A 576716-nucleotide genomic window follows, 5' to 3' on the forward strand; every position below is an offset into this window, starting at 1 on the left:
TATCTTATTCGATATTATAATAAATCATTAATAGAGGAAACGAAATTTTCTTTAAAAAAATAATATTTTTAATTGTAGTGATCTAAAGAATATATTTATTTATGTAATTAATATTCATATTTATAAAGTAGTAATTTAAACATAACTTTTATATATATTATTTTAACCAAAGAAAATATAATTCTATTTAAAAAGTATTGATAAACTTCCTGACAATAGTGTTGGATTATATTACAGTTTGAAATTTATTAAATAGATTACGTCACGTAATATTTACATTGTTGTAGTTTAAGCACCATAGACTCATTAAATTTAAGCTCAGATTTCATTAAACTTAGATGAAAAATATAATTATGCATTTAAAAAAAAAGCGACATTTTCTGTAAAAATTGTGTTCGGTTATGTTTTACAAAAAAAATTAGCAGTGATATTTATTTTTTTAATTTTTGTAACGCATTTATTTTTGAGTAAAATGCTTTTTATTTAGCAAAATCTTTTTAATATATCTTTACTAAAATAAACAGTAAATATCAGTTAAGATTAGATGTATAAAAATGAAGCACGAGATTGTCGAAAATAATGCTCAAGTACAATAGCTATTACTTGAAACAATAAACCTATAGAATTATCACTTCATATAAAAAATGGTAATAATAGAAACAAAGTTGCAATTTCATTGTATATATAAAAACATAATATGCCTATTAACAAAAAAAATATTATAGAAAAAAGCAGATGTAAATTATTATATTTAAATAAACAGTAAAAACGACTACTTTTCTAATTATTCTGATTCTTTTAATGCCAGAAATACGATATAAAGTTACCACAAGATATTAATCATAATTAAAGACAAGAAAGCAAGAAAGATTTTTTCTGTAATTTTTAAAACCTATGACATTTTATATAAAAAAATATCAATAAAAATTACAAAAAGCATCGCAATAAATAGACATGTACTGGTTTATACAAAACCTTGCTTTTTATATAGATAACTAGTTTTAATGTATTCCAATAAGCTATTATTACTTCAAAAATGTATAAAATAATATTTAATGGATTTTATGTTTGATGACTAAAAACGATAACAGTCGTAGTTTTTATCAGATTTTCAGAATTTTAAAATTATTATATTATGAATAATATAATAATTTAATACAATAAGTCCACGAAATGACCGTTTCATGGTCATCTTTTACTTCTTCCTTTTTTTATCATTTCTTCATTAGCGTATCATATGATTTACATAAATACATGAATTCTTATACACCTACTTATAAAATGTTCAATATATTTTTTATACTCATATTCACAATACACCTATTCCAAAGTTGATTATGTTTTTATCGAGTTTCTCGTGTATAAAAAATATGTGAATATCATCATCCGATATCGAAAAGTAGGGAAACGCGAAGGTTTTCAATGTAAAACTTCGGGTCAAGTGTACGTGTTTTTGTTTTTGAAAGTATAAACTCGTTTAAAAGTGGATCTGGGCTCCTCATACCACAGTTGTATCTATACTGTTGAAAGAACAAAATTTCTTAGTGGTGAAATTCGCATCTAAATATTTATAACACATCGAATACAAATATAGTAGTTCGGAAATTTGGACCATTCGCACTCTTTCTCGGTAACGTGATCGAGTTAACCTTTTCAAGAATCGGTTAATAAGTATTGGGTTTCTGAGTAATAAGAACAAAAACTATGGCCCTCATAAATGTTAAACTTTATCCTGTATAGTCACTCGAAGCTATAGCCATACGTTTCGTATAAAATAAACATTTAGGCTATTAACATAATTGCTTATAAAAAACAATTGAGAATAATCGAAGTAAAAAATGATTTGGTGACTCGAGACAAAGATTTATTGTCAACAATGTAAAAAATAAATTTTACTTCCTGTTATAAAAAATTGTATATTTAACATTTTTTCTTCATATATTATATAAAATAATATAAAAACATAATTTGAATTTTTATTTACACAATTTTACGTATTTATTTTAACCCTTTGGACGCGTTAATCAAAAATAACATTAAATTGTTTTTTGTTTTTTTTTTTTTTTTTTTTGAAAAATGCAAATTTTATATTGATACTGTGTTTAAATGTTATGATTTTTTTATTTTTATTAATTAAAAATCATATTTTATGTTTATTCACAAAGAAAGTTTTTTCTTAAAAAGCATTTTTTTTACTGATTTTTGCGTAAAGAGATAAAAATCGATTTCCGCGTCCAAAGGGTTAAATAATAAGATATATTAGTGTATTGTACGCAAAAAATACATAAAATAGACTAGTTATTGATATATATTGTATAAAAAAAATCGTTATGGGGGGGCCTATTTATATTTTCATATACATTTTTGTTATGGCCAAAATTTGGCGGCACTCGGTAACACTGGCGTGACGGACTCTCTTGACTTATCGCGCACTTGCGCTCCGTATATTATATTCTATTATGTAAAAATCTTCAAATAATTCAATAAAACATTACTGCAGCGGCTCAATCTATGTCTAATTGCCACCCGTCATCATCCAGTCGCCAAATCGTCATCGATGAATAAGAGTGATGCCTCATAACACAATAAAACTAAAGTTTTTAGTTCATAATCTCCAAAATTTTAGAATTTTTCTGCAACGTATTTATTATTTTAGTTTATAATGATAAATATTAAAGAGAAAATTATACAAAACAAATAAAAAGTTGCCATTTTGAGAACCCATACATTGAAGACAAAGTAATCTATGACTTCCAGATTTTTGGTTGTATTGTGCCTCAATTCATAGAAGTCATTCAACCATTGAGTTTACTATTTATTTTTCAGGACAACATAGCATATTGTCTTAAATTAATAAATCTTCAGCGGTTCAGAAACATTATCGTCTGTTTCCACCCGAAATCGTCACATTTGCTAAACAAAGCAAGAGTTAAAAAAAGGCCTACTCTATCTCAAAAATAGTGCTTACGACACTTCCTTTCGAAATACACTTCCATCAGGATCTTTGATCTGAAACTTTATACAATGCAAAAATTACTTCTCTTTCGACTTATAATAACTAATGTTACCAACTACAAATAGATTGTACTTTACGATTTAATTAAAATGTGTACAGGTGTTTTTTTTTTAAATAAAACTTGATTTGTTTATTTTTTTAAAGTAAATAATTATTAAAAATATATTTTGTTTGTTGTTATAACAACTAAATATTATGTTTATTGTTTCCTTTTTATTACCTCGCATCATTGAGAGTCCACAACAAATGTTTTTAAAACACATAGGTATAACATAATTTATTTATAAATGCAAATCAATATTTTTAAGAAAAAAAATTGCATATGTTAGGCCAGATTGTCTGGCACTAAAAGGGTTGTGCAGTATTTACGTATTTTATATCTTATAATATTTACATTAACATTTATAACCCATATTTAATTAATTACTTTTAACATGAGTGGAAAAAAATAATCGAAAATAAATATTATTGCGATATTCCTAAGTAAAATGTGCAATAATATAAATAAATAACATCACAATCATATAAATATGTAAATAAAATAAAATTATTAAATAAAATATATCGCATTTTGAACAGATTTACAATTTTCTACACTTTTTTCTCATATGCTTCTTTCAGATAATCGTAACTGACAAAAATAATGAGTTATATATTTTATTGGAATAAATTGGCGAGTGGTGCTATGCCCCTTATATAACAATTTAGGAGGCATTTAGAAGCAGTCGATCAAAGACGATGTTGTCGTAGACATGTATGTATTGTTCCTAAAAAGATTTGCCTTCAGTATTTTCGAAAATATTTTTTTTTTATAATTAATGAAAGTGTTTTAATTAAGATAATGTATACATATATCAAAACAATAGTTGCCGGGGTATTCCTAATCGATTAACATGATGAGTCATACGTATTATTTTTTCGGTGAATTAATTAAAATAATAATAATAATGGCAATACCAGTAATTACCGGTACTGAAAATTCGGGTATTTTTTCAATCCCTATTGACAACATCCAGTCTGATTCAATACTGATTCTATAATAATTTTCATGTTTCATTTAATTAAAAATCACGAGCGTCTCGAACCTGACACATTTAAAATTATATAGTTTAGTTTTTTAGGTATTATAAATTTTATTTTTATATATTTCAAATGGCTGCCGCGCCTATTACTATGCCGTTCAAATATTTTACAGAAATTGATTTATTTTAAATAAAAACATACTTCACAGGAGACGAGCGTTCAATAATATTATATTAGTCCGCCCTTAAAATGCAAATAGACTGAAGGACTTTCATTAAGCATTATTATTTATTTTATCACCGATCACCAGAGCCAGCAACTCGCAATTTAACAACCGATCGGCTTCCAAAACATCGTGGTTCGTTAAATTTATTCAGCATAAACCCAAAAACGATCCGAATTTATAACCCATTTTGGCAGCGCTCCCCGAAATGCGAATTTTCGAACCAATATGCAAAGGATATGTCGAACACAAAAAAACGGTATTTTCGCACGACCGGTTAGGCGGTATCTCTACGCCTCTTTTCCTTCTCCTCGTTTCGCTATATAAAGCGACGATGATTGATGAAACTCGAATAGATCACTCGCCGAATACGCACCGACCGGCCGCGCATCGAAATGAAACTTAATCGCTTCCTTGTCGTGTCGATCTCATTAGCTGTTTTGGGCCTTATAAGTGTGGCCCAGTGTGCAGAGTGGAGATGGGCCGGAAAAAACGCGGTAGTGACCGGTGCGAGTTCGGGAATCGGAGCCGTCATAGCTATGGCTTTGGCTGAAAACGGGATGAATGTGGTTGGATTGGCCAGGAGGGAAGGAAAAGTCAAAGTAAGGATAGACTTAACTTTTGATACAAATATTTGTATTAATTTATATGTTATTAAAATATTAACATCACATCTTAATCTTCAGTGTCCTTCTTCAATGTCAGTTTGAATAAAAAAAAATACACCTCAAGATACATCCATAAAATATTTTTAAGTATTAATATTATTTACTTTTCTACAAATAACAATTTTTAAAAATCTCATTTAATACTGAGATTTTTATTTTCTTAAAGTATGTATTTTTCTATTCAGCTTTCTTGAATATTAAATTAGTTGGAAAAGTTACAGTAGGGATGGACTATATTCTTCAAATTTGAGTATTTTCCCATTGCTTTCTCAATATAATTATTCACATTATTAAGATACAAATATGGTAATTTTGAGTTATACTATATTTTCGTTTTATACGTCTTGAAATTGTAGAGATATATCAAACAAATTATTTCAGTTCCATTTTTTATTTTTGTAGAATCAATCTCAAGTATTTACAAAAAAATGTTAATGTCTCAGATTGACTAGGACTAAGAGGAAACGGATGTATTATCAATAAGGATATTATAAACTATATTAAATAGTCTTTTCTACAATAGTTAACTAAGGATATGATTCAACGTGAAAACAAGTTAAATAGTATTTTATTGCTTCATGGAGTGTGACTCAAATGAAAAAAAATTGTGGTTTCTCATTGTCTTCTATAATACGCATTCGTATTTCCGGGTGGTTAACCTAGTAATATATAAATATAATAAACAAACTAATTTTACCCCGTAAATACGTCCATCTTAAATCAAAACTTGTTTCAATATTCACTTTTTTACAGTTTCTAAATTCCTAAATTTATAGTGTTGTTTACTAAAATCTAGTTTATATTTAAAAAAGTTTTTATGATTTAACCTAAATTATAAAAAAATATTATAACGAAAAACATTTATATTTTTCATAATTATTAAAAAAAAGTATAGGTTAATTTTATTTTTAATTGAAATAATGAGTTTTAAAACATATTTTATCTATATTAGATTGCATATTTTAAAATATCTAATTTAAAATTATTGTACTACTTATATCAATAAATACTTATCGTGTAATAAAACACTTTTTAAGAGTGTGTATTATGCCATTTTTGCCACAAAGATTCATATGTAAAATATCAATTATATTCTAAGTTTCGTATTGTTTGATTTTGACAATTTAATTTTTTTAACATATTAATTTGTTTATTATAAAACAGATTTGTTTTTATTTTTAGATTATATGTATATAATTAAAGATTTTTAAAGTAAAAAAGTATATTTTTTATTTTATTAATGTAAAGTAAATATATTGCTGTTATTAATTACCACTAAAATTTATTGCTTATAGTGAATAATATTACATATGAGTACATATAAATTATTTTTTTAATCATATCGACATGAAACTTTTTAATAAAAATTACCTTGTAAAAATCGCGGCTAATTTCGTTAGCCAGTATCATCCGCATTATTGTTTTAAAATGGCGGTTTTGCAGTAATGAATTAAAAAACATTTAAAAACAGATTTTTTTTTACATTTATCTGCCTTTTTGAGGACATGATTAGTTTTAATTTTTTTATTTTAAAAATAGATTGTAAATATCTCGATTAAATTCGTTAGCCATTTTGTTTTAAAATTACGTTTATTCAAACAATATCATATAAAAATAAAAATAAATTTAATTTAAATTTTTTTTTGTTATTTATATTGATGTAAAACGAAATTTTAAAATATAATAATCATGTTAATATTCTGAACTAGAAATAATTTAACTAAAAACTAAATAAAATTATAGCATATAAATTGATATGCTTAAGTAATAATAATTAAATAAAATAATAATAATACTAACGTACGAAACACGACGACCTACACTTACAATAAACTTTTATTATCATGTGTAAATTTATAAATTAAATAAATTAAATAATTTCCTGCCTTTATTTAACTTAGAAGCACAGTTAATAAAAATAAGTTTTAAAATAAATAAAAAAAAATTGTTATTTATATCGATGTATAATATAACGAAATTTGAGGGCATTATAACTGCCGTAGTTTTCACCATTTTTTTTTTTTAAATTGCTCTTGTAAATATCTCAGCTAAGGTTGCTACTCAACCTAATCTATTATATTGTTTAAAAATCGCAGATATTAAAAAAAATATTGAAGTAAAATAAAAATTAAAATATATATATATATATATATATATATATATTGTCTAGTCATTAACATTAACTGTAACATATATAAAAATTTTCGTTAAAAAGTCATAGAGAAAAAAGTAAAGGTCAAAAATATTATATAAGAGATATTAAAATAATTTTAAGATTAAATAAAAAAAATTAAACACGGACCTAATACTTACTTATTTTTTTCTTTTTTAATACAAATACAAGGTAGACTGATTTGTGTATAAAATTATGTACTAATTATGATATTAAAAAACTATAGTATATACATATGTACATATGTTAATATTTTATTATCATACACCTAGTATTCGGAAAACGTGTATTTCTTAAAAATATATTATCATATTTACATAAATAAAATAATTAATTAAACAATTTATAAAAATGTGTATTATTGAAAGCTATATAGATACAGTTTCAATGAGACTAGTTAACCTTGAAAATGATATTCTTTTTTATACGAAATATTTTATTATTGACGTAAAGACGTTTCATTTTCACTTTGCAAATATAATTTTATTAACTTACTGTTTATTCTTTCATGTATTTTTTATCTTTGTTATGAATAATTAATGAATTATATGTTAACAAATATATGTTAAGACGCAAATGCAATATAAATTTATATGAATTCCTTTACCATAATTAGTGAAATAGAATAAACGTGTTCCTAATTTTATGAAGAACAATAAAGCTTTGTTTTAAAATAGTACAGGAAATATGAAATCCATTGAATAGATTAATTACCATCAGTCATTTGAAGATCTGCATCAATACATACATATCTCAAGGTTACTCGTTATAGGATTTTGCACACTTTCACTGTAAATAACCTTCTACAAACATCAGATCAGATATTTTATAAAAATATTATAAATCAATTCGTTTTAACTTCAGGAACTGGCTTCCAGGGTCAATGGCACGATATATCCATACAGATGTGATCTTTCCAAAGAAGACGATATAATCAGAGCCTTCCAGTGGGTGGAAAAAGTTTTAGGAGGTGTGGACGTGCTCATCAATAATGCTGGAGTATATTATCAAGGAGGCTTTATAAGTAAGTATTATATGTATTATACTAAAATTAGTTAAAATAAATTAGATGTCTGCAAACTTGTATTATATTATAGTATTATAAATGTGTTAACCCTTAGCTGTTAAAATTATTTCGGTATACATAAATAGAATTTTAATGAGGATACTGGACTGAAACCAGAACTAAACCAATTACGAATGTACTCTTTCTTAATGGGCTCATTGAAAGTCGCATAGTTGTGGCGAAAACGAGATACACTCCGATTTAAAGGTCCTGTTGCTTGTTGTACTGAATTCCTTAAAACCTCTCGAAGAACGCGACACGCTTTCGTAACAACACAATAATTGTAATAGGATAAATGGAAAACGAAGGGATCCTTTCTTTTTCTTGCTTTAGGCATTAGGTCATGTTCTACCTTGAATCTTCTTACCTTTACGAACATCGTGTAACAAATTATTATAGCTGTATTGCTAAACGCTTTTAAACAATATCACGATTTTCTACAATTGCCATTTTAGATCATTATTGTTAAGCTTAACATCTATACAGTTTATTTTTAGTTAGTTTTTTTAATATACGGAAAAAAAACACACTATTATTTCTGTTGGTATCATAACATGGAACAGGAAAATTGCTGTCAAACAAATATGCAAAGTGACTATATATTCAATAGCATTTAAACAGTTTTGCATTTATTTACACTTTTTTGTGATTTATATATCTAACACTATAGATATTTTGTTAAGGTTAAATAATAAAATAACATTTGTGTCCAAAATTCATTATAAAATATGGCTATTAAAGCTATACAGTGATTAAAATATTATAATAGTATTATTAATGTTCTAAACTATATATAATTTAACTAAAAACTATTTAAAATGATAATATATAAGTTGATAAGCTTAAACAACAATAATTAAAAATAATAATAATACTAATGTACGAAACACGACGACTTACATTAATAATAATCATGATTATTATCTGATGTAAATTTCTGATTAAATAAAAATAAAAAAAATTCATGCCTAAATGTCAGTTAATAAAAATAATTTAGTAAAATAATAAGTTGTAGGTTACATTAAAAAAGGCAAGCTCACGAGCGCAAAGCGCGAAATTATGAGAGCAAAATCGCCTCTTCTTTATTACACCCAAAAATGTAATTTTGTCCATTATAATTTTTAAATGAATAATGTGATATTTATTTGTAATGTTGATAGTTTATTTAAAATACATATATTATATTTTTTAATAATTAATTATTAAATTTATTACTTATAAATATAGTATATTTTCCCTCATCATCGTTGTGTTGAAATAAGTGCAAAAGACTCGCTAAAAGGGTAATAAAATCAATTGATTTGCTCGTCATGAATTTTCCAAGAAAATAGTTTTTTTTCATTAGAGTGAACAAATCCAAATCCCTGGATTACACATTCCATAAAATGACGACGTTGTCAATTTTACCGATTTTGAATCTACATTACGACCGACAAAGAATCTGTTTTAGACCATAACAAATAGTCTGGTTCCGCCCCAAATCATATATATCAGTCAGAGGATCGAAGACTTGAACTGGGCGTTGGATTTTCCCAATTATCAATGATACAAAAGTCAGAACACTACCGCACTGAATCACTTACTTCCGCCATTTATCCAAAACTACCACTTCGCTTCCAACTTGGAATAAATATAGCCAAACTGGCACCAAACAGAGTTACGGTGAATCACTTTCATTCGGTCGTCTGATTTGGAACAGCTGAAATTGTGACGTGATTCCCAAGTGTTCAACTTTATCTTCAACGAGGCACTAATCATTTTAAACTACTGTATGGCCAAATTTTAAACTCTTTGCGTTTATAAAACAATTTATATAAAAAAAATCTTAGTTTTTCAGGTGTAGCTAATTGTAAAGAAAAAATAGGAACCAAATGTAAGGTATCTAATCTTTGCACTATATCGGACACAATAGTACAGTATTTAAAACGCCTGTTACGTTTTCATCTAGCTCTGACTTTTAACAGTTTTTATGATATACAAAAAATACGCAGTAAAGTTGTAATAACACCACTGATACAATTTCTCGAAACTTGATACATTAAAGAAAAAAATAATCAGTACTACTATAACTATAATTGTAAAATATTATACTATATATCATTGATGGTAAACCAAAAAGTAGTAATAAGCTGGTATATACATATTTCACTGTATTATTTATGTAAAATAGTAAAAAAAAAACTATTTCTAGTGTCAATATCTCTGTATTAGTAATACGTGATAACTAAGACATGTAAACCATTCTATTGATAATAATTGAATCAAAGAACCACTCCCTTGAGAAACACTAAAAGTTTGTCACAATCACAATATTGACAAACCTATTTAGTAGCCCAAAACCATATATATGTATAGATAGTGTCATCATAAAAAACACACAAAATCTTGTCACTTTCACATATGCATCATAAACTTTTACCATGCATAGCTAATATATTATAATTAGCGATGGGCTCGTTTTGAAATGGCAGGTCAGACATGGCACACTTTCAGTTTCACAATAAATTAATTTCTACTTCCAGACGGAACGACCAAAGAGTGGCGGAACAGCTTGGATGTGAACGTGCTCGCCATGGCATTGGCATCCAGGGAGGCTCTCAAGACCATGAGGAAACGCGGAGACAGTGGTCACATTGTAAACATAAACAGGTATGATTGGCCTTCAACTCTCGATTTATATGTTGAATTAACATTTCACTCACTATCGTTATGCAATCCACAGCGTCAGCGGACACACGGTGCACCAGCATTATCTGACGGCCATGTATTCGCCGAGCAAATTCGCAGTATCGGGCTTCACTGATAGTTTGAGAGTCGAGTTGAATCAATTTGGTAGCGATATAAAGATAACGGTGAGTTGACTTGATATTTTTTATTATATAAACCGTCAATTGATAAAAATTCAAAACACCGCTCTAATGTATACAAACATGTAGTTTGAAATGGACCACAGCAACATGAAGACACAGCAGTAACTTAAAATAACTGCTGCATTTGCAACGTTTTAGTAATGAAAGATATGCAACCCATTGATATTCGTCGTTGATGCTTGTATGTTACTCCAGCAAGAGTGCGAATGAACTAGAACTTGTCAGCAAATAAGATGCTCTGTGAATCTGTCTTGTACTTGTTTATTATTACACCTACACAAAAATTACATCTGGAGAGAGCCCTTTTTATGGGCCATTTTTTTTTATTATTTTACTACGCAGACGGTATTCTTAGAGGTGATCAGCCATAATGACTTAGTGATCATAAATAATTATCCGTTGCAATAAATGAGTCATTTCTATGCATCAATGTGGATTTTGGCGTGAAATGGTATTATATGGATCGACCACGTTGTTGTTTCTATTCCTACAAAATATCTATTCAAAAACGCCACTCCGGCATTTATGCATTTAAAAATTACCATGCTACTTCTGCTCGTTTCTATGCTGCATGCTCATTCCCATGAGATTCTCAAGCAGCGCATCCTCCATGGCTCAATTCTTATTAAGTCAACGTAGACAAAAACTCAATTTTTAAAGTTATTAACAAATTTAATTTTTAGAGCATCAGTCCAGGACCGGTGAAATCTTATCCAAACGCTTACCATTACGACGTGTCTCCAAATATTTTACCCGAGGACGTCGCCGAAGCGGTCATATACGCTCTAGCGACACGGAGAGGAGTTCAGGTAAAACCAACATAAAAACCAAACAAAAATCAAACCAATTCACATAAAAAAACAATTACAGGTGCACGAACTCATCATTCAAGGAGCGAGATCTACTCCGTGCCGTTCCAGTTGAATCTCGTCAAACCAAAAAAATGCGCCTCCGACTCAGAGGCGTATGAAGAATAGTTCCTATTTACGTGTATAAGTTAAATTTACAATAAAAAACAGTTAGTGAGCTGTGAATTTCTTTAATGTTATCTGATTACATATGTATAAAATAAAAAAAACGGAATGATTTTACGATCCAAAATTGAGCAAAAAATTTATGCAGAAAAAGAACAGATTTAGATTGAAAAAAAATATGAGAAATTGACTTTTTTATGTAAAAAAATATATAAGTAACACAAGCGAATATATATGTAAATATTAAAAAATATACAAGATATAAAAATGAACACAATTAATCGTTATTTTATATATAGTTAATCCATGCAGTTAAAATAAAAAGTAGTTAGTCGAGTTATATAACGCAATTTGATTCGGTAATCCAGTTTCATGATATGTGAGAAACAATGTCGATCTTTACCTAACATCTGGGAAAATCTAAATGGAATGTCTACGTCGGAAATCACCGAAGATTCTAAACATGTCTTTTATTTTAATATACATTGTGTTAAATACGTATAACGTCAAACGATCGACATGGCTTCTCTTCTTTGTAACAAAAATACAGCACTACATCTAATAATCTCAATTCACAATTACTACAAATTTATATAATAGCTGCGAATATTTTTTTTGTAAAGCGATAAGCACCATGTATAAGGATCAAAATAGATGCCGTACAATCACAACTGTATTCTATAAAAAGCAATAGGTTATAGCAAAAGTTCTGTATATTAAAAAAAGTGTAGAGTAAAGAAAAGCAGAGACTAGATCGACATCTGAATTGTGATATAGTATAATATTAAAAATAAATTAAATTGATTAAGAAAATTATACAGAACTTAAGCTATAAACCCGACTAAAGTAGATATTTAGATCAACGCGTATAAAATCGGTTTTAAGTGAAATTCCGATATAATATCCATACTAATCCGACAATGACACTATGTTACTGTTATCTAAAAAGATTAAATTTACAATTGGTTCATATTGCTTTCAATGGCAGTGACATTTGAAGGCTCTTCTTTAAAATGTATTAAAATCATAAACTTACACGCTATTCTGATCAATAACAAATTATATGCTTCGGCAAGATAATGTGTGAATCGAACTGTGCGTTTTAGACTAGTAACTTAAACAAAACATTGGTAACGAGTCTCGGTTATTGTAAGTTCTTAACCTATTCATTTAAAATAATACATCATAATGATCATTAATAAAAGCAAACCGTCGATACCCTGTAAAAAATTTCGAAATAGAGAGAAATGCGTTAGTAACAGTCAAAAACACCCTAAGTCTCTAATGTTAACTAAGCAATTTAAAACCACTATATATGTATATAATAATAATAAAAAAAATATTAAAACAATCGAAATGAAAATAAATGCAGTTGCACGTTAAATCAGAACATCACAACTTCACATCGCATATCGTTTTACGTACACATCTATAGCGATTTACTAATACCGACGATGTTGACAATATCGAAAATATACAATTTTGTTTATATTTCGAGTATGAAAAAATAATTTCGCTTACGATTTACTATCAACGACCAAAAGCTAAACGACTTTTACATACATATTTTATAATAATATAAATATGAAAGCACCAAGTTTTATACAATACTCAATCGCGAATACCACTCTTAAAACGTACTACAAAAATCTCTGACGTTTTCCTTCGTCCATGTGAAAATGACACGTAAAACATAACATACATAAACACAATTATTATTGCTGTAAATACGCAAAGGTTCTCAAACTTGTCCTGTCGATTTGAAAACCAAAGCAAAACGAATGATATGCACGTTGATTGTTAATAAAAATAATAGTTAAAATTTCGTGTTAAAAACATTATTGCTTTATATTAAAATGTGTGTATATAATAAAATTTATTCAATAAATAAGTATATCACTGTTAACGTTAAATAAAATTCAATATAAATTTCTGTATAACTATCTATAAATTAATATATTTAATTATATAAAATCGAATTAATACGTTTTAGATTTATTTTAGAAAACAGAACTCAGCGTTATATTATGTACTTTGTTTGAAAACCTCTGAAATTAATATTTAATAAATCTTCAATCGCTTATTGAACAATTTTATTTTTATAAATTAATCATATCTTTGCCTCCTTCAATATTTGGATAACAATGGCGGATCTCCAACTCCATGAGCCATTTCGTAAATGGCTGATGCTACCTCGGTTGCCAGATGTTCAGTATCCTAAAAATATAATTTTAATTTCAAAAAAAATACATTATATACATATGTTACAGTGAAGTTATATTTTCACTGGCGTTTTAGTGAAAACGTATCCGAAAAAAATTTCATCAATAGAAATGTATTCATACTAGCGAAAATATAATTGAACTGATAATACATTTAATGGAAATAGTTGGAGGCACAAAACATTGCTCATAACTCTCGATACATTTACAATATGTAGCTTGTGATGATAAAGTAGCTTGATAATTGTGTGGCACTTCAAATAACCAATACAAATTTATTGGACTGAATTTCTGATTATGATTCGTAACTTGAACATATTTTCTCAAACAAAAGCGTTGGAAAGTAGATTTCGTACAACGTTAATCAAAAAATAAAATGCTACCATGAAACCAAACTATCGATTTTACTAAGTGCTGATCACAATTGATCATACTGAAAGGAGCAATCGACAATCAATAAAAAGAGTATTGTGTTCCAAGATTAATAGCAAAAGCAAAAATTGTTACAACTTGACTGTAATATTTTAATGCATCCACCATATTGACCGGAACTCCTGCCAGAACCACAAATTCAAGAGAGGAATTTTTCAGCTATCAGAAAGATTAAAGAATGACATCTATCAAAATGGCATATTTCTGAATTTTAAAAATACACACAAAGATATTTTAAGAAAAAATCAGAAACAATTTACAATCTAACAAATGAGCTTTACCAAACAAAAAGATTAGTGAAATCATCATATTCAGAACACCCAAGAATGGCCATGCACTCTCGAAAATTATTAGCGTTAATTACCGTAACTTGAAATATACTAATACAATTTATTTAGACACATATGCATTGTTTTATGTATTATTTATCATCATTGGGATGTGACCACAATGGTTTCACTCTTAAAAAGCCACCCGGGAGACTTTCGCTTTATTCGAGGAGTTTAACTCATAACCTTCCACGATTATTTTGAGAGATATGTGCATTTAAATAAACACTTTGTTCCATAATGCAGTTATTCATAAGGTGTTGCACCTAATCTGTCCAACAGTAATTCACAAGCAATTCGTTTTATGGAACAATTATTTTATATGTTGCTCATTTAAATTGTTTTAGATTTCACTAGTGAAAATATAACTTCACTGAAAAAAATACACATTTACTGTAACATTTCTTCATCACATGTAAATAAATAATGATATGGTATATATTGTTACATATGGAAAATTTGAAATCATATAATTTTACTAACATCTGCCAGATAAAATATTTTTTCACTAGTAAAAATATATATCTACTGGTGAAAATGTATTCCAATATGATTTCACCGAAACGGTTCATTTAAAAAAAGATTTTCAGTATAGATTCGACTGTTTTATTTAGATTTTCTTTGAGGGATAACCCGAGAATTTCTGGTTTAGAATCAAAGACGTCATTTTAGCTTTTTCCTGATGGAGTGCACAAGCTTGCCAGTCAATGGTCGTTTTTTTTAATATTTCGATTTAATTAAAATTCATATTTAATTAAATGACGTGCATTTTTCTGGCCAAATTCAAGGGGGGGTGAACTAATTTTAATTAAATTAGTTTTTATATTATTTTTAAGTGTCAAATAAATATTTTCAAAACACAAACCTCTTTACTAGCTGTTTCTGCATATACTCTCACAACATCTTCAGTGCCTGATGCCCGGACGAAAGACCTGCCTTTTGGATACTTTGCGCAAAGAGCATCGATCCTGTTTTGAAGTCCTTCAGGCGTTACGCAAATCCTTTCGGCGTGCTTGGTAGTAATTAAATTTCTATCCTAAAATCGTAACAAAAAAACTATGATTAATACATATCAAGATTTACTAATAAATCTAATTTAAAAATAAATAAAGCAAACCTTGACTGAAACCTTCAACTGCTTACATGGAAGATCCTCGTAAGCCTGAAACCACTGATGCACATCCCAGCCGTTATGATGCAGCACCGTCTCTACCAAAAACATGTCCGAAATGGCATCACCTACAGTCTCATTAGTGAGATCAATCAACGCCAACATGCGTGTAGCCGCATCACGTTGATCTGGATTCAGTCTAGTGTTAAAAATTAATTTAAGACACATTCGCTTTGAAAACTAATCATATATTCAATAAATTCACCCTTGATCTGCAGAAGCTGCTTTGATAGAAGCTTTGGCTCTTTTGCTATAAGTAACAGTGCCATGACCATTTGCCTCAAAATATATTCCAATATCGTACTTCATCGCTTCATGATGTAAATGCTTCACACCAGTGCTGACACAAGCCACCGGAACACACTTCATGTAATAATACAAATGTATACATATTAGATTTTGAAATCCAAATGCATTGAATAATCTTCTATTTCTGCTTTACTCACCAGTTTATCAGTTATATACTCAGTAGATGCACCGTTAGCATAAGCTGTTTGAACTATTCCCATTTTGAGATCGGATAATTGACACTTCTTGATCAACGACATCAAATAGCCACCCAATAGAGTGGCTATCCTGTCTCCATCCAAAAGATGGAACGTTTCACTGAAAACATAGCGACAATCAGCATTGAAAGATTAATGCAAAATATATTTATAAATAAAATACCTATTATCTAAATAATAATAGATCAATCTATCGGCGTCGCCGTCGAAAGATGCGACTCTTTGATTCAATTCCTTTGGTACACCGACGGGAGCAGTTTGCTGCACTTTTACGAAATCGGCACCGCACTGTAATCAAACGTACGATTATCATCCAAATAATGTAGTCTGTATTTAGTACAACGTACGTTGAGATTTAATTTTCCACCATTGCCTCCGGCGTTGAATATTGTTACGTCAAGAAAGCCGTCAAGTTTTTTCTTTATGACGTTCATCTTCTTGCCGCCTACTCCGTTGGCGCCGTCCAAATACAAAGACGGATTGTACGAAGAATTGATCGGATTGGGACCCCTTAGCTTCTTGAAGGCGTTCACCAACTTGTTGTAATATCCTATGAATTGTTATATAAAATAAATTGCCTGTTTAATACCACAACAAAAGGGAATTTTTGATATTTTTAACCTTTATATAACAGTGGCATTTTGTCTACGAAGAAAGAAAGGTCAATATGTGACATATTATACTATTTAAAAAATGGTATGCCATTTTAATAACGGAGAGTGCAAAACACATTTGTGGTTTTATCAAAAAATCAATAAAAAAATAATTTCCAGCAACTGCACTAAACCTATTGAGTATTATAGATTTTTATTCGCTATATCCCACTTACGTTCATATTAAGAGGTCTTATAACAATATTACGACTCACAATAAGTGAGAATCAAATGAAGCACATATAAACCGAATTTTAACCAATAGGAGAGCGCAAAAAACAATTACTCCTTCTCAGAAGTTAAAAATTCACGTTAAAAGCAATAAAAATCCACGTCTAAAGCAACAAAATCGTACTTCGCAGTGGGAACGCTCGGTAACGAGCGTTCCCACTGCGAAGGCGCCGACACGATTTTATTGCTTTTGACGTGAATTTTTGACTTCTGAGAAGTGAAATTGTTTTTGCGCCCTCCAATTGACCAAAATTCGGTTTGAATACACTTTGACCAATACTCTCGTGTCAGAAGTCGTATTAATATCAGTAAGGATAGCTATCATATTTTTAAAACAAACTTCTGCTAATTTTCGCCTAAGATATAAGTTTGCTTAGGTTGTATTTTGTACATGACCTAATGAAAGTTCTAAAACTATAATTAGTTTTGTAATTTTCATTAGGTTAGGTTTGGGTTTGAACAGAAAATGTAAGTTTCACAACCGTAAAATAACTTCATAGACATTTTAGAGCAGCATATAATTTCACTAGTGCTTTTCAGTTAAATTATATTTTCGCTAGTAGAAATATATATATATATATCTTCTAGTGAAAATATATTTGGACTTCATTAATGAAAATATAACTTTACAGAAAAATACACATTCACTGTAACATTGCATGTAAATAAATAATTATATGTATGTAAATTCAGTTACGTATGGAAAAGTTGAATTAATATAATTTTACTAGCACCCGCCTGATAAATTATATTTTCACTGGTAAAAATATGTATATACCGGTGAAAATGTATCTCGATATGATTGTACTAAAATGACATTTAGAATCAAGGACATCATTTCTGCTTTTTCTAAGATGGGAGGGGGGAGATGGCCAGTCAGTGGGCGTTTTTTAATATTTCGATATTATTAGAATTCAAAGTATTTAATTAAACGACATGAAGTTTTCTGGCCAAATTCACCAAGGAGGGGGGGGGGGCAAATGTCGTCACAGATGTCGCTGGAAATCTGGTCTTTTTATTTTTAAGTGTCAATGAACAATAATATTTTTCAGTGTGATTATAACATGCACTTAAATGTGAAAATGTACTCCGATATAATTTCACTGAAATAACATATTTCAAAAAATATTATCGGGATAGATTCAACTGTTTTTATAGATTTTTTTAAGGATAATTTTACCGGAGAATTTCTGGTTTAGAATCAGGAACGTAATTTCAGTTTTTCCAGGAGGGAGAGGAACAGAAGTTAGCCAGTCAGTGGTCGTTTTTTTAATATTTCGATTTCATTAATATTAATATAATAGTATTTCATTAAATGATATACATTTTTCTAGCTGAATTAAAGGGAGGAGCAACTGGCTGCCAAGATTATGCCAATTAGCGCCATTTGAGCACCTAGAAACTAACATCTGCCACCTAATTGATATTATTTTTCAAAATTAATGAAAAACATCAAATGTTTGATTAATAAAAAAATTCTAAGATATCTTTAAATTAGTGTTTTTTTATAAAAAAAAAGTTTGGAAACTGAAGTTGGATCACCATTTACATATGATATACTTCGGCAAGAACAATGTATCACTACTCCTAATTAAAATAAAACATTCAACCTAATTAATTCTCACTACGTTATAGACCTATTATAGGGCACAAAATATTCGTCAAAATCAACTTCACGATTCGAAATTTAATATTGAATTGAATTAAAAACAGTAATTTAATTTATTTTAAAAAAATATATACGTAAATGTAAAAACAAAACTTTTTAGATTGAGAACCATGAGTAACAATTCACACGTCTAGGTTTTGAGCGGCTGGCACAAACTGGTCAAAAAATAGTTTCCAAAATCCATCGATGGATTAACAGATTTTATGACGAATTTTAGTAATTTGACACATCTAGGTAAAATGGTTAAGAATTACTAAATCTTTTAACTGTAATATATTGATAGAAGTATCTCTGAGTAACTAATGAAATAAAATACTGGAAATTTTATCATCAAGTCATTTAAAATGGCTTCAGAAAATAGAAAATATATTGGACACGACATAGATGCCTTTTAACTGCAATGATAAATCCATTTTGGGCATGACATACATGCCTTTCGACTTCTAAATATTAGTTTAGTAACACTGATTCAATTCCGTTCCCCGCACCAATTTTTTGTATATGTTGTCATAAATAATTTGTGTGTAAAAAGTTGTTACATTATAATATTTATTCCTAAATCATACAAAATACAAACCTTCATCAGTAGGGATGCCATACTGGTTATTAGTATTTTTGCATCTGACGTAATAATGAAGCATCGGCGTTGTTACGATGCCAAACTCGGTAGGTGTTCCTTGCATAGCCATGACTCCGTTGCATGCTGCTTTTGCTAGACCAGGACTAGTGTACCTAAAATAATAATAAAATCACTTTAAAACTCTCTCTAATTTAATTATCGTCGATTGAACGCACCAGCATGATAGTTCAACTGTTAGTGTACCTACCCATCAATTAATGGGTCATAAGTTCAATTACACTTGGTACACGCATTATTTTTTATCTTAACCGCATCCCAGGCGATTTTTTTCTTTATAATCAAAATACTTTTTTAATTTTACGAATATGCATTAACTAAATATTTATTGTTTTTATTACAAAAAAATAATGAGAGCCAATCATAGATTAAAATATAACTGATAAAATACCTCGTATCAATTCCGATGTACACAGATGCCTTCAATCTCATATCGATGTTGTGCAATTTGACTATTTCGTCCACGACCGATGGCAATTCGGTGTCCCTAAATTATACAAAAATAATTAAACAATCTATCAAATATATTTATACCATTTATACAATTACACTCACTCAACATTGGCCAATTTAGTGGCCAAAGGTTCCCATTTAATGTCGAGCATTTCACCGAAGGGATCGATCAGCTTTACACCGTTGTCTGGCTCCAAATTATGGGAGGCGGTTATCATCAATCCGATGACAGCTCCTAAAATTAAACCATAGTTACAATAATGTTGTATTTTGAGGATTATGAGGATCAGATTGTTAACGTACCATCTTGAGTTCTCGATCTTAAAACAGCTAGAAGACCCATGCGATACGCTATGTGATCTAAGTACATAGCCCTGTAAATGGAAACAAATTTTAAAACTCGTTTTTATGACTACGTAACGTGAATAAGTAGTAAAAGTAATATTATATAATGAAAAATTTCCATTTGTCGAAAAAAATCACCAATTATTTTTTCAAAGCAAATCGAGATTCACTATAACACTTTTCAATCCAGTGAATTAGAACTGATTACTTAACCTATTGCGCTCGGAAGCCGCGGCAGCATTTCATATTCAATACTTTAGTGGCATTTCTAAGTTATTTATTTTTTAAATCATTTAATTTTCTTTGTATTTTATATTGTAATAATTACTGTGGTAATGGATGTGTTTATCTTTCAATGAATGGTGTTTATTTTATCAATGCCGAATTTTTTCCAGTAATAAATATGACTTATTACTGTGTTCATTCATTTTTGGTTCACTTATTTTTATTTGGAACACATGTGTGTTTCGAGTGTTTTGCTTTCAATAAAAATTACGCTCTGCACTGTTAGAGCTGTCTCAAACTGTGTAATAAGCATAGGAATTTATGTAACAGGGTGTCTCAATATTTTTACTCTCAGGGATCTTTTTCGTGTCAGTTTAAAATTTAGCATCAATATTTTTTTTTTAAAAATAACATAAAAAATACGAAATTTATGTATTTTTTAACACATTGTTGTCGGGACACGGATTTTTCCGTTTTTGCGGTACTGCTGCTGGATTGCGGGACCCGTAAAAATCCGTTTTTGGTAGTCTGTTGCTAGAAGTCGGCTCACGTGTTTATCCGTGTAATTTTAACTGCATTTATTTTTGTTGTCAGCAGCTAGATGTCACTGCTTTGATATTTAATAAAGACATTATTTTATTCGTCGTCGGATTTATTACAGTTCCACCAAGTATTGTACTAATTTTGATATCGAATTTTTATACCGTACAAAAAATTAAATAACGAACTATAAAAAGTTCCTGTTATCCCAAATATCTTCCATTATGTTCAATTCTATTCAAGATGCTTCGAGGAATTACTTTCTACCTGATGTAAAAGAAGGGATGGTCGGGAGTGAGAAAACAAAACAAATTCCAATGAAACTTGACCTAGGGTAGATAACAAGCAACGGTCATTGCGACATCTGTGACTTGTTATAAAAAAAAATACATCATTACAGTTACGCGTAAATGTTCCGTCGTTCGGTTGTCTCTAAAAAATAGTTTTACACCCCGAAATGTTTTCCCCCGATGAAAATAAATATGACGATGAATTTTCTGATTATTGATGATTGGACCAAAAGTGTGGCTATGTACCTTTTGACATACCTCTACAAAGCGGTACGTGTTTTTAGAGATATCATACCTTGAAAAACTATTCATAAAAACAAATTGTGACATATTTTAGTTTTATTTAGTGTTTAATTCGATTTTTTATTACATACATTTTTATAGTACTTTTATGTGCAAAATAAACGCAAGTTTCCAGTGAATATAAAAGTGTCAACCTCCATGTTTCTTCTTTATTTGATAGTACTGTTTATGGTAAGTCTGGGTTTAAAATTTCATAATTTTATATTGCATAGTATAAAAGTTATGGCGAGTTTCCGAAAAAAAACGCGGAAATTCTTCGTTTCCGATTAATTCCGCGGCTGCTAAAAAATGGCCCGCGCCAGGCTTAAGACAATGCCCGAAATCACCCGACAACAATGTGTTAAAAATGATCAAATTGCGTAAAATTGTTTCCGACTGGTTTACAGACTATGCAAAGGGTTAATTATTTACTGAAATAATAAACAGTTGTATAGAATTTTCAAATATTTAAAAAATTTTATCTTATGTTTCAATCAAATACTTTTTATTGTCAGTTAAATAATAGTTGATGAAACAAGACCAATCGCGAGAATCAAGATAGCGGCTATGAAATATATATATATAAGATAATAGTGATAAAAGAGCTTAGCTTTTATATCAGAACATACGTATTTGTTTCATAGAGAACATGTTCTAGTTTATAATGAAGACTATCTTATGGAAGCGATTAATTACTAGCGTATTTTTCAATATATTTAGTTATTTGGACATGATGATATTATGAGAAAAATAGCACATCCGCTGAATAGCTGAGCCAAAAATACCGAAAGATTGTCATGAGCCAATTAATATATTTGTTGTTTTACTAACAATACTAATTTTTTATAGAGCATCTGTATGTTTTTTTACAATTTTGAATGTTGCATTTTAATAATTGTTGTGACCAACGTTAATAATAATGATTGAATAATTGGCAAAAATTTTCGTTAATAAATCAGTTGTAAATTATTATAAGAGTATGATCTGTTACAGTACAGTTAATTCAATTAGAATGATTCACATGGGAGATTTTCTAGAGTAGTATCACACTATGGATAATATTTTAAAATTCTAAATAATGCTTGTAGACATTACTTATATTTTTTACAAAGCTTTGAGCACTACTAGTGATGTAAGCTTGTAAAGTGATTTATATTTGATAAGACAAAGAATGATTTTTGGTATTTTATTAATATATATTTATTCAACCCTTTTACTATGAAGAAGAGCATTAACACTTAAAAGATAATCTTAGATTAAATCCCAGGTAATAAACATTTGTTATTGAATTAAATGAAAGAATAATATTTCACCCGTAATAATTTTTGAGAGGCCCTTATTTAATCTGAACAAAAAAAATGACGAATATTGGTAAAATTATAAATTGTTTTACCCTTTTAGATGCGAGATGCGGATTTATCCCACAATATAAAAATCATTATACATGTATATAGAAAAAAAATATTTCTAAAACTATATTTATATTTTTTTTATTTTTATTTTTCAAGATAAAACCAGGAAAATTGTTGTATTATTTTTCTGAATTTTTTCTGGATTTTTTTTTATAATTTCTATATTCCTTATTAATTAAGTTGTATTAAATGATTGTCAAAAACATTTATATATATTTTTCCTTTTCCCTCATTATATCACTTTTTACTTTTTAAATTAAATTGTGAAGGTGAATAAAGATGCAGCAGAGGATGATTATAAACATATAAAAAATCACAACTATATCTTAAGCTTTTTTTTAGTTAATAATTGATACATTTCCTGACTTTTTATGAAATTTAATTCCGCACATAAAGAGTTAATACACATCATATTTTGAAGAATAAAAAGATGACGTTTTCCTAGATTTCTTTAATCTTACGGATAAATTTGATGATGAATAATTATAGGGACATATATTGATTGTTATAGTTATTAAAAAAACATGCTACTGATTATAAATAAATAAATTGTACATAACATATACGATAAGGCGTAGCATAAACGCACAAGGTCGTGCATGAAAAGTCGATTGTTATAGGAAAAAAGAATTGAAAGTGATTGCCTGAAATCGCCTTTCACTCTTGTTGGTTCGCGGTACGCCGGTCATACCGGTTTCGAATGTCAACCAGAAAACGATCACAAAGAAGGAACACAGCACACGGAATAGAGTATCCATTTAGAAAGGGGGAAGTCGGATGAGTAATGAGGGCAATGACTTATGGGATAGGTTACGATTCTCACTTGGTGCGAAATCCGGCCGTGCCGTACGGCACATCGGGCAGGTTTGGAAGTCGCGGATGCATCTCTCTAGCGAAGGCGTACACCGTTCTGTACGCGCCTCCCATGCTGCCGACACCTTATATTGTCCGCGCGCCGCCGATAGGAAACCTACGTCATCGTGGACGAGGTGTTGCCGAGGCGAAAAAATATTACGATCGATATTTTTCAAATCGTTTATTCACAAAATTTATTCTTTATCATAACTGCTTAAAAACACCGTTTCATTTCAAATCGACGAATTTTAAGCTGAATTTAGTAGTGTTCGATATTACCCCAATCTGCATAAATATTTATTGTTTTCATTTCTTTCAGCAGAAGCAGATACAGCAATTTTGCTAGTACCTAAATAAATTATCACAAAACGCACTTATAATTTATCACAATTTTCAGAAAAAAATAATGAATACCTTCCTAAGCGCTAGCGCTACATATTTTACCCTCACGAACAATTTTTAATATGAAACTAGCAGCTCAAATACCTACGTATCTACAAAAAATAACGAAATTCAAACCTAAATAGAATTTTACCTTTTTACACAATTTCTGGATATGGACGTTATTTTTGGGGAAGACGACTAACGCAGGCCCATTCACATACAATTCCATAATGTTGCGACAGTTTATTATGTTTATTATGTGTATAATATATTGTGGCAAGAACTTGTGGGCACAAATGTACGAGCAATAAAATAAATATAAGACTGATTTTAGTCTCATATTTACCCTATTTTAATGTATTGGGCTAACATCTGTTATGTTGTAACGAAATATTTTCGATAAATAAGTATCGTGTTTTTTTCTAAATTAAATGACTGTTTTAACGGCATTTGGCAAACGAAAAAAAAACTAAGACTTAATTTTTTATAAAATTTTAAATATAAACATTCATGTGAAGTATTAAATACAACGAAACGTAAAACATAAAAATATATGTTTGTACATGGTCGCATTATCTCTTCCTTCGTTCTGTTCAAATGTCAAACAGTTTATTTCATCGGGCAACACTCAAGATGCCGGTGTCGAAGATGTTGGGCCGCGACTTGTACTGCACCGTTTTATGTCAAACGTTTTCGCCTTGCGGTCGATATCTCGCAGCCGGAAACTGTTACGGTCAAATTGCGATTTACAAGTTAGTTTATCAATACTATACGCCAGTCTTGAGTTATGTATTGCTAACAGCATGGGTTTGTTATTATAAACACTTACAGCTTGGACAATGTACTCAATCCTCCAGATGACTCCACCGTCTCGAAAAATAAGAAAAACGCGGACTTCATCCTGGACGTTGGCAAAAACATCCAAATTTGCAGCATAATCAGCACCAAGAACTTCTTGATAGCCGGTACGTGCGGAGAAATCCTCGGTTGGGATTGGAAACAGATCAAAAAGTCAAAAGTGGGTCAACCACAGTGGAAGATACCTATACCGGACAACAGACAGAACATCGATAGACCAGATGTCAACTCTTTGTGGTCGAAAGAAGACGACAACTTACTATTTGCCGGATGCGGAGACAACAACATATACGTATTCAACATAACGACTGGAAAACTAGTTAAGACGTATGACGGACACACCGATTACATACATTCGATACATGGATTGTAAGTTATTATTTGTTTATACCTATGTTAATATTTAAAATAATTAACTATATTTTTAATTTTATTCCAATATTAAATATATTATATTTTCTAGAAACTCAACTCTGGTATCTGCTAGCGAAGACGGTAGCGTTAAAGTATGGGACGTTCGAACGTCAAAGTCTTGCAACAACTTCACGCCTCATACAGATCCGAAATTAGCAAGACCAGATCTCGGAAAATGGGTTGGCGCTGCCAGCGTCTCTGAAGATTGGATCGTTTGCGGAGGTGGTCCAAAATTAGCTTTGTATCAATTGAGATCGTTGCAAATCGCTTCGCCGTTCGAGCTGCCCGATCATGGGATACACGTCAGTTACTTCCACGAAGACAGAATCATCGCCGGCGGAACTGCTCCGCATTTGTACACTTTGAATTTTAAGGGCGAGTTGATCGCAGAAATACCAGTTTCAGCGACCACTGTTTATAGCGCCATACAGCAATCTACTCCGCACTGTGTGTTTGCAATCGCTGGATCTAGTCCCGAGATCGATTTTTGTACAAACTTTAATTATAAAGACTTTACGTTACATTTTAGATCTAGTTAAATGTAGTATTGTGTACTGAATTTAATATTAAATAATATTTTATAAGAAATATACTCCATGCTTTTAATTAAATCAAACTATAGTAAAATAATTATGCCGATTTTAATTATAATTCATAGAATATAAAAGAAATCCAAAGAGATGCGAGGCAAGCTGGTGTCGTGTTCCTCAATAGGATGAAGTAGCATAAACTCCTGGCTGATCCTGACTTTGTGAGAACTATGAATTTGTTTTTCTGATGAAATATTCTAGCAAAGTTTTATCTGAATTGAACAATTATCCTGCAAAAAAAACCGTTGATTTAGTGAAGGCTGAAAATTGCATTGAAATCAATATAAAGTGCTTCAAAAGAATAAAAATAATGTACGATGAGATTAAAATAATGCTATTAATTTGTTGAAAAGATATAAAACTGATATTTATTAGAAAACCAAAAGAAAAATATTAATCAACAAAAAATAACAATTTTGCGACGTAATTACATATATGATTAAGGCCCGCCCCTTCCGCTCCACCATACCTACGCCATTGAAATGTTTTTTGTGATGAACTTCCACAAGATGAAATAAAGTTACACTTTGATATAAAAAGTATTTTTTAATTCTTATTCAAGGAAAAGATTAATTAAAATTTATTTGATTTCTAAAATTTGCCTTTTTGTTATAAAATGTGAAAATGTCTTCCCGCTGAAAATGCCCTGTATTCGTATTTTCTAAGTCTGGCCACCTTGTTTCAACGGTAGGGATGAATCTTGTCGTACCTTATATTAAATCATCATAACTGTTCTGTCAGAAACTGCCCGGTTAAGAGGTGTATTAAAGCAATGTTATACCTAAAGCATCCATAGCAGAAGTAATTAAGTTTTGAAGGATATGAAATAACTGAAAACTAGTAATTGTTTAATGATAAACTTTACATTTTAATTATATCATATATTGTCTCAAATTGTCCAGATTCCAAATTTGATTAATAGATTATTAAATTAGAAACAATTCATAGATGAAATTTTATTTTTATAAAATATATATATATAATTACAATTCAACCGTTATTTAGACAAAAAATACAAAAAACTTTTGACTAGAGTAAAGCTATTATTTACATACACTGGTCCCATTTATTTATAAATATCCATGTCCGGCAATGGACGCCGGGATGAAACCTTCACTCCCGTTCTTATTTCTCACATAAAACCACTCGCTGTCTACGTCCGCCTCCACATTATCACCCTGAAGCAACACGACGACGTCTCCCTTCTTCACTGTTAGCGTGTTCACAGATTGTGCACCTTCAAAATCAGATTCTATTACCATCAACGTCTGCCTCGTCACAAAAGCCATGTTATTCGATTCTTTATACAATTGCTTTTTCTTCGCGCATTTGTTATAGTTAATATCATTCTTAGATGTTAGACTGTGTTTAGAAGTGTTGTCGCAGCTTTGCTTCGATTTAAGGCTATTGGCTGTCGCTTTGAGGTATAGTTTATCAAAAGTCTTTTCACTATACGTCGACATAGTGTCTGAAAACATATGATTCGAACGTCCTCTTCCACATTCTGACTTGGATCCTTCGTGAAGCTGTTCCTTTTCAGTGTCAGTCATATTACCACAAGGAGGTGGATATAAATCTAAAGTGCTCTCCCAGCATGGTGTACGTTTATATGATTGATACCTAGAACAAACAAATTATAAAATTAGATACAGCATTGTACCATCGAACAACTATATAGAATTATTCAGATTCTGTACAAATTTTAAAATAACCTTCCATATAAGTAGTATATGCTATTTGAAATCACTTATATATCATAATAGGTGTTTTTTATCAACTACTAAAAATTACAAACATCACTTCATCCAATAAATCTGGAGTAGTGTTAAATATACACTGCCGATATGCCTACTAAAAGTAACACCACGACAGCCACATTGGTGGTATGCTATAGTTGTAATTATATATTTAAGATTGGAAAATATGAAGAGTCAAAGCCAATAAGACCGCTAAGACAAATCCGTTAGGAAAAAATAAAACATTGCATATAGCTCCGTAAAATCGGTCCAGGATCTCAACTGTCCTTAATAAATTAATTGTTACTGTAGAAAACTGTTTCAAAACCAATATTTTGCTACAATGCTCAGATTTATTCAGAGTACGGCCAAAAGCTGAGGCATAATAGCAGCATTGGAGTCGTCATAGCGACTGGTCATAATGCTACGATTCTGTTTGATTGTATTAATTGTGAACCATCATGCGGTCATTGTGTAAATCAACGCGTGTGAAGGTATACGTTGACTCAAATAGTCCTTCAAAACCTCATTAAGACCTTTACAATAGAGTCAGTTTTCCACGAGGACAGAAGTTACAACAGATTTCAATCAAAAGCATTGAGATGCATAATATGGTTCATGATAAACAAGGTGCTTTATCAAGATATTTGTTTCAGGTAAGTGAAAAATATATAAAAACGTCAACAAAATATATCTCGACAGATTGAGGTTACATATAAATGAACCACCAAGAGGTAAAGGCCGCAAGTATTTAGTAGATTTCTGTACATAAGTGTATAAAAAAATTATCATTTTAATTTTTATATTTTTTTAATATCTATTATAGAACATTTTTGATCTTTTTACTTTTTTCTGAAATTTTTAGATTTCTTTACGTGGAAACTTTTTTAAAAAAACCAACACTTTTTCATTTTTGCTAATAATTTTTTTTAGGTATTTGCTAGTTAGCACGGTGCCACGTTCAAAAACCACCAGTTGTTACTCCCCACTGTGTTTCTCGTGACTTTAGAACTATATGCTTTAGAGCAAATAGTAGGGGCGTAAATCAAAAGTTGGCATCTCTTTCTCAATTATGAATAATGATAAAATGAATAGTTCTTGAACTGACTGTGTTAACACAAATATAGTATAGGATCTCAGGGCTACAAATTTATTTTAGTGATGTTTATTAAAAGAGCAAATATTTGTCAGTAAGACTCAGTCTCTTGTAAAGATAAAATAAGTATTCAGCATGCAACTTTTAAAAGTTTATTGAAATAGCTTGCATTTATAAAATATGAATATGTAAAAAAATCATGTAATATAAAATTTATGAAGCATGTAAATGATAGCTGTTATTAAAAGAAAAACGAGAATGTCGGTCTTTATTTAAAGGATAAACTTTATTTTATTTATACAGAGACGAAATACATTATAATTTTACCTCTGAATAGTTGGTAATATTCCAAGCGGTAAGCACGAAGAATATAATATGTATCCTTCTTCTCCATGTGGGGTTTGGACATACAACCATTGTTGATTCTTAAAAATTGCATTTACAACCATCCCCAAAGATAGAAATCCTTCTCGTTGATAGTTTCCTCGTTGCGTTTGATAAAGAATACTCGGATGCGTCACTACAACGGGAATATTTCCCGGATTGTCTATAGAAGCCTACGGACATTTAAAAACTTTAGCACTTAATTGGAAACAAATATATAAACTATAACATCACTACCCACTTTTGTCAAGAACGTGTCTATATTTTTGATTTCATATCCAAAATTCTCTTGATCTGAATGTTTCGTACGTCTTCTCCTGTGTCTATACTTCCTCTCGAAAGTGTTGTGCTCATAATTGCTCTTGCTCTCGAGCCAGGAGTCGCAGTAGCTGCTGTTCGAGTCGCTTTTTCCGTTTTTGGTAACTTCTGAGTTTATATGGCATTTGAACTGCTTTGCGTTCCTTCCGACTATTCTGTCGTTTCCGCCGCTGTCGTAGTAGTCATTGTTCAGCTTTAAATTGTTCCTCTGTATGATGTGCTCTTCAGCGAGGATCTCGCTCTTCCTGGCGAATATCTTTTCAGCGCAAGACGTGTGGTGTAGATCAGCGCTTTCTCGCAGAACCCACGTGAGGGATACTTTGGACGGTCGATGTCCCATTTTGGCATCGAGTGTCAGCACTTTGGTTTCGATTTCTTCATTCGAATCGTTGAGTTCTTCATCGTGAACGTTGCACTGTGCCAGCAAATCAAAGTCGATCTGAAATGATATATATTATACATGAGAATCGTCTCTATGAAGTTACAGATCAATAATCAGAGCCTATATAATATCATATATAAGAAAATATTTACCATTTATAAAAAAAACAACAGCAAGAAACAGCCTTAATTTTAGTTTATTCACGATTTTATTGCTTTTGACGTAGATTTTTGACTTCTGAGAAGTGATAATTGTTTTTACGCTCCTCTATTGACCAAAACTTGGTTTGAGTATACTTTGACCAATACTTTCATATTATAAATCCTTTAAAATATCAGTAAGGATAGCTATCATAATATCCAACTAACTTCTTCTTCCGCTTATTTTCCTCTGATAGTTGTATTTTGGACTTGACCCAGTGAAAGTTTTAAAACTATTGTACAATTAGTTATAGATTTTTCATTAGGTTAAATGCAAAAAATGCATTTCATTCTAACTATAATTAGTTTTAGAACTCCGACTTGAACCAAGCGGAGCTATGTCGAATCGACCGAGACGAACCTTAAAATCTCCAAAAGCAACCGCTTTCTATTTCAACCGTTTGATAGCGCTTAGACAAATAGTTCTAAATTTCAAGAGTTCAGCCCGATTTGCAATACGAGTTCAAAACTAACAACGAGAACTGACACGTATCTGTACATAAATTTTAACTGTTAATAAAAAAAACTTTGTAATTAAAAAATAGGTTTACGATAATCACATATAATTCTTCGGATAATATAGTACATATTTTGGAAAGAAAACATAAATTAGCTTTTGTATTATTGACACGATGCAAGTTTTCAAAAAATGATCACAAAATGAATGACCATATATTATTAGGATGGAAACTGCAAATACTAATCGCAGTGGCGTAGCTAGGGTATGTTCCGCCCAGGGCGATCCTTAAAATTGCCGCCCCCCCTCCATACATTTTTTGCAGGGTCATAAAATCAGCATTTTTTTAAATAATAAATTGGTTATTCGTGGATTTATATATATGTTTTAGTGCATTCAGGGCTAAGAACCACACTAGACGATCCCATCGCGAATATGCCGCCCCCAAGCAAGTGCCACCCGGGGCGGCCCGCCTCCTCCCCCCCCCCATAGCTACACCACTGACTAATTGCGAAAAACCCGAGGCCCTTGTAATCTGTTTTTAGCCAACTCAAGGAAAAATATCCTAACCTATATATTAGTTATCGTCCTTTAATATCTTAGCAAAGTCGTCAAACGACTGATTCTAAAAAAGTTTTAACCACAAATCGAAAATTTAATTACGAAATTTCAATTTTTAAATTGTTAAAGACGCTAAATAATTCACCAATTAATAAGAATTATAGAATATATTTCACAAAAATTGAACATTAATAGAGGCACGGAAATGTTTTCATTAGATATAGAAAAGGCATTTGACACCGACTAATTTGTTTCCCAATTTTAAAAAATTAAACATTTTATATAAAAAAAAAATTATAACAAAAATACAATTTATAATAATATAAACTTAGTGCTTTTCATTGAATTTTGAATGGAACATATATAATATAGGATAAAGATAACATAACCAACAATTTACCATAAAAACAATATTATTAAAAAAAGTAATTTAATTGCCGATATCGCGTGAAACGTTTATGTTACCCAACAAATTAAACAATCTATCTATATCGATTTCTAAACATAACTACAATTAGCATTCTAACCTTTTAAAAAACTCTACAGCAATTAAATAAAAGCTGCATTTTCAATTCCTAACAATGATATTAATACATTGCTTTAAAAGAGGTTTTAAGATTTTTTTAACGTCATTTAAATTATTGTTTTAGACCTCTCTATAAGCTGCAGTTAAATTAGTTGCTATTATATTATATGAAAGGTATTTCCACAAATATATATAGTGATATAGAATTTTTAATATTTATAAAAACATATCCTACTTTAATTGTTTGAAGACGTTAATTTAACAAAATTATTTTATTCTACGAAAACTCTCAATTACTTATATAAAATACCCATAATAAATTAATTATTAATAGGGCTTAGATATTTTTTGATCGTACTATTTAAACAATTATTAAATTATTTATAATATTATTTTACCTGTGAATCGACATTTTGAGGTTCTTCGTAAGCACGGAGAATATCTCCATATCTTCCATATTCTTCAATAACTTCTCCATATGAGGGTGGAGGGTCGTCTACCACTTCTACAAACGCACAAAAATAAATTTAATTTAACAATATTTATCATTGTTTATTTTTAATAACTCTATTTCACTAACAAATCGAACATTGTTTTATTATAGAAGCAAAAAATGCTTTCTCTACTTTCTTTTATATTTTGCACACACAGCTTAATTTTATTGTTATAATTTCTTTTGTAACATTATTATTATGTCTTTAATCGGGCATAATAAGAAGAAGACAAAACGAAATAGTAGACCGATCTCTCCGAAGGTCGGCACTACACTGGAGTGAACTATGGATCATCCATAACGATATATTGTTGTTATGTGAGTTATAACGATATTTATTATTTATATATTATAGTCATGACTAAGACAATCTAAATCATTGATGGAAAAGTATACCTTATCATTAACATAAAAAATAATTTATAATAATATCTTACAATAAATACTATACACGTTATGTATTTTGCTAAATGTGTTTCAGCGGCGCTCAAACTTATACTGAAAAACATGATATTTTAATAAAATAAATAATGTTTATTAGCATTTTCGTAATCTTTTGGCATTTCAAAAAAAATTGTCCGCAAAATTCATGTCAACAAAAAAAATGTACGAATTAAAAAAAAAAAATTTTCGTTACTACCGGTATTTCATTTTGTTATACCGGTAGTGATACACGGTATGCTTATATCTTAGATATTTATTATTGTATCCTTTCTAAGAAATATTTAATTGCACTGGTATTATATACTATAGAAGCACAAATGTGTCATATAATGCGATTTTAATTTGAAGTCACTACGTAATGGCATGTTTTATAATGAGTCAGATTTTATATATAATTTGTTTAATCTAAAATAAATTAATAACACTGCTAATGGCTTTAGTAATAAATCACATTTAACTTACACTAATGCAGTTTATGATTTTGCCAGATTAAAAACATTTTTTTTGTACGAGAAAAAACTTTTTAATAATGACATGAATTATATCAATGTACTTTTGTCACTTCAAGATAAATAAAATAAGCCCTCATGCAAATTACCGACATTTTAAGCACCGCTGGTTTAGGCCAAGGTTCCCACGAGCAGCACACCCCACCACACTCTCGACAATCAGTACTGTGCGTTTTTTGTTCTCGGACCGTTTATGCCCACGATCGATCCATCGCCTCACAGAATTCACTAATTTCGATCACACGATCCTAAATTTGTGCCTCGCGCCGTCCCTGTATTTTCACATAACGTACGTCCGATATGATATTTTCCGTGAGCGTCGAAAAAAGAATGCGGTCGTGTTGCAGTCACGGCCGCCAATTAGGGGGGCGGCGCCGGCTCGTCTCGACCTTTGCCCCCTAATATCAGATACGGCTCTGGCCGCGGACGGGGCCTCTGCCCTCGGCCTCTTGCCATTTTAATTAGCGAGCGTCACCATCTGGCGGCGTGTTTGTGCCTCACCCTGACAAACTACCCTTTCGCGTTGGCTAATTAGGGATGAAATTATAGTAAAGCGCAAGAATAGATGCGCTACTAAAATAGCATCTAGCGGTGACGGCGCGTCCACAAGCTGTGGAAGCGCCGCTTCCTTTCATTTATAACGCGAAAGATTGATAGGCATAATGTTTTGATTTCTATACTGTTTTTTGAGAATTATTGTGAAAGTCATTCAGATGCATTCAACGTTGAGTTGATGATCGAACACATCTTTTAGTTATATAATCATTAGGCTCGTTTTAGGTGGATGTACTATGTGGTTATAAAAGTTCTATACTTGTACAAGTCGTTTCGAATACAGCAAACTTTTTAGTTAGAGCAAGATTGAATAACGACGTTTAATTATCGTATCTAGCCTATAAAACAGTGAAAGCGCCTCTTGTTTAGCATATATATGTTACAGTGAATGTGCATTTTTTAGTAAAGTTATATTTCACTAGTACAAATATAATTACATTTACTAGGCCAGTCAGAATGTAACAAAACAATTGGTTTATTATTATTATATTTTCACATGTGAAGTCCATACATATATTTTCACTAGTAGATATATATGTATACTAGCGAAAATATAATTTAACTGATAGGAGCTAGTGAAATTATATGCTATCCTAAAATGTCCATAAAACTCAATTTGACAATTGCGAAACGTACATTTGGTGTTCAAATCCAAACCAAACCTAAATAAAGTTCTAAACTAGATTTAGAAATTTTATTAGCTCAAGTGCAAAGTACAAACTAAGGCAATTCATCTCTCAGGAGAAGTGGAAGAAAACGTAAGTTGGATAAAACACTGTTTTAAAAATATGAAAGCTATTTTCACCGATATTACTAGTATTGGACAAAGTATATTCAAACCGAATTTTGGTCAAAAAAAAAACCACTATCACTTCTCAGAAGTCAAAAATTCACGTCAAAAGCAATGAAATCGTTGTTAAATTGTGGTTAGGTTTGGATTTTAACAGCAAAAAGACGTTTCGCAGCTGTCAAATTTAGTTTTAACGTAAGTTTAGGGCAACAACAAAATTATTTTACTCTGCGAAAACTCTCAATAACTTATATAAAATCCCCCTAATAAATTGATTGATTATATAGCTTAGATATTGCATAGTAAATAATTTATTTTTAAATTATATATTATTTTTTCCATGAGTAATAAATGTAGAAAACTTTCGGTTAATTTATACTCTTCGTTAATTTTACAGTTTGCTTATTATGAATAAAATAGTTAAAGGCATGTAATAAAAGATTGGATCTATCGATTATTATGATAGATTAAATTAACCACATAGTTTTTCAAGCATTGCCGATTTTTTTATGATGTAAGTTTGAGGAGCTTAAAACTATTTTCACTAATTAAACTGTTGTTTAAAATACGTGATTTAATGCAACCAATTAAACATTGTAAAATAAAAAAATCCATTATCGTCATAAAATTGTAATTTTGCCGAAAGAACGCTATGGCGCTTTCGTGTGTAATATTTTTTTTATTGTTGTCTTGTTTTAATGTATATTTTTTACCGGTGTTCATACAGCACAAGTTATAACGATCGTATTCATACAGTATATCATTTTTTGTTTGACGAGTAAGATCATAAAATTAAGCCGCAGGCTTAATTTCGTCTCTTCTACGCTTTGTGTTTAGTTAGCACAGAGGATGTGAAAAAAGCATAATGTTCAATGATTTTATAGATAATAATTAAAAGGATAATATCATTGTGTGTGCTAAGTTGTAAAGTTGGCTAAGAAATAACAGGTCATTATAATGATTAAACTTTGCGTGTCAGATTATATGATATAACTTGTACTATCAAAAGAGGTGAACTTATGCTAATTGGTGTTTTGTTTTCAATATTTAACTGCCACTAATGAGCTATGGTTTCATTTATTAATTTAGGTATATCTGCTCAAGATATTTAATTGTTTTTTTTACCTTTGTAACTAGCTTAGAACTAAAATAATATATTGTGACCCTAAGGTAGAAAACGGTTAAAATATTTTCAAGTTTACCTAATTTTTATGGTGATGCTACTAAATATTTTTTTCGTGTACTTTTAATTTATATTTTCATAAATATTATATATCAACATATCTATGGCTTTTACAATTTTTCACACAAGCTCTTATCTTATATTTTATGTATTGAAATTTTGATTCTTGAAATACTACTGTAATCAGTATTTCTATGTGGAAACTTTGTATAATATTAATTTTAAAGTTGCTTGCCAGCTCATAAAGTTCACTTCTACATAACTACAATATATAGGCTTCGGTATATTTTTTTATATTATATCTGTTGTACCTATCAAATTACTTTAATTTTTGAAAGTTGTAAATAACAGAGTTTTTCCTTAACAAAACATTAATGAAATGGGCTTTTCAGAACACCAAAAAATTGCACAATAGCTACACAAACTTTCGAAACACAACATAAAAACTCTTATTACAAATATTTTTCTTCATTGTCTAATTGTCTCGCTTTAGATAAGAATTGTTATACGTATCCTTTATGATTATGTGTATGTATATCAAAAATTATAATAGGTCCAGGCACAACTGTTTGGGGCACCTCAAACATATTTTTAACCATGATATTTAACTGGAAAGTTCTGTAAGTAGATATTTTCGAGTAATAATGTAATATGAATAACTTGCTTCATATTTTAATATACTGGAAAGTATTAAAATTATGCGGCAAAAAATAATGGATATTTTTACTTTCACGCCGAGAAACATTTTTTTCAGATATGACTCTAAAATTTACTTTTCGGTGCAATTAACGTTTATAAAACGGGTATTGCTTATTGGCCTGACAACCTTAAAGTAATGAATATATATAAAACGAACAAGTTCTAAATATATACCTTAAGCTTAAATTTAAAGAGCACATTTCTGAAATTCGCTTTAAATGGCTTGCCACCATCGCGACCTATAGACCGATATTTTATAGAAGTAGCGTATTAGCAACTTAAAATAAAATTGAAATATATAAAATATTAATCAGCCTTTTTTAAAATGTTGCTTTAGTGTGAAGTAACATAATGAATGATATTTTTAAAAACTTATTATATCATAAAATTAAATTTTAAAGAACATTGTAATTACATATTAAAAAAAAGTAGTAGAAAAATAGGTTTATTATCTAGATTAAGAAATATATTAAGTATAAATACAAAAAAAAAATTTACAATAGTATAATATTGCCCCATTTTAATTATTGTGCAACACTATTAAATATGTTAAATAAATTAGACAAACAAATGTTGCAAAAATTACAAAATAGGGCAATGAGAGTAATCTTAAATAAAAATAGATTAACTAATTGTAAAAGTATGATTGATAGATTAGAATGGTTGAATGTTCAAGAAATATTGAGTATGAATGTTTTAGTATTTATATATAAGTTAGAAAATAATATGTTACCAGAATATTTTAATAAGTATTTAATAAGAAATAAAGATGTACATAAATATAATACTAGAAATAGAGAAAATTTAAAGATAATTAAGTATAAGAAAACGAGTACGGCTAGGGGAATTATGTACGGAGGTTTTGATTTATATAATAGTCTTCCAAGAGAAATCCGAAACAGCAAAAATATAACGGGTTTCATAAATGGAATAAAAAAACACCTTCGTACATATAGAAATAAATTATAATATTAAGTCTTTATTACTGTATATTTTTATTTTTTCTTTCTGTTATGTATTTTTTATATATTTTTATATATGTTTACTAAATTTGTTAGATGTAAAGATTAGCTATTAAGCTAAATAAATTAATAAAATAAAATAAATAATAATAATAAAACTTTATAGAAAAATAGTTAGCAAACGAAATATTATTTGCGATAGAGCCAATATTTGTAGTTCCGCCACTGATTATTCCAGCATAATCTGCTATTCTTCTTTCGACACTATAATTTGAAGAACAACCCATTGAAATGAAGAAAATGTCTGTGCCTTTTTTATTGAAATATCATTAAATTTATACATACATATGCGCAGGGTTATAATGACCGCATCGACCTACAGTTATTTATGAAGAGCCGCGTTCACGGAATCTTCACCATTTTCTCACGACCGGTCCAAAAGTGGGTGTAACTAAAGGCATTATCGTGAGATGGAAAGGATGCAGAAGCAGGGCCGTTTCGGACAGACCCTTTGGCCCTCGTCACGATCGTGATCGGTACGCCCCGAAACCGAAGCGCCCAAAAAGCTCTCACCACACAGCTTTTACCTGGTTTGTCAAGAATCTCTTTCAGCGTGCTTCTTACGTGAAGATTTGTGAGCCATCACTGGACAGTAAAGCAACAAAAATAATCAGTTTAAATGATATTATATCAATAAAACATTAGGCACACTGACATCAATAGCAGTATTGACATAAAAAAATACCAGTAAAAATGATTTCGTACTACTATTGTATTTTTTAAATGTCTTTGATTATGTACCACGAAAAAATAATGCATCCATTTGCAATTTTTAAATAATTTTTGAGTTGCAGAAAATCTCTTGAGGTAACTGTTATCTGAAGCTCGAATGTACCCAAGTAAATATAAGGCATTGCTACTCAAATGTTGTTCATGGACCACTGCCAGTAAGTGTTCCACTTATTACCGAGTAAAATATAAACAAATAATAAGTATATGTGGAATAATATATCAATATAAACCCTATTCATCTCCCCACACTTCCCAGTTTTGCTTTGTAAAAACTCCTTTTATCTCATTAAAAATATTTTGAAAGCATTTTTTTTTCAACTCCAAATAAAGACATAGTTTCAAGTACTACATAAAATAAACTTTTATTATAAATATTTTCATATTTCTAAACTTTTTTTGTGCATGAATAAAAAACTCAGTTAAATGTCAATATTAAGAATATCACAAAAATGGTACTACTTATTACTAAACAATATTGAAACGCTTACTTGATTTGCTTGACTTGAAGAAATTAGCTATCTTTTTCAGCATGGCGCTCAGATGAAGATCCGTGGATCACTGGTGAACAGTATAGCACCATTCTAGCGTAGGAACTATGCTCCGATGAGTTCCTCTTCGCTCAGATGCATCAGATAGGCACTGGAGTGTGTCAGACATAAGGAGAAATGTAGCGATCTTGGATATATGTAAAATTTGCGACTAAAGGCCAATAAACTTACTAGATTCGTTTCGAATAAATAAACAGAAGGAAACTGCGTAGGCAATCGGCGAAGAAAATATTTATGGTTAAACACTATAATTAATTAGGATTCCAAAAAAGTAACGGTCGTGATTTTACAAAATAATAATATAGGCTTGTTCGTGTGTCAAAAATTACGATCTCAACGCAAAAAATGTATGTGTGTATATATAATACACAGAAATATTACAAGAAGGTCACGCATGCTCTCTATGAGGTCACGAAGCTGTCCAGAAAGCGCCGACTTCCAAGAAAGGCACGCCCAATATGTAAAAGTTTTTTTATCGTAATTTTAAGGAAAAAAATTAATATTATTATTATTTTCTCTATATATATTAAAGAAAGTTAAGTTTATATTATATCTGTATGTCTGGAATTATTCCAAGAACGAATAATTTTATCGCGACACTATATACAGATGATCCAATTTGAGCTTCCTATGAAGGCAGCACTGTAAATCAGACAGTTGTCAATAATCACGCGTGTTCAATATGCCAAATGTTAGTTTGAAACAATACATTTACGAAATGAACCATTAACCACTGCTCACCGCATTAAAATCGTTCAATTGTTATATATAAATAATAATTCTATACTAACTGTGTAATGAAATTACAAGAAGATTATGGTAATTTGCATCGTTCTACTGAGCTAACATTCGCAAGGTAGTGAAAAAAAATTAAGATAGGGTAAAGCCTGTGCAAAATCGTGCCCCCCTGTTCAGCCAAGAATATTGCTGCTGTAAGTGAAAGTGTGGCTGAAGACCCGGAATTGTCGATTCATCGGCGTTCAAAGCTTTTGGGCTTTTCTTATGATTCCCTTTGACACATTTTGCATCTAGCGTTCATATTATGACTTTTTTTATGAATATTACAATATTATGAACACGCCATAAATAATTCTCAAATTGTATGTAGGACGTGAAGGTATTCAAAGCGACGAACGAAGCGGGAATAACGATAGAGCGGCGGCGGAGAGCATATTGCGAGCCTAACCAAACAAGTTGGCCCTAAAACTCCTTGATGATGATGGTGATAATGAACTGCAGACATGCGAATGACAGACCGATTAGTTGTACCAACCTTCAGCGTTACAGCAATAACACTATTGTCAACTGAAAAAATGATTCTGAACATCTGTCAAAATATTTTGTCTCATTTAATATAAATATTGACCAGTACAATTTAAAACAAATTCCAATTGCAATTAATATAAATTGAAAATAACCAAAAAAATTACAATACTAGTATTATATTACCCTACTTCAATTATTGTGCAATAATTTTATATATGCTTAATAAATTAAATAAAACGATATTACAAAATAGGGCAATGAGAGTAGTTTTAAATAAAAATAGATTTACTAGTTGTAGAAGTATGATTGATATATTGAAATGGTTGGATTTTCAAGGAATATTAAAGATGATTTTTTTAGTATTTAGAAGCTAAAAATATCATTATCAGCTTGAATAATTCTAAAGTTTTAAAGACCACTGGTTTGTGTTGAGACGCTTAGCGAGAAATATTACGATTTTTATTTTACAACACAAAGGGCGACGACAAGTAGATAAAACAAATATAGTTAATATTATTATTATAAATCAATATTCCCATTTAGGGGACTTACTTAAACTTGAAGAAGAAAATTGTAATAAAAATAAACATAAACGATGATATCAAACCTAATATTGATTTTTTTATTAGCGGATATTTTCTAAAATTAAACAGATGAACTTTTATGATATAAATTTAGATATTTATAAGCTTTGATGTTTTATAAACACATTTTTCTAAAATACTTCCCTCCCTTCGAATGAATCATGTAGATCGGTCATATTGATTAAACATTCTAAACACACTACACATTATGTGTACGAAAGGTATTTTTCAAGATACAGGCAACGTTTATAGTATCTTCTAATGTGATTTACTAATCTAATAAATCGAATCTAGAGGTAATATATACAATATTTATGATATAAACTTCATAATATTATATGTGTAAAAATATATTATGTTTCTTTTCTTTATTATTGATTAACTAAATAATTGAATGGATATACAAATGAGTTTCACTATTTTAAAGTAGTATTATTTTTATTTTTAAAAACAAGCTATTTAAAATGCACGATAATAATATAATTGGATTGTATAAAATCAGATTTTATAAATATTGTAGACTTCATTCATATTATGTATAGTTTATAATGTTTTATGTCACTCTTAGTCCAGTTCGTCTTTTTATTGTAGTAAAAGTCGGCACCTAATACATAAAAAAACCTGGGTTCCAATTCCATAAGGACCACAGTGTTTTTCAATATATATATATATATATTATATGGGAGATCAGAATTAATCAATATACTATAATACAATTCTGATCGATCATCACAGGTTAGGTTATCCTAGAATATCCTTATCTCGGAGATCAATACAGTAATGAATAATTAAAATAAATTCGTATTTGTGCATAGTGACTTATTAATTGTAAGCTCTAATGATAAATATATGTCATTAATTTACAGATTGATTTCAGTCTGATGTCCCATTACTTACTTAGTAGTTGTTGATTGTATTCACTTGTAACTATGGATTCCAACTATTCGAACATCGAATAATCAAACTACTACTATTCAAATATATTCGAATATTAAATAGTTTCTGAAACAAGAAAACAATATTTAAAATTAGAATCAGTCGGCCAAAAAAAATTGAGCTAAAATAAAGGTCACCTCAAACATTCTTCGTTTGCCCCATGACTGCTAAATAAACAGAAAAGTCTGACGTGACCTTTTTTTAATCTAAAAATATTTCATTAAAATTTATTACGAATTTCATCACCGAATTTTTTTTTGAAGGGGAGAAATTGCTACAGAAGCTCAAAAAAATAAATGGTCTTTTTGTAAATTTTTATTCAAGGAGAATAAAAACTTTGAGGAGAATGTATGGTAATCTTATCTAGTATATGGATCAGCTATTAATATTAAAATGTGTGATACTTACAATATTATCAGTTAGGTTATCTCAATTGCTAAGTAATCCATATATTTATTAATAAGTAGTATTCCACTATTAAATACTTGAATCCATTCATTTAATACATACTATCCAAAAAATATTACTATTATATTAAAAATTATTTATTCATTTATTTTTTTCTATATTATTGTTATTAATTTCTAACACTTACTATAAAATACCTGCATAGAAATGATTGCATTACCTATAAATGAAAGCTATAATGAAGATGGTAATTTAATTAATGCTACTCCAGCTCATTAAATATATGAAATATAACTCTTAATTAGATTTATATACTATTTATTGTTAATAAAAACTATTATATGGATAATGAATTTTATTTCAGGTATAGATGAGCCAATACCGCAATCATCTGAAACATCTACAACTGATCAAGATCAAAATAGACCAAAAAAGTTGGTAAAAATTAGTTTGGATGACTTAATATTACCCATGGAAGTCCCAGCAGAATCTGAAAATATAATCAGTGATGAAAATCTATCAAAGTCTATTGAAAAAACATATCCTAAAGAAATCGTTATAATATTGACTGAAACAATCACTTACTTGCTGTTTGAGCTGCCTTGTAAAACAGTCGATAAAAAATCTGAATATGGCACTGCGGTTGAAGAAGATAATATAAAGTATGACTTTCTATCGATCGGCAAAGGCAGAAATCGCAAGACTCTCAATAACGAAACTCAAACTGTTGAGCGCATTGTGAGAATGAAATTTACAAGCATTCCCAATATCGAACTGAAGAATAGTTACGCATTCGCTTCGAAATGGGATATGTTCGATTCGTTCGCGGCGCAAAAACAAAATGGAGATAAAGTACACAAATTAAAAACGTCTCGCTCTTTAGAATCTGATGACATAGATAAAGACGCATTTGTGTGTTTAGATAATTCGATATCGTTGTTTAATTCTACTATCATAATGGAGCGGGTTTTATCTAATAATATATTTAAAACGCAACACGAGTTTTTTAAAGGACTTTTGATGGAACAGTGCAAAGATAAGAAGCTATTACACCTATGGTCGTTTATCTGTGAAGACGTTCACAATTTGGCCGTGACTGAAATATGCTGGAATAATAAAAATAATGATATTTTGGCTATCGGTTATGGTAAATACTTTTTTACTGACGATAAGAACGGATTTGTTGCCGTTTGGAGTATTAAAAACCCGATGCATCCAGAGCGGATCTATAAATTCTTGACTCCGGTCACCAGTATGGGATTTTCTAAGAAATATTCCAATCTATTAGCGATTGGTTTTTATAATGGCGATATAAAAGTTTTAGACATTACACACAGAGAGAAGAAGATCATTGCTCATAACGATAGAAGTGTTTCTCCGTCGTACGGTCCCATCTGGAGGATCATGTGGCATTACTTCGCCGAAGACGAACAATTGATATCTATAGAAGATAACGGAGAAATAAATAAGTTCACCTTTACAAAGACAAAGATATTGATCAAAACGCAGTTGATGAAAATCATGGAAGTGAACGGCGATCCACCAGAGCAGGAAATCAAAGAAAAAGATATCGACAGCATTTCCATAACCAGAAACTCGTCGTGCGTCGTATTCTGTTGTCACTTATCTTTAAAAGACATTTATTTCATCGGTACTACCAGCGGATACGTTTATAAATGTTCCATGAATAATTTGCATCAATACATCGACGTTTTTGAAGCACATGACGGTCCAATAAGTAATATTCAATTTTCTAATTTCAACGATAAAATATTCTTAACATGCGGCGCCGATTGGTGTGTTAAAATATGGATTGAAGGCATATACGAGCCTTTAATAGTTCTAAAGACCGGAGGAACTGTAGAATTCGCAGCGTTCTGTCCGACACATTCGACGATCATAGCAGCGATCAGTAATAAAAATATTTATCTATGGGACTTAAACAATTCTTATAACATGTTACTGATGAAGATGAAGATAGATGAAAAATTATCGCAGTTAACTAAAATGAAATTTACGATGGACGGAAAGAACCTCATCACGGGCGATCTGAAAGGCGGAATACACGTTTACAATCTATCATGCATGGTTAGATTCGAAGGTAACGAAAACAATCTTATCGATACCATTAAACAGGTGCTACTGATCAAACCAGACTTGTTGAAAAAATTCACAAAGCAAACACATATTTTGTAATTAGTAACTATTTATTTGGTGCCGATTACAAAAATAAACGTACAATGATTAAAGTGCATGCGAGTTGTTTGTAATCATAAATGTGTAGTAAATTGAGTATTGAATATATTAAGTAATATTATATATATTAATTAATATTAGATTTTTGGTATTTCATTAAGCATTGAGAGATTTTCTGCTGTACTCTTGCTTCAATTCCTTCAGATTTCTTTCTAATATAGCAACCTGTAAAAGAAATATATAAATATGTATTAATTTAGTTTGATAAATAATCATATTACAACACAAAAATACCTCTTCAAATCTCATTTCTTCACGTGCTTGTTTAATATATTCTCTAATTCTATTCATTTGCTCCACCAGTGGATCTTCTTCATCTTTTTCTAAGAACGATTCCTTTTGCACTACCTACAAGTTAAAATTAGGAATAGTAATAATCTTACAAAATGTAATAATATTTTGCTGTGTAAAAGGCAAAGAATATATAGAACATTTTTTATCTATGTTCTCAAATTTTCTAAATTATTTTAATGTTAAATAAAACTCATTCTTTATTGATTTAAGTACTGTGGTAAATATTTAATTAGTATATATATTTTTTGTGGCTATATGATTCAATGTCACATTTGAATATACATTAATATGTATATGTTTACTTTTAATAACAATTATTGTTTGTTAACACATTGTAATTTAATTCATTTAAGCATTCATTTTGACCGTTAACGGATTATTTTATTCAATGATTTTCTCATTACAAAAAAAGTTAAACTTCATCTATACTCTTAACGAATTTTTCAAGTGATTTTCCTTACTTAGTAATCGTACAATGTTTTACTTACATTAGTAAACTATTGCACAAAAATATTTTTTTGTTATATAATGTAATGCATGTAAAGATTATAAAATAGCCCTTAATGCTTAAAATAAAATGTAATATAAATAAATTGTATGGTTTTAAAATTGTCTTAATGTAATTTTTTCGGGCCTCGCAAAAATTTACACTGGCCTTGATTATACTAAATAATTTTCCAAAATGTCTGTTGATAAATATTATAAAATTGTTTTTGTTTGTCACTTTGGACCTTTAATACTTAAAGATATATTACCGTCCAGCCTTCTTGAGACGTTCCTCGACTTGTCGACGATTCATCGCCATATTGTTTCTTAACTAGACTATTCTCCAATCTCCTTCTTTCCAATTCGATTCTCCTTTCAGCATTTGCTCTATTGATTTGACGTATCTCTAAAATTTCAGCTTCACTAGGAACAGGCGGCAAATTGATAATTTCCTCTTTTACAAAATACGCAGCAGCTTGTCTGATCGCTTTTTGCAACTGAGTGGTTTGACTACCGGGAGGAGCGATTTGCAAAGATATTATCTGCTTACTCAAGCTATCGATGCCTTCGGCGTACTTAGCAATCTTTGTCTTTAAAATACTCATGTCGGATAAGTGATATGTCATTTCGCCTTCTTTCAGACTGGTACACATCTAAAAGCAAGCTTTAACAATACAAGTAATACAACAAAGTTAAGCAATAACTAATTTTAATTACCTTCGAATACATTGCAATAGCTGGTAACGTCTGCTCCATCAAGCTACGCATTTGCTCATACCCCGTCACTAGAATTGTTTTTGAATTCCTACTATCTTGCAGCTGCTTACGTAGCTCAATCAAATTATAGCAATGCTCGCACAATCGAAGCCCGTTCTTTGATAAATCGGTATTGCTTTGAAGCTTATTGATGTTCAACGACGGATCTATCATACATCCTATATAACATAAATTTATAATTAGAACTTATTATTATCAAAAATCACTTTTACAACACTTACTCGCAATGTTTAAATCAAAGAATTGGGAGCAATTGTTGCACAATATAGCACCGCATAAGCGACAGTGATGTTGGCGACGGGCTATGTTAAACTGCTTTGTACATCCAGGACACAGCGTAACCGAAGATCCGTCTAACCACGGTACTATCTAAAAAATAATTAACTTGTCAATACAACTCTATGACAAATGTAATACATGATTCGTACTTCTTGTTCGTATGCTTTGCGAAGCGATTGATCAGTCGGCATATTTGCCACAAGTTTATCTAGTCTAATTAATAGTTTATTGGTTTCGGCAGCGTATTTCTCCTGCTTCGCTGATCGTACGGCTTTATAGTAATCAGAATGGTTTCTGATACAACCTATCGTTTGTATCTCATGATAGTCTATGTTTTCTTCGGGCACAAACTTGAGCGTCCTGTCAAACGTTTCTTTCCAGTCTTTCTCGTCGAGATTCAGAATTTTTTTCTTGGCTTTTCCAAAAATATCTTTCAATGATCTCAATACGTCCTGATCGTTGTGAATCGATTCGAAATGAACTGTCAGTTGCTCTTGCGACTTCAGATCAGTCTTGCAAATTGGGCAGAGGAACCCTTCAATTATATCTCCCTGATTTGACGACATTTTTTATTAGATCGATTATGACCACTTAGCGTGACAGCTTCCACCCTACATACGTCAAACTTTGACAACTAAGTATATTTTGGCCGTAATACCACGATTTTTGCTCTTGAAAAACTAAATTTTCATAAAAATAAAAATATATTAAATTAGGTTGTATAATAAATTTGCGTCGTTTATTTTGCTTATGTTACATTAAACACATTTTTTCTGTTATAAGTAGTATAGTGGAACCTGGCTCAACGAGCACTTCCCATAACAAGAAATTCGCATAACGAGCAAAACAAACTGTAAAAAATGACTCGCTTAAAGAGCGTCGTTCGCATAACGAATGACGGGGAGAATACCGAGAAGTTCCGGATTGTGCCAAAACTATGCTTACCATATTTATGATACATAAGCAGCTACCAAAAAACGTCATTTCAGTCATTTTTAGATTATGGGATATTGATATGTGCTATGTTGAAATACAGAATGCTAGTGATTGCTAAAAAAATGCCGTCAAACTTTTTTTGTTCATATTGCGACGCTGAAATGTGCTAGGTTAAATAACGGGATTCTGGGAAAACTAAAAAAGGTCAATGAAATAAATGGGGACAATCTTGTTTTAACGCCCCCAAATGACCCCGCCTACCCTCCCTATTCAAATGACGTTCTTAGTAAGAAAGCCGTACCCTAAAATAATAGAGGTTACAATTTGACAAAAAAAGTATATTTAATTTACAAATTTAATCGTGGTTGTGATGCTCTAGAAGTCGCTCATAACATCAATACTGTGATAATAATAAATCAGGGCGTTCAAGGAATTTAATAGAATAGCGTTTAAAAGCTTTTATCTGAGTGGAGAACCGCTAAACATTGCAGAAATTAGCGAACAAGCTCATATATTCACCGCAAACAAAGTTCAATCATCTGAATTCAGTGGGAAAGGTCCAAAAGTTAAAAACGTCTTGCTCAATAATTATCTTAGTAATTATTAATAAATTTCTTATGACGAAGTTTGTAATTTGTGAATAAATTTCGATTAGACTGTGTTATCTAATATATATTTATTAATCAGTGAAAGAATTGTGGGGGCCGATTTATATATGTATTTATTTTATTATGACCAAAACTTGCCTGGTTACACTGACGTGACAGCGGCACATTCTCTTGGTGGACTTTGACGAATAGACATCGGCGGTGCTGCCTCGTTCACCATCCATTCATTACTATATCAATAACATGTAAACTAAAATATATTTCAATAAAATATTACTGCAGCGACTCAATCTGTATCTAATTTCCACCCGCCAATATCCATCCGACAAATAATTAATGTGTAAATCTTTACCACACGATTATATTCGTAAAAAAAATCGTTTTTGAACGTGTGAACCTTTTGTGGATGAACATTTTGTCGCGTGAACGTTCTGTTGTATGAAAATTTTGTCCGTGGACATAATGAACTAGTGTTTTGACGTGTAACCGTTATTTATATGATCATGGGGCCGGGCGAACGAGGCGCCGGTAAGCACGACACGTACTTTTTTGCGTCGCCAATCAAGTAAATCCTCCGTTGCCGCTTCGCCTCGGTGCTTCCAGCGTAGCTACAGGGTTCTCAACTGTATCAGTTACACACGCTATCAATTTTTGTGAACAAACGGCGACATGATAACCCTACAACACCACAACGATCATTCGTACCTCAAACGTATGGTCAATTCTCCAGATATTGCTCCTGTGGATATTTAATCTTTTTCGCTCGCTTTCAGCAAAAGTAAGTTTATTTCTGCTTACCTGCGACGTTTACTGGGGCTTACAATAAATAATGTCAAACGGACGATGACTCTGGTGCACGAGGCGCTATTGGTTCGACTCTGCCATTGGCCTTAACAATTGTATTGGTCATATTCCAAATGAATTAGAAAATGGCAAATAAGCTACGTTTTAAACTAAGGTGACCAAATTTTGAAAATATCAAAGGGCGGCATATTCGCCCATCGCGAACTGTTCATTAGTAACAGGTTCAGCAAAATACTCAAGAAGTTAAATACCGTAATATTAAAGAACAAGTTTGTTTTCTTTTACAAAACGTATTTATTTTAAAATATCATTTTCATGTTGTTTTTTTATGATTACAAAAATGTTCTTAAATCTGCAGTAATTCTTTCCAATATTGTATTAAAATTTGATATTTTTTCATTGTATGAAGTAATATTTTCTTTTGCTATAACTCTAATCACAGCTTGGAATAATAAACGAGCAGAAGATAATACATCCACAACCTGTCCTTTTGCTATACTACTATCTTCTGCTATTTTTAAGCAATAATCCCCTACTCTATCCATCGCAGTGAACATTTCAGTAATGTTTTCACCTTCTGTCCATTTTGAGTTCTAAAACGAAATAAGATTTGTTATAAAAAATAAAATTAAAAGCAACTACAGCTGGTTTAAAACACACCTGAATTGTCATATTACAAGATTTAGTCAATCTCTGTGCTTTTAACAAATCATCGGGACTTACATCTGCGTATAACTCCCAAATTTTTGCATCGTTATTATGAGTTGAAGTAATACGTCCAAATAATTCGAGCAGTTTTGATTGCAGTCTAAAATTTATATTTATATAATATACAAAAATAAATCAAAACAAAATATATTACCTCTTTGCTCCATTTCCATCGGCGTCAGATATATTCCGAACCACAGCTTTAACCAATAAAGTCAATATTTCAAGATCTACATATTTCTTCTGCAAATCTAATAATCGGTGATATGATCTTATTACGTCGTCAAAATGACCTGTGTCTAAACTCACCAAGGCCATATTCTCCCAAACCTGTATTTAAAATAATAGTATTAATCTATCGATTTAATGTTTCACTGAATACAGTGTAATATATTCACCTGCCAGTTATCATAATTAAACTTTAAAGATTCACTCAAAGCTTTATAAGCTCTCTGCTTATTACCTTGCTTTACATACACTTTAGCTAGATTATTCCAAGCTTCAAACAAATGTGGCTCTAAATATGTGTATCTTCTATAAGCAGTGGCAGATAATTCCCAATTTTCCACCGTTAGAGCAGCAAAACTAGAATTGTAATGATAATGAATATATGAATATAATATAAGATTATATATATAGTTATATAAACATCTTGCAAGGAATAAATTGCTTACCCTAACCGCAACCAAACAGAGTCTTGCAATGAATTTATTTCACATGATTTTACATAGTGTGGAATGCATTCTTCGTACTTTTTATGTGAAAAGAGATAATTTCCCCAATGTCTCTGAGCTCGGCCGCTCTTTTCTTTGGAAAATTCCCAAGCTTTTTTGTACATTGAAACATCGTCTGAAATTAAAACGGGTTTCATAGACTGATGGGGTTTGTTCCTTAAATGATTTATACAAACCTGTCGCATCACCGAGCAGACAATAAAGCTTCACAGTAGGCTTTTTACTTAATTCTTGTATTATAATTTCAGCAGCCTAAAAGATAGTTTCATTAAAAAAATAATTACTAACACTGGACACAAATAAATGTAAATCACTAACTTTGTGTCGCAGTTCCAATATTGTGTAACAAGCTATAACGTCTTCCCACAGTTGCAGTTTTAAATATATATCCAAAGCTGCTTTGATTAAACCGATACTAATCAAAAGATCGGCTAGTTGCGCGCTACTATGTATTTTAAGCGGCAAACCACTACCCCACACATAAGACAATCTATTGATCACACTCGGGTGTTGAGAATCAAAGCTTTTGACAACCTCTTCACACTGCATCATCGATCTTTCAACTGTTCTTTTGTTCTTCGATTCCAATCGACACTTTAAGAGCAAGGCGTTTACTCTCACAGCCCATGGTCCGTGTTTTTGATCCAATAACAAATTTATATACGGCAAAAGTTCTTCATTCAAAATTTCGTCCTTCGGTTGAGAAATATGTAAGTATTGACTGAAATATTGATGTTTATTGATATAAATCTCAATGAAATCATATTATAAAATACATACATGGTGTTTAAACATATGAGTTGTTCTATACTAGTCAATTCGGTGCTGTTATCATCTATGTCTAAGTATTTAATGTTTTCTAATCGTACATCGTCACAAAGTTTCATCGGAATAGGTAGATTAGATTTAGAATGAGTCTCCAATGCCGGTATTTTTAAAGAATCCTTCATTTTGGTGATGTTTAAAATCAATTGTGCCACTGCTTTTTGTTGATATTTAGTTCTCATTCCTAGAGCGCCTGAAATAATTTTTTAAAACTTTATTTTATTAGAATATAATTTGCATATCTAATAAATATTTTTTAGAAATATGAGATTTGATCTAAATTGATCTGATCTAATATGAAAAACACCGGTTTAAAATATTCTTGTATAGCCATATTTATTGTAAATCTTCGATTGCAGTATGACAGTCGTTAGCCTAATGTATTACAACAGGGTAACCACAACCAACAACCACTAAATAACTAGTTAGACAACAGACTGAAGTCAAAGTCTGTAAATTGCTAACATCTATAATATGTTATTAATTTAAAACTCTTATTACAGTTTACAATAAAAATATGTAACTATGAACGACTAGCTCGATTTTATTTTAATTATTTATCACAATAATCAACCATGAGATTAGGAAAATCAAGGAAACCCTAATCTGTGGTAATCATCTTATTCCGATCTCCTAGACGCAAAATAAATTAAAAAAAACACTAATTGTTTTATACCTTTAAGATCCAAAACAAATCCGGAATATTCTTGTATTTTATCTAGACAATCTTTAGATTCTTGAATTTTTCCATAGTAAACATAAACTTGATTTATGTCAATGTTCATGAATATTTTCATTCTCATGTCACATTCTTCTTCTTCAAAAACCTTCAGCTTAGATATCAGATCCTCTAATTTGCTCAGCAAAGATGGACTGAGTTCGTCCAATATTTTTTGATGTGCAAAGTAACATCTTAATTTCCACCAAGTTACAATCTGGAACGATTAATATAAATTAAACATTGCACAATCATAAAAAAGATATATCTATTTACCATATTGTCATTCGGTAATGTATTGAATGTTTCTAAAGCGATCCATAATAATTCGGGGCATTCTATGGTACTGTAAATTTCTTCTCCGTCTGATACCAATAGAGTAAAGACATCATTGTTTCCAAAATACTCGTTGTTAAAGTTCAACTTATCGCACGGTCCTGTACAATTGATCTCACAAAAGGCGCTCAAACATGCAATTCCAATTGCCACAGTCTCTTCGTGGTTTTTATCTTTTAAGCAATTATTAAGTTGCGAGATGCATAATGTCGGCGAGGTTATAACGTTCTTCAAAACTTCGTCCAATATACAAGTCCAATTTCCTTCCCAAAGTTGCTTTAACTTGTGCGGAAAAGCTTAAAAGTAATTTATATATTTAAAACCAAAATTTTCATACAACTGAATTTAATATAAAAATTAGTCAATACCCTCCACATCGATATTGTCTTCGTATAAACATATAAAAGCTTTATTGTCCTCAGAATTCATTATTGTAACATGCCAAAACACTTTTAGGTTATAATAGTGCTGCCAGATAAAAAAATGTCCAAATGACATGAGCGTCGATATATAGCCGTTAATAAAATATGGACTCACCACTACATTTCAGAAAAAAAGGAACAGTCGAAACAGTGGGCTTCTGAAAACAATCCGGCTCCAAGGAAGGCGAAAGCAGTGAAATTGCTGGCAAGGTGATGGACATGTTTTTTTGGGATGCACGCGGAATCATCCACATTGACTGCCTTGAAAAAGGGGAACGATAAATAAAGAATATTATACGCTTTGATACGACCGGTTAAGTGAAAAAAATCAAGAAAATACATTCCATCAGGACAATACACGGATACACACTTGTGCAGTTTCGAATTTCCTGTTTCCAAACATAAAAATTGCTCGCCGGAAAAAGATTCACATTAACGAGAAGATTATCACCGATATATAAATAATTTGAATTGATGAACGCATGTGTTCTTCGAAAACTCGCCATCATTTGAAACAATATTTGCTACTAAAATCCCACAAATAAGAATATAAACTATTTGTTCTCTCTAGAAGTTCTGGTTATTGTCATAAATTTGAAATTTACACTGGAACAGAGAATAATTCAACTGCGCGTTTTCCCGATGATTTAAATGTTGGAGCGAGTAGTAACGTCGTTGTTAGATTATTTAGAAAAATTACTAGAAATTGCAATTTCAAACTTTTTTTTTATTTTTAATATATACATAATGACAATAATAAGCTATTTGACTAAACAATTAATACATTATTTTCGAACTGTGATGACTAATTGAATTCCATCTTGCAAAGTTCCAAGTAAAATTTAAGCTGAAAAAAGGAAAAGGGGGTTAATAGTCAGCTGCCCGTAGTTTATCCATGAAATTTACTGACTGCGCTCTGATATTTTGGTCATTTAGTGCAGTCTGCACTAAATGAGGGAGGCCTGTTTATCCATTTATTAATTTATTTATTATGGCCAAAACTTGATGGTACTCTGGTAACACTGACGTGACGAAAGGCAGCACCTTATTTTGATGGACCTCGACGGGAAACCAACGGCCGGTGGTGCTTCATCCACTCGCATATATTAGCATATAACATTATTTGTAAACTATTAAAAACTTTTAATGAAAATATTACTGCTGCGACTCAATCTGTGTGTAATTGCTACCCATCGCCATTGGTGAAATAATACGGGCTTTGAAGAAGTTGACTGTTTCTATTTAAAACGCTTGTATCATGTGCTTTGTACTAGAAATAAAACCCATAAATAATCGACTTTCGTCGATAATATTGCGCAATCTCAACCTTTGATCTCACACATGAAATTAATAAATGTTATGGGGTCGACTGGTAGTCGTTCTCCCGCCGAGCCAAATATCTAATCCTGCCGACTGTGTTGCTATACCATGGGATCTTATTTAATTGTTGTTTTAAAAAAAAAATATATATATATTTATATTAAAATTTTATTAAACATAATTATTTCGATATATAAAATGTATAAATATAGAAACAAATAACAAAAAACTTTTTAACTTTACCTGTCTCGTTTGCTTATGTATTATTAATCAACCATAAAAATGCATTTATATGGTTTGGACAGCATTATTTCAAAAGCTCACTATGTTTTGAATGATTTTGTTCCTTACTCATATTTAAATAAGAATCACTATGAATTTTGATATGAACTGTTAGGTAATATTTTCTTCTGAACCTTTTGCTGCAATAGTCACATTCAAAGATATAAGATCCACTATGCGTTTTCATATGTCGGGTAAGATTAGACTTCATTTTAAACAATTTTTTACAAATCCTACATCCAAAATTATACGAATTTCCATGAATTTGCATATGCACTGAAAGGTAATCTTTACGTTTGAATGTCTTTCCGCAATAGTTACATTCTAAGTTATAAAAGTCTCGATGAATTTTCGAATGTCTCGAAAGAATTTCTTTGGTCTTAAACGCTTTTCCACATTTGCTACATTCAAAATCACAAATATAACTATGTATCTTCATGTGGCGCGAAAGTTCACCTTTAGTCTTAAATATTTTTCCACATTCAAAACAATCAAATTGAAAATGATCACTATGTTTATAGTACACGTGTCTTGTAAGGTAATACTTACTTTTGAACATTTTTTCACATTTGCTACATTCAAAATCAAAATTATTACTATGCGTATTCATGTGCTGTTTAAGATTAGACTTGAGTCTGAACAATTTTCCGCATTTACAACATTCAAAATCATAAATATTACTATGAATTTTCATATGCTGTGAAAGACTGTGCTTGTTCCTGAATGCTTTTCCACAGCTGTTACATTTCAAATCAATAATATCGCTATGAATTTTCATGTGACGTGTGAGACTATATTTAGTCTTTGATGCTTTTCCACATTTGCTACATACAAAATTATAAGAATCACTATGAACATTCATATGTTGTAAAAGGTACCATTTTGATTTGTATGCCTTATTGCATTTGTCACATTCAAAATCACAAGAATCACTATGAACAATCATATGCCTTTTGAGTATTACTTTCGATTTGAACGATTTTCCACATTTGCTACATTCGAAACTTTCAAATGCTATCTCACACTTATCATATTTATAGTTCCACAAATCTGAATGTAATTCTAGGTGCTCTATAAGAGCCACCTTTTCAATAAATGGATTATAGCAATGAGCACATGTTAACTTAATACCTTCTGAATGGACTTCATATTTTTCTGTCTTCCATTTCTAAAAAATATGATAAATTTGAACGTTACTTGTTAGACAAGTTTAGATATCACATTCGATCCCATTATTACGTGTGATTTCAAATAGTCAATCGAATATAAAATGTCCGACTTATTATCATTTTTATCAAGTACATCTTTAACATCGTGCATTTCTGAAATTAATAATTTACAGATAGCATAAAGTAATACTATACTGTGTATCATATATAATATATCCAACCTGCTTCAAACATGTCATCTACATCTACTATATGTTCATCAGCACTATCATGTTCATCCTAAAAAGTGAATGATAGCTTAAATATATGCTATTTTGAAGCAGTATTATCGCTTACCTTAATAACAACAGAATGCAATGTTTCATAGTCATTATTACCTGGTTCTACAAAAACAAAATTTAGTCATTATTACAGTTATAATTAAATAGAGTAGCAAACTAACTAAATTAAAAATATTTAATTAAAGAATTAAATATAAATATGTTATATATAACGGCAAATAATCATCATAGATTGGTTGTTTTTTGTTTAAGACTTTGAAAATAAATTGTTTAAGAATAATAATACTATCTGCTAACTTCTGTGCTATATTATAAAACCAAAATTCAAAAAAAAGTAACTTCCTCAAAAAAGATCTTTAATTGGCGCACCAGTAAAGGTTGTAATTTTTGTCCGAGAAGGATAAATTTCTACGGGGGCTAAAAAGGTTATCATGGAAATTTTTGTTGGAGGTCAAATTATTACAGGAGCTAAAAAATGTCATCTTGGAAATTTTTGTTCAAAGGCTGTCTTGGAATTGTTTGTTTGAGGAGGAAAAATTCTTGAGAGCTGAAAAAGTCATTTCAAAATTTTTGTTCAAAGCCCACCTCCAAAATTATTTTGAGGAGAAATTACTGAGCTTAAAAAAAAGGTCCCTTTGGAATTTTCCTTTCATTAAAAACAAAAAAGAACAGAAGGTCAAAAGGAGGGCAAAATTTTTAAGAAGGACAATCCTCCGAGGACGTCTGGTCACATAACGTTTCCATATATTTGATCAGTGTCTGTTGAATTTTCAACGAGTATGAAGCTAGTTTAGTATAATTTCCTATATTATAAGTAAAGCTATTAGATATTGTCATGATACCAGTTTTTAAACAATGCTGAAATGACATTGCTATGCTATGACAGAAAAATCTCCTCAATGTCAATAAACGTCAAAAACTCAGAGCTTTTTTTTGGTCGAAACAATATATGTTTTGTGCAAGAAAAACGTCATATTTTACATAATTAAAAAATAATTTTAGATTACTTTATATTATATATAAATTACGCTTTTATTGATACTTGTAAATTATATCAGCGCTACGTTCAGAAACTAGATTGTTATAAACATCTGACTAACAACGTTTTGCTACATTAATACGTTTTAAAATTTAAATCTTATTTTTTTTATCTCCTTGTGCGAGCTTATTCAACAAATACCAATTAACTGTGATTTTTAACCGATGTTTGTGAAATAAACTCGCATACCGCGATAACAAACTAAATTTTAAATTTCAAAACGTATTTGCTTAAATTTCAAAACGTAAATGTTCATAACTATTGGTTTCTTAGCGTAACACCAATATATTTAACAAGTACCCTTTTATATTAGCAAGCATAAATAATTAATTACTTTTTTAATAAATATGCGGGGGCCTATTTAAATATGTATTTATTTTATTATCGCAAAAACTTGGCAGCACTCTGGAAGCAGCACGTGACGGCGGTGGAGGACAGCAGGTTCTTTTGGTGGACAACAACAGCCAGTGCTGCCTCGTTCACCGTTCACTTTCATATTCTAACATGTGAACTATTATATACTTTAGATAAGACTGCAGCGGCTCAATCTATGACTAATTTCCACCTATCTGCCAAAAAAATATATTTTTAAGCATATTCGAACATATATTAACATTTATTTAACATCATGGTATTTAACGGATGAGTGGTCGCCATGTTGGCAATTTTTATGTGGTTGCCAATTTTTTTTTAAATTATCATTAATCGTGAAATATAATTTATTTTGAAGTATAGTAATATTTTATTACTGTATTTTATGTATATCAGCACATGTAATAGGTTGATAATATTTGGGAGATGGGGGGCAATTTAATTTTATCTGAAGCGCTAAATAAGCTGGTGCCGACCTTTGTGTGCTAGTGCTAAGTATAAAAACACTTAATATATTTTTTTATTAAGTTAAAAGCAACTGAAACAAAATATACTAAAGAAGTATAAATTATTAGAAAAAAAATCATTGGATGTTATTATGCTATCAGTCACGAGGCGAATATAAAGAGCCCATCTCCTAAACCAAAATGCAGATGAAAACAAATGACGTTTTTAGTCATTGCTAACGAACGGCCACAGAAGCGAACTGGACCTACACCTATACTCTTTAGGCGGCTTTCATAAATGATGTCACAGGTTTTTCGTGGTGCTTTAACTCCCCCCTATATCTCAATGTGTCACACCATTCCATACCCCTCTCCCCTCCTTATTACGTCACGTTACATAAGCAAAATTATTTTGATTTACAAGGGCAGCAATATCATATATAGTATAAGATATGAATTTGTGTGGAAGCGATGTTGCTGAATAATTTCCTAGTTCTGTATAATATTAATATAAGATGTACTCAATATTCATAAGCATATATTGTTAATAAATCACTCGCTGACATATTGAAGCTTAGTGAATTATATATCACATTTCTGTCTTAGGAAAACTGTTTTATAAAAAAAAATAGTAAAAATGTATTAGGCTTCCTTATGAACAAATTCAAATTCGTGATGTCACATTTTTAAAAGACCACTTTACCCCCTCTATCATAATTCTGCTGACCCCCTTCCCCCCTTAACCTGTGACGTAATTAATGAAAGCTACATTAGCAAATAAAACAAAGAAGTCGTTCAATCAATGTATCAATTGCTTATCGTTAAAATAAGATAAAGGTATCTAATCAATCATTCACACGTTATATATTTATTTTAGAGACGTATCACAAGCGAGCGTGTAATTCAATAGCGAGTCGTTAATATCATTGATAAGCCCGTTTTTGGAACAAAATGTTAAATGTTTATGGACAAGAAACTAAAAAATATCGCGTGGAATGAAATTTGTTTAATATTTGATCCAGATTTGTAAAAATTGTAATAAAAACAACGTTTTCAATATTATAATATTTATAAATATGTAAATTCATTATATAATATTTATAATTAAAAATATTATTATTATATTTATAAATAATGAATACATTAATTACATTTACAAATATTTGCATTTAGTTTATACATAAACTTTGATATATAATTTAATTGCTAGTTTTTAATAAATTGGATAAAAAATAATAATATGATTTTGCATATTAGTAACATATTTTCGCTGCTAGATTGTCCTGATTTATTGATGAATCCATTAATTATTGTTGGGTTAAGAAAACCTGGTTTAACATCATCCTTCTCTTTTTATTTTAAAATAATAAAGGACGGTACAAGTTTTACCAATTTGAAAGTATAATTTTAGATACTCCTTAAATCACTTGGCAAGTTTTGTAGAAAAAGCTTTTGAAAAAAACTCGAAAATTAGGCTATTAAGGTGATTTTGAATATAGCAAGAGGACACTAAAAATAAAAAGGCCATCTCTGAAATGTATGTTCGGGGAAGATATATTTCTATGGAACGTTTGTACAAATCCATCTCGAAAATTTTTATTCAAAAAAATTGAGGAGGAAATAAAAAGCGGATCCTTATTAAAAGTCAACGTAGCTACAAACTCAATTTTCGGTGTCGGAACCCACAGGCATAATAACGTTTTGGTATGTGTAAATTAAAATTTTTAAATTTACACATACCAAAACGTTATTAGTTTTTTAGAAAAGTTTTATTTGCAAGAGTTTACTTGAATGGCATTATAATATAACCTAATAAGAACCACGCCATTTTGTTCATTATATTAGGTTATATAGAAATTAATGTCGTTTTTTGTATCATTCCATTTAGATCAGTGGTTCCCAAACTCTTTTGGCCCACGGACCCTGGGTGAAAAACAATAAATGCATAATAGAAAAATTACAAATTTAGCTTTGATGGCTTGAATGGTAAATGGTGACGTAAAAATAAAATATAAATAAAACATTTTGTTGAAGAAGTATTTATTAAAATTATAACTTTTGTTTTAAAATACAAAAAAAAAAACTAAATGAATTGGATGAACCTGATGGGATGTTATGAGTGTATTTATGTCCGGCTCAATGTTTATGAGTAGCAACCGCAAATCCCCACGAGTACTAATTTCTAGTCGGTTTCTTTTTTTGTGATGAGGCTCATAACGACACAGAATCCACGTTCTAGCAAATAGGAAGACGGAAAAGCAATCAACAGCTACTGTACAATAACCCATAATGCTAGATATAAAATTGGGATGTTTTTGTAACCATAACGTTGTCGTATCCTTGTTTAAGCTTTGGTTTCAGCTCCTAATTTGTGGATAATTCAATAAGTTGCCCCTGTATTAGTATGTATTCATCTGTATTTGTGCTCTGAGTTTGGCTACTTGCAAAAGGGTTCAAAACCCAGTCGGGAATATCCAAGTGAAGAATGTCTTCAAATCTTTGGTTAAGGTTCAAATGAAGCGACGTTAAGTGTTGACAATAAGCAAACAAATCTTCAAAATAGAGATTTTGAAATTTTGAAAGATTTGGAAACAGAATATTCTCCTCTTCCCTAGTTTTGTTTGTACAGCAAAAGTTTTGCAACAAACGCAGATATTACACTTTTAGTTTTGATTAAATTTAATGTGTCACCTTGTAGTTTCAAATTAGTCTCGTTATATCTGGCAAATAAATTAGTCATATAAGCGATGTCATTTTTTGAGATATTTAAATTGTGACGCAAATCATTGTCTTTACTCTCCAGGAATTCCAACACTGAATCAAAAAGCGAATAGAAGCGATCCAAACATGCACTTTTAGATAACCAACGTACTTCTGTGTTAAGTAGTAAACGATTATAGTCATAAGTCATCATCATTTTTCAAACAAAGTTGAGCAAATAATCTCATTTAAGGCATTCCTTTTGATTTTATCAACTGCTCTAATGACATAAGGTAGTAATTCGTGCAAACATTCACTACGGTTTTTTGCGACCAAGTGATGTCGATGAATGACACAATGTACCAATAATACATTAGGTATAGCTTGTTTTAAGTATGCCAGTAAGCCTCGGTGTCGTCCTACCATTGCCGGAGCACCGTCAGTAGCAACGGAGATGATATTAGTCAAGGGTATAGCTTTTACGTCGAAAAATCCTTTTAATTCAGTAAATAACGTTTCACCTTTCAGTCAGTTGCCATTTTTTTAATATTTCCGCTCAATACCGAGTGTTCCCACTGCAACGGCGCCAACACGATTTCATTGCTTTTGATGTAAATTTTTTACTTCTGAGAAGTGATAATTGTTTTTGCGCCCTCCTATTGACCAAAATTTAGTTTGAATATACTTGAACCAACACTCCCAGAAGTCAGTAGTAATATCAGTAAGGATAGCTAGCATATTCTTAAGTTGAAGTGCAGACAAACTATGGAGCAATATGCGACGTCTGTCTGTACTTCTTCAGCTTATATTACCCTGAGAAATGAGTTGGCTTAGTTTATATTTTGGACTTCTAAAAGTTCTAAAACAAAAGGTTAGGTTTTAGTTTGTACAGCAAATGGACGTTTCCTGAGTGTCAAATTGAGTTTCATAGACATTTTAGATGAACATATAATTTCAATGGCGCCTATTAGTTCAATTATATTTTCTATAGTAGAAATACAATTTGGACTTCACTAGAAAAAAATAGAACTTCACTGAAAAATACACATTCACTGTAAACATTTATACATTGCATGTAAACAATGTTAAGCATATAAATGCATATATTACTACGTATGGAAAAGTTGAAATCGTATAATTTTACCAGATAAATTATATTTTCACTGATAAAAATATATACTTATATGTATTCCGATATTATTTCACTGAAATGACATGTTTTAAAAAATATTTCCTTTGGGGGATAACTCGAGTATTTATGGTTTAGAATCAGGGACGTCATTTTAGATTTTTACACGGGGGGATGAGGGAAAAAGTTGGCCAGTCAGAGGTCTTTTTTAATATTTCGATTTCAATAAAATTCATATTCGTATTTCATTAAATGTCATGTACTTTTTTGGCCCTCAAATGACATTCTTGTACTGGTACATATAAAACCTCAGATTTAATCGATGCTGAAGCATAAGGGGGATTGCATTAAAAAAACAATTACCGATCCACAAGGATCTTAAGACACTGCCCACTGCCCAAATCCAGAAAACCACCATGACGACAGCGAGTGACTACTTTGGCATCCATTGCTCAAACCACTGCCGTTACAGGTACATGGCCCATACGAGTCCAGCTTTTGACGGCCAAATGAGCGGGATCCACCCCCCGTAGTACTACGTTATTTATCGGAGTCTCAGTAGTATTTCTCCCGAGCGCGCTGGGAAACATTCCCCTGACTATCTGCATTGCACTTGCATTACATTTGCATTGCATTTCGGTGCTCTTCATCCTTGTTACATCACTTTTTGTGTTGCCTCAGTTTCAGCTTTAGCCCTCGGTTCCCTAGGGGGCGAGCCAGTTGGCCAGCTTGCGTTGAAATGCAATGCTTTACTCGTCATTGGTAGTCCAAAGGATGCTACTTCGGTTGGGTGTTCACAGAGTTTACTTCCTCTCAAGAGCTTGGGGTTTCAAGCTCGAAAGAGGTCCCTCACTCTCCCACACTGTTAACGGCGAACTCCAGCGTGTGGTCGACTGCCGCCGTACCACGAAGGACAGAGAGAATGAAAGATACCACAATTTAAGCCGTCTGAAAAGAAAGGTGGATAAAAAGTGACGTCGGCACTTAGAAACTAGTGAACTCCTTTAAGAAGCCATCCAGCTTCTCACTTTCACGAAAGTCCTGTGTTACATACAACAGAATTAAAACGAAACACGGCAAAATGGCGAAGGCAGTGTATAGATGGAAAATCACTGATAGCTGTGAATATACAGAATAAATATATCATATAATACAGACCTGTATTCAAATATAATTTTTATTCTTAGATACTAGATACCCTATTTGTCACACAAAATTTAAAAAATCACTATAAATACCCCTATAAAAAGTTTTTCAAATTTATAGTGTATTTACAACCTTGATTTTTGAATGAATATTCATGTGCTTTAAAAGATAATATCTTGTTTTAAATGCTCTCTCATATGAAAGCTATGAAAATCTATATTAAATGCTTTAATATGTGCCGTTTTATATATTTTTTATTTTTAAATACTTCACCGCAGTTGTCACATTCAAAATGATTAGAGTAAATATGTTTTTGCATATGTATTGTAAAATATCTGTTAGTTTTGAATGTTTTAGGACATTCGCTACATTCAAATTCATGTGAATTTGTATGAATCGCCATATGACGTGAAATGTCACCTTTTGTTCTGAACGTTCTTTCACAATTATTACAATAAAAATAAAAAGCATTATAATGGATACGCAAATGCCGTCTTAGATAATCTTTGGTTTTGAATGATTTTTTGCATACGCCACAATCAAAATTATAAGATTCATCATGAACAATCATATGCTGTTTGAGTTTTAAGTTTGTTCTAAATGCTTTTTTACAGATGCTACATTCAAATTCGCGTGAATTGAAATGAAGCCCCATATGACGAGTAAGTAGACTTTTGGTTATGAATGCTTTTCCACATTCAACACATTCAAAATCTAAACTCTTACTATGAGTAACCAAATGCCGTGTGAGATAATTTTTAGTTTTAAATTCTTTTTTGCATATACCACATTCAAAATTATAAGAATCTTTATGAACAATCATATGTTGTTTGAGATAAACGTTTGATTTGAATGCTTTTCCACATTCGCTACATACAAATTCGCATGATTTTGCATGGACCATCATATGACGTGTAAGAACACCCTTAGTTGTAAATGCTTTTCCACACTGATTACAATCAAAATAACGAGCATCATTATGGATACGCGTATGTTGTGTAAGGTAATTTTTGGTTTTAAATGATTTTTTACATATGCTACAATCAAAATTAGCAGAATTATTGTGAATAATTATGTGTCTTTTCAAGTAAATTTTAGTTTTAAATGATTTTTCGCATACGCTACATTTAAATCCATCAGCATAATCTTGAATATCGCCCGATGGTCTCCCACGTTTTTTTTTTCTTCGTGCCTAAAATATATTTTATTTTATTTAATCAACAAGAAATTATAAATAAATATATATATTAAACTTAATCGATTGAATAATTACTTTATTAATAACATTTGACAGTTGACTTGAAAATGTGGCAGTAGTATTCATGGTAATAAGTATATCTTTCACATCATGAGTATCTGAAAATGTAGATTAAACAGAAATTAATAAACAACAACATTTAATGCAACCAACAAGTACCAACTTGCGCTATCGCGTAGGATAAAGGCAAAACAGATTTCAAACATAACAGATATATAATTTACCGGTCAACGAAATTAATTATAAAAGGTGAGAATTGAAAAATCTAGTAGCAGATAAATGATTGTCAATAAAATATAAATATCAATAAACGGCAACATTATAATTAAATTATTTAAGTAATAAATTAGATAATAAAACAGCCACTGTTAAGTACATGTGAATATATCTCAAACCTGTTTCAAACATATCCTCTATTTTGTCTGCATCAAAATCTTCAGTGCTATCATATTCTATTTTCACATCTTCTTTCTTAAAAACAAGCAATATATGAATCTTTGGAATTTACAAATTCTATTAATGTTTCTTTTACTAACCTTAATTATACATTTTGTTTCAACTGGATCCAATATTTCGGCAACGTCTTCAAAATTTGGTTCTACAAAGAATAATTGGGTACAAACGTTTGAAAAATAGTGATATAAACAATAATATTACTTATCAAACATAATACCGGTTTTAAAATAATGTGGAAATGCCATTGTAATCCATAGACGTCAGACATATAAAACGTCAAAACAAATAGTAGATTTTTTTGGTCCAAACATTATATATTTCACGTAGCTCAAAAGTTTTAAGCGTAATTTAAAAAATACTTTAATAAAATCTTATATATAAATATTTTAAATTTATAAAAAAAACTTAATTTTTCTTGCTCTAATGTAATACCGAACATAAAGTTCAGTATTTTATAATTCGTTTCTATAACTTTCACGCACCCATGCTATACTGATTTGTCATAGAATTTTGCAAGAGAGACATGGGTGAGTACATCTCTTTTTCTCTCGCACGGATTCGCTTGCAGGTGTGTGAGCGAGATGCACAAGTACGTGTGACAAAGCGAGAAAACTATGGCAAGATGCCTCACTCTCTGACTCTCTATGACCCACGCATCAGACGGCGTTTCAATTGTGCGTCAGTATTTGTTTGCCTGTCATCGGAAGATTTACGTTGAAGCAAAATATTTCTGCACTTCTCAATTAATTTTCAACTTAATACGGATATTTTATATTTTTACTTCGTTAAGTAATTTTAATATAAACTAACTTTACTTTAAATAATATTTATAGCGATAGCCGAAAGATATAATGATTCTGATGAATCATATCTTGAATTTTAAGGTGTATAATTTCTCTCGGATAACGAAGATGAAATTGAAATGTTCGAATCGGAATCAAACGAAAATTATTGCAATTGCGAAGTAAATACTTTTTATATTTACATTTGAAATTATTATTTAAAAGCAGTAATAACAAATTTTCATTATTTATAGCTCATGTCAAATATGTCAGATTAATCGGAGTGTAATGAAAACACACAACATCCGTGTAATGTAAGTACTCAACGTATACACAGAAAAGCATCAAAATACAACAAAACTTTCCAAATCTTTTGGATCAATAAGTAGAAAATCATAATCTTTGATCGACCTCTTCTGGATGCCTCCTATTTTTTTACACCAGAGGTCAGAGCACCACTCACCAATTTATTACTATGAATTTTTTGGTCAGTTATATTTTCCGAAAAAACTTTGTGAGAAAGGAGTGCATAAAAAATTGTAAATTGTTTGTTCAAAACGCAACATATTTTTTTCTAAAAATAGATTCATGTGATTTAGAACTTATTTTAGGATATCCCAATAATTTTTATTTTCAAAAGTATACTTTTATATTTCTACTCAAATTAAAAGTAACATAAATTAAATTTTGTTAGTAAATGTTTATGTAAATATTATAGAACTTATAAATACGTAAATACTGCATAATACATTTTTACATTAATATTCTACGCCGATAACATTCCTTAGGTCGATCTTTTACTTAGTAGTTCTAAATCAGGAGATACCGTTTTTAGCAAATAAAATGTACAGATTTAAAAAATTTTTTTGTTTCCATGCAATACTGGTAGTACCGAAGATCGACTTTTGCCCCAATAGAGGTATTACCAGTATTGCAATCTCTATTCCTAATAACACAATATATGGACAGAGTTAAGATGTGGAATGGATTTAAAATTAAAATCTTTTTAAAAAGTATATGTTTTGCTTTTATTAATATTATCATTACCTATTATATTTATGTATTTTAAATAAAATATATACTATTACAAAAGTTTCATTTAGCTTAGCTTGCGCAATTTTTTTGCGTGAATTCTCATATGCTTTAAAAAGTAACGTTTACTTTTAAATGTTTTTCCACAAATGCTACATTGAAAGTCATAAGAGTCGCTTAAAGTGCATATATGCTTTAAAATGTCATTTTCAGTCTTATAAGAGTATAATTTACCACATTTCTCACATTCAAAAGTAAAAGTCTCAGAATCAACGCCCTCGTGCTTTTCAAGAGCTATTTTTATTTTTTGTGTTTTTACACTCTTATTTTTTAAATGTATATTCATGTGCTTTGAAAGATACGATCTAGTTTTGAATGCTCTCCCACATTCGCTACATTGAAAGCCATAGGAATCTAAATGCTTTAACATATGTCGTGAAATATGTTTTTTATATTTAAACGCTATACCGCATTTGTCGCATTCAAAATTAAACGAGTCACTATGAATATGCATGTGTTTTGTTAGAGATCTATTAGTTTTGAATGCTTTTCCACATCTACTACACGCAAAATCGAATGAATCTGTGTGTAGTTTTATGTGTCGTACAAGATATTTTTTATCTTTAAATACTCGACTACATTTGTCGCATTTAAAACATGAGTCACCGTGCAAAATCATATGTTGTGATAGTGCACTCTTTTTTTTAAATGTTTTCGTACATATGTTGCATTCAAAAAGATATGGATCGCTATGAATAAGCATATGTTCCATAAGAGATGTATTAGTTTTAAATGTTTCTTCGCATACGCTACATTCAAAACTACAAGAATCAATGTGAATAGTCACATGTCTTGTTAGGCATCCTTTGCTTTTGAATGCTTTTCCGCATACACTACATTCAAAGTCACGAATATTGTTATGAACGTCCATATGACGAGAAAGAACATTTTTATAATTAAATTCTTTTCCACAAACGTTACAATCGTATTTAGTTTTACATAATTCATTTTGCCCCGAGATATGAGTTGAGATGGATTCTTTTACATCTTCTTCATATTTACACTTAATCATATCTGAATGTACGTTTAGATGTTGAATTAGAGGCTCCTTACTATCCTCATCATCTAAAGGTTTTTCTCTTTCTCCTATCTAAAAAAAATATTACATGTATTTTTACCTGGGAAATAATAGCAAATTATTAATAATTACTTGTGCTTTTATATGAATATTTGAAGGCCGTTTAGAGCTGTCCATGACAATAGTATTTGCAATAAATACATCTTTAACATCGTGGGTCTCTGTGTAGGTAAATGAAACAATAAGTAAAATATAATAGTATACTCATACATATAACGTCTAACCTGTTTCAATCATGTCATCATCATCGCGTGCTTCATCGCCGCTATTGTTATATTCTATTTTTATATCTTCTTTCTTTACAAAAATAATAACATTTCAATCTTAAATATTTAATTCAATTACGTTTAGCAAGTTTACCTTAATATAACACTGTTTAATGTCGACGGTATTAAACGTTCCATCGTTGCTTTCAATGCTTGGTTCTACAAAGTTAATATTTGTTACAATTAGAAAGGGAAGTATGAGTATATGACCAACTTATGCACTTCAATAATATTTTTATAATATCATAACATAAAACATGATTTAAATTAGAGACGTATAAGTGTTTTATTTTACCAATTTTTAAATTAACTAGAAATGACATCGTATCGCTTCAACTTAGACAAAATAGTTGCGAATGACATAAACATACTGTCAAAGAAGTGATATTTTTGGCCGTAACGTTATATATTTTGAACATGAAGATAATAATTGTAAATATGGAATACAGCTATTATTTATTTATTTTTACATACCAGTAAATGCGTTTTATTATATTCATTTTAACTTACTGTTATTGAAAAAAGTAATGTTGGAAACTTTTACAATTCTGTTCATAAAAATTATAAATCAATATATGAGATGTTTAAAATATTCGAAAGATTGTTTTAGTTTAAAATAATATATTCATTAAGAGATTCGGAAAATAAATGAATATAATAAATATTCTCGCGTTACAGTTACGCTATACCGGATGGATACCGAAAATTAAGCAAATTTATACGAATAAAATATACAATCTCAATATGCTACTACAACCACTCAATAGCTTGACCTTGACGATGCTGACAGTAGCGGTAATGGTGATCAGTGATGATAGCTCAATGGGTCGGAAAGTATCAAATAGATATTTTATTGATTCGCATCAACCAGATTTTTGACATATACGTATGTATATATCCTTTTATTGCAATTTTTAAATTATTTAACAGAGTATGGGTATTTTAATATCAGCTACGTTTATGTAGGCTAACAGTGCGTCCCGTTTTTACCGTAATTGTCCCGGCTTCATACCATCGCATTGATACTGGTTTTACAAATCGGTCCCGGTATCATCTGGTTTATCCCGATTTCATACTATCTGTCCCAGTTTCTCAAAATCTCAAAGTTGATCTTTTCTTTAACTCCTGCATTCTTATCTAACACATCCCAGTTTCTCAAAATCTCAAAGTTGATCTTTTCTTTAACATCCTGCATTCTTATCTAACACATCTCAGCATCCCAAATTTTTTAAAATTACCTTTTTTCAGCTGTCCTTGCTTAGAGTTTCATAAATATAATAAGCCTACCTTTAGGTAATTTATTGGGGGCTTCATTCATCACCGATTGTTTTTAGGATCCATTAGAATCAAAGATTGCCATTGTCTTATAGAATCTCAGGTATCCTAGATAGAATTTAAGCGCAAAATTACATTATTTTAATGACCAAGGCTAATCGAGAATATTCAGCGCCTCGGATTCTAAAAAAAGTAATCTCGGAAGATTTTGTACATTTAAAAATGGCGTGATGTAAAAAAATGTCATCTCAGATATTTTTATACGAAAAAAAATTTTGAGACGTCATTTTTTTAGCTCTCGCAGCACCCCTAAATAAATAAAAAATGCCAGATGACCATTTTGCTTTCTAGTTTTCCGGCGCTGCTTATGCTTATACAAACTTCCAACACCATGTTAAATATAATCAAATGGCGCCCCCATTCAGAGTAATTGCTGCCCCGAGCGTTTACCCTTCGGGCTGGCCCTGAAAATAATAACGTAAAACAATAGCAAAATGTTGTGATAGATCAGGGGTCGGCAAAGTGCGGCTCCGGAGCCGCATGCGGCTCTTTGGCTCCTTGAGTGCGGCTCTGGCACAAATATCTACTGGCCCGGGCGCTAATTCTGGTCGAGTGTCCTTATGTCCTGATCTTCTGCTTCATAACGAGGTTCGATGGTTATCAAGAGGAAACGTTTTAAAACGTTTCGCGTCCCTATTGCCAGAAATTGAAGCATTTCTCCTTGAGAAGGGTGTTCACTATCCAGAACTTACAGACAATCAGGATCCAAAACTTTCATTTCATGGTAGACGTTACGTCTCATCTAAAGCTGCATACCGTAAACTACACGGGAAAGGAAACACAATTTTTTCGATGTTAGAAGAAGACATTTCATTCGAAAACAAATTATCCCTTTTTACTCAAGATTTTGAAAGGGAAACATTGTTTCACTTTCTGAGCCTGCTGAAGCATCGCCAAGAAAATAATTCCTCTATTGACAAACACCATTTCAAAACAACTATTTTAAATATGAGGGAAGCATTTCTCAGCAGATTTCAGGAGTTTAAAAACAGCAAAGCGACCTTAGCATTCGTCAAAAATCCTCTTAATGCTACAATAACTGAATTGAAATTTTCTCCTTTTGGCATTGACATTGGTAACATTGAAATATAATTGCAGGATTTAAAAAACAAGGAAATATGGAGCTCTAAATTTCAACGTCTTTGTATTGATTTGGAAATATTGGAGAAGAACGAATGTGATCTTAGTTCACAACACAAGTGGTCTGCTTTGAAAGACCTGGAGAATGAAGACATGATCATTTTCAACGTCTGGAATAGTATTCCTGACTCTTACGATCAGCTGAAAAAACTTGCGTTTGCTGTTCTTTTCCTTTTTGGTTCTACATATTTATGCGAACAATCCTTTTCAAGCATGAACTTCATCAAGAGTAAACTGAGAAGTCTTCTTATTGACGAGAACCTGGAATCATGCCTAAAATTAAAAACAACAACATATAAACCTGACTTACTGAAACTTTCCAAGGAGATCCAAGGACATTGTTAGCATTAAATGTTTGTTAGTCATTGTCATGATTTAAATTTATGGATACCTTACTTTCATATTATTGTTTATCAACTAAAATTATAATAAAGGTTTACTAAATTAAAAAACAGATTTGGCTCTCATAACTTTTTTAAATCATTGTAATGTACATATTTGGCTCTTCGGCCAATAAGTTTGGCGACCACTGTGATAGATAATAGTAAAAAAATCTTACACTCCTTTGATGTATGCAAAATGTAAAGCATAGATTCTCAAACATAATTGACTCTTTGTCCACTTTTCAACAACATAATGTTTCATCGCCCACTTTTCAACGACTTTTTTCATCGCCTACCTTTGAAAAACTTTATTTCTATCTAATTTAATAATAAATTGTAAGCGTAGCAATGTCTATATATATATATTATTTTAATTTCATAAAAATATTCATGTAACTTGTGCAATTTCAGATTTTCAAATAACAAGTTCGCAAATAAAACAACTTAAGATTAAAATTATTTATTAAAATAGAACAAAAATTGCACACTTTTACATAATATTCTCACTAATATTATCGACTAACATCGAATAAAAAGAATATATTTTTTGCTATTTATATAGTGTTACTTATTCAATTAAAAATGCTATTTATATGAAATATTTGATATTTCGAATAAATATTTACTATGTATATTAAATATTTTCTACTCATAAAAATAAGAACTGCTATTAATAAAAATAGTATTTGCAATTTCAAAAGAAAGTCAAAATTAGTTACTAATCTATAGAAACCTGGAAAAAACGATTACAGTAGCCACTTTTAAAATATCTTAAAACGCATTATTTTTTATGCGAAAGATATTTACTTCATAATGAATACAAGATGCCTAAAACATTGCAAAAAAGTGTTTAGACGTCTTTGTCGCCCTCCATGAGTCCTCCATCGTCTACCAAATTCCTCTGAAGCCAGCATTACTCTCAAAAATTCGTTCATTGTCCACCAGTGGGCGATATTCCCCACTTTGAGAACTTATAATGTAGAGTAATACTACAGAATGGGGCATATAGATCTCCCATATTTCAAAGGCGATGTGGAAGAAGTTGGTTTACCTTTGCCTTTTTCTTTATGCTCGGTTAAAATGCATCTGTGCTAAAACGTAGATGATGTGGATACGGAACATGTACGTTTTTAACGTTTGATCTATTTAGTAAGATCTTAGGTGATTGGTAGTCACCAGATTTAATGTCTTTAAATAATGTCCTCATTGAATCGAAGATTTAAAAGAAAAATTAGACAGGAAATCAATGCCATTCCGCCTAAGATGACCTAGATAATGACAGAGAAACTCTGGTGTTATTTGTCATATTATTTTTTTAAAAACATTGCAACAATAATGTTTTTTAAGTATTTTTTATAAATATAATATTTTATTCATGTTTTTTATACAAATGTTTTATTTATGTATGATAAACATTATAATAAAAATGGTCAAATATTTTAATGCTAAGGCCAAATTCTGTCATGAACGTGTTTATGGAAGTGTCAAACGCCGAATTTTTTTGCTGTGATCAAATTTACATTTGATTTGTAGTTTTAAGCGAGTTAGTGTTTTTAATGCTAATGGAGATTAATTAAAGCACATCGGTGAGTATTTTTTACTAATAAATCAGATTATAAAATCGAACGTATTGACTTAAATGTCGCATATGGAAGAGGGTAAGTAATAAACCTATATAGTTTTTTAATGCCTTAATTTAAAACAAATTATATCCGATACGACTATGGCAGTATTGTTTGCATAATATTTATCGTATATTGATTTGCATTGCACATTAAAATCAATAATTAACTCGACATATGTATTACGATTGTGTTATCACTAGAAAATAAATGGATTTTACAACAAATATGTTAAAATGCAAACAGAACACAACCTTTTTAGCAATATTTATGTCAAATTTTACAATTTAAATTTTTTGCTTATCAATGATATCAAACGTAGACATTTGCAATTAAAAGTGTTTTTCGATTCCATGAATTGAATTGTTTTACCTTTATAAATCGGCTTCATATATGATGATTGTTTTCAGGTGATTGGCAACAAAGCTCGCCAGGAGCTTGGCGGCACAGGCCGCAGGCGCCTGGCTGGCGTCTGATTCTGCAAATCTCCGTCTCGTCATGGAAGACGACATTTTTTATTAGATGTAACTGTTTTACGCAGTTCCGTCTAACATGTCGGAGAATAATGAGGAAGCCCCTACCGAAAATCAGCCAGTCAAGGATGAAGAGGATCCGCCGGCGATACCGGCGATCCTCAAATGCCAACATCAAGAAGACGGTCAATTCAAACTGGAGTGGTACGGCAGCAAAGCTTGTCCCATGACTGATGGGGACTTTATAGCTTTCTGCGAAGACGGTAAGTCTATTTATTTTTAACAGGCAGTGCACAAAATATCTCAAAGCAGTATTGGTTTGTCAAAATGTATTATCTTATTGTCCCTTCTAAGTATGTTTTATTTATTATAATTCTTGACTTGCTCTGAATGGATTTTTAAATTTAATTTATTTCTAAAATGATTCATGTTCTTAGCGACCATGTAAATTTTGTGCACTGACTTAAATTAAAAGGGACATTTTATAAAATATATTTGGAAATTTAAAACGAGAATTCTGAACTTATGTGATCGTTCGATTGTCAAGAATATTTTACTTTTAATATCATTGAGTAAATACCGCTAATTCATGTGTGGGATATTCGAACTTAGCGTTAAACCGGTGCCTGCAGATATGAAGGATTTCGCTTGGCGTTAAACCTGTGTGTCGCATATGTCCATATTTTTCATAGGACCCATTAGGTTTTTTTGTGTTTAATTCAATTAATTTTTAGTAATAGTTTATTATTCTAATGCATATTATATTTTATTTCTCAGAATTAAAAACAAACCTGTAAAGATTTATTTATATTTCAGACATTACGTGGTTATACCTTATTTTTTTAAACTCTTAATTTATTAAAAACATTCTGTGTTGTAGTTTCTGGGTTAAAGGTGTTTATTGCAAGCCAATTTATGAATAGCTAATTTCAAAAATGATGGCTCAATTTTTTCTTTTCAATTTTTAATTAATATTTATTTATTTTATAAAAATGCTTTAGAATTCGATTAATCGATCATAAAATAAAATAATAAGAATGTATTTTACACAGCTTTTGAATATACATATATAGATATCTTTTAGCAAAAAAGTACATAACTTTATTATGTAACCGTAAAATAACTTAACTTTTATTATTTATGTTTCATATAATAATAATTTTAATCGAACATTGTTCTGTAATTCTATAAAAAATCAAGGCTTATTAACATTAAAATAAGTTTCATTTTAAATATTCCCAAAAAAATGTAGCGTTGTGAAATCAGAATTTTCTGAAAGTTATTTTTTTGTTAACTACACAGTCGTATCAGAAAGCTTCATTTAAAAAAGGCGCAGTATGAATTAACTATTAAAATATATCAATCTTACAAGCACAATATGGCTTCCAAAAAACCGTAAAAAAACGGTTTTCGATTTTGTTACAAATCAAAAACCGGTTAACCGGTTTTAAGTTTTTATATTGAAAAAAAAAATATTTGTTTATAATGATGCCAAAAAAATATCTAATTTCATTTCTTATTAATATATTGTATATTATAATATTCATGGTAAAATAATTTATATTTTCTTTGCTAATAAATATAGTTTTCTGGTTAAGAAATAGGTAATGAAATGCACAAAAAAGTTACAATAATTATATTTTTATTTTTGTTTGCAAATTTTAAAACAAATTTATTGACAAGAAAAGATGAAATATATTAAAAATATTATAATACAAAAATACAGTAATATAAAAAAATACCAGGAACAATTAAACGACATTAAAATTATAGATTATGAAAATTTGTATTGCAGTTTATTTATTTAAAAAAATATTTTTTGTGCTGCTCCAAATCCAAAGTATATACTTGTGCCGCTCCAAAATCCAAGGCCTTATTGTCGAATGCGCTTTTATTTTGTTTTGAAATGCGAGACAATGAGACGCTTCTTCTTAACCAAAAAAATGCTTTTAACCCTTCGATAAACATTTGTAAATAAAATGTTTATTGGCCGTATCTACTATGACCGAAATTCACAGAATTCGTTCATTGAACGAAATGTTGCGAAGGTCCATCTTTTATTATTGTTTAATCTCAAAAAACAGGCGTGCGTCGCAAATTTTTTTTTAAAGTTCGTCCTACGTTTTTGTATTTGTTGTTTTAATTCGCAAAGATTTTATTTTAATCAATTCAATAATCGTGGCTAGTTTATTTGTAGTTATTCAATTTATATGCAAATCAAATTTGTGTATTTCAAATTTGTTTCAAACATTATATACATTCGATTAAAACATATTTGATTTTACTGAAATAAGTTTTCGTCTGCAGTACATTTTTTTTAATCTAGCAACATTGAATAGCTATCTTAGAGATAAAAATTGCCATTACAGTGGCGTTTATTAGGGAGCGGAGATTAACTATGCGGCCTAATTGGTCGAAATAAACATTTTCTCTATTTGTCAAAATCGCTCACAAGAAATATTCCCGAGAGCTTGGAAACGCTTACATCAGCTCTTCTAGTACTCGTCCACTACGTCCATTTTTGTATTCAAAACCACCGCCCGATTCATATCTATAGATTGGTATATGTAAAAACCAAACTAATAATAGCTCCGTAAAAGATTAAAACTGTATAAAATTGAATAATTAATTGTGAATTAAAATTATATTAAAAATTATTTATTACAATTAAAACCAAAACATAAGCATTGATTATTTGTCGGAATATTGTTACACACGCGCTGTTAACACATTGATTTCGCGCCTATTGAGTTATAACGATAGATTTACAATAATAAGAATACTTTTATAGCGTCTGTCTGGAATATAAGTAGTCGAGTGTAAAAGTCTCAATGATGCAGTTTCATGTCTTACTTTTTAATTAACCGTTTAAATAACAATAATTGATTTAACGAGGCATATGTGCCAGAGGGTAATCCATCAGATGAAAGAGGAAAGGGTTCGAATTGAACGATTTAATGTGGATTCGTGACGAAGGAGGCAAGGTTAATTGGCGGGTCAAGCAGTTCAAATCTTTTTCTCCCATAAAAGTGCCGTGGTCCGACGTCTTCGTTAACGTTCTTAAAACAGCCGCTTTTTAGATGTTGGTGAAGAATGCACTCAGTTTGACGCGTAATCAGAATAATAACCCCCAATGTTAGTAGACCTATTGTGCTGCTGACCACAACGGTTCCTTGTATATTGTTTGCCTAAAGCAGATTTAAAGACAAACGTATTTCCAGATTCACATTGATTTGTTTTTTTTCGTTCGTCTAGCTTTCGCTATGACAAGACAGTCGCTCAATAAGACTGAATTAATGCTTCCCTCATAATCGCAATGTCAAGAGAGAAACATCTATAAAAATAGTTAAACAGAAAACGTCGCATAATATCATAACTGGGTGATAGAAAAGACGAGTAAAAACTAGTTATTTATAAACATAAAAATAATACATAAGTACCTATTTCGTTGATTAGGTAGAATATTGCGTCAGACCCTGTCGAGAAATTATTGCGATCTTTCAGCATGACGTCTTTAGCGATGCTGGTTTCAATCATTATGATTGTATTGTGTATACTGTTATGATCTTGTGATTCAATAATAGTAATAAAAATATGAACGGAAATATCCACATCCTGGCAAATTTGTTGCGCTTTAAGCATTTCTATATTATAAAAGCGTATATGATATTAGCATTATTACCGATCACTTGATACTTGATACATTATGTTTTCGTCATAAGGGTTCTTAATTCTAAATAATACAACTATGATCATTCATTATTTTAATACTGATCGTCCTATATTTTTATTCTGACCATATGCTATTCTTATTCTAACCATTTGATATTTATTCTGACCCTGAATAATATAATTATGACCATTCGTTATTTCAATTCTGATCGTCCTATATTTTTATTCTGACTATAAGATATTTTTATTCTAACCATTTAATATTTATCCTGACCCTGAATACTATAATTATGACCAGGCTGTTAATAAAATTCTGACCGAGATTTGCTTTTTATTCAGACCCAAAGTTAATTTAAATTCCGACTTTTTAATTCATTGCCCTTTACAATGCTTATTCCGCGTCCTAGCCTCTCAGACGCCAACGGTATAAAAACGAGCATGAAAATTCTGCACGGGTTAGCTCAAGCATATTAGCCATAGCAAGAGTATGTCAAATATATAAATCAAAACACAAGGACGGAATAGTGCAGTCCGTAATGTATCAGACTAGTAACTCTGAGGTAGCGGGTTCGAACCTTTATACAATTGCGCTATTATTAAATTCACTCTGTGGTTAATAATTATTTGTAGGTATTTATAATATTATGCATGATTGCCTTACCCGATTGTTACATATTTACCTCGTTGTAACATATTAGGCTTACGCCTGTCAGGTTACAATGTAAGATTTAAAAAATAAATAAATATGACTTGTATATATTACAGTGAAAGTGAAAATATATGTTCACTGACATTTCAGTGAAATCATATCGGAAAATATTTTCATCGCTAAGTTTATATTTTTACTATTAAAAATATAATTTATTTGAAATTATTTCAGTTAAATTTTATTTTTGCTAGTAGAAATTTGTATATATTATCTACCGGTGAAAATGCAATTGGATATGATTTCACTAAAAAATATGTTTATACTAGTGAAAACATAACTTGTAAAATAAACAATGGATGAAAAAATCGCAAAAATAAACCTCGTTGTTTTAAAATAAATAGCAGTTTAAAAAATATGTTTGATATTAATTGACTGAAGTATATGTACTTTCTTCGCTGAACAATTTAAAATTTCTGCTTAGCTCGTGTTGAAGACCTCTGAATTTAGAGCACTTCCGCTCAAGAAAAAAATATTACGACGAACTTGCTTATGGAAATCCAGACAGCCGTGCATATATTGAGCGTCTGGTGATTTTAAAACAAATTTTGGGCACCACTCGAAAGAGTAAACAGTTTATTGGCCAATCATCTATATTTAGCTTAGGTGTAGCAAAATACGCAATTAATCGATGCTTGTTCGTCCGATTCGTATAACCGGGTGAGTCACACGCGAGCGGATATCCGCATTTCCAGAGCCGTTTCCCGGCGGGGGTCTGTCGCCGGATGGGCGTCTTATTTTCGCCTCTGACCTCCGACAGAGATCCGCCCGCGTTTCCGGTTCCTGTAGTATGTATTTTTTCTCGCTTATGGATTACTCGGTCCGGTGGACGCATCCAGATGAAAGCGGAGCTGGAGATCAGGGTCATGAACCCTGAATTCCGGCTTGTAAATCCGAACCAATTACTGCACTCGACTCTAAATTGAAGCACCAAGAACCCACACAATTCCGGAATTGTAATTGTCGCTGCCGGGAGAGTTTATCTCTGTCATCTTTTGGAATTGCTGGGGGTCGTGGGAGGTGGATGATGAGTGTATATTGGAAGAAGTGGGACTATCTACGTATTACGATTATATATAAAAATATGTGTCACTGTTCAATCTGACACCTGTATACTTTGCGTATATAAGAAGTTTGAATCTGATATGTTAAATCTGCAAGGTTTTCTACACTTTGGTTTCTCGTCTGTCAGCTGAATCGAATTGTTGAGTCTTGAGAGTCCGTGAGCGAATGGTGGTCGATTAGTGTCGAGTGTTCGTTCGAGAGTAATTCTGTCGTGGTATTCGTGCTGATGAAGCTTAGACGAATAGGAGAAAAGGCAAATCGAGAGCCAATCACGGTAGTGTTTTTTAAGGTGGCCGTCCGATGTTTACAAATAATCCATGTGAGACCATTAGTGTTTTTTCTAGACGTCTCGAAGATTATAAATAATAAAGGGCTAAAAGAGTTTTTGTGGTAATTATTGTATATAAGTGATAGCCATTGTGCAATTCATGTGTATTCTAAAATGCCGATTTCTTATGTATTAAGTCAAACCATTACCGTTTTGTATATTTCTAATGGTTATTGCTGAAACTGCCACATCACTTACCGTTTAATAGCGGAAATCGGAATGTTACTAATCATTTATAATTAATAACATTTCATTATGTGTTTTTATGTTATCAAATAATCATATTGAATTACTCATTAAAACGAGAATGATTAACTACACTGCTGAACGAAAAAAAATATAATGAAAAATCAACCGTTGATTTCCCACGAAGTTCAGCTTGAAAACGGAAATGGTTTTTCGGCCACTTTTACTACACCTAAACTGAATAATACAAAAATTGCCTATTGTATTCCTTTTTCATTTAAAATGGCAAATATTTAATATCGACGTGTGAGTAATTTTAATACTTAACTTTTCTTTAAAACGATTGATAAACCTTATAAATAACAATTAAAGTTATTGAATCACTGGTTATTAAATTTTGCCTACTGACTGATTTATGTTGTATAAGATTTAATTTGAAGATTCTGGATAATGAAAACTGAATGGAAGAAATTTTTAACCATATAATTAATTACAAAAATAAACATATATTTTTTAAGCCTCCTCAGACCCAATGCAAATTGCAAGGTACAATAACTTTATTGCTTGCTTTTGAAGCCATTTTCGATTTTTTCACCTTTTGTACATCACAGTGTCACCATAATATTTCAAAACAAAAAAATCATGCCCCTTTAATGTAATAAATAAAAAAATTAGCAAATTTTTTTACGAAAAATAAATAAATATTTTTTAATCTAATATATAATTTATCTGAAGTTATGTTTTCTCTAGTAGAAATATTTGTATGTGTATATCTTCTAGTGAAAATGTATTCGGATATGATTTCACTGTAACAGTGAAATTATATTTATATTAGCGAAAATATAACTTCGCTAAAAAAAAAAATCACTGTATATATTTTAAGTACATATAAGATTTAAAAATTGAACAGTGGAGCATCTTTAAATAATTTTCACACGTTAATTTGTTTATTATAAAATCATAGTCTTGTTCACTCCTGAAATTATTTGCGAATTTTATGTTTTAATTTATCGTTTTTATATTATCAATTTATTTTGTATGAAAGAAATGCCGTGAAATTGCGATTCATGTGGTATTAGCGGTCAAGGAGCGAATATAGTTTAATTTAGTTTGCAATGACTTAATCTGTATAACATCAGTTAACGAATTAAGTGTTAAAGCTGTCCAAAATACGGCAATCGTTTTCCCGTCGTGTCGCGGAAACTAATGCCTGCACTACACTTTCTGGAAGTTGGCCAAGGACGGAGAATATAGTGCGTTACTTCGGTCGAGCTCGGTTTTGCCCGCTCTAAAGTCTCTCGGAAGTTGTCCGAGGCTACCGAGAACGGGAGGTAAAGTGGGGGTAATTCAGTCGACATGGCCAGTTCGAGCGCTTCCGAACATTGTCGGCAAACTGCTCTTTCGAGCGCGAGCGGTGAGATACTTCCCCTTTCGCTCTCTCGCGTGTTAAGTGACGACAGTGAGACAGATAATGATATGGTTTTTCGCAAACTGAGATAGAACGAGTAACTCGGTTCAATTTCAGTATGCGCGTAGGCGTCCTATGGTTAACACGCATGTTGAGCTTTGCATCGTGGTCACGTGGTCAAGTTATAATACCACATGCTTATCGGAGACTTCAACAGACTTACTGACATATTTGAATATCTTAGGGCACCAAAAGGGATTAATTGTATTTTTGATAGTATATTCTTGTAACAGATATCGTTCTTATATATTTTTTTCATATAGAATTAAATAATTAAAAAATAATTAGTGGCACTTGATTTTGTTAAAAAAAATCGTTTCGAATATCCTTATGTATTTTCTTAGATCGGTTTATATAAATGTCACACTATAACGAATTCTTATTTAGAATCGATGGCGACAAATTCTAGGATAGTCACAGATGTGATGTTCGTATTCTGAAGTATCGTTTTTATGCCTTATGGCATTTTGCAAAAGCCGACAAAGATTTTGCGTAAATTGAATATTTACGACCGAAAAGTTTTTACTGATATTGTATTGGTGAGTGCCCACGCAAACTTTTATAATTATCAGTAGCGTAATTTTAATAATATGACAATTTAAAAATTGCGATTATTTGGCACATTTTTCGATCGCGCGCAAATATGCCAGCTGTACGTGACAGCAGCTGCCGTGCGGACGTCATTCACGGCCGCCGTCCAGACGGCATATGAAATTTGGGGCAGTGTGGTTGCTTACTCGAAGTCGTAGGTCTCGGTCGACTTCAGTTGTAACTTCGGTTCGGACAACTGCCAGGGAGTGTAGTACAAGCATAAGGATTTCTTGTGTTGTCAGTGTAACGCTTAGCTTGAGGGTAGCCAACTAAAATCAGCCCTCACAGTACATAGTTATTTAATATATATAATAGTTATTTGAATAAAGCGAATTATAACTACACAGTGAAATTAAGTGTCGCATCGCTAGTCACTTAAATTCGTTGAACCGTGACGATTAAATAATTTAGTTAGACAAATCCAGCAGGAAAATATGTAATTATAATTAAATATTAAATTCAGTTAAACACAAGTCCGTAAGCTCTAGACTGGTAATCCAGAGGCCACGGGCTCAAGCCATGGCAGCAGACTCGAATTTTTATTTATAAAAATGTGTTATTCAAAATGTGCAAAGTGACATTTATTGATTATAAATTATAATACACATAATAATTTATAATTAATTATAGATGAATATGTCACGGACTGAAAGTCTGATAGTTAATACTTACTTAAATATTTATTATGTCTGATTGACTTACCCAGATGGTACAGATTTATCCCGTTGTTAGGCATTGAGTAAATATTTTTTGGTTAAAAAATATGAATTTAATTATAAAAACACATGTTTTTAATTCTGTGTCAAAGAGCCAGATAAAAATAATCATTGATTCCGTTGTGATATTGTTCGGCAGCAGCATAGGTAGGAATCATGCTCATATGCAAAGGTCTCACGAATAATAATACTTAAATATTATTGATAGAATATTAATAAATATGTTTTATTTAACATATTTTTATAGTAATTTACTATTTAGATATAACAAGAATATTTGTGGTTAGCAATATATTTATACTTTTTGGATTTTTTGCAGAAAACATTTTTTTAGCTATCATTTATTCTACTTTTATCATATTTTTTTATTTTATATTTCTATTATTATATATAAACGGTTGTGAATAACTGTCCATACTGTTTATCAAAATACAACCGGATCTGAGTAAGAGCTACACAATAAAACGCGCGCCTTATTATATTCAGATTAATGAATGTCTTTATGCCATTCTGTGGCTAATTTAGAAACACTGATGTAATTTTAAAATATAAAATAATGTATATCGTACCATAAAACAGTGCCTTCCTATTCCAGCGAATGTTAAAATAACGCGACACGCAAATCACCGGAAATGAACCGTATATCTGGTGGTACGATTACGACGCCTGCTAAAAACGTTAACCTTTTTGAAATTCTCACAACTCGACCATATTTTCTAGTAATTGCCGTAGGTCATGTATCTGCATAATTAAAACAGTCATCTAGACATCTAGTCGTGAAGAGACCGAAGGCCAACCGATCTTCTGGTGGTCGAGGTCGACGGGTCAAACGATTGCATTTTCAAAATGCATTAACCGGTCCCACTGGTGATAATCTCCATAAATCCGGCCGGAGGTTAACGGGTTAAATTCAGGAAGCACTCGAGAGCTATGATTGTTTTTTTCTTTCTTTTGAGTTTCGTTCGTAGAACTCCCGTTTTGCATAGTGACACATATCCATTTTGGATCTTGATCTTGACATAGCTTCGCGATATCATCATCGACTAGACTCTTGCTCTATGGTTTAACAGTTATTTTATGCGGTTCACGGTTTATTTGCGTGCTTGGCTGGTTGAGAAACTTTGATCTGAGCGATCGCAACAATTGTGGAGAGCGATGGAGCAATTAGCACTCCCAGAGCATCCATTGTTTTCTGGAAAGAATGGCAAGCTCTTCTTGATAACGGTCGTTACTTGGTTCATAAATCTTATGATTTCCAAGTTTCTTTAAAAAAAATCGGTTCATGAATTGTGCAGTGGTATAAAAACCGCAATTTTATATAGGAAATTGCTTTGAAACTCCCCGAGGTTTTTTATGATTAACTTAGGTTTAGATAACGTGCTATCTAATAAATGTATAGGTTAACCACTTCCAGTGTAGGATACATAGTATTTAAATTTGTTGTTACTTTTGCATGATTTAACATTCTCTGCGATACATTTAAAAATACATGTATATTCCGTTAAAACTAAATTAAATTCTCCCATTTTAACTATTGAATATCTGAGAAGTATCTAACATATATTTATGTATAATACTTACATATACCTAACCATAAGTTTAATATATTTATATTTATTACATCGAATCACAAAGTATACCAAAACCCACCGTAATCACTACCTCATCTATTGAAACAACAAGAATTTGGGGTTCAAATGTACCCCGCTTAGGGATGGGTAAGTAAGAAAACGTAATAAAGTTTATAGCTGAATTTGATTTTAAAAACCAATGCTTGTGTCTGAATTTTTCCTCAGCAGTAGAAAAATAGGAACATACTGTAATATTTGTCCTACTAATAACTAACTGAAATGCTTTATTTATTATTATTAAAAAGTATCAATATAAATAAATAGAAATCCATAAACAAATTTTCAGCATTTCAGCAAATATAATAAAAATGCAGAATGAAATAAATTCGCACCTAATGAGTGTGTAAATACCGGACTTAATGGTTTTTAAATTTTATTTTTCTTTATTTCATTGTTGATAGTAAACATTTAATCTATTTTATAGCTGTTCTCAAAGTAGTGAATTATAAATATGATAAAATGCATTTTTACATATTTTCTTTCTGCATATTTTATTGATATTTTGAAGTATCGCTAATATACATGACCTTAGGCATTCTTCGTACGTCACTCTGAATACCTTCGCATCCTATAATTAAATATATTCGTTGAGAGTTATTCATGGGGTGTTCACTGTTCTGATCAACGCACGCCCGCTGCAGCTCGCTTGTACCTAACCTGTCTGACAGTTTATGTGCATGCGAAATGTTTTATAAGATATTTCTAAAATAAATAATTTGTCATAATTAATGCTATAATATTTTTTTAATTCACATGATCATCCTTTATTTTATTTCTGATTGTCCTATATTTTTATTCTTACCCTGAATAATATAATATGTGTATTTTGTAGTTTATTGGGCACATCGAATTGTGAAGTTTCTTGATTAGAATTAACAAATGGTCACTTTGTTATCGAATCATAAACTTAAAATATAATTCTCTGAAATAACTCATGAGGGATTTTATATTTTTGTTCAAGCTGAATAACCAGCTCTTTCAACAATGGCACTGAAAATTTTGTTACATATTTCAACAGCATATTTGTGTAAGCTCTGTTTCTCAACATTAACCAATATATAAACTATAAATCCAATAAGCTTAGATATCACATTAAAAGTGATTTAAGAGGTAAAGAAGTTGTACTTCTATTTAAAAGCTATTTTAATTACAGTTTTTACAATTACATGTAATCTACATAGTATGTAATCTACAATTTTTATTAAAATGTGTGCTACTGGTGCTTAGAATACATTTAAGTTAAAATTTTAATGGTTTAAAAATGATGTAGTAATTGCTGTGGCGCTGCATAGTAAAATCTTCAAGTTCTTTCAAAGATCGAGTTTGACTCTTGGCGACTCAATGTGACTGGTTGACTAGATCTATGATGTTCGAAGTGAAAGCGGCTACTTTTTTCCAGACTGCGAATATATCGCCAGTATCGATTTTGAGTAAGTTCCGCTGGATGCGAGTTCAGGGTCAAACTCTCGTGTATTCCCAGTAGAAATTCCAATAAATATGAGATTTTTCTCTCTTCGACTCCTTTCCAAATTTCTTTTTAATTTAAAATTTAAAAATAATTATTTTAATAAATCATTAATTATTTCCATAATCGTCAAACTTTTTTTAGTTTTATAAAATATGCATGTCGTGCGAATTTACTTTATTTATTATTACATACTTTTTGACCAGGGACGTCATTTTTCAAGTCACCAGAGTTAAGCATCAGCTGCGATTGATTCGAAGTTATTGTATACACAGTAGCTAATAATATATGATATATATTTTGTGCGGATTAGTATATAAATTAAATAACTAGAAATAAATTACCTGCGATTTAAATATTGGACTGATTCAAATAAATTATTGAACAACAAGTACAAGAACGTAACACGAACTTCACAAAAATTTGCGACGCACACCTGATTTTGAAATAAGCGTTGAACGATATTAAAGAGTGGGTCTTTCTAACGTTTTGTTTCGTTTGCCGAACTAATTTTGTGAATTTCGGTCATTGTAGACACAGCCAATAAACATTCTATTCACAAATGTTTTTCGAAGGCATAAAAGTACTTTTTTGTTGAGAAGAAGTGTCTTACTGTCTTGCTTGTCGAAACAAAATGAAGGCGCATAATGAACCATCGATTTTAGAGCAGATATATTGAGAGGAAAAAACAACTAAATTGTTAAAAGCTTTTTACAAATTTCATTCCAGATAGTATGAATGAATATTTTATAGTTGAAAATCTGGCAAATAACTCGAATATTTGATTGCGAACCCTACTTTAGGCCCAATAACTTGTTGTTTTTTTTAAGAACATTTAAATGTGCATTTATATAAATACTTAGCTCCATAAAACAAATTATTTGTGCATTACAATAATAAAAATTGAGCAACATTTTATTTGTAGTGTGCACTAAAATAATATTTTTGTGCATTAAAATATTTAAAAATGAGCATTAAAAAAATTTAGTATTTTTTTTAATTATGGACTTTTATTAGGTTGGGTTTGGGTTTGAACAACAAATGTACATTTTACAACTTTTACAGTATTTCACTAAATAATGCTCATTTTTTAATATTTTAATGCACAAATCATTCGTTTTAGTGCACACTACAAATAAAATTGTGTTCAATCTTAATTTTTTTATTGAACATATTTATTTATTGCTCCTTTTTTATTATTGTAATACGCAATTTGTTTTATGGAACAAAATATTTATTTAAATGCACATTAATTTAAGAACCACTACTAATCAGAGTTGGTACTTTTTTACCAAATCCGACTTCATTGACCCAAAATTGATTGGCAGATAATCATGCACCATTCAAACGATGGTCCTTCCATCCTAGCATCCGCCGTGCCAGCAGTACAATAACGGCACTTTCCTTTCCTCTTTGGCATGTCGCTGCGGTTTCAATGCCGCGGCTTCCTCTTCGTCTCATAACGTATTCCCCCGCCGTTCGCCTTTCGCCGCGCGAAAAATATTACAATCAATCGGCATCATAGTAGTCTCGCGGCCGGCCCCCACTCCTCGTGCCATTTCCATTCATGAATGGACCCCCACTCTCGCGCCGCGGTCGCCATTCAGTCACTTCTGTAGTCGCGGCTGTTGCGCAACTCGTGAAATTTTGTGTTACTAGTGACACCGCCGGTACTTCTTGCCACTTGTTCGCTACTTACTCGACTACTCGACTGAAGATCGCCTGGTACTTCCTCCCGGGAATATTAATCTCATGGTAATTGTTTTCGACCGTTCGGCTAATTTATTCCCGAGAAGGAAAACTGTGTCGTAGCTTTTCCGGCGCTCGTCACTAGCAGTGGGTATTGAATATCTAATGATCGAACGCGATATTCGATAGTATGGGGCTTTTGAATTTATTTTGCGGTCAGACGAATTACTAGCGTTTTTTTAAAACATGTTAGCCCTTTTTAGTATGACGTAGTTGAATATTTGGACGTGGCTTTTTTTATTTTTTACGCGTTGTGAGTGTTTTATATAAATGTTTTTGGCCGGTGTAGTGTAATACAGAGATCGCCAAGCTTTTCCATTCAACAACAAGATTTTTGCCAAAAATATAATATAACAAGAAGTTTATGTATAAAAACAGCTGTTTTTTTATGTCGTCGAATATATTTAAATCGAATCCCACTTAAACTCTTGTCTTTTTTAATTGATATTGCAGCTGGGATATAGTAATTAGGACTTATTGTTTAATTGTAATTCCGATCGATCAGCAGTCGATTCGTAGTATTTCATTAATTGACAATTAGACAACTGGTCACAGGAAAACTGCTCACGTGGACTATTGCTGACACTAACATTGATCACAGGACAGAAAGTGAAAAAAATGAACTGATTGATATAACATTTTACAAGAAGTTTTTTACGTAAAGGCAGCTTAATTATGTTTGAACTCGATCTTTATTATCTATGATTTTGTTATTTATTTTACTGGCATTACTGGGAAGTTATTTGCATACTTGCAGTTCCACTACATATGTCATTTTTTTATCGTTTTTCTGGCATGATCGTTTGACGTCTCGAGAAGTTCTGTGTAAAATATAAAAAAAAGACTCGAGGGTCTCTTTGATCAGTGAACGTCACAACTTCCAATTTTTTACACATACATTAGCACGTGCTAGAGCTAGGTCACAAGAATAAAGTTGTATTCGTCGCACGAAAATACGATAATGTGTTGTTTTTGTTCAACTGCAGCGTATCGGCATACTTTGGAGAGTTTATCAGAGATTGATAACAATTTTACACGTATGGTATATTATTTAGAAAATGCAATTAAAAGCATTTCAAAAATTATAAAAATATTTTTGCTATATAGTGATACAGATTACATACATATAATATATATAAATTTACATACATATGTACATAGAAAAAATATTTACAGAAAATTTACATAGAAAATACATATACAAATTTTAAAATACAATTAATTATATTTAAAAAATAAAAATTCAAAATAAAATCACGGTTAAGTTGGAAGTAAAAATATTATTTTTTACGAGTCAAGGACAGGGATGTCAATTCCAATTTTTCTAGGAGAAGCAAAAGTTGGTCTGTTTTTTAATAATTCTATTTCATTAAATGACATGCATTTTTTTGACGAAATTCAAAGAAATCCCGCCAAAAGCAATAAAACCGTGCTGTCGCATTGGAAACATTCAAATCACAACTGTTTATAACAAAATTACAACTTGCAATATAATAATCGAATAAAGTATATCTAAACCGAATTTTGCCCAATAGGAGAACGCAAAAAACAATCATCCCTTCTCAGAAGTAAAAAATCCACGTCAAAAGCAATAAAATCGTGCCGTCGCCGTCGCAGTGGGAACGCTCGTTACCGAGCGTTCCCACTGCAACGGCCCCGACACGATTTTATTGCTTTTAGCGTGAATTTTTGACTTCTGAGAAGTGATAATTGTTTTTGCGCCCTCCTATTGACCAAAATTCAGTTTGAATATACTTCAACCAATGCTCTCATATCATAAATCCTTAGTAAAACGGTATGGATAGTCATCATATTTTAAAAATATTGTCTAATATCCAACTAACTTATTCTTCTGCATATTTTCCCCTGAGAAATGAGTTACCTTAGTTATTATTTAAAATTTTCATTAGGTTAGATTTGAGTTTGAACAGCAAATGGACGTTTCGCAACTGTCAAATTTAAATGTGACGCCATGTAACAAGTACCAAAATATTTTTAAAAGTATTCTTACAAGAACTAATTTACAAAACATTTAATTTATTTTTTTACGTTTTTTTATTCTAATAAAAAATAAAGGATATTGACATTCATGAGATATCAAGACAGCTTAGAGCTTAGATCAGCGGCAAATTTAATAAAAGTATTTCTCAGGGAAGACCAAAAAAGAGAGATGTCGAAAAAGCATTTTTAATTTCCAAAAACACAGTTGTGTATTATTTCTTTAGTCTTGGTGTATTTTAACAACGCAGATAGTGAGCTTTTCTCTTTTGCAAAATGTATCTTCTTAACTCTGTGTTTTATAATGATTATAACCGACAATTAAAATAATGATAAAAAAAATTGTAATTGCCGAAATTCCAGAAATTACTCATATTGTTTTAAGTGAAGGGGCTGTTTAAGTGTTACTAATACCCGTAAGTCCTGGGTTCAAATCTCATATGAACTTTAAGAGTTTTTTAATTTCTATCGGGTCTTAGAATTAATGACTGATTGTTATATATTTATAATTCCGATCAATATTCACAGTTTAGGTTTTTCTATATTTTTCCAACCTTACGGATGAATATTTTAATTAAATTAAATCGACTTATGTTGTACATATTAGGTATAAAAAATATTTAATAATAAGCTACTTCAGCTCATAAAGAATATCATATAAGTTTCAACAAAAAAATAAACGAAAATTGTCTTATGTTTCATCGTTTCAACAAAATCAGTTATTCCTGTTTATTTCTGGTCTACTTTGCCCTTTAACATTAATTTAGATCAAGTTTACCAACCATTACATTAAAAAATATTATAATACAATTCTTAAAAAAATCCTATCAAATTTCTCTCGATTTATACGTTAGGATATGTTTAATATGCCTTAATACATTTCATTTTATAGTATCGTAGACCTCTCCTGGGTCTTCATTACTGATTAGCATTTCCTCAAAGTTCTTATTTACTGTTAACCCGCAGCCAATAAAATATATATGTAAATATATCAGTTACGCTTATTTTAGTTGCATTTCTTAATATGCTATGTAATATTTCTTACGACTTTTAAACTATTATAAAATAATATTTATGATATTCACTAATGGATATCAAGGTAAGCATTCGCTTTAGTGTACATTGGATTGATCCCAAGTGCGAAAATTGATAACAGACTTTTGGAACGATGCCACATTCACTACAGTTAGCTAGTTTATTTATTCTATTTTTAGAAGAGAGGTTATTAATTTTTCTTTAATGTTTTTCAGACAACAACAACCCTGATGAAAGTCTATCTCGAATCACCGTAGACAGTAATGAGCTTAGCAGTGTTAATATTGAAGATCTACCGAGCGCTTCTAGCGAATCTAATGTAAGAATGTGGCTTTTTGATCAGCTTAACATTGATCATCGAGGTATGGTTGAATTTATATTATTCGGCGTATTTTATTAAATCTAATATTAACGTTTATATTTTATTTTTTTCAGAATGTGATAAACTTTTATGCTTTCGGTATTATAGCGGTCAGCCAGTGTCGTGCCTTGCACAATCCCGCAAGTTCAAGCTTCTAGATCTGAAGTCAAATTTATTTAAGAGCCATGTAGATGATTCTTCTCCTCTGCTGAAAAATTCTAGTGATAGTTTAAATGATAAATGTGATAATGCTGTGGATAACGAATGTTTCGACGGCGACAGTGTCGACTGTCTCGGCGATAGCTTAAGCAAGTGTTCAATTAAGAGCGATGTAGTCCATGCAGTCAAAGATAACCGCAAAAGCTTAGATGAAAGTTTGCTCAGCATAAACGCTTCAGTCGACGAGTCAAAATCTGTGATAAACCATAACAAAGTATGTTCAATAGATATAAATCCTAATGTTAATAGCAGCGAGATGCCTAGCTCGTCCGGAGTCAAAAAGAAATGCCCTCCTCTGGTCAACGCCAACGGAGAGATTTTGAACGGCGCTAAGAAGAAGATCAAAACCAACGGCGGTGCGATATCGCCGGGGTCTGAATATTATAAAATTTGGTCTCCGAAGCATCCGTGTAAAGTCATGAAATTTGTCTACGACAATGACAACATCGTGAATCTCACTAAAGTCGAAGACGCTGCCCCTCCACTGCCTCCCAGACTGATCCACAGGCCTTTGGAGCGTTCCCATGCTATTTCATCTCCGCAAGTCTTCAGACATCAAAAACCAAAGAAAATGTCCAAACCGGAAGATTCTTTCAAGTTCGAGCTGATCGATACCGATGAACCTACTCTGTTGGACTCTGATCCAAATCACGATGTTGCAGTTCAAGAATCACAACAAACGGAAACTCCGGTATCGTCAGAGATAGACGGGGGCTTAAGTGAAGCGACAAACCTCCGCCGTCCACTTGTCAATAAACATTTAAAAGAAGCACTCGGTGAATTAAATTCGCCTTTAAAAACTAGAAAGTTTAAAAATCATACTGCAGAAAATACTAATCTAGTCCCGTCTAAACTATGCGATACTCCAAAAATTAACAATCTAAAAAAATCCGACAAGCAGAAAATCACACCGAACCATCTCAAATCGCAAGAAAGGGCCGAGACTAATTTCTTGGAAAATATCAGCACTCAATCTGAGTTTGAAGACGAAAATAAGAATCAAGTTGAAGTCAAGCAAATATCGACGACGGTCAAAAGTCATAAACCGTTATCCAGACAAACGTCCAATACGTGTAAAACTTCAAATTCAACTTCTAACATAGCAGATATTATACCGTCGACTTCTGAATCTAGCGACTTTACCGCTTCGCTCCAGCAGCCAAGTTGCTCCAAACAAGTTCCTACTAATTGCGATTGTATCTTAGATGATAACGATGCTGGTAGCGCTGCTCCTTTGCCGCTAATATCTCTAGCGAAAGTAATTTCTAACACAAACGTCGAAGGAACGCCAAAGCATAGTATCTTAAGTAGAAGTAATTTGAACGATAATGGAAATAAACCTCATTTCGAGGGTAGTCCTATGATGAAACCGCATCCTAGAGCTTTGGCTCGCGTCGCCGGACATAACATACCGCAATGTCCTCCGACGCCGACTCATCACGCTCGGCGCAACCGTTCTAACGCATCCTCAGAAGTCATGAGACCACCATGCTTAAAAGCAAACCAACCAGAACTCATGGCCTCTCCGGAAATCAAGCACGCCGATATAAGACCCTTAGATACTACCTTCAACGAGCTACGTCCAGTTACCGATTTACGAATACCCGAATGCATGACAGAATTGAGAACGTCCGAAATAAGATCTCCTAATCTAGACTTTGTGTCTTTAGGAGATTACGTGCTAGATAGGAGAGCTCCGGATGTCCGATCCAACGAACTTTCCGGAACTAGTGTCGATATTCGTGTTAGAGAATCCAGATCGAACGGCTTGACAAGAAATGATTCGGCCGAATCGCCCATTCCGTTACCGTTACGACACATAGCTAGTACAAGGTTGCCATCCATTCCAGAACGTATTAATCGCTTGCTGCCCATGCCGAGTGACTTAGGAAGTGGTGCCCATTGTGTCAACATTTCCGATTGCGAAGAACCTCTTCCTCCATGTATGTCTACTAATGGTATGTTGTTGATATGATTTACATACATATTCATATTTATTGTATTTTACAGCTTGGGAAGCTCGATTGGATAGTCACGGCAGATTGTTTTACATTGATCATGTTAACCGTATGACTACTTGGAGCAGACCTTCACCGAGTGTAAGCGTCCTTCGTCCACGTCAATCAAACAGCGATCTTCAAAGGAGACAATTGGATAGAAGGTTTTTAACAACATTAATGAAAATCTTTATTATATTTTTTCAAGGCTTCAAACCGTTATATTTTTCCTTTCGGTTTTCGTTCCGGTTCAATTAAAAATGATATCAGTTCGGTTCCGGTTTTCGTTCAGGAAAAATAACGAGTTTTAGATTCAGCCCCGAATGATTAATTATTAATATTTTTAAATGTTTTTATTTGTTTTAAAAAATATTTTATTTCTTATTTGTAATAAGCATAGTAAATAAGAATATGCTCGCGATTAGGATTTTGTACCACCTGGTGTACATTGTGGCTCAAAACAATTTCGCTTAGAATATTTAATTATTTTTGTTATTTAAAAAGGAAATACATGTTTATTTAACATACATTTATGATATTACAAAGAGTCCTTTATTAATTAGTATACAATATAATTTATTTTCTTGGATTGTGGTTTTCCTTTTCCGAGTTTAGACATTATTCTAAAAATATTAAATGAACCATAATTAATTAACCTAATCGAAACAACAATACAATAAATTTAAATTTCATAGTAATTGTTACCTTTCTTTTTAAAATAAATTCTAGAAAAAAAGATCAATAACGTTCCGTATCACATTTCACTTTAATAATGAATAACTGCAATGACGAAACAATGAATGTCCTTAAAAGAGAAAACGAGACAATGAAGATTCAAAGTCAATAGGGATACGTGCCTATATCGCTTCACCCTCTCATACAATACATTCATAAAAAGAAATCCTTATTGCGAGCGTACCCTACATTAATTGATACTATAATATGGTATCCGGAAAGTTCACGATTTTATTGCTTTTGAAGTGAATTTTTTACTTGTGAGAAATGATAATTGTTTTTGCGCCCTCCTATTGGGCAAAATTCAGTTTATATGTTCCTCGTTAAAAGTCGTAGTGTGAATGCCAGATTACCGAGCGTTACCACTGCGACAACGCCGACACGGTTTTATTGCTTTTGACGTGAATTTTTGCCTTCTAAGAAGTGATAATTGTTTTTGCGCTCTCCTATTGACCAAAATTCGGTTTAAAAATACTTTGATCAGCCCTCTTATATTAGAAGTCCATAGTAATATCAGTAAAAATAGCTATCATATTTTTAATACGTAGTGTAATATCGAAATACAGACAAACTGTAGAGCAATATGTGAGATGCGATGTCTTTTTATTCTTCTGCTTATTTTCCTCTGAGAGATGAGTTATCTTAGTTTGTATTTTTGCCTTGACCTAATTAAAGTTCTAAAACTATAATATAATTAGTTGGACAATAAATTGGACATTTTAATAAAACCAGTATATCGGCTCATGGTATTTTTTTTCGATTCTATGAAAGCCGATATATCAGCTCTAGGGTAAAAAATTGTAAACAAATACTGTAGAAGATTATTATCAAAAACTCTATTTCATTATTAACGCAATACTGTTGAGAAGCCATTAGTTGGACTAATGCTGATAATGTAAAGCTTTTTGGTCTTACATCTAAATTTATTTTAAAGTGTATTGCATTTAATACGTTTACTTTTTTTAGCAACTTCACCATCATGTTTATATTTGCTAAGAAAGCCGCTAAATGATCAAACATGTTTTGATTGTCGATAAATACTTTTATTTTATCAAAGCAAAAATGTTCAATAACTTTGAATCTTACTAAAAAATTTATTAACTAAAACAGATGATTTATTCTTTGGAATATAACAATTTTCATTATCTGTATATAATATGGTTACACTTATATAAACTAATTGAAGAGATGTGTTTGAAGATGCTATTAAATTCAATTAATTAATTTTGTATATACATACATACACTATAATTAATTACAAATTCAGTAATTTTTAGTGTTGTGTGTTAATAATAAAGAAGTTTTAATTAATTGCGTTTTAACTTTAGTTGTATTTAGTTATAAGGAAAAATATTTTTTTAAATTGTTATATTAACATAACATATCTAAAAATGGACAATTTTATCATAGTTAAATTATTATCTTATCTTCTTATATATAATTGTTCTAAGCCGCTTCCGGATGGGCATAACTTAAAATTAAATATTCTCCGTTCAATTATCTACTCTGAAAATCGTATCGATTTCTATGAACGGTGTATAATAATACACGTAAACAAAGGAAATATTTATGTAATTATAATAATAAATAATAATTTAAATAAAAATTGAATTTTTGAGCCGCCGGTAATGCGTTCTGTTGTTTCGACCAATGAAAAATAAGCATTCAAATATAAAACAAGATGGCCGACAGTACGGTGACGACAGTTTTAAATAATTATTATTTAATAATAAAATTTTGTTACGCGACAGTAATTTTCATTAATTCGTCATTTGACTGAATATAAATAATCGGATTGCAAATTAACTATTTAATACAATCTAATGCAAGTAAATAAAACGTTAATCACTAATCATTCTACTTGATTGATTTTACAGATACCAAAGCATAAGGCGTACAATAACATCGAGGCAATTCGAAAATCTTGATGAACCGACGACATCTAGTGAGAGTTCTGCTCCTTTGAACGCACCACCGCCGCCACCAGCAGAATCTTCAAATCCATCTAACGCTACATCTAGCACATCTCACCAAGAGCCCCGTTTACCTCATCCAGCAGTTGCTCTATTGAGCAGACCCGATTTTTATTCAATTTTACACATGGATCAGGTTAGTTTCACATCGATTTGCAATAAATATTTCCTTAAAACTAATAATACTGAAAAATATATTAGGAAGCGCTCATGCTTTACAACCGCAACAGTACATTGAAACACATGATTTCGAAAATACGAAGAGATTCATCTTCGTTTGATCGATACCAGCACAACAGAGACTTAGTATTGCTTGTGAATATATTTGCCGATCCCACCAAAGAATTGCCCGAGAATTGGGAGACGAAATTCGATAGAAATGGAAAGGTAATTCAACACCGAGCTAATCAATTTGTATAGAAGATTGATTTGAACATTTACTTTTTAGCGATTTTTTATTGATCATAATCAAAAGCAAACAACGTTCATGGATCCTCGTTTACCGCAAGCTCCAATTGGAGCGCCGATCGCATCGCCCTTTGCTTCACCAGTTCCATCGATCCGACGGCGAAATCAACATTCCCAAAACTCTGATCAGGTAAACTTTTTGATACCAATTAAACTTTTTTGCCACCATATTGAAGCATATTTTTAATTCATACTATCGTACCTGTTGAAAAATTAACGAGGAGTACATAAATTAGTATAAATTCAGATATAGATTACCCTTGGAAAATATAAATAAAACTAATAATATAACATTAAATTAATTTAATATTTTTACTGAAACGTAGACATCTAAGAATATGAATAAATATTCAAAATGTTAGTAAATAAATTAAATCAAGCTTAAAACCATTAATTTAATATTTATTTTTCCACTTGTTGCTTACTTCATGTACTACACACTGAAGAAATGAGTTTATTGAAACTTTTAATTTACGCACACATTCTATCTCTTATTATAATTTTAAATTAAATGTCAACATTTTATTATTATTCAATATTATTGTAAATAAGATATAATATTAAGTAAATAAAATAATTTAATTAAAAAGTAAATAAAGGAGGATAATTGACTAAACTTGCCATTGAATTTTACTAATATTTAAGCAATATAAAAATATTGTTACATATACATAAATATTAAAAATATACTATTTGTCAATTCGAACTGCTGTTGTGTGGAATATGCAGTGTTCACACATCATGTTACAGCTAATATATGCTTTCTTACATCTGAGCTTAAGAAAAAAATATAAATGCCATTATTTTTAATGCTGTAAATTATTTATATGTTGCTTTTGGGAAATAATGCAACTTTTATGGATGCATCTCTACAAGTATGTAAATATATTTTATCAACTCTGGATTATTTTTCGTGATGTTAATTAAGAGATAGCTTAATAATTATAATAATATAATTAAAAATATATAATTATTAACTTTTATATTTAAAAAATCTACATTGAGTTTTACAGGTATCATTCTAGCAGAAACAAAAACAATTTGCTTGCAAAGATCTACTACGTCATAAGCTTATCATCATATTTTTTATTCAGGCACCCATTCCTCCGCCAAGACCTCCATGCTCATCAGTGGCAGGTGCCTCTGCTTCTATTGCAATGCCTGAAATTCCAGTTGCTTATAATGATAAAGTATTCATATTGATTCAATAATATCTCAATTATTCATGTCTGTTTAATTATTTATTTATATATATTTATTTTAAGGTGGTTGCATTTTTACGACAGCCGAACATCATGGATATTCTTAGAGAAAGACACCCGCCGATTGGCGGTAACACAGTGCTGCGAGATAAAGTGGCCGCTGTTAGAGCGGAAGGCTCTACGGCCTTGGAACGTTTTCAGCATGATGTCCAGCTGACAATTCTTCTCAGGTAAATACCTTTAAATTTTAACTAATTTTCATAAAGTTTGATAATGTTAATAATAATTTAAAACTATCTTAGATACATATTCCAATATATCTTATGTCTATTGTTCTATCGAGCATTTCTATAAATTTCTGTTCTATTTATGCCCAAGAACAAATCTCGATAAAACCAAGTCTACAAAATTATTGCGACGTCCACGTACAATCTTAAAATTTCAAAATATGAAAAAATATATATGGATCCAAATACAAACTAACCATATATAAATAGATATTGTAAAACCTTAATTAGAGTATTATAATTAAGTAGCACTTTTTTTTTTATTTTACTACTGCTCACTAGGACATTTGCATTTAGAAATGAATGCTTCTCTTATGGTTAATTTTATGTTACAATGCAACATTTTGTGCCAGTAGACAAAAATAATTCAATATAAAACAACTTCTATAATCAATTGTAGTATACTATATTATATATATAAAAAAATACTATGATATTATCACCGACCTCTTCTAATTATTTGTCTGATACTTGCTAATGTTTGTTAAAATAAATAAAATGCGATTTGTGTCACAATCAAGTTTGTCACTTATAAACAGCACATATTTCCAATAAAAATATTTTTTCACTGCCACACGTATGTTTTCAGCAAAACTATTGACAAAGTGTGGTAGTACATACAGGTTGAGATTAGCGGATGAGCATTTAATATCTAAACGATATTGCTGAAATTTCTGGCAAAATATTCAAAGTTACGAGCAAAAAAAATAATCTTTTTACACATTTATCTGATTTAGAATTTTGATATAAAATAAAATGTAAATTTTAATTTGTATAAATTTATTTAGAAAAACTTAAAACTACTATTTTTCAATAAAGATAATATACATTTTTTGTTCGCTTCAATTTTTGCGGGGTTTTTTATCTGTAGACGGCAGTCTCTTCAAATGAATTTGGCGGTCCATCTTCGTGTTTGAGTTTCACACCACTAATCTACACAAAGATATTTTTTTAGTTTTTAAAATGCATATATGCAGTATTCTATAAAACAAGTACCTATTTAATATGGTGTTTTTTTTTCGTTTTTAAGCTTGAAAAGTTATTTTTAATCTCTGATACGTCTAGTTTTTATGGTGTATCATTTCCTATTGATAAAATTGCAAAAGAATTTAAGCGTTCATTCAATAAAGATGCTCAAAGATAGCTCTTGACGATGGTCTTGATGAAATATTTAATAAATCCTAAATGCTATCTACAGATTAGACATGACATTTTGTAATTCGTTCATATTAATAAAAAAATTAAAACCTCAATTGGGATGCTTTTATCTTCATAAATCAATGTAATTTTTAATTTCATAGTACAAATCATTGCTGTTTATATCAGTAGTATCTTTATCTGTAAAATTATTAATTGAAAATTTTATAATTTTTTAAATTAAATAAAAAGCTCCAATATTTTAGAAGATGACCCATTTGCTGAAAACGTTCTTTAAAAAGGGTGACATTTATATATTTTATTTTTCTGAAAATTTTTACAATTTTGGATGTTTCTGTTTAATACAGTTTAAAATTCTACAAGTGTAAACATTTGTCAAGATTAGTGCATAAAAAGATTTTCTAATTTCCTATCGAAGTTTAGAAAATTTAGCATCTGCAATAAAACGGCTGGAAAGTTAGCCTAAAAAAATCACTTTTATTTTTTCTTTGTATTTCTATGCTACCTAGAGCAATCAGATATTCGAATTCTGCAAGCATGTGCATCGGTTAACATAGTTTCATTAAAAGATTTTTAATGTTCCTATTGACTATAAAAAAATTCGGTGTATACGCAAAAAAAAACAAGTATAAAATATGTTGAAGAAAAACGAAAATTTCACAAGTTCACGTAATGTTGGCTTTTTAATAGACTGGTGTTTGAGGTACAGAAAGACTAATATAATTTATTGTTATATATTATTTTTGTATTTTTCTTTTGTATTACATTCATCTACGTGTCCTTTTTCTACAAATATTGCTTCAACACCTAATATTTTTGCTAATTTCGTTTCCTCGTCTTTAGCTTTATTAAAATCCATTGACATGATATTCAGTTAAAAATTCTGTACACGATTTCAACATCGATACTGCGTAAAATCGAAATTCCGGCGCAGCAGCCTAGCAGAATCGCCACAAGGTTCCTCAATAATCACAATTCAGTATCGAATTCCAATCGAAGACGAAAAAATGTCAACCGATTCGAGCAAACTCGCGCCAATGACTGACGAATTTCTGTTGGTTCATGTGCATCCATTCAATGCGTTTTTTTCCAACTATGCTTCCTAGAAATCCATCCCGTTATTGCATTTTGTTATCGGGCCAGGTAAGCAAAACGATCAATTGCGCGCTTTTAAGGGATGGTTTCTCAACCGAACGATTCCAATAAATTCCATTTCATTGTTCTTTTCATAGGAAAAGAAAATATATATATAAATATATATAATAGAAAAGAAAAGTTCAACGTAGTAATGAAAGTATGTATAGACAAACTTTCATTACTACGTTGAACAGAGGCAGGTATCATTCTCTTACTCGGTATCAAAAACAAAGTAACGATGCTTTACGGTGAAAATGTATCTTGTTTGTTTTCTCGGACCGGCTCTGCTCGATTCCAAGTCAAAAGCGAAGTGGTAGTTTTGTGTCAAGTTCTGGATGAAATACATACAATATATTTATGATAGAAAAGTGAATCAGTACTACCGTACTCGTGCCTTATGATCCTTCAAAATTGGGAGCTGTCTAATGTTACTTTCAGTCCTCGATCGTTTGGCCAATCTCAATTGTTTGGGTCGAAAACATACTATTATTTTAGACTGTATCTGCGTTACGGTAGTTTTAAAATCCGGGTATAATCTGGAGTTGCTTGTTACATATCCTCCGATATATACACCTTTGTATTTGGCACCGACCTTTTTGGCCTTGTTTTAAATTTTTGATCTTTTATAAATGTTTTCCTTTTAAAAATAGATCCTTCAACATCGTAGAGTAATTCTATATCAAAAATATAACAATATTGATATACATTGTGCCATTTCTGTGTTTCTTCTTAAAAATTTCGTACTATGTTTGGCATTCCCACGTCTCACATTCTCTCCTCTCGAATATCAATATGTTTATTCATTAACACTTTTTTTCGCCTACTCGTTTAAAAATTACACAATCGCCTCTATGCCATGATGTGTTTTGTTGATATTTTTTTTTTCTCCTTTAATGTTGACTAAACTGTGAATCACACTTACTTGACCATGACAAAGTCAAATTGCGTTCGGGCCAACTGGGGCGTAACGCCGCCCGTCGCTTCTTTCCATCGACACTTTTATTTCGCTTTCCACCACCACCACCGCTTTCAGTGTTACAAGGCCTGCTTAATTACAATATTATTCTTATCCGCGTTTGCAATTGAAATGGCGACACGAAAAACGCGCGCTCGTCGATACGCACGCGCACCCGCATTAATAGCCAGCTTTTAGAACCTTTTCATATCGATATAATAATAATTCGGTCACTATTAAAATTGTTGGGCGTTGGGCAATCGAACTGTCGCATTCGTATATGTAGGAAAAAAAATAATGCTATTATGTTGGTAATGGGAGCGTGTCGGGCGCTCAAGGATCAGGGCTGCTATATTCATTAGGTGAAATAGGTACAGTCCAATAAAAAAAACTATTAGATATATGAATATGCCTTCCGTGTGACACTTTATAAACAAAACCATGGCCGAAAATATTTCCTGGGCTAAAAATGCCTTTGGTTTCTAAGCTTGTATGTGCTACTACAATATTTTGTATAAGTGCGTAAGACGTTCGACTAATAATTTAGAGGCCACGGGCTCTACTCCCCACAGCAGACTCATTTTTTTCGTATAAAAATATGATTGTAAATTATAATACATCACCGATTCCCAGACTTCTAATTATGTATGCCGTCGCCGTCGCAGTGAGAACGCTCATTACCAAGCGTTCCCACTGCAACGTCGCCAACACGATTTTATTGTTTTTGACGTGAATTTTTGACTTCTGAGAAGTGATAATTGTTTTTGCGCCCACTTCTTGGCGATAATTCTGTTTGAATTCACTTTAACCAATACTCATATCCGAAGTCCGTAGTAATATTAATAAGGATATCTATTCTATTAATAAAACAAAGTGTAATATCCATGTGCAGACAAACTTTGGAGAAATATGTGAGATTCAACGTCTGTCTGTACTTTTTCCGCTTATTTACCGTGAGAGATGAATTGGATTTTTTAGACTTGACTTAGTTTTATAGCTTTCATTAGGTTAGGTTTTGGTTTGAACAGCAAATGGACGTTTCGCATCTGTCAAATTTAAGCGTGGCGCCGCGATAACTAACAAGTATCATTATTTTATTGGGTGGTCAATGAGTAAAGCAAACAAACCAAAATATTTTGATACACCAACCGTCCATATTTAATATATTGTTACATATTATTTTTTAATTTCTATCAGGAACGTCATTTCAGCAATTTTTAGGGTGGGAGCAAAAGTTGACCTGTCAGTGGATCTTTTTTTAATATTTCGATTACATGCATTTTTCTCGCTAAATTCAAGGTGGGAAATGCCTCCACTTGCCCTTCTCGCCCCAAATGAGGTCTCTGGCTTTCACGGTGACCTTCGACATAATTGAATTTAAAAAGTTTTTAACTTATCCTAAATATGTATTTAATGCTATCGATAAAAAAACAGTATGTATTATAAAAATAAGTTCGATGCTAGCAGTGCTTCTCAAACGGTCTTCTGATTACAAAATGTTGTTTCTAAATAATATGCATATTACCCAATTCTACACAAGTATATAATAAAAATCTGTATGATTTCACTTCCTATGTAGGAGACATCAACGGTTAAAATCATTAGACGGATATATTCGTCCTACGCCTTACTCGGGCTTTTTTGTCGGAAATATATATATTTCCGTCACGCATATAGTCTAACAAAATATGTATTTGCGTTAACATAGTCAGTTCGAGAGCTATCCATTTTATCATTATTCATAATTGAGAAAGAGATGGCAAGTTTTGGTTTACGCCCTACTATTAACTCTAAAGCACACGATACGGATATACGTTCGATATACTTATCATTACTCCTGCTTATATTTTGAACAAATTTATAAAAATTAAAATTATTACTATATTTTTTTTATTTATCAATCAATCGGACTAATGATAAGTATATCGAACGTATATCTATATCGTGTGCTTTAGAGCTAATAGTAGGGGCGTAAACCTAAACTTGCCATCTTTCTCAATTGTGATGAAATGGATAGCTCTCGAACTGACTGTGTTAACGCAAATTGAGTATAGAAGAGACGTTAGACTTCATTCCTTATTTCTGAACGGTATATAAGCTTAAATACAGCCGTATTGAATCACTTTCAACAGAAATACTTCTGCTTCTTTAAGACAATACACTTTAGACTTGATATAACGAAAGTTCAACAGAACAAACACCGAGATTAAACAAATATTAGAATACCCATTAAGTGGTTATATGTAAACTTATATTATTGTTTTATTATTTTTACATAAGTGTATACAAAGATTTTTTTATTATTTTACTTGCGGCTAACTTCATGCGTTACACACGGATAACCGTGCTTATTTAAAAATTCTGGTAATATTGAGTTACAAAACATTTTACATTTACTTTGAACGCCAAAACTAAGATGATAATAAAAATATATTTAACCCTCTATCTTAAAAATATATGATTTTAATTGAGTGTTTTACTCTTTGTTATATGAAATAATTTTATTCAGAATCTAAACGATCTAATTATTGATCGTTGAGAATGATTCACGAAATGAAAAGTATTCCGCTCACGTTTTCCCTTCGCGCACTTCAAGCTTTAAATTAGTCATCAGTGTACTTTTTTCCTAGCTTCAAACCCCATATTCGAGAGGTACCGACAATTCCATTCATCCTCGAGGTGGTCGTGTTCCCTTTGATCGTTGCTTTAATTCAGGGCACCAAATTAGCAGACGTATACCTCCCGCCGCCGTCGCCATTTTTTCGTGCTCGGAGAATTTAGAACTGGCGAATTATACCGTAACTTTTTCCTAATCGCCGGACGCGGATTCTTTCAAAATTGACTTCGGTATTCCACTTCGTAAGAAATGGCCTTTTAAAGAGTAAGAGAGAGAGAGGTTTGAGAAGCGCTGAACGCGTCAAACGGAAGCTATGCCCAATCGATGAATGAAATGGGCCGAAACAATGGATGCTCGCGTGTTGCATACGAATTCGTTATAAGTATGTTTTGCTTTTTGCGTACAAAATTATATTACATTGCATCCTTGGGTCCGAGAGTTTGGATCGGTGCAAAAAAGGATTAATTTGCGCTCATCAGCGAATTTGATTCGCAGTCGATGCTTTGTCCGAAGAGCCGACCAAAAAAATGTATTCAATTAGCTTTACTTTTGGAGCGTTGGTAATTTTGAAACATACGTAATTGCAGATCTTTTTTATGAATTATGGATAACAATAAAATTTTGATTTCCTTGATTTCGAATGTCTTCAGTGACATGTGTGTATCAAAATTATTATAAAACATGCTATTATTAATGCAACAAAGGCAAAAAACTATCAAAATGCCAAAAATAATATGAGCATTTCAAAGCTAATGTATTGTAGTTCCATTATCCTCCTTGACATTGATATTATAAGTATCTTACGTTGGTACAAGAATATGCTTTTGCAATTAAAATAATTTGTTTGGTAATATTGTTAATGGAAAATGCTGAATGAAGAAAAACATGTTATTTAAACTATCTAAAAAATAGATATTTTAATACATGATGTAATTAGTAAAAAAATTGTATATTTTTCTTTTGTGTTTGTACACAAATGATTGTATAAATAATGTTTGTTGCTATGGATCTGAAGTATTCGAAAAAAAATTGTTGTGGAAGGTTTTGATGAGCGTTAGAGATCTTCTAATTCAAACTCTCGATAAGTGTTCTCAGTTTCCAGTGATGTAACGCCAGATAATCCCTTATTTATAAATTATTTATGTCGCAATTACACCACATGTTCTTTGTTATAGCTACAATATATGTTATAGCTACAATTTATAAAAAAAAAAAATAGAATGCGTCATCGTATATAAATGTGTTCAAATTTAAAATTTTGTAGTTCTTTAGTGGGCTCTGCTCTAAATTTACAATAAACGAAATACATCAAAACACAATTTTCTCCAATAGGAGAAAATTCGTAAAAAACTCATTTCTCAGAAGTAAAAAATCCACGTCGAAAGCAATAGAACTCGCAACGATGAGTTATGTGTAAATGTGAGTGTCAAAGTAGATTGCGATTAAAATGGTCATTTCAATACATATCTAATTTATTTTAATAAATATTAGTTGTCCTTGAGCGAATAGCGCGACACAGCTAATAGTCGTTAATTATTCCTTTGCTGTTTTTTATTAATAGTCTCTAACTGAGTAAATCAGTATGTCTATAGCATATAGAAATATATCAAAGAAAAAATTATTGCCTGCAATTCACCGTCAGCAATTAATCGCTAGCAGTTCACCTCCGCGTCAATTGCTCCCATGAACAATTTATAGCCTACAAATGATCGATAGCATATTTTATCACCATGCAATAATTGAAAATAAGGTTTTTCTATAGGTGTTTTTAGAATTAAGTGCAGCTAAAAACGGAAGTTATATGCTAGGTTTACATTTCCTAGAAATAGATAAACGATATTTTAAGAATTTATTGTCTGTTTTTACCACAGATCGGATATTTAGGGCTCGAGTTTAAGATTCACAATGAACATGTAATACTTAATGTTTAAATAATGGATTTTTTATAATAGCTTAGGGCAGAAACTTTAATAATAAAAATAACTTTTTATGATTTGATCAAATATATCTCATTGCTTCCTTTCAAAAATCCTTTCCCTATAAATATTTCTGTTGTATATGGATATCTACACAAGTATGTTTTATGTGTGTTCTAAATCAGATAGATATTAGTAATATTAATGTGAGGGCCATAAATGAATTGTTACAAAAACAGAATTAAAATTTAAGAATACAAACGCATTTTGTTTCTGTCAATCTGTTCATCTGAAGCTAGGGTTAACTGACTTTTCTAAAACATTCTGGTTCTCCAAGCAATGGTTCAATGGTTCTAGCCATTATTGCATATTAATTTATATAATTGTTTTTAAAAATAGTTACATATATTTATGTATTTTGGTATATTGATTTGTACGTATATTTAAATAAATAAAAAATAAACAATATTATTATTAATAACCTAAATGTCAAAAATATAATATTTTTAGCGTCACTATATCGGAATTTGTATTCGTATCAACGTATATTTTTGATCCAACAAAAAAAAATAGGGGCGCAATCTCGTACTTAGCCCCGGGCGCCAAAAACCTTTGAGCTGACCCCGCTCCCAAAACGTTCATGTGCAATTGGACACGGTTCTAGTATTATAATCTCGGTCGGGACCCGAGCCATCCTAATTGCGGCCCTGCCTCGAATTAAATCGGCGCTATTCCGTGACGTCATACTCGTCTTTGGGCGGTTTCAATTAAGGTTTCTTTGTAATTGAACGAGCGAAAAAAACATTCTCGACGAATCACCCACACTTTCGGAGGTAGTTTCACTTTCGTTCGGTGGGAATTGATCGGTGATCCGATCTCGGTTATGTGACCAGATTAGCGAGATAACGAGAAGCCGGGATACCAGATTCGCAGTTTCTTTGGAGACAATCGTGGGAACAGAGAATCTGAAGTGGATCGTGTGATATTGTCAAAATTGCGCATTGAAATCGGTGACTGGATAGCTAAATATATGCGTTGGCGTGTGAAGGCGTTAATTTGGGGCATATGTGTTTGTTTTGATGCGCTTCTGATTTTACTTTCCTTTTCTAGAGGTATAAGGATATATACCATCCAGAGTCCATTTTTAAAGTGATATTATTATACATCATTCAGTGGAAAACTTTTGACCAATATTTATATTTTGCTTATTTATTCTTAAATTTGGTATTCAGTATCTATAATAAAAAAATAAGCGCTTATATCTTGATATAGTTTTAAGAAGTTGAAGACGCGACGTTCTCCTGTGCCTGATTTGATTCCCATTTTAATTTTAAAATATTTCTTAATGCACATTTTTTATCTGATTCATATGACGTCATCATGCCATATTATAAAAAATGTGACTAATTTTGCATCAATATCCATTGAACAGTTGTAATGTCGTATTCAATCAATTTTATCCCGTCCATTAAACCGTCTCTCGCAAAATAATGACTATATCCAGGTCAGTCGAGAGAGGGGGGAAGGCACAAAATCCGGGGGCCCGAACTCTGGAAAAAATCATGACAAGAATATATTAAAAAAACTACAGTTGTGTGAGATGTACCTATATACTGATACATATTATACAATAAATAAAAGGAGCGGAACATTGCCTTCAAAAGTACTACTTTCACAATAAACATTATTATTAAAATGGACAGATTATATTTTTTTGGCTCCGTTTGTCTTAAAATTTGTTTGCAAATTATTGTTGACTTTTTTGAACGTTTAAAAATATTAGACCTGAGAGGAAATATCCAACGAATGTAAATTAGTAACAGTAAATTCAGGTATTCAATCTAAAAATTCAGATCTAATACCTAAGAAAGAAGCAAAGAAATAACAAAAAATTAACAACAATAAATTTAATATTTTTATAGATTATATTATCGTTAATTTGACAACTAGATTTAATGCAGCAAAATAAAAAAACAATACATTCAGTTTCATGTGTTTAATTCTAAAAGAAAATCTTGAAAAAGCAGTCTCAAATCTATCTCGAAAATATTTTTTAAAATATGTCATTTCAGTAAAATCATATCGGAATACATTTTCACTAGTAGATATATATTTTTACCTGTGAAAATATAAATTATCTGGCAGATGCTAGTAAAATTATATGATTTCAACTTTTCTATATGTAGTAATATATATATTTACATACTTATCATTATTTATTTACATCTGATGTACAAATGCTACAGCGAATGTATATTTTTTGGTAAAGTAATGCTTTCACTAGTTAAGTCCAAATACATTTTCACCAGTAGATATATATTTCTACTAGCGAAAATATCATTTATCTGATGGGCCCTAATATGCTGCTCTAAAATGTTCTTTAAACTCAATTTGACAGTTGCGAAACGTCCATTTGCTGTTCAAACCCAAACCTAACCTAATTTGTTATTAGAAATTAAAGAAATGATAGATGTTTTGATAACACAACTTAGATATGAGACAACTAAAATATGAGCGCAATTGATCTATAGTAAAAATCGGAGACTAATAATTAACTGACCAAAATATCTGAGTTCGAATCATGTATAGATTATTATTCCATGTTTGGAAGATCAGACTTGGTGATAAGTAATTATAATTCTAATCGATCATCACAGACAAAGTTTTCCTATATTTTCCTAATTTCATGCTCACGGATGAATATCGTAAACTAGGTCGTGTAAGCTGTAATAATAGTTTATAGTTAATAAAATAATTGGCACTTATGTACAGACTTTGATTTTGGTCTGGTCTCACAACTTGGCTCAATATGTTTACCCCGTTGTAACGCATTGGACTTACGTCTGTCATGTTACAACAGAGTTTTTACATTAAAAATAATTTATGTATATTACTATTAAATAAAGTAATTTTAATAAACATAAAATAATTTATTTAATATTTCGACTTCATAGTTGAAATGAGGTAATGAAATACTTTTAACGACACATATTGCATTTTTTGAACTCATTATTTTTATTGTGAATTATTTAAATACTTATTTGTATGGTTACATGTTTTATTGTTAACCTAAATTTTCTGCACAAGACAATGTCTATCGTGTGCCTATGCTATAAAATTTCACTCACAGCATTGTAATTGTTGCACTGTGACCTCTTTTTTTATATTTCAGTGATTTTTTAATAAAGTTTATAACGTATTTCACATACATTTTCGCATTGCAGCACTTTTTGTGCAACGCGATTCGGATCTTCATTGATACAATAAAACAAATACCGACACAACTGCGCCATTGTAAATCAAGAGTTTCTCATTTTTTGCGATGTTTTAAAAAAATGCTAATTTGTCAAAAATGCCATAAATCGCGTGTTATGGTTAGGTTTTTTTTTTTGCGCAATCGCAGATATCTGCGACCTTGCGTGTCCACGTTCACATCTCCAAAATCTACTACCCACCGAATGTTGTTTTCGGCCTATGTGCCCGTATTGCCAATTAGAACGAACGTGTGGCAAATAATGAACAATGGGCGACGAGATTTCAAATGAGTCGCCCGTATTTCGCTGCTCAAATCAATCGCAGTGACCTTTGAATTCGAAAATATAGAACAAATAGGATCTGTGTATACGTTTAAAGTGTAATTGTCGTTGAGTTTTGAAAAGCGGGTCAAATGTGACATTCAAATCGGTGCAATTTGGTAATACCACTTTGAAATAGACACCAAGAATCAGTGATGAGTAAATCCTTAGGTACTGCTACTAATTTACATTTGTTCAATATTTTCTGTCATGTCTAATATTTATTAAACGTTCTTAAAAAGCAATAAATTCAACAATTCCGCGTCAAAAAACTACAATCTGTCCCTTTGAATGATAATGTTTATTATGAAAGTGCATACTACATAGAAAGTTGATGTTTTTGAAGGCAGTGTACCGCTCCTTGTATAATATGTATAAAAAGGGATAAAGGAACTTATACCTGAAATACATCAGTCTATATATACATCTCAAACAACTGTAGCTTAGTCCAGATTCATTATTTGAGGTCGGTTTTTACTTTTCTTATAAATATATTCTTGCTATGATTTTTTCTAGAGTTGTGCCCCTCAAGGAGAATGAGCCCTGAGAATTTGCCCCCTCTCCCCTTACCCTCTGGATGACAGTAACAAAATGAGGCTCAAAGGGTCTTTTTTTTAAATCCGCGACGTTGTATTGTGGTCATTTAGGGTAATTCCCTTGAAATTTTCGATATGGATACATCATATTTTGTGCACGTGAACCAAGACTCAACATTAAGTTATCGAGATACCAATTTAATTAATACTAACAAATACCGAAATGTAGCTAGCTGAGATCTAAGAGGGGAATCCCATTACATATTTTGTTAAATATGTAAGTGTTGTAGTCATTTAGAGTGGTTCCCGTGAATCGGTTTCATCGTTTATTTTTATATCTACTAATTTTGTATAGGAAGTTTTATTTTAATTATAATATTTTTTACTGCTGTTTTTATATTTATTTTTGTAACCTAATGCCTTTTTGCTGAGAGTGTTGGGATACAAATAATTGCATTTTTGCTGTACTGTCTACTCAATGAAGCACTTTTTGTGACTTTAAAGTGCCTTAAAAAGTCGCGATCGCATCCTTTATTCTTGCTTGTCAACGCTTGAGAATGTTCCTCTCGCACGTGCCATCAAGCTTCTGAACAAGTTTGCTAAGCACAAGTATATTTTTGGCGATAACTATAAAGAGCTAGGCAAACAATGTGAAATAGTGCTCATCAAAAACACTTATATTTATTGAAATAGTATAACTTAAGGCATAAATAGGTGCTCCTCCGCATATTAGCAAATTTCGAAATGTCGCGCAAAAATATCAGCCGCGGTGAAAGCTTCCAAGAAAGCATGCATATTTTAAACTTCTGGCACAGACTCACCTTTTTTTATGCAGTGGTATAAAAAATATGCAGCGATTGTAAAACATCTGAAAATATTCGTACAAATTTATTTTTTAACAAAAAATGCTCAATAAAAATTCTCGATAAATCAGCAAATTTCTCTATTTGTGCATTTATATAGAGAAAACGTATTTTTACTATTGCACTAAAAATAAGGATTAGCTCACCTTGAAATATCATCAAAAATATTTCGTTTGTTTTTTATTTTCCTAAAACATCATACAACACATTGTCTATAAACCATATTTTTCTTATAAGTAGGTAAATTCTTAATCATATTAAGTTTCGCGCAGCTGTTTATTTTTCTGATAATATAAATGTTTTTTATAATATCAATAACTTTGAATTCTATAAAAATAAACATTTTGTTAATAAAAAAATATATGTATTATATAGTGCGTAATACTGTATGTCTAATATTGTAAATTTGTTTATATTATTGCTGAACAGAGAACTGGATGATCGTTATAGAGATTAAAGTTTAATAGGCTGTTGATTTGTTAAAATGGACGCCAATAATCGAAAGACCAGAAGGGATCGATCTACTTCGTCGATCTACTGCGTCGAGGTCCGAATTATAAAGAAAATTGTCAATATTGCCTTACATTTTTCATATTTTGAACAGGATTAAAACCGTAACTCTGTGAAAAATCCCCATACATTTTTGCAATCTGCCGATTCCGACGCGGAGCGGCTTTTTCTCATCTGACTTAGATTACCAAAGCCAAGATAAGATCGATAAGAGTAGTTTAGAAAATGTTTTTTTGCAATTCAAATTCTTTCAAAAGCTTCCAAGAAAACATGCATATTTTCATACATTTGCACGGACCCATCCTTTCTTATGCATCGGTTGTAAAGCATTTGAAAATATGCATACAAGTTTAATTTAAAAAAGGGTTCTACGAAAATGTCATTATTTCGAGAAGAAACATTAGTTACAATATATATGTTTAAACTAATAGCAACAATGGAGCTTTTAGGAAATGAACTGTCAAGCAATGGAATATAACCGATGATAATATATTTATATCATATCATTAATATGTCAGTTTCCTAACAGTAGAAACAGACTGTCGTGTCAGTTTTGAGTGACTCATCCAATATTTACATGTTCATTAATCTGATGAGTTCCAATATCCAATGATTGCGTTATCTTGTTACACGTTAAACACACGCATACCAGAGGGATTCCCCCGCACTTTAGCCAAGTGTATCGGATTTGCAATGGACACCCACGCGAAGGCCGAAAATAATCGAGATATTATTGTTGACCGTTTTATTTTCGGAGACCTTTGAGGAGTTATTGATATTGATACTTTAGCGGATTCGCAGCGGGAGCTAGCGGACCACACCGCAAGTTTCCACTTCTAATTGCAGACAGTTATTCTAAGATATTCGCACATGTGACAAGAGTCGCCATGTGTACTTACAATGGCAAATTACGACTCGTGTGACAAATTATAAATGCAGAAAAGAGGCACTAACGTGTGGTTAAAACTCAATGCCAAAATACCTCCCAGTACCTGTGTCAGTTCTAACGATATTGAAGATTTTGCAGAGAAAAATATGTTTTTTTAAGTGTTTAGCAACACACGTTCTTGTGTGTTGCGCAATGCGATTGGTACGCTTTCAAGGGGAAGTCCTATTAAGAGAACATGTTTTATTGCCGTTCAAACTCAAATCGCTCATCCGGATAATCGATATTGTCCAATTAACTGTGTTTTTTACCGGTGTAGAACCAATGTATGAATACGTTTAAATAAAAACAGCAACATCTATAGCATCTAGTCTGTAGAGTGTAGACTATATTTTTTGATAGTGTCTAATATATGTATATATAGATAAAAAAAATGCTAATGGTCTTAACGCTTGATGAAAAAGCTAACCAATTTTAGTGTCGCATATTATAGCAGTGTTCTCCAATTTATTTTGATCGCATTCCCCTTAGGAAGAATAAGATATAGTAAATAAAGTATCACTTTACATGTCGAAGACTTTTGTTAATGTTGAATACATATTATATACAATATTCTCTATGAGCTGAAGTAGCTCATTATTACAGAATTTTCATACAAAATACTTTATCCCCAAAAGTTTTTTTTTCAATTCATAAAAATATATACTTTTGATATATCTATTGTACAAATATTTTTAAGTAAAACTCAAGAGATGTCGTTACATAAAGGTTTTAATATTCCGTTCAATCAATTTTCAACCTTAAAGTACATGAAACAAATGTGATATATGGTTCAAAAGTTTATGACGGCTAGGTTCGTCATCCGCGCCTGAGGCTTGATCGCTATGACGACTGGAGCCGTCAAACGCGGTGTAAGGGTTATTACAGTAATTTTATTTATATTTATAATATTGTCAGTGCTTGACTCATTGCTCTTATACTATTTTACTATAGTTTATAATTAATAAATATTGAACTTGAATAATTCAATAGAAGCACGATAATCGGTGACCAATACCCGAAAGACTTAAGATGAACCTTTGTGCTTTTCAATTTTTATCGTGTCTGGGTGATCGGAATTAATAATTAATATATAATTATAATTCCAACCGATCATTACAGATTAGGTTTTGCTAATTTTTCCTAATCTCACAGTTGAATATCGTGATGATTAATTCAAATCGAGCTAAGTCATGCATAATTGCTATCATCCACTTACCAATAATTTATAATAGTACTTGAGTATTGTTCTAAAAACGCAAAAAATACAGTGGGACCAAAAAAACGCCATATAAACGAAACCATCTTGGGAAATATGTAAATTCGGTAGTATACTAAACGACTTTTATTTCCTATAATGATTGAAAGTAACATTTAATTATTTAATACTTTAGTTTATGACAAAGGAAACCTTTTGATATTTACATGTAGCTGCGTAGCATATAATTTTTCTGATTTCTTCTTCATTTTTATGTTAATAAATTAATAGTTAATACCATTTCAAATAAAAATGTGATGCATCAAATTTTAAACACTGATTTTATAGAATTTTTATTTTCAGTGGGGCAAACAAACTATTTCTAATACACGTGTTGCAAACGTGTCTGATATTTCCAAAATATCTCGGTTGCATGGTGATATATTTTTAGAAAATTTGGTATTTTCAACATTGCCGTCTGAGCGCATCGGCTTCAGCTGCTTCTATTTTGATAACGCTTAAAAATATTTAGTTTCATTTTAAATTGTATCCAACTTGCGTACATGGAGAGCGTATCTATTCAGCTGTGAATCACGATAGGCATAAACACGCATTGGTAGTCAGATCGGCTGCCTAAGATCCTAGAATTATCTGCTATGCCGCGGAGGTAGCCTAATCGAGGATGGACAACAGTTACATTCAATGGCCGGATGTCTGTCCTATCCGCGGATGACATGTCATGGCTCATGGCTCATACTGGTCATGTGGCGCATGAATTTTGCTCCTATGGTGCATTCGGCGCCTTTGTAGCCGGTCACTAACCCTATAAAAACAGAACTGACTGATGGCGTTGGTTAATCGTCGGTCACAACACAACTAAATGATCACATAATCACTAGCTCGTGTGCGTAATGACACTACTCGCGAAGATCGACAAACTGTGAAATGTGCGTGTCTGTAAATATAAAAAAATGCCATATGTTTTGTCTATAAATTATGAAACGCTATCGACCGATCGCAGTATGGGGTTTGTGGTTAAAAAATTATAAATCGGAGGCTAGGAAAAGGAGCCTTATAAATAATTATAGTGTATCGTCTCATTTGTGAGTCAAAAAGTTTTTATAGAGTTCGTGTTATTTTTAGATAGTTTAATGTTTTATCTATCCAAAAATAATTTATTTTAATTTAATAGTATTCGAGTTTCAGTGTTTAATTTAAACAACTGCTAAGCACAATAATTATATTTAATCAAAATGTTGAAGTTCGGTTTTTGTAACTTTATTGAGAATAGTCCTCCAAAAAGTTAAAATGACGTCCCTGATTTTTAACCAGAAATTCTCAAATTTATCCCGAAAATATTTTTATTTTCATTTCTAGCTCCACCTCTAGAATCTTCCTTTTTGTGAAAGTGTTTATTTTCAAAGTTGTCAAGTAAAATGGGGCGATCGTCCGATAATTACAAAGGATAGTTCCAACAATTCTTTTTCTATTTCATTAGTGTTTTTAAATGAATTTTGAAGCTTATGAATATTAATTTTTATAGTAATTGTTGCATTTCGAAAGTATGCGTAGTTATTGTGCAATTCTTGTTGTTCTGCCGATTTTTAATTTTTATTTTTGTAAGCCAAACCATTTTTTTCAGACACATTTTATACATATATTTTAAAATACAATTTGCTTTTTTTAAGGAGAGGGGGGGAGAGAGAGAAATCGCTTATTCGTGAAAAGTGCAAGTCCGTTGTTTCATTCATGAATTAGGCAAATTATGTGCCGAATGCGTGAATTAGACAGGAATTGTTTTGCTTATTTCCTCCATTAATAGTTGCACTCGGGTGGTGTTTTTCGTAACTAAACCGAATGCCATTTCATTACATAAAATTAAATTAATCAACAGTGATGTTCATCTTCATTTTGAAAGCCAAAAAAGTCTAAATTTAAATTTAAAAACGTATAAATTTTATTAACAAGTATTTTGGACTGGTTATGTGCAAGCGTTGGTTCATGATTCGTTGCAAAGAGTTATTCATGGGGTATTCACTGTTCTGACCAACGCTCGCTCGCACCTTACCTGTCCAATATTTGTAATGAAATTCTTATATAAATAATAAATCTTCTATTTCATTAAATTATTATATAATATCTTTCAATCTCTGCAGCTGTACAACTGCCTCAATGGCTGTTATTATTTTTTTATCTTTTTTAAATCGTTTTGAAATTTTTATTTTAAGTCTGTCATAATTAATTTGTTCTGGTATTATTTTTTGAGCATAAGTCTTTTCAGCAGGTAGATATAATTATTACAATTAAACTTCTACTGATTTAACTTTGAAAAGCTCAATATTAAAAAATAAATATTCTTGATGTTTTTTACTGCTTTTTTAATAACATTATGTATGTATGAAATTGTTTTCATTATTCAACTATTTTTCGATTCCTAATAACTTATATACATACATAGTACATATATATGTTTAAAATTTTGTTATATATTTTTTTATCTATATTGATCCGATGTACCACGTGTGTTTTGACTGATTTGTTACTTTTGAGGATTCATTTTGCCATTAAATTGTAATGCCTGTACTACGCTTCCTGGAAGTTGGCCAAGATTGGCCATGGACAAAGAATATAGTCGGTTACTTCGGTCGAGTTCGGTTCTGCCTGCTCTAAAATCTCTCGGAAGTTGTTCGAGGTTACCGAGAACGGGAGGTTAAGTGGGGGTAATTCAGTCGACTTGGCCAGCTTCGAGCGCTTCCGAACATTGTCGGCATATTTTCCGAGTCAAAGGGACTGATGTCGGAGCTGCTCTTTTGAGCGCGGGCGGTGAGATACTTCCTTTTTCGCTCTCTCGCGTGTTTATTGACGAGAGTGAGAGAGATAATGATATGGTGGTTCGCAAACTGAGATAGAACGAGTAACTCGCTTCAATTTTAGTATGCGCGTAGGCGTCCTATGGTCAACACGCATGTCGAGCGCTACATCGTGGTCACGTGGTCAAGTTACAATACCACATGCTTATCGGGGACTTCAACAGACTCTTACTGACATCTTTGAATATTTTAGGGCACCAAAAGGGATTAATTATATTTTTGATAGTATATTCTTCTATTAGATATCGTTATTATATTTTTTTTCGTATAAAATTAAATAATTAAAAAATAATTCGTTGTACTTGATTTTGTTAAAAAAATCTTTTCTTTCCAAAATCCTCATGTATTTTCCTAGATCGTTTTATATAAATGTCACATTATAACGAATTATTATTTAGAATCGATGGCGACAAATTCTAGGATAGTCACAGATGTGAGGTTCGTATTCTGAAGTATCATTTTTATGCCTTATGGCATTTTGCAAAAGCCGACAAAGATTTTGCGTAAATTGAATATTTGCGACCGAAAATTTTTCACTGATATTGTATTGGTGAGTGCCCACACAAACTTTTATAATTATCAGTAGCGTAATTTTAATAATATGACAATTTAAAAATTGCGATTATTTGGCACTTTTTTCGATCGCGCGCAAATATGCCGGCTGTACGTGCCGGCAGCCGCAGTCCGAACGTCATGCACGCCTCGAAGCGCGCAAATGAAATCTGCGACAGTGTGGGCGCTTACTCGATGTCGTAGATCTCGGCCGACTTCAGTTGTAGCTTCGGTTCAGAGAGTGTAGTGGAAGCATAACAAATTTCTAAGGGCGATTTAAAAATATTTTAACCAAACGTTTATAAAGTAAGTAGCAGCTCAAAAAAATTTGAAAGCACTGATACAATGTCTATCCATCTCTGGTATTTTATCAAATTAAATGTATATTCTTCGAGAACGTATTATCCGATTTTATGCGGTTTTTAATTCATCCTATAAGCAACATGACTATGATGACTAATGTGTAATTAAGAAAATTAAAAATATTACGCTATAAATGTGATCGTGACTCATTCATTTTGATCTCAATTCGCTAAAATATGATATTCGCCAAAAAAAATGGCACTCCATAATCCATACATCCCGCTTTGAGTGCTTTTGTATCGTATACGTTTTATATAGAATTCCGAAAACACACATCCTCTCCGGTGTTCATTTCCCATGGTTTTTATACCAAATGCACGCCATTATGGTTGCGGGGGCGTGTTTCCGTACATTATCCGTGAATGGGGTCCCGGATGGCCCCGTGAATAGGACATAACGGTACACTCATCGTTTATATATCGCCAGGTGCATTATAATATACAATATACATTTAGTAGCTACACAAACACCCACCTTGTTTCTATTGGAAACACATTGGATCGAGTATTAAAAGAGCAAGCAACCAGTCACGCATGTGCATATGTTCCATGTCATGTCGTTCGTGATGTTTGAGGAGCAGGTGTCTGGTGACAATGAAAGTTTGCGGTTTCGAAAGGGTGTGGGAATCTGGATGGGACATCTATCATCTTGGATGGATTCATAGCTTGAGATTTATCACGCATTGTCGATTTGTAAAACTGTATTTAAAGTAAAAAAGTAATCCGCAACTACAATCTCTCTTGAGTTTTCTTAACGCTAGATTTGAATGGTTCGCCCTTAATACAGATATTTATCTTCCTCTCGTTTCTGTATTTCGCCAATGACTCAAATATAATGCACTACATTTGTTTATTTATATGTTTCCAAATTTATCTACATGTATAATATTAAAATATAATTTTAATTGTAAAACTAAATAATTAAAATATGTCCATATACTCATTTACAACATATAAAGTAGAATAATGACAACAGTTAAATAACTATTAATTTCTAGTGGAATATGATTCGATATATAGAATAATTAAATTTAATAGTTCATGTCAATCAATTTTCTTATTAAAAAAATTATATTATTATAAATTTTGCCGCTGAAAAATGTTAAATATTTTTAATGAAGAAAGTAAGCAATCATAGTTTAGAAAGCGAGTATTTAATGCGAACGTTTAATTTATATTGCACTATTGAAATGACCATATTTAAGTCGATATTTTTAATTAGAATATAATATATTTTAAAATGGTTCATTTATAACTTATGTACATAATCAAAAGTAATTGTTTTCTTTACTCTAAAAGAATCTTTTAATTTGACTTTTAGCGATTTTGAGATTAAGTTAATTATTAGAGCAAAACAGTTTATTTAGATTTTGTTGAAGACATACAGTCATTTATACATCCAAAGTCTTAAAAAATATCATAGACAGTCGCACTTTGCCATAAACATATACATAATAATTCATAATTAATTATATAGTTGTCACTGATTACCCCACTGAGAAATCTGTTCGTTAATATTTACTTATAGGTATTCATTACGTTTGATTAACTTATCCAGTTGGTACAGATTTACCCCGTTGTAATGCATTGGAATTAGGGTTCTCAATCAATTATTCGAATTAATCACCCGATTTTTACTAAATTTTCCGTGTATCTTCTGGTATTCGGTATTAATACATGAGAAGTCATCTATTAATACCGAATGTTAAACTTTCCAGAATTACTAGAATATCATAAATAAAATACAATTGCTGTTGTTACAACAGCCACAGTTAGGGATTGCAATACCGGTAGTACCGGTATTGGGACAAAAATTGATCTTCGGTACTACCAGTATTACAAAATGAAATAGCGGTAGTAACGAAAATATTATTTTTTTTTTTTACATCCGTACTAAAAAATATTTGTTGCAAAATTATATCGTCTTGAAAGCAAAAGCCTAGAATAAAATTAAGTATTTTCGGGTTGGAATATCAAAGTAGAATAATAATATTTCTTTTAGTCCAATGGGGCCGAAATATCGGCGCACCCTACTTATGCTAAAAATTTCACCAGTAATTTTTTTAAATTAACGTGTCAACGTAAAAGGAGTACATTTGCAATGCAAACAGTACCCTAGCAGTTCCCAGTAATTATGTTATGTAACAGAATGACCGCACCCTTTTTATGATAGGGATGGCTGGCGAAGTGAAAACAAATGCAGATATTGCATACACGAAATTATTTCCACTATTTGTACATTTTTGTCTCCATTCAGACATATTTTTATCCAAATATTCCACGGAATATGCTTCACTAAACATTAGTGTTAAATATTATCAATAAGTAAGTCTCAATAATTATTTGAAAAAATTGCGCTTTAATTAAAATATGTACTAAATATGCTATGCTTTTTCTAATCAATAAATATGGTGAATTGTGCCGGCGGTTCTAGAATTCTTTTTTCGGTCAATTAATTAAAATAATAACAATAATGTTGATACCGCTAATACCAGTATTGACTGTTTTTCTCTCGGTAATACCGGTATTATTGCAATCCCTAGTCACAGCATTGTTGTTAGAAGGTTTGTCAAATAACAGATGATTATTAATAAGTTCGTCATCATAACTTTCGTCACTGTTATATTCAGGAAATACAATCCACTATAATATTTGACTTTCTTTAAGATATTCATATTGCCATTCTTCCTCTATAATTAGCATAAAATATTTCACGATAAGCAAATCACCAATAAAAATCAAAAATTGTTTTAAGAAACTAACAGAATATCTTTCAAAACATTTACAAAGAACAAATCAATTGAAATCTTAACACAAATATTGAACACAATAAAGTTTACAAAGTACAATATTCGAAAATCTTCAGCTTATTCTAAGTTTTTCGACTTTGCACTGACAAATTTTTTTTGTTCTGAACCCTAAACATTTTAAAACTTGTCTGTCTTCCAAATTATATTTTAATCTTTTCATAATAATTTCCCTCTTTCGTGAATGTTTTCGACAAGCAGAAGTCGTTTCTAAAATATGTGTTCCCAAAACAATTTACAACATCTCTATTTGATGCACGCTGCCACCTCAGTAGACCTCGTTACAAGAATATCGATAATGTAGCCGCTATCCGAAGTCATAAAACAAATCCCGGAGCGATTTTTGGACTTATCAATTTTGTACCCTTTTGTTACGCGCGCCACTCCACCTACGATAATCATACATCTACGAGAAATTCTCGATAATCACGTTATTTTCGTGGGCAATGTAATATATCGATAGTTTTGTGTGCTTATTATATCCACTGTGGTGCAGGCGCGCCCAACCGTCGACCTCTTCCGAGAAGTGTTTACATTTGATGCTTACGACCCATTTGGCTCAGTTCAATTCTGCACTAAACGATCTCGGTTTACAAACGCTTCCTTCATGCTTGTTTGCTTTGGAACAGTCCCGATTGTACTGGATCTGGATCGTATTCAGGCCAAACTGGAATAGAAATCGAAGCACATTAAAGCGCATGCGGATATCGGGACACGTTTAATTATGAATAAATTCTTAGAACTATCTTGAATCCTTTAATAAATCTCTCACTCTGCTTAATCCATTAAAATAGATTTTATGTTCATTTATAGTTGGTATGTATAATTGTTCTTCTCTTTTGGTATAACTACCCTCAGTTGCATTACAACACTTTGTTATATGGGATGGATTTTCATCAGTAATTAATTAAGTGATTTACTCGTTACCGAGTGTTCCAACTGCGACGGCGCCGACACGATTTTATTGCTTTTGACGTGAATTTTTGCCTTCTGAGAAGTGATAATTGTTTTTGCGCTCTCCAATTGATCAAAATTTGGTTTGAAAATATTATTTTTAAATATAAATTTTATTTTTCGGCATTATAATTTGTCTTAAAATTACAGTTTATAATTCCGTAGTCAATTGGTTTTTACATAAATAATTAACGAATCACTGTCTGAACTGATAATAGAAAATTTTCTTAAGCATATTTTCTTAAACATATTGTAACATTCCATTTCCTACTAGTAATGGAGAATTTATATTATTTATCTTTTTTCGATTTTACATAGCCTCCAATATTTATGCATCCTAGTCAATTTTCTCTTTGTAACTCGAGATCTATAAATCCAGGAACCAGTTGGTGGCATCTGATGTGTACGCTACCGGTCCAGCACCCGTATAGATCACGACGGTTCGATGCTCTCGTGATTAATGTAACAACCGAAACGGACCCTAATTACGAGACCTCGGAATCATATCGGCCAGGAGCTTTACTCGAAATTGTTAATTGCCCACCACTGCTGGTACGGTTGCTCACCCGCCTGGTAACCAGCGCGGTAAGCCATAATCAGCTTCCATCCAAGACTTCCAGTTTTGCCTCCCGGTTTGGTCACTAAATCAAGGGGGTAATATGTGACCCCGCCGGGGGGTATTTTATATGTAAGACCTTATAATCCTTGTAGGTATAGACATTATATCGTAGGTAAGCATACCTTTAATAATTGAAAAATATATATTGAGAGCTTAAAAGTTCAAACATTAAGCTCTGAATCGATACATCGATAGTATATTTAAATGTTCATATAATATTTAAGTTATTGCTAAAGTTTAAATAATATCACACCATGCTTTATCGATGATCTTGAAGTGGAAGAGAGTTTTCCTAAAAGTCTCTGATAGATTTGCTTTTAGGGCAATTCGAAACATTGCTGAAATAATGTTTGGTGTTCTTTTTGAAGTTCGAAATGATCAGCTGGTCCATAAGCTAGAATAATAGTAGTGTTGCGAGGAAGAAGCATTTTCATAATGAACTCAAATTCCTCCAGTAAGTCGTCAGGATCATTATCCATAACCAACAGGACTTTTAACGGCAAATTATTTTCCAAAAGGTATGTCTTGAAGTGATGCAATACGTACTGCTCGTATCGCAAGACATCGCTCGTTTATCAAGTCAAGTTTGATATTAAATTTTCGTATTGTGAAACACTCGTTAACCAAGTTATTCGCAATCCGAGGTTCCACTGTGTATATATTTAATGACTTCTTTAAGTCAGAGTATTTGTTAGGCTATTTTTGTTTATTATACTCGATGATATAATTTTTTTTTTAATAAACATGTAATCTCATTTATAAATATTGTATGACATAATACATTATTCATATTTTTATGAGATGACCAACGAGTTATATCAGTAGTGTATTTCATGCTTATCAATATAATAAGACTTTGCACGAATAGATTTACATACATACATATATATTTATTTTTTTAAAGAATTTTATACATCTTATTTCTGGACAGAGCATTGTTCATCAACTATCGATGTTGTTTCAAAAAGTGGTCAAATATTATCTTGCTGTCTTGAGACAGCAATTATAGCACAATTGTATTGTTATTGTGATAAAATTCATTAAAAATCTGGTTCTAATAAAAGAATGATCTTCAATCAATGTGGATAAAACAGTGTTTGATCGTTCGCATTCGACAAATCAAAAAAAGTATAAAATTATTCGGTCGACCGCACCTCAATTTTCTGTATCATTACGATTGTTATATGTGCGTTTCTTCGCTTTTTTTATTCTCGAATCACATTTCGGAGGTTTGCTGCAATTTCGCGAATTTTTGTGCGAACCGACGAAAAAAAAGGACGCTAATTATTTTATAAAAGCCCTGGAGTGTGTAATTTTTAACGTGGCTAAGAACTCTTCGAGCTTTTAAAATATAATTTAATATGAGAATATATTTTTTTGCTTTCGCGGAATTTGCTAATTTTAATTCTCGCTTCTATAACACTACCGCCCCGAGTGGTTTTTGGTCGTTCGCGAAGGTCAAGATTTCGCATGTGAACCGTAATTAAAATTTGCAACCGGTGATTTACTCTGGAAAAAATGATAATAATTTTGGAGCACGACCCCTAACCGTATTTACAAGTTTGTCTTGTTTGATTTGGGCTTAAAAAAACACCATCCAACGCTTTAATATCTGCTGAATTATTTTTTTTAATAAAATTTATGTATTTCATTGATTATATTTTAAAATATTACATTGCTATATATCTGCCGTAAAGATTTAGTATTAAAAAATACATTTTAATTGCATTGTTATAATTGATCACAATAAAATATGATACATACTACACATTTAATTAATTTAAAGAATATTTATTTGATATTAACCCTTTGAGCTGTATCGCCGTACATGTACGGCGATCGATCTTTCACTGTTTTGTGGTACCCCATATAGTTACATATTTACATACATAATTAAAGAATTAAAAAACAGTGTATTAAAAAAAATTGATTTAAAATAAATGATTTTTATAGAGAATAATACCAGTAAATTAAAGAGTACGAAATAAATGAACAAAACAAAAAATATTTTATATTAATTTTATAAAAAATATTGAGAGCATCTGAAATGATAAATATAAAAAAAAATCCACAAAAACCGAATATTAAAAAATATGTATCTATAATCGAAATTTAATAATAGAAAAGCGTTAAAATACTTTTTTCAAACATAATATTGCAAAAAAGGAGTAAAATAAATCAAATCAATGAAACGTTTAATATCATTGATTTTTTTATATAATTTACTATAAATGCAATATAAAATGCAGAAATAATTATGGAAAGATACGTATGCTCAAAGGGTTAAAATCACTAAAAAAATATTTTAGTTTAGATTGTAATGAATAGTAGTGTTTGTTGATTCTAAATTAAGAAGAAAAAAGCAGTTTTATACACTAGATTTATTTTAAATAATAAATTTTATATTTAAAACTCAAGCTTAAGTCTTTCAAATCATTATCATTCGCTTTAAAATAATTACATAAATTGCATATGTCCAAATTCATTTTGACACGAAAGTAAGTTTTATGCTTCCTCCACACTCTCTGGAAGTAGGCCATGGTTGGGCAAGGACGGAAAATATAATGTGTTAATTCGGGGCTACTTCGGTCGAGCTCGGGTCTGCCCGCTCTAATGTCTCGGCGACCTCGACCATATTCGGTAGACCTTTGGTTCGGTAACTTCCAGAGAGTGTAGAGGAAGCATTAGAGAAGAGGTTAAAAAATATTCATAGTCTCTGGAGAAACGTAGATTATTTATTTTTAATTTACCTTTACTATACTTTATATAGGTTCTTATAAAAATTTTCATTTCAAATCATAATATTCAATCTAAAAATATAAATCATAATAATTTTAATATAATTACATTGATTCTATAAATATATGTATCATATATTATAATATGTGTCATAATCTTAAAGGAAAATTCAATATTTTGTCAAACCAAAACCGAATGAGTTTTGTGGAAATTTTCAAAAACAAATTTATCTTCTTATGTGTGATATCAAAAAAATGACATTTTATAATCGTTCTTAATAATAAAAATCCATCCCGAAAAAACCGCAAGAAATAAGTAGATAATTCTGTATATAAAAATTTGCAAAGGTATTTCAGTTTTTAAATATCGAAATCTTTTCGTTTATTACAAAATTAAGAATACTAGAAAATATACACCTTAAAATTAAATACATTAAATGGTTAGGAATTACTAAATCTTTTTACCGTAATATATTGGTAGAAGTATCTCTGAGTAATTAATGAAATATAGTATCAGAAATTTTATCATCAAATCATTTTAAAATGGCTTCAGAAAATATATTGGGCATGACATACCTTGCCTTTGGACTTTTAAAGGTTAAGTTTGTTTTATGTTATTTTATTTTAATTTACATTATTGAACATTTTTGATCTTTCTATTAACTTATTTTTATTATTCTTGATTCTTAATCAAGATGGTGGATCAGACTAGCATATTCAAGTCTTTGTTGTGGTTAATTTCATAGTTATATTTTAATTTTTATTTAACTGAATTTTTCCGATTTTTCTCTATTTTTTTTAAATGTGTTTATTTTGGACCAGACTGATTTAAAAAGCTGACAAAAAAAATTGTAATATATTTTTTTAGAAAATCTTTAACAAAATCCGAATTTTTGTTACTAGGATGTCTTCATAATTTTAGAAAATAACTTTTTTAATTGATTTTTTATATGCTACTAAATTTATTAAAAACATTTTAATTTAGTATTTTTTTAACGAAACTATATTTTAAAAGTCGCGACAGATAAAAAATATTATTTTCAAATCTTAGAGAAAAAAGTAAAGAAGGAAAAACTGTAAAAAAGCAAAATAAAATTTTGCAGAGGCAATAGTTAATTTTTCTTTCTAAATTTACATTTAAAAAATATATTAGTGAATAAAAAAAATTTTACTTTTTAAAAAAATTAAATTATTACGAAAAAAAGATATAAATGTGTATCTATAATATACATACATATATACACGTATTAATCTAATTTTATTAACAATATTTTGTGAAATCAAAAGTGTTGGTAAACGATAAGAATGACAAATCTATGACATCTACTATTTTTATACGGAACAACTAATGTCAATGAAAGTTGATTTCTGTTGTAAAAATAAATCAAATTGTTCGATAGTCAGTGTCGAAAAATATAGGTCTTCTGTAAAATAAAGTATTTGTATCTGACTCCATTATTTTATTATATAGTATACAAATATAAATAATACGGTATTACATGTTTTTTATACGATTATTTTTTCTTTGCCAGTAGAAAAGGATCGACTCGGTTCGAATCTGTGTAACTGGGCTCTTGGGGCAGCAGGTAAAGGCTTTCCACCGCTCCTTCGGTTCCTCGTCTATATATCACCGGAACTTTTTTCTTTGTTAACTGTCACGTCCCTTGTAATAGCGTTCAAAGAGGAAAAAAACCGTCAAAGGCTCGTTTTATTACCGCGGCTACGTAAATCCTGTGCACCGCTGCTTTCTTCTATTGTTCTACCGACTTCTTTTCTTTCACTCGAAAATATTACCCGGCTATATATCTACACAGCTATCTAGGAATTTGTACATTCTGAACCGGTCGTATACAACCCACAAATAATTATTATTATGGATATCTTATCCACAAGATCAAAGTTAGCAAACATTTACATTCCTGACAATGCTACTTTCGATTACTAACCATGGCAGCATTACTATGTTTATGTATATGTTTATCAATCAAATTAATTATAAAAAATATTATGGTCTATATTTATATATATACATATTGTATTGTTTTATTGTCTGTTTCAATTCGGCATCCCTTGTAACTTTGTATGTTATCTCCAATGACGAAATACTAAAGAAATGCCAGGGACGGGTGAAGTTATCCTTGAGCGATTGTTCTCCCGAGTTTTACTTTCAAAAATCCTTTTTGATGTACCGTTAATTGTTTTCTCTTTCAAACTTCCTATTGCCTTCGAGATTTATGGCCTCAGTGCTGTAAAGAAGCCGAAGATGGAGATTATTCATCAAAACGTTTTGTTGACGCACCAATTACTTCCTTCTCGCGCTTTATTTTAGATAAATATATACAATGCATATTGTTGGAGAAATATCAGAGTTAAGAAATTAATAATTTGTATTTTATATTTAAGCTTATTCATTATTTTGCTAGAGTAATCAGTAAGATGTATTATTTATAGACTTTTTGAATCGCATCATTTCTCGTCCTTAGATTTTTTTTAATAATATTACTTTTTTTGAGGATCAATTTTGTGTTATTGTACTTTTTTACCGTGAAATTATTATATTCAAATAATTGTTACTTATTATAAATATTTAAATGTGCCACATTACAGTTAGATATCTTTTTCTTAATAAGATAATGGAATTATTGCTGAAATGCTTTAGTAAATTTGGGTTACCCTTATTTGTATAATTCCTTCGACGTTTATTTTGTCTGAATAATCCTATCCTAATCCAAAGGCACGATAAGCTAATTGAGGTACAGTTATGTTTTCTCACGTTCCTTATAGTCTAAGTTTTAGACACAAAAACATAAATTTAACGGGTTTTTATACCTTTATATTAAAAATATAAAACCCTTTTAGTGTTAAATAAAATTTCGTGAAAAACGTAATGAATTAATCATATACTTTGCTCCCGACCGTCTTTCACTATGACATGGGTAAAAAAATTATGATTTTTTTATGTATTGTATCGCGATGCATTTGGGTAACATGCTAGGTCACGATGCTCTTAATTTAATTTGCAGATTGCAGATTGCATTTTTTGGTAAAATATTTTATTCCCGTGAAGGTTTTCTTTTTAAATATTCTGGGTATTTTATTTAGAATATACTATATATATATATATATATATATATATATATATATATATATATATATATATATATATATATATATATATATATATATATATATATATATATATATATATATATATATATATATATATATATATATATATATATATATATATATATATATATATATATATATATATATATATATATATATATATATATATATATATATATATATATATATATATATATATATATATATATATATATATATATATATATATATATATACATATATATATATATATATTTTATAATATATATATATAAATATATATATATATATATATATATATTATATATATATATATATATATATATATATATATATATATATATATATATATATATAACGTCCCAGCAAGTGCATAATGGCGCGCCTCGAACTCAACACGTGCGCGCGACCTTTGTTTTTAGTTATATTCATAAAAAGCAATATCGAGGACATTTAAAAATTAAAAACTTATAAATAAAACACTTTTATAAGATCTTAACAAAATTATTTTCACGTAATTTCACATTTATTTTTAATAAATTCTTGTATTCGTCCTGGCATCGATAAATACAGATTTTCAATAATTTTAAGATCAAACTTCTCTTTTCACACTTCCATGATATGTTTTTTCAGTTCGGCTATATTTTTTCTTAAATGTTGTTATATGATTGCCTAAAATTTTTCAATTGGGTTCAGGTCGGGGATATTTCCTGACCATTTTATTGATGTGATTTCCATTAACTCTTTGAATTGTTTAATTTATAGATCAAGAATTAATTTAATGAAAGTTTGAATTGAAAAACTATAATTTAACTCACAGAAAGAACTCGATGGCATAGCGCAGAATCGTCTTGCAAAATGGTTTCAGCAGTATGTTCAAGGGTTGGAATAAAGTAATTTTATACAACCAATTTATATATATTTGCATTCATTGTACCCTGGACGAAATTTACAGAGCCCAACCCATAAGCTATCATGCGTCCCTAGGTCATCACATAGGGTTAATGCTTGATGAATCGATTAATGCATAAGGGATGAAATCTGAAATCAAATCTGCTCCAAACAGATTAAATTTGGATTCGTCGGAGAAAGCCGCTCTTCTCCAATCTTCGACGGTCCAATGGCGATGAGCTTTTGCCCATTCAAGCCAATTCTTTTTCATTTTCTCAGTGCTGGGTATCGCGCTTTAAATCCATCTTCAACCAAACGTCTATTCACTGTCCGTTTCGAAATATTCGAGTTTGAAGTAGATTACAATTCTGTTTGTATTTCAGCAGCAGTTTTGCATCGATATTTTTTTATGATATCATTTATTCTGCGGCTTTCTCGAGCAGACGTCATACACTTCCGAACACTCCCTTACACCCTCTCTAAAATTCCTGTTTCGCGATATTTTTAATAAATATCCAAATAGCAGAACCACTAAACCCCACTCTTCGCGCTATCTCTAGAATTGAAACATTTTATTCGAAATATGCTATTATTTTAGATTTTACCGTGATAGACATTTGTTTTGATCTCTCAATAATTTTGGGTTTATCTTTACATAACCAAAGCTAAAGTGCAGGGGGGGGGTTTAACAAGTTACAATATCTTGTAAATTATTACTACAGATGCACTTGGTCATAAAAAAATAAGGAAAAAATACATTTTAATAATTGAAATCTTGAAATATTGCCTAAGAAACTTTCAATTGGTCACAGCTGTATATTAAAATCTGATTTTTCCCCTTCACTGACAAATTCACTGAAAACTTTTGAAAATGTCTTTGGAGTGCAAAGGGTTATTGCGACGCAATCATTTTGCTGCGTTATAAACCTTTGTTTATTTTAATTTAATCAGTGTAAACAAAAGATTGATTTTTGTATCATCCGTGTGAACGATGCGATAAACCGATGATGTAATTTTTATGTAAAAACAATAGAAGCACAGTTGCTCGTGTAATCCATAAAAATTCGTTACAAAGAAAATGTTATCAATTTTTTCATCCCAAAATGGCGAAGGTTGTAAAATCTGGTGATCACAGCATGATGAACGACTATGACACATAGCCGGCGAGAACGTGACGAACATGGCGCGGCTACGCCCCGGCACGCTTACGCCCATTATAAATTATTATTACATCGGTGGAAGTAGAAGAAGTAGAAGGGTTATTCCCCTAAAGCCAAACAAAACACAGGTATATAACACAAAGCCACCTGCTGGGCCGATCGTAAATTCTAGACTCGCGAAAAACTGTATCACGCGCTTTGAGAACGCCTGATGAGACCGTTTTCTTGATACATCGCAATTGACAGATGCTCTGTATTTGGTGATTTTGTATTTGTCAAAGTATTCAAATACTCGAACGTAATTGCGTCACAAAGAGGCGGAAAAAGAATTGCTTGTCTCCATATTCATACGTCTATTCCATTATTACCCATTGGTGTAAATATGACATCATTGGAGGCTTTTAAAAGTAGTGCCATTTTTGTCTGTGTATTTTTATCGTCATATTTGCATAATTGCCTAATTAGAAGTTTTTATTTTGACGCCATCAAATTTCTGAAAAATATAGTACAAAACAGGTATTTCTCTATTGTAACTTTAATGGTTGACTAGTTTATATATAAAGTACTGAAAATAATCCAAATAAGTATAGTGCTTAATAGATAAATATCAAATATGTAATAATTATTATTTCCGACTGCGGTTAATGTGTAATAGGAAAAAGTATACACTGAACCATAAAAAATGTATATAGATTTCACAATGATATCAAATAGCTTATCTAATATTTACATGTTTTGTGATCGAGCTAACCCTTTTATGAAAGTTTTTAAATTATTAAATAAGTATTTAATAATAAACAAAGATGTACATATATTTAATATTACAAATAGATAGTTAGGTATGAGAAAAAGAGTACGCCCAGGGGAATGATAATATTTCTAAGACAATCCGCAAAAATATCATATAAATATCATATAAATGGAATTAAGAAACACTGTTTTAATTAAATTTGCTTAGTATATAAATAAACTATATTAGTGAAATAAATAATTAAATATAAAATACTTTCAAAGTAAAAGTGAAACAATCACATTTTCGTTATTAGTGATTTCAATATTTTAATTTCACATTTTTTATCATTTAATCTATATAATACTCTTGAAATTAAATCAATATGTGCTAAGTATCAATCATAGATAATCGACTTACTTAAGTGACAGAAAAAGTGCAAGTGTCATTGACATGATTCAAAACTTTAACAGCTCCATAACGACATTGTCATTTTATAATTTCCACCATACGCAGAATTAAATATTCCTATGTATTTTCTCGGCCAATGTCAGTAAGCCAACGACTTGTTCTTGAATCGTCAGTAACTATTCAAATCGCTGTATGTACTATATCAGGAATCAAATCCTTTGACCCTGACCATACAGGATTTTCCGCTTTATCACATTTCCGTTCCCTTGCTTTTTTTAATAGGAATTTTTATGCGTTTTCAATTTCCACTATACGCAGAATTGAAAATTCCTAAACGATTTTCTCGGTCAATGTCAGCAAGCGAATGATTCGTATACCTATGTATGACAAAGTTGACTCACATATTACACAGCGCGTTCCTAGGCTGTAATTTAATATGATTATGTCTACGACACATCAACGCCACTGTAGAATTATAATAAAACAATGCCGTAAAGGGTTAATCGTGCGGTCGCCGAGAGGTAAGGTCTACGTTTGAAAAAAACGTTCTAAAGGCGAACAGGTGATGACACCGTGTAAATCGTTAAATGCTTATTTTATTACGACAAATTGAAAAAAATACAATATGAAAGGGTTATATAGAACTTTTTTTAAATAATCCCATGTTTTCCCCTCTGAATAATTTATAAACACAATTATTCGTATGGGACATTGAGCGTCCGATTTGACCCTAAAACACATTTAGCTCTAAAGTAGGGCGATTGGCAACCCTAGTTGTACTACGAAATTAGCATGATAAATTATATTAGATAGGTAAGTTATTTAATAGATAAGAAAATGCTAGTATTTTTTTTCCCACTGGGGTAAATAAATGTAATTATACATGTTTGTAATCTATTTTATATAGAAACAATAACACGCAGTGAATAAATTGATAAAATAATAATAGAAAGGAGATATACGACATTGAATTTAATTTCTATTAGTTCATTTCTCGTAGTTAAATATTGCGATTATGTAAAACCAATGCTCTTTATGAACAGAGACGCATAATTGGCGATGTAGTTATTTTATAACGATTTATACAATATTTCTATCAAGGTACTAAAATAATTGAACTAGATAGACACAGAACAACTCGTTGTATATATCAGATTTTCAGCTACATTAGTTTTATTTATAAGGTATCGATTATTGATCAAATATATTTATGTTACGTACTATTTTAGCATACATAAATATAGTATTTTTCATTTCAAATGTACTATTGCCATAACTTGCTAATTTTCCAATAAGTCAATCAAATTAAACACGATTAGATTATTTTATTTTATTTATGTATTGCCCTTCAACCTTCCCTACACTGTGATGTACATCGAGTGTACATAGCATCTTATTATGTGAATCTCTTTAAATATGTCGAATATAATGTCCATATTTTGCGTATTAAATTAGATTAAAATAATACATAATTATTTATTGGAAGTGAGAAAAATAAAGCTGCTAGTCGTTTTTTTTTTGCATCGCAATACGATATTTACTATTTTTTGCTCGTTTTTACGACTTTGCATATTATTATAATGATCATTTAATAATAATATTCGTATTTTTTAAATTTCAAACCATTTATTTTTAATATGTACACCGAGTGTACATCACCGGAATTCTCGATTTTTTCGCACTGTGAAAAAAAAGTATCACCAGTTTTTATATATAGTTTATTGCTGTTGAATATAGACTTTTAAACAATTTTTATACAAAAAAAACGCATTTATTTTATATTTAGAATCTAAGAGCTTTTAATTAGTGTACTGATTTTTTTACACTGATTTAAATCCACTAAAATTAAAAAAAGTGGTATGCCTTTGTAGGGTGTATAGAGCTTATTAATATTATATTTTTGCCGCAAAGATACGATAACTCGATTTACACGTAAAAATATGCGCTGAAATAAACTTTTTTTTGAAGGGTCTCATTTTTAAGTGATTATTTTTCTTGTCTTTGACATAATACTCAAAAATATTGGTATTGTCATTCTTGTATAAAATATGTATTGAACACATATTCAACCTATTTTTTGGATCTATGTTAATATTATGAGCTTTAATTTGCTATAATCGCTACAAAAAATCAATATTTTATTAGGAATTTTATTATTATATTATTATAGTAAAGTGTCAGTTGGCTATTATTTTAATGGGAATAAATTTGATTTGCATTTTATACCAAAAAATTTAATAACTAATAAATATATATTTTCGGTTTTTTATATTTTATATTTTAATAAAATCGTTGTTAACACAAAAACGTACAGTTATAGAAAAAAATTAAGGGCGAATAATCAGAATCGTTAATTATGTTTTTTTAAAAGGTAATAAATAACTTATTTTAGTTAACATTTAATATATTTTGATTATTGCAAATATATATAGTTGATTTGTGTAATAGTTTTACACTTTTTATTTAGATTTTGCCGAATTTTGCCAACATATTTATTTTTTTCCTAATGATTATTTATTGCAGTGTTGCAAAAAAATTGAATCGATTTCAAAATGACAATAAAATAGAACGCGTATATTGGTTGAAATGCGCCGTATAAAATGTATTATAAGACTTTTAAAATTTTGTGAAGTTGGACTTTTCCTTTTAATGAAAAAATTAAACTAGTTGCAAAAGAATATTATTATTATATATTTTAAATTATCATTTTATTATTTTAAATTATCTTATTATATTATTATATTATTAAGAAATACTTAAAAAAATATCAAAGATATTTTTGTAAATAAATAATATTTTGGGATTTTTTTTACTAAAAAATAAATGAAAATTTTAAATTAAATTAGTTAACAGTTATATACTATTATTATACAAAAAAATCAACACAAAATCAAAATATCTACGCAAAAGTCCAACAAAAATATAATTACAAATGATTTTTGCGTGTTTAAAAAAAATATAAGCAACGATTTCTAAGTATTTTTTTAGCACAAAACTAATAAAACATAACTTCAATTTAAATGGTCAGTATTTATTTTAATTAATAATCAGTATTTTATTAACAAAATTGTCAGTTATATTTTAGTGAATCGTAGTAGATTTTTCTCAGTATAAATATTATTTGCACATTGACCTGTTTAATGTCAGCTACGAGGAGCTGGTCCGGTTGTATCGTTTAATTTTGATAATTTATGATTTTTTTGTTTGCTTCTTTATATGTATTATTTAATACAATTATTGTTTTTTCCCATCGTGATGCATTGGGGTAACCTGTTAGGTTACGGTGGTCTTAAATTAATTTAAATAAATAAATTTGTGATTTCTTGTGAACGGACTATTGCTCAATAGTCCATATGAGCAATGGTCGTGTGAGCAGTTGCCTTGTGAGTAATGTGCACTGAACCGTGGTTTTTGTTGCAATTAACACTTTACAGGCCCATGACGCGCTTCACTTGAAAAACTATCGTTAAGAGCTAATGACGCACATATGCGTCTTTTAATATTGACATACATTTAAGTAACTTGTTTTAATCAATCATTAGCAAGTGACACTTTTTCTGTGTGTATGCATGCACTCAAATGCCTAAAAACACATATAGTATTCTTTGTCAGTAAATAATTGCTAATAAAATTAATGGCGATGATAAGTAGAAATATTTAAATGATTTTTTATGTTGGCTTCTTTATGGCTATTATTTTAAATATATATTTTTTATACAATACAATTATTGTTTTCGACTACCGTGACGCATTGGGGTAACCTGTTAGGTTACGATTGTCTTAATTTAATTTAAATAAATAAATAAATTAGACTATATACGAATTATTATATTTTTTTTTTTTTTAATTTAATTGAAAGGTAAAAAATATTTAAATAAAAACAAAGCACAGCCACAAATATTTTTGTCTTCTTCTAAGATTTCAGTTTATTATTTATTTTTTAAATCATCCGTTGCAATACTACATTAATTAGCATAATAAACCAAGAACTATAAATCAGTGACATCTATTTTATTAATTATAAACTTATAATACAGCTTATATTGATTATTATCAATAGATGCCATGATGCAATACAAAGCTCTATTTTATATGAATTATTAATCACAATTTTCATCTGAATAATCGATTGGAATTATAAATATTTAATAATCAGTCAATTTAATAATGAGTCCATATGGGATTTGAACCCTAGTTTTTCATCGATTTATACTAATACTCTGTTGACAACCAAAGGAGCCTTAAACCATGATATATAATCATTTCATTTATACCGAATGACTATTCATTATATATAATGACAATTTTAATACCAAACGTTTAATATAAATTCTGATTAAATAAACATAAGACATAAAACAGCTGATTGAATCTAGCTTTATATATATTTATTTTATCAACCTGTATAAACAAAAATAACAGACATTACATAAATTATTCATAACTTGGGTTTGATAAAATTGAACTTTTGCACATACCTGATGCAAACGTAGATACGTTTTTTTATCCATTTTTTACCTAGCACCTATACCCTTCTTTATTCTACAATAAAATAGATCCTGATAATAATGGTAGCGTTGGTAGAGGGAACGGAATCGTTAGATTTTCTCCAAGCAACCACGCCTATCAAATATAATGTGAGATAAATGGATGTTTCAAATTAAAAATATGTACTCACGTGTTGCTCGAAGGACGACCGAAAACTTCGGCTCGTCCTCCAGCTAGGCGAGTACTACCGTCCTCCACCTGCTTCCGCCATATTATTTTGCTTTAAATTGTTATTAATTTTTGAAAGCTGCATAAAAAAACTTAGATCACGATCTTTTATATCACACAGTGATATCATTCGTGACCTAAACACGCGGTGACGCAGCGCTCCTAGATTAGTCGATATTTTTGCTTGAATATGTAAAAAATTTGCTTGTTTGCGCTTTTAAACAGCTGTAAGTACATAATGATATGTGTGAAACGACAATATTGGCTTTGGTGTAAATCGATAATGAAGCTATTAAAAATGCGTTTGTTTGACGGATTCTGAATATATTTTTTTCTGGTATCCTGTTGAAAAAAATTGACCGTTCGTCAATTAACATAATATATTTCGGTTTTTATATACAGTGGATTACTTCTTTCGGAAATGTGATTTACATACGCTTTCCGCTCTGTTTTGTCGCAAGAGAGTGCAAAATAATAATAAAAAAAAACAGTATTTATGCTAAATTTTGTAACGTTACATTATAAATATATAAATGATACTTTTATATAGTGGTCATTTATTTTATAGTAAAATGTAAACACTATAATTATTCTGTGCTTTATTTTAAAATACTTTTTTTATATATAGAATCAATATTTTTGACTGTATGATTTACTTATTCAGTAATTCATAGTAGTTTATATCTAAAATAAACCAATGACATTTTAACGATTGTTTAAATACAGTCATTGACTTTCCTCTATAATTTATATGCCAATGGTTTGTTAAATATTTTAGTACATATTCAGTATCATTTTTGCCTTTTATGATGATAGTGTTAGTTACATAAAAATATTTCTGTTATATTAAAGTGCGATTGCAATCAATAAACAGAGATTTTTTTACTGAAAGTATTATGTTTATTTATCCATTTTCCACATATATGTATAGTTTCCATGGGTTAGTTTAGATTTAGAAGTTTAACTCAAGCGCTAATTTGTGAGATGCAATCATAGTTGAGTAACTTATTGACTTGAATATTTTAATAGGATATAGTTATAGTAGTTTGCTATTTATCTTATAGATAGTACGACGTACATATTATACAATGTAAACTATAAAAAACAATTAATAACAAAAAAAAAGTGAATCGTTTGGCCGCGTATCGCATAATTTTTAGTTATTTTTACATTCAAGGACTTGTGAAACGCATATTTAAAAAAAAAATACATTTTAGCATGTGCATATTTTATTTTTTATTACAAATCTGACCATCATTACTTGACAGATTTCCCCAATGCGTCATGATGAGATGATTAAAAAAATATATATTTAAAAATAAATAGTTATGGTGCACACCCAAAACTGGTGAGCATCATCCCATATAATAGTTTCCAGCTTCCCATTGCTATCGCCGATAGGCAAGAAAAAGGGACGCGATCGCGACTCTCTACGGCGGTCTAAAACTCGCAGTTGAAAGTCGCCAAGCATTAATGGATTGTCAGCACCGTCCTCTGCAATAAATGTATTTGGCTCGATTTATTGAGCTCAAATTTTTCTTATTTAAATTTCCATCACTATTTATTTAATCTATAATTATTTATGAAAACATAATCATCAATGACACAATGAAAATTATTTAATATATTCTTACTGATATTATACAATAGAACCCTTTATATTTAAATATTTTACTTAAAAGTTAATAATTACTTTAGAAGGCACAATCGTCACATTTCTACGACCTTTAAATAAATTAGGTAGTTTTAATTTTGTATTAAAATTTCAATAAAAGTTACAATTTTTTTCTCAAAATAAAGTAAATATATTTTTCACTTAAATTTTTACTCATAAAAAATATTAAATTTTGACACATCTCTGAAACGTTGAAGTTTTTATTGTGCTTTTTATAAATATTTTTTTATATAATCCTGGCCTCAACGGCAAAATAAAATATCTTTAAAACTCGCTGTAGAAAGTCGCCGAGCATTGACGGATTGCCGACACCGCCAGTCAAAAAGTCACTAATATACAAATACATATCCGAACTTTCTATTGTAGAATTATCTTAGAAATTTTATTTGAATTCTCTTCAACGAAAAGGAGTACGTCGCTTCACTTGTATTCTAGATAATAAAGTAATATTTATAATTAATTTTTCATACCGTTTTTATGCTGTAAAATGTATTCGATATTCGAATAGTTGAAATCGCTTCTCTAATGCCGTAATATACATCCAAATATTTGTAATATTTAAAATAATTGCCTTGATAGATTAGGCTGCGAAACGTCATTCCCCCCCCCACCCCATTGAATTTGGCTAGACAAATGCATTTCATTTAATAAAATATTATAAATCTTAATGAAATAAAAATATTTTAAAAAATGACTGCTGACTGGCGAAATTTTGCCCCCCCCCCCCTGGAAATAGCTGAAATGACGTCCCTGATTCTAAACCAGAAATTCTCCGTATATCCCTCAAAAAATCAGGCAGATGCTAGTAAAATTACATGATTTCAACTTTAAATACATTTACATACTTATCATTATTTATTTACAATGTGAATTTATATTTCACTAGTGAAGACCAAATATATTTTAACCAGTGAAAATATAATATAACTAAAATATCTATGAAACTCATTTGCTGTTCAAACCCAAACCTAACCTGATGAAAGTTCTAAAAATATGATTAGTTAACTTCTAAAATATAAACTAAGATTTCAGGGGGAAATAAGCGGAAGAATTAAATTGCATATTACACTGTTTTCAAAATATGATTACATACTTTTGATATGAGAGCATTAGTTAAAGTATATTCAAACCGAATTTTAGTCAATAGGAGGGCGCAAAAACAATTGTCACTTCTCAGAAGTCGAAAATTCGCGTCAAAAGCAATAAAATCGTGTCGGTGCCGTCGCAGTGGGAACGCTTGGTATCGAGCGTTTCCACTGCGACGGCACGATTTTATTGCTTTAGACGCTTAAATGAATAATTGTTTTTTGCGCTCCTATTGGTCAAAAATTGGTTAATATGTTCCTCATTAAATTTGTAATATTATTTTAAAAGTCGTAGCGTGAACGCCTGATTACCGAGCGTTCCCACAGCGACGGTAATAGCACGATTTTATTGCTTATGACGTGGATTTTTGCCTTTTCAAAATTGTTTTTATTGATTAAAACTCGGTTTAAATATGCTTCGTTCGATTCTCATTTATTATATTAAGTCGTAATATTGTTATGAAAAGTCTAATATGAACGTTAGATAACCGAACGTTTCATTGCGACGGCACCATTTTATTGCTTTTGACGTGGAGTTTTTACAGGAATTTTTCCAAAAAACGCATGTCATTTAATGCAATACTATCAATCTTAACCCCTTGAGTGGTATCGTCGTACATGTACGGCGGTCGATCTTTCACTGTTTTGAAGTACCATATAGTTATATATTTACATATGTAACTGAATAAATATAAAATAAAAAACATACTTATATAATATTTTTTTAAATTTAATTTGATGTAAATTATTTTTACAAAAAAATAAAAAACGAACCTCTGCTTCTGTACTGTCTTTTACATATTGAATTTTAGTATTTCCAACATTTTAGTTGCTTAAAATAATTTAAGCCGTGCAGCGAAAAAACTACTGTGTTTCAAATGTGATTTTTTATGCACATATAGTCATTCCAATTTCGGCCCCAGACATACTTGTATGACACAGCTAATTATCTAATAAAAAAATGGCATACTTCTGCGCCAGATAGTGCGAATGGTCAATTTTTGCTGAGGCAACTATATATAGAGATCTAAATGTCACATCCGCGGGGGTTTCCTCGACGCCCCCACACTTTGAGCGCCGCTGCCTTCCACCCGGGAAACAACGCAGAGAACGTAACGTCAAAACCGTCAGTTGTGAACCGGCGGGCTTCGGGTTCGGACCTTTCACGATTCACGCACCTCCTGCGCTCCTCAATCCAACGCGCGAGTTGTCAGTTACCAGACAGTTAAAAAACACCCCGTAAAAATGAGAGCATCTTTTTCTACAAACTTGTGCGTTATGTCGACTCTCTGATTGACTTTTCGAGTGGCAGTGCGGTTTGATATAGTAACACACCGGTCGCCGGCCCAAGAGGGCCGGTTAGTCAAAATCTACTAGATGGAAGGTCTGGTCTTAGGGAGCAATAATGGGATTGATTACCAAGACTTTGGGAGTCTTGTTCACTCTGTAAGTATTTCATATTTATAAGTGCTACTATATCTTATCTAGTTCGACGTTTTGGGATCAACGACTTAGTTTTAGAAAGTTTGTTTGAGATTTGTGTGTTTTTTTAAATGTTTATTGATAAGCATTATCTTCGATGACCCCAAGAATTTTTAACTCTAATTGCTGATAATTTATATATGTAATGTTGAATCGGCGCGTCAAGTTAGTGAGCAAACAGATGATTATTTATACGCGGGATACTTTTAAATGCGCCACCTGCTGTGTAAAGTTCGCGTGTGCACATTCCAGTCGATGACAAATGAGTAAACGTCAAATATAATTTTTTTAGTATTTGTTTTAGAAACTATGGCAATTCATGATGTCACTCATATTATGTAGTGCACAATTAGATTGCTGTGTCTTCAGTAGATAATGTCAATTGTAATGTAAATAATCTTTCTTTGTATATATATATTGCTAGATATATGAGTAAACCTTTTATTGTTATGTTAGAAATACAACTAACTTAATCTTTAAATTGTGATGAATGAATCATCTTTGTCAAAAACAAGAGTATTTAAAATAAAATATATTAGTTCTTGGGCGTCAAAGATCCAAAGTTGTTTAGATTTAACCGTAAGAAAATAATTTAATTTTATATTGTTAATAGATCTATATATTACATTTTCACTAGTATACATATAATTTAACTCAAATATAAATAGCAAAGTAGATTATTTTTTCGGATAATTAATTACGTACATATAAAAATGCAACTAACCGCGAAGTGAAATTTGTGTATATGTTACAGTGAATGTGTATTAATTACCACGTGAAGTTATATTTTCACTAGACAGTAAAACCTTGACAGTTTTTCGAGATACGAGCAAAAAATATATTGCGTAATTAAAAATACTTCATCGTTAATTTATGTAGTAGTAATTGCCATTTTATTTGCCATTAATCCGTTTTAATTTTTTCTCATTAAAATTTCTCAATAAAATTATTTCAATGGAGAAAATTGATTTGACATACGTGTAATTTGAACTACGAGCTCCGTCATTCGTAAATCAATGCATCACGGTATAAACTCAATTTAGTTACAATTTATCAGTTAAACTGTATTTGTTCACAAACGGATGATCCGGTGCTATTTAACTGTGAATTATTTTAAGAGATATGTGCATTTAAATAAATAATTTGTTCCATAAAATGATTTATTTTCTGTATGTATATAAAGTGAATCTTCAGAAATGATTCGTTGCAGAGATTTATTTATGGGGTGCTCACTGAACTGACATATTATATAATTAATATGTTTAAGGAACAATTGTTTTATATATTGCTCATTTAAATTGTCCTATTTCAATTCTATTTGTAACACTTAAACTTTGATTCGCTAATCTTGTTTGCAACACTGGGGCAAAAATCGACCTTTGATATTTGTCATCACATTATCAGAGATTATAGACCTTCGACAAAAATAGTTTTAGAACTTTCAATATGTTAAGTTGGGTTTTGGTTTGAACAGTAAATGAACATTTCGCAACTGTCACATAATTTCACTGATATGCCCTGTGTATTTACACGTACCGGTACATCCCTCACGGCATACAACCAATTACAGGACAGTAATTAAAAAGCACGTAATATTCACGCCTTGAAAAAAATTAAAGTAGGTTTTTTATCTGACATATTTAACATTACTTCCAATCTTACAATAATTTAAAATAAAGTTAATTATACACCTATCGCCTTAGATACGCTTTCAGTAAAACTGCGATTATGGTCATTTATTGCCTGAAATAATTCAGTTTCAATATGACTAAGACTTAATGTATATATAAATACGTTAGTAATCGGTCTATTATATAGTAACATTTGTTTTAATTATTTATACATATAAAATGCCTAATTTTTAAAATGCTTCCACAATCGCTGTATTTGACTGTAATGCTTCCACTTCACTCTCCGAAAGTAGGCGACAGTTGGCCAAGGACGGGAAATATAATGTGAAAATTCGGGCTTACTTCGGTCGAGCTCGGTTGTCCCCGCGCTAAAATCTCTCGCAAGTTCTCCGAGGTCAACGCGAACGGGAGGTAAAATGGGGGTAATTTGGGTCGAGGCGGCCGACTTCGTCGCCTCCGAAAATTCCCTCGCTTTCCGAAAGTCATACCCGAAAACGCTTCGAGCGCGAGCGGCGAGATACTTTCCCTTTCGCTCTCTCGCGTGACGAGAGAGAGAGATAGAGATGGTTTATCGCAAACTGAGATAGAACGATTCAATTTTAATATAGGCGTCTTCACGATCGCGCCACTGTTTGGTATTTTTGCCCGATCTGGACGGCCAAAATTATTTCTCCACTTTAGTTGATTCCATAAGTGCTCTTAGTCAAATATATAATATTATAAGTGCTAAAAAATACAATTATTTAAAGTATTTCTTTAATTGTAGGCCCGAGGAATAGGAATTCCGTGTTGAACGGTCGTGCGAATTTCGCCGCGTAGCGTAAAAAAAAAATTGTATATCTCACAAATTTGCTGTTTTTTATTAAGAAAAAGTATTTGACTAGCATTTTACCATACTCGGTATCGTTTTTTTAAATATGTATATATTTAGTCATTCCAAACAAATTTTTATTTTATTTCATTAGTACGCGATCCACAATTTGACGTTTACTGATTTTACCACGGTAACCATATTATTAAAAAATTACAATCATTACAAAACTGTATTTTAAATTTGACGTTAACATTTCTTTAATTGTAGGCCCGAGGAAGAGGAATTCCGTGTTTAACGGCCGTGCGTAGCGTAATAAAAAAATTTAGCCGCGTAGCGTAAAAAAAAAAAATTGTATATGTCGCAAATTTGCTGTTTTATATTAAGAAAAAGTATTTGACTAGCATTTTATCATACCCGGTATCGTTTTTTTTTAAATATGTGTATATTTGGTGATTCTGAACAAATTTTTAGGTCGTAACTTTCGCGACTAAGCCCCGTCCCATTTTTAAGAATAATACATTTTTAAGGTATGCAATGTGTTAAAAACCGCAAAAATCCGCAGTCAATTTTGCATGTATCATAAAGAGAAAGACCTAAGCTATATATTGTATATAAAATCTCAATTCAGCAAATTGACTTTCCATACTTTTCCTTAAAAAATAATAGAAATTATTCATTAGTTGCACACTTGAACGTTTCCTGTTTATTATTTATTAGTGACAGTGAAGCCTCGATTCAACATAAAATGTCTTATTTACTAACATTGATCTATTCCGGTGCATTGCAATCATCCACCATCTCCTTTTTCTCCATTTGGCTTTAATTTTTTTTGTGTTTAAAACACGCACGTAGTTATAATACGCGAGGTTGAGAAGCGTGCACGCGTATGAAATTCCCGGCTGTGCGAACGTTATTCGAAAAACTGCGACCTTGACCGACTTCGGTCGAACTTCCACTAGGACAACTTTCGGAGAGTGAAGTGCGGGTATAACACTGTACAAGGCACAATGCCTCCGGGCTACTTTTAAATGCACCACCTGCTGTGTGAAATCCACGTATCGGATCATTATCTGCATTCCGATCAGATTTACCTATTCCTGGACCGATTTGTATATCGTGTCTATTCTAAAAACGCCAAGTGTAGCCAACTGTTATGATTTATAAATAAACACAATAGTAGAGGTCAGAAATCGAGTTTGTAGTGTCGACTCAAGATAAGAGCGACCTTGTCGTTCAACTCTTTATTATTGTTATGATAATCGATTCACTAGAGCGAATCGATGAACCCAGGTGCCTTCCGAACGATCCTTGACCATCGCAATAGATCTTTTGCGATTGAACAGTTACTCTGTGGCAATGTCGATCTGGTCGAATGCGGAATGAGGCTTTCGTACAAGAGTGGGCAGTACTGGGCATGACCTAATGGCTGTCGCTGTTCTATTCTCGGTGTCTGACACTGCATTATTATAATGTTATGATTATGGAGACCCCAAACCGCCGGCTAATGTTTGCTTTCTAGAAGGCAGGACTCCAATGGCGCAGGTGTATGTGAAAATGATGCGCTCATGACGCAGCCTTCAAAGGTTAAATTGAATCATCATTGAGTCACTCTTATCGAAGACTTACTCGATAGGAGCTTATCAATGTAACGCTGTATTTATATTATTGTTTGCCAATAAGAATCAATGACTAAATTTAATTGCTACTACTATACGTGCTATCCAGTTTCTAGTTTTATTAGTCTAGCGAATTATTATTTATTATTACTATTATTTAATGATTATTACACTTTGAATCATGGTTTAGTCATCGTGGCTATTTTTTAATTGAATGCATATTCCATAATTAGTATTGAAGACTTTATATAGTGGTAACTTGGTTAATTACTACTTGATTTCATCAAAAATATTATTAATCATTTAATAAAATAATCTGATTTTATAAAATACAACAATAATTATTTTCTTGCAGTTCGTTAGATTAATATGTTTTTTTTATTTGACACTAATAAGACTCGGTTACTTTTATGTATTATCCATTGGTTTTTGTTGATTTGTCTTGAATATTATGAAGTTATAAAAAACATCGTCAGTTACATTTGATGCTGATTAAATAAAAAAAAATCGTGTATTCATAATCAAAAATACATTATTAAATATTAGCTCTAAATTAAAACCTAATAATATATTTATAAATCGCAGTAATCAATTAAATTTGATATTTTAGACACCGCAATTGTCAATAACTAATCAAAAAATATTTCTATAATTTTTAGAAGATGGAAAAAATATTATTGAAAACTATTTTTTTCATGGTCTTACAGTGCAACTAAGTAAAATTTAAAACGGGTAGTACGCTTCATTTATTTTAAGACATAATGACTTTGTTTATTCATATTTTTAATGAATAGAGTTTCTTTTGTTATCGGAAGGATATTATCATATAACATTCCGTAATGTATGGTCCTACAGGACACTGCTAATATCGATCTTCGGTAGAGATAATAGTTATTTTATGTTGTAATTTTTATTCAACACTTTCTTTATTTGTTAATTATTAGGTGTAATACATTTTTTATAATATTAGGTACCTGACCTACTTTATTACTTTTTATTACAACAATTTCAGTTTCTTAAAAATATTATCTTAGTCTAGATTATTTTGCTAATTATTTATAGAAGAAAAGTTGATAATAACCTCTTAGATTCCATGTCGTATTAATAAACTTGAAAGCTATAATTACCAACAACTTAATTAAAATGCTACATAACCGCTAAAAAACCTGGAAGATCGAATTCTTCAGTTACTTCTTGAAACCTTCACAACCATAGGATTCATTAACAACATAAAATTGCTAGCTTTAACCCTTTGAGTAGTGAGTTAATTTAAACACAATTTTCTTGTAATTTATTTATTATTATTTATATTGTATTTATAGTAAATAATTATAGAATAAAAACAGTGTTTATTTATTTATTTTACTACTTTTTTGTATTTATGTGTTTTAATAATTAAATTTAAAACTTTTCTTGTATTCAATTTTGTCAATTTATTATATATTTTTCGGCTTTTGTGGATTTATTTTATATCAAATCAGAGCCTTTTAATATTTTTTTTTATAAAATTAATAAACACATTTTTTGTTATGTTGATTTACGTAGTCTTTAATTTATTTGTAATTATTTTCTGTAAATATCATTTACATTAAATCAAATTAAAAACAAATATATATATATATATAAATATAACATTTTTTATTTATTATTTCTTCAGTTATATATGCAAATATATAACTATATGGGGTACCTCAAAACAGTGAAAGATCGACTGCCGTACATGTACGGCGATACCGCTCAAAGACTCGCAAATTCATAAAAATAAATGCATACCAGGCGTTTCAATCATTGCTCAGTTGCAGCTTAAGACCCTGATGAAAATATAGTTACCATAACTTTCCCGTATTTTCGCGAATATTTCACTTTTTCTTTCGATATAAATGTTTTTATTTAGTTGTCTTTTGAAAAAAATATAGTGACATATCAATGCTTTTCAGTACCGTGTAAAACTACGACAATCGATAGAATATCATTAGTTAAGGTTGTTGTTTTGTACTGTTTTTGAAAAACCGCTTTCTGCCACATAAATTATTAAAAAAATATTGCGCCATCAATACGCATTACTATATTCATTCGAAAATGCACGATTAAATATCTACTATAAATTAAAACTTATTAACAAATTTTAAAGTCAAAACTAATCCATCAAAAGATATGCTTTAAAAACGCCTATTATTTGCAAGATATATTAAACACCATAATTATCAATAAGCAATCGCTAAGACGATGTTTTCGTATTGTTAGAATAGTATGAAATATAAAATATTGAATGCTACCCAATTTACTCAGTTGAACTCTAAGACCATGAAAAAATATTATTACCCTATTTTTTCCGTTTTCTCGCGGATGTTTCACTTTCTTCTTTGATATAAATGGCGCATCTGTACCAAATTTTAATTATTTGTATTCTGAAGAAAATATTGTCTTCTGTCTAGATGAAAGATTTTATGGCCCATGTAAAACTAAGACTAGTTTTTATTCCCTAATTAATCTTATAGTTTTGCTTATCTCGAATCAATCATGCTGAATTATTAGATAAATATTGCGCCATCAATTCGCATCACTTTATCAATTCAAAAATATATGATTAAATACCTGTTGTGAATTAAAACCTATTAATAAATTTAAAAGACAAAACATTCAACTAAATTTCTAAATGCTTAAAAAATATATACTTTCAAAACGCCTGTAATATATTTTAAACACCACAATTGCCAATAACCATTTTTTTTCATTGTTGAAAATAAAGAAAGTATGCAATGATAAAATTGTGTATTATATTGAAAGCAAACCGTTTTAAATTATACTCAGTTGCACTTAAACACCCTGATAAAAATATAGTTACTATAATTTTTTTCCCTCTGTATAAATATTCTCTAAAGAAAATATAATCTCCTGTCAGAAATAAATTTGATATTTATCGATGTTTTTATTTATTATACGGTTATAATTTTGTACTATTTTTGAAGAGCCGTCTTCCGATCTATGGCTCTCTATTTATCCATTAAAAAATACATGTTTTTTTTTAGTATCTAATTAAAAGCAATTTTAAATTGCTTTTAAGGATTAAATTTAAATCAATACTCTTAAAATAATTCACATTGGGATCAAATCTATAAAATATTATTTTATATTACATTTAAAATATAGTGTCGCGTTTAAATGTAGCCCAAAATTCTAACATTCATATCAGAGATTGTTTAAATATTAGTAGACATTATTACATCATCAAATTAAACGTAACTTTTTCATTGACCACAAAATGATTTGTTTGCTCAGTTGATATAACACACGTGTTTTTCACAAACCGTACTTTTTTAAAACCTTTCACGTGTGAATTTGCTTATTATCGTTGTAAAAAAGAAATCAAACTCCGTGAGAACGGAACCATAACACTAATGAATGTAATTGTTTATGATTTTTTGGCACGACCAAAAAAACGAGATCAAATGAAAGTCATACGATTGGCTGAGGAGACTTTCGTTTCTTTTTTTTGTTATTATTTTGATACGGTTAATGCTTGCCGTTAAAATATGTATATTAAAGTAAATTCTCAAATATATTAACATAATCATCTTAAAAATATAATTTAAATATAGGCATCATATCCTTGATGTATAAAATACCCTATTCTAGTCCTCTACATAGTATTATTAATCATATTTAATTAGTGATATTAAAAGTGATGAAGCATTTTTATAAATATATATATATCCTGTAATAAATATTTTATTATTTACTCTTTAACCTGATCTTACGTATGTATAGTAGATCATAAAATGAACATTGTAATGAAGAAATAGTATTATTAGTTAATTTAAATTAATTAATATAATTATTAAAAGAAGCTCTTTTATAATTAGTATATATCAAAAATAATGTATCTAGATTTTTATTTACTAGTTATTTTTTTTAAATACGGAAGATATTGCGGAAATAATTTGACCACCCCAAATAAGATATTAAAAAAATTTAAAATTATATACATAATATGATGCTCTTAAGGTGAAGGAGAATAATGCTTATTATATTCATATTACGAATTATATAAAAAATAAATAAGTTTCCTATTGCGTAGCTAAAAAGCGTGCGAACTAAGAGCACGCATGTCAATAATTGCCTTCTAATAATTATTCCCATCGCATTGTGATGCGTCTTAGAAGGACGTCTATGTTGCTTATAATAATTGCGACTAATCGAACGGTTAAATATTTGCGCCATAAAAAAATTAACACATCCACACCGACAATGGCGAAGTTATGTCGCGTAATTTTAGCCGGTTACTCTGTTAGTCAAGCGCGGCGAATTTTCTCTCAGTAAATATTAAAAAGTTAATTAAATTTTCAACGCCGAAACTGTGCTTATTGTCTGTGACTGACTGGACAATGATGGAACGAACGAGTCAGATTTCACACATAAGATTTTTTATATTTGTATATATGGAAAATTTAATTTTTTGCGTGATCGAGCTTTCTTGTAAAAATTCACACGAACATTCTCTTCATTACATTTGGCTATTAAACTTGTGATAATTTTAGTTTCTCTTATGTTTATTATCAATTATTGCAAGTACGAATTGTCTAATTTTTAATGACTAGATAAGTATAAAATAAAATCTGCTAAAAGAGTAAAAAACTAATGGAACGCATTTTATACAACAGCGTGCGAAAAAATTCGTATTCGTATTCAACTAAAAATATTAATTAATTTTAATAAAAGTATGTTTTTTCAAACTCTTTAAATGATATAATAGTAAAAAGACATTATATAAAAAAATATGACTCACATTTTCTTTTATATTCTAAAATGTTTTATTCAAGTATAAATTATATTTATTTTTAATCTTAGCTTTACTGTATTGATCAACTTCATAAAAAAAATCATTACTTAATATTTTTGTCCGAACACATGATGCAGAAACATCCATAAAATTAAAGTCAAAATTTGAACCCACGTGATTTTTCATTGAAGTGATAAAAAAATCCAGGATCGATAAAATGAACACCTTCCATTCCGGAATATAAGAAGCGCCCCCATATCACTTGGCTCTCTAATACTACATATATTTTACTCTCATCAGAGATCGTAATTCTTTCTCAATCCAAAACAGTATAGCTTTTATGTCAATATATCCATTTCATGCGCGTTATAACCATTTATTCGGTGGATAGGTGTTAGCAGGCAGGTATAACACTACATAGAACTCATTTTCTAAGTCAAGTATAAGAATTTTCCATACTTTAATATTTATCAAATGCTTCAGAAATCACCTAAGCACATTCGTAGTAGTTATTTCTACTCTCAAACCAATTTATTGCACCCATTTTGTCATTTAAAAAAGCTCTTATAATTGACAAATGTAATCAAATTAAATGATCTTGAATTATAATTTTGATAAATATTTTTACAATTAATTATGGATATTTCTTAAATAATTTGTGATTTCAATAGGTGATTCGTTTTTTTGCACGCTACTGTAGTTTTTCTTTGATAAAATATTAAATTAAATGTGTTTATTATATAATATGATACATAATACAATATATAATTACATGTTTATACAGTTTTTTTTACATATAATTATTGTTTTTGTTCTATCATAGTTATGTACATATATAATCTATGACTATAATAATTTGCTAACATGAATAGATTTTTTATTTTAGTTATTACTATATTTTATAACATTTTTTTGCGACATCTGATTTATATATAAAGTTAAATACTTATTACATTCGCACGATATTTTTACAAGCTCCAGTTACATTATTTGCGTCCCTCGAAAACGCGTGAATGGATCGTAATGCGCTAAGCAACTTCATTATTTTCAGCTTTTACCGTCGTCACTTAATGTCGTACAATGGCACAGTAGTAATACACTGGATGCAGATCATTTAACTTCTCGGATGGTCCGCCTCTTAAAATATGCTTTATTAATTCATGTTACAAATTGTATTTGTTGAGATCAGTGAGACATGTCTCAACTCTCTCTACGTATATAAAATTTAAATGACTGTATGTGACATAAAAACAGTTTCTAAATCTTAATCTGGCTAAGGCTATTCCCATTTTATGCCTGCACTACACTCTGGAAGTTGGCCAAGGAGTTCGGTTCTGCCCGCTAAAAAATCTCTCGGAAGTTGTCCGAGGCTACCGAGAACGGGAGGTAAAGTGGAGGTAATTGGGGGGAACACTGTCAGCAAAAGGACCGAAGTCGGAGCTGCTCTTTCGAACGCGAGCGGTGAGATACTTCCCCTTTCGCCCTCTCGCGTGTTAAGTGACGAGAGTGAGAGAGATAATGATATGGTTTTTCGCAAACTGAGATGGAACGAGTAACTCGGTTCAATTTCATTCAACAGACTCTTACTGACATCTTTGAATATTTTAGGGCACCAAAAGGGATTAATTATATTTTTGATAGTATATTCTTCTAGCAGATATCGTTATTATATTTTTTTTCATATAAAATTAAATAATTAAAAAATAATTAGTGGTACTTGATTTTGTTAAAAAAAATCGTTTCGAATATCCTTATGTATTTTCCTAGATCGGTTTATATAAATGTCACACCATAACGAATTCTTATTTAGAATCAATGGCGACAAATTTTAGGATAGTCACAGATGTGGTGTTCGTATTCTGAAGTATCATTTTTATGCCTTATGGCATTTTGCAAAAGCGGACAAAGATTTTGCGTAAATTGAATATTTACGACTGAAAAGTTTTCTCTGATGTTGTATTGGTGAGTGCCCACGCAAACTTTTATAATTATCAGTAGCGTAATTTTAATAATATGACAATTTAAAAATTGCGATTATTTGGCACATTTTTTGCTCGCGCGCAAATATGCCAACTGTACATGACAGCAGCCGCCGTGCGGACGTCAATCACGCCCGCCATCCGGACGGCATATGAAATTTATGGCAGTGTGGCCGCTACTCATTGTTTTTGCTTAAATTTTTCTTTAAAGTTTCCGTTTGTTTTTTCAATTCAGATTTTTGATTTATGATCAAATATACCGCAGAGATCCAAAATGGATCCTCTGCGCTTTCTTCCCTTTATTAACAAAATTGAGACGGTCTGAAAGTGTTTCAGAGTATTCGCATATATACGAATTCGCTGTCTTTATAAAAAGACTTAAAAAATATCTTATTTTAGGTATAGGTACAATAATAGCAATCTTCAATCGTAGGCGCGCTTTATTTACTAAATAATATAATTTAGTTCCTAATATTTACATGTTTATTTTATTATATATACAGTCAATTAACCAGTACTGGTTCCTTTTATCAATTTACAAATTATGTTGTAAATTTATTCTAAAGATATTGATTTAAATTCTCCAAATTTTACATTAAATGTTTCATAATTGTTATTGTACTAATTTATTGAATTCATAATCTCTTCTTTACTCTCAATGTAGTATACATTCGCAACGAGGTCTATTCAAGGAAGCACTTTTTAAGTTGCTGATGAGTTGTGTCGATAATCTGTGCGATGATTTTCAGCTTAGTGCCATAGAGAGTCGCGATTGGATCCCATATTCTTACGCGTCACGGCCAGGACGTCAGCACTCGAAAACGCTTTCCTTACGTGAGCCATCTGCGATGGCTTCGAAGAGCTGAAATTTTGTGTATTAAAATATTGTATAATGATTATCGTGACGCATTAGGAAAACCTGTCAAATTATTATGGTCTTATTTCTAATAAATATATAAATAAATCCAACGCTAATATAAAACAGAAAACGTCTCGCCCTAAGCATTCCTAAAACTATGATTCTTAAAAAAATAACCGTAATCCAATCAGAACTCATAACAAAAATGAGTATTTTTTAAGAATGGTTGAATCGCAGTTATTCAAATTTTAAACGCCGAAAATATGCGCGACTGAATGGACAAAGCGAGTTTTGCACGCGTACGTGCCCCATTACAAAACGCGACTAATCGCCGCAACAGCACAATGGCTAATGAGATCACTCTTGTTTTTTTTTTCGCGCACGCAGTTCCGGCACCAGTGCCCGATGATTTATGATCTCTTGACGTATCGCACAGTGTGACCCAAAAATATGCGGCACTATAAATAATCTGTTTCATATACACTGGACAGCCAAACCAATTTGTCTTACAAAACGGCCTCGTTCGTTTTACGCCTCGTTTTAATAGTTGGCTCTGGTTTGTCACATGCTGCCGATCCGCAAACGAATCTTATTAAATTATTGCCTATGTTAAAATATAATTCTTAAATAGGCTTGGGCATATGAACTATTTGCACGTTATTATATGGCGAGCAACTATTGATATAGAGGTCAACAACTAATTTAATCAAATTTTAATCTTTACCATGATTTATTAAACCGTGCAGCGAGAATTTTTTGTATGGTTTAATTAAAGTTCTGCGCTATAAATAAAGTTTCGATGACTTCACTCTCTCTCTCTCTCTCAATTGCAAATGTCTAACTTCAATGGTTTGCTGTCTCGTACGGATTGGACACAATTGTATCAAACAATTGATGTTAGTTCTGCTCTTGATGTTTTTTATAAATTAATTTATGGTATTTTTGATGAGTGTTTTTCCAGAAGATATCCAACGACTAATAGAATTTATCCAATATGGTTCTCGAATGAGGTAATTACAAATCTTAGAAAGAAACATGTCATACATAAAATCTGGTAACGAACACGAAATTCTCTCATCTATGAAGAATTTCGTACTCTGCGATCGCGTGCAAAATTGAAGATTTCCGATTGCCATCGGAACTATATTGGAGACTGTGAAAAGTCGATAATTTTAGATCCGAAAAAATTTTGGAAATTCGTTAACTCAAAACGCGATGGCCAATCCTTACTGTCATCGATGAGTTGGAACAACATCAATTTTGAAGGTTCTGAAGAGATTGCAGATGGATTTGCTAGGTATTTTCAAACCGTATACCATAATGATGGGTCACATTTAGAGTTTAATTCTAATTACGATGAGACTCATCGTTCATGGTCATCTATGTTATCAATCAAAACCTTTAGTTTGGTTAATATGGAATATGGATTTAGCAGACTAAAGTCCGTTTTTACCTCGGGACCAGATTTTATTCCAGACTACATTCTGAAAGGATGCTAGTCTGGTATTTTACAGCCTCTAAAATTTATATTTAATTTAATTTTGAGATCCTCTTGTTTTCCAGAATTGTGGAAATGTTCAAAAGTCACTCCGATTCATAAAAAGGGTCCCAAATCTCAGATTGACAATTACAGGCCAATAGCTTTGATCTCATCACCTGCAAAATTATTTGAAATTGTTTTGCATAAATACATTTTTAATCATTGCATGTGTATGCTTCTCGACCAACAACATGGTTTCCGTAAATCTCGATCCACTGTCACTAATCTAATGGTTTTGTCTTAACTATGTTTCAAAATCATTGGACTCTGGTGTACAAGTGGACGTCATATACACAGATTTTGAAAAAGCATTTGATAAAGTTAACCATGCTTTACTTGTAAAAAAGTTATCTAATTTCGGGTTTTCTGAAGATCTCATAAATCTATTCTCAAATTACTTGACCAATAGATATCAATTCGTCAAGTATAATAACTCTTTTTCAGAACGATATAAGACCCCTACTGGAGTACCTCAAGGATCCAATTTGGGTCCATTGTTGTTTTTATTGTTCATTAATGACATAGAAACAGCAATAGAGCATTCAGATTTTTTATTATATGCAGATGACTTGAAAATTTACAAGAAAATGCATTCGATTTCTGATTTCCTCGACCTACAGGAGAATCTCAACTCTATATGGAAATGGGCTTGCTATAACCAATTGCCTTTCAGTGTAAATAAATGTCACACAATTTCATTTTCAAGGTCGTTAACGCCGGCAAAATATTCATACCATCTAGGCGGATATTTTCTGGAAAGGTTTTCTTCAACCAAGGATTTAGGAGTGACTTTCGAAGAACGTTGCAAATTTAGCCAGCACATTGCAGTGACTCATAGCAAATCCTTAAAAATGCTCGGTTTTATCTTGAGAAATGCGCGTTACTTCAGGAATACTTTAGTATTGCGCACTCTTTATGATACTCTAGTCCGCAGCATACTAGAAACTAGCTCCATCATTTGGATCCCAGGCGTAATGAATCAATGTAATGAATTGAAGCTGGAAAAAGTACAACGTAAATTTCTTCGATATTTATACTTGAAGGAATACGGGTATTATCCGTTCTTGTTTCCCAGTGCTTTTATTTTGGGAGCCCTGGGATACGTTTCTTTGTCGACTCGCAGAAGTGTTTATGTAATTAAACACTTCTGGAAATTGCTCAAGGGCATCGTAGACAATCCTTCAGTGCTCGAGCAGCTTCAAATGTGGGCTCCTGAAGGTGGTTATAGTTCTCGGTCGCGTCCACTATTCTTGCCTGTAAAGTCTAGAATTGGAGCACTTGCCAACTCTTCTCTGGCCAAGGCTATTCATCTGCTCAATTCTGTCCATAGAAATATTGACATTTTCTCTTGCACATATGGAGTTTTGGTTCAGTTCGTATGGGACAATGCACACATGTTGAGGTGATTTGTGTCTGTTGTTTTGTCTTGTTTATATTTGTATATATTATGATGTATTTGTACTTTTGACTATCGTGACGCATTGGGTTTGCCTGTCAGGTCACGATGGTTATAATTTTAATAAATAAATAATATATGTATTTAACATGTGACGCATTTCTTTTATGATGAACTTTAATGGATTACACGAGCCAACAGTACCTTATTGTTCTCGGTATCAAGTATCAAAATTACATTATTGATTCATCGCATCGTTCAAACCGGTCATACAAAAATTTATCCCTTGGTTACACTGATTACTTTTCTATAAACAAATGTTCATATAACTCGATTTTATACATATAAGTAATATATACATTTACATTCTTAATATTATTTATTTACATGTGTATTTTTGTATTTGTATATGTTACAGTGATTTTACAAAATATGTGTGACAAAATAATTGGACCACTCCAACATTATTTAGCTCTTTTGCAAGCAAATAATGTAGGAAATTATTGTTGTGCGTTAAAATATTTTAACCTTGTTAGTATGAGATGATTTTTAACTAAAAAATATTAATGTATGTATGTATGTACATCCAAAAAGTTGATGATACGATACAGTTACATATTAAACAAAGCAGACATTATTTAATTTGAAACTATCACTTGCATTCTAATTGTTAGTAAATTGTAATTTGTGAATTAATTCAATTGTATTTAATAATAATATTTTTTTAAACTGTGTAAAACAGTGATTTTTATAAAATGGTACAAAAAAATACTTCTGCTGAAGTGAAAATCGCTATCTGTACTATACTTTGTACAGAAACTCACATTTATCGAGAAATAGCCCAAAAAATCAGTGATGAAATAAAATAAACCCTATAAGTGTAGACGAAAACGCAAAACGACGAATAGAATAAAATAAATTCAAACCGAATTTTGGTCAATAGGAGGGCGCAAAAACAATTATCACTTCTCAGAAGTCAAAAATTCACGTCAAAAGCAATAAAATCGTGTCGACGCCGTCGCAGTGGGAACGCTCGGTAACGAGCGTTCCCACTGCGACGGCGCCGACACGATTTTATTGCTTTTGACGTGGATTTTTGACTTCTGAGAAGAGATAATTGTTTTTTGCGCTCTTCTATTGGGCAAAATTCGGTTTATATGTTCCTCATTAAATTTGTAATAATATTATAAAAGTCGACGTGTGAATGCGATGGAATGATTTTATTGCTTTTGACGTGAATTTTTCACTTCTGAGAAGGGATAATTTTTTAAGAGCGTTGCGATTAGGTTTTTTAATGGAATATTTGAATTATTCGTCCGATTTTCAACAAGATAAATATTCATTTATACTATCTTGAATGAGATATGTAAAAAATCACAAAAGAAACACAGGTAATTGTTTTTTCCCTTAATGTACCTGAGTGATCAGTTGGCTCAAAAATTCATGGTCCTTTATGCGCCTTTATTTTGTTTCGAAATGTGAGATAAAAAGATGCTTCTTCTCAACAAAAAATTGCTTTTACTGCCTTGAAAAATATTTGTAAATAGAATGTTTATCGGTTGTTTCTACTGTGACCGAAATTAGTAGAATTCGTACGTTGAACAAAAAAATTTTGTAAAGGCGCATTCTTTATTATTGTTTAACGCTGATCTCGAAAACAGGTGTGCGTCGAATTTATCAAACTATTCTTGATGAATTCTAATGTTGAGTTCGAGGTCACGATCGCGTCCTTTATTTGCCTGTTAAATAAAGAACGCCTGCACTAGCCGACTCGCCATCTAGCTCCTTAATACAATGACATTGAACATTTATCAATTTAATATCAGCTATGAAGAGCTGCTCTGGTTTGCATAATTTCAATTGAATTTTTTTTGTGAATTATTTTGTATCTTATGAATATGAATGTATGTACATTAATACTCTACATTTATTTTTCAATAGAAACGATATTAAGTCATTCAAAAAAACATTTACGTCAATAGAATTTATTATAAGATAGATAACACTATTCACTCATTATCTATTGTTTCTTTAGAGTAAATCAACCATCAATACCGCAAGCAATTAACTAATTTACATGAGACCCTTTCAAGTAACATAGATTATATTGTACATATGTACATAGATACATTATCTACAAAGTCACATCATATCGATCGACCATTTTACTATATGCACACACACACCTCGTTGCCTTTGTTTCCTGTCAACCTCGAAAACATAATATCTATCTAATCAAACACAAACACCTTTTTGTGCGCTACACTTTGCCGCCTCTTCGCGGGAGACTCTAACGCGTTAAAATCGCAACCCGGATTGGATAACTATTTGGTGTTTTACATTTTTAGAAAAAATATAAAAAAATTACCATATCCTTGAGCAGTAAGAGGTGTTTCTTTATAATATTGACCCAGACTGGCGTCCGGATTAGCGTTAATAGCGTTTCAGCATTGTCGCAAACACAGAAGACTGTCAAAACAAGTCGCCGACAATGCACAATAGAGACAGTGTGGTGTGATATAAGAGATGGTTTTTGCGCATTTGTAATTGGCCTTTGGGAACAATGTGCCATTCTGAACCAAAATTCGCATAAGGGCTATTGTGTGGGAATAGAGTGAACATTAGCTTCTGGGCGCGTGTCGATTTTTTTCCCATATGTGTTAATTATTTATATAAAAATACTTTATAGCTTATTGTAAAATACGAAAAATTAAAACATGCATGTAAAAATATATAATACAAATTTCTGATTCTAGGAATAATATTATTTTAATATATCTAGTACAATAAAAAAATAATCACAATTTATAGTATCAAATCTATATCTCATTAGTATTTTCTAATCGCTGTAGAAATATAAAAAAAAAATCTAATCGGTAACCTTTTGAGGGGCATCGCCGTACATGTACGGTGGTCGATCTTTCAATGTTTTGAGGCACCCCAGATAGTTTTATATTTACATATAAAACTGAAAAAATAATAAATAAAAAACATTATGTTTATATAATATTTTTATAAATAATACCAATAAATTAAAGTGCGAAATAAATTAACATAACAAAAAATATGTTATATAAACTTTATAAAAAATATATATAATAAACTTATAATAAACTTTATAAAAAAATTTATATAACAAAAAATATGTTATATAAATTTTATAAAAAATATTGAGAGTCTCTGAATTAATAAAAAAAATCCAAAAAATCAGTAAAATATATTAAAAACATGTAAAATAAATTAATGAAATATAATAATACAACAGTATTAAAACATACTATACAAAATGTAATAAAATAAACCAAATCAATAAATCACTGATTTTTGTTCTATAATTTATATAAAATAATAATAAATAAATAACTACCCCACTACTAAAAGGGTTAAAACTTAGTTTCACAATTGATAAATCTATTTTTCTTTAATACTATTATATATCGTTGCACATTAATTAATATGAGGCAATATAATACTACATAAAATGTAAATTGCTTTTAATTTACTCTCATTTTTTAAATCTTTGCGATTTTCACAAAAAATCATTTTAAAGCTGGTGCCTACACACCGAAGATTTCTGCTATATTATAGCATTTTCTTTTGCGAAATGTTTAAAAGGTCAGCTTCTGATGACAGCCAAATCAAAGTTAAAAACATCGCTTTAATATTTAATAGGCAATCGAAAAATATTGGCCGTTGCCTTTCTTACTTGGACGTAACAATCGTACTTTCAACTTGGTCTTAACAACTTAATACTACGTATTTATTTTAATTTTATTACAGTTTACAAAAAATATAAATTAAAGATATATAACAAAAACATTTGAAATGTGCTATTATCCCCTCGTTAAATCGACAAATCAGCACAATTGAATATCCCTGATATATATTTTAAATAATTACTAAGCTGACTGTGTATTATTAATAATACATATACTATTTAGTTCTAATACATTTATCAAAATTGATTTAAAAGCTGATTTACATAATAATTATTTTGATTTTATCCCGCGCGAGCTAGTGACCTTGCTCTCTACTGATTTGCCATAGCATTATGTGACGATGGTTTTTTCTTACATTCTAAGGTTTACGCATATTTTACTTTCTAATATTTTTATCGCTGTTTCGCACTACATTTTTTAAATTGTCTTCTTAGTCAACTGAGTCGAATAATACGACGAATGTGATACAAAGCAAATTAGCAACAATCGTGTTATTGTTTAGCTCTGTTTCAGATACAAATCTTAATGATTGAAAAATTGACAAATAAAACAATGTTTTGGGTGCTAAACAGCGATATCTCGTTTGTGATATCCTCAAATTAATTCTAACAATGATCTTTCTGAACTGTGACAAATTAATTTAGGTTTTGTTTACTACGTTAGTATGTCAATGGCATGTAACATTTTATTTTTATATTTAATTTGCTCGTTTCGTATCTGTAACAGAATAGGAATTTTAAAAACATCGTTGCAGCCAAGAGTATATTAACCATTTCATGCCTAAATTATTTTTCATATGTTGTTATTATTATTTTCTACTCTCTTTTTTAATGTAATAAAAAATATTCAACAAAAAAAATGATTTTTTTAGAACATTTAGTCGAAAAAACATGTTTTTATAATATAATAATAATTCATAAAATCGAGACCCGTCCTTAAGCAATTAATTGCGAGGCCATGAGTATTTTTTTTAAGACGTGCGTCTTGAAGCTTTGGTGGATGTATGATGACGGGTGGCAATTAAACACAAATTGAGCCGCTACAGTATTATTTGTTAATGTTAGTTTACATGTTGTATTTATGCTGATGCGAATAATCGACGCACGAAGCGTTGCCTGTCGTAGTCTTCCCATCCAAGTCCGCCAAAGAATGTGTGACACTACGCCGCCGTCACGTCAGCGTTAGCGACTTGCGTAAAAGTTATTATGTTGTGGTAATAAATGGCTTTTAATTGTATTATTCTTGGGTGTTCCAAAATTACGAATTCACTAATGTTTTGTTATTGTATGGTTTAAATTCGAACAGTTTTGATTGAGGCTACCGCCATTTATGTCAATGCTCTTGATTTATGATATGTTGCTTAATAAAAAAAATATAGCATTGTGCCTTTAATACGCATGTATGTTAAATTTGGAAAAAAAATTATTAATACATATATAGCACCGAAACGGTGCTATATATGTATTAATAAATTTATTACTTATTTGCATTATAATTGAGTTTCACTATTAAAGTTATCTACTGATAATATGGCATTTATAAGCAAATTAACCATGTCCTAAGTTAAATTTAAACGAACCGTATCGCCTTATATAAATTAACCGACCTTCACAAATAGTTTCATTGTTCGATATCTAGATTATACAGTTCATAACGCGATAAACATTATCGAAAGCAATAAACGAGAAGTGCTAAAGTGAAACCAAATTAGCTCAGCGCGCGCTACTTATCGCGCGTTATGTTATTTATAAATAACAAAATAATTGTCACGCATATTATAAGCATAAAATACATCGTTCGGATGATTTAATTCAATTATTATTGTCGTTGCGAAACCGGCTGACTTTACAACCCAGCAGTCAATAATTCAATAAATGCGCGGAGAGCCCTGCGGCCTTGCACGAATGGTAATAGCGCCCCATTCATGCGTGTTGGGTATTTGCATACGCATTCGCTTCCGTCGATTTTGGTCATAACGTCACAACTTTATAAATATTGATTGGGCTTAAAAATAGTGTGATGGTAAATAATTATATAATATCAATAATAGCATAATATATTTATTTAAAAAAATGTTGTATTTGTAAAATGATAACGCGTGTTTAATCAGTTGGGCGATTTTATTTTGGTTAATGACATTACATGATTCAGAGTGTCATAATTAAATGGTTAGTTCTTGATTACCATACCGCAACATTATCCACCCACAATGTCCGCTTTTGCGGTTTATTGTTTTTTTCTTATCATTAACATTTTTATTGTTTTTATAACAATAATGATATTAACCATTATTTATTTTTGCTCAAAATAACTAATTATACAGTATTTATTGACACAAGTGCTTGAGTCTGAACATATTTTTTTTAAATAGAATTGAAATTTTATTTAAAGATAGAAATAGTATAAAATTATGTTGTATTTTATGAAATCATAGTGCTTTATTACATAAAGACTTATCCCATATAGAAAACTTATTAGCTGATTTTTTTATAATTGATTTAAATATATTCTGTATTTGTACTTTCACTTTTATATGGAAACCAAATATGTAATTTGCAGCTAAAATATTTATTTTAACAAAAAATATTTTTATTTATCTACCATTGCAAATATCTCAAAACTAGTGAATCCAATCCTGAACCATAAGTGATCAATAATTTATATATATTTAAAATGTATATAGGAATACTAAAAACGAATATTTTTAACATGATAATAATAAAAATGAACAAAGGGATAATGATTTATAATACCATAATTCTATCTTTGAAAATCGAAAATTCCGCACATGTGCGGGACCCGTCATCAAAGTTAAGAGTTATTAGATTATTGGCAGACAATTACGACAGACACATAATGCGCTCAGCTAATTCGTTTAACAGCGACTCAGATCGTAATAAAAGCTTTACTTAGGGACGATAGAAAAACTCAATGAATTTTGTTGGGAACTCCTTTCTCACCCTCCGTGTTCTTTAGACATTGATCCAAACGACTATCATCTATTTAGATCCCTGCAACAGTTTTTAAGTGGAAAAAATATTTTGCAAAAACAGATATTGCTTTCAAAAATATATTATTTTTCGAATCAAATATAAAAATATTGATAAGCATGTGGAGAATAAGTTTTAATTTTTAACTCATTTAACTCGCACCTTAAAAAACGCAAAGAATTATGGAACAACTTGATACTTGGCGTACAGTATCCATTTTTTGTCACTAATTATTGAACATATGATGCAAGAAAGGCACTCACTATACATTTGTATTCTTACCCTATGTTTCCAAACCTTACAGATTTTTGAATGCATCTTTGGAAACTAGACAATGAAAATCTAGTGTCGTTAGCTATTTTTTATAATTTACATGTCTGTATTGGTCTTAATTTCAGCGCCTATTCAATCTTCATTGACTCGTAAAATAACATACAATTTCGCAAAAAATTGCTTTGGAAATATTTTCCTACATATTCCGAAAGAACTAGAAAAAAACATTTTTTACAAATCCTGATTTTTCTAATGCATTTACGTTTTTCCTATAAACGCACTTGTAAGTAGAGAAAAATGGATATTTTGGTATAATTATATATACATACGTATTCTTATGTTCATGACGTTCATCTTCTTCAACTCCTTTCAACCGAATTGCTCCAGTTGTCACCTTTTGTCAACCTGCACGTGTCGTCGACCCGATGTCATCGTTCGTTAATCAATCGAAGCATTCCATAGCGCTTCCAGATCCTCTCTAAAAAGGAGGCAACCCAAGATCGCCGGGTCGTTACGATAAACCTTTAGCTCGGGGCGGCCATTAGGCGGAAAGGAAGGGCCCTATTTTTTATTCCTTCGCCCGGTATAGTAATTATACCGGGGCCGGGCTCGAAATAAACCAGAATCGGATTTCACCACATCGCACCGATCTAACTCTTTCTCTCCGCTTGTTTCCAGCCTGTTCGAGCAGGAGATCATGAGCTATGTCCCCGCCGTGGGCTCCGGCGCTGGGTCCGCGGCGGCGAGCACGGGGGCGCCGGCTGCGACGGGGGGCCGAGGCTCCCCTCCGGGCGCCTCGCCGGCGGCGTCGCCGGGTCCGCAGCGCCACGGGGCGCGCGCTCCCGCCCCCTACCGCCGAGACTTCGAGGCCAAGCTGAGGAACTTCTACAGGAAGCTGGACAGCAAAGGATACGGGCAAGGTCCCAGCAAGCTGAGGTGAGTTTCAATCTTGATTTGTCGAAGAATCATACATTATATCACACGAGCATTATAAAGAAACTGATCAATAATAAGCAAGCAATTGGTAACGCTCCAGCTATTAGCACAAATCCTTATATGCTGGACCAATCAAGTCAAGGAGGTGCACCATCTTGTCCAAAAATGGATAGCACTTTAAACGTTATACAACACAAAAAATAAGAAAATCAAACGAGTGCCATGTAAACAAGGGACGTCACTTCAGCCTTTTAGGGGGGGGGGGGCAAAGGTTGGCCATTCAGTGGTCGTTTTTTTAAGATTCACACAATATGGGAATCGAATAAAGCATATCTAAACCGAATTTTGCCCGATAGGAGGGTGCAAAAAACAATTATCTTTTCTCAAGAAAGTCACCAGCAGATCTAATGCATCTTAACAATTATTTTAAATCGTCGGCATACAGAAGAAAACTGTAAGTTGTCGTATGTATGGCAATAATAAATAACGCGATGAACAGAGGGACTAGGAAGAACGCAGGGACGGCATTTCAGCTTTTTCCTAGAAGAGGGGGGGAAATTGCCAGTCAATATTGTTTTTTATTTTAATATTTTCATTTAATTATTACTCCCCTCCCCCCCCCCCAAATAACGTCCCTAATTGCACCTCGCTGCTAATTCCACTACTATTCTTTGTTCTGTGGTTACCATACAGTTGTTTTTACCGCTGTTTATTTATTTTTTAGGTCCTAAGTGCATAAATGAACAATAACTTATTTAAATTACTATAACTCTTAAAATGCTTTTGATCGATTTTAATTTATCATCACGATATTCATCCGTGAGATTAGGAAAATCTAGGTAAACTTATCTCTGATGATTGATAGGAATTATAATTATATAATAATCCACCAGACACGATAGAAATATAAAAAAATAGTTTTATATGGGATTTGAACCTTGATTTTTCAGGTATTAGCAAAAACAATTATCACTTCTCAGATGTTAAACATTCGCGTCAAAAGCAATAAAATCGTGCCGTCGCAATGAAAACGATCAGTTATATAGCGTTCATATTAAGATTTTTTGTATCAATATAACGACAATATATGAGAATGGAATAAAGTATATCTAAACTGAATTTTGAATAAGAGAGCGCATAAAACAATTATTTCTTCTCAGAAGTCAAAAATCCACGTCAAAAGCAATATAATAATTCCGTCGCTTTGTAAAACTAAAAATCTCACCCCCCCCCCCCCCCTCCCATATATAAAAAATGTTGTACGTCCAAAAAATTTACAACTTTTTCTTTGAAGAACCATTAATATTGCTGACTTTTTTTCAAAAAGTACAATTCTTGTGTACAATTTTTTTTTAATAAAACATGAAATTAAAATAAATATGTTTATTTAAAAATAAATTTATATCATTTATTATATAAATAAACATAAATTTATTTTTATATAAATATATATAAAAATAAATATATTATAGAATTTTTGGTATATTCATCTTTAAAATGACACTTCCTCTTCAGCAACTTTTATTACAGGTATAAAAATGGAATTGCCTAAAATAGTAATAATAAAAGTAAACAAATAAAATTAAAATATAATATAGATAGGATAATTGGTTTTTGCTCCCTATTGGTTAAGTTTCGGGTTAGATGTGCATTATTCGTGTTCTATATTGTAAGTTGTGTAAATGTTTCTACTGCGATGGCACGATTTTATTGCTTTTGACGTAATTTTAAATATAGACCCCTTGAATTTCGCCAGAAAAATGTGTCATTTTTAAGAGTAAGATTTTTAATTATTTAAAAGTAAGATTTTTATTAGCTTATAAATACAATAAAAAATCCTGACATTTAACTATACACCAACAAAAAAGCATGTTTTCGAGTGCAAAGCGCGATAACATGATCGTATCCATAGGCAGGCTTAGTGATACATAAGTTTATTGTTAAAAAATAATTCTAAAGATACAGTTAAATTACGACGAAGCATACAACAAAGGAAACACGTTTAGTTCCTTATTTGACTATGTTAATAGCTTTTGCCTTATATTTATTATTGAGGTATGAATTATATTTAAAACTCTGTAGTTTTTGGCTTTTGTATTACCTGCTCTTATAAGTAGCATCACAATAAAGAAACAAAGAGAAAACAAAAGATTTTTCTACGATATATTTGATCCATTATGCACTCAATAATTCTAGGTATATCTAAGGTTTTTAAATTATTAATATCGCTTCTTGTTAAAGATGCATAGTGCTAGTTTTTCATGGTAATTTTATCACTTCTCAGATTAAACATAAGGAGAGATCATCTGCTAGAAGACGCTTTCCGCCGCATCATGTCGTGCGGTAAGAAAGAGCTGCAGAAGGGAAAGCTGGGCGTCGCCTGGGACAGCGAAGAAGGCCTCGATTACGGCGGGCCGTCCAGAGAGTTCTTCTTCCTGCTGTCCAGAGAGCTGTTCAATCCCTATTACGGATTGTTCGAATACTCGGCCAATGACACTTACACGGTTCAAATATCGCCCATGTCGGCTTTTGTCGACAACTATCCGGACTGGTGAGCTTTGTGAAATATTTTTAGCACATGTAATTCGAGCGTCTGATGGATAAATATCGTCATTCTCAGGTTTCGCTTCAGCGGCCGCGTCCTAGGTCTCGCCTTAGTGCATCAATACCTCTTGGACGCGTTCTTCACCCGGCCGTTCTACAAAGCTCTGCTGAGATTACCAGTCTCGCTGTCCGATCTGGAGTCGCTCGACGAGGAGTTTCACAGATCTCTGCACTGGATCAAAGACAACGATCTGACATCGGCGTCGGCCGGCCTCGAGCTGACTTTCTCGGTGACCGAGGAGCTCTTCGGTCAAGTCGTCGAGAGAGAGTTGAAACCAGGCGGGAGAAACGTCGCAGTGACGGAGAAGAATAAAAAAGTGAGTTTGTCTGCTCTAGAATTTTATTTTATATAAACTGCACCTATACATTTGAAACATGACTCAATTTGCGCTTTCAGGAATACTTAGAATGCATGGTGAGATGGCGGCTGGAGCGCGGGGTCGCCGAACAGACCGAGTGGCTGGTCAGAGGCTTCTACGAGGTCGTCGAGCCACGGCTCGTCGCTGTATTTGACGCCCGCGAACTAGAGCTCGTCATAGCCGGGACGGCTGAGATCGACATAGCCGACTGGCGCAACAACACAGAGTACAGGAGCGGCTACCACGACCAGCACCCGGTCGTCCACTGGTTCTGGCAGACAATCGGAAGGTACGTTCGATCGCGACGCGTCTCTCCGAACTCGTATTTAATAATATGCGTTTCAGATTCAGCAACGAACAGAGACTGAGACTGATCCAATTCGTGACGGGAACGTCCAGCATTCCGTACGAGGGATTCGCGGCGCTGAGGGGCTCGGTCGGCCCCCGCAAGTTCTGCGTCGAGAAGTGGGGCAAGCCCAACAGCCTGCCGAGAGCTCACACCTGCTTCAACCGACTGGACTTACCGCCTTATCCGACACCGGAGATACTTCACGAGAAGCTGCTGCTGGCCGTCGAGGAGACCAACACGTTCGGCATAGAGTGAGGGGACCGCCGCCGACGCGGCACACGTCTAGTCATATATTCCGCAGACGTTCGCGTGCAACGAACGCGCTCGTTTTAATTAAGCGTTATTATTATATTATATTGCTCTTATTTATTAAATCTATCTACTAAAAAACGTCTCTTCGTTTCATTTCTCGCACGCTCTGCGATGTTTTAAAATTAGTTTATACAATTAAAATTATTGTCTTACTGTTTTATAGAAAACAGTCAACGAGAAAGTTGAAAGCGAACTTACATTAACTATTTACTTATTTATATATCGCCTTTGCATTATTTGTTTTGTTAAAAATCATATGAATGATAATGAATACGACATTCAATATGCACTTGACCTTATACCTAGATAAAGCATGTTGTTTTTATATAGATAGTTAATTAAATTTCACTTTCTGACATCTTCATTATTTTTTAATAAGCAAAAAACTTGCCAAAATCTCCGACTTTTTCTGAATTATAATAGTTATAGGAAGCGGAAAACAGGACTAAAAAACATACTATATGTAATTACAGTATTTTTTCGACAACTTTCCAAAATCTTGGACTTTTTCTGAATTATAATAGCTATAGGAAGTGGAAACACATAGACTAAAAAATATATGTATATATATCCTTATTTGAAAAACCAAAATATATCTAAAATACAACACAAACATATCAATTAAATTTATATGCAATGTGTATTTATTCATATGTGTTTGTATAAAAAAAGTTAGGTCAAACTCTACATAATTCCGAAAACAAAAACATTTTTTCAAGAATCACATGTATTTGAATAAACTGGTCTAAAAATCGCTGGGAAGTGACTCAAGTATATCACAAATTTCAATTTTCAGTTCACAAGTATACTCAGGTCATAGAGAGTTTCTTCCATATCTTAAATCAGTCAATACTAAAACGTGCGAGTTAACTCGTCCATGGGGAAATTGGATCACATATTTTGGCGAGTATACCCATTTATGGAAATGAAGCGGCTGAACAATATTTTTTATGAATTCTTATGCAAAATGTTAATATTTTGCAGTATATTGTTTCGAATTGAAACTTAGTTTCCTAAACAAATCAATCTAAATTGATTTATAGAACTATCTTTTATGAATAATGACATTTTGGTTTAGTGAAATAAAATGCAAGATCCTTCAAACACTACCTTTCAGAATGACAAAAAAATCGAAAGTGGAACTTTTGTCATATTAGGTACATTTAATATAATTTATATTAAATGTTTCAAATCAAATTAAGATCCTAGAAATTAGTTCCAACAAATATTCTCATTCCACTTAAATAATATTTATGGTTTATATCCATTTATGAATTTTGTTCACTATATTAAAACCATTTTCTATGACTTACCTTTGAGCAAACTTTTTCATTAGCATATTACCAACGGGGTCTGCTACTTATCGTTCATAATCAAGTAATTTTTGTAACACTTTTTATATAGTTGCAATTTAACAGGAAATTATTTTAAGATATACGTGCATTTAAATTAATACTTTATTCCATAAAACGAATTGTCTGTGCATTAATGTAAAGTAAATCTTCAGAAAAGAATTCGTTGCAGCTAATTATTCATGGGATGTTCACTGTTCTGACCAATCTGTCCAACTTTTATGGAATAATTATTTTATATACATATTGCTCATTTAAATTTTTCTTTTTATATTATTAATACGAAAAGACAAAAAATTAACCTGACTAAAGCCAATAATTTTACTTCCTGTCGGTAGTGTGTTAATTTGTAAACTAAATGAAAACATAATTAGCACTATTATTTTAATTCCTAATTCGCCTTTGCCATATAAGTATTAAAAAAATACAAAGGTAGATTGATTGCGCAGCAGACATGTATTATTTCGAGGTTATGTTAACTTAGATTAATGTCTCCACAAAGTTGATTCGTGATATTTGTAAAAATTCGAAAAATAGGAAAGGGCAATGCAAGGGCTTTACGCCGAAGCGAATTCGTGAAGATATAGAAACATTTAATAGACACGTGTTTTTAGCATTTTGCGATTAATTTTGGAGAATATGTGAATAGATATAGTTAAATAATAATAAGACAATAATTTTGTCTATATTTATTCTTTACGGCCACTGGTCGCACTTATATTTTTTTTCTACAATAAATAATCGCCTAGTGGAGTGGTCAAGAAGGACGATATTAAGAAGCATCTGAAATCATCAGAAAGCAATTTCCAAGGCTTCTAAAAGTACCAGCCTGCAATTGCAATCACAGGCATTATAAAAGCTAAGACTGAACTCATTAAAGAAACTGAAAATGTGACTCAAAGCAAACATTCCACTAGAAAAATTGGACAAGCCAGCAATGCATCGGTACCTTACTAAATATATTGAAGGATCCAGTGATTTACCATGTGCCGATCATTTATGAAAAGTATATATACCAACTTAAGCTGAATTTAAAAATGGAGTTAAAGAAAGGATAAAAAAACAAGCCAATTGTGATATCAGTCGATGAAACCACTGACAAAATAGGATGCTGTCTTTGCAATGTTATTCATTTACCATCAAATGAATAGAATATTGTTTTAGCATCTTGCAATTTTTGTACTCTGCAAATGCCACTAGATTTTGCTGAACAATAAGTACACTTTAAAAGATTATGATATTTCATATAACAGTCGGGTTTATTTCCGAATCAGCTCCTTGCAATAGTTTTAACATTTTGATAAGTGAAGATGTTACATTTTCACTGCTAGGTACATAAAACTACTTTACTATTACTTTACTGCCTTCCAAAAATACTACAATGGCAAGATGCTTACAGTGGAAGTATGGATTGCAATAATACCGGTATTGACATTTTTATTTTAATTAATTGGACAATCTTCCATACATTCAGGTACTTTTAAAAATACTTCATATGCTGATCCTATGTATTATCTACGAGTATCAATAAATCAAGACGATTGTACAAAAACCTTTTTCTCATTTACTTTCATTCATTCATTATTATCGAAAAAAAAGCAGACAGTAAAACTTTCTTCTTTTAGAACAATAAATAAGGACCAGAGCACCACTAGCTAATTTATTCCTATCTAACTTATAATTTTTTGCCACTCACGATTACCCAAAAGAACATTATGAGAAAGGAGTATGTACAATATTGTAACCTTGTTTGTTCAAAATGCAACATAATTTTTTGTTAAATATTTAATATTTATTTTAGAATATCTCAATAATATTTATATTCGAAAGATTTGTCTCTCATATATTTGTTTATTACTAGTTACGTTGAACGTCAATTAAATTTTAAAAATATGTAAATACTGCATATTATTTTACGCCGATAACACTACCTATGTTAATCCCTTACAATAAACATCATTTTATTCCCCGCTTCTGCTTTCAAGCAATATGGGCATCGATCAACGTTTTCATAGTTCCAAGCCTTGGACATATCGTTTTCAATGGACTAGAAAAAAAATAGATTTTCTTTCCAGTACCATAGGTATTACAAATATCGAAGGTCAATATTTGCCCCTAAGTGGAATACAGATCAGCGAATCAAAGTTATGAATAAATTTAAATGTGCAATATGTAAAATAATTGTCCCATAAAATGAATTGTTTGCGCATAACACCCTTTGGAGTTGTTTGTCGTATTATAAATAAAATAAATAAGAAAGCCAACGTATTTTAAATGTTACATAAATTATTTATAATCTAATAAGGTTAATATTAGTACGATTCTTGAATTATCATTTAAATTCAATTCACTAAAAAAATTAATAAAAAATAAATATAATATTTTTCAAATTAAAAATGAATTCTGCTGAAATATAATTTATTTCATATTTAATGATCATTAAATTAAATACATTCGTTCAACACTGGACTACTAAGGGTTAACCCTTTATACTTGACTTTTTGAAAAGTTTAAAAAAGAAAAACTTATCCATTTTCAGTGAATTCGTAAATAATTATATTTGTGAAAAAAACAGGTTTATAAATAAAATTATGATAACTCTTTAAAATGTTTAATGTATATATTGAATATATATTTTTTAATTTATTCATAATTTTTTAAAAAAAAGCTAGATATTTTTTCACAAGCTATGCAATAATACGCTGCTTATCTTCCTTCGCGACTGTTGGTCCTAAAATTCTGAATATATATTTTAAGCAAAATAAAACATTTTACCGAAAAATGAATTCTGGAATGAAAGACCTGTAACCGAAAGGGCTTCCATATTCGAAACATATAATTCCCACATCTATTCTAAAGCTTTATCTAAAAATATATATATATATTAGTTTTATGTTTACTATAAGCCGAGCAATCCTAGGAAATCACTTTTTATTAATCGCAGATGTTGTAGAATGAGAAATTAGTATCTTTACAATAAAAAAAAGATACAAATTATTTAAAAAGCAGCCTGGAAAAATATGTCAAGTCCAAGCACAAACAATTCGTTTTATGGAACAAAATATTAATTTAAATGCGCATATATCTATTAAAATAATTCCCTGTCAAAAACATTTTGATTAACGAGTTGATATCACATTGAATCGGCATCGATGTCCAACTGTAAAAAAACTATATTTAAAATGATGATGATTAATGTAGAAATTGCGCAAAAAAGAATTATATACCTGTTATTATAATTTGAGTCAGTCGAATAGAGAATATATCTGAAAGTAGTTCGGAAAGGATGTCGAGACAGTCGTCGAATGAAAAATCAAAATGTCCGTCGCATACTTTTATCGAGTAATTTTATTTAAAAACTATCATCAATATATATACAGACTTTTAACGTAAGGTTCGCCCGGGGGTCGGGCCCGACGGCGAGCCCGGCGCCGCGGTCCGTTCGAACGCGCAAAGTGAAAACTGACGTCGGGCGAAGCGACGAAACCCCAACGAGTCGACTCGGCGTCTCAACCCAGCGACGGGAAGTCTCTGTTGTCGTCCACCTTGGGCGCGTTCTGACGCGTCGCGGGTCTGCCTTCGCCGCCGGGCCTCTCCGGGGCGCCCGGTCGCTCTTCGCGCCTCTGCCGGGGTCCTCCGCGTCCCCTGCCGCCTCCGCGCCCGCGTCCTCCCGGACCGCCGCCGCGACGGGGTTCGTAGAAGGCGAACTCGATGCCCACCACGCGCTTTTGCCTACCCACGCGCTGCGGATACTCGGTCGAGTCGTACTCGTCGTCGCTGTCCTCGCCGGCGGCCTTCTCCTTGGTCAGCTCGATCATGTCCTTCCACTGCGAGAGGTCCTCGCCCTCGCCGGCCTTGCGCAGGTTGTACTGCGGCTTCTGGCGGCTGCCCCGCAGCGCCTTCCACTCGTCCAGCGTCAGCTCTTTAGGCTCCTCCTCGGCGGGCTCCTTCGGTTCCTCGGCGCCGTCTTTGTTCTCCGCTTTGGGCTCGCCCTCGACCTCTTTGTTCTCTTTCGGCACTGCGCCCTCCTCGCCGCCTCCGTCGCTCTTGGGCGCTTCCGGCTTAGGCTGCTCCGGCTCGGTCAGCTCGCCTTCGGATTGCGTCTTGTCGAAGTCGTCGACGTCGTCGCGGTGCGAGCCCCAGTTGTGGGAGCCTCCGCCCTCGCGCTTGTCCACGGGCTTGACTCCGGTGCGGTCGGAGCCCGAGCGACGGTCGAACTCGCGTTTGCCGCGGCCGTCGTATGTGCGCGCGCCCCTCGCGCTAGGACCGCCTCCGCCGCGGCCCCCTCCTCCACCTCCCCCTCGCCTTTCGGTCGGCGCTCCCGGAGCGGCCCCGTCCGCGTACCCTCGCGCGTTGAAGTCGCGCCTGGGCGGTCTCGACTCGCCGTCGGCGGCCGCGTGGTTGGGCGGTCGGCGCTGTTGGGCGCCGCCACCGCCGCCACCGCCGCCGCCGCCGGCCGGAGCGCGCTTCTGTTCGCCGACGCTGTTCACCGGCGGCTGACGCTCCTGAGACGGTCTGTCGCTCTTAGTCTCGGGCTTGACCGACTGCGCCTGCGCCTGCGTCTCCTTGATGCCCTTGCGCGGGGCCGTCGCTCCTTGGACGTGCTGCTGCTGCGCGACCTTGGCGTCGCCCTGCTGCTGCTGCGACGGCACCTGCTGTTGCTGCTGCTGCGGCGGCTGCTTCTTCGCCTCGGGCTTAGCGGCCTTGTTCTCTTTCTCGGCCTCGCGGTGCTTGCGGCGGCGCTCGCGGTCCTGCTCGCGCGCCTTTAGCGCGTCCAGCGGGTCCGTCTCGTCGTCCAGGAAGAGCGCGTACCTGTTGAGCACGCCGACGCCGTAAGAGTTCTCCATGGCGAGCCGGGGGGCCGATGCCGGCGGATCTAGTCGGCGGCGAGTCGCGCGGGCGCTCCTGACATTTCCTATCGACCGGCGAGACGGCGCGCGCTGTCGCCTTTCCGCCTTTCCGCCCGGCGATCAAGTGCGAGAGCGGGATTCGCGAACGCGCCGAGCGCACCTATACAAACGCGCCCCCGCTTCGCGACCGCTATTTATTTATTTAATAACGAATACGAACCGCCGAGTCTTATTACACATATTTTATTACAGATCAAACCATCGCTACTCTATCCGTCTCGAACAAAATTTTCAATTTTTTTTTTATTTATAATATGTTCTCCTCACAGAACAGATAATACAATATATAGAAGCGTCGTTCACGGTGAAAAACAAACTACGTCCAAGTCGTAACTCTATCCACTGACGTCAGACAGCTTGTCGTGCCGCGTGCGACGGATCTTCACATTAATATTTGCGAAATTCGGTTGTATATTAACTATTATCGGGAGCTGTTCAGTTATAGGCTGTAAAAGTCTAGTAGAAAACTATCAAAGAATAAAAATTGCATAGCTTTTCACGTGTAAGCAAAAATTCAAACGTTTTACCCAATCCAAGCAAACGGTTTTTTAAGCATCACTCGATACGTCTCACTTTTGTGTTTGACAGGGCCGAACTGAACCAATTTTTAAAATATACGAATTTATTTTTATTATTTATATATAAATATGCGTTTATTCGATAAAATCTGCAATTTTAAAGAAATAAAAGTTTAAAATCAAGTATAAAAATTAATTATATTAAAAATATCATCAGTGAAATATTTATTAAAATTTACTGATACTCAAGGTCGTCATGGTTCTTTATATGTAAAAAAAATAGATGAAAGCCACTCTAGACAGATTTTAAATTAATGAAAGGCTGGTTTTAAGTGTCTGTGTTTCAAGCATGACATGTGCTGTAAGCAAATTCAACAATAAATAAGTTTATCTTACTATTTAAAAGTGAATGAATACAACTGAAATTATTTCACTGGATGAAGAAACTAAAGGACGCGATGGTCAATAACTTGACACACGCATTTCCAAACAGTGGGTTAGAGATCCTTTACCATATTGCCTGCATAGATTACTGAAGATTGTTCGAAAATTAAATCAATCAAGTGTAGCATTCATACTCTTCAATTAGCATTCTAGGGTGAATTGAAGAATGAAAATGCAACTATAATACTAGGTAAGAACTGACAGGTTTTTGTCAAATTACGAACACCAACTATTCGTGATATTTTGCTAATGCTATATGGTCGAACTAAATCCTTAGATTCAGTAAATCTACGGGGTTCAACATTTGTCATGGTTGATCGTCTTCTTTTATTTCAAGATCATTGTTAACAGGTAGCTGCGGCTAGAACAAAAGAACCGTAACTAAGCCAAGCCGAATGAAATAAAGTAAAAAAATTATGAGATATATCTTAGAAAATCCGAATATTACAAGCGTTACCCTTCAAACGTATAATGTTACTTCAGTGGTTTTAATGAAAGAATGGTTGAAACTTGAAAAATAATTAGAAGAATTCGAAGGATAAAATGTTTTGGGAATATCGTCGTCCATTTGAAAGCGAAAAGAAAAGCTTTTAAAATATACACATTTTCTTGCCGGAGTATATGCAGTTCCAACATACATGATTTTATTATGCTCGCAGCAGAAATTGAAAGCAAGAGAAAGCCTTGCGGACATTAAAATAACAGATGTTTTTTGATTAGACAAAAGAACCTTCATCTTCTCAACTGTCACAATTAAGAAATATCGATACACGCTCCAATTCATCGGAAGTCCAATTCATAAACAGAAATTATGTCAACAACCTTCTGCAATATAAAATTTAAATCAAGTATATGTCGAATTTAAACAACAAGTCCAGGAAGATTGGATCGGAAAAAATTGTCTGCTTGGCTGAACGCACAAAACCGAGAAAAGAAAATGACGAAAAGCTGAAAAATATAAAATTTTAGTTAATTTTAAACCAAATATTGTTACAAAAATTACTAAGCAGAATAATGAAATCTCGTATCGAAATGTCTTTAAAAACTGACGTAGAAAACAGTTTCGTAAAGATGACCGGCATTTATAACTCTGGAGACATAGTAGATTGACCCGAAAATTTACAGAACTTTAATACATATACTGTATATGCAGAGTAATAAGAAGGCATTGCCAAAAAGACATTTGCTAAGGGCATTCGGAACTTTTAGTATAACTTCTTTAAAAAATAAGACATAACGGAGCGCCATATTTGATATTTGCCAAGAGCGCCAAAATAATTGCTACAAATCTGTGTATACGTTATCGGTTAGTAAATCGATTAAATTCGACTGTAGATAATCAGAAAAGCTTTTAATGTAAAAAATGAATCTTTATTAAAAGTTCGAAAAGCGTTTCGAATAATTTAATTTTCATTTTTAAGCATCTCAAATATTGTAAACATCGACTTGCAAGATTTGTATAATTACTTTATATGTACAGTAAAATATCATTATCTAAGCACGAGAGCGCAGATACTCCGAACTTATTGCTTTTGTTTCGTTATAAAATGTCAATATACTGATTTAAAATATAAACTTCTAGTAGGTATGTCTATCTAACTTATTATAATAAATTGTGATTTTTAAAATTTTAGCAATTTTCGAATATCAGTATTTTTTTTCCTTAGCTCCATATATCACCAATGTAATTTAACAATCATTATTGAATAATGTATTACGGCAATGACTTATGTGACTAATGTAGTTTGTTGTGTTTATTCATAATTTTTCTCCTCAGGTTGATTAATCCTAATAAGTAAAATCTATCGCTTTGATTGTTTGATTAAATCTCGTTTCAACCGCTTCTCGATATTTTGTTTATCGATATTGCCGCACCCGTATGTTGCTTTTTAACTTGTAGACCGCAATAAGCTCACCGGTGTACGCACTGCTTTCCTCGTGAAATTTAGTTATTAATCACTTTTCATAATATTTTTATATTTTTATTTTAGATATTTATTATCACACAATTAATAACAAAAATTTCCATAAAATCAATAAATCTGACAACGTATTAAGTTAAGTTATTGCAGTTTTATTTTAATTAAGAAATTTTCTGCGCATAGCGGTTGATAAGATATAATAACATACTTACAACTGTTTACGTACAAATTAGTGACATTTGAAATGCCTATTTTGCAGCTTAAAGTTTTATGTGATATATGTATATCAAAAATACCACCTGAAGAAAATGTTTTGAATTTACTGGTTCTGGTATATATTCACCTTTTTTGTCATAAATTAAAAATAATTACTAAAGAATATATGTAATACAACAAAAAATCATAGCCCAATTCAAGTTTTTCTTTTTTAAATCTGAGCGGTGGAATACAAGTATTTTTTTGCGAAATTCATCTAATATAACGCTATATGATGAACTATAAAAAAACATTATGGAGTTATTTTAAAGTATTTTAATATTAAACACGTTCTTTATGAACATTTTTCTAAAAATTGCATTTTTACTTGAAAAATAATTATAAATATTTTACTTGAAAAAATCTTTATAACGCATTGAATACGTGTAATATTCTATCACTAATAACTGTATTTTTTTTAAGTTTTGAGGTATACTTGGGCAGGCTTGTATATTTTCATAAATATGTTTCATGAAACCATCTTTGTGCTTAAAGAGAAAAGTGTCACTAAGCCGTGCAAATTGATCATTTTGGTTACTTTAGTCATTAACTATACAGATTACTTAATTTTACAACTTTTTTTTAAAAATCAATAAAATAACGCGGCTTGCTTTAAACGTGTATTATGAAACTGAAATTTTATTCAAGGTATGCTGGTTTATAGGATTTAACAATACATTATTTAAATGTGAACGTCAGCACTTGAACAACTACAAGTAGATGAAATAAATAAATCCATTTAAAGATTTAGACATTACTACATGGATATTAAAAATGATAAATATTAAATGTAAGTATCTTAATTGTTTTAATTTCAATATTAAAATACGCGATAATTTCAGTGATTTTTTTAAATTTAAAAAGGTTGGCAAACTCTGTCTTTATATTTTTACAAGTATAATAATTGTTTTATTAAAATAAATAAGAAATATACCGCTGGACACACCAATGAATACTAATAAAATAGTACATTGCGAAAAAAGTCAACAATTCAAAATAAATTTGATAATTTCTAAGGACAGTCAGTATATTTTTACATCTTTTGAAATTTCTTTGTCTGTAAGTGCGTAATTTGATGCCGTTCGCAAACCCACGCTTGTGAAATATTTCGAGCGCGTCCGTATATTAACGCGCTGGCAACACGCGCACACATGTGCTTCGTCCTTGGCAGCCGTGAATTTTGGCGGTTAAGTTATTCACGCTCGCTTTCGATTGCAACGCCGTTATGGAAATGTAAGGTCGAACTATCGACAAATTCGACCTCATAAAAATATTGCTCTCATTTACGTTTCTTACTATGAATATAAATTTAACCTAAAAATAATGACATATTGACATAAAAAAAACGAAAGTTATACAATTTCACCCACGTGCTTTTGCTATGTATAGTTTTAGTTCCACTAGATAGTATATATAAATATTTATTTAATTTTATTCTAAAATTTAATTTTGAACAAATTTCTAGGATTAATTTATTATTTTTTATTAACTTTCGTTTTTTTTAAATTTATATACATACAAAATTTGATATGTTTCGATTTGTAAATATGTACATATTAGTCGCAGCCAATGCTTTTCTTACATTGAAAGTATATAATTATGTCCATACACTTGAATTATCAATGAAATACGAAACTTGAATGAAATTGTTAAAATTATATATTTGATATTAGTACTCGGAGTCACGCTTACCTCATAAAGAGTGTCGTTCATACCATACTTGCACATCCTAGCTTGATTTTAATTATTCACGAAATAAGTAAAAATATAAATAAAAAATCTAATCCGAGAAGATAATTATCATTCATTCTGATCTTCCATATAATTATATGCTATGTTATCGTGTTGACTGAAATTTTTCGAGTATTATAATGTAAATTTAATTGATGACTAAAATATATTTAAAAAAAAATTAAAGCTTAAATACAATCGTAAACATTTGCTCATTAATCATATTTTTGTGAATTCTCCAAAAGGCATTCGTGAAATTGCTCAATAGTAAATATTTTACAATTCTAATAATTCTTAAAACGATAAAAAATCAAAAAAAAAATATATTTTGAGATTACTTGAAATTTTTTATTCATTTTTCTGAATCTTTATAGAATTCTATATTTTGTTTGATTGTTTTTAAGCTGCAAAATAAAAAATTGCATTGTCAATATAGACACTTTTCTGCTAAAAATACAGCAATTAATAATTTTTAATTATAAATTATTATTGTGCAACAATTTTGAATGATGTACAGCTAGTATAATTATTGTTATATACCCTTGAAGTCCTTGTGTCGCATCTGCGTCTGAAAAATCCAATCATCTCCGAAGATTGGGTTGGACTCTAGATTAGCTGGACCCGACGTGAAGTGGGAAGTAGCTGCTTTCTCCATCTCCCCTGTCTGTCGGAGTTTAGAAGAAGTCTCTTGTGATCCAAATTAGGGATATAACGTGGAAGTTCTTAACCACTTCCCGGTCACAATACTTTTTTAAAAATGCTTCAAAAACTCTTTGCACAAGCCCCCTCTTTCCTATGAAGCCGCTGTAAAAAATTTAAAAGTATTTGTAAAAATTTAATTTTAAACAATAAAAATGCTATGATAAATTTATCAATAAATTTGCAGATTTTTGAGATGAGAATTCACAAAATACAAATTTCCGAATGAACTCAGGCATGACCAGGAAGGGTTTAATGAAGTGCTAACAAGTGAGTTCTGATTGAAAGTGAGGGCAGTAGAGAATTTATATGCTTGATGTATCTGGGAGAGGTTAATTGCTCGCTCCTTTTCGCTGCAACAGCCATTTTTAAATATTTGGGGGTGCAATTGAATTTTTTTATGTCCGTTTTATTATTAGAACGTTTGCATTGTGTGACCGTTTACCGAGGTTTAACGGGTTGGCGATTTGACAACCTGGTACTTGTCATTTCGCATTTCAACATGCTGTATTTATCGATATAATACAATAGCACTTGCATTTGTAAAGGTTCCAAGCGGTCGTTGTGATGCATTTACCTCCAACCGACATGTACAGGATGTGTACTACCGCTTGCTGGTATAACAGGCCTAAACGCATCATGGCTAAAAATTTTTGGTGTATGGCGATTCAATTTCAAACAGTAAAAATGCATGATAATTATTAATACAGTGATTTTAATAATATAATTATTCAAGGTCAAAGTTATGCTAACTGAGGTAAAGGTACATTCACACAATAGTCATATTAATTTTTTTTTTTAATTATTTGAACAAATTTATTTTTCACATAAATTACAATTAACTATCTGGAAACGAAAATATGCATTGCTCGACAGTATGCATTATAAAAAGATAAATATGTATACAAAAATTAATTAATTTTGGTTTGATTGCCATGATGGGCTAATAGCTGCAATTGGAACTGACTATCGAACTGAAAGACTTGGGTTTGAATCCCATATGGACCTTAGTGTTTTTAAATTTTATCGCGTCTGGGAGATTTGAATTAGTGATTATTATATAATTATAATTACAATCGATCATCACAGATTAGGCTTACCTAGATTTTCTTAATCCAACGGATGAATATTGTGATGATTAATTAAAAAATCGAGCTAGGTCCTACATATTAGGTATTGAAAGTTTTCTAATAATGAGCTATTTCAGCTTATATATCTTATGTTTTCAACAAAAGAAATATTAATAATACGTCTTTTATGTTCTTTACAAATTGTTCATCGAAAAACAGAAATTTAAAGATTTAAAAAATATGTACTATATGTAAAAGTATGAACTATGTTTTACTATGGTAAAGAAGTTGTCAAATCATTTTTTTAAATGGCATTAGTTCAACGGTAAAAGTTTTTATTTAAAATTTTGTTAGCCTGGCAACCATTTCCTAACATAAATTAATAAAAAAAGCATATTTCAATTCAGTTAACTCAAAAAGTGCTTTTACCTTTAAAATCTAAAATATAAAAATACAATTAAAATGTTTTATAACTTGATTTTCAGAATCAACGCTAATTCTGCATCGCTCTGCAATTATGAGGTTATGTTGGTTCTGCAAGAGATCAAAGACTCCAAAGAAAACAAAAAATTTAAAATGGAAGGCTCCTTAGCCACCGTAACCTACGAAGTAATTTTAATTTCTTTGCTGACGTCAATTTTTTTTAATTAAACTTAAATTTTAAAGTTATTTTTATAGACTCTGCGTTATCTTCAAGAGACTGAAAGCAAAAATCAGAGCAAAGAGCGAATAGAAAAATTTATGGATGGCATCAAATCATACAAACTGACAAAATCGGAGAAACTCATATTAGTTAATAATCTTCCCCGATCTCCACTCGATATACAATTGGTGTGTTCCTTAAAATTACCGATCAAAAAATATAGTTAATGCTAATGAATATATTGTTTCAGATGATACAAGAAAGTGAAGAGAGACTCAGCGAGAAAGAAGTCGAAGGAATAATTAATTTAGTGAACGAAATGTTTCCATTAGAGGTTTTCGAGTAAATATCAAAATGCTGCCTACTATCTTAAAATATAAAAGTGGATTGAATGATAAAGTTGTTCAATATCCAACTCGTGGCGATGGAATTGCGATGAATTTTTCCACGCACTGAAAAAGTCTTACGTGAAGAGAAATATAGTCTGCTAAATATCATAGAAAGGCAACTTCAAGGAACTATGTTCTTAATTTGACTTGAGTTATGCACAATGCAGGGTACGCTGATGGTTGGTCCTGACTTGTTTTGATAGAAAAATACAAGCTTATTGATGGATATAATTGGGCCAAACATATGTACCAAAAATTACATTTACCTAAATGAGCACTAAATCAATTTGTATACTAATAGTGATAATTTTGCCTGATTTTACGGTAAATCAAAGTGGTTATCAATTGCTAACACTAACCTCTTAACTCAAAAGCAACGTCAAGGACCGAATCAAGTTAGAAGAACAATGAGTACGAGATCCCCTGCAATGACTGCGATAAACATACATTGGGAAAACAAACAGATGCACCTCCACACAAGTAAACGAACACATTGGTTCGGTCTAAAACAAAAACAAACTCTTCCCTGGCTCACTACACACTCATGGAGGGACACAAAATCGCCTTCAATAACACAAAGTTAAATAATGAAAGGCACCGTGTCATCCGAGAAGTCATCCAAATTGAGACGATCCAACAACCTAAACCCAAGACGACGCCCAACGACTTACACCAGCCTGGAAACCCCTATTAGGGAACAGAAAAGTGACGAAGCAAGTTACCGGTGTCCCCCCTAAGGAAGTGAACGATGTATACAAGACAAGCACAAGACACATGCGACACGGAAAGATCAGCCAGAAGACCAGCTCAAAAAACAAATTCACGCGTAACAAGGAGCATGGCTTCATTGGCGTGCCATGTCCAAGACCAAGCAACCCCCTCCGAAAATAATCTCGACGCGCCACGTTCAAACACAAAGGCCAAAAGTCTGAAGAACAGCACGACCATCTCAATGCGCCACGTTCGGAAAAATATAACCACGAACAAGACCGCCACCGATGTGCTACGTTCAGACAAAAGGAATAGAAAACAAAAATCGACGCAGCAAATTTGTTCGACGATGGCTGGTGTGATCCAGCCGAAATATCACGACAAAAAACTATACGGGAACAATCCGAAAATACCTATATATATATATATATATCAGTGGCGTGCCATCCATAGATACGGTAGATTCAAAACGCCACCAGCATGAACGGTTGATTGCGAGTGACTCAGCCGATCATGTGATCGTGTTTATATTCGCTCGTGTTTATAGTAGATCAACCGTGCATGCTGGTGGCGTTTTGAATCGACCGCATATATGGACGGCACACCATTGATATACATATGTATCAGTGGCATGCGGTCCATACATGCGTTAGATACAGCGCATGCCTTGGGATTGTAATAAGATTCTAAAAATTAAATATTTTTATCACTTATTCATTTTTTTAATTTACGTAATTATGAAACGCGAGAAAATCGAGAGAACAGGGCGCATGCGTAGTCGATACGCATGCGCCCTGTTCGTAGCGAGTAGAATTTGTCGCACATACGCACTAGAACTTTAGCCGTTACACGTGATTATATTTACAATCTCTAGTATAGTCTTCTATGAAACTGTTCTGCCAGAGTAGAATTACTATTGAATTTTTTACATAATTTTTATGTTCATTTTCTCGGTTTGCAATGCGTCTATTAGGTCGGTTTCACACGTGCCGGATGGATTCGCCCGGGACCGGGCCGGCGCCGTGTAGTGGGGGTGGTGTTGTATGGGCTAGTACTGACCATTTCAGACGTGCCGGACGAATCCATCCGACGCCGGCCCGACGCTGCCCATACAACACCACCCCCACTACACGACGACGGCCTGGTGTCGGGCAAATCCATCCGTCATGTGTGAAACCGGCCTTAGATTGTCCAATGTAATTTTTTTCGCAATCTGCACACGGGATTTTATATACACCTTGAGATTCATTTTTTAAATGATCTTTGGAAGCATTGAACCAATTTTGTTTTCGGATTGGAAAATAATTCTGTTATCATGCTTCATTAGGGTTCTTCCGACCTTAACAAAACGATAGTTAACAAAACATTATCTCAACTCCACATATTTTATTTATAAAGGGGATTTCTACAAACAAGTCGAAGGAGCACCTATGGGTTCACCACTTTCGCCAGTAAGTGCATGTTATTTAATGAAATATTAGAGATCTTAATAAAATCTAAATATTAAATAAACTTTTGCCCCTCCCCTGGAAAAGTTAAAATGACGTCCCTGGGTATAAGTCCGTAATTATTACTTGTAATACCACGGTATTTTTGGGTAAATCGAGCTAATTCTCCAATGAATATTGTGGGAGGTTATCTATTTAGTTATTTGTTTATTCATTATGGTTAATACTTGACATCACTCTGGTGAAACTGGCGTGATGGCGGCGGAGGGCAACACGTTCTTTGGTGGACCTCGACGGAAAGACAACGGCCGATAGTACCTCATCCACCGTTCACTTGCATTTCAATAACAAACACGTAAACTATTATAACCTCTTTAATAAAAATACTTCTGCAACGATTCAATCTGTGTATAATTGCCACCTGTCGCCATCCATCCGCCAAAATATATATGTATAATAATAAAAACAAATTTGAAATAAATAATATATTTTACTAATAAAAAATGTAGATTAAACCTACAAATTGGGTTATATCACCATAGCCACTCAAAAGTTTGTGTATAATATTTCTCCAATCCTACAAAGAATTTACATTAAATTTTAATATTATTGCGCACTTTACTATGTACTTGCTGGCAATTTTTGGAATGTAGAATAATGCAAAGGAAAGTGACAAATTTTGGCTTCCTGCCGATAAAGGGTAAATAAAAAAGGACGGTATTTATCTATTTTTAAATTTATTAACCCTATTTTTATAGAGTTCGTCAAAATTTAGTTAATAGAATGTAGATACTTCCTTAGTGTTAATAATAACCAAATAGTAAATATGTTCAAGAACAGTACTTTTCTAGAACAGATTTCACTGTGAATTTGGAGAAAAAATATTCTTAACACAGTGCATATTTTTACAGGTGATATATTTACGATTTTTTTATTTTCATAAAATAAGGTACAAGCATTAATTATGGAGGCTTTAATTGCGAAAAATAAACAACGCAGTTCTATTTATGGTTGTATAAAAACACCGACGTGATTCACTTGGGAGCACATGGTATCAATATACAATATGGCCGACACAGTTCCGCATAATCTGAGTCGCTGCAGAACCATTTGCCGCCAGAGATTTCATGGATTCGGACTTGATCTGGTGGAACACCGAAACGATGGATCTGCACCCCCTCTAACAGTTATCCCAATTGACAGCCACCGGCGCTGACCACGTGACCCAGGAAGTTTCCAGCGCCGCTACGGGCCTTCAGTGAGAAGCCGCCAATGTGCCGCTGCAAATTAAGCCAAGCCGGATCACGTGTGACCCGACGCGCATCCATAGGGCTGTACCCACGCGACTCAGAGCCGCTAACGCATGTCCGGGGCCTTGCGCTCGCGCACCATGAAGCTACACCGACGCACCTCTGGGCCCCCAATGCGCTCCCGAACATGCGCGTTCTGATCGCACCCCTTAGAGCTCTACGCGCCACCCGTATCTACACTGGTTCCACGATGCTAGAAGCGAAGTACGCCACGCACCGCTGGAGGCTGTACCCTTGCGCCTCGTGGAGCCCTATATGTGTCTCCAGAGGCCTAAAAGTGAGCCTGCGCCCCCACCGACAAACACCGCCGCGCTCGCCATTTGTCATCGGATAGTTGAGCCCGCGCGCACCAAGCTGTCATCGGATAGTTGGGACTCGCGCCACCACAACGCCGCGCGCGCCACCTGTCGTCGCTTTTCACCATACCATACGTCGCGACTTTGTTACCTTTGTGCTTCCAGCGTTTAATTTTTTTTCTAAACCAGCTCCACCAATCTCACCGTGTATATAGCAGCAACGCCAAAGTACCCCTTCTCTCTTCCTTGTTAAATTCCACAGTTATAAATTGGTAGGGGAGAGTACTGTGAGGGCCTATTTATATATATTTATTTAGGTTTTATTATGGCGTAAACTTGGCGGGCTCGTAGGGCTGGTGCGTGTCTTGTGCACCGTTTATCGGTCATAATATATTTTAACGTGTAACTTAAATTATATTCAATAAAAATACTACCGCAGCGGCTCAATCTATGTATATTCGGTCGCCAATACCAATCATGTTAATCATCTCGGTTATATTCGCAATGATTTTGTGTTTTTTTTTTATTTTAAATGAGTTAGTATGCAGTCCGTGTACAATAATTAAACTAGAAAATATGCAATTGGTCAATAGTTTGGCTTACCATCCCTTGATTGTTGAACCTTGTTTGTTGGCAGATTTAGATGCTATGCTTAATTAAAACCATTTATTTTTTCCGAAGTAAAACATAATTTTTGTAAAAATTAAATATGTAAGCAAATTAATCTAATATTATTTTTGTTAAAAAGAAGATATAAATTTGAATTAATTGGTTAAGGGTGCTCTAGCATCTAGTCTGCTTCTTTTCATATAATGTATTGTTCCGTTTTGTTTAGAGAAAGTTCGATTAGATATAAATAGTATTTTAAAAATAATCGTTCGATATAACCCCACCGCAGAAAAAACATTTTTGTTGATGTTAGAGTCGATGGCCGCCGCTAGATCGGTTTCGACGGAATCGAATCGTTCGCGCACGCCGATCGGTGGGGCGTGCACGCCGATCGTAGAGTGGTCGCAGCTCTCGCGCTGTACGGTTGTGCGCGGTAATCCGTCGTTCTCGTCGGCCGTTGTGTTGTGAGTTTGTTGTGCATCTTCAGACATGACGTCGGCTTCGGCCGGGCTGTTGCGATTGCGGCCCGACCTCCTCGACTCGCTGCTCCGCCCCGGGCCCATCTCCGACGTCTACTTCGTCGAGCAGACCCCTTTCGCCAGGTGAAAACGCAAGCATAAAACTTTTAAAGTATCCGATTTAAAAAACCTTAACCCCTCGAACCGTCCGTTACAAATACAAATGTTTGTTGTGCTTTGCGACCGTTACGTGGGAATACGACGACGAGAACAAAATAAAATCCGGTCATAATAGCCGATTTGTTGTGCATTATTGCGCAAATTTATTTATTTTTTAAACTTGAACGTCGTTTAAAATGAGTTTATAGCCAACTATCAATTCCCTATTAACTCATCGTTTTTGACGTTCAACGTTTTTCATATCATCTGTTTATATTTTGGTTTTCATCTACGTAATAATGTAATACGTGCAGTGCAACTTTTGAAATTTCTTGAAAGTAGTAATTTAACACATGAAAACAATATACGTATAACTTTAACAATTTTATCTATCGAATATTACAAGCAGAAAGACCTGGAGTCGAGTGTTATATACTAGTTACTTAGTAGCTGTTGATTGTCTGTTGAATGCACTCGGTGCCTTTGTATTCTCAGATGTTTTTAGACGAAGTACACTTTTATGTATACGTCATTGAAAATCTTAATTATTTACTTGCACATTTTCTACATAAAATTGAGTAAATGATTTGCATTTCAAATTACTACCAAGTTAATTGAAGGACATTTGTATATTATAGTCAGGTTGATAAATAAATAATTATATTATTAAACAAATACGCGCATATATTTCCATTAAGTAACAGAATGTTTATTGTTCAAATTAGTGGAAGGTTTTTTCTATTTTATCTTTTTTTTCAAAAAAAAGACGTATTAACGAATTCCATCGCTCATTACTATAAATATGACTTGAAACGAATAAAATTGTATAATCAATATAACATGTTCAAGTGTATTTGTGCAAAAATATTTTCACAAATTGAAAACAAATTTTATCTCAAAAACAGCGTTTTTATAATCAAAAAGCTTTTCTCAAAATCGGATTGCACATTTTTGTCAATAAAATAATTTAATTTGTGCATTATCTTAAATTATATACATATTTTATTAAAGCATTTTTCGGGTCAGAATTTATATTAAATGGTAAGAATTTTTTTTTCATTCAGTATTTATTCAGCCAACTTATTTAGTTGAGTTCGCAATATTGTCAGATGTCAATCCAAGCGTGCTCTCAGCCGCTCTGTCGTTATTCCCGCTTCGTTCTAACTTTCTTAAATACCTTCTCACCTACATACAATTAAATAGATTCGTTGAGAGTTATTCACGGGGTGTTGACTGTTCTGACCAATGTTCACTCACTCGGACCTAACCTGTGCAACAACTTAGATGCAAGCGAGATATTTTATAAAATATTTCTAAAATAAACAATTTATTGTATATTTATATTTATAAATGTTATAATATTTTTTAATTCCCATGATCGTCTTATATTTTTATTCTGACCGTTTTAAGTTTATTCTGTTCACGAACAAAATAAAAATGACCGTTAATAAAATTCTGATCGAGATATGATTTTATTCTGACCCAAATTTGATTTAAATTCTGTCAGAATTTTTAATAACATCAATTTTTACTTTTTATACTTTTACACGGAGCCAACAATTATATTTAAATAAGTTCAAAATGTACTAAGCATTACCTTATATAATTAACCCTTTTAGCCGTGAATTTCGAAAATGCGTACATTACCTAGTCAATGTATGCACTGTTAAATCACTAGTTACAGTATACTCAAAATAATATATGAAATGTGTAACTAGTTATTGTACGCTTTCTATGTGTTTGTCATAGTATTCAAAATTTAATAATTGATTTATTAAATAGGGTAAATCTTGTTGCCAATTCATACAATCCTCCTTTTAAGTAGATTCGTTGCGGAGAGTTATTCGAATTCGTTGACGATATAACTCTGACCCTCAAAAATGGTTTTAAAAAATACCATATTGTGTAATAATTATAAAAAAATACATTGCGGTCTATTCACGCAATTTCGCGTGATAGCGAAACTTTATTTTTTGCCTAAATTATTTACCTCAAGCTTGCAAAAATATCGTTCGAACGTAAGAAAAATTATATATTTAAATATTTATAATTATTTTTGTAAGATGAAAAAAATGTAAAAAACATAAAAATATATTCATTCAAAGTTTTGTACAATTGCTGACCGTAATGTGTTAACGCAATCAACACAGATTTTTTGTTATAATTTACTATACAATGTAAAAATATTATGATGTTTTGTATAGCTGTTATTTTGAAACAAGATTATATTAGCTTTACCAAAAATAACTTTATTGGAAAAAAAATATGATGCAATTCTACATACATATATGTAAATCGATTTGTTTTATGTTTGTAGCAGAATTCTTGTTGCACCTTGTTATTCAATAATCAAGAGGTCGCTCAGAAAACATTATTTTTAATAAAAATGATTTTAAAGAAAATATATTTAGACGTTTACTTTGTTGTAGTTTTGTGTACCAGAATTCCATGTCGAGTTCCGCCTAAAAATAAACCATCCAGTACTTTTTTTGAGATCTCAACTCAATCCATGCATTTCTGAGAAATCTCATAAATTTTTTTTTTGCAGTTTACTTTCCAAAAATCTTCGTGGGCTAGTTATATGTCCCAGGCGTTGCTTAAACTAGAAAATGTCACAAAAGTCGGTATTTTGGTAGGCAGTGTTGTTTTTTAGATTTCGCGTCACGTTCGCCATGTCTCCGCAAAGGTTAAAAGCGCCGTTTTTTCTCTTCTCTTTCACAGTCGATAATGGCTGTTATGTAAAATTGCGTTAGTCGATAATTGCACAGAGAACCAGAACGTTGGCATGCGGTCTTATATCGCGGTGGCATATACCCGTTCGAGTGAAATGAAACCTGAACTCGGAAGCTGCCGTTTTTCTTCTAACCATACCAGACCGGCGACTGGCTGAACTTCTGCACACAGACATCTCATATCGCCACTATTTAACCAACGCATTCCTTGCCACTTTATTATGTTTACGTACTCTTATCTGAAACGCAGATAACGCGCAGATATCGCACTCGTGGGTCTTTTTAACTGAAAGACGACTATCCAAACGCCCATGTACTACAGTATATGTAATGTTTACGGCGCTTCCGATGACGTATTCGACATTGCCAAGGAAAGTGTCTTCTTCCCACGGTCGTCGTCCTTTCGTCGCCGCGTGGGTCTATGGTGTTTTTTGACAGTTTCGCGTGTCGTCGGTGACCTCGTCTGGGACGCTTCGAGCTGACCTCATGGGAGCATCCAACCGCACAAGGAGCACGTGCTTTTCGCCATCTTGCACGAGTCACGTGTAATTGATTCGTGTAAATATTCGTGACGAAGTTTGGAGCAATTTCCTCCAGTCCTTACTCGATGACATGAGTTGCTTAAATTATGTTAATGGTAACTTTCAAAGTCCTACTTGTTCGTTTCTAGACATGCTAGAAGTCCATAAACTTCGATCTAGAGTCGCTTTCAATCCGTAAGTAGATTGTTTTACACGATGGCACCGTTTGATCGATGAGAGACATTGAGGATTTGAGCTTAAACACATGACACGCGCTCTGTAAATGGTCTTCGGTTCTGTCCGGAGCGATTTTCTCAGGTCGCGTCGTTTCTTTTCCTTTGGTCGACGTGTCTCCTGTATTGTTTTCCAGCGGATGGGCGGGTGGGCGTCGATATAATTAATTACATAATCGTTACGAGAACGCCTTGGTTGTGGCCACCGTGTCGGCGAAGGTCGCGGCTGCGTGGTCGCCGAAGGTTTCAGGAAGTCTCCTTTGTCTCCCTGGTCGTAATCTAGGAATACTCCTCTTTGGAAAACCCTCAACTATCACATGTTTCTCCATCATAATTTGCATTGTTCATGCTTTGATAACCACACGTATTTTGGTAGTTGTTTAAATAGATTCGTATCTATCTACATGCCTTTTTCAAACATTCCTCAGTCAGAAAACCAGCTTTTTAATATATGTACGTTCTTATTCCCACGATCTATCCTGATCAAAACGTTGATCTTCAACAAGCTGTGTTATCAATCGAATGAATTCTTAGACTACCATGCCATAAGGTCGGAATAGCGTAATATGTAAGGTCTTGACTGGAAACTAGGGCTCTCAATTGAATATTCGTTAATACTATTTTGAAAAAATATTAGAATGTAACAATTTGCCGCTCCGAAATCCATGATCCTTTTTGCGTCTTTTGTTTGAGACAATGAGACGCTTCTTCTCAAACAAAAAAATATTTTTACGCCTTCGAAAAACATTTGTAAATATAATGTTTATCGACGGTGTCTACTATGACCGAAATTCGCAGAATTCGTTCGTTGAGCAAAACAAAATGTTACAAAGACCCACCATTTATTATCGTTTAACGCTTATCTCAAAAACAGGTCTGCGTTTCAAGACGCAAAGATTTTATTTCAATTAGTTTAATAATTCGACATCGAGTAATTTATCTCTAATTATTTGTTTATATGCAAATCTGCACAAAACAAACGCCGATAGGGATCCGATCTTTGTGTACATAAAATTCCTTCCAAACATTTTATTAGCTATATACATATGTACAATAAATTTGATGAAATTGTTTATTTAAAATGTTCCATCAATTTTGCTGAATTAATTCAATCGCAGCTGATGTAGTATAATAATATAATAAAATGCAATAATTGACCCCAGGGAGGGATGCATGCAACTTTCGTATATTCAAGAAATATTGAAGATTAATGTATTAGTATTTATATATAAGTTAGAAAATAATATGTTACCAGAGCACAGGCGGCCCTCGACTTTCGCACATAATTGGTTCCTGAAAATGTGTGCGAATATTGAATGTACGAAAGTTGAGGAAAGTAAAAATAATTGAAATTGTGTTTTTTAAAATATTTATTTATCAAGTAAATATAAGATGTTTAAGAGGCGTTTAAGAGACACGTTTAAGTGGGGTTTGCGGGTGTTTCCTTTGAAAAGTTATCAAGGATTAAATGTTTTCCACTATTCTTTTTCTTTTCTTCATATAGTATTTTATAACATGCTATGTTTTTATTGATCGCCCCACGCACTTGAGATATGCGTTCTCCGTTTACATTACAATCTTCCATAATATTTAAAAACTTGTCAAGGTGCGTGAAGGCTTCATTAATATTTTTCATTGTTAAAGATTTTTCCAAAATAAACCTGTCTCATCTACATTAAATATTTGGCTAGAGGAATATTCTCCATCTTCAATAATTTTGGATAATTAGGAAATAAATTCTTTTGCAGCATCTTTATCCGCATCAGCCGATTCTCCAGTAAATTTCATATTATGAAAAGAATACCTCATTTTAAAATTGTAAAACCAACCGTTACTTGCTTGAAAAATTGTGTTAAAATATTTTTTTAATCTATCATTCCAATCTTTGTGCAAACTAAGCTTTTGCTTGAATAATTGAAATACTCAGAGGGACATCTTTTTGATGTTGGTCATCGATCTACGATGACAAAGATTTTCCATTTCATCCATGTTTTTTTTTTGCTGTGTTTTTTTGGAAACATATCATTAAAGATTGTGGAATTATTTATCATTTTCCACAATTTTGAACGTATTCTTTATTTATATTTTTATTTTGCAAAATTGAACATATCGTAGACCTGTTTGTAACATACGAAGGTCCGATTGAAGCAAAAGATTCACCTATCAAAACGTTTTTTAAAAAAAAAATTAAAAAAATTGTTTTTTTAAATGTGCGAATTGTGCGAAAGTCGAGGGCCGCCTGTAATTTAAATTTTAAGGATAGTTAGGTATAAGAAAACAAGTACGGCCAGGGGAATATTATACGTAGGTGTGATTTTGTATAATAATATTCCCAGGACAATCCGCAAAAATAAAAATGATATAAATGGCTATTTAAATTTTATTGACAACTGCTAAAATGGAATCACTTCCTAAAGTTCATTATGGTATTCCATTCGTCTGATGACGTGCTCATTGTTTACCCTTGAAATTGAAATTGTTTAGGGGGTGTTCTTTAACTAGAAAACTAGTACATACATTTGCATGTCGCTTTAAGTAAGTGCGTGCCTCAATGAGAGCATTTGTCGCGTCGTTATAAAGTCGTTATATAAAAAGGACGCTGTGCAATTTCCCTAAATGGGTTAATAATCTCATATTTGATATGTTAATGCCGAGAGTCGTTACTAGATTGCATGGACATAATTGGTTTGATGTGTGACGCTAAACCGATTGGCTTGATTAAATCGTTGCACTGTTTATTACTCAACTAGCGCAGAAAAAAAAGTTCATCGTTTAAGTTGGCATTTCACCATTCGAGACGACCTACTATCGGAACGGAGATCGGTTCGAACGTCTTGAACTTTTCATCCAGTGTTCGGGTGTTGATATTTTACTTGAATTGTGCATCCTTAGCTCTTTTCCGGTCCGGATAATAGCGAACAGAGCGTCGCCACGAAAGCCGACGACATCCGCCCCGTGCGCTATTTCCATCGGCGTGAAAAGCACACACTCGATACTCGAAGACAGTTAGTTTCGAATCGTAAAAACGAAAGAAGACAGCCGCCGTCGTTCCGGCGGGCAATTGACAGAACAAAGGGGGAATAATATGCTCTCGGCGCGTTTCTTAATTAACATCGTACGCGGCTATCTAACGCAGCCTCGATCTTATCGCGAATTCTCTCGATTAGCGCCATTGTCTCCGCGGCCAGGACCCGAGAATTTTTCCTTCCATTATTCGGATTCTTCGCTCGGTCGAATGTTTGCGCAAGCCGTATGCAAATCGAGCGTCGCTTGGGCAAATATTGAACAAAGCTGCACGGTCGTTGTTGCCGCGGCTTTGTTTGGCAAAAACACAGACTAAAAAACAGTGTTTTGGTCCGAGACATGTCACCGTGCCAGTAAGTGTGTTAAACGCGCGGACGCGAAACCTGTTTGCGCTATTATTATTGTGTGTGTGTATCTATCTATCTATCGACGCAAACATCGGCCGGTCAGATGTTTGATCTTCATTATTGACTGGAATCAAACACGAACGTTAGGTCATCATTGCCGATCGTATTGATTTTGCGCCTTGATAGTTTTTCGGTAGAGTTGAAAGATTGTCGGCACTTTGGCTCGATTGAGATATGATTGCGTCACATCCAATAACGTACTTCATTTTTTGCGATCATTATAACAACTTAATGTAAACCCCTTAAACTCCCATGTAAATAGTTTAGCGATATTTTGTTATTTTTTCGTTTTGACGATTAAAGAACAGACAAATTTTTTTTTTACGACCAAAAACATCTGGAATTTGTAAAAAAATATTGACTAGAGAAGCCATGGAAATCTTTCGAAATCATTTTATCTACTACTAAATTGTCTATTGATGTTACTCACAATGTGCTCAACACTTCCAGCAACAGTTCTTACCGAAAGTCTGAGAGATTGAAGTATGGCTACAACAATAATTCACCATCGGTAAAATGGCTTAGTTTAATTTATTTTTGCGAAAAAAATCCGTTTTTTAAAAAAACTTTTCTGCAAGTTATAAAATCGTGTCGAGTGCTTAGTCTGATAATGTCATCGCACAATTAACCTAATGCATTGTTATCTAATTTGATTTGTCGTGCTTTAAAAGCACGACATTCGAAGTCCACTCTTTTCTAGCTTTGACGATGACAAGACAAATATAAACATGGGTAATGAGAACTGCGTATCGCAAAGAGATTCTGTCGAATTATAATTGCGTAATGTCACAGCGGAATGCGAAGCAATATGAGCACATTTCATAAACCCTCAATTCTATGGTTGGCCATTCAATTATAGCACATATAGTTCCTTCGAAGAAATTAAGTGCGATAAGCGACAGTACAGATAATTATTATGCTTCAATTTTAGTTGATGTTGATAGAAATGAAACAAATAGCTAAAATCATTTAAATAAAGGTACTGGTCGGTTTTATACCGGCCACTGCCGCGCTTACGCATGTATAACGAATACATTTGGCGCATGCATAAAAGTCATTTTAACACTAGACTCACCGACGGATCATATATGTTTCGCAGTTATAACAATAAAATATGATTAGTTTTAATTAAAAGGCATTAAAAACCAAAAAATCACAAATGTTTTGACTTGTACATATGTTATAATGATTTTCAATCTGTGGATCGCATAAGATCAAAATTAAAAGCATAAAATTTGTTTTATTTCTAGTTTAAAAAAATATTTACGAAGAAACTGAATATTTTGAAACTCGATATAAACAAAATAAAAATCTGGTTTTGAGGATTAGTTGACAAATTGCATTGATTTTGTTTAATACTAGTTTATTATCACGGCGATACGGTCAAATTTAACAGTTGCGAAACGTATATTTGCTGTTCAAACCCAAACCTAACCTAAACTAATATAATAATAGTATTTTTTTATAATAGGTTTGGGTTTGAACAGTTTCGCAACTGTCAAATTTGAGCGTGGCGCCGTGATAATAAACAAGTATGTACTAAAATTTTTTGGGGTCAAATTTATTCTAAAAAAATATGTATTTATTTATTTATATACAATTATTAATTATAGTTTTTGAGGAGATTCGTTGCAGAGAGTTATTAATTCACTGTTCTGACAAACGCTCACTCAATCCCGCTGATTCGCATCTAACCTGTTCACACTTTGAAACGTATTTATGTAACAAAACAACAAGCGGCAGCGAGTGAGCGTTGGTCAGAACAGTGAACACCCCATGAACACAACAAAATATACAATCATAATAACAGGCAAGTAAAGTAGACCCCCTTATTTGGGTTTCTGTAATTAGGGGACTAGAAAATTTTTACGCAATACTAATTAGGCGCGTGTGGTGAGATATCCAACCTTCGGCTCGCTCGGACACCCAAATAGCACGTCTCCAATTTACCGTGTTCTTGGGGAGTCGACTGTACCGAAAAATTATCTTATAATATCCATTTTTCTTGAGAACCCAACGCGCAATGCATAATTTTTCGTTGAATCAAAATCAATGTATTTCGGTCAAATAATCACAAGCATTTTTTAAATTTTATTTTATTTATGTTGAGATTCAAAATATTCAGTTCTTTATAAATATTTTTTAAACTAGAAATAAAACAAATTTTATGGTTTTATTTTTTTCTGCTACCCACAGATTGAAAATCACTGATAATATAATTTTTACATAATACAAGTCAAAACTTTCGATAATTTTTTGATTTTTTATTTATTTATTTTAATTATAAAGTTATCATGTTTAAGCGGCGAAAAGACACGTTACTCGAGTGTTAACATTACTTTTGCTCGTGCACCCAATTGCTTCAGTGTATGCTTGGAAACGTGACGATGGCCGGTATAAAATCGACCAGTATCTAATTTTATAATATTCACATTTTGTATTACCTAAAAAATAATTATTCACAAATTCACTGTAAATGGATTTTAACTTTTGTAAGTAAGCCTTTGGAGTGTAAAGGGTTAATATTTCATCAGTATGCTTCATAGAAATACACTGTGTCGGCAGCGAATATTATATTATATTGCTGATTTGAATATGAAAAAGTAATCCATTCTTGTTGGCAAGTCGATTAAAATGAAGAATTGTTTAGATCTGATGATGTGAGAATTTTAAACCTATACCGCTCCGTGTGATTATAGCGCACCTCACGTGTTGCGCAATGTCAATCGCTATTCATACGCCATATAATTAAAATGTTATTTACCTATATTAATTTCCCATAACCGACTCTTGAAACGTTGAAGTGTTATTCGAAATTATAAATAAACCTCTCGGAGTGAGTGGTATTCCGTGTTCTTTGGTGGTACGGAAATCCTGTGTGTATCGCCGCTGTATAAACATCCACGAATACGGCGAATGTCGTTTATTGAAAGTTCAATGCCTTGATAATAAATTGTATATTGGTCAATAATTTTACGAAATTGAAAATCAGCACGAACCTCCTTTAAAAAAATTTGAGGCTACGCGTCCGATATATGGGCGTTTACGCGTGGGTTGTTATAATCCAATATAGTTTTTCACATTTGCCAGCAAAATTGTTTATGCACTTAAAACGTAAACGTACCCACATAAAGCGACGGAAGTTCGTCGACTTCCTAGCCTCAAGCCGATTATGGTTTAATGCCTTTATAAAGCGTCGCTAACGCTCTTCGGAATTTATGCGTTTGTTTTTATAATTATGACGAAAAAATGCAATCATCGCATATTTCATGTGATTTTTGGACGTCCTTCTAAAGCAGTTTCCTGATACGTGTTAATTAGTAGATGTGTTTTTGACTCTTAATTGGCTCTAAAAGCGAGGACGAGTGTGTTGTGATTTTTATTGTTTTCTAGTATTGTTTTCCGGCATTCTCATTGGACACAACGTATCTGACTGATATAAGCAGCTGCTACGCACAATTTAATTCCCATAAACGTCGCGATGTCACAGCAGTCAATTGAGACTGATGATGATCTGCTTAGTCGCATTCCCGTCCTGATTCAAGGATGCCGCTGTAGGAGCGTCTTCCGGCATTTTAGGTCCACGATTTAGCAACTCATCGACCGTTGGAAAGTGGTCATCGCTGACAATTGGGAAATCCGCGTTTCGTCATTCGTCGAGTTGGGTCAATACCTTACATCTTGCGGAGGTAGTCTATATTGTGTATTGCATCTCTCCTAAGATTTGCACATATCATCGAGATGCTCTGCGCGGGGGAGTTAATCCCTCCCGCTTTGGAAGCGGACGATCGTTGACCATATCCGAGATGAACTCTCATAACCGTGCGCTTTTACCGTTAAGCCCGCCATATCGAACGAAAAATTCCAGTTACCTAACGTTTGATTAATACGCTTTCGTAATTCGTTCGACTAATAAAAAAGCCATTCTTGTAATTGCGCTCGTCTTCTCGCGCCGAAGCAGATTGATTTTTTTGTCGTCGATCTTTGGAAATATTCGACAGACGTAATGGACCTCTCCTGCTTACGCGTCATCGCAGTCGATCACATCATCGATTGAGGTTTTCTAAAGAACAGGAAAAACGTTTTAGTATTTAGCGCAAATTACTCTTCGATTGATGTTTTAATAGAAATGAGTGGTTCTCTATAATTATGCAGATGCGGAGCGTTAAATTGTACATAGAATTCTAGTTCATCATTACGGTGGTAAGTGCTGAATAATTTTCCATCGCCAGTATAATAATTGGCCTGAAAATATTCACATTCAACAAGATAAGATTACGAGATTTTTTAATTTACAAAGAATTGTATTTGTAACTTTAGAAAGCAAATAATTCGTCACAAAAAGGGTTTTCCTCTTTTAAAATAAAAATTATCGTGTTATCAGAATTAACGTGAAATATATGACTCCAATCATATTTAACTTGTCACACATCTAAATTTACACGAAGGTCTCAAACATATTTTTTTATTATCCAAACTTCTTGGTATTCTTGTATCAATCAAATAATTGGAGACGATTTATTCCAGTATCATTTTTGAAAGTTAATATTACTAATGTTCAATTAAAAATGAACACATAATTTATGCTGAAGCGTGTCAATTTCTGCATAATGTTTAAAATGCTTATTTGCAGTGTTTGCTCAAACATCTCGGTTAATAAGGCACGTGTCTTTATTTTGTAATTCCAGAAATGATGGAAATATCGATTCGCATAAGTATGTAAAAAATCATCACTATTTTTGCGATGACTGGGTGTTCTTATTGCCGCCTTTGATGAATACCGGCCGACCTGAGCGCTCGGGAAAGTAACTAATATATATCCAATAACATCTTTAGTACTACGGGAGATAGGGCCGTTACAAGCTGGGTGCCCTCCCGAAGGGTTGGACTCGTAGGGCCTTGTTACCGGTAACGTCAGTGGTGCACGCAATGTATAACATATAGTTAAATTTCTGCAGAGACTATTCATTTTTTGACGTTGTTGCATAGTTCTCGGTCACGTCCTCTGTTCTTGCCTATAAAGGCTAGGATTGGAGCACTTACCAACTCTTCACTGGCAATGGCCGTTCAACTACTATATGGTGCATCAATTTGTTGATAATTTCATGTGCAAATACCAGGTCTCTGGAGTCGAAGTCGAAGTGACAATTTAAATGAGAAAAAAATAAAATAAAATGACCCTCCAAAAATATATAATCTGACCTGAAACGAATAATATGTGCATTAAAATAAATAAACTATGCATTAGCCTTGTTGTGGTTTTCGCAACACATACATATATTAAATTGTAATAATACATATATATATATAAGATATTAAAAAATGAGCATTAAAAAAACTATTTTCAACAAAAAAATATTAAATTGCACAATATTTGATTTGTAGTGTGAACTAATTTTTTCTATTAAACTAAGATTTAATATGATTTTCAGATTCGTTTCAGAACTTTTGTTAGGTTAGGTTTGGATTTTGTACACCAATTTGGCGTTACGCAACTGTTACAGTGAAGTTATATTTTTAATAGTATGAATATAATTTAATGCTCATTTTGTAATATCTTAATGCGCAATTCATTCGTTTTAGTGCACAACAAATAAAATGTTGCTCAATCTAATATTTTTTATTGAACATAAATATATTTATTTAATGTTCATTTTTATTATTGTAACACACAGACAATCCGTTTTATGAAACAAAGTATTTACTTAAACGCACATATCACTTAAAGTAATTTCTTATTAAATCGTACTCTTTGTTTACATGTCAGGTTACGATGGTCGTAATTTTAATAAATAAATATACGTGTTTGTTATCGCTGTAGTACTGCGTCTTCATAGCCTACAAGTCATATTGAAGATCTTGTTGAACTCTTGGGATTCAGATTCTTATTAAACCGTTTTATGCTGCGCGCCACATACGGGGCTCAGTCGCTACGCGAACGTAATGCCAAGAGCCACATACGGGGCTTTTACATAATCTGTTACGCTGCGAAATTAGCTGTATTTTCAACGTCGCCCAATTTTTAATAACAAATTTAAATTGGCGTGGAACTTGACTAAAACTATTTCTGTTTCTCAAAGGCTAAAACGTAGTTAGGTAGGGTTGTTCCTCCGGTTCGCGCCTTTTTATTAATACTTCTCGACCATATTTCACGCGTTAGATGCTTGTGTGACATGCAAAAAATGGTGAAAAGATTATTTATTATTGTCTTATATTTTATAAAAAAAAAATATAAATTTTACTCCGTATAAAAATGTTAGTTTGCTAATAAAGCGAAAATTAATTAAATATTGTATTGTTATGACAACCCTTCGATTTTTTAAAAGCTGTGACCCCAATGTCAGTAATAGCTGGCATTGGGGTCGTGTACTACGAAATATATTGTGGCACGAAAATATTTGTTGAAAAATGTGAATAAATATAACACTGCTAATTTCGATTGAGAATGACATTTCATTGGTGGTATGAAACTCATCCAATCATTTAAGCTTTTGTTTTTAAATATTAGTAAATTTTGTCAGGAGCTCCATTGTTTAAGAAGCCTTGAGCTTTTTGAAAGATGGTATCTGGAGCAAGAATCGTGCTTTGGCCAACGCGCAGAGATGCCATATGGTCTCGTTGAAAGTGTGCCCGAAGACACCTGCCCTCCTCTCCGCTCGCACCATAGAGATCAATAAGGGACCGAATGGAAGCTGGGTCACAATAGGGTCTGAAAGTGGTCTCTCAGCTGCCGCTTTCTTTGTCGCCCGCCCCGTCGCTGACCGAGATGCCCCCAGCGAGAGATCTGCAATGACCGCGATCCGATTGTAGGTCGGCCCCTCTGTGTTCTCACAAGAACACCACCGCGACCTGGATCGCTCTTTTGTGATTTATTATTTACTAAAATCGCGCAGCCGGCCGGCTGTCTTCCTTTCTCTATCTCTCCTACGACAAAGTGGATTAAACCACGACGCCGCTGCTCTCAAAGTCTCCGAAGATCCTATCTAATCTAAAAAACGAAAGATCTCTCCCGCAGCTTCGTTTATGTAACAGCCGCTGTTACGTCGCAAATTTAAATAATTAACGCTCTTACGCGCCACTAATGCATGTAATTTAATAAAAAAAATTACCACCACAAAAGTATCGAAAATTAGAGGTGAACGTCCACTTTCGTTATGGTGTATTGCCCGGCGATCCGTTATGCGCAAATCAATTTGAAATTTCCATGATTAGATTGCTTTATCATCCGATACGTGGAGATGAGTTCGCGGATAACGAATGCGTTTTAGCATCGGTAATGGGCCACCGGCATCGGCGTGATAAATGAAGGTTTTTTATGCATCTTTACGATTTATACCTGACTCGCAGGAGGCGGTATAGATCTCAATCAAGGTCTGCGAAAATATCGCCGATCCGATCTGTACGACTCCACATATAAATCAGTCGAAAGCTAAGCTTTAAGACTACGAAAAAATGGGTGTCCAAATTGATGTATTTATTATGTCTGCGTTGCTGCTGATTTGTGTGATATTATTTCTGGATTTATTCTGAGAGCTTTTCAGTTCTTGACAATCTATTACAATTTTTTGACGCACCTATATACATATGTATGTTATCATGGTTGCAATATTTGCGATAAATTAATTCTATACCCAACTTTTTATTGGTGATTTGATAACTTATCGCTTTCGAGCTCATGCTTCGCGGCCTTGCGATAAATTGCGGTGTTGGCAGTCGAAGTGTTTTATTAGTATTTATAAGAATAAATATATGTATAAGCGATAAGAGTGGTAGATCTTTTTATACAGAGCGTTGATTGTTATAGCAAATCATTTGCACTTTCAAAATCGTGACGTCGAAAACAATAATAATAAGAGTCCGGTAGCCAATCGATCACGTTTCGAAATGTTTTTTATGGATATAAAATATTACTACACATAATCTGTATAAGACTCGGTTCACGCGAATGAGATTTCTTGATACGGTTATCGGTTCAGTGTCACAACAACTGATGAGAAAACCGTAGTTGATGATTGAAACGTTAAATAAAACATATGTATATATTCATATTGTTTAAAGTTCAGTTAATATTTATGGCAAGAACTCTATTATAATAACGGAACATATTTCCATACTAATTACTAACACTTAACCAACGGGTCAGATAGTTTATGCCAGTTACGTTCGCTAATGGTAATCCACGGGACGGGTAGAATCTACCTTTTTTACCTTATGACTTAACTCGCTTTGCAACACCCTTTTTATTTGAATACGCAATAATCCTTTTCCCTTTTATTTGGGAGTTTCACCAATTTTCAAACACAAATTTGTGAAAATATTAAAAATATCTAAATGCAGACTAGAATGTGTAAATTGGTGAAAGATATACATCTCTGCGATACCTGTTATTGTTTTACATACCATTGCAAAAATATTGCCCAGCGACTACTTGCTTTCTCACACAAATATACTACGAAACGTCATAAAATACATTGCAAACTTTTTTTTGTCTTTATTAAGATCACATAGACCAAAAATAATTACGGATTATTAACCTATTACTTCCCGAAGCTTTTTGGATTACTGTATCTAAATATCGATTTAATGTTGTTAATATAACATAATAAAAAAGAATATGTTACGAAAAAATATTTTTGCCTTTGAAGCAAATATTCTACAGTCCTATAAAAATGTATCAGATTCTTCAATTTTCGTAAAAGCGGCAAAAACTTAATTATCAGATTTTGGCAATCAGGATTTGAATTTGGCCTGAAAAATGCATGTTATTTTATGAAATCAAAATATTAAAAAAACGACTAGGTACTAATTGGCCAAGTTATGATAACTAAAATAACGTCCCTGATTCTAAACTAGAATTTCTCGGGTCATTTAGAAAAAACACTCGATCTAATTCAAATATATAACTTCAGTAAAATCGAATCGGAATACATTTTCACCGGTAGATATATATTTTTACCAGAGCAAATATAATTTATCTGGCAGATGCTAATAAAATTGCATAAATTCAACTTTTCCATACATTTACATACTTATAATTATGTATTTACACACGATATACAATTGTGACAGTGAATGAGTATTTTTCAGTGAAATTATATTTTCACTAGAAAAGTCCAAATATATTTTCACCGGTAGATACGTATACTATATATTTCTACTACTGAAAATATAATTTAACTGATACGCGATAGTGAAATTATTTGCTGTTCTAAAGTGTACGAAACTCAATTTGACAGTTGCGAAACTTCTGTTTTCTACTCAAACCCAAACCTAACCTAATGAAAAAGTGTAAAATGTAAACTGAGCCAACTTAATCATCTCTCAGGGGAAAATAAACGAAAGAAGAATTATAGTTTGTCTGCATTTGGATATTGTACTATGTTTTAAAATATGATAATTATCCATACCATATACGTATTACTATGGACTTCTGATATGAGAGGGCAGATCAAAATTTATTCAAACCAAATTTTGATCAACAGGAAGGCGCAAAAACGATTATCACTTCTCAGAAGTCAAAAATTCACGTCAAAAGCAATGAAGTTGTGTCGGCGCCGTCGCAGTGGGAACACTCACTGCGACGGCGCCAACACGATTTTATTGCTTTTGACTTGGATTTTTGACTTCTGAGAAGGGATAATTGTTTTTTACACTTTCATATTGTTCAAAATTCAGTTTTGTGTGCTATTCTCACTTATTGTGAGTCGTAATATTGTTATTAAAAATCTTTACTGCGACGGCACGATTTTATTGCTTTTGATGTGGATTCCAAAAAGGGAATGAATTTGGCTAGAAAAATGTATGTCATTTAATGAAATACTATGACTTAATAAAATTGAAATATTAGAAAAACGCTCCCCTGGAAAAAGCTGAAATGAAGTCCATGGAGGATTAGGAAGATAAGTGAAATCTAAATATTAGAATAGTAAAATTGTAAAATAAGTGCTGTTGAAAGTGAAACTATCTGGAATGTTAATTCACTCTAGTACAATAGACCAGTGGTTTAAATAGGTAATTAATACCCGGTTCAAATTTCACAGTAATGAGCACTGGTGTTTTTTATTGTTGTTTTTATTGTGTCTTGAGATATTATTATTATTATATAATTATAATTTAGGCTGATCATCATAGATTAGGTTTTCCTAGATTTTCCTTATCTCACGAATACATGTCGGGAGCTATGTAGTGGCATATGTTTATAATTAATCAAATAGATTTCAATATATTGTCTTACTATTTACTTTATTAGTTGTTGGTTGTGTTTACCCAGTTGTAACGCATTTGGCTGACGTATGTCACGTTGCAGTAGAAGATTTACAATATATTTTTTTTATTATTAAATAGATATGTATATATTTATTTTTTATTACAAATTTAATCATCATGACTTGACAGGTTTCTCCAATGCGTCATGATGATAAATATATAAATAATAATTATACCATTAAGTATTTTTTTTAAAAAGGCCTAGAAATAAAATAGATAAACACTACCTCATATATTTTTTCCAGCTCCTCATAGCTGTCACCGAAAACATATTTGTGTTTTTATGTATTTGTTTGAAGCAACATAGTTTATCTGAATTTAAACATTCTAAATAGATTATTTTAAAGCAATTTTCCATTGTTTAGTTTAAATTAAATTATGACATTTTTTGCATCGAGTCTGCAATTGTCATATATTATGCAACAAATTGACATGGTGTGTTTATGATAGCCGCTGTAAATAAGCGGCATTCCACTTGTGCTAATCGTATCTGCTCAGCTTGCAGCTCACGTCTGGATATAAGAATTTACGTTTTGTTCTACCAAAACGTGATTCACGCGCCCAGATGCATAAATTAAGCGAATTCTATAAGTTCAGCTGCTGCGACGTCACAAAGGAGCAAAAAAAAAATACGCCTTCAGCCTGACGCAATCAATCTACGATACCATAATGATATTCCGTGACCGGAACCCATTGTTTTAGCCATTGTGGCGGTTAATTGTTTTTCGTTTTGTATCCCGTCTCGTCGCTCTGACCGCTCGGCCGGTTAATTAAAAATCATAACTCGGTCGATGAAAAAGGAACTCGTTAAAAGTTATGTCGCCGCTCAAGGTACACCTTTCACGAGGTGCCCACTAACTGCTAAGCAGCGATTATTATCGAGCTCGTGTGCACTATTATGATTGAAAACTGGGCGCTTGTCTCGAGTCGGTCGTGCTCGGAGCGACCTTCGTCTTTCGATTCGTTTCTTTCAAAGATAACGTTAATTGTCGGAAAGAATTTATTAAACGTGGCTTAGCCTCCTCAAAGATACAAAAATATTACTAATAATCGATACAGATTTAGTACAGTAGCATATCTGGAGAGTCGCCTTCCAGCAGTTATTGCGTTCGAGTGACCTAATTTGCAGTATGTAATTCAAACTGACTATGGGTTCATACAAACGCTAATGATTTTACACATTTTTCTTGCTTAACTTATGCCAAAATTCTGAATAACGAGGCATTGTTGTATTTTTTAGAATTTAACCATTGCCGAATTTGTGTTTTTCAAATAAACCTCGTTTCAAGAGTCGATACCAAATATTTTTTGCTTCAATCCACCTTCACTACTCTGCCTAAAAGCCAAATTCAAATGAACAGTAAGCTTGATGAGCCACATATTTATTCACAATATTTTTCAAAAATAGCTCTATTTGATATAAACATTCTTGTACAAAGATCTGTGTGTTAATGCGCTTTGTAGATAATGAAAAAGCTTTTTATTACAACATCCGACACTTTTAGAAATACTAACGGATAAATTAATTGATTATAATAACATCCGCATTATTAAAAACCTGTACTAGAATCAAACAGCGGTGTACGACAAGGGATCTCATCCACATTGCTGTTTAACATGTACTACGAATCAATATTTCAAAGAAGCTTTAGACGAGAGCGATCTTATGATATTTGTGGATGGTAAACCAATAAATTGTGGGGGTTACTACGACAATAATAATGATGTAAATGAATGGACCACACAAAAGCCCTCGTTAAGTTAAAAAAAACACCCTCCGATGCATAGAAAGAATATTTCTTGTTGACAATTCGACCTTCAAGTGTGTCCATCAAGCAAATGTCACTTTCTAGAGGCGTGGATATATTGATTGGTCGAATAAACGAGTGCAGAAATTGACTGAAATTGAGTTTATATTAGCAATGATACTCAAGGCCTGTCTCCAATGGACGAAGGGGTAGACTGTGGACCACTGTGGAAACGCATCACATAGAGAGAGGAACATCGCCAGATTATGAGTCTTCATCATCCCTCCGCCAGCTTCTCCACTACTGCTCGGAGAAAAACGATACTCGCTCACCAAAATTTGTCGCAATATATGTAATATTATACAATTAATTATTACCAGTTTCCAACGGCGTCTTTCTGGCTGCGAAGTCACACCCCTTAAGGTTAGAAACCTTAAAAATTACACTAGTTTTATGGATGATACAGTAAAACTAAATTGACAATTGCAATAAAAATATCGCTTTCTACACGAAACGTAACCATCAACAATAAACCAGTACACCTATTTGGGTACATGGGTGAATGACAAAAAAACTCATCTCAAGAAGTAAAAGCTCAAATAGAAATGGCAAGACGTACATTTCGTACTAAGCGACAGTTGACCATATAATGAAAGGACAAAAACACTCATCATTCAGGGGAAAATAGGCTGAAAAAAGTATAAGTAGACGTCGCATTTTATGGCTACGCAATTTAAGAAAATGATTGGGTGTAACTCTGCTGAAATATTTAATTACAAATATTAAATTTTAATTTTTACATTCACTAAAAGTTAATATATTGTATCGTTTTTATATGAATATTTTTTGCGTTAAGTTTTCGTTATTTTTTAAGGGGAAAAAAAAAAAAAAAGAAATAATGAGGTTCCACTGTAATATAAAAAATATATATTTTAGTTCGAACAAATTTAAATACAAAATATTTACAATACATAAAAACTAATAATTGTTCAGTTTTATATCGTTTAAAAGACCTACCCTTCAAAGTGGCACAACAGCAACTTTCACTTTTTTTTGTGCAGCGCACACTCGGCAAAAATATACATATTATATCGAACCCGTATTTTTGCGTGTCCGGCTAACAATGTTTTATTTATCGAATTCGACCGAAAACGACGGTGATTACGTCGTCGCCGCAATAAAAAAGAAAAACGAGAGCGCGTGCCATTTTCGCTTTCCGTTTTCGACCGCAGAATCCGTTCAATATTGCGATTGCCGATTCCTCGTAACGATCTTATTGCGCTGCTTGGCAATTGACCTTTTTGTTTCTATTGTTGGCGAACGAACGTACCAACAGACAGACACGCGTTGCGACAAACGATTGGCGATTGCCTTTTGCTCTCGTTGCTAAACGCCGTCAGTTTCCTCCGAGAGCGTTCGAGAGTGGCGCAAGGAGGCTGGCTGTGCGAAGCGTATGAAACGGCTTTTCGGCGTCAAAAGTCGTTAATTGATTTTCAGAACAATGAATGACGCGACTGCCGTTGATTTGAATTTATGCATCCTTCACAGGCGGTTGAACCCGTTTCGTTCCACTCTGCTCTATTTGACGCGTTGCGTTATCTGTCTATTGTTGTAAAAACTAATTGCACCGTTCAATCGTCGTTGATTGATTCCGTTTCGTTCAACATTCAATTGATCAATTATTTAACAACTGACTGCCGTTTATATCGTTTGTTTTTCATTAACGACGTAATAGCGCGTAACGCTTCCTGGTCGCTGAGGCTCGATCGCGTGGGATCCTGCGAAAGTTTCCGCTATTTTAAGGCTCCGCGTTTAATTATCTGAATATGGATACTGGTCAATTACGCTGTATAACAAGATTTTTATAGCTCACAGGTATCAATTCATACATTTTCTAATATATTTGTATTGCGTGGTGATGTTGGGGTCACCAATTTGCGGGCTAGCATCTGAATTTGAGAAGAGTTTTTAACCTTTGGCACTCCAGAGGCATGTATGTCATGCACAAAATGATTTTACCATTATAGTCCAAATGCATCTATGTTGATAACCACTGGTGTTGTGTGAATTACAATAATGAACAATTATCTAATTACTATTTACAAGGATAGAGCGAAACATTCTTTCTTTTATCATTGCATTCTTGGATGTTTTTTTTTCAGGTAGTGGTCCCAACATTTGGAACGGGTACAGGATATACCCTAAATAAATTATATATAAATAATAGATAAAAACTTAATTTTTGTGACTAAATAAATTGAACCGCAGTGGATTCAATATGTCTTAATTTCTTGATATACAAACACATTGCAAGCCCTTTGTTTAGATTGTTATAGCCGATAGGTTATGAAACGTCTGTATTCCGATTTCAAATCACATCCAGATGTGTGTGTATTGATTGCCTCCATGAGAAAATCATTGCGGGATGTTGCAGCACGCGCGGGATGTTGCGGCCGTATCCAATCACATCGATTACTGTGTTTTGGCAACACACACTTTTTCGCACGATCTTTTCTTATTTTGCGCAATCGCTCGAGATCGAAATTTTGATTCTGACCAATCTAGTCTCCTTGCACAATCGACAGGTTGTATAACAAACGGATGGGAGAGGCCGACCTGTCAGTCGCAGCAGTAGTCGTATCAAAATTGGGTCGTCGGACAGAAACAATGACCGACTTCCTAGCCGGGCGACCTGGGTCGCTCGGTCTCGTTATCTCTTTAGTTGTGCAACTACCACTATAATACATACATACTAGATTTCGCGCCGTTGCGTCACTTTCGTCGTCCACCGCTAACAACCACAACACGCTGTGCTGCATTTTTATCGGTGTGTCTGATTAGCATTGTGCTCCGATGACGCGACGTGTATTTTTGGAATCGCATTGTTTATCTAAATTTTTTTGCGCAGTTTCGACCTCTCAATCGTTTTGCTATAAAGATACGAATTTCGCGTCACTCGTTACTTTCGAGACAGCCCGTTTTGAATATAATAGATCTCCCCATTAGACGACTACCTCTCGACGTTTTCGCAACTGTACGAAAATGCCAGTTTGTTCCACTGTTAACGCACGGGCCTCGGCGTTCCACTTATCTTATCACGTTTCGTTCCGTTCCGTTCGCTTTCGTGACAGCCGCGCTTTTATTTCTGGCTAATGATGTTAAACGCTGTTGTGTTATGCAACGCCATTTGTGTGTGTGTGTGTTGTCTTTCGCAATTGTCGCGTTTTCGGATTTGTCCCCAGGTATCATAGTAATATTAACATTTGCGGAGCAGGTTCGTGAAAATCAGACACGCCGCAGTTGTGTCATTCGTTAGTTGCACTTTATTGAAATTTAGATATATTAATAAGTCGCAAAATAAATAATACTCGATTTGCAATTGGTATCCCTCTTCTGATGACGTCACACGCGAGTTGTCCGGCCCTAACAATTATATATCACATTGAGCGCCTGCTCTTATTTACAGTCATTTACTAACAGTATGCCTCAGTCGAGTAGCTAGGATTTGTGCCGCCCAGAGCGATCCTTAACTTTGCTCCCTCCCCCCCCATCATACAACTATCTAATACAAAATCTGTAAAACAGTTTTCAAGTTTTTTAATGGTGATTAATACTTGTTGGTATTCATTATATCTGATTGACCCGTTGTAACGCATTGGGCTTACGCCTGTCAGGTTACAACAGAAGATTTAATAATAAAAAAATACAAAACCCCTGATTATCTGCTCTTACATGAAAAGTAGAATCTATGTTGTTTCACACTCGATCCTGCGTAAAATTCCAGCTGGAGTTCCTCAAGGAAGTTTGCTCGGGCCGTTCCTCTTTATCTTGTATATTCCCTTTGGCGCATTTTGCATTTGCACCTACACCTATATATTCAGATAACACAATAATTGAAGCCTAGAGACAGTGAATAATTTAAGCAGATTGGGTGTTAGAGTAGCAGATAGTTGATGCTGATTTTTCAAAGAAAATCTCCTCTGATTAGGCACATTTCCACCTTTCTGTGTATAGTGAGGAAAATCCTCATATGATTCACGAGAGACCATTACATGACTTGTGTTTGGTACACATTGTAGTCGGGCAGCGTCATGGGGTCTAAATTTTTTGCCAGTTATCCGGTGCAACGTTGAATGTTACGTGAAAAGTTCCCAGGTAGCATTATTTCACGTTTTTGTGACGTCAACTGGCCGCTAATATCATGCGATTTAGCTCCGTTGGAATCGTGACCACACCAACAAGTCCGAAACGTCGGAGCACCTAAAAACCAACATACACCAATTTATAACCGAGATACCGGCTTGCAATGTACGACAAGGTCGCTTGCTGAAAATGGTCCAGAGGCGGGCCATTTAATTGATATTATTTTTCATAATCAGCGAAATACCGCAAATGTTCGATTAACAAAAATTTGAATATATTCTTAAATATATGTTTTTTTATAAAAAAATGCTCGAAAACTGTAGCACACATTACACACACGACCCTTCTATCGCGAAAATTCCGCCCCCATGCAAGTGCCGCCCGGGACCCTGGTCCGCCTTTACCCCCAGCTACGCCACTGGTATGCCGTATAAGAAAATACCCGAGAAATGAGACATATTATAAACACTCAATTATGTAATTACATCAGCAACAATTTTAAATTTCCCTTTTTTATTATTTTGCGACATTAACGCTCAATTACTGTAAATACTGAAGGTAGTTAACGTTCTGCCGTCGAACAAGATAAGAATGTTTAATATTTAAACTTCTGCATGTCATATGGGTTATCTGTTTAGCAGTAATGTTAGTGTATTTATGTCTAGTATTATGGAAAACACATGACATAATCGTATGTTATTTTCACCACTTTCATAAAATCGTGCTACCGACGATATTCATGAATGGTAATCTATTCAAGTGTGAAAAGTGCCGGGGCCTGAATTTCATGTTCCAGCTTAATTGTAGTGCATCACGCGTTCCAATATATAGACTTTCCCTTAATAATTGACGCCCCGTGGGTGAACTCAAATTTGGGACACGTTTAACGCAAAGCTGTTCGTTTATTTAATTTAGCTTGCATAGCTCGCGTGCCTATTGCGGTGCATAATAATTAGCGCCGCATCGAAAATAGCCAGCGACGGCCAAAAGTGGCCACGGGAAAAAATGTTATGCAAGGGAGAGAGACTCGTCTCGCGAGATCCGACGAAGAATGCTCAATCTGCCCTCTATTCTCGCGGCCCGAGTTATTCGTGTTAGCGGCATGCGAAGTGGGCCATCGGCATCATCATCTCGAAGTCGACATCTTCGATAGCCCCGGGCCGGTTGACACTAATTCCTCCATCTTCTCTCTCCTTTACGATTTATTTGCATACGAAGCGCGCCGGCGAGACGAGACGTCTGCGCGTCCCTCTCCAAATGCAGCGTGACGTAGCGCGCTGCATCTTGGCACCGAAAGGTGCAATGGTACCGCTGGAATGCTGGATGAATGCTAAATATCATTTGATGTTTTGCTTGTAACTGTCTAAATTAGCGAATGTGCGATTGGTGTTGCTTAACGTTGCGTTGAATGCGTTCCAATTACCGCTAACCCGAGTCACTCTCGCAAGTTCAGACTTTTCTACAATAAAACATCGTGATACGCTCGCTAATTATTTTATTCAGTGCAAATTTGCCTGTAGTGGACGTCTTAAGTAAAATTCCAAATCAATCACACGTTTTAGAAACAGTTTCAGTGACGGAAAAAAATAGGCTCACACTAAAAGGTGCATGGTATGTTGATCAAATCAGAGCGAAGCGGAAAATTCAATACAATTGTCCCAAGTTTATTTTTATTTTATATTAAGACATGATTGTATTGTTTATTTCAATTGAAAACTATATTAGCTTTCGAATGAGAGCGTCTTAGACTCATTATGTAACATTTTCTATTGTTTATTCTTAGAGCAGGTTATTCTAAGCATTATCGATTTTTATATAAAAGCATTATCGTTTCGGTGGAAACGGGGCGCTATTACTGTTTATTGGACCCTTTCCTAAAATAGTTTTACCTGATCTTTAAATACATTTTATTGAAACTAATAAAATTACTACATAACGCAGTTCTAAAATATATTTATTTGACGTCGATTAACTATTTCCATAGTTCCTGGGAGTTAATTTATATCCGCTCTATTCATTGGTATTTATCTTTCCAGTCTTTGAAACTGGATATTATTAATTAAAACATTAAAAAGATAAAAAAGGCATAAATTATTATAAATAACCTCCTCGGACAAAATTTCCAAAATTGATTTTAAACTTAAATTTCCGTGAGATATTTTTTTGAACTCCCGTAACAACCTGCCCTCAAACAAAAAATTGCGCTTTTGAATAAAAAATTCAAAGGACTTTTTTTAGGTCCCGCAGCAACAATGATCTATTTATTTTTTATGTTCTTTGATATTTTCAAAGGAGGACACAATCTGGTCGCCTTAATAAAACGCCATTAGAGACGAAAAATGTTAGTTCAGTGATTTTCATGTGATTATTTAGCGTCAATAAAATGTAAGGTGAAATAATGCATTATCTTACAAATAAATAAACTTACAGTGTATAACTAGGGTGTAACATACTACAATGGCACCCCGACAAAGCCGCGCAGGACAATCCCGCGCCGATTAAGCCGCGCCGTCATAGCCGCGCAAAGTCAAAAAAAAAAAATTTTATAACATGGTTTTTATTTATTAATAATTACAAATATATATAGGAAAAGGTAGGCGTCTCGCTACCGCTCGCGCCGACTTTCACTGTAGAACCAAACAACCTAACCTTTTTTTAATGATATTGTATTGATTTATTTTCATTTCGGTATATTTTGTAACTCTCCAGCATCATCCAATCTATGACTAACTGTTCAAAAAGCGAATCACAAAATCATTTTCTTTCATTTTATTCAATTTTATAATTTTGATTAGCGCCGCAATGTCGTAACATCATTTCGTTCGACAAAATACTACAATATTTAAAATGAATTTCATCGAACCCATCCTAATACAAAGTTCAAATACTATAGTAGTTCGTTTAGGTTAGGTTCGAATGGACGTTTCGCAACTGTCAAACGGAGTTTCATTATTTTCGCTAGTAGAAATATATTATATATATATATATATACAAATGAATTTGGATATGATTTCACTGAATCGCCAGTGATAATTTAACATCCTGGCAATACACATTCACCGTAACATATACAACATAAGCACATAAATTGCCATAACAAATGAATTGGTCTAAGAATACTAATGAAACTAAAGGTAATAACACTGAAAATGCCAATAATTCATATGGCTTCCGGGGAAGGAATGACCATGATCATTGATGTAAACGCTCGTAAACTCGATCATTATATAATATTTTTATGATTAATTTCATCAGTTTAACGACTGATAAATATAGTACATAGCACAACATATTAGCGAATAACGAGCGAGCGTGAGTTACAATGCGAAAATTTATCTAACATTTTCTTTCGCTACAGCGATGTGGCGTTTTGCTCTCGGCGATCCGAAAACCGGAAAAGCGTGATTTAGAGATGCCCGACCGCTTAATTTATTTTGGATATCGAGTGTGAAGAATTACATATTATTATGCCGCATACAGTTTAGGTAGGGACATATGTGTTCGGATGCAGTGATGCAAGACGCCTCTAATTGGAACCCAAATCGCATTGATAAATAAACAATCGCCAGATCGTGTTTGGCGCACATCTTCGATTTCAAAATCGTGCCGACACGTTTCAAAACAAGATCTGTTCCGAATCCGATGCTCTCTTCCACACAACCGGTATGCTGTGGCATCATAACCGAAACGCGATGATGTCAAGCGATTATGGAGGAAGCGAAATCGTGTCAATGTAGATGTAGAAGAACAGCTTTCTGCGCGTATGCCAAAAAACGACCTATCTGACCAAAGAGGGCTGAACTTTCTCGGAAGGCCCGCCGAGTATATATGTTTGTATCATACATTCTTCCAAAGGTTCAGCGAGCCCTACGGCTGGGACGTGACTGTTGCCGTTTCGCAACTATTCCTTTTCTGCATGTATGGAGTTTGTAACGAAGGATACGTAGAACAAAACGTACTCCGCCCATTACTAGGGTCTGTAATTTGAACTTTGCGATTCCTTTGTGCCAGAAGAACGCTGGCTTTCTTTTCCCACGCTGACCTCCTCACGCTCTTGACAGCAGCAGGGTTTTGCGCGAATATTTTCGCGTGATTTGCGAAAGTGTCTGAGGAAATGGTTGAATGGCGTGCTTTTATTGTTGATGATGATGTTCGTTTTTCCTCTCTTTGTCGGATTCGTTTTTGTTTGATTGTTTACGGTGCGTGAGGAACGCAAGAACGACTCAATTAGAGGGACGCTATGTGGCGTTTATGGTCCTATAAAAGTTTGTTTGATACGTGCCTAAAAATTGTCTTTCAACGTCAGAGTATAATCCATTAGAGCCTAAAAATATGCGGTTAAATTCTTTACTGATTTAGGCATGTAAATAGATCATTTTATCAACTTATTTCGTATGTGACTATATATAAAAAAAATGCCAGGCACTGATTTCATTCTAGCTGGTATGCTTAAAAAATGCAGAAAGTTTATTATTTTCCCCGATGTATGTAAAATAACGAAAGTGGCTCCTATACATTAAAATAGGAAACAAATATATGATGGATGGATAGGAGTCTGCTCTTTTTCTAATTTTGTGACAAAAAATCTCTCAAGTAGATGCCATGCATACGGATTTTGAAAAGGCTTTTGATCAAGTTTGTCATAATTTAATTTTTTTTAAATTTACATGTTTGAGTTTTCTTATAAAATGATTTAAATTGTGTCATGCATTAACCATTGCTCAAAAAATGGATGGGTTTGGATTTTCCTATAAAACGATTCATTTTTTTTTAATCATATTTTTCAAATCGAAAGTATGTTCAATATGACAACGTAAGTCGTCTGAATAAATTGCCACTTCGGGAATTTTTAAAGGTTCTAATTTATGCCCTTTAATGGTTCTTAATAATAATAATTCATTAAATATATCAATGATTGTAAAAAATGCGTGGTTATCCGCCAATGGATAATCATTTTGTATTAAAAAAATTAATTTCATAATATATTCCAGAGCAAAAACACCACTTAAATTTTATTATAAAATACAGAAGTGGTAACCTTTTACGCCTTCGAAAAACGTTTGAATAGAATGTTTTTAGGCGTGTCTACTATGACCGAAATTGGCAAAATTCGTTTGTTGAACGAAACAAAATGTTGCGTCGCAAATTTTTGTGAAGTCTTGTTACGTTTATATATTTTCTATCTCAAAAAAAATACAAATATATTCGAATATTCATTTTTTATTCAATATTCAAATAGTTAAATACTACGAATAATTGAGAACTCTAAATATGACGTTTCTTCTTTACAAAAAAATACTTTTATGAATAGACAGTTTATTGGCGGTATATACTATGACCGAAATTCGCAGAATTCGTTCGTTGAACGAAACAAAATATTGTAAAAACTCACCATTTATTATCGTTTAAAGCTTATCTCAAAAACATGTGTGCGTCGCAATTTTTTGTGAAGTTCGTGCTACGATTTTGTATTTGTTGTCACAAGACGCATATATTTTATTTCAATCAGTTCAATAAATTTGACCGCTGTTAATTTATTTCTAGTTATTTAATTTATATGCAAATCCGCACAAAACAAACGTCCACACGAATTCGATCTTTATGTATTATATATCAAATTCGTTGCAAACATTATTAGCTATTGTTTATCTTTACAATAAATTCGATAACTATATATTTAAAATGTTTCATCAATTCAGGTGATTTGAATCTGTTTAAAAAAATTCTTTTTGACGCCCTATGCATATTAAATAAAATTTAAAATGTTAAACGATTATGAAAGTAATTAATAAATAATTATAATCAAAGAATCAAATAATATTTTACAGGCAATTATTATTTTTTTTTGTACTAATTAGTTAAATAAATTAGTATCGTTAAAAATCTAGAAAAAAATACGAATATATTCGAACATTCATCCAATTTTTATTCAATATTTCAATTTATAATAATTGAGCCTGCTCCTGACCACTGGAGCCAAATCGCTCGCTCACAACGTCGCAAGGCGAAAGAGTTTTAGACATATTACACCAATACTTTTAAATTCCATATTTATATCGATACTTCTGCATTCATAGCTTAACTTTTATTTTTTATTAACGATAATCTTAACCTTCTCAGATCCAGTGAACATTTCAATGTACAATAATTGCTTGTTTTTGAAGCCATTTTTGATGTATTTTTACAGTGACCATTGTACATCACAGTGTATACCATAACACAAAAAATATTTTTATTGCACTAAATAAAAAAAAATAACAATAAAAATATTTTTATGCCCCTTTAAAAGAATTTATACCAATAATATTTTTTTATGAAAAATAAAAATTGATGTCTGAGGAGGTTAAGCAGCTATTAATGACAGTAGATATACATATGTATTAGCTACTATTTTTTGCTTTATTAATGAAAGGTGAATTTGTGAACTTTGTAAGATAGTACTTTGCTCCGCAATCTAATCGCTTCCCAATTCGCCTAATCGCTTCTCGCGCGTTGACCGTTTTTAGCCGTTACAGGGCGAGGCACGCATATGCCACTAATGATTCGCAGCTATCCGTTTTTCGCGACTGGTCGTCGACCGTTGCTCTGTCGCAGAACCGAACGGCCTTCCTCGGCCGAGAGACGGCCGCAAAAACAATTCGACGGGGATGAGTCACACTCGGAATTCTGCGGCCGTTGGATATTTATTTATACATACGTACACCTAAAAGCTGGAAATCGCCAACGCCGACGACAAGGCCCACCTCCCCACACTTTTAATGCCACCTCGCTGCTTTATATGGACACGATCTGTGGACTAAACTAGCGGATAGAGTAGCTAGAATCTCGAGGGATATCCTCCGTCAGTCGACAACAATCGATCGTTGATTGCTTCTGCTTCTGCCGCGTCGGCTTTGAACTTGATTTAACTGATCAGCCTTCCGCGGGCCGCATTTGGTCAGAGCGCGGCCAATAAATCTTGGCTCCTCTCGACGGAGGGCGTTCGCTAATTGTCGCGATTATCTCGACCTTTTTCAAAACGGCGAAGGCGAAACGCCGATGTGCCGCGTGACGACAAATGTCGCTCGCTTTGGTAAAAAAATACTTTTTATAAATATTGATCAAACTAAGGGCACTTAGAAAGTGGAAGGTCGTTGTTTTGCGATAAGCTATACCTGTCCGAGCAGCGTTAAAAAGTTTTGTATGCCCATAAAATATGTATGATAGTTTCAATGTTGGTCATAAATAACCATACACATTCCAGCTGCTTCGATTCGGCAGGACGAGAAGCGTTAAAATCTCGAAATACTATTCTTTTTTCCCACGCTTCCTTGCGATCGAGCAGTAAATCAAATCGATACGATCGTTACGGCGTTGTAAATGCTTATTTTATATCCTCAAACAAGCTTAAAATGTGACATAACGCCATCTTTATGATACGATGTGTCTTTAGAATAGGATTGTTGACCTCACCTTAGCAAAGTACTTTCCATTTAATGTGATATCCCGCCCGTACCACCGTTATTTTGTCACCTTCTGTCTTTCACCAAAACGGTGACAAAATCTCTTGATGTGGATATTCAAGTAGATGTCGTATAGCACTGACGACAAAGTTATCTAAGCAATTTACACCCGATATTGATGAAATAATTTTTAGCAAAATATATATTTTCTACACATTTATCTGATTTAAAATTTTGCTGTAAAATAAAATGTATTTTTTTAATGTAAGTTTTTTGTTTGTTACTCTCAGACTCCTTTCAAATAAATTTGAATTTACGTCAAAAGCAATAAAATCGTGCCGTCGCAGTGGGAACGCTCAGTTATGTAGCTCAGTTATGTATAATAAGCACAACTAAACCGATTTTTGCCCAATAGGAGAACGCAAAAAACAATTGTCCCTTCTCAGAAGTCAAAAATCCACACCAAAAACAATAAAATCGTGTCGGCGCCATCGCAGTGGGAACGCAAGATTTTATTGCTTTTGACGTGAATTTTTGACTTGTGAGAAGTGATAATTGTTTTTGTGCTCTCCTATTGACCAAAATTCGGTTTAAATACACTTTACCAATTGACTCATATCTGAACTTCTTCCGTTTATTTCCCTTGAGAGTTGATTTGGCTTAGTTTGAATTTTTGCCTAGTTTAGAACTTTCATTAGGTTAAGTTAGGTTAGTTTGAACAAGTTCAATGCAAAAAGTATTTTTTCTGGTATAGTATAATTCAAGTAAAATGTAAATTGAAGCATGTCAAATTTTGCATCGTTTTTTTTTATTATTTTAATACTTCATATAAAATATTTTCTACAGCTCATTTTTAAGAATTTTCAATACTAGATATGTACGACTAAGCTCGGTTTTAATCAATCATCCCGATATTTTTCCGTGAGATTAGGATAATCCAGGTAAACCTAATCTGTGATGATCGATCGGAATTATAATTATAGAATAATCACTAAGTTAAACCCAGGTCTTTCAGGTCAATAGTAATATAACCATCATAACGTTCATATATATTATTTTATTAAATCTTGAACTCAATATTATTGCAAAATAATATCATAAGTATCAGTAAAGTAATAAAAACGACTATAAAAAAATCTATTTTCACTAGTAAAAATTTAATTTTACTGACTCATCCAGATAAAACGTATCAAAAAAATAATTTACAATTTCAAATTGTATTTGTTTACTAAAGAATGATTCAGAACTGTAATCATGGAATTGTAAAATAAATTAAGCCAAACCTAAACCTTATTAAAACTAAATAAAAGTTCTAAGACTATGGTAAGTTTTAAAACTTTTATTAAGTCATGTTGGGTTTCGTTAATTCGTATAGGTTGGGTTTGGGTTTGACAGCATACGTTTCGCAACTGTCAAATTATGCTTCATATACATTTTAGAGCAGCGTATAATTTCACTAGCGCCTATCAGTTAAATTGTATTTTTGCTATATCTACTGATGAAAATGTATTTGGACTTCATATAACTTCACCGAAAAATCCACATTCACTGTAACATTCATACATCGAGAATTTCTGGTTTAGAATCAGAGACGACATATCAGCTTTTTTTGGAGGGTGAGGCAAAAATTTGCCAGTTAGTTGTCGTTTTTTTAGTATTTCGTTTTCATTAAAATGCATAGTATTTCATTAAATGACTTGCATTTTTCTGCCCAAATTCAAGAAGTAGGGCAAATGTCCTAGCCAGCTAGACATTGATCATATTTTTTTATGTGAGTATCTATATTATGGTTGATGATCATATTATAGTATGATCTTGAAAATATATTTATATTGTGTATGTTCCGTTTGAACTTTTTGTGTTTTTATATTATTACAAAAAAATATATACGTGCTTAGAAATTGTCAAGCTGAGCACTAGTGCCTCTGCTATAAAGTTGCTACGCCTCATGCTTTTAATAACTTGTTAAACAATAAAATATAATGAGCTTATTGGATCATCATCGATAAAATGTTTGCTTACCACAGATTACCTAATGACTTGATCTTTTAATTGATGAGTCAGTATGTACTTTTATAAAAGGCCATCTGTGTGCGCGACGCATTGCTATGATTTGCTGTATTTAATCCGGTCGAGATAAGCTAAAGTTAAATTTATTGCTAGTGGAGCGGTGGAAAATTTCGCATTATATTTTACACGCACAAACAGTATGCAAATCCGTTTTTTCCCTGCGTTGCAAGATTTATAATGTCTACAAACTGGTTCGTGTCTTGCCCGACCGTCTCAGTCTCCACGGAAGCTGAGTGGAAAGTTCACTTGAACTTTTATTTTTTATATTTGCCAATCTTTAATTCGTTTCACATCAACGACCGTGACCTGATTAAATATATAGTGTTTGTATGGGGATTCATTGTAGATTTTGCACTTTTATCGTACTTTTAACGCCGTTTTCAATAAGCCACTCAAACAATGACTCACCTGCCGGCTCATGCATAATGTATGCGGGGACGAGTTGAGATACGAGGCTATACCACCGCAAATCCGGCAAAGGACGGTTTGGTTGAACGGACACTTTGGAGTGTATCGGCCTTGAACTTTGTCCCGAACTGGTTTACGAAATGCTCGCATAGGTACCATTTTATTTACATGCGTATATCGCTTATAGACGCGGAAGACCGATTGGCACGTTACAGTGGAAGATGCGTAAAAAATATCTATAGATGGTCGTAGTCGTAGAATGTTGTTGTTGCTGTTGGAATTGTCTATAACTAGAAGAAAAACGGAGCTTTTAGCGTCGGGGCATAAATGGAAGATTCGCACCGGTGACGCAATTGGATTTAATAAAAAATGTTTTGATTTGATTAAATTGGAATATCAACAGCTATTCAATAGATTAAATGTATAAATATACGCTGATTTGTATGATCATATTTATTTTGAGATGCCGCATTTATAAATGGCTTCTCTTATCGCGAAGTAATCAATAATTTCATTTAACTATGTTTGAATCAAAGTTAAATTAATTCTGCATACCGATAATTATCCATCCTAATGATTTAACTGAATTTTGACCAATAGGACTCACTCGTTACCGAGCTTTCCCACTGCGGCGGAGCCGACATGATTTTATTGCTTTTGACGTGAATTTTTGCCTTCTGAGAAGTGATAATTGTTTTAAAACCAAACTTCGGTTTGAATATACTTTGATCAGCTCTCTTATATTAGAAGTCATAAGCTATCATATTTTTAAAATATAGTGTAATATCGAAATGCAGACAAACTATAGAGCAATATGTGAGATGCTATGTCTGTCTGTACTTATTCTTCCGCTTTTTTCCCCTGAGAGATGAGTTGGCTTACTTTGTATTTTGGACTTGACATAACAAAAGTTCTAAAACTATAATTAGATTGAGAACTTTCATTAGGTTAGCTTTGAGTTTAAAGAGCAAATGGACGTTTCGCAACTGTCAAATTGAGTTTCATATATATTTTAGAGCACTATATCAGTTAAATTATAGTTTTGCTAGTATATCTACTGCTAAAAATGTAAATTAATTTATTAGTAAAAATATAACTTTACCAAAAATAACATTCATTGTAAGATTTACATCCTGCAGACGACAGAAAAAACTCCATTGTTAAATTAAAACGCAACCTTCGAAATTTGTTCATCTAGCAAATTTCACTCTTTCAAGGCGTTGATATATTTTATTGATTGAATATACAAGCGCAAAATCGACTGATCTTTGCATGGTTGTGATTCGCCGGAGACGTGCCGAATCAACGGTACAAAAGGTCTGACTCTAAAAACAACCCGGGTGGCAGAAACGCGGGGACGAGACGAATCAGGGAAATGATCGTGCGAATCGAGACGAGTAACGCGAGACCTCAGAGGACCATACCGAGAGCATGATTCCTCCACAAGCGATCGGAACATATGTAGTACTATTGGTATTACTAATATTTCAAAGTCATATCCCTTCGACCTAAAAAACCCGAAAAATAATATATACATTTCTGTGCGTTGACAATAAAACGTATACAGGCGGCCCTCGACTTTCGCACAAAATTGGTTCCTGAAAATGTGTGCGAATGTTGAATGTTCGAAAGTAGAGGGAAGTAAAAAAAATTTTAAATTGTGTGTATTTTAAAATATTTATTTATCAAGTAAATATAATATGCTTAAGAGACATGTTTAATTTGGGTTTGCGGGTGTTTCCTTTGAAAAGTTATCAAAAGTTAACTGTTTTCCACTATTGTTTTCTTTTCTTCATATAGTATTTTATAACATGCTATGTCTTTATTGATCGCCCTACGAACTTGAGATATGCGTTCTCGATTGGGATCACAATCTTCCATAATATTTAAAAATTTGTCAAGATGCGTGAAGGTTTCATTCATATTTTTCATTGTTAAAGAGTTTTCCAAAATAAACCTGTTTCATCTACATTAAATATTTGGCTAGAGGAATATTCTCCATCTTCAATAATTTTGGATAATTAGAAAATAAATTCTTTTGCAGCATCTTTATCCGCATCAGCCGATTCTCCAGTAAATTTCATATTATGAAAAGAATACCTCATTTTAAAATTGTAAAACCAACCGTTATTTGCTTGAAAAATCGTGTTAAAATCTTTTTTTGAATCTATCCTTCCAACCTTTGTGCAAACTAAGAGCTTTTGCTTGAATAATTGAAATACTCAGAGGGACATCTTTTTGATGTTTGTCATCGATCCATGATGACAAAGATTTTTCCATTTCATCCATGTTTTTTTGGAAACGTATCTTTAAAGATTGTGGAAATATTTCTTTAATTTCCACAATTTTGAACGTATTCCATAATTAAATTTTTATTTTGCAAAATTGAACATATCGTAGACATGTTTGTATCATACGAACGTCCGATTGAAGCAAAAGATTCACCGCTATCAGAACGTCTAATAATTTCCATCTTTGTCTCGTATCAACACTGAAGTTTTTCCGTTTCTTACTCATGTTTAAAAAAAAATTAAAAAAAAAATTAAATTAAAAAAAATGTTTTTTTTTTTAAATATGCGAAATAGCGAATTGTGCGAAAGTCGAGGGCCGTCTGTACCAGGTTTCCCAAAATAAAAGCACTGCGAAACAGGAATAAATAGTCTAGAATCCATATAATAGAGCCAGCTTCTAGTATGCTGTGGAGTAGGGCATCATAAAGAGTGCGCATTTTTTCGATTTACTGCGAGTCTCTTAAACGACACACCAAGGCCTGTCGATAATATGAAATGGTATGAGTGGTATGACATTCAATGACAATGAAAGGCAATCGGATTTCGACTGCACTCGCTTGAAAAATTAGAAGTCGTCTGCATATAATAATAAATTTGAGTGATTCACTGCCGTCTCAGTGTCATTAATGAACAATAGCAATGGATCTTTGCGGTACTTCAATAGAGGTAATTTATCGTTCTGAAAATGAGTTTTCATATTTGACGAACTGATCTATCGGTCAAGTAGCTTTTTTAAACCATCAGAAAATCCTAAATTAAATAATTTTTAATATAAAGTAAATCGTGATTGATACTATCAAACGCTTTTTCAATATCTGTGCATAACGTCCACTTGTAGAACAGAGTATAACAGTTTCGAAACAAATTTAATACATTAAATAATTTAAAGCCATTAGTGACAGTGGCCGATACATTGAACTCGGTAGTTAAAAAATCAATAATTCAAATGCTTACATTCATTTCTTTTTTTAAATATTAAAAATATTTTTTGTCCGGAAAAATCTAAGCACACCAATTATGTAATATAATTTTCAATAATTTTGCATGTTCTAATAGCAACGCTACTATATATATTTATGTAGAAGAAAGTACGTTAAATATAATAAATTAATTCGCGCGTTCAAGTCTATTATAATGAGAGATATGAACGCGCGTGATATTTTCATCGCAGACGTTTTTAAATTTGGAATTTACCATTTAAAAAAAACTCGCGTGCTCAATGATATATAAATGCCTCGCATTCCAACGAGACAAGTACTGCGAATTCTCGCGCCTCCGGAAGATTTTCTAGACTTGAACTTGACTTTCCAAAGCGATGTTTTTTATTCATTACTATTTCATTAATAATTCTCTTCAACAATCGCCACGGGTCGTTAATTTAGGGTCTCTTAAATTCGGAAGGTTCCACGTCCGACGTTTGGATATTTTTGAAAACATGTAATTACGATCCGAAGGGCTCTTGCTTGTAGATGATTGATTTATCTCCGAAACACTTTGATGCGCTCAGGTTATGGGGAACACTTTCTAGACGTAAATTCGGTGATCGATAGCCTCGTAAAATTCACTGATTTAATCATACTTTCTATTGTTTGTGTTTCATTTTTTTGTTCTTTCACTCATGTTCTTTTTTATTCAACGATCGGATGATTAGTTTTTACATAAGAGATGCGACTTTCTATGATTACTTTATAATTGGTCGTTAGATACTGACGTGCGAGTTCGCAGAGTTCACGTGTTATGACGGTTTTTTATTTACATCACAGATTCGATTAGATTTGTAACATATTTCTTTTTAAAAGCTCGCACGCCCTAAAGGGTCCGTTTTTTTTGTGCTGAGCTGGCTCTCAACATTGTGTCAATTAATTCGATTTAGACACGACCGTGAGACTCAGACCAGCGTCTACGGCCATTGTTTGCCTTCGTCTTCTGTTCACTACCTGGATTTGTCGAAATCGATTTTCAGGTAGAAATCAACCTCACCAATACATCGGCGCGTCGATATGACGAAACGCATTAAGTTTACCGGTTTCGTGTGAAACTGGTTCCTAGACGCATTTCCTGGAGTTCTCTGGTGCATACAGTGTAAAACACTCGCTCCATTGTTTAAATGCGTTGCTCAACTTTGTCGAAAATTAGGTGAATGTCGATTGCCTATTTGGTTATGCGCTGGCATAAAAATCTAAATCCATCTCATCATTTGGGGCAAACCTCTGCATTCGCCTCGGGGTTCGGTTGACATTGTGCGAATTTGCGAAATTGAAGACATCAATCACATCGCGGTGTAGGTGTGTCGGGGCACTATGCCGAAACGCATATGCATGGGAAAGAAAAGACGTGATTTTAATTTGCTAGTGGGTGTAGTGTAGTGACTGTGACTCACGGATCGGATCGCGTTCTTTATTTAATCCGATCACGCTGTCAGGCGTTTAATGCATAATGCTCTTGTCATACAGTTTTGCAACGGGGCACGCGGCCGTCGTGTGACTTGACCCTTGCCGAAATAAAACAAAAACTCATACGAAATCTCTCCACGTCCTCGCTATATTTCTCGTCGTGTTTGATGCATTATTAAGTAGCACGCATGCTATCGTTTTAAATTAAGTTTTTTCTAGAAGCGTTGGTATATATATATATACAGAGTCCACTCAACAAAGTACTTTTTAAAGTACTAAGGGATGGTGTCAATGTTCGGTGACTTTTAGCTGCAAGCTTTAGAAAGTCGCGATCGCGTCCTTTATTCTTAACCATCGCAGCCAAGACGTCAACGCTGAACCGTTTTTGTGCCACGGTATGTTTCGTAGTACACGACCCTAAAGATCTCATAAATCTATTCTCAAATTACTTGACCAATAGATATCAATTCGTCAAGTATAATAACTCTTTTTCAGAACGATATAAGACCCCTACTGGAGTACCTCAAGGATCCAATTTGGGTCCATTGTTGTTTTTATTGTTCATTAATGACATAGAAACAGCAATAGAGCATTCAGATTTTTTATTATATGCAGATGACTTGAAAATTTACAAGAAAATGCATTCGATTTCTGATTCCCTCGACCTACAGGAGAATCTCAACTCTATATGGAAATGGGCTTGCTATAACCAATTGCCTTTCAGTGCAAAGAAATGTCACACAATTTCATTTTCAAGGTCGTTAACGCCGGCAAAATATTCATACCATCTAGGCGGATATTTTCTGGAAAGGTTTTTTTCAACTAAGGATTTAGGAGTGACTTTCGAAGAACGTTGGAAATTTATCCAGCACATTGCAGAGACTCATAGCAAATCCTTAAAAATGCTCGGTTTTATCTTGAGAAATGCGCGCTACTTCAGGAATACTTTAGTATTGCGCACTCTTTATGATACTCTAGTCCGCAGCATACTAGAAACTAACTCCGTCATTTGGATCCCAGGAGTAATGAATCAATGTAATGAATTGAAGCTGGAAAAAGTACAACGTAAATTTCTTCGATATTTATACTTGAAGGAATACGGGTATTATCCGTTCTTGTTTCCCAGTGCTTTTATTTTAGGAGCCCTGGGATACGTTTCTTTGTCGACTCGCAGAAGTGTTTATGTAATTAAACACTTCTGGAAATTGCTCAAGGGCATCGTAGACAATCCTTCAGTGCTCGAGCAGCTTCAAATGTGGGCTCCTGAAGGTGGTTATAGTTCTCGGTCGCGTCCACTATTCTTGCCTGTAAAGTCTAGAACTGGAGCACTTGCCAACTCTTCTCTGGCTAAGGCTATTCATCTGCTCAATTCTGTCCATAGAAATATTGACATTTTCTCTTGCACATATGGAGTTTTGGTTTAGTTCGTATGGGATAATGCACACCTGCTGAGGTGATTTGTGTCTGTTATTTTATCTTGTTTTTTATGTTTTTACTTATATGCTTTGAGTGTGTGTGTAATTATACGTATATGAAATTGTATGTATGCATACTATATATTTATATGTATTATGATATATTTATACTTTTAACTATCGTGACGCATTAGGTTTACCTGTCAGGTCACGATGGTTATAATTTTAATAAATAAATAAATAAATGTCAGCTATTTTTATAATTAACGACTTGTCAATGATTCTTATAATTCAAAAGGAGCCTTCGAGTTAAAAATCGAAGTGTTGGGGTTGTCACAACAAAGCTGAATTATTTTTTGCTTTTATTACCAAACAAAGAAAAAATACATATTTATATAAAATATAAACTAGCAATGTATCAATAATAATAAAAAATCAGCATTTTTTATGTCGCCCCATCATCTAACGCGTGAAATTTACTCAAACAATGAGGGACACCCCTAATTGACTACGTTTTAGCCTTTGAGAAACAAAAATAGTTTTAGTCAAGCTCTACACTAATTATCACTTGTTAATAAATATTACGTTTCATATATTACAAACTTGTGACAACCCTGGTAACGTTAAAAATATTCTTTCATTATTTTTAAGATTTTTTAAAGGTTTCTCCATTCATGACTATATAACTAAATAATATTGTAATATTATTTTGTTACGTATTCTGTAAATGCCCCGTACGTGGTTCTTGATATTACGGTCGCGTGGCGACTGAGCCCCGTATGTGGCGCGTGGCAATAGAACGGTTAAGAATGCTCTTGCACGAGCCAAACAGCTTCTTAGCGAGCGATATTTTCAGTGATAGCTATTGTGCTCGTCAATTTTAGGTGTGCACCATAATCATTTTATGTGAATCTTAAATAATAATATACTTGTTAAAGAGTTTGTTTGAATTGATGTATTGTAAATGCATGTACATATTATGACTCATTGGGGAAACCTGTCGAGTTATGATATGAGCAATAAAAAATATTAAGAAACACTTCACGCTTATAAAAGTTGATTTAAAACAGTCGGAAAATAGAAAACAGTTCTAAAAAAATTGTGCTTAATGCGACTTTAATTTATTAAGTAGATATGATTGATTCAAATATCAACTATTTTTTACACGTGAAACGACAGTGTGTTCTGTTATCTTTCATTGAATTTGAATCAGCTATTGATACATAGATATAAGCGAATTTGATACCAGTAACTGATATCAAACGTTCTCTTTTAATAGATGATTTCTATTTCTATCAATGATTAAGTATTGATTATGGTCGTGGAAAGTTAATTTTTTTATATATATATTTTTGCAATATTATGGTGTAATAACCCAGAGTTCAACGATCGTTTTTCGTTATGGTATAACTGCCATTATGATGGTTGCACAAAAATGCAACAATTTAACCGCGACACGACGCTGCGGAAAATCATCTCGATCATCGCGTCTCGCTCGTAAAGTCGGTTATGTAAACTAAAATGCCCCGACCCGTGAAAAGATATTTACGGAGGAGGTTAAGAAACTCGACATTCCTCGCGTGTTTATTTTTTATTGAGATTATTTGCTTTCACTGGATATGTCATTATATCGTCGTAAACGGTGTTGACTTTGCGTCGTACCTACCGAGCGCGCTTTCGCCCTTCGCCGAGAACAACCTCTTAACCACCTCGTCATGCGGTGTGTTACATAAAAAATACACATTCGAAATCATCATTTCAATCGTTACTGACCTTTGTTTTTTTCTGATTTGTTGCAGGTAAATTCAACAACATGCATGGCCCGAGTACCTTGGCTCCTCTTATCTTCGTGCGGTGTTGCTGTTGCAATAATTAATGGCATCACCAGAGATTATAAATTAATCTGTCTCTGATAAAGTTCCGAGAACATCGCTAAATTTGTGCGTGTGTTGTGTTATCCCAGTGGTCGGCAAACTTATTAGCCAAAGAGCCAAATATGTACATTACAACGATTAAAAAAAATTGAGAGCCAAATCTATTTATTAATTTAGCAAACCTTTATTATAATTTTCCAAATCAACACAAAGACGTTTAAATTTAGAGCTCCATATTTCCTTAATTTTTAAATCGAATGCGCGAATGCGCGTGGATATTTGTGCCAGAGCCGCACTTAAGGGGCCAAAGAGCCGCATGCGGCTCCGGAGCCGCACTTTGCCGACCTCTGTGTTATCCGATCGATGCTATCGGTTTTTTGTATGTACGTATGTACATGCGTAAGTTAATAAAAAAAAAAGTTACGCGTAATTGCGCATATCGAAAAGCGAACAAAATGACGGAAGAATTCCGAGCAACGTTCCGTGAGTGAGTATGTTACGTTGATTTTAATTTGTATATAGTTCAGTAGTTACATTAGAAATCGTTTTAATGAAATGGATACTACTGTCTGTTTTGTTTGTTTTTTTATCACTCCTATCGGAAATATGTAGCTCAAGCTTTTAGAAGTACCTACTTAAAAATCACTAGCTATCAAACTAACCTTACTTATAAATTTTAGAGTACAGTGGATAACCCCAGTTTTTGAGCATAATTCGTTCCGGATACGTGCTCGTATTTAAAACACTCGTATATCAAAGAAAATTTCCCTATCATACAATGGAAACTTAGGCTGATAAAATATATTGATATAAAATACGCGTATATTTTTTATCATTAAAATTTATTATAAAATAAGTGATTTTATTAATCATTCTTATCTGAATTACTGATAGCTCAATGAAATATTTTACTAAAAACCTCTCCAATGACACTTTTGAAAATTTGGCAAAAATGTCAATGAATAGATTTATAGCTCGCACTACCTTACTCGGGTAGTGCTTTTACAGAAATTTTGAACTGTTTCCCGTACTCCTCCTTAGACGAGTTGCTCGCGATGCAGATCCATTAGTTCTTCAGTTGTCAGCTCATGGCCATGTTCCTGCAAAACTCTTGAATAATCAACACAATTAGACAACAGTTTTCTTCAAGTAGAATTTATGGTTCTCTTGGTAACCCTACCCCGTGTTTTTGTTTTATCGATGATCTTGAGGCAGCTTATGATGTGTAAATAACTTTTCTAAAGGCTCTGAGGGTAAGAATTGTTCTTTCGGTCACTTCGAAGCATCACTGAAAAGCTTTTTCATGTTCGAAATAACCTGGTGATCCATGGTCTGGTGCAGGGGTGGGGAACCTGCGGCCTTAACATCGCATGTGGCCTTTTGGCTCCTTTGGTGCGGCCTTTTGACTTGACGCCAGAATTTTTATAAATATATTTACATATATTTCAATATATTTTCTTTGATCAAAGAATTATACGCAAGCTTTTGGAAAAAGAGCGTTATCAACCCATGCTATTTTCCCAAAATTTCTTGAATGCGGCCTTCCAACGGGTAAAGGTTCCCTACCCCTGGTCTGGTGTAATAGAATGGTGTTGGGAGAAAAATATTTAATCTTTATGAACTTGAATTTCTCCAGTAAGTCGTTCTCAACGTCTGGAAGATTTAGCAAAAGTATTATCTATGACCAACAAGATGTAGTGTCTAATTATTTTCCAAAAGATATGTCTTCACTGCAAGAATAATCATCGGTTTAGTTAGGAAGAAGGGGACACAATACGTACTGCTCGTATATCAAAAAAATGCTTGTATGGCGAAACACTCGTAAGCCTAATTACTTGCAGGCTAAATGATATTTTCTTCGTCTCCCAATGTTTTTCAATATATAAAACATACATGTATATATTTTTTATGTAAACTTCTTGCTCGTTGAAAGGAATTCCTTTAGGATTTTTCACAAACCTCGTGTAGTAGGTACTCCTTACGATTTTTAAAAAAGTTTAGAATTTACATGTTAAATTATTGTTTTGCCTTAACATTTAATTATTCTTAAATAAAGTGGGATTATAAATTGGAACAATTATTTATGTTATTTGTATTTAAAAAATACTACAAGCCGGTTCTATCACTGCCACAGCCGTGTTTGCACAACGTATACGAGCATATGTATAATTAAACAAGTTGACGCATGCGCAATAGTCGTCTTAACACTCTACCAACCAACGGCTCATTTATTCGTCGCATGATGTTTGAAAAACATATTATTTTTGAATTAAAAGGAATAATTACCAAAATCAACTAGAAATAATTGCAAAGAAATTAAAAATTCATGCAATTTTAATAAAAAAACTGCTTCCTGTTTTTCTTATTTGTTCTTTTAAAATTGAATTATAAATATTGTATTTATTATATTTTTTAAATATATACGTATTACATGTATAATTTTAATGTATTAAATTGTACTTACTCATGCTGTTTTCGTAAATAAAACAATTTAAAAGTTATCATACTTCACGGGGCGAAAAAAGACGCAACACAAGTGTTAACAGGACTTATACGCGTGCGCTCAATTGCTTTAACGTTAACGTGGCGGTGGCGGTGATATAACCGACTTGTCCAAAAAAAGTTACAATTATGCCGTGTAGTGAAATTATTTTAGATACTACATATTTGTTTAAATCTCAGCTCAGGCGATCGATCAATTCGAACATGATGTATCGTTTCTTAGCCAACAGCACTATCTAGAACCGTTGTTTTCAAACAATGGCAATGACATTCAACTTGCGACCGCTTCCGGCGTGTCCGAATCGTCGACGCGTTGGCGTCGAGTGCAATGTTGACTTTTGCGGGATATTGTCCCATCATAATAATAATCGTCACTGTTGTGTTCTTGGCCTGGCCTGGTAACTGGAACGCGCGCGCAATCTCACCGCGTGGGCGAACGCATGCCCAAAATGCATGCCTCGCTCTCTTGGTGCGCGAGCTGCCCATGATGGCTGGAATTCACCGAGACGGTGGAAATTTCAAAATTTCTGGGCTCGGCCTCTTGTCTGCGTGGGTTGCGGTGGGCCAAAACGCGTCGATAATTGTCCGAGACGTTAGCTCTTTATTTGTCCGTTGGCATTGAAACACTTTGGTGTGTGTACATAAAAAAAAACACGTTGGAAAATCTCGAAAGATTAACGTTTCCTACTCCAAAGTATAGTAGATACAATTTAACATAATGCAGCGAAATCATGCCTTTATATAATATATCAAGAACGGAGGATGCAAAATCCATTTATCTCATAATGTCAATTTTGCTTCGCTTTAAAGACTTTTATTCCTATCGCTTTGTACATTTCATTATTTAATTGCTCTTTACTTTTTGTTTCTGACTCAGCTGATCTTGATAAGCTGGTGTCGAATAACTACAATATGCGTCATAAACTTAAGCATGACAGTTTTTCTTTTCTGCAAAGGCGAAACTTGCCAATTTAGTTAGGTTCGCCAATGTTAACATGACAAGTTTCAATTTTACAAATTATTATATTCAAGAACATTTGGTTCTTTATTATGTCATGTCACACGCTGTGCGGGTCATTAATTTCGCCAAAATTGGCGCGCCTTAAACGTTTTCTGTTTTCCTCGTTCAAAACGAAAGATCGGATCACAGCGTTGCTCAATCGCTCCGTCGATTCTTTTATCAACGGGTTTTCGCAATCGCCTATCTAGTCTTCTGGAATTCGAGAAAGCTGCGGCCTTGGACCTCTCTCGGAGGGAAACGCGTGCATTTTTTCGTTTTACGACCGGGAAACGACCGCCGTTTTATGTGCGATCGACGAACGTCTACTTTTTCCCTTTTAAGGCGGTCGTATCTTAAAATAACTAAAAAGAGCCAAGAGAGGAAATAGTATAGAATGAGTCTTCCTACACGTGCTCGCTCCACAATGAGTTAGTGGTGTTATGAAACGATCGATGTTGGCTGGTCATCAATCGATTTTATAATTTCGATGTTTACATGGGCGTGACTCTATGGACCACTTTAACGACGAGGCATAAATCTCCGAGCGCTCCAAATGAATTCGAGACGCGATTAATTGGTAATTAAGAGGCGTTTTCTTGGGGGGTTTCTCACGATTGTGTAACTAGCGGCGAACCATGTGATGTAGAATCGATTTCTGAAGAGTATCGGCCGAACGACGCCATTCAATTTCAGAGCAGATGTCTGGTTTAAAATTAGTCTCGATTTACCGACCCCAATGCGCGAATTTAGGGGATAGTGCGCTGAGCGTACCCACGGCCCCCCATTGGTAAGTAAAATTAGATGTAATCTAATAATGCAACAGCTGACAGATGCATTTTGTATTGCTCTTAGAGAGCGATGCTCATGTTTTCTTTTAATAAACAAGGCAAAATAATTGCTCATACGCGTCCATAAAAACTTTGAGCTTTCTAAAATACATGAGATTTACGATCAATTACGTACCTTCAATTTACTCTTAACCGCCTCAATTTATGGTTTTAATTCGAGAATGATGGCGATTTTCTCCTTGTGATTCTTAAATATATGTGTTTTATGATGTATACTTTAATGGTTTACGTCAGTGAAGGGTGTAATAGAAAGATGCATTCACTCACTTTCTTGTTTTTGATAGGTTGAACATCTGGTGTCTTATCAATTTATGGTTTTGTTTATGCTTTTAAAGATTTCACTATTGATGACGCGATGAATGTTTGATGAGTGTTTTCGATGAGTGTTTTGCCTGCACTACACTCTCTGGAAGTTGGCCAAGGTTGGCCAAGGACGGAGAATATAGTGGGTTACTTCGGTCGAGTTCGGTTCTGCCCGCTCTAAAATCTCTCGGAAGTTGTCCGAGGTTTCCGAGAACAGGAGGTAAAGTAGGGGTAATTCAGTCGACTTGGCCAGCTTCGAGCGCTTCCGAACATTGTCGGCAAAAAGACCAAAGTCGGAGCTGCTCTTTCGAGCGCGAGCGGTGAGATACTTCCCCTTTCGCTCTCTCGCGTGTTAAGTGACGAAAGTGATAGAGATAATGATATGGTGTTTCGCAAACTGAGGTAGAACGAGTAACTCGGTTCAATTTCAGTATGCGCGGAGGCGTCCTATGGTCAACACGCATGTCGAGCGCTGCATCGTGGTCACATGGTAAACTTATAAAACCACATGCTTATCGGGGACTTCAACGGACTCTTACTGACATCTTTGAATATTTTAGGGCACCAAAAGGGATTAATTATATTTTTGATAGTATATTCTTCTAACAGACATCGTTAATATATTTTTTTTTCCTATAAAATTAAATAATTAAAAAATAATTAGTGGTACTTGATTTTGTTTAAAAAAATCGTTTCGAATAACCTTATGTATTTTCCTAGGTCGGTTTATATAAATGTCACACCATAACGAATTCTTACTTAGAATCGATGGCGACAAATTCTAGGATACTCACAGATGCGGTGTTCGTATTCTGAAGTATTATTTTATGCCTTATGGCATTTTGCAAAAGCCGACAAAGATTTTGCGTAAATTGAATATTTACGACCGAAAAGTTTTCACTGATATTGTATTGGTGAGTGCCCACACAAACATCTATAATTATTAGTAGCGTAATTTTAATAATTAGACAATTAAAAAATTGCGATTATTTGGCACATTTTTCGATCGCGCGCAAATATGCCGGCTGTACGTGACAGAAGCCGCCGTCCGGACGCCATTCACGACCGCCGTCCGGACGGCATATGAAATTTACGACAGTGTGGTCGGTTACTCAAAGTCGTAGGTCTCGGCCTAATTCAGTTGTAACTTCGGTTTGGACAACTTCCAGAGCATTACACTCAACTGAAGTACCACAAGGATCTAATCTGGGTCCTTTGCTCTTTCTTATATTCATCAACGATACAACGATTTATATTTATGTGTTCTTTTAAACAGAAGTTGGAACCCGTTTCGAAGTATAACAATACATCTAATTTGTTAATATACTGTTTTAAAATATGATAGAATACATATTCATTTATACTTATATAGGAGAGTATTTTAGTATTTAATAATAAATAAAGATGTATATAGATTTAATACTAGAAATAGAGGCAGTTTTAGGATAGTTAGGTATAATAAAATTAATGATACGGAATTTTTATAAAAATATTCCTATGACAATCCGCAAAAATGGAACAGTAGTGGGTTTCCTAAATGGAATAAAGAAACATTGAGAAATAAATTATTATATGTTTAGTTAAAATTTGTTTATTGTAAAAATTAGCTATATTAGCTAAATAAAATAATTAATAAATGTTACCATTATGTCGTGCTAACATTTTGTCGGGGAGCGTTATGTCGCGTTAACGTTTAGTCGTTAACATTATGTCGCTTAAAGTTTTCCCTGTTCGCGTTTTGTCGTAATACCATATCACATACGTATGTTTTCTAGTTTATATCTATACTTTGTTTGTGGTATTGATTTTGATGGTCTGACTCAACAGTCTGTAGGTGCTATTTTGACCACATCCTTGAATTGTAATGTTTGTAAATTTAATCATTCCTTTTTGTTGGTTTGTTTTGAAAGAGTTATGTTATTTTTATTTTTGACTATTTCCTAACGGCAGAGTTGCCGATTGCTTTCGAAGCGCGCAAAGCACACAAGCTCCGGTAACAAAGGAGGGGACTTATATTTATTTGCACTAGGCGATAGTTGATTCTTCGGCTCGATTCGTCGTCTATACTGCGGCTAAACTTGAAACACGACAATCTAGTTACCATCGGATTATGGAAGCGTCGAAGCCGAGGCGCCGTTACGTGTAAATTACGCATTCAGCGACTTGCGTTCGTTTTCGATTGCGCAAAACTGCATCCGCACCTCGGTGAATGAATGTGGGACAAGAGACATTGTCGCGCGTTCGCGAATCCCGACGTTTTTTGCCTCGTTTTATTACTGAAATTATACACAACATTGCCAAACTCGCCTACCCACGTGCCCCCAGATTTGGTACTCAGACGGGCCGAATTTGCCGGCCAGCCTCGTTTCGCGCCATCTCATTGGGCAACAAACAAACAAACCGCGGCTAGAGCAGAAACCGCGTGGGACGTTTGTTGTACGTGTGGTTATGGTTCGATTCTTCTTTGTGCGCCTGCTAGATCTAATGTTACCGAGCGTAGGTAAATGTTTACGGACGCGCAAAACGGTTCTCTCGCTGTCTGTACTCTACCAGTACCTATGTCTTTCGCAATGTTTACGTTCGCGATCTGGCTGGACGGCTTGCGACCTTCAACCGATCAATTGTCTCATCCATTGTCGCCGGTTGAATTAAAATGTTGCTGGCTCTGATAGAAATGCTGTTTGCTGGGTGTCATTCTAGTAATTGTAATAAGTAATAGAATCATTTAGAAGGTCATATTGCACAGTACATGTTTGATTTAATGCGATTTAAATATAAAATTTCCTTAAATATGCAGTTATGTTGTCAATGCTCGGCGACTGAGGGCCGCGATCGCATCCCTTATTCTTGACTGTAACGGTCAGGACGTCAGCGTTTAAGAACCCTTCTCAACGAGAGCAAGGATTTTTTCGGCAATAGCTATGAGGAGTTCTTATCTATTCTATGTACGTATGTATAAGAGCTAGGGTTTGAAAATTAAATAAAAAATGCATGATATATTTGAATATATTCGTAAAAATTTTCTCGGTTTTACCGATAATTAAAAACACTCATTGGTTAATAATAATTATTTTAATTAATCATTAATTGCTTTCATAATCGTTAAGCTTTTTAAATTTTATAAAATATGCATAACATCATGCTGTGCGAATTACTAATCAGTGAGATTGTAGAAAAGAAGATGATTAATTTGTTATCTGGAACGTCATTTCGGCTTTTTCAAATCACAGAATCAATACGATCAGCTGCAATTTAGTGAATTCAGAAAAACTAATGGAACATTTTAAATACATAATTTATTGTATATACAATAACAAATTTGATATACATTAAGATCGGATCTATATTCGCCTTTGTTTTGTGCGGATTTGCATATAATAACTAAAAATAAATTAACTGCGATCGAATTATTGAACTGATACAAATTTGCGGCGCACATCTGTTTTTTAAATAGGCGTTAAACGATAATAAAAGGTGGGCCTTTCCAATATTTTGTTCCAATCAACGAACGAATTCTGTTAATTTCGGTCATAGTAGACACGGCCGATAAACATTAAATTCACAAATATTTTCCGAACGCGTAAAAATATTTTTTGTTTAAAAGAAGCGTCTCATTATCTCGCATTTCGCGCATTAAATACCATGTATTTTGGAGCGGCACTAGTCACTCGAGTATATTGAGAGAGAAAACGACTAACTGTGTTGCTCAAATATACAAATTGTTTTATTATAATATTTTTTTAATTTTATTCGAAATAGTATAAACTATTATTTGAATATTCATATAGTTTAAGATTAGACGAATAATTCGATAGAGAACCCTAATATAAGTTTGAGTAGATGTATCGTATATGTATTTATAATAAATGTTAGATAATATTTTAAATGACCATCATGACGCGTTATGGTGATATTATAGAATAATATTGCCCATTAAAATTCCATAAAATATGTCCATAAAAATTGAAATGAATTTATGGTAAATTCATACTGCGTAAGTTTATTTTAAAGTTACGCAATACGTTTTTTTTTGTCAAAAGGTTAAATTTTGTAAATACAATTCCAGTCAAGTTACTCGTATGTCATGGTTTTACTGTACATACTTCAAAATTATAATTTAAAGCCCAAAAAGCAGCTTAATGTATAATTATATATAATAGTATAATTTATTAAAAATTATATAAGTATTGAAAAGCAGTTTATTTTGATAACATTTAAAAAAACAAGACCTTGTGGGGAACAACTATGAGTAAATGTGTAATTTTACATATAAATCGAGTTATCTGTGACAAAAATATTTTTGTAGTGTTATCAGTCATATGACAATCAAAATCAATTTGTATATATTTTTTTATCTGAGAATGCAGCTGCAAAACATCTTATTCTTACACATTAATAGTTAACTAGTGTTAAGTAAACTCTTCGAAGGCGTTCTTCTGGAGGCGTCGTCCTTCTCGCGTCGCAAAAAGAATCTAGATTATATTGCGCCACAGCCTTCAATCCTATCGTTTAATCTTGAAGGATCTCTTCTGATTCAGTGCGCCCATTATTCAGATCTACTCAGTTGTCTTTCCGAGCGTTTCGTATTATAATATAATTTATTAATATACTCGCAACGAACAAGGAAATAATACGCATTAATCTTAATCTGCGACAATAAAAGGGTTAAACGTTGAATTTGTAATGGAGTCACATTATCGAGGACTCGTGCGTTGCGCAAACAATAATATATGCGCACTCGTAGTCCTTCGTTTATGGATATGCGCAAGACAAAGAAAATATCAAACGCGTCCAGTTTAAAAGCCAACCACATAAGGCGCATAGTTTTATTGCGACTTGTCATTGCGCTCCATATCGGCAATAAATTCCGTTTTTTTAACCCTTGGATCAAAACAAAGACGCGCGTGTAAAAACCGTGTTTTCGGCTTCATTAGTGTGCTCAATTATAATTACTTATCGATTATGGTACAGCGACACGCAAGTGGCACGTACGCTCATGGACCCATGATAAACTCTCTGTTGCGGATGTAGAATAAACATAGCCTCTTCATTGCGATTGTAGAAGGACTCTGGAGGATTAACGACCGACTGTCGCTTTATCGAAAATGCCACCACATTTAGTTGCCGCCCTTGGTAGATAATAAAATCGCAAATCAATTGCTTAATCACGCGTAGTACATTATTGCTGGAATTAAATACATAATTTGGATTATAAATTTCTCATAAAAGTAAAGGATACAAGTTTGTTATATATAACTTTTAAATGGTTTTAACCTTTGTCATGCCCAATATATGTATTTTTTTAAGCTAAAATTTCCAGTATTTTCTTTTTTTAACTCAGATATACTTCTATCATAATATTACGGTAAAAAGATTTTATAATTCCTAAATTGTTAAATTACTAAAATTCGTCGTAAAAGCTGTCAATCCATTGATGGATTTTGGAAACAATTTTTTGATCAGTCTGTACCAACCGCTGAAAACCTAGACGTGTAAATTGTTATCAGTGGTTCTCAATCTAAAAAAATTGTTTTTAATCTAAAATATTTTCTTCAAATAAATGAAATAATTGTTTTTAAATTCAACTCAATATTTAGACCATATATTTTGAGAGCATTAAATTCCGAAATGTGAAGTTGATGTTGGTGAATCAATTATCATATATTTATTATTTTGTGCCCTATTATAGATCTATAATGTCGCGAGGATTAATCATGCTGAATCTTTTATTTTAATCACGAGTAGTCCTTCAGTTGTACGATGCATGTTTGCGATACATTGTTAATGCTGAATGATATCATAAAGGCTGATACAAATTTAGTTTCGTATTTTTTTTTAAACACAAATTTAAAGATCTTCGATTTTTTTATTATTATTCAAAATTTGGTGTTTTTAATTAATTATAAAAAATAATATCAATTAAATGGCTGCTTCTAGACCTTTTGCGGCAGCCGATTCTTTCGATTTAATTTTCGGGTGGTATTTGCGATGTTGGTTTTTAGGTGCTCTAACAGCGCATGATATTGGCGGTCATTTGCCCCCACTTGAATTTGGGCAAAAAATGAATGTCATTTAATAAAATACTTCAATGAAATCGCAATTTTTAAGAAAATCACTACTGACTGGCCAAATTTTGCCCCCTCCCCCCCCTGAAAAAGCTGAAATGACGTCCAGAATTCCAAACCAGAAATTCTTGGATTACCACTCAAAAAATCTATCCCTAAAATATTTTTTTAAATATGTAATTTTTGTGAAATTATATCGGAATACATTTTCCCCGGTAGATATACATATATTTTTACTAGTGAAAATATAATTTATCCAGCAGAAATTAGTAAAATTATATGATTTTAACTTTTCCATACATAGTAATATATACATTTACGTATTTATTTATGCGATGTATAAATATTTCAGTGAATGTATTTTTCAGTAAAGTTGTTTTTCACTAGTAAAGTTTCTACTAGCAAAAAATATAATTTAACTGATAGGCGCTAGTAAAGTTATATGCTGCTATAAAAATGTCTATGAAACGCAATTTGACAGTTTCGAAACGTCCATTTTCTGTTCAAACCCAAACCAAACCTAACAAAAGTTCTAAAATTATTTATAGTTTTAGAACTTTAATCAGATTTAGTCCAAAATATTTCTCTCAGGGGAAATAAGCGGAAGAAGAAGTACAGATAGAAGTCACATCTCGCGTATTTCTCCATAGTTTGTTTGCATTTCGATATTACACTATATTTTAAAAATACGATAGCTGTCCTTACCGATATTACTATGGACTTCTAATATAAGAGGGCTGATCAAAGTATATTCAAACCGAATTTTGGTCAATATGAAGGCGCAAAAACAGTCGCAGTGGAAACGCTTGGTAACGAGCGTTCAAACTGCGACGGCACGATTTTATTGTTTTTGACGTGGATTTTTGACTTCTAAGAAGTGATAGTTGTTTTTTGCGTTCTCTTATTGGTCAAAATTCGGTTTATATATGCTTCATTCGATTCTCACTTATTGTAAGTCGTTGTTATAAAAAAAACCATAACCGAGCGTTACAGCTGCGACGTTAACGTCACGATTTTATTGATTTCAACTTGGATTCTAAACAGGGACGCCCCCTTGAATTTGGCTAGAAAAATGCAGGTCATTTATTGAAATACTATGAATATTAATGAAATCGAAATATTAAAAAAACGATCACTGACTAACTAACTTTTTCCGTCCGTATCCCATGGAAAAAGTTAAAGCGACGTCTCTGCATTTGACACTTTGAACACGCGTGATTATTGACAGCTGTCTGATTTACAGTGCTGCCAACATAGGAGACTCGAATTGGATTACTCTATAATTACCAATTTACTTTTTAATTGTATTTAACTAGTACAATTAGTTCTAACACAAGCAATAAAAATATATAAATGAACGAACATATAGTAAATTCTTATATTATGTAAAAAAACTAGTGAAAGAAAAACAAAGCTGTTTAAAATGTGATTCAAATGTAGTGTTCCCACTAGTATTCCCGTATAGTAAATTATTATATTATGTAAAAAAAACTAGTGAAAGAAAAAAAAATTAAATGTAATTCAAATGTAGTGTTTCCAACATCTGGAACAGGTACAGGGTATACCCTAAATAAATGTTATATAAATATTAGTTAAGAAGCTTAATTTTTGTGATTATATTAATTGGACGGCAGTGGATTCAATAAGAAAAAAAATATGTTTCGGTAACGGTTAAAATATTTTTGAGATCTATATATCTTGTCCCCGATTCTTGCCGTCGCGGCCAGGACGTCATCGCTTGAAAACGCTCTTCTCGCACGAGCCATCCAGCTCCTCAACGAGTTTGCCAAATACAACGTTTTCGGCGATAGCTATTAGGAGCCTGACATATTTATGTAGGATGGTGCTTATCTATTTTAGGTGTGCACTGTTCTCTCAAAAGAATCGATTACTCTGTACCTATTTCACGCCTTTTCCATATCTTCAACTCGGTTGATTGTTTCGTATGTGTTTTTAATTAACGCCATTTGTCGCTGATGACGTCGTTGTGTAAGTACGCACTTTTGAGGTCAACCTCCAGTGCTTGTCTGTTTTTTTACTCATCTCTCGCTAAATTTCCAATGATTTATTGCCGCGAATTAACGCTCGAGGGCGTCGAATTTGCCAAATTCAATGCACACATATAACCGTTGGCGCAAGTTATCGCCAATAAACGATCTGATATAAAATATCTAATCAACGTCAATAAACGCCTCGCCGTTTGACGCGAGTCGGTTTACGACACGTGTGTCTAGGATTTCATCCATTATACGGTTGCGTGTTGTTGTATCTCACTCGAGGTGGAGTCATAACTGGGTTAAAAATACCGGAACTTTTTGCGCAGGGTCTGGGCGTCCGCAAACCGAAAGCGGATATGCAGATCTCTCCACAGTGAAATTCTAACTGGATCGTGTCTTGCTCCGAGAAACTCGTCTCTCCCTCTCTCTCTTTTTGCAGACGCATTGTCCGCACAGTATCAGATTTCAGACGTATTCGCACGGAACATCGTGCGTAGGTACTTACTTCTCTATAGTTCTCCATATCCACGCATACCAAAAGTGTTTCAAGTGAATAGGCTTTTAATGTCTTCTCATGCGTCGATGGCAAAGCTGTTGATAAATTAATGATTTATTGATGTGTTATATATGTGCTTGTTAAAATGCAGTGGTCGATAAACTTTTTACTTGAATAATAAAATTTAACAATATTAATAATAATTTATAACACATAATTCCATCTATATATAGCCTAATCAATTGCATAAAAATATACCCAATTTCAAACAACTTTTTATGTCTTGGTATTTAATAGGACAAGATCTACCATGTTGAAATTCGAGTATCTACTTCTATGGCGCACGAGTAGCGCTTGCGTCCCAGGCGTTCAGGGGTACACGCATCCGCATGCGTCCTGTTCCTTAGCACTGAACCCACCCGCTATCTTTTCTCTAATGACTATTGTCTTCGTCTTGGGCGGTCACATAAAACTGATTCAACATACATATTGCTTTTATAGACGGGGATGATTTTTCCGTTCGTTTAATAGCCGACTATCAGTGTCTTTGGAAGATCATTAATTTCGCATACTTGCATGCATCCTAAGTACTGTCGGTTGCAGCAGCATTGTATAGGCGGCCGACCCGGTCCAGCGACGGCGATGGTGGGCTGGCGCCAGAATAATGATGAATATTCGAATGCGTCTTTCCGCGAGGCTCTCCGAGGCCACCGAGGACCGAGGAGTACAATAGTAGTAGTTGTAAGTACCGCGGGCGTGTGCGTCATCTTATGCTTTTTCGCACTGTGCCAACCTCTCGAAGGCTATAAGTAAGAATGAACGGGAGTTGCGCGTGAGTCACCGCAAAGTCGAACGAAGGGCCGACCGGCGACTATGGCTCCCTCGGTAGCCCAAAGTGGATGGAAAGTCGTGACGAATCTCCAAAATGACAGACGGCCGGGCATTATAATAGCTTAATTAGCCCTCGAGATTTACCGAATTCACTTTCGCTCGTGTGTTTTTTGTTTACGTAGAAAGCAAAATCTGTAATGGTCAATTATTGTGTTCATCTAACTTTATAGCATAGTGAAGATGCTTATTTTTTATGGATACTTATATATTTTCATTTTGAAGAAGATAAACTCGCGCGCGGTGTATGTGCCGAATTGCGCCAACCCGAATGACGCTCGCGTGTTTCGACTTTTCTGCATTACATACAATTCCTTACTTTTTATTTGAGTTATTATGTTTTCTTAACTTTTAATAATATACATAATTAGTTTTGCTTTTAATTTACTTAATATAATTTGTTGTTATTTTGTATTTGGTCAAGTTTTTTATTATTATTTTTTTATATTTCTGTGTTTTATTTTGATTTGACAATAATAACACATAAAAATAACTGATGTTTTTAGCTCTCGAACTGACTGTGTTAACGCAAATAGAGTATGGTCCCTTAACCTTTACCGGACAAATTTTTTTTTATTTAATCCACTACAGTCCAATTTATTTAATCACAAAAATTTGGCTCTAATTTATTTTATCACAAAAATCTATCATACAACTGAAGAACTAATCTTGATTAAAATGAAACATTCAGTATAATTAATCCTTGCACATAGGGCACAAAATAATAAATATATGACAATCGATTCACGAACATCAACTTAACATTTCGGAATTTAATGTTCTCAAAATATATTGAGTTGAATTTAAAATAGTAATTTAATTTATTTAAATAACATATGTACGTAAATTTAAAGACAAAACTTTTAAGATTGGAAACCATTGATAACAATTTACATGTCTAGGTTTTGAGAGTTTGGCACAGTCTGGTCAAAAAATTGTTTCTAAAATCCATCGATGGATTGACAGATTTTACGATTAATTTTAGTAATTTAAGGATTCCAGGAAAATGTTTTTTTACCGTAATTTATTTATAGAAGTATCTCTGAGTAACTAATGAAATAAAATACTGGAAATTTTATCATTATATCATTTAAAATGGCTTCAAAAAATAGAGAATAGATTGGGCATGATATAGACATATATTTTTTTCTATTCGATTTACTTTCTTGTCACTCCGCAATAACATAATCTTAAATCAATATATCAAGCGAAGACTTTCAACCCTCTTAATAATACAAGGTATTGGTATTGATTTTAACGGCAGTGTGTGAATAGCTAAATGAACTGACGTTTCCTATTTTACGTTTCCCTTCACATATGTATTATTAGGTGTCATATTATGTCGCCTCGCAGGTGAGTGAACTTTCGCGCGGCCCTCCCAAAGGGCCACGGAGCTCAAATCGGCGCGAACCGCCCAGCATCCGGTCATTGAGGAGAGATTCATTCATTCGTTGCGCACGTTATATTTTTTAGCGCCGCTTCTAAAATTAAATCGCGCGCTCGTTGCCCCCGCCGCGGTTTCAAGATCAACGAACGCTGAATATAGCCACCGACTGCAGCAGCGGCGGCGACGACTGCACTTGAAACATCAACCCGGATTACTCTCGATGATTTGTGGGTTGAATCATTCGAGAATTCCCTCGCCGTGTTCTCGGCGAGCTCGAGGTATCCGAAGCGCGCGCTGTCGATTATCCTTTTGAGTTTTCGCAGGGTCCGAAACATGCGCGGAATGAAAAATCGCGATATGCTAAGGGGAAAAAACCGGGCTCGATAAATCAGCGCCGCAGCTGCGCAAATTTATAAACGCCGTCTGCGAATTCCATCAGTTATCGTCTCGGAGCAGGAAGTGGATTCGCGAGGAGACGAGGTGAGGAGAAGGCGATTTGTCTTGCGGTGATGATGCATACGCACGCATTGCAGCGTCCCTGATAAGGGCGACTCGAGACGCTCAATTGGTGATAATGTTAACGTCCAGACTAGGCGACATCCTCATCGCCGCGCTTCCCGTTGTCACGCTTCTCTCTTTAAAAATCTCTCGGATTTTTTCCGTAGGCGAAACAAGCATAGTTATGCGTATCCGAGTGGACGTCCATTAACACTTCCGAGGTTGTATCAAAACCCTTGTACTTTAAAAAGCTTACATATGACAAAAATTCAAATATGTATAATTTTTTTTGCAAAAATAGTGTGGGTCGATCTTTCGGACCGCTGCCATTAAATGGGTTAAATACAAAATTCTCGAAGAGTATTTCAATTCAGCGCAAAACTAATAAAAAAACGTTTTATTATTTTTATAGTAGAAATATTTCACTACAAATTTAAACGCGAATACTTGAAAAATGGGGAATTATATTTTAAGTCTAATCGTAACGCATGAACGTGTTAAATAGCAAAAAGTTTTGGAATATAGGATCAGTCTCATAAAATTTTATTTGAAAATGTTCAATTTTAATACTAAAAAGAAACATAAAAATTCTCATTAAACAATATGAAACGATAGTATTTTCCCTTTTGTATTATATGATACGCTATGAATATACAGTGTATGTGTACATTTTTTATGACTACTATTTTTTTTATATATGGTTGACCGATTTTCTTTCAAAATCGATATTCAAGAATTTTTACTACATTTCGGCTGCTTTGTAAATAATAAAAAACTCAGAACAAACAAGCAATTCGTTCAGTAATTTCGGCTGTCCATTGCACTGTTAACACCTTGCCAAAACGCTTGTCGCATTCAACGAGACTAAGTTGCTTTACCTTCGCGGTTCGCCGACCGCTTTATTTATTTTCCAAACAAATCACCACTCTCGCTCTTGGTCGGTCAAAGTTGTTCTTAATCGCGCCAGTATTGTTCTCGCCGTTTTCGTACTCTAATTGCACTTTCTCCCATATAATACTATGTATATTTATAAGGGGTTTTGGCAGGCATGCAAGACAAAAAAGCACAATAGCCGTCCGCGCGTAATAGGCCTCAATTAGACGGAGAAACGGCGTCGAATTTTCACACCTTTTCCGCCGAAAGCCGGAAGGGGTCTTCCTCTGCGACTTTTTGCCCGTTTAGAGAAGACCGGTCTAGAGAAGAAGAATCCGCGTACCCCGCGGCGCACAACGGAATCCGTGAGAGTTTGATCTGGATTGGAATCGCACAAGCGCATATTTACATTTTTCGAACTTAGGGCGCCCGCACACAGAGTTTCGTGTTGTTGTATCACACTTGTGGTAAAGAACGGTGCTTTTTGTCGCGATCCGAGTCGGCTGATAACGCCCAGGAGAAGACGAGATAGATAACGCGGGTTTCATAACGTCGTCCGATGAATCTCTGTGTGAATGAGTCTCATTAACATATTATTTCGTGCGTGCATACCGATACGTTGTTGTGAGGCCATTTTTCGGTCCGAGATATGTGCGTTGACCGTTATGCGCCTCTTTTTTTAACCTTTTAACGAAGACAAATAGTGTCGTCCGGCTGGCCCTGCGTGTGTCGTGTGGGCATTAATTTATTCGCTGGATGCGTTTTGATGATTTGTGTATGTGTGCGTTGGGTCGCTAACAATCGCTGATCTATCTATAAATGCGTTTTTGACATTTGTTTGCTTGAGCCTACACTGTTTTTTTCTTCTATACAATTTATGCACTCTGGTCTAAGATGAGAATATGGTTATAAATTAGATGAAGTTGTATGTGATTGCTTCATAGAGAAAAATACATAGAAATACAGTAAAAATATATATCTAAAAGCACGTTTTTATGTAACAATAATTTTTTCACTACGCGGCATAATTATCTGCGATGATTTCAAAGTTAAAAGCAATTGCTAGGTTTGAGAATATACACTTTGATATACATTTTAAACATACGAATTTGCCTAAATATGATACGTTTGCTCTTGTGTTTTTGCGGCGTTTTTTGTAATACAGCCTGCTCAATCTTCCTGTGTAAAAAAGGCCGTTTCTAGAATTATACATACATATATCATCACATTTTATTTTCTTCTTAATTTCACAACAAAGTGAAATTAAAAATATATATGCATATCTTTTTATTTCACAAGGAATTCCAAGTTATTAATTTATACATGCATTGTTTATACAGTTTATTTCTTCATACTTTTCCAAAATTGTGATATTTTTGTGACAATGGTGGTTTTATGATTTTTTTCCTTAGCGGAGCTTGCAGAGAATGCTCAGCACTATCCATTTCGATAATAAAACAAATTTTGAAAAAAGTATGCATTGCCACTTTTTCATATAAGGTGTTTTTCGTGTAATTGTGTTCTATATAGTTTTGAAAAATCTACTTATCTTTAACAACAAAAGCCGACAAAATTGTAGTCGCATAGAAAATATTGAAAGAAAATTTTTCTAATTAGCAATATATATGAAAAAATTGTTCTATTAAACGAATTATTTGTGCATTACTGTTGTACAGAATATATGCAAATAGTAGCGAGTGAGCATTGGTCAGAACAGTGAACACCCCATGCATAACTATGCAACGAATCTTTTCCCGAAGATTTACCTTACATAAATGCACAAACAATTCGTTTTATGGGAAAAAGTATTCATTTAAATGCACATATCTCTTAAAATAATTCCCCATTAAATCGGACCCAGTAAAAAATAAAACACTGTAACTGCCGAATTCCAGAAATTACTCATATTTCCGAGTTACATTTTATCCCAATGGTTGATAATAATTTTATTTTAATGTTTTACTGGAGGTATCGAATGTCAATCGGTGGAAAAAATGATGTGCATTCAATATTAATAATATAGCGTCACATATGCGCAATCACGCGCAAACTTTGAAATAATGAGCATTATTAATGGCTTCATAAAGAATAGCACGAAAGTTAATTTTATGGCAGAGGTTTATTTATGTGAGCGCACTCGAGAGTCAAACGGCACGTGCACGTGTGACGGTACAGATTCGCGGTCAAGTTTTCGCGTTAACTTTTCGGTAAAATCGACCGCAAGATCTGCGAGTGTGTAGAAAAAAGTCACCGCAACGATTTACTTTTATTAATTCAAAACGTGTTAACGCCGTTGAGCCGTTATCGTTTACGGTTGAGAAGAAAAAATGCTTTTATGACCATAACTGGTCTTAACTACCAATTCGTGGCTGTTCTATGCTAATCGTTCCGTTCACATTGAAAAAGACAATGAGACTTTATATTATTCTGCACTCTTAACAAGTTTTTCAGAATAGCAGTTCATATGCTATATCATTTATGTTTTGATGCAATATTTAGTTTCTGTTATTTTATGTATTTTATTGAACCTGCGAAAATCAGGTTAAATGGGTTAAAATTGAAACGTGTAAAACTTTTACTAAATTATACATTCTCTATATCGTTTTTGGAAGGATTGTCCGTTCATAGATTATATTGTGTGGTACAGAGATCTCTCTTCCGTTGTGTGATGTGTGTGTTTTAATTTTCCTAACAGGGTTGATTATTTTGTAATGTGGAGATTTCTCTTTTGTCGTTCAAGTGGTCATTGGTGATCTCTCAATTTCTGAATAATGGCTCAGATGTTTGAAACCTCCTCCCTGTGGTTTATTATGAGCAAACTGGGCGTTCCTAAATGTTAGTTTCACTCGTGTTTGTTTGTCAATGTAAGTTTACTTCCTTGTATGGTTGAACTTTAATTGGTAAAATTAAGCACGAATGACATGGCGCTAGTATGCTAATTTTTTCCCGCTAATGATACATACTTATGACAACTAGCTCTTATTAATAAGAACATCGTTGAGCTTATGTGTGTAACTAGCTTAAATTAAATTGATTCATTGTGTTTGTAATATGCAATATCTTAAGTCTCCGACACAATCACTGCGACAATGTACGACCTTTATATTGCAATATCATGCATCAAATTGTCGTTAATTGTCTTACAGATATTGTATCGCACACACGCATCGATCATACATATTGCAACGGGCGCGTAATCGACGAGACACGCGCTCGCAAGATTTATTAATTAAATTAAAAACATTTATTACGACATTATCGTACGTATTGTCGTTCACAATGTACATAAAATAACTCGTTCGTATAGCATAAGCTCCAGCGCGACAATAACGCCGGAGGTTGTATGCATAATGAGTGTCGTAATGCGATTTTCGTGTCGGCCGTTCTCGTGACACGAAATCTAAAGAAATGGACAAAGTGCACCACCATCGGCTAGAACAATACGTTGAAAAAAATTGAAACATGACATGACACGGTCGTGATTGGACAGGGGACACGATTCGACGGACAATGGATCCGAGGGTCAATGGCAAATTAATTTGGACGACGGAGTTTTTGAGCAGCTTAGCGCGCTGCTTTTGAATCACTGCTGTTGATGCAGCAGCGGAAGCTATAAAGATTTGTTGTAGTGTGGTGCAGTGGGTGGCACAAGGGGGCGGCCGCTTATGGTCATAGAGCGGCGATTCTGGGATCGCATCCGGATTCACTTTTAAGTGATGCTGGAAAACTGTTCTGTGTCCTCTAAACAAAGCTTTTCAGTTTCTATATGTAACATCATTATTTCCAAATAATGATTGAATATTTTTCTTAGTTACTTAATACCACTACATGATAATTTGTTCTGAAAAATAATGAGTAGTAAGTTGTTTCATATGCTCAAAATGCTGCTTAATACATAGCTCTCCCATTAGATACAGTAATTCTCACCTGCGTTTTATATTTAATATCAAGAAATAATGTTGAATATTGTCAGATACAAATTGTATCTGACAAAAATAATATCTTAATAATTTTTATATTCGAAAGATATCTCTCTCATATGTACATATATTTATACGTATGTTAAAAATAACATAAATTAAATTTCAGCTATACATAAATGCTTAGGTAAATATTATAGAATATACAAATACTTAAATACTGCATAATAAATTTATACATACGTTCTAAGCCATGGATATATCGTTTTCTGCAAATAAAATGTACGGATTTGAGAGAGAAAAAAATCGGTACTACCCGTATTTTTTGTACCGAAAGTCAATTTTTGCCCCAATATCGGTACAGGCGGCCCTCGACTTTCGCACATAATTGGTTCCTGAAAATGAGTGCGAATGTTGAATGTTCGAAAGTAGAGGGAAGTAAAAAAAAATTTAAATTGTGTGTATTTTAAAATATTTATTTATCAAGTAAATATTTTAAAATATATGTTTAAGTTGGGTTTGTGGGTGTTTCCTTTGAAAAGTTATCATATATTCTTTTACTTTTTTTCATATAGTATTTTATAACATGCTATGTCTTTATTGATCGCCCTACGCACTTGAGATATGCGTTCGCCATTGGGAATACAATCTTCCATAATATTTAAAAATTTGTCAAGATGCGTGAAGGCTTCATTCATATTTTTCATTGTTAAAGAGTTTTCCAAAATAAACCTGTCTCATCTACATTAAATATTTGGCTAGAGGAATATTCTCCATCTTCAATAATTTTGGATAATTAGAAAATAAATTCTTTTGCAGCATCTTTATCCGCATCAGCCGATTCTCCTATAAATTTAATATTTTGAAAAGAATACCTCATTTGAAAATTGTAAAACCAAATGTTACTTGCTTGAAAAATCGTGTTAAAATCTTTTTTTGAATCTATCCTTCCAACCTTTGTGCAAACTAAGAGCTTTTACTTGAATAATTGAAATACTCAGAGGGACATCTTTTTGATGTTGTCATCGATCCATGATGACAAAGATTTTTCCATTTCATCCATGTTTTTTTTTGCCGTGTTTTTTTTGGATTTTTTTTTAAAATAATTGAATTTAAAAAAAATGTTTTTTTTTTAAATGTGCGAAATAGCGAATTGTGCGAAAGTCGAACTTCTTACTTGTAGCCTATGAATGTGAAGCGTGGTCTGGAATTTTCGAATCGTCACTTGTCTGAAACGCACCACGTGACTTGTAACGTGCAACCGCAGTAAGTCATCCATTTACGGTATTTCACATGCGGCGAATGCACTTCTGCGACTTCACAACAAAGTGGATGCACGCTATCGTCGAATAACTGAATGCAAATCTTAATTTACGATCGTCTTTGCGAAAAATTAAAATACGGCAAGCGTACATCCACCTCGACCCTTTGTTAACTTCTTCGGCTTTTCCGTCCCTTTTTCTGGATATGTCCAATAATTGATTGCTCTCGTCAAGTGAGGTTTTTGTGGTTTCGAAAGCGACGTTTTAACTTCATTATAAGCGTTGATTGATCGTTCGAAACGCGCGTGGGTGTCTCACGTTCGTTTATTATTATTATAAAGCATTATAATGCTCTTGTTATACACACTCTTTGGACGGTACAATTTGTCAATTTGAAAGACAATTAGAGACGATTGTCGTCCTTAAGCGGATGAGTTAATAACACCTGCCTCTCTTTCTCTCCTCAAATTGCGATGAGTCAAAACTTGGGCTCATTGCGTAAGTATAACGTAATAGATGATACGTGCGATAGGGTTTTTGCGTTTTCACCATTGTATATAGCTCTTTTTTGCCGCTATCTCGGAATTCCGAGTGTCTCGATAATGGACTCTTATCGCATTCTGTGTTACGCAAACACGCCGAGAGGAGAGGTATGCGGGTTAGTCGCGCGCACCTTTGTTCTATTTGATCTGGGAAAACGGATCTGGGGTCAACAATTAATTCCACCTTGTGGCACTTTTCTTTTTCCCGTGTTTCGCAACTGTAGCATAATGTATTTTAGAAACTATTCACTTAAATAAATAAAAAAATGCTATTTGTGGAAAATCATGTATGAAATTCACTGTATTAAATATGCAGTTTCATTGTGTATTAATAATTAGTCACAAAAATGTAAAACATTGTCAATGTTTGGCGACTTTCAGCTGTAGAGTCGCGATCGCGTCCCTTATTGTTACCCGTCGCGGTCAGGACGTCAGTGCTTGAGCACGAGCTGGAAAAAATATGTGGAATGGTTCTTATATATTTTAGATACGCACCATAATTATTTTAATGGTGTAAATCTTGTTTGTATAATGGCTATCATGACACATTGGGAAAAATTTTCAAGTCACTCAAGACACTCCAAAGAAAGAACAAAATTATTACATAACTTGATCTATCAGTTTTTAGATTTAAATGTAAAATACAGATCTGGCATAAAATAAATTTACGCACTTATTTTCCTGATACTGAAATTAATGACTATATTGATTTTGAAAGTAAGTTTGTGAAATTAAACTATGAAACCTTTTATGCTTATTGTCATCAAAAATGAATGTCTTGTAAATTTTACTGCCGATGTCGCTTCAATATAGAGCTTATCGAACTGCATGATTTTGTGGGTTTGAAGTAGGGTTCTCAATTGAATATTTAAATTATTCGCCAGATACTCGAATAATTGATCGAATATTCTTGAATAAAATTTGAAAAAAAATCTTATAATGATACAATTTGTATACTTAAGCAAACGCAAGTAGTCGTTTTTCTTTCAATATACCTACCTGAGTGACTAGTGCCGCTCTCAAATCCATGGTCATTTATGTGCCTTTATTTTGTTTCGAAATGCGAGATGATGAGACGCTTCTTCTCAACCGAAAAACTGCTTTTACACCTTAAAAAAAATAATTGTGAATATAGTGTTTATCGGCCGTATCTAATATGACCGAAATTCGAAGAATTCGTTCGCTGAACAAAACAAAATGTTTGAAATGGTGCGTCGCGATCATACTACGTTTTTGTATTTATTGTTTCAAAACGCAAAGATTTAATTAAATTAATAGAATTGATTCAATCGCAGCTGATCTTAATTCTGGTGACTATTTTGATTTAAAAAATAGTAATGCAATAATTTTAACTGCTAACTCAGTATGTTCAAAAATAATAATACCAGACTAAATTCGTATTGATTTAAAAAAAAAAACAGCCAATCAAAATTAACCCAAAAAAAGATGAGTAATTTCTGGATTTTCGGTATTAAAAAGGTGTTTTTTTTAATATATTTTTTGTAGGATATTATTTGCTATGGCGATTGCTATTACAAATTAAGGTAACTAGACATCTTCCTTTTGTTCTTCTTGACCTTTTTAAACAAAATTTTCCGAAATGACCATTTTCTTAACTCCCGTAGCAACTTTGTCCTGGAATAAAAAATTTTGAGATGGTCGTTTTATTTTCTTTCTCCTCTGTTATTTTAAAATCTGTTCACCTTATATAAATAAAATAAAGACAAGAAGATTGATTTCGCAAAACAAAAATTAGCGCAATCTGCATTGTTATAATACATTAAAACTTTAGAAATAATCGGGGCTGTGGTTCGTTTATCAATTTTGTCAATCATATTTTAACAATTTCAATGAGATTATTTTTTACCAACATATAATAAAAATGATGTCATAAATTTTCAAATTATAAATAAATCATTAAGCAAAAAAGACCACGTCTACCCAATTCACGTTTATTGACTTATTCTAAGTATGTAAAAAAAAGTAAGTACAAAAAATAAATTAAATAAAAAAACATACATAATATATGATTATTTATATTAAATAAATCTAAATTTAATCTTTTTGATCCGTGATCTTAGATCTTACAAAAAAATTGTTTCAGCGCTTATGGAAACTCTTAATTTAATTTTATGATTTTAAGCGCAGAAAATAAACACTTGAATGCACTCAAGAAAATTATAAAAAGGAGTCGGAGTCAGTCGATTTTTTACGAGTTCTAAAATACCACGACTCCGCGACTTCAACTCCACAACTGTTTTTAAAGTTGATTTCGTTTTATATTATGGCATTTAAATTTACTGTAATGCTTATCATCATCATCGCAATCAATCATTCTATAATTGATTATGTTCCCACCGCAGTATTAGAAGATCGACAATCTTCTTCGGCGTTACTTGTAGTATAAATTCAAGACGCGTTTAACATGCCGACCTATTTAAGTCAAGTTCATGGTTAACGCCCATGGTGACATCTTACATCACAGCTCATTGACGTCAATTTCCAAACGAAATATTCTCTTTGTTATAATAAGTAAAATCTATACGAGTTAAAATGTATTTGTGTATACTTTCATTATTATTAAGTGTACAAATATTGCGTCTGCTTAATGATCCATTTATGGTTCCGTATTTTTCATTAGTAAAAGTGAGCTGCTGGCGTTTTCAATTAGAGAACCAGTCAGACGGTGTGCTATGAAAGAAGCATAACTGAAAAACTGTTCTTATTCTAAAAAAATATATTAGAGATACCTATTAAATATCCAACGCGTCAGAAGTATTGCGGTTAAATAATAATGATTGGCGTCTGCCATTCGCATTAACCTTCTATGCATTAAAGATTTTTTTACACGTTCACACTATTAAATATGCACATACAAATGTTCCGTTACGATACGGAAATACGTCGATTATCGCACGGAGATCGACCGAATAATCAAAAATGTCTATAATTAAAATATGCGTGTATAACGGATTTTTCTCTCGCTCATCCACCGTTAGTCACCTTAAATGTCATCCGGCGCCTTTACAAAAACCCTTTGCTTGAGATGCTGCGTTTATATCGCACATACTGCAAGCATGAATCATCGTCATCATCATAGGCTTATCGTTGATCCCTAGCGATGTTAATTGTCGGTAGCCCCCCCTTTGTGTCGGCTTTTATCTCTCCATATAGGTCCAGCCGCTCTTTTGTGTTGGCAGCTCTAATTGAGAAAACGCAATTGTGTTGCTATTTTTTATGTTATTATTATCTACTGTGTCGCATTTTATTTTTATACGTTGCATTGTCTCATAAATAGCTCTGAATGAATCACTGAAGTGCAGCGTTGAATCGATATTTTGATCCGAGGGTGGAGTTGAATATGAGTCAGCGGAGGTATGCTGTAAGCTGATGCAGGCTGAAAAGTCAGATATAGTATAATCCTTCCTACAGTGAAGTGCGATGAATCACGTCAAAAAATACCGCTTGCTCTTGAAAGATTCGCTTCTAATCTGAAACGTAAATAGATTATCACTGAATCAGTTTTATTGTATTGTTATATTTGTCTTATGGATTATATCAAGATTATACAAATTACATATCCGTAATAATCTCAAATTTATACGATTACTGTTTTCTCCAATGTAACGCTCACTTCAAAACAAAAAGTGATTATTATATTGTCTATTGTCAGAGTGTCACGGTATGATTTTCGCACGAAATCCTCGCTTTCTATTTAAAGGTGACACGGGATTATGCCACTAATCTTCTACCGAATAGTCAACGGTAAATTTGGAGGTTTTTTCGACGGTTCTCTTCGAGGACCGGAAACGAGCCGTCTCCCGTTGAGCATGTCACATCCGCCTCTCCTAAAAACGGAAGTATGAAAGACGATTGATTCCACACGCGTGTCGTACACTCGCATGAACTCTTCCGTTAAGCGGTCGAACGGCTTCCATTGGCCCTATATCTACCAATTGAATCATAACAGATTTACTACAATTATGAGGGGAAGCGTTTAGGATTCTCATCAGTGGCGTAGCTAGGATATGTGGTGCCCGGTGCAATCCTTGAAATCCCCCCCCCCTATACATTTTTTGCATGGTCATAAAATCAGCATTTCTTAAAATAATTAATTGGTTATTATTAAGCTCTTGCTATTCGTGGATATATATTATATTTTAGTGCATTTAGGATTAAGTGCAAATATGCCGCCCCCAAGCAAGTGCCGCCCGGGGCGGCCCGGACGCCCCACCATAGCTACGTCACTGATTCTCATGCTCATAACGGTGACTGGCGATCGTGGTTAAAACATAATAGATACAGATGTGACGCTGGAGAGGAATTTAGGTAAGCAAATGGCGCATCGATGAAGCTTGCTTGCGCACTGCTGATTAAGTTTTTTTTACAAAAAGTGCATAATTGCACTTCGGCGGCGACCTTCTGTGCGCGTTTTCGTTTTTATCCGGTTTCCCGTTTTTGAGTCGAGATGTGCAATTAGTCGATCGGTTCCGCATCTCGACTGCATTCCATCCGAAGTGCATCTAAAAAAGCAGGATGAAAAAATATTTTTGGATCATGCGGAAAAACGAACGGTACGTTTCTGCTGCTATTGCTGCACTTTCGCGGCCGTTCGAGAGTAAAAGCTTCATTTATTAATGCAATATGTAGCTTCAACTCGAAGCGAATCGACTGTGAGGTTTTCTCCGTTTCACTGTATGTCTATATAGGAAATCGCTTTGGTCCCTGCTTTGTCTTTTGCGCGTATATGGGACCGCTTTATCATTTTATACAATGCGCATTGATTGTGCGTAAGGTTTTATCGTTAGTTTCTTTGTTCTGGTTGAGAGCTAGTCGATGTTTAGTCTAAAATATACTGCAAAACGTAGAAAAAGAAAATATAATAAATAGTTGGTAGATACTATTCATTTAAGAGGACAGTTTAAAAAAATAATTGTTGCATAAAATGAAGTATTGCGAGCGAGCGGCAGCGAGTGAGCATTGCTCGGAACATTGCTCTCCTCATGGATTACTCTCTGCAATGAATCTTTTTCTGAAGAAAAAAGAATAAATGCATAAACAATTCGTTTTATGGAACAAATTGTTTATTTAAATGCACATTATAATTCTCTGTTAAATCACACCCTTAATTCAATTTGATCGTACAGTAAACAAATACAGATATTCTAATGAAATTATAGAACAATTTTGATTGAATTTAAAAAGATTGACCCTTACTAAAATCGAGATATTATAGAAATAATATGCCTGAACTACACTCTCTGGAAGTTGGCCAAGATTGGCCAAGGACGGAGAATATGGTGGGTTACTTCGGTCGAGTTCGGTTCTGCCCGCTCTAAAATCTCTCGGAAGTTGTCCGAGGTTACCGAGAACGGGAGGTAATTGGGGGGGGGGAACACTGTCGGCAAAAGGACCGAAGCCGGAGCTGCTCTTTCGAGCGCGAGCAGTGAGATACTTCCCCTTTCGCTCTCTCGCGTGTTAAGTGATGACAGTGAGAGATATAACGATATGGTGTTTCGCAAACTGAGATAGAACGAGTAACTCGGTTTAATTTCAGTATGAGCGTAGGCGTCCTATGGTCAACACGCATTTCGAGCGCTGCATCGTGGTCACGTGGTCAAATTATAATACCACATGCTTATCGGGGACTTCAACAGACTCTTACTGACATCTTTGAATATTTTAGGGCATCAAAAGGAATTAATTATATTTTTGATAGTATATTCTTCTAAAAGAAATCGTTATTTTTTTTCATATAAAATTAAATAATTAAAAAATAATTAGTGGTATTTGATTTTGTTAAAAAAAATCGTTTCGAATATCCTTATGTATTTTCCTAGATTGGTTTATATAAATCTCACACCATAACGAATTCTTATTTAGAATCGATGGCGACAAATTCTAGGATAGTCACAGATGTGGTGTTCGTATTCTGAAGTATCATTTTTATGCCTTATGGCATTTTGCAAAAGCCGACAAAGATTTTGCGTAAATTGAATATTTACGACCGAAAAGTTTTCACTGATATTGTATTGGTGAGTGCCCACACAAACTTTTATAATTATCAGTAGCGTAATTTTAATAATATGACAATTTAAAAATTGCGATTAGTTGGCACATTTTTCGATTGCGCGCAAATATGCCAACTGTACGTGACAGAAGCCGCCGTCCGGACGGCATATGAAATTTGCGGCAATGTGGTCGCTTACTCGATGTCGTAGGTCTCGGCCGACTTCAGTTGTAACTTTGGTTCGGACAACTTCCAGAGAGTGTAGTGCAGGCAATACACTTATTTTATATGTGTGGTAAACTGTTGTATAATACATTTAATAAAATTAACAAGAAAATAATATGTCTGAGTCACACAAATATCTTTCAATAAAAAACATGACCTATAATATTGTCCAATGATTTCCCAATATGGCACAAGTTTATTTGATAATCTTATATGTTGATGAATATATTACTTTGAATACCAAGTATGTACTTACTTACGTAAATCATTGTTCATTCGTGGAAGTCATGTTTTGCATTAAAAATATACTAAACGTAATTCATAATTACGTGATTTGCAAATGACCATTATAATCGCACGTCCGATCGAAACAGTTTTATTCAAAAACACACCATTGTAACGATTTCAAGGAAGTGCACGTTTTATGGACAATATTTTCCTCGAGTCCTTTTAATTGTTTTACAAACGTCTTCCATTTTTACAGCCTTGCCACTCTGTCGCATTCTTCGTCGTAAAATGCCTTTTAAAATGTTACCTTTGCTCGCGCTCTGTGTATCGCGTTACAGACTCTTCTTACAAAATTATGATGAAACGACGCGACCACCAACATTGAAAATGTCAAACCTTTGTTTTATTTTGCAACATGACTATATACAATAATTCATTATAAACAATCGATCTTCATTGAGGTGTGCTCCACTTTAATAACCGTGAAATCAATATTATTATAGATGCATAGTTTCGCGTTTCAACCGCAATCGGTTTGCTTCTCAGCTATCAAAGATCGTTTTCAATCTTAACTCTTGCACTGTTTTGCTTCATACAGGAAGTAAACAAGGATCACTTCTCGCCGGAAGGGTCTGAGGTGCTTCCTTCCAAAATAACTCAATGCGCTGGGTACAGTTTTGGAAAGGCTCTTTCCGTTTCGCTGGAGGAAGTCTGTTACTTTTTTCCTATTCTGTTATTTTTGTAGTACACATTAACGAAGCCGCGAGGAGTGAGTCATGCGTGTAATTATTTCCTAGACCGTTTTGGACACAGAGCCTGAGAGAGAGAGAGAGATACGAGTGGCCCGCGGGCCATAAGAATGCGGATGAAGGAAGCGTACTTGTGTGTGTTTGTGTATGTGCGATTGTGTTCGAGCATACTTGTTTGAGTACCTTCTCGCGATCTTATAATGTTAACAGGTTAGGGACATGAGAATCTTTAATCACCAGAATACAATTTTAGGAGCAGGAAGTAGCGGATAGGTTACGCTTTGAACGTGACAATCTTTTTCGGATTAATGCAACTTGTGCTATCCTTAATAGGATGCATTTTACGACCTCTTTCTCTTTGCAGATATTGCTGCTAAACTGAGCATTCGTGATAAACGACCCACATTTGCCGATTTTGCCCGTTTCAGTATTGCACGCTTCTCTTGCGTAATAAATCTGCCAAGACACGCGCTACCTTGCACGATTCCATTTTTTCTCATTGCTATATAGTTAATGACGAGGCTAGGCTTTGTTGTCCAATTCCTGGCGCTGCTCTTGATTTTGGCAATTGAGTCTTGTATAAGCGTAAATCAGAATTGGGCATCTTGGCGCACATTAACCCGTTCGTTGCCGAAATCCGATATATCAACTTTTGCTACTATAATCAAATACATTTGTAATAGACTAGGGTATTTTATTCTTAGCTCCCAAAAGGCTTCATGCCTGAATGTAAATTATTATTATGTAAATTTAAATAATAAAAATTCAACAAAAAAATTTAAATATTTTTTTTAAAACATTTACTCGAAAAAACACGTTTTTTATAATTTAAAAATAATAAAATCGAACAATAGATACAATTCCATATTTGAAAATCGAAAATCCCACACATTAAGGACCGAATAGCGTAGTCCGAAACGTCTCAGACTAATAACTCTGAGGTTGAGGGTTCGAGTCCCGGCAGCAGCACTCGAATTTTTATTTAAAAAAATGCGCTATTATTAAAAAAAAACCAGTCACAGCTGCAGTGGTATCTATTGGTTATAAATTATATTACACATAATAATTTTTAATTATTAATATAGATGTCACCGATTCCCAGACTTTCAGTCTGGTGGTTAATACTTGTAAGTATTCATGATATCTAATTGACAATTGGTACAGATTTACTCTGTTGTAATACGAATCAGGCGTGTGTGGTGAGATATCCTCTCCCTTTGGCTCGCTCACACATAAAGTAGCGGGGACCCAAATGGCACGACCCCAATTTACCGTGTTATTGGGGGGTCTACTGTATTTCTACTAGCAAAAATATAATTTATATGTGCTATTAACATTATGATTTGCACTAAAATGTATATTAAATTTAATTCGACAGTTGCAAAACGCTCTTTTGATATTCAAACCCAAACTTAATCTAATGAAAGTTCAAAAACTACAGTTAGTTTTAGAAGTTTTATAAGTTCAAGTTGTGTTTGAATAATTCATTCAGGTTAGATTTGGGTTTTAAGAGGAAATGGATGTTTCGCAGTGAATCTATATTTTTTTAGTAAAGTTATATTTTCACTAGTTTAAATTACATTTGACTGAAACTATTTTTACGATGCAATGATTTAAAATTATCAGATGAAGACCACTGTCGCTTTTTTAGCATAAAATTAAACACATTTTAGATAATATTTTCACTAATAAAAATATATATATCTACCGGCGAAAATGTAATCTAATACGATTTCACTGAAATACCAGTGAATATATATTTTCACTAGTAATAAAAATATGAAATTAAGTACCATTTTCGATTTGTTATCAAGGTGCTAATTGACTGTCTCCATCGCCTTCCTCTTTTACGACGGCAATAAACTTGCCACTCTCCAGTCTTGAACTCTGACTTTGTCTCCTAATAAGGGTCGACCACCCTTGCTAGCCAAAGACGTTCGCCGCACTTATGCATCTAATAATAATATTCCCCGTCGTACATAAATTCGCTTTGTTAAGGTCTACCTGTGTTTTGTTTACACTACTGTACAACCAACCTTCGCCTGCTCAGATATATACGTAATAACATAGATTTCTGATCTAACGATTGTTTCGACGACTCTCACGGCCGACTGGCGCTGAAAAGGAGAATTAAAGCTGAACGGGTCTCAACTCAAGGATAACTATCAAATCCGTTGCGGTTTTTTTATTTTTAACTGAGATACTATCGAGAGTATTTGCCAACACTGCAATTATATAATCCATATCGAGTACCAGGAAGTTCATATCGAATTGACTCTGGGTAGTAAAATATTCAAGCGAACATGCGCATCCTTTGAACAGTCTATTTGGAGCATCAGAATAATGGTAACGGTTTCACAGCCATTTTGGAATAGAACAAAAGTCGCACTCTCTTCTCAAAAAAAACGTGCTTTGTAATTCGATTTTTTCATCGAACGCATTCGACTTTGACATTGTTACTATTTAAAAAGCGTGTGTGAAATAGCGGTTCTTTTTGGTTACGTTGTAAATTTCTTGGAACTGTCTCCATCGGAGGGCTTGGTCGATTACATTTTATGAAGTGGTTAATAGAGTTAGACGAATGCCAATTAATTGGAAGTGAAAGATGTAAGAAAATCTTAATTAAAATATGACAATACGTACTATGAAGTCCCGTATGTTCTCTTCTTAAAGTCTAATTAATGTCGTCCGACAATTAACAGTCATGCTCCAATCATGTTTTTATCGACATGAACTTGAAACTAAAATAAAAGCATTTAAGACAATAAACCAGTAATCAAAAAAGTATGTCTGGTGATGTAACACAGGGATTAAATTATTTTATTTATTATGATAATGACTTGCATATGCTTATGATACAATTTAAATTTATTAATGGAATGGATGAGGTATAACAAATATACATAAATATATCCGTAAGAGACTGGTAACCCGGAGGTCACAGGTTCGAGCCACGGCAGCGGACTCAAAATTTTATTTATAAAAATGCCATTAAAAAAAAACATAGCCATTAAAGGATTATTGCAATGAAATTAAAAATAATTAATAAATTTCAATAAGCAAATATAAAATTTATAAATTGTATGGAGTGAATCTATGTATGTGTTAATTCAAGAATTGTGCCAACTAACTTATTACTGTTATTTTTTATTAATTAAGATTCTTCTGACACATTTTAAACGCATCAGCAGAAACAGAACTTGCAAGTTTGCAAACTGTGTGACCATATTTGCCTACGTGTTTATATATTTACTGCTTAAACTCGAGACCACCACTAAACCAGCAAATAATATTGACGCCTCAGTTTTTCCAAGAATATTTGCTATGAAATAGCAATATCATCGTTGTTTATATAATAAAACATTATTCGCTAAATTTACCTCTTCGATATCGACGAATGCTATGGTCATTCTTAAAATTATTTTGGTATACAATTTATAAAAAAATTATCCTCTATCTATAAAGCTTATATCTAGTGTAACGTATCGTTCGCGATATGGCTCACCTATCTGCTCTCTCTTATCAAACAAATCAGATCAACGTGCAAAAAATCGCACTTCTCGGAATCCAAGAATTCACGTCAAAAGCGATAAAATCGTAGTAAGAATTTTATTTTGCGTTCTAGTCGATCGTTTTACCGGCTCTCTTTGATGTCCTCTGCCAGCCGTGCACGTGTGTGTCATGTCATAGTTTGCGATTTATTACACGCGTACCATTTGCATGCACAATCGCACTCGCCGCGCTCATCACTCAGGACGATAATGGCAATTAAACGGGGCCTTCTCCTCGCCTCGATCGTTCCGCCCACAGCGGCGTCCTGACTATTACCACTACTATCGGCTCGGCCGCCTTCTAATTAAGCTGCTCGTTCTTTTTGTTTGCCGTTTGATCTGCCGAGCAAAAGGAGGCAAGGACGTAGCGTGTCCTTTGAAAAATTCGCGTGACCTGGTATCTACTACGCGGTGTCTTTTCAAGCTCGCATTTAAATAAAAAAGGTTTAGGTTGTGTGAATGCTACTACGGCCATTGTTAGTTACCATTCATTATAACATAATACATACAAGTGCATGACATGCATTGCAAAACTGATAACATTACATAACATGTAAAAGGGAATTTTTCAATTATAAAGAATGACGTGATTGTAAGCTCAAAATCTGCGCAAAATAGCTTAGATACTGAAGTATTCATGCGTGTTCTTTTAAACCGGTTATAAATAGAGTTTATACATATTCGTAAAGAGATAAAATTCCATAGCTGCACAATATTGACTCGAAAATATGATTAATTTCTGAAATTTCGGCAGTTAAAATTTATTTTTTATTATTTTATTTGTCTGGATACATAATATTTCCGTACTTTTGAAATTGTAATAAGGTTAATTTACTAATACTGTATTACTGGTATATCCACTTAGTCTGTAAAATAGGTTGAAATTTCAAAATACCAAAATACAATAATGGGATGGTTCAATGTAATTAATTCAACTACTTTTAACAGTGTATTGATATATTAATGGGGACAATTTAAATTAACAATATATATAAACGAATTGTTTGTGCATTACTGTTGGGCGGATTAGATGCGAATGAGCATTGGTCAGAACAGTGAACACTCCATGAATAACTTTTTTTTAAATGCACAAAAAAATCGTTTTCTGTATCAAAAGTATTTATTTAAATGCACATATCTCTTTAAATAATTCCCTGTTAAATCGCAATATTAATTAATCTAATATTTAAAATACCTGCAAGAAGGATCAGTCGGTGAGAAATACCTGAAAGATCAGAGTTCGAATCTCATACGAACCTTTGTGTTTTTTTAATTTCTATTGTGTCTGAAAGATCACAATTATTATTTATTATATAATTATAATTTCGATCGATTATTACAGATTATATTTTCTTTAATTTTCCTAATCTTGGGTTAATAAAACGTAAATAAAATTAAATCAGGTTAGGAGACTAATTTGAATTTTCAAATATTTCAAACAAATTAATTATAGAAAATCTTTGTTATTGCCGTAATTTTATAAATTACTCATATTTTAGAGTTTGTGTAGATGTGGACTGTGTCGTAAGTATGTATGAATCTATATATTTTGATTCTTTATAAGTGTAAGAATATATTCGAACATTTAGAAACTAATTGAAAGCTGTAATTATAGGTTATAGTTAATAAAACTTCTACAGACTGATTTCAGTCTAGTGTATACGAATTTTAATGGGCAATGGTGGCCGGGGAATTTAGCGGGCGATTGAGGAGCCATGAAGGGCGACGGAAAAGTGGGCAAAAAGTTTTTTGTTCAAAAAATATTTTTGAGGTATTATATATTTATAAGTAAAGTAAATATATTTTGCATAAAATATAATGTGTTTTTAGGATCTTTTGAAAGTGGCCGAAAGTAGCAAATATTTAATACAAGTAGTAAATATTTCATATAAATAGCAAATATTAATTATAAATAGCATTTTTAATTTTATAGGTAGCACTGTATAAATAGCAAAAAAAATTTTTTTGTTTACTTTGATATTAGTCAATAATGTTTGTAAACAATTTGTGTAAAAGTGTGCATTTTTTGTTTTATTTGATTAAATCATTTTATAATTTTAATTTTGAGTTGCTTTATTTTCAAACTTGCTATTTGAAATTCTAAAATTGCACAATCTATAATACATAAATTTTTTGGCGAAATTAAAAAATATTGAAATATTAAAAAGGCGTTACATGGGATAGAAATATAGTTTTCCAAAATGTGGCGACTAAAAATTTTGTCGTTGAAAAATAGGCGATAAATCGATTACATTTTTAGAATCTATGATCTAGCCACTTAGTTTATACACTGTAACGCAAGTTTTACAATTAATAAATAAATATCTATATCTATACTTAAAAGGCAAACTGTCTAATTGCTTTTGTAAAGATATGTCGCTTCCGTGTACGAAGTTGCAACGTACGAGCGTGTTCCGAGCCAAAAAGTCTCACACATTCAGATATAAATATGTTTCTTTCGTATTCTTCTCAATAATAATAAATATTTAATCGTACAGATATTTCAAATTATAAATATGTTAAGCCCAAATGCGTTAAAAAATCATAAAAAATATTAAATAGTCTAAAAATTTCGAGACAAAAAACAAATTGTCATCAAATCGCTTCGAATGGCTTTGTATTTGTTGGCTTTGGAAGCAAAAAAAACGTTTCATATTATAACCAGATGCGGTTATTCTACTATGTGTTATTGAATGAAGATGTATATTTTTTTGGTAGATATACAAGTATATATAATAAACAATCCGTCGTATGTTTAAGCGTTTAAACAATCTTACATTCAGGTACTTCTAAAAATACTTTATACGCATATCATTTATTATGTTATTTACGAGTACCAATAAATATCAATTTATTTATTTCTTCACATTGTTGAAAAGAAAATATTCTTAAAAATGCAGGCGGCAAATATTTTTTCTTTTATAACAATAAGTCTTTCATCGACCGCTTCTGGATGCCTCCTAAGATTTTATACCAAGGGCCAGAGCACAACCAGCTAATTTATTCCATTAAAATATATTCCTGAAGGAACCATATGAGGAATGAGTACGTAGAAAATTGTAAAAATATGTAAAAAGAAAGACTAAACTTGTGCACAAATATAAAGTAGTTTTACTGAAAATGTAACTTATACACTTAAGCGTTATTTAAGCGCACGTTTGTTTTTTAACATAGATTATAATTTCGCAATATTAGAATTATTGATCATGCTTATTAAAAATGAAAAATACCTATTTGAAATATAAGGAGGTCAAAGCTAGACATATCTGGAACCTAAAACAAGACTAGTTGATTTGAAATAATTATTATCTCATCTATGTGTGAACGAAAGTTAATCATTATTAGCTGATCAATGCCAATCACGTACACGACCGACCTTCTCCGAGGGTATAATTTTTCTTACTTATTGCATAACAATAATAGCAAAGTAGGAAGGATGTCGCGGCTTTCCGGCCCATCATAATGCGCGCGCATAAATCACGACACAATCAATAGCACCAGCGATAGATAATTGAGCGTAATTGTTAATCGGCCTCAAGCGCGTTGGATAATAATTTGCAACATGTCGGAGGCCAGATTTCATCCAATTTAAGGCATAGCTACTTTTTAACTCATCTCAGAGCCACCCAAAGGTCTCTGGCGTGCCATTGAAACGCTCCTAATGAATATGCACGCTGGATGCTAATTAACTAGATGCACGGTTATTATTATTGTCATTATCAATCAATAATAATAAAGTGGCGTGTATAATTAAATTACGATAATTGAGCGATAATGGACTTGTGAATAATAATAATAACAACGTTTTTTTGCTCTCTCGGAATTCGCCTATAGTAGTGTCACGGTCGACCTTGGCTGCAACCAGCTCCGTGATCCGGCCCCCCGATTATTATCTCTCGAATTCAGAATGTGACCACCGTACTATACAATATATCGGGTCACGATTATCGCATTTTTACACATGCTCACGTAATCCGTTTCGAAACTGAATTGTGCAATATATGTTTTTTTTTAAAAAAAAACACATTGATTAATATATTTTTTTTTGCTTTCAGGTGATGCTTCTGTTCCTTCTTACGTCCGCTTCTAACATAACGAATGAGGTCAGGTTCGCCTCAGAATGTGTGCCACTCGTCGGTTGAGGGAAATTGTGGAAAAAACGATTGCAACTGCGCAAGGTCGCCGGAAAAGCATTGTTGTCGATCGGAGTGTGATTCATATTTTTTTACGCAATACAATGATAAAAGCAGCGGTTATGTGTATCCGTTAGCGCTATCGGTATTTTGATCTCGTATTGCCGGTGGATTATCTGCGAAAGGTCATCAACGTCGGCTTTGTGAAATTGTTGGATTAAAAAATTGACTAGTCTTTAATTTTAATAGGTACTTCTGAAAAATAATGGAATGTAAAATGTGATTAGGTATTGAATAACCCAGATGTCTGAAATTGCTGAGTATCGATGTAATCACAGTTTAATAAGTGATGATGCATTGAAAAGTAACACATGTCCCACTTTTGAGTGTGTGTCATCACTCATTAATACTTTTTGATAGTTTATACTTATGTTTATATAATCTTTAGGTAATGCGTAGTTAATTTTAATATTAATCAAGTATTGCACAATGTAACTTTTCCATCTTGAGGTTATTAATTAAAATCATAGGAAAGTCGTCCTCTATAAAAAACTAATATCTAATATTTTATCACATCTTATAATTAACCTTTGGCTCGTATTTTTTGGATTAGAATTTAATACGGTTGTGGTCAGAATTTATATTAAAATTTTGACGGATGGTCAGAATAATTTTTTCAGTCAGTATTCATATTAAATAATCTGTATTTTAACAACAATATTAGTTTTATATTGATATATAGCCAGCTTAATAATTAATGGTCTTTAGGGCCAACTTCTTTCGTTAGGCTCACAACATTGTCAGTTGTTAACGCAACAAGCCGCTCTGTCGTTATTCCCGCTTCGTTCGTCGTTTAAATATCTTTACATCCTACGTACAATTAAATAGATTCGTTGCAGATTCGTTAAGAGTTATTCATGCATAGTTGCAAACGAGATATTTTATAAGATATTTCTAAATAAATGTTATAATATTATTTTTTATTCACATGATCGTCCTATATTTTTATTCTGACCGTATGCGATTTTTATTCTAATCATTTGATATTTATTCTGATCCAAAGTGGATTTTAATTCTGAAAATTTAATTTGTTGCCTTAATCTTTTGCACTCTAGAGACTATTTCAATGAAAATATCAATAGTTATATTTCATGGTAGAAAAAATGTATTGATATATGTATATATAAAAGGGGGATTAAATTATATAACCGTTTTCATGTTTACAATTTATTAGCTACAATTTGATAAAAATAGGGATATATTGTATAATAAAACGTTGGTAGTTATAAATAATTTAAGAGGAAGGAAAAAACTAAAAAACCTTTTACAATTTAAGCGGAAAAAATAAAAATATAGAGAGAAAAAATAAATTAGATAATAATTTGAATATATTCCACTGAAGGTCTGGAACTAGTTTATAGCCTCTAAAGCACTTGTATTTAAATTTAAGGTTGTTTGTCACTGAAATACCAAATTAGCAGGTTAGTGTTGTTTCGCAAATTATTTTTATAATATTTCCTGGTATGTATATGACCATGTTCTTTAATTGTTGGTATTTAAAGACCAATACGCATTTTATTAAGATTAGTATAAAAGGTGTATTATATATTATTTTTTTAGCTTTATTTTGAATGACTTGTAATTTAGAAAAAATAGTATCACTGGTGTTACTCCACACCGGGTAGGAATATGTTGAAATGAGTCCAAATAATTGTTTATAGATTATTTTTTTTTATATCGCGCTTTATTTATATTAAATATTTGTTTAAGGGCCGCAATGACGGCAAGCCCTTTAGAGCGAAGTTGCCCTCATTGGCGTCACGTCTGTATTATCAGAGTTGCGCCTAGTTTTGTGACCAAATAAATCGCCCCTCTTACTTTTGGTTCTCGTTATGCCTGCACTACACTCTCTGTAATTTGGCCAAGGACGGAGAATATAGTGGGTTACTTCGGTTGAGTTCGGTCTAAAATCTCTCGGAAGTTGTCCGAGGTTACCGAGAACGGGAGGTAAAGTCGACTTTGCCAGCTTCGAGCGCTTCCGAACATTGCCGGCAAACGGACCGAAGTCGGAGCTGCTCTTTCGAGCGCGAGCGGTGAGATATTTCCCCTTTCGCTCTCTCGCGTGTTAAATGACGAGAGAGAGAGATAATGATATGGTTTTTCGCAAACTGAGATAGAACAAGTAACTCGGTTCAATATCAGTATGCGCCTAGGCGTCCTATGGTCAACACGCATGACGAGCGCTGCATCGTGGTCACGTGGTCAAGTTATAATACCACATGCTTATCGGGAACTAAAACAGACTCTTACTGACATCTTTGAATATTTTAGGGCACCAAAAGGGGTTAATTATATTTTTGATAGTATATTCTATTATTATTTTTTTTTTCATATAAAATTAAATAATTTTTATAAATAATTAGTGGTACTTGATTTTGCTAAAAAAGAACGTTTCGAATATCCTTATGTATTTTCCTAGATCGGCTTATATAAATGTCACACCATAACGAATTCTTATTTAGAATCGATGGCGACAAATTCTAGGATACTCACAGGTGCGGTGTTCGTATTCTGAAGTATCATTTTTATGCCTTATGGCATTTTGCAAAAGCCGACAAAGATTTTGCGTAAATTGAATACTTACGACCGAAAAGTTTTCATTTATATTGTATTGGTGAGTGCCCACACAAACTTTTATAATTATCAGTAGCGTAATTTTAATAAAATGACAATTTAAAAATTGCGATTATTTGGCACATTTTTTGATCGCGCGCAAATATGTCAGCTATACGTGACAGAAGCCGCCGTCCGGATGGCATATGAAATTTGCGGCAGTGTGGTCGCTTACGTAACTTCGGTTCGGACAACTTCCAGAGAGTGTTGTAGTATAAGCATTACAAATAACCTTAATAAATAAAAATAAAATTATTCTTTATATGATATACTATTTTATCCACAGTCTCTTCCAATACACAACGGTGTAACGCTTATAATTATTATGATATTAATAAGATTGAAACAAAGCTCTATTAAACTCCCCAATTATATAAAATGCGTTATGCATTATGCATCAAAAGGGTTGAGTCAGCCAATTACAGTAAAAAATTCAACGAATCTCACATGTGGGGCGCTGGAAAAACTGCTTTTATTAATGCACCAGACCTGAACTGAACAGACACGAAGCGTGGCGTGTCTAGGGCGAACTCAAGGTCAGGTCAAGTTCTGTCTTAAATTTGTCATATCAAACGATTCCGATTACACCGTTGCTATTCTGGCGTGGTTACCTAGTTTAATATTCCGGGAAACTCGATCGCGCGACATTCCTGACTTGGCGCCCCCGAGTCACCATGAATCACTGGCTGCGTTTTCGTCTGCGTAATCGCATTAGCGAATTATTTGCGGCGGCTCTTGTGCGCACTGCGTTTAGTTATATTGTCTTGTAAAACACGACAATGTGTCATGTCTCTCTCCGGGGCTGGCGCCACGTTGCAAAACAAAAAGGCTGACAGACTGACGTCTCCGTTGCGTACGGCAATTTGCATCGTGAGAAAAATCGCTTAAGAGCTAATTGGCGTCGGTGGTGGAATTCTCTCTTTATCTTTCATCTCTCAATACGAGCGTTATGGATTTTGAAAGCTGGGTAAAAACTAACCAATTACCCGTAAGCCTGGCGACGATAAAAGTCAAGTAGTTTTAATTGATTGTAAATTTTGTTGATTATGGGATACTGGATCGCGCTTTCGCCTCTGTTTTAACACATCAACTGACAAGAGCGTAAATTAACAATAATTAAATCAATTTCTTTAGCTTTGTTCCTGGTTTTATGGCATATTTTAACACATTGGTGGCCAGTGCGTCGATCGCGATCGACTAATCGACCGCAAAGCTATTTGCGGTCGCCCGCATTTTAGTATGATATGCATATATCTCGTGCTAAAATTAAAATAGTTTAAATCTGAAATAAACAATGAAAATACTTTTGGTTGAACTGTCACATTAACAATAATAGGATTTATTTATCATACTTGTATCAACATTGTATATATCGATTCATTAATAATTTCAGTAGCAAGTCGCCCGCAGGAAGCAAAAAGACACAATCAATAACTACTTTGCAAATAGTGAAATAGTAGATTGAATAAAAATCATTGACATCTATTTTATTTAATATATTACTATGCACGACCTAGCTCGATTTTATTGTAATTACTCATCAGTGAGATGAGGAAAATCTCATCTATGATGATCGATCGGAATTTTAATTGTATTGTAATCAATAATTCTAATCTCCTAGACACGAATTGAAAAACACTTAAGTTATTATTAGTCACAGACTTATACAACTGATCTATGTTGCTTGTTAAATATAAAAAATCAAGATCTTTAAGAGATTAATTTTATCGACTTTTTTATAAAACGAGATACTAAATATTATTTCAATCTGAATATTTTTTTTATTTATTTGCGTTTATTATTATTAAGACAAAAAAACAGGAAAGTAGTCAAAATATTTATTTATTTACTGTAAATATTTCGTTGCAACATAACAGGCGTTAGCCCAATACGTTACAACTGAGTAAACACAAGCAACAACTACTTTATAAGTAGTGAAATACCAGACAGTAAATTAATGGCATCTAATTTATCAATTATGACCGAGAATATACAGCTTACCATTAATATATGTCACTATGCACTACCTAACTGATTTTTTTAAATAATTTATTGAGAGATTAGGAAAATCTAGGAAAACCTAATACAGTGAAATCTCTTTGTAATGAATACCGAAATAACGAATCTTTTATTTGTTCCCGAAAAACTTTTATACAAAATATGTTCATTGTAACGAAGACTGATCTCAGTATAACGAAATGTTTTTTTTATAAAAAAAAATATTGTGTTCATTACAGTATCCTTAAAAAAGGACAAAAAACGATCTGTCAATCTTTTATGAGGTTATTTTGATGCTGTAGTCATATGGTATTTAAAAATAAAATAAAAGTATATCATCTTCCTTGCATTCAATATAACGAATTTTTTTCTTCGGTCCCATGAGCTTCGCTCTACTTCGCTATACTTATATTAAAATAAAAAATTTACTGAGATATTAATAAGAAAGGTTTCGTAAATCTGCGAATAAGCTGCTTGTTTGTTTGCCTATAAATTTACTGATGCGTTCTTTAGCTTATAAAGTAGTATAATTATTAAAATCATTCTGTATTTCTTATCATGAGAAGCGCATTGTACAGATTTTTGGCTGTGCCATCCCTTAGGAATTTGAACCCTCGACCTTTAGATTGATGGTTAGCGTTTATTTATAACGCAGATCCAACGCGCTTATAGTACGTCCACCTGAATTAGAATCAGTGAATCTGTGATTCACACATCGCAACTCACTTAACGAGTTTTCCAGCGTGTGTGACACATGACACACGAACGAGTAGTAGATTCGTAAATAGCCATTGTTTTCGACTGTTGAGAAGTCGTCAACTTCAAAAGCGATATTTTTGGCAAGATCGCATGCTTGCCTGCTGCTGCATACATTACGAGCTTAATTGCTTTGAATTAAACGCAACGTTTGTAACGAATTTCGTTGCGGTTTAAATAATGTCTGCAATTTCGCACGCCCACTAACCATAACTTAATGGTATAATGTGCCATAATATGTGTGTATGTATTATAATTTTATCTGCGAGATTAATCAAAGTTAAAAATAATGAACGATAGCGTTTGAAAAGGCTTTGTTTGCAATCGCGTGGCCGTCCCTAATAACCTCCAATTATAAATATAAAGCATTGTGTGTTAAACTATGTAATGTAAACATTTTCAAGCTGAGAATTTGATAATTGTCGAGTTTGAAGATAGAGTCGTAAAAACCGGAAAAACTCGATCTTGAAACGAGTAATTAAATGAGTGATTATAAAAATGTACTATAAATATCCGGTCGTCTTTGTCTTATTGATGTATTAATGAAGATGCTTCCATACTTCTAAATATTGTTAATGTATGCATCAATAATATTATAAAAAAAGGTAAATGATTTTATTTAAAGTTAAATAACCAATACTTTTATAGAATATTTTATTTATAAATTTTCATTTTATATAAAAAAAACTTTACTTTTTAATTAGCTCCTTAATGAGAATTCCCATGTATTGCCTCAATTATTATCGGCAACAAATTAAATGGTCATAATTATATTATTCAGGGTCAGAATAAATACTAAATGGTTGGAATAAAAATAGTATACAATCAGAATAAAATATAGGACGATCATGTTTCCAAATAACCATGGAAAAGTAACTTTAAATATAATTCTCACATTTTTAAAAAAAAAATTATTGTATTGTTTCTTATTAATATTTTTTACTAAAGAAGCGCATTCGAGACTTTTTTAACTAGACTATTTAAAAGATTTTCTTTTAAAAAACAGATAAAATTGTTATGAATGTTTATTAACATCTTAAACAATTCAAACAATTGATTTTTTTCACTTTGTGTTCTGTTAATATTAAAATTAAAAAACTTTCTTTAAACCCTGTGAGTGATGTGTGAACAATATTCGTATGAGCAATCGCCTTGTGACCAATTTTCGTGTGAGAAGTTGCCACGTGACCGATGTCCCATAATGCGTGGGACAGTTCCGTGTCCCACAGGTAAAAATTAACAGATTTTACCTGTGATGAATGCTGTTATGAAGCGTATCGTTGTTCGAGGAAAATAAATGAGGACAAATTCATACAGGAGATAAAAAAGGGTAATTTCTGAAATTTTTGTTAGAGGAGGTAAAAGGACAAAAGTAGAACAATCTTACTCAAAGAAGGCCAATCTTCCTCATAGGGGGACGTCTGGTCACTTTAGTTGCACGATCAAAATCTTAGACAAATCGGGGTATGCATATATTGTTCACTTAATGTCCAAACGTTCATAGTGTGCGCGCAGAAGCTTTCGCCGCGATCAGTTGACAATCAATTCCCAGCCCCCGTGTAAAATTTGTATAAAATGTATACTTAATACATCATTTTAAGAAATTATAGATGTATTTATCACTAACAAAATTAATAAATAGAAGTAGGCCAAGATTTACTTGTTGAAGAATATATCTATCTAAAAAAATTAATGGCAAATATAACGAACATTGAAAGGCAATAACCGTGTGATAAAATTTGTTGTTTTTTTTTAATATTCACAATTTTAAAAATGTATACATTTTCACTGTTCTACGTGCAAACGATTGCTTGACGTAAAGATAGAAACAGGTGGATTATTGAGCTAACGATTAAACAGAATTTTGGAATGAATTGTTTGGAACAAATGTTAGATGCTAAATAATTTTAGGATAAATAGTATACATAAAAATTAAACTTAATTATTTTTGTTGCTTTCTTTATTAGATACATATAAAATCATTAATTGTGAAAAAAAAATCGCCGTATTTTTTTTTTAATTTTTGATGTGGCAACCCTACTTGTGACCAATTGCCATGTGACCAATAATAATGCGTCACCTTAAATTCTGACCTGAAAAATACAACCCATTATTATTGTTATTAATATTATTATTCTGTCGGTCTCTCACTATCGTGAGGTACCGTAGCTAGTATATTGGCTCAATTATTATTAAGCTCAATTCATTGGCGGGAGTGATAAATATAAATTGTTGACATTTCCAAGAGTCACTTGTGTTAAAACGTTAATTATTCACAAATTTAACAACCTTCTTTCCTTATTTTTAAATATTGGTCTAATGTCTAATCCATTGCTTTAACATTGATATGCATATACATTTTAAATATTTCTTGCTATACCTCAAGCTTTATATATTTTATGAGTTAAATAATAAAACCGTTTATATGTGTACTCACTTTACATATCTTCGCGGTTGATGTTTTGGCCACCCCTGTAATACACAGTACGTACATGTATAGTTTTATGTACATTTTCCAAGAGTTATTTAGCGTGAGCTCCATTGTGTGCACCGCAACCAATTAGAGTTAACGCAAAATACCTTACTGTACATTCTCGGACAATGCGCGTTAGTTAGTACATACAATTTCTACCGCAGATTTGTTGCTGTTGTTGCGCGATTTCGCTCGGGATTCAACCCTTGATTGTTTCTCATAGAGTTACACCGCAAATTACAGTCGATTTGACTATTCTCACGTTTTTCTCAGACGGCCTTTCCAATTACTCAAAATGATATATTGGAAAGGTCGCCGAATTTTTCTGTTAAAGTCGGCATTGTCTTTGGGGCGCCTTTGACATGTTTTTTTTTACAGCGTAACGAAAAATTTCGCAACAATGCGTCGTAAAGTAGCGTACTCGCCGAGGTCGAACCGTTAGTCCGAATATCGGCGAATCATCACACCGGTGCTGTTGCTGTTGGTCGTCCCGGGACAAAAGGAAGAGTCGGGCCAGGGAATGCAGCTTCATAAATAGCCCCGTCCCGGGTGTATATTTAAATGTCAGGACGCACTTATCGGGCGCGCTAGCATACTTCACCCGCCGATCTATTTCTCCCCTCTCGGCTCTCGATTAAACCCACCCGATTTAGACGTCAGTATTTCGGGACACCGTCGTGACTCAGGACTCGCGACTGCTGCCGATGCGGCTACCAGGAATCACCACCTCTTGACACCTAGCGCGAATCCCCGAGGGACGCCTTTAAAGGTGCTACCCGCCGGATGTGTCACGGGACGAAAGTGTTCTTGGGGAGATGCGCGCAACTCTCGCTTTATGCAACGATCGAGGATTGATGCCAACATCGATGTCAACAGAGTGACGCGTGTGACATGCAACTAGACATCAGTACCGCGGTAGCGAATTGCGTCAACTTGTAACATGAACTTTGAAGACGAAACGCAAAGAATAATGCTTTAACACATTACGGCCCGTTCACGCGTTTTCGCGTGATAATAATTTTACATGCTTTTTCATCAACTTGATGAAGTTGATCTTGAGAAAGTCTTATTCTTCATATAGTTCCTTCGACGCTTAAGTGACTGCAAGCTTTTATAACGCTTTCGCGTTTTGATTTGGAGGCAAAAAGAATTCTTACCAAGAAAATTTTTCACAAACCTGATCCAGACATTAATATTGTAACAAAGAACTTGTCTTTCTAATATTTATAGATCAAGACTTTACATTATCTATATATAACCATGACTTGTTCTATTCTCCACATTTTCGTCAGCTTTGGAGCTAGCTTTAATTCTTAACAGCTCACATCTATCAGAGTTCGTAATAAATAAGCTTAGATGTATAATTAAATAATTTAAAACTAATCAATATAGCAGATATATTTCTGTCGATTTTCACCTTTGTCCAAATAGTCATTAACATTTATCAGACAAAAAACTTTTTTCTTATTGAATCCACTGAGGTCCAATTTATTTAATCACAAAAATTATGCTTATTACCTATTATTTATATATCATTCAATTAGGGTGTTACAGATGTTGGGACCACTACCTGAAAAAAATAAGAATTTATTATATTAAAAAAAGTACTATAATATTATTTATATGTAACAACTTCTCTCTTGCATATTTATTTATTGCTTGTGTTAGACCTAATTGTACTAGTTAAATATAATTTTTGAAAAAGTAAATCGACCATTATACAGAGTAATCCAATTCGACATTCCTATGCTGCCACCACTGTAAATCAGACAGCTGTCAATAATCACGCGTGTTTAAAGTGTCAAATGAGTTATTATATTATTCGGCTTTTGTCGATTTTATTTACTATTTCTCGAGTTATACGTATATGTAAATATATAACTATCTGGGTTACCTCAGAACAGCGAAAGATCGACCACCGTACATGTACGGCGGTACTACTCGAAGGGTTAAGATTCATAATGTTTCAATAAATAACATGCATTTTTTGGCATTCAAGGGAGAACAAATGCCCTTATCTGTCCAAGATAGAATCCACGTCAAAAGCAATAAAATCGTGCCGTCGCAGTGGAAACGCTCGGTTGTGTAGCGTACATATTACGACTTTTTATAACCATAATAAACACATCTAAACCGATTTTTGCCCAATAAGAAATTCTTAAAAGTCAAAAGCAATAAAATCGTGTCGGCGCCATCGCAGTGGGTTATTTAAAATGGCTTCAAAAATATAGAAAATATATTGAGCATGATATAGATGCCTTTGGACTGTAATGGGCATTATATAGTATGTATATGCTTTTTGGACTTTAAAGGTTAAAAGCGAACCAATTTATTATATTTGGTAGTAGGTCTAAGTCGATGGATTTTTGTCACTACCATAATAATATCTCAAAAGTGGTGGAATCCCTATTATGAGTTTTCAGAATGTGGCCGTTATTAACGTACATAACCAAACGTTTCGAGTGCATATTTATGTAAATTTTAAGATGTAATCTCGATATCCATACAGGTGATGTTCGTTCTGGTGCCGCGCTCGTCCTGGGAACTGGCTTCAAAAACCTTGTAGGCGGGGACGCATGAGCATGTGGCGTCTCAAGAAAGACTTCCGTTGTTTCGTTGTCCCCTATGTAGTTGTCATGTATTAATAATTAGATTATGATATGTCAATAATGTTTGTCTTACCATTTTAGAGTTTAAAAGTTTCAGTTAATCCTTGAGGATACCATTGGAATGTATTCCCCTTATTTATTATAAAAATACAACATAGGAATGCATCTTACGATTTCAATTTGTATCGATTAACATTCCCGGGTTTGGGGGCGAGTTATTTAGAGACCGCTTAGGGAGTTTTATTTTAGTTGTGGCGCTTAGGTATTCGTAAAATTCTCCAAGCAGTTTCTAAGGGTCAGGTTCGGATAATTAACTACGATGAGATGCATGCACTTCGTGCAGTCTTTTCAGACTGAGAATCATTGCGCCATTAGTCATTGGTCATTGGCAATGGTGATTAAGTCGAATCAGATGCACGATTGGTTTGAAATTAAATGCTGCTCTCCTATCGTAGCCAAATGCCTTTGTGTTGTCCTCAATTGTCGTGCTAATTTATAAATGAAAGTACATATTTACAATGATCCAAATTAATTTGTCCATTAATAATTTCATCATATTTTTATAAGGTAAATATATCATTATGGAGAAATATCAATTTATTTGCCGTTATACATTTTTTGTACAGATGTCATGTTTCACGAATCTGTAGAAGAATTAGGTAATATTTCTAATGAAATACGTTTTAGAATGATTCAACATGTATATTAACTGTGCTGTAAGGAGGAAACTGCTCATTTTAGCCATGTTTTATTGCCCATTGTGTACTTCGATACGTTGATTGATCAGCAGATACGTCATCAATATATCGATATATGTTCATTCATATAATCAAATTAATGTTGTTGATGTAACCAACAAATTAAGTGTATCTACTTCATTATCAAAATAAGTTTCTTTTACATTTTCGGGTTTAGTGGCTGAGTGATGTGGCTTTTGCAGTTTATTGTACAAGTATATAATTCCAAAAAGTGTATTAAAGTCTGCCGAGTGCTTGCCTTGTTTCTTCATATTTTTGTAATGCTCCTTCGCGAACGCTTTGTTGAATAAGAGATAAATAAAAATGAGAACCAATCTCATATTTTACCTTCAAAGTATTACGATTGGCCACCGTCCGATAATTACAAAAATATTTATTCGATGCGTGGTTATTATTTTTTTTTTCTGGACGAGTTTCTCAGAATTAGAGATGCTTTTGTTGTAATTTATGGCTTTAGAAAATCTGCGTGGCTATTGTGCAATTTTGTGTGCCGGTCTTCACTATTCGTTTTTGAATAGTGAAGCATTGAAATGCATCGAATGTCTTAATTGCTGTACAGATGGTTATTACTTCCTAGAATAATTAATACTTTAGCTACCATTTGGAAACCATGAGAGCGAGCAAAGAGTACTACATACCTAGGAAAAACATTTCGACCTACAATCTTTATATCTTCTAGTATCTTGAAAATCCGCTGCACGCTACAGATCTCGCCCCGTCTAATTTTCCCATTCTTGGACTGCTCTGTGATGCGATAGGAAGAAATAGGTGCAGCAGGCAGTGTTTTTTCTAGCGGAATCCATGCACTTTTTAGGCGCTGGTAACTTGTACCTAACTTTATGGCATTCCATGTGGAGACTACATATAAAAAGGTTTTCATTTCATGTACTTAAATTCAAACTAGAATACGTACAAAGGGACATCTGATTTTACACAATCAACTCAATCATTAAACCTGGAAGCTGAGAAGATTCGCTAAAGCTTCAGACTCTCCTGGTAACCTTCATCTTTGTACCGTACAATTTTTTGGTCTATAATTATGAAGCTCTAAAAAAAATAAAGGTTTTGAGATCCTGAAAAATTTATGTTCACTTAGGAATGTTGTGAGAGGTCATCTCGAAAATTTTGTGAAACCGGGACGTATGTAAGCCTACCTATAATGAAACTATCAAACGCAGACATGTTGAAAAAGGCAACGCCGGCCATGAACTCGGATCGAAGTGCCTAAATTGGCGAATCAAAAGACACGTATCGAGCATTGAAAAGAAATTGAGCAAGTGTGAGTGTAGTGTGAGTGAGCGCAATAAGTGTAACGGGTGGCTGGTGACGTATGGTGCGGGAGGCTGCGGGGGCAACGGCCGCTACGGCCCAAGGTCGGTTGCGCAACCCGTCAATCGTTCCCGTCAATCGGTCGTCGGCCGCGCGCGACCTTGCGAGGCCGTCCTTCACCGGCGCAGGGCCGGTTTAAAGCGGGCAAACAAGGGGCGCCCCGTTTCAAGGGGCAAATTTAACTTTTTTTTTTATCGTTGCCATTGAAAATTTAATACGCATTGTATGCTGCGAGGGTGGCGCGTTTTAAAGTAGCCTGTCGTGTATAGAATGTGTCAATGGGTAGCGGTGAATGCGTGTAAAAAAAAGCAGCATAGCCACTTATTCAATAACAAGTACTATTATTATTATTATTTTAAAAGTATTTCTAAACAAATAATATTGGGAATCACTGTAAATAATTCTATTGGAATAATACGTTTATAGAAAGTCGTAAACATTTTATAAATTATTATCAGGATCGATTTGCAATGCGGCACTTTTCGGAATTGTCGATTTGGCAAGTGCAACCGTATGCAGAGCTATAAAATTGTTTAATGCTCTCTCCATGAATATTTTAAATTGATTATTGTTATCTGGTAGCTGAACTAAATAAATTGTGAGTACAGTAGAACCTTGGTTTACGAGCACAATTCGTTCCGGAAATATGCTCGTATTTTTCGGGTCAGAATTTTAATATATTATATGTTCTGTATTTTAACCTCAAGATCAGTTTTATGCTGACAGATGGTCAGCATAATTAATACATTGTCATTATCAAAGTGTTTTTGTAGCAACTTGTTTGGTTGGGTTCGCTACATTGTCAGATGACAACAAAAGTCCGCCGCCGCTCTGTCATTATTCCAGCTTCGTTCGTCGCTCTGAATACCTTCAGATCGTACATACAATTGAGTGTTTCATGGGGTGCTCACTTAATGATCAGCACTCGCTGTGAAACAGCTTAGGTGCGAACGAGATATTTAATAAGACATATCTGAAATAAATAATTTATTGCCCATTTATATTTATAAATGTTATAATATATTTTTTAATTCACATTATCGTCCTATATTTTAATTCTAATCCTCTTATATTTTTATTCTGACCATATGTTTTTTTATTCTAATCATTTGATTTTTATTCTGACCCTGAATAATATAATTATGACCATTCATTATTTTAATTCTGTTCGTCCTATGTTTTTTATTCTGATCGCGTGCTATTTTTAATATAACCATTTAATATTTATTCTGACCCTGAATAATATAAATATGATCTGGCGGTTAATAAAATTCTGACCGAGATTTGTTTTTATTCTGACCCAAAATTGATATAAATTTTGACTATTTAATTTGCTGCCGTTAAATAATTAAACATTATCAGTATCACTGACCAGTGTTGACAGTGAACAAACAGTTATAACTTTTAGCATACAATTTTTATTTTTTTCGTTGTAACCTGACAGGCGTAAGCCCAATGCGTTACAACATGATAAAACTGTATCAACTGAGTCAGTCAATCAGATATAACCTACAAGTAAGTATTAACCACCAAAGTCTGGGAATCGGTCACATCTATATTCTTAATAGTTATGAATTATTATATGTAATGCAATTTATAACCAATAGATGTCACTGCAGTCGGGGTCGATTTTTTTTTAATAAGTGCGCATTTTTTATTAAAAATAAAAATTCGATGAGACGTTACGGACTACACTATTCCGTCGTTAATTCAAAGTTATGGAATTAAATGTATCTCAGTTATGGAATTAAATTTTTCGACACTGATTATCTTATAACAATTGATTTATTACTCAATTTTCGATAATTTGCCTAATTCACGAATGAAGCAATGGGTTTGCACTTTTCATGAATTAGGCAATTTTTTGCCTATTTCATGCAATAAGCGATTTCACCGATTCAGTGTAACATATATACAAAATATATTTGCATATTTGATTTTATGTTATAACATAACAGGATTGCGACTTTAAAATTGTTTTAAAAAATACCCATTATAGGATTTCTTAAACTTATTAAAATTATTTAATCTTATGGTGTTTGTTAATGAGCACTTTTGGTATTATTTTAAAGTCGTACTGATTGTATTACTTTGATTAAAACATTATTAAAAAAAAAATTAAGAATTAGATTGAAATCACAGTCAAGTCAAATCATGTTACTATTTTCGATTTTTTTATAAATTATTCATAACGATATTCATTCGTGAGATTAGGAAAAATAAAGAAAACCTAATTGATATACAATAATTACTAGTTCTGATCTTTCAGACACTATATAAATTGAAAAACACTAAGATCGATATGAAATTCAAACCTAGGTCTTTCAGGTAACAGTCACCGAATTAAATAAGTCGTTTCCTTTTTATTTTATTTTAACTTTATGTTATGGTTTGCTGTCTTGAAAACAGAAAACACCACTTTACCATTTTCCAATAATGACACAACTAATTCCATTGTTTTGACTGTTGTATCATTTTTTAACAAGTTGGACGACACTTAGAAACCGCATAAAAACCCTTAGCTCAAAATGTTTTGAACCCGTTTCTCGAACCTTAATTTGTCGATTGCCATGACTATTCAATTATATAATATGTTCTATTACACTCTAATTTTTTTATGGATTAACGTTAAACTTTTCAGACATTTATAACAGTTCACATAAACTCAAAAAAATTGCGCTTAGTGGTGCCCTCTGTGTGTCATGCTGCGAATTATTCAATCACCCTTCTTACAATACACATGATATATGCATGTAATTATCCACGTAATGCTGAAAAAAATGAAAATAAATTCATTATTCATAATATACATATCAATGAAATTAGCTAAAGAATCTAAAAAAATACGATTTATAGAACCTTAGAATCAACAATTTAATTGCTTCTGAGTCAATCTTTGAACGTATCATAAAGTTGTATTGCAAGCTATGCAATCATTGCTTACACTGTCAAACGTGTCGAAAGTTTCATTGAATTTTTTATTTAATTTAGAAAATTTATAATTTAACTGTTCCAAGCTTTTTATGTAATTTAGAATAATTCTAGTTGTTCTAAGAAGTGGATATTGACATTGTGGAATTGCTTCACCAATGCCCAAATAAACTTAAGTCAATACGGCTACCAAAATGGAAGTTTGAAGAGTTTCTCGACACCTGCTTGTCGAGGGTCACAGTCACGACCTCGTGAATCACACGCTTCTGCTTGTTGTTCCAAGCTCCCAAAATGCGCAGGAAGCGGCGCCGAAAGGGAGGGACGTCTGTTCGCTTGCCACACGGCGGGGCAGGTGCGTCTCTAATTAAAGTCTCGGTCGCGTTTTCGCAAGAGCCCATAAACATATAGGTCGCGTTAATTCCGCAAGTATTCAGTCCGGAGATCTTTTATTTGGCATGGGGTGATGGGTGTAGCGCCAGGCGTCACTGCTTGCGCAACCGCTTTCGTTCGCCGAGGAATGCATCTCGTCTTGAAGCGTCGTGCAGAAAAACCGATACGCAACAAGATGCATTATGTAAAACGAGAGACCGGATCGATCGCGAATTTCGGTTCGGGGAAACTGAGAAGGTCTGTACCGTTAAATCGTAATTGGACGGTGTTACGTAACGAAAAGTGAACGACCAACATTCCGTTTGTCACAATGTAAAATTAGTCATAAATAAATTCTCCGTTTCTTTTGCGAATTTCTCAAACGTAAGAGCAGCTCATTTTCCAATCATATAACCTAACTTGAAGAGAGTGATACGTTTATATATTCATTTTTTCTTCAATTGTATTTACAACAGTTTTGCTAAGCCGATCAGTTTGTGTATATATGTACTTTAATAAAACTCATGTTTAGTTTTTATTTTTTAGTTTTTATATTAATAATTATTTTAAAATCGTCGTAAAATTTGCACATTTATGATTGTATATACAATGTACGTGTTTGTTTTCGTCGTATTATTGCATAACATAGCATCCAAGTCGTCTCCAAGATAGGGTTGAACTCTTATGCATGCACTACACTCTCTGGAAGTTGTCCAAACAAGTTACAACTGAAGTCGGCCGATGTCGCCGACTTCTGAGTAGCGGCCACACTGCCACAAATTTCATATGCCGTCCGGACGGCGGTCGCGAACGACGTCCGCACGGCGGCTGCTGTCACGTATAGCTGACATATTTGTGCGCGATCGAAAAATGTGCCAAATAATCGCAATTTTTAAATTGTCATATTATTAAAATTACGCTACTGATAATTATAAAAGTTTGTGTGGGCACTCACCAATACAATATCAGTGAAAACTTTTCGGTCGTAAATATTCAATTTACGCAAAATCTTTGTCGGCTTTTGCAAAATGCCATAAGGCATAAAAATTATATTACAGAATACGAACACCACATCTGTGACTATCCTAGAATTAAGTACCACTAATTATTTTTTAATTATTTAATTTTATATGAAAAAAAATATAATAACGATATCTGTTAGAAAAATATGCTATCAAAAATATAATTAACCCCTTTTGGTGCCCTAAAATATTCAAAGATGTCAGTAAGAGCCTGTCGAAGTCCCCGATAAGCATGTGGTATTATAACTTGACCACGTGACCACGATGCAGCGCTCGACATGCGTGTTGACTATAGGACGCCTACGCGCATACTGAAATTGAACCAAGTTACTCGTTCTATCTCAGTTTGCGAAACACCATATCATTATATCTCTCATTCTCGTCACTTAACACGCGAGAGAGCGAAAGGGGAAGTATCTCACCGCTCGCGCTCGAAAGAGCAGCTCCGACTTCGGTTTGTTTGCCGACAATGTTCGGAAGCGCTCGAAGCTGGTCAAGTCGACTGAATTACCTCCACTTTACCTCCCGTTCTCGGTAACCTCGGACAACTTCCGAGAGATTTTAGAGCGGGCAGAACCGAACTCGACCGAAGTAACCCACTATATTCTCCGACCTTGGCCAACTTCCAGAGAGTAGTGCAGGCATAAGGAATCCGAAAAAAAGTGATAAAAAATATTTTATACACATTTCCATATTCATTTAAAAAACTTTATAATAGCCTACAGACACCAACAATCAATTGGGTACTTGGGGTAAACACGGCGCCACGCTCAAAAACCATCAGTTGTTTGTTACTCCCCACTGCGTTTCCCGCTGTGCGCATGCGCCTGTTTATGAATTTATTATACGGAATGGAAATGTATATGAACATATTTTATAGTTGTAAAATTTGCCAGTTGCGAAACGTCTCTTTGCTGTTCAAATCCAAACCTAATCTTAACGAATATAATGCTTAATTTGTTTAGGTTAAGTTTGGCTTTCAACAGCACGGGAAACGAAACGAAGTGGTGAGTAACAACTGGTGGTTTTCGAGCGTGGCGCTGTGCTAAATAACAACTACCGAAAATTGTAATTTTCATACCAGAAAATACTATAAAAATTAAACTCACTTATCTCATGTTTAAGAAATTACGATAGAAACAACAAAATAAGAACAAATATGTAAATAGCACATAATCAAATGGTTTTCCTGTTATTTTTTATTGTACTCAAATTGTAAAAAGTTTTAATTTTTTCCTAATCATAAACGTTTTATTTTATATATTTTTTATACTATAGTTTATAACAAAATTGTAAACATGAAAACGGTTATAAACCAGTAACATATAGTGTGTATAACTATCGTATTAAAATAAAAGTTTTATGAAAAATAAAAAAAATCCATTGCATTATGCATCGACCCTTCGGCTTTGTTCGTGTAGTCTTGGTCATTTTTGATTTGCCTGCTCAGATACATATTCGTTTGTATAAAAAAAATCGTTCTTAAAAAAATCCAAAGCACTAATTTGTCGCGACGATCACGAGTGGTCCCGGCACAGTATTTATTTTATTATTTTTATTAATTTTATATATTTATATTAAAAACTAATACACATTATATCGCTTAAAATACAGTATAAACCCCTCTCCCCCGTCTTCCCCTTCACATTAAAAATATTATAAATTATGTGCATATACATATATATTTTATCACCTGAAATTATGCGCTAATGATTTTTTTTATTTATAGAGCAAAAATTTTTTTTTTGTAACAGTCTTTGTTCTTTTTCAATGCAACTATTTTTATCCAATCATTAAAAATATTTTTGAGCACTTTCGGTTTCAATATAGGGATGCAGTTGAATTCCGCGTTTAATTTTACATATAAATCCAGTTTTCTTATATTTAAGGCAAAAATCATGTTTTATAGTATGATTTATCTATCGCCTAGTATAATCCGGTTTATTTGATTTATGTAAATAGGAGTTATTTTATTCTTCGGTAATACATTTTGTGACAGATTGCACAGTAAACTTCTCCAGTCACCAATTAATAAAGTAGCATGAGTTGTATTTTCCTTATTTTTTCATACCAATTGAGAGAATTTGCATTTTGTTCTTTTTCCTTTTTCTTTTGCTCATGATATCCAATTTCGCTCGGATCCAAACACAATAATAAACATACAGGTATAAATGCATGCGGCCGAGCGAAGGTCGCTCTCGCTCGGCCGACCGGTTGCGGTCTTCTTCTGCCTTGACGACCTTCCGGGTTTTTCGCGGGCGGGTTCTCCGCCGCCGCCCGCCCGATTAGATAACGAGCGTTGCACAAACAAAAACAAAACGGCAGATTCCGCAGCATTACTGTGAAACTTTCTAAACATGCATCCGTCCGATTTGATCGATGACTCCTTCGAGAAGGAGATGGCGGAGGAGGAGGAGGCGTCTTATGCGCTCGTTGCGTCATACGTCTGATCTAGGAGAGCACGGTGCAGTGCCGGCGTGTGAATTCCGATCGGTTTTGCTATAGCTCGCTCGCCTGCATCCTGGTGTGCAGTCGGAAAATGCGCCGAAGGTCTGGTAGGGTCGGTGTCCGGCTCGGGGTCAGCGCTCGCGCCGCACGACTGACCTCCGACGGAGAAAGTAAAAGACCCAAGACGGCGATGCATCCCTTTCACTCGGCGCTCCCTTCGTCCTTTGTCCTTTGTCTCCTGCTAGAACTGGACAAAACGCTGTTCACATTACGTTTATAACAAGAACGTCATTCGGCGGGGGTGAGGCAGTTTGCTTCATATCTCCCCCCTTTGAATTTGGGCAGACTCGAATCTATCTTTAAAATATTTTTTAAAATACGTTTTTTCAGCAAAATCAAATTGAAATACATTTTCACCGGTAGATTTATATTTTTACCAATGAAAATATCATTTATCTAGCAAGTGCTAGTAAAATTTTATAATTTTATCTTTTTAACAAGTGAATGTGTATTTTTCAGTAAAGTTATATTGTCACTAGTGAAGTCCAAAAACATTTTCATTAGTAGATATATATATTTATACTAAAAAATAATTCAACTAATAGGCGCCAGTAAAATTATATGCTGCTCTAAAATGTCTATGAAGCTCAATTTGAAACGTCCTTTTACTGTTTAAACCCAAACCTGACATAATGAAAGTTCTAAAACTAGTTATGGTTTTAGAACTTTCATTAGTCCAAAACACAACTTAGCCAACTCATATATCAACAGAAGAAGTACAGACGTCGCATCTCACATATTTCTCGATAGTTTGACTGCACTTGAATATTACACTATGTTTTAAAAATATGATAGCTATCCTTACCGATATTACTGCGGACTTCTGATACAAGAGTATTGATTAAAATGTATTCAAACCGAATTTTGATCAATAGGAGAGCGCAAAAAACAATTATCACTTCTCAGAAGTCAAAAATTCACGTCAAAAGCAATAAAATCGTGTCGGCGCCGCCGCAGTGGGAACGCTCGGTAACGAGCGTTCCCACTGCGACGGCGACGGCACGATTTTATTGCTTTTGACGTGGATTTTTGACTTCTGGAAGAGATAATTGCTTTTTGCGCTCTTCTATTGGTCAAAATTCGGTTTAGATGTGCTCCATTCGACTGTTTTTTTTAAACTTCTTATGTTTCTATTAATAAAGTTATTATATTAAACAGATCGTTCAACTAAGAGTGTCTTAATTTGTCGTTGCGAACTACAATCGCGCATTATGCGCCGAAAGGTTGCAAAAGATACTAGCTGGTCTTTCGGTTTTATCAGAGTGAAACTTTTTGAGCCCTTAACGACAGCTGCAAAGTCCTCGATGTATCCAGATTTTGCTCTGGAAGAGCATGGACAGGTGTGTGCAAATTTGGGGAAACACGCGGCAGATGTTATATGCTCTAATGACCGACTGAAGCTGTACATATTTTTTTGTCCTAAACCGAAAACGAATGAAACGGAAATTTTACAACAAATATATATGTATATATTAGTATATTGCAGTGTAGTGTATTACAAATTGACGATCGCAAATATATATATAGTTTTCATTAGACTCAATGATTGTAATTGTGGTTTTAATTTATATGGCATGTTATTTATAACTAGTCCAACTGAAAAGGTATTGTATACGGTAGTAAATGTATAAAAAAATAATTTACATGCTTAGTCTGTGCGGTCGTTTTCTTGTCGAATATGACTTTAACTTTTAGCGAGTTCAGTTTGCCGCCGCTGCTTTATATTTGCTCTAAAATGTGTAATTTTTTGGTAAAGCTTATTATGTGTATGCTTTATAGTAAACTATTGTACAGGGATATTTTTATAATATATTTCTAAAATAAATAATTTATTTCTCATTTATATTTTTTAATTCGCATGGTTGTTCTATATTATTATTTTGACGGAGATTTGATTTTAATTTGTTGATTTAATCGGGTGTTGCATTTTCCCTTAACTTCTATAAAATTACATAACTATTTGAGTTAAGTTTAATTTTTGCACTGTACGTCTATATTTATAATCCTAATGTTTACTTTATAATTACGATTATAATGTCTTGTTTTCTACTTAGATAATTTTCCACGAAATTATTTAATTGTGTGCTTTCAATATATGCTATCAAAACAAGATGAAGTATGTTTTAGAAAAAAAAAGCAAACAAACTATTCGTCGACGTTACAAATTAAAAACTGTTTACTTAAATGCATCGTTCAGTTTTTAGAGCAACTATTTAACCTCGCGATAGCCTTATCTATTTAAAAAAAAAACACCTGTGTTTTTTCAGCAAACAGATTTCAAATAAAAATGTGTAGATTTTTTATATCTAGGACAGCGCTTTATTTATATCCAAAAATGTATTCTTATAAAGCGCGTGAGAACTTCTCCTCGTTCCACATTGCCATGTTTTATCAAATGCGGCCACGTACTCGATCGAATCCGCAATTGTGACATAATGGCTGGTATGCTGTGTTTTTTTTCTGCGCTCGCCGAATGCCAATCTCGTTAATCATCGTCATCGATCGTCGTCTGCGTCCTCAGAGCAGATGCGATATTCAAACGTGTCTGGAGTGTCATAATCATGAGGCGACTTCATATTTCGCGTGGTGGATTCTTCGCAAGGTAGCTACCGGAGCACCTGCTGCAACTCCGGACGCATGCCGGTGGTGTTCTGCTCGCCGCCTGCATTCCAGACGGGGAAAAAGTCGGAAATGCCCGCATGAATAATTGGACGGCCGAGACGGGTCTGGAAATATACGCGGCGCATTCCAGACTCTGTCGGAAGGGGCAGGGACCTTATTTTGATTGAACGTGATCATAAAAATCTATAGATTCTCAGCGACGGAGACACCGGATGCGGATAATTTGACTGTCGAATTTTTCGCAATTTTCTTACGTAACTCGAATAATGCATCCGAAAAATGCACCTACCAGCAGCCGGTCATGGCGCAACCGAGAACTGCATAAATCTGATTGTCGGAGGCGCCGGCGCGGAGGAGAAAGGTGCGACCGCGGCTGGCATTCTTCCGCCGCCTGCATAACTCACCTTGCGTGGGCGATCGCGCCAGCCTCCTTCGCCAATTTCGGCCAGAGACTTTTTCAGCAGTCCCAAATATCGATATAAACGACCTTCTTCGGAATCGCCCTGATCTAGTCTGAGCACCGTGACTGTCTTAAACTAAAGCAACACAGAAAAGTGAAACTTAGACGTGAATAGTCATAGCAGATCGTCCAGTGATTGTCTGAATTCAGACTAGGAGTAGAGCGCTGAATGAAGTGATGTCAAAAGCGCTGAATTTACAAAAATTAAACCTTAGAGGTGATCAGCCATAATGATTTAGTGGCCATAAATAATCATGTCTGTCCGTGTGAATGAGATATTTCACAATGACTATGCATTTTCTATCCTCTGTTATTAGGATTTAAAAGTCCTGAATGATTTCCTATCTCTTGGTAAATATCAACACATATATTTTTGCCTAAAAAGTTTTACTTGGATGCACCTGGCAGTATTGAGATTATTATCGAGATTGCTATTCTATCGTACAGGGACCTTGTTTCAGCAATAAAATCGTGACGGCGCCGACACGATTTTATTGCTTTTGACGTGAATTTTTGACTTCTAAGAAGTGATAATTGTTTTTGCGCCCTCCTATTGACCAAAATTTGGCTTAAATATACTTTTACCAATAGTCTTATATTAGAAGTCCATAGTAATATCGTTAAGGATAGCTATAATATTGTAAAATCGAAGTGCAGACAAACTATGGAGCAATATGCAAGATGCGACCTAATAAAAGTTCTGAAACTATAATTAATTTTAAAACTTTCATTAGGTTAGGTTTGGGTTTTAACGTCAAATGGACGTTTTGCAACTGTCAAATTGTGTAGCAGCATATAATTGCACTAGCGCCTATCAATTAATTTATTATTTCGCTAGTAGTAATTTATATTTACTGGGGAAAATGGATTAGGATTTCACTAATGAAAATATAACTTCACCGAAAAAATACACATTCACTGTAACATTTATACATCGCATGTAAGTAAATAATGACAACCCATATGTAAATGTATATATTACTACATATGGAAAAGTTGCACCTGCCAGATAAATTATGTTTTCACTGGTAAAAATTATATCTACCAGTGAAAATATATTCCGATATGCTTTCTCTGAAATGACATTTTAAAAAATATTATTAGTGTAGATTTATTTAGACTACTACATATGGAAAAGTTGCACTTGCCAGATAAATTATATTTTCCCTGGTAAAAATATATATCTACCAGTGAAAATGTATTTCTGAAATGACATATTTTAAAAAATATTTTAATTTACATTAAAATTCATAGTATTTCATTAAATGACATGCATTTTTGGGGCAAATGCCAGCAATAATAAATTTTGTCCCATATTCGATGTGGGTTTCTGAATCGCAAAGTTTACTAGTTTTCAAATGTTTTACGTTTTAGGAACTTATAACTACAATAACGAAAAATACTATAATGTTTATTCTTATTCTTTTACAGGGGAAAGTTCGCGTCCGTCAGGAAGATCCGTCATCTGGCCACTGGAGTCGAATACGCTGCCAAATTTATAAGGAAGCGAAGACGCGCAGTGGACACAACCAACGAGATCTACCACGAGGTGGCAGTGCTGGCTCTCTGCGGAGATTCCTCCCGTCTGGTCAAGCTTCACGAAGTATACGACACTCGCACTGATGTCGTGCTCGTTCTGGAATTGTAAGTATAATTTCAATCGCCACTATGCACATAATCGAGATATATCTAACGTCGGCGTTTTTTTTATGCAATTCCAGAGCCGCAGGCGGTGAATTACAGCGAGTGTTCGACAACGAGGATCTTCTACCAGAGAGGGATGCCCGACGGTATATGCGTCAAATATTGGAGGGGCTGTCACATCTGCATTCGCATAACGTAGCACACTTAGATCTCAAGCCGCAGAACTTGTTGCTCACAGCTGACTTTCCCGAGGGGGAAGTAAAACTGTGCGACTTCGGAATATCTAGAATAATCGAGTCCGGTGTTGAAGTGAGGGAGATCCTTGGAACGCCAGATTACGTCGGTGAGCCATTCAATATGAATTTTTTTATTTGTGTAATTCCTCATGTGTAAGAAATTTATTTTGTGGTTACAATTTAATACATTAAAATTATGTATAATATATAATACGTATGCATTAAGAAAAATATAATAAGTACACTTACAATATTTATTATTAAATTTAAAAAGAACAAATAAGAAAAATTATGTCCTTAAAAAAATCATTTATTCTATTGGCTAGAATATATTAAAAAATTTGATAGAACTTGTAAAACAGATATATATGGCGATAATTGTTAGTGATCCTCTTATTATTATTTATTATTTGATTATTTGCATGAAATGTTTCGATTATGAGATGATATACTCAAGTTTTTTATTTTATTTTTCCAGCTCCTGAAATATTGTCATATGAACCAATATCTTTAGCAACGGACATCTGGTCCGTCGGTGTTTTATCGTATGTCCTCTTAAGCGGCGGATTTAGTCCTTTCGCCGGAAATACAAAGCAGGAAACATTCCTAAATATATCGCAATGCGCTTTAACTTTTCCCGAAGAAGATTTCGTTGACGTGTCGGAGATCGCCATAGACTTTATCAAAGCTACTCTCGTAGTCGAACCAAAGTAAGTTCAAAATATTTTATATATAAATATTGTTAATGTTAAAAAAAATTCTTTGATTGCAATTCAATTGCGTAAATACAAATGAAAATATATTAAATATAGCTTTATTTTTTCATTACAGAAAACGTTTATCTGTCCAGCAATGCCTGGAGCATCCCTGGCTAAGTAACAGTTCAAATATACCTCTATTGCCGCTTTCGATAGAGGCCATATTGACTCCGCCGCCTGAAAACTACGACCTGAAGCTGCGCATGGTGATGCCGGACTCGAATAAATCATTCGAAACCGAAGATCAAGAGGAGTGCCTGCCGGAGCAGTCAATAACACTACCGCTGCTGAAACACCCGCACAAGGAAACCTTTCCCGATGCGCCGTCGACGCCCAAAATGAGCAGAAAGTCTGATCCGGACTCGCCCACGTCCATTCTGAACCACTGCAAGCTGTACCAAGTGGACCCCCCGTCAAAATTGAATACTAATACTCGTAGTAAAAGTGATTGTGGTGTTTTTTCAAGTGTGCTAGAAATATGTAAGACTTTCGAGACTCCGCACGCCAACATCAACGGGAAAAGTCATGCCAAAGAAAACATCTCGCTGGTTTCGAACGGCGCCAGTGCAAACGATCAACACGATATTATGAAGTCGGATCCCGCGTACGCGGAGTGCATACAGTGCGAGGTGCAGTGCTGCAATCTAGTGTCTTCTCACAAGCACACGCCGAGATCTATCAACCACGTGGACAGGGCGATTCTTTGTTAACGTTTCGAGTATTACAACACCTCACTCCCGATTCGAGTAGTTTGCAAGCATTGATCGGCGTCGCTTTTGATTTTTATTTGCGTTTATCGTAACATAATGGGGGTCAATCGAAAAGTTGTGGCAGTTACTAAAAATCTAAGTAATTAATAGTCGATGTATAAAATTCCAGCAAGTTTTCTTGAATGAATTTATGATCACGGCACATTTCTTTCTAGCAGAAATTGTCGTCGCTTATTGATTTACCCTCATTATCACATGTGCCATCAAAATAATGCAATATATTAGCATAAATTATAGTATCACGCTTCAGTGGCCGATGCAAACCAAATTCTTATGCGGGAATTGTATTATATGTACCGCATGATTCTATCACGCCGTACGCCCAATGGGACCATGAAATGGTGCTCATCCTCGATGTACAAATACCAGTGATCATTTTAAAATATCATTGTTCATTTATTAGGAAAAATAACTTAGTTAATATTGTTGTATTTATATAAAAAAGGAAAAAATCATGATTAGAGATACCGTCGTCGCCTTACCAACGTGTCTTTGTTACTATTGATACTATTATAATATATAAAAAGATAGCCTATACAGAGTATAGGTGCACACTATTAATATTTCTGAACTGATATATCACAAGATTATTGTTTATGTGATATGTAGACACTTGTTTGGATCCATTCCCTAGATGAATAACTTGTAAATATATAAATGTAATACGATGTATGGGTGTGACTGTTCAGGGTTTTTATGACACTACAAGCTGCCTTATTTTTAAGTATTTTACACGAACACAACGCATGCGAAATGTTATATATTTACAATGTGGAGAAATTATATGTGCTGGAAACTTCATATAAAAAAACAGCTCGTGTTCGCCTGTTTGCCTAATAAATTAATATATCTTTAAATAATGTCTAATTAGAAAATATTATTGTGTATTATGTAATCGTTTTTATAACCTCACCTATGTAAAAAAAAATGCTTTACGATCAAGAACCAAAAAACAGTCAATGAAATTTTATTATAAATTTAATTTCTTTTATATATCTTTCTCTGTCTAAAATTTCTAACTTTGAACATTTCCATGGACGATGTATGTATATTGTAAATATATATTATGTATAATTCAGACATCTCCGTAACGGAACGTTTGCTCTTACATTCTCACATTATTTCTCAGCGAGCGATTTAAAGACGGTCCGTTATGCTTGTTGGACAACGACGTAGATTTAAATTCATGTGTGTCTCCAGGCAAATGTTGAAGAAGACGTTTTTATTAGCAAATTTGTTTATTTTTTGCATTGTAAATTTTTTAGACGTAGTTTGTATTATATAAGAAATTGTCTAATTTATTCGACTTTTTTTCGATTAATGTTTATTGAAGTAACCTTTGTTAATACTATTTAACTCTCACTGATCGTCACCTTATATGGAAAAAACTTTTTAATTGGTAAAATAATATTACTAAATTAATGTTAGTATTGGGCCCAATTAAAAAATCATGATAAATAATAAAGACATTATGCGATAGTTTATTTTACGTAATAAAAATTTTAGAATTTTTTAATTTCTCTTAATTTTTAAACTTTTAAGGCATTCACAGTTGTTTTGTAACACACTTGTATAAAATAAATTATTGTGATACATTTTTTCTATTGTTTTATTTACACATGTGAACGATACACAAAAGGTAAGTATATTTTATTAAAAATGTATTCAACCATGAAATGATTTATATTTAATATAATAGTTATCCATAACACTAGTTAATTCCAGTTCAGAGAGCATTAAACATTTAAATAAAATAATATCAAAAAAGTAAAGAAAAAAATATATAAATTAGGATTAGTTTTGTAATTATTATATTTTATAATAGTCTCATTCTGCTTTTAAGTAATTATTTACACACAATATATATTTACAATGAGTGTTTTTGTGATTTTTACCATCAATGTTATAAATTTATTGATTGAAAAGTTGATGTCAGTTGCAGCATGTTCATTTTATTCCAATAATAAAATAATAGTCGAAAAATAAGCTACTATATAGTATAAAATTCTTAAATTTACGTGAATTGGTAGTCATATTACGTTGCTGAAGAATTTGGATCTATAAAAACAAAGGTATTAAACTAAGGTGACCAGACGTCCTTTTTGCGGAATACACTTTTTGATGGGAATTATTCTCAAAAATGCTGTCCTTTTCTGTTCTTCTTGAAAACATGTCCTTTAAAAAATTCCGAGATTGATTTTGAACAAAACTTTCCATCATGACCTTTTTTTAGGTCCCATAGCAATTTGTTTTTATTTGTCCTTCTCAAACAAAAATTTCCGAGATGGCTTTTTTATTTTTAGTGTTCTCCCTTGATATTTAAAAAATCTGATTACCTTAATTTATAAACAAAACTATCTAGTAGAATACGTTTAAAATTATCTGCAGATCAAAACTAACAGACAACATCAACATAATTTTCAAAGTTATCCTGAGTAAAGTCTCGATTACTTACCGACGATATTTTTGTTATCACGGTCGTGATTTTTATAAGGTATTGTGGGGTATGTTTATATTTATATATAGATTTTCCATGGCCAAAACTTGGCGGCACTCTGGTAGCACTGGCATGACAGATTCTCTCGACTGACAACCCTCGGCGCATTCGCGCGCGTCGCAGGCTCGTGCCCGTAATTGTATATTAACCATGTAAACAAGCAATAATTCAATAAAACACTACTGCAGCGGCTCAATCTGTGTCTGATTGCCACCCGTCACCATCCTATCGCCAAAGTATTGATTTATTCTTCCATCCATGTATTGATTTGAACTTCCAATTTACTTTACATTAAGTTGAACGAATTTTCTGACATTCTCAAGTATTCATAAAAGTTTGCTCCATCGTCCATCAATTTCTTATACAGAGGAGTGGCAAATTATTCTTTCGTTGCCCTGGGTTTTCATGCCTGATAAACTCACATCCGTTTTTTCACTCACTCTTCCTCTTCTTCATCCAAAACCAGGGCAATTATCATAAATTCATCTTCCGTAAACATTGCAATCTTGAGCACTCAAAACTGCCATTTGCACTGGCATGCACTGGCAAAACTGTCCATTGTGAATAGAAGTGCACTGTTACGTCACTAATGTGCGTAAATTGATCTTTAGGTGCCCAACGCATAATGGCGATTTTTTTGATGACTTTTATAGGTGTCATCCGTGATCAAAAGGTACATTTTATATATTAATTAATTATAATTTTTTTGCGCAGTACCGAGAAAAGTTATAAATATTCGCTATTGCAATATGACTTTCACAAAACGTATAATGGCTAAATGCCCCTTTGGTCCTCCTTTTTTTGATTGTTGCATTTATGAATTACTCTTCATATTGTTTTAATTAATTTTAATTTTAGCAAAAATATTCGATGTTTTAATTGATAAAAATGAATTGTAAAAAAGTTGGAATTCATTGATAAACGATAAAAAAGTTAATTGACATTTTCGCTTATGGCCACTTTTTGGCGTGCTTAGATCCCAACAGTAAACAGTGTTGGTGTGTTCGTGATCGCGCGCCGCTCAGATATGTTTTCGGACTGTCAATTGAATAATTAATTTTTAATAACCACTATACACCTCCGTCCGAATCGTATCTCAGAAATGAAACTGCTAAAGCCTAACTGGGTCTCCCACGATGGTAAGTTTCGACATTTAGTATTTAGATCGATTTATGCAAATTCCAGCGAATTATTTGCGAATAATGCCGACAGAGATAATCTCCATCGAAACACTTTAAAAACCTTTTACGATGTTCATTCATGAATTTGGGAATGAGCGTATATTTACATTGTGCAATGAATTAAAGATGTACTGATTTAATTTAAAAAAACTTGCAGAAAAACCAATATTTTCCATCGACATTCATCCGGCCGGTAAAAGATTTGCTACTGGAGGTCAAGGAGGAGATTCTGGAAGAGTTGTGGTCTGGAATCTCAATGCAGTACTCCAAGAATCGGTAGAATTGGATTCGACACAACCCAAAATGCTATGTCAGATGGATAATCATTTAGGTTTGTAATCTTTTTTTCATCAACTTTAATAATGATGATAAGACTGGAATTATACATGTACTTAAAATGACATACATATACTAGAAATAAAGTAAACAATCAAAATAAACACAAACAAGTTTCTCTATTTATTTGTTTAAATCTTCAGCTTGTGTAAATTGCGTTCGATGGAGTTGCGGCGGTCAATATCTAGCGTCAGGCGGCGACGATAAGCTAGTGATGATATGGAAATTGGCCGGCGGAGGAGGATCGGCGGTTTTCGGCAGCGGGAAGTTAAACGCTGAGACGTGGCGATGCGTCGCAACTCTACGTGGACACGCTGGTAATATAACTTAACATAAAACCGATTAATATGCAGATTATAAAATCTTAAATATGATTTAAGGCGATATATTGGATTTATCTTGGTCTCCGTTGGATAAATGGCTAGCGAGTTGCAGCGTCGACAATTCTATAATCATTTGGAACGCTGAAAACTTTCCAGAGATGATATGCGTGCTAAACGGTCATTCGGGGCTCGTTAAAGGAGTGGCTTGGGATCCGGTTAGTTTTATTATAATCCCAAAATAATGAAAAGACTAAAATAATGATTTTTTATGTATTATTAGATTGGAAAATATTTAGCATCGCAATCCGATGATAAGTCATTGCGGATTTGGAAGACCGTCGATTGGACGCAGGAGGCTGTTGTCACCGAACCATTTGAGGAATGTGGAGGTAGGATTTGTATTTTCATTATAAACTACTCAAGTTAGAATCTTAGGTGAAACCTGGATTTTTGCCATACTAGAAACTTATTGTACATTTTAATTATTACTAATTTATTGACAGCAAAGGCTTTCTTTCTTCTACAAGAAAACATTACTGCCATTTATCGAACCATTTCCAAGTCGATCTACTGCTCGATGGGGATTTTTATAAGAACATAAAATGGCCGTGTCGTCCGCGAATAAAGCGGTGATATCATTTATATGAAGTTTAGTTGGGATATCACTCGTAAATATTTTGAATAGCAAGGGTCCTAAAATTGAACCTTGGGGGACTCAAGCAGATAAGGTTCTAGAAGTTGACAAATAATTTTCAATTTTTATTCGAAAAATTCTACCGCATAAAACAAGTTTTTTAATTTAACTAAAGCTAATAGAAAATTTAATTTAATTAGTTTGTATATAATACCTGCGTGAAAAACTCATTCGAAAGCTCTATCAATATCAAAAGACACTGCTGCTGTAGTAATTTTTTTGTCAAAGCAAAGTTGGGCAAGATATTATTATTATTAATATGTTCTAGAAATAAATTTTGAATTATCTTTTTGTAGATTTTGCTCATTACGGGCATGTATTTATTTGTTACAGTGAATGTGTATAAGTGAATCCCAATATTTTTCACTAGTAGATATATATTTTTACTAGTGAAAATATAAATTAACTAGTGAAATTATGTTTCTGTAAACTCTTCGAAACATCCATTTGGTATTCAAACCCAAACATAACTTCAACAAATTAACTGAAACTATCTATAGTCTTAGAACTTTTATTAAGTTAACTTGTTTTGATTAGGATTGAGTTTGGTTTAATTTATTTTAAATATTATAGTTTGTCGATTGTTGTAACATCAAAATTCTGTAGATGTCCGATCATTTGGAGATACACGTACCGGATTATCCATTTGTAAACTTAACTGTTGCTGAGCAGTGAAATTGTAAATCTATTGTTTGATCCATTTTAACCGCTTCCCGGTGACAGTACTTTTTTAAATATGACTCAAAAATTTATTGTGCGGACACACCCCTTCCTATGCAGCGGTATAAAAATTTTTTTTAACGAAAAAGGCTGATAATTTTCTCAAAAAATATTGCTGATTTTTGAGATATGAATTCACGAAATATAATTTCTGAATTGGCATGACCAGAAAGGGATTAACTGGCTGACTTATTGAAATTATATTTATATTAGTGAAAATATATATTCACTGTAACATATGTATATAATCTATAGTTTTATGTTCACGGATGTTATTTCAGCATTTTCAGGGGGGGGGGGGCAAAATTTATTAAGACTTTATAATAATATTACGACTTACAATAAGTGAGAATAAAATGAAGCACATCTAAACCAAGCGCAAAAAACAATTATCCCTTCTCAGAAGACAAAAATCTATGTCAAAAGCAATAAAATCGTGCTGTCGCTATTGCAGTGGAAACACTCGCTACCGAGCGTTTCCACTTGCTTTCGACGTGAATTTTTGACTTCTGAGAAGTGATAATTGTTTTTGCGCTCTCCTATTGCTCAAAATTCGGTATGAATATACTTTGACCAACACTCTTATATCAGAAGTTCGTAGTAGTATCGTTAAGGATAGCTATCATATTTTTAAATTTGCCTTACGGTAACCCTTTTTGTGGTCGATCGTTCACTGTTTTGAGTTACTACAGATATTTATATATTTACATATATAATTAAAGAAAGAATAAGTAATAAAAATTATATTTAAATAATATTTTTTTAAATTTGATTAAATGTAAATGATTTCTATAGAAAATAATAGCAATAAATTAAAGAGTACGAAATTAATTAACATAACAAAAAATATTAAAATATATTTATAAAAAAAATTCCACAAAAGTCGAATAAAATATAAAAAATATGTAAACTAAATTGACAAAATTTAATAATGTAAAAAAAAGTAGTAAAATAAATCTAAGCAATAAAGCGTGAATCACTGATTTTATTTAAATTTCTGAAAGGTTATAAGTAGAGAAAGATTTAATTTAATTTTTACATTTTTAGGTACAACACATGTGCTAAGATTGTCATGGTCGCCTGATGGACAGTATGTCGTTAGCGCTCATGCCATGAATGGCGGAGGTCCAACTGCTCAAATAATAGAACGAGACGGTTGGCGGTGCGATAAAGATTTCGTCGGACACCGTAAAGCTGTAACATGTGGCGTAAGTCGACCACAGTGAGCAAACAATGTCGATTTATAATTTAGTATCTAAACATCTGTATTTCTGCCGAATTTCAGCGGTTCAATTCCAACATACTTTGCCGATGTTTGGAAAATGGAGGACGTGGCTCTCAGTACTATTGTTGTGTGGCTATTGGATCGAGAGATAGATCGCTCAGCATTTGGTGTACGGCTTTGAAACGTCCTGTCGTCGTAATACACGAATTGTTCACCGATAGCGTTCTAGATTTATCGTGGAGTACAGACGGTGCGTTTATATTACAAATTCACTTTGATTAAAAAGGTTTGATTTTAATAAATTATTACAATGCAGGTTTGAATCTACTAGCATGCAGTTGGGATGGCACAGTCGCTTCTATCCAATTTTCGAAAGAAGAGATTGGAATTCCTCTATCTACTCAAGAAAAGGTTTGCGTGTATTTTAATTTTATTCAGAGATTGAACATTATTTTTTTATATTTTTTATTAAATTACAGAACACTCTTTATGAAAGAATGTACGGTAAATCCTTAGCTTGTGGCACAGATCATGATCTATCCTCGGCTAACTTACTAATAGAAAGTCCGGAGATATTGCGCGTGCGCGAAGAGCTTGAAAGTAAAGAAGTTAAGACGAACAACAGCTGTCAGGCCTCAGATACAAAGCCAAAGTATTTTATTACAGGCACTTTAGATAGTTTAAAAGAATATCATTTATTTAGCTGATTGCTTTTTTTAGGATCACGACATGCAATAGTAATTCGGTCGAAGATAGACCGACAATCAATCTCAATCAAACGACGGCCAGTAACTCATCCATGATCTCACCGGTTCGTCCGACCAACCGCCAAATAGAAACTAGGACTTCGGACGGAAAGAGAAGAATAACTCCGATGTTTATTCCGCTTCATCATCCTACAGATCCAAAGTATGAAGAAGAGCATTATTATGACTTAAGATAGTTTTAATGAACCTGTTTTAATGATAATTTCAGTGAAAGCTTCAACAATGCTTCGAATACGGACGGATGTTTCAGCACATCATCTCAAGCAAAGAGCAAAATAATAGTTGAAAAACGCGATGATATAGTAATAGTGCCAAATGTTAGTAATCACGCTAGCGTTTTGCCTCCAGCGCCTCAGGGTCCGAATACATTCACCGGCGTTACCAAGCAACCGAATGAGAAGTATGTTTTATTTTTTTCCAATATTTATAAATATGGAAGCATAAAGTATTCAATATCATTATACACACGTATGCTTCAAATCAATCGAAGGATATTTGATTGAGTTGAAGCATGTACTGAGATCATTTGCAACCGGTTTCCTATGTAAAATTTGGTTAACGGAAAAATTGAGATTTCCGGTACACCGTGTGTGATAATTATGTTTCCTTCAGGGTCCTAGAGTGCAACTTAAATTTTGAAACGAATTTTTTTAACACAATCCTAAAGAGTAATTATATAAAATTTGAAGTTTTATTTTTTGTTGACAATTTAAATGTACTTAATAAAATAGTTTCATAGTGAATTAAAATTAATGAAACTTTTTAGTGAGCTTGATAGTCGGCTGAAGAGAAGAGGAGACGCTCTTCCCGGTCCTAAAGTTAACGATGTATCCAAAAAACAAAAATTATCAACGACAAAGCAAAAAGTTGACAACGCCGTAAAACACTCATCGTCGCACGATGTCGGAGGAAGATTAGCGATTCCGACTTTGGGAACTGCTGGTCCGATTGTCCGACATGCTGGCAAATTCAGAGTGCAAGTAAATATCCCTTCTTTTATTTTCACTTGTGTTTTTATTAATTGACTCCATCTTTAAAGATTTTAAACAACGCTTGCAACACACCGCACGGCAAACTAACGAGGATCCAACTACTCCCTGGAAATTCAGCTTCCAACGAACCAATATGGGAAAGCTTCTTAGGTTCCCCGTGCAACAGTATAGTGTGCGACTCAAATTGGATATGCGTCGGATGCGAAGATGCTACTCTTCATACACTGAATACTGCCACTGGTAGAAAAGAAATCGGAGTTTTAGCTCTGGGTGCTCCGGCGGCGAGACTTTCTCTCGTAACGATTCCGGCTGCCACTGGACAACCACATCTGTGCGCTATTACTACTGCTGCGTCAGTGACGGTTTGGAATTTAGCCGAGAGCTCTTGCACGTTATCTCCGGTTTCGATTCGATATTTGATGATCGAAGGCGTCAATGTGTCGGGGTGCAATCTGATGGACGACGGATGTCCGATGATCTCATTAACAAATGGCAAAGGCTATATCTATAGCAAAGCAATGAAAACATGGTCAGTATCAATAAGCACATTTTGCAAAAATGTCTGTTTGTCGAATGTTATTTTTTATATTATTGTTTTCGTGCTATTCTAGGATATTAGGTTGTGATGGAAACGATCCACTGTGGCGATGTGCTCGAGGAGGTTTAGGTCGATCATTAACCGCCATGCCACCTACAGCCCCCGCTCCGCTTAACATGTTACAACAAAGTACATTACGAGGATCTGCTTCAGTCCAACAAAGTCATTTTCAGCAAGGGTACATAATTATTTATTTATATAATTTATAATATATGGGTTTTATTGATGTTTTATATTGAATTGTAGAAATCATGCAGGAGCAATCCAAAGCTATTTAGAAGGTCAAATAGCCAATAGCAAATTAATAAGCTCTTCTACTGAATACAAGCATTGGTTGTTAGCATTAGTGTCTCATTTGATTCAACAAGGTTACTATTTTCTATATTATATTTTCTTTGCATGCTTCTTTGTATTAAATAAATTTATTTGTAGGTCCTGAATCTAGGTTGAGAGAAATTTTAAACGATTTCATGGGACCATCTCATTGTACTTCAGTATCTGAATCTTGGGATTCAACTATTTTGGTATGTCCTTTTAAAATATACGTTACATTATTATTTATAAAATATATGATTGTCTTAATGTACATTTTAGGGTTTCAAGAAGCACTCTTTGCTCGATGAAATTTTAACATTAGTAGGAAAACAATTAAGATTGCAACGGCTGTATATCGAATATTCGGAACAAGTCAGCGATATAAAAAGTATGCTGTCTTCCGAAATGCAATAATTATGACTGAAAATTATAGTCGCATGATAGTAGCTATATAATAAACTCGTGTTTTTTTTATAAATTGTTTTTTATGAAATTATTGCGATGAATAAACATATACAAATTAAATAGAAATTTTGAACTATTTATTTATTACTATTAAGCGGTAGAATGCGATAATATTTTTATGTTTAAAAATATGGTATGCATATAAAAAACTTAACAGCAAAATACACAGTAAAAATAACCTTGCGTTCCTTAACTGCGAGTACTTGGATCAGATCAAATCAATACTATCCAACAAATGGTTAAAAAAATCGGATAGCTGTGCTTATTGGAGAGTAGTCTAATACTCCTGTTCTTTCATATGGTACTTCAATCAATACTAGGGAGGGGAAGCGCTGGTAATTAAGTGGCACACAAAAAGTACTGGATTTCGATTTGTAATAAATAAATCTCGGCATCTTAAAGATATTTTGCTACGTGTTTATTATCACAGCGTCACAATCAAATTTGCCAGTTGTGTAACGTCCTTTTGCTGTTCAAATCCAAACAACCTAAACGAATTTAATAATGGGGTTAGTGTTAATTTGTTCAGGTTAGGTTTAGGTTTGAACAGCAAATGAACGTTTCGCAACGATATTGGTATTTTTTAAGAATGGGTGCTATTTAACAGAAAGTGACCAGATTTTGAAAGTATCAAAGGACACTAACAATAAAAAGGTCATGGAAATTTTTGTTTAAAATCCATCTCGGAAATCTTTGTCCGAGAAGGATAAAGAAGGACAGATTGCCGCGAGAGCTAAAAAAAGGTAATTTCGAAAATTTTATTCAAAGGCCATATCTGAAAATTTTTTGAAGAGTTACGATAGCTCAAAACATTTTTTTTTCAATTTTTTTTATAGGTGGGCACACACGTAACTGCAAACTTGACAAACATTCATGATCAATCCTTTTGTACAGTCTGTTTGTACATTTTGTAAGTGTCTGTAGGCGAAATACTTGTGCAAAATTATCCTACAGACGCTCAAGCACGCTTGTAGCAAGAGTACAAGATTTTTGAGGAGGACGTCTGGTCACCTAATTCAACAGGGAATTATTTTGAGAGATATGTGCATTAAAATAAATTCTTTGTTCCATAAAACAAATTATTTGTGCATTTATGTAAGGTAAAGCTTCGGAAAACAGATATATATCTTCGAAAGAGGATTCGTTGCAGAGAATCATTATTCATAAGCTGTTCACCGCTCTGACCAATGCTTGTTCGCACCTCACCTGTCTAACAGTAATACACAAATAATTCGTTTTATGGAACATTTTTTTAATATATATTGTTTATTTAAATTGTCCTCGTTAAGAATATCGGCGCCACACTAAAAAATCAATGGTTATTAATCTTCCGCTGTTCTAACGGCCACGAAAGAGGCCGACAACGTTTGGTTACATATATACGTTTTACAATTTAAAACTTAGTTTTTATTGCCGTGCGCGTGTTTATTCTTAAAGTATTGCTTAACAATCGCAATTAATCGTTTATTAGAGTCATCGCGTGTTATTCAGTGTTATTTGGTATGTTAGCAACCATAATAATATTGCAAGGATTTGTTTCCAGGATAAATTCAAACAAATAATCTTAAAGCCTGTTTTGGTATATGTATATAGGACAATGGCATGTTATTTACGTCTGTTTTCGACCATTGTGATGGTGGTATTTTAATAAATAAATAAATCTTGAGCTGGATTCATAATAAAATGAGTTATGCTACTTCAAAAAGAACTAAGTTACTGTGGGGGCTATATACATATGTATATATATTTATTTAAAACGATAATTTATTGATAATTTTCTCCCTTACAGCTAAGAAGTATTAAATATTTATTTTAAATTTAAATATCTTTCACAATGCAATTGTATTTTTACAATACATTTCCAGCATTTGTAAAAGCTGGTCAGATTATTTTGCTCTAAGTCATTTTTGATTTAAATATATTTCCACACTGGCAACATCAGTGACAGCTACTTGTGTTTGTATTTCCGTACACTTTTAGTTGACTTGGCGGCGATCCTTGAATACGCTTTGTGCGTCCGTTAGCCGACTTCCAGTCGTCTGAGAGCGGCTAAGGTTAGTTTTAAATATTTATCTGTTAATTTCGAGTCGTCTTTCATTCAGAAATTCAAGTTAAAAAAGTAAAAAAAATTAACTTTCACACACTTGTGCATCAAGACAAAGACTTGTCAAACATTAGTTTCTGAGTAACGGTAAAGTCGCGATTACGTCAATTATTTTGTTTAAACTAGCTATGTCATGGTTATAAAACGTGTGCATATATTTACACGCTCCATTGAACAAGACACTCATCTCCAAGGTAACCCAAAACAAAACTGGCAAAACGCCATTTAGTTCGTATCCGTATTTATTAGGGAACTATTCAATGCAGTCTATATCTGAAGCGTTACAATGTATAAAAATATTTTTTATTGCACTATTTTTATAACCATGCCTCAGTTGTTATCAAGTATGACTCACTATCTTTACTGACTCAATAAACTTGTACTAGAAAGAGTGGTCCTAAACAATTAATAAAAAATCATGTTAGTAGTGAAGTGATTCTTTCGATTAACGAGCTCAATTTGACATAACAGTAACTATTTAATTGAATCTATTCAAGTTTCGGTGGACTGTTGGCCAATCAATCGCTTGTAAGTGTTTGATTACATTTTTTTATTATTATTAAAGTAGCGTATTAAATTCATGAACACAATAATGCAGTACTTGTAGTATTATAAAAAATAATGTATGATTATCTAACCTTAATTTTTTTTTCAGCAAAATTTAATTAACTCTATTATTGTGCAATTCTAATGCTAGGTATTAGGGTTTGCAATACTGGTAATACCGGTATTGGGGCAAACATCGATTTTCGATACTACCGGTATTACAAAATAAAATACTGGTACTACCGGAAATAAATATATTTTTTTTTTCAAATTTGTACATTTTATTTGTTGTAAACGATATCTCTAAGGTTTAGAACTATGAAAACGACGATGCCCATATTTTTTGAAAGCAGAAGCAGAGAATAAAATTATGCTTATTGTAGGAAATTAACCTAAGTAGTGTTATCGGCGTAAGATATTTTGAATATTATGCAGTTTTTCGTATTTTTAAAATTTAATTAATGTTTAACAGGAGTAAAAATAAATAAATATATGAGAGATAAATCTTTCCAAAATAAATATTGAGATAATCTAAAATAAATATTAAATGTACAATAATTGAAATAAAAATATATAAATAAATCGCATCTTAATCACATAAATATATCTATCACCAATCGTATAAATCTGTTGAAAAAAAGATCCCGGTGACTTAAAGTCAACGGCTGGGCTGGCCTAAAATCTGACGATTGAAGTGGAACGGCTGGTTAAGCTGCAATTAACCCTTACGAGTCGGAATTTTACTAATAAGAATTTAGTAGCCAGCTCGGAATTAATTTGATATTGACCAAAATTAAAAATGTCTTATTTTAATTAACTATATAATGTCAATTGGCTTTGTAGAGTTAATGTGAACTTGTGGCCGGGGATGCTTGTCTCCAAATATTTAAAAAACAATATTTTTGTTGCGTTTATTTGTAGTTGTTGCAATTTGTAGTTATTTTTTCAGTAGTTTTGAATACATCGAATTATTTAGTACGATTAAAATTATCACAAGATCTAAAGAAATGTTTTAAGCTTTCTAATACTAACATTCTTGAAAAGATTTCAGCATGAGACAAATTTTATTGAATACTGTCTTTGTCTTCTACATAAACAAAATTATTTTAGCTTCCATAAAACCATAAGAATATGTATTTTTCTTGCTTTGTTATCATCTTTTTTATTATTTATTTTTCTACTCAAACTTGTTTCTAACGTGCTATGATTCTGTCAATTTAAGCAATTTTCATGGAACTAAATTCATACTATCCAAGAACATTTAAATATCCCTAGCGTAAATTCATACCATTTTTTAAACGAATCATTTCAAAAATTGTATTTAAACTAAATATGCGAAACTATTTCATTGAATTGAATGAGCACAATCATTCCATGTCCGCCGGTACTAGTATCTAACATTGATAAAATAGTATATTATAAAAAAATGTAAACACAATATCCTATGTAGATTACATGATTCGAAATTTTTTTTTATTATCGTTACAGAATTGAGTCGATCGTGGAATGAACAGTCAGCTAATTCCCGCTCGTTTTTTAACATTGATCGCTCACTTGTGCATTTTGATCACGCTACTATGGGAGAGCGAGCAGAGTGCAAGGCATTGTTTGCCAACGGAATTCCACCAGGAACATTTAGCATCATATCAGAAGAAGTACGTATAATTAACTCGATAAAATATTTTCTGTAATTGCTTGTGTCTAACGGTGTTTGCTTATATGCTTATGGAATTGAACTGAAAATCTTCTGTGTTGTTTTTATTGTTTATATAATTTAAGTTTACTTGTACATGTTGTTTAACTTTCGGAAAGACTTAACGAAGAATTCACTTCAATTTCAGGTTGATTGGAGGCTACAGCGCTTCGATTACACTAATCCTCATTGAGCTTATAACATTTCTAACTGGCATAACTATGTTTTCGCCGACTACAGCTCTCATTTGTATCCTTTTTACTAAAGCTACTAATTATGAATATTTATATTTACATATATAAAATGTTGTGCTTAATAAAATATGTATTTTGAGAATGTTTATGGCATATAATTATTTGTATTTATTTAAAAGTTAATTATAATTACTAACCAACATTATCACAATTTTAAAAGATTAATTGTGTTTACGTAGTCAAAATTACTTTTGATGATTTTGGCAAAATTAAATTTAGCAATATATTTGGTTATTGAATTTTTGTAGCAACTAAATGTAATCAAAGTATACTATAATCAGTTTTGAGTTCATAAAAATATCTTATAGTTTACATAACAAAATATGCATAAATATATTTATTAACGTGACATAAATTCCATAATGTACAATAAAAATATTATCGTTAATTTATTTAAATAACACACATTTTATTTATGTTATTATATGCTTAAAGACGATTTCCTTGACCCGCTAAATAGCAACTGGATCTCACGGAATGGCTTCTGTCATTCTCACTTATTTCATATTGGACTCTTGGAACTGCGGCTGGTTTTGGTTTATTTTCTCGTTTTGTTCCGTCCTGCCTTTTTTAATCGACGTTATAACTGTGATATTCGTATACATTAGAAGTAAATAAACATAGATAAAATACATGAATTTTATTTTTTAATATATACATATATAAAAATATTTATCTACTATCGATCATTAATGTCGTTGCCCTATTTTGTAGCTGATAAATCAATAGAATGTGACGAGCTTGCCATATTAACCCTAATCTTATCTCAAATTGTCGGTTAATGCGACGAAGTGACCTTAGCTCCTTTTACTATTTGATAACTATTGTAAAACTATTGTGAATTGGTTGAGTTGTGTGGCTTGCTACTGCGACATATTAATTCTTGTTAATATAATTATCTTTTGGTTAAATTATTGTTATTTTTAGCTATGTGGTTTAAAAAACAAAAGTTATTATCATAATTAGAAGCTTTGTAAGTACAGCCTAGCCATTTTACACTGTTTTAAAAATAAACTAATTATTTATTTACACACTTAATAAAATTTAAACGAATAAAAATATTCACATTTGATTATTATTAAATTTAATTTAAATCGAAAATCATTTCAAAATATGTCAATTTAGGGTTAATTTTATTAATTTATTAAGCTAATATAGATAATTATTTATACACTAAACAAATATAATCATAATATAAATATAAACAATATATTTTTTTCTTTCTTAAAACGTGAAGGTGTTTCTTTATTCCATTGAGGAAACCTGCCACATTTTATTTTTGTAGGTTATCCTAGGAATATTATACAATATTCCCCTGGCCATATATGTTTACTTATACCCATCTATCCTTAAATTATCTCTATTTCTAGTATTAAATATATGTATAGTCCATCCAAGATGTTAGTGCTCGTCATCGTTGTGTTAGAAATAAGGGTGCGTGTACGCATGCATGCATACATATACAGTTTACTGCGAATTTGTTTACACCGATAGGAGAACATTACTAATACTAAATCAGGGCTATTTTAAGGGTAGGGTGACTATATGTCGGAAATTGAATTAAAAATTATAATGTGTTATATTTTTATTATAAATTATTGTCATGTTGTGGTATTTTGTAATCAATAAAACAATTCCTGTAATATTCTATTGGTATTTAAAAAAATATTATATAGAACAGATATTCAACCTGGAGAGTGATACCAAAACTGCTCTCATGTTTTTGAGTTAATTATGTATATACATAAACAATAAAAGTAAGAAAGTGATATTTTACACTTTCCTCGACAAATTAAATTAAAAAAGTAAAACTTAATTGCACTTGAAATTTCATATTATATTTTCTCACCAATGCTGTGACGATGAGCGTTCATATCTTGGACGGACTGTACATCTATTTTTTTTATCTTAGTACTCCAGTAACATATTATTTTCTAACTTATATATAAATACTAAAACATTCATCTTCAATATTTCTTGAATATCCAACCATTCCAATCTTTCAATCATACTTTTACAACTAGTAAAACTATTTTATTTTAAACTACTCTCATTGCCTTATTTTATATTTTTTGCAACATCATCTTAATTAATTTATTAAGCATATATAATATTATTGCACAATAATTGTAGTGGTGCAATATAATACTATCGTAGATTTTTTTTGTATTATATTTATATTTACCACATTTCTTATCCTAAATTAATATACCTCTTTTTGTACCATATTTTTTATTATATAATTACAATGTTCTTAAAATTAATTTTTTTATCTACAATTACTCCTAAATATTTTATACTTTCAACTATTTCTATAATAGAGTTATCTATAACTATTTTTATGTATCATATAATATTCTATACCGTGTATGGTTAATAAGTATTATTAAGTATTACTTTTAGATATTAAAAAATCAGTAGAATTGGTAATGATGTAATTTCTATGGAATGAAGGTCTAGGTACAAATAGGCGGAGTGGAAGTTGTGCAACACATTCCTTTGAATTTGACAACGAGCATTTGGTTTTGTTTTCGTTCTTTTTGCATGTGCTTTTAAGACATGTAATAAAAACAATTAAGGTGTCATTTATGATCTCCATTTGTATGTACAGTAGACCCCCCAATAACACGTTAATTTGGGCGCGTATAGTTAAGGGACTAGAAAATACTCATACAATTTTTTACAATACGTACGTACGAATCAGACGCGTGTGGTGAGATATCCAAACAGATATCTATGCGTGTGGTAACGGGCATCCAAACAGGCCGTCCCCAATTTACCGTGTTATTGGGGGGTCTACTGTATATTAAAGATCTATATTTAAGGGAAAAAATAAAGTCGTAATATTTTTTTTATACAGATAAACATTCATTCCATATATGGTAGCACAATAAGCTTTAGTTTTTGCGGGTAGATACTACAGAACATGTTGTTAAACATCAGAGGTCAAAAAACGTATATTTTTACCTGTCCCGTGGATTCTCATCAGCCAACGTAATGGTAGAAACTACCTGACCCGTCGGTTAAGTGATAATATTATCTGGGTTTCCAAAGATTATATTCTTATATCTTATATTCTCTCAAGAGTTACCATAAGGTTTTGAAAATCTGGTATGATATAAAAAAACTGCAAAATCATCTAAAGATATTTTTCAAGTAATACCAATAAAAATCTTTAAGGACATGTTTTTCCAGAATATTTTTAACTGACATTACTTTTGTGTTTATTTTTCAATGGGTACGATAGTACTATAAAATATATTTATATTAGTAGATCCCAAAATGTATGTAGTATTTTGTATGACTTCTTCAAAAAAAATATAACTTAAAAATAAACTTCATTCTTGAAACATTTCAGTTTTGTTCTTAGGTGTATAAAAATGATCTAGGTTCTAATGATGGAATCTTTGAACCTGATTAGAAAAATTGATTTGAAACAGCGAGATGTTTCATTATTATCAATGTATAATATTTATAGAATGAGGAACTCAAGAAAATGGAAGAAGAGCCAAGTGAATCTTCCACTAATAACAGGTGGACCTATATTTTGATAATCGCTGGTATATCGACGACGTTCGGATCATCACTCCCAGTTGGCTATAACATTGGAGTGATAAACACTCCAGCTGAGGTATTTCTTGTATTAATAAATTTAGATATATTTTAATTGTGTTCTAAAATATATATTATTTATAGATTATCAAACAATTTTGCAATGAAAGCTTCCAAACACGCTACGATACTGAATTGAACCCCTTTGGATTAAATCTCTTCTGGTCTTTTGTCGTGTCTATCTTCGTCGTCGGTGGAGTAACAGGATCATGTCTTGGAGCATTAGTAGCAGATAATGTTGGAAGGTAATATACTATTGTGTGGTGAGATATCCTCCCTTTGGCTCTCTCACACATAAAGTAACGGACACCTAAATAGCACATCCCCAATTTACCACGTTATTGGGGGGTCTACTGTAATAACATATCAATATTAATGATTAGATTAATACTTTTTTAATTGAATTATGTATTATTCTTAGGAAAGGCGGTATTATAATAACAAACTTGCTTTCTTTAATTGGCGCAATATGTTTCATCGGCTCATTTCCTAGTAATTCTGTTGAGCTTTTATTCATTGGACGTATTCTAGTGGGACTTTCCGGAGGTGAACAAATTCATATTATATATCAAAATATTACTCTGACGAGTCTTAATGAATCTCATTATTATGCTTTTAGGTTTGACTACGAGCATTGTGCCTATGTATCTGATGGAAATCTCACCGATCAATCTGAGAGGTTCTATGGGAGTGATGTGTCCGTTGGGAGTTACGTTCGGCGTTTTAGTTGGACAGATCATGGGACTCGATATGATTTTAGGTTAGATAGATATTTTTTATATGAAATAGTGCATCTGATATGATTTACAGTTCAATATTATATTTTCAGGAACATCCGAACGATGGCATTATCTACTAGCATTTTTTGGAATACTGGTTATTATTTTCACACCGTTTTTGTTCATACTGCCTGAAAGTCCTAAATATTTATTAGCAGTCAGATCAGACTATGACGGTGCTATTAAAGGTATTTCTTTTAAATTTTCTACTCGACTTTTTTCAGAGATGGTTTTTCCTTTAATGTATATTGTTTTTTTAAAGCTTTATGCCGTATTCGAAATAAGCCAATGAGCTCTCTAAGCCATGACATATCAGACTTGCAAGCCGAAGGGAACGACGTCGACAGTGACACCGATACCCTGTGGAGTTTGAAACGAGTGATAGGCAGTTCGAATCTCCGTATTGCTCTCGCTTTGGTTTGCTTAATGCAAGCCGGCCAACAGACGTCCGGAATCAATGCCGTGTTTTACTATTCGAACTCTATATTCCTCAAAGCCAATCTGACACCGTGGGAGGCTCAACTGGGAACTTTGGGAGCTGGCATCATTAACTGCACTATGGCGGTGTTAGCCATTCCTCTGATGGCATACTGCAGTAGGAGAATGCTCGCTATAACATCCATGGGGTTATCGACTGTCTGTCTTGTGATGTTGTGCATTACTATTAAAGTGATTGTAAGTCTAATTGTAATTATTCTGGCATACAGCGTAAGAAGGTCTGGATGTTGTCACTGAATATATCAAATTGTTTTTGTTTATAAAACGAACCATAGGGCTCTTATAATGCGTTCTCAATCAACTATTCCTATGATTTTCAAATATATGTATATTCAAGTAATTGATTAAATATTAATTTATACTATCTCAAATGAAATTTGAAAAAAAACTTAAAATGAAACAATTTGTACACTTGAGCAACACGGGTAGTCGTTTTTTATACCCGAGTGATTAGTGCCGCTCCAAAATCCATGGTCCTTTATTTTGCTTTGAAATGTGAGATAATGAGACGCTTCTTCTCAACAAAAAATGCTTTTATGCCTTCGAAACTATTTGTAAATAGAACGTTTATTGGTAGTCTCTACTATGACTGAAATTCATAGAATTCGTTCGTTGAAAGAAAGTTAATACATTATACCGACTTTTATCCAAATTAATAGATTCATAATAAAGATTATCTTCTTACGCTGTAAATTCTTTACATCGTTTGATATATTGTATATAATGATGATGCTAATTTGTATTGTTGGTTATTTAGGATATGGTTGAATGGATGCCGAAACTATGCATAGCAGCTGTTTTGTTGTACGTGTTATTCTATGGCCTCGGTTTGGGACCCATTCCTTACATTATCGGTTCAGGTAAGTCTAAAGTATTAGGTATAGAAGTAAATTTTCTTCGACAACTTCACTTAAGCTATCAAAACGATCTATTTAGTTCTTAAAAACTGCGTAGTGTTCCATTATGATATCTGAAAGGAGACATTGAGGAATTCGTACCCGCTCCATATCAATTAATATGATTGTGTCATAATTTACATATTTTCTTAACTTATTTCCACAACGTTTGTATTAAAGAAGTTATTATAATGGTCTATTTTAGAGCTTTTCGAAGTCGGACCAAGACCAGCAGCTATGTCGTTAGGTTCACTTTGTAACTGGGGAGGAAATTTGTTAGTGAGTCTCACATTTCCACTATTGCAAGAGAGCATTGGAGCTTATTCGTTCTTATTGTTTGCTACGTCGACTGCGTTATTGTGCACTTTTGTGTAGTGAGTATATTTTAGAGAATTATTATTTACCATGATTTAGTCATTAATATTTAAATAAATACTTTTAGCTTTAATTTACCTGAAACTAGAGGCAAGACTGCTAGTGAAGTCGCTTTAATGTGTCAAAATAGAAGGATACGTAATTAAAAGACGAGTTACTTAATTTTTTAATATTGTAACGTTTTATACTATAGAAAATAAACTTTTTTTACAAAATAAAAAACACATTCTCTAATATCACAAATACTTATTTCACTAAATAATCCCTGACATCCTTCAATATATCCCAAAATACTAGTACAAGAACAGTGTGAGGACCTAGCCGTAAGTAAGACGGTCCGAATCCTTTATAAAATCCGAGAATTCCTTCCTTCTTTGATATCTTTTTAAAGCAATCAAACAATCCATTGTATAACAATCCGCTACCTTTTGCATCAACACCTATAGACAATTTTAACGGTGTAATTATTAGAAAATATATCTCAAATAGTTATTATATACCTTGGTTGTATAATCTTGTCGCAACGACATCGAACGGAGTCATACACAAAGTCATCACAATTCCACCTATATTTGCCGCAACAAACGATCTCAAAAGTGGAGAGTCATTCAATATATCATGCTTAATCAGGTACTCTTTGGAATAACTGAAAGTTGCTAGTTGAGACGCTGATCCGACAGCTCCTCTAGGTACGGATGCTACTACGCCTCTATATAAACCTAGAATGATTAATAAAAAAAATATTAATAATACTATTATGTTTTATTTTATTAAAAGTAATACCTTTAACTCCATCGCTTTTGTATATCTCCACCAAAGCTTTATTCATCGTTGTGTGTTTATGCTGATAACCGACGGCTATTTGCGAAGCAGCTTGCGCTTGCATCTGAGTCTTGATCAAATAAAAAGGACTACCGGAAGTAGCTCCCAACACTCCGCCGAGACCTCCAAAGAACAGACATGGAAGTAACAGCGTCTCATTCTTTGAATTTCTGACCAAACCAAAATTATCAGCTATCTGATATGTTCCTAATCTGAATACAAAACATTTTTATATTTTTGTTATTAAATAATTATTATTATAAATTGAAGAATATTTACCGAAATCCATTCAGGAATAGCTGAAACCAAAGGGCCGGTACCAATCCTTTTTGCAAAGCCTTGATTCCGTCGTTTCGAGCGATGGCCCAAAGACCATGTGGAACGTTACGATAGTGTACTGCATATTTTCCGCGAGCTTCTAGTTCACCTTGGAGCTGCATCCTGGTTTTGACGACTTCTAAGGGATTTGTGAATATGCAAGCGCACATGGCGGCTCCTCCTCCGATCAAAAAATCCATCTTTGTGACTAAAATTGTATTAAATTGGGGTTTGTGATAATAAAAACATGTTTTGAGTCCAATGAAATGATCAATTCGATGCTATAAAATAATATATATGAATACTCGAGTAAGACTAAGAGTGTTTTGAGTATAAAATTAATACCTATTATAAGAAAATATTTATGATAGAAATAAAAAAAAATTACAGACGTCATGTGTGTTCCAATGATTTAATTTATTCGTTTAGTATAATTGTATAATCAATAAATTATTGTACTTTAATAATATAAAAAATAGTGACTAAATATTTTCTAGAAACAAAATTGAATAAATATCTATGATTAAAATAGCTTAGATAAATATATTATATACGTTTTTTTAATGTGCGTAATACAAAGAATTTAGGAACAAATTTAACAGTTTGTAATTTTTAATAGTAAAAGTTGCTTATGGGCTCGCTGTCGCTGGCACCAAATTTAGGCTTACCAGCGGTTGTTTTCTAGCTCTAAAAATAATTGTAGTTTTAGAATTTTTATTAGGTCAAGTACCAAATACAAACTAAGCCAACTCATCTCTCAATAGAAGTACAGGCGGCCCTCGACTTTCGAACGTTCGACTTTCGTACAATTCGCTATTTCGCACATTTAAGAAAAAAACAATTTTTTTAAATTTAATTTTTTTTTTAAAAAACGTTCTGATAGCGGTGAATCTTTTGCTTCAATCAGACGTTCGTACGATACAAACAGGTCTACGATATATTCAATTTTGCAAAATAAAAATATAATTAAAGAATACGTTCTAAATTGTGGAAAATAAAGAAATATTTCCACAATCTTTAATAATATGTATAATAAAAAACGTGACCAACGATGACCAACATCAAAAAGATGTCCCTCTGAGTATTTCAATTATTCAAGCAAAAGCTATTAGTTTACACAAAGATTGGAAGGATAGATTAAAAAAATATTTTAACACGGATTTTCAAGCAAGTAACGGTTGGTTTTACAATTTTAAAATGAGGTATTCTTTTCATAATATTAAATTTACTGGAGAATCGGCTGATAAGGATAAAGATGCAGCAAAAGAATTTATTTCCTAATTATCGAAAATTATTAAAGATGGAGAATATTCCTCTAGTCAAATATTTAATGTAGATGAGACAGGTTTATTTTGGAAAACTCTTTAACAATGGAAAATATGAATGAAGCCTTCACGCACCTTGACAAATTTTTAAATATTATGGAAGATTGTGATCCCAATGGAGAACGCATATTTCAAGTGCGTGGGGCGATCAATGAAAACATAGCATGTTATAAAATACTATATGAAGAAAAGAAAAAGAATAGTGGAAAACAGTTAGCTCTTGATAACTTTTCAAAGGAAACACCCGCAAACTCCACTTAAACGCCTCTTAATAAACATCTTATATTTACTTGATAAATAAATATTTTAAAATACACACAGTTTCAATTTTTTTTACTTCCCTCGACTTTCGTACATTCAACATTCGCACACATTTTCAGGAACCAATTATGTGCGAAAGTCGAGGGCCGCCTGTACAGACTTCGCATCTCGCATATTACTCCATAGTTTGTCTACCTTGATATTACACCATATTTAAAAAATATAATAGCTATCCTTACCAATATAACTATGGACTTCTGATGCGAGAGTATTGGTCAAAATTAATTTAAAACCAAATTTTGATCAATAGGATTAAACGATCAGCAAATTTATTTGTTTGGGGGAAAAAATATAAAAATATAAAACAAATATGTTTTTTATTTGAATAATACAAATCATTGTTGACATGGTTTGATGTTATACTAGTTCGTTTAGTAAAATATTTTTAAAACATAAGTTATGATTGAAATAACGAAATTGTAATTGATGAAATAATTTATTTGCATAGTAAAATTGCTTAAAGAAATAAAAATACAAATATTTACTTAATATTTGATAAATACAGTGAATCGGTAACTATAAAATTATTAGATCTAAGAATACAATTTAATAAATAATAATGATTGAATTATTCTATTTTATTGCATTATTTGATAAACAATTTTTGACTATAGAATTATTACACGTAGGAACAAAATTTTTAATGAAAAAAATGTATGATTAATGAAATAAATTATTTGATTAAATAAGTAATCATTAAGTACTTTTTTTTGTACTTGAATATTTAATTATATAAATAACATTAATTTAACATAAATATTTGGTTACGCTGATTATTTAGTAATAAATAATATTGCACTATTTCAATAATAAATAATTAACAATTAAATCAGAAGTTATCAACAATTTGCATATTTGGCATTTGATGGCACTGAATAGAATAAATATTATTTTTAACAATTCACATACATATTTCTAAGCACATACTTATCTATATATTTTTAATACTATAAATGATTCATTCAGATTGAATTATATATATCTCAATTTTTAGACACTGCATGCATATAAAATCTAGTATAAGTTATAAAAATGTGGACGGAATCAACATTTGCTAAAATTTTGTAAAATCAGTCAAGTAACCATGAGGTACTTAAATAGATTACATTTCAATGCTCATTCCAATGCCTAAGAATATAGAATGATACAGATTCTTTTGAATTAATTAGTATTGCATCAACGTATGCTATCTAGAAGGTTTAATACTACATATAAATAAAATTACAAAATAAGTGCTCAGATATCACAAAAGCATTCTACTAAGTATACATTATTTCGTAACACTACATTTTGTACGCATAATACTCTTCACTCCGTTCGTTGTATATAATATCGCTAATAAAATTGCATCTAGACAGTCACATTATATAAAAGTATTAAAATTTTAAGTACTACAAAACGTCTACTATTTATTCGTTAGTCTTGTCTGCAGATCTTTGAGCATGTCCCAAAAAACAAGCAAAAGCATAGAGTGGGGGCCCTGTCGCAAGTAAGATGGACCGAAGCCTTTATAGAACGCTAGCAATCCTTCGGCTCTATATATTTTCCAAGCGCAATCAGTTAAACCGTTGTAATAGAGACCTCGTCCGTTTTGATCGACACCTATAATGAAGATTTATTAATTATACAATAAGATTTATGTTATTATAAAGTAAGATAAGATCGAATTGAACCTTGGTTATATAATCTAGTGACGATCAAATCCATGGGAGTCATAATTACGGCTTTCACAAAGCCACCGAGCATACTAGCGACAAATACTAAAGTGTAAGGGTGGTCGACAAGCATTTCCTTCTCTCTGAGTATTTCTTTAGCTCTATAATATAAGTTATGTAATGAAAAAATGTTATTTATATTGTTTATTAATTAGACACAGGAGCATGCTAATGTCAATTTCTAATTTCAGTGGATAAGATTTAACATATTTTTGCTACCTGCTGAACGTGACAATCTGCGACGAGGACCCAATCGAGTTCCTCAACATTGTACTAGCCGATCCTCTCCACAACCCTTTGATTCCGTTCTTCTTATAAATATTTAACAAAGCCTTGAAAGCGCTATCGTGACCGTGCTGATATCCCACGGCTATGCTGACGTGCGAATACGACATCAATTGGGTTTTGATCAATAAAAACGGACTACCGACTAAAGCTCCAGCTGCCCCAGCAACCGCTCCGAAGAATATACTTCTTGGAACGTTACTGCTTCCGTTTTTATTCCTTATCAATCCGTAATTATCCGCAGTTTGATATATACCTAATCTGAACAATTATATAAATACTTAATACTATGAAATCTTGATTTTATCGAATGCGAAGACGTACCTAGTTCCGTTTACGACTAACTGAAACCATAAGGCAGGTACGAGGCCTTTCTGCAGCGCCAAGAGTCCGTCAGTCTTAATTATTGTATACGATGCATGAATCACGTTTCTGTAATGGATTGCGTGTTGTCCGCGAGCTTTCAATTCGCCTTGCAATTGCATACGAGTTTTAACGACGTCAAACGGATTACTAAAGAAGCCGGCGCCTATTCCGGATAAACCACCTATTAAGTAATCCATTTTCTGAAGGAAGAAATAAAACATACATATTTTATGGGGAACGGTTTGTACTTTGGTGCATAATAGATCTTTGTTAATCACAATTAATTAAAGGCTTTGGATGACACAAAATACATTTTTTTATTTATATTTAAATATACGACATTTAATAAGAATAAAGTGGAGAATAAATATTAAAATGATTACACACAGCTGTTTACTTTTTGTTTGGTTGGTGGTTAGTAAACAATATTTAGCAGATACACTAATTAAAGTCGAGATTGCATGTTGTATGGAGTCTACCTTTTTGGAATCTAAAAGTGTCCCAAAATTAACGCAATATTTGAATTTGCTGTCATTTGTGCATAAAAAATAGAATGAATTATTAATACGAAAATAGCGGTATTTCTATTAGGTCAATACTGGTATTTCGGTTTATAAAAATTGGCTGGGATAACAGTATCAAGAGATCTAAATACAACATTCTCACATACATTTTAGTCACACACATCTTGATAACTTCTGATTTTTACCCATTATTTACATAACATGCACAAACTTGTATTAATATATGTTGCAAAGTTAATGTTTCATTATTAAAACTCAATCAACTGTTTAGTTGCCGAGCTTTTTAGGATTACTATATAAATACTGATATATTACATAATAAAAAATGTTATTTTCCACTGAAGCAAATACTCTACTATTCCTATAAAAAATGTATCTGATTCTATGATCTTGTCAGATCCGTCAGTCTTCCATAAAATAGCATAAACGGATTTGGTCCTGCTATTATTGTACAAAATGCTGATCATAGATTATCAATATACACATATATGTATATTTAAGAATACTCCAATATACAGTCGACTCCCGAATAACACGCTCCCTGTGAGCACTATTCCCGAGAACTCCTGCGATTTATCCCCAACAACACGCTTCCACTCCCTGAAAGCACGAACTATATTTTACAAATTTATTTTTTTCCTCTAAAAATTTTTTAAACCTTATTTTTCTTGACTTTGCACATATCCGAAAAAACGTATGTATCTCATTTTGTATTTTCTAATTCCTGAGACAAGACGGTGCCATATGCCATACAGCCCGTGAAACAATTCAATTACTGCATCAGACATTTCCTGGTCGCATTAATTTTGGGACACCGTTTATAAAACATAAACAGAATATATATTTTTTTCTTAACGCACAAAGGTGTTTCTTTATTCAATTGGGGAAATCCACTAGATTTTTATTTATTTTATTTTTGCGCATTAACACCTCGGTACAATATTTCCCTGGCCGTACTCTAGTATTAAATCAATGTAGATCTTTATTTCTTATTATTTTCTAACTTTTACATATTATATATATAAATTCTAAAACAACAATATCCAAACAATCCTATTTTTCAATCATATTTCTACAACTAGTAAATGTATTTTTATTTAAAACTACTCTCATTGCCCTATTTTGTCATTTTTGCAACACCTTCTAATCTAATTTATTAAGCATATATAATATTGTTGCAAAATACTTAAGAGTGGGGCGATATAATACTATCATAGAATATTTTTTTTGTATATTTACTTAACATATTTCTCATCCTAGATAATATACCTATTTTTTTATTATGTAGTCGTTAGGAGCAATGTCTGAAGAATACGGCGGGTGAGAAAGGAGTTCCTAAGAAAACTCATTGATTAGTCTATTTGGATACATGAGGGCGAGCGCTGTCTTGGTGTAAAATTACCCTTCTTTAATTTGTAAGGGAAGGTCTATTTAATGGTCTGAATCGTTTTTTATGAATAGAAAGTAAAAAATATTCATATAAATAATATCACTGTTTAAGTTTCTCCAATTTTATTGTGTAGTACATAAAATAAGATTAAAAATATTATTCTAAGTATTTTTAACTAAAAAAAAATTAAATTTTTTAAATTTTATTATTGTAAGCTAATATAGTAAACCCCCAATAACACGATAAATTGGGAACGTGCTATTTGGGTACAAAGAAATTAAATATCTTGAAACTCAATATAAATAAAATTAAGAAAAAAGGTGGTTTCGAGCAACAGTTGACGAAATGCTTTGATTTTGTTTCCACGAAAAATGCAGCGTATCCGCATTGAATATAAACTAAAGTAAAATTCAATTTTTGTATGATATAAATGTAGCAATCCCATTTTTTTAATGTTTTAATGCATTTCTCTTAACAAGCAATAAAAAAAAAGGTTCCAAATAAAATATGGTTAGAACACTAAGGGGCACCACCGAACTACAGTAGAACCCCCAATAACACGGTAAATTGGGGGCGTGCTATTTGGGTGCCCGTTACTTTTTGTGTGAGCGAGCCAAAGGGAAGATTTTTCACCACACGCGCCTGATTCGCATATACGTATTGCAAAAAATTGTATTAGTTTTTTCTAGTCCCCCAACTATACGCACCGAAATGTCCACAATTTACCATGTTATTGGGGGGGGGGGGGTTTACTGTATGTTATTAAATAAACGACTACAATTGAACAGATTTGTTTTTTATTTATTTATTTTTAAGCGAATAATAATTGAAATAAAATGCGTAACTATCTGATAAATTGAGAACAACTTTGTTCTGCTTGAATTGCGACTAACAGAGTTAAGATCGAAATAGCGATATTTTTGTTAAAAGCCATAAAATATAATACTCTTTAGCAAATAATTTTAGTCAAAAACATGGTAATAACTTCTGATTGTTTAACCATTAATTACATAACGTGCACACACTAGTATTAATATATTATGTTAATATTTATCATTTAACCACACATTACGAACGATCTAATCTCGTACTCAATTTATATACTATTTATATACAAGAATGGAAATAAAACACGTGTCACGTATGAGCATGAGGATGTGAATGTTTTGAAAAAATAATAGATTGTTGACGTAAATGGATCAAGGCTAAATGTCATCGATCAGCTGATCGATATAAACCGATCGATCTAACCTTAAAATTGCGTCTGGGCGGGGAGAGAGCGGGGGGCCGAGGGCGTAGTCCCTCGTTTCCGTCACAACAGGGACGGCCGATCGGCCCCCGATCGTCGATCACTACTACCGTCTACTCCGCGACATTGCCCTTCAAATCTCACGTCAGTGGGACGCAATGTTGCCATGCGAAAAATAATATAAGTAAATAATCAATTATGCATTTATTTTATATTGCACAATATAGTATTTGTAAATTTCTATGATAAAATTTAGTAAAAAAAATTGTATTTGCGACTTGCAGAAAGTGTATTTATTAAGCTAGCGCGCGTAATAATCAGAAATTTTAACGGATTAGGGCCATTTTAATAAATAGCTAAAATGGACCGAGACAAGTGTAGAAAGTGTGTCTAGAATATACGCAAATTACAAGTGAACTACTGACTGCATTGCTAAATTTCCAGCCGCTTAAAAAAAAAGCATTCATATAGGAAAAATAACAGACAACAGTATAATTCGGCTCTCTATATCGTTGCATTAGTCCGAGGTTTAAAAGTAAAAAACGAACATTTTTTCTATCTTAAAAAAGTATATGTACACTAAATTTCGGAGTAAGTTTCCGGCTTGGGATAGATGAGAGTTCATTCGAATTCGCATTCAAAGAAGCAGCCACCTTTCACCTCACGTTAAATCTAGTCCAACTACCAAGTCTGATTCGCCGATCTTTATACACTATTATAGAAATTCTTAATGTTTTTGAAAAAAAAATTATAATATCAAAAACTTTTTATTTTATAATATATAGAAATAATGCTTGACTGTAAGTTTTTCAAATTTCATACCAGCTAAATTTAAACAATTGTTTAATTTGCAGAATAAAATACATTTGATTGAAACTCACAGAATAAGAATAACATCTATATACGTTAGCAGATTGAAAATAATATAAAAGTTTAGATAAGCAAAACTGCGTAAGAAGGATCTAATACGAACCGTCAATGTAACAATGTTTTGCTAAATAATTAGTTTTTGCGCAGAAATTTAGTTTTTACCTATTTTTAGTTAAAGTTGTCATAAAATTTGCCATAGTAATTTAGTTTAACTTAATTAGTATGGCAAATTTGTTTTTAAATATGTACATATGCTTGTTTTTAAGGGAAGAGCCAATCATGTTCTTCTTTCATGCTTGTTATCAATACACATTTTATTATTAGTGAAACTTGAAAACTGATAAACCTAAAAATTAAATATTAATACAATGAAATTAATACTGAAACAGTACAGAAAACGCCTAGACATTTTTGTTTTTCTTTAACCATTGTTTTCCTGTGATGTACACCGAGTGGACATGCCGTGTTAACAATGTGTGTTTTTTACTGTAAATATGACAATTAAAACGTAAATAAAGTCATTTTTATACGTTTTAAAATGTACAACAACGAAGATTTTTTTTGTTAAAGGGAATTAATTATTTCTCAAAAAGAAAATATATGTATAGTATACATAAAAATCTAAAACCGCGCAGCTTTAAAAATAACAGTTTTTATCAATATTTTATTGTAATTATGCGCTTTGCGAGCACATCACAAATTATATCAAATTTAAATTTATGCATGAACGCTGAAAAGGTGGCAAAGCAAGTTGCTAACTAAGAAAGAACTAGTTATAAGTATATTTAGGTCAACTGATATTTAGGTCATGGGCGCTTCGGCTATCCTCGACTATTTTCCTGTTCGATATTATTATATAAAAGCAGAGTACGCACTCGTTAAAAAACTTAATTTCGTTGACTAGTCTCTACATAAAAATTAAAACTAAAATTTAGATTATTTAGGATTTTGTATTTCTACTATTTTTTCATATGTATAAACATCATAATTTTCTTAATGATTTAATTTAAATTATATTATAAAGGAAAAATAGAAACTCTTATCCAAAGGATTACCACAAAATGAAATTAACCGGATATATGATCATCTCTTTTTAAATTGCCACCGAACTTATTAAAAACAGCTGCTAATTTAGATATGAAAGCGTTAATTAAGTAAAGAACAAGTTTTATTAACTTACCCCTTCCCCTAAATGACGTTCCTGGCTTCATTTTTATTTTTAGACAAAAAGACAAATTTAAATGTTATTAATAGGAAAGAATCCTTTGTTCCAAAAGCATTTATTAGATAACTTTTATAGTAAACGGTTAGTCAACATACCGATAATATCGATCTTCACCTTAGACGCAGCTAGCTCGTAGAGATAACAAATTATTTTACGAGTCTATAAAGCTCATCAATAAACCTAGAAGCTGGAGTTACCGAGATTTTATTATAATACCTCAAACTTTAATCAAGTTGTTTTTATTCAATCACGTATTTAGGAGTTTTTTTTTAACAAAACGAATATAAATTATTTGACGAAGATGTGTTTTTCTTACTGTGTAATTCATATGTGTATGACCCGATTCTAGAATGTTTTTATCTTCTTATGGTAATACATATTTCAGTTAACTCGAAGTGACATAATGGAAAAGCACATGATTCTGACTACTGCAAGAACTAGAACATGAGTTCATCTCAGATGTTTCTGGAAATAAGAGCTATCTTGCCACTGGTTGTATGAATTTAAGCCCACTGCACGAGTGATATATGTACATATAGGACGTTCGTTTTTTTATAATTTCTCAAACAAATTCATCATATAATATTTAAAGCGTAATATTCAACGTTGAAAATCACTGGCGTCGCGCGTGATTACCATTTTCTGATCTATATTTACCAATGCTAACACTTATAGAACTGTGACTAGAGCAGGAAGCAGCCATGGAGTATTTAAAACACGCAACACTAATTCACAACAAATAAAATATTTCCTTTTTCACAATCCATTCACATTTAATATAAAATATCACATGTACATTTCACAGACGAATTCGATGTTTTATCACTGTTTAAAATAAAAATACACGTCGTCACCTAGGCATCTCTTTAGCGGCAACTAACACATTTTTATCATTAAAAATTCTTTTCAAATGTTCCCAAAATGTCAAACACAGCACTGTATGAGGCGCTACTCTCAAATAAAACGGACCCACTCCTTTATATACTCCAAAGAATCCCTCCACTTTGATTATTTTGTAACCGCAATCTATCACTCCTTTGTAATATCGACCTTTACCGTTTGAGTCGACTTCTGCAATATAAATTAATATTATGACAAAAACAAAGTTGTATTGTAACTAATATTTACCTTGATTATAAAGACGAGTCGAGATAACGTCAAATGGGCACATGAAAACAGCTAAAGCCACTCCACTCATGTTGCTAGCTACGAATGCTGAAGATAACGGATAGCTTGTCAATATGTTATGCTTCTTTAGAATATCTTTACATCTAGTAAACATTGTAAGTTGTACTGCACTTCCTACTCCAGCCCTTGGAATAGCACTTTCCACCCCTCTCCACAGGCCTCTGAATCCATCTTTCATGAAAATTGTTTTCACCGCTTCTCTACTACTAGAATAGTTATATTGATAACCAACTGCTATTGTAGCATTTGAGCTGGATTGGAGCTGAGTCTTGATCAAATAAAATGGACTAGCTATAAAAGCGCCGAGCATTCCGGCTGCAGATCCATAGAATAAACTTTTTAACGTATTTGTGCTACCATCTTGATCTTTTGTTAGAGAACCAGAACAAGCGATTTCATATAGCCCCAATCTAAAATAAAACATATGTTGTAAGCAAATAAAGGCCAAATAAATGTTGATTTATTTAAAAATACCTCGTGCTATTGCAAACCAGTTGAAATCCAAGGGCAGGCGCCAGTCCTTTTTGAAGAGCTAGAACTCCATCCGTCTTAGCTATTGTGTACAAAGCATGCGGTACATTTTTATAATGAATGGAGTATTTTCCTCTGGCTTGGAGTTCTCCTTGTAGCTGCATCCTAGTTTTTACAACATCTAAAGGATTGCTGAAAAATCCAGCGCCCATTGCTGCAGCTCCTCCCAGGGCAAAATCCATTTTATAGTATAATTTGCATATAACTACATGATCTTATATAAAATGAACCAGCCACGCCGGAATGGCATGCCACACTAAATGGCAAAGTATTAACGATAGCGGCTTGTTTGTAGCCAATCGCGTGATGACGCTATATTGCCAAAATTAGTCAGAGGTTTTTAAAGTTTTCAATAGTTTATTTTAATTATTTGTAATTATATGCATGATTTATATTATCAATTATAAACATTTAAATTTTTATTTTGTAAAGAAAGTATAGCACAATTTTTGCAATATTTAACTTAATGATAGTTTCAATTGATTGCGACGTGAGAATACTTTTTCATTATTTTTAAATTATGTTATAAATAATATAATCATGCCAAGCTATACATATTTTTGGCTATTTTTATTTATTTGTAATAATAATGATGCCACATGTATTTATGTTACAAGGTCTTGCGCTATATAGTTTCGGCACTGTGATCTACCAAAGTTTATATGCTAATAGTTTAAAATACAGGACAAAATAAGGCTTGCAAAAAACATAAATGCAGTATTCTGCATATTTAATTATATTGCTGTCCTGACCTTCTGGTCAGTGGGTTTATTTTGCTAAGACAAAGATTGTTGTTATTTAATTTGTTGCACAACAATTGGGACGTGTATTTCGTGTAGTAGGCTGCAGGGCTCTTCATAATTAGTTCGCCCGGGATTCCAGACGTCAAGTTGGACCAGTGGATGCGAAGAGAGAAGCGGCGGCTTCTGCGATCTTTGCTGGTCTGAAGTCGGCCTCCTCTCATTTGAAGTCCAAATTATAGAAGGGTGTTTAACGCGGAAAAATCGGGATTATAATGAAGGATGATGTCAGAACGAACATATATTTCTAGAAATGTAAAACCTACTTCTGGATTTAAATTGGCTAAAGTGGATAAAGTGGCTGATAAAAATTATAATTTATAAAATCTTAATTTAAAAAAAAATAAAAAAATACATGGAAAATTATTTTATTAATTTTGCTTCTTTAACCGAACGCAGTGCAGAATTAAAAAAAAACAATTTCAAATATCTCTAGCTCCAAATTACAAGTTAAGAAAAGAACTTCATACTGCAAATGAACAATCTCAGAAAATAAATCAAGAATCAAATAATAGAACAGATGGTGATGAAGATATTATATTAGCCACAAAAAAATGTGATGTTGGAACTTGATTTTGAATGAGAGATTGTACTTCATACTTGTTGTTTTTTCCTGAATTATTTGATCATCTAAATGTTATTACAAATTTTGCTTTTGTACAATTTATAAATCTTTGTTTAACTTAACACTAAAATTAATATAATTTATTGATTAATATACTTTTTATTTCTCGAACTAAAAGGCAATAAAAGTACAGTCCTTCCGAAAATATTTCAGTTAAAAATACAACTGTAAAACAAATACATATGTACATAAATATGAAAAAGTTGTTGAGTTTTGCTCTCCTGCCAGTAGCGTGCGGCCACACGTGCGGAAAGGGAAAAGATCGCACTGTACGCGCTCCGTGGGTATGCATTGCAAAAAAATCTGATCCCCGAGTACACGCTATTATCTACCGTGTTGTATAAATAATAGTTAGATATTTGATTACTATTTCGCTTTAATTACTCACAAAAATGTACCTATCTTGTGATAATTTACCTTGGTTCTCCGATCACAGAGTTAATGGGTAAATTTAAAAATATTTGTTTTATCGAAATTTGATATTTTTTATTTATTAAATATATCCATCTCCTCTTTTAGTATTACAGCTTTTTAAATAAAATGAAATATATGAAATTTAATTTTGAAGTATGCAAAATCTTAATTCCATATTAATTATTTGTATATGGTAACATTATAGATAGAAAATGGCGCACTTTGTGTTGATTCAAATACATTTGACATTTGACATGTAAATAAAGTAAAGTATTATTTTTTAACAAAGAATTTAATATTAATTCGTTAAATAATATATTTTAATTAATCAATTGTACATATTTTTATTGACAAGATTGAAATTATCTGGCGGCCTACACGCGATTTTGACATTTGCAGGTTATGTACATCATGTATATTATGTACATTATATGCAGTTCACGATTTATATAGACCCTTTTATTTTGAAAATGTCGGTCTTATCGTCTATTAACCATCATCTAATAACTGAAAATATAGTGAGAGTGTTAAAAAACAATAACATTTTTGACGTCATGGATTTTTTACAAGAAGACTTGGAACGTTTAGTCACTCTCACAAAATTATCGTACCTAGACATTGTGGATCTACGTAGATTTGTTATTGATAATTATAAAGCATCGGTTTACAATGGAAATGAATTTTTAAATAAAAATAAACATTTTAGTAAATGTTTAAAAACTGGTATTGAAAGGTTAGTTTATTTATATAAGGTGACCAAACACCCTCCTCAAAAATGTAGCCCTTTGACGTTCTTGAACAAAAATTTCTAAAATTACATTTAATAAAAATTTCTAAAAAAAACATTATTTTTGAGTTTCTGTAGCAATATTTTAACTCAAAAAAATTTCCGAGATGTCCTTTTTATTTTTAGTGATAATTTTCAAAATCTGGTCACCTAAATTTATATTTATTTTTTAATTTAATATTATGTTTTAAAAAAAAATGTTTGCAGATTAGATGATGTATTAGAGGGAGGTCTACCTATTGGTAAAATTACGGAAATATGTGGATTACCGGGTTCGAGAAAGACTCAGTTAGCATTTACAATTTCTTCCAAAGTAGCTAGCATTTTAAAATATAATGTGATCTACGTAGATGCAAAAGGTGATTTTTCGGGAACACGAATACACGAAATACTGAGAGAAAATGGATTTAAAGATGAAGTAAGAATTATTTATTATGCATGCTCGTAAAATTGTTTGTGTTAATATATTTATTTTATTTTTTAAGGAATTGGTACTCATAATGCAAAGGATCAAAGTAATTAAAATATATAATATGAACGACTTGATTTGTCTATTTCATGAGTTGCGTCGAAACGAAAAATTGTGCAAATTTGTTTCTGTGATTATAATTGATTCACTTCCAAGCTTGATGTTGCAGCATCAAGGAGAGAGCAGTAGTGAAAGTAAATTAAATATATTTATTGTTCAAATTAACATTTTTTTTTATATATTATGTATCTTTATCATTTCAGGTTTGGGATTATTGAATCATTTTGTAAATGTGGCAAGATTTATCAGTGATAAGTTTCAAATGTCGATTTTAGTCATAAATTTATATACACGTTGGAACGAAATCTCTACTGATGAAATCGAATGTAAGTTAAAATACATATTATAGTTGTACTAAATTTTGATTGTAGTTATTTTATATTAAATAATTCAATAAGATAGATTAAATAAGATTGATTTTTTATCATCATTCCACTTTTTCCGAGAAGTTAAAAATAAATTATGCACGTGTTAGTATAAATTGAATTGCTAGGCACCAAGTCCGGGGGAGTATTTATTAACATTTTTAACTATACGTTTAATTCTTGCAATCAATTATCTTCTGGAAGTGAATCAATATTGTCATTTTCTGACAATCTCAAGTTTGTGCTTTGACTGATGTTGAAGGTATTAATAAATAGCATGCAGGGACGTCATTTCAGCTTTTTCCAGGAGGAGGCAAAAGTTGGCCAGACAATTAATGAAATTAATTTTTAAAATTATTTAATTTAATCCATATTTTTTGCATTTGCAAATATATGTGTTCTATGTTTACATATTTCTCACTCAAAATATTTATTTTTTATAATATTTACATTGTCGGGACCACTCATGATCGTTGCGGAAAAATTTGTTGCAAGGACTTGATGAAAACTTATAAAATCAATATTGCTTTATTTGGATCTAAGAAATGAAAAGTTTTTTCATAGAAATGCCGACGTATCTCAACAAACATCCATTAAATGGTTTGAAAGCACTTGCAAAATGGACCTGAAAAGAGTCAAATGGTCGATGTCAAAGGAATCCGTTGTATAACCCCACCATAGATACAGAATCCTCAGACCTATATTCCATAGAATTACAACATTGCCGTTCTTACTCACTTTTAAACTGCCAATATGTTTAATAAGATTTTTATCAAAAAATAACAATTCAGGAGTATATAAGCTCAGACACAGCCGTACTGAATTCACTTCCATCAGGAATATATTTTCTTCTGCCAGAACATGATATAGAATTACAACGTTGCTTATAACTTGAAATAAACAAGAGTTTAGCCAAACTCGCACTAACCGAGGAGGTATCCGCTTTCATCTTCGACCAGGTGCAGCTAAATTGTCTTTGAATTCACTAAAATTTAACCCGATGTTCCAAAAATACTACATAAGAATATATTTACAGTGAGAATATTTTTTATTGCGCATATTGAGTTAATTGAAAAATTATTAATAACAAATTGTTAAAATTGTCACACGAATTATATTTTTCAATGATATATAAATGATATAACTAATTAAGTTTAAAAAATAATCCAAAAATAATACATTTGATATGAAAAATTCACATTTTTATATGAAAACTAATTATTTTCATTAACGAGGATTATCTGACTATAATATAACGTAGTAACTGTGAATTCTTATCTTTAATTTTAAAAATACGTCATTATCGATTGTTATACTTGATCATATGTTCAATATCTATATTACTACTACACTGATTATGAAATTATATAATTAATATTTATTTTTAGGTGAAAATAATACTCAATCTTGGATTGAGAAGAAACTGCCGATGTTAGGAAAATTTTGGCAACACATTCCATCACTGTACATTAATTTGGAGATCAATCCTGATGGATCTTTAGAAGCTGCTATAAGAAAATCATATCACTGTCAAACCAAAAATGTATCATTAATTTTGGGTCCGAATGGTTTCGTTTAAATTATAATAAAGCATTTATATCATTCTTCTGTTTATATTATTATATAACAATGGCGTTGATTTATATCAATTTTATATTATTCATCGTCAATTTATCTCACTGTATTGATATAAAAGAATTTTGCTTTGATAAGTACCTATCATTTACTACGACATTGAACGTGAAGTTTCAATACATTGACGTTAAACTGAGCGACTCAATCAGTTTAAATTGCCAACTATGCGGAAGGACGTTCGACTATCAATCCAAGAATTGGTTTGTTAAAAAGTTCAACAACAACTTACAAACATTTACGAAACAGATTTACGTTAATAACAATACTAACAACAAAATGTACATTAACGATAAAGATAATTTGATTATCGAAGATATTAATATTAACAATAGAGGTTTATACAGTTGTTTAAACGAAGGAACCAACAATACTAAGATAGGACATATATTTTTCATTGATGTAGTGGAGAGTTCTAAAAGCATTACATATTATAATTATACCTACAACTATGATTCAATATCAAACGCCAATAAAAATCTTGAATCAATTTACAGCAATTGGAGAGTCTTTCTAATTTGGAATCATTGGACCTCTTGCAATAAATTAGAAGATCGTTACATCAGGAAGAAGATCGGCTTATGTAGAATTCATTCAAAGAATAAAAAACAATCTGATCCGTTAAATATAGAAGACCATGTATCAATAGCAGATTTATTCGTATCGTGTCGTTCAAAACTAATCAAAGAACTAATGCCTGAGATTAAAAAAATAATTAAAAATGTACCAGACATTGAAATTAGAAGATATTGTAAAAATCCATCATCGAATCACACAACTGAAAATATAACAAATATAATTTTAAAAGTGAATATTTATTCAAATAAAATTATTTCCTGCCTGAATCATACTAAAGAACGCAATGTTATTTGGTACAAAAATACTACAAAGCTATCTATAAAAAATGATACAAATTTAAATTATTCTCAAATTCACATGTATGTCGATACATATCACAATTTGCACTTGAACCGATTAACTAAACGCGAAGAAGGCTTATATTATTGCGCCGTTGATAATATCTTTATATTGAACATCAATGTGAGCGTAGTTGATAATCTAAAATTAGACAATCAAGTGTTTTGTAGATATTCTTTATATTTACTACTCGCTTTTATAATTAATGTAATAGTTTATTTCTTTGTTTTGTATTATAATGCTGTTTCAATGTATGCTTTTTAATAAATATTTGTATTTTCTTATCAAGTGCAATATTAACAGTCAATTAAGTACACATACGTAAAGAAATATTAAAAGTTTATGAGAAAATTAAAAATATGGATTTATTAGATTCTGTAAAAATTCCTTCATAAATTTACACGCACGTGCAACTGTCATAGCTAGCTGTCAAAAAATATTTTGGCCGTAAAACGTTATAAGAACGGGCAGCATTTTACATTTTTTGCATTATGTTTAAACAACAAAAATATTTAAGGCTTGTAAAACTATATTTTTTTTGTGAAATTTATTTATAATTCAGTAGTTGTTTTTAAAGGAACAACCCTCAATTTTTTTACAATTGTCATAAGCACGTGCTAATACATATCAATAAATACACTTAATTTTGATAATATTTTATTACACGGATCAATTTAATACATTGGTACATATTTTGCGATAAAATCATTTTGATTGATTGACAATGTTCATGTAATTTTTGATAAAAACTTTTGTTAACAGCTGAAGTTATTGTTGTATGACTGCATTAACTCTTAGACTGCCGACCGGTAAATTCTTAATTACTCGCTGTACGCCATGCGTTTTTAGCGATATCATTTTTTGGCTACTTACTCTGTTTAACACATCATTAAATACTCAATTTTTATATTTTAAAATTATATATGTATGTTTAACATGATTTAAACATTCTAATTATATCAATAAACAAACATATTTCATCGTGTTGTTGGTAATATGAAGTAAACAAAACTTATTATGCACTTAAATCAATTGGCACACCTACACACACACATGCACGCGCACGACACTATACAAGCGAATGACAAGCAGGGTCATGCTTCACACTGAGACAATTTTAATACATAAATCTGCAACGCATTTTTTCGTCGTCTGACCTACATCCTGTTATAAAAATTTACAAATCGACAACATTTCTTAGATGCATTCAAAATCATATATATCGTACACAAAAATAACCCTAGTAACCAAACCGCTTGTTTTTGATCAATGGTGTTTACAAATTATAGCACGCTCTTATGTGGAAGAAGAATTTGCAATTGTTTGTTGTTGAAGGTTGTCATATTTCTTTATATATAAAAATAATAAATAATAAAACTTGATAGCAAGATACGATGTTACAATTAACTATATATAATTATATGTATAATTTAAAATATATACATATTCCTCTTCTTCTTTCACGGCGCTACAACCGGTGATTGGTTTTGGCATTTCCACCTAATTTTTTGTAGGGCTTCTAGATATATCTTGAGCTTTAGTATTTCTTCCGCTATTGTTTGCATTTTTACTGGTTGGAATTTTGCACATTCCAGGTTCCAAAATTGAAGTTCAGTCGTTTATTTAGATTTCGATCGTCTAGGTCATTATGAATCGTGGCGGATTTATTATTTCTTTGCGATTTATCCACGTTGGTTGGTTTGCTCCACGATAGAAACCCTCCTCCTTTATCCGGGCTTGGGACCGGCAGGAGTGCAACATATCTACACTCCAGGCGCATTGGGGTCACGGTGGTATTAATTTAATCTAAATAAATAAATATATTACAAATAAATTATAAAATAATAGAATAAGTAAAATAAAATGATTCTACGACAAGGAATCGTTTTTGTTATTATTATTATTATTTAATATTTACTAAAAGTTATTATTGATATTTTATTAATTATATCTTAATAATATTTATTAATAAGTATTTATTAGTAATTATTATTATTATTATTATTATTTAATTATTACAAACAATAAAAACCATTCACAAAAACAGTTGACAATATTAAAACAGTCGAAATAACGTATACATATATTTACAAGTATTTACAAATCACAATTATCATTGAAATATTGATGACATAGTTTAATTTCGATTCATTAATTAAAATATAAAAAAACGAATCTCCGCGACGCGTTTGTGCTAACCCTAAAAGTGGCTTACGATCGAATATATGATCAATAATTTATATAGATGTATATTAAGGTATAAGAAAACGAAAATTCTAAGCTATTTCTAAAATTCATTATTTAAAGACAGCATAGCTTTCAGGTATGAGCGTAATATATAGTGGCGTAACTATTATGCCGTAGGGGCTGCCCATGTATTCACAAAGGTTTGTTATTATTTTAAATCATTTTAATTATACGCCTCCTATAAAAAATTGTAATTGAACGATAGGAGAACGTTTATTATGTACATAAACCGCAAAAGTTTGTGATAATATAAATCGTGAAGACTTTTGTCCCCGAAGATCTTCCTACGTCGTCTTCGCCTAGTAGTACTCGTAATATTGGATGAAGAAGTACGTGTAACTTTTGTTCCGGTAATAAAATTACGCGTGTATCGTGTTTTGTGGGTCAAATGGAAAAAGTAATAAAATGCCCGGAGTGCTGGGCATTTAGAATTTTTTAAATTGATTGTTTTTGTATGTTATATGTTTAAAGATGTATGTTTTATTTTATGTAATTTAGGTTTAATTTTTATAGATAAGTTTTTTATCATTTATTTTTAATATTATTATTTGTAAAGAAAAAATGTAAGAAAATGTATTGTGTTTTATTGCGAACGTTTGAGAAGCCGCGCGTGCTTGATGTCATCGGGTCTAAGTAAATAATGCGTTTTTGTGTGTGAATAAACAATGACAAAAATGCATAGCATGGACTCATTTTACGCTCGATTAAAAATATTTCGGTCTCTCGACAGTTTACACAAACCTGATGAAATTATATTTATTATGGAAAAAATTACGATGAAATTGAAAAATGTATAAGGCAGATTCAATTTCCTTTCACCGCGGCTGATATTTTTACGCGATTTTTAAATTTGCTAATATGTGGGGAAGCGTCAATTCAAACCATAAATTATTTAAATACTATTACAATAAATTAGTGTTTTTCAACCTTATATTATATAATTATAAAAAAAAACATATTACAAGACGCAAAGGTTCATGACACATTTATGTGCCCAATCCATGGTGGCGATTACCTTGATGATTTTTATAGGTATCATCTGCGGTTAAAGGGTTTTAATAATAATAAAAAAGTGTACAGCATCGTAATTGATCGAACGTGCGAGTGTGCCTTAAATAATATTTGGTTTGTTTTCATGGAGCTGGCAACTCCGTCGACATTGAGCTCGCTTGCGCACGGCGACCGTTCAGTCTCGCCGTAGCGCGGCGCACGTGCGGACGTCTGCTCAAGGGCGGCGGCGGCGGCGACAGAGCGCGCAGCGTGCACCGGCGTGGTATCTCTGCGACCCACCATCATGTCGACCGCCAACGCCGTGGAAACGCTGCACAGGGTGCACCGGCTCGTGCTCACCGGGGGTCAGACCATCTCCAGAGCCCTCGCCTTCCCATTCACCGTTCCTTCCTTCTTTCGACTGTTTTTACTATCGTCTAGTTCTCTCTATCACTTACAATCATCACTCACGTGTCGTCGGTGCTTTCAGGTCCGTGCGGAGGCAAGACCACCGGCCAGTCCAGAATATCCACCTTCTTCGAGAACCTGGGATGGAAGGTATGCATCTATGTCGATATCTATTTATATTTATATTTATATTTCGACTCTACAGTGGGATTTTAAAAATATTTCCTTCACTTTCATTCATACTCGATGAAATCTGTCCGCTTTTTCACTGCCAAGTGTCAAAATGAGATTTTTATACATTTTTTTTCAAAATTATAAAACTCTTCAAAAACACAATATGTACTATGATTTTAGTATACAAAAAACACTATTTTTTATCGACTTGGTTGTCTACTGAATGTAACAATATATTTTGTCAGTATATGTTATTTTGAGTTCTGTTTTTAAAATAATTTTAATTATACGCATTACAATTAGTTTTGTTAAATATTATGTACAAGCTTAATAAAAATAAAGTATTGTCGTTATAAGTCGTAATTGAAGCCTTTAAAATTTTGTGTCAAAAAGCTACTAATCATTTATTTCAAAGTTACCGTCTATTCATAGTTATTATCAACTCTCAATATTATTATTTTAATAAGTTCATCACTGAAATTTTTATGTAAAGTAACATTTTTAAATAATTTTAATAAGACATTTATTTACAAGATAAAATTTATGAAAATCTGATTAAAATAAAGTGCAAGTTACTGTTTATAACCATTTGATACAATAGTTTTCAAGTAAAAAATAAAAGTAATAGTAATAACGAAAATCTTTTACAAAAGAAATGTCATTGATGTTTTTCAATAGTTAGTATTTCTATCTAAATCAACCTAACATTGTAATTGTATGCATTTGAATAATAATGGCTTGTACTTTTTGGTCAGTAACTTTTGCATATTATTATTTAATGGGTATTTTAAAGATACAAATGCAAAAAAACAATAGGAGACTACCATTTTTGATGTAAATTTCTTTGTTGCCATATTTTTGAATGGCTCAGAATTTTATTACGGTTGTGGTCAGAGTTTATATTAAATAATATAAATGGCTAGAGTAAATATTAGACGGTCAGAATAATTTTTTCCAGTCAATATTTATTAGAGTTCATTTGTCAGTATTTATAAAGAATAGCCAGTTTTTATTTATATTATATTATAAGCTCTGTATTTTAAACTCAATTATGACCATTGATTATTTTTATTCTGACCCAAAGTTGATTTAAATTCTGACTTTTAAATTTATACTGACAGCTTAAGTTAAAAACATTAAAAAATCGCTTTGATGATTTTGTTTTTTATTTTGAATAATACAAAAGAACAAATAAATCGAATGCTCTATATATTTTAATTTATGTTATCAATTTATTTTTTAATGTTCACCTTTTAAATTTATTCTGCAAACGATATGTATAATGATGATTCGATTTATTCTTGAAATCAGTCACCTACAAAATACCAGCACCATAGACCGTGGTATAAGTCGGTGACATATATCTAAAACAGCTAGGTTCAAATCTCATATAGATCCTAACGTTTTACAATTTCTATTGTATCCAAGAAATCGGATTTATAATTTCGATCGATTATCATAAATTAGGTTTTCCTAAATTTCTCAAATCTCACGGACAAATAATTAAAATAAAATCAGTAAATATACAATTAATTAAAAAAGGACAATTTAAATGTGCATTATATGCAATAATTGTAATTTTATGAAACAGTATTTTTTTAAATGCACATATCTTGAAATAATTTCAGCTTGATATTTACTTAGTAGCTATTGATCGTGTTTACTTTGTTGTAATGTATTGGAATAACGCCTATCATGTTGCAACCTAAGAGTGATACATGAGTAAAAACGGACCATTTTTTTCCTGCCAGAGAGCACTTTCAAAAATATTTAGCCAAAAATGGTCCGTTCCATTCTTTACATTCGCAGCATTTCATGAAGATATTAATTATGATTTTTATATGAAGTAGGAGTGTACTATTTTAATTATGAAACGCATAATAGATCATATTTTATAAAAGTAGTAATATACGATAATTCATCAAAAAAATATTTCTAAAAGTTTGAAGAGCATATAATAAAAATAAAATATTTTACTGAAGCTTACCTTGTTTCGCTATTATTTATCATATATTAAATTACCACTAAAATATCAAGGTGTACTAGTTTTTATTTTAAATGATACATAAGCTATTATATCCAATTGAATGCTGTTAGTTTACTATTGTTATTTGCATATGTGTAGCAGGAACATGTTAATTTTGAACTTGGCATGTCGTTTATTTCCTTCGTAGATAACCATGGTTAACGCTACAGTTAACAGTATACATTTTAGTCAACTGTTTTAAAAGGCATACATTACAGGCTAAGAAAGATTTTTAACAGTCAAATGGGGCACTTTGCAAGAGCTTCTGATTCTCAAACTAAAATATACCTAGCTTATTTCCTAAACATGTTTATTAAACTGCAAATAACCGCATTGTCATAATTTGTTAATGACAAAGTCAGCGTTTCCTTAAACATACAATAAAATATCATTTAACTTCACTCAGTGCTACATGGCGGTGACATCGGTAAGTAAATTGAGGGAAAGCGTTTGGACTATTAATCGACAGATTTCATTGATTAAATATGAATGTATTTTTAAACTCCCACTACAGTCATAGTATTTATATTATCGTACGTATTGTAAAACCGCCGGATCTGTTTGTTTCCGATTAAAAAAAATTAAGGGTGGCCCGCGTGCCGCCCCGATAACGAAAGTGGCTCCACACTGAGTTTATTTGCAGGTATTCCGCGTGCCGGAAACAGCCACCATCCTGCTCAGGTACGAAATCTGAAACATACATACTACATAAATGCATTACTGTGTACGACCCATCCGTCATGCTCACAAATCTGTTTAAAACAACAACATCCATTCCATCATTGGGTTATTAACGTCATTTAGCGCATAGCGTCGAGGAGTCGTCTCCGTCAGAGAGACGGCACCTCGACGATCTGCCACGGGTGACGATCACGTTTCCAATCGATTTTCATTTTACAGCGGCGGTATCAAGTTTTCAGACCTCAGCGCCGAACAGGGTGAGTCGATTCATTTTATTATTTTGTTATGTATCCAAATTGTAGAGAATGATCTAATTAAGGCAGTTCTTAGTTAAAGCAGTTAATCGTATTGTGAGTCATATATGTTTCATTAGTTATCTATTTACTTGATATGAACGTTTAAAATGATAACGTCTAGCAATAGTATGTTTGTTTGTTTATAATATAGATATAAAATACATTTATATATATTGAAAAACCAATTTTAGATATGATCAATGATTTTAGTAAATATTTCGATTTATTCGTATTATTTATAATTATAATAACACTGTGTTTTGGCATTTTAACTTCATACAAAAAATACACCTTAAATTGTATAGTAACTAATATATGTATTAACTAAAATAATGCAAAAAATCGATTCTTTGTGTTTCGTAGTTAAAGTCTTCTGAAATTAACCGCTAATAATTAGCTCTGATATGGTCTCGATCAATGGCTCCAAAACTTTTTTAACACTATTTTTTTATTGATACTGGATCCTTAATTTGACTTGACCATTGCAAATACAATAAAAAAAAATTGATTTAAAAAAAAAAGTTTTTGTCCCAATTATCGCAAATAAACTGCGATATTCAATGTGTTAATATAATATTGGTAATATTTTATTGCTATAAATTAATATTACCATTGAACCACCACTTTTATTTATTTTATAAAGATATTTAAAAGTAACGTTCCCACTGCGACGGCGCCGACAGGATTTTATTGCTTTTGACGTGATTTTTTTACTTCTGAGAAGTGATAATTGTTTTTGCGCCCCTTTATTGACCAAAATTCGGTTTGAATACACTTTAATTAATGCTCCTATATCAGTAGTCCGTAAGGATAACTATTATATTTTTAAAACATAGTGTAAAATCGAAATGTCGACAAACTATGGAGCAAAATGCGACTTCTTTCCGTACATCTACTTCCGCTAATTTTACCCTGAGAAATGAATTGGTTTAATTTGTATTTTGGACTTTAGGTTTGGTTAATTCGTGTAGGTTAGGTTTTGGTTTGAACAGCAAATGCACGTTTTGCAACTGTCGAATCGAGTTTCATATATTTACATTTTATAGCAGTACGTACAATTAACTCACTACTCAAAGGGTTAAGGAATAACACAAAAAAATAAAAAAATATTACGCAAGATGCATAGTACTGTATGTATTATCTATTAGTAAATTTAAATTCAATTTGATTTACTTAATATATAAGTATATACGTAGTGGTGTTAAATTAGTGGCTTATAAATTACTTCAAGTCTAAATTTTCATTAACACCTATCTGTTATATTTCTATCTTATGATTAATTCAGCTGCGCACTGTGAAATTGAAGGTAAATAAATTTAAATAAAAAAAATATCGTTCAAATTTAAGCCAAGTAGCGCGATATTTTTACAAAAAAATGCGAGGCTCCTTAAGTTTAACTGCGCTTTTAAAAAATATGTTTGAACGAGATGACACCACTACGTATACACGTTATCCTAAAACTTAATGCTCGTTTTTTTTTAAACAAAAAAGTAATCAAAAACATCAGGTTTTATTATTTTATATTACATTTTTTTACATAATTTAAAAAGAAAAATAATTAAAAATAAAAATGCAAAAAAACTAATCTAATGCAAAAGAGGTGCCGGAACTCACTTCTTGTCAAGCGTTTTACTAGATTTATTTATTTCAAAATTTATTGATGTGGGAGTATTGATCAAAGTGTATTCAAACCGAATTTTGATCAATAGGAGGGCGCAAAAACAATTATCACTTCTCAGAAGTCAAAAATTCACGTCAAAAGCAATAAAATCGTGTCGGCGCCGTCGCAGTGGGAACGCTCGTTACGAGCGTTCCCACTGCGACGGCGACGGTACGATTTTATTGCTTTTGACGTGGATTTTTGACTTCTGAGAAGGGATAATTGTTTTTTGCGCTCTCCTATTGGTCAAAATTAGGTTTAGATGTTCTTCATTTGATTCTCACTTATTGAAAATCGATATATAGTAGAAAAAAATCTTATCTCTACATATTTTGTATCCATACTTTTCATTGCTTCTTATCATACCAATGTTTCCATATTTTCTGTCGTCGTTTCTGTTATTGGTTTGGCCTTTTTTATTGGGACCGACGATTTTCTTTCATTTTTAAACTTGGGGTTAAATTTTTACACTTTAAAATAAGGAAAATTAAAATAATGACGTCATATTTACGTTAAAATAAAGAAATAAAATGCTACGCAGATTGACAATCGATTTTTAAACATCAGTAGTACTAGTAAAAAAGGTGCCGGAACGCCGTTCCACCGCGTTACATGACAAAAAATCCCTGATCGTATGTAATATAGACAAGTAGAAACGCGCGAGCGTCACTCGGGTTAATGCGAATCGGCACTAACGCCAAAGGTGGTTGAACGCATATATTTCTTAAACTCTTAATGCTAGTCAATAAAGTTCATTTTAAAGTGTCTTTCATACTGTAAAAAAAAATACTTTAATCAGATTATTTATGTGACAATTTTAAAATAAAGGGTTAATTTCTGGCAATTGAAGAATCTATAGATTCTATACCATTTATTTATTAACGAGAAGCTCATACATATATAATATAAATATTTTTTTATTTTTCCTGTTCATATATGGTTCATAATATTTTTGATATTTTTGGTTCACATTTGAAACTTTATTTTACTGTTATTTTATCTGCACTTGTATATTAAAAATAATATAGTAGAACTGCCTTTTTTGAGTCACTATATTTAGTATCGTTCCGTTTATAGTTTTTACATACTAACTTGCATGCTTCAGATAAACGAGCATTCTTTGTTAATTGTACATGTTTTCACATATTTTGCGATCTTATCGTAGACTAAAAGCATTTTCTTCAAATAGATAATGCACCCGAAATCACTGGTCAAACTCGAAGGAATGCCCGTTAATCGCAAACGGATAGATAAATGGTACTGCTCGTGAAATTGCGACAAAATACTCTACGGAGATTCTCAAAATGTGCGTCAACTATTCGTGTAATTTTGTAATATTTTTCTCGGAGCTATTCGCGTGAATATATTTTCGCCCACAGCTGAAACTGTGGCTGGTGTATCTTTTCAATGGTGCTCGATGTTAATTTTAGAATTTTTGCTCTTAACCCGTTCATTGCTAGCTGTATTTTTTTAAATTAAAAATAATCATATTTTTACTGTATCAAATGTATAACATAACTTCAATTTGTTACATAACATCAGGGTCATTTTTATTGTTACGTTATAACTATTTTGTATAACACAAGGTGACAAAGGCTATGTACCTATTAAATTTTCCCTTGAAGCATGGTCATGGAAAGTATGCCTTCAAATCTGATATACAACTGTAAACTTTATACTCACCTTCAGGATAATAAGCTTAAAGTGCTCATACCAATCGGACAGTAATTCCCTGAAAGGTTTCGAATGTCACGTTTCAAGGTCCCACGGCTGATCGATTTGTCCCGTGTGACCACGTAATAATGACCACTCGGGCAGAAGAATTCCGCCCCTAATTGCTTCAGAGGTCGCTTCACTTCCAATTCGTGTAGAGTGCTAGGTCAAAGGATGGTGGCATCGTGGAGCTTTAAAATCGATATACTACATCAACAAGTGGCAGGCGCTTCTTCCTGGTCACGAGTTAGTTGAAAACTTTTGCGAAACTATCCGAGCTATTCTTGGCACGCCAATCTTCACTTATTATTATCAATTCTGAGCATCTTCTTGACAAGCGTGTCAGTTAATATTAACCATTTTTAAATTATAAAAGCAAATCTATAGGTTAAAGACCTTTCATATGCTAATGTAACCAAAGTCGGGTTTTGCATTTCGATATTGCGCCGTAGAATCTCGATAAGAAATAATCTTGTTGTACCAACGTCTATAAAAAGACTCAGATATTTCCGGATTGTTATAATGAATGCGTATATTAACGTTTTTTTCTTAAATTCCTTGGGCGGCTTTGGTCGCAGATATAAGTATTCGTTAATAGTTGAATCATTCGTATTTTTATTGTGTATGTGGAATATCAAAATCTGGGGCAGGAGTCGAGGGATGGTGGCGGTAATGGGTCAAGGGTGCACTTCGCTCACCCCTTACGACCAAAATATCGATACGTTTTGCATTTCACCTGATCAATGTCGCTTAAGGTTTTTACAGTCTCGCGGTCGTACATATAAAAAGACATTTGAAAGTAGATTTTCAACTATCAGATTGAAGCTGAACTTTATGAGAATACATAATCACGCTATGATATTTACTTTCTTTCCTGTCGATTTCTTTGTGATTAAGGGTCATTTATTTTTCTGCAATTCTACTAGTATTGAAAAATTTCTGTCTTATGTATTCGGAGAATTATTTTCCGCATCAAGCGATTTTCCACAGTGTGTCTTAGATGTATAAAGTTACGTTTACCATATAAGGATTTTCTTTTAATTTATATTGTTTTTCCCATTGATATTTAATTTATTTCTTGACCCTTTTACCATTAAAAGTTTAAAATTAAATGTCATTTAATTTAGTAAAACATGAAAACTTTCGGGAAACGCATTTTAAGCTTAAACTGTCTTATGGCGCATATTATCCGGGGGCACCGACCCTAGGCGATGCGTCATCTAGGCGCTATTGTTGACGGGGTGCGTTCTAGTATCGTCCTCCTGAGGATATGCTGACTGTACTGGATGCCTTAAACGAGGCCATGTGCTCAGTGACGAAAGTTCGGCGTTGAGGTCTGCTTAATGGCGGTCACCAGGTTAATGGTTTAAAGCAGTGTGAGCCTCACATATTTATTTAAGCAAAAAATAACTTTATAATAGAGTAATGTTTTAATGTGAAACTTGTTTTTCAATTTTCTCACTTAAATTTTTAATATTTATGGGCTATTTTTTAATTTTCAATCATTGCTATAGATATATTTTTATATTTAGGTTACAAAAATATTTTATTTTGTAAACAGGAATTATAATAATGTATGCAAATAAAGTTTATTTTGAATCAATTGTCACATAAAAATCTTGAGTATTGGAGGAAGAACCATATTTGAAATATTAACCTTAATAATACTTTTTTTCTTGTGTGACAAAAATATTCTATATAAAATAACTCTTTTTACATAAAATATGATTAATTATTTATGAAAAATTAAAAACAATTTTGATAAAAAAAATAATTTACTGAATAAACGATTACAGCAGCCGCTTAAAAATATCCTAAAACGCATTATGTTTTATGCAAAAACTATTAACTTTTTTATAAATATAAAACGCCTAAAACATTAATTTTTGAACAAAAACTTTTTGCCCACTTTTCCGTCGCCTCCCATCGCCCAATGAATTCCCTCGGACGAATCTCCATTGCGCTGTATAATAAACACTGACTTCAGGTCAAGAAAAAATAACTGCGCTGTCCTCTTTAATCCAGTCGACGACCACCGATCAACTGTTTGGCGTGGCTCAAAACTATTGCCATCCCTGGCACTCTTTAAAACGCGTGCTTAATCAAAATTTCTATATTTTTATTATCGTCTCATCACGTTTTCTATCTTTCAAGGGATTTTGCGTTGCGTCGTTATCACATTTAGGGACATTTTGACGATCCTTATTTTATTTAAGGTTTATATTCAAATGTAATTGTTGAATATAATTTGTTTCATTAAGAACGTTTGCTTAGAAGCAATAGCGTTGTGGTTAATAGAGACATTCAAAATTTGGTACAACTATTTATAAAAGCAGCAATAACTTGCTTTCAAATAAATGCCTGCTATCAATACTAATAATGAAAGAATCGAGCTGAAGAATATGAGGCAATACCATTGTTTTTTTTTTTAAATAACTATACTGTTTTTTTATAGATAGTAAAAAAGGTTCAAAGTTATTTTCAATTACTAATTATTTTTGTGCACGTGTCGTATCAAAGATCGGTTTGAACTCTTGGGACAGCTGCTTTCCTCGGTTTTTTAAGGATCGGATAAAATTTCAATATTTTTCATTATATTTCACGAAAAATTGTGCAGTGAAGGCAGTTCAAATTTTCCGCTGAATGTTTCACTGAGCTACGCTCAATTTTCATATGTATGTAAATCAAAATTGCAAAATTTTTATGTATAAAACAAACTTTTTTATTACACTAATAAAATATATCTGATTTATTATTGTGACATACACACTGTTATATACAGTGATGCGAAAGTCAAGAATGTGCTCAACATAATTATAATTTAATTTATTATTTTCCAAAATAAGGGAATTTTGTTATTACTTTGCATAATTGAGATTGATTCATAATAAGCTTTATCACTCATTATGTTATGAGGAATTCGTTTTTTTTCTTTGGGCGATTGATTTCAGTTTATAAGGATTGTTTTACAATGATCAGTAGCTTTTTAGATCGTTTTCTCATTCTAGTGTGCTGTTAGTAAATATATGTTTTGTCACATAACCTTTTGATTGCCGAAATACTCTATATCGGCTTTTGTTATTTTGAAACATAAATGCCGAATCTTACGTAATCGTTGGAGATAGAATCTGATACATTTTTAATAGACTGCAGGGTATTTCCATTGACATTTTTATTATGTAATACATCGAAAAGACTCGGCAACCAAAGGGTTCATAAAATAGTAATTAACAAAAAATAGTGAATTATAATGTAAAATGTAGAATAAATTTCTACGGTATCTTAAACACGTGACTCCATAGTACAAAGCTAATTGTCAACAGCAACGTTTTACATATAATTCGAGTTAAATTAAATTTGTGACAAATAAAAAGTTGAAAATTGGTGTATGATAAAGGTCCTTTATTACTTTTTAAATACTTTGCTAGTCTAGATTATATTTAATTCAGAGAATTATTCTGCTTCACATACATATGTACGTAAGTATAAGTTCTCCGGTTCTCTTTTATACATAGTTCATGTTTAGAATTTAATATGCGAACCTTGCTTGACTATCGACTACCATTAGTTTCGTCTTTGATCTATTGTTTATTAATACAATGTGACGATTTATTTCTAGGACGTCATTTTAGTGGTCGATTTTAAAAATTTTCCATTTCATTAAGATTTATAGTATTTCATTAAATGATATGCATTTTTCTGACAAATTCAAGGGGTCCATGTTCAGAATCCACGTCAAAAGCAATAAAATTACAAGTAAAAAACAATTATCCCTTCTCAGAAGTTAAAAATTCACGTCAAAAGCAATAAGCGTCGCAGTGGAAATGCTCGGTTATCTAGCGCTTAAATTACAACTTTTTATAATATTATTAAAAATTAAATGTAGCACATCTAAACCGAATTTTGACTAATAGGAGAGCGCAAAAAACAATTATCACGTCTCAGAAGTCAAAAATCTACGTCAAAAGCGATAAAATCGTGCTGTCGCCGTTGCAGTGGGAACGCTCGGTACGGTTTTATCGCTTTTGCCGTGAATTTTTCATATCATAGGTCTTAAAAAATATCGGTAAGGATAACTGTCATATTTTTAAAACAAAGTGTAATATCAAATTTACTTCTTCAGCTTATTTCCTCCTGAGAGATTAATTGCCCTAGTCTGTATTATGGACTTGACACAATGAAAGTTCTAAGACTATAATTTGTTTTAGGTTAGGTTTGGGCTTAAACAGAAAATGAACGTATCGCAACTGTCAAATTTTCATAATTCATATTTTAAAACATAGTGTAATACTTAGGTGTAGACTAACTATGGAGCAATATGTGAAATGTGACGTGTATCTGTACTTTTTCTTCCGCTTATTTTCCCTAAAAAGTTTAGTTAGCTTAGTTTGTATTATGGATTTGATCTAAAAACAAGTTGAGAATTTTTTGTTAAGTTATGTTAGGTTTGAGTATTTTTTAAAAGTATTTTTTCTGGTATTTAAATTGCAAAAAAATAATTTGCTGCGATTTTTTATAGTGATAAATTATTCTACTTCTGTATTACTTATTTTTAGAACGTGAATATTTTTTTAATCGTCCTTATTATTTTTATATGACTCAATGTAAAACGTTGCTATATGAATTATTTGAAATATGCATTACTTATAAATTGGACCATAAAGATTATATAACTCTACATGTAAAATTTTGTATCGATTTCAATTTAACAAATTTATAGCCATCATAACTTCCATGCAAATGATTTAATTAAATCCTTTGAGCGCAACATTATTCCCAATGTAACAATTTCAAAATAATGTCGTTAGTATCAGTAAAGTAATAAAAACGGCTATAAAAAATCTATACTTTTTAAACAAAATAAAATATTTTCACTAGTAGTATACATTTTATTTCTCTAACTCAAGTTAACCGTTTGAATGCTGTAAGGGCGCCGGTGTCCGCTTATGAACGACGACATGAATACCGCTAGGACGCGGGTGTCTGTTTCTAGTTTTATATATTTTTTTCTATATTTAATGTGTATTTACTTGTATAAACTGGATTTAATTTTGTTCCTATAATAAATAGTGGTTCACACAAAAAAAATATATTTATAAAATCATCATTGCCAAAAAATGCTTTGCATTCTTAGCATACACCGCCTAATTTTACTTGGCACTAAAAGGGTTAAAACGTATCAAAAAATGAATTTACAATTTCACTAGTCATTATAAATAGAATTGTATTTGTTTACAAAAGGATGATTCGGCACTCGTTGTTTCAAAGATCAAAGATTCACAGATTCCCGTCACATTGTCTGACAAAATACTATAATATTTCAACCCAAAACTGGTTAGTCTTAAAACTTTTATTAGGTTACGTTGGGTTTGGTTATTTAGTGTAGGTTAGGTTTGACTGTCAAATTTACTCATAGATGTTTTAGAGTAGTATATAATTTCACTGGTGCCTATTAGTTAAATTATATTTTCGCTAGTAGAAATATATATCTACTCGTGAAAATATATTTGGACTTCTGTAGTGAAAATATATCTTCCCTGAAAAATACATTCACTGTAACATTTATACATCGCATGTAAATAAATAATGATAAGTATGTAAATGTATATATTACTACTACTTATGGAAAAGTTGAAATCATATAATTTTACTAGCACCTGCCAGATAAATTATATTTTCACTGTTAAAAATATATATATCTATCGGTGAAAATGTATTCAGAAATAATTTCATTAAATGACATGCATTTTCCTGGCCAAATTCAAGGGTTCTCCCACCCCCCCAAATGACGTCTCTGATTTCTTTACGACCATCCTTGATACCGCCATTTAGATATTTTGATTTTTCAAGTTCAAAGCTCAGAGTGAAAAAAATGAGTTATTCAATGCTTCATTGATACAATCTCTTGTCGGTTTTTTTAAACCAACGCTTGATTTCTCTTCGTTTAACCTCAATCAACTTGTCGGACATTATTGGCGCCTTCAATGAATCTCGATTGATAAGTTGGCTGTTTGTGTAATTTATTAGTTTAAGCGTGTAAGGCCGTCCATGAAGCAGAAATGTGCCTCCTGTTTACCTATGAATTTCTAAACGCATTTTAGTACCTGGGCGATAAGCCACAAGGTAACTGCGACAATAGGACCAGAAAGCAACTGTGCATACTTTAAACAGTGTTCTATGGCATTCCTAAAGCACCATCAATCAGTATATGAATAGTCAATGCTGCTCTGAAATTTTAAATGTACACCGACGTCAGAATCGATAGGTCAATCGGTGACCGTTCTTGGCGCAATGTGACCTTTCATTTTCTCGGCACGTGAGGGGGTTTGGTGGCGGATCGATTGTGTCATCGAATTACACCATGCTGAGATTGCATCAAGGCGAAGGTCGAGGCTCGGAGAGCGTGTCAGGGTTAGGGCCACAAACAACCCCCTCCGTGCTACGGCTTTTCATCTGTTGCCAGGTTGGGTGAACTCTAGGTGCTGTGCTTGCTTATCGCAGTTGTGTCATCTGATTAGCGACACGGGGTCAGCTGCGTTTTGTTTTGATAGATAATGTGATGTAATGAGTCGGTTTCTACCGGTTGCATCTGGTCTTGTTAGTGCTGATATTGATAAGATGTGCTTTCGATCGTATAGCATCATATGTATGTATCATATAATATATACATTCTGCATGAGAAGAGGATCAAGTCAATGACGAAAAAAGCTATAGATCTGATCACTGGCTTAAGATTTGATTTGAGGGTGGCTCAAATGGAAATGGTTTTATGATGTTATTTTTCTAAAATACATTTTTTATGACAACATAAATATTTTCATAGCGTGGAAACTATTGAGAAGTGACTTGAAAAAGGTAGTTTATTTGATGATAAAAATAAATTCATAAATTAACTGAAATGTTTTAAATACCAAATGAAAAAAAATATTGAAAAATTAAGACCCGAGCATTATTTATCATATGGATGTTTAGAAGAATATTTTTTAATAATTGCTCAGGATGATCCAATTCGAGTTTTCTATATTGGCAGCACTGTAAATCAGACAGCTGTCAATAATCACGCGTGTTTAAAGTATCACTTCGGAAACAAATGTTGATATGGCATTCGAACTAAGATATTTTGGGTATTGGTATACACTATCTATACCACTCGTCTATCATGCTGCTATTGCTTTGCACAAATCTTTGTGAATCCGATATTCTTACCAATATTACTATGGATTTATGATATGAGAGCATTGGTCAAAGTATATTCAAACCGAATTTTGATCAATAGGAGGGCGCAAAAACAATTATCACTTCTCAGAAGTCAAAAATTCACGTCAGAAGCAATAAAATCGTGTCGGCGCCATCGCAGTGGGAACGCTCGGTAACGAGCGTTCCCACTGCGGCGCCGACACGATTTTATTGCTTTTGACGTGAATTTTTGACTTCTGAGAAGGGATAATTGTTTTTTGCGCTTTCCTATTGGACAAAATTGGGTTTATATGTTCCTCATTCATTTGTAATATTATTATACAAGTTCTAGTGTGAGCGCCAGATTACCGAGAGTTCCCACTGCGACGGCGCCGGCACGATTGTATTGCTTTTGACGTGGATTTTTGACTTCTGAGAAGTGATAATTGTTTTTTTCGCTCTCCTATTGGTCAAAATTTAGTTTAGATTTGCTTCATTCGTTTCTCACTTATTGTAAGTCGTTATATTGTTGATATACTACCAGTATTACAAAATGAAATACCAAAATCCACTTTTGTTTCAAATCCGTACATTTTCTTTGTTGAATACGATATCTCCATGGTGTAAAACTACGATAACGACGATGCCCATATTGTTTGAAAGCAGAAGCAGAGAATATAATAATACTCATATGGGATTAACCTAAATAGGATTTCCAAGTAGTGCAATTTATTCTATAATGTGTTTTTCTATTAATCACAGTGTTTATAACATGTTTTCCTATCAGTTTTCTTACACAGTTTTCCCTAGTCGATGATTGTTCGTTTTTGTTTCGAGATTATCTTATCGATAAGATTTAGTTGGAATTGCAAAAAAAAAAAACAATTCATAATTAAATTAAAAAATCTACAAAACATAATCACCTGTGTTGTATCATAGTGACATTGAAAGGGATAATCATACAATTAGAATATTTTATATATTGAAACAATAATTGTCGGGATATTCGAATCTGGGGTTTGCTAATCAATAAACATGATAAAAGATGCGAGCGGTACTTGGATTATTTATTAGGTCTATTTTTATTATTAATTAATTAAAATAATAATGTCGATACAAATTATTGCAATCCTAATAACTATTCGAGTACGCTACAAACTAGCGTATCGTACAGAACCGAAATCGCTAATAAATTATAAAGGTGACACGCGCTCCGCATAACAAAACTGAGCATCCTTAACGCATTTTTTCAAATTTTGCGATATGTCCTCATCATTGCTCGAACGTCATTAACAGAAGTATTTCTGCTAATAATTTTTTTCTTAAATTATCGATTTTTTCTTTTATATTAGTAGCTACTTTTTTTTGTACATCTTATCTATTTATTTAATATTTATTATATTATTTTATTTAGCTAATATAAACATAAATAGAATTTATTAAACTTGTTTAATGTATAAACATTAGTTAAATGAAATATTAAATTACTTAATATTATAATTTATTTCTTAATGCACAAAGGTGTTTCTTTATTCTATTTAGAAGTTCTATCTCTATATAACATTAACAAATTTTATTGGTGGGTCGTGTAGCGGGAAGTTCTTAATTTTGTTTCATGCTTTGATTTTAGTATATTGTATTTTTTTTAATGAAAAAGTAATGTTGTCTACCACATTAATACTTTAAATATATTTATTGTCAATAAATATTTTTTTAATTATGCTGTCGTTCTCACAATTTCATATAAATGTCGTTTATGTTTTAAATGCTTTTCAAAAGTCATTGTGTAAAACCTAGTGTATGACATGTAATTAAATATATTGCTGTAACACAGGTATTGCTAAGTCATTTGGATATGTTTTAATCTATAGAACAGTGTGTACTTTATATTCTGTTTGTTTTTTACCATTATCGGTTTTCTGTGAGTAATTCTTTGAAATTGCGTGTCGATTCCAGCTATTAAATTATAGTAGACGTAATACATGAGATATGAGGAAACTACAGCTCACGACAGTTTGTCATTCGACGGCAATTACGCTTTATAACATTATGCCGAGACAAGGTAAATGGTTTCGTGCAAATGCTGTTTGTTTGATTTTTTCGGGGAGAAGTTGAATACGTTGTGAAAAAAATCAGTTGCGTGAAATTATGGAGATTGGCGTTGGTTTTTCGCGTGACCAAGCGTCGTTTCAGTGGAAAATTCTCAATTGACTGTTGTTATTGCAGCTTTTTGAGATAAGAATCGAACGACTGAATATCTATAGTATGCTTTGAAAATATGCAAACGCATAGATACGTGTCACATTGCTGGGGGTTAAAGGTGAAGTAGATAGTTTGCTATCTGCGATTATTTTACTAGCTAGATACGTAGTGGATTCGGTTGCTTTTGGAAAGCTTAGACAGAAAAGGAACGGGAAAAAGCAAGGCAACCGTCTGCTGGAAGGTCGCCAAATTTATTGTATTTTATTTTTCGACTTCCCGTCTGTGACCTAACCACTGCTGGATGAAGGTTTATTGTGCTTTACAAAGCACTTAAGATAAGTTGCTTACGTTATGATAATTTTCTAATAGTTCGAGAAAAACTTTCTGTGATAAAATCATTAGCAACCGCAATTTAATCCTAGACAACGTTCACTCAGTTATTCCAAATTTGCTGTCATTTTGCCAGTCGCTTCCTTCATTAACACATTTAAAAAAGAGTAAATTTATTTCGAACTATAAATTTAGTTGATCTTGATAGGACAGCTCTTCTCCTGTTTGAGATGATTTTGAAGAACGTCTGTGACAGAGTCAGATCTATTTTAATAGATTTGGTTTTTAAACATTATTTTTGACAGTTCCGTTTTGATTGATTTTTTATTTTACATTGCGATATTTCATCGATAGTTTAATCAATTATTTATTCTTAAATGTTGTTCCATCGCGGTCTTTTCATGTGACACTTTTATGATCTCTTGAATGCATGTAATTGTCTTTTGTAGTTATAAAACCAGAGTTGAATGAATCATTTTGTGGCATGTGTATGTTTACTAGTTAATCGTTTATGTTCTTAGCAATAATTAAATATTGATTTGTCCTCATATATATTTATGTAGATGACAATTTAAATGAGCAATATATGTATAAAGTAATGTTCCATAAAACAATTTGTTTGTGCATTACTAATGGACAGATTAGGTGCGAGAAAGCATTGGTCAGAATGACTCGTCTTCTGGAAAAAAAATCAGATGATGCACAAATAATTTATTTTATGGAACAAAGTATTTATTTAAGTGCACATATATTTTAAATAATACCTTGTTAAATCGCACCCATATAAAAACTTGACTTTTTCGATAATTTATAAGAAAGATATAAAGCGATGGATTCCTGGTAAAATTAATAAGGTTTCACGAGTAGCAATAGCAACGTTGTCGTGCAGTAAAACATCCTGATGTATTTTTTTTTTTTTACATATGTGTTTTAAGTACCTCATTATGATTTTTATAACTATTTGAATTAATCATAATGATCTGTGAGATTAGAAAAATTTAGTTATACCTAATCTGTGATGATCGATCAGAATTATGATTATATAATAATCACTAATTATGATCTCTTTGACAAGATCAAAAGAAGAGTAGTTAAAATTAAAATGATTTTATGTTATTTTTTAAGAATAATCTTTGAAGCACACATTCAAATTTCCTTTAAAAAAATACATGTATGATTTGGATTGATATGAATTAATAATCGCGATATTCATCCGTGAGATTAGAAAACATAGGAAAACCTAATATGAATTATAATTAAATAATAATATATATTACATATAGGATTAGAACCTAGGTCTTTCGCGTATCACTCATTACTCCACTGGTTTATAGCTCTGGTTAAAAAAGCCTAATAAAGCACACCCTTTTTATCAAAAGATAATCATAATATCATGTTTGTGCGAACCTTGCGTGTTTATTTTTATAGAATTCAAAGGTATTGATTTTATACAAACATTGATATTATCAATAATTAAGATTTTATCGCTCACTCATAAGAAACATATGCTTTGTATACAATGTGCTGTATAATGTTTTAGGAAAATAAAAAACAATTTTATTTTTATTGTTAAAGTGAGATTAAATCTCTATTTTGAGTGCAATAGTAAAGATTGTCTATAAATTTGCCAGATCGAGAATTCACACTTTTTGCTTAAAAATTAAATTGTACAAATATTTTTAAATGTTTTACAACCACTGATTTTTTTATACCACGCAATAGAAAGGATGGGTCTGTGCCAGATGTTTAAAAATATGCACGCTTTCTTGGAAGCTTTCAATAAAGATCAGAAGTATTTAAATGTCAACAAATTGTTTACGATTTACGATTTCAATTACGCTAATCGGCATTATCTTTGCTTTGGTAATCTAAAAACTACATTAAAAATCAGATAAAATGAAACCAATCCGCGTGGGAATCGGCAGATTGCAAAAATGTATGGGGGCTTTACACAGAATTACGCCAATAATTTTTTAAATTATCTAAAGAGCTTTTTCATATTTATATTGTTCGAAATATAAATAATGTAAAGTAGCAACAGCTGATTTCTGTATGATTCGGTTATAATCTCGGCACTCTGTAATCAATCGAAGTAGATAGATCCATTCTGGTCCTTCATTATAACAAATCATCATCATATTGAATTTTATTTTCTTCAATCATCCTCCAGTTCTTTGTTAATCAATAATATAAAGATATCTACAATCACATACTATATTCATGTTATTTTACATATCAAAACTTCTCAAGAAAATCATATTTTTTATGTATTGATAAATTAATATTGAGAAACTAGAATGCCTAGTTGTCTCTAATTGTATTATTTTAAGATCGCGTTGAATTCTCGGATTTCAGATTTTGTATCTGAACCAGGACTGAAGAGCGGCGTAAGTTGATTTGCTACATGTCTGAAGTGAAGTATTAGAAGTCATGAAAGGTGGGAGTCTATTTTGTAAGTGCGCTATATTCCCGCTTATAAACTCTTGGAGATAGGAGAGGCTCTTTCCTATTATCGATATTCGGGCTAATACGATAATTTGGGGGCAGAAACAGAATTTCACTTCTATTATAAATATGTATTTTTCGTTACGCATTATAAAGCCTGTCGTATACTTGAAATACTATCTTTCGAATCCCATTTGCACCCTAGTGATTTTAAATTTCTATCGTGTCTGCAATTTTGGAATTGGTATTTATATAATTATAATTTCAATCGCTTTTTGTAATCTCACATATTGATTGTAAGATGTAATAATAGTTTAAAATTAATAAAATGTCACTAATTTATAGACTGATGTCTCACTGTTTACTCAGGAAGTGTTGACGCGTTAAGTTAACGCTTATGTAGCAAAGATTATCATCAAATAAAAAATATATGTATATGATTATTGATTCTTTCAAAACATAAAATCATGGTTGAATGAAAGATTTAAAATAAATAAATATTTTTTTTTATTTATAATACGTTCTTTGCTTAGGTCCATTTGCAAGTGGCTCTAATCAGTACATTTCTCCAATCGTCACGTGCGCTTCTATAATATCGGCGTGACGAATAAACTTGTCCTGCAAGTCGCAAATATATTACTTGCAAGAAAAGTGTTTTTCTTATAAGTATATTATTCACAAACCATATACATATTATCTATTAGAAAGTGTAGTCACAATTTTTATGTCATTGATTTTTTTTGTACAGCTTTAATTTTTTTCAATTTCAAGATTTATTTAAGAGGTGTTTTTAGTGATTCGACACTGATTAAACTTGTTTTTTTTTTTTTGTAAAATATAATTTTCTCTCTCGAATCTTGATTAAATAAAATATGCTATAACTCATTTGGACATATACTATCTAGCTTTAAAAATGTATTGAAATATTCAATATACGTAAATATAATTAAATATATAATGGAAATATCATTATCATTCAATTTCAAGGAAATCGCTGCTTTTTTTATGTAGGAATGTGTTAGGTTAAACAAAAAGAGCTTCCAATTAAAAACACAAAATAATAAAATATACTAAATGGCAAAAAATGTAGCACACGCGAGTACAAGTATATGTCAAATTAAATTCGTGTTTATGTTTAACATAAAATTATCCATTATACATTATCTATAATAAATATTTTCTGATAACTACTTATCAGCGTTTTTATTAATATTTTTTGTTGACAAATTAATACTTCTATTTTAGTTAATCATTTGCGGTACACGCATAAATACCGCTTTTTTTTTATTATGCAAGCATTTCTTTTATTTATCTAAATTCTAAAACAATGAAGCGCCGTTATGTCTACATACCTCTGATCTGTTTATGTTAGCAAATTTTGACAAATGGAAATTCCGCTTATCAGCTCCTATTGTCTTTGAAATTCTAAAGCTACGTAGATGACTATGAATTTCATAAACTTAACGCGGAAAATTATGCAAAAAATACGCATTCTTCTCAAGAAAAACATCAAAGGTTTTTTTTTATTAGACAATTGTTTTCATCGAGTGATTACTGTTATCGTTTGTTTATTTACTTTGTGGGGATTTTCTTTTTCCCCGTTATCTATTTTTGATGTCTTGTCGGATTTATTACGCCGCGTGGTTGTTATAGCACACATGTGTTCTGAAGCTTATGATAATAGCCGCGTGACGTACTACCGCTATGGCGTACTGTTTATATCCGTTTATCACAGTACCGTGATTTTTTCTAGCAAGTACGGCTTCCCTCAGAAGTCCTATGAAGTCATGTGCAGCGTTTCCATGATTGATTTTATTACAGTTGCCTGTTAATAATAGGCATTGATAACACTGATGTCTGCTAATAATAGTTCAGTATCTTTCCTTTTAAATCCGAATAATATGTGATTTATTATATTATTCAAATTAGAGGTTGTTATACGACCGAAGCCAAATTAAATTTACTTGGAATTTGGATGCGAAAAATGTTGCCATTTTACATACGTTTCTCTGAATGAAAATTCCGACGTTAAATTGGAATGTTTTACTTTTAATAGAACAAAAACATTTTAGAAACATATTTTATTTAATAATTTAATCTAAATATAACTTTGTAGATATCTGGCAAACGTCCCATGTGAATTTAAATATATTTATCAAGCGTCTAATGCAATTTTAAGAACAATATATTTTTTGTAAAAAAATCTAATTAAATTTATATTAGCGTGTTTTATTTTCAGTCTTACTTCCAAAGCTATTCAAATGTCTCAAATAAATTTCAGATTATTGTTTGTATTGGCGTATATCGATTTACCTTGTTACCTTGGTCCTAGAACATGTTAAATAAAAAGTATTCACGGTTTTTCGGTATCAGAAATGCGCAGTTGTATATTTTTATCGTTGAAAGAAAAACAGTTTTATCGCAGATTATGAAATTTATTTTTACAGTGTATTCATATTTTTTGATAAGGTGTTTTTTTTTTCTGGTAAAAGGGTGTTATTTTTTATCATCAATCACAAATGTGTATACTGTATAACACTTCGATTCTTGGTTGGTTTTAAGTCATGTCGTACCCAAAATATTTTCTGACGCTATTTTAAATGAATTAATGATAATTATCCAGTATTTTATTTTTTTAGTTACTCAGAAATATCAATATATTACAGTAAAAAGATTTAAGCATTTTAAATGGAATTGTCAAATTAAAAAAATTTGTCGTAAAAATCTGTTAATCCATAGCTGGATTTAGGCAACAATTTTTTGACCAGTCTGCGCCACCGCTCAAAACATAGACGCGTGATTTGTTATCCATGGTTTTGTTTTTTGTCATTTCAGTGAAATTATATCGGTAAATATATATTTTTAACAGTGAAAATATAAATTATCTGACATGTGCTAGTAAAATTAAATGATTTCAAGTTTTTCATTAGTAGTAATATATATTACATTTACATGCGATGTATTATATAAATGTCACAGTGAATGTGTATTTTTCAGTGAAGTTATACTTTCACTAGTGAAGTCCAAATACATTTTCATCCGTAGATATATATATTTCTAATAGCGAAAATATAATTTAACTGATGGGCGATAATGAAATTATATACTGATCTGAAATGTTTATTCCTTCGGAATATGGGATGTTCGTCAATGTGTATTCAAACCGAATTTTGATCAATATGAGGGCGCAAAAACAATTATCACTTCATAATTATTGCTCAGGATGATCCAATTCGAGTTTTCTATATTGGCAGCACTATAAATCAGACAGCTGTCAATAATCACGCGTGTTTAAAGTATCACTTCGGAAACAAATGTTGATATGGCATTCGAACTAAGATATTTTGGGTATTGGTATACACTATCTATACCACTGGTCTATCATGCTGGTATTGCTTTGCACAAATCTTTGCGAATCCGATATTCTTACCAATCTTACTAAGGACTTATGATAGGAGAGCATTGGTCAAAGCATATTCAAACCGAATTTTGTCCAATAGGACAGCGCAAAAACAATTATCACTTCTTAGAAGTCAAAAATTCACGTCAAAAGCAATAAAATCTCGTTACCGAGCGTTCCCACTGCTACGGCGCCGGCACGATTTTATTGCTTTTGACGTGGATTTTTTACTTCTGAGAAGGGACAATTGTTTTTTGCGCTCTCCTATTGGACAAAATTCGGTTTATATGTTTCTCATTCATTTGTAATATTATTATAAAAGTTCTAGTGTGAACGCCAGATTACCGAGCGTTCCCACTGTGACGGCGCCGGCACAATTATATTGCTTTTGACGTGAATTTTTGACTTCTGAGAAGTGATAATTGTTTTTTGCGCTCTCCTATTGGTCAAAATTCGGTTTAGGTGTTCTTCATTTGATTCTCACTTATTGTAAATCGTGATATTATCGTGAGACGGCACGATTTTATTGCTTTTGACGTTGATTTTTGGCTATGGATAAATATAAACAAACACCAAGGAATTGTAATACATACATAAATAATATTTACAAGAATAGAGCGAAACATTTTTTCTTTTGTCGTTGCATTCTTGGGTGTATTTATTCAGGTTGTGGTCCCAACATCTGGAACGGGTTCAGGGGTTACCCTAAATTAATGATATAAAATAATATGCAGGAAGCTTAATTTTTGTGGTTAAATAAATTGGACCGCAGTGGATTCAATAAGAAAATTTTGTCCGGTAAAAGTTAAATATACAATCATAATGAACATCGCAAGAAAACGTATGTGCATATAATACACATGTAAAATTGTTAATTATCTCATTAAAAATAAAATCAAGAAACTTGATTATTCCCTTCTAAAGAGCCGACGATGGTCTTGTATCATGTTGTGTACAGGGAGCGATAAAAAGAGAAAAGCGAGGTGTAGTGTTGCTTCACACTCAAGTGCGTCAAAACAAGTTCAAGGGCCTTTACCTCATAGGCTTTTTCTTGAGTCGTGTCTCTTATTTGGTCTGTATTTTGCAGTTCTTTACATTTCTTATCCTTTCTAGTTATTTTAGATTTTTTTCATACATTTCCTGGATTGATTTCGTTGTAACAAAATTAAAGTCTGCCGATGACAGGAGAGTTCTTCAACATATCTTTCTATATTGCTACTTTTCCTCCACATTTATATGTATGAAAAGCTGAAGAAATTTTCTCCTTGATATCAATTAATTCGCGCCGGTTTTAAACAACCGCCGTTTTCTCAAACGACAGCCCAGGTAGGAAGTCGAGTGTAACATTGTACATAAACAATTACTTATTTATATTTCAAGTTTACATCCACCAAAGTATTGTGTTATAGTATTGATAACACATATGTTTGTACGTCATACATAATTGCAATAAATCCAAACCCAGCAGGTGTCCTGTGGCGCAACTTGCTGAAGGAGAGTGATTACGTACACAAAGAGTGTTGAAGACTGATTCTCCTAGATAATGTCGAAAATTCAGTTATTTTCCGGAGCTTTCACAGCACGTTACGCGTTTTAATATCATTATTATACACATACGCTTGGTTCATGTGCGTATACAGAGTATAATATATTATTAGAGGTCTGTTTTCGTCTTTGCCGTTTATTTGGCGTCGTTCATTGTTGGCAGTCTCCTAGTCTCTCGCTAACGAGCCGTTTATCGTAATTTTGACGTACATGTACATACACACGCATTCATTATATTGCGTGAATACGCCAATTTAGCAACTTTCTTTGGGTTATTTCTGGCGGTTCGTTATCATCTCGGTTCCGACTTGCGCGATAGTAAAGTTACGCGGAAAATTGGAGTACTGTGCTAAATGCTCGAAGCATAATTAATATCTGGGTTGTGTCTTATCTTTTATTGGTACCGGTAGTAGGGTTTCCCCGACGGTACTTTTATTAATTTGACTTGTCGTCGTTTGGATGTCATCCTGTGGTCTCGGTGGCGTGACGGAGTAGCGTTCTTGGCAATAATGGAATTACCGAATGTATGAATTAGCGACAGACCTGGGGGTAGAAAGTAGGATTTTTTTGTATATCGCTATTATTAATTCGCTCGTGTCGTGCAGCGTATCGAATGCCATTATTCTCCAATTGGAAGCGTCGTTCGTCACGCGAATGCCTCCGTTTTCTTACCATCGATTGGGAAACTTTAGATTAGACTCTTGTCGAGCATGAAGGACCGTCTTGTCGTCCAGGATGCTCGCTGAGGGTCGACATGCTGTGTTGAATCGATTCAATGCCACGTTAAAAGTTTGATTCATGTCTAAGGAGTTATTGGGACGTTTATATATACATTACTAAAACAGAATTTTAAGTTTTATTTCAAAGATTTTATGTTTTGCTAATTTATTATTATCTACTTGTACCGAGTGTGCCGCATATCGTCGTCACCCGACGACGAAAAATATTAGTATATAAGCTACGGTAAAAATATTTTCACCTACTGTCATTTGACATGCGTAAAACGTCCATTTGCGTGCTTTAAATAAAAAATCGTTTGTGTGGAATAAAATATTAAAAAAGTATTCAATCTGAGTTATTGAAGTCCACTGTCATCATCCCTCCGCCAGCTTCTCCACCACTTCTCGGAGAAAACATCTCGTCATTTATCGTCTGTTGCAACATATGTTTCTAATTAGATTCCACCGTGCTACGAAGTCATCATCCCCCTTAAACGACGATATAATATATGAGATAAAAAGGTTTTTGTACACAGTCTAATTATTGATTTTTATTAGTATTCATAAACAACACAAAGTATTTTTAGAAGTACCTGAATGTAAGGAAGATTGTTTATAGCATCTTATTTGAAACACGAAATATGCATAAACAGAATGATAATTAGTCTAAAATGTCACCTGCTTGCTTATTATATTTCTCAAAAAAATTATATGAGGACGACAATAGTTATTAAATATTTAATCAATATCTTCAAATAAATTGATCCGAGTTTTGATTCCTTGGATTTTTTCCCAAGCATGTATCAAAATTCTACAATAGTTTACAACATTAAATTCAACTTTGAACGAATGGACATTATATTTTCGTTTTTTTTATTACAAATTAATAATAATAAAATGTTAATACTAGTAATACCGGTATTGACCGTTTTTCTCTCAGTAATACCGGTATTTAAAATCCTGGTGTTATTACCGTTGTAAATTTGATTTTGAAAAGTAGTCGTAAAGCGACACATGTTAATGGCAAAATGTTTAATCTAAACGAATTAAGCAAATCTAATTTGACATAATAAATTTCTGAAACTAACTAGTTCTTAAACTTAAGTCAAGTTGGTTTGGATTAGGTTTGGGTTTAAACAGCAAATGGACGTTTCGCAACTGTCTAATTGAGTTCCATAGACAGTGAGGCAACATGTTCTGAACGTACGTGTACCAATACATTTTCACTGATATTGATCAGTGAAATTAATTAAATCAATTGCTTGATACTTTTTCATTGGCCTAGTTAATGAAATTATATTTCTACTAGTGAAAATATAATTTCACTGAAAAATAAATCTTCACTGTAATATATATGTAGTAAGCTAGTAATTATATTGTAGGAGGATATATTGCTACAGGAGCTAAAAAAGTCATTTCAAAAAATTTTTGATTTTATATTTCCGGAGAAAAAAATTGCTACGGAAGTTAGAAATTTTTGGTTGTTAAAAGAGGACAACATTTTTGAGGACGTCTGGTCACTTGAGCTTACTATATACTTACAATTTCGAACGATCATCACATATTAGGTTTACCTAGATTTTCCTAATCTCACGGATGGATATCGTTTGGTCCTTTTGTTCACACGTATTTGACATTTGTTTTTTTATTGGCTGCTCCTATGTCCATAACTTCTCAAATTAATCCATAAATTAATAATGTTTTAAATAAAATAAATAAATATTTAATATATTATATACATATCTCTATATAATAATAATAAAACAATTCTTATAAATAATAAACTCTTTTAATCTAATAAGATTAATATTAATTCATTTCTTAAATTAAATTCCATGCAATAATAAAAATAAAATTCAAATAAAAAAATATATTTTTTTTTTTTTTAAATTAATATATACTATTTATATTATAAATTTATAATTTCATTTCTAAAATTGTTTCTGCCAAAATAGAATATCATATTATATAGAAAAATATTTGACTCTATAATCATTAAATTATTTAATTAAATATATTCATTCAAAATTGCTTGGACTTGGGGCAACACTTTGGACTATTAAGGGTTAAAAAAATACATTTACTAGTACTTTGTAGTATTGAAATATCTACGTTCTTCATTTTGGAGACTTATTAATATTTGTCTTTTAATTAGTGGCGCCCTTTTCTCACATTTTCAATTTATTTTTTGAAAGTAAATATTGAATACCATTCGTTAAATTTCTGCTTAGTTGCACCCGAAGACCCCGAAACAAATATAACCCTATACTTCACCTTCCTCTGCCTAAACTATATTTTTCATACATCATTAATCGAGAGCCTATTCTATAAAAATAACACCGTTCATGAAGGGGTTTTTTTTTAAAATACTTTTGCCTGTTCATTTTTAATTTTTAACCGTTTTTCTCTGAAGAACTGTCTTCCAATCTATGCACTTATTTAATATAACAAGAATGGCTTCCTGATTAATCACATGAGATAATTATAAATTAAATACAAATAAAGGATGAGCTAGAATATATATGTATAAATTCAAACATACTTGATAAGTAAATATAGTCATACAATTATTATGTAATTAATTAAAATTTAATTAATATTGTGTATTACATTTTTTTTAGATAGGATGACATAAATTTTGTACAGTATGACATCATTTACATTAAATCACAATATAGATAGCATTGCATTATTCACTATAGATTAAAAAATATATAAATAAAAAACGAATTTTAGAGTAAACATATTATTACTACTCGAAATTATCTGACTATACAAAAAGCGGTGATTTCGCATTTTTCGTTTATGAATTTTGCGTTTTGCATTAAATAAAACGTTGCGTTTTAGCATATATTAGCATACATTCACATTTATTGACAATATATACATAATTTGGGAAAGAAAATAATAATGTAGAAAATAGTGAAACAAATATACAATTTATCGCAAATAAATGTATATATATAATACACATTTATAAGTTAACCTAGATTTAATAAAAGTGAGATCAAACTTAATTGACCACCATTAACTAATTAAGACTTTTATAAACCTTTATTACTAATTAAACATAGAACAGGTTTATACCGAGCCGTATGTTAATATTGTCAGGCTTCTAAAATATGTATTAAATGTATATAAATATTAAGTATATAAATAATTAATATAAAAACGTGATGTTTTCGTAACTTTGTTTGCGTCTCGTAGCTGGACCAGTGTTGACGTGAAAAGGGAAGCAGCTGCTTCCTTGGTCTTCGGTCGGGAATAACTAGTGAAAGTTCTTGATAAAGGTTCCCGTAGGAAGTGAATAATATCCTCTATGTATGCGCTTATATACGCTAATTGATATGTAGAAGGTTCTTAGACTCGGCCTACATTCTTCTTATAATAATATTTTTTGCGTAACCGTTGAAGTTTGAACAAACAGTTATTTTGAAATAATGCACTTGTAATTCCGCATTCCACCGTCTGTCTGGATGTATCAATACAATAACGTTGTTTATGGTTCATTTGCGGATACTAATCGGTCAGTCTTAAAGACTAATAGAATTTTGGTTTATTGCGCTTTTAACGCGTATTTACGACAATTTTTTTTATTCTAATTGGTTCACTTTAACACACGAAATGTACGAATAAATATTTAAAATAATATTGTAGCACACATAAGAGAGGTGTGCACCATTCCACATAAATTGTTCAGCTCCTTGTAGGTGTAGAAGCTGGATGGTTTGTGTTAAAGAAAAACATTATGGTAGACACTTCCTTCAGCATCTTCAAAACGTTCTTCATTAAATTGTTTAATACACGTCGAGAATCCAATGAATTGTATGTATCTCATCTAGGGTTCTCAATTATTTGTAGATTTTAACTATTCGAATATTGAATACAAATTTTATCGGTTTTAATCAGTGTAAATTTTTTTTTTAAATACATATTCGCGTATTATTTTCAAATACGTTTCTTATTTAAATATTATTATCGGGACTCAGTTGGTGCTAATATTTAGCACCAATGTTTAGTGAAGCATTTTCCACGGACTATTTGGGTAAACATCAACAATCTGAATGGAGATATAAATGTACTAATTGTAGAAAGAATTTCATTAATGCAATCTGTTTTTGTTTTCATTTTGCCAGCCATCCCTATCATAAATCAAGGGTGTGGTCTTTTCTCTGTGACAAAACAGTTTTATTGTGAACTGTTAGGTACCGTTAGCTTTGCTTGAGGTGAAGCAGATATAATGCAAATGTACTACCGGTATTGCAATCCATATAATTACGCAAAAAGGATTAGGACAGGTATAATTCATTCATCCCAGCACCAAAACATATCATTTTCTTCTAAAGTGTTTATATTATTGTAGCATGGTACAGAATTATAGACCATGTTTTAACTCTAACCATTATTAATATTTTCTTCGAGTGACATTTTACAGTTCCAATTCCAACTATCTGTACTCTTTATTTGACGATGTGGTAATCCTCATAATCTTGGGTAAATATTTTGTCAACCGGCCCTTTGGTCCATTAGTCGTAATTTAATAAATCACCCAACAATAACAACAAAGCCGAGAAGCCAAAGATCTAAATAAAACCGTGCGAAATTGACTGATGAGTTTCTCAAATCTTTTGGCTCCGGTCCAGTAAGAAATGGATTAAAAATCAGACCGCTTGGTCACATTAGGCGTAGCCCTTTAAACGTTCTATTTATTTTGAACGAAGAATAGGGCGAGGTCGCAGCTCGCGCACCTTTGTAACACATCACTCACCAGTCGTTGTTATAACATGCGTGTTGTTGTTGCTGTTTTAACATTAACGTTATCTAGATTATTTCGAGATTCGCATCCCTCGAGCGGTCGAAATATTAGTTGGCACGCCACTGTGGTGTTACAGGGCTTGCAGACTTGGCTGTCGATGCGGAGTCCCACCTGTGCTCGAGATGTGCTCGCTCCGCCGTCTGCCTCAGACCTCTCAGCAACGACGGTGAGTCCTCCCCTCGAGGTCTCCGCTCCTGATCCTTGTCGATGAGCAGGAATGTCTATAACACCACCTTATTTTACACTAAAAAACACTTGCTTTAGTACTTAGATCCGTGGATCTCAATTAGCGCTGCCTTGAATTTGCCCAGATGTCATTTAATGAAACTGATTAACATACTTCTCCCCCACTCTAGAAAAAGCAGAAATGACGTCCCTGATTTTAAACCACAAATTCTCGGATTATCCCTTAAAAACGATCTCGAATCTATGCCAAAAATATTTTTTTAAATATGTCATTTCAGTGAAATCATATCGAAATACATTTTCACTGGTAGATATGTATTTTTACCAGTGAAAACAGTGCTATTAAAATAATATGATTTACATTTTTCCATATGTAGTAATATATATATTTTAATACTTATCGTTATTTATTCACATGCGATGTAGAAATGTTACAGTGAAGTTATATTTTTACTAGTAAATTCCAAATACATTTTCAACAGTACATCTTTGGCCATAATAATGGGGCACCACTTAAAATGGCGTGTAAGTCTTTACAAGTGCATAGTCTAACCGAAATATTTTAGCAGGTAGTTTTAACCGTAATTCTGAAATTTACCGTTTTTAATTGCTCACATGAGTTTTAAAAAATATTGCAGGTCTAGTTGTTCAGTTGCATAATTTTGGCTTTTATTTGTCGTTATATTTTTTATTATTTAATAATTTATTTTTAATATGATATAAACATTTAAAAAATGCCTAAAACTAAAAGAGCGAATATTATTTTATTGCATTCGCATGTTGCATATTATTGATTGAATATATCAGAAATTAGTTAACCCATTAATTGTTCACGACACGCTATCCAAAAGGCTTTGAAACGGTTCAACGGATGTGGTTCTTACAAATCAAAGCCAAAAATTGGAAGAAAACGAAGGACAATTGCCCAGGAAAATCGAATATTGGTTCGCGTGTCCCTTGAAATCTTCAAAAAACGTCTTCAAAGCTATCCGCTGAAGTCTCTGTAAACGGAAGGCCATCCATTTTTTTGCGGACGTTGAGAATAAGGCTCAATGATGTGGAACTCAAAGGTTGTAAAGTCTGACACAAAACGTGGCTTTCAGAAATAAATAAAACTTGAAGGTTAGAGTGGACCTGAAAACACCACAGCTTAGGCGAAATTAATTTGGTCCTATGAATCCAACTTTAAGATAATTTTAAACTACAGCTGGTTAATATAAAAAATGTATTAAAAACTTAATTTATTCAAAAAAATTCTAAATCGATATTTTTAATATATAATAAATAATCATACTTCTTAAACATTTTTTCGGGAACCCTGGTGTTGTACACGTGCGTCGAAGAGTCGGAAAATAATATCTAGCTAATTGCGTATTACCCAAAGTCAAATAGTGTGGCGGAAGCGTTATGGGTGGGAATCTTGTATATTTGTGAGGGTAGTATGAATAGCGACATTTATATGTTAATGTTGGAATCCACTTTAATGGATTCCTGCTGGAAAATATTTTTACGCTACTACCCAATTCCAGCAAGAAAACGCCCTGTGCCCATACTAGAGAATTTATGGGCAAAGTTAAAAGGAAATGTCCAACACAATTGCAAATCCAAAATTGATTTGCGATAAAAATTGCAGATAGAATGGAGAAAATTGTCTCCGTCCACCTGCAAGTTATTTGTTGACAGCATGCCAAAAAGGGTTGCAGCTGTAATTAAAGCTAAGGGCGGGCCTACTAAATATTAAAAATAAGCAACTAAACAACCTTAATCGTTTTTTTAAGTTATAACACATTTATTAGAGTGCCCCATTATTATGGCCAAGCCTAGCGAAAATATAATTTAACTGCGCTGGTTAAATTATATGCTGCTCTATAATGTCCATGAAACTCAATTTGACAGTTGCGAAACATCCATTTGCCGTTCAAACCCAAACCTAACTTAAAACAAATTATAGTTTTAAAACTTTCATTGTGTCAAGTCTAAAATACAAACTAAGGCAATTAATCTCTTAGGGGGAAACAAGCGGAAGAAGTACGCTGGATATTACACTTTGTTTTAAAAATATGATAGCTATTCTTGCCGATATTACTATGGACTTATGATATGAGAGCATTGGTCAAAGCTTATTCAAACCGAATTTTGATCAATAGGAGGGCGCAAAAACAATTATCACTTCTCAGAAGTCAAAAATGCACGTCAAAAGCAATAAAATCGTGTCGGCGCCGCCGCAGTGGGAACGCTCGGTAACGAGCGTTCCCACTGCGACGGCGACGGCACGATTTTATTGCTTTTGACGTGGATTTTTGACTTCTGAGAAGTGATAATTGTTTTTTGCGTTCTTCTATTGGTCAAAATTTGATTTAATTATGCTTCATTTAATTCTCGCTTATTATAGGTCGTAATATTGTTATAAAAAGTCTTGATAAAAACACTAGATAACCGAGTGTCACTGCGACGACATGATTTTATTGCTTTTGACGTGGATTATTTACAAGGCCTCCTTTGAATTTGTCCATAAAAATGTATGTCCTTTAATGAAATACTATGAATCTTAATTAATGAAATAGGAATGTCAAAAAACGGTCATTGGCAGCTTACTTTTGCCCCTCCCGGAAAAAGCTGAAATAATGTTCATGCTTAGATAGTATAAATATAGACGAAAAATGTCGACGCAAAACATTTGCTTGTTTGATAAATATGGCTGTGACGTCGCGTGCTCAGTATTTACTTTACTGTTTAGCGTCAGTTTGGCTAAAAAGAGAGGTATAGTACGCCAATAATTGCGCTCTCGGTCGTCTCGCTGCTTTTTTTTTTACTCTAAACAACTTTGCATGATGTCATTTAAATCAGATAAGAAACACGAAAATATCGTCGATTGTTTTGTTTATATTGCCAGAATGTATTTCAGTTATTTAAATATATGCTAAAACATAAAACCGCGTAGCGAAATTTTATTTTTTTAATTAAATGTAGTATTGTTTTGCTATTATGTTATAATTACATGTGTTAAGGTAAACAATTAGTTATTGATAAAAACCGATATTATAAAATAGATTGAAATAAATTTAATATACGTTACTCTGTTGTGACGTGCGTGTTATTTATAATAATGATAGTACAATATATATAACTTCAGTTTACATATAATCATATGTAAGTTCTTAAAACTTCTATTGTGTATAAAATTTTAATTTTAATTAAGTAATACATATGCAAGGCTTTATGCCAATGCATTCAATACAGAAAAAAACAATACATAAAAACATATATTAGACCACAACTGCGAGTACCTGGATGATAACACGGTTAAAAAGTCGGATAGCTGTGCTACATGAAAGAACAGGAGTTGTCCTGTTCTTGCATGTAGTACTTCAAACAATACGCAAGAAAGCAAGCGCGTTTAATTAGGTGGCATCCAGAATCAATGGATTGTGAATATTTCATATCAGCAACTTAACCCCTTTAATGCCAGATGATTTTGCATTGTAAACTGAAAATTTGAATCCTTACCACAATTTTTATTCTTCAAGAAAGTAACTTCCTAAATATAAAATGCTGGGGGACGCTTAGTGCTCGCCCACTTATTGACACCACATCCAGGGGTATAATTGGATTAACCTGTTTTTATACTGGACTTTCATGATCGATGCGCTAAAGCTTAAACAAGCTGGAACCTCTCATCTAACATTTCGGACCTAGCGTACCACTAAATTCAAAAATTGAATCCCACATATATACATACATATTACTGGTTAACCATAAGAATATAAAATAAAATGTTGGTTGTATAATAATTAATAAAATTCTGACCGAGATTTGATATTTATTCTGATCCAAAGTTGATTCAACTATTTATTTAAATTATAATTTAAAGAAATAATAATAGGTAACAAATTAAATGGTCATACTTTAAATCAGCTTTGGGTCAGAATAAAGATCAATCGGTCAGAATTTTATTAAGTACCTGGTTATAATTATATTACTTAGGATCAGAATAAATATCAAATGGGTTTAATAAAAAATATTATATATATAAATAGGCAATAAATTATTTATTTTAAAAATATCTTATAAAAAATATCGCTCGCACAGGTTCGGTGCGAGCGAGCGTTTGTCAGAACAGTGAACACCCAATGAATAAATCACAATACGAACAAATCTATTTAATTATATGTAGGACGCTAAGGTATTTAGAGCGATAAACGAAGCGTTTGTTGTATTGACATCAAATAATGTTGTGAGCCCCACCAAACATGTTAGCGCTAAAACACCTTGATAATGACCATGAATTATTATGCTAATCACCTGACAACATAAAACTGACATTGATGTTAAAATACAGATAATATAAATACTGACTGAAAAAAAAATATTCTGAATATCTGTCAAAATAATTCTTACCATTTAATATATATTAAGCACATCTAATATTTATTCTGTCGCTTAATTCTGACCATAATTGTATTAAAATTCTGATCCGAAAAATATGAGCCATAATAATATAACACGCAAGCTCGTCGACGCGACTCGAGTGAATCATATCCCATCATACCTTTGTCGAAAATAGTAAAAGTTAGTTGGAAATAATATTTATATTCCTTCTTTTCTATTAAAAATGTGTCGGTTGCATTATTTGGTAATCAGAACAGAGACGCTTGCCCGAGGGTACCGTGCACTAGGTGATTATACAAGGTACACAATGTCCTCGAGCTCTTCGATTGATCCGCATATAGCAAGACAAATTTATTGCATGTGTTTTCTTGAAATATGACACTCAAATCGGCTATTATTTTTTATTCTAAATGGTAGTTTATTAGTGGATGACACGTTTTTACAAATATTTATAATAAATAACTTTGTTAATATCATTAATAAAATAAAAAAAACCATTGATCAGAACCTAGAGGAATTAACGATGTAGCAATATTGAACATATTGATTCAAAGGCCGGTTTCACACGTGCCGGGTGGATTTGTCCGGCACCGGGCCGGCGCCGTGTAGTGGGGATGGTGTTGTATGGGCTAGTACTATCATTTCAGACGTGCCGGACAAATCTACCCGGCGCCGGCTCGGCGCTGACTGCCGGGTTGTCGCCGGCCGCGCTCACTAAACTGTCCGGCGCCGGGTACCGAGTTGAGTGTGATGGGGGTAAAACTCAAACATGAACCGGGCCGTTGACAGTGATTGTGGTATCTTGTAATAAAATATTATATATATTCCTCGTGTTTAGGCAATAGCGGAAGAAATAGACTTCGAAATTTTAATTATATTAATGTAATCTCTTTTAATTATTTTAGTAGAATACATACAAAAATAAAAAAATAACGCGAAATGTGTGGAAGGACTTATGTGAAGCCGTTAATCCTAAATTACTGGCACCAGTTGACGGGTTATAGGTCGGGTTGGGAAGAAACCGGCCAGAAACCGGCCAGAGACCGGCCACGTGTGAAAGCTTTGTAAACGGTGCCGGCCCGGTGCCGGGTGAATCCATCCGGCACGTGTGAAACCGGCCTAAAAGTATGATTGGAAAAATTTAATTATTATTTGAATCTTCTGCACTATAAGATATGATCATTGAACATTTTTTGATGCTGATTCAGCCACTGATAAAACTGCAGTTGTGTAATTCCAGTTTCGCTCTAGTGCAATTTATATATGTCTAGCATTGAAAGGTTTGACTCTCGATGATTTGAAGAATGAATGCGAAATACTTAGCATATATTCATTCACTTTTAAGCGTGGTATTTTCGTCTGGGTATTTTCTTGCGAATGTTTGTTTTTATTATGATTTGCTCAGCATGTCTGCGTCACGGCGGTTTCTTCTTTTTGCAATGTTTATGTTTTGGTCTGGCCAGTGCTGACCCTGAACTTGGAGTCGTACCGGATTTGCATATTACAAGCGAGAGGTTTCGCCGCCAAGCCTCCAAAAAATTCGTCGAACACTTTCAAAGGCCAAATTTGGAATTTTGGCAATTTTTCGCCCCAGCCTTGAAGAGCGAAGAAAACAGGAAGTGGTCATTTTTTTGCCTGACTTTGCATTAATTAGCGCAAGAAGTGCTTCTACATGTGACTTGCGCGCGTCATCGACTCAGCTGATCTATTATTATCGGTTTCACGTGACGCCCATGATTTTTTTTCGCTTTCCCATCGCCTTTTTGGTCTATCTCCCGTTGAAATTTGAATGTCGGCCAAGAGAAGATCTAAGTACAGTCTTTTTATTATCACTGTTTGGGGGGCGTTGACATGATTTCGATTCGATAATGAGAACGAACCGACACGATCCAATTTGTTATGACGCGATTATGATGCACAAAAGCAGGTATATAAAGATGTGTTCGCGAATGAAATTTTCCACTCGCGTCGATGCGAAAAAATCGGTTGGATTTCGACTTTTAATTTAGACAGATAGAGTAATCGATAGAAAAAATAATTGACAGTTAATAGCTGTCATATTTTTTCTATCGAGTTTGATATATAGCTGTACCCTCTGTCCAATTATGTTGAGCTGATGTGAGGCTTTGTCATAAGTAGTTCGGTAATCCAATCGATCTCGTTCACGTAAATGGTTTCAGCGTGAATTTCCTTGTTGCGTAAATGCAATTCAATTGAATGTCGAATGATGCAACTAATCAATGGTACATATAAGGCATCAGCAGACACAACTAAAATTTGAACGCAGCCCGCAGAATTTTCTGGGGCATAATGAGATTTGTTGGACATTGAATACCGCATGCACAAATTTGTGCATTTTGTTATTTCAACATAATCACAAAAAACGCATGTTAAACTAAGTTATTTATTTAGCCTTGTAGCTAAAGATCATATTAACTAAAATAGTTCAAAAATATAGATATCATACTCTTCGTCTCATTTATTTCTCTAGTTAAACACATTTCGAGTCACTTTTTTATTACTTACGCACATTCATCAATCCCTAACTTATGTTCAGTTTTACTGCTAATATTTTACCTTAAAATCGTCTCGACCTGTTTAACCATTTTCGTGCCATGGTATTTTTCGTACTAAACGAACCCAATGCCAGCTATTTTTATAATTAAAAAATATGTTTCAAGTGTTAACGACTTGACAAGGTAGTACGAATTAGGCATGCAATGCAAATGCACAGTAGTAGCTTAAAATGGCCGCTGCAGTTTTTAGGCAGTGAAGGGTTCATTATGTCTGTTACTTACATGTGTACAAATGGACTAGCATTTGATAAAATTGTTTCAGATGCTTCTTAATCAAGTCAGACACACTGGTATGAATGATGGGTAATTTTGTCAATCATCATCTTATACCCACACCATGAATGCCATATAAACATGGTAGAAAAATTATTATGCCTTTTTTTTTATTTAATAATTAATAAGATTTTCACAACAACAAAAAATAGCTATTATTTGATTAAAAAAATGCTACACACATTTTTATGAATAGGAATTGTTTTAAAAAGATCATATTTTCTGTAGTTCATAACATGTTTCCTGTATCGTAATTTATTTGGATGCGATTTAACAGGGAATTATTTAAAGAGATATGTGCATTTAAATAAATACTTTGTTCCATAAAACGAATTATTTGTGCATTTATGTAAGGTAAATCTTAATGCACAAACAAATCGCTTTATGGAACAATTATTTTATATATTGCTCATTTAAATTTTCCTTTAGTTTGTATCTAAAATGCTCGTTTTCTTAACATATAGTCGTTACTATTTATGATTTAAATTCATATTTTATAATTAACTTTAATTAATTTTCTTTACAGCTTTCAAATTTCAAGAGAACCTGCTTAAGACCATGATCCAGATTGAAAACACTTTCTTCGAATTGGCCTCTTCTTGTCAGCGAGACTGTCTCATCATTTGCGACAGGGGTGCCATGGATGCCAGCGCTTGTAAGTTAAAAATTGTATGAATTTTATATTTATGATTGAAGCTGTTTATTTAAAACTATTTTAAATCTACAGTCATATCCAAAGAGAAATGGGAAGTGTTAATATCGAATAACAAATGGAACAATGTGGAATTAAGGGACAACAGGTACAGCCATATCGTCCACATGGTTTCCGCTGCTAACGGAGCAGAGCATTTCTATTCGACTGATGTATGTATTCCATACTATATATAGAATGAATCACCAACATTCAATTGTTTAATTATTGTTCTAGGATCACGCTTGCAGATCCGAGGGTCTGGAACTTGCCAAAGAGCTCGATTATAACGCGGCTGCTGCTTGGGTCGGCCATCCCTATTTTGACGTCATCGATAACTCGACCGATTTCGAGTCAAAGATCAAGCGGATGATTGCTTGCGTATGCCAAAAGATCGGACTGGACACTGGCGACCGGTTGTTGTGCAATTCGAGAAAGCTGAAGTTCTTGGTGAGGGGTCCGCTGCCGCCCGTGGAAGAATTCCCTCCGTTCCAAGACTTCGACGTCGTCCACAATTACCTGCAGTCGAACGGCAGAAAGATACAGGCCCGGCTGAGAAAACGGGGCCAGAAGGGCCACTGGTCTTACATCCACACCATCAGGAGGCCGCAAGTGTACGGTCAGACGGTCGAAGTCAAGACACAGCTTACGCACAGGGACTACTTGAACATGCTGTCCCAAAAGGACGACACTCATTTTACGATATTCAAGAAGAGAAGGTGCTTCATCATAAACAATCAATATTATCAGTTGGATATATACAAAGAGCCCGGGCATCCAAGGTAGTGCATCTCCGTTTTATTTTATCGGTATTAAATTTAAAAAATATGACTTAAAATTTTGCGTTTAGGTGTCAAGGTTTGATGCTGCTCGAGACGTATAGCGCTCACGAGAAAAAGCAACTCTTGGAGCTGTTGCCGACGTTTTTGAAGATCGAGAAAGAAGTCACAGGAACGCCCGATTATTCAATGTTCAACTTGTCGCTGAAGGAAGACTGGAACAATTCGAAACTGTTCTGTCGCGATCTCTCCGTTAACGGTTAGTATGAGTCGGTTTACGTTGACAATGAAGTCTTATTAACAATGTCGTTATTAACAAAGTGAGCCAGGTGTTGATTTGTCAAGTGAGCCAGGAGGGTCTTTAGTGAGTATTGTGAGTTATTAAAGGATAAACCCTTTGTTTATTCAGATCCTCTTTGTAATATGGAGACTCACATACCAGTCATAGTAGGAATCATACATTTCATTATAGGATGGTAGTTAATGATGTTTTATTATCAATAAATGTCCCTTGAACTGTACTATAAAATGGTATAAACTTCACCTGTAGATCGCTGTATAACAAGATTTTTGCCACAAAGATAACTCGATTTGAGTTAAAAAATCGTTTTTAATTACATTTGTGGCTTAAAAAGGTACAGTGTAATTTAACCTAAGGTGTCCTTTTAGATAAAACTATATGCTGATTCAGTGTAGAATTTGATTGAACTCTTAATTTGGAGTGAAAATAAATTGAATGTTACGTTTCAGGTAAAGATGAGACACTTTTGAACAACCTGAAGAAGATCCAACTCAATGGAACGCCAGAGAACAATCAAACGTATATGACAAACGGTGATTCTTCGCATCAAGATTCCGAAGGCAACAAGTGCAACGGGAAAGCGTGCCAGGGCATGTCTAACGGTGTCAGCAAGATGAACGGAACAGTTTAATTTGTCCTATATTTCTTAGTCCATTTTTTGACTTATGATTTAATGTAAATTTTTATACATATCAATTATTTGTGGCAATTTCAATATTTACAGATGAATTTTTATTTGTTTCAATTGATTTGTCAATCAAGAGTGTTTTAAATGTATGATATATTATAATTGTGTGCGCGCGAGCGAGAGTGCCACATTCTTCGATATGATTTTTACATCAATTAATTATTTTATCAGCGTATTTTTAGTTTCGATCTGATTCACGAATCTTTGCAATGTTTTGTAGATTCAAAATTTAGGCATTGTACGTGCGTCAAAATAATCTTTCCAATTGCAAGTAAATGTGTCTATAATGAAAATATATTTGATGTTTAAATATTGGTAGAGTTACCTAATTATTGCGTAATAAAAATTATATTTTCTTAAGGTGTGTTAAGAGACGTTTTTCGTGTTAAAATTTTTGTCAATCTGCGAGCTATTGTAACAGAGACAACTTGGAGAATTGTGGAGCTGTGAAAATTCAATGTTTTTTTTATTATATGCCATTGGTTCTCTATCTTTTATTCTCAAAGGCGTATAACAATCAAATCATTTTAATATATAATTTCAAGTGGAGATGAAAATATAACATATTATAGTTAGACGGTTGCAATGAAAATTCAATTCTTAAACGGGCCAAGCGCATGACTCTGTACCATCTCCAAGGTGTCTCTAGTTGAAAATGTATACAGAAAGTAACTGGGTGTTTTTTTTTATTAAAAAATCTATTTATATTATTATTAAATAAAGAATTAAAACCAAAAAAATATTGAATATGAAAAACATATTTTTTTACAAAATATACAATCGAAAGTGCATGTCTGCTATGAAATTATTACATACGTTGAGATGAAATCAATGATTCGTATCCTCGTATCGAGGCGGGGAAGTAAATCGAGATTCATTCGTACAAACTCATAAAAGAGAATCGTTTTTATTGTTTACAATTTAATTTATTTATGATTTATGATGAGACATGTGACTTGCTTCATAATTATCGATGAATGTATTTATTTATTTAAAAACGTAGATTCTTAACTTTTTTGCTCTCGTAATAGTCGCAGCAATAATGTTTTACCAATTGTATTGATAATGTAATTTATTGATGTTTAGGATTACGAAGAACACTTCAACTGATAGATGCTTTTATCGGTGTTATATGATTTTTTTCTTAATACATATATCAAAAGTGTAACATTTGTTAACCTCATTAGTGAATTCAGATGTTCTGCTTTCTATAGGCTGTGATGCGAGTACTTTATATAAATGTATGTGTAGAGTTTTAATTAAAAAAAGTCAGTCTCTTGTAAATAAAATATATATATGTATATATATATATATATTTTAAAATGAACTTAATCCGTCTTATGATGAAAAATTTAATCAGTCCACGGACTTATATCGTAGAGTGATACTTTCGACTTTTTAAATGTTATTTGTTGATTTATTTGGGTACTTATATTGTGTCATAATGCGTTCGCCGAAGTCGGCGCAAAGCAGACGTTTTTGTATATCATTTTAAAGTATCGAATCGATCCTAGTTCTTAGGACGTTCGGTTTAATCAATTATTGTATACGTTTTAATTGAACTTAAACGAATGATTTTCTTTCGATTATATTTTATCAGATGAATCTCATTTCTAAAAAATAAAATTATGCTTGGAATACTTGTTTTTTTTTTACCTATCTATTTATTTGACGAGAGATAAATGAAAAAGACAGTTGATCAACAAAACTCTTTAGTCTCGATTCGATTGAAACAAAGTGTAATACATATATTAAACGCATTTAATCTAGGAAGAGCGGCGATATTTGACCTAATTTGGTTTTAATTTATTGTGCTTATAGAATTTCATCACTTTTTTGCTCGGAACGACGTTATCGCCTAATCCGGGCCTTTTCTTTTTATTATTTCGCTTTCCGTCTTGTGGATCCATTCCGTTGTAGCTCTCGGATATGTTTTGATTCGAGCCGGAAGACGCTTTCGTATTGTTTTTGTCAGACTAAAAAATAAATCAGTTACGTAACTCACGTTTAAAAGATATATATTATAATTATGATACCTCATCATCGGCGTCTTTGTTTTTGTATAAATCAGTGTCGTGAGCGAAAGTACACGTATGTCCGAAACGACACCTGCCTTTACGATAGTTCCAGCATATCTTTTTCCCGTTGATTGTTTGTACTTTGTCTTTGGGTTGAACCTGAGCAAATAAATATTTAGAAAATGTACAATCAATTAGATATATACCATAAGGTGAACAGATTTTGAAAATATCAAACGACATTAAAATGTTAAAAGGTCATCTTAGTTTTATTTTTCGAGGAGAATAAAGAAGCACAAATTGCTGTGGGAGCTAAAATGTCATTTCGAAAATTTTTGTTTAAAGGTTAACTGAAATTTTTTAAGAAAAAATTACTACGGGAGCTCATCAAATTTGTCTTTTTGGTAATTTTGTTCAAGGAGGACGTCTGGTATGCAGTACCATTTTAACATGCTTTTCTAGTATCGCCTTTTTAGCATTTTCCGCTTCGACGAATGGATTGTTGAAAACGGAATTCTTCGACGACGTTGAATTATCAAAGTTCGGCTTGGGGAGCTTCGACACCGAGTCTTCTTCGGCGTAGACGATCGGTTCGTTAGAAGCCGGGTATTCCGGCTCTGGCGCCGCTTCCTCGTCGTCGGAGCGCTCGGACTCTGAATCGGAAGACGAGTCTTCATAGTCCGGAACCAGCGAGTTCATAATGGAAGCGGAAATACAATTTCTAAGTATACGAATTCATCTCGATAGAGATGTTTACGATCGCCGGAATAAATTTGACGTTTCCTCGAAAATGGCGCGGCGTCCTAAGCCATCGTTGTAATGACCATGGCCCAACGTAGTTTCCTTTTTATTTTTAGATCAATATCTTTCTAATATTATATTGCATTATAATTATTTTATTATTAATAATTATCGTTTATTATTAAACATATAAAAAACACATAAAACATTTTTAATAAAATATTATAATAATAATGTTATGTTTCAACATTAAATACAAAATATTATCTATTTCTAATTTTATTAAATACTCGACTAATAATATTTCATTTTTTAATAAAAAAAAGAAAAGTTTTATTTGTGTTTTTAAAGTTCAGCATGTTTTTTTTCAATTTTGTATAGCTTTTACAGGTCCAATCTGTTTCAATTTGGTATAGCTTTTACAAGGCCAGTATGTGAATGTTCAATGCCCTGTGCTCTAAAATAACAAAGATCATTTGGGAAAATTTTCCTTAGAAAACTAAAAAAAAGGTCGTTACGGAAAATTTTGTTTTAAAACCATCTCAGGTTTATTATGCGCGAAAATTAGCGTAAATCTGATAACACTGACGTGAAGGTGACACATTATGTTGGTGGACTTACAACGGCCGGTGCTGCCTCGTACACCGTGCATATTTCAAATGTAAGCAGGTAACTATATCTCTTAATAAATACTACTGCAGCGGCTTGATTTACGTCTAATTGCCACTCGTTACAATTCGTTACTAAAGTTCAAATTACATATTTGAAATTTTTTCAAGGAATCGAAGAGATATCAGTATAGTGTTAAATATAATCAAATGACGCCCTCATTCAGAATATATATACATATAGTCCATATTTCGGGCTGTGTGCAAGAAAGCTTTATGCAAGATATATTCGTCAGTTTTTAATTGAATTTTTACTTTTAAGTCGTTCATCGGAACCACTTAGTTGAGAGTGAAATTAAATTTGTCGTAAGTACTTGTTAAAAGCGTAATAAACACTATTTTTGCGTTAAAGTATTTGTGACAAAACAACATACAAAAAAAATATATAAATATTAATATACAAAAATACAAATGTATCCAAAATATTCAAAAATATTTATTTATTCAAAATTAATTGTGATTAATGATGTTAAGACAAAGTTTAATATATTTTGGACAAATCAAGTTTCTGACTGATACAGTTTTCTTTAAAATTTTAATCTTGAAAAATTCGTCAAAAAACGTTGCATTATCAAATCTTAATGCTGCTAGTTGTTCAATATTTTCTGTTTCCAAATGTCAGTGATTTTTTATAAGGTGGCTTTCATAAGAGAGTAGTTGCGCGCAATGTAAATGCAACCTTAAATTCAATTAAGCTTTGAAATGTTTATATCTAAAAATGTGTCAATCTGTTTTTTACGTATTTTCCATTTCCGAATTTTCCCATCGCCGTTTATTCCCACCCAAAATTCCGTTTTTTTCTGGAAATGAGCAGGGTTTATTCCGCCGGTACATCTCTACTAATGTGTGCTCAGAACCGTTTGCATATGCTCAGAGCCGGCCTTGTAAAGTTTACAATAAGCCAGATTTTCGTATAAGTTTTTATTCGAGTTTATTTGTAATAATTCGGATGAGAATTGCGATATTGAGAGAATGCATGTAAATTGCGCGAAATAGTGCAGCGCATGGCCGCTAATCAGCGCGTGTTGTGGTGCGGGCCAACTAGCGGCTGAAAGAGCTATCAGGTTGGCGCGCCTGCAGAGGCGGCCAGCGGCAGAGACAGCGGCGGCGTCTCTCGCGTCTCGCGTCGTTCTTCGAAAAGTCGGACGCCGAGTCGCTCGCGACAGAGCCCGCGCCTTCCAGGTGCTCCCAGGCGCGCGACCGCCGCCAGCTCAGCCGGGATGGCGTCGGACGCCGAACTAGACGGCTCCGTGGCAGGTGAGCGACCGCCGCCCCCTCGCCCCTTCACCCCCGCGCGCCCCCTCGCTCCGACGTAACCTCAAACGTCCGCGTCCAAGTCGGGGGGCGGCTTGCAGCTCGCGGCGGAAGGCGACGCGAAACGCTCAGGCGGCAAAAGCGCCGCCACCCCCTCCGCCCCCTCCCCCGCTGCCCCCCGATTGAACGGTGACCCCTGTTAGGCCTGCGCCCCGTCGTCTTTCACTCTACCTTCGCTGGTTCGCCGGCGTTTCGAAAACGCCGGGACGCGCTAATTAGCATACAGCCTCCGGAGCGCGTCATGGCGACCTCGCTCCGCGGCGACGCGCTTTTCGCGGAACGTCAACCGGCCGATGCGCCCCCCGCCGTTTGCCGCCCACCGCCCGCGTGCACCCTTAACCGTCGAAGATTATCGGCAGACGTCGGAAAAGTGCATATTGCACATTCGATCGCGATTTTCGCGTCTTTGTTTCGCGACACCCCCCACCCCCGGCCGCTTTTAATTTTCGTTATGTCGAGCGTGCGGGACTTTCTTTACTTTTCTAGATCGACCGATAATTACCTAGTACGACTCGAACGCGCCAACTATTTCAAAATATAACATTTTTACTGTTTATTTTCACCCATCTTAACTTGGTATGATCGGATTTTTAAAAAACACATCGTCAAGGTCAACTTGATAGTGCATCTAGTCTAGTGTAACTAGTAAATTTAATTATCGATTCGCACTTTTAATTAGCTATTATGGTTGTGATATAAAATTTCAAAACCATTTTTTTTAAATTATTCAAATCAATAATTAATGCAATTTAGTTGCAACATTACAACCATAAAACAGATTATTTAATATCAACACCTATCAAAATAACATAAGCCATCATAAATCAATGAAAAAATTTAATTATTTGTTATAAGCCCAAGTGCTATATAATGTATTTACCCATTCGATCAGTGTTATTATAGTAAATAGAAGAAAAATTACAATCCTAAATAACTGATAAAATTATTCAGTGACATCCTGATACAGAGTACTAGATTATCATTAAGTACTTTTTAAAGCAAACAAATTAAATAATTAGAATAATAATCGAATCTGTCGGAATTTTATCTACTTTTCCTGGATTTTCCATATCGCTATTCTTAAATAAGATCGTGATGAATGTTTAAAAAGGTATAATAATAGTTACAAATGTGGCAAAATCGAAAAATAGCTGGAAAATTAAAATTATCACAGACCTGTGAATGAAATAATAGTCAGTCCTTATAGGATAATCATAATAGTTGAGAAAAGCAAAGCCAATTTTGATTGTTATATCTTTGAAAGAGAAACCTTTAATTACGTTGATCTGAATGTGTGCTAAAAATAAATGTTAGCCTATTTCACTGTCAACATTCGTCACTGATGCTGACAATTATTTAACTGCAGTTTGTCACAGTATATATGTCATCAGCTCTAAATCCAGGTTCTCTCCGTCTCATACAGGTATATATTCTTCAGGCGAAATTTCTGCAGTGTTAATATTGTATAGCAACTGTGATGATTTCATAAACTCAAATCGATTTCCTGAATGGTCCGAGAGGTGGCAGATGTTGATCACTGATAAGTTTTAGATTTTGTCTTAAAATATTTGATTTTATGTGACATAATGGGAAGTATTTGCCATCCATATAAAGCAGGGCTATGGAGTTATTTAAAATTTTATTGACTCCGATTTAAACAATTTTAATAAGATTATTTTTTGTTACCATTTAATTAATAGCAATAAAAATAATGTCAACGATTTTCAAATTATTAAAAAATATACATAATATACCTTAGGTAGAATAAATAATAATAAAATTTAATAGTTACTCGCAAGGGAAAAAGCTTATTTCATTGCTTTTATTTTGCCAATTTGACTAAATCTAATTTTAAATATTTAATAATACTACATCTAAATTTAATATTTTTGTCTGTGATTTAAACTGAATTAGATCTTAAAAAAAAATATTTCTTTTAATAAGTCAGCATTTATGGGAGCTCTTAAATCAGATTTGATTATTTTAAACAGTTCTCGATCGCAGTACTTGCTTAAAAATGACTCAAAAATATCTGGCACAGACCCACCCTTTCCTATGCAGTGGTATAAAAAAAATGCAGCCGTTGTAATACAATTAAAAACATTCGTACAAATTAAATTTTAACTTTAATTTTTTCGAGAAATTTGCTGATTTTTGAGATGAGAATTCACAAAATATAAAACTTGGGCATGACCGGGAAGGGGCGAAGCGCGAAAAATAAACAGTCTTCAGCGCATAAATGTGTTAAAGAAAATTATAAAAAGAGTCAATAGTTGATTTTTTACAACTTCGATTCCACAACTCTGATAGTCTTATTTTTTCTGAACTTTTATTTCGAAAATCGTAATCAACAGAATAATTAGGGAAATACGAGCATTATCAATTCAATGTACATATACCTTTTCACGATTTGGTAATAACGAAAATTGAAGGCTCTATGTGCCACACAACCAGTAACAGTGAAGTCAGCAATGACTTTAGAAATATTAATGATATATGTAACTTGCTGAGGTGGCAATGTTTTACAATATTTTTACTCTCTTGTAGCCGAAGAGGAAGTCGAAGATGATGGCCCTTTGGAGAATTCGGGCGAATCGGACGATGGACAGCCAAAGGTAGATATTTACCACAAACGGTCGAGTTTGTATACTTTTTTTTTTGCAAATTCAATTTGTTAAATGATTAATAAGGAGGATGATGATTATTCTCTCGAGGATGTTCGAAAAAAGAAGAAAGGCAAGAAACGGAGAGCGCGAAGCGATGATAAAAAGGGCCGTAAAAAGAAGAAAAAACGCAAGAATGAAAGTGAAGAGGTAAATATTTTTTTATGATTTTCTAATATTATATATTTCGAATCGATGGATGAGTGAAACTTATAAAAAAAATTCTAGGAGAGCGAGTTTGGTGCGGAAGAGGGCGCCGAAGCTGGCGACAGCGATTATGCGCTGAGCGCGGTCTCCAACAGCAAGAAAGGACGCGCTGCCAAACAGAAGACTAGCGCTCGATCTGTACCTTCCACTCCTTCGGCTACTTCTTCCGATCCGGGTTCGGGTATTGATACGCTTAATATTATTGACGCTCTTAATTGAACCACAGTTTTAAAGGCTTCTATTTATACAGGTATGCCTACTATCGAAGAAGTGTGCTCTTCGTTCGGCTTGACGGATGTCGACGTTCAGTATTCGGAAACTGACTTAGAAAACTTGACTACTTACAAATTGTTCCAACAACACGTGCGACCGTTGTTGGTCAAAGAAAATCCAAAGGTAGCATTAATTCTATTGCTGTGCTGTGGCTGTGCGAAAATTATTAATGATCTATTTATAATAGGTTCCGATGTCAAAATTGATGATGTTGGTTGCCGCAAAGTGGCGCATGTTCAGCGAATCTAATCCTCATCTCGGAGGCGGTAATATGGCAGGCGGTGGTTCAGAAGAAAACACGAATAACTCCGTTATGTCAGAGTATACGCCGAAACCGTCTAGAGCTAGTCGCGCTGCTGCTAACCAATCTAAGGTAGTTTAAAAAACTTTATTTTATTTACGAAAACTTTTTTAAAATTTTTTCGATTGAATACATATTTAATAATTCATGATTATTATGTAGATTTTAAAATACAATTTTAAATTAAATATCCTGTGTTGAATGATAAAAACAGAAATAAGTTGTAGTGTTGTAATAATATGATTAAACTTTTTTATTTAGAATGATGATAATTTGGATGAAATCGAAGATGAAGACGACGACGGAAGCGATAGTATCAAAGGTCGCGGAAGACGTACTAAAACACAGACAGCAACCTCAACTAGAGGAAGAAAACCGTCGCGAAAACCAAAAGTTCCTCCATTGAAGATTAAATTTGGAAAGCGAAAGAGAGCCAGTAGCGTGAGTTTTATTCTTTGAATTGTATATATATAAAAATTATATGAGTAACTTTTATTTTAATATAAAAAGGAGGAAGATCCGGAAGCGAGCGGTGGTAATTCGGACTCTGATGCTGAATTCGAGCAGATGCTGGCGGAAGCGGAGGATTCTGAAGTCAAAGCTGCGCCTGCCCCTAGCCGAAGCGCTAATAATGAAACTGTGGAGGAAACGGTCGCTGCGCCGCCCACGGAAGGCCCGGACGGCGAACCGCTTCCTCGTCGCAAAGCGAAAACTAAGATCGGAAACAAGAGCAAGAAGAAGAAAAAGTTAAAAATGACCAACAAATTTCCCGAAGGTCCTGATGGCGAACAAGAGCATCAAGATTATTGCGAGGTTAGAATCTTATCTGTGTCACTTTATATTTTATTGCACCTGGAAATTTATATTTTAATGTGTACATTTTAGGTATGTCAACAAGGGGGTGAAATCATCTTGTGCGACACTTGTCCGAGAGCTTATCACTTGGTGTGTTTGGAACCTGAACTCGAAGATACGCCTGAAGGACGTTGGTCTTGTCCTCACTGCGAAGCCGAAGGCAATAATGATCAGGACGACGACGACGAACATCAAGAGTTTTGCAGGTAATATTTGAGTTATTTTAAAATTTTAATCTTAACGTATTTAATTTATATTGAATTGTATCTATAGAGTTTGCAAAGACGGCGGAGAGTTGCTTTGCTGCGATTCTTGTCCATCTGCTTATCACACTCATTGCCTCAATCCTCCTTTGGATGAAATTCCAGATGGAGATTGGAAATGTCCTCGTTGTGGTGTGAGTATATAAAAATACGGTTAATATATAGTATAAAATTGTTTTAATATAAATCATGATTTTTATTCAGTGTCCACCGCTCAGTGGAAAAGTGGCAAAGATTTTGACCTGGAGGTGGACGGAAACTCCTTTGAACGGAAACTCTGCCAACGCTAATAAGAAGGGAGGGCCACAAAGGAGACGAGAATTTTTTGTCAAATGGGTCGATCAGTCGTATTGGCATTGCGATTGGATATCAGAATTACAGTTAGACGTGTTCCATCCTTTGATGTTCAGAATATACAGTCGAAAATACGACATGGAAGATCCGCCAAAATTGGAAGAGCCTTTGGACGAATCCGACGGCAGGTATAAGAGATTGAACAAACATAGAGATAAACGAATAGAGGCAGATAAACAGGAGAAAATACTGGAAGAGAAATTCTATAGGTACGGTATTAAACCTGAATGGTTGCAAATTCACCGTGTCATAAATCACAGGACGCTCAGAGACGGTACTACAATATATCTTGTAAAGTGGCGCGACTTGCCTTACGATTTGGCCACGTGGGAGGGCGAAGGCGCCGACATTCCCTTGTTGAAAACTACGATCGAATATTATATGGACTTGAGGACGGCTTGTTCGGCTGACGGTCCTCGTAAAGGCAAAAAGGGAAAACCGGGTCGAAAGAGCAAAGGAAAAGAACTGGTGGAGGACGAAGACAGAGTGTCGCAGACTCGTCGCTATACGGCTCCTCCGGAAAGACCGACCACAGACCTAAAAAAAAAATACGATCAACAGCCGTCCTTTTTGAACGAGACCGGTATGCAGTTGCATCCTTATCAATTGGAAGGTATCAACTGGCTTCGTTACTCGTGGGGTCAGGGCATCGATACTATTCTCGCCGACGAGATGGGCTTGGGAAAGACCATCCAGACTGTCACATTCCTTTATTCGTTATATAAGGAAGGTCATTGCAAAGGACCTTTCCTCGTCTCCGTACCTTTATCCACAATTATTAATTGGGAACGAGAGTTCGAACTGTGGGCGCCCGATTTCTATTGCATCACTTACGTAGGAGACAAAGATTCTCGTGCGGTGATTCGCGAGAACGAACTTTCCTTCGAAGAAGGAGCTAACCGCGGCGGCCGTCCGTCAAAAATCAAAGCTAGTTCCATCAAATTCAACGTGTTGCTCACTTCGTACGAATTGATCTCCATCGATTCTGCGTGTTTAGGCTCCATCGAATGGGCAGTCCTCGTCGTGGACGAAGCTCATCGTCTGAAAAGCAACCAGTCTAAATTCTTCCGTTTGCTCGCCGGTTATAACATAAATTATAAGTTACTGTTGACCGGTACTCCTTTGCAAAATAACTTGGAGGAACTCTTCCATTTGCTCAACTTCTTGAGCAAAGATAAATTCAACGATCTGTCCGCTTTCCAAAACGAATTCGCCGACGTTTCTAAGGAAGAACAAGTTAAACGTCTTCACGAAATGTTAGGACCCCACATGCTTCGAAGATTGAAGGCCGACGTGCTTAAAAATATGCCTTCGAAATCTGAGTTCATCGTCAGAGTCGAATTGTCACCGATGCAGAAGAAATATTATAAATATATTCTCACTCGTAACTTCGAAGCGCTCAATCCTAAGAGCGGCGGTCAGCAAGTCTCACTTTTGAACGTAATGATGGATCTGAAAAAATGTTGCAATCATCCATATTTATTCCCCGCCGCCTCGGAAGAAGCGCCTATTACTATGCACGGAAATTACGAAACTCAAGCTTTGATCAAAGCTTCCGGTAAGCTGGTGTTGCTTTGTAGAATGTTGAGGCAACTTAAAGAACAAGGCCACAGAGTGCTCATATTCTCTCAGATGACGAAAATGCTCGATATTTTGGAGGATTATCTAGAAGGCGAAGGATATAAGTATGAGCGAATCGACGGTGGAATCACTGGGTCGCTTCGTCAAGAAGCTATCGATCGATTCAACGCACCCGGAGCGCCTCAGTTTGTATTCTTGCTGTCTACGAGAGCGGGAGGTCTCGGCATCAACTTGGCTACTGCTGATACTGTAATCATTTACGATTCGGATTGGAATCCTCATAATGATATTCAAGCTTTTTCAAGAGCTCATAGGATAGGCCAAGCCAACAAAGTGATGATATATCGCTTCGTCACGCGTAACAGCGTGGAGGAGAGAGTCACGCAGGTGGCTAAGAGGAAAATGATGTTGACTCATCTGGTTGTGCGTCCAGGAATGGGCGGTAAAGGTACAAATTTCACAAAACAGGAATTGGACGATATTTTACGGTTCGGTACTGAGGAACTTTTCAAAGAAGACGAAGGAAAGGAAGAAGAAGCTATTCATTACGACGATAAGGCTGTGAGCGAACTGTTGGATAGGTCTAATTTGGGTATAGAGCAGAAAGAATCGTGGGCGAACGAATATCTCAGCTCTTTCAAAGTGGCTTCTTACGCTACTAAAGAAGGGGACGGCGAAGAGGAAGTTGATACGGAAATTATCAAACAAGAAGCCGAGAATACGGATCCCGCTTATTGGATTAAACTGCTGCGACACCATTACGAGCAACAACAGGAGGATATTTCGAGAACGCTGGGTAAAGGAAAGAGAGTCCGGAAACAGGTCAATTATAATGACGGTGGAGTCGTACAGACGGAATCCCGCGAAGATTCCACTTGGCAAGAGAATGCATCCGATTACAATTCCGACTTCTCTCAAGGCACTGATGATGATAAAGAAGATGATGATTTTGATGAGAAGAATGATAACGGCGATTTGAGCAGACGAAGCAAGCGTCGCTTGGAGCGAAAGGAAGAGAGGGATCGACCCCTTCCGCCTTTGTTGGCGCGCGTCGGTGGCAATATAGAAGTTCTCGGTTTCAACGCTCGCCAGAGGAAATCGTTCCTCAATGCCATTATGCGATACGGTATGCCGCCGCAGGATGCGTTTAATTCTCAATGGTTAGTGAGAGATCTTCGCGGAAAGACAGAGAGAAACTTTAAGGCGTACGTGTCTTTGTTCATGAGGCATTTGTGCGAACCCGGCGCGGATAATTCTGAAACATTCGCTGATGGAGTTCCGCGTGAAGGTCTATCTAGACAGCATGTATTGACTCGAATAGGAGTGATGTCTCTCATAAGAAAGAAAGTACAAGAGTTTGAACACATTAACGGATATTATAGTATGCCAGAATTAATTAGGAAACCTTGCGAACCGATAAAGCCCGCTGGAAGCGCTGCTAATTCCACCACGGGCGGAGCTTCCGGCGGCGGCGAAAGCGCCGCACCTAGCCCTGCGCCTTCGTCTGCCACTCCGACTACGAGTGCGGCGCCTTCTCCGGCTCCCACCCCTACGCCCGCTCCCACCTTGGTACCTAGCCAACCGCCTACTTCAAGCGTAATCGATAAAGATGAATTAAAATCAGACGTTAAAGACGAAGAAAAAGCAGCTAGCAAAGATAACGCAGATGATAAGACGTCTGAAACACAGGATACCAAAGAAAAATCTGCTGTGGAATCAGATGACAAAGTTACAGCTGACGCCGCAGACGATACAAAAGAAGAAAGTACTCAAGACTCTAAAGATAAGATCGATGATAGTGTAGAAAAGGATAGGCGAATGTCGGTCGATGAAGAAGTCAGCGAAAAGGATGTTAAAAAATCTGACGCTGACATGGAGACGGATGCATCGGAAAAAACAGATAAAGACGAAAAATCCGACATTAAAGATAAGACTGCCGTACCAAAGGAAGAAGTTAAGGAAGAGAAGGAGGATAAGGCAGAGCAGGATAAAACTGAAAAAGCTAAGGACGAAAAGAAGGACATCAGCGACGATGATGATGTTGTGTTGGTTAAGGATGACGAAACTGACGTCAAGAAAGAAAAGGCGGAAGAAGACGAAGCCTTGAAGCTTGAAATTAAGAAACGTAAGTTCATGTTCAACATAGCCGATGGAGGCTTCACAGAATTGCACACGTTGTGGTTGAACGAAGAGAGAGCCGCTGCTCCCGGTAGAGAGTATGAAATTTGGCATCGTCGTCACGACTATTGGTTGCTCGCTGGTATCGTCACGCACGGGTATGGTAGATGGCAAGATATTCAGAATGATATTCGATTCGCTATCATTAACGAACCCTTCAAAATGGATGTCGGAAAGGGAAATTTCCTAGAAATCAAAAACAAGTTCCTGGCTAGGCGTTTTAAGGTATGCTTTATTAATATTTTATATACATATTATTTTATTGATACATTTTTTTTTTTATTAGCTTTTGGAGCAGGCTTTGGTGATAGAAGAACAACTCAGGCGAGCTGCGTACCTGAACCTGACTCAGGATCCTAATCATCCTGCAATGTCATTAAATGCTCGCTTCGCCGAAGTTGAGTGCTTGGCTGAATCGCATCAGCATCTGAGCAAAGAATCTCTCGCTGGAAATAAACCAGCTAATGCAGTTCTCCACAAAGTATGTATTGTCAATCATTCTCATTTTTTTGTGTTGCGTGTTATATATATTAATGTTTCATTGTAGGTGCTCAACCAACTCGAAGAGTTATTATCCGATATGAAGTCGGACGTATCTCGTCTCCCGGCAACCTTAGCGCGCATACCGCCCGTGGCGCAGCGGCTTCAGATGTCGGAGCGTTCCATTCTCAGCCGTCTTGCCGCTACCGCCGGTAATCCCGCGTCCGCCGGTCAGTACGGAATATGAGGTGTTTGATCAATTTGTTCTGATTTTTATGTATTTTTTCTTGTCTCGGAATATAGCTCAACAGATGTCTCAGTTCCCGGGCGGTTTCCAGGGCGGGGTACTGCCTGGCTTCTCGCCCGCAGCGGCCCCCGCCGCCACCTTCACTAATTTCCGACCACAGTATTCAGTTCCAGGTCAACCTGCGTCGTCGAGCAATCAGAGCGTACGTTCGTTTTGTTAATTCTTGTGCATTTTCGTTGTGATTTTTTTAATTTTATGATTTGTTATATATTTATTTGTGGTTGTTGTTATTTTTGTTTTTAGTAAGAAGGTGATAACACGTGTTGTGTGAGTGCGAGACGTAGTAGCGCTGACGGCAAGAACTTAGTATAATTTTTAATAAGATGGTTAGGTAAAAAGTATAATTTGGATTATTTCCAGCTCGTGAGGGGTTTTCATTTTAAAGTGATAGTAGTAAAACTGTGACTTAGTGTGAATTTTCGATGTATTTCCCCACTTCTTAAATGTAAGACGATAGCTTCTTTCCATTTTACATATATATTTTGTAATGTTAATTTATTGTGTTAACGAATATATTGTATAATTTTGTCCCTTATGATGAAGTAATTATATGTAAGATGACACTCATGTTATTCCACCTAAAAACATGCAATACATTTACATTAATTTATTCATCGCAAATTTGTTTTTATTCACTGCCCTTCTCTGATATTTTACCTCTCCCGTTAGCTCGAAGTAAGTATGTATTTAAGTCTTGTATCAATAAAACTCTCAGTAACTTTATATCTACAAGTATGCATGCATCTGTGTTATGAATGGAGGTATGCAAATATTTCTTCCCCTTTCCTACGGGATGCAGTAGGGGAGGCGAATCATATTGATTTTATTGGCTGAGATGGGGGGTGAGTCTGTATTGATTACTATGATGTACACATACATACATACTATTGAAACATGCACTCAAATTTTTATATTGAAAATTTTATATTCTTATAAATAAATTATATACAAAAATAATTATTACAATAAATTAATGAAATAATCAATCACACACTTATAATTTAATCAAAAACACAAATCCTTCACTACCAAGTATAAGCTTTTTTCTCGTGGCAAAATCTCAAACTATCCAAGGTCTCCATGACCGAGGGATCGGACGAACAGAACATTTGCAATAGTTCCGAATTCAGTCCGCAGTCTGATAAGTTCTCTTGGTTGAATACGGTGGGTATATTGTTGGGCGGATTCTCTTTGGACTTTTCGTCTGCAATTTGAGTTATGCAATGTAAAACTATTTTTGATGCATCTTCGGAGTAAAGAAATAAATTTACCTTCAATGTTTAATTGCGCCGCTTTCGAGAACGGAATAGTCTGTTGCATGTTGGCGAAGGTTGCGCTGAATGAGTTGGAATTGCTTTGAAGCAGCGAGCAGAGCGAGTGTATGGTTGTCGGCAGTACGGGGCCCCGCAGTTCGATTGAGTAATATTTTCCGTCCTCCGAATGAACGACACTCTCACGGACCTATGAACAGATATTTCATAAAGATAAAATAACACAGCATATAATAGTTTCTCATTGGATATCGTCTATCCTATTTGTGTAAATTTGATTATTATTAAATACTTAGAATCTTCAAAATTTTGACATGGTCACTCATCTATAAATTTGTGATCAGTGGCGGTTTATTCCTATTTTAAATATTTTTATGTAACATAGTAAATTTTAGTTTACTAAGGATATTTTATCCAATCTTTAAGGTTTGGCTGCAACCCCTCTATTACGAATTCTTGTGGCGGTGACAAAATAATTGTTACAAAGTATAAAAGGAGTTTGAATTCAATGTTATTTTTCATGTCAGATATGCATATACAGTTAGAATTATACATCATTAGCAACTTGACCCCTTTGGTTACCGAATTATCAACTTTGGCGAAAATTGCTGGGTTCATTGAAGAAAGAATCAGATACATTATTAATAAGCTCTGGGGCATTTCTTCAGAAAAAAAAACATTTTAAACCACTTCCCGTTTGCTGTACTTTTTTTAAAAATAACTCGAAAATGTCTGACACGGATCCACCCTTTCCTATGCAGCCATTGTAAAACAATTAAAAAAAATTCAAATTTTAACAAAAAAATGCTGTTTTAATTTTTGAGATAATAATTCATATAATACAAATTTTTGAGTTAACTCGGGTATAACCGGTAATACACCAATATTTAGATAACAGTCCCAAAAGGCTCAACCACCAAAGGGTTAAAAAATATTGTTTCATTGGTTTAATTTGACTATTACTCTCAAACTAATTTATTGATTTACTGATGCTCATAGAATATCACTAACAATTCTGTAGTTTTTCTGCCATAAAGAAGAGATTATTTAATTCTTATGTTAAATTACAGATGCATTAGTTTTTCCCTAAAGATAAAGCGTCATCAGCTTTAAACAAATATCTGAAGATCATTTTCAATTGTACATATTAATTATTGTTAAATATATAATATAATTATTAATTTTGAACAAGGACGTGATTTCAGATTTTTTAAAAAGTTCAGTCAGTGGTTGTTTTTTTTTAATTTTTTATTTCATTAATATGCATAGTATTTCATTAAATGACATGCATTTTTGCCGTCGCAATGGAAACGCTCGGTTATGTAGCATTCATGTTTAAACTTTTTATAACAATATTATGATTTAAAATAAGTAAGAATCGAATTAAGCACATCTAAACTGAATTTTGACCAATAGGAGGGCAAAAAACAATTATCCCTTCTCAGAAGTCAAAAATTCTCAGCAAAAACAATAAAATAATTGCTTTTGACGCGAGTTTTTGACTTCTGAGAAGTGATAATTATTTTTGCGCCCTCCTATTGACCAAAATTCGGTTTGAATTCACTCCAATACTCTCATATCGGAATTCCGTAAGTAATATCAGTAATAATAGCTATTATATTCTTAAAACAGTGTAAAATCAAAGTGCAGACAAACTATGCAGCGAAATGCGACGCCTGTCTACTTTCCTTCTGCATACTTACTTTCCCCTGAGAGATGAGTTGGCTTAGTTTGTATTTTAGACTTTACCAAATGAAAGTTCTAAAACTATAATTAGTTGGGTTTGAACAGCAAATGGACGTTTCACAACTGTCAAATTACGTTTCAGACATTTTAAAGCAGTATATAATTTAACTAACGTCTGTTAAATTATATTTTCGTTAGTAGAAATATATATCTACTGGTGAAAATGTAATTTCACCGAAAAATACACATTCACTGTAACATTCAAATAAATAAATATAAGTTGCTTCCCCCTTAAATGACGTCCTGATTTTATACTAGAAAAAATAAAATTTTTGTTATATTGCTACAAATATTTGTGTAATTATTAATTTTCTTATCTAAAGAATACTCTGATTTAAAAATTTTTTGGACTTCATACATTTTATATTTAAAATAAAATTATATGGAGCAAAAATCTCGTGAATTTGCAAAAATATTGTAAATTAAAATCGCTTTTCTCGATGTTATTATTTTTTTATCTGAAAATATAATTATTTGTATTAATTTTAATACATGTAATCTATGCTTCAAGTTTGTGTAGAGGAAAAAGCTTTACAAGGTTAACCCCTTCCTGGTCATGGCCAAGTTAACTCGGAAATTTTAATTTTGTGAATTCTCATCTCATAAATCAGCAAATTTCTCAAGAAAAATATCATGGCTTTCTTTTGTTAAAAATTAAATTTTTACGAATATTCTTAAATGTTTTACAACCGCTGCATTTTTTTATATCACTGCATAGGAAAGGGTGGGTATGTACCGGATGTCTGAGTAATTTTAAAAAAAGTACTTAACTGGGAAGTGGTTAAATAAGTAAATTTATAATCTACTGTAAAAATAGATGCTTTTGAAAATATTCAGAAAACTAACCCATAAGTTTTAACAACCTTTTATGTGGTGGTATGAAAAACATACTCCTAACCAAGTAGGTCACCCTACCCTTCCTCCACCTCCATACCTTATTTATATAAAAAAAAAAAATTACCTTGAGAGCTTGCAACGTGCCGCCCTGAAAAGCAGTTGGAGATAATAACGTAGGCGGAATTCCTCCGAAGGTCCCCGTCAACGGGGTGCAAGACTTGCAGTTCAGCAAAAAGTTGAACAACGCTTGAGCGTCGACTCCTTGAATGCACACCAACGATTCTGTTGAATTATCTACGGAACTCTCAGTCGTCTGCTTCAACCGCATATGAGCATTGTTAATCTTTTTGATCTCGTCAGCGGCTACGCCTAAGCTCTGGAGCCACTCCTCAGACTCCATATCGTCTTCGTCCGCCGAATCGTCTTCGTTATTATCGCAATTGTCTGCATCTGGTGAATCCTTAGTGCTGGCGGTGTTATCGTCCATAGTGTCGTAGCAGCTATCTGCTGAAGTGTTATTCTTTGGTGTTTTTTCGTTGTCGGTAGATTTTCTTTTATTGTTTCTTTTTAATGGCATTGTGAATTCGATTTCTGTAATTATATAAATTCAATAATTGGCAATACATATATAAAATTGTAAATAAATATTGACCTTCTTGTTTTAGCGTTTGTCGAAGGCCTCGAGTTGTCGGAGTGAGAAACGCGCAAGTTTCGACGACGCCCCCGATGCCTGCAGCTCTAAATAGACACGTGAACGTATTCGCACACACGTAGAAATAAGGACATTGCCTCGTACGCACCAACTGTTTGAAATATATAATCGCATATGAAATGTCGTATTTTAAATCATACAATTAGTCGGTCATAAATATAATATTATTAAATATAAAAATAAATACTTTTCCACTAACTATTTCTTTTGGTATAGTGAAAATTTCGATGTATTTGTTAAAAATTAAACGACATTTCATAAAATAGGCTCACAATTAAATCACACCTGAAAAAGCGACCTGAAGCTCTCGGTCCACTCTTTATGAAGTGCGTCTTTCATTTCTTCGTTTGTTGCAATTATATTATTTTTCGACACTCGGCCCGTAGTCCTCGGGAAGAGACTCATCCATGGCAGCACGGGATGTTGCCAATATAAACAGTTTTGATGGAATCTGGCGTGATGGGATGTATCCAACGTGCTGGAGTTTGATGTATCCAGGCAGCGTACGAAACTTTAACATTTAAAAATTACATAATATTAAAACTAAAACTAATAAAGGAGGCTTTAAATTTAAACATTATATAAAATCTACGGATTATCAAGGTAATACCAAAGATATAATGTGTGAATGTTTCAACTGTCGACATTATTTTTCAATGTAATGATTCATATTATTAAAGAATAAAATACAATAATCTGTTTATTTATGTAATCAAAGATGTTGTTACCATTTTTCAGATAGCCGAATCAAACGCCTGAGATATTCGATGGAACCCTTTATACTTAAACTTAGCAATAAAAATCATCTGTCTACCTTGTTTCACTATCGGCAAATTTTAGATCAAATTACGTAAATTATTCGGGATCTTTATCACAAGTTTAATTAATTAATCTTTCATTATGTTTTTATTATTTATATCTTAACCTTTTGAGCGGTATCACCGTATATGCACAGTGGTCGATCTTTTACTGTTTTGAGGTGCCCCAGATAGTTATATATTTACATATAACTGAAGAAATAATTACATAAGAAATATTATATTTATGTAATAATTTTTTTAAATTTGATTTAATGTACATGATTTTTATAGAAAATAAATTAGAGTACGATATAAATGAACATGACAAAAAATATTTTATATTAACACTACCGATGGATCAAGTAATATCTACCAGCTTTGTCCGCTGCTGGTAATCCATGGGACAGGTAGTGACTACCTTTTAGAACTTCTGATGTTTATCGACGAGTTTGGTAGTATCTACCAGAAAAAACTAAAGCATTTTATGCTGACATCTATGAATCAATGTTAATACTAAGAAAAAAATATTTTAACGCATAATTATTTATTTTTATGCCGACTTCTATGTGAGGAACCATCAAAGAGTTCTTTTTTTATATATGAGATGATAGTATAATTTAATCGTAAATTATTTTTTTTACATCATAAATTATTCTCAAAGCTTTACATAGCTATAAACAAAAAAATTAACCCTTAGAAGACTGAAATATAATTTTATATATGATAATTATCAGAGTGTTTTAACTAAATTTCATTCGGAACCATTTTTTATTGCTTGTTCAGAAAAATGTATAAAAACATTAAAAAATCATAAAAACATGTGACAAGCTACATTAATATCATACTAAAGTTGAATTTTACTTTAGTTTATATTCAATGTGGATACACTACATTTTCGTGGAATAAGAATCAAAAAAGCTCAAAACCAGCATTTACAAGATATTTAGTTTCCTTGTAAGTATTTTTTTAAATTAAAAAAAAAATGTTCATGATTTTAATTTTGATCTTATACGACCTAAGATTGAAAACCACTGATAAAATAATTTTAGCATATGTACCAATACAATTCAGAAAATTTGATAAATTTTTGTTTTTAAATGTAAAAGTTATCATTTTTTTGTTATATCTCTGTTGCGCAGTTCTTGCGAAAAATCCCATTTTAGCAAATCACGCGGTGGAAAAACGACCCGTTAGTAAATTTTATAAAATATATTGAGAGCCACTGAATTGATATAAAAAAAAAATATACAACCATAAAAGCCTAGTTATAAAGTAGTAAAATAAATCAAAGCAATAAAACCTTGGGAATCACTGAATTATATATAATTTTACTTTAAGTGCAATATTAAATAAATAATTATAGGAAAATACATAAAATTAATTCACTCCCTGGTGTATACTAAAAAATTAACTCACTACTCAAAGGGTTAAGTGCACATGAACGGTTCTTCTTAATCCGCATCCTTCTTTATATATACATGCACACTCATTCGACTGCATTATTCAGAATCATACTATTGGTGACCTATTTTTGTTTTGTTTAGTAATTATTAAATTTGAGTGACCATCGTTTGACTAAAAGGAAACCATTTTATTAATAGCTATAATTCCTTTATGTTTTGATAGTAAATAAAATTTAGTTTTTGATCCCGATTATTCTTATAACACATAAATATGCTGAGAATGGCATAAAATAATTTGGTTATTGTGTTTACAAATGATGAGTCGTCAGTGAACCTACATTAAAGGCCTATCCAAACAGAGAACGAAGCGAAGGCGTGGCGAGGCGTTTTTATTTTGTAATACACCGAGTCCTTCGAGTCTCATTCATAAGATTCAATTATGCAGCCTATGATACTCTCCATAGTCTTCCCGGGTTTTATTTATGTCGTGTACCCAAATTCTTTGCCCTTTTTCTTATTTTTTAATAATAAAAGTCAAAAATAAAATATCGTCATGCCTTCGCTTCGCCGCAAAAACGCCGTGAAAATGCCTCGGAATACTTCACGTTCGCTTTCTGTGTGACGAAACTCGAAGGACTCGATATATTACAAAATAAAAACGCCTCGGAACGCTTCGCATTTGCTTTCTGTGTGACGAGACTCGAAGGACTCAGTGTATTACAAAATAAAAACGCCTCGCCACGCCTTCGCTTCGCTCTCTGTTTGGAAAGGCCTTTAGACCTTTGAACTGTTTAATACAGGTAAATTAAGTAATAAATAGGTAAATATTATTTTTAGTAGATTCATAAGCTCATTTTATTACAGACGAATGATAGTATTTCATGTATTAAAAGCAATATTGTATAATAATTTATATTATGATGGTTTATATAAGGATATATTTTAAATGTGTACCTAAAGATCGAATTAGAAGTTCAAAGATGTAAATCGACCTACACAATTATGGCAAATAAACGGAAATTTATAGTAGTATGCAAACCCAGATCAATAAACAGAAAATAATTGTCTATAGTGAAATGATAATTATTACTAAAAAATTGTACTGTTTTGAAGTAATACTTATTTACGAGACCTATTCCAATTATAAACTACAGTAGACCCTCCCAATAACACATTAAATTAGGGACATGCTATTCGAATGCCCGTTACTTTGTGTGAGCGAGCCAAAGGGAGGATATCTCACCACACGCACTTGATTCGTACGTACGTACGAGTACTTTCTAGTCTCCCAGCTATACGCACCTAAATAGCACATCTCAAATCTACCGTGTTATTAGGGGGGTCTACTGTATATAAAAAAATCTATAGTCATTGCTAGTTTCAATAAAATAAATCAGGATTGTATTTTTTTTTTATAAAGTAAGACAAAAGAAACAGTATTCTCAAACACACATTTTTAGAAAGAACAAAATAGTTTAAAATAGTGATAAAATGCATTTGTTAAATGCTGCCTACTGGCTGATTTTTAAACGGAGTAGTGTTATGTAATGTACACATTCTTATAAAAAGTATAGACAAATGACATAGTAATCATTAAACCATGAAAGTGATTTCTTCAATTGAAACATACCCGGTGATTCCTGATGCTTCTTCGCTGGCTTTTAATTTTTGATTCCAAGCAAAAGGCTTCGGAGACATCAGTCTGATCTTGGTCTTCAAAGTCCAATCGACCGGTAAGTATTTTTTATCATTGCATTCGACGATTTGATGCTAAAATAGCAATTCAAACATAATCTGACACGATTCTATGATGAAGAAATACCATCAAATAAATACCTGTTGTTCGGTCTGTTGTTTATTGATGTTATTCAATATGTTTGTAAAAGACATAGGAGCATTTGTCTCACTAGAGCCCTCGGCGCCTGTATTTTTATTAGATAAACCTAAAAGAGTGAATAAAGTGCTATCTGCAGATTCGTCCAATACGGTGCAATCTTTGTCATCTTTGCAAAATATCTTGTCATCTTTCTCAGCATAGTTTCTATAATAAAATTAGGCCATTACTCAAACGTATTTTATAACATATTCATTCCAAACGCTTACTTTGAAAATGGATTTTTTCTCTTCTCTGTTCCCAGTATTCTACTAAAGTTAAATTTAGTTTCTTTATTAAAAACTTTGTTTAAATTGGGACAACTGTGCGAAGGTTGCTTCATGCGTTCCTATTCATTAAATACATCGCAATTACAAACGAATTAATAGAATAACGTTCAATTAATAGTTAACCTGCAAAGCTCTCTTCTTCCTCTTCAATCTATGAAGAGCCATAACTTCGTCTGGCTTTTTCCATTTAGGTGAATTAGTAGCGTCACTTTTATTTATAGTGGTCATTTTAGCTATAAATTCACGTGTCACAATTTTAGCGGTTATCGCGGGAAAGCATCAGTCAGCTGAAGTTTCGAACCACTAGAGCTGCTTTTTTTTAAACTTTACTGAGGTCTTAACAACAGTTGTATTGACCTTCAGTAAAAAAAAGTAGTCAGCTTTATTTGCTATGTAATTTTGTTAGAGTTTTCAACCTGACGGTCTTCTGAGTTTTACAAAGCAAATAAAAAAATTAAAAATAGTGCTTGATATTAAGATTTGCACAATTTCGTAAAGAAATATAGCTTTGCTTCAATTTGACCGAAAAAAACTTAATTTCGTTCTGTTTTGTGGGAAAATTGCTGAGGGGAATACAGTAAACCTAGACGACACTCTGATAACACTGACGTGACAATGATAGAGGGTAACACATTCTTCGGTGGACCTTGACGGGAGTTTGACGAGCGGCGGTGCCTCGTCTGCCGATAACTCAGTATCATTTTAACATGTAACATAATTGTAAATCATATAACAATCCGTGTCTGATTGCCACCTATCACCATCCATTCGCCACACGATGTTTAGAAACTATAATAATTTGTACTAAGACGGCCTTCATAAACAATGTCACAGGTTTTTCGTATTTTTTTACTCCCCCCCTCCACCTCTCCTATGTTACAAGACGTCATTGAACCTACACTCCCATTTGTTTCACACTGTCACAATTTTACTGACCTAAGCCTGTTACCTAATTTATGGAAATTCATATAAAAATGCCGAATTAGTTTATTGTAATGATACACAAATTGGATATTATACCGATGTTAAAGTAATCAATATATACTTAAAAGCTATGACCAGCAAAGAAGACGCGTGGTGGAATTGTATATTCAATTTAATTGCCGTCAAAGATTACCATAAACTGACGTACGTAAATGAGCAATCGCAGAATCGGTGGTTGCTGATCGTCTCTTCTTTGCGATGGCTTTGTTTAGGTAGGCGAGAAAGTTGCAGCATAATCCGAGGAGTCGTAGAGGTAAGTCGGCGGTTTCGTGACGTTCTTTCGCAAGCTGAAGCCGAACTGTTCGCGTCGACATCAGGGAGAAACGGTGTCATTTGAGGGCTGGGGCAGAAAAAGCATTGATCCCCGAGCCAGATTGGTCCGTTGGCGTCACGTGTCATTAATACGCATTACGCACTAATACATATAATGAAATTAAAAAAAAAAAACAGTTTTTATGAAGCAAGATTTACATATAATTTTTCATTATTAGTTAATTATATTATGATGAAACATATTAATATTGATCAAAAAATATTTTATTTTTTCACGTATTGTATATAATACTAATATTTTTATTATTATAAGCATGACATAATACAATATAATCGAATTTTATTTTACTTTTTAAAATAGATTCATGGCCAGTGTTTGCGGCTTTATGCTCGAAGTGTTTAAAACAAGCTAGCTGTCAGTTGTGACGTGTGTGTTCGAAAACGTCAAGATGAGTTCTAAGACTAGTGCTTTGTCTTTGGAGTTTATTAGACAAAATTTAGTTCAACATGATCTTCAAATGAAAGCTTTAATTCAGGTAAATAAAATAAATTGTAAATGTAACCTCAAATTTATTAAGTATCACAACTAAGTAAATTACTTTCGATGTTAGGATATTCTTGCATGTAGACAGTCTTTAGAGGATCTGAATAGCTTAAACACGCAGGGAAGAGCCAAGTTATCAGATATACGAAAAGATATCGACGCTTTACATCAATATGCAAGAGACAACTCCGACTCAAAGTTAATGTCTGAAGTAGAATCACACAGATTGCAATTCACAAGGTATGCTTTAATTGTTAATAAATGTATTTATACTACATTCATTTATATATAAATTATTGCAGTTCATTACATACTTTTAAGAATGCAAATATCTCGAGCGTGTTTATAATACAGAAGAATTTAAAGGATGACTTATTAGGCGGCAGCTTAACTGACAATGAAATACGACAACGGAAGAAAACTGATAAATCTAGCTTAGTCAAAATGTCATCAGGTTAGTCCAATTATTATTGTATTTTATAGCAAAATATATGTGTAATTTTATATAATATTTATTTTTAGGCATAACCGATCAACTGTTATCGATCAGTAGACAACTATCAGATACCACTCAAAGAAGCGCTGAAACTTTAGACAGTCTCGTTAATTCCAGTTCCAATGTTAACGTAAATAGTTTTTAATTTTAAATGGAAGTTTAATTTAGTATTTATGATAATATTAAATATTTTTTACAGAGTACTAAAGAAGAATTGCAAAGTACGGCCGGAACTATTTCACAATCTGGAAAATTGTTGAAGAAATATGGAAGGCGAGAGTTTACCGATAAGATTGTAATATTCTTTGCATTCCTGTTTTTTGTTGCTTGTGTTTTTTATATTTTAAATAAAAGGTTGTTATAATTTATAAGGGAATATGATTTTTTGAAAGCAAATAAATTTATAGAAAATAAACCAATAATGCCGACATTGAGTATTGTTAGTTAAAATTTTTACTTTTTATTTATAATTATGGTTATAATGTATTATTATAAAATATTTATGTTAAATTATTACAATGCACATAATTATTTATTATAATATAATCTTTAATATAACAAGTATTTTTCATTTTATAATTCTGATTAAACTGTGGTATATAATATATTATAAATTTTTATAAATCATAACGTATTAATCTTAGTTTTGCAACACTTATTGATCTTACAGATTGTACTTTTAATTTAACACTGGTTCTAAAAAAGTATTGTTTTATTTATCGTTAATATTTTCAACAAAATGTAAGAATAAGAAAAAAATAATTAAAATACTATTAGTATTTAATTTTTGAACTGAACAAAACTATCTTAAAAATGTTATAAATACTTTTAAACAACTATCTCTGATTTCAGCTGTATAATTATTTTTCAATATCGTCTAGTTTTTTAGATATTAAACTCAAATATTCAAGTTTTAATTGCAATTTTATGATTGATTATAATATACCAGGTGTGCTTAACTTTTAAAGTGTATGCGCAATACTTTTCTATTTATATTATATTGGAATCTTGTAAGAACTTTACATTATTTATTACAAAATAATAAAAATTCATTACTATTTTTATAATTGAATAATCTCCTAAAAATGTCTGAGTACATTGAAGAAAATACAATAAAAATATGATATATTTAATATTATTTTTCATATTAGAATTAAAAAAAATGTTATTTGACATTGAGTTGCATCGACTATTATTAAAAAAATATTAATAATATTACAGCTATTAAGGTAATTTTCAATTAATCTTTTTTCATATTTTGATTTACTTAGTAACGTTCATATAAGAAATCATAATTCACACAAAAATATATTTAAAAAACTTGAGATTTACATATCGATATTTTTTTTTAAATTCACACCTATTTATGTACTTTCATGAATTGTAATTTTATTATCTGTAATTCTAAATCGTTCAATCTCTTTTGGAATAGATCCAATATGTATTATTATGTGTAATGCATAATTTGATATCCGTAATAGCTTCTGAGCGGGAACTGTGTAAAGGAGTGGTGCGCGGGAGTTCGTTCCTTGGAAATTTAGTCGCAATGGATCGTTTCATGGGGGAACAAATATCTGCATAAGACAGTTTTACAAAACAATGATTCTTATTCTTATATACTAAAATTAAGATAAGTTGATTGCAGTGTCAGAAAAACATATATTTGATCGCAATCGCTCTGTATAATACAATACTTATATCGTATAAGAACTATAGACCAGCGGTATAAGTCAGTGACTAATACCCGAAAGACCTGGGTTCAAATTCCATACAAACTTTTGTGTTTCCTATTTCGGTTTTATTGATTATTATATAATTATAATGCCGATCGACTTCACGGATTAGGTTTTCCTAGATTTTCTCTATCTCACAGAGGAATATCATGAATAATTAAAATATAATTGAGCTAGATCCTGCATCTATTAATTGCGGCTGTAATAATAGTTTATATTAAGTAGTTATTACCAAATAGTTTTATTGAATATGTTCATTCTGCTGTAACGCATTAGGGTAGCGCTCATCATGCTGTAGCGAAAGGTTAGCAATAAATAAGAGTGCTGATTTTGTAAAGGCATGTTAATTGCATTACTAACGCACAGTCAATAGATTTACAAATATAATATCTTATTTTTGAAAAGTATATATGTTTTTGTAGTTCAAATATGATTTAAAAATTTAAGGATATATTGTTTGATGGTTCATTTTTATTGTTTTAATCGGTCCCGGTCTTCTACTGTCATGTCGTAAAAAAGTAATCGTAAGCTCGATAATCCAACAAGAGTAACTAGTCCTGGGTTCTTGACCGCCCGTAACCTATAAATGTTTGATACCGAAAAAAACTACTAGCAAGTAACATTCGACGGAGTAGAACGTGACGAGTGAAAAATTCGCCAGGAAAAGAAGAAATTGCATTAAAAAATCGCACTAAAGATATAAATTCTGTAACCTAAACAGAATTGTTTATATTTATTTGTGGCAGAAGCTCCAATATAAAATAAAACGAAACAATTAGAATTTGTAATTTTAACTATTTCTAAAGTATTCTAATAAATTGTACACAATTATAAATAAGTGGAAATTGTATTTATTAGTTTTAAAACCATTTAATTACATTTTTTAATAGAAATAAATGATCATTTATTTTATAATATTAAACATTAAACGCCCCTGTGGACAATATAATTGACATATTAATTAATCGTATTGTGCAATGTTAAAACTGTATTATTTTGTTAATATGTTGAAAAATCTAACTTTCATTCAGGATAAGGTCGGAATAGCGCAGTCCAGACCGATAACTCAGAGGTTACTGGTTCAGATCCCCGCAGAAGACTTGAATTTCATTTATAAAAACAAGTTCAACTGCAAAATTAATCAATAAATATTGATTGTAAATTATAATACATTTATATGCTTATAATAAATTTTACAGTTGTCACCGACTTCCAGACTTTTAATCTGGTGGTTAAAACTTACTTGTAGGTATTCTTTATATCTGACTTACTTACCCCGTTGTAACGCATTGGGTTTATGCGTGTAAGTTCACAATGGAAAATTAAAAAATAACTGTTATTTCGATGAATTTATTTTGTTCAAACCAAAACCTTACTTAAACGAATATAATGGTTAATATGCTTAGGTTAGGTTTTGCTTTCAACAAAATAAATTCAGAAACGCGCGGATTATGAGTTGATAGGTTTCCCAAATGCGTCATGATGATCATCATATAAACAATTATTATACAGGAGTATAGCTACTTTAGTATCATTTGCGTGCGCCACTGCCGTTACCACGACTTGGGCCCTACGAGTCCAACCTCATGGGCGGGCACCCAGCTTTTGACAGCCGGATGAGTGAGAAAAAAATAATCAACAAGTGATTCACCGATGCAAATGTGACGTTTACATTTAGATCTAGATTCATATGGAATTTAAACCGTTACCTATTTCTACAACGGTAATATTGTTTCTTATATCATTTTGATGATAACCTCAAAGTCAATTTATGCTTGATTAATATCATTTTCCTGAATATATTACACGATTTTATGTAGTTCCTGAAATAAATATCACATTTATTTATGTATGAAGAACACCATTTTAATAAAATGTCAGTAAAACGTAACGTAAAATGAATTAATTATGCTTAGATTTTTAGTGTTAAGAATTTTATTGATTACTATAAGAACTAAGCGATCATTGTGCGAATCTTAAGTTTTGTAATTTACAGGTAAAATATAATAACACTCCAGATTTTGTTACAGAATTGTATTTAGATAAACAGCCGAATATTTTTTATAATGTAGATTTTTCCCAATATGGGTCACGTCTCGTTTTAATCATCTCATGCAAATGATCCTTCAGTATACGTATTAAATTTATGTTGCCAAAGATGAAAAACGTTCGAAGAAAAAAATTATCGCGCTGATATATCGGAGGAGATTTTTCACCGAAACGAGTCGGGAGAGTGTTCCGGGTTTGAAAGATTCTTGAGGTCGGGCACAGGGCCGGATTCGGGCGCTGGGAAAACAACACCCACCGGAAGACTTCTTCATAATGTTGAAACATTTTTATTTACAGAAGAAATTTCATTGTGAGTTTTATTTTTAGGGGTTAACGCACCCGCAGTCTCGCGCTGTCGGCGCGCGCCAGTCAATGTTGAGAATCTTTAACCAAGAAGTGTGATTTTTATTTTTGTAATTTAAGATAATATTCCTATTGTTGGACTGTCATTGTATTTTTAACGAGCAAGCGAAATTTTCATTTTTAATTAATAAACAAAATGATTCGATTGTAAAAATGGAAGTGGTTTGTATTTTAATAAATTATCTAATTATTTTTATTATTTTTTTATTAATAAAAATATAATGTATATATGTATATGTAAGTAATCATCAAGTATAGATATCATTTATTCAATTATATTTGAAACAAAAAAATATTTTTCTTAAATTGAAAATTCAAGAAAGGTGTAATTTTCGCCGCCAGCATGTACATAATGGCGAGTCTCCAACTCAACACGTGCGCGCGACCTTTTTTTATTCTATTAATAGAAATCAATATGAAAGGACATTAAAAAATTAGAAGCTTGTAAATAAAACACTTTTATGTAAGTGATCATCAATAAGTCATAGATATAATTTATAATATAATATTCAAAGCAAAAAAATTCTTCTTAAATTGAACAAATAAAGCTTATATTGCAATTAAAAATCGTCTAGTTGATATTATAGGCTACTTTTAAATGTGGATTTTAAAAAATATCATTATTGTACATTTTTTTTATTACAATATATAAAAAGAGAAATTAAGAACAGCAATAATCAGTTTTTTTAGGAATATTTCTTGCCTTAGCGTTAAATATTTCAATAAAAATAATAATAAATGGTCAGTTATTTTATCATTAAACGTCAGTAAATCTACGAAATGCAGATATTAACTACACTATCTAAACTTATTTATTTCTTCATTAAATAAATATTTACAAAAAAACATTTTGTGCTTGATTTATACAGATCATCGTTCTATTTTCAAAGTACCAAGCTTTGCTCCTAATTACTGACAATTTATTTATTGACTATTCGACTTACTAACTTTTTAATCAAATGACTTACTAAAAATCACACAAAATAACTTTCTAGTTATGAGGCCTAAGAGATAGATAGAGAAATATAGATGCTACAATCTACAGGGAAGTGATTTAAGATTTGTTTCAGTGGTCGTTTTTTTAACGTTTTTCACGGCAAAAGCAACAAAATCGTTCCGTTCATATTAAGACTTTCATAATAATAAGTAAGAATCAAATGAAGCATATTTAAACCGAATTTTGTCCAATAGAAAAGCGCAAAAAACAATTATTCCTTCTCAGAAGTCAAAAATCTACGTCAAAAGCATTAAAACCGTTTCGGCACCGTCGCAGTCAAAACGCTCGGTTATTTAACGCTTATATAATAATATTACAAATTAAATATAGCATATCAAAACCAAATTTTGACCAATAGGAGAGCGCAAAAAACAATTATCCCTTCTCAGAAGTTAAAAATCCACGTCAAAAACAATAAAATCGTGTCGTCGCCGTCGCAGTGGGAACGCTCGTTACCGAGCGTTCCCACTGCGACAGCGCCGACACGATTTTATTGCTTTTGACGTGAATTTTTGACTTCTGAGAAGTGATAATTGTTTTTACGCCCTCCTATTGACCAAAATTCGGTTTGAATACACTTTAACCAATGCCCTCATATCTAAAGTTTGTATTAATATTGATAAGGATAGACATAGTGTAATATCCAAGTGCAGACAAACTTTGGAGCAATATGCGTGATGCAAAGTCTGTATGTACTTCTTCTTCCACTTATTTTCCCTTGAGAAATGAGTTGGCTAATGAAAGTTCTAAAACTATATTTTTTCTGTTAATTCGTGTAGGTTAGGTTTGGGGTTTAACAGCAAATTTACGTTACAAATCTACTGGTAAAAATGTATTTGGACTTCACTAGTGAAAATTTGAAAAACTTTTATACATCGCATGTAATTAAATAATGATTAGTATGTAAATGTATATATTACTATTTATGGAAATGTTGAAACCGTATAATTTTACTAGCACCTGCCAGATAAATTATATTTTCACTGGTAGAAAAATATATCTATCGCTGAATGGAAAATATCATTGAAATGGAAAATATTTTCGTGATAGATTTGAGACTGTTTTATTATATTTTCTTTGAGGGATAACTCAAGAATTTATGGTTTATAATCAGAGACGTAATTTCAGATTTTACCAGGGGGTGGTGGGTGGTGGCAAAAGTTGCAAAGTCAGGGGTAATTTTTTTAATATTTCAATTTTATTATAATTTATGGTATTTCATTATGTAACATGCATTTTTCTGGACAAATTCAAGAGAGACAAGTCCCTGACTATCTAGTGGTGGATTTTATTTAACATTACTGGCATTTTATTCAATGTCCACGTTTGTAAAGTGACTGTAGCTGCATGCAACATATTATTATCATCTGTGGTGTACTTTTACGAGTTCATTTTATTAACCGACACTCGGATGAGCTCACAAGTTTCGGTCCCATTTTCAATACTCCCTCGCAGCTTCCGGCGACTGAGACTTTTGCTATAAAAATTCACACGAGAGTCTTATTCTTTTTACTCTCGCTTCAAATTCTTAAGGATATCCCGCTTGAGGTGGAAGCTCTTTACCTATTATGAACTCATTAATCATATTTAAGCCAGTTTAATACTATTGAAAAATCTCGGATATACAAATTTTGTGACATTGACATCATCGAAATTTCATCTAGATTGACATCTGAAATGTTTTTACCCAAATGCCTTGTGAAAAATAAGAATTGCATTTTTTTATGCGTTTCCATATTGCGTATACTAAAAGAAAGTCAACGATATTTTTAATGATACGATATTTACATAAATGTCATACTAAATCATGCAGAGGCATAATAATTAAGATCGAGTACCTATGATAACTTCTGTTTCTAGTTTAAATACCGGAATTAATGTTGCTTAGTTATTATATAGGCAGTATAAATCAACAATGTTTATTTATAATATACGTATAAGTAATTTGTGTACGAGTTAAATTATTAAATCTTAAATGTAGTTATTTATTATATAATTAAAGTAAAACTTTTTCGGGGGTGAAACCGCATTGACCGGTTTCGTATATTGATTCAGTGTAATTAAAAGCGTATTAAAACCAGAAACTGGTTCGACTAAAATTAGCCTGCAATTTAACGTCGTGGGCTACTTTTAAATGCGCCATATTATTTATTGTGTAAAATAACTTTCATATTTTTTTTGTTTTTATTGCTGTAAATTAAATATATCTATATGAAAAAATATATTTTTAATATATAAGATTATGAAAAAGCAGTATCAATTATATAATAAAAATATTACTTTTTGCCCTTACTATGTTCAGAAATCATAATAAGTAGGCAGCATTTAAACTTTTTAACTATTGCATTATTTTACTGATACTCACACATCAAAAATGGTGCAAATCGGTTTAGATGTGCTTTATTCAATTCTCACTTTTAATATTGTTATAAAAAGTCTTTTGAAATAAACGCTTGATAATCCAGGATTTTATTGGTTTTGACCTGGACTGGAAATTCACTATATGGCAACACTGAGCAGCAAAGAAAACACGACTAATTATCAGATAAATATGAGCAAATATTTTTAATAATTTTTAACGCCTAAATAAAACATTTCGCATTAAATATGATTTCAGAAAATAAATCGCAACGGTGGATAAATTATATATTTATTTGTAGCATAGAAAGGGTTAAATCGTACCTATTATTACTTATTCAAGAAATTATATTACGATATAAAAAATATATAAAGTGCCATTTTTGTCATGAGGCCCGGAATCATTGTTTTCCTAGGGTCCAAGTTCGCTCTCAACGTAAAGTATTTCGATTTCATTGAAATTTATGATCAACTATCAATAATATTTCTAAAAGCGTCCCTAAAGTTCTATCGACACAATATCTAATAACACTAAAAAATTGAAAGGATTCCAAAACGATATTGTGATAAATCTGTCTATTGTCACGTACGGTCTGTACCTAGCACTAATCAATTTTAAAATCTACCGGGGATTATGACTTAATAATTTTTTTTCTCACGCTCAGTGCGTCAAATTCACTTAAAGCTTTTAGAATCACATTGTTTTGGATTTACTTATGTACGGTGTGGATTTTCAGGATGATAAATCCGACATTACTGTCGATTTGCAACTAAAATAGTTCATAAACCACTGCATTTTAGATATAGCTCGTCGTAATTAGTCGTTTCAGCAAAGAGTGAGTGAGCATCACACCTCCCTCAGGCTAGTAATGTGTATAAAATCAGATAAACAGCGCCTAAATCAACAGATATTTGCTTTTGATAACATATCAATAATTTCTACTTGAGCTCCCCAATTTGGACACACGAGGGTTTGTACGAACACGAAACAAGATAAGACCCTGATCATCAACATATTAGATCAAGAAATTAGCCGCTTCCCTCTTCACGTTGACGTGAATGCATAGTTCAACCCGCTTTGCGGATGAATGTAGAGGATTTTGCGTATACATTTACATAATTATAACTTTACGTAAATGAGACTCAATTTTTGGTGCAAATAGCACTTATAGAAAAATAATTAATTGTATAAGATAACAACCCTGACACAGATTTCTGCACAAATAATGATTATAAATAAAAATAACATAATTTACAAAATATTTAAGTTTTTAAAAAAAAAAATGTATTGAATATGTATACTCGCATTTCACCACCAGCAATTAATTGCTAGCCGTTTATCGCCGTGTCAATCGATTACATAAGCAATTGACATATAACATACAGTTGATCAATAGCATATTTTATCGATAGGCTATACATATAATTTATATAAATTTATTGGTAATTTTTACTATATAGTTTTACTGATAAATGGCCAAGTTATTTAAAATTATATTCATAGTAAATAAAACTTCATTGTAACAGTTGCGAAACGTCTATTTGCTGTTAAGATTCAAATGAAAGTTGTCGAGCTTCTATTAGATTAGGTTATGTTATGCTAGGTTTGGGTTTGAACAACAAATTGACATTTTAGAACAACATGTTATTTAAGCCTATTATTTTTTTATCTTAATCAACTGATGAATAAGCGAGTTTAAATACACCTCATTGCTTCTAGTCGGTAAAAAATGCTAGCGATCATTTGTAGCATATGAATTGTTTATGCGATCAATTGAAGCGACGGTAAATTGCTAGCGATTAATTGCTGGCGATAAGTTTTTCTAGACTCAATGAATATATCTGTGATTATGTATTATGATTTTTATCATTATAATAAGGTCATTATATAATTTTTTGCAAATAGATTGATACAAAAACAAGTAGCATTGCATTTTTAGAATACTCATATGACTCTGTATTAGGTGATTATACAAGGTATAAAGAGCCCTCGAGCTTTTCAATTTATGAGCGTATCATATGAAAAATGCCAAAATATATTAGGCTTTATTGCATATGTTTTTTTATGTTGATGAAATTTGGATTCCTTTTGAACAAGGACAATCAAATTGATAACTATTTTTGTGTAATATATTAAAATAGAAATGGCGTTTTGGTTCTAAATTCTAGAATCTAGAATATTTCATGGAATGACATTTTTTATGTTAAATGGAAACCTATTAGTGTATACTTATGAACATAGAATTTTAACATAAAATTTAAGTATTTTATAACCCTCAAAAGAAACTATTGTTACTATTGAGATTTTATTAATATTATTAATAAACAGAAGAAACATTAATGGACAGAGATTACAACCTTGAGGGATTTTCAATGTGGCAATGTATTTAAAATGTATAATTAAAAAAATATAATCATTTTTGGGAAAACCCAAACTTGATCAAAAGCCTTTTCAAAATCAGTGTAGATGACATCTATCTGACTGCTTATATTAAGATTTTTCGTCATAAAATTGAAAAATTAGAACAGATTCGTTGCTACTGATCTTGATAAAAAAATTTCCATCGAGCAACAAATGGTGTTATGAATTATTTTGAGCTTGCGTAACATTGTGTAAACTTTAAAGTTCCAGACTATGTAAATTATTAGTATGTAGTAAATAATCTTACATCTATTCATTACATTGACTTATGGATGTAATGTATCAGACATAATGTTTTGGGAATACTGACAACTCATTTCTGACACTTCTTCAAAAAGTGTACGTGAGTGCGAGTTTCTGACTAGTGTAGATACGTTTGAATCAATGCGGCGTGGATAAAGGGGTGCCAAAATGTGTGCCATTTTTCCCACCCGCTTTTCACAGCGGCGCCAAACATTTTCGGTCCACTTTCCCCTTCTCGCAGTGCAGTTTGCAGTCGGCACACGGCTCGGTGCAGAACGCGCGCGCGTCGTGCGGCCACGACAAATTCTTGTTCACAACAATTACCGGAGTGTATGCGTCGTCGGTTCGTTCACCTCTTTGCTACAACTTTTTTCTCGGTAATGTCATAATTACAGCGCGACGAGCGCGAGCGGATGCTCCTCTTCTGCGAGTAGATAGCGCCTACGCGCCCGAATGAAGGAGCGCCTTTTATACGAGGTGCGACTGTACGCGTGAACATTATTCGCACGTTTTTTACGTTTGGCTCATTTATTTTTATGTTGATGGGAAGATGATTTAAATGAGAGTTATATTCATGATTTTATAAAAATGATTATTATGCAGTATAAAAAGGGAAATGGAGAATTTTCTCGATACGCGGCTTGATTAAATATTTTTACATAGTGAGACTCATAATATAAATATTATTATATTTTGTCATAGCATTAATCGGGGAAAAGTATTTTATTAAAAATATTATTTATACACAATATACAATTAAATTTAAAAATATAATTTTTATTTAAAAAAATATTTATTATTTTTTGTGCTATATTCAATACTGAATTAAATTTAAAAATATAAATGTTTGTGATACAATTCGAGTTTTATATGTTGGCAGCACTGTAAATCAGACAGCTGTCAATAATCACGCATATTCAAAGTGTCGAATGTTAGTTTGCAACAAGACATTTACGAAATGAATCGCTTAACCACCATTCAACGCTTTAAAATGGTTTATTTTATTTCACAGAAATAACAATTCTGTACGAACTGTATATAAAAATTTACGAAAAGATTATGGTCAATTTTATCGTCTTACTGAGCGAACATTTCGCAACATAGTGAAACATTTTTGAAAGAACTGGACGCGTTGAAGATAAAGTAAAACCTGTGGGTTATCGTGGCGTCCGTTCAGCCGATAATATTGCTGCTGTCAGTGAAAGTGTAGCTGAAGACCCGAAGCTTTTGCCGCATTTTGCAACTGAACTTACAGCTACACATGTGTAAAATTCAGATAATAAAAGAACTAAATCTCAGAGATCATGGATAGCAAATAATTTACGCGGATTGGGTGTTACAGCAGCAGGAATCTGAAGTTATTTTTCAAAGAAAATCTTATCTGAAAAGCACATTTCCACCTCTCTAGGTATGTTATTAAGCTAAATTGCCGCATATGGGGCGAGGAAAATTTTCATGTGATTTACAAGAGAGCATTACATGCCCAAAAATAAACTGTTTGGTGCGCATTGTGGTCAGGCGGCGTCATTAAGCCTTACTTTTTTAAAAACGACGAAGGTCGGATTGTAACAGTCAATGGTGAGCGCTATAAGCGCATGATAAGCAATTATTTTTGCCACTAAATCGAAGATATGGTTTCAACAACACGGCAAAAATTGCCACACCAGGTGCAACTTTAGATGTTTTGCGTGAACAGTTCCCAGATTGCATCATTTCACGTTTTGGTGATTTAGCGCGGCTGATTTTTTATGAGATTAAGTTAAGAATCGTGTCTACGCCGATAAACACGAAATGTTTCAGAACCTAAAAACCAACATCCGACAAATTACAGCTGAGATACCGCCCGAAATGTACGAAAAAGTCATCGATCAGCTGCTGAAAAGGTTTCAGATGCGGCTATTTATTTGATACTATTTTTAATTATTAATGAAATACATAAAATGTGCAATTATTAAAAAAAATTCGAATATATCCTTAAATTTTTGTGTTTTTTAAAAAGTTCAAACACTGAAGTTGGATCAACTTTTATAATAAGTAATTTTGGTTTATAATTTTTTTTTTTAATGTGCATAACACAATGCTGTGAGGGCGACAAAAAGAACATGCTTTATTTGTTATTAATTTTTTTACTCAGGAGCGTCATTTCAGCCTTTTAAAATCACTAGAATTAAGATCAGCTGCGATTGAATTAATTCAATTAATTTAAACACAGAATTTTGTCTAATTTATTGTATATACAATAGCTTATGTTTGGAACGAATTTTATACACGTAAAGATTAAATTAAATAACTAGAAATAAATTATTAGCGATAGAATTATTAAATTGATTGAAATAAAATCTTTGCGATTTGAAGCAATAAATACAAAAAAAAATTGCGACGCACACCTGTTTTTGGGGTAAGCCTTAAACGATATTAAAGAGTGGGCCTTTTTAACATTCTGTTTTGTTGAAGAAACGAATTCTGCGAATTTCGGTCATAGTGGAGACTACTGATAAATGTTCTATTCAAAGGCGTAAAATATATATTTTGTTGAAAAGAAGCGTCTCATTATAAGGATTATGGAGCCGCACTAGTCACTATGCTATATTGAAAAAAACGACTACCCGTGTTGCTCAAGTATACAAATTGTTTCACTCTGAGATTTTTTCAAATTTGAAACTGAAATTATATCACCCTATCTACTCTACCATACTGCCTAAGTTGTATTTTTTGTGGTAATGTTCTGTCACAATCACTAATTGATATAATTATTTGCGATTTGCAAAACATGTTTATTTTCCAAGCTGACGTGATGATCAAAGATTTTGACGGATTAGATCTACTTATAAAAAGTTACTATACAAAGGCCAATAATTTAGAGTATATAAGCGCGAATATAGTGCATGCACGACACTTCCTTTCGGAATATGCTTCCATCTGGAACTTTCACATTATAGTATATGACTTTCTTACTACTTCGCTTCCGACTTGTAAACTAGCATCAAGCGGAGCTACTTCAAGTACTGACAAATACCGAAAAAGCAGCAACTTTTCACCGCACGTCAAACCTACAACAGCTATCTGAATATATATAGATACGTCTGAAATCTAAGAATTCAACTCTATCTTCGAATAAGACTATAGAATGAAAATGTTTATTATTTATAAAATGCGTGCAGCTAATAAATAAATTTAGTCAAATTATTTTGTATATCTTTTCATTCGTGGCTAACTTAATACATTACACTGTGTGTATTAAATATTATAATATTTTTTGCTGTACTGAAAAATATGTATTTTAATTTTATAAAAAGAATCAGGAAAATTAAGCATAAAATTTTGCGCTTTATTGTAATTTTATGGCAATAGTCTGAATTTAAATTAACTTTGGGTCAAAATAAAAATCAAATCGCGGTCTGAATTTTATTAACAGTTTGGTTATAATTATATTATTCAGGGTCAGAATAAATATCAAATGGTTAGAATAAAAATTTGTTACGGTCGGAATAGAAATACAGGACGATCATGTGAATTAAAAATATATATTATGACAATTATATAACGTATATAAGAATTTATTAAGGTTATTAATTATTGTATAAGCTCTTACTATTTTTAATTATTTTTCAGAAACAATGATAATGTTTATGTATTATAAAAGGAAAAACTCACTTTTCGGCCTTGGAGCCCGTCGCCCGGAATTCAAAATTTGAAGATTTCATTACGAAGATTGTTTATCTAATTTAAATAATGTATTCTGCATTAAATCGAAAGCAATGATAATGTTTATGTATTATAAAAGGAAAAACTCACTTTTCGGTCTCGGAGCCCATCGCTGGGAATTTGACGAATTAATGAAAATTATTGTTGCGTAGCAAAATTTTATTTATAAATAATAATTATTTAAAACTGTTGTCACGTTACTGTCGGCCATTTTGTTTTATATTTGAATACTTATTTTTCATTGGTCGAAACAACAGAATGCATTATCGGTGTAATATTCAAATTTTACTTTTATTATTATTTATTATTATAATTAAATATATTTCCTTTGTTTACGTTTATTATTATATACACCATACATACAAAGCTAGACGATTTACAGAGTAGAATATTGTGTTTCATTTAAAGCGCGCGCGTCCGGAAGCGAAAGCGACAATTATATGATATATAAGATGAAAATAAATGATTTATTTTAGGAATATATTATAAAATATCTCGTTCGCACTACTGGACAGGTTAGATGCGAGCGAGCGTTGGTCAAAACATTAAACACCACATGAATAACTTTTAACGGATCTATTTAATTGTATGTAGAGCTCGAAGGTATCCAAGGCGACGAACGAAGCAGGAATAACGACAGAGCGGCGTCGGAGAGCACGCTTGGCTTGTGTTTACATCTGACAATGTTGCGAAACCAATAAAACAAGTTGGCTTTAAAACAACAGTGTATTATTATGCTGACAACCTGACAACATAAAACTGATACAGATCATATATAATAGTATAAATAGTGGATATTCTTTATAAATACTGACTAATGGAACTGTAATAAATACTGACTGAAAAAAATGATTCTGACCATCTGTCAAAATAATTCTTATTATTTTAATCAATTCTAAATAGGCAAATTTAAACTCTAACCATTTAATATAAATTCCGAGCAATTAATATAAATTCTGACCATCTAATATTTATTGTGCTCTCTTATATTCTGACCGATTTATATTATATTCTGATATTTAATTATTTTTAATATAAAAATATACTATTTTTATATTTAACAGGAAATAATCTAATAGAATTTTAAAATCAGGAAATTTTTAAATTCTATTAGATTCCGTATAGCGTAACACATTGTTTATTCGGTTTGTTCTATAGTTTTGGGTTATATCTATATTTAAATATTATGTAATGAAATTTGAAACTGGGTAAAGATTGTTGGATTTCCATAGATGAGTCACCCCTTATCTAACCGTAAATGGAAGCGTTTTTGAAGTGACCGCCACATTCTTATAATTGAGTATATTTAACTATAATTACTGATTGTTAATATAAAAAATGTGCAATTAAATATTTTTGTTATAAAAAATATAAGAGAGTAATATATATACATATATTGATTTAATTAAAAAGGAACAAATTAAATATATGTATATACGATAAATGTAATATAAGACAATATGAATTTACAATATTTAAAAAATACATAATAATATTCTAAGAAATATATTTATAAACATAATATGTAGTGTTTACATATGTATTATACATATATGTTATGTTCTTTATAATAAATATATTATGATATAATCCATACAATATCTCATACCAATTAAATTAATATGTTAAACGACGGATTTGACCCTGGATATGATCGTGCAAACAAATAAGCAAACTTTATCTTCAATGAATCAAACAAAGATAATCAATTTTAACCGATTATTTTTTATTAAAATTAATATAGACATTTGAGCGATTTTAACACAACATTTATAAATATTAACGTTTAACTCATTTAAATACGATGGTAAATTCAGGAGCTTCTGAATGACTTATATAAGATATTAAATTTGCCGCAAATAACGCCGGAAATTCAGTGTTGCCACTGCACAAATCAATTAATAAATCTAAGAAGGAGATATTAATTTATTTATTTAATATAAATATGAAATTTAATTAATTATTACATAGATAGTCACCTCGTCATGGTTAACTATTTTGCTGTATTCTCGCCTTGCCATATAAGTCGAGGGCTGGTGGGCAGCCTGTGGCATGGCCCTATCGGCTTCATTTACTCAACATCAACATCACTCTCATCCTTATTCTATCGTAAACCTTTTTATTATTATGGATACAAAAACGATCAGATTAAAATTTGGTGGTTATATGACTTTGATTTTTGTTTTACATTAAAAAGTCACTCACGGTCTTAGATATTATGTTAGATTATAAGCAAACATTCAGAAAATGATTACAACTATGCCATTTCACTCTTTTAGTAATATTGATTTAAATTTGCTTTTTTATTGTATATTAATAACTTAACATTGTTGAAAAGTCTTTAAGTTGGCTCAAGTGTATCCATTTTAATTACTTTGTTAGAGATAACGCCAAAATAATTTTTAATTAAGAGCCTCAATTATTTTTACGATCTTTGCCTCAATTATTTTGTCATGCCACCAAACTGACATAAATATTACTTCTAATGTCTTATCCGCATCGACTATTGTGTTTATGTATTCCCATCGGTAATGAAATTGTAAATCTGACCTCAGGGAGGTCCTGTTCTCTCAAGAAGAGACCATCTTCATTTGACTATCAATAATAATGTCGCTTAAATGCCAGATAATGGAATGCTAAAATTATTACGTTCTGATTCAATGGTAGCTAAGAGCGTAACCGGGTCCTGGGAAAACAATGATTCCGGACCTCACGACAATTTTTTTAACATCTTAATATAATTTCCTGAATAAATAATAATAGATACGGGTTAACTCTTTCTATGCTACAAATAAATATAAAAGTAAGCCACCGTTGCGACATATTTTATACGAAATATTTTAATTAGTCATTAAAATAAATAAAAATATCTACTCATAAGTTGCTCAGTGTTGCCATATAGTGAATTTACAGTCCAGGTGAAAAGCAATAAAATCATGCCATTGTGATGAAAATGCTCGATTATCAAGAATTTTTATAACAATATTACTAGTGAGAATCAAATAAAGCACATCTAAACCAAATATTGGTCGATAGGAGAGCGCAAAAACAATTATCGCTCCTCAGAAGTCAAAAATCCACGTCAAAAGCAATAAAATCGTGTCGTCGCCGTCACAGTGGGAACGCTCGTTACCGAGCGTTCCCACTGCGACGGTGCCGACGCGATTTTATTACTTTTGACGTGAATTTTTGACTTCTGAGAAGCGATAGTTGTTTTTGCGCTCTCCTATCAACCAATATTTGGTTTTAATATATTTTAATCAGCCCTCTTATATTAGAAGAATAGCTATCATATTTTTAAAACATAGTGTAAGTTCGAAATGCAGACAAACTATGAAGCAACATGTGAGATGTAATGTCTATCTGTACTTATACTTACGCTTATTTTCCCTTGAGATATGAATTTGCTAAGTTTATATTTTGCAATTGACCTAATAAAAGTTTTAAAACTATAATTAGTATTAGAACTTTCATTAGGTTAGATTTGGGTTTGAACAGCAAATGGACGTTTCGCAACTGTCAAATTGAGTTTCATGGACATTTTAGAGCAGCATATTAGCGGCTATCAGTTAAATTATATTTTCGCTAGTGGAAATATATATCTAATAGTATAAATGTATTTTAACTTTAGCAAAAAATACACATTCACTGTAACATTTATACATTGTACGTAAATAAATAATGATAAGTATGTAAATATATATATTACTACATATAGAAAAGTTGAAATCTTATAATTTTACTAGCACCTGCCAGACAATTTATATTTTTACTGGTAAAAATATATATCTACTGGTGAAAATGTATTCCATGTTTTTAAAAAATATTTTCGGGATAGATTCAATTTTAGATTTTATTTTAAGAATAACCACATGAAACTGAATGTATTATTTATTTATTATACTGCAATAAATCCAGTTGTCATCAACTTATCGATTATACAATATATAAAAACATTAAATTTATGTAATTTAATGGTGGAAATGATGATTAATGAGCGATTAATGATGATTAAGTGCAAAAAGGGGTACTAAAGTACCCCGTTTCGCACAGGCTGGGTTAAATAAATTATTATTATCTGGTTTGTAAACTATTTTCGGAGAATTGCTGTAGCAAAATTGTTACATAAATGCCATAAAAATTATTGAGATGTATTTTCATGATTTTAAGTTAGCTAAATAAATTCTTAGGGTTGCCAAAATATATTCTGCATATATTTAAACTAGTTAATTTAAATAAATTAGTAATATTAATATTTATTTTTATTTAAAATTAATTCTTAAACTATGTCATATCTATTTTTTTTATATATACATATATGATATTTTTTATGAGCTAAAGTATAAATTTTTTGGGTAGATAAACGTATGGCAAAAAAATGAGTGCTGAGGAACGTTAAGATAAGAAAGCTTCAATATCATAGTCATACTGTGAGAGGAGCAAACTGAAAATCAATTCAACATCCAGGGGAAGTAAACGCAAGAAGAAGTATCATAAATCTCGACGTCGCATCTCATGGCTGTGTATTTAGAGAGATTGGTTTGGGTGCAAATTCATTGAACAAAATTAAAATCGCCAATATGATAGCTAACCTCTGGAAGGAGATGATTCAAGATGAAGAATTTGACTCTAGTACTAAAGTTAAATTGTTTCAGTACTTAAGCTATAGAAAAACTTATTTTACAAGTATATATAATAAAATTTCTATTAAAACTTTCGGCATACCCAATAAGAAATATTCTCCATGGGCTTGGTCTGATGAGTATACGATTCATAGGTGAAGTATTCGAAGAGCGGAGGAGGTGTTTTGTTGCCAGTGAAGAATCCGAGTACTTGAACATTATTATCATAACCACAATGGACAATCTGTAATTTCGCATGCTGTATGACTCAAAGACACTCGACGAGAGTTACGATTGTTCTTCTAAAACTTCCAAAGCTTTTTAAAGTAAAACTGGTATCGAGACGTGTGGTTATGTAACAATGCGTATTACATATTTTTGTCAGTACATTACCTTTACGCCCACAATTCATTGAAGGACTCGAATGCTCGGTTGATTCACCAGATTTTCACGTACTAAAACACGTGTTATACTGCATGTACTTGTGTAATGGTGTCCGAACATACAGGGTGGGCAGGTATTGCCTTTTAACCCATTCTGTATATAAATACCTTTTCTTGATTTTTTTGACGTCGAAATTATAGCAATTTTAGGTATGTACCCATATAAATTACGAAGTCCGTATTTTTTTTTCAACGCGGAAGAGTTTTTTTTTCTGCAGTTCTTGTTCTCACACCTGCTTTTACAATTCATTATTAAGTTGGCCGCTTTAACCCTTTCGTGTCTGCGTTTCACATGATCATTATAATACTATGTAATTTAAATTATGGTGATTATTTGTTCGACGAAAAATTATTTATATATTGACAAACTTTTATGCAAGAACAAAACTGTCTTCATTTCTGTTCTAAAATATTGTTCCTTTGAGTAGAATCAAACAGTGGAAGAGTCAAATTTTTGCGGTAGATTATCTAAATACATAGTCGGTGGACATGTTTTTTTTGTCAATTGTTTAACGCATTATCGTCATATCTACCTTGTGATTGGTTGTTCACCGGGAGAGACCGAGCACAGGTGCGTGTAATGACACATGGTAGTATAGCTAAGATTGTTATTGATCACTCTTTCCATTTTAATAAAAAAAAATATTTTCTGCAAGCACCGAAAATAATTTAAAAACTAGTTTTCAAACGTTATGATAACGCAATTATATATAAGATGGTTATTTATGTATCATTTATTTCAATAGCTTAGACTTTTAGACTCACATAAAGTATGCGTTTTTGTTTGTGCTCACTGACTCTCGAATAAATATAAAGAGGTTATGAATAATGATTTGAAGCAAAAGAAAATCCTACTTCCTTAATTATTAATTTGTACAAATAAAATAGAGTCTAATCTAACATAATTTATGTGTATGTACTAATTTTTATATTTTCCATTGTAAGGCGTTAGTCCAATGCGTTACAAATGGGTAAATCATTACTAACTGGTAGGAACGACATTACAGATTTTTTCAAGGGGAACAAAAGTTGGGCAGTAAGTGTTTTTTTTAATACATGATTGATTTGACATATATTTTTCTGACCAAATTCAAGAGGGGGGGGAATCCCCCTCTTGAAATTGCTGTCCCTGTTTAGAAATTATGTCAAAAGCAGTAAAATCGTACCATCTCCATGCATATTCAGACTTTTTATAACAATATTACGACTAGCAGTAAGTGAGCATCGATTGAAGCATATCTAAACCAAATTTTGATCAATAGGAGGGCGCAAAAAATAATTATCACTTCTCAGAAGTTAAAAATTTACGTCAAAAGCAATAAAATCATGCCGTCGCCGTCCATATTAAAACGTTTTGTAATAATATTACGACTTATGAGTATCGATTGAAGCATATCTAAACCAAATTTTGACAAATAAAAAAGCGTAAAAAATAATTATTATTTTTAGACGGCAAAAATCTACATCAAAATCAGTAAAATCGTGCCGTCACCATTCATATTAAGACGTTTTATAACAACAAAGCATATATAAACGAATAGAAGAACGCAAAAACAATTATCACTTCCCAGTAGTCAAAAAACTACATCAAAAGCAATAAAATCGTGTCGGCGCCGTCGCAGTGAGAACGCTCATACGAACACGATAAAAATTTCGCACGGTAAAATGTACACGGTGAAACGGATACGGTAAAATGATCGTGAATCGTATGTAAATGTGTATATTATTACGTATGAAAAATTTGTTGAAATCATATAATTTTATGTAAATATATATATTTATCGGTGAAAATTTATTCCGATATGATTTTACTGAAATGACATATTTAAAATATTATTTTCGCTAGATTCGAGAAGGATTTTTTAGAGTTTCTTTGAGGGATAATCCGAGAATTTCTGGTTTAGAATCAGGGACGTAATTTCAGCTCTTTACTGATGGAAAGGGGGGGGGGGGAGGCAAAAGTTGGTTAGTCATTGCTCGTTTTTTTAATATTTCGAATTCATTAATATTTATAGTATTTCATTTAATGACATGGATTTTTCTTGCTAAATTTAAAGGGGGAAAATGCATCTATCTGCCCCCCGAAAATGTCGTCCCTGCTAATTGTGTAACCAACAAGTAAGTATTAATCACTGGAATACAAATTTTGGGATTGGTAACATATATTTAATTAATTATTAATTATTATGTGTATTTTTAAGTAATAATCAATAGATTACATTTTACTTTTACTAACAGCGCAATTAATATGGAGAAAATAATCACATACAAAAATGTAATAATTTGTTGTTAGATCTTAATAATTGTAAGTAAATTTTAAGCTTCAGTATATATACATATTTTATATCTAAATAGCTAATATTTCTGAGTATAAGTTTCTAATAATTAAATATTATTTTTAAATATTTAGATAAAAGGGATGTTCATGGTTTAGAAAAGGGTTAAAATTTCACCTAAGCATCAGAACAAAATAACAAGAAAATGCAAAAACATGCTCATATATATTAAGCCGAAAAATTCTCAACCCCGATTTTTTGCTTTCGCAAGAAAGGGTTGCTATTCTTACAAAAAGGACTAACAAAAAATGTGTTGTATAATATTTTTTATAGGAATGTGACAGGTTAGCAGGTTTTAAACACGATAAACAATTAAGAGTGATACAAAAAATATATAGAATGTAAAATGTTGATATTTGCTATATTTATCAAAAAATAGGCGGTAGTATAATTTATTGAAACATTTAAAATTTTTAATAAAAACAATATGTAATGTATAGTAGAAACTTCAATAAAAACAATATGTAATGTATAGTAAGAAACATTTATATTATATTATATATAAAGTAATTTCATTGTGATAATAATTTCCAAAAAATATCAAAGCGTGTGATACGTGCCGTTCGCCGATTTTTTACCTGGACCGAAGAAGATGATAGGTATCTTCTATTTTTTAAGATGAGATTTTTACTATTTTATATATGTATTGTCAGCTCGTTTGGACGTATAAATTCTCGCGTATAAAGGGATCGGACAAAGGAATAAATTTGATATCAGCCTCGCATTGTTTACCTTGCTTTGGCTAAAAAAGGCGCAGGACACCGGGGATCTATACCTAAAACCATTTTTTCCAAAAGGACCCTATCAAAAACGCGAGCGAATCGCGGTTTATAACCCCGAAGATGTAAGTCATGAAACTATTTTTATTTTAATTTTGAAACATCAAAATATATGCATTATTACTAAAACAAATATAAAAAGATTGATTTGCTTTGAAAGTATTTAATAATCAGTGTACTTTGCCAAAAATTAAATTTTATGTATATATAAAATTACATGCTGATTTAAACTATATTATTATTTTTTTCCTATTCGGTTTAGTTATTCAGATATCATTATTGTATTTGTGAGGAAAATCTGTGTAAATACTATTATTGAAAACATTCGTTTTGACGAAATGTTAAAAAAAATATAATATGATCAACAATATATTTTTTTTATAAATTTAACAGTAAAGGTAAATCTATATAATTATTAGTTTTTTCACTATAAGCTTTTTTTTAAGATAAAATATTTATGAGAATAATCCGTGTAAATATAATAATAGTTTTAAAACATAAACTTTGACAAAATACTCAATCAATAAAATATGATTAACAATGTATTTTTGGCACAAATTTGAAATATCTGATTTACACTTTTTTATAAGTTTTTCTCTCTATGGTTTAGTTATTTATTAGTGAGAATTATCTGCAAAATTACTATTTTGCAGATAATTCAATCAATATAATAAGATAAACAATGTATTTTTTCCTCAATTTAAAATTTATGCTAATTCTATATATGTATGTACATGTAAAATTATATGCTGATTTAAATATTATTATTAGTTTTTTCCCAATAAGCTTTACTTTTTTAGAAAGAATCATTGTACATTCATGAGAATAATCTGTGTAATTACTATTTTTACCAATTTATGCTCTGACAAAATCTTCAATCAATAAAATATGAAAAACAATGTATTTTGAGCACAAATTAAAAATATGTATTATTTCTAATATTATGTAAAATTAAATATTTGAGTAGTAAATTAATAAAATAATAAATCTCTAATTTAATTGCTTTGATTTATTTTACAATTTTTTTGTGTTACTATGTTTTAATAATTTATTTAAATACTTTTCCATTATTAAATTTAGTTTATTTTTTACATATTATTCGACATTTGTGATTTTTTTTAGCAATACAGATGCTCTCAATATTTTTTTATAAAATTATAAAGTTACGTTAATTTATTTCGTACTCTATAATTTATTGCTATTATTATTTATAAAAATCATTTAGGTTAAGTCAAATTACAAAATTTATTATATAATGTTTTTTATTTAATATTTCCTTAGTCATATATGTAAACATTTAACTATATGGGGTACCACAAAACAGTAAAAGTTCGACCGCCGTACATGTACGGCGATACTCCACAAAGGGTTAAATGCTAATTTGGACTATTATAATTTTTCCTCTTAAGGCTTAGCTATTAAGATTTCATCATTGTATTTGTGAGAATAATCTGTGTAAATACTATTTTTAAACATGAGCTTTGATTAAATATTAAAGCAATAAAAATATTCAATAATTTTTGCTGGAAATTTAAAATTTATGATAATTTTATTTATATTTTTTTTATACTTTTATATTATTTTTCCATGTAAGCTTTAGATATTTAGGTATATATATTTGTGAAAATAATCTGTGTAAATACTATTTTTAACAATTTAATTTTGACAAGATACTTAAGCAATCAAATATGACGAAGGATGTATTTTTAAGCAAATTTATAAGATATGATAATTTCTATATGCTGATTCAAATTGCATTAATAGTATTTCCCTATATTAAGTTATTTTAGACTTTTAGGTATATTGTATTTGTGAAAATAATCTGTGTAAATACTATTTTTAAACACTAATTATTACGAAATACTGTAAAAATATCTACTGTATTTTTGCCACAAATTTAAAAGAAGCGATAATTCCATTTACATGTAAATTATATGCTAATTTTTTCTGAGGGATTTAATTTTTTTAAATATTATATTTGTATTTGTGAATAAAATCTGTGTAAATATTACTTTTACAGACTTTTGATTTAACGAAATATTCAATCAAAAATATGAGAAACAATGTATTTGTGGCATAAAATCTGTGATTTTTCAATTTTCATGTAAAATTACATATTTTCATATTTTTACTTTCATGCTCTATTAATTAATATATAATTATTGTACCTGTGAGAATAATATATGCAATTTATTATTTTTAAGCACTTTAGTTTTGGCAACATACCTAATTAATAAAATGTGATTAAAATGTTTTTTTTACCGAAAATTTAAAGGATGTGATATTTTCATTTACATTTAGTGAAAAATTGATGTGATACAGTTTTATTTATATTTAATAAATTTTTATAAGGCAGAATATATTGTTTCATTTTTTTTGTAATGGCATAGCCGTTTTAATCGGATAATTAGTAATTTTATTTTATTTTAGACCTTGTAAAACTCTCATGTGTGTGAAAATATTATGCGTTTCAACAAAGTATTCCGAACCAGATCTTCTCATCGCATTATCAGATCATTTTATATTATATATAATTTCTAAGCTTTCCACGTGCAAAGCTTAAATCAGAGTTAAACCAACCAGTTCAGGTAGCTCTCGACGATTCAGCCATAATCGGAATTTCCTATTGAATACACCCGCGTTGCGGTTTAAGACCTTTACTCCTAATAGATAACACCAGATTTTATCAAAAAATAAATCGTTTTGTTGTAAGAAAGTTATATAATAACAAGCAAAGACTCACAGTTTAATAAGCAGATTTAATAATTTGTAACATTAAAAAATGTAAAGACTAACTAGTAGTTGGTAAGTCAAATTGAGATCAGAATAATAATACTATTTAGATCAAACGATTTTACCTGCAAGATTTTTAAAGTTTTGTAAAAAATAAATATAATATATTTTATAATACATTACAAGTAAGTATGTATGAAAAAGTTTTGGTTTAGTCGCTATGGCGAGTTAATAGTCGCAATTGAAGCTTTACTGACCGCTTATGGCAAAGTTATGGACCATTTATTGCTAATACATATTATCTGTGGACCGTTCGCCAAACAACAACGGTTCTCAGAACCACTTTAAAACTGCTTTTCAAGAAAGAAAGCGCGTATGAATTTTTTTAAGAAATATAGAAAAATCGGTGGTGTATCATTTTTAATTTTAATTAGTTACACGCTTTTAAGTGCTTCATAAAAACCAACTATCTTTGCCAGGCATCTAAGATATCAAGAGTTATGAGCCATCAATCGATCATATTTTATATAATTAATCTTGGGTAGTTGTCTAAAGCAAATAAGATAATCAAAATAATACTGTATTATCTACATTGTATATTGGACAAGAAGCATATCTAACATATTTAATAATTTTTGATAGAGTGGTGTAACGACCATTAAAAAAAAATTTTAAAACGGTATTTTGCGAGAAGTAAGAAATCGCGTAAAGAAACATTTAAAAAATCAGAAATCGAAAGTGCCTCAAATAATTTTTCTTACTTTCATCAGGTGCAAAGGATAGCAACAGTTTTGAGTAGAGAGAAGCGCACTTTATTTTTTATTGGTGTAACGCCAGGGTTTCGAATCAGCACGCTGTCGTCCTTGGCCATCCTGCCCCATTGAAGACTCCACCTTATTTAAAACATCCACGCTACATCCATGAAGCGAGTAGGTAAAGTATGAGGTATATTATTAATTTTATTCACCATGTCTTTAGTCACATGAACTAATATTTTTATGTAGAAACTTGGGAAACATGGCAAATGTGATCTTGATTATTGGAGATTGGGTACCAAATTCAGGTAAAGGAAGATTAAGCTATGTTGTCAAGATAGTACTTTAGATTTGTTACTAAGCTGTGTACAAAAATTTAAATTCGAGTTAGTGATTTGAAACTTTTGTCTATTAGTTGTATCTTATGTTTTTATATATTGTTACTTTTGCTTTAGCACGCCTCATATCTATGTGGGTTTTAGACGTTTGAGTCCATAAACCCGTAATGTGAAACGGTCCATGTATGGAATAGGATATGACCCTTACCTCCGAAAGGCAACGGAGAGAAGAGGTCTTTGTCCAGCAATGCAGACGACGAACTAGTATGAAATTCAAAATAGCAAACAATGTTGAATCGGCTTTAAATAATTTCGACATTGACGTTAACGCACACATAGGAATAAATCTTGGTAAAAATATAGAAAATAAAGAAGAATCCATACATTATTTAACAGTGTGATATCATCTTTGGGTGTGTGCGATATTTATCTTCCTTATAGATAAAAAAATATCATGTGTTTATATAAAGTTTTGTTTATTATGTGCATCTAAACGTGGATGTCCTTTTTTAGACTTACAAAGGATTATTGTTTGGCCCTCTTTTCTCGATCGGAAACCAATCGAATCGTAATTATTTTGCGAATAAAAATGCAGCTTTAGGGGTCCTCTTATACAAATACTAGGATTCTATTACTGGTGTCTTTGTTGGTGTAGAAAAAAATCGGACGCTTTATGTCGCGTCAATAAAAAGATATGACCTTTTTGCGGCTAGAAAAGGGCGTGCAGATTTTTTAAAGAATATTTTTATAATAATCTTTTATGGAATTTCATATTTCAAAACTTAATTATTTTTTAAACATAACTGAATTTTGTTAAGATAGTGTTCTGAATTTATTGTGTTAGTATTTTCAAATAAATAATTAAATGTATTCTACGCCACTGCTTGTGAGATTTTGGCACGTGGATATAACAATTCACCATACACGCAATTTTTTATACGTATTTAAATATTTGCACGTGCTCCGTTGAAGAGCCGTCATACAAAAAGTGCATAAATATACAGGATGGCAATAAAAAACAGACCATTTGCATTTTTTATAAACGGATCATGGACCATATGCACGTCTAGTATCGATTGTTATTCTAACTCGATGTTTATTTTAATTACAAAAAAATATTAGCGGAAACACTAATTGAAAATTGACAACTTGTAAAAAATCTTTGTCTAAGATCTTAATAAATTATACTTTAAAAATAATTAAATTAAAAGTAAAAAAATTATTTAGCACGTAGATATTTTAATTATTTTTTTAGAATTAAACTTAAGATTTTTATATGAGCTGTTGTAAATGAAAATAGAACCTTAGGAAATGTTTTTTTTTTTGGTAATTTTATGCACGTGTAAATTTAATGTGTGATTTAATTTATTATACTTAATGTTATAGAAATATAAGCATCAGAAAAATTAAATACCGTTTTTATAGACCTCAAATGTGCTTAAAACATTATTAAAAATAATTGACTATCGAGAGTATTATTAATGATTTTAATATAATATTCTTTAAACAAAGTTGCTGAATTATACAAAAATAAAATATAGATATATTTTATTTTTGTATTTCAGAAAAGCTTTCAAAATATTTGTGGTGCTTAGAAATTTTATAAAGAAATAATTCCATGTCAAATTTTTAATAAGCCTAGGACTTTTTACTGTGCTGATAAATTTATTTTACCATATTTTTAGCAATTTTTCAGTAAAAAGTTCAGAATTTTCAATTTTGAAATTTATATTGATGTCGTAAAAAACATTTTATAGTATTATCTAGAATTTATATTACAGCCAATTTAAACCCTTTTATTATAATTAATGTTCAATTTTAATTAAGGTGAATTAATTAAAGAATCGTTTTCCAGCTTAACTTATAATATTTAAATCTTAAAAGAAATTAAAATATATTGACTGTAAATTCTTTAAAAATAAATAGCCTCTCAAAATTTATCTTAAGCCACTTTTACATATATTAGCTCACATATATCTAGAATTAAACATTTTATCATTATTATTATTTGATCTTAAAAATCACATGTTTTATAGAATTATTTATACTTTTTTTTAGATCTAAAAAACTTAGTTTTAAATAATTTTTATATATTATGTATTTATATATTTTATTAATTTTTATATATTATGTGATAATCAAAATACTGAAAACAAATTGTCTTATGAAAAGTGTATCAGAGATTTTTGATGGAAATTTTATAAAACAGTCACTTTAAAATATTAAAATGTTTAACAAAGACTTTAAAAATATTGATGTTGCACTTAATTTTATTAAAAACATAATTGCAACTAGCATCATAAGGAAATTAAAATATATTCACTGTGAATTCTTTAAAAATAAATTGACCTGTTTGTAGCGAACATTTTCCTCCTAAGTTAGAATTTAACCACTTTCATTTATATTGGTTCTATATTGGTGGAATTATACGGTATTTTATGATTACTTTTTATTTTAATAATGTTTTTTTTATAAACGTGTGTTTTAAACCATTTTATTTTCTACTTTAAAAATCCAAAATTCTAGAACTAAAAACTCAATTTTAAATCATTAAAATATACAAATTGTATCATAATATAGCTTGAACTTCTGTTAAAACATTATTCAATACTATTTTTGATACATTCGTCAAAGAAAAAGTGTATCAGAGATTTTTTCTAAAATTTTTAAGAATATTTAAAATATTGAAATGCTTAAAAAATACTTCTTATTGATTAACATCATTAAAAAATTATTCAAAGTGGGATTAAAAACGTTTAATAAAAACGTAATTGCAACTAACTTACAGCTAAATTTATATTTATTAAAAGATAATGAAATAAAGATACTATATTAACTGTAAATTCTTTAAAAATAAATTGATCTATTTATAGCTCCAAAATTAGACTGAAACAACTTTCATTTATATTGGTTCTATGTTAGTAAAATTATTTGGTATTTTATTATTATTATTTTACACCAAAGAGGTGAGATAAAGGTATATTTCTAGTAATTTGGAATGCAAAAATTAAATATTAACCCTTTTAACGCCAGCGAATTTTTAGCAAGTCACCAGTTCTCTTCACGCGTCTGTATCTTTTTCTTTAAATACATATAAAATACTTGGTTTAGTGAATAATGAAGCTAAGACAATAATATTTAATAATTAATTAAAGATAATTCGTAAACGTGTTTTAAAAAAATAATTATTAAAGGACGCACCGGTGAGTCGCTGGCGTTTAAGTGGTTAAAGTATGTGCTATTGCACTACTTTTTCAGGCTTGGTTGACATAACTTTTTATGTCTGAAGCTAGGCAATATTATAGTAAAAATAAATTAACATTTAAAGGATTATTATTTTACGACAATGCTAATGGATATCCAAAATCAATGCAGAATCTATATTCAGAAATTTTGTTTTTATTTCCTAATATCATAATATTATAAGGAGAATATTTAATCAAGCAATAAATATTATTAGGTAATCGTCGGGTGATATAAAAGAGTCAAACATTAAAGTTTGCTGAAAAAGGTGTGTCTACAAATGTTGAATTATTTAGTAAAATAGATTCATTGATAAACGCCCTTTCTGCTTTTAGATATTGCAACTCAGTAATGTTTTGTATCAATATTCAAAACCTTGTGACAATTAATCTTTTAAAATCACACACCGTCCAATAAATTATCAATCGACATTTACATACAACATCTGCCCGCCTACTGAGCGTTTTTTGTGTTGCCAGAATGCAAATCTTGCAATATGTCGCGATAAAAAAATAACACGCAGGGGTGATATTAATGAATGGCATGCAAAACTTTTTTATTATTATTACAACGATTTTTTAGACAGGTCTTTAGGTACTTTATATCATTTTTTTATCCTCTCGTGTGTATAATTTAGGGGGATGTTGTCCGAAAGGTGCAAACCGCAAGTGTGTCTAGCTAGCGGTCCTCTGAGTGGCAACTGTTACTTTTTTCGGTGTTGCCATATCGTCTCTAAAAAACGGATCCATTTATCACGGCGCCAGATGTCGGAGGAATGGCCACATTGCGATACAACATAATGAAAATAATTCGACTACTTAAAAAAGTGCAAGGACTACCGCGTTTATGAAATTTCGATCTCGTGCCAAAAAGGACGAAAAAAATTAGAGCATGTGATCGATTTTTTTCGATTATATAATAATATGAGGAACTTGTTTTTACATTAGACAGTGTCATAATAGTTATTATGACTGTTTTTTTGCTATCGAATCGGTGCATGATTGAATAAAAACAAGTTATGCAATTTATATGCAATTCGGTTTTGTACGAGCTAAAGAAAACTAATAAATATTAAGCATTACATAATTGTAAATAAAATTATTATTATAATTTAAAAAATAAAACATTATAATCGAATTATTGACATTGAAATGGAATTTATAATATTAGCTATGCATTACTAATAGCATATGCAATTAGGGCGTAAATTACTTTAAAATAACATAAAGACCCTAAAATAGTGAATAATTTATTCTATTTTATTTATTCATAAAATTGCAGAAGATAGTATTAAAACATATTTTTTGAGAATTTATTTAGAGAGAACGCAGGTCAGATTTGGTTCGGGTGCAATAAAACGACTAAGAAGTATATTATATAACATACTCATAAAAGGTTTTGACAATTTTTCCTCCACATAAATACATATAGTATACTCTAAAACATTTTATTATATTTATATAACACGATATTTATCGGTGAGATTAGGAAAATCTAAGAAAACCTAATCTGCGATGGTTAATAAAAATTATAATAATAATTTATTCCGATCTTATAGACACAATATAAATTGAAAAATAACAAGGTTCATATGGAATTTGAACCGAGCTCTTTTTAACCTGTTCAACGCCACGCGCATGATACATGCGTTCGTCTAAGCCCATGTTTTTAATGAAACTAGAGGAAAATTTGTTTTAAAAAACAGTTCGTATTCTTATTATAGTAATATTTTTTATAATAAATAAGTAGTAGGTAATCTACAAACGAATGTCAGTCGTATTTTGGCCTTTGATATAAGAGTACATATTTTATTATCGAGTCTGTGTTAATTCACATCTGGACTTGTGCCAAAATTTTTAGCAAGTGAACAATTTATACAAAATTGCATGTTATATGAATAATATCTATACATTTTTTAAGCTTTCAGTAATGTCAGGCAATTCTAAGAAATTGTCTTAATTTTTTGTAAATTTCACGTGCTTAGTAAAATTTTAAATATTATTTTTATACAATATTATTAGGAAATTTAAGGATGCTTATATTTATTTAACATATCTCTGATTAACTATTTACTTCTACCATTTCATGAATAAAATTAATACCAAAAAAATATAAAATAACTATGGCCACTAAGAACATAATTAATTTTCCGTGAATGTAAAAGATGATTTTAACGGAACATTACGATATCAAGAAGAGACATGAATGAGGGAGACCAGCAGAAATAAATTATGGTGTCTTGGATGATGCAGAAATGTAAGCAAATCTTGCTCAAACTATCCATCAGTTGATTTAATTCAACAGTGCATAGACACATGAATAATATTGGGAAGGCTTGGAGGCAATGTGTATGGATTCCACGCGAATTAAGCGAGAAAAACAATCACAATAGCGTCTGAATTTTTACGCTGCTCACCTTTTCTCGATCATTTACTAACTATAAATGATAAATGGTTGTTGTACAACAACAATCGTCGTATAAAACATACCTCGAGGCCCGGCGTCACTGTAAAATAAAATATTTTGTGTGTATGGTGAGACTGCAGAGGAATTGTACATTACGAAACTCTAAAATCTGGCCAAACAATAACAGCACGCTTTTATCGGCTAGATCGCTGTGCACGAGGAAGTAAAAAAGGCCTGCACTTTTCTTGTTAAACATAGATAGAGAGATGGAAGAAGGTCATATATTTAAAATAAAATTATTTTTTGAATAATTAAAATATAAAAATATTTGCAATTTTTTTTTCAAAAAATTTACATTTATTTCGGGATATTTATTTATAATGAAACATATTTATTAATTTCATTAAAATATGAATTAAAAAGCTGTTAAATATATGCTTCTTCAAAATAAATAATTTTTAAACAATGTTTGTCCAATAAAAAATATTATATCATTTTAATAGCAGTATTATCTTATACGTATAATTTATTGGGATATAAATAGTGTGTTAAATATTACAATTAAGTTGATTTTAAATAATTTGAAACTAATATATTGCAAATAAAATATCTAAATAATAGATTATTACATGTGTACTTCATATATATATATTATTAATATTCATAAGGTCATTTTATTTATTATCAATTATAATATGATATTATCATACACCATACATATTTTTTGTATCAGACAGAAACTCGTTTAATTCATTTATCAAATTACTTCTGGTCATTTAAAATTGCTATATTTTTTTAGTGTATTGTGAATTTTATCCTAATATGATATTATTGTGCTCAATTGTGCATAATGCAATTTTGGACATGTTTTTATCCCAGCACATGTCTCCACGTATAAATAATAGGAGAGTAAAGAAAAAAAATCGGCATAAGGCAATTTTATTCCATCTGCGTCTATGATATTTTTTTATATCGTAGATGTATAAAAAAGCTTTAAAAATTCTGACCGGCCATAAAAAGCATAGTGCATTATCAAACACACCGGAAGAAATTGTGCACCGTAGATCATTGATTCATTTCCGCAAAACCTTTTTTTTACTTAGGTTTGGCACCACCGTCGGCCTTATGTCGTTGGGCGACACTGTTTCATGGCGATTTTTCGGCAAATTAATCAAATGAGTGGGTTTTCAAGACTTCTCAAATGTACGAGATAATTTTTTATAAATAAAAAGCAAAATAAGTTTGCGAGATTCATACTAAAATAAAATTGAGCTCATAGAGATCTAAGGTCTGCCTGAATTTTTTAATATAAATTCAGTTTCACAAATCTATAAAAAAATCGTAACCTGATATGATGCACCAAAGTGTTTGGAACGCTTTTGAACACGACTGTTCTCATAATACGCTTGAACAACAAAGCCTCGAAATCCACCGATCAGTTTCATGCTTTCAACCTCTCTAACCCTACTACATTTAACACAGTGCTCACTTCAAATATGGGAGATATTTATACTAACTCAACGTAATTAATTAATTTCCACTAGAACTTGCCATATACTGTTAGACTATGTTGCCAAATGTATTAATTAGATTACGCAGGCACTGATTTATTGACATTGATCAATTATTAATTATTGATTATAATCGTAATGGTATATTAGCTGAAACACTACTCTGCTTTCAAGAATGTATACCAAAACTACAGGTAGAACAATTAAAATTCAGCAGAATTTTAATTGTTCTAACTGTAGTTTTGGTATACATTCTGCTGTTTGTCTGACCAATGTAAATTTTGTCATAATTGCCACAAGTAACTAAGCAATTTAATTCCTATGTGATTACATTATTAAATCTGTATTTTTTTGCCATGAAATAGGAATGTTATTTATCAATAATATTTTATTTGTATTTAATAGCGCCAGATATTCACTATGAATAAAATAAAACAGACTAAGAACCACTGATACAATCTTGTCCATTAATCATGCCATAATAACAAATTTGCTAAAACGCAGATAGTTAATTGCATCTCGGTTGGTTTTCTATCTTAATTTTTTACTCTCAAAATTTATTGCCAAAAATTTAACGTTTTTAGGGGATGCTATTAGTAATTATACGTTTCTATCATTTTTTAAGAATCACCTGGCGTTGCTATGACCACTGTGAATCCCATCCACGTGCCAGAAGTTACGTAATATAAAATATTTTTTTTTATTTATTAATTAATTGATTCAATTTCAATTAGATTGTCATTACATAGAATGTTCACAGTGATCGCCTATATATATATATATGACTGAACCATAAAACATAATAAAAACGAAAGTGAAATGCAGAAAGTGGATCACGGCGGTAATGGCCCGAAGGTCGTGCACTGCACTCGTCTGCCCTTTGCCTTGAACTAGAGCAGGTCTTCTATGTTCACACAACAGTTATATATGTAAAGGCGAGAGGAACAGTTATTCGGAAATAATGTACCCTAACTGTGAGATGTGATGCTACCTGTATAAACATCATTAATTCCATATAACTTACCTGAGTCAAGGCGAAGAGCGGTGAAAGTCACCAATCTCGCGCGCCGCCTCTGACAATAATAAAACTCGAAGAGACAGAGACGAAAAGTACGGATGTGCAGGTGATAGAGTGAGACGAATGCGGGCACGCGATCAACTATAAAAAACTGCATCGCACCTGTTATTGCACGTCTTTCTCTTGCGACAGGGGTACGCAACCATATGTTTTAGTATCTATTGGTGTAAATTGGCTTAAATATGAAAGTTGCATTTTTTAATTTAAGGCATTAATAATATGGAGAAATGTGATCCATGATTGTTAATATCAGATATGGTAGTAAAGACCATCAAATCGAAGCGTTCCGAGCTTTCCAAAATTTTTGAAAATTGTTCATATATATTCGGCTTAGCTTGAGGAGCAATTTATCTTCAAAGATGAATATATATCTCATTTTGGCACGCTCTTTATTGTTAAAGGTATTAAATACATATATAAATATATACAAAAATTCAATTTGTTTTAATAACATTTAATATATAAAAAACTATAATTAATACAAATAATTCTTTGATCTACTTTTAAAATTACATATCGACGGCTTAAAGTGTAAAATTGGTAAATGAATCAAAAAAACTAAACAGACTTTTTGAAACAGATAATTTTTTGTGTTTAATTGGAGGTTTTGGAGAACATGTGTATTTTGATTAAAGGTGAAAGATTACATTATTACGCCATTTTCATCCAAAAGTGGAGTAAATTTACAATTATAGTCATAGATTTGTGATTCAATAGATTTTTATTTATATTACTAAAAATATATATAATAATAATACATAACTGTTAGGGTTTTATTAGTCCTTTTTAAGTAATTTGATGTATTTCCATATTCAAAATAAATTATTTTGTGCTCTTTACATTTATATTTTTTCCTTCTAAATTTGCATTTTGCAATGAAAATTGTAAGATATGTAATTTAATATATTATAGAATATATAACCATCATATTATCATAATGCCAACATTATTTATTTATTTATTGTTATACAACCAGGTAGACACAATCAACTAGTAAAAAAAAGATTTAAAATCAGCCACGAAAATTATTTATTATTGTCGCTTTTTTTTACATTTACTAAAATATTTATCATGTATTTTTTTCCAGATATGTTTCTTAATTCAAAATAAATTATTTTGTGCTCTTTATGTTTATGTTTTTTTTTCTAATATTTGAAAAAATTGCAATTTATTAATTAAATTAAATATATATAACTATAAAATAGAGAATATTTCAATATTATGAGTGCGTTTATGTCACTCGACAATATTAGACTAAAATGTGAAACAAAATTTATTTAACACCTAATCGACGGGTCATTTTTTGCCGCGTGATTTTCGCGCATCACAGAGTTACAAAAATAAAATTTCGTTCATGCGTGAAAAATTAATTTAAATAATAAATATCGGTCATCTGCGGCTTAAGATCAGAATATTTTATTGCTTTTCTTCACGATTGAATGAAATTTGCGGTGACATTTTATAATCTTTATATATAAATCATATAAAGAAATAAATATACTTCCACACCAGCAAAAATAAATCGTCAAGCGAGTAACTGTCATACCCTTCTAATCGGTTATAGTCGCTAAATGTCAGAATCAGAGTTTTTGTGCTATATGTATTTTTTTTGCATTTTCGTAATATATGTCCGCTCATGATATTTGTTATAAAAAATATTTTTTTAATGTATAATTAAAGTGTCGAGGCGGCATCCTGACTTAAGTATGTTGGGGTTCTTCTTTGTAAACTCACGCAGTAAATCACCATAACCATGAATAAACAAATACTGTAACTGAACGTACCACTACAATAGCCCTCGTTATGTTCAGAGGAAAAAAACGATTTTTTAGATATAAAGGAAAAGGTTATTAATGCATCGTAATTGCGTGCGGTTTTATTTTCTGCGAAAACATTGGTTGAACACACCGTAAAATTCGTCATATAAAGCGGTAAGGGTTGCATCCAGTTTGCGGTACTCATTGATTCGCATGCAGTAAAAAGTCTTTTAATACAATGGTACTGTCAACAACACAGTTGTTATTATCATAACATCATGCAACAATTAATAACATAGTGAAGGAAAAGCTTGAAAAACAAGTAATATTAAACCATATGTTTTAAAAACATTTAGTAGAAAATCATCAGTTGAATTGGAATGTAATAAACCAAACAAGAACTGTTTTAGTTCATATTTTAAAGTCAGTCAGTTTGTAAAAGACAAAGTTAGACATGGTTCGTAGTGTGTTTTTGTTAATGGTTTAGGACGATAGTAATCTGCAAACGTTTTCTTTAAATATGTGACTGTTTTTTTGGAATGTGATCTAACTTTTCAGGCACGACAGATGATTTTGCAGTAAAAGCAGACACGAAGCCGCCTAGATATGTATCCAGTAGAAAATTTGAAGGATATGGTAAATAAAGAATATTATGACGTTATTTGATAACCATAATATTTATACATATTCACTTCGATATTTAATATATTATTTTTATTAGTTCAATAAGAGTTCATAGTTGTTGATAATATTTATACGATAGCGATTTATTGCTTTTGTGTCTATCGGATAATGTGACGTTTATTATTTTTGTACAACGATAATATCCGCAATTACTACACGTGTTAGGTAAGTACATAAGTCTTCCTCGTTCACGTTTATCAACAAAAAATATTTATAAAAAAAATTCTCGTAGGCCTTGAGAGCAAATTCATTCATAAAACACTCATTGAGCAACGATTTAATTATTTTAACATAAACTAAAAAATGTTTATTACTTCTGTCTCAGCAGTGAAAGTATTTTCACGGGTTGTCTTATGTCTTATCACATTTACGCTGTATTATTACAGACCATTAAAGCTTTACTACAATAATTATAAACAGTTTTATGAGCATGCGTGATTTCGCGTCTACTTCTTAAGTAACTCATTATAAATTTATGATTTTATTAGGCATTCGTAATAAAGCTATAAAAATATTTTATGTTTGAAATACACCCACATTTTATTAACAACCCTAAAAAATATCAATCAAACATTTGGCGCGTGCCATTTGCTCAACACAAGATGCAGCCTTTTGTGATTTGAACAGCTTTCGATCCTTCACCCTTTCACCACTGATTTTTACGTTCATTTTTTGCATCTGACGAACTCAAACAATCGACACTTTGCACATTTTTCAACGGTTTTGCCATTTTTTCTTCGGATCATTGTGTCGAATCCTTTCAATAGCAAAACCCTTCTATAGAACACCGGCCTTATCAAATTTCGCCAAACCCTTCTATATTATTGTTTATTGATTTTTTTATATTGAACGCCATATTGTCGGTGAATACATAGTATATTTGATGTTTAAAAACTAATAGTTAATCTAAAAGTATCAACAAGCTTATTTGCATTCATTTTAAAGTAACATAACATAAATTTTAGTTCCAATTATCCTATTTCATTATACAACTCTTGATGCAAAGTTTCCGTTAATTAATACAACTACACGTTAATTATAAAAAAAAAACATACATTCGTAATTATTATATTTGCTATATATATAATACTTAAGCATGTATCATGCGTTCTTTACAATTAAGATTTTCACGAGGAAAATAAATGTTGGTGTATTTACGAATCTGTGAAACTTTTAAGTAAGATTTAAATTTATTATTCTAGCAATTAGTGGTACTTTACATACTAACTCATAACTCACTTTGATCTCTACTAATATAAAAATAATCCTCTGTCTATAGTATTTTTAATTTATTACCTCAAAACGTGACGTACTGTATAAAATACAACATTATTGATTAAGCTGATTTTAAAGTAAAATTATAAATATTTTTAACATTTTATATTAAATTGTACCAAATAATTAAATTGTTTTACAAGCATATATCAGTTTTATCATATTTTCTCTTATACCATCATGCAGTATCATACTATGTGATATATAGACCCAAAATCGCATCATTTTTATACTATTATTTTTTTTACATACCTTTTTTTTGCATATATGTAAGGACAAACATTTGTAATTCCCGCTGATTATGAAACTCATATTTCATGGTGAGGGGTATGTTGACGCCCGATTCGCATGCTCTATGTTCGCGAGCACTGTTTTACGACGTTCGTAAATATTTCACATTTCGGAGTGTTGACGAGGCGTCAGATCACACCGTACTCATTTTATTAAAATTTTGTAGATTTTTATAATTTGTAAAATAATAAGAAAAAAATAATTATAAACACTCAATATCTATTCAATGTATAACTACAATATTATACAAATATATTATAACACTTAATTCATTACAGTAATTACAAGTAAAATAAACGATGAAGTTGTACGAAGTTACCATATAATAATAATAATATAACAATACTATGCTAAACTGAAGTTATAATTGCTCTTTGACTAAAATAAAAGTTTTGCCAATATGTTATGCTAACTAAAATTATTATAGCTATAATAGTTGATAATTTATAATATTTAGGAATAATTGTAGATGAAAAATAAATTTTAAGGAATATTTTTATTACATACATATAAAAAAATAGAAGAAAAATAGGTAGTATAAATACGAAAAAATCTATAATAGTATTATATTGCCTCACTTAAATTATTGTGCAATAATATTATATGTGCTTAATAAATTAGATAATACGACATTGCAAAAATTATAATGATAGTAGTTGGATTTAATTTTTGTAGAAGTATGATTGAAAGAATGGCATGGTTAGATATTGAAAAATATTACAAATATAATGTAACACATCTAAATCGAATTTTGTCCAATAGAAGAACACAAAAAACAATTATCCCTTCTCAGAAGTCAAAAATCCACGTCAAAAGCAATAAAATCGTGTCGGCGCCGGCACGATTTTATTGCTTTTGACGTGAATTTTTGACTTCTGAAAAATGATAATTGTTTTTGCGCCCTCCTATTGATCAAAATTTGGCATGAATATACTTTAACCAATACTCTTATATCAGAAGTCCGTTTAAAACAATGTAAAACAGACTTTGGAGCAATATGCAAGATGAGACGTTTATTTGTATTTCTTCTTTCGCTAATTTTCCCCTGAGAAATGTTTTGGCTTAGTTTGTGTTTTAGACTTGACCTACTAAAAGTTCTAAAACTATAATTATAAATGTTCAAGAAAAATTTGAAGATAAATGTTTTATTATGTATATGTAAGTTAGAAAATAATATGTTACCAGAGTATTTAATAAGAAATAAAGATGTACATAGATTTAATACTAGAAATAGAGACACTTTAAGGATAGTTAAGTATAAGAAAACGAGTACGGCCAGGGGAATATTGTACGGTGGTATGAATTTGTATAATAATATTCCTAGGACAATCAATAATAATAGCAAAAATAAAAATGTGGCGGGTTTCCTCGATAGAATAAAGAATCACATTCGTGCATTAAGAAATACATTATAATATCAAGTCTTTTTCCTGTTTGCTTATTTTATGTATTATATGTATGTTTAGTTAAAATTTATTTAGTGTAAAAATTAGTTATATTAAGCTATTAAATTATTAAAATAAAATAAGCTCTGCGTTGCGTGAAAATCACGCAGTAAAAAATGACCCGTCGATTAAGTGTTAAATAAATTTTGTTTCAGATATCAGTATAATATTATTAAGTGATATAAACTAAATTTGTTCAGTACATAAACAATTAGTTATATTATATAAATAAAATAATAAAATAAGTAAAAAAAAAAAAATATTTAAAAAAAAAAAAAAGTGAATACAATTCTTAACCAATTTTGTATTCTTGTATAAAACAACAATTTTAATTTTTATTTATCTCTACGGGAGTACGGGAGTATCCGTATATATATTTTAGTGGCTTTTTCTAAGAGCGTTAGGATGAAATAATTGAATTTCCTGCGTAGCATTTATTTAACGTAGCGCTTTTTTAAATTGTAATTATTTATGTATGATTAATTATCATCATGATGCATGAAAGGCAGAGTAAATAAAAATGAAATAAAAAATGTGAATGATTTGTACTGAAATTAAAAAAATCTGATTTCATAAAAATGTAACATATTTATGGTTTGCGCAATTTTATTAAAATGTTTACTATTAAGATAATTTTTTTATCCCATTTGATGAAATTAACCCCATCTTCCCAACCTCTAACTCATAGGAAGCAATGTTAAGTACAATTTATAGATATAGTTTTGTGTAACAATAAAAAGTATATGAAAAATATTGTTTTTAAGTATATTATGTAGTAGTATTATGCATTTACAATAAGAAGATATTACTTTTTAAAAATGTCAAATTTTCAGTTATAAGGTTTCCAGAAAATAACTTTTTTTGCAGATAAACCCTTAGATTGAGATTAAATCAGGTCAGCTTAAATTAGGTGATTTTTCAATGATGTTCTAATTAAACTCGTCTATTTAATAAGCAATGTCTTGATTTTGAAACGAAGTCTATAGTTTGTATTTTAGGCTTGCCCAGGGCTGCAGTAATTTTTAAGGCGGTCTACGAAAATAAATACAAACACGAATACGTACCTACATTGTATTTATACATTTAAATGTTCATCTCGGATGAAATCGAAGAGTTTTTCAATTCGCAAAAGTAAAAAAGGATGCTTTTGCCAAATAAAGGGACACGCGTCAGACCAAATCTGTAAAGATCAGGAATGGTAGTCCTTGCACGGTCCTTCAACTTAAAACTGATGCACAAACTTTAGGTCAAACAATTTTTAAATAATGAATTGTAATTAAGAACATCTACTTTTACAATTTTTAGCGAAATATCGATAACAGTTATTGTACTATGGAATACATTTTTGCAATATTTCCTAAGCTGGGAGGAATAAAAGTTTAATTAAAAAAAATCTTAGATCAAGTTTCTATAAAAATAGTCGTTTGTTATTAGATTTATGGTTGACAGTTATTGCTACAAAATTTATTCAAAATAACGCTGGAATTATCTTAATTAATCAATTATTTTTATCTGAAAGATCGTATTGTCATAATTGATTTTAAAACTTCACCTTGAAGTTTGAGAATCTACGATTCGGATGAAAATTATGTCTGGACCGGTTGGAGCATTCTCGATGCGCTTGCCACCAAATCACTACGGAGTTTCTATTGTTTGCTTTCGCGACAAAAACTACGCAAAGTCGCATAATTCGCTTGCGTATTTCATTACGCCATTTTACCCCTTTATCGGCACATTTTATTGCTGTATTAAAATACCGAATGTTTAATGACGATCGTGATGATAAAAAAAACGCATTTTATCGCACAATAAATATAATCAAATTGTAATAAATCTGGGTCTCATAAGATGGGGAATACAATAACATTATCGATTATTTTGACAGATGAAATAAATTAATATTTTTTTTTTTTTTATATAATACCTTTAATTAACAATTAAATAATAAAATAATCAAATCAAAACCTTTAAGATAACATAGAATGCAGCTATTTATTAATAGACTATAAATCATTAGCATGTGTTTCTACACTATAATTATTGTACAAGTGCAACTATGCAGTATGTAAATTTAGTAATTATTATCTAAATAGAAAAAATATTAAATATTAAATAAAAAATTAATCCTGCTGGCAGACTGAACAACTGTCGTCACTACTTATCAAAATCAAAAATCGATATATTGTGAAATTCAAGATTGAAAGGGTTGCTTTTGTTGTTTGCGGATAGAGGATATCGCAACCCTAGCAGATTGCGAACGTATTTTTTTTTTTGGTTTTTCGCCATAAAAAGGGTTAACCGTTGAAATTGAATATAAAAAATGTGCATAGCTTCTCTGTTAGATAATAGAAAAAATATCTAAAAAATAAATAAAGGGTAGCAATTTTTTCTTTGCTGTCGAATTCGCTTAATTGAACAAACATTTTTTTATTAGATCCCTGAAATATCTATTATTCAATACTTAATAAAATAGATTGTAAAAATATGACTCTGCTCTTTGTAAATAGTCCTTAAATCACTTCATATATATTTTTAATGATTAGTTTTTAAATAAGTTACTTTAAAAGCAAATGGGCTTGTACAAATTTATACAATATCAATATAATATTTAACAAATAAAAATATGTTTTCGTTAAATAGACGTTTACATGTTGCAATTATACCATTGCTTGTAATCTCGATTGTTTTTTGATTGCTTTTTTGTCCAAAAGAAATAAATTTATTTTTATTAGGAATCTCAAATGTTTATATTTATTTATGATTTTAAACATTAAGTTTGCACTTTATATTTCACTGTACTTACAATAAAAATTTGAAACTCTTTCTAATGAAGAATTTAGGAGGAGAAAAAATCAATTAAGTCATTTAATACTATTTTAATGATCAATATCATAGGAATATTTGAGATTAAATAATGCGTAACATTCATAAAAATAATTATAATTATTAATAGCGTCTCGTGCGCCAGAGTCACCTCACGGCAGTCATAGTGATTGGTCGTGAAGCTGATAGGATAATAGTAGCATGATTAAACTACTCTAAGTGCAGAGAAGTTAAAATGTTTCAATTGAACAGAAATAATTATGGTTATTATTTAAAAATATTTATGGATTTAACTTAGGTTTTCTTAGCATAGATAAGAATACATTAATATAACATACTCTGTTTTTTATGGTTATTATTTAGATATAATTATGGATTCTGTATGAGTTGTGAATATTATTCAAATATAGTTATAGATTTAAATAAAGTTCTCTTAAAAAACAAAGAAAAATATGTAGCAGATATAAAAAATAAACTAACAGTTTTTATGGGTATTATTCATATAAAATTATGTATTGAATTAAAATTCTCTTTAAAAAATCGAAAAATGTGTAGCGGAAATAAAAATACCTTAACATAAAATACTTTTTTTTATGAAAATATAAAATATGTCAAAACAAGCTTTATGCCCTTTATTAAAAAATATCGTTATTTTTACTCCTCTATTTTTATGGGTATAATTCATATATAATTGAGGATTTAAATCAAGTTCTCTTGAACAAATTAAAAAATGTGAGACAGAAATAAAAATACTACAACATAACACACTCTTCTGATTTGGTGGTTATTCATGGATTTAATTAAAGTAATCTTTAAAAAATCGAAAAAAATCATTCAAAGATAATTATATAATTATATATCAGCTGTAATTATGGATTTTAGTAAATTTCTCTTTAAAATCGAAAAAAGTATAGCAGAAATAAAAATACATTAACATAAAATAATTTTTTTATGAAAATATAAAATATGTCAAAACAACTTTTATTAAAAAATATCGTTATTTCTAATGTCTTCTTAATTTAAAAAAAAATGTTTGGATCCCTAAACTAGTATTGAATAGCTGATGTTAGAGCATGCTATGAAATGCAGATTTAATATAAACACAAAATTCCAAAGCATAAGAATACATTTTAATAGTTTTAGATTCGATGCTTTTTTTCAACAAAAAAACAATTATCCTTTCTTAGAAGTCAAAAATCAACGTCAAAAGCAATAAAATCGTGCCGTCTCCGTTCATATAAAGACGTTTTATAACAATATCACGATTTACAATAAGTAAGAAGCAAATGAAGCACACCTAAACCAAATTTTGACCAATAGAAGAACGCAAAAAACAATTATCACTTCTCAGAAGTCAAAAATCCACGTCAAAAGCAATAAAATCGTGTCGGCGCCGTCACAGTGGGAACGCTCGTTACCGAGCGTTCCCACTGTGACGGCGCCGACACGATTTTATTGCTTTTGACGTGAATTTTTTCCTTCTGAGAAGTGACAATTGTTTTTTGCGCTCTCCTATTGACCAAAATTTGGTTTGAATATACTTTAACCAATCCTTGCATATCAGAAATCTGTAGTGATATTGGTAAGGATAGCTATCATATTTTAAAACATAGTTTAATGTCAAAGTGCAGACAAATTGTAGTGTCTGTACTTCTGTTTCCGCTTATTTTCCTCTGCGAGATGAGTTGGCTTAGTTTGTAAATATTTTGGACTTGATTTAATGAAAGTTCTAAAATTAGTTTTAGAACTTTTAAGAGATTAGGTTTGGGTTTGAACAGAAAATGAATGTTTCGCAACTGGAAAATTGCGTTTCATAGACATTTTAAAGCAGCATATAATTTCACTAGCGCCTATTAGTTAAATTATATTTTCGCTAGTAGAAATATGTATCTACTGGTGAAAATGTCTTTGGTTTCATAAGTATAAATATGATTTCACTGAAAAATACGCTAACAACTGTAACATTTATACATAATAATAATGTAAATGTATATATTACTACATATAGAAAAGTTAAAATCATATAATTATACTAGCATCTGCCAGATAAATTATATTTTCAATAATAAAAATATATTTCGGTGAAAATGTATTACGATATGATTCCACTGAAATGACATTTAAAAAAAATATTTTTGGGATAGATTTGAGACTGTTTTTTAGATTTACCTGAGAATGTCATTTCAGCTTAAGCCAGAGGAGGTAAAAGTTCAACAGTCAGTGGTCGTTTTTTTTTAAATATTTTGATATATATATTTTTATTAAATAGCGTGCATTTTTCATTAAATTTAAGGGGGCAAATGCTTTTACATTATTTATTTATTTATTTTATTAATTCATTTAGCTTAATAGCTAATCTTTACATCTAACAAATTTAGTAAACATATATAAAAATATATAAAAAATACATAACAGAAAGAAAAAATAAAAATATACAATAATAAAGACTTAATATTATAATTTATTTCTATATGTACGAAGGTGTTTTTTTATTCCATTTATGAAACCCGTTATATTTTTGCTGTTTCGGATTTCTCTTGGAAGACTATTATATAAATCAAAACCTCCGTAAATAATTCCCCTAGCCGTACTCGTTTTCTTATACTTAATTATCTTTAAATTTTCTCTATTTCTAGTATTATATTTATGTACATCTTTATTTCTTATTAAATACTTATTAAAATATTCTGGTAACATATTATTTTCTAACTTATATATAAATACTAAAACATTCATACTCAATATTTCTTGAACATTCAACCATTCTAATCTATCAATCATACTTTTACAATTAGTTAATCTATTTTTATTTAAGATTACTCTCATTGCCCTATTTTGTAATTTTTGCAAAATTTGTTTATCTAATTTATTTAACATATTTAATAGTGTTGCACAATAATTAAAATGGGGCAATATTATACTATTGTAAAATTTTTTTTTGTATTTATACTTAATATATTTCTTAATCTAGATAATAAACCTATTTTTCTACTAATTTTTTTTAATATGTAATTACAAAGTTCTTTAAAATTTAATTTTGTATCAACAATTACTCCTAAATATTTTATATTATCCACTATTTTTATACTAGAGTTATTTATTACTATTTTGGTACTATTATCTAACACATTTTTATATATATTTTATACATGACCTCATCAAATTATGTTATATATTAAAATAAATAAATATATGATGTATTATTTATTAACAATATTTAATAGCGTTCAATAATTTTACTCATACGCCTAAATTGATTCTAGATATAATATATTTACTTAAAATTGGGGTAAGGGGTCTAGTTTATGCGATTATTAGTTAGCACGGATACTTGTAATATATTTAACAATAAATTATTTTAAAAGTATTTGCCTATAAATTATTTTTTTATGAGAAACCTTGAAACAGTAATTATGGCAGTGGTTAAAAATGCAGCTATACTTTTGCATTACATATTTAACAGATATCCAAAAAACGGTGGCGACAAAATTGTTAACGCGCTGAAGGTCAACGTTAATTTATGACGTACAATTTAACTAACTGATATATGTATGCATGTTTGATAATGACAGGTTAACGTATTTTAATTAATTTATGTACATGTAAATTGATTTTTTTAGTCGCGCGTTACGATTTTATTACCACTCATAACATAATGCGGTGTCAATATATTATTATAATATAAATTTAATAGTCGACCTTCTTGGACCGTTTGATTTATAAATTTAATAAAATAGTATAAAAAAGACTGTTCAGACGATTTTCAGACGGAGCAAAAATGGTATGAAGCGGTTATAATAAATTTTTGTCACGGTTCAGATTTATTATACTCGATATTTAAAAAAAGCAAATAGTGTAAAATGCATATTCTTTAAAATGCAAAATGGCATGCAGTAGTAACCTTGATCGTTTACTACGATCACCGATTTGCATGCGAGTCGGTGATTGTGCAATAAATTGTGCAAACGAAATGCTTAGGCATGTCGTGCACGTTCGGTCGTTTATTTCGACGATGGCGTAAAGTTTGAGTAAATCAAAAATGTGTGTGAGTGGTAGCAAAAAAGGGTGGTTGATCGCATACTATATAGGACACCTAATCTGGACGGTGGGTCGATTTTGGCAACAACTGCATTCTTTGCTTGGGATCAGACTCGCCGGCCAGACGATCAGGTGAGATGGGACGAGATAAGGTTTAATTGTTGTTGTTAAAAAAGTTGATAGTAACATCGATGTGATTCAATTTTAATAGCCCATGATATGAAAATATGTAAAAATACACGTATGATATTAATTTATTTTTAAGAGAGATATTTGATATTAAAAAATAATTAATATCACCAAAGTTTAAAATATGTAAGACTCCTGGCTTAGTTAAAGAACGCTCGTCACTTATTTACTTCGTAGCGTATTGATATATCTCAGCGATTTTTTTTCTCCATATATCTTTACAATCATAATGAATTTTTCTAGAAGTATTTTGAGAATTTAGTGCATTCTCGATAAAACATGAATTCAATGACGCGCTTTTTAGAGTCACTAAGGGATGCTCCCAAAAATCTACCGACGCTTATCGAATTTCAGATGCGGGATTATTTAAATTTAAAAATATGTCATCAAACAATTTTTCAATAAAAATTCGAAGTTCTATGAAATATAAAACTTCTTTTAGAAAAAAATATCAGCAACGATAAATTGCCTTTTTAATAAATTTGACTGTATACTGTATAGCGAAACAACATAGCTTCAACCTTTCAGATTTTATATTTATAAGGTAATCAGGTGCTTAAACCATAGTACCAAACAATGTCGAATGCTTTTTCTATATCCAACATTAATAATCCTGTACTTTATTTTCATGTTAACATTGGCAGAAATGTGAAGAGAGGTCTGTAACAAGGCTAAACAAAATAAAATTATTTCAAGGCTACTTTTAAGTGACGTTATTGTTTGTTTTCGGTCAACGCAGCCAGCAGCTGAGAGATGGCTGATGATACAAACATCCCTAGGTATACCCGCATACGAGCTTTCGCGAAAGACTTAATATGTGGAGACGATCCCCGGGAGGGTTCCCGAAACGGCCGTATGCCATATAAGCAGATCTCGAGAAGAGTATCCGCCGACCGCTAATACGGCGAACAATGCCATCTAGTCCTAAAAAGGTGATGCCGAATTCTGCAACTAAGTTTTTATGGAAAGCTCCGGTGGCGCTTTTTTTGCTCTCAGCTTAGATCCGAGCGAGCTTTTTGCGCGGGGCGGGCGCCACAAAGGGATTTCCTCCGAGTCCTCCTTAAACGAAGGCGAAAGTAACGAAACGAACACGCTCACGCTGAATTGGGAGATTCTTCGAATGTGAAGGACAACAATTATGAACTTCAGTGAAGGTAGGTAGATTTACATATACAAGTGATGGGCATTCTCAGGTTGAACTATTATTATTTTGTAATTAAAAAAACCGCTTTTCATACAAAAAATATGATCTTTACAGATATGTTAAAATTCTATTTTTGCCACAAAGATACGATTTTAGATCTATCGTTGATTTAAAATTTTTACCTAAAAAGTATCGTATTTTTGTGAGTTAAAATTACTTAGAATTTGTTCTATAAAATATTCTTTTTTATTAGTATGGTATGATATTTTCGTATATAATAATGATGCAGCTTATTATGTTTTTTGTTTGAAACATTTTTGTATTTTTTATGGCTAGTGATAAATTGCTATATGTTATGCGTAAACTTGGTTATATTATTTTGCATAATAGTTATTATCGTTCTACTTGATTTTATCATTAAGAAGACATGGTACTATGAATTTTATGATAAAATTGAATCATCTCTTATTGTATTTCTAAAAAAATACGATTAGTATAACTTCATTTTTAAATCAGTTACACAAAGGACTTAATATGATAAGACAAAGTTTGTTGTTATTATTTTACGTCATTTCAGTTTTTTTCGGGGGGGCATAAGTTGGCCAAGCAGTGGTAGTTTTTTTTTAATATTTCGATTTCATTAAGATTCATAGTATTTCATTAAATGACATTTGTTTTTCTGGCCAAATTAAAAAGAGAACAAATGCCTCTATCTGCCCTTCCCCCAAAATGGCGTACGTGCTTAGAATCAACGTCAAAAGCAATAAAATCGTGACGGGCCATTCATATAAGGACTTTTTATAACAATATTACGATTTTTAATATCAAGATAGAGACTTTTTTTATAAAATTAAAAGAAAATAATTTTTGTTATATGCATTTATTTCGTACCCCTTAATTTATTAATATTATTTTATATATATATCATTTACATTCATTTAAATTTAAAAAAATACATAATTATAATTTTTAGGTTGCCCAAATGCGTCATGATTATTGAAGCAATTATTAACAAAACATAATTATCTTATTAAATATTTAAATATAAAATTTTAATATTTATAATGCACACCTAAAATGCTACTTTCCTGTTGTTAGGAGGGTAAAATTTATTCTAAAAAAATATTTATACATTTTATTTATATTATAAAATTATAAATGACATATTTTTAAGTAGCTTCGATGCAGAGAGTTATTTATGGAGTGTTCACTGTTCTGAGAAACGCTCACTCGCGACTGCTCGTTCGCACCCAACACATATTTATGTAGCAAAACGATTTTTATTTTGGTGTACCAATGAACACAAAAAACAGGTTCTTGCAAGAATTTCAATTTGAACATGTAAATTTTCGAATATATAATTGTATATAAATAAATAAATATATATTTTTTTAGAATGAATTTGACCCCTGATAACAGGAAAGTATTCCTAAATTCGTGCACCACCCCACATATGTTTAAGCTTACAGAGCTATCGCTGATAATATCCTCATTGCGTTTTCTCAAGCACTGACGTCTTGGCCGCGAAGTGCAAGAATAAGGGACGTGATCGCGATTAACGGATTATTGAAACCGCTTCTTAGTTACTTTAAAACGTGATTTATTGAATAGACTTTATGCTGGCAATGAAATTAATTGTATCGCAACGCTCTTAGAAAAAAGTACTAAGATACAGATACATGAGAAATTTATTTAAATCCTATCCACTAACAAGAATTACTTAATTGTAAAAATATGCACTTATAACTCCAAAACTGCTTTTCTACCATGTATATTGTTATAGTATAATAAAAAAAATAATATGAAATATGTTTATATATAAAACAAGATAAATAATTTGTAATGGTACAAAAATAGAAACAAATTACGGCATTAAATTATAGCAATAAATTAAATGGCCAGTTTTTTTTATTAATAAATGGCTATTAATCTTTTAATAAAACTGTCAGCAATATTAATAATAAATAGTCATTGATTATGAATAAATATCCACTCACTAACTTTGTCATATATGAATAGTAACTTTTATTAAGTATATCTTCGATATGATATGACAAACATGACAATTAATATAAAAAAATAGATTCTTAAGTAATTATCGATCAAGTAAAATAAAAGTACTGACCCAATTATATAAACAATATTGACGATTTTGTAAAAAAAACCTATATAATATACAAAACGATTTACTTCTATAATATGAAGTGAGTTCATTATATTTTAAAAATCAAAAGTTATATTATAATATTTATAGAGCGAAAACTACAAAAGAAACACAATCGGACAATCAAGACTTAACCATTTCGCATCTTTGGCCACAACACAAATTAATTGAACACAAACAAGGATTAAAAATGAACCTTAAATATCTTATTAGTGATTACGCAAATCTTAAAGCAAAAAAAAAAATATTTTAAATCGGTGAGCTTATTTATAATTTATTTTTTTATTTACTCTATTATATACAAACTTGTAGTGAAAATCATTTCATATCATATTAAAAAAAATATGTTAAGAGGGTAATTTTAAGTATTAGCAGCACGCAGATTGAGAATCACTTCTAAATGTGAAAGATTTTTATATAAAATAATCCATTTCAAAAACGGGTAACTTCCAACCGTCGATTTTATTTCATTTTTAATATTTTTTCCCAATCTGACGCGGCACTTATGATGGCGTTGCCACGCGGCCTCTGAAAGGGCCATATTTGCATAGGTCGGAATGTGCGATTGGCGATTGTATATGTCGTTATAAATATACGAGGACGGGCCGTAACTCGCCCTTGCCCAAATATGCGCCAAGATTTATTATGGCCACTTCTCCTACTTCTTCTGCTGATACACTCTGCCGTCGTCTGTCTCCCGAGGGATGGATCCCTTCTCGGACCGATTTGCATAAGCAGCACGCCATGGGATTCCAATTAAAATTAGACCCTGCGTCCGATTTTGACATGAGCCAAATCAAACATGCAAATTTTGTGAGAACTTCCCAGAAACGATTGGGCCGTACGATGTCGGATCGATGCGTTGGCGGCTCGAAATATAATTTTGTGAAGGTAGGACAGAAATTTTATTAAGATTATTTCTTAAACATTCGCATTTTGCGATAAATGTTAAAATCTTAAAATTGGCAAATAGATTTGATTTTAAAAGCATATTTGCTATTATACTTTAATTATGTATGCAATATGGTTTAAAAAAATGAGCAAATTAATAATGCAACAATATGAGTTGGAAAATATGCTATTTAAATTCAATGGAAATATGCTAGCAAAATTTATAATATTTATTTAAGTAGATAAATTAGAAGGGTCTTAAAAAAGAAGACCTAAAATTAGGAAGAGGTTATTAGAAATAAAAATTATATCAATACGCTCGTTCTTACATATACGCTGTTTTAAAAAATATAAGTAGCAGTGGCGTGCGGGACATACATGCGGTAGATGCCTTGGGATGGTAATACGATTTTAAAAATTAAATACTTTTATCATTTATTCATTTTTTAATTTACGTAATAATGAAACGTAATCGCTCAGAAAATCGGCTATACAACCACTTCGAGAGAGCGGCAAAAGCGGACTGCAGCGCGGGCCATTTTTTTTTACCATACCTGCGACAAGTGCTTCTGTAGAAAGATAATTTTCTACAATGAAAAGAATAAAAACATTCACTAGAAATAGTCAAAGTTTTAGACAAATTAATGAAAGGCAATATATTTTATGATGCGGTTATTGATGATTTTGTAAGGAGCATCGAATAAAATTATTTTCAAAAAAAAAAATTTAAAAATATAGTTTTTGTTGCCCCCTCTCCTGACCGCATTCCCTGTTTCAAAAGTCACCGCCTGCCCCTGATAAGTAGATACTCGAAGAAGTCCTAATTCATATGATACTACTATATACGTTTCACTATTTGTTCTTCAGTACTGACCATCAAACAAATCGAGCATTTAGATTTTATAATATAATAACTAAAAATCATAAATAAATAACTAAATATCTATCTATATTTTGTAATTAGAAATTAAGGTAAAAACTTTGGTTAGGTAAAATAAAGTCACTAGACTGTAAAATCAAATAAATTAATAAAATTGTAAAATTAAATAAAACATATATATTCATCTTCAATGAGTAATTTTTAATATTATTCGATTTTATATTTGTGTGAAAAATATTGTTATATGATATAATTACTAATGAAATAGCTGTCGATACCTCACGATAGTGAAGTGCCGACAGCTAGTTCATTAGTAATTATATTAGAAGCTAGCTAGTGTGCGAATACCGAACCCTCAACTTTTTGGGTTTGCTTCGTTCTGATGCTTAAAAATATATTTTAAAATTTAATGGTTCAAATTAGACATTATTATTTAGGATTTTCAATGATAGTCAAAATGGTTAAATCTATAAGAAACTACTTAGCCCTTTCAATTCATTTGAAAATAGGTTTACAACTTGACTAAACATTTCCAGAAGAGAACATTTTATATTATTTAACGTTAGAAATAATATTTTTAAGGTTGAAAAAATATTTTGAATTAATCTTGAAATTTTAGTCTGAAATATTAAAATAAGTGTTATACAATTTTGTGTAGTTTCCTTTCAAAGGCGTCAGTAAGAGGGATTTTTGCAACACTATGTGTTTAGTAGTTGGTTGGTAAGGAATAGTACTTATTTTGAAACTTTGCCCCATTTTGTTGAAAATGTTTTTTCAAGCGAAATTTTAAAAATTCTCTAAAAACTATAACTTTAAATTGCCAACATTCGCCCAAATTTAAGTATGTATTTTTTCTGTATAGAGAAGCTAATATAAATCCACATTATTTATATTATATTTTAAATCCCGTATAAACTAAACATATTTTAAATATATTTTTTTTAGAATCTGATGATTTTTATATATATTTGATATGAGTTTAACAATTTGAATCGATAAAATCAATTGCGTCATACGTTTTCAAGCGCGCTAATACCCGGGACTCCCCACCGTCAGATTTGCTCACACTATCGTGATCTGTCAAACGCGCGTCGGGATACAGCTTAGTACGATTAAATAAACAGTGAAATATGTTATAATCACAGCATTTTTCTTACAAAGTGTTAGTTCAAGATGTTTCAAAATTGTGTAGCATGGGAATTATAAACAATATAAATAAAAGTTTAAATTACGAGTGTGCCAGAAAGTGTTTGGTTATACGAATAATATATCACGGCTATTCTAACAAAATTACTATTGACTTTCTAGGATCTAATATTAAGAGACAAACAGCAGTGATTTGGCAATTTAAGATATACATGCCAAAGTTAATTAAATATATTACAATGGTAGTAATAGTGAAAAATCTCATATTAGTGTAAACAAAAAGTTACATTTTACCCACTATATAATATCGTTTACAGTTAATTTTCAGAATCCATGATAGATCTAATAACATTTACGTATGGCAAACAATTAATATATGACATATTACGACAATATTGTAAAAGATGAAGAGATGCCAATCTACAATTTTGTACTTCGGTTGTCGTTTAAATTTAATTTATGTATTATATTAGTAATAATAATGTGTTCAATGTTTACTCTTCATAAGAGTCTTATTGTTTTTTAATTATTTTTCAGAAGCAATGATGGAGCAATTTGATGACCTATATGGCTACAACGTAGAATTGGTATATATAAACAAAGAGTGAATCTTCTCATGTTGAAGTCACTGTCAGCAGTATTGTCTTTTTATAAAGAACATACTACATAAGTTTGATGTAACTGAATAGTTAAAATTTGGCTATTCCTAAAGAGGAATGATGATACAAAACAAAAATTGATTAAAAATCATGACGTACACATATTTTGCCACATCGGAATTAAAAATAAGCTACTGTTAGATATTTTGGTTATTGATTATTCCAGGTATGCAATCACATATTTATAATCATTGTAAAATGTCATCTATTAGATAACATCTAAGAACCTACACATTTATAAGCTGTCTGTTGGCTGATATATATAGCGTTAACACTGTGACAGCGTCGATTTGATCGACATTAACTTTCAATCCTCATACATACTAAGGATATATTACACTATAACGTTTAAAACGTACCTGTTTTATTTGCAATTCTTAAAATCCAACGAATACGTACATTAAATCAGAGAAAATGATAATTTTTATGTATTATAAAAGGAAAAACTCACTTTTTGGACTCGGAGCCCGTCGCCGGGAATTCAAAATTTGAGGATTTCATTATGAAGATTGTTTTATGATTGTTCATCTAGTTTAATCAATGTATTCTTCTTATCCTAAACACATTATGTATATATTTAATTTTCATATTTATAACACAGCTAGTTAATTTGCAATCCGATTATTTATAAATGGAAATACTCACTTTTTAGCCTCGGAGCCCGTCGCCGGGAATTCAAAATTTGAAGATTTCATCAAGAAGATATTTTTATGATTGTTAATCTAGTTTATTTAATGTACTCTTCTAATCCTCAGCACATTATGTATATATTTAATTTTCATGGTTGTAACACACGTAGTTAATTTGCAATCCGATTATTTATATTCAGTCAAATGACGAATTAATGAAAATTATTGTCGCGTAGCAAAATTTTATTATAAAATATTAATTATTTAAAACTGTTGTCATGGTACTGTCGGCCATCTTATTTTATATATGAATGCTTATTTTTCATTGGTCGAAACAACAGAATGCATTACCGGCGGTTCGAAAATCAATCAGAGCAAATTTTTATTTTTTATTATTATTTATTTTATAATTAAATATATTTGCTTTGTTTACGTGTATTATTAAACACCGTTCATACAAAGCGATACGATTTTCAGACTTGAGAATTGAGCGGAGAATGTTTAATTTTAAGTTATATGCGTCAGGTAGCAGAAGCGACGGCTTAGAACAATTATGTTATAGATATATTAAAATCAATATTAATATTTAAATATGACGTTTATGCATACAGTTTTCAATCAATACAATAAATTAAATTTCTTAAAATATATGTAATATAAACGATTTATTTAGATAAGTTGCGCATTTGAAAGTAGCCCGACTGTAAATTTAATATAGAAAATTTGGTCAAACATGCAAAACTGTCGAAATTTACATATTATTAATTTAGAATTTAATGCATATATATTGTCTTAAATACATATTATTTTACTACCAATTGTAAATTGATGATTTAATTCCGATCCAAAATTGAAATTTTGGGATTTAAGGATTGCAATTTATCGATTCAGGAATATCAAAATAGATTCTGGAAGTCTAAAAATATATGTTTATATAATATATAAATTTATATATGGATGAAATTATATTTCCACTGGCATTGCAGTGAAATCATGTCCGAATACATTTTCACCGGTAGATTTCTACTAGCGAAAATATGATTAAAATGATTTATATGAAACTTTAATTTAATGTATTTCTAATAATGAAAATATAATTTCTAGTAGTACATGCAAATCAATACATGTTTATTTTACTTTTCAAAGAATATTTATTACTAGATATGTGCCGTAATTGCATTACATAATTTGTCGATAGATGATTTTATCTGTAAAATCAGACAATATTAATTTACGACTCTAATGAACTGTCCTGTTTAATTTAAATAATAATTGTAGATATTGATTTGATTGATGTTTATACTAAAAATCATATTATATTTTTTGACTGGTAGAAAAAAATATTATACATACGTATGTTGTAAAACTGGTTTATTAACGTTTCAATGGGAATTTGTTCAAAACAGGAGATGGGAGGAAGTAAAGTTTAATCCTGTTAAGTGGCTGTTCGTTTTGACGGTCAGTATCCCTTCGATAAGAAAGCTGTCGTGCAGGATATAAAAGGTAGATTCATTTTAATATGAGAATTACACATTAAACTAGTTAACAAGGATGTTAACACAGCTACTTGCATGGTTGTCAGATTAAAATAATTATATAAAATAATATAATTATTACGATGTATTTTATAACATATTTAAAAATATCTATGTACACTCTTTAGAGGAAGAAATTGGAAAAGGTATATGTAATATATCAAGGATAATTTAAGATGGCACAATACTGTTTTAATTATAAATTGTCTCACACTTTGTTCATCACTGATTACCTTTTAATTAGTTAGGGTTGGCTCTATTTGTTTTAAATTTATATTATTACATAATCTTAGATTTAGACAAGATTTAAATTATACATACTACAATATATTAATAAATAATATAGTCATATTTTTTTAACTTATGCATTTGGAGGTTAAAATCCTTTCACGATTCTGCGGAAATGCCAGACCCTTCGAACGTCTAGACACGACGGCGCCAGTGGTTGTCAATATTTTATGCATATTTAAATTATTTTTTAAGCATTAACTTTCGATTGTTATTGATCCTTTATTTCAGGTCATTAATGGCAAATTCCAGACTAAAAATCACAGCTAGTAGTGATTTAAGGCCATATTCAAATCTGACCGTCTGACGAATAGGTTTGACCTTGAATGGTAATCAAAAGTATGAAAAAATCACAAAACAGCGAATAACATTGCGTTTCCCATTACTTTAATTTTCACGGTCATGCTAATGGTTTAAATATATTCATCGATATATATATATTTAATATAAATTTTCACCATTATTATATTGTCAATCTAAGGTCACTTTTTTTTTGATTAATTAGTGTTTCAGAATATTTTTGTGAAATATGTTTCAGGAAAAAGATTGTTAGGGTAATTTAGTAATTATTTTATAAATTTAAGAAGAGAATAATATTTTAATTAGAAGTACCTCTCAGATAAAATTATTGTATTAGTGAAGTGTTTATGATGAGGTTTAAATATGCATAACTTAACTAATAAATAGTAAAAATAAACCTACATATTATAGTAGGATCTAAAATAAACCTACATATTATAGTAGGTTTATTTTTATAGGTACTTGAATTCAATTCAATTGAACTAAAAGTCTGCCTATCACAATCCGCTAATGCTTGGCGATTAACAGCTGTGTTTGGAGTGCATTAGAGAGTTGCGATTGCGTCCCTTATTCTTACCCGATGCAGCCAGAATGTCAGCGCTTGAGAATACTTCTCTTGCACGAGCTTGCCAAACACAATAATGTTTTCGGCAAATAATAACATTTTCTGCACGAGACAATACCAATTATTTTATATATAATATATGTATAATAATTATTGAGGTAATTCATTTGGGTCGGAATAGCGTAGCCCGTAAGGTCTTAGATTAGTAACCTAGAGTCCACGGGTTCGAATCATGACAGCAGATTAAAAACCACCCCCAGCTGTAAAATGATTAAAAATTATTTGACACTTAATAATTTATAATTAATTATATAGCTGTCACCGATTCCCAGACTTACATATTTACCCCATTGTAGCGCATTGGGCTTACGCCTATCAGTTTACATCAGAAGATTAAAAAACACTCATTTCTAATAAAATCTAAATTTTTCCTTTTAATAATTTTTTTTAAATTATTGTCTTACGCAGTGGCGTAGCTAGTGTTTGTGCCACCCAACTTTGTCTTCCCCCATACAATTGTCTAATAAAAAGCTGTGACCTAATGCATGTCTTCAATATGCCAACAGTTTTCGGGGCAGACTTCACATATTATATGCATGTATGTATCCATGTAAAATATTTTAATGGTTATCAGACATTATTTTAGCACGAGCTTGATTCGAAAAAAACAATGAGGAGCATCTTTTACCAATTCTAAGCAACTGGGAAAATTTTGAGGTAAACCAAAAAAATTGTTCTTATTTACTCGTAAATATATTTTTTAGCACATTTAGTTTAAGAATAACATTATACGAACAGTCCTGTCATCGCGAAAAAGCCGCGTCCAAGCAAGTGCCGCCCGGGGCGGTCCTACGCAATAAAATATTCGTGACTTTACTGCTGCCATTTTATTCAGAAATAATATCTTAAATCCAAAATAATCATTAAGAACATTATATATAATATAATTGTAACTATACATGTATTGATAAGTTTTTTTTTAATATTTTTCTTAACCGTTGCCTTTCTGTGATGTAAACTAAGTATACATGTCATCTTATTGTGTGAATAAACAGTTTATATTTTAGGTATTTATACGTAATATACTTAGGTATAAAGCCCATATAATTTTAGAAGCAAATAAATAATGGCTGAAATAAATTTTTCGAATAAAGATAAAAATGATTATATTGTAAATGAATTCATTGAATAAAATACTGATTAGGTTTGAATGAAATTCAGTACAACTATTATACTTAAGACGTCGATTAATCAATATTATAAATCAAAATCCAGGACTGATTATTGGTAGTAGAACAGCAGCTTTTATTAGAGAAACATTCTTTTCATTTACAAAGGTGTGTTCTCAAATATGTTGTCAATAATATTAAATTATTTAATTCAAAATATTAATTTAATAATATTTAAAATGAAATAATTACATAAAATAAAATGTCTGCTAATTAATTTAATTAAAGATAATTAATTTGCTATTCGTTAGTTAACCAAAATAAAATAATTTTCGTTAAAGAATTGTATATTATACATTGTATCTGACAGAAAATGGACATGTAAAATAAGTCTAAACAAGTTATAATATACGAAGGTTGTTTTGCTAGACATACATAGGTTCTTTGACATATTTAGTAATATCTGGTCTGATGATAGAAACCAAACAGGAAAGATGTAATGCTTCTGGTGGTAAATTTGAACATATAAATAATATATCTGATTAATTTGTAGATGGATATAAGTTAAATTACTCCTCAGGTTTAAATATAACTGGATGAACGTTTCGTAACCTTCAGGAAAAATGGTTCGTTTTGTGTTTGTACGTATGATCCAAACCTGGTAGATATTGCATACAAATATTGACTTTAGGGAATTTTTTAAAATGACTGATTCTTCGAGTGTCCAAGCAAAAAGAAGAGCAGATCAATTTGGCAAAAATGTAAAAATTTTGGAAGGTTATTCTGTTATTGTTTACACAATATTTTTTTTAGATAAATTTTATTTTGGCAACCCTAGAGCCCTAGACACCGGTGCCCTAGAGCCGGGCGTGGTCACCTTGACAGACACCTCGCATGTGCGTTCATATGCCTGCATTTAAATACACTCAATAGAGTCATTTCACACAATGTCAACATTGACACGCGAAACAGATCACTTAGAGTCCCAAAGGTAAGTCAAGAAAAAATCCTTGGCATTTCCCGGCGAATTTCCTCCCTGGGGACCCCGCGCATCCGCTGCCTCAATGCAAAGGCCACGATGCTCATTCCTCATACATGAGATTCCAAACCATTCAGCTTAATCCAGCTTTTATTATTCCAATTCATCGAGCACTTGACCGCAAATAAACAAGGCAAGATTTATCAAAATATATCTGTCTGTATATTATTTCAGTTTTGTTATGACCCACAATCATCGTCACTATGTCTTGATGCAACACCGTGACTTTATAAGGAGAATGAGCCATCAGCCTTGGTATTTGTGGTGAGCAACCTCTCACAACTCTCAGAATATTATGATCACAATCAGGAGGAAGTGCACTAATGCAACTATTTCAATGACTCGAAAAAAAGTAGTCTTTTATGTCTTATTGTGGGCTAGGTGAAAAAAATGGATCGATTATAATGACGGCCTTCAGTGTAAAAGGAATCCTCAAAATTTTATAAACGACCTAGATGTATACAAACAATAGAAGATTTATGATCATTATGATGAAAAATATAATAGATATTTTTATTGAATATCTTATTTATAAGGATTAATAATTTATTATAAAATAAATAATAAATGTAGTCTAAAATTATTCGGACGCTACTTTTTATGGTACTTGCATGTTAGGCTGCACCCGGATCAAGCTACGTCTTTGAGCTTAGTCAATCTGGGAAATTTTAAATTTCTTCAATGGATTTAATGGATTCGCGAGGGTTCTTAAAATTCTCCGAGGTATTAAATAATCTGCGAATAATTTCTTTTCCTATTTTACATATTTTGAAGAATAACTAAAAAATTTAATTAATGACATTAATGTCTGGCTTCTTTGATTAAATAATTTCTATTTAATTGCCCGTTGAAATTTCGAGCTTAGCTCGGAATTAATATTTTCCAATTGTTTTAACATAAATTTAAACCCTTCGGTTGTCAATAATAATCGTGAGACAATTGTCAATAACAGCTGTTGCTACTATACAAAAACAATATAAAAAAACACTTTAGATTATCGAAAAAGAAAAATAGAATTGTTTTGTATTCGTAAATTTTTATACTACTTTTTCATACCAATGAATATCATTTCGATATCACTATAAATTAATAAAAATACTAATGGTATTAAAAATAATCGATAATAAATAATAGTCTTTCAATTATATTCGTTATTAAATTAAATTTTAATATCTTTGACTTTCACTCTTCAATGTAAGTACAGGTTTATGTCTAGCAAAATGTTACAAAATCGTTATGTAAAATACTACATTTTCTTCAGCAATAAATATTTTTATTGGTATAAACTTATGTATATGATATAATAGAGACACCTACTAAAAATAATGGACTCCCATTCAGTCTTCGATTTTAAATTTAACTATTATATATTTTACTTCCACTCTTTCATGATAGTTTTATTTCTGGAAAAGGTTATTAAATCGTTGTAAAATTTATTTTTTCTTAACCAGTGAATATATTTTTGATACCAGAATTAATTATTATCAACTAAAAATAATAATTTTCCACTCATTCTTTGTTATTAAATATAATATTAAATTTACTCTTTCATGTATAGGTCTATTTCAGGCAAAATACTACATTTTTTAACATTATATCTGCCACGGTAAATTTCGTAGCACACGATCAGTGTCAGCTATTTTTAGAATTAGAAATAAAATATACACATGTTAAGTGTTAAGGACTTGTCAAGGACGCTTATAACCCAAAACGAGCCTTTGGGTGCCATTTTGACACTATTTGCAGTCGCTAAAAATCGAAGTGCTAGGGTTGTCGCAACAAAATATTAAATGAAAAATTACGTTGAAAAATTAAATTTAATTACAGCCATTTTATTAATGCTATTTAAGTGATAATAATTTTAAACGTTTCTCCATAGATTACTCTAAATATCTAAACAGTTATGTAATATCATTTCAAAGAATAAATTAGAGTTTTTGTTAAAGCTTCGTAGGAAGGTCGTGGCAATATGGTCACGACTCGAAAGAGCTTTGTACGGCGTCCATGGCACATATGGGTTAATCAACGAATATCTTTTTGATACTACAAATAGTAAACTAAAGATAGCAACTAAAACTAATATTATTATATGTATTATTCGTTGTTAAATTTAACTATAATATATTTTATTTAAAATATTTTATATTTATTTTATTTTTGGTAATTGAACTAGAATATATTTTCCTTTCACTCTTTATAAATAGTTTATTACTGGAAAAAGGCTAAAAGGTCATTTTAAAACCCTCCTTTTTAAAGAAATTAATTTTTTGTTAGCACCATAGATAATAAACACAAAATATTGACTAAACATAACTGATAATAAATAAACTATAATACATTTTACTTACACTTTTCCATATGTTGTTTTATTTCTGACTTATCGTTTTAGAACCAACAATTGAATATCTTCTTAATAACACTCGCTGTCACCTGTAAATCGTATCGCTTTGTATGAACGGTGTATAATAATACACGTAAACAAAGGAAATATATTTAATTATAATATTAAAAATAAAAATTGAATTTGCTCCGATTAATTTTCGAGCAGCCGGTAATGCATTCTGTTGTTTCGACCAATGAAAAACAAGTATTCAAATATAAATCAAAATGGCCGACATCAACTTGACAACAGCTATAAATAATTATTATTTATAAATAAAATTTTGCTATGCAACAATAATTTTTCATTAATTCGTCATGTACATTGTTCAATTTGACTGAATATAAATAATCGGATTGCAAATTTACTAGGTGTGTTATAACTATAAAAATTTAATATATACATAATGTGTTGAGGATTAGAAAAATACATTGATTAAACTAGATAAACAATCATAAAACAATCTTCAAATTTTGAATTCCCGGCGATGGGCTCCGAGGCAAAAAAGTGAGTTTTTCCTTTTATAATACATGTAGAATATATAAATGTGTGGTTTCTTGGATGTCATCTAATAAACGACATTTTACAATGAATATAAATATGTGATTGCATACCTGGAATAATCGATAACCAAAATATCTAAGAGTAGCTTATTTTTAATTCCGATGTGGCAAAATATGTGTACGTCATGGTTTTAAATCAATTTTTGTTTTGTGTCATCATTACTCTTTAGGAATAGCCAAATTCAAGCTATTCAGTTACATCAAACTTATGTAGTATGTTCTTTATAAAAAGACAATACTTGCTGACAGTGACTTCAACATGAGAAGATTCACTCTTTGTTTATATATTCCAATTCTACGTTGTAGCCATATTGGTCATCAAATTGTACCATCATTGCTTCTGAAAAATAATTAAAAAACAATAAGAGTCTTATGAAGAGTAAACATTGAACACATTATTACTACTAATATAATACATTAATTAAATTTAAACGACAACCGAAGTACAAAATTGACTGTAGATGATTAAACACGTAGATTGGCATTTCTTCATCTTCTACAATATTGTCGCAATATGTCATATATTAATTGTTTGCCATACGTAAATGTTATTAGATCTATAATTGATTCTGAATATTAACTGTAAGCGATATTATATAGTGGGCAAAATGTAACTTTTTGTTTACACTAATATGAGATTTTTCATTATTACTAACATTATAATATATTTAATTAACTTTGGCATGTATATCTTTAATTGCCAAATCACAAATGTTTGTCTCTTAATATTAGATCCTAGAAAGTCAATAGTAATTTTGTTAGAATAGCCGTAATATATTATTCATATAATCAAACACTTTCTGGCACTCATAATTTAAACTTTTATTTATATTGTTTATAATTCCAATGCTACACCATTTTGAAACATCTTGAACTAACACTTTTTAAGAAAAATGCTGTGATTATAACATATTTCACTGTTTATTTAATCGGACTAAGCTGTATCCCGACGCGCGTTTGACAGATCACGAGAGTGTGAGCAAATCTGACGGTGGGGAGTCCCGGGTATTAGCGCGCTTGAAAACGAACGACGCAATTGATTTTATCGATTCAAATTGTAAAACTCATATCAAAATATATATAAAAATCATCAGATTCTAAAAAAAATATTTTTTAAAATATGTTTAGTTTATACGGGATTTAAAATATAATATAAATAATGTGGATTTATATTAGCCTCTCTATACAGAAAAAATATGTACTTAAATTTTGGTGAACGTTGGCAATTTAAAGTTATACTTTTTAGAGAATTTTTAAAATTTCGCTTGAAAAAACATTTTCAACAAAAAGGGGCAAAGCTTAAAAATAAGTACTATTCCTTACCAACTAACTACTAAACACATAGTGTTGAAAAAACCCTCTTACTGATGCGTCTGAAAGGAAACTACACAGAATTGTGTAATAGTAATTTAAATATTTTTTAAATTATAAAGTTTCAGAATAAAATTTCAATATTTATTCAAAATTTTTTTTTCAACATTAAAAATATTTTAATTTTATTATGGATTTTAAATATTCTTAATTTATTATAGATTTTAAATATGTTTAGTTTATTATTAATTTTATATAAAGCGAAAACTTTTCTCACTTATTGATTATTAAAATATATAATGCTACGTGGAAAAACATTCACTTTAAAGAATATATAAATCAAAATATTTTTAATTTTATTTATTTTTGTTCTGAAAAACGGCGTTATCTCATTTGGCGTGGTAACGGTCGCCACAAATAGGATTACAGAATAACATTAAATTATTTATTAGCTGCAAAGCTTAACATAATTTTAGAAAATCTTATCCTTTTTATTATTATTAAATATAATTTTATATTAAATATTAATCTTAAATAGATAACAGTATTATGCACTATATACAATTTTATAGTCAGATAATTAATATGTAAGTCATTGCCATTCTTTTTGTAAACAAGTAGGTAGAATTATGATAAAGATGATTAATAAGCCATTTCCTATAAACAAGCGCTTATTTATAATTAATTTTAATAAACATTTGCCAACCACTGAGTTTTATTAGTTGTATTAAATATTCTAATATATAATTATATAGTAATTTATGAACAATAAAAATGTAATATTTCATTAGAGCCGGAAATAGAGCAGTGGTTAAATAATTTATGTGTAGAAGTCCTTAATTTAACATCTGTTAAGAAAATGTGGTGTTACCAAAGACACTTGTTAATAAGTGATATCTCTAAAAATAATCATCTCAACGTTTACATATTTGCTTCTAAAATATGTATCTTGCGTATAAGTCAAATAGTAATCCTATTTTTTCATAATAAAAGCTACAGCTTTCGATTCGAGTTACTATTCTTAGTGAACAAGGAACAGTATTATGACAATTACTTATACTTTAACCATCCATTTTTACAAAGTTACGTTTATCTATAAAATCTATGTTAGATAAAGACAATCACGGAGAGCAAATATTATTAATTGGTTTATATAATAATAACTTTAAATTATGTAAACGATATTTTTTTTTTAGTATCATACCTGTTATCAAATCAAATAAAAGCTTTATTATTCATGGAAATGGATTTTAAAAATCTATTAGTCAAAACCGATCAAATCATGTATGTTATCTGTAATAAATTATTGAACAGGATAATATTTTTTATGTAGCTATTAATCTGCAATGATTTTCATTTTAAAATTGCGCAGATCTCACGAAGTGCCTAAATTATACTGAACGATATTCATCGATGACTGTTCTTAGCTCACATAATACATAATTAATGCACTGATATCGCATTCAATGTCGGTTAGTTTCAATATTTAAAACACTCTTGTTTCCTCATCGATTTCTGTCTTGTATACCTATTCATTCACGGACAGACCTCGAAATTGTATATCGTCGTCGTCAAAAATTCGCAAAGTCATTTGATGCAGTTCTCCGATTTGATGCAAGGTCTGCCCCGTGCAACGATTGTTGTTTTTTTGTGAGAAGTCGTCTATTTGTGCCTTTATCGATGACCACCGATATAATTGCGAATCGGTAATATCCCGAGCGGATTCCTTCGAGACTTCTCGGAGCCTTGATACGTCGTTTTGACGAAAAACATCGACTCATGCAATACCTTTATCAGATTGCGAACAATGATCGAGGACCTTGCCATCCTGAGACGTCGAATCCTGGTGCCGGCTATGTTCTAAGAACAATGATATACTCTATTTTGTTTTATTGAAGCAATATCTTAGTTTGTATCAATAGCAATAACGGATCTAGTATTAATAGATCCGCAATATTTAATTATTTATCAATAACCACGAATGAAATTCTGCGAAACAGCTTAATTTAAATTCAATATTTTAATGGGTTTTTAGTATAAAAAAATACTTAGTAATATAAATGAGTCACTTACCCTTACTATCTGTAACTAACGTTTTTTTTTATAAAAACAAGATATGTGTATTATACTTCAAAAAGTTTTTTTATCGTGTCTTAGTGTCTTATTTTATGATTTAAATTCTGATTGATCATCATAAATTACTTTTTCCTAGATTAAGCTAATCGCACGGATGGATACTTAAAATAAAAATTGTTTGTTGTAATAATAGTTCGTAATAAATAAAATATATTTTTGACTTCAGTCGGGTGTCTCTTTACTTACTTAGTAGTTGTTGATTGGGTTTACTCCTTTGTAATGTATTAGTCTAAAGTCTGTCATGTTGCAACGAAAGATTTATAGTAAAAAAGTTTTCCAAGAATTATTTGAATTATTTTACAATTGTAAAACTACATTGCTTAAAAAAATTTGAAAAGTTAAAAACAGCTGTTTCGGATATATATTTATCAGGTCTGATCACAATAAAATATGATGAGATAATCCTTCGTGCTTATTAACTTTCGTAATAATATTATTTGCCAGCAATTTACTTTCAGCAATTAATCACTAGTAGTTTACCGCCGCGTCAATTGATCGCATAAACAATTTATTGCCTACAAATTATCGCTAGAATAATTTATTACCAGCCAATAAATATAATTTATTGGTCATTTTAAATTGAAAATAAGGTGTTATTTTTAACATCTCAGATAATAAGTTTTATTATTTATTATAAGAAAAATAGACATTGTCAATAACTCTTAGTTAAAAATAGCGGCTATTAAAAATAAAAATCATAACTTCGTTATAAATTTATTTTTATAATATATATTAAAATTAAATTAAAAAAATTCACACATTTTTATATAAAGAAATCTACATAATTTCTGCGGTCTTTTCTGTACGAAATTTATTATTTTTATCGTGTGTTTAGTAATTTTTATTTTTCTACTATTTTTATAATATATGATGTCTAAATATAACGTAAAAATATAATATAAAATTACGAAAGAAAAAGTATTTTTTAGCTCTCACGAAAAATTTACTCTTTGTGACATTTTCTATAGACTAAAAGTTGCTTCTCAAAAGTTCATTGCTTAAAAATTCTACAAAGCTTTATTTTTTTGTGATAAATTAATGTGTCAGATAATTTGCGCTACGCAACTAAATAATTGACTTTGCTCAATTTGATTCGAAATGACATTTACATATGTAAGATTCTTTATCGCTACATTATTTTACAACATCGGCTTTATTAAGATATTAAATTTATTGTGGCTAAATTTGCTTTAAATTTATGAATGTGGTTGTATGGTGAAATATTTGTGTGTTTCAAATGTAATATTATTAAACATATATAAGTTTTAAGTTAGCGCAGGGAGAAACTGTCAAACATTTTTTTTTAATTCATACATATTATTTAAATTGTTTTTTACCCAAATTATACATTATTTAAAATTAAAATTAATTAAACTTAATCAGTTTTTTGGGGAATATTTCAAAAATAATTTTGAACTAATGTATAAAAAACGTGATCACCACTGTTGGAATATATGCAATGAATTTGATATAGATTAGATCAAAAAATATGAGCCTGTGATAAGACAGTGCCGTTTCTGACCACGCGCTTGTTAGCCATTAACTATTTCTCAGCCTTGTTTGTCATACTTACTTGATCAATAACTAACTTAATAGCTAATGTTTTAATACTACATTATTAATCTTATATTAACATATTTTGTTTTATTGAATTATATTATTTTAAAATATTTTTGAGGAGCATCGATTAAACAGTACTACAAGCACAAAAAATACTGATTAATTGATAATGGATAAATGGAAGCTATGCAATTATCTGATGTTGAAATAGTAACGGACGTTTTTTAGCAATTCTTATTAAAATTTATTGAACACACTTAAGTTTCAATTAATCCACATATATATCTGATATTGCACAATTGGTTATATTTGTGCTAGACTTAAATTTATTGAAAATATAAAATAAAATATAAATATAAGTCATTGTACTGAAAAAATATGGATTTACTTAAAAGTCACTTTGATCGCCTAAGAAAAATTGAGTGGAAATACAACTATTCATAGAAATGAGAGGTAAAGATATTACTGAACTTAATAATGAAGAGTGAATGGAAAACTTTTATACTTAGTTGATAACGTAGCTTACTTTTCTACTTCAATATAAAATTACAAGGTAAAATATTATATTGTAGGAGTTTATTACCAATAAAAGCATTTATGTCAAAGCTACACAATTAAAAAAATAACGCTTATTTTCCTAAATTCCGTTCATGCAAATGTCCATATCTAAAATTCAATGATGGTTTTAATTAATGATTAATACACATTCATAGGAGATTTAAATTTGATCGTAGAATTTAAAGAGAAAAAATATTCATTTTTACAAAGCATATGTAAGTGAAAAATCTCATAAACAAAAATAACCCTCCCTTCTTTTATTAACTTATTTCTATGAATAACTTGTTAAAGCTTACACCAAAACATACTCTTTATCTTCTCCAATTTCTTAAGAAATTATTGCGCTTAGTAGTAACTGAAATTTATCCATGAATTTTGAATATAGTCATTAAATATGAAAGTCAAAAATTGCATCATTAAGTATAGATTATTTAATGTGCAGATAGACCCATTGAAAATAAATGGTTGTATCAGTTATACTAAAAAAAATCTTTGAAGGAACGTATCTTATGATTTCATATACATATATATTTTTCTGATTCTATTATACTTATACTTGACAATTATCGATAGCTTTATATTTTACTAACCCATGTATATATATATATATATATATATATATATATATATATATATATATATATATATATATATATATATATATATATATATACATGGGTTAGTAATATATATATATATATATATACATATAAAAAAGTTTTTGATTTAAGCTTTTTATACTATACAAATATCGCACTTCTATGATTTAAATTTATTTCATTTTTATTTTATTGGCAAAAACCATACAATAATCTCATTTTGTAAAAGATCAACTTAGCATTTGAATTCACATAACATAATACGTCATAGCGGGGGTGCGCATTTTAAAAACCACCTTCAAAACATCACACAATCGGCTACATTTCCCGTTCAAGGTAAAAAAAATGCTTAAATAAAAGGTAACCCAACAAGACAATACACCGTCTCCCGTTAATGGAACTTATAACGTAGCTTCATTATTCTCCCGTATATTTTTTTTCATTTTACAGTTTAGCACACAATTTTTTTGCGGTATACCATAGGTATATTATGGGATCGCTTCCGGGGTAGGTGGTGAGTGAAAAAAATCTCTTTGAATAACGGTAAGGCCTCCCTCTAAGGTTTTGGTTATGGTTAACCGAAGGACACAATAAATTACGCTTTAACTTCTAGTTGATTGTCCAAACTGACAGGTAAACTTAATTGCTTCTTGTACTAATCTGTCGTTTTTATTCGTCACGTACACCAATAATTTCTTTACTTTTTGATATTTATATTATTATTTGTATTAATATATTTATGAATATAATTTTTAAGTATGTATATATTGTATAATTATCAATATAATGATAATTTAATATATTCGTATGATTAGTCAAACGAAGCAAAAAACAAGTACTCAATCTAAATAATCACTGTATTTTATACTTACTATTTATCGAACGATGTTTTCAGTACATAATTCTTTATATAAATATATTATTATATATCAGTGGTGTACTAGTGTAAATAACACAACGATATGATATTTCTCACAAAGATAAGATAGCTAGATTCATAACAAGTTATTAGCTATCGTTAGTTTATTCAAATAAGAACTAACGCTTAAGTTTTTAGAAATATTAAAAAATTAAAATTAAGTCACATTTTCATCAATATACGTTAATATTGAAATACTTTTTGCATATAATATACTTATGGTAATTAGAAAAATATTAAGGTATATATTACTTTTTTTTACACATAGACGTTTTGTCACAAATATTCAATTACTATTGTAGTTTTTTGCTATTAAATAAAATTCTAGATATTTTTAATTTATCGTATAGTAAGGTAATAAAGAAAAGGGAATTTTTGTTTCAATAAGTTGTAATTATGTATAATTCCTGCAAAATAATTCTTAGAGTTATTTCTCAAACTTAAACGTAAATATATAAAGACGGTTATAAAAAGTGCGAGCAAAATTAATTTAAACAATTTTTGTGCTAATTTTCAGAGCAAAAAATATTTTTTCTGATTTGTTAATTTGTGATTATAATATTATATATTTATTGAAATATATATGAATTATTTGATGCTTTACTTAAAAACATATAAAATGTAGAATTTCTTAAACAAATATAATTTTTTATTATTATTTATTGTTTTATCTTAGTTTTTCATCTTAAATCTTATCAATATAATACATTTTAACTATTTTATGCATTTAAATTAATTTACATGTTATTTAAAATAATACATAAGGAAATATACAAAGTTATAACTAAATTACAATATAATAGTAGCTCGCAATAATATGGATTTTAGTTTCTAATTTCATAAATATTTGTATTGCATTATTAGAATTGATTCATATATTTTAAACTAAAAGTACGCAAACCTGATCTCCTTGGAGGTAGGAATTTTTTTGTGATAGCAAAATTAAAAGAAATTTATTTGACAAACAATATAAGGTTTTTATTTAACAAGAATCAAGTACCAATAAAATTTATTATATTTTTATGATTGCAGTAGAGGGGAACGAGAGTTGGCAATAGCCGCCATATGTAGTGCCAAGTGACGCAACGTAAATCACGTACTGTCTCAGTCTCTAATGAACTACCGGACAGTCCACGCGTGATTAATATGAGGTGTGTGTACATGTTTTAACGTACATTCATAATATTTTTTCCTTAACAGGTGATATATTGCCCTACAACTATATTTGAAATGAAATTTGTTGGTAGTGGAGTACAAGATTTAAAAAGTCGCGTACACAACTGTCAGATTAAAACTACTTTTTTACATGTTTCACAGCAGCACCTGTGGTAATATATGTATATCTAACAGTATAAATATATTCTGATAAGATTTTATTGCAATGCTAGTGAAAATATATTTTCGCTGGTAATACACATTCACTGTAACATATACACACGATAAAAACGATACTTTTTTGTGCATTTTTTAAAATAAATTTTACTACAGAAAATTTACTCCTGTTACTTTAAAAATCCGTTATTATAATCTAAACTATAGATTAATTTATATACTTACCAATTTTAACGCTAGTTTATATACTTTAAATTCTAAAGTATATAAATAAGCTTTAAATGAATGCAATATATGTATCATTTATAATAATGAAATTAAAAATAGGTTTTGAATTTTATGTCAAAAATTAAGTTATTTTATCTGAAAAATAATATACAATATAATTTTATTAGTAGTTACTTACAGAAGAGATGAAATTCGGAGAGCGACAATGACTGCACGTGCAAAAGTGTTGGAAACAAGAGCAGCAATATTCTTGTAAAATATATTTTATTTTTTCCCTAATAAAATAAAAACTTATGGTACACACTAAAATGAATGAGTAACATCCTATATTTTTTTTCCAGCTCCGCATTTCTATCACCAAAAATATCATCGTGTCTGAATGGCTTGTGCAAAAGAAGTGGTCTCAAGCCGCGACAGATAAGAATAAGGGACGTAATCGCGACTCTCTAGGGCGAAATATTATCTGGAGCTACTCAATCTATCATGGATCAGTGAAGGTTGTTTTTATATGTGTCTGCTCTTCCTGCACTACTTTATTAGGTATACACCACTGATTATACCGCATATTTCCATATTGAGTTCTCGGTTTAAATTATTTGCCCACGCGTTGTTTGTCCACAGTCGATTTTTCCTAAATACAAAAAAGTTAACATATGCGGCTAAAATTCACGAATCTAATATATGTAACGTATGTAAACTAAATATTTAAAAGAAGAAAAAAATAGCGCACACACACACAAGTAAAGCGACATGCAGAGTTTCGCGTGAACGTTTTTAGACGTTTTGACATACACAATGCTAATAAAAGCACGTATTCAGCATCAATATTTATTAGAATAATTTTATACTACGAACACTACTGAACAATTGGCATGCTCATTTTTTAATAATTAAAAATTATATATATAAAAAAAATGGATATACAATTAACAATTATATACTAATAATATAATATTTGACATGCGACTGTTATTAATTGATTTAGAAAATACTTATTGTATATTACATCGATTGTAATACATATTATTTAAATCAGATATTGCGTATTATCTCATATAATAAATCGGTCAATATTATAAATAATCATATATAGTATAATTTATTAAAATCAATAAAATTAATGCTAGATATTGGATATTTGCTTAATATCCTTAATTAGCAAATAATTAATTAATGCTTGGTGGTAAATATTTTTTTTATGGTAATATATATTTTTAGTTTCATATTATTTAATTAATGATTAATTTATAAATATTTAATTTACTTTTTTTATTTTTAAATATTAAATAATAAATATCAAATTATTCAATAAAAAATAAGAGCATATCTGAATAATTTATTTAATTGTTTAAATTTATGTAGGAACCATTTTTTTAAGCAAGCATCTGATTTCGATTCATTGATTTTATATTCATTGAAAAGTAGACTTGGCATTCAAAATTTTTTTGTACAAATTTTATACATTTTCTGGTAAGCCAAGAATAGAATTTTAAGAAATAAGAACGTGCTAAATAAATAATGACACTGTACAACAATTTTGCACATTGAACTTAAAAAAGTAAAATAGTAGAATCTATACAGCATTATCATAGCAAAAAAAAAATATTTTGTGAACAAAATTCTTATCTTTATTTTAGAGTAATATTTTTATTTTTCTACATAAAAAAAAACATAATTTTAAACGCAAAACTTTATAATAATTGAATATTTGAATAAAAGTAGGATAAAAAATATTTGTAGTGTCAATGAAGAGTAGTACCAAAAAAAATGTAGAAAATTTTCAATAAAATACAAGACCTAGTTATAATCTGTATTTTATTCTAAATTTATAACGAGTAATTTTATCTTTAATCTTGTTACACAAATTATTTACATAATTTTTACCTTTCTACTTATATACCAAATTTATTATTTATTTGCAAATACGCAAAAATAATTTTGCATTAATATTTCATATTTAAATTATCACGTATCGTGGACTTGTATGAAATTTGATCACCTTGTTTGCTCTGAATTTTGTATGTATTTATTTATAAGATTATCTATTTTCACCTCAGTTAAATAATACATATCCAAAGACAAAGTACTTAAACGCCAGAGTGATAAAATCATACCAGAAATCTAACAACGTGTCCCAAATCCATCGAAAGCGTTCCAGACGTTGCAGGATATCAAATTTCCACTCTCCTATCCTGGCAGATGTTCCAGCAGGAATCCAATTTGCGCAACATCCCGTCCCTGGATAATTAACTATGAAGATTTGGGAGTCTGCTCGGCGACCTTGATCCCGAAGGAGATTTTTTCCTTGTGCATTGGATCTGGAAGCATAAATTAACACGTTTCTGTGCCTACACCTGGCTTACCCAGACCAAATCTAAATCTACTTCCTAAACATGACTAAAATATATTTAGGTTTATAATTAAAATAAGCTAAAATAATATTTTTAGTTGCAGATGAAACAATTTTTGAATCTAGTAAAAGCACATAAATAATATTAAATATATTTTAATATGGCGCAATTAAAAGTAGCCCTCTCATTCACTTATAAATTTATATCTAAACATCTATTTGCAATACAAAAATCTGATATGGAGTCTTAAGATATGAATTTATTATTTTAAATGAACTCAAATCACATACATTTTAATCAGATTAAATTAAGAATATATAAGTAGATGTTTATTATTTAATTTTTATCTTTTACAAAAAAAATATGTTTATAAGTTTATTTTTAGTTATATAATACTTTTTTATAATTGGAATATTTAATATTGCTATGGTTAGTCAAATATTTCTGTACTTATTTTTGTTAGTTCACATTTTTTCAACGTTAATACTTTTCTTGCGATTATGAATTGTGTATAGGTTTATTATAAAAAACACCTCGATAATAAATTAGATGACTAAAATCAAAAGATATTTTTTTAATTAATCATTTATTAAAAATACTTGAAATCTTGTTGTAATATTTCAAGCATATATTTTGTAAGCTCTGGAAACAGATAAATAAAGGGTATTTGAGGTATTCATGTATTTTTTGTGATTCAGTTTGTATATTGATTTATTTATTTTTAATGTATGTTTTTGAGATTTAATAATCAATATAATAAGTATTTGTTTGAAAAATTGATATTTTTAGTTTGGAAATTTTTGCTTATGCATCTTATAAATATATTAATTTATTAATATGTTATGTGACATAACATATTAATAAAGAAAAAATAAGATTTTTTGTTTGGAAAAAATGAGATTTTTAATAAATGATTTAGTATTTGATCTTTAAAATAAAATATTTTATATTTATCAGTCTATATATTAATTTATTTATATGCTATGTAACTTATTGATTTAATCATCATAAATAAAGTTTTATTGTTAAAAAAATAATAATTGTGAAAATATTTGCTACATTTAGATCTGTTTAATATGTGTTTATGAATTTTAATGAAAAATATTTTTGTCATTAAAAAAGCTGTTGATTGTTCTGAAAAATGCGATTTCTGAGGAATAATTGGTTAAATATCTGCTTATGAATCTTTAAAAAATATATTTCATATTATTTAATACATATATATTTATTTAGTTATGTTATATTGTTTTTGACCTGGTTATTTAGTAATCATAAACGATTTTGCTGATCACATTTTTATTGCTCATATAAACAAATAAGTATTGTATATGAAACATAAATGTTAACGAGCTTAGATATGATATTAAAAATGAACTTCACTCTATCTAGTATTGGTTCACTTTAATATTAAAAAAAAAACAATATTTTTAACTTTATTTATAAAATGCATTGTACTTACTTAATGTTTTTATGGCAAGTCAAAGATTTCTGCACTTATATAGATAAGTTAATTCACATAATTTCGATTAGAATATTTTTTCTTGCGATTAAGATTGATGTATTGTTTATTTTTTTATTTTCAAGTAACATGTCAATACATATTCAGAAAAGTACTAGTGAAAATTAAAAATATCTACTAATATAGATTCACTTTAACATATACAAGTTCTAAAAAGAAATGCAATTTCTATGCGAAAATATGGTGGTATTTGAGAAGTGATTTAATACATAAAAATCTGTTGAATAATTGGTTAAAAATAATGTTTTATTTTTAAATTAAACCTTTGAGCGGTACCGCCGTACATGTACGGCGGTCGAATTTTTAGTGTTTTGAAGTACCCCAGATAGTGATATATTTACATATATAACTGAAAAAATATGAAATAGTTAACATTATATAATATTTTTTGTATTTGATTTAACGTAAATGTTTTTACGAAATAAATTAACATAATAAAAAATATTGAGAGCCTCTGAACTGAATAATATATAAAAAATATGTTATATTTTTCAGTCGATATATTTATTTATTTGTAACTTAAGTTCTTTGTTATTTAATTTAAGAGGTTGTACTGTGTACATCTGATGTATACCATATGTATTTAACATATATTTTATTTTTTTAATCTATGTACTTATAACTCATATTTTTGACTGACAAAAAATGTGATATTACTCGCAGAATATTATTTATATACTGATATAATGAGCATCAAAGCAGCACCATAATAATAAAATATGTGTGTAAAATTATGTATTTTCTTAAAATTAATTATTCCCCAAAATATATCAGAAAATAGTTCAGTTTGTGAAATTTTTCTTGAACAATATTTTAATATTGTATTTTTTAAGTTCTGACAAGAAATGCAGGTAAGATATTTAAAAATGATTTGTCGCACAAATACCTTTTAAATATCAAACAGCATCTTTGAAAAATAATATATGTTTTATTTCTTATTTATCTCTGACTTATTGATTTAGTAATTATGAATAAGGCTTTGCTGTTTCAAATTTATAATACTGTATAATCATATTAACAAATAAACAATCGCATTTTACAGCTTGTTCTATTTAATAAATGACTCGGAAATTCCCAAATACTTTTCGAATGACATTCATATTTTAAACGAGGCGGAAGTTGAAGATATATAGTATTACGTATGAACAAATAAGCTCATTGATATGTAAAATGTTCTAGAAATGTCAAATCATTAGTAATAAATTCATCTATCCCTAAATCCATATAAAAACATACTTTCTTTCAATTATTAGAACAAATCTAATGCATTTTTTATTTTATATGCTCAACAGATTGAATCCATACGACACAATAATTTCGTAGATAAACCACAGGAGCCGGAGCGTTTAAGGGCCCGTATCTTCCGCATTCCTCGACCGGTGATTATTAACTTATTTTACATACAATCCTTACAAACCGGAATGGAACTGTGTACCAAACGAGTTTGGACTATTTCGTCTTCATATATTAAAAACGGTACTTTTGGGAGCTATCCCATTCACGACCCTGACTGGTACTCAAGGGTTATTGTCGGTATAGTCCACTACTGATAGAAGTCTGTGACGTGTTTAACTTTTTCGATTGAAAATTGAGAAATTAGCAGGACAGACGTTTTTAGGAATTTATTTTAATATATATTAGATTATGTTTAAACCTCTTCCAAAATTACAAATATTTTCTACTGAATTTTATATTAAGACATATTGTTTTTTTTTGTTGTGCAAAAGTATTATTTTTAAAACTGTCATCTTAAAGCCTTCGATTCTTTAGCATTACATTTATTATGGCACATGTTTTTATTCAATAAAAAATATATAAAATATATTTTCATTTATAAAATCATTTAAAAAAAAATATAATAACAAACATTTTTGTCAGTGGCAATATCACAAGATGTGACACAAGTAGTTTATAAAATTTGTTGCATAATTAATACACAAATGAAATTGTTTAATTTTAATTAAATAAATATTTTAGAAAGGTCCTGTTAGCTTCTTCTGCAGTTATTAAAAAAGCTGCCGTCAGTATTTAAAATTATGTATGGTAATCGTCGCTGAAGGAGTCTAGGAAAATTTATCGCCAGCAATTAATCGCTAGCAGTGTACCGCCGCGTCAATTGATCGCATACAAATGATCACTAGCATATAGTGTCATAATGATTAGGAACTTATTCTTCAGTTTTGAGTAACAGGGATCAGTGGCAGATCTTCTATGGTCTGTGCGTATTGAAACAGTTGTGGAGGCTGTACGGCAAAGTGTAAACGACGATCCATCTGTCGTTTTGATCAATTGTACATCTCCAGAACATCCTTACAATGAATTTTAAAAATGAATCTTGCGTCCGGTACTCAAGAATAATTCGAGCGTATGGTTGCAGCAAGAGCCATTACAGAACTTCTTCGTGACCTTTTTGGTGAATGAATAATTTCAAAAAATACTTGTTCACAAGATTTAATGGCTCCTGATTTATTTTTGTACTTAGCTCCTGAAAATACTTTGAAAGAGCCAATATTTGTCAGCAAGAAAATGGAAATCATTTGAGAGTTGGCATATTTCATAATTAGTTATAAAAAAAAACCATCGAGTATATATTTTCTTAAGATTTAGGAAAATATATAAAGAATATTCGAAAAGATGTTTTTTAACATAATCTCGAACCACCAATTATTTAATAATTATAATAACGACATATGTCAGAAGAATATACAATCTTATTTATAATTAACCCCTTTTGGTGCCCTAAAATATTCAAAGATGTCAGTAGGAGTCTGTTAAAGATCGAGTCCCCAAAAAACATGTTAATCGGTTTTCTGTGCTTTAAGTGCTAAGAAATTAAAAAAAGTTATAGTTATTTTTAAAACCTTCAGTATTATTTGGGCCACCCTGTACATCGCATGTAAATATAAATATTAATACGTATGGAAAACTTGAAATCATATAATTTTACTAGCATCTGCCTGATAAATTATATTTTCACTGAAAAGTTTCACTTAAATGGAATATTTAAAAAATATTTTCGGGATAGATTCGAGACTGTTTTTTTTAGATTTTCTTTGAGGAATAGCCCGAGAATTTCTGGCTTAGAATCAACCTCGTCATTTCAGCTTTTTCCAGAGGGGGGGGGGGAGCAAAAATTGGCCAGTCAGTAGTCGTTTTTTTAATATTTTTATTTTATTAAAATTCATAGTATTTCATTAAATGACATGCATTTTTTTTACCAAATTCAAAGGTGGAAGGGGGGGGGGGTTAAATGCCCTCACATGCTCTCTCAAAATACGTCTCTAAATTGATAAAGATACTTGCAAGAAAAAATGCGTTTAACGCACATAAAATTGGCCAGTCGATACAAATTTTGGATTGAAGAACAGTGATGCTCTATGATTTATTAATAATTAAATTATACGGGTTATTAGAGAAGCACTATCATCGGCAAGGTTGCAAAAACATATCTTGAGACAACTTTGCGAAATCCAGAGTCAGGTGATCTGGGGGTGCTTCTTATATTTCGGGATGGAAGGTATCCACTTCATCGACAGATCAGAGAAAACAGTGTATTATTAAACGTTTATTAGATCTAATAGCGATTGCAATTTAATGAATAGATTTGCACTCATATGATTGCATAAAAATAGTAATGCATTTTTTCTTAACCTCTTCAGACCCAGTGTACATTGCTATGTATAATAACTTTATCGCTTGTTTTTGAAGCTATTTTCGATTTATTTTCACAGGGTTTTTCGCACGTTATAGGGTACATCATATTATTTAAAAATACATTACATTATTTCAAAATAGATAATTGAAAAAAATTAACAAAAAAAAAAATTCTACAAAAAAAAAAATTTTTTATGCCTCTTTAATGTATTTAATAAAAATATTAATATAATCAATGCAGAAAATTTCGATAATAAATTCTTTATTTAAATATTTTATAATATAATGTAAGAGGTGCGAACAAACTCTTGTACTGGCTCTAGAATTAAACCGATATATCTTTGGGCCATAAAAAATCGAGTAAAGCGATCGATAAATTAGATAACGAACTCATTGAATCGTTGATTAATTCCATACCTTTCCACATTTTAGCATAAGTTAAAGGTGATGCAATATAATAAAGCTATTTTATGTAATGTCAGTTTATTAGTTGATTTTTCACGACATGAAATTAAATGCATATTTTAATTATTGCCTAAATTTTATTTCTTTTCATTAATTTATAAATAAAATATAAATTTATTAAAAATGCTAATGTGTAAATGTTTAATGAAACTATTTATATAAAAGCCATCTTGACGCATTGGAGAAACTGAAATTTGTAATAATTCGTGTGATAACACGTAGTCATAGACTTCCCTATTGCTCTCGACTGTGATGAGTCCTTCGGCCATATACAGTTATGTGAACTAAAAAATACGCCTAATAATCATCGACTTACCTATATCTCATGTGTTAAAGGGTTATTGTACAACCGAGTAAGGAATAACGGTTCATTTTTCATCTAATGGGTTCCATTAGAAGGGACGACTGCGATACTGTTAATATCCACATATATTCTAACAGCAAAATCGTCATTTATTTTTTGACCTATGACGACTTGTAACTGTCAATTAGCGATAACGTAGGATTCATAAATGAAAGATGGTTTTAAAAATAAAAATATGTTTATTTTATGTATGTATATATATCGTAGGTAATTTTTGTATTGAACAAAGACAGATTTATGAAATTGCCGATTATAAAAAAAAACATTTTTTGCAGTACAAAACTTTCATCCTAAATTAACTGTAAGATGATAAGTATATGAACCAAAACCACATTAACTATTATTTATATAAATGCTAATAAATTAAGAATTTGTTTAAAAATCAGTGCCACGAGATAATTAATTAAACGCCAGTCTTTTATTTCATTCGAATAACATTTAAAATACGACAGTATTTTACAATTTAGTCAAATTCAATTACATGAGATCCATAAACGTTAATACGCAATAAACCATGAGGTTTATTTAATAGAATTTTCATTAAAGAAAACGCTCATTTGGAATTATTATTAAAGCAATAACATGTCAAAAATTTCCATTGCAACATTTTAAAAACAAAATGTTAAAAATACTCGTGGCGACTGCAAAGTTAAAACAATCTGATGAAATATGATGATGATGATGATACGAAATTGATTATGAAATATATATTTTATGATACACGACGTGTTAATAATTATTAATAATTAATTAAAAAAAACAAACTTTAACAAAAGACGCATCATCGTTCCGTCATTATCAGTCTTAGATGGCAGTGTAATTGAAAATTACAGTTACATAAATGATTATGTATCTACTACATGTTTATGCAAATTTTATCACATTTGTGTTGCAGTCACTGCATTTAAAAATATTGACACTCGCACATTTTAATTCAATATTTTTAACTATTAAATGCATTTAAATAATAATTGTTTTCGTCGTGTGCGTGCAGTGAATTTACATTAATATGTAGTACTTATTCATGTAACTGTACTGCACTGTAGTAATAATAATTGAAATCGAGATAAACAATTAATCAAAAAATATATATACACATATCCGAATAATAATTATAATAATAATAATATAATAATAATAAAACAAACATGGTGAAATCAATAAATACGCATAAATATCAACACTATACGAAAAATTCAGACCCGTAATGATTCAATTTTTTGACGATATAAATAAAAAAAATCACGATTAACAAGCGATTATTTTGACACAATAATACATTCATTAAAACATAATAATTACAATAAACAGTTCAACATTTAACACTAGCATTGAGAATCTTATTTAAAAATAAAAGAAAGAGTAAAGCTTGAAAATCGTAACTTTGACGAATAATTTAGTATGATTCACCACACTTGTTACGTGGAATAAAAAAATCGATTTTAAATAGAGATAATAATATGAGAAATAAGTTAAGAAATACACTGCTAACGTTTTAAATAAATAAAATATGGAAATGCACGAGTGTTGCGAAAAATCGACAGATAAAAGATGGTAACTATTATTTAATAAAAAAAATTAGAGACGAGATTTAAATTATCAAAAAAGTTATTAAAATAATAACATACATTTCCATAATATAATTTTTGTACAAAAACAATTCATTTAATAATAATAATAATAATTGATCCCGATTGTTCGGGATAAAATAAATACTTAGAAACTAAAAAAATAAAAATAAAAGTAGACGCAGCAGTGATTGATATAATACACATTGGCCGAATCGTTTTTTTTTAATTTAAATTATTTACAACGCGGATCGCATGTTGAGAACATGCGGCAAAGGGTTAGATTTGCACGCAATTCCGTGCGTGCTCTCGATTGACGCACGGGCGGTTCGTGAGGATGACAATAATTAATATAAAAAAATACTTAACATTAAAACAATTTGATTCAACATTTTTTACGTATGTTGGGTCGGTGGGACCGTTCGGTTAAAACGGTCGATTAAAATACATAATAATATATAATAATCAGCATCCAACGATGAAACTTGAGCGAAGATTAGATTATAACTCTTGAGTGGTTCATCATGATTGGCTCTAGAGTATTTTTTGTTATGATTTTCTTCTATAACAATGTTGAAACGGCTAAACATTTGTGCGTGGCGATCTGAAACAAGCATTAAAAACACGTTAATTGAATGTAAGCATATAGACGATGATAATATATAAGCAGTTCATGGAAAGGTTTGAATGGAATTTTGCTAAAAATGCAACTTTCTAAAAAGCATATAATAAACAAAGCTCCGGGACAGGTAAGAGATTTATTAAAGTAAAAATGTTGTGTTAACAATGATTTTTAGCGAATCCTTGACTCTTTGGCATTATACGGTTCTGCAAATTGCGTCTCAATGAATCGAATCGCGATTGTGCAATCTTAAAAAAATGTGTATACTTCCCAGAAAAAAATCGTTCTGTATTGTATGCGCTCAAAGAATGCGTTTGCCAAAAAAAATAATAGGGGGTGCCATAAAGATGCAGGGCTTTCAACTACCATTGTCTTAAAAGACACCTTTTGCGCAAAAACACCGACAAAGTTATGAGCCATAAAATTTTTACAAACAAAAAATGCATTGAACATTGCAAAAAAGAACAAAAAAAGGCCTCGCTCTTGTTACATAATATAATATAAATGTCAACATGCGCCGCCTATGAAAAGACGAGCGCTATTCACTTAGCCCAGAGATGTCAAACATTTTTTAAATTATACAAAAATAAATTACTATTATCAATGAATCCAGCGGCGTTATCATCATCAACTTGATATTAATAAGTTAATATATGCATATATGCGTTCATTCATATGATTATATATATATACAGCTAATGCATCGTTATTTATATCTAGTATAATAGCATAACATTCTATAACGATACATTGAAGAATAAAAAAAACAACATACAAAATCGGCCTTGGAGTTGCAGGAATACTAAGCAAACGTTTCTAAAAAAATAAAATGCATCTACCAAAATGGTTTTCTATGCAAATTCGATTTTAGCAATGTGTCTTTAGATTAGCATTCTAGTCTTTCTCGATAGAAGATGGCAACGGGTCGTTGAATTACACTGATTGATGATTTGAAAGAAAAAGGAGAAAAAACGTCACTACAAAACGTGTTTTGAAATTCAGATTTTTTACCAGCAAATGTTTGTCAAAGGATCAAGTGCAACGATCGAGTGATTTTTTTGCGGTTACACAGATTTAGAAGCGTTGTTTTTTTTATATTTAATACGCGATGGTGTAATCGCCGAAAGCGTTTAAGGACACGCGGATACAGCATGTGCCAAAAGCGGTATGACGCCTTGCACTTTTGTGCATAAGGAAGGCCTCGACAGTTTTGAAAAAACCCACTCGAGAACTCGAAACAATAAATCAAAGTAAGATTTTGAAATATTTTTAGAAGATATTATGATAGTACTAGTACAGACCTTAATGAAGATGATCAATCGAGAGCGTTGACATCAAAAGACTTGGGCTCGTATTAAAATTACTTATTTATGACAATCCCCATCAATCATTTTAGGCATATGCATAGATTGCACAAACGCAGCTAATATAGGGGTGGGCAAATTTTTTTTTATCTCGAACAATTATCGCGATTGATTACCTGTTGCCAAAAAGTTAAACGTGTCGAGGTCACTGACAGGTAATTGCCAAAGACTGCAAGGCCGCACGAGGCTTGCTTGCACTCGGCTGCACATTTTTTTGCAGAGATTGTTGGCGAATTACGATTTAGGAAGTTATTGGATACATAAAAGGCGCATTTACGATCATTGGTTATTTATTTTACGACCTAAAGTTGGCCGTAAATTAACACCGCGAGGTGAAGAAATGCCCACCTATGTTGTAATATTAAGATATTTTGCGTCAATAGCTTAGACATGACTGTTATGCATTTATAATATTAATATAAAACATTAAAAATATAAGTTAAAAACAATGGTAGTGAAAGTCCAAAAAATAGTGCAAAATTTATGTTATAATATTCAGTCAATACTTTAATATCAATTTTTAAATACTTTTGCAAAACTTCTACCCAAACAAATATACAAGCAATATTTTTATAGATAGGTACTTAATATTGAAAGGTGACAATAAGATTTAATTAAAGGATACATATATTATACGTAGGTATTATATCTGCATTTAAGCTTAATAAAGATTTTACAGATTTTATTTAAATTTTAAAAGTATAAGTGTTTTATTATTATCGCTTTGTTTGAAATATATATTTTATTTAAAAGTATAGAAATATTTTAAAGAAAACTTTGAGCAATCGATGCCAAGAAAAATTTAATTGCAATAAACATTTTTACGAAAATATTCAATTATTTGGAGCAAATGGAATCATGTCAAATAATTTATATTTTAATTGACAAAAATGCAGATTTAAAGTGGAGATGACGACTGTATTATTTAAAAAAATAAAGTCGCATGATAGAAATTAACCAGTTGCGATTTAAATGCTGTCTTTGGACTTTACGGTAATTTTAACCGGAGGTAGCAACGCTAAACACATGCATTGGAATTGGTTCGATACTTTTTTAAAACACACAAATAATTAATGAGACACAATTAACATATTATTATTATATAAAGTAACTATAAATATAATATATTATACAGATTTTAATACAAATCTTAAAGAATAAAATATTCCATATATTATATTAGTGCATTCTACAATAAATTTACATATTTATTAAAAAAATTGCTATCAGGATTAGACTTAAGCCGTTGCGATTTCAATGCTGTTTTGAACTTGTATACTTTAGTTTATAAATTTGCCACTATTTTGCAAAATATTATGGGGCTGCTTAAGCATTCTATATCATAACAAAAATTCAATTCTTAGTCATTAAAACAAAAGAATTACAAGTCTCATAATGCTTATATGGGGGTCGGATTGGTCTGATATAATAACTTGTTTTAAGTCAGAAAAAACAATTTATTTTGTTTTGTTAAGAGCCATAGTGTTTTTTTTATCAATGTGAAGAAATATGTTCACATCAGTGGCGTAGCTAAGAGGTGGACCGCCCCGGGCGGCACAAGCTTGGGGCGGCATTTCCGCGATGGAAAGACCGTTCGTACAGTTTGGTTTTTAATTTGAACGTGCTAAAAGTATATATCCACGAATAGCTAAGAGCTAAATTGAATTTGTGAAAATATGTTTGAAAATCGGAAAATAATTGCTTGTTCGAGTCAATGAAATGCCTGAATTTTTGCTCTTTTTTTATGTGTATGTATATAATATGTGAAGAATATGTAGCGTAGCGGGGGAAGGGAGGAGGCTAAAAGGGGCCGCCTGCACCAGAAAGTTGTTATATTGACATGCATTAAGTTACAGATTTTATATTAGATAATTGTATGGGGGGGGGGGGTAAAGTTATGGATCACCCGGAGCGGCATAAGCCACTGGATCACATAATATAGTACAAATTTACTGTATACACGGCAGTATTGCTTATCAGAATAGTAAAGCGTACAAGGCATTTTTATTTTAATATAATGGTGTATTTATATTTTTTTAATATGAAGAAATATGATTACAATTGATCAGAATAAATACGTTATTACATTTTTCGTCAATTGTAAAAAATATTTTAGCAAAAAAGTTGAGTAACGACAACGGGCTTTTTATGGCAACATGCTAAAAAATAATCATTAATTGATCATAATTGCACTCAATATATTTTCGAAAAAATCATCTAATTAGAACCATGGTGTTTTTGATAGATTTGTAGAAATATGAATTAAAATATTTGGACGGAAAAGCGTTGTCCGTAACGTCTCAGACTAGTACTTCTGAGGTTGCGGGTTCCAGCTTCGGCAGCGGCACTTTATTTTTTATTTATAAAATAATGCGCTATTATTAAAAACCGCCAGAGCTCACCGTTTTTGCTGCTTTATATTATTGATATAAATTTTAATTTTCACACAAATAAATATTCATAGTATCTTCATGATAACTCAGTTCATAGTTGAATGAGCTGCTTCATAATAAAAATAATAATAAAAATATGCATATTAGGCCACTTTTAAATGCGCCACTGCTATTTTTAAACATAATAATATTGAACTTAAGATATTGGTTGAACGTACTGTATATAAACACGTTTGTGATTAAAAGTTTTCCTGCGTTGAAAATTTTTCATTGATTACCATTGAATTCGCTGTGGGTCCAAGCAAAAAACGCTCATGGAATCATAATAATAAATAGCTATAATGGCACGATCTACGGAGTGTACGCACTATAGACCTGTTTTAGATGATGGTGGTGGTCTCGAGGAGAGATTTAGTCACGCAAGAGTTGTGTGTGCTCGTACACATATTATATATATAGCACGTGAGGCGTTCGCAAAGTCTTCTAACGAGATCCCCTGGCGGCGGGAATCACCTCTACAAAAAAGGCGCATAGAAACACGTTTTCGGTTTTTTGGCGCGTATACCTTATGTAAATGATGGGTTCGGCTCTCGGAACAATGCGCGGTTGCGTCACCGCGTGGGACGAGTCGCGGCAAGTGGAACGAAGAGGGCTCGCCACAAGCACCCGGAGGGCCTTGACATTGGCCAAACTTGGCCATTGATGTATGCCAAACGATATTTGTAAACATGGCACACGGCGAGCGGTGGCTCGAGCTTGGACGGAAGCAGAAACTGGAGAATCGAGAATAGCGAACGAGTGGCTACACAAGTGTATCAGTAGCTCAGTGTGAAGAGGTTAACAAGAGTAAGATGACATAGTTCAGATTGGTGGATTATTACGCACAGTAGGGCAGTGCGTTGATTGCGATCGACCAGTCGACCGCGAAACTATTTGCGGTCGCCCGCGTTTTAGTATGATATACATTGTATTAAGTGCTAATTATTTGACACATTATTTATTACCTTGTTTTGCATTGTATCTGAATATTATTAAAATTAATTTATGTAACTCATGAATTAAAAAAATCGAAAAATAAATATTGAATAAAAACATATAGCAATTTCTATTTTCTTAAATAAATTAAATAAATGGCAAAATATTGAGAAACACTGGTGTATATGTATATCAGATTATCCTTTAAGGTGGTTAAAAGAGTTAAATGATAATTTTAAAGTGCTATTTATATTCTGTTTATGTTTATATTATGTATTTATTATTTGTATGTTTAGTGTAAAAATGATCTATATTAGCTAAATAAACTAACGAAAAAAAAACAATTAGTTTTAGAACTTTCATTAGGTTAGGTATAGGTTTAAATAGCATCTGTTTTATAGAAATTTTAAAGCAGCATTAAATTTCAGTGGAGCCTGTCAAATTATGTTTCCGCTAGTAAAAAATATATATCTACTGGTGTAAATGTATTTGGACTTTAATAGTGAAAATATAACTTCGCATATAAATAAATATTGATAGGTATGTAGAAATCATATAATTTTACTAGTACCAACCAGATAATATATTTTTACTGGTAAAAATATATATTTAGCAGTGAAAATGTATTCCGATATGATTTCACTAAAACGACATATTTTAAGAAATATTTACTGGATAGACTGTTTTTTAATTTTATTTGAAAAATTATTGAGAATTTCTGATTTAGAATTTCAGCTTTTTTAAGGGAAGAATATTTTGGTTAATATTTTGTATAATATTTTTAATATCATTAAAATTCATAGTATTTCATTAAATGACCTCACCCCTCAAATTGCATAATATTATCGTATTGGGGTGTAATCTTGTTCTCGGGTTTGGAATTGGGGGTTAATTGGCGTGCTCAAAAATACGACTCAAAAATAAATATTTCTGTTCTAGAATTATTAATTATTGCCATATTGAGATTCGCTGCGCGAAATTATCCTGATACAATTTGTGAGATTTATGCAATTATTACCTTTCCTAATTTTTTAAATGTCTGCGAACTGATGTAGGCGAAACGTTGAGCTTTTTTGCTGTGATAGTAGCCCTAATATCCTCACTAACAACCCGCCGAATTTTTTTCTAATTTTAATGCCATTCCTACCCATTGCATTACAGATATTTTTAACTGCTATTGTCGCATTATAAACGGGTTGAAACTCATAAAACATAATATAGCTTAACTGAGATTATTTTATTTCCACTGCCATTATTGATTTTATACAGCAGTTTTACGTTTATTACATAAGAATATTCGCAGTATCATTGGATCTTGATCAAGTTGAATAATATTTAAAAATATAGTTCTGTAAATGATGAGATAAGGCATTTTGATATCAAATATGTATCTTGCGCCGCCATTTGACGGCATCTGAGCTTGGATAAAGACTAGGTTAGTAAAGAAGCTTGATATTTGGGTGCTGCATCAATAAAGCAATCAATAAAAAAGAATGTTAAATTCGTTACATAATTTATATAAAAAACTGTTATTTAACAAATTAATTCTCGAGAAAAATATAAATTATCATTTCTCATAAATAGTTTTTGTTTTGCAAAAAAAGAATTTCTACAATTTTAAAAATTACTGATATATGTTCTATTCATTCCTGAATTTAAATCAGGTAGTTTAAAAAGAGACAGGGTTTTCCAATTAACATTTTGAAAATATTGTTTAACAGTATAAGTTTTTTGACCGACTTTAGAAATTACGAACAACAAACGTTTCGTTTTGACTGTTACAATCATTTGCCAGTCAACAAAAATTAGAATATAAGAATCGATGAGTAAATGATATAGTGAAATTATTAAACTCACTTTTCTGCCTCGGAGCCCGTCGCCGAGAATTCAAAATTTGAAGATTTCATTATGAAGGTTGTTTTATGATTGTTTATCTAGTTTAATCAATGTATTCTTCTAATCCTCAAAACATTATGTATACATTTAATTTTCATGGTTATAACACACCTAGTTAATTTGCAATCTGATTATTTATATTCAGTCAAATGACGAATTAATGAAAATTATTGTCGCGTAACAAAAATTTATTTATAAATAATAATTATTTAAAACTGTTGTCACGGTACTGTCAGCCATCTTGTTTTATTTTTGAATGCTTATTTTTCATTGGTCGAAACAACAGAACGTATTACCGGCGGAGCAAATTCAAATTTAATTTTTATTATTATTTATTATTATATTTAAATATATTTCCTTTGTTTGCGTGTATACACCGTTCATACAAAGCGATACGATTTACAGAGTAGACAATTGAACGGAGAATGTTTCATTTTAAATAACCGAATATAAGATTTTTGCAAACCTAAGAAAAAACGCAAAGACAATATATTATTAGATAATCTAATATTAAAAGTAGAAAAATTAATTATAATAATATAATTAGAGCTTTTAGTAAATACTTTTTATTCCACACCCAGCATAAATAACGCTTTTTTCGATATACGTCATATTAAAAAAATAATAGTCCATCCACCTACGGTTTATTTTCTCTAATTTAACTGGAGCAAAGTGCCATTATTTAAACATTTTCATTCCGAAGTAAAGTAAATCTATTTTATTTTTAAAGCCTTTCAAATGTATCTTTGTGTCCCAAAAAAAATGGAATTTTGTGCCTCAATAATAAATAAATTTTACGAGAAGAAAATAGCGTTTATTTCAGCCATAATAAGCAATACAATTTCATGATACCAAAGCTCCCCGTTAAAAAATATATTGCTTGAACAAATTATGATATTGGAAATGCTTAGTACGCAGAATGGCCTTGACATTGTCGAATGTTTGTATAATAACTGGATGGAACCAGATTACTTGGCTTGACAGCGCCGAACTGTTTCTATTGGATTTATACACAGAATCGTGGTATTTTTTCTGCTTCATGCTAGCTAAATTTATGTAATCACATTAAGAGCTGATTGACGATGTTCCGCAGCAGCCTCTCCGGCTTTTAACAGCGTTTAGAACAAGTTTGTTGTCGATAAGATCGTTTTGAATCGATCGAGAACGGGGCCGACGAGAATTGCATTCGAAGCTCGGGGCAAAATGCGCTTATTAGATGGAAAAGGGTGGCGCGTTTAAGTGTAGCCCGACATTGAATAATGGGCGATTGATTAACGATTTCAAGCAGGAACCCATCAGCTCGGTTTTAATTACAGCCGAGTTGCAGATCGAAGATGGAGAAGCAGCGATAAGAACGGCACTGTTATAGCAGTTGCAGCAGAACCGAGACAAGGCTGATTGGGGATTGCGAAACATTTTGTTTGATATGATCAAATATTGTGTCAAGTTTGTAGCTATCGACCTCGTGCGTTTTGGTGCACCACCTGTCAAAACACGGCGGTGAAAAACGAAAGTGAAATTCCTCTAATGGGTGGTTATGGTGAATGAAAAATTTCAATTCATGAATGCTAACGAGTTAATTGCCTATGTGATGTGATGTGATAATATATGAAATCATGGTATGATGCATATCTTATCATTATGTATTCTTAAATATCATCATTGTATAGGTGGTTGATAAATCAATCATTATTCTTAATATAAATGGATGTATTTTAAGTGTGCTATCAAGCCAAAGGGTTTATGCATTAAAAGGCTGCATTGGAGGTCATTAGTCAAGGTCAAAGTTGCTCACGTTGCACAATGCAGCCGCGTGGATTATGCCCGTCGGATTTCGCACATCTTTCGAGTGCTCCAAAAAGTGGTTAAATTCTGGTAAAACTTTTCGGTATTGTAATATTTTCACACGGTGTCTCCGAGAGGGTGATGAGAGTGCAGGCGAGGAGGTGGGACCTCCGTGGAGGTCGACGACCGCCAATGTTTGGGTAAGTAGTCATGACGATGGTACAAAAGAACCATCATCATGTGTTTCACCTCTTCCTGGACTTATGGCGAGCCCGCGTGTTTTTTTCGTATTTTATTTATATTTTAACACACACATGCATAAGTTGCGTTACAAATTATGCGGGAGCGATCGCTAAATATACAGGTATGTACAATAGCAAACAGACGTGTCTGACGTTTTTGGCAGAGCTTTGAGATATGCTTTTTAAAATAACCAATGATTTTATACACAATTGGTTTCTAAGGTATACTAAAACAATTCACTATAAAGTTAGCATTGAATAAAATGATAAATGCTATCATTTCCATGTATTTAAAAGTGGCGAAAATTTAAAGGCACTTGCTCCTTTTCGCGCACCCGGCATAAATCACGCCTTTTGCAATTATAAGTAACGATTCATTTGTGAATAAAATTGTGTAACTAGAAGGTCAAAATTTTTGGCATTCAGATATATGCAAAGTGGCATTATCTAGTCTGTATGTCAGCGCAATTTTTTTTTGTATAAATATTGTTGAGTAGCGAAGGAGAGGAAGAGTCTCTCTAAGGTTCATTATACCCCAGTTTGAGACCAGAGTGTAAAAAATAGAAGCGTCGATTGTTTGCAGAGACGAATAATTAAACACGGATGGGCTCCAGATTCGTGAGATAAAAACGAGTCTCCACGAGACAAATATTTGATTAGTGTTAATTGCCGCTGTGCGGCGGTGGCGCTGTGTTGTTGCGTTTGCGTTTCCACATAAAAATGGCACTTAATTGAACCGTAAAAGTATTGAAATGTTGTTCCGAGTTCGGTGGAACCTGTTCGGAGGAAACGTCAAGACTGAAGAAGACTCATCCTTCCGCGTAAACTCGTTCTCGACATTCGGCGCTAGTCCCTATTATAGATGGTCAAAGTTGAGCAGCAGCGGAAGAAGAACGACATTCTTCCAATGAGTTCAACTCAATTTGGATTTCAACACATATGCATACATTATTGATGCAATAGTATGACTTTATATCTCACGAATAGTACAAAATGAAATAAATCGGGTCATCGCCGCACTTCACACCCAAACATATGTGGCGTCGAATGCAAATGAGGATTCGGAGCGTTGGCACCCAGTCTGCTTTTTGTGCGGAGTGCTAGCCTAGGCCGGTTCTAGCGAGGATCCTAGGAATGGATATATTATTAGCAAACGGCGCAGCATCCGAGCGGGGTGTTGAACGATGAGAGTTCAACCCACCTCACTCGCGGATGAGTTTATGCGAAATATTGTGCGCTTCTTCGATCTTGATTCGTTTTCAAGGTCGGCGGTCGTCGCTTCTGTTTATGCTATAAATCATCATGCGTGCTAAGTGGTTTAGTCATGTGAGCGCATTGATGTGGAAAAAAATGTATACACCAAAACATCGAAAAGAATAGTTGAAATCAGTGCCGAGAGTAGTGTATTATAAAAATGGCAATAATAGCATATGATAAAAATAGAGGGCCGAATTCAGCTAACGAGCCGTAAGTGGCTTATGGCTGTGTTTGTGTTGCCCCAAGCAAATAATTTAATGATCATTTAATATAATAATAAAAAAATATTTCTTCTATATTATATGAAATAAATGATATTTTGGCAGAATTAACTTTAAAAATAACATTTATTTATTACAATAGTTTTATTTTTTTAATTGGATTTTTTTATTGAATTTTTTTACCAATATTAATTTTATAAGATTATAAAAGTTTATTACTAATAAGAATTGTTTTATTAATTTATTTGCTATTTATATAATAAATGATATATTTTATTAAGAATATAATTTTAAATGTCCAGACGACATAGGAACTGCCAGTAAAAATCAGATGTCCAATACGTGTAGACAAAGTACTTCAAAGGGTTAAGATTGTTTAAATATATTGCGAACGTATTACAGATTTTAAATTTTATCTAGATCAGTGGTCACCAACATACGACCCGCGGACCGGATCCGGCCCGCCAAAGATTTTCATCCGGCCCTCCAAAAATTCCCGATTTCTGAGTATAAATAATTCATATTTTAATTTGTACAATTTTAATATTCATGTGAGTATTTTTCCTAATTGTTTTATTTATAACTCAATCAATAAAATACTATCCATACAATATGTAAAACTACACAAATAAATAAGGCCTTTATTTTTTATACTTTACTCATTTTTTAATTAGCTGTAAATATAAATTATATATTCTTACATTATAATAAATGTTTTTCTATTATAAAATAAGCACATATAAAATTATATTCTAATTGAATTCTAATCGGAATAAGAATTTATTTTTCATCCGGTTCCCCAGGTTTTTAAAAAAATCAATCCCGCCCTTTTCTCCAAAAAGTAGGTGACTACTGATCTAGATATAATACACATATTTGTCTTTTCAAACGGTTTTGAAATAACACGGTACTAAAAAGAACGAATTATTTGTTCTAACACGATTTTATTTTGTCATAATGTACATAAAAAAAATCTCATCTGATGGAAAATACGTCCAAAAATTGAATTCTGAAATTATAACTCTAATCACATGCGATTGGTCATGAAAGTTTTGACAACATGCAAAGTGCGGACATTATAACCTATTTATGATGAGGAACTATACTATATTTGCGTTAACATAGTCACTTCGAAAGCTATCCATTTCATCATTATTCATAATTGAGAAAGAGGTGGCAAGTTTGGGTTTACGCCCTTACACGATACGGATAAACGTGCCAGATTTAACGTGTATTTTTTTAGTATTAATATTTTCAATCGTTAAAAAGAAAAAAATCTGATTTTTTCTGAGCTTAATAAATTTCCTTTCTTTAAAATTAACAAATATATATTGCTGTTTATGCATTTTTTTGTAAAAATGGGTCTGTTTCTTCAAAATATAGTATATTTTAATAAATAATTTTTTAATGCTTTTCAATCTGTGTTTCATATATGACGTAGAATACGCGTCATCCGCTTTCACGTAAATAATTAGAACGATGGCGTGAAATGTATCGTTTCTGTTTAGAATAATAAGGCCCAATAAAAGAAATTTAATATTTATACTAGTAATCCATGGAAATCTACGAGACGTTGATTCTAGCGAAGTGAGGTGAACACAATAGTAAAGAAATATATTTTTCACATAAAAAACTAGCAAGGTTTATTTTGAAAATTTGCATTTAAATAAAATTGTTATAATATAGTGACTAATGATGCTTATGGATTATTTTCGTGAGAAAACTTTGCAGGGCATGCCCACCATGGCGCAATACGTAGATATGTATTTTAAACAAAATGATGTTCAACAAAAAATATACGTATTTAATTTGAGACACTATGCTATGCTGAGATGGTATGATCTAGAAACATCATTATTATTTATAGCCACTACATTGCAATAATAATAATAAAAAAAAAATATGGGTACCGCAAGAATTAACGAATGATCAGAAGTTGATATGCTGAAAGGCGCTCTATACATAATATAATTATTTTACTATGTAGCAATAATGAAATTAAATAAAAAGTATTTTCATTTCATAGTATTTTTAAAAAAATTTTGATTTCTAAAATGATGCATATTTGTACGTTTCTTTTGCAAAAAATCATATGAAAAAATGAATTATTACTATGTTTTTAATAATTTACGAGAGATTAATAAATTATTATCTTAAATCCATTTAACTTTATTTTTCTAGTAATACATTCTTATAACAACTAGATATTTTTTATGTCAAATAATAATATATTATGATAAAAGTAATTTATCGGTATTGGTAGTTTACATTTTTCGTTTAGCGCGAGCGCAAAATAAACAGCATACAAAAACTGACATATATTAAAAAATTGTATTTATTTTATTTCAATTTATTATTAAAAAAAAATAATTAACCCTACGCTTTTATTTTTATCAAATGTTTCGCAAATACTTATTGGTAAAATGTTTTACGTCTATAACGTTATTATAACATATTATTTTTAAAGGGAATAATTAAAAAAAAACATATGACAAAACAATTTCAAATAGGGGACAAAAACAATAGTTTCAGGCGTAAAGCTACAATGCTTTTGCACATCTTATATATAATTGTTCTAATCCGCTTCCGCCGTCGCTTCCGGACGCGCATAACTTTAAACGAAACATTCTCCGTTCAAATCTATACTCTGTAAATGGTATCGCTTTGTATGAACGGTGTGTAACAATACACGTAAACAAAGGAATTATTAATAATAAATAATAATAAAAATAAAAATTGAATTTGCTCCGATTGATTTTCGAGCCGCCGGCAATGCGTTCTGTTGTTTCGACCAATCAAAAATAAGCATTCAAATATTCAAATAGCTTCGACCAATGAAAAATAAGCATTCAAATTCAAATAGACAGTACCGTGACAACGCTTTTATTTAATAATAAAATTTTGCTACGCGACAATAATTTTCATTAATTCGTCATTTGACTGAATATAAATAATCGGATTGCAAATTAACTAGGTGTGTTATAACTATGTTAACTTAAATATATACATAATGTGTTGAGGATTAGAAGAATACATTGATTTAACTAGATAAACAATCTTCATAATGAAATCTTCAAATTTTGAATTCCCGGCGACGGGCTCCGAGGCCGAAAAGTGAGTTTTTCCTTTTATAAATAATCAGATTGCAACTTAACTAGGTGTGTTATGACTATGAAAATTAAATATATACATAATGTGTTGAGGATTAAAATAATACATTGATTAAATTAGATAAACAATCATAAAACAATCTTCGTAATGAAATATTCAAATTTTGAATTCCCGTCGCCGGGCTCCGGGGCCCAAAAGTGAATTTCTCCTTTTATATTACATAAACATTATCATTGCTTCCGATTTAATGCACAATTTTAAACGTGAACGTGTAATATATCCTTAGTATGTATGAGGATTGAAAGTTAATGTCGATCAAATCGGCGCTGTCGCAGTGGACGACAGCGCCGATTTGATTGACAGCTTATAAATGTGTATTTCCTTGGATGTTATCTAATAACGACATTTTACAATGATTATAAATATGTGATCGCAAACCTGGAATAATCGATAGCCAAAATATCTAAGAGTGGGTTATTTTTAATTCCGATGTGGCAAAATATGTTCAATTTTTGTTCTGTGCCATCATTCCTCTTTCGGAATAGCCAAATTTAAGATATTCAGTTACATCAAGTTTATGTAGTATGTTCTTTATAAAAAGATAATACTTGCTGACAGTGACTTCAACATGAGAAGTTTCACTCTTTGTTTATATATACCAATTCTACGTTGTAGCCATATAGGTCATCAAATTGTTCCATCATTGCTTCTGAAAAGTAATTAAAAAACAATAAGAGTAAACATTGAACACATTATTACTACTAATATAATCCATAAATTAAATTTAACCGACAACTGAAGAACAAAATTGATGTACTGTAGAGGATTAAACACGTAGATTGACATATCTTCATCTTCTTCAAAATAGTCGCAATATGTCATACATTAATTGTTTGCCATACGTAAATGTTATTAGATCTCTCATTGATTCTGAAAATTGACTGTAAACGATACTATATATTGGGTAAAAAGTAACTTTTTGTTTACACTAATATGAGATTTTTCATTATTACTACCATTGTAATATGTTTAATTAACTTTGGCATGTATATCTTCAATTGCCAAATCACTGCTGTTTGTCTTTTAATATTAGATCCTAGAAAGTCAATAGTAATTAGAATAACCGTGATATAGTATTCATATAACCAAACACTTACTGGCACACTCATAATTTTTAGTTTCGATATAGTCTATAATTCCAATGGTAAATCACTTTGAATCATCTTCAATTGTAACTTTGTAAGAAGAAGAATGCTGCGATTATAACATATTTCACTGTTTATTTAATCGCACTAAGCTGTATCCCGGCGCGCGCTTGACTGATGACAAGAACTGTCACATATAAAAAATTCCGGGGAATACCGGCAATGGTATTTCCCCGGCGCGCTTGAGAACGAACTACGAAATTGATTTTATCGATTTAAATTGTAAAACACTTATTAATATATGTATAAAAATCATCCAATTTTAAAAAAATATTTTTTAAAATATGTTTAGTTTATACGGTATTTAAAATATAATATAAATAATGTTAATTTTTTATTAGCTTCTCTTAAAAGAAAAAAATTGTACTTAAATTTTGGCGAACGTTGCCAATTTAAAGTAATAGTTTTTAGAGAATTTTTGAAATTTTGCTTGAAAAAACATTTTCAACAATAAGGGGCAAAGTTTCAAAATAAGTACTATTCATTACCAACCAACTAATAAACACATAGTGTTGCAAAAATCCAAAAAAGGGGCAAAGTTTCAAAATAAGTACTATTCATTACCAACCAACTACTAAACACATAGTGTTGCAAAATTTATTCAAAATATTTTTTTCAACTTTAAAAATATTTTTTATTTTATTATGGATTTTAAATATTCTTAATTTATTATAGATTTTAAATATGTTTAGTTTATTATTAATTTTAAATAATGTCAAAACTTTTTGCATTTATTAATTATTAAAATATATAATACTGCGCAGAAAAAACATTTACTTAAAAAATATATAAATCAAAATAAGTCAAAGTATTTTTTAATAAAAATAGACAAAGGTCTCAAAATTATTAATATTTTTAAAGCGCATTTTTGGTCTAAAGTAACATATTAGGTGCTTGATATTTTCAGTTTCTTATATCTTTCTAATTGGCTTTTATATTTACACATAAAACATATAAACATCTTTTTTTAATTATAAAGTAACTTATGGTGTAACTAAAAAACGTTCTTATTACTAAAATTTTAATTTATGATAAAATTGTGTTGTATGCAGCGTTAAAACGAGCCGCGAATTCCCAAAACACTCGCGTTAGAGCGCCATAGTGACGTCACGATGACGTTTCACGCCGGCGCCAAAATCAGTTCCACAAATACTCACAGGCGTCGCTTCATACGCCGCTGCGATCGCGGGATCAGTTAGTCATAGATTGGATGATTCTGGACAATTACAAGATATACCGAAATGAGAACAAATCAATACAATATCATTAAAAAAAGGTTAGGGTGTTCGGTTCTATAGTGAAAGTCGGCGCGAGCGGTAGCGAGGCGCCAGAAAGAGACGACTGAATGCTAGAAAGAGACGCGAGATGTGACGTCACAAGGCGCCCTAATGTATGCTTTATGGGAATGCGCAAACGGGACCTCAAACACCTAAGATACGCTAAAACACAATCAATGACTTATAATCGCTCACATTGCACCAACTATAGGTGATCGATTGTGTTGTAGCGTCAGTAAGGTGTAACAAATATTTTTAATTATCACTAATATTTTTGAGGGGATGTGTAACCAATGCTATTTATTATTATTATTATTATTTATTTAAACTGTAAACCTAATTTTAAATATTACAAAATGTTACGTTTTAATATTATTTTTTATGTTGAAAACATTTTGGTATTTTTTTGTTTTATTAATATTTAGTTAAGTTACAATTCTATTTGAAAAATTAATACAGTTAAATCTCTTTGTAACAAATACCGAAATAACGAAATTCCCAGTATCACGAATCTTTAATTTGTCCCCGAAAAACTTTCATACAAAAGGTTTTCATTGTAACGAAGACTGATCTCAGTATAACGAAATATTTTGATCCGAATTTAAGAATGACGTTATAACTTGACAAATATTTCTAAGAATTAAGTTCGTCATTGACTTGGCGTGTGCCAGATGTGTTCAAAAGCGACATTACAGGTGTTTCGCTGACCCTCAAACTTTTTTTATAAAACATTTTTTTCACAAATTTTATTGTGTTTCATACAGTATCCTTAAACATGGACAACCTTATAAGAGGTTATTTTGATGCTGTAGTAATATGGTAATTAAAAATAAAATAAAAATAAATCATCTTCCTTACATTTAATATAACGAATTTTCAGTACACCAAGATTTATTCATTGGTTCCGTGAGCTTAGCTGTATTGAGAATTCACTGTACAATTTTGAATTTATTATAATCTAGCTAAGTTTTAAACCTATTAAACCTTAAGTTTCAATATAACGATAAAATCTAACGTTTCAAATCTAATAAACAGTATAAAATGTTTTCTTCTGGAAATATTTAGTCAAGTTGTAAACCTATTTTCAAGTGAATTGAAAATGTTAAGTAGTTTTTTATAGATGAACCATTTTGTCTATCATTGAAAATCTTAAATAGTAATGTCCAATTTAAACCATTAACTTTTAAAAAATATTTTAAAAAAATCAGAACGAAGCAAAAATTATATTTAAAACCCAAAAAGTTGAGGGTCCGGTATTCGCACACTCGCTAGCTATCGGTACCTCACGATAGTGAGGTACCGACAGCTAGTGTATTAAAAATATGATTTGTATATCTAAAATAAATATGATTAATTAACATATGTAAAAAACTACTAATGTAAGATTTCATGCAGAATTATTTATGATACAAAGTATGTTACAAATGTTATCTAGTAATTGAAAGTTAAATATATATTCATTGAATCGGCAAAAAAATGTGTATTTTATATTGATATTTATTGTACAGTATGCGTCATATAACAACGGTGGACTTTAAATTAATAAATAAATGCATAATAAAAAATGGCAAAAATTGAGAAAGAATATGCGAATAGAAATCCAGGAAAAATATATGTTAAGTATGCTTTTAGCATAATCAGATATGTAAAAAAGCTTAATTAAATCACATTTTGGTATAAATAGTATAGCATAAAATGAAAGTCAATAAAAATGGTATTTAATATTTTGGAATCAATGATCAATATTTGGTAGTCTTGAATGGGTAGAAGTAAAAATATTTTTTCAGTCGTATCTAGGATCTGTGATGATCGTCAATGTAGATAAAAATGCGTCAGATCTTTTTCGTCATTTTCGATCATTTTTTCTGAGATTCTCGGCAGTGGGGCATCACCGCGGTGTTCCCCGACCGTGACCCTTGACCAAGGTTTGGCCGGCACGCGGAGGCGAGTTCGCCGAGTGCTGCCTACAAGAAGTGCCTATTATTGCCGAACAATTGCGGCCAACATGGCCCGGAGATCGTTGACCCAAGTCGATCGCCATAAAAAGCGGCCAAAACGCGAGCTATTCACAAACGAGCCACACTCAACACAGAGAGAAAATAGTAAAGGTGAAATTTATGGCGCTTTCTATACGAATATTTGCTTATTAATTCACGTATGAAAAAATCACTATGGGATGTGCGGCGTATAATATGGTAGATGGGGCCGCGCGCAATAAACTATAATACTCCAATAGCCAATCGCATGGGGCCGTTGACCGTAACCCCGAAGCGAACAGTACGAATTGGCTATGTTCTGTGTGAAAAACGCGCGTTTCAACGCATCGTAGCTATTATTATTGTTGCCAATATGCGCGAGAGAGTCTCGCTTTACGAGATTTCGAAAGCACGTGCTTCTGAAAGTACAGAACGACTCCGAAGGGTTCACCGAACTTTCCACTGTCCTACGATTCGCGATAATATCTCATGAATGGGCATGATAAAAAACGCACCGATAAGATAAACATGCAATAAACCGACTGCAGGTAGAGTGTTGACTCAAAGCGTAGAGAAGCCGGGGAGCATTTTTTAAGCTTTTGTACAATACACTTAAAGGAGTAAAAAAATATATTTTTTTAAATTAAAATATTCTTATGTTTTTATTTTTTGAAAATATTTTAGAGGGGGGGGGGGTCAATTAAAATAAATGTAATAAGATGGCCGTTATTTTTTTGATACATTAAAATAATTATACCCTCATATTCCCTGATCTGATTTTTGATCTATTATTTAAATTTCCAGTGAGGCAGTCGTAAATAAAATATATTTATCAATTCAACTACATAATAAAATTCGGTAAAAGTGGCCTTTTCAAACGAAACTGCAAGTTTATTTATTTCGATTTATTTTGAACCTATCCAAATAAAAAATAATATAATAAATATTAGGCTGTGTAAAATTGTTACAAAATTAAAATAATGTATTTAAACGTAATTTTTTGGGGTACATCTAAGTATATTTTTAATATAATTATTAATCTTTATATAAATAAATAAATATGAGGCATTTCTGAGTCTACTTTTTAACTTGTCAAATATATTAATCAATTCAAATTCAGAATTTAAGAGATTTTTCAGATTTTTTTACAAATATATGTAAAATAAGCCCTTTGCGTGATTTTTAATAAAAGTATGATGCTCTTTAACAGAGAATTTTAAGTATGAAAATACTTTGAAATTCAGAAACAATAATTTATTTTGCCATTTCTCAATAATATGAGGCAATTCTGTGCTATTGCTTAGTATGAGGCACTTTTAAGATTCAAGTACACGAGAGAGCAGATAGAACACTTCACTGCAAAGGTCAGCCAAATTTTAGGAGATGTAGGTATTCCTCGATTCTATCGATAAATCGCGAGCACGTGCTCGGTGTGGAATCGTTGCGTTTTTATCGCGAGTTGAGGAGGAGGAGGAGGGAGAGCAGGAGATCAGTGTACTCACCTCGCGGACGCAGCCAGCTGATCGGCAGGGGCCGACCCCCGAACAGCTGATCGATCTCCTCTTCCTGCACGACGAGGTCTCGCTGCTTCCGCGCATCGCCACGCACTTGAACCTCTCCGGTCTGTCCATTGCGGTCAATAGAGTCCCGTCGGGTCGAGACTATCACTGGTGACACTGTAGAGTCCGGTGGGGTCGAGGGTCTCGACGGAGTAGAGTCCGGTGGGGTCGAGCGATTTCGGCGACATGGCGAACGAAGATTGTTGTGATTTTTTGGCTGATTTCGGATAGTAGTCCGGTAGGACGAACGGAGTCGTTGCTTTGCTGTGTGCGCGTCGACGGTCTAATAGAGTCCCGTGGGGTCGAGGCCCTGTTGGCCGCACATGATTCGCGATTCGACTCGGTCGCAATGCGGAAGGAGTAAAGTGTTAGAGTGCGGTGAGCGACAACACCGGCGGGCACGGGCCTTAAGGCAGGAGTGGCTGCGCGCACGTCGAACGCCGCTTAAATGCTCGAACCGAGCCCCCACCGCGCGGTCCGGACGATTGCGATCGAGGGTGGGGGGACGCTCTTATCGGGCGGCGGGCGGCTGGCGCACCCCCCGTTTTTCGGCCGACGAATTAACCCGCGTCCGCTAGACTACTGGATTTTCACGCGCCGCTTTTCGTCATATATATACATATACCTCTAAATAAGATAAATATCATTTTTCTATGTATAATTAAAGACAGTATGTTTTTGATTTATATCGTTTCAGACTACTTTTAATCAGGGCATCGAACCGTTATATTTTTCGTTCAATTAAAAAAATTATATAACTGTTTTTATTCGTATTCAAAAATATTTTATTTATTCTATTGTTTATAAACAAAATATATTAATTGACACAATAATATCATATAAATAATAATTAATTAATTTGAACTATAAATATATAATCAGGGCCGGTTCTGGGTGCAAGGTAACTTTTCGCTGCTCTCTATTTCATTAAAATAAATTTTGCGAAAATGCAAAAATACTCATATAGGACAAACAAATATATTAATTTTAAAACATATTGTTTATACAAAATTCAATTTATTTATTAAATATTTACATATACAAATAATAGAAAATATTTTTTAAATACTATATAAATAAACAAAATAATAATAATATAACTATGTTTAAAAAAAATCTTCAAGCTTTTAGAATCAATTAATTTTGATGGATATTAGTGCTAGACAACTTGGGTTTTCCTGAGATATCATAGATCGGATATAATTTTTATTTAATTTAAATTTTGAAAAACTTCTTTCGACAGTGGCAACGGAAACTGGCAGTGTTAAAAAAATTCTATTAAATCTATCTCTACGATATTTTGTAATATTTGTAAAGGATTGTTCGATGACGAGGAATCGGTGAAAATTTCCCAGAAAGAGAGTAGTACATTAAATAACTGGATACTATCTAGATTAGCGTACGTAGGGGAGAGTAAGACAAGGGCCGACTCTGAAAAAAATCATATCAAGAGTATATTTATAAAAACAAAAAACTGACATCAAATAAGCTAGTTGTTTGCGATGTATGTATTATATTTTAGATACAAGTTTCTTTTGCCTTTTTTATACATACTAAAATAAATAAAAGAAATGGAACATTGCCTTCAAAAGCACCCACTTTCTAGGACGTACTTTCACAAAAAGCATTATTAAGCAAAGGAACAGAGAAACATAAATTATTTATTTCGCACAAAATAAATAATTTATAATTTCACAATAGTAGGTTGACAACTCCTAAAATACGATTGTATTAGTTTAGTGTGCGTATTTTTTTTGGATAAAAAGTGGAAGCTGTGGCGTACGCTGATCTAGATCTCTTTTTGACATGTTTGTTTTTTCTGACTGAAATTTTATATCTAGCTAGTAGTATTATTCATTTCTTTAAAGTTATACAAAAAAAAAAACTGAATAAAGATTCATTTTCATTTGATTAAGAGAATTGCTCATGTGATTATGAAAAATTATCTAAAATTTTATTTTTTCCATTAGAAATACATAGTCAAATTAATTTAGTCGCGCAGCGCAAATTTTTTTAATATTCAATAATATATGTATATAATAATAATTGTTTAAACAAGAGTGTAACATTCACAAAAAGGTTTTAACCATTAAGTATTCCTCTATAAATATAGTTTAGTATTTAAATTTTTAAAAGTTTTTTTTGTAAACCATTTTTATGTTTACTAAAAAAACACAATTTAAAAAAATTAAATTCTATATAAAATATAGGTATCTTTATATATTCCACAATAGATATTTATTCATAGAGCATTTTCAGAAATAAAATTAAATTAAAGAGGATTATATAAAGCAATATATTAACAACGAAAAAAATTCATTGCACCGCAATTTTAAAATTTAGCACTAAAATATTTGAAAAAATAGTCAAAAAATATTTCAAAACCCTTCATATGACTTCTGCTTAAAATCAATGATATAAGAAACGGCTCTACTATCTCAAAAGTTTATTGATTCCTGGTATGAGTCATAACTTATCAAATTTTCAGAACGAATAATTTAAATTCTGATCGATCACATCAGATTAGTTGTTTCTAGAGTTCTGATGATTTTAAGTCGTCATGTCACTGCTGCAATGCAACAATATTTATTTAATAAAAAAAATCATCGCATTTATCCAATATTTTGCATGTTACGATTGTTTAAAATAAATATTACCTACATACTTATTTTATTAATGTAATTTTAATATTTTGATTAAAATACTTTATGAAGAAATGTTTTTTTAGAGAAACTAAAAAAATCATATTTTGAGAAACGATTGAATATAAAGACAATTTTTTAGAAATATTTCAATACACCGTTGCTCAGAAATCCTTAATACTTTATTATATATGTATATGTGAAACTTTACATTATTTCATAAATAATATGATTTTTTACCATATTTTAGTCGTGAAAAGATTTTTTCGATAATATTTTCACATAGAATTATGATCGTACCTATGAGTCATGCGGTGAAATTTTTTTTCCATTGAAATATGATTAAAAGACATTTTGTAACTTTTTTTTTTAATGTTAAAATAATTAAAACAAAGTTTAATGATAAAGTTAACTATTATATATAATAGTTAATTTATATTTTATCCCAATTCAAACTAAATGTAGTATATATCAATTAGCATTCATGACTTTTATGCATTTATTTCTTAACATATATTTTTTCAGTCCAGTTTCGGCACCTTTATAGTTTTTAGAATGTGAAGGACAATTATAATAGGATCACTACTAAAAATTTCACGAGGATTACTTAACATAAATAATTTATGACGCAATTCATGCAAAGGGATGTTCAATTGCGCCGACAGTATTTTTTTGCTAATGCAAAAAAAAAGCTTTTAACAAATTTGCCTTTTTTTTGTTTACCAGTTACTAACAAAAAACCATTACCTGCGACAATTACTATCTTTCGCGAACAGGTATACAAAATTTATGCTATTCTGCGATTGCAAAACATTTTTTAAATCAATTTATAAATACGCTATGAAAAATTAAGTTGTTTCTGGAATTTGTTTTATATAGTACACAAAAACCTCAAAAGGGTTGTTTCTATTGCTCTATAGAGTTCTACAACTTCGTCGTCATTCACAGCATGCAGATGCCTTTGTTCGCCAATGATGACTTTCTTTTACTTTCCCACAGGACAGTAGCTGTCATTCATTGTGGTGGCACTTCACAAAAATCTAAGAAGTCATAAATTTTGCATGTCGACCAGACAGCGTCTGTTAAAGGATTAACGCTTTGTTCAGTTGGACGATTATAACATCGATTTTAAGCACTAATGGTTCCGCGATTACGAATCCTTTGAATCAATCAATTAGGCTCGAACGAAACCCTTTTTATCACTTTCACAACCGCAAGTCTGATGAAAGCAAATAATGGATACTTAAAAACCGTTCTAAAGCAATATCATCGATTTCTTTTATTCTGGAAACCGAAATCCATTGGGATTTAGAAATGTTAATGTTACGAACATAATTGATTACCTGGTTATTTATAATTTACTATATTTACTATAGGCTAGTGGGGCAGTTAGTGATTATTTGCATCAATTGGCTTCGCAGGGCTATTAAATTAATGATGACATCAGAAATGCTGCTTTTGCCGTTAATGATCTTGATATTTAACTGCACATAATCTGGTTTGAATGGAAAATATGTCTTGAAACTTTGGAAAGCTTAGAACAAAACCTTCGGAAGTCCAATATAACACAATGAAAATCTCTGGTGGATTATGCATTAAACATACAGAAGAGCACCGATTCTATATTATATTATATTATATTATACTACCGTCCCTGTCATAAATAACGGAGCTTTTGCAAAAAGCAAACAATACGTAAGGAATCCTTTTGCTCTTTGACTGATGATTTAACGGACCCGAGGTTGAAAACAGTTATTACCTAAATTTTGACTCGAAATGCCATTGTTTGCCCCAGAAGAATATTACCGTTGTTTGGACGATTTCACGTTATGCAAAAAAATGCTTTATGAATGCACTTTATACAATTTTGGGTATTTTTGGAAGCTTATTTAATCACTACTGTTAAAAGATCGGTTTATATATAATATTAAATAAATACGCGTAATTTTATTAAATATTTATATTTAGAGTTATAGCAAGTAATCTCTCCACTGCTTAAATTTAGAAAGTGCTTCTATTTTACGTTCCAATCCACAGATTTTCTAATATCTCTAAATTTACAATGCTATGGTAATGTTTCGATCGAAATGAATTCACGCGTGAGCGCTGTGGCAATAATACAATTAATTATGTAAACAAACTATGGTTCCAATTCTGACTTGTTAAATTTAGCATTACGACGCTATTTTTATTTTTTTTAACAAATTCTTAAATATTAGCGCGACGATGCGAATTGTTTTATTGTAGGGGGATCGTAAAGTTTTTTGGCATTTTCGCAAGGTTTTTTTATGTACGCGGATGGTCAAAAAAATGAGATAATAAAAATGTATACAACCTACCTGAAGATTACTTATCCATTATGGTTGATAATGGTAATATTTTGCGATGGACGGCACTTTTAAAAGTAGCCCGCCCATTACGATTCGCATTCATAAAAAAAATAACGGTAAATGATATATTTTTCATACTTAGCCATATATTTATTATCTATTATTTAGTGTTAAAAATATATTGAGAATAAAATCGTACCATTTAATAATAAACTGAAGATTAGGTTTATTTAATTGAATTTCCAGAAATATTTATGAAATCTCCTTATATTCAATATTATTTATAATTTAAAGTTTATATGATATTTTACATACTATTTATATTTTTAAGACTTAATAAAAAAATGCTAAAAATATGTTAAGAATAATAATATACCATTTAAAAATAAACTGAAGATCTAAAAAAATAGTATAAATTATATTTCAATTAGATTTATTTGATTAAAAATTTAATCTCGAATCTATAAAAATATTTAAAAAATCCCCTAGTATTTAAGATTAGTTTATAATTTAATGTTGATGTAAATGTTATTTTTTATATAACATTTATAATTTTTATACTTAACCATCAAATTAAGTACTAAAAATATGTTAATAATAATATTATACCATTTAAAAATAAACTGAAGATCCAAAAATAGTAAAAATTCTATATTTTTATTCAAAATTTATTCTTGAATCTCCGGATATTCAAGATTTAAGGTTTAGTATGAAAGTTACGTTTTTCATAATTAAATACAAAGTAACAACTATTAGTTTTAAAATAAAATAAATTCTTTATCATTAATTGATATGTTCTGAAAAAAATTATGAATTTAGAAATATTAGAGATTTATTTAGACAGTGATTCATTAGTTACTATAAAAATCATTGCTAATAAAAAAAATATTAAAATTTGACAAAAAAATTATTTATCTTTTTAAATTTAATTACGCATAATTTTACATATAGTTTTTACTACAGAGAGTAAAATTATATAACTTTAAGTAAATAACCTAAATTATTATCTTCGTAATAATTATGAAAATGACTTTCGTAATAATTATTTATAGAGCAAAAGTTTATAAAAACCACTTTACGAAAACAATATTATACGTTTATGTTTGTACTAATAGCTATTTAAATTAAGGACATAGCTATAACAAATTTTACATTCATATAATTAAGGAACTAGTTTATACTGGACACTAAAATTTAACCGTTTATCAATTGCACCTGCAATTAATATTATGTTAAATAAATAAAATGCATTTAAAGAAAGCGCCTAGAATTTTTTTAATAAATTTATTAAAAGCAGTAATTTTTCAATTGTTTATTCATACAAATAAAATACTTGAATAAAAAAATAATAAAATCAAAATCGCATATTAATTATAATTAATTCATGAAACGGTAGTTTATTCATAATAAATAATTTTGTGATAATCAAATTTTAAGAATAAAGAAGAAACGGCTTGAAAAATTTATTGTTGTATTTTATAAAAACCGATTAATATTCGCACAATTGTATGCTATCAAAAATGGTTTATGTACATATAGTATATACAGATTTACCACCAATATAAAATATTTGTCCACAAATATATTAAACTAATAATATATAGATGCAACTCGATGGTCGATATTATCAGTGCCTTGATGGACCGCATGGTACGAAATGCATTATGATAATAAGAACGGAACACAAAATATTTTTTGTGTTCCAAATATGCATTTATATATTTAGGCGTTATAATTTTTTCCTACGTAAAGCTATGTGACACAGTTATGATTTAATCATAAACGTGTCTAGGGGCTCACGCGAATCGGTGCAAAATACGTTCAATAAAACATTGATCGGCCCTTATTGCATATTCATCGCCCACCTTGTTGTAATGCTAATTTGGGCTAACTGTCGTTTCGTAAGTCCTCGTACCCACCACATCGTCATATCAACGAGTGACGTATGATGACGTCATCGCAACGTAGAGTGAAGCTTGTCTGATTTACAAAATGCGGTAATCGTAAAGACAAAAAAGAAAAACATGCGGAATTGACAAATAAAGGATTACATAAAATGAATTCGAATCAGAGCTGCATATGATTGGTCTATTTGGAGTGTTACACGAAATTGGGGTAACAAACCACGTGTCTTGTGTACGCGTGTAAGCGTATCACGTGTCGAATTACCCACAGTACCTTATAATTGGTTTTGGTTGTTCCAATATATATCTACATATTAGTTTAATCAATAGTACATCATTTTAAATTAATGAAATTTCTCAAGGATAGATATGGAAGTATGATAGCAACTAAAGCCACACGAGTGATCAAATGTGATCCCATTGGTTTGATTAGACCACTCTTTGCGTGGCATGCGATCCAGATATAAATAAATTCAAATAAATTTTGGTATAGTTAGCTTTTGGTCATTTTTTTAAAATAATTATTATTTTAAAATGTTGCCACTTAACCTTTATTTTTCTGTGATGTACACTAAGTGTACGTAGCATATTAATGAGTGTATCTTTAAAAATATGTAGAATAAAAGGTATTCTTTTGTTAATACATCTACATAAATGTATATAAAAAAGTTAATAACTCAGTTTCACAAAGCGAAAGTAAGTAAGGCAAAAAATATATTTTACATTAAAACCAATCAAAAGGTGCGGTCGATACAGATTATTCAATAAATAATTCAAGAGATCGACAAAATGATTTCATGGATTATTTATTGAAATGCTATTTGATCGGGTAAAAATTTAAAATAGATAAAAAACACCGATGTAAATATGTTTTATAAGAGTTTGGCTTGAAATTAGCGCAACTAAATATTAAAATTTTATTAAAAGCAATAAGATATATTTGACATATCTTATTTTAGTAAGTACATTAGTAGTACGATTGTAGTCGAAAAATTACAGATTTTTTCTCGCACCAAACAGGTAAAAACAAGTATTTTTGTAAATTTGACATATATGAAAATAGTTAAAAGCTCCTGGTTGGTGGTACACGTCCTGTGCCGGGCGTCTTGAGTTAAGTATCTCAAGAGCAGTCGGGTGCTTTCTATTGCTATGGCCAAAAATAAAAATATTTTTCAAATTTTAAATTAATATTTTTCTCTCATACATTTCAACATGTACACTGAGTGTACATCTTCGTCGCACGCGAAATTTCATTATTTTTTTCAAGATAAGAAAAAATTGTATTTTTCATGACAAATAATAGTAGTTTGTAGTGAAATAGGAATTTTATTTTACTTAAAGAAAATAGTGCAACGTTTTTTTTTATTAAAAACTGTAATAATGAATTTTATTTATCCTCACAGGGTATTTCAATTTACATTTTTATTTTATTGAAGAAAACAACTAAAACGATGTTTTCCGTTCATCTTTATTTTTCAAATATTTATAGAAATCTGAGATCACTCTTTAGGTGAGCCACATAAAAAAAATAATACTTCGAAAAAATACAATAAATATATTACGTTTTTCGTTTATCTTGGAATAGTATTAATTTTATACAAAATTTACGGAAACTCGTATTTAAAAAAACACGGAAAAACATTTCATTTAGAAAATTCTAAAATCACTCTTTGCGTGGAATGCGATCATAATATAAAATGGGAGTTCTTCGTTCTTCGTACATCTTAGAATATCATTATTCAATTTAAATTAATTTAGGCAAAATTGTCGTTTGATATTTTTTGCTTTTGAACGATTCAATAAATTTAATGTTTAATTTAACCTTCTAGCGTGAATTTTTTACACATTTTACCATAAATTTATCTATCAAAAAGATCGAGGTGTGTTTATCTGTTTATTTCATTTTTCTATTCATCAAATCCCATTCACTTGATGGTATAATTTTAATATAAATAAAACTATTTTTCAACATCAGTTTACTCATTTTTTTATAACTTTCAACAAACAAGTTGACGAAAACCTAGAAAAAATTGCAAATATATTTGCATACATATACAATAAACTGCACGCAGTTAAAAAATAATACTATGTTCTAAGAATACAGGAAAAAGTAATATAGTCGAATATTGAAAATATATATTACGCCAATTCTTATTTCATAAGAAAATATAAATAATAACATTCACATTTAATAAAACAAGTAATTGTTACAATCTGATCGTATTTGTTTATTTGCTGAACCACTCAGAGGACATTGGCATATATTCTATGGTAAATCTAGAACTAAGGCAATGAACTGTGCAAAAACTAACCGCTTGATATGCGTATTGCGAAAAAAAAAATGTTTTTCAATATATACGTAGAATACGTTACATAAATTAAACATCATGGTTGTAAAGCATGGATGGAGAAAAAAAATGCGGCGCTAGACGTCAAAATTGATATATTTATCTATTTATAGAAAACAAATAAAAAAATATTTATGTTACCGTTAGTACAGAACGTTGCATCTACCGTGGTCTAATCACTATTCAATTGGCCGTAGATTGTAGTGATAAAAAGTTCACTGCGTCAGGTATTCCACCAGTGATTTTTTGGGCCCACCAGAATCTGGGTTGAAAAGTCATCGTACTTCAACCAAAGTCGCCAAGATGACTCATCCGAACTGGTGAGGTGTATAAAAAAGACAGCGTCTTCGAGGCACCGAATCGAGTTCACCTCTTTTTGCGAGCCTTCCGATGTATCTCCGAGTCCGTAACTGTCCGAAGGTCAAGAAGGCAATTTTATACCATGTCTTATTTTTTGTGATGATATCTTCAGGCGCTTGGCAACAGCTAGGCTTTCTTCTAGACGTGAGATGCCAATTTAAAATAATTTGGAATCATAATCAAATGGAAGTATGCTTTTTACTTTACCTTTATATTGTAGGTCCAAAGGTATGTATGTCATGCCCAAAATGATTTTACCATTACAGTATAAAGGCATCTATGTTATACCCAATATATTTTCTATATTTTAAAGCCATTCTAAATGACTCAATGTTAAAATTTCAAGTATTTTATTTCATTAATTACTCAGAGATACTTCTATCAAAATATTACGGTAAATAGATTTAGTAATTCCTAATCATTTTACCTAAATTGTTAAATTTCTAAAATTCGTCTTTTTTTTATGAAACAATTTTTGACTAGTCTGTACCAACCGCTCAAAACAGACATATAAATTGCTATCCATGATTCTCAATCTAAAAAGCTTTGTTTTTACATTTACGTACATATTTTTAATAAATAAATTAAATTACTGTTTTTAATTCAATTAAATATTTAGACAATATATTTTGAGAGCATCAAATTCTGAATCGTGAATCTGATTTTTACGAATCAATTGTCATATATTTATTATTTTGTAACCTATAACGTCGGGAGGATTAATTACGCTGAACATGCAATTTTAATCAAGAGTAATCAGTGGCGTAGCTATGGGGGGGGGGGGGGCGGAGGGGCGGGCCGCCCAGGGTGGCACTTGCTTGAGTGCGGCATATTCGCGATGGAATCGTCTAGTGTGTTTCTTAATCATGAATAAACTAAAATTTATGTAAATCTACGAATAGCAAGAGCTTAACAATAATCAATATATTATTTTAAGAAATACTGATTTTATGACCTTGCAAAAAATCTATGGGGGGAGGGCAATTTTAAGGATTGCCCCGGGCGGCACATACCCTAGCTACGCCACTGAGAGTAGTCCTTCATTTGTACGATAGATTTTTTCTATACATTGCTCATGATGGAAGGATATCATATATAAAGAATGATTCAACTTCAGTTTGCAAATTTAAAACCCTACATATTTAAAGATTGTTATGATATTGGCGTTGCCCTCCCCATAAATTTGGTCAGAAAAATACATATAATGGAATACTATAAATCATTATCAATATTTAAAAAAACAACCACTGGCTTGTAAACCTTTGCCTTCCATTGGAATAAGCTGAAATGACATTCTCGGGTTATCCCTCAAATAAATCTAAAAAAACAGCTTTGAATCCATTCCAAAAATATTTTTTAAAATACGTCGTTTCAGTGAAATTATACCGGAATACATTTTCACCAATAGGTATATATTTTTAACAGTGCAAATATAATTCCGACTTCCGAGTAGCGGCCACACTGCCACAAATATCATATGCGGTCCGGACGGGGGCCGTGAATTTCGTCCGCACGGCAGCTGGCATATTTGCGCGCGATCGAAAAATGTGCCAAATAATCGCAATTTTTAAATTGTCATATTATTAAAATTACGCGACTGATAATTATAAAAGTTTGTGTGGGCACTCACCAATACAATATCAGTGAAAACTTTTCGGTCGTAAATATTCAATTTACGAAAAATCTTTGTCAGCTATTGCAAAATGCCATAAGGCATAAAAATGATACTTCAGAATACGAACACCACAGCTGTGACTATTCTAGAATTTCTAAATAAGAATTCGTTATGGTATGACATTTATATAAACCGATCTAGGAAAATACATAAGGATATTCGAAACGATTTTTTTAACAAAATCAAGTACCACTAATTATTTTTTAATTATTTAATTTTATATGAAAAAAAATATAATAACGATATCTGTTAGAAGAATATACTATCAAAAATATAATTAATCCCTTTTGGTGCCCTAAAATATTCAAAGATATCAATAAGAGTCTGTTGAAGTCCCCGATAAGCATGTGGTATTGTAACTTGACAACGTGACTACGATGCAGCGCTCGACGTGCGTGTTGACCATAGGACGCCTACGCGTATATTGAAATTTAACCGAGTTACTCGTTCGAGTAAAGTCCAAATACATTTTCACTAGGTAGTTTTAACCGTAATTCTGAGAACTATACAAAGGAATTTGCCGTTTTTAATCGTTCACATGAGTTTTAAAAAATATTGCAGGTTTATTTGTTTAGTTTTGTTATGTTCAGTTGTATGATTTGGGCTTTTATTTGTCGTTATATTTTTTTATTTAATAATTTATTTTGAATATTAATATTTCTACTAGTAAAACATAATTTATTTGATAAGCGCTAGTGCAATTATATGGTGCTCTAAAATATCTATGAAACTCTATTTGACAGTTGCGAAACGACCATTATGTTCAAACCTAAGTCTAACCAAATAATAATATTAAAGCTTTCATTAGGTCAAGTCCAAAATATAAACTAAGCCAACTCATGTGCTAGGAGAAAATAAGCGGGAGAAGAAGTACAGACAGACGTCGCATCTCGCATATTGCTCCATAGTTTTTCTACACTTAGATATTACACTAGGTTTTAAAAATATAACAGCTATTCTTACTGATATTACTACGGACTTCTGATATGAGAGTATTGTTTAAGTGTATTTAAACCGAATTTTGGTTAATAGGAGAGCGCAAAAACAATTATCACTTCTCAGAACGCAAAAATTCACGTCAAAAGCAATAAAATTGTGAAGGCGACGGCACGATTTTATTGCTTTTAATGTGGATTTTTGCCTTCTGAGAAGGGATAATTGTTTTTTGCGCTCTACTATTGGGAAAAATTCGGTTTAGATGTGCTACATTAAATTTGTAATAATATTATAAAGTCGTAATGTAAACGTAAGATAACTGAGCATTCACACTGCGACGGCGCCGACACGATTTTATAACTTTTTGACTTCTGCTTCTTAGATATTTTATATTTACACAACACGTCTATTGAATCTAAGAATGAAAGATAATTTTATGCTACAGGATTAAACCAAATTAAGTTTAAAACATAATGGAATTCACAAGGATAATATTTATAAATAATATGTATTAATAATCTTAACCCTTTCAATGCGGATGGCTTCTATAAAAGTTATCAAGAAAATCATTAGGCATTTAAAGATGTCATAAAACTTAGAGCTTAATAATATGATTATTTAGTATAATTTAAGGCTGTAAATCACTTGAATTTATTGAACCATAATATTTAAAAAAATGTGGATTGAATAGGTACCCCTCATATATTAACAAATTTTGAAATGGCGCTCAAAAATATCAGCCGTGGTGAAAGAGTTAAATGTTAGGCAAGACATTGTTACAATTTGCTATGTTTCCAAATAAATTGTTTCTTTGCAAAATAAATATTTTATAAAAATAATGTAAATATAAAATATCTTTCAGAATCATACATATATATGTACTATATATTAAAACCATGAAATTAACCAGTCAATGGTATTTATTAGGCGTACCGGCCGTATAATCTTATTATGGTTGAACAGAGATCTCGTTATGATGTAGTTTGTGTTACTATGTCGGTTGTGCGTAGCTATAAAAAAATGGAACACAATGGTAATAATGATGATGATAAAGTGTCGAAAAAAGTACCGTAAGTAGAAGTACGCGTGCCAGTGAAAGAAAAAGAACGTTACATCGAAGCGTGCGAATTATTTATTAGCTATTCCGGCAACCGGAGGAAGACAATCCGTGAATGGCAATTCTTTCAGCTAGTACCTTCTGCCAACAGTACTTTTGGCAATTCCTAGTCGGTGAAAATTTTGGCAGCGGATGACCGTCACGCACATGGCGAAACGTGATTGCGGGACAACCGGTCACAGCTGACCGTCGACGGTCACCGCGTGGTGCCAGCGGTCGGCAAACGGTGGATGACATGTTGTTTTCGGGATAATTTATATCCACCGAAAAGGGCGGGCTTACCGCTAAGTGAAGATGGTGTAAGGTTAAAATTCTAGGGATTTTACAACGTAATTTTATCTCGTTTCTTACAAAATATAAATACAAATCATGAGAAGACAGAAATGCTAGCAAACGCTTTTCTTACATCGTATGAGTTCATTTAAAATTATACACATATACAAACTAAAGACATGAGCAAAATAAAAACATCCGCGGTAGATAACGATTCATTATGAAAAGTTAGCTATATTATTAAAAACTTGAAAAATAAAAAAAACCCTAGAATTTAATATTTATTTAATTAAAAAAATAAACAAATGCCTTTATAAAATTTGAATTTATTACTTAATGATTTTTTAATGCTTGTTTACGATTCGGACCTTTCTTCTTTATTTTGTTGCAAAAAATTATCGTTCAGTTAAGATATCGTTTTATCACTTTTTACAGCCATTTAAGCTGCACATTTTATTAAAAAATTTAATCCTCTCGCGTTAAAAATCAATTTAATACTTTGAAGGAATAAACATATTTTTATTATTTTATTTTTTATTACAAATCTGACCATAAAGATTTGATATGTTTCCCTAATGCAAATAATAATTATAAAAATATACATTAAAAAAAAACATTTGAGCACCATCCTAAAATTTTTTTCAGCTCCTCATAGCTATAACCGAAAACATCATTGTGTTTGGCATGCTCGTAGTGAAACTGAATAGCTCATACAAGAGAAGCATTCTCAATCACTGACATCCTGGTCGCAACTGACAAGAATAACGGACGCGATCGCGACTCTATAGGGCACTCTAAAGCTCGGGCGATACAATTACATTTATTTATTTTTTCAATTTCAAGAATAGTAATTGTTTGCAGAAGCATTTACAAATAGTTACTATTTTATTTAACAAAATATTTGCTCTTTATATCATTTTTACAAAAATAACGTTTTAAATTTTATTAAAAAAATAGATCACTCTTTGCGTGGCGTGCGATCCTAATTTAATATCATACACATTTTTTTAATTTTACAAATATAGGTCATATTACTGTTAAAAGTTTTTGCTTTTAAGCGATTTAATAAATTTAGTATTTTATTTAATCTAGCAGCGTAAAACTTAAAAACATTTCAGATAAATTTAAATTTTATCAAATTTTACAATATTTTTTTTCAAAAAAAAATGCTTTTTTTTATTTTTTTATATCGACAAAATCTCAGATCACTCTTTGCGTGACATGAGATCTTGCGATGTGATTACAACTACATCTTATCGTGTCTTCAAATTTCGATTTATCCTACGCAACAAAAATTTGTTTATCCTTTTACTTTTTTCTCTAAGATTTTTTAACAAATTTACATATTTTTACAATTATTAAAAAATCTATTTTTAAAATTCTTTTTTTGACGGTAACAATAAAGCTACGAAAGTTATCGTGTCTTCAAAAACACACAAAAGTGATCAAAAAAATGTTAAACGAAAAAACATTTATTTAAATTTATATTTATATTTTTAAACGTTTTTTAATTTTTCATTTTATCTCCAAGATTTTTTTAAAAGCTAATTGCAAATTAATTAGAGAAAGCTTTTGAAAAATATATATTTCGAGAAGAGGAAAACTACAATTTGAATCTGCTTTTCTATAGTAAGCATGATAAGCTTTTTTTACAAGCTAATTTTTTAAATAAAACATGTTTTGGAACTTCGCTTTAAAGATATTGCCTTCACTAATATAAAATATAAACAGTGCGCTAATTACAAAACATAAAATATTAACAATTGCAGTAATTAGACCCATTTTATTAAAAGCTTGCTAGGGATGGAGTAACACTACTATAAAGTCATCATAAATAATACATTAAAATTAATATGCTATACCTTTAAACTAATCTTAACATTTATACTTGGCATCAAATAGCAAATATTAAAGAGCATTGTAATTTTTAATAACATAGAATACTATAAATATATATTACAATTTTTTTTTTTTTTTTGTGCTAACTAAAGGGTATTTAAAGGATAGTATGCTGAATAATTAGTTAAATATTCTGATAAGCTGTAGTATATTTTTAGTATTGATGAATTATATTTTATGGGAACATATAATTAAAAATCGTTTTATTGGAAAGAGTGGCTTTTATCTACAAATAAATTTTGTACTGCCTTGTTCATAATAAATATAAATAATTTGGTTACATACGTTTAGACCCCTGACCGAATTAAATATGCAGATAACTGATATTTTAACTGCGGATTGTATGCGTGAAACTGTGGCAAAGGTAACGGTTAAGGTATTTCAAATGGATTTAAGTTGCTTCTACAATACATTATTCGACGACACATGAAAAATAACAATGCAAATTCAGAGGTATGAAACATTTTTTCTGGTAAATTCAATTTAATCGTATAAATCGAAGGTCTCGCAGGGCGTTCGAATTCCATCGATTCTTTTACAATCAACGTGCGACATGATCGAAGAATGTATTCGACAAACATTTGTGTAGTTGTGAAATGTGGCCACATATGTTGTATGTATCTATTTGCAATGTAAAACATAAGAAATGGGTTAATCGATGTTTAATCAAAGCATATTTCAATGAGTCACAGGCGGTGAAAGAAAACCGAATTCGTCGCGTGTTTCGTATGTTAATTATTGTAAGATAAACATGTTTTTATTATAATTAACTTGCTATTAATATTTTATATGCATATATTATAAACTACCCACATTCTACATTAATACATAGTAGTATGTGTGTCAACGGTAAAGTTGTAAGAATTTTACAACGAAAACGTGTTTAGATTTTATATCCAAATATTAAAATTGGATTTAATAGGTTTATGTTTATTTGATAATTGTATTATAAAAACCAATTATATTATTTGTTGTTGCTAGTAAATTTAAAAATAAATAAATTGCATATTAAAAATATATATTTATTTAATTTAAAGTATATACATTGCTATATCTAAACAACTTGTAAAGACATTGAATTACTATCTTAATTTCTCATCCCAAACAATTTTTATTATTCAGTTTTCTAATGGTTTATTTTATAATTTTATTTCGCATATTTTTTTTGCTAAAAGTAAAGTTATAGTGTGTTTTTCTACAATAGATAAATATTAAATAAAAAATCTCTAATTCCAGAAATATACTTTAAAGAAAACCTATTTTTTGATATTCATGGTAAATTAAAATTAAAATGGAAGCAATATAATGATTTAATGTTTAGCTAAAATATTTGTTTTGGAAGCAACACACACCTAATGCTATGTTCCTAAAAATAAGTATGTATTTTTTTAAAACATACTATTTATGTTCAGATAAAATAAAAAAATATTGAAAGCAACACTCATTTAATGCCTTAATATAAGTTCCTAAAAAACTGTATGGCACTGTATGGCACATTAAAACATAGCCCGAATGTGTGATTTATAAAAAAATTATGTTTTTTATTGCTAATGTTAATTAATACACAGACTCTCAAAATAATATAGAAATAAAAAAATCAAATTAAAACAATTAATATTTTTTGATTATTGATGACTTTTTAATATTTAAGCTATTATAGAGTGTATGCTTTTGAAGGCAATGTTCCGCTCCTTTTATTTATTGTATAATACAGGAAGCCCTCGACTTTCGTACATTTAAAAAAAAACATTTTTTTTAAATATTTAAAAAAAAAATATAGACATAAGTGAGAAACGGAAAAACTTCAGTGTTGATACGAACAAGAAGAAATCAAGAACTCATAAACTTCACACGATTCGAGACAAAGGTGGAAATTATTAGACGTAGTGATAGCGGTGAATCTTTTGCTACAATCGGACGTTCGTATGATACAAACAGATCTATGATATGTTCAATTTTGCAAAATAAAAATATAATTAAGGAATACGTTCAAAATTGTGAAAATTAAAAATATATTTCCACAATCTTTAAAGATATATTTCCAAAAAAACATGGATGAAATGGAAAAATCTTTGTCATCATGGATCGATGACCAACATCAAAAAGATGTCCCTGTAAGTATTTAAATTATTCAAGCAAAAGCTCTTAATTTGCACAAAGATTGGAAGAATAGATTAAAAAAAAGATTTTAACACGATTTTTCAAGCAAGTAACGGTTGGTTTTATAATTTTAAAATAAGGTATTCTTTTCATAATATTAAATTTACTGGAGAATCGGCTAATGCGGATAAAGATGCTGCAAAAGAATTTATTTCCTAATTATTTAAAATTATTGAAGATGGAGAATATTCTTCTAGCCAAATATTTAATGTAAATGAGACAAGTTTATTTTGGAAAACTCTTTAACAATGAAAAATATGAATGAAGCTTTCACGCATCTTGACAAATTTTTAAATATTATGGAAGATTGTGATCCCAATGGAGTGCGTAGGGCGATCAATAAAGACATAGCATGTTATAAAATACTATATGAAGAAAAGAAAAAGAATAGTGGAAAACAGTTAACTCTTGATAACTTTTCAAAGCATACACACCCGCAAACCCCACTTTAACATGTCTCTTAAACGCCTCTTTAACATCTTATATAATATTTACTTGATAAATAAATATTTTAAAATACATACAATTTCAATTTTTTTACTTCCTTCTACTTTCGAACATTCAACATTCGCACACATTTTCAGGAACCAATTATTTGCGAAAGTCGAGGACCGCGGTATGTATAAAAAAATGGCTTAAGGAATTTATACCTGAAATACATCAGTATATATGTACATCTCAAACAACGGTTGTTTAGTTCAGATTCATTATTTGCTGTCGGTTTTTACTTTTTTTATAAATATATTCTTGCTATGATTTTTTCCAGTGTTTGTGGAAAATCAATGCGTGCCGTTTAATAATATTTTTTTCTTGCTGTTTTAAATATAATTTATTGATTAAAAGGTAGAATACAATGCCATCTATCAGATTTTAAGTTATTTCGTAGCTTTCTCGATACCTTGACGTATCGATTGCCACTTTTTAACCAAAAACGAGTCCGTAACGTAACCCTCTTGCATCACCCGACGCATCGACCTCGATTCTTCAAGGAAAATCGCCAAAAAACCAGCCGGGCCGGGCTTCCCTTGTCCTCAGTGATGCGAGGATTGCGTGGGTCTTATATCCACATTGATAAGCACACAGTACTCTTTTTTTTTATACACGCATAATATATACAGTACAGTCCATCCCGGAATCGGTGGGCAGCAGCGGTTCGCCACGCCGACATAGCGGTCGACCCAATTTCTGCGACCCGCGAATACCGGCTCCATTACAATAACTATCGGTTCAATGCCGTGAACCGGTACTCTGCAATTATATAACCACCGATTTAACTGCGTTTATGGCTTTCGCAATGCTGTCTCTGCATATTTGGATGATTGCAGCATTGCACGACACTATACCGGCGCCCGGAAAATGCGACTAGACAAAACATCTAGTGGGCTGGCCAACGGTCATGTCGCTCTTGTTTGGACTATCACAGATCGCGTGGCTGCTGCTATGTGTTACGGTAAATGTGTATATACATACAAGCCGGAAAATTGGTGCATAAAATATCACCTAATGAAGTACCTTAGCTATTTATGGTCTGACTACTGCTTTAACAATTTTATCTGGGTTAGAAAACCCAATAAATAATATACACATAATATTTTTCCCTATTTGTATGTCAGTGGCGTGCGGTCCATACATGCGCTGCATCTACCGCACAAATATTTTTATCATTTTTTTAATTTATGTAATTATGAAACGCAAACGCTTAGAAAATCGGCCACACAGCCCCTTCGATAGAACGGCATATGCCGACTGAAGAGCGGGCGGGCGTAGTCGATACGCGTGCGCATGCTCATCGCGAGTGGAATTTGTCGCGCATGCGCACTATAACTTTAGCCTATACACGTCACCCTATTTACGATCGCTCGCCATCATTTTGAATCTGTATATGTCCTCGGCAATCTTTTCAATTTAATATTGACTGTCTGAATTATTCTTTTTTATTTATTTTTTGTGTACTCAAATGAAATATTTGATTCATTATTTACGACATAAAAATATTAGTTATTTGTCATAACACATAATATGAACAAACAGCAAAGCAATGAATGTGGTTTCAACCATGATGCTAATCTGGAAAATAATTGCAATTGCCTAATTGAATCTTTACTGAAAAGAAGTTTTAGTGGACTTCCGTTTTATGAAAAGGAAATTATTATTAATAGTCCAAAACCCACATCCCATTTGAACATCCAATCTAAAACTAAAACATTCAAGAGATATAGTATATGAAAAAATTAAATGGATTTGTGGATGTGCTCATCAAGCAAAATTATTTTGTTGGCTATGTTTATTATTTTCTCAAAAGCTGAATTTCTGGAATAAATTTCGATATTTAAGCAATTTAAGTCTAGCTCCTAAAAGGCACGAATGCTCTCAACCTCACATATGCGATTCTATACAGTTAAAAAGATTTGGCAAAGAAAATCGTATCGAAGATTTTTTCAGTGCTCAATTTAAGGCAAATATTGAATTATATAATAAGGAAGTTACTGCGAACAGATAAATTAATTGAAGTGATTTGCTTTTTATCTAAGCAAGAACTTTATTTTCTATGTAAATGAAGGCAGCTATGTTGAATTATTGTATTTTCTAAGCGAATCAGACACATTATTAAAAAAAATTTGTCAGGTCTTGCATAAATATCAATCGAAAAAAAACTTGTAGACAAATTAAAGAAAGACAATATATTATATGATGCGGTTATTGCTGACTTTTGTAAGAAGAAGCGCCGAATAAATTCATTTTCAAAAAACAAATACATAATATGTTTATAAAATAAAGAAAATAAATTTAAAAATATAGTTTTTATCCCCCCCCCCCTAATCGCATGCCCCCTAACCATGATTTATGACCAATAGTAAATTTTACTCTATGCTTAATAATTTATGTTTTAAATACTATACAATACCAATGCACTACAACGGGTTAAATATTTACCAAATGGGTAAGACAATCAGACATTATGAATGTAATGAATGAATGATGTTGTAGATATATAAATGGTTTTATAATTATTATACAATATAAAATTAAGGTTGAGCTAAGAAAGATATAACACATATTGTGTTAACACATGATCATAGTGACCCTTTGCGGTGTGATTTGCTGTATTCAAGTTCCAAAAGTGACCGAGCCGGTGGGAGATACACGACAGGTCTTTGCATAATGAGAATGAGGTCCCAAAAGCTGTCCTACCTCTTTGCATAAAAATACGAGCTTGAGCCTCAGGGCTGTCGGCGAAATTGTGAAATTAAAAATTAATTTAATATAAATAAAAAAAACGAGACGAACAAATAAAGGCGAACTAGGGCTACTTACTAATATACAAAAAAATTAAATTAATTTTATTTGTACAGATATATATTTATTTTTCAGAAAAAATAAGATCCGTAATCCTTGGTTGGGTTTTTCAGAGGTAAGTCCATATTATTTTTGAGCTATCTAACCAATTGATCATTAACTTTCGTGGTGAAAATATTTAAAAAAATTATAATGCTAAATCAGCTACAATTTAATTTGAGTAAAAAATCGATATTGGTAAACAAGGTAAGCAAAAAATTAAATTTTAGTCTTTCAGGTATAAATAGAGCTTCTTCTTAATAATTATTTCACGAAATAAATGCCGAATCCAGAATTTTCATAGAGCTTATTTTGTTCAAAAAATATATATATTTAATGTTTTACAACCTTTGCATACCGCTGCATAAAGAAGGGTGGGTCTGTGCCAGATGTTTGAAAATATAAATGTTTTCTTGGAAGCTTTCAATATATATCAAAATTATTTGAATGAAAAAAAAAATATTTTTTTCCGATTTTCTCAACTACTGAAATCAGTCTTATTCTTGCTTTGATATAAGAATTAAATTATTAATCAGATAAAAACCACTCCACCTAGAAATCAGCAAGTTGAAAAAATGTATGTGGACTTGAGGTGCCCGTCCAGTAAGAAATGAAAATAGCAACTTTTTGGACTAATAAGAGGATATTATTAAATAACACTATTGCATAACGTAGCAGACCCACATTAACACTCTCGTTAAATGTTCGTAATGACAAGAAAAACTACCCTTTTGTGCAACAAATGACGCAATAGACAATGCGTCTCCGGTGTAAAAACCAACATTGATATATACGGAATGTGTTCATATTGAAAATTTCTTTATTTATGACAGATACGTCCAAGCTTTTTAATAAATAAAAAAATCTAGAAATTCTTCATATTTCCGGGTTAATATAATGCAGCTATCTTTTTCAATAGCTGTTTCAACTAATAGAAAAAATGATAAAGAAACATACCTATACATATAAAGATATTATGTTTAATTATATATTCGAGTACGATTTAGTATTAACATTAATTTGATTGTTTACATATATAGTATTTTATATTAATCGTATAATTTATACTGATAACCCTGAACGTGGAGTCGGAGCATGCGGAAGATAGCGCGAAGTGGGTCACGGTAATGAATGATGCATTTTATTAGCGCTCATTTTTAACGTCTCGGACCCTTCCCACGGACCTCGACCCTGCCAAGCATTTCGAATCCTTAAATAACCACTCACGATTTTATCATGTCCAATTTTATTATTTCGTCAAACAAACTACCGGGCGTCTCTTGGAAAACGAACTTCCAAAAACCGATTTATATACATAATATACATAATAACGTTATATAATATTTATGTTTTATTAATGCATATATCCTCGTATTTAAAACGAAATATCAACAATAAATAATCGATCGATGTTGTGTAATTATTATCATTTTATATTATCTACCAACATGTTCTATTAAATCACAATAAATGTAAACCGATGTACAGGATGTTTTTATATATATTAAATATAAATAAATATTTTTTTATAAATGAAATATATCATACATTTAATATATATCAAACTAATAATTGAATATCTTTGTTATCAAAAAAAAACATATAGTTACTGATTTATTGCATTTTTGCAGTCTAATAATCTAAAGATGTTTATACACTTTGTTTTGAATCTCACTTCTTTATAATATTGATTGTTAAAAAAATGCTATTTCAAGGTAAGCACCGTGAATCAAACTACAAAAGAGATAAGCATTATTTGTTTATACAGAACGGACCGTAAAAACCGTGTTTTTTAATTCAATAAAAAATAGTACAATAATATAATTAAACAAATAAAATATATAGACAATTTTATTTTTTATATATTACTTTAAGGCAAAATCTATAACTTTTATATTTATATTTATATAAACAGAAGATCAAAAATACAGAAAATACATACATTACAATTTGCTAGTCTGTAACCATTTTCTAGTTTACAAGCGAAAATTAAAAATATAAAATAACACTAATAGTAATACAAAACATAAGATTAAATAACGAAAAAAAAACAATAGCGAAGTGAAATTAATAAAAAAATAATAAATTAATAATATAATTTATTACGGAAAATTAAAACACAAACATTTTCTTGTATCGTATGAGTTTACTAAAACAAAAAATTGATGGTAAAGCAACTGGTGCAAGAAGTAAAATAGAAACATCTGTTGTTAGCTCATATTAAATTTTAGGTGTTATTAAATATTAAAAAATGGAAAAAAAACCATTGATTTTTTTTATATAAAGGGTTATTACGAGATAAAAATTACAGGGAAATACATACAGTAAAATTAAGTACAAGTACTATGCTTAAAAATATAAAATAAGAATAATAGTATTAAAAATCACAAAAAGCTTTTAAAAAAAATAAAAAAAATAAAAATTATTAGGCTATTAAGATGCGGGTCGAACAGCTAAGGGCGGAGCCCCGCTGCTGTGCTAGTTTGTAAAATCACTCTATGAAAGTCTGACAAGTAGAAGGCAAATGAAAAAATGTTCACATTTTCTGTTGAAAATTTATTCATGTAAAAAAGTAGTTTTTTCGTTGTACTTAATTTCTAATATAATTTTTGTTAATATTTATTTAGAATAAAAGTAGTTTATTTTAGCTATACAATTATTATTAAGTGCAATTTGAATTATTAAAATGCGTTGTATATGACTTAAACTTTACTGGAATGTAGTGAAAATCATTTTTTTGTAGAAATAAGAAGCTTTGTACTATAATTAAAAAGAAATTTAATAACTATTCTTATATAAGAATCTTAAAATATTATCTAATATTTACATTAAAATAAACAATAAATAATTATTTTATTTTTATCGATTTCTAGCAAAAGCATTTTGCCATATCCGATTTTCAACAGGATTGTAAAAGAAGGCTATGCAAAATTTTAAACGACTTCATAACGAGCCAGCATTGTAGCGGGCCGCCATTCCTTTAGCTCTCCTCCTAGGCCGGACTTCCCCATTGAAGTCACCGCCTTATTTAAGGCCCGCAACTCGAAATGCTGTTGTTTCCATACTGATACAGCAGCCTTTCGAGTAGCCTTCACTTGTAGATTTTTTTTATATCAGTTCAGAGGCTCTCAATATTTTTTGTTAGTTTTATTTATTTTGTACTCCTTCATTTTTTTGGTATTATTTTCTATAAAAATAATTTACAATAAATCAAATTAAAAAAATATTATATGTTTTATTTATTATTTATTCAGTTATATATGTAATTATATAACTATTTGGGATACCTCAAAACAGTGAAAGACTGCCGCACATGTACGGCGATACCACTCAAAAGTGTTTTATGCGATATCGAGTTACCTTATTTATGGGGCGGGGCGCCAGTCGACCACACGCTGGAGTGTGGTCGACTTTAATAGAGTGGGAAAGCGGGGTGCCCCTCTTGAGGTTAAGCCCCAAACCCTTGAGGGGAGTGATCTCTTGGGCCGACGTCCGAGGTAGCAGAGCGAGGCACTACTTATGACGAACAAAGCATAGCAGAGTAACGTAAGCAGGGCCAAAGGGCTCAGCCTCTTAGGGTGTTCGAGGGCCGAGGCATATACACCCCTCTAGGATCTTGGATGATACGCAATTCAGGTCAGCCAACGAGAGCACTAAAGAGTTGGACCAAACGCTAGGGAGAAATACTAATGCAACTTCAATAAATTATTTAGTACTACGGGGGGTGGGATCCTGCTCACCTTGCCGTCAGAAGCTGGGTGCCCGCCCATATGGGTTGGACTCGTAGGGCTCTAGTACAAGTAACGGCAGTGGCACACGCAATGGATAACATGTAGCTATGTAGCTATAGAGGATGGTTGATATACTTGTCATAAAAGTTGTAGATGAGTATATCTTATTTAAAATTTTAAAGTGAGGAACTTTCTTAATTGCTTTAATTGGCAAACCTTTCGACGTGTTAATAATTATTATGTTCTCTTAAGAGATTTTTAAAATTAAATATACTAAATTTTGATTACACGTATGTTTCTATGGTAATTTTATTAAATAATTAATTCGTGGAAGCAATTAATATTTTTTCAACCTGAATATAAAATAAATAAACATATATATTGAAGACCAACTGTGTGTATCGGTGCAATTTTTACGCGATAACGCATTGTATACGATAATACGTAATTAATACAATGCATTATTGTTTGACGTTAGTTTATCGCGAATGTTACAATTCGCACAACACGTCTCGCCTTCGCCTCGATGGTTTTGGCACACTCTTCCAAAATGACACAAAAAATGGAGGTGGAGTACTCTCTTAGCTACGAGCAGATGGTGAGCCTTTTTAAGCTCACCGAACAGTTCGTGGACAAGACCATCGAGTGGTCTGACAGAGTGATCAAGTTTGACGGCACCACCGAATGGGGCAAACTCAACTATTTCATAGCGGCCATTACCATGGCCAAGACCGTGATCAACCTCCAAGACAAGAAGCTGCTGTCTCGCTTGGAAACAGTGCTGGAAGGCGAGGCGGCGGAATGGTGGCAGAGCAATCAAGCCATAGAGTCATGGAAGCTGGTGGCGGAGACTCTGAGCCAGAGGTTCAAGCCTGAGAAGAATTGTCTCGAGATCTACAATAAGATATTTCTCGATAAGCAGGACAACCCCCAATACAATGTGGAGTTCGTTGCAAAGAAGATGGCTCAACTATCCGAGTTGCCCAAGCCTAATCTTCCCGAGGCCACTCAACTAGACATGATCTATTCCACTCTCCATCCGCAAAACAGAGAAGCTATACCCAGAGAGAGCATCAATTCGTTCGCAGATTTGGTGTATCGAGCTGGACAGTTGGACAAAGGAGTTAAGTTTACATCTCCCTGCACCGACATCGAATCCTTGAGGATCAAGATCGAAGAAATCATAGGAATCAAGCGGAAGAAGACAAAACAAGGGAAAAAAACCGAGCCGGCGGTAGAAAAAAACATTTAGGCTAATGCTATGCTAAACGATCTTCATGCAGTGTCATTTCTTTTATTTGTCTTTTTTCGCACAAGAGGAAAATATATGTATGCTCAGCGTCGACAAAAAGAAATGAGGTCTGTTACGTCACGCTTTTTAAGAAAAAAAGTTCAAATAATAATGGAAAGACGTATGCGAAAATAACTGTTTCGTGACATACATATTTTTAGTGTTAATTTTTTTCAGGTATGCACAAATATTAAATGGACTTTTATATTTTTATTTTTTTAATATTTTAATCATTAAATTGAATTAGATTATCATTTTTTAATAATTAAAATTTGCTGTAATTGTCTTGTATTTTAGTTTGATCTGTATTGAATTTATTATTGTAATAAAATAATTTTTGGCAAATATTTTTTCTATTACATAAACACTTTTACTTTTTTTTTAAATAAGCAGTAAAATTAAATATGGTTTCTAAGATAGCTCAAATAATTAACTATAAAAGTAATCTAACGCAACAGTTGATTTAACCTTCATTTTACTCCATAATTGATTTTACCGGCAATATGTTTTTTTTTTTAAATAATGTTAATGCTAATCTTATATATTCTAAAATTAATAAAGGATAAAGGACAAGTTAAATTTAAAATTTAAATTTAAAAATTGAGTATAATATTTAATTTAACACAACAGCTCTAGTTCATTAAAAATGTAAAATACATCTGTTTGCATTAAATAAAAAATTAAGTATAATAGAAATATAGTTAACAAATATTGTAGTTTAACTAAATGAAAATAAAATAATAAAATAAAAATATTTATAGATAATTCTAATATAAAAATAGTTCAAAATATTTAATATCATTTAAAAAAAATAAGTATATTATCTATAATAATATATATGTTAAGTATAAACTCAAAAAAAAATAATCTACAATAATATTATATTGCCCCACTTTACTTATTCTGCAATAATATTATATATGCTTAATAAATTAGATAAGACGATATTACAAAAATTATAAAATAGGGTAATGAGAGTAGTTTTAAATAAATATGATTTAAAAATTGGATCTTTAAAAAATATTGAAGATGCATGCCAGAGTATTTTAATAAGTATTTAATAATAAATAAAGATGAACATATATTTAATACTAGAAATAGAGACAATTTAAAGAAGTGTGAATTTGTATAGTCATATTTGCGTTAATACAGTCAGTTCGGGAGCTATCCATTTCATCATTATTCATAATTTAGAAAGAGATCTTAAGTTTGGATTTACGCCCCTACAGCTCGAAAGCACACAATATACGTTTGATATACTTATCATTACTCCAGTTTATTTTTTGAACACCTTTATAAAAAAAAATAAACCGAGGTAATGATAAGTATATCGAACGTATATCCGTATCGTGTGCGTAAACCTAAACTTTCCATCTTTTTCTAAATGATGAATAATGATGAAATAGAACGCTCTCAAACTGAATGTGTTAACGCAAATATCAACGGAACTGACACGATTTTATTGCTTTTGACGTGGATTTTTGACTTCTGAGAAGAGATATTTGTTTTTTGCGCCCTCCTATTGGGCAAAATTAAAAATTCATTCGAAGAAATAATTTTATAAAAATTCTTGCTTTTTTCGTAAATTTAAAACAGAGACGTCATTTAGGGGGGGGGCAGGAAGGGCATTTGTCTCTCCCTTGAACTCGGGCAGAAAAGCATGTTCTTTAATGAAATTTTGTCCCTCCCCATGGAAAATATATTATATTAGGCTTACCCAGAGTAAAGAACGTTTTTTATAATAAAAAAATTATCTTACAATATTATTCTTTAAAATAATCTCCATCGACAAATACAATACAACCTTCTTCCATCGATCAAGTAAGTTCTTAATCTCATTGGATGTGAGTTAAAATATCCAGAAAAAAATATTTTAGCTTCATTAAAACTATTAAATTTTTACCATCTAAATTATGTGATGGTGTATCGAAAAAATAGGGAAGATGAGCAACAGTTTTTCATCCGAGAGCATCCTTAAAGGATCACTATACAATATTCGGCATAGTATCACTCACTTTTCACTAATCGACGAGCTAATGTTTTTAATTTTTTTTTTAAAAATATTTTTTTTGTGATGGATTGTTTTTTTTTTACAATCGCCCATCCCTGATAATCACCTGCACCCATATAGATTGGTACGTTGTCGCGAGAGCGATTTTTCAATCTCTACCCCGCTTTTACGACGTCGTAAAGTGGGGTATCAGTTTGTTATGTAAGTAGGTGAGCGAAGGAGCGAGTAGTCGTCAGTCGGCTGGCGCTCGTCAAGTTCAAGTGTACGATGACCTTTGCTAGTAGAGCCTTGGTCCTGGTGTGTTATTGACCCCTTGGCACACTTACCACATAGTTTTTGCCGAGGCTTTGTCCGCTGCGGTAAGACGCGGTGCAAATGCACATATACCTTTATGAGAAAGACCTTAAAGAATAAAAATGTTACCTCTCAAAGTTTTTGATTGACTAACAGGTATTTCAGAAAAGCAGGAGGATGAGAAGGATTTTTTAATTTATATTTTTAGGGGATAATAATTATTAAAATGTCTTCAAAATTAACTCCTAAAATACAAAAACATTAAAATTGTAAAATAAAGTTAATAAACATATTTTTTAGCTACTCTAGAAATATTATTATTATTTTCTTCTTTTTACTCTATAAATATTATTATTATATCCTTGATTTGTTGTCAGTAAAGAGCAAAGTATTTTTTAATTAAAATAACAGGAAAATCAACAAAGTTATCTTTGAAACTTTTGCAATATCTGAAAAGGGTTATACTTAAACATCAAATTAAATTGAATTAAATCATAGGGTTATTATTTTTTTTTTCTTAATTTTAAAATATAAATGTAATGAATATCTATGTAATGCTGTCTCAAATTCCATGCCCGATTTAACCTTTACTCTTTATGATCCTTCTCAAAAAACAATCACAGTATATGAATGTGTATTACGTTCATCAGTTCTGAATATGCGCAGTTGCACTCTAGGACCCCGAGGAAAATGTAATTGATATTTCAAAATTTTGCATATATCAAATAAGAAGCGTAATTCAAAAGTATTTTCAATAAAAATTGTTGCAAATATTATAAAAAAAAAATCGTTTCAAAATCTACTCTTTCTGAAAAACCGCCTTCACATATATATTTTTATATATGTAAATATATTATCTGTAAGTTTTTACTAGCTACTTGTTTTGAACAACTGTTCTTACAAACGAGACAAAAAGCAACATTCAAAACCTTATCGTTTTACCTAGATGAAGTTTACAGACTACACTTAATGGAAAAAATTTTCGCTTGTTTTTAAAAAGTTGGTACTGCCTAAAGTGATAGTAATTAATGATTTTAAACCTGATCAAAAATAATCATGGACTTTTTTTTTCGCTTTTTCCAGAGACTCGCGCATGCTTAGCAGGTGAAAAAAGAATAGATTTGATTTAGGAGAATGTCTTAAGATATGATATTTCGACGACAATATTTATATATTAAAATCATAAATAATCATGCAAATAACATGAATTTAAATTTTAATGTAATTAAAAAAATACCTGCTGAGAGGGGGGGGGGGTGGGCTCGACTGGAAAAAATTAAGGCTGATCAAAGTATATTCAAACCGAATTTTTGTTAATAGGAGAGCGCAAAAACAATTATCACTTCGCAGAAGGCAAAAATTCACGTCAAAAGCAATAAAATCGTGTCGGCGCCGTCGCAGTGGGAACGCTGTTGATTTGCAGCAATAAGAAACAATAATTGAAATCAATAAATATAAGGATTATATTTATTTTTTCTGTGATAATTTTATTTTGAAATGTATTGTATTTAAAAATGCATTTTTAAAAACGAGCAATAAAAATCAATCAATCGAGCAACATCGACATGAAAAAAACAAAACACCACGTGATTTACGACCGTCGGATTTGACCGTCGCGGAAGCACTTTTATCCGTTTATCGTTTCAACGTTTTGTTTTATAATACGTTTATTGAACCGCGAGTTGGTCGGTCTTGGTTTGTTGAACTTCTAGTTCTTCAGCTTATTTGCCGATGACCAAATAGTCTTGTTATCACATCTGATGCCAACAACTAGCGCATTCCAATCAACAGCAACCGCATCAAGCAGCTGAGTTGAACTTGTCCACCAGAATGATTTTTTTTATTTAAAAAAAAAAACTTTAACCATATTTAGAAACATTGGAATTCATGTAAATTTAAAAATGGCTAGAATAATATGTAAACGTATATATTTTTTTATTACATCAGGAGCTCCTCAGGGAGATCACTTGTGACCATTATTATTTATTAATAATCTTATGGAATAAAATTAACAATTTAATTTTATAAAAATACGCAAATACTAATACTATAATTAATTGCTGCATAACTAATGTTTAATGCAAATAAATATCATTATGTAAATATATTTATTTATTTATTTATTTTATTGTTGATTATTATTTACATTATGGCGTATACCCAAAAAGTTTCTAAAATTGGAATAATTTGAAGATTTAGAACGCAAAATAAAATAAGTTTTTAGATTGAATACGATTCACTATCATTAATATTGATTGAAATAATGAACAATTTACATATAAAAACTGGTTTAGTACTAATTTTAATTTGATAACATATTAAAATTATCATAAAGACATAAATATTTTTATTTAGGAATTTCCCTGGACAGAGTTTTCGTTAGTTGTAATAATCATAAATATATGCAATTGAATTATGTAAAATTAAGGAACTCTCGTGCATAAAAAAATATTTAAAGTAATGAATTTAAAAAACAATGGACTAGCGATATGATGCAAAAAAATATTTACCGGCGCAATTAAAGTAAGATTTGTTATAGTCTGGTATAGTTTAAATAATAAAGTAACGATTCTGTTTCATAAAAACGGATTAAAATTGTAACAGATAGCACTTGATTGCGGTAGACAATTATTAAAAGATAATAGTGGGATTTCAATACCGCCAAAATCACTCATGCTTTGTAAAGGAGACGTAATGTTTTTTTTTTGATAAAATTAATCACTTTCTATTTATAATTTAATTATTACTATATACTTCCTACCTTAATTCTAACTTGTTCCAGCTCTGTACTCTCCATCAGTGGAGCTCACGACAAATGAACACAGACGACCCAGTAGACTTACATTGGAATATCTGTTGTAACATAAATAACATTTATAATTTTTGTATATAACTTAAATAAATGCGTATGTCAAGTCAAAGTATGGAGCATATTTTTAATCATTGTATATAAATATAAATTATATGATGGTTATTAATTGAAAATTAGTAAATTTGTTGTTTTTTTTAATATAAATAATAAAATTGTGAGCTATATTATATTCCTATATTTATTAAATAAAATGGAGTTTCCTTTGTTGTATGAGTATGCACTATAATATTTATAGTCCGCTAAGACGATCGCAGTATCTCATTGAAATAATTACTCAAGTTGATAAATACATCTAGAAGCTGAGACGTTTAATCTAAGACTTCAGATGCTCGTTGAAAGCTATTTTATTACGACACAGTTAATTGTAAGGTTCCAAGTCCGCCCCTGTGCCTTTCAGCCAGTCACTATTTGCATTGAAACCATCGCATCGTCTTAACATTGTGTACGGAATGAATGCCAATGTCTCGACAATGAATTCGTCAATACTGGCCGCTCGTTTTCGCATCCGAAACACGTATTTGTCCTTTATTTGGGTCAAAAGTTGACACTTATTTGACTATGGTATTAACGAGCCGTGGACTTGTTTCCGAGTGGACGAAACGCATTATGACCATTTTAGTCTAATGAATAATTCGCATGCTAATTTACCATCGGCGCTTGTTACCTTATGACCGAGAAATGCAATCTAATCGAGCACATTTATTACTCTCTTGAAAAAGGAAGAGGCTTATTGAGTCAATCGTTCACTAGACTGAGCCGAGCATTTATGACATTATGACCTAATGACTACCGAGCAATTTGTATGTAAATATCCGCTGAAGTTTTTGCCTTAGTATTTTTACAAGGGTGCGATTTAACAGAAAATAATTAAAAAAATATATGCATTTAAATAAAAACTTTTGCGATTTATTTAAATGCTTAAAAAATTGGAATTTATATAAATAAATAAGGATTTATTGCAGATATTTATTCATGGGGTGTTCACTGTTCTGACCAATGCTCACTCGCTGCCACTCGCCCGTAACTAATTTTTTTATGAAACAATTATTTTATTTTCTCTTATTTTAATTGATTTTATTGTACTAGATTTGTGGTTATAAATTATTTACATTGTAATAAGTACTACTTGTAAGCTAGGAAAAGTTAAGGTAGGTCAATCTGTCACTAATGGAACTAATGAGTCATTTGTATTGGTATATATGCAGTATTGCAACTCAGATATTTACATACAAGGGATTTTATTAAATGTATTATATAATCATATAAATAATTGCTTTGTACTTTTTTCGGATATTTTTTAAAGGACTGTAGATTAGATTGTGTGTGCCAGTTACAGGTGAAATCTGTACCACATTTGAGATGCAAAATGTTTTATTATCAGCTGAGAGATTTCACCTAAGAACTTTCCAATGATGTCCAATATGTGTACTTTTAAGCAAAGACTAATTGTATCTCTTAAGCAACATATTTAAAATAAATATCAATAAAAATGTATTATTATCTAATATTAAACATTTCATTCAAGCTTTTTATTTTTCTATATATATATATATATAAAAAAAAGATTGGAATCCAAGATAATGCATATTTTTTCCGAAAAGTTTTCGGAAAATATGTAAAATAAATACGCTGTTACAAAGCAGTTTATTTATCTTACAGAGAATAATAACAAAATATATTTCATCGAGAGTATTCCGAGCATGAAAAATGTTCCATCCTTTCGCAGAATCTTCTCTTTCTCGTCTCGCAATTATTATTGACGGATAATTTTAAGGAAGCCATTACACTCGGCGCCGATTTACGCGCACATAAAAATAATGACATTAATGCATTTTTTTCTCGCTACTCCAAACAGGAATAACCGGAACGTTTCGGCTCTCAGGGCCTTGCCGATCTTCGTGATGCATTGTGCACTGCTCGAGACTCTCGGCAAGAAGTTGCAGCCGATTGGCGAGAAAGTCATCGCAGATTAGAAGTTTGCTTTCATTTCCGCGTCCGACGGAAAGTCCGCCTTTCTATGTGCAACGGATGCAGCGGGCGGGTCCGAAAGTAATGTCGAGCATTTATTGGCACATGTGTGCACGTAATCTCAATTGGGATCGATTTGTGAGAAATCGCCGGAATCAGTGGCAAATTATACATAGTTTTATGTTATACAAATAAATATTCAAAATAGATGAGAACAAAAACAGAATGTCAGGGATTTGTAAATCCCTACCAGCATATTGAATAAGTACTCTCTCAGGCTTAATTTATATATATATTTTTTGTATAACTTGAGGGCCAAATACATAATATATTATAAAAAAAATATTAATAACGTTTCAACATTAAAATATCCATATATTATTTTATTAAAAAAATAATCATTTATAAATAAATGTAGCATCAAAATTATTACATACAAATGATTGAAATATTATATACATACTATATACTTTAGAAATAGGCATATCAACTTTTAAAATATAAATTATTATATATGTTTTTTTAGGAAATGTTAAAGCAATAAAAATTATTTTTAAGTGGAATATTGGAACAATTTGATTAAGTTGGTTGATGATTCAAGTTTGAACATTAGTAAAGATTACTACCATGTAAATACCAACCACTAACTAGATACTAGATTAAAATAAATTAATGAAGTTAATGTTATAAATTTTATAATGCTATTTTGCGTTATAAATTTTATAAAACTCAGTTCTCAAATTAAATTTACAAGACTTAGAGTAGGGTTTGGGGTCCTTCAATCAAATTCATGATAACTCAGTTTATTTCTTAAAAGTTTATATACAAAGTTATTGAAATTACATAAAATAATGGTTATCACTCCAAGCTAGTTTCAACTCAGGTGAAGATCGATATTATCTGTGTATATAACCGAACGCTATGTAATATTACAAAGGAAACTTATTTATTTGAAGGCACAAAGAGAAGTAATTTTTTGTAGTACTGTCTACAAATAAGAATGCAATGTATTGGTCCTAGCACAAACTATGACTTTAAACCCATATATGTAACTATATTATATATTTTTTTTTTATTTGTCCTAGTAAAATGTACTCATCATGCTGATAATTAAATATGGCAAAAAATTTGTATTGCACGGGCAAATGCTCCATTATTTTTTTACATTTAATTTACAAAATATTTGCTATCAATTCATTTTCAATAATTAAATTAAAAAAATATCGTAGCTTATCAATGAAAATCGAAATTTTAGTTGTATTTTCATTCAGATAATATAAATTTATAAAGCCTTTGTATTTTATTTAAAAAAATAGTAGTTTCTATGTATCTATAAATCTCGAATTTTAAGTTAAAATGCTGTAATGCTTCCTCTACACTCTCTGGAAGTTACCGAACCAAAGGTCTACCGAATACGGTCGAGGTCGCCGAGACATTAGAGCGGGCAGACCCGAGCTCGACCGAAGTAGCCCCGAATTAACACAATATATTTTCCGTCCTTGCCCAACCATGGCCTACTTCCAGAGAGTGTGGAGGAAGCATAAAATTTATCACTTTTTAATTATTTATAAAATACATAATAATACATATATGAACATATGTAAATATGGTATTAGTTTTTAAACATTTAAGTTTACATACATTACATACTATTATTTGTAAATGATTTTATTTTTATTAAAAAAATTGAGGGACTTTATTTTATGTTTGTGAATAATTATAATAAAAGCAAATATGACAAAGAAAAAAAAGTTTTTTTTTCTTTTTTTTCTTTTTCTTTCCCTAATAAAATAAAGGAGAAGGAAGGTGAGAGAAAGAAGGAAGGAACTGGTAAATAAAATATTAGTCACTGTATGACAAAGAAAATGTTCTATATAACTTTTACATCCTTTCCTGATTAGTATTGATAACGTCACTTTTAGTATTTATTGAAGGAATTCTAATTTTTTAACGGACAAATTTTGTATTTAATTTAATTTTACATTTAAAATAGGAAATATTTTCAAAATTTTTTTTAAAAAAATCACAGTTTATTAAACATCACAGTTTAGTAAACATCTTAATTTTATGAACTGCATTTTTCGCACAAATATTTTCAGGTTTAGGGCTAATTAAACCCATTTAATTTTAATTGCTAGCAAATAATTTTTAATACTTTCTTTACAGAAAATATTATATTATATATTAAGTACTGTATTTTTTATACATATGACTTTTTAGCGGAGAAATTCTATTTTATATGTAATAAAAAAATATTTTATAATATTTTCTAGCAATTAAATTTCAATGCTTTAAAGAAAATATCGCAGCTTATTAGCAAAAACTGCGAAAAAAATTTATAAAACTGCATTTTCTTTCAGAAAATATACGTTTTATAAATTAAATTTTTGAGGTATATGACCAATTACACCCTTTGAATTTTATTTCAGGAAAATAGTAGTTTATGTAAATCTATACATTGCAAATTTTCACAATGCGTAGACTTAAAAAAAAAAAAAATACGAGTAAAAGTAAAATAGCAAAAAAATTGCGCTGCACTGCAAAATGACAATATTTATTAAATTTATTATAAAAATACACAGTGAAATATTTATAGATACAATTAAAAGAGAATTTAGAACAATTTTCCAGTTTATATATTTAGTTCTTTTTCACTAAATCTGATATTTGATAAGAAATTTTAAATGCTTTGATTTATTAATTTTACTATTGCTTTCTCACTTTATTTTTACTTTAAAAAAAATCAGTTATTCCCAGATAACTTAAGGTTAATTCTGAAGCCAATTAAGGAACTATGTTTTAAATTTAACGTGTAAACTAAATTGTATTGAAGTTAATATTTATTTTAGTGTCATGAGCATGAGTTGGTTTTGGCAACTCACAAAAATTGTGTTTTGCGCATTTTATCGGTCCATTTATGGAGTTATCTCAAGCCAGAACATTTTGTTAAAAGCTCAAGAGTCATTTGAGGTTTCGGATTAAAAGATCAAAATATTTTATTTCCAGCTTCTGGCTCCTGCATGTATTTTTTAAAATTAAAACTGACTATAAAGATGTATAGTATTTTTTTGACATGCTTATCCAAAAACCTAGATAATTTTCATCTCGCATATAACTAAACATTAGTTACCTTATAGCTTGAAGAGCATTATCGTAAGCATCTATTTGGGTATTTAACCTTTAAAGTACATAATACTTTCCTTACACTTTTGATTAATGAAATAATGGCCCTAATATTGCACAACATTTTCTAAAAATATCAGAAAACCTAGATAATTATCTTCTTACATATGGCTAAACAGATTAGATGGCTAACAGACTTCAAGAACTACTTATCATCTCTATAGCGTCTTTTCTAAGAAATTGTTAGTAGATCCTTTAAATAATTGCAATGTATACTTCTGGAAAACTACAGGAAAACAATAACGGTTAATGAAATATTATATATTCGCTAATCTTGTACACAATCTTGAATACATATAAAATATATTTTATTAGAAATCAGATACCAAGAAAGTACAACATTAATAAATCGTTAATAATTGAGTCACCTGAGCCGACATCTTAAGTTGCAAAATTTTCACCTCAATCAATAGTTACATTATTTCTTGTGACTCAGTAATGAATCATATCTATAAAATAGTTAAATAGATACAGATCCGTCTTAGCATCCGATTTAAATCTAATTTGCATGAAAATGCAAGTGAATAAATTGAAATATATTCGACTATGCATGTAAATGTTGTAAATTATATACCACCAATAAAGGTTAACAACCCAAAAGAGCGTAACAATTTATTGATTGCTCACATTTTTTCTCGCCAGATTCTCCGATCGAAGGAGAAAGCTCGCGAGATAGAAAGGCGAGTGAAGGCGTTAGAATGTACCGTAGAAACGACCCCATTAAAACGGAACGGTCCGACACCATGCTGAATTAACGACCTTTCCGAACATTTTCCTTCTTCTCCTCCATGACTCATGGAGTCATCCGTCGAGCGTGGGTAGTTACGTAAGAAGGTCACGGATGCGGATCGTCGGTGGTCCGTTAGGTTAGTTAGGCTTTTTTGCCTTATACCTACCGGGAACTTCACCTAAATTCGATTCGCGGAAATTTGAAATTGATGACTGTTAAATTGCAATATTACTGACATACATACAGACTGTGCAAAAAGTCGTCCGGAAATTGAGGAAAAAAGAGGCTTGTTAGAATCCATGGGAAATTGTCGAACAAGCGAACGCTTCCTTGTGGTTTAATAGAATTTTCCGATTATGAAAAACGTGCAATTTTAATTTATGTATGTTGTTGTTATATTGAAAACTAGTATTGGTAATTTATACAGTACTTATGTCTATATAATTATTATTAATACTGAACCTAGATTCTTACTTGAAATATATCGTGTGAATAAAATAGATTTTTATCTACAAATAGAATTTATTAATTTTAAAGAAAGCATTTTAAGATGCATATTTAATTTTTGATGAATGAATTTAATATTTATTTACAAGGTGTACCAAAAAAATTTTTCGTGAACCGTGTCAAGATTAATTTTTGGCCCTTAGAGCTTCTACTCATACCTAATAGGAAAACATAAACGAACTTTACAGTAAGTTAATACAAATACGATACACATTTGCATATCTATGTATCAGTTACAGTGGTATAAATCGATGACTAATACCTAAAAGTCCTGGGCTCGAATCTCATATGAATCCTATTGTTTTTTTAATTCCTATCATGTATCTGGGAGATCGTGCTTAAAAATGATTATATAAATATAATTTCGATCAAACATTACAGATTAGGTTTTCCAAGATTTTCCTAATCTTACAGATGAATTTTGTAATAAATAATTAAAATAAAATCAAGCTAAATAGTGCATGGTCACTTACATTTAAACTGAAGTTATAGTTTATTATTATTAAAATATATAAAATTGATATACATACTTTGATTTTAGTCAGCTGTTTCACTTCTTACTTGCAGGTGTAGACAGGCCTGCCGAGAGGGGGGCGGGGGAGGGGACAAATTCCCAGGGCCCGACTCTGGAAAAAATCATAGCAAAAATATATTTATAAAAAAGTAAAAACAAATATATGTATTGTTGTATTTCAGGTATAAATTTATATATATACAATAAGTAAAAGGAGTGGAACATTGCCTTCAAAAGCACCCATTTTATAAGTAGTACTTTCACAATAAACATTATTATTCAAAGAGACAGATTCTAGATTTATGACACAGCTCCGTTAGTGTTAAAATTTGTTTGCAAATTATTGCTTTTTGAACGTTTAAAAATATCAGACATGAAAGGAAATATTCAATGAATGTAAATTAGTGGTAGTAAATTTATGTATTCGATCTGAAAATTCAGATCGAATACATAAGGAATTGTATTATCGGTAATATGACAACTGGATTTAATGCAGCAAAATAAATAAATAATGTATTCAGTTGTATGTGGTTATTCCTAAAAGAAAATTTTGAAAAAAACAGTCTCTAATCTATCCCAAAAATATTTTTTAAAATATGTTATTTTAGTAAAATTATATTGGAATATATTTTCACCAGTAGATATATTTTTATATTTTTACCAGTAAAAATATAAATTATCTAGCAAAAAAAAGCGAAATATAATTGTTGAAATATAAGGTGTTAATATACTGCTATGAAACTCAATTTGACAGCTGCGAAACGTTTATTTGCTATTCAAACCCAAATCTTACCTAATGAAATTTCTAAAACAAATTATAGTTTTTCATTAGATCAAGTTCAAAATACAAACTAAACCAACTGAATTTGACAGTTGCGAAACGTCCATTTGCTGTTCAAGCCAAACCTAACCTAATGAGAGTCTTAAACTTTTATTAGGTCAAGTACAAAATACAAACTAAGCCAATCTCTCAGCGGAAAATAAGCGGAAGAATAAGCATCGCATCTCACATATTGTTCAATAGTTTGTCTGCATTACCGATATTACTAAGGACTTCTAATATAAAAGGGTTGATAAAAGTATATTCAAATCGAATTTTGGTCAATAGGGAAGCGCAAAAACAATTATCACTTCTCAGAAGGCAAAAATTCACGTCAAAAGCAATAAAATCGTGTCGGCGCCGTCACGATTTTATTGCTGAAACAAGGTCCCTGTACGATAGAATAGCAACAATATACAATTTTTATAATACAATTTTAAATTATTAATTTAATTTATTGAAGATCCTGAAACTTAAAAACCTGTTTTTTTGCATCTTTGTACATACAAATAACAGGTTTTTGTGCATTTTAAAATATTTTTTGTCAACTAATACTTGATAAGAATATTAAAAAAATATGTTTCTAAAAAAGATTGATTCATCGTTATAAAGCGGAAAATCCGAATCGTTGTGTAATATTTGTTTCATTGCAAAAACTGCAATTATATAGAATTTAAATTTAATAGTGACTTATATTTTCCATTTTTTATACTCTTAAAAAACCTTCTCCACACAAGAAACGATTTGCTTTCTACCCATTTCAAAAATAACGTAGAATTAAAATAACAAAACACACATCGAGGTCGACTGGCGGATTTTTCGATCGTTTGAAAGAGAGATCTGTTCGAACAGAACAAACTGCTAATTTTGCGGTTTGTTTATCTTCCTGGATGTGATTATGCAGTTTCTCGGAATGCACTTGGAATGGAATGGCGTGAGACGGAGAAAGTTGTCGTTGAAGAATTTCTTTGCAATTTAATATCGCGCCACGCGATTAAAGCCAGCTTCCACATCGTGTCTTGTTTTTTCTTCACCTTCTTGTTTGTTAACTAGTCAGCCAGTTCCGGCCTCGTTTTCTTTAGACGGGTATTAAGTGACACATTCAGGCCGAGACGCAGAAGAAGAAAAGGAAAATAACATGAAATTCGAGTAGGCGTGTTTGTCGAATCACTGATGAAGCGCGAAGAAATGATTAATTTGGCGCGGCGTTTATGGATTATAGAAATGATTAATGAATTGTAGAAATTGAAAGGGAATTTGTCATTATATAAAATGTAAAGTCATCATATTAAATTACAAGTTGCTATATTAGAAAAAATCTATGTATTGTATATAGTGTTTACCCGCAGTTTTTCCTATCGTAATTTTATATATGAACATATTTTTGACGGATTAGGGAATTCCACGTAAACGATCGGATCATTTACATATTTATTACTAATAATTATATAATTAGAATACATACATAATTGCACTCAGAATTAATAAACACTACTTAAATTCACACATAATAAAATTATCTATTTTTATATAAAAACAACAAAAAAACAACTGAATTGATTTATTTATTTTTTAAATATAACGGTCATAAAAGTATTTTTTTTAAATGAAGCCTTTCAGCACAATCTTTTTAATATCCGGCTATATATCTTCTCTTCATGATTTTTATACCAAGGTGAAATCTTTCTCTATGCTATCAGGAAAACGATCTAAGTGTCTATAAAAGTAACAGGTCTATATAACTAGTTGAATAATATTTTCTGATTAGCATGTTATAAGAAAGTTATTCATTACTAAGCACATGAATTTTAATGGCCCTTGCTCATTTTGTCAGAAAATATTTAAAGCACAAACCAGAATCATACTTACATATCCACATTAAAAATCAATATTAAAAAAATGCTTCATACCACTAACACTAATGCAGCAGCAAGTTCACAAATTCAATTACTTTCAAGCATAGAAAACTTATCGCACACAATTCACCCCCAGCAATTAATCGCTAGCAATTTACCGCCGTGTCAATTAATTGCATGAACAATTTATAGCCTAAAAATTATTTTTAGCATATTTTATCAATAGGCAATACAAATAATTTATATAAATTTGAATCGATTTGAACAATAACATACTACCAAGTACAAACACGGCATCAAAATCGCTTCTAGAATTATAACGACAATTGTTATGATTTATAAAATTATTTTTAGGGTTGTCAAAATCATGTTTTTAATTTCGCTACTTCAGAGACGGTATTTCCAGAGGCAGATAAGGCTTGAAATATAAATAATAACGTAGATTTTAAGATATGTTTCGATGACTACGAATTAAATGTATTTATTAATTAGTAGCTTAAATTTGCAATTTTTTTGGATTTTACAATAATTCAACTTCAGTATGGTAATTAATATTTTTTTCCAAGGACATCCTAGTATTTCAGTTGCTTTTGAGAAACATTCAGCTGAATTCAGCGTATAAAAATACGTATAAATATTTGGTTTTATATTTATTGTTTTGAAATTGATTTTTATTTAAGAAAACTAATCTAAAAACAACTATTTTTTGCCTTCTGTATCATTTACCTGATATAGTGCAATTTATACTTGATTTATATTTTTTATAATTTTCGGTAAAAATAGAGAGCGAGGTATTTTGATTTTTTTCTGTAATTATTTTTGTTGTTATTTATTTATTATTATTTTTATTGCTTTTTGCTATAATTTCCTATAAATCTAATAAAAAATAATAATAAATAAATAAGAACAGAAATAATCATAGAAAAATAGCAAAACTTTCTCACTCCCAGGTGTTAACTAAAAAATGTACAAATGTGTATGAATGAACTCACTACTTAAGAGGTTGACAGGTGTGTCGACTTATAACTATTTTTTATAACAAAATTCATTAGTTTATTTTACATATTTTTAATATATTATTCGGCTTTTGTGGATTTTTTGAATCAAGTCAGAGATTCTTACTATTTTTAATAAAATTAATATGAAATGTTTTTTGTAATACATATTATTTTTGTACTCTTTAATTGATTGGTATTATTTTCTACAAAAAAATCATTTACATTAAAGCAAATTAAAAATTTTATTATATATAAACAAAATATTTTTATTACTTATTTTTCAGTTACATATGTAAATAAATAGCTTCCTGGGGTACCTCAAAACAGTGAAAGATCGACCGCCGTACATGTACGACGATACCGCTCAAAAGTTCAAGGCCAAAATGTTCCGAACGTACGTGTACCGGATCATCCATGCAGTGAATAAATATATTTTTACTGAAATTAAAAGCAATTGTTTGCTACATTTTAACTGTTCTAGCTAGTGAAATCTTATGTACATATATTAATGAAAATATAAATTCACTGTAAAATACACATTTACTGTAACTTTTATTTGGTGCTCAAATCCAAACCTAATGCAAGTTATAAAACGAAAAAGTTTTTGCTACTGTCAAATAAACTTTCAAAGACATTTTATAGCGGCATATAATTTCACCAACTTAATATTATATCATATGTATATAGTAATTATCATTATAATTTCTTTTACTAATTTTATTTAATAGATTTAATATTTTTATTGATTTTTTTATTATTTAAATTAATTATTAAACATTTAATTTATTTAAGTTTTTTATTTTAATAGTTATATATTACCAGTTAAATTATATTTACGCTAGCGGTAATATATATAAAAAAAAATTGTTGCAAAAATATTTTAGAGCGGCATATAATTTCACTAGCGCCTATTAGTTAAATTATATTTCACTAGTATAAATTTATATATCTATCAGTGAAAATGAATCACTGATACAATTAATGAAATTATATTTATACTAGTGACAATATAACTGAACTGTAACAATACATAATATTCTGCACTTTTTGTATTCGATTTATTTTGTATTGTAACAAATGTTGATTTCAACTAATAGTAGAGAGATATTAATAATAATACTTTTTCATATTATATATATATAAATATGTTACGTGTACCCACCGTTTGGGAAACTCGAGCGTCGCCGGCGTCGGTGAAACTCGTTGCGTTTTCCTGAAAATTTCCCAGCGGCTCGGTGAGGGCGCTCGGTCAATGGCCTCGCTCGCTCTTAGCCGGCAGCCTCTTAGCCGGAAACCAACTCGCAGCCCCGGGCCCTCTACGTTCAATTACCAATACACCAGTGCTTCCCAAACATTGTACCTTCTCACATCAACAAAAGCCTGAAAAGTTGACCCAAACGAAGAGTTTTCGCGCAGTGATATTTGATTTGATTTAGCTAGTTAGTAAAACTATATTTATACTAGTCAAAATTTAACTTATCACTATAAACGTTGTGATATGTCTATCCGAATTTTGAGAGCTGAAAAATCAAGTTCAAGAGCGTCGTTTCAACATTTATTAGGCAGTCGGAATTGCTAGAAAATAGTGTCGATTCCGACTGTGCGCTTGTTAGACGGTAACGTATGTATTTATTTGCTTTAATTTTTATATTTTTAAATTGCTCTTAGCAACTAACTTTATTTATTTAATTGTACTGATTTTATTTAATGAAAGTGACTTTATATGACAGAGTACACAAATATATTTATATTATTTAATTAACAAGATTTATCGTGATTTTAACATACAATTCGATATTTCGACAGTGATGCATCTGCATTATATAACTCGCACATTTCGTGATAAAACACAGCATTAAAATAATATATACTTTTACACATAAATATGTTTATGTTATGCCTATTACATGAAATCGGCAAAAAATTGCATATAGCAGAAGAATCTATTTAATCTCAACTGTCAATAAGACAGTTGAATATATAATATACATTTATTTGTATATATTATTATAATAAAAAAACTCATTTATTTGATAAGATAAAGATATTTAATAATTTTAAAAATAAAATTGGAAAAAATATATTAAAAAATCTCCTTCCCTTTTTCTTAAAAAATTACTAATGTAATATTTTTTTAATATCTTATTTTATTTAATTTGACTGAAATAAAGTCTGTATTAAGATGTGTATATTTTAGTTAGTTTATTTCTTAGTAAAGATACATGAAATTTGCTTGTATTGATTTTGACAAATTATTATTTTGCCTTATGGCATAATTATGAATGTATTTATAAAATATTTATTATGTAAAAAATATTCTATTAAATAATATGATATTTTATGTGGCAATTGATAATTTAAATAAATTTCTTAAAGCCTTGAGGTAGACAATTTATAAAAATAACCTTGCAATAATATGATTATATTTAATCTCAAAAGAAAAGTTTTTAAATATATTTCAGTCTGCCATAAATTTTAATTTTTTTATAGGATAATTAGGAATATTAGGGATAGAAGCAAGAAAAACCAGTCGTTTAATTTTATTGTTATAAATAAAAATAAACAGTTAAGAGTAACATAAAAAATAAAATTACATGCCATAAACTAAGAAATAATCTTGATGAACGATACAGGCAATCTCAGATAATCTTCCTATTTATTCAGCCCTAAATTTAAGGGCTTCAGATACTCATTATAAGGTGCACCACAATTTAATTTAGCAAACGTTGCAAAGACCAATATAAATCTGTTTTGTAAATAATATTTTATAGTATCCAAACTAATTCTAAAAAATAATGAAAACAAGTAATATAAAATTATTTTGTTGTCTTAAATCAAAGCAAAACGCTCCATTATATATTATTAAAAAATAAATAGGCATTTATAAAAATATGGTTTTACAGTACCTGATATTTCTGGCAAACATAATACCGAGTAATTTATTAATTTAGACACAAATGTATTTTTCCTTAAAAAAATCACTTTTGCGAATCAGTATTTATTTTATCAAAATATGTTTAATGTAATATAATATAAAATTGCTTTTATTAAAATTAGAATACTATGTATTATACCTGATATTTATAATACATAATTTAATTATCATCTTGAATATATTATTCTATCAACATATGTCAATAAATAATATTACAAATCATAATCATGACTTTGTTAGATTATGGTGTTTGCATTGAACAACATTGTATTAAATATTAATTTTAATAAGTGCTATCTACAAAGTATACATTTTTTAAAAATAATTTTATAATTGATTTATAAGCATTATAAATAAGCGTACCTTGATTTTTTACAGTAAAATTTGACAGCCTCGAATTAATTGAAACTTACTTATTGCATCCGGAAGTGTTATCTAAAGTTCAGTGCATTAATGCCGCTTTGACCTCATGCGATGTGCCAGAGATTGTCAAAATACGGTCTGCGTATTTAAATTTAATACAAAATAAATTTAAGTACATTAAAAGGAATTTTCAATACAAATTCATGTTAAATTTGTAAGAATTGATCTACAGCCAAAATGCAGCAATTATATTTTAATTTGATTTTTTTTATTAAAATTTTATAATTGACGCAAATATAAAAGTAGCTAAATTATTTATGATGATTTACACTATTATTTATTAATTTAATAGTATTTTTCAGTCAAACTTATGTGATGTTTTGTTGAGAATACTGATTCTCTATTTAGTCGAACAATTTTCCATCGTTTAGTTAGTGTGTTAATTTTTTTATTAAATTAAGGTTGGACACCTCTGACATACAGCATGGATGTGTATCATGTACGAGCATACTTTGAGATTTTATCAAGCCGACAGATCGTTTTATAGTTTTATATGTGGATTTTTTAGGCATTTCCAATCGTCCGACGAACTCTACTGAACGTTGTCTTTTACCGCGCGTTTTTTCACTTTTATATTTTTATTTGCTGTTATTTTACAATACATATATATTAAGTTTATTCTTAAAATATTATATATGTATTTTAAATGTTATATAATTTTTTTACTGCGATATTTTATAATATTTGTCGCTTGTGCCGATCATACATATGACCCGGACTAGATTGGATGAATTTCTCAGCAGTCGAGAAAGATCGTTGACCCAAGCTCTAGCTATATCGTCTTCCGTCCGATCTAGACGTATAGCATCTTAGTAGATGCTTATTTTTTTAGAAGCGTTCATAATTAAAAAAATTCGACCAAAAGAATCCGATGGATTGGCTGGATTGCCTGGGATGGAACGCCAGGTTTAGTTATTAGCCATTATTAATTTGACAGGCATTTGTATAAGTATCTACAGATATTTTAAGCTTTTTTCGTTTTGTATAATAACAAACAATAGCTAGATTATTAAAATAATGAATTAGATATGTGAAAATATTTAAACATAAATAAATATATAGCTCAAAAGTGTTTTTTGTGTTATTTTGCTATTTCAATTCGCATCACGTATTGTCGTTTTTGGAAAATTTATCACGAACGAACATCGTCTGAATATTGATCATATTATCGATAATTTAGTTAGTGAACTTATTCGAGACTTGTGGTTTGACAGTATTATCAAGAAATTATCGAGCATTGGTAAAACCAAGACATGTATTTATTGCATATTAAAAAATGTTGATGTTCTGCTTTGGGTGGATCGAAATTTGTATGAGAATTTATTAGACATGGGCGTCTAGGTTGTTAGTATTTATTTATTAATTATTAATGCATCGAAAAAGGATAGTCGTTATATTATGTTATGACAGTTAATAACTATAATATAAAAAAAGTAAATAAGGAATACTGTATATAAATTATTATTAAATAGATAGCTTTAAAAGCTATTTAAATAAAACATATAAATATGAGAATTATGAAAATTTCAATTTTTCATACGAAAATAATTTTAAAGTATTTTAAAAAAGATGTTAATGAAAATAATATAATAACATTTTTTTATCAATTTACAATCTGTCAATCTATAAGCAACTAGTAAAAAAATATTGATTATGATATTAACATTTAAAGAAAACATCTCATTGGATGACTCTCCATATTTATTATTATAAAATATAATTTATTTTATATAATACTAATTTATTTGTACTTACTTACTTATTCACTATTTTACATTTATTATATATAATATATAAATATAAAATTGTTTTTTAATAAATATATCACTCGCGATTCTAAAATATTTGTAGAAATATTTAGCATATCGATAATAAGATTAAATAATGAGATATATAATTTATGAAAATAATCTTTACCTCAAAAGTAATATTTTTTACTATGTTTCAGTCTAAGTCATAAATTCTTATTTTTGCTAGATTTTTAATTAGTATTATTAGGGGCAGATGCAAGAAGAATGATTTTTTTTAAGAGTAACATATAAAAACATCAATTACATGCTTATAAACTAAGAAATATTTTTGATCATCGAAAAAAGCATTCTCACACACTCCTGGAATTTATTAAAACTAAAGGCTTTATATACTCGCTATTATAAATAGCACCAGAATAAAAGGTCAAGTACTATTTAGCAAACGTAGCAAGGACCAATATGTAATTTAAATGTATTGTAGCAAAAATTCACACAGAAGATCTTTAGTAAAAAAGCGACTTAATCCTTCCGGATTAATATCTTAGGATTGTATTTGACTGAGTGAAAAAATGTTGTTCATGTGCTAGGAAATGTTACATGTAGTTACGTTCTCAAAATATTCCCAAGAGGTAGTTATGGAAAAAGGTCGAAATATTAAGACAGAAAATAATGAATTTTTATGAAACGCTGTATTATATTAATACTATTTAAAAAAAACAAACAATACAATAAGCATGTGTCAAAAATTAAAACTGATTTTTAAAAAAGAAGATGCGACTTATCAAAGACTCGGTGAGAGATTTTGCTTCTAAGAAACCCCCTCTCCCCGCGAGACACCAGAGAGACCAACGGATTTGAGCTACGTCTTTGGCAGTGAATTTTGGGTCATTATCGATAAGAGATGACGCTTTTAGGCATACGCCCTTAACTTATAAGGGCGTAAGAAAAGCATGCCAGTACAAAAGAGGGCATACAAAGTTTTTGTCCCGGACTGATTTGACTCAAATTTAAGGGAAAAGCCACAATCGGCGTCCTATTTTTTGAAGGGTCAGCAAGGAGTCTGTGCATCGTCGATGTCGCGTCGCCGAGGGTCTGTATCCCCCAGATACCGCGGTTTGTTCACCATGTTTCCTATGGTTTGTTTACTTTGTGTTTGCTCAATATGTATACATATATTATATGTATAATTAATTATTTGATTTAAATCATTGCATAACTTGAATTGTGTCTAATTCTTTGGCAAACACATAAGATCCTAAAAAAATACTAATCATGAGGGTTAGTAAACTACAGCTCTATGAGCCGAATACAGTTCTTTTAAACACTTTTATACTAAATAAATATACATATTTACAACCTGTGGTAAATTTTGGATACTATGTTTATACTAGAAAATTACTATTGTAGTATTAACAAATTTTTAATGGCAATACTCATCACGTCAGATGAAACATAAATACGCATATTGTTTGTTAACACAAAAAAGTATTATATTATGGTAAAGAATATAATTGATATGATTTTCTGTATAACTTAAACATTGCAAATAGTGTTCCTGATTTGTGGGGAAAATAAATTCACTCTATATTTCATTATAGTTTTAAAGGAAGTAATTGATACTTTTATATATATCTAAAACAATACAAAAGACATATTTTCAATTGCCTTAAAATATTACATAATACAACGAAATATTTATAACAAAACTAATTCTAGATTTTTTTTATTTATTTACTCTATAAAGTATTTTTTTATTGGAAAAAAACAATATTAAATTGTCCATTCGAATTTATTTTCTAGTTATAAAATCATTTGCCACAGAGAAATTTTGTTTATCAAACATTCAACAGTTGTAAATTTGATATATTATACTTTTACTAGTAGTAATGCATGTATCAATCACTTTAGTTAAAACCTGATATTTATCAGCATATTTTGATTATTTTATAGCTTTATTTCTTGACAAAATTCAGTGAATTGCAAAATAAATATCGTATTCTACATAAGATGTAATTTGATCTATACAGAATCAAAAATATTTTGACCGCTTCCAATGAGTCTGTTTTGTTTATGTACTGTGAGAGCTTGATTATGAATAAAAACTATATGGCACACAACGACCGGTGGTGCCTCGTCTGCTGATCATTCACATCGTTTCAAACATGTAACTAATTGTATATTAATTCAATAAAATATTACTGCAGCGATCTGTTCCTAATCTGTACGTCAAAATACCAATTTATTTTTGTAAGCAACATAAAAAATGGAAATTTTGTTTCTAAAATACGTTTTATTGAAGATATTTATTTTGTTATTTATTATCAAAAAATAATTATCATAAAAAACTAGTTCTGAATATTGAGATGCTATTAAAATTATTGATGATATAGAAAAGTTGCTTTTTAAAAATGCAATTTATAGAATTATTAAGTAATATTACAATTCCACATCTTTTCATTATTTCTTTAGATTTATGTCGTTGTTTTGTTTAGACAAACGATATATCTCATACTAAAACGCATGCGATTGCACATAGCTTCGCGGTCGACTGGTCGATCACAATTGATATTAGCAACAAATAAAGTTGATGTACATCTGTGATGATAAATGTAAGTATCAGTGTACTTTATTTTTTAATAATATTCATAAAACTTTGTATTGAGACGATTATAGGATACATAGTCAAAGGCTTATCAAATTAATAAAAAGCATAATAAATAGATTTACAAAGATAACTATAATAATAACACTTAGATGACCCTAAATCGCAATATTTCATATACTCGCTTTTGTGAATAGTGTACAATCAAATTTAACAAACATAAAAAGGACCAATATAAACAATAGCATTTATATATATTTAGAGATACATATCGACAAAGTATTTTGTCACCTATTTTTCAAAAAAAAAAAAAAAAAATTTTTTTCATATTTTTTGTGATTTGCCAAACGCAAGCCAACAAGGTAAGTTAAAAGTTAAATACTACCTACAAGCAAATATTAATCACCAGAATGAAAGTCTAGAAATCGGTAACATCTATAAAATTAATTATAAATTATTATATGTAATATTATTTAAAAATAAATGTCACTTTGCTGCTGAGGTTGGTTTTTAAGTCTGCTGCCGTGGCTTGAATCTGCGTTCTTTGGGTTACAAGTCTGAGACTTTACGGACTACGTCATTCCGAATTTAATAAAAAAATTAAAAATATTCCTAAATAACATGGTAATAAGTAACTTTGCTTCAGGGCAAATAGATTTTGATTTTTTTAATAAATAAATAAAGAAAATGCGCTATACGTCTTAGTGAAGATATCTAAAAATCTACCTTTGATTAAGACAGAAAAAAAATATTTTAAATTTGTTAAAAAAAAATACCGAAAAACGAAAAATTTATTTTTAAACATTAAGATCACCGATACACATTTTTAGCTCTGTCAAATGGTCAATTAGTCTGATAGGAGTGTATTAAATATTGATTATTAATTTATTGCAAAATTTAATAATCAATCCAAAATATATTATAAAAAACAAATATTACATATAAAAATATAAACATAACGCAATTCGCGATTGCACACCCATCACGCACAATTTGCGTGCGTAACATGTCGAATCGTGGTTCCTAATAAATTATCAGGTGCTGCGAGAGCTGACCTACACTAACCGCGACAACGTAGAGGTCAGTGACCATCTTGGGTAACAAAGACCATCCATTGGCCTGTTGCGTCACGTAGCCTAACTTAACATCACCTTGATTACATCGACCTGGGCAGCAATCACCAAGACCACTCAAAGCATCCAGGACATAACCGTTTTGGATCACATGGAAGTCACTTTTTATACTTTTGCTAAGTCCCAAGTATTTTTTATTTTCAATTTTCTACCGTAAAAAGTGTGTACTAACCTAGTTGCCAAGTGGTCTCTCTCTCTCTCCTCTCTCTGTGTGTGGTGATCGAGATCATCTGGTGAGGTTGTTGATCCCTTCTCTGTGTGATGCTGTGGTGATTCCTTCTGTGTCTAATATTCAATCTTTCTATCTATCAGGTCGGTTGTGATCAGCCTTAAGGAGCATTGCTAGGTAGCTCTTACCTGGCCTATTTAGTGAACGCTCGTAATATATGCGTGTACTTACGACGTTCTTGACGATGATGCGTTATTGACGTAACTCAAATACGTGTACAGCATTTTTGTCACGTAGTCTGAACGAGTGTCTATATTTCAATATGTAATTAAAGATTACATTACAAATATGTATATTTTTAGATAATTATAATGTACAAGTCATTTAATACCTTATCGAAACTTTTTTTATCCTTGTCATTAAAATCCCTGATATTTAAATAGCGTATGTAGTGATAAGCGGTGATTCTGAAAATTAGAAAAATCTAAATTAGGACCCAAAATCTATAATAATTATCATGATCAATATAGCCTTAGAAGACGATCCTAGAAAAGTCATTTTGTTTTTATTTTGGATAAATAATATGTTGTATGTCATGATACAGCTTTTATGTACTATGCTACTATATTTTTAATGTATATTAAAGAGCAAAAATATGCTATTAAGAGCAGAAAATTTTTTTAAGAGTCGTCAATTGAACGTAAAAATAGATTACCGACGTCAGTTCAATCAAGATTCCGAGAGAAGCATTCAATTAGTTAATCTAATTATAATAAATTGACGTTACAAATAAATTGAAATTATTATATATTTTAAAAAGGCATTTAAAATCATAATTAGAAAAATAATTTTAAACTGATTTAGACTGTTTAATTAGCAGAAAATAAAAATAAATATGTTTGAGATATATTATATGTGCTATATAATATTTAAATACATTTCTACTGGTAGAAATATATTTTTATTAGCGAAAATATCAATTATTTTTACGATAAATATATCAAGAAAATGTTTAGTGTATCATTTAAATTATATTTAAATACATTTCTAACGATAGATATGTATATTTATATTAGCGAAAATAGCATTTTTTTTACTAGGTATTCAGTGGAACAATTCAGAAAAATAGGGGTCTGCCAGAATCGCAAAAATATATAATTAAAGCCCCTACATGGCAGAAAAGGTTTACGCTTATCCAAATTTGCAAAACAAATAAGAAAACAGATTTCAGAATGATATTTACTTTTCATAACAGCCAGATGATAGGCACGAGGAAAAAAGCAGAACAACCGTCCTTACAATATATAAACCTTAATGTATAAGCGATATAATATTTTGAAAAACAATGGAATAAACAAAAATTTTATTTTTATTTATTTCAATGCACATTCTTTTATTCGTTCAGTGTCTATCAAAATTTGAATCGTAACAGTAAAATTAAATTCAAAGATTTCCTTTTGAGTAAGGCTAAAGAATGGATCCATAATACAGTGGAATCTATCGATTCTTAAGACATTTCATTAGTTTCTACTACATATTGCTGTGCCCGTGCTGTTGATCCATCAGAAAGGCTTTCGGATAACCTGAAAAACCATTAGCCAATAAAAATTAAAAGTGGAGAGAAATATGTGAGTGTTTGTTCTGCACATGGAATAAGGAAAGATACAGCATACATGTGTAGAAATTGTTTTTATACGTATCAAAAATGTGTATAGTGTGAATAAAAATAAGTGTAAATAATAAAAATAAATATAAATAGTGATATAGGGTAGTTTATAAGTGTAGTGGTGAAAATAAACGTGTCAGTGACAGTTGTAAGCAGAAAAAGGACGCCGTAAAATTTGGTGAGTGCAAATTATATTATTATAAACGGATATGTTGTATAAATCGTTTATACAAAAATGTATAGAAGCATTTAAACATACATATTATTAAATTATAAATAACTGGTTTGTAACCATTGCCACCATTTCCAATTTGCACAAAATATTAGGAATGAAACATACATATTTATTCGCTCATGATTTTATTCCTCAGAGATTCTTTTAAGTGCAATATTATTATTTTTTAAAATTATTTTACAATAAACTAAAACAGCGATAATTGATCTGAATTATAGCTTTTCTCCTCTGGTTTCTTAATATGTAAATAATTGCAGTTTTCCAAATGGTGAGAAAATTTCAAAATAGTAAATGTTCGTAAAGATGATATTTTTTGGAAGTTCTTTGATTACTGTGTTATCTAATTTATCTACATATACCGTAACGATTTACTTTTTAATTTTGCAATCACATAGGTTGAAAAATAAGTTAATTGATATATTATCAATCGGGGTGTTTCTATGTATTTTGATTGAATTATTTTTTTATTTATTGAGTCAGACAGTTTGACCCTGAAATTTATTTCTCTTTAAGTAATGTAACATATTATTTTTTATAGTAAATAAATAATAATGGTACATACATTTCATAAAAAAATCACGTGCCCCAAATTGGCAACGTCTCATTTCATTGTGTCGCAATCGGAATAGACGTTTTTTTTTACAAAAAAGTGCAGTAAAATATAATTTATTTTTCATATGATAGTACGTAGAAATAGTATACTACCATCTCTGATTATCATATAGAGGCAAACTTGATGTTATCCCAGTATTTTTTTAATAAAAGTAAACGCTTGGCGCAAGACTTATGCTTGAGTTCACTGCCATTAAACAACGTTTTTTCAAGACTCGTATACGAGTCCTCGGGCGTTAAGCTGTAAAGATAAAATTTTAATAAATTCATCAGCTATTTTTTTATCTGTAGTTGAATCTCCATTAATATTTATAATATTTTTGATAATTATTTTAATATTTTTTCATATTTTAAATTTGTTATTATTAGCATCAAATATAATAAAAACAATGGCGTAGCTATGGGGGGGGGGGGGCGCTCCGGGCGGCACTTGCTTGGGGGCGGCATATTCGCGATGGGATTGTCTAGTGTGGTTCTTAATCCTAAATGCACTAAAACATATATAAATTTACGAATAACAAGAGCTTAAAATAACCAATTTATTATTTTAAGAAATGCTGATTTTATGACCCTGCATAAAATGTATGGGGGGGGGGGGGGCATTATTAAGGATCGTTCTGTGCGGCACACATCCTAGTTACAGCACTGAATAAAAAGCAAAATTTTAACAATGCAGGACGTCAATTTTTAATCTTTGAACTACTGTAGTATCCACCCAACTTAAACATATTCTTGCTTATTTTTTGTTTTGCAACAGTCGACAAATAAAATATAGAAAAAAAACACTGTTATTGACGAAATTCTAGAAATCACTCATATTTCCAAGTTATTATTGTGCAGCTGTGGACTTTTTCAATGACTATTATTGAATTTTAAATATATTATAAATTAGTCAGAATAATGTTTAATTTTATGAAACTGGATAGATATGTATTAAATACTTGACATCCACATATAAAATATGTAATCTGATAAAAATATGTGTTTTTTATAAAATGCAACAATATTTTCGAGCTGTTTTATACAATATACTATATTTGCCAAAATTAATATATTTAAAATTGATTTACGTATTAAAAAATATTAAATCATTATTTATTTATATAAAAGCAATTAAATAAATCTTACTCATTAGTTTGATTTAAAAGTGATATATTTTTATATAATAATTTTAACCCTTAAATATATGATTTTTCCAAATTTAAAAATAAAAATATTTTTTTACTAAAATTAGGCTGAAAATGACGGCAAAAATAATTAAAAATATATTTAGGCTTATTTGTGGATAATATTTATAAAAAATGCTTGTTCTAAATATGCAACATCATGCAGAACGCGAATAAAGCATATTAAAATAAAAAATAAAAAATAAATATTTACAAGTGGAAATTCTTAAAGCAACTTTTTTCTTATTAAAACATACCACAGACCACTCCACATTTTTCACACACTATTTGTGAAATTTCATTGCATTTCGGCATTTTGCATCTGTTCTCTTGATCAATATGGGCCAGTGTCTACAACTGCACGTTTTGTTGATTTTATGCAACTATTACAAAAAATAGAAATCAAAAATAAATGGTAGACTAACCTTTTTGAAGTATATAAATTCATTTTATTTCATTTTATATCAATTAACACCAATGAAAACAAATGTTGAAATTCCCAAAAATGTGACACATTTGCACCCAACGATTTTTTTTAAATGGCATTTATAGGAATAATTTGGAAACACAATGGCTCGGCGTTTGTTACACTTATGTAACATTATGCAATATAGTTCCTTTATTGAACGTGAGTTATAAGCGCTTAAATAAATTGTTGCAGATTTGCAATACCATGCATTTAAGGGTTAAAGCGATTTTCTAAGAATATTATAGATTTTGACTTATACTTATAGCCTGTTGGTTAAATTATGCCACATACTTTTAATTGTATTCTCATAAAAAATAGATTTCGAACACAAATCGTTGAAATTTGTTACGGAGCTTTTGCATTTTGACAACATTTAGTCACGGTAGTTTTTGTATAAAAAATGATTTAACAATGATCTCGTGCGCACCCTTTTCATTCCTACCACCATATTACTTAGCATCACTCCCTTTTTAAATTTTATAAAAATTATTATATAAATACTATTAACATATCATTTCATTCACGATTCATATTGTAACCTCTACAATATGCGTTCGTCGTATCATAATCAAAGAGCAAATCTTACATTGATAATCTAACTCCACCTTTTTATGAAAAAAAATATATTATTAATCATTTAAATACATGATATGAAAACAGTATCATATAAAAACCAATGAGCATTGCCTGTATAAACAAGACGAAAAGAGGACAATAATTTTTTTGTCGTTAATAAAATATTAAGGCTATCAATATATTATGTTAAAAATACATTTTTCTAAGATTAATCACCATCAAATCACAAATGCTTTGCTAAGCTATGATTCATATAGTCCAACTTCAAAATCAGATTATTTTCACTCTAAGATCGTTTACCTCTCATCTTTGCTCTCATCGCACCTTGAATACTGATAGGTAAATGGGCCTCCTTGACCATTAATCCACGTGCTATTTTTCGGTGCGATAGGGCTGTCAACGAGGACAATTGATGGATTTACTGACCACACGTTTGAGGCCGGTGGTTTATACCACAAAGGACAAAAATCTTTTTTTTTGCCGCCGCTTCTCGGGAACACTGGCTGCATTCAATGATGCATTCACAGATTTTCGACAATTGCACTCGAACATCTTCATCGTGTGGATTATGAAACTAATTCATATAATAGGCACAAGCACGTCGATGGCCCTTTATTGTTTCGATTTCCGTTCTATCAACTGTTGATAGTATGGATTATAGTGATGATATATTTTCAAGATGTACATGTAAAAATCTATTCCTTTTCTAAATTGTATAATTAAAATATATAGCTTGATAAAAATTAAATATGTATCACGTTTTATAGTTTATCGTAATATATAATACAAATATAATTTAAAAAAAAACGATGGATTTTACAGTAATTAAAAAATATTTTTTTATGTAATATTATATATCTAAAATAATGCGAAAATTCTGAAATCAATGGTTTTGATTACTATATTACATGATTTAGACCAGGTGTCGGTAAACTGTTTTAGTTCTTACCTTAAAATATATTATAAATTAGAATTAGATAATATAAATTAGAATCATAACAAAATTAAACTACTTTTATTAAAAAAATATCTGTTTTTAATCAGCGCAATTTTTTAGATATTTTAATGCCATTTGATGTAAAGGAATTATCGAGATGCTAATATTTCGAAAAAATTAACTGTGTGGCAAAAAATTCTATGTTTTGCTAATATTTTTATTAAACTGAATTTAAAAAAAAATAACTATAGTTTAGGTATCAAATTAAACCATGGTTAAATCAATTTAATTTAAAAAATATAATCAAATATAATGTTATGAAAAAATAAAATGCAGATGAATAATTGTGTACAGAAAAATGAAAATGTTTTTAGTTCCTACCTTAAAATATAAAATATAAGTCAGAATAACGTTATGTTCATGGAACTTAGGATAGTTCTTATTAAATTTTAATTTAAAAAAATAGAAGCAGTTTTTAGTCAGCGCAATTTTTTAGAAATTTGATATAAAAAAATATCAATATACTATATTTCGTACCCGTGTGGAAAAATAATAGTATGTATTGCTAATGTTTTTTAAAAGCTTTAAACTACCGTATATTTAATATAGCCTAATTAGGAAAATAAATCATGGTTAATAATTAACTTTAATTAAAAAAAAAAAAATTGGTACCAGTCAATGTGATTTTAAAGCATTTTACTGCTATTTTATACAAATAAAATATCTGCATATAAAATAAAACATTATACTGATGTTTCAAAAAAATAAAATGTGCAGCAATAATTAGATGTTTTATACAACTATTTTTTGAAAACATTAAACTGATATTTTTTTCTAATAAAATAATCATTGGCTAGTAATTAAATTAAATGATTGTTAATTAACGTTAATTTGGAGTATAAAAGCTGTTGCTAGTCAGCATGATTTTAAGGAATTTTACTGTCATTTTAAATAAAGTAAATATTGTATAAATATTAACCCTTTGAACTCGTATTTTTTTTTTGGTTGGGGTAGTGCCAGCTCGTATTTAATTTCAAGATTTTTTATAAGTTCAATTTTTGGAAGTAAAAATGAAATAAAACATGTTTTGACTAATATTTTTACAAATTAAAATTAATACAGCGAAAGGTGGATAGTTTGTCAGTATTTTAGTTAAAAAAAAATTAATTAAATATTTAAAATACATTATAATTTTAATACTTTAATCGGAAAATAACTTTTTATATTGTACTTTTTTAAATAACTTGTAAAACGATAACCATGAAACTTAGAAAAGAATAATTTATTAAAATGTGTTCACGAAGAATTGTACTTACTATTCACAAAAAAAAAAAATGACATAGTATTAGGTATACATAGTATAGGAAGGTAAATGTAATGATGTTTTTAGATGATTTTTCGTCCATCGCAATCAAATGCGCGGTAAAACAAATAAATGAATTATTTAAAAAAAACAGCTGAGTAATGTAGCGGCAGGGGTTTATAACCATTAAGAAATTTGTAAATAGCTAGATGTCATATGAATTCTGAATAATTAAAATATTGGACTGTTTGTATTTTTTTTGCACCTATCGTTTATTATCTTGCGCAATGCGCTTATTATCTTGCGCATCGCGCTCGTTCTATAGCGTTTAGCGCTCATAACATCGATCAACAATTTGCGTTCATACAAAAAAATAATGGTTACAATAAAATTTAATCAAGATTAAAATTACAAAGAGCACAAGTTTTTTACTTGTTGTTTTTTTTTCTTAGTAAAACCTTAGTTTTTAGTTTTTTAAATTGTTGTTTTTTCTTGGTAAATAGTTAATATATTCCCATTAACAAGTTTTAGACTTTTTAGAAAATCAGATTACAATAAACGTATTATAAAAAATAAAAAAATATACTGTTAGTTAAATAAAACATATATCAACATATAATAACGTTTAAAAACACATTTAATACGAAAAATTGTTATGCACCTTACAATAAATAAAACACAAACAATATGCACATCAGCATATGTTTTAAGCAAAAGGATACATTTTGACGATATAACCAATGATTTTTAAAAGCAAAATTTAACACTTTTGACGCTAAGTTGCCGATAATGAGATTCCGAATAAAGTAAAGCGAAGGTCCATATATAAAGGAAAATGTAGATTAAGAAATATGGTTCTAGGACACTAACCACCTGGAAATATACCCCTTGGACAATAACCCCCCTGGACATTTTCCACCGTGCAAATAACCCCCTGACAATTAACCCATCATGCAAATAGCCCCCCTGACAATTAATCCCCGCCACGTATAAATATAATACAGATATTACTTAGCACGTCTCGTGACGCTCTATTATACTTAATAAAACATATAGTGATGCCATTACCAAAGTTTAGCTGTATTATACATACATATGTATCTAGCCTAATAATATTTTTTATTTTTTTTAATACTCTTTATAACAATTTTGCTCGCACCGGTCACCGGTACAAAATATACAATACGTATACTTTCTTCGTAAGTGTGTTGGTTTTATTGATATTTTAAAAATTCTGTATTTTGCTGAATGAAATAAATTAGTATTGATATTGATTATTCGTATTAAACATTATTTTATTAAAATAATGACCATTTATTATAGATAATAACAACTTATATAAAATACTTATCTCTATTAATCGTCAGGGGGTTATTTACACGGGGGGTTAATTTTCAGGGGGCTATTTGTCAGGGGGTTATTTGCACAGGGGATTATTTGTACGAGGGGTTAATGTCCAGGGGAGTTTTGATGGAGATATATGTCCAGGGGGTATTTGTCCTGCGTTTACGTGCACTTAGGATAGGAATATTTAAGATACGAAAAAGAAGGCCAAATTAAATTAGATATTTTTTAATATATTCACTGTCTATGCCAGAGGTCAGAAAATTACGGCCAAATCCAGCCCTCTGCTTATTTTAATCCGGCCTGCAAGTAATTGATAGATTTGACATATAAAAAAATCTAACAATCTAACAATCGAGTTAAGGAGCTAGCTATGTATCACCTTATAAGGTGCTCCTATTGCTTTGTATTTCACCGTGACGTTATGAACTTTGACAGCATGTTTTGACGTTTGACAGCATCTTCAGTGCCCACGTAACGCCTTTTGCAATAGATTTGTTCGTTTACCAGTTTTTCGGCGAGAACAGTTGCTAAAAGATAAGCACATTGTGTGTAACATCAATAGACAACTAAATAGCAGTTTTTTTAACTCAATTCAGTGGTTTTAAATTATTTTAGATTAACACCATTGCTTTTGCATGGCTCTCTAAGTCAAAATATTACATGTAGCCTTTGCCAAATAGTTAATATTTTGTATAAGTAAAGGGTTATGTATAAATAGTAGCAGTATTTATCCATTTTTAAAGGCTTCTGCAAACAGTAAGTTACTAAATAAGTTACTGGTTTGCACTAAATTATTTATTCAAGCAGTCAATGCTATGTTAAAGTGACAAAAAAAATAGTTTTGATGAATAGTTTGCATGGAACTACTACAAATGAAAATATTAATAATAAAGTTGAAAAACGTTAACAAAGTACATTTTAAAGTGAATTTCGAATAAAATGTGTAACATCTGATGGTGGTAAATTTAAAAGCAGAACAAGTATAAGCTTTTTTAGATAAAATATGATTTTTGTAAAAATGCACTATTCACCAACAGGTACTATAGAAAACATTTAAATTTATTGTGTATTATTAAAACAATTGTAATAACCGTAAACTTTATTAACTATCGTGAACTTAATCGTCATCAGTTCTGTGACTATTTTTTTATCATAATATAAGCCGTATATTTCGACTTTCTCTACCATACAGTAGTCCAATGGCCCAGTCATGGTATAGGTTGACTAAGATTTTTTAAATCATAGGAGCGATTAAAATTTTTTTCAACGAAAAACCACGCCCTCAGCTATTATTATCTGAAATTAAATAGATTTGAGAATTAGCCTTTGCTGCAGATATCATGAGATTTCTTAACAGATTAAACTTGAAGCTAAAAACAAAAACAGTGCTTATATTTAATATTTACACAACATTTGAATATTTGAGAGAAATGATAAAGCTCATTTTAATTTTGCTTCCTGGCCCGCTGAACTTAAAATATTTACAATCTGGTCCTTCACAAAAAAGGTTTGCCGACCCCTGGTCTATGGTGTTACACGAGCAAAATAACCTTGTCTATATTCTTCAGTCATATGTTTTACAGAGAGACATTCAAAGCGCGTCATGGCGATTTTACAACTTTATATTTAGATTGTCTTGTATAACCGGTAGTCCTTAAGCCGTTGAACTGATATCCTAGAGACTATCGGTTCAGGTCCCCGCAGCAAACTAAACATTTTAATATTAAGAATGCGCTATTATTAAAATTAAGCCCTAACTGCTAAGCGACATCTATTGATTGTAAGCTGTAATTATAGTTAACAATATATAATAGATATCACTAATTTACAAACCGTGTTTTAAATCTTATTCAATTAAACGTGTAAGTGTTGATTATGTTGTGCATAAACGACTTTTAACAATAGTTTTTCAATGACGCATATTTGAGTCATCCACCTTTAGAGTGTAAATAATAAGTAATAAATTTATATAAGTACAATACAATCCTAAAACTTACTGAAAAAAACATGTTTTACAAGACTTTTAACCCTTTCACCGCGGATGACTTCTATAGGTGTCATCAAGAAAATCGCCAGTACTCATTGGACATTTAAAGGTGCCGTAAGCATTTGAGCCTAATAAAATGGCTTTTTAGTATAATTTAAGGCTATAAATCAATTATTTGATCCATAATATTTTTAAAAATATGGCATGAATAGGTGTCCCCACATATTAACAAATTTCGAAATGGCGCCCAAAAATATCAGCTGTGGTGATAATCTAAATGCAATCGGGGCCAGGCCTCACCTAATTTTTTTGTACATGAAAAAAATTAGATAGGGCCGGTAAAGTTTTATTATATTTTGTGAAAATGATCAAATTTTATATTTAGACAAATATTCTACAAGTTTTTCGTATGTATTTGCCCATTTGAGGCAGAAATGATAAATATTACATTGTTTTTTTGTGGGGATCTGTTTTGGATTGGCAGGCGTTCTTACACCTAGAACGAACCAGCGTAGCTTGGCCTCGTGGCTTTATTTTTGAATTTTTAAGTATTGAATTTATTAAAACAGTTTTTAAAAATATAATTATAATTGATCGTAAAAAATGATTACATTAAAAGAATATCCTAAAACTTAAAACTTTAAATACTTGTACAAGATTTAAAATTGGTAGAAATAGTCTTAGCATAAACGCATACTATTACTGTCACAGTAATAATATATTATTATATCATCATTCGTAATTATATGGATAATTTTTAAATGAAAATCAATACATGTATTTATAAATAATTAAAACACAGATTACTAATTCTGTTTTACATAATTTAGCTATTTACTAGCTCGAAAATATATTAAATGTGTCGAGACTAATATTATCGTTTGAGTTGAGTACCCAGGTCGATAGTTGTCAATCGCTCATTTTACTAGTGCGAGCGAGTAAGCGAGCTCTGCTAGCATAACGGCATCTCGCTCTTTTTTCCGTCTTAAAAATTTTATTTTTATTTCATAACAGACACACAATATAAAGTAATAATTATGCACAATTAGAGCATATGATCCCGTTTCATCCCATATCATAAAAATATAGATGCCCTTAGAAGGAAAAAATCAGTTTTAAAGCATTAATTGACAACCTAAATCTGTCAAGTCTAGCGCGATGCCGTCCTAACAGCGCGCGCTTTGACCATGTTCCGATGAAAAATTTTACAATAAACTTACACTTGTAAATTTAAGATTATTGAGTTATTTGCATAAGTTAAAAATTCAATATTACTGAAATGTGTTTAACAGAAGTCTTTTTACTATTAATAAATTTAAATTTTCAAAATTTGCTTGAACACAAAGCCAATAAATGCATTCAAAGTTTTGTCGACATATTGTCGACGTTCGAGTACAACGCTTAAAATACGATGTCGACACATAGTCGACTTACGAGCGCAAAGGGTTAATGTTCCGAAAAAAATTGTAGAGGAATAATTAGCTGTGCAGAAAAATGATCTATATTTTTGTTATATTTTTTAAGAGCTTTAAACTGCTTTTATCTTTGAATAGAATAACCATGGACTAGTTATCAAATTAAACCATTGTTAAATCGTGTTGATTTAATCAGCTCAAACTAAGCATATTGCAAGTTAAGTATATTATAATTTTTACGTAAAATTAATATTGAATTGTCAATGCAGATTTTTATTATTAATTTACAACTATAATACAATCGATTTCAATTTTATAACTTGTGCTTTATTTTAAAGTACTCGGATGTCAAACTGACGTTTTTAATCTTCGTTGGCCCATCCTGTATAATTAGCATAAGCTCAGTGCTTTTCTCTTGATGTGGTTCAGTATAATAGCTTTTTAAAAATGCTATTAAAAATCAGGATTAGCATTAACGCTCCGCTTTCTGTGTCCATTCTTTGAGATGCAAGCCGATAATCTGATTCCGGGTATTTGGCGATAAAAATTTTGCCTCAGGCCCATCAGTGACAAAAAGAAACCACAGAGAATGAAAGACCATTCCATTATCCAAACAAAACGGCGGTGGCTCATAAAGGTAAATCCTCAACCAGTTAGCAATAAATTGCTAATAAATCACCGTGAATCTTTTTTCTTCCGTTTCATCTCCCTGTGTGTCCTGTCCTATCCTGACAAAAGGGACACGGTCTTATTGTCGGCTTACGCCAAAAACTCATTCTGCGAAATGATTACCTACACGGTAGCCGAATTCCGAATATCCAAAGGTATTGATTATATTCGGGTATTATTATCGGACAAGTGTTTTGAACCTTGGTGGTCATTTGTAACTTTTCCTTTACGATGCTTATTAAATTATTAATAATTTGCCAGTAATTGGACAACATTATACAAATATCTTTGAGGAAAAGGGCAATATGTTGTAATATACGACAGCAATTGTAGCTTTTTAAAATTAAACAATTTAGTTTAGCTTATCAGCTACTTATCTCCATTAAAAAATAAGCATTAGATGTATTTTTTATTTTAAAATAAAAAAAATTAAGAATTGATATTTATCGCATTTTATACTGCCAGAATTTCAATATATATTTTGCTTCTATTAAACTAATTTTTCTGTACTCATGTATGCAGTTACTATAAATATGTTATACTTATACTTATGTAAATATATTTTTAATACGTAGAATGAAACGTGTGCGAGGGCGTGTGCTTGTTTTTTTTTGTAGATGTCCGTCAAAGAAAAGGTGTTTCCATACAAATATAACAACAATCTGAACATGCACAGTGAATTGGGTCCATACAAAGTGGCAGACAATTTAGAACATAATCGATGACCGCAACTGTCCACTGACACAATAACATCTTCGATGTAGACTTCCTACTTCGTTGAATAACTATAACAATGCACGATAGACCCATATTTTGTATCAACTTGAAAATTTCATCAAGTTTTTCCATATATAATTAGAAACCTTTCATTAAGTACAAAAACTATTTTTTTCTAATATAAATAAACAATATATTATCGATTTAGATAATTATTAGTAGCTGAAAATTAGCGCAGAATATTTTCTTAACGAATTTGATTTTATTTTGCGCTTAAGATTACTTTTCTTGCAAACTGTAAAGTATGATATAATACTAACAGTGAAAGGGATGAGCAAATCTCATATGATTTTAAATCAAGGTTCATGATAATTTTATTATTATCTGTACTAACATCTCATATAAAATTAAAGATTTTAATCATAAAATTATTTACCATATAAGAAGATAATGTGCGAGTTATATATTATGATATTAACTTGACCACTAAAGATTTTTTATATATGTATATATAATATATTTATTATAAGGATGTATATAAAGGTTATGTTTCATATTATTAGCATTTTTGACACCAATATAATAATATGTTTTTTTTTATTGAATCATATACTAGTTCACATTTTTAATATTATCAGATAACAATACAAGTAGTGATAAATGATTGGTTAGTGGGCAATGATATGATTTTATAAGAGATTTAAAAAAAGTAAACAGATGTAAAATATATTGGTAAAAATATTATTTATAAAAAAATAGAAAGCAAAAATGTTTATTCAAAAGAGAAAATAATATTGCAAGGTGTTCCACAGGGGTTCAAATTATGACCAATGTTGTTTATTAAATATATTAACTAGCTTTATTTACCCGTTTCGCTCATTATTTATTCATTAATATAAATTTTATTATTCATGATATAACAAATTTATTGTAATAATTGACTATATGCAATATTTTTAGCAGTAGCACGTATCGATCGTCAGTACGTCATTGTTCAGTTCCTTCAGCGTCTTCATTGGCACGCAATTGGTCGTTAGTACGTCGCTATTTATCTCAATTTTACACTTAAAAGTTGATCTAAATTAGATGTGCAAATGTCACGTCGCTTTAGTTTACCGTTCGGGAGGAATTCTTGTGACAGACAGACACGTGTATTTTCTGTTTTAGATAAATGATGTAATAAGTAATACAAAAAAATGTGAAATAAATCCGTTTGCTTCATAATATGTCGTCTGGACCAAGTACCGTTACACGAAATAGCATGTTTTATCTCTTTCTTCGTTGCGTGCGACACCCCTCCTACTTTTATTTCTAGGGGATCGGCGTGAGTTCTGGATTGTTAAATGAATAAATTTGATTAATCTACAATACCACTAACTTCATTCCATAATTTTGTTACGTATGTATCTGATTTTCTTAATTTTGCGCAGAATTTCAATAAATACAATTATTAGATTCATTATTAAATGTGTTCCTACTATTGTTGTTTCCAAAAGCAATAAAATATTTGTATTTATTATAAGAAAAGTGCATTATTATATAAAACAAATAAAATGGTGAATATTTCTTTAAATAACACATCCACGGTGTATGGCTGAGAGGCAAATAGTAGTGGATTCCAATTAGAATGTAACGGAAAACTGTCGAACTCGATGCCATTCGTTTGTTTAGACACTTTACTTAATTGTGTATAATAGAAATATGTGCTTAAACGAAATAAGAATAAACTAAATGTATAATTATAAATTGTACACATATGTTAGGTAATTGTAGGTATATACATATTTTAGATAATTATATTACATAAATTGTTTCTGAAATTAAATATTTAGATAATTTTAAATTTAACTTTTGTTAATATAAAAAAATATATGTAGTATTATATTATCTCAACTAAATTATTGTGTAGCAGTGTAATATATTATTATTTAATTATATAAAACTATGTTGCAAAAATTACAAAATAGAAAAATGAGAGTAATTTTAAATACAAATAGATTTAAACGGTTATATGTTCTAGAAATATTAAATAAAAGTATTTTAATTAGAAAATAATATGTTAAGATATTAAAGTATAGATTGCTTTAATTTAAGGGTAGATAGGTATATAAAACTTAGAAAGGCAAAGAATTATTTTAAGGAGTTGTGAATTTATATAATAATATTCTTAGAAAAGTCCATTAAAATAATAGTTGAGTAGATTTCAATAAAAAAATTAAGAAACACCTCGTACATTAAAACCTAAATTATAATATTATTAAACATACATATAAAATATAATATTATAATATTATTAAATAAAACATTAATGTTACATTTTATATGTATGTTTTATTATACAACTAGCTAAAATAAAATAAATAAATCCCATATATGTCTATTTTTATTATAGTTTAGGTTTTGTATTAAAATAACAAAAATATGTATTGAACATTAGAATTTTTAATTTAAAGCAGATTTTCTATGCCAAGAAGTTCATAATAAATTAAACAATATTTATATGAGAGATTTATTTATTTCAAAATTTATTGACATGAGAGTAGTGATCAAAGTGTATTCAAACCGAATTTTGGTCAATAGGAGGGCGCAAAAACAATTATCACTTCTCAGAAGTCAAAAATTCATGTCAAAAGCAATAAAATCGTGTCGTCGTCGTCGTAGTGGGAACGCTCGGTAACGAGCGTTCCCACTACGACGAGACATGAATTTTTGACTTCTGAGAAGCGATAATTGTTTTTTGCGCTCTCCTATTGGTCAAAATTCGGTTTTGATGTTCTTCATTTGATTCTTACGCATTGTAAAAAAAATAAATTAAGTTGTAGCTTCTTATTTTTTCAAATCTTGTATCCGTATTTTACATAGCTTCTTATCATAGCAATATTTCCATATTTTCTGTCGTCGTTTCTGTTATTTTTTAGTGGGACCGATGATTGAAAAGTAACCGAAATTTAAACTTGGGGTTAAAACTTTTACACTTAAAAATAAATAAAATTAAAATAATGACGTCATATTTACGTGAAAATATAGAAATGAAATGTTACGCAGTTTGTCAATGTTTTTTAAACATTAAAAATACGGTGAAAAAAGGCGTTACATGACAAAAAAACCCTGCTTTTAAACATATTTTATTGCTTTTTTAAACTTATATTGTAACAATAACAGCGATTTTTAAAATTGCGTAATTATCTATACGGCACCCCGACAAAGCCGCGCAAGACAATCCCGCGCCGACTAAGCCGCGTCGTCATAGCCGCGCCGACATAGCCGCGCAAAGTCAAAACAAAATTTATTTTATAACATGGTTTTTATTTATTAATAATTACAAATATATATAGAAAAAGGGAGACGTCTCGCTACCGCTCGCGCCGACTTTCACTGTAAAACCAAACAACCTAACATTTTTTTAATGATATTGTATTGATTTATTTTCATTTCGGTATATTTTGTAACTGTCCAGCATCATCCAATCTATGACTAACTGTTCAAAAAGCGAATCACTAGTAATAGAACTGTCCACAAAACATAAAAATTAGAATTAAAAAAATCATTTTATTCAATTTTATAATTTTGATTTGCGCGGCAATGTCGGCGCGGCTTTATCGTCGCGGCAATGTCGGGGCGGCTTAGTTGGCGCGGAATTGTCCGGCGCGGCTTTGTCGGGTCCCCATCTATACAACATAGATTTTAATTAGCTGGCAATCTATTTCAATCCTTACGTATTTATTTTTTTATCAATCTGTATAAAAATAGAAGGAACTAATTTTTTTTTGCAGTGTACAAATAATCTTGTATTTGTATTAAATCTATATATTTATTTATTGTACACCTTCCGTTACAACATGACAGGCATTAACTCATTGTGTTACAACAGTGTCAACACAATCAATTACTACTAATCTATTTTAATAATTATATACAATTAGCACAGCTTATAGTTAGTACATATAACAACGCACGACTTTGCTCGATTTTATTTTAATTATTTAACAAGATATTCATTCGTGAGATTAGAAAAATCTAGGAAAACATAATCTGAAATGATCGATTGGAATTAAAATTATATATTAATCTTTAATTCAGATCTTCCAGATACGATATAAATAATTGAAAAACACTATGATTCATATGGGATTTGAAACCTTTCAGGTTTTAGTCATTATTGTGTACCGCTGATATGCTGGTAAAATAAATTATATTTCATATTTTGTTTAAGTTACTATTTTATATAGTATATGAAAGTTTCACGTGAAAGCAAACACAATGCACAACAAAGGTGATAATGTCACTGATCCGCACTATTACGGAAGAAAGCTGCTCTCTTCCGTCAAGGAAACACATGGCGGATTTGGTCATCATTGGACAGACAGACACGCTTCAACAAAATTAACCGGCCATCGGTCAAATTTAATCTGCCGGTCTTTTGTCCGAAAAGCTCAAAAGCTGGGCCCGAGCTTAGCCCATATCTATTGAGTGGTCACCTTGCGACTGTGGGACAATGATGTCCGCGCAAGTCCATTTTCAACCCTTTTACACCGCGGCACTCAATGTTGATGATGTTAGCGCGAAAAAAATTGCAACATAAAACAGGAAGCTCAGTCGATCCTTAAAAGCTCACAAAGATGACCGGATGCGAAATAAAAGCTCACATTGATTGCTTCTCAGGCACGTCGATCAGAATATTTTGCTCGAGCGTAATTTATTAAGTTTAATTAAAAAATGTAAAAGTTAAAAATTAAATTATAGATGGAATGCACTAATATGTAAAAATAGTAAGTGTAATACATTATTTATTAAAAATATTAAATAAAAGTACATTCTAAGCACAGTATACAGATAAAAATATCGTAACCTTATCCTTCTGGTTATATTCATATTCTGGTTACAAAATACTTTTTAGGGATATGTTATATAACGAATATTAATTTATCATTATTCTAATGAAATGTAAATTAGAGGAAAATGTTGGTATTTTATTTATTAGAGCAAGATACATTTTGATTTAAATTGGTATTTATGATTGATAATACTTGAGTGGGCTCTATTTCATTGTGCAATAATGTTGAGGAAATCTGACCGAAATTTAAAGTTTTACCTTACATTTCGTTTGATATCGCATTTATTTTAATAAATATATAGATGTCATCAAAATTTTGGCTCAATCACATGCTTTAAAAATAGTAAAATAATAAAAATTTCTGTAGAAATTAGTATATATCAGGCGAATATCGATAATAAAATAAAATAATTGTAGTAATTGTAGATGACTGATTAAGACTACTACTATGTATAATAAATGGCAACGACCAGCTAGATATTAATGTAAAAGGGATCATAAATATGCAATGCAATTTTCATGTGTCTTTTCGGCGAATTTGAGTATAATAGTAATGAAAATCGGATCAATCCTTATTTTCATATTATAAAACTTAGATCAATCCACATTTTCCGTCGTTCATAGTTTTTTAATCTATTGTATAATTTAGTATATTTTTTAAAACATCCAACTATATATACAATAGTAAATATCCTAATATATAAAATATACAAATCTCTTGATATTTTCTTAAAATAAAATAGCAGTTTAATGGATAAATTGTCAAGAGTTTGTATCTGTATTATAAATAGTAGTTTAAAGTAAAATATCCATTTGATAAAAAAATATTAATACATATGAAACACATGAGCTTAAAAAGTTACGAGTATGTGTGTATTAACAATTTCAATGTACAGCAATATTTTTTTCCAAAAAGACAAGATAGTTGTGTAGTGTATCTTTTTCTAAAAGGTATCTTATGATGTGAAAAATGTATTTATAAACCACTTCATGCTCGGTTTTTTTTACATAAATGTAATCAAAAAAATTAGGTTCTTTATTTTATATTTAAATACTTTATATTATTTACAAATAAAAATAGTGCAAAATAAAAGAAAATTGGCTTTATAAATTTTTTTGTGAGATTCATTTCTTGTTTTCGATTATAAAAAAGCTTAATGCAAAGTTTTTATTGTTCTTAGTATTTTCTAACTTAATTATAATGTTCGTTTTCTTAAAAATATGAAGATTTTTGCTGTTATTATTTAGGTGCTTTTTTACTTTAGAGTAAAAGATGCTCTCAAAAACGAAATTTTTGCCAAAAATATACGATAACAGGATTATTATGTAGAATTAATTGCTGGTCTTTAATTTCCTGTATTTTTTTAATAAAGTCTATACTCTAACCTCTAACGTGTAAATAATTTTTTAATTTTTAATTCAAGATTGAATTTTTTTTTTGAATATAATTAAAAAATAATTTTAATTATTCGAATTTAGTCTTTGTAGTAAAAAATTGTTTAATATGTAGTAATAAATGATTTGTAAAAAGAACATTTTGTAAATTTATTCTGAAATAAATTTAAAAAAGTTATTTTTTTAAGGAAAATTTTTCATAAAATTTTTTTATTTTTCAATAATATTTTTTGAAAAAATACTTGAATTATATTCAATGTATTCATAATTAACCATTGTACATAAAAAAACAATATTAAAGTAATTTAAAGTAATTAATGATGAAAATGTAGTTTAAATATAAGTAGTAAATATGTATTAAAAATCTTTTTCAGATTAATTTCGTAATTAAATTATTTTTTTTAAATAAAAAGTACTATGAAATTTTTAATTTTGCGTATTTAATAAACCTAACATTAACAAATTAATCATTATATTATTATTATTTATATATGTTTTTAGGGTAAGTTTGGGTTTGAACAGCAAATGGACATTTAGCAACTGTCCAATTTTAGTGCCGTGCTAGCTAACATATTATTATTATTTAGTGATATTAATTGTACCTAAAAAATGATTTTGCAGATTTATTTATTAACAATATAAAATAAAATAAATCGTAAAAATAAGACTTTTTAAAGACTGAATTATTTTATATTGTTTATTTGATTTATCTAAAAAATAATATTTTTCAAAACTTTTTTCTTTGGAAAAATACTAAATAATCTAAAACTAATCTCTGGTCCTAAAACCATATTTTATTATTATCAATTTATTAGTTAAATATTTTGTAATATTAAATTAATTAAAAAAACTAGTTTACGTATTTATTTTAAAATAAAATAAAATAAATCGTAAAATTAAGACTTTTTAAAGAAAAACTAATATGATTCTCATGTCTTCTACGTGACAGAAAAAAAAATTGCTTTAAAGTAAGTGTCATATAAAATAAAAACCCTCAAGACTATTGCTTCCAGATTTTAGACTTTTGAAATTTTTTGCAAAGGCAAAAAACTCTTTTTTATAGAACTGTAGTCAATTTTAAAACAACCTATTATTAAACCTTTTTATAAATAATTGATAGAGGCACTTAAAACATTTTTTTTATTTGAAAATATCCAACGATAATTTTTACTATTGTATCATACAAATCTTTATTTATTATTATTAAAAATCAAACATATTTTATATGTAACAATTATGATTAAACAAGATACAGATAATAATTAATTAATTAAAGTATTGTGTTTCGTATATTTTAGAATATTATTATTTCATGTTTTTTTTTGGACAAATAGGATTTATTGTAAATAAAATAGTGCCAAATCAAAATAAATGTACATTACTCTCACGTCTGTTTAGATATAGAGTAGTCCTCAAAAGTTTAGCTTTTCCGGACATTTATGAATACATTCATCGTATCTGTTTATGCGATATTCGATTCAGTTAACCAACATACAAAATAGTATGAAAGCTAATATATAAATTCAATACATAAATCTAGTATTTACGTATAAAAATAAACCAATGTTCAATTTTCACAAATAAATGATTAAATAAGCTTCGTTTGAAAGCCAACTTTTTTTATTTTATTTCTCTTAGTCCGGTAGAAAAATGACGTAAAAGTAAATTATATAAACTCTTAACTTAGTATATGATTTATTATTAAAAACGCCAATATATAAGTTTATCCATAATTGATTCAATTTGACTATTTATTAAGATAAAAGATACGTAGAGGTGATTTGAATAAATGTATAACATTTTAATATGTTTTAAGACTTAAAGCAATTAAGCAATAACCGTTTGGTTAAAAATAAACACTAAATTTTATAATAGCTTGGTTATAGATAATTTATTAAAATTATTCTGTAGCACGTTGTACTACCTGGTCACATTTTTAACATTGCTAAAATTGCGTTGTTATCTATAGCTGCATTTGTATTCTGAATGTGTGTCGGCGACATCAAATTAGATTTCATTGATATTCATTGCAAATTTGCAATAATGAATAACTAAATTTAAGCCCATGTAGCTATTTATACAAATATAGTGGGTTAATGTATTATTGTAGGTATCCAAATACATACATAATATTTTTTTATGATTTGTAAATGCTATATAAAAACATTCTTATAAACTTCCTGGTTAAGAAACCCTTTATGAAAGTCTGAAATATCAAGGGTAAAAACCCAGTGTCGAGCCCGAAGGACTAGGTGTTGCGCAATCCCTCGTAGAGCAAATCCGTTTTTATTTTTGCTGTCTGATGGAAGGAGGTGGTTTCTCAGAACCATTTTTTATGTAAAGGGATTTTATTTTGTTCCTATCTTCTTTGGCATGATAAATAGTTGGCACATTACATACAAAAGTTATGTATTAATCAAAAACTTTTTATAATTTTGTGTGCATAATTTTGGATTTAGAAATTGTTATTTAAAAATATCCTAAATTTGAGAAATTGCTTATTTTTATTTAAAATAAAATTTTGCATACATTTTCAAAACTTCAATTATCAAAATAGTAATATGTATATAATATATCCAGAGTTTAAAATTATTTAAATAAATCATGCTTGTTAATAAAAAAATTAAATATTAATTTAATATTATTTACACATTGAAACATATATTCAAAAAAATGTATAAAATATGATATATTGTACATAAGACGTTTGAATTGATAAAATATCTATTTCTACATTTATTTTGTGATTACAATGCATTAGCGTGTTCCAAGGCAAAAAACTGGAGCTCGGAATGTATATTTTTTAACTCCAGGATTTACCAAAATAATTTAATAATTAATAGATATAGAACTTTTTTCAAAATATAAGTGAATATTATATTTTTTTTTTAAATAATGTAAGTTCATATTTTAGACAATTAAACATAACAACTGCGAATGATGGAAAGGTGGATATAGTTTTCTATAACATTATCACTTTTCCAGACAAATTTACAACCGTTGATCTTTCAACGTGTAAGGCACTAGTACCTATAATATAAATTATCACGTTTGCAAATTCAGCATCGCGTTTATGCATGTTAAAATTTACGCCACGCCAATAAATCAGCACAATCGTTATTTTGAATTGCTCCATGTGGCTGCAAGAAATCCGGTTCTTCCACCCGATCATAGTCTTCCATCAGAGAACAGAGGTTTCTGTTCCGGCAACGTAATTATCTTAGTGTTTTTCACTCCGCAGCTATTCTCAGAGTGATAAATATCGTTGACGCTGCCGGTAAAAAGATGCAACAAAAGAAATAGTTGCACAATTTTATGAACTTTAGTATGCAGAGTTGCATGCTGGATCCTTTCACGCTTTCATATTCTACTCTCTTGAATCTTTCACATTTGTAACTAATTGCAATCGACGTGCATTTCTAAAAATGCATAGACGAAAAAGTGTAAGACATTTTTAACAGTTGGTCAATCGCCCATTAGCGAATATTTGCATGAGAAATGAATGCAACACTGCATTCACAATGCAAAAATTATTCACGCAGGAAAGCTGCAGTTATGTTAAAATTTTCCGCTGTAAAACTTAGCTTTCTATTTAAATTAGTCAGTATTGCACATATTACTTATTTTACGTGTATTATATTTATTTACTTTAAAAATCATTTCGAATCTTTTTAGATATTTGAGATTGCGCATCTTTAATCGTGTTAAATATATATACTTACTTTAGTTAAATTTTTATTATTAAAGTCTTAAAAAATACTCAAATGCTAGATCTTACGAATTGAGATTTGTTTCAGTTTATATTTTTGTTAACGTTACAGTATACAGGACAAAAATCTCTACATTCTTGAATTTGATTTACGTACACATAAATTAATCAAAGCGTAGTTAATGAAAGTAGTTTCAGGATTGGTTCTGAATGGTGGGATTTAGTAGCCAGTTAGACCACAAAAAAAATTATCAAAAATGTGCTAATACAATTAGAGATTTGTCAAGTGCATGACGAGTGATTTGTGTCTGAAAGTCGGTACTATGGTCGTCGTTGGTTGTCAATAATTTTTCATGTGATTAGCACTGATTCTTAAAAGCCTGGACAAATAAGAGACAAAGTCAATCATATTAGGTCTGACCGTAAATCATTTTTTAAAAGTACAATATTAAGCAAATTCAATACTTACAGAGGATACATACAACAGTGGTGTTCGATGCAAATTTTGCCCCGAAACTTGGGTTGGATTTATGAGATTGTTAAACTTCTTTCTTCAAGGAGAAGTCGCAGGTTTAATCTAATTGTAACATGCGACCATGATCCTTTGAACGACCATAGAAACACTGTGAATCTTTTATTTAAGCTGATGTTGACAAATCTTATTCTAAATCCATTGCATGTGTATCTCTCAGTGTTTATCTCGTAATTTTTCACATATTTTTGTGAAATTGAAATAATAAGTTGATAATTTCTGATATATACACGACTAACTTCAAAGGGCTTTACACAACTATGATTGCTTCATATAATATTAATAAAACTATTTTTGAAAACATTTTGAGAAAAATGGCAAATCAGCCTTTTTTGATTGAAAAATAAATTCGTACGAATATATTTAGGTATTTTACAACTGCTGCATATGTTTATATCGCTGCATAAAAAAGAGTGAGTCTGTGCCAGATGTTTGAAAATAATTGGAAGTCGAATTCGAATTTATTTGAATAGAAAAAAATGGTTTACGATTTGCCCCTGGCTAATAATAGCATAAAAATAAACATTTTATTTTCTACAAAAATGGAATGATCTTACAAAAAAAATTTTTTCATATATGTTGATTATTCATTAATGATAATAGTGCAAATTATTTCTTAAATATATCGAGAAAATATTTTTAAGTAGTTTTCTAAAATTTCACCAAAAAAATATTTAAAGATATGTTAAGAAAACTGCACATTATGTATTTGCTCAAAAATAATAAAAATTTAGGGTAGTTAAAAGTATATAGGCTTACCACGCGTCCGTTCGTCGCGGAAGCCAGCGATATAATAGCAAGCGGGAAACTCGCGTTTACCTTAGTGCAATCATAACAAAAGTTTTGCTAAGCATGTCTCAAATTTATTTATTTCTATTAAATCTTCCGTTGTAACCTGACAAGCGTAAGCCCAATGCGTTACAACGGGGTAAATCTGTACCAACTAAGTAAGACAATCAGATATAATAAATACATACAAGTAAAATAATTTCTGATATATATATACGACTAACTTCAAAGAGTTTTCACAACGCTAATTGATTAATATAATATTAAAATTTTTCGGAAAAAATGGCAAATCAAATATTATCACATCTTTATAAAATTTATACAGCCATTTTTGTTCAAAAAATAAATTTATACGAATATTTGTATGTGTTTTACAACTGCTACATAAAAAGAGTAAGTCTATGCCAGATGTTTGAAAATATGCATGCTTTTTTGGAAGTCGAATTCAAATTTATTTGAATAGAAAAAAAATGTTTATGATTTTCTTAATCACCCTAATCGGCCATACCTCTGTTTTGCTAATAATATAATATAAAAAAAATTGGCAGATTGCAAAAATATATATGAACTTTCCACAGAGGACTCTGACCCTCGGCAAACTTAAAGCTCGTTTTTTCAATATTTTTTTATCTAATCTTATAAAAAAATATTAAGAATGTAAAGTATCAACAGCAGTTATTCATATTTTTTTTACGATACCGGTATAAATATGGGAGCCCGAAATTCCCTAGTAACTCGACGCTCTGTAATCAAGCAGATCGATTAGTTTTAGTTCTTCAATTATTCGCATCCAATATATTAAATCATATATTGAAGTTTCTCCTTTTTAATTATCATCCAGTTCTCTGCTCATCAATAATATAAGGATATTTAAAATAATATATCACATATATTATTTTATTCATTAAAACTTCCCGAGAAAATCTAGAAAATGCAAATTCTCATTTTAATGATGCGTACATTTAATATAAAATAAATATCTTTGATTCCTTTTTCTGTTCAGTTAAGGTGTTACAATACCGACTCGTTCTTGTCGATTTTCTATATATGTATCTAATAATAATACATAGTAAATGTCCCTCTTGTTTTTTAGTTTTAGTTGTATAATTTTTTTATGTAAATAAATTTTAGTGATAGTGTACTAATGTTGCTATTTTTTTATTGAATAGAAACATGTGTTTAAATAATCTACACATTAAAAAAAAACTGTGACAAGAAAAATATTATTGAAAGGTTTAAGTCATTATAGATTCAGCATTTTTTTATTTGGCAGGTTAATGTCTTAAAATTTATTAGAAAGGAAGTTGAGTTTAGTAAATAAACCATTGAGCTTGTTGATTTTATAAAAATAATGTTATGTTAGAAATAGTTTATTCTTACTATATTTTTTTTACAATACTTGATTCTTTTTAATACTAAAAATTATGAATATTTATTAATTTTAATTTATTTTTTAACGATTAAGTATAAACTGAGCACTCCAATTGAAAATTTATAATATCTTCATAGCAATTTCATGTTGTAATATAAATTTAAAATAATTTATATTTGACGTTGTTAATTATTAAAAAAAAAATTAAATTTAAGAAAAATAAATGTGATTTTTTATGATTACTTGAATGTGATTTTGTATCATTTTTTGAAATAATAAGTATACAGTAGCAAACGTGAATAACTCACGTTTACGTGATACCCGGATTAAAAAACAATAGGGTCAACCGACTTAATTTATTTCGAAACAACATTGTATAATGATTTTCTCTGTAAACATAAATGCACTTGTTGTCGACCATTTCCATCGATTTGACTACGAATTTACACAAACTGTTGAATGTATCACGATGACCTCTCCGTTGGTACACAACAAAGCCAAATAAGATCGAAAATTGTAGCAAAATCCTGTGTAGTTTAAGCGTATCCGCTTGTTTGTTAGATTACGTTTATTCGCAATTATCTTCTACTATAAGTACGTAATAAGATAATTCCTTGAAGTCGATGAGAGAGCAAAGATGTAGTAATTTATTTTAATTTTATTTAGCTTCTCTAAAATAATTTAGTCAGTATTCAAAAAAAATCTAAGATTGTGCATATTGTGAATGTATGAAATTTATTTATGAGTGTGTGTACATACATGTTTGATTGTGTAAGTGTGTATGTGTATACGCAGGTTCAATGAACATAGTGCATGAACTCGGTAAAGTTTACTGGGCTAAAAGTTGAACGGCCGGAGTTGTATAGAGTGGTCTTGGACCAAGATAACCCGCACCAGAGTGGCTTCTTGCTCTGCAACAAATCAACTGTTAACAACACCCAAAATGCCACGAATGTGTGTACAGGGTGGGCGAAAAAAGCTACGCACAGGAATTCAAAACTTATATTAAGATTTCATTTTAAAGCTCTTAAGTATGATCTTATTTTATATTTTTCTAAAAAACACATGTTGACATATATTATTTTATTTATTCCATTGTGGCTTTTTAAAGCTGAGATATAGTTTACAATTTAATTCCCACTATATGTACATACAACATGCTATATTTTATCAGGTATGTTTAAATAACTAATGATATTTTAATTATATATTGGTGTATATTATCTAATTTTAAACTGCAGTAACTACTTCAATATCCATCAGTACTTTTTTGATTGCCTCTTATTTGCACTGATTATTTTTGTGTGATATTATAAGTTAAGTAGGAAAATCAATTTTGATTTTTATAAATTTTTTTTTATTTAACCAGAACTATAGACAAGTCACTAACTTTTGCCCTGAAAGACCTGTATTCAAATCAGATATGTGTCTTATTTTTTTTCAATTTCTGTCGTGTCTGGGAGATTAGAATTAGTGATGATTATATAATGATAATTCTGATCGGTCATCACAGATTAGGTTTACCTGGATTTTCCTATTCTCACTTAAAGTCGAGCTAGCTCGTACTTATTGGGTATTGAAAATTCTGTTATAATTAATTACTTTAGCTGATAGAGAATAAACTGTATGTATTAAAAAAAATGTGGGGCCCGATTTAATTGGCTAATCTGGAGCTACGCGCTACTTTGGCGACACAGACGGATAAAGCGGCTGAGGGAACTTGCTTAATCGGCGCTTTCTGGTTTGCCCTATAACATTCTAACATATAGCATGAAACTGTATATGTCAATGTAAATCTTTCACCATGCGTTTTATGAAAAGCTGACATATGTTTTATGAAAAACTACATTGAAAAAATATGACTTATGATGATAAATATATTCAATTTTATTTTAATATATTTTTTGGCAGTTGATGATCAGTAATTTTAAAGGTAACCAGTGAGTAATATTATATTTGTGTGGTCAATAGCTTTATTAAGTTAAAACTGCGTCTATTAACAAAGACCCTAAAGAATCAACCAAAATTTAGAGAGAGGTTCACCTGGAGTCTAAAGGAACCTCTCTCCGTGGATGCAGCTCTTAAGGCTACAGTATCTTTTGTGTGGGTATGTCAGATCAAGGGCGAGACTCTGCTTTGTACTGCTTTGTACGAGGGTGTAAGATCTCTCTGTAGTGCGTAGATTTGGATGACATATCTAAGTCACCCTTTCTCTCTTTTATGCAAAGAATTTTTATCTGGTTCAGAGAAGCGGTTTGACGTACACATATAATCGCCACATTTTACCAAACAGATATTTGGTCAATTTATAATATAGTGGATCCCTCTTTTTTAACCATAGAAAACGAAATAAAAAAATCAGGTGGTTAACCCTTTATGTGCCAAAGTACATTGGCGTACTATACGGCCGTAATGCCAGCCATTGTTATTAAAAATCACAAAGGCATAAGTTGCTTGTGACAGCCCTGGCGACATTGAAAAGTTAACATTAAATTTTCGTCATTTTATGAATGCTATAGAGTGGTATTAATTTTAAACGTTAAGTATAAATGCGAATTTTTGCGAGAGATTCGTAGGAAGCTCGTGGAAATTTTTTGATAGTGCGACTTGATAGAGCTTCGTACGGCGTCCGTGGCATACAAGTCTAAGTTGAGTATTTTGGAGGACGAATGGTAAAGGGTGGCAATTAGACACAGATTGGGCCGCTGCAGTAGTATTTTACTGAATTTATATAATAATTGTTATATGCTGCTGCGGTGGATGAGGTTTCGCTGGCCGTCGTATTCCAGTCGTGGTCCGCCAATGAACGTGTCCCCTCACCGCTATCACGTCAGTGTTACCAGAGTGTGGCATAGTTTTGTGGGCAAAATAAACCAGTCCCTCAGAGTTAGTGGCGTAGCTAGAGTTTGTACTACCCTGGAAAATCCTTAAATCCTTTGCCCCCCCCCCCTCCTTCCTAAAAATCTGTTACCTAAAGCATGTTTTCAATATGCCAACACTTTCCGGGTAAAGCGGTCCATTTTGACCCCCCCCCAGCTATGCTATATACCCTTCACATATTATATGCATATAAAAAATGTGAAGTACATTTTTCAAGTTTGATAATTATCAGGCAGCAAAAAATATTCTATAGGAGCGCAAAAAATATTCTATAAAAGTAGTCGGTTGGGTCGTATAACCAGAATTTGTTACTGTTGTTTTTTTTATTTAACTTAGCTTGTAGATATATGTATATTTTTTAGCCCATCTAGTTTAATAACCACATTAAACGAACGGTCCTTCCATCGCGAAAATGCCTCCTCCAAGCAAGTGCCGTCCGGGGCAGCCCGTTCCCACAGATCCCCTAGTAACACCACTACCCAGAGAAGCATACTTTAAGGATTCATTGCATATTTGTTTTACACAATTAAAAAAGGATAGTAAATAATAAAAAAAATATTTAGATATATTTAATTTAATCCAAGCACTTCAAGTTAAATTACCATTTAAATATATTTTTCCAATATAGTAGAAATATTCACAGACCTTATTAAAATTAGAATAATTTCAAAGATATAATTTATTTATATAGTTCAAACATTGTGCAGTTAAAAATTTATTGATATTTAGACATATTTCTACATATTTAAAATATTTCTTAATGGCTCTAGAAATCTAGTTAAAATTATGTAGAAGAGGAAATAGTAAGACGGCTATATTAACAATTTTCTTTTTCACGTATTCTTAGGTTTATATTTACTAAAATTATTTTATAAAACTTTTATAAAAAAATATTTTTCAGGTGCTAGTTAAATTATATAACTTTTTCATAATTAGTAATATATACTTCCTTATAAAAATATTTGTAGTAATATACCGAAAAAAATATTTTTTCTAGTTTAAAAATCAGTGACGTCGCTTAGAGGGGCAGGTAGGGGAACTTTCCAATGTCATTTAACCACTTTATGCCTGAAATATTTTGCAAAAGTTGTTTATAAAACGGATATTATTTTTTTCGGTAAATAATAAATATTTACAAAAAAAATGTAATTTTTTTGTGAATTCGTTGAAAATTTTTTTTATTATGATAGTAGTTTAACGATCGATAAATATATTACTAATGTAAACGGTTACCTCAAATATTGGATGCAAAAAAATAAAGCAGGCTAGAAATTGGATCAGAAATTGTATGCAAGTCCTTAGTAACTGCATTATAAATATATTGGTCAATCCAAAAATAAAATGCTTAATAAATATCCACCAAAATAAAGATATTCATGAATCCTGATTTGTCTAAAATTAGCAGAGTTTTCAAGACATCTTAAGAACGTTGCATAATGTTTATTTATATACTTGTATCTCCATAATTTAATTATGTAAAGGTTCGTTCACACCGAACGATTTTCGACAACTTTCCGACGAATGTTCGTGACCTCGTGGAAAACTCGCTATGGCCTTCATTCATTGTCTTCGTGTTGTGTTTTTTTTTGCTCGCGAGACTTGTTCTTTTTTTTCGCTACCAAAAGAAATTGGAAACGTGACTGGTAAGAATCGTCTGCGAAAATCTCGCTGGGCCAAGAAGAAATAATTGCCGCCAATTCGTTTGGTCCCTGTCGCCTGGTTTGACGAATCGGTTTTGCCGATGGTTAATGTACAGCTAAAACAGTTAGGATAATGAATGATTAAACTTCATTAGTATATCATAAAAAATAATATGTACACATAGTACATTTTAAGTCCTTCTATTTGACCCTTTATAATAGTAGCTATAGTAACGGAATCTGGTTAGTTGAAAGCCTATCTTCTGACGTTGTTAGTTATGTACATATTGAATGTGTAAGACTTTTGCTATTTAATAATCATTAATATTTCTACACTTTTACGATCGTAGTAATGTCACCCGCTGGTCGCTGTGTTCAATTTTCACGCATGCGCACATCGCGCGCAATGTAATCTGCACAATCAACAGCGTACTCTTGTAACGCGTGTAGCGCATGCGTAGACACGCGCGGTTTTAGCTATTCTTATTAAAATTTAACTACTCTAAAACTGCATCCGCGAACTGGCGAGAGAGAAGAGAGTTTGAAACAATCGCTTATTATAATTCAAGGTGAGCTCAGATTGAGGAAGTGCGATTCTCGTTGCCTTCCGCATCGCATATCTTTGAACATCGATAATAAAACTTTCTACTTTATCGTTGCCGTATGGGAAAACGGTGAGCGGATTTTCGCCGCTTAGAAAGCGGGCGGAGGAAAACTGGCGTTTGTTTTTGTCGATGCTTTTTAATCACCACGAATCGAAGGTCTTCGCCGAGGTCGACGACACGGCGAGCGGACCTTGGGGTCCGTGTGGTTCAGTGAAAGTGAAGCTAATGTGAAATGAACAATGATCCGACGTCGAGTCCAACGACACTGACCAAGTGAACTTGCGGCAAAGTTTGCCGGCCGTAGATAACC

General features: G+C 31.4%; 25 protein-coding genes, 8 long non-coding RNA genes and 1 pseudogene across 57 annotated transcripts; 16 read left to right on the plus strand and 18 right to left on the minus strand.

Annotated features, from left to right (window-relative positions):
• The first annotated feature begins 4610 nt into the window (after positions 1–4610).
• On the plus strand, positions 4611–12281 carry LOC148227772 (farnesol dehydrogenase-like). The gene is made up of 6 exons (XM_088203020.1): positions 4611–4864; positions 7968–8127; positions 10692–10818; positions 10892–11021; positions 11723–11848; positions 11910–12281. Exons 1-6 carry the CDS (start codon positions 4658–4660, stop codon positions 11961–11963), a joined length of 804 nt encoding a protein of 267 aa, XP_088059146.1. The 5' UTR covers positions 4611–4657; the 3' UTR covers positions 11964–12281.
• On the minus strand, positions 12063–24429 carry nst (phosphoglucomutase 3-like protein nst). The gene is made up of 12 exons (XM_088203019.1): positions 24234–24429; positions 20620–20690; positions 20419–20551; positions 20255–20350; positions 19804–19958; positions 17021–17223; positions 16837–16961; positions 16614–16773; positions 16373–16530; positions 16114–16306; positions 15862–16032; positions 12063–14230 (listed from the first exon to the last, which is right to left on the minus strand). Exons 1-12 carry the CDS (start codon positions 24335–24337, stop codon positions 14141–14143), a joined length of 1659 nt encoding a protein of 552 aa, XP_088059145.1. The 5' UTR covers positions 24338–24429; the 3' UTR covers positions 12063–14140.
• An 820-nt stretch (positions 24430–25249) lies between these two features.
• On the plus strand, positions 25250–26509 carry thoc6 (THO complex subunit 6). Its single transcript, XM_088201838.1, has 3 exons — positions 25250–25401; positions 25481–25876; positions 25971–26509. The coding sequence occupies exons 1-3, from the start codon at positions 25283–25285 to the stop codon at positions 26458–26460; spliced, it is 1005 nt and encodes a 334-aa protein (XP_088057964.1). The 5' UTR covers positions 25250–25282; the 3' UTR covers positions 26461–26509.
• A 906-nt stretch (positions 26510–27415) lies between these two features.
• Positions 27416–39252, minus strand: LOC148227775 (uncharacterized). Of its 4 annotated transcripts, none has more exons than XM_088201804.1 (5): positions 39087–39252; positions 32570–32676; positions 29969–30484; positions 29671–29900; positions 27416–28131 (listed from the first exon to the last, which is right to left on the minus strand). In XM_088201804.1, exons 1-5 carry the CDS (start codon positions 39127–39129, stop codon positions 27582–27584), a joined length of 1446 nt encoding a protein of 481 aa, XP_088057930.1. In that variant the 5' UTR covers positions 39130–39252; the 3' UTR covers positions 27416–27581. The 4 variants fall into 4 exon arrangements, with proteins under 4 accessions (XP_088057930.1, XP_088057932.1, XP_088057933.1 ...); XM_088201806.1 differs by lacking the exon at positions 39087–39252 and adding an exon at positions 33711–35150; XM_088201807.1 differs by lacking the exon at positions 39087–39252 and adding an exon at positions 33707–35150.
• Positions 39253–42735: 3483 nt separating this feature from the next.
• Positions 42736–44536, plus strand: LOC148227776 (dynein axonemal intermediate chain 4). Its single transcript, XM_088202046.1, has one exon. It carries the CDS (start codon positions 42812–42814, stop codon positions 44534–44536), a length of 1725 nt encoding a protein of 574 aa, XP_088058172.1. The 5' UTR covers positions 42736–42811.
• Rbsn-5 (Rabenosyn-5) lies at positions 44529–48257 on the minus strand. Its single transcript, XM_088201526.1, has 6 exons — positions 46582–48257; positions 46375–46522; positions 46094–46311; positions 45646–46029; positions 44831–44944; positions 44529–44761 (listed from the first exon to the last, which is right to left on the minus strand). The coding sequence occupies exons 1-6, from the start codon at positions 46996–46998 to the stop codon at positions 44693–44695; spliced, it is 1350 nt and encodes a 449-aa protein (XP_088057652.1). The 5' UTR covers positions 46999–48257; the 3' UTR covers positions 44529–44692.
• Positions 48258–49050: 793 nt separating this feature from the next.
• Positions 49051–52568, minus strand: LOC148227778 (tetratricopeptide repeat protein 27). The gene is made up of 11 exons (XM_088202705.1): positions 52470–52568; positions 52042–52397; positions 51724–51982; positions 51003–51240; positions 50541–50943; positions 50399–50474; positions 50163–50337; positions 49887–50073; positions 49643–49818; positions 49441–49588; positions 49051–49373 (listed from the first exon to the last, which is right to left on the minus strand). The coding sequence occupies exons 1-11, from the start codon at positions 52528–52530 to the stop codon at positions 49113–49115; spliced, it is 2340 nt and encodes a 779-aa protein (XP_088058831.1). The 5' UTR covers positions 52531–52568; the 3' UTR covers positions 49051–49112.
• Positions 52569–54025: 1457 nt separating this feature from the next.
• On the minus strand, positions 54026–56574 carry LOC148227779 (uncharacterized). Its single transcript, XM_088202706.1, has 5 exons — positions 56418–56574; positions 55631–55677; positions 55516–55573; positions 55365–55447; positions 54026–55293 (listed from the first exon to the last, which is right to left on the minus strand). Exons 1-5 carry the CDS (start codon positions 56443–56445, stop codon positions 54151–54153), a joined length of 1359 nt encoding a protein of 452 aa, XP_088058832.1. The 5' UTR covers positions 56446–56574; the 3' UTR covers positions 54026–54150.
• Positions 56575–63463: 6889 nt separating this feature from the next.
• On the minus strand, positions 63464–64411 carry LOC148227780 (uncharacterized). Its single transcript, XR_015812078.1, has 5 exons — positions 64339–64411; positions 64202–64263; positions 64061–64136; positions 63681–63763; positions 63464–63599 (listed from the first exon to the last, which is right to left on the minus strand). It is a non-coding gene; the product is annotated as an uncharacterized LOC148227780 (long non-coding RNA).
• A 2471-nt stretch (positions 64412–66882) lies between these two features.
• Positions 66883–67732, minus strand: LOC148227781 (uncharacterized). Its single transcript, XR_015812035.1, has 5 exons — positions 67635–67732; positions 67434–67498; positions 67298–67370; positions 67146–67234; positions 66883–67085 (listed from the first exon to the last, which is right to left on the minus strand). It is a non-coding gene; the product is annotated as an uncharacterized LOC148227781 (long non-coding RNA).
• Positions 67733–71657: 3925 nt separating this feature from the next.
• Positions 71658–164579, plus strand: Hecw (Hecw ubiquitin protein ligase). Of its 2 annotated transcripts, XM_088202708.1 has the most exons (15): positions 71658–71783; positions 72230–72555; positions 89118–89264; positions 89338–91425; positions 91493–91643; positions 94092–94323; positions 94389–94574; positions 94636–94785; positions 95750–95845; positions 95921–96087; positions 159991–160248; positions 162533–162799; positions 162869–163169; positions 163250–163500; positions 163557–164579. In XM_088202708.1, the coding sequence occupies exons 2-15, from the start codon at positions 72372–72374 to the stop codon at positions 163813–163815; spliced, it is 4737 nt and encodes a 1578-aa protein (XP_088058834.1). In that variant the 5' UTR covers positions 71658–71783; positions 72230–72371; the 3' UTR covers positions 163816–164579. The 2 variants fall into 2 exon arrangements, with proteins under 2 accessions (XP_088058834.1, XP_088058835.1); XM_088202709.1 differs by lacking the exons at positions 71658–71783; positions 72230–72555 and adding an exon at positions 85632–85875.
• Positions 164580–168545: 3966 nt separating this feature from the next.
• On the minus strand, positions 168546–170627 carry LOC148227783 (uncharacterized). The gene has a single exon (XM_088202710.1). The coding sequence runs from the start codon at positions 170069–170071 to the stop codon at positions 168734–168736; it is 1338 nt and encodes a 445-aa protein (XP_088058836.1). The 5' UTR covers positions 170072–170627; the 3' UTR covers positions 168546–168733.
• A 3751-nt stretch (positions 170628–174378) lies between these two features.
• Positions 174379–179229, plus strand: Polr3I (RNA polymerase III subunit I). Its single transcript, XM_088202597.1, has 4 exons — positions 174379–174506; positions 177259–177382; positions 177452–177604; positions 177667–179229. Exons 1-4 carry the CDS (start codon positions 174499–174501, stop codon positions 177760–177762), a joined length of 381 nt encoding a protein of 126 aa, XP_088058723.1. The 5' UTR covers positions 174379–174498; the 3' UTR covers positions 177763–179229.
• LOC148227785 (uncharacterized) lies at positions 175306–180363 on the minus strand. The gene is made up of 2 exons (XR_015812044.1): positions 180192–180363; positions 175306–175808 (listed from the first exon to the last, which is right to left on the minus strand). It is a non-coding gene; the product is annotated as an uncharacterized LOC148227785 (long non-coding RNA).
• Positions 180364–182574: 2211 nt separating this feature from the next.
• On the plus strand, positions 182575–288754 carry LOC148227786 (serine/threonine-protein kinase 17A-like). 3 transcript variants are annotated; one of them, XM_088203072.1, is made up of 5 exons: positions 182575–182781; positions 285180–285392; positions 285470–285735; positions 286107–286338; positions 286460–288754. In XM_088203072.1, the coding sequence occupies exons 1-5, from the start codon at positions 182669–182671 to the stop codon at positions 287094–287096; spliced, it is 1461 nt and encodes a 486-aa protein (XP_088059198.1). In that variant the 5' UTR covers positions 182575–182668; the 3' UTR covers positions 287097–288754. The 3 variants fall into 3 exon arrangements, with proteins under 3 accessions (XP_088059198.1, XP_088059200.1, XP_088059199.1); XM_088203074.1 differs by lacking the exon at positions 182575–182781 and adding an exon at positions 261163–261489; XM_088203073.1 differs by lacking the exon at positions 182575–182781 and adding an exon at positions 261191–261285.
• On the minus strand, positions 184862–188478 carry LOC148227787 (uncharacterized). Of its 2 annotated transcripts, none has more exons than XR_015812146.1 (2): positions 187557–188478; positions 184862–187461 (listed from the first exon to the last, which is right to left on the minus strand). It is a non-coding gene; the product is annotated as an uncharacterized LOC148227787 (long non-coding RNA). The 2 variants fall into 2 exon arrangements; XR_015812147.1 differs by having other exon boundaries at positions 186072–186592.
• On the plus strand, positions 209061–218347 carry LOC148227788 (uncharacterized). The gene is made up of 2 exons (XR_015812149.1): positions 209061–215231; positions 217358–218347. It is a non-coding gene; the product is annotated as an uncharacterized LOC148227788 (long non-coding RNA).
• LOC148227789 (uncharacterized) lies at positions 216318–218347 on the minus strand. Its single transcript, XR_015812148.1, has 2 exons — positions 217370–218347; positions 216318–217298 (listed from the first exon to the last, which is right to left on the minus strand). It is a non-coding gene; the product is annotated as an uncharacterized LOC148227789 (long non-coding RNA).
• A 1893-nt stretch (positions 288755–290647) lies between the features above and the next one.
• Hira (histone cell cycle regulator-like protein) lies at positions 290648–297335 on the plus strand. Its single transcript, XM_088201723.1, has 17 exons — positions 290648–290792; positions 290992–291165; positions 291314–291487; positions 291551–291708; positions 291774–291882; positions 293955–294115; positions 294193–294382; positions 294449–294543; positions 294612–294784; positions 294853–295041; positions 295108–295299; positions 295666–295879; positions 295939–296420; positions 296503–296667; positions 296736–296857; positions 296922–297013; positions 297084–297335. The coding sequence occupies exons 1-17, from the start codon at positions 290756–290758 to the stop codon at positions 297216–297218; spliced, it is 2862 nt and encodes a 953-aa protein (XP_088057849.1). The 5' UTR covers positions 290648–290755; the 3' UTR covers positions 297219–297335.
• A 1862-nt stretch (positions 297336–299197) lies between these two features.
• On the plus strand, positions 299198–308269 carry LOC148227791 (solute carrier family 2, facilitated glucose transporter member 5-like). Of its 3 annotated transcripts, none has more exons than XM_088203053.1 (11): positions 299198–299323; positions 301408–301574; positions 305345–305497; positions 305563–305723; positions 305900–306024; positions 306098–306238; positions 306308–306445; positions 306520–306932; positions 307513–307615; positions 307857–308025; positions 308094–308269. In XM_088203053.1, exons 2-11 carry the CDS (start codon positions 301497–301499, stop codon positions 308170–308172), a joined length of 1560 nt encoding a protein of 519 aa, XP_088059179.1. In that variant the 5' UTR covers positions 299198–299323; positions 301408–301496; the 3' UTR covers positions 308173–308269. The 3 variants fall into 3 exon arrangements, with proteins under 3 accessions (XP_088059179.1, XP_088059180.1, XP_088059178.1); XM_088203054.1 differs by lacking the exon at positions 299198–299323 and adding an exon at positions 299408–299901; XM_088203052.1 differs by lacking the exon at positions 299198–299323 and adding an exon at positions 299420–299567.
• LOC148227792 (solute carrier family 25 member 35-like) lies at positions 308186–316485 on the minus strand. The gene is made up of 5 exons (XM_088203057.1): positions 316344–316485; positions 309128–309374; positions 308810–309060; positions 308527–308745; positions 308186–308466 (listed from the first exon to the last, which is right to left on the minus strand). The coding sequence occupies exons 2-5, from the start codon at positions 309364–309366 to the stop codon at positions 308273–308275; spliced, it is 903 nt and encodes a 300-aa protein (XP_088059183.1). The 5' UTR covers positions 309367–309374; positions 316344–316485; the 3' UTR covers positions 308186–308272.
• LOC148227793 (solute carrier family 25 member 35-like) lies at positions 311230–316482 on the minus strand. Its single transcript, XM_088203055.1, has 5 exons — positions 316344–316482; positions 313137–313378; positions 312747–313073; positions 312486–312628; positions 311230–312414 (listed from the first exon to the last, which is right to left on the minus strand). Exons 2-5 carry the CDS (start codon positions 313373–313375, stop codon positions 312218–312220), a joined length of 906 nt encoding a protein of 301 aa, XP_088059181.1. The 5' UTR covers positions 313376–313378; positions 316344–316482; the 3' UTR covers positions 311230–312217.
• Positions 316486–319188: 2703 nt separating the features above from the next.
• Positions 319189–320337, minus strand: LOC148227794 (solute carrier family 25 member 35-like). The gene is made up of 3 exons (XM_088203065.1): positions 320099–320337; positions 319565–320034; positions 319189–319507 (listed from the first exon to the last, which is right to left on the minus strand). Exons 1-3 carry the CDS (start codon positions 320335–320337, stop codon positions 319287–319289), a joined length of 930 nt encoding a protein of 309 aa, XP_088059191.1. The 3' UTR covers positions 319189–319286.
• On the plus strand, positions 320110–325279 carry Rad51D (Rad51 recombinase D). Of its 7 annotated transcripts, none has more exons than XM_088203063.1 (7): positions 320110–322025; positions 322100–322259; positions 322394–322727; positions 322989–323199; positions 323267–323444; positions 323514–323636; positions 325064–325279. In XM_088203063.1, the coding sequence occupies exons 3-7, from the start codon at positions 322426–322428 to the stop codon at positions 325252–325254; spliced, it is 1005 nt and encodes a 334-aa protein (XP_088059189.1). In that variant the 5' UTR covers positions 320110–322025; positions 322100–322259; positions 322394–322425; the 3' UTR covers positions 325255–325279. The 7 variants fall into 7 exon arrangements, with proteins under 7 accessions (XP_088059189.1, XP_088059186.1, XP_088059188.1 ...); XM_088203060.1 differs by having other exon boundaries at positions 320110–321864; positions 322200–322259; positions 322350–322727; XM_088203062.1 differs by having other exon boundaries at positions 321807–321864; positions 322200–322259.
• A 188-nt stretch (positions 325280–325467) lies between these two features.
• On the plus strand, positions 325468–326606 carry LOC148227796 (uncharacterized). The gene is made up of 3 exons (XM_088202047.1): positions 325468–326058; positions 326122–326348; positions 326598–326606. The coding sequence occupies exons 1-3, from the start codon at positions 325587–325589 to the stop codon at positions 326604–326606; spliced, it is 708 nt and encodes a 235-aa protein (XP_088058173.1). The 5' UTR covers positions 325468–325586.
• Positions 326607–329601: 2995 nt separating this feature from the next.
• On the plus strand, positions 329602–370574 carry Ttd14 (TRPL translocation defect 14). Of its 2 annotated transcripts, XM_088201547.1 has the most exons (10): positions 329646–329827; positions 329953–330020; positions 332714–332751; positions 332971–333008; positions 359130–359219; positions 367004–367132; positions 367205–367341; positions 367406–367950; positions 368019–368206; positions 368698–370574. In XM_088201547.1, the coding sequence occupies exons 1-10, from the start codon at positions 329767–329769 to the stop codon at positions 368877–368879; spliced, it is 1476 nt and encodes a 491-aa protein (XP_088057673.1). In that variant the 5' UTR covers positions 329646–329766; the 3' UTR covers positions 368880–370574. The 2 variants fall into 2 exon arrangements, with proteins under 2 accessions (XP_088057674.1, XP_088057673.1); XM_088201548.1 differs by lacking the exon at positions 359130–359219 and having other exon boundaries at positions 329602–329827.
• Positions 370575–370631: 57 nt separating this feature from the next.
• On the minus strand, positions 370632–371789 carry LOC148227798 (uncharacterized). The gene is made up of 3 exons (XM_088201549.1): positions 371396–371789; positions 370973–371113; positions 370632–370912 (listed from the first exon to the last, which is right to left on the minus strand). Exons 1-3 carry the CDS (start codon positions 371651–371653, stop codon positions 370727–370729), a joined length of 585 nt encoding a protein of 194 aa, XP_088057675.1. The 5' UTR covers positions 371654–371789; the 3' UTR covers positions 370632–370726.
• Positions 371790–373441: 1652 nt separating this feature from the next.
• Mi-2 (chromodomain-helicase-DNA-binding protein Mi-2 homolog) lies at positions 373442–383759 on the plus strand. Of its 8 annotated transcripts, none has more exons than XM_088203023.1 (15): positions 373442–373620; positions 376225–376292; positions 376368–376490; positions 376569–376728; positions 376798–376943; positions 377008–377193; positions 377383–377562; positions 377632–377934; positions 378007–378182; positions 378250–378373; positions 378444–382577; positions 382639–382833; positions 382900–383062; positions 383136–383281; positions 383383–383759. In XM_088203023.1, exons 1-15 carry the CDS (start codon positions 373584–373586, stop codon positions 383383–383385), a joined length of 6144 nt encoding a protein of 2047 aa, XP_088059149.1. In that variant the 5' UTR covers positions 373442–373583; the 3' UTR covers positions 383386–383759. The 8 variants fall into 8 exon arrangements, with proteins under 8 accessions (XP_088059149.1, XP_088059151.1, XP_088059150.1 ...); XM_088203025.1 differs by having other exon boundaries at positions 382900–383044; XM_088203024.1 differs by having other exon boundaries at positions 376569–376722.
• Positions 383760–384049: 290 nt separating this feature from the next.
• Positions 384050–392425, minus strand: hd (humpty dumpty). The gene is made up of 9 exons (XM_088203031.1): positions 392195–392425; positions 392012–392130; positions 391745–391949; positions 391539–391678; positions 387991–388216; positions 387646–387796; positions 387118–387584; positions 384411–384600; positions 384050–384343 (listed from the first exon to the last, which is right to left on the minus strand). The coding sequence occupies exons 1-9, from the start codon at positions 392297–392299 to the stop codon at positions 384165–384167; spliced, it is 1782 nt and encodes a 593-aa protein (XP_088059157.1). The 5' UTR covers positions 392300–392425; the 3' UTR covers positions 384050–384164.
• A 1290-nt stretch (positions 392426–393715) lies between these two features.
• On the plus strand, positions 393716–394735 carry Sec20 (vesicle transport protein Sec20). Its single transcript, XM_088202027.1, has 5 exons — positions 393716–393864; positions 393940–394112; positions 394175–394326; positions 394395–394498; positions 394568–394735. The coding sequence occupies exons 1-5, from the start codon at positions 393778–393780 to the stop codon at positions 394730–394732; spliced, it is 681 nt and encodes a 226-aa protein (XP_088058153.1). The 5' UTR covers positions 393716–393777; the 3' UTR covers positions 394733–394735.
• Positions 394736–474594: 79859 nt separating this feature from the next.
• Positions 474595–495203, minus strand: LOC148227802 (uncharacterized). The gene is made up of 2 exons (XR_015812054.1): positions 494727–495203; positions 474595–475504 (listed from the first exon to the last, which is right to left on the minus strand). It is a non-coding gene; the product is annotated as an uncharacterized LOC148227802 (long non-coding RNA).
• On the minus strand, positions 488518–492553 carry LOC148227803 (uncharacterized). 2 transcript variants are annotated; one of them, XR_015812062.1, is made up of 2 exons: positions 489560–492553; positions 488518–489475 (listed from the first exon to the last, which is right to left on the minus strand). It is a non-coding gene; the product is annotated as an uncharacterized LOC148227803 (long non-coding RNA). The 2 variants fall into 2 exon arrangements; XR_015812061.1 differs by having other exon boundaries at positions 489556–492553.
• Positions 495204–514446: 19243 nt separating the features above from the next.
• On the plus strand, positions 514447–514985 carry LOC148227804 (uncharacterized; annotated as a pseudogene).
• A 5019-nt stretch (positions 514986–520004) lies between these two features.
• LOC148227805 (activity-regulated cytoskeleton associated protein 2-like) lies at positions 520005–521130 on the plus strand. The gene has a single exon (XM_088202415.1). It carries the CDS (start codon positions 520021–520023, stop codon positions 520744–520746), a length of 726 nt encoding a protein of 241 aa, XP_088058541.1. The 5' UTR covers positions 520005–520020; the 3' UTR covers positions 520747–521130.
• Positions 521131–576716: the final 55586 nt, after the last annotated feature.

Source organism: Plectrocnemia conspersa, unplaced genomic scaffold (genome assembly GCF_051122295.1).
Source record: "Plectrocnemia conspersa isolate PC_06_02 unplaced genomic scaffold, ASM5112229v1 ptg000013l, whole genome shotgun sequence".
Lineage (NCBI taxonomy): Eukaryota > Metazoa > Arthropoda > Insecta > Trichoptera > Polycentropodidae > Plectrocnemia > Plectrocnemia conspersa.

Coding starts and splice junctions, on each gene's coding strand:
- LOC148227772 (XM_088203020.1), top strand. CDS start 4,658: ATGAAACTTAATCGCTTCCTTGTCGTGTCGATCTCATTAGCTGTTTTG. Junction 4,865..7,967: donor GGAGGGAAGGAAAAGTCAAA/GTAAGGATAGAC, acceptor TTTTAACTTCAG/GAACTGGCTTCCAGGGTCAA. Junction 11,022..11,722: donor GTAGCGATATAAAGATAACG/GTGAGTTGACTT, acceptor TTTAATTTTTAG/AGCATCAGTCCAGGACCGGT.
- nst (XM_088203019.1), bottom strand. CDS start 24,337: ATGGGAGGCGCGTACAGAACGGTGTACGCCTTCGCTAGAGAGATGCAT. Junction 20,691..24,233: donor ACGGCCGGATTTCGCACCAA/GTGAGAATCGTA, acceptor TTCCATTTACAG/GGCTATGTACTTAGATCACA. Junction 16,307..16,372: donor GCAGCTTCTGCAGATCAAGG/GTGAATTTATTG, acceptor TTTTAACACTAG/ACTGAATCCAGATCAACGTG.
- thoc6 (XM_088201838.1), top strand. CDS start 25,283: ATGCCGGTGTCGAAGATGTTGGGCCGCGACTTGTACTGCACCGTTTTA. Junction 25,402..25,480: donor GGTCAAATTGCGATTTACAA/GTTAGTTTATCA, acceptor AAACACTTACAG/CTTGGACAATGTACTCAATC. Junction 25,877..25,970: donor ATACATTCGATACATGGATT/GTAAGTTATTAT, acceptor TATATTTTCTAG/AAACTCAACTCTGGTATCTG.
- LOC148227775 (XM_088201804.1), bottom strand. CDS start 39,129: ATGCTGAAAAAGATAGCTAATTTCTTCAAGTCAAGCAAATCAA. Junction 30,485..32,569: donor CTCAAAATGTCGATTCACAG/GTAAAATAATAT, acceptor ATATCATTTCAG/ATCGACTTTGATTTGCTGGC. Junction 28,132..29,670: donor ATATTACCAACTATTCAGAG/GTAAAATTATAA, acceptor TGTTTGTTCTAG/GTATCAATCATATAAACGTA.
- LOC148227776 (XM_088202046.1), top strand. CDS start 42,812: ATGGAAGTCCCAGCAGAATCTGAAAATATAATCAGTGATGAAAATCTA.
- Rbsn-5 (XM_088201526.1), bottom strand. CDS start 46,998: ATGTCGTCAAATCAGGGAGATATAATTGAAGGGTTCCTCTGCCCAATT. Junction 46,523..46,581: donor GCAAAGCATACGAACAAGAA/GTACGAATCATG, acceptor ATTATTTTTTAG/ATAGTACCGTGGTTAGACGG. Junction 44,945..45,645: donor CGTCTCAAGAAGGCTGGACG/GTAATATATCTT, acceptor TTTAACTTGTAG/GTAGTGCAAAAGGAATCGTT.
- LOC148227778 (XM_088202705.1), bottom strand. CDS start 52,530: ATGAATTCTGAGGACAATAAAGCTTTTATATGTTTATACGAAGACAAT. Junction 50,944..51,002: donor CTCATATGTTTAAACACCAT/GTATGTATTTTA, acceptor TCAATATTTCAG/TCAATACTTACATATTTCTC. Junction 49,589..49,642: donor GATGGAAATGGAGCAAAGAG/GTAATATATTTT, acceptor TATAAATTTTAG/ACTGCAATCAAAACTGCTCG.
- LOC148227779 (XM_088202706.1), bottom strand. CDS start 56,445: ATGTCATTTCAGCATTGTTTAAAAACTG. Junction 55,678..56,417: donor TCAGCATTGTTTAAAAACTG/GTATCATGACAA, acceptor TTGTTTTTGTAG/AACCAGGTAATAATGACTAT. Junction 55,574..55,630: donor TGCATTCTGTTGTTATTAAG/GTAAGCGATAAT, acceptor TTCACTTTTTAG/GATGAACATGATAGTGCTGA.
- Hecw (XM_088202708.1), top strand. CDS start 72,372: ATGTCGGAGAATAATGAGGAAGCCCCTACCGAAAATCAGCCAGTCAAG. Junction 89,265..89,337: donor GCTTAACATTGATCATCGAG/GTATGGTTGAAT, acceptor TATTTTTTTCAG/AATGTGATAAACTTTTATGC. Junction 96,088..159,990: donor CAGCTGACAATTCTTCTCAG/GTAAATACCTTT, acceptor GCTTGTTTCCAG/CCTGTTCGAGCAGGAGATCA.
- LOC148227783 (XM_088202710.1), bottom strand. CDS start 170,071: ATGGAGAACTCTTACGGCGTCGGCGTGCTCAACAGGTACGCGCTCTTC.
- Polr3I (XM_088202597.1), top strand. Junction 177,383..177,451: donor TAGCCACCGTAACCTACGAA/GTAATTTTAATT, acceptor TTATTTTTATAG/ACTCTGCGTTATCTTCAAGA. Junction 177,605..177,666: donor CTCCACTCGATATACAATTG/GTGTGTTCCTTA, acceptor ATATTGTTTCAG/ATGATACAAGAAAGTGAAGA.
- LOC148227786 (XM_088203072.1), top strand. CDS start 182,669: ATGACGTCGGCTTCGGCCGGGCTGTTGCGATTGCGGCCCGACCTCCTC. Junction 285,393..285,469: donor GTCGTGCTCGTTCTGGAATT/GTAAGTATAATT, acceptor ATGCAATTCCAG/AGCCGCAGGCGGTGAATTAC. Junction 285,736..286,106: donor TGGAACGCCAGATTACGTCG/GTGAGCCATTCA, acceptor TTATTTTTCCAG/CTCCTGAAATATTGTCATAT.
- Hira (XM_088201723.1), top strand. CDS start 290,756: ATGAAACTGCTAAAGCCTAACTGGGTCTCCCACGATG. Junction 291,488..291,550: donor AACTCTACGTGGACACGCTG/GTAATATAACTT, acceptor ATATGATTTAAG/GCGATATATTGGATTTATCT. Junction 295,300..295,665: donor ACCAAGCAACCGAATGAGAA/GTATGTTTTATT, acceptor GAAACTTTTTAG/TGAGCTTGATAGTCGGCTGA.
- LOC148227791 (XM_088203052.1), top strand. CDS start 299,507: ATGGTTATAAAACGTGTGCATATATTTACACGCTCCATTGAACAAGAC. Junction 301,575..305,344: donor TTAGCATCATATCAGAAGAA/GTACGTATAATT, acceptor TAATATTTATAG/AATGAGGAACTCAAGAAAAT. Junction 305,498..305,562: donor TGATAAACACTCCAGCTGAG/GTATTTCTTGTA, acceptor TATTATTTATAG/ATTATCAAACAATTTTGCAA.
- LOC148227792 (XM_088203057.1), bottom strand. CDS start 309,366: ATGGATTTTTTGATCGGAGGAGGAGCCGCCATGTGCGCTTGCATATTC. Junction 309,061..309,127: donor CTATTCCTGAATGGATTTCG/GTAAATATTCTT, acceptor TTTTGTATTCAG/ATTAGGAACATATCAGATAG. Junction 308,467..308,526: donor GACAAGATTATACAACCAAG/GTATATAATAAC, acceptor AATTGTCTATAG/GTGTTGATGCAAAAGGTAGC.
- LOC148227793 (XM_088203055.1), bottom strand. CDS start 313,375: ATGGATTACTTAATAGGTGGTTTATCCGGAATAGGCGCCGGCTTCTTT. Junction 313,074..313,136: donor TTAGTCGTAAACGGAACTAG/GTACGTCTTCGC, acceptor ATAATTGTTCAG/ATTAGGTATATATCAAACTG. Junction 312,629..312,746: donor CAGATTGTCACGTTCAGCAG/GTAGCAAAAATA, acceptor CTTATATTATAG/AGCTAAAGAAATACTCAGAG.
- LOC148227794 (XM_088203065.1), bottom strand. CDS start 320,337: ATGGATTTTGCCCTGGGAGGAGCTGCAGCAATGGGCGCTGGATTTTTC. Junction 320,035..320,098: donor CTGGTTTGCAATAGCACGAG/GTATTTTTAAAT, acceptor GTTTTATTTTAG/ATTGGGGCTATATGAAATCG. Junction 319,508..319,564: donor GACTCGTCTTTATAATCAAG/GTAAATATTAGT, acceptor TTTATATTGCAG/AAGTCGACTCAAACGGTAAA.
- Rad51D (XM_088203064.1), top strand. Junction 323,200..323,266: donor AAAATGGATTTAAAGATGAA/GTAAGAATTATT, acceptor TTATTTTTTAAG/GAATTGGTACTCATAATGCA. Junction 323,445..323,513: donor AGGAGAGAGCAGTAGTGAAA/GTAAATTAAATA, acceptor TTATCATTTCAG/GTTTGGGATTATTGAATCAT.
- LOC148227796 (XM_088202047.1), top strand. CDS start 325,587: ATGTACATTAACGATAAAGATAATTTGATTATCGAAGATATTAATATT. Junction 326,059..326,121: donor CATTGAAATTAGAAGATATT/GTAAAAATCCAT, acceptor TAAAAGTGAATA/TTTATTCAAATAAAATTATT.
- Ttd14 (XM_088201547.1), top strand. CDS start 329,767: ATGTCGACCGCCAACGCCGTGGAAACGCTGCACAGGGTGCACCGGCTC. Junction 332,752..332,970: donor ACAGCCACCATCCTGCTCAG/GTACGAAATCTG, acceptor TTCATTTTACAG/CGGCGGTATCAAGTTTTCAG. Junction 367,951..368,018: donor AAAGAGCCCGGGCATCCAAG/GTAGTGCATCTC, acceptor TTTTGCGTTTAG/GTGTCAAGGTTTGATGCTGC.
- LOC148227798 (XM_088201549.1), bottom strand. CDS start 371,653: ATGAACTCGCTGGTTCCGGACTATGAAGACTCGTCTTCCGATTCAGAG. Junction 371,114..371,395: donor TAGAAAAGCATGTTAAAATG/GTACTGCATACC, acceptor TTATTTGCTCAG/GTTCAACCCAAAGACAAAGT. Junction 370,913..370,972: donor ACAAAGACGCCGATGATGAG/GTATCATAATTA, acceptor TTTATTTTTTAG/TCTGACAAAAACAATACGAA.
- Mi-2 (XM_088203023.1), top strand. CDS start 373,584: ATGGCGTCGGACGCCGAACTAGACGGCTCCGTGGCAG. Junction 377,563..377,631: donor AGCGAAAGAGAGCCAGTAGC/GTGAGTTTTATT, acceptor TAATATAAAAAG/GAGGAAGATCCGGAAGCGAG. Junction 382,578..382,638: donor TCCTGGCTAGGCGTTTTAAG/GTATGCTTTATT, acceptor TTTTTTTATTAG/CTTTTGGAGCAGGCTTTGGT.
- hd (XM_088203031.1), bottom strand. CDS start 392,299: ATGACCACTATAAATAAAAGTGACGCTACTAATTCACCTAAATGGAAA. Junction 392,131..392,194: donor GGAAGAAGAGAGCTTTGCAG/GTTAACTATTAA, acceptor TTTAATGAATAG/GAACGCATGAAGCAACCTTC. Junction 384,601..387,117: donor GCACGTTGCAAGCTCTCAAG/GTAATTTTTTTT, acceptor ATCTGTTCATAG/GTCCGTGAGAGTGTCGTTCA.
- Sec20 (XM_088202027.1), top strand. CDS start 393,778: ATGAGTTCTAAGACTAGTGCTTTGTCTTTGGAGTTTATTAGACAAAAT. Junction 393,865..393,939: donor AAATGAAAGCTTTAATTCAG/GTAAATAAAATA, acceptor TTTCGATGTTAG/GATATTCTTGCATGTAGACA. Junction 394,113..394,174: donor CACAGATTGCAATTCACAAG/GTATGCTTTAAT, acceptor AAATTATTGCAG/TTCATTACATACTTTTAAGA.
- LOC148227805 (XM_088202415.1), top strand. CDS start 520,021: ATGGTTTTGGCACACTCTTCCAAAATGACACAAAAAATGGAGGTGGAG.